The sequence below is a fragment of the Chiloscyllium plagiosum genome, unplaced genomic scaffold, assembly GCF_037043375.1.
Source record: "Chiloscyllium plagiosum isolate Xiang-an unplaced genomic scaffold, Cpla_swu_hap1 HiC_scaffold_9, whole genome shotgun sequence".
Lineage (NCBI taxonomy): Eukaryota > Metazoa > Chordata > Chondrichthyes > Orectolobiformes > Hemiscylliidae > Chiloscyllium > Chiloscyllium plagiosum.
In genome coordinates, this window is record NW_028270147.1 from 5373463 (window position 1) to 5793862 (window position 420400).

The 420400-nt window shown below is 45.5% G+C and overlaps 4 protein-coding genes and 1 long non-coding RNA gene across 24 annotated transcripts; 3 read left to right on the plus strand and 2 right to left on the minus strand.

Moving 5' to 3' along the window:
- Positions 1–23725: 23725 nt before the first annotated feature.
- Positions 23726–155267, minus strand: dnai3 (dynein axonemal intermediate chain 3). Its single transcript, XM_043700114.2, has 21 exons — positions 155081–155267; positions 150970–151154; positions 145800–145904; positions 137750–137896; positions 128681–128880; positions 123584–123700; positions 119528–119718; positions 112587–112711; positions 108311–108400; positions 107793–107882; positions 91125–91247; positions 83845–83918; positions 72914–73061; positions 69301–69385; positions 65509–65636; positions 63495–63558; positions 54745–54875; positions 51243–51447; positions 29513–29604; positions 26367–26477; positions 23726–23842 (listed from the first exon to the last, which is right to left on the minus strand). Exons 1-21 carry the CDS (start codon positions 155190–155192, stop codon positions 23726–23728), a joined length of 2640 nt encoding a protein of 879 aa, XP_043556049.2. The 5' UTR covers positions 155193–155267.
- A 16155-nt stretch (positions 155268–171422) lies between these two features.
- mcoln3b (mucolipin TRP cation channel 3b) lies at positions 171423–210434 on the plus strand. Its single transcript, XM_043700116.2, has 12 exons — positions 171423–171647; positions 175134–175307; positions 180517–180670; positions 183904–183988; positions 184089–184185; positions 185808–185907; positions 194767–194879; positions 194974–195123; positions 203563–203664; positions 203764–203886; positions 205813–206019; positions 210300–210434. Exons 1-12 carry the CDS (start codon positions 171423–171425, stop codon positions 210432–210434), a joined length of 1665 nt encoding a protein of 554 aa, XP_043556051.2.
- A 6302-nt stretch (positions 210435–216736) lies between these two features.
- LOC122554105 (mucolipin-2-like) lies at positions 216737–314534 on the plus strand. Of its 13 annotated transcripts, none has more exons than XM_087990358.1 (15): positions 216752–216875; positions 245244–245460; positions 258507–258680; positions 266148–266301; positions 271530–271623; positions 271811–271907; positions 273104–273203; positions 282573–282685; positions 287220–287369; positions 293346–293447; positions 294674–294796; positions 298124–298330; positions 302287–302366; positions 309398–309484; positions 310468–311172. In XM_087990358.1, the coding sequence occupies exons 2-15, from the start codon at positions 245257–245259 to the stop codon at positions 310505–310507; spliced, it is 1725 nt and encodes a 574-aa protein (XP_087846484.1). In that variant the 5' UTR covers positions 216752–216875; positions 245244–245256; the 3' UTR covers positions 310508–311172. The 13 variants fall into 13 exon arrangements, with proteins under 13 accessions (XP_087846495.1, XP_087846494.1, XP_087846484.1 ...); XM_087990359.1 differs by lacking the exon at positions 216752–216875 and adding an exon at positions 241764–241891; XM_087990360.1 differs by lacking the exon at positions 216752–216875 and adding an exon at positions 241768–241901 and having other exon boundaries at positions 266157–266301.
- Positions 231082–241731, minus strand: LOC148149078 (uncharacterized). The gene is made up of 3 exons (XR_015758099.1): positions 241602–241731; positions 240931–241091; positions 231082–231739 (listed from the first exon to the last, which is right to left on the minus strand). It is a non-coding gene; the product is annotated as an uncharacterized LOC148149078 (long non-coding RNA).
- Positions 314535–329159: 14625 nt separating the features above from the next.
- On the plus strand, positions 329160–409948 carry LOC122554108 (lysophosphatidic acid receptor 3-like). Of its 8 annotated transcripts, none has more exons than XM_043698594.2 (5): positions 329161–329574; positions 345021–345077; positions 348405–348560; positions 350627–351379; positions 404762–409948. In XM_043698594.2, the coding sequence occupies exons 4-5, from the start codon at positions 350647–350649 to the stop codon at positions 405076–405078; spliced, it is 1050 nt and encodes a 349-aa protein (XP_043554529.1). In that variant the 5' UTR covers positions 329161–329574; positions 345021–345077; positions 348405–348560; positions 350627–350646; the 3' UTR covers positions 405079–409948. The 8 variants fall into 8 exon arrangements, with proteins under 8 accessions (XP_087846499.1, XP_087846498.1, XP_043554529.1 ...); XM_043698593.2 differs by having other exon boundaries at positions 348410–348560; XM_043698596.2 differs by having other exon boundaries at positions 329161–329493.
- Positions 409949–420400: the final 10452 nt, after the last annotated feature.

Below are 420400 nucleotides of genomic sequence, written 5' to 3' on the forward strand. Positions count from 1 at the left end.
TATTGCCACACTGAACCTGCATCGTCCATCACCACACTGAACCTACATCATCCAACGCCACACTGACCCTGCATCATCCATTGCCACACTGACCCTGCATCGTCCATCATCACACTGACCCTGCATCATCCATCGCCACACTGACCCTGCATTGTCCATCGCCGCACTGACCCTGCATCATCCATTGCCACACTGACCCTGCATCACCCATCATCACACTGACCCTGCAATACCCATCATCACACTGACCCTGCATCATCCATCACCACACTGACCCTGCATCATCCATCGCCACACTGACCCTGCATCATCCATCACCACACTGACCCTACATCATCCATCACCACACTGACCCTGCATCATCCATCACCACACTGACCCTGCATCATCGATCGCCACACTGACCCTGCATCATCCATCGCCACACTAACCCTGCATCATCCATCGCCTCACTGACCCTGCATCATCCATCACCACACTGACCCTGCATCATCCATCGCCACACTGACCCTGCATCATCCATCGCCACACTGACCCTGCATCATCCATCGCCACACTGACCCTGCATCATCCATAGCCTCACTGACCCTGCATCATCCATCACCACACTGACCCTGCATCATCCATCACCACACTGACCCTGCATCGTCCATCACCACACAGACCCTGCATCATCCATTGCCACACTGACCCTGCATCATCCATCGCCACACTGACCCTGCATCATCCATCGCCACACTGACCCTGCATCATCCATCGCCACACTGACCCTGCATCATCCATCGCCTCACTGACCCTGCATCATCCATCGCCACACTGACCCTACATCATCTATTGCCACACTGAACCTGCATCGTCCATCACCACACTGACCCTACATCATCCAACGCCACACTGACCCTGCATCATCCATCGCCACACTGACCCTGCATCATCCATCGCCACACTGACCCTGCATCATCCATCGCCACACTGACCCTGCATCATCCATCGCCACACTGACCCTGCATCATCCATCACCACACTGACCCTGCATCATCCATCGCCACACTGACCCTGCATCATCCATCGCCACACTGACCCTGCATCATCCATCGCCACACTGACCCTGCATCATCCATCGCCTCACTGACCCTGCATCATCCATCACCACACTGACCCTGCATCATCCATCACCACACTGACCCTGCATCATCCATCGCCACACTGACCCTGCATCATCCATCGCCACACTGACCCTGCATCATCCATTGCCTCACTGATCCTGCATCATCCATCGCCATACTCACCTAACATCATCCATCACCACACTGACCCTCCATCGTCCATCATCACACTGACCCTGCATCATCTATTGCCACACTGAACCTGCATCGTCCATCACCACACTGAACCTACATCATCCAACGCCACACTGACCCTGCATCATCCATTGCCACACTGACCCTGCATCGTCCATCATCACACTGACCCTGCATCATCCATCGCCACACTGACCCTGCATTGTCCATCGCCGCACTGACCCTGCATCATCCATTGCCACACTGACCCTGCATCACCCATCATCACACTGACCCTGCAATACCCATCATCACACTGACCCTGCATCATCCATCACCACACTGACCCTGCATCATCCATCGCCACACTGACCCTGCATCATCCATCACCACACTGACCCTACATCATCCATCATCACACTGACCCTGCATCATCTATTGCCACACTGAACCTGCATCGTCCATCACCACACTGACCCTACATCATCCAACGCCACACTGACCCTGCATCATCCATCGCCACACTGACCCTGCATCATCCATCACCACACTGACCCTGCATCATCCATCGCCACACTGACCCTGCATCATCCATCGCCACACTGACCCTGCATCATCCATCACCACACTGACCCTGCATCATCCATCGCCACACTGACCCTGCATCATCCATCGCCACACTGACCCTGCATCATCCATCGCCTCACTGACCCTGCATCATCCATCACCACACTGACCCTGCATCATCCATCACCACACTGACCCTGCATCATCCATCGCCAGACTGACCCTGCATCATCCATCGCCACACTGACCCTGCATCATCCATTGCCTCACTGATCCTGCATCATCCATCGCCACACTCACCTAACATCATCCATCACCACACTGACCCTCCATCGTCCATCATCACACTGACCCTGCATCATCTATTGCCACACTGAACCTGCATCGTCCATCACCACACTGACCCTACATCATCCAACGCCACACTGACCCTACATCATCCATCACCACACTGACCCTGCATCATCCATCACCACACTGACCCTGCATCATCGATCGCCACACTGACCCTGCATCATCCATCGCCACACTAACCCTGCATCATCCATCGCCTCACTGACCCTGCATCATCCATCACCACACTGACCCTGCATCATCCATCGCCACACTGACCCTGCATCATCCATCGCCACACTGACCCTGCATCATCCATCGCCACACTGACCCTGCATCATCCATAGCCTCACTGACCCTGCATCATCCATCACCACACTGACCCTGCATCATCCATCACCACACTGACCCTGCATCGTCCATCACCACACAGACCCTGCATCATCCATTGCCACACTGACCCTGCATCATCCATCGCCACACTGACCCTGCATCATCCATCGCCACACTGACCCTGCATCATCCATCGCCACACTGACCCTGCATCATCCATCGCCTCACTGACCCTGCATCATCCATCGCCACACTGACCCTGCATCATCTATTGCCACACTGAACCTGCATCGTCCATCTCCACACTGACCCTACATCATCCAACGCCACACTGACCCTGCATCATCCATCGCCACACTGACCCTGCATCATCCATCGCCACACTGACCCTGCATCATCCATCGCCACACTGACCCTGCATCATCCATCGCCACACTGACCCTGCATCATCCATCACCACACTGACCCTGCATCATCCATCGCCACACTGACCCTGCATCATCCATCGCCACACTGACCCTGCATCATCCATCGCCACACTGACCCTGCATCATCCATCGCCTCACTGACCCTGCATCATCCATCACCACACTGACCCTGCATCATCCATCACCACACTGACCCTGCATCATCCATCGCCACACTGACCCTGCATCATCCATCGCCACACTGACCCTGCATCATCCATTGCCTCACTGATCCTGCATCATCCATCGCCACACTCACCTAACATCATCCATCACCACACTGACCCTCCATCGTCCATCATCACACTGACCCTGCATCATCTATTGCCACACTGAACCTGCATCGTCCATCACCACACTGAACCTACATCATCCAACGCCACACTGACCCTGCATCATCCATCGCCACACTGACCCTGCATCATCCATCACCACACTGACTCTGCATCATCCATCGCCACACTGACCCTGCATCACCCATCGCCACACTGACCCTGCATCATCCATCACCACACTGACCCTGCATCATCCATCGCCACACTGACCCTGCATCATCCATCGCCACACTGACCCTGCATCATCGATCGCCACACTGACCCTGCATCATCCATCGCCACACTAACCCTGCATCATCCATCGCCTCACTGACCCTGCATCATCCATCACCACACTGACCCTGCATCATCCATCACCACACTGACCCTGCATCATCCATCGCCACACTGACCCTGCATCATCCATAACCTCACTGACCCTGCATCATCCATCACCACACTGACCCTGCATCATCCATCACCACACTGACCCTGCATCGTCCATCACCACACAGACCCTGCATCATCCATTGCCACACTGACCCTGCATCATCCATCGCCACACTGACCCTGCATCATCCATCGCCACACTGACCCTGCATCATCCATCGCCACACTGACCCTGCATCATCCATCGCCTCACTGACCCTGCATCATCCATCGCCACACTGACCCTGCATCATCTATTGCCACACTGAACCTGCATCGTCCATCACCACACTGACCCTACATCATCCAACGCCACACTGACCCTGCATCATCCATCGCCACACTGACCCTGCATCATCCATCGCCACACTGACCCTGCATCATCCATTGCCACACTGACCCTGCATCGTCCATCATCACACTGACCCTGCATCATCCATCGCCACACTGACCCTGCATCGTCCAACGCCACACTGACCCTGCATCGTCCATCGCCACACTGACCCTGCATCATCCATTGCCACACTGACCCTGCATCGTCCATCATCACACTGACCCTGCATCATCCATCGCCACACTGACCCTGCATTGTCCATCGCCGCACTGACCCTGCATCATCCATTGCCACACTGACCCTGCATCACCCATCATCACACTGACCCTGCAATACCCATCATCACACTGACCCTGCATCATCCATCGCCACACTGACCCTGCATCATCCATCGCCACACTGACCCTGCATCATCCATCACCACACTGACCCTGCATCGTCCATCGCCACACTGACCCTGCATCATCCATTGCCTCACTGACCCTACATCATCCATTGCCTCACTGACCCTACATCACCCATCATCACACTGACCCTGCAATACCCATCATCACACTGCCCCTGCATCATCCATCGCCACACTGACCCTGCATCGTCCATCGCCACACTGACCCTGCATCAGCCATCATCACACTGACCCTGCATCATCCATCGCCACACTGACCCTGCATCGTCCATCACCACACTGACCCTGCATCATCCATTGCCTCACTGACCCTACATCATCCATCGCCACACTGACCCTGCAATACCCATCATCACACTGACCCTGCATCATCCATTGCCACTCTGACTCCACATCATCCATCGCCACACTGACCCTGCATCGGCCATCGCCACACTGACCCTGCATCATCCATCGCCACACTGATCCTGCATCATCCATTGCCACACTGACCCTGCATCATCCATCGCCACACTGACCCTGCATCGTCCATCGCCACACTGACCCTGCATCACCCATCATCACACTAACCCTGCAATACCCATATCACACTGACCCTGCATCATCCATTGCCACTCTGACGCCACATCATCCATCGCCACACTGACCCTGCATCGTCCATCACCACACTGACCCTGCATCATCCATCGCCACACTGACCCTACATCGTCCATCGCCACACTGACCCTACATCATCCATCGCCACACTGACCCGACATCAACCATCGCCACACTGACCCTACATCATCCATCGCCACACTGACCCTGCATCATCCATCGCCACACTGACCCTATATCGTCCATAGCCACACTGACCCTACATCATCCATCGCCACACTGACCCTGCATCATCCATCGCCACACTGACCCTGCATCGTCCATAGCCACACTGACCCTACATCATCCATCGCCACACTGACCCTGCATCATCCATCGCCACACTGACCCTGCATCATCCATCGCCACACTGACCCTACATCGTCCATCGCCACACTGACCCTACATCATCCATCGCCACACTGACCCTGCATCATCCATCGCCACACTGACCCTATATCGTCCATAGCCACACTGACCCTACATCATCCATAGCCACACTGACCCTACATTGTCCATCGCCACACTGACCCTACATCATACATTGCCACACTGACCCTACATCGTCCATTGCAACACTGACCCTACATCGTCCATCGCCACACTGACCCTGCATCATCCATTGCCACAATGACCCTACATCATCCATCGCCACACTGACCCTGCATCATCCATTGCCACAATGACCCTACATCGTCCATCGCCACACTGACCCTGCATCATCCATTGCCACAATGACACTACATCATCCATCGCCACACTGACCCTACATCGTCCATCGCCACACTGACCCTACATCATCCATTGACACACCGACCCTACATCGTCCATTGCCACACTGACCCTACATCGTCCATCGCCACACTGACCCTGCATCATCCATCGCCACACTGACCCTACATCGTCCATCGCCACACTGACCGTGCATTGTCCATCGCCACACTGACCCTGCATCATCTATTGCCACACTGACCCAACATCATCCATCACCACACTGACCCTGCATCATCTATTGCCACACTGAACCTGCATCGTCCATCACCACACTGACCCTGCATCATCCATCGCCACACTGACCCTGCATCATCCATCGCCACACTGACCCTGCATCATCTATTGCCACACTGACCCTGCATCGTCCATCGCCACACTGACCCTACATCGTCCATCGCCACACTGACCCTACATCATCCATCATCACACTGACCCTGCATCATCCATCGCCAGTCTGACGCTACATCATCCATCGCCACACTGACCCTGCATCATCCATCGCCACACTGACCCTGCATCATCCATCGCCACACTGACCCTGCATCATCCATCGCCACACTGACCCTGCATCGTCCATCGCCACACTGACCCTGCATTCTCCATTGCCTCACTGACCCTGCATCGTCCATCGCCACACTGACCCTGCATCATCCATTGCCACACTGACCCTGCATCGTCCATCACCACACTGACCCTGCATCATCCATCGCCACACTGACCCTGCATCATCCATTGCCACACTGACCCTGCATCACCCATCGCCACACTGACCTTGCATCATCCATTGCCACACTGACCCTGCATCGTCCATCACCACACTGACCCTGCATCATCCATTGCCACACTGACCCTGCATCGTCCATCGCCACACTGACCCTGCATCATCCATCGCCACACTGACCCTGCATCATCCATTGCCACACTGACCCTGCATTGTCCATCACCACACTGACCCTGCATCATCCATTGCCACACTGACCCTGCATCGTCCATCACCACACTGACCCTGCATCATCCATCGCCACACTGACCCTGCATCATCCACCGCCACATTGACCCTGCATCATCCATTGCCACACTGACCCTGCATCGTCCATCACCACACTGAACCTGCATCATCCATTGCCTCACTGACCCTGCATCGTCCATCGCCACACTGACCCTGCATCATCCATCGCCACACTAACCCTGCATCATCCACCGCCACACTGACCCTGCATCATCCATTGCCACACTGACCCTGCATCGTCCATCACCACACTGACCCTGCATCACCCATCATCACACTGACCCTGCAATACCCATCATCACACTGACCCTGCATCATCCATTGCCACACTGACCCTGCATCGTCCATCACCACACTGACCCTGCATCATCCATCGCCACACTGACCCTGCATCATCCATCATCACACTGACCCTGCATCATCCATCGCCACACTGACTCTGCATCATCCATCGCCACACTGACCCTGCATCATCCATCATCGCACTGACCCTGCATCATCCATCGCCACACTGACCCTACATCATCCATCGCCACACTGACCCTGCATCGTCCATCGCCACACTGACCCTGCATCATCCATCATCACTCTGACCCTGCATCATCCATCGCCACACTGACCCTGCATCATCCATCGCCACACTGACCCTGCATCATCCATCGCCACACTGACCCTGCATCATCCATCGCCTCACTGACCCTGCATCATCCATCGCCACACTGACCCTGCATCATCTATTGCCACACTGAACCTGCATCGTCCATCTCCACACTGACCCTACATCATCCAACGCCACACTGACCCTGCATCATCCATCGCCACACTGACCCTGCATCATCCATCACCACACTGACCCTGCATCATCCATCGCCACACTGACCCTGCATCATCCATCGCCACACTGACCCTGCATCATCCATCACCACACTGACCCTGCATCATCCATCGCCACACTGACCCTGCATCATCCATCGCCACACTGACCCTGCATCATCCATCGCCTCACTGACCCTGCATCATCCATCACCACACTGACCCTGCATCATCCATCACCACACTGACCCTGCATCATCCATCGCCAGACTGACCCTGCATCATCCATCGCCACACTGACCCTGCATCATCCATTGCCTCACTGATCCTGCATCATCCATCGCCACACTCACCTAACATCATCCATCACCACACTGACCCTCCATCGTCCATCATCACACTGACCCTGCATCATCTATTGCCACACTGAACCTGCATCGTCCATCACCACACTGACCCTACATCATCCAACGCCACACTGACCCTACATCATCCATCACCACACTGACCCTGCATCATCCATCACCACACTGACCCTGCATCATCGATCGCCACACTGACCCTGCATCATCCATCGCCACACTAACCCTGCATCATCCATCGCCTCACTGACCCTGCATCATCCATCACCACACTGACCCTGCATCATCCATCGCCACACTGACCCTGCATCATCCATCGCCACACTGACCCTGCATCATCCATCGCCACACTGACCCTGCATCATCCATAGCCTCACTGACCCTGCATCATCCATCACCACACTGACCCTGCATCATCCATCACCACACTGACCCTGCATCGTCCATCACCACACAGACCCTGCATCATCCATTGCCACACTGACCCTGCATCATCCATCGCCACACTGACCCTGCATCATCCATCGCCACACTGACCCTGCATCATCCATCGCCACACTGACCCTGCATCATCCATCGCCTCACTGACCCTGCATCATCCATCGCCACACTGACCCTGCATCATCTATTGCCACACTGAACCTGCATCGTCCATCTCCACACTGACCCTACATCATCCAACGCCACACTGACCCTGCATCATCCATCGCCACACTGACCCTGCATCATCCATCGCCACACTGACCCTGCATCATCCATCGCCACACTGACCCTGCATCATCCATCGCCACACTGACCCTGCATCATCCATCACCACACTGACCCTGCATCATCCATCGCCACACTGACCCTGCATCATCCATCGCCACACTGACCCTGCATCATCCATCGCCACACTGACCCTGCATCATCCATCGCCTCACTGACCCTGCATCATCCATCACCACACTGACCCTGCATCATCCATCACCACACTGACCCTGCATCATCCATCGCCACACTGACCCTGCATCATCCATCGCCACACTGACCCTGCATCATCCATTGCCTCACTGATCCTGCATCATCCATCGCCACACTCACCTAACATCATCCATCACCACACTGACCCTCCATCGTCCATCATCACACTGACCCTGCATCATCTATTGCCACACTGAACCTGCATCGTCCATCACCACACTGAACCTACATCATCCAACGCCACACTGACCCTGCATCATCCATCGCCACACTGACCCTGCATCATCCATCACCACACTGACTCTGCATCATCCATCGCCACACTGACCCTGCATCACCCATCGCCACACTGACCCTGCATCATCCATCACCACACTGACCCTGCATCATCCATCGCCACACTGACCCTGCATCATCCATCGCCACACTGACCCTGCATCATCGATCGCCACACTGACCCTGCATCATCCATCGCCACACTAACCCTGCATCATCCATCGCCTCACTGACCCTGCATCATCCATCACCACACTGACCCTGCATCATCCATCACCACACTGACCCTGCATCATCCATCGCCACACTGACCCTGCATCATCCATAACCTCACTGACCCTGCATCATCCATCACCACACTGACCCTGCATCATCCATCACCACACTGACCCTGCATCGTCCATCACCACACAGACCCTGCATCATCCATTGCCACACTGACCCTGCATCATCCATCGCCACACTGACCCTGCATCATCCATCGCCACACTGACCCTGCATCATCCATCGCCACACTGACCCTGCATCATCCATCGCCTCACTGACCCTGCATCATCCATCGCCACACTGACCCTGCATCATCTATTGCCACACTGAACCTGCATCGTCCATCACCACACTGACCCTACATCATCCAACGCCACACTGACCCTGCATCATCCATCGCCACACTGACCCTGCATCATCCATCGCCACACTGACCCTGCATCATCCATTGCCACACTGACCCTGCATCGTCCATCATCACACTGACCCTGCATCATCCATCGCCACACTGACCCTGCATCGTCCAACGCCACACTGACCCTGCATCGTCCATCGCCACACTGACCCTGCATCATCCATTGCCACACTGACCCTGCATCGTCCATCATCACACTGACCCTGCATCATCCATCGCCACACTGACCCTGCATCATCCATCGCCACACTGACCCTGCATCATCCATTGCCACACTGACCCTGCATCACCCATCATCACACTGACCCTGCAATACCCATCATCACACTGACCCTGCATCATCCATCGCCACACTGACCCTGCATCATCCATCGCCACACTGACCCTGCATCATCCATCACCACACTGACCCTGCATCGTCCATCGCCACACTGACCCTGCATCATCCATTGCCTCACTGACCCTACATCATCCATTGCCTCACTGACCCTACATCACCCATCATCACACTGACCCTGCAATACCCATCATCACACTGCCCCTGCATCATCCATCGCCACACTGACCCTGCATCGTCCATCGCCACACTGACCCTGCATCAGCCATCATCACACTGACCCTGCATCATCCATCGCCACACTGACCCTGCATCGTCCATCACCACACTGACCCTGCATCATCCATTGCCTCACTGACCCTACATCATCCATCGCCACACTGACCCTGCAATACCCATCATCACACTGACCCTGCATCATCCATTGCCACTCTGACTCCACATCATCCATCGCCACACTGACCCTGCATCGGCCATCGCCACACTGACCCTGCATCATCCATCGCCACACTGATCCTGCATCATCCATTGCCACACTGACCCTGCATCATCCATCGCCACACTGACCCTGCATCGTCCATCGCCACACTGACCCTGCATCACCCATCATCACACTAACCCTGCAATACCCATATCACACTGACCCTGCATCATCCATTGCCACTCTGACGCCACATCATCCATCGCCACACTGACCCTGCATCGTCCATCACCACACTGACCCTGCATCATCCATCGCCACACTGACCCTACATCGTCCATCGCCACACTGACCCTGCATCATCCATTGCCTCACTGACCCTGCATCATCCATCGCCACACTGACCCTGCATCATCCATCGCCACACTGACCCTGCATCATCCATTGCCTCACTGATCCTGCATCATCCATCGCCACACTCACCTAACATCATCCATCACCACACTGACCCTCCATCGTCCATCATCACACTGACCCTGCATCATCTATTGCCACACTGAACCTGCATCGTCCATCACCACACTGAACCTACATCATCCAACGCCACACTGACCCTGCATCATCCATCGCCACACTGACCCTGCATCATCCATCACCACACTGACTCTGCATCATCCATCGCCACACTGACCCTGCATCACCCATCGCCACACTGACCCTGCATCATCCATCACCACACTGACCCTGCATCATCCATCGCCACACTGACCCTGCATCATCCATCGCCACACTGACCCTGCATCATCGATCGCCACACTGACCCTGCATCATCCATCGCCACACTAACCCTGCATCATCCATCGCCTCACTGACCCTGCATCATCCATCACCACACTGACCCTGCATCATCCATCACCACACTGACCCTGCATCATCCATCGCCACACTGACCCTGCATCATCCATAACCTCACTGACCCTGCATCATCCATCACCACACTGACCCTGCATCATCCATCACCACACTGACCCTGCATCGTCCATCACCACACAGACCCTGCATCATCCATTGCCACACTGACCCTGCATCATCCATCGCCACACTGACCCTGCATCATCCATCGCCACACTGACCCTGCATCATCCATCGCCACACTGACCCTGCATCATCCATCGCCTCACTGACCCTGCATCATCCATCGCCACACTGACCCTGCATCATCTATTGCCACACTGAACCTGCATCGTCCATCACCACACTGACCCTACATCATCCAACGCCACACTGACCCTGCATCATCCATCGCCACACTGACCCTGCATCATCCATCGCCACACTGACCCTGCATCATCCATTGCCACACTGACCCTGCATCGTCCATCATCACACTGACCCTGCATCATCCATCGCCACACTGACCCTGCATCGTCCAACGCCACACTGACCCTGCATCGTCCATCGCCACACTGACCCTGCATCATCCATTGCCACACTGACCCTGCATCGTCCATCATCACACTGACCCTGCATCATCCATCGCCACACTGACCCTGCATTGTCCATCGCCGCACTGACCCTGCATCATCCATTGCCACACTGACCCTGCATCACCCATCATCACACTGACCCTGCAATACCCATCATCACACTGACCCTGCATCATCCATCGCCACACTGACCCTGCATCATCCATCGCCACACTGACCCTGCATCATCCATCACCACACTGACCCTGCATCGTCCATCGCCACACTGACCCTGCATCATCCATTGCCTCACTGACCCTACATCATCCATTGCCTCACTGACCCTACATCACCCATCATCACACTGACCCTGCAATACCCATCATCACACTGCCCCTGCATCATCCATCGCCACACTGACCCTGCATCGTCCATCGCCACACTGACCCTGCATCAGCCATCATCACACTGACCCTGCATCATCCATCGCCACACTGACCCTGCATCGTCCATCACCACACTGACCCTGCATCATCCATTGCCTCACTGACCCTACATCATCCATCGCCACACTGACCCTGCAATACCCATCATCACACTGACCCTGCATCATCCATTGCCACTCTGACTCCACATCATCCATCGCCACACTGACCCTGCATCGGCCATCGCCACACTGACCCTGCATCATCCATCGCCACACTGATCCTGCATCATCCATTGCCACACTGACCCTGCATCATCCATCGCCACACTGACCCTGCATCGTCCATCGCCACACTGACCCTGCATCACCCATCATCACACTAACCCTGCAATACCCATATCACACTGACCCTGCATCATCCATTGCCACTCTGACGCCACATCATCCATCGCCACACTGACCCTGCATCGTCCATCACCACACTGACCCTGCATCATCCATCGCCACACTGACCCTACATCGTCCATCGCCACACTGACCCTACATCATCCATCGCCACACTGACCCGACATCAACCATCGCCACACTGACCCTACATCATCCATCGCCACACTGACCCTGCATCATCCATCGCCACACTGACCCTATATCGTCCATAGCCACACTGACCCTACATCATCCATCGCCACACTGACCCTGCATCATCCATCGCCACACTGACCCTGCATCGTCCATAGCCACACTGACCCTACATCATCCATCGCCACACTGACCCTGCATCATCCATCGCCACACTGACCCTGCATCATCCATCGCCACACTGACCCTACATCGTCCATCGCCACACTGTCCCTACATCATCCATCGCCACACTGACCCTGCATCATCCATCGCCACACTGACCCTATATCGTCCATAGCCACACTGACCCTACATCATCCATAGCCACACTGACCCTACATTGTCCATCGCCACACTGACCCTACATCATCCATTGCCACACTGACCCTACATCGTCCATTGCAACACTGACCCTACATCGTCCATCGCCACACTGACCCTGCATCATCCATTGCCACAATGACCCTACATCATCCATCGCCACACTGACCCTGCATCATCCATTGCCACAATGACCCTACATCGTCCATCGCCACACTGACCCTGCATCATCCATTGCCACAATGACACTACATCATCCATCGCCACACTGACCCTACATCGTCCATCGCCACACTGACCCTACATCATCCATTGACACACCGACCCTACATCGTCCATTGCCACACTGACCCTACATCGTCCATCGCCACACTGACCCTGCATCATCCATCGCCACACTGACCCTACATCGTCCATCGCCACACTGACCGTGCATTGTCCATCGCCACACTGACCCTGCATCATCTATTGCCACACTGACCCAACATCATCCATCACCACACTGACCCTGCATCATCTATTGCCACACTGAACCTGCATCGTCCATCACCACACTGACCCTGCATCATCCATCGCCACACTGACCCTGCATCATCCATCGCCACACTGACCCTGCATCATCTATTGCCACACTGACCCTGCATCGTCCATCGCCACACTGACCCTACATCGTCCATCGCCACACTGACCCTACATCATCCATCATCACACTGACCCTGCATCATCCATCGCCAGTCTGACGCTACATCATCCATCGCCACACTGACCCTGCATCATCCATCGCCACACTGACCCTGCATCATCCATCGCCACACTGACCCTGCATCATCCATCGCCACACTGACCCTGCATCGTCCATCGCCACACTGACCCTGCATTCTCCATTGCCTCACTGACCCTGCATCGTCCATCGCCACACTGACCCTGCATCATCCATTGCCACACTGACCCTGCATCGTCCATCACCACACTGACCCTGCATCATCCATCGCCACACTGACCCTGCATCATCCATTGCCACACTGACCCTGCATCACCCATCGCCACACTGACCTTGCATCATCCATTGCCACACTGACCCTGCATCGTCCATCACCACACTGACCCTGCATCATCCATTGCCACACTGACCCTGCATCGTCCATCGCCACACTGACCCTGCATCATCCATCGCCACACTGACCCTGCATCATCCATTGCCACACTGACCCTGCATTGTCCATCACCACACTGACCCTGCATCATCCATTGCCACACTGACCCTGCATCGTCCATCACCACACTGACCCTGCATCATCCATCGCCACACTGACCCTGCATCATCCACCGCCACACTGACCCTGCATCATCCATTGCCACACTGACCCTGCATCGTCCATCACCACACTGAACCTGCATCATCCATTGCCTCACTGACCCTGCATCGTCCATCGCCACACTGACCCTGCATCATCCATCGCCACACTAACCCTGCATCATCCACCGCCACACTGACCCTGCATCATCCATTGCCACACTGACCCTGCATCGTCCATCACCACACTGACCCTGCATCACCCATCATCACACTGACCCTGCAATACCCATCATCACACTGACCCTGCATCATCCATTGCCACACTGACCCTGCATCGTCCATCACCACACTGACCCTGCATCATCCATCGCCACACTGACCCTGCATCATCCATCATCACACTGACCCTGCATCATCCATCGCCACACTGACTCTGCATCATCCATCGCCACACTGACCCTGCATCATCCATCATCGCACTGACCCTGCATCATCCATCGCCACACTGACCCTACATCATCCATCGCCACACTGACCCTGCATCGTCCATCGCCACACTGACCCTGCATCATCCATCATCACTCTGACCCTGCATCATCCATCGCCACACTGACCCTGCATCATCCATCGCCACACTGACCCTGCATCATCCATCGCCACACTGACCCTGCATCATCCAACGACACACTGACCCTGCATCATCCATCGCCACACTGACCGTGCATCGTCCATCGCCACACTGACCCTGCATCATCCATCGCCACACTGACCCTGCATCATCCATCGCCACACTGACCGTGCATCGTCCATCACCACACTGACCCTGCATCGTCCATCGCCACACTGACCCTGCATCATCCATCGCCACACCGACCCTGCATCATCCATCGCCACACTGACCCTGCATCGTCCATCACCACACTGACCCTGCATCGTGCATCGCCACACTGACCCTGCATCATCCATCGCCACACTGACCCTGCATCGTCCATCGCCACACTGACTCTACATCATCCATCGCCACACTGACCCTGCATCGTCCTTCACCACACTGACCCTACATCGTCCATCGCCACACTGACCCTGCATCATCCATCGCCACACTGACCCTACATCGTCCATCGCCACACTGACCCTACATCATCCATCGCCACACTGACCCTATATCGTCCATCGCCACACTGACCCTACATCATCCATCGCCACACTGACCCTGCATCATCCATCGCCACACTGTCCCTGCATCATCCATTGCCACACTGACCCTGCATCATCCAACGCCACACTGACCCTGCATCATCCATCGCCACACTGACCGTGCATCGTCCATCACCACACTGACCCTGCATCATCCATCGCCACACTGACCCTGCATCGTCCATCGCCACACTGACCCTGCATCATCCATCGCCACACTGACCCTGCATCATCCATTGCCACACTGACCCTGCATCGTCCATCACCACAGTGACCCTGCATCGTCCATCGCCACACTGACCCTGCATCGTCCATCCCCACACTGACCCTGCATCATCCATGGCCACACTGACCCTGCATCGTCCATCACCACACTGACCCTGCATCATCCATCGCCACACTGACCCTACATCGTCCATCGCCACACTGACCCTGCATCATCCATCGCCACACTGACCCTGCATCATCCATTGCCACACTGATCCTGCATTGTCCATCGCCACACTGACCATGGGAGTGAGCTGCTGCTTCAAACCGCTGCACTCCCTGTGCTGTCAGTAGACCCACAATGCCTTTGGGTGGGAATTCCAGGAAACTGACCCAGTGACACTGAAAGAACATAGATATATTCCCAAGTCAGGATGGTGAGGGGCTTGGAGGGGAACTTGCAGGGGGGGTGCTGTTCGCATGTATCTGCGACACAGACAAAGCTTCAACCTCAGATGATAAAAAGCCCTCGTATTGAAGGAGGATGTCGTTGAAACATTGGTGGTTATCTGATCTGAAGAAGGGTCACTGGACCCGAAATGTTCGCTCTGCTTTCTCCTTCCACTGATGCTGAGTTTTTCCAGCAATTTCTGTTTTAGTTTCTGATTTTCAGCATCTGCACTTAATTGGCTTTTCTCATTTGACCATTTGTTTCAGCTGAAATGTGTACCTGAGATGTGAGAAGGATAACATTAATTGTGTAACATATTCCCAACAGCTTGTTAGCATTTCAGTTCGGAGCAGGTTCAGGCCACTCAGCCCCTCCGAATTGTTCAGTTAGATTGTGGCTGAGCTGAATGTCACCTTAATCCCATAGTCACAGTTCCCTCACTAACTGGTTCCCCAGTACTTATCAAGAAATCTCCGCCTTAAATACATTTCACAGTCTCTGCTTTCACTGCCTTTTCGGAGGGGAGTTCCAACAAGGAGAAAATTCTGTTTCATCTCAGTCTTCAATCGAGAACCCCCTTCGTGCTAAGATGAGGGAGGTTGGTTTAGCTCAGTTGGCTGGATGGCTGGTTTGCAATGATACCAACAGCATGCGTTTAATTCCCACACTGGCTGAGGTTACAATGAAGGACTCTCCTCAACCTCTCCCCTTGCCCGAGGTGTCATGACCCTTGGGTTAAACCACCACCAGCTCTCTCTCTCTCTCTCTCTCTCCAGTGAGAGAGCTATAGTTTGGTAAGACAGTGGCATCTTTACTTATAAACAGTGACCCCACCCCCAGATCTGATTCCCTCACAAAAGGAACCATCCTTCTCCCAGCTGCCCTGTCAAATACCTTCATGTCTTCCATTGCTGTGACACCTTACAAAGTGGTGAGATCTTGTCTGACTGTCCACATTGAGAGCTATCAGCTGATCAGGGGTGTGGCAACAGTTGGAAAGCTACAATTACACTCATCATAAATTAAACTATCAGAACAGCAATAAGATTGTTGCTTGTTTGAGCGTTCAGGGAAGGACATGGATCTGGACAGGATCAGGTGATGTCCCATCGAGGTTACCTCCCATTGTCACAGATTGCCACCACATCCTACAAGATTAATGGTCATTTGTGTGGTAACATGGAGACAGGATGAGATCATTTAGGCTCTCAAGTCTGTTCTACCAATAAATCATGACTGCTCTATGTCCTGACTCATTTTATCTGCCTTGGCTCAGTAATCACTACGAGAAAAATCAACCCAGCTATCTCCAATTCATCCCCAGCTATCTCCTGCTTGTATTGATGCATTGAGTATAGAAGTTGGGAGGTCATGTTCCAAATGTATGGGACATTGGTTAGGCTACTTTTGGAATTCTGTGTGCAATTCTGGTCTCCTTCCTATCAGAAGGATGGTGTGAAACTTGAAAGCATTCAGAAAAGATTTACAAGGATGTTGCCAGGGTTGGAAGATTTGAGCTACAGGGAGAGGCTGAATAGGCTGGGGCTGTTTTCCTTGGAGCCACGGAGACTGAGGGGTGACCTTATAGAGGTTTATAAAATCATGAGGGACATGGCTAGAGTAAATAGACAAGGTCTTTTTTCCAGTGAAAGGGAGTCCAAAATTAGAGGGCATAGGTGAGAGGGGAAAGGTTTAAAAGGGCAACGTTTTCACGCAGAGGGTGGTACGTATATGGAATGAGCTGCCAGAGGAAGTGGTGGAGGGTGCTACAATTACATTTGAAAGACATCTGGATGGATACATAAATTAGACAGACAAATGTCTGCTGGCAAATGGCAATAGATTTATTTAGGATATCTGGTTGACATGGACGAATTGGACTGAAGGGTCTGTTTCCGTGCTGTACAGCTCTATAACTGTATGACTATAATCTCCAATTGATCCTTAGTCATCTGTAATTGATGCCCAGCTATTTCTAATTAATCCCAAATTCAGCAGGAAGAGCTCCAGATTTCCACTACTTTCCTTGTGAGGAAGTGCTTCCTGACATTCATTCTATGAACAGTCCGGCTCGGATTTTAACTTTCTGTTCTCTGTTTTGTACTCAGAGTCAGTACGGCAGTCAATGGGTCATTCATCCCATTGACAGTTCATGACCCATCACTAGAGGAAGGACTTGCTCTATCTGTTTAATCATGTGCACCCCAAAGCTGTGGACTTCCCAACATAGCAGAGGGTTAATCCTGGAGGGAGAGGCACCCTGACGGAAATAGAGGGGAAAGGGAAACAAAATGAGATCACTTCAACACATCAATATCAAACTTCAAATTCTGTTTAGACATGCTGTTCATATTTGACCAGCATCGTACAAAACACACCACAGTTTTGTGAAACTGGAGGTCTGTTAAAGACCGAGTTTCGACTCTGTACTGACAGGAAACCCCAGCTGTTTTTTTGCTGCAATCTGGTTTTCATTACTTGGAGTCTGAGGTTCAGCTCATGTCTCCCGATATTAGCAGTTCAGCAAAATTCCCGAGGGGTTTACACAACTCCCAGCTCTCAAGCTATGTGGTTGAGATCTGCAGAGTTCAATTTTTTTTATTATTATGAAATATTAATACACATAATTTGCTACTATTGATAATGATGATGGAATGTAATGCAGCAATCTACAAGACATTATAAAACTCAGAATGCTGGTAAACTCTTCGACGTTAATGTAAAACAGACCTTTCCATTTGCTGACTCAATGCCAAAGAGTCCTTCTTGAACTCGTAATACAGTATCAGAGAGGAGTGGAAACTCGGCACACGGACATACTGGAATCATTAACGTGTTTATCCTCACTGTTAGAACCTCACATACCTTCCATTTTTTCCCTTTAACTCCTTTAATGCTGTTGGAAATGTCAATTGGCAAGGGCTGACGTTAACGAGGGATATGGGAACTACTGCTTAAGTGGAATACAAACTCAACTCTGGCCAAAATCCTAGATTTCTTGGAATTTGAGATCCACAGAACAATACAGCACAGGAACAGGCCCTTTGGCCCTCTGAGACTATGCCGACACATTTTGCCCTTGCATTCTAAAACTGTCTTCACTTACAGGATCCATCTATTCCCTCTATTCCCTTCCTATTCATGTATTTATCCAGGTGCTTCTTGAATGCGTCTGCTTCCACCATCTCCTATGGCAGTGCGTTCCAGTCCCTCACCACCCTTTGAGTGAAAAGCTTGACTTGCACATCTCTTTTAAACCCCACCCATCGCAGCTTGAACCTGTGTCCACTAGTAATTGACCCCTCCACTCTGGGAAAAAGTCTCATAATTTCCACGCTATCCACAATCTTATAAACTGCTATCGGGTCAGCCCTCCACCTCCTGCATTCCAGTGAAAACAAACCCAGTCTATCCAACCTTCCATTCAGTAATTAAGAATCCTTTCGGCATGGCTGCAAGTAGAAATCCTGGAGAAAACATAGCAGGATGTTTACAGAAAATCCTTAAAATGTCCACTAACTGTTTTTCTTCCATTTGGTCACTCACTTTGAAAATATTGCAAGAAAATTCTCTCCTTCCTTCTCCACGGCAATGGATGTATCTGTAATACCTGGATTGGGTGGCCCTGACCTGCAGGACTGATTGTGGCTAGGTCCTTGGTCTGGAATCAGCTGAACCTGTTGAATGATTATTGCAGTACCTCCTCACTGACTCTAGTTCCCCTTCACCCCACTAAGGATTCTTCCCCATTGAATCTCAGACCCAGCCGTTTGCCAGCTACATGTGCAGGCTGTTTGCGTGGCACACTGCTGCGAAATGGAGAAGGGGTGACATTCACATAGTGCAATACTCTCAGCAATGGGTCCATCCCTTTGATTGTTCAGTCCTCAGATCTGTGATTGTCAGCACCTCCTGTCTGTGTCTTGTGTTGCTCTTGTACATTTCCCACAGAAATAAATAAAAAAACCTTTCCCGCCTGCTCCGCCATTCAATATGATCACGGCTGATCATCCAACTCAGGCCCCTTTTCCTGCTCTCTCCCCATACCCTTTGACTACGTTAGCCCGAAGAAATAGCTCATTGAGAGTGGAGTCGCAGGGAGACAGGATAGTGAAGAAGGCGTTTAGTATGCTTGCCTTTATGATTAGATTCCCTACAGTGTGGAAACAGGCCCTTCGGCCCAACAAGTCCACACCAACCCTCTGAAGAGCAACCCACCCAGACCCATTCCCCCACATTTACCTGACTAATGCACCTAACCTTACGGGCAATTTAGCATGGCCAATTCACCTAACCTGCACATCTTTGGGCTGTGGGAGGAAACCGGAGCACCCGGAGGAAACCCACACAGACACGGGGAGAATGTGCAAACTCCACACAGTCAGTTGTCCGAGGTGGGAATTGAACCCAGGTCTCTGGTGCTGTGAGGCAGCAGTGCCAACCACTGAGCCACTGTGCAGCCCCAAAGTTTCAAGCCAGCCAGGAGTTGAACCTGGAATCTTCTGATCCGTAGTCAGACATGTTATCCATTGCGCCACTGGTCAAAATATTGAGTATAGGCATTTGGGAGGTCATGTTGTGGCTGTACAAGACATTGGTTAGGCCACTTTTGGAATATTGTGTGCAATTCTGGTCTCCCTCCTATAGGAAGGATATTATGAAATTTGAAAGGGTTCAAAATAGATTTACAAGCATGGTGCCAGTGTTTGAGCTATAGAGTGAGGCTGAATAGGCTGGGGCTGTTTACCCTGGAGTGTTGGAGGCTGAGGGGTGACCTTATAGAGGTTTATAAAATCATGAGGGGCATGGATAGGGTAAATAGAGAAGGTCTTTTCCCTAGGGTGAGGGAGTCCAGAACTAGAGGGCACAGTATTAAGGTGAGAGGGGAAAGGTTTAAAAGGGGTAACTTTTTCACAGAGGGTGGTGCATGTATGGAATGAGTTGCCGGAGGAAGTGATAGAGGCTGGTACAATTACAACATTTAAAAGGCATCTAGATGGGTATATGAATAAGAAGGGTTAGAGGGATATGGGCCAAGTGCTGGCAAATGGAACTAGATTAATTTCAGATATCTGGTCAGCATGGACGAAGGGTCTGTTTCTGTGCTGTACATCTCTATGACTCTAAATATATCTAACTCCTTTCCTTTATGGATAACATCGTTAGTTCACCTTTTAATAGTCTGTTCATTTGTTAATTTAGTTTATTGAACATGATTTGGAGATGCTGGTGTTGGACTGGCGTGGACAATGTTAAAAATCACATAACACTAGGTTATAGTCCAACAAATTTATTTGGAAGCACTAACTTTCAGATCACCACTCCTTCATCAGGTGATTTTATTGAAGATTTTCATCTTGAACTTATTGGGATGTTTAAAAGTAATTCCAATGTAAAGGATAACAAAACATTGCACTGTACAGGAAGAGAGTGCTGAGTTTGTTGAGAATTTTCCTGATAACCAATTTTAGATTGTCGGTTGGGCACGCTTAATCTGTGGGGCCCTGGTGATTGTTCTCACTCACCATTTCTTTTAAACAGCTCTTTCTGCAAACTCCCTTGTTGAAAAGAAAATGGGAGAAACTACCTTTCGAGAAACTGCCATGGCAAATCCTCAACCAGTCAATGAAAGACTAAGAATTGGCGTCTCCACAACTTTAAAGAGATGAAAGGAATCAAAAGGAACTGAAAGAAAGAAACTTGTTGATATCTGTGATCCGGAATAGACTCATAGTCATACAGCGCAGAAAAGGCCCTTCAGCCCATCGGGGCTGCATTAGACATAACTACCACTAAAGGCACCTTAATCCCAATTTCCTGCACTTGTCCCACATTCTTGAATGTTATGATGTTTGATGTGCTCATCCAAATATTGTTTAAAGACTGTAATGTTTCCAGCATCCACTACCTTCCCAGGCAACGCATTCCAGATTCCCACCACCCACTGAGTGATTTTGTCTCAAATCCCTTTGAATATTCTTACCCTCGCACTATGCCCTTTTGTGATTGATTCTGAAACGGTGCCAGAACTGTGCACATCTGACTATTATTTTCCTTTTCCATCTACAGTACTACACATGGTCATGTCTTGTATCTTTGTATCTATGTTTGCATGTGAATGTGAATTCAATAAAGGGAAGAGATTAAGTTTAGGTTTATAAGTTAGCAATTCATGTTTATATCATCTAATTTCTTAAAAGCAATGATTTTCTTGTTAATGATGGAATTAATTAGAAATTTAGGGCAATTTAACAGTTTAATCAAATTTCATATTGTGATGACTCTGGAATATCAAGTTTGATTTCCACTACACTGTCCCAGTGGGTCACGACAACAGAAACCGGTTCATTCAGAGAACAAGGTTTTTGAGAATAGATGTTGGTTATTAACAGTCTAAGCAGTCAGCGCTGGGGGAGAAATCCAGTGTTCCCTAGAAGAAAGTGAGCAACAGAAGTCTATGGTGATTTCAGAGGGAAAGACAGCCTATAAAGCTGTTAAAAATATGGTTAAGAAAACCCACATTAAGCAATAAGTGAGCTCAGTTAGCAGCTAATTTAAGCATCTCAGGAAAAGATATTAACTCAAGAAAATCACATCAAGTCACTATAGCGATCCTCTGAAAAGGAACTGACTACAGTCTTGCCAGATGAACAAAAATCTTTGGAGTGGAGATAGGAATGACTCTTCATGGAGGCTGAGTCTCCGTAAGGTTGTCAGGGTAGAAAGAGTCAAAACTTTTTTTTGATAATTGTAATGCGAATGTTTCAAATAGTTCTTGGATAGTGTAAGATAGTTCGCATTTTTGTTTGAGCAATAAATGTTTATGTTCTTTTGGCAGCCTCTTGTGAATACGTTCAGTGATGAACCCTCATGGGAAAACAAAAGAAATTAAACATGAGTCAACGCAAGATTATTTTGCACTGATGACACCGTTGTGATACTGCTGTCGTTAATCAGATTATTTTTTAATAAAAAAATATACCAAAGATTCTTCAGCCTCCCTCATACTTTCCCAAGTTGAGCAAAGATGATTTTCTTCTCTTCCTGTAAGTAAACTCCATATTCCTTTTTTAACTCCTCCTCCACTTCTTCCACTGTCTTTACCACAGCGATGGATGGCTGCAACAGGAGAACATAAACGTTGTGAAATAAAAACATATTTCTTTTATCATGCTTCAGATCCACCAACTGTTCTGAAATTCATTCTGTAATCTACATTCCTTTTTGTATTCTCTCCCTGAACAAGATTGATACCCGGTCACTTTACAGGCCAAAAACCTTGCGATGAAAATGCTGACTAATTTCCTGAAGGGTCCTTTTCATAGGTGAACGCGTTTTAAATGAGTTCAAACCTTGACCTGGTCTCTTTTGCCTCTGATTTTTAATTTGGGTCCTCTGTTGTTAACAAATTTTATTCAATGCTCATTTCAGGCATGAATGGCCTGTTGGAAAGTGTGGTGCTGTTAAAGCACAGCCAGTGAGGCAGCATCTGAGGAGATGCCCATTCCTGACGAGCTTATGCTCAAAACGTCGACCCACCTGCTCCTCAAATGCTGCCTCACTTGCTGTGCCTTTCCAGCACCACAGTCTTTGACTCTGATCTCCAGCACCTTCAGTCCTCACTTTCTCCCTGGCCTGTTGGAAATTCCATCGACAACAGTATGAAATATAGAAACATTGAAAACTGGAAGAGTAGGCCATTTGGCCCCTCAAGTTGGCCCTCCCATTAATACAATCATGGCTGATCATCCAACTCAGTCCCCTGTTCCCACTTTCTCCCCACACCCATTTATCTAAGAACTAGATCTAACTCCTTCTTGAAGACATTCAATGTTTTGGCCTCAACCACTTTCTCAGGCAGAGAATCCCACAGGCTCCCCACTCTCTGGGTGAGGAAATTTCTCCTCATCTCAGTCCTCAATGGCCGACCTTAGACTGTGACCCCTGTCCTAGACTCTCACCATCAGTAATGGTGTTCAGGGGAAATACAATGGCTCAGTAGTTAGCACTTAAAGATTTAAAAGGGACCTAAGGGATAACTTTTTCACGCAGAGAGTGGTGCATGTATGGAATGAGCTGCCAGAGGAAGTGGTGGAGGCTGGTACAATTACAGCATTTAAAAGGCATCTGGATGGGTATATGAATAGGAAGGGTTTAGAGGGATATGTGCCAAGTGCTGGCAAATGGGACTAGATTGATTTAGGATATCTGGTCAGCACAGATGAGTTGCACGGTGGCTCAGTGGTGAGCACTGCTGCCTCACAGCACCAGGGTACTGGTTTCGATTCCCGCCTGTCTGTGTGGAGTTTGCACATTCTCCCCGTGTCTGTGTGGGTTTCCTCCGGGTGCTCCCACAGTCCAAAGATGTGCAGGTCAGGTGAATTGGCCATGCTAAAATTGCCCACAGTGTTAGGTGCGTTAGTCAGAGGTAAATATAGGGTAAGGGAGTGGGTTTCTCTTCGGAGGGGTGGTGTGGACTTGTTCGGCCGAAGGGCCTGTTTCCACACTGTAGAAAATCTAATCTAATCTGTTTCTATGCTGTACATCTCTCTGACTCTATGCTGCCTCACAGTGCCCAGAGACCCAGGTTCAATTCCAGCCTCGAGTGACTGTCTGTGTGGAGTTTGCACATTCTCCCCGTGTCTGCATGGGTTTTCTCTGGGTGCTCCGGTTTCCTCCCACAGTCCAAAGATGTGCAGGTTAGGTGGGTTAACCATGGGAAAATGCAGTATTACAGGGATAGGGTATGGGGTTGGTCTGAGTGGAATGCTTGTTGAAGGGTCAGTGTGGACTGAATGGCCTGCTTCCATACTCTATGGATTCGATGATTCCTGCATTTACCCTTTTTAATCATGTTAGAATTTTATAGATGTCTATGAGATTTACCCCCTGTCCCCATTCTTACTAACCCCAGTGAACATAGTCCTAACAGATCCAATCCCATGTCGTACATCAGTCCTCCCATCCCAGGAATCGGTCACACTCCCCCCACGGCCAGAAATGTCCTTTCTTGGAGGAGGAGGACACCAGAACCAGGCACAGTATTCCAGAAGAGGCCATTTGGCCCATCAAGTCTGCACCAACCCTCTGAAGAGCACACCACCAGATTCACTCCCTACCCTATATTCCCCATGATTAATCCACCTCGCCTACACATTTTTTGGATTGTAGGTGGAAACTCATGCACACACGGGGAAAATATGGAAACTCCACACAGAGCAGTCTGCCCAAGGCTGGAATCGAACCCAGGTCCCTGGCGCTGTGAGGCAGCAGTGTTAACCACCGAGCCACTGTGCCACCCTCTAAGCTCCCTCTGCAATAACTTGCTGTACCGCTACAACCAGCAAAGTGCAGCATCCCTATGGGGTTTAAAGAGTTCCACATACCTCATAAAGTTTTATACTGAGAAAATACTGTATTTGTAGAGTAAATTAAAGCCATAGTTACCCCATTGATTTGGCTGCAGTTGTGTTTGCACTCACTGAGATCCTGAGTTCCAGCAATATAAATAAATAATGGCAGGCAGTAAACGTTAAAGGAAAACAGATGTGTATTTGTGTGCGGTGGTAAGTAATAAGCCTTGGACATTTTTTTTCAAAGGTGCGCTGTAAATGCTTTCAAAGGACCAACGTATTTTGCTCACCGCTTTCTCTTCCTCTGGTTGCTCCTTCTTTTCACTTCTCAATATTTTTCTGGCTTCAAAATATTCCAGCCGTTTAACTTCTCTTTCAAAGTAAGCTTCAATGTTAGATTTCTGGAGAAGAAGAAAGATGTTTCTTTTAAGTGATGATTTGTTTGAGTCATTACGAGCTTTCCAAACGAGTCGATTTCTTACTATTTTTGTCTAGGAGACAGTGAGGAATGCAGATGTTGGAGAGCCAGAGTTGATAAAGTGTGGAGCTAGAAAAGCACAGCAGGTCAGGCAGCATCTGAGGAGCAAGAGAGTCAACATTTTTGGATATAACCCTTCATCAGGACTCTTATTATCTCCCAATGTTTTGTAAGCTGTTCTCATGTAAGATGTCCCGTAGCACCCCCAGGTTCCTCCTTATCTGAACTGAGAGGCTGTCCTCTCCACATAATGGTCAATACAGAAAGAGAACACAACCCTGAGCTCAGTGCTTCACCCAACGTCAGATTGTCAGACCAGGCAAACCGTCTCAAAATTATTCTTTCATCTTTTTCTTTCACAGAAGGACTTCTGATCCTTAACAGTTTTAAGATAAATTCATCAGACCATAGAGCTGTGTTCTCATTAGAGAGAGAGAGAGATGTTTGGTGGTGGTTTAACCTGCCTCAGGTGAGGGGAGAGTGAGAAGGAGAGTCCTTTGTGGTAACCTCAGTCTGTGTAGGAACTGAACCCATGCTGTTAAAATTCACAAACCAGCCATCTAGTCAACTGAGCTAAACGATCCCACCAGCTTTAACAACTTTGATAAGAACATTAAAACCAGGGGCAGAGGTAGGCCATTCAGCCCCTCAATTTACTTTATCGTGGCTGATCATATCTCAAACTCAACTTCACTTTTCTGCCCACTCCACATAACCCTTTAACCTATTACTAATTAAAAATCTGTCTATATCCTTTTTTATAACAACTAATTATTCTTTCACCCAAATACAGTTCAGATTGGTCCAATCCGGTTCCTGACATTGTAGTCTAGTAGTACAATATGCGGTGGCCAGCAGGTTGAATAGACATTTAACTTGTTAGCTAAAAGTGATGATGTTTGGGTTACTGGAAAATACATACAGTAGGCACTATTCCTCCACCTACCCACACCCACTTCTGGCTTCCACCTTCCTGCTCCCCCGGGCACAGATCAATATTAATTGATATTCCTCCCTCTTCCACTGAAGGGATTATATTTCACATGGTAGTCAGGCCAGTGAGAGTCAGGAAGTAATCTGATAGATACAGTGGTCCCATTGTTGGTCACAAGTCTGTCCCCAATTGATGTCGTCATACTTAATACATACTTTCCTGCCTGGGTCTAGAGCTGTGACTCTATAGCAGTGGCTGTTTGTGATGAGTGAGAGTTCATGCCCCACTTCAGTCTAGAATCTCGGCTAATAGTCCCAGGGTGCTGGATGTGCCATTGTTCGATCCAGGGGAGATTATGCCACAATGTTAATGCCACCACCCCACACTGGTGACACAGCAGCCCTGGAGAATACTCTGGAGAGCTGGGTTCAAATCTCAGCACTGCACATTGTGGAATTCACTTGGAAAAATCTAAAATTGAAATTTAGCCTCAGTGATGGTAACCATGACAACTATCATCGTCTGGTTCAGTATATTTGAGAGGGAAGGAAATCTGTCATCCTTAATAAAAACTGTATGGGATTTCTGAAGTAGGGCCATTGGACCCAAAACATTGATTCTGATTTCTCTCCACAGATGCTGCTAGAGCTGCTGAGCTTTTCCAGTGATTTCTGATTTTGTTTCTGATTTTGGATGTAGACTTGCTCGCTGAGCTGGAAGGTTCATTTCCAGACGTTTCATTACCATACTAGGTAACACCTTCAGTGGGCCTCAGGCGAAGCAATGCTGAAAATTCCTGCTTTCTATTTATATGTTTGGGTTTCTTTGCTTCACATGAGGCCATGGAAGATGGGTAAGTAGGATAACGAAAAGTCAGGAAATGAACCTTCCAGCTCAGCGAGCAAACCTACATCCAAAACGTCAACCTGAGCTACAAATCCTCTCAAAACTTGCTTTGTTTCTGATTTCCAGCATCCGCAATTCTTTCAGTTTTTATGATGTGCAGATGCCGGTGTTGGACTGGGGTGGACAAGGTCAGAAGTCACCCATTCGTCCAGTGGTGTGACGAAGGGACGGCTCTCTGAAAGCGTGTGATTTCAAATAAATCTGTTGGACTATAACCTGGTGTCACGTGACTTTCAGTTTTTAATCTGCCATCCTTACCCAGTCTTGGTACACGTGACTCCAGACCCACAGCAATGTGGTTGATTCTTAACTGCCCTCAGTTCAAGGGCAATTAGGGATAGGCAGCACTATCACGGTTTCATCATCATGTTGCTACTGTGAGACCTTGCTGTGCATATAATGGCTGACACATTTCCTGTTTTGAAAGAATGAGTACCCCTCAGGAAGCATTACTTTCAGAATGCATTAAGGTAAAGTCATTAGAGTCCCATGGCGTAGCTCTCTCATTAGAGAGACAGATGAGTGGTGGGGCTTTAACCTGAGGCTCACCATACCTCAGGTGAGGGAAGAGGTTGAGATAGTTGGACCTTTATGGTACTCAATGAAAATAATTCTGTAAAGTGGTTTGGAATAGAATGGGATCATGAAAAGGTTCCATATAAATATAATAATAGCAAGGTACTGTGAATGCTGGAATTCTAAGACAGATAGAGAGAACAGTGGAGAAACTCAGTGAGTCAGGCAGTATCTGTGGACAGAGACACAGAATTAACATTTCCAGTCCAGATGGTGCTCCATAAATATAAATCCTCCTTTGTAGGACTAGAACTTGGCTACTGGTGACAGTAACTACATTTCACAGATCAGTTTTCAGTGGAGCAGGGTGAACTCCTTGTGTGTTTTTTATTGTGCAGGTATTGGGTTGCGACCAGTGCGGGTAACTGCATCAGACTGCATAATGCCAGACCTTAACACAGCCTCACTCCACTGAGACAATGCAGGTTCACATGAGCAATGGGGAGTGCTTCGGGGGACAGGTCAATTACTTGCAAAAACTTGTATTTGTTTTCAATCAAAATATAGCAATGTGATAATAGTAATAAGATCCGTTCACTGACCTCTTGCGTTAGTGGATGTCGTAAAGCCCAGGGCACCTCCAGAATGTGCAATGTACCAAAGTCATCAGATACGGCCAGTAAGTGTTGCCTCACTAATGAAAAACACAGATTAGGTCGGACAGGGGGGAATGTGCAAATATTCCAACTGTTGACTATACACAATGATAACCTCAATGTAATTTAAGTATTGAGATTGCATTTCACTGGTTTGTAGGTTAAAGCACTGCGCTCTGTGTCATTTTAAGTTTTGGCACATGCTGGAAGCAGGTCTAGCTAACCTTGAGCAGCAGTGATCAAATTACAGGGCCAACGTGTTCCAAGATCACAATGCCTTAGGGATACAGGCTCCAAGCCAATCATCCAGTCGACCGGCTGAATATTACATTTTTTTTGGTTTCTCAGTTGTGTTGAGCTTTTTGGAGGGTTTCTTGTGAGTTCTCAGTGAGTTTTCTCACTGTAACTTACTGAGCCTCCTCATTAACTACCTACCCTGTTCCCTGCAGCATCCCTCAACTCCGATTTCAGTACCATGCCCTGTTCCTGGAAAAACTCACCACTCTCTCTCCTGTCTGTGCCATCTTTAAAACACCATTATGCCAATAGATGGGCACTGGCATTCCAAAATGCCCCTCCTCAGTCAAGAACATCTCCAGGTGAAGGGGCAGATGACACCGTGATTCTCCGGGTTGAGGGGGTAGTGCAGAGGAGGGGCATCATGCCAACAGCCCTGGCCACTGAGTCGAGGTAAGTGCCATCTCCACAGTGAGGAGGAATGGCTAGGCACACTATGAGAGGGTCAATGACCATCTCCACTCCACTGGGCTAAGTGCTCTTCCATCATTTCACACCCACTCTACTTGAGTGCTCTCTCTCACCAGCTGACACACACTCTATCTGAGTGTGCTCTCTCTCTATCTCTCTCTCACACCAGCTCAAACCTACTCTATCTGAGTGCTCTCTCTCACCATCTCATACTCACTCTGATGCGCTGTCTCTCTCCTCTCACTCACCAGCTCGCACCCACTCTACCTGAGTGTGCTCTCTCTTACCATCTCACACCCACTCTATCTGAGTGCTCTCTCTCTCTCTCACCATCTCACACCCACTCTATCTGAGTGCGCCCTCACCAGCTCACACTCATTCTATCTGAATGCTCTCTCTCACCAGCTCACACCCACTCTGACTGCTTTCTCTCACCATCTCACACCCACTCTATCTGAGTGCCCTCACTCATCAGCTCACACCCACTCTATCTGAGTGCGATCTCTCTCATCAGCTCACACCCACTCTATCTGAGTGCGATCTCTCTCACCATCTCACACCCACTCTGAATGCTCTCTCTCACCAGCTCACACCCACTCTACCTGAGTGCTCTCTCCCTCTCTCACCAGCTCACACCCACTCTGAGAGCTTTCTCTCACCATCTCACACCCACTCTATCTGAGTGCTCTCTCTCTCACCATCTCACACCCACTCTATCTGAGTGCTCGCTCTCATCAGCTCACACCCACTCTATCTGAGTGCGATCACTCTCATCAGCTCACACCCACTCTATCTGAGAGCTCTCTCTCACCATCTCACACCCACTCTGAATGCTCTCTCTCACCAGCTCACACCCACTCTATGTGAGTGCTGTCTCCCTCTCTCTCACCAGCTCACACCCACTCTGAGAGCTCTCTCTCACCATCTCACACCCACTCTATCTGAGTGCTCTCTCTCATCAGCTCACACCCACTCTATCTGAGTGCTCTCTCTCACCAGCTCATACCCACTCTGAGTGCTCTCTCTCTCACCATCTCACACCCACTCTATCTGAGTACTCTCTCTCACCATCTCACACCCACTCTATCTGAGTGCGCTCTCTCTCACCATCTCACACCCACTCTATCTGAGAGCTCTCTCTCACCATCTCACACACACTCTGAATGCTCTCTCACCAGCTCACACCCACTCTAGCTGAGTGCTCTCTCCCTCTCTCTCACCAGCTCACACCCACTCTGAGAGCTCTCTCTCACCATCTCACCCCCACTCTATCTGAGTGCTCTCTCTCATCAGCTCACACCCACTCTATCTGAGTGCGATCTCTCTCACCATCTCACACCCACTCTGAGAGCTCTCTCTCACCATCTCACACCCACTCTATCTGAGTGCCCTCTCTCTCACCATCTCACACCCACTCTATCTGAGTGCTCTCTCTCTCACCATCTCACACCCACTCTATCTGAGTGCTCTCTCTCACCAGCTCACACCCACTCTATCTGAGTGCGCTCTCTCTCACCAGCTCACACTCATTCTATCTGAATGCTCTATCTCACCAGCTCACACCCACTCTGAGAGCTCTCTCTCACCATTTAACACCCACTCTATCTGAGTGCGCTCTCTCTCACCATCTCACACCCACTCTATCTGAGTACTCTTTCTCTCTCACCATCTCACACCCACTCTATCTGAGTGCTCTCACTCTCTCACCAGCTCACACCCACTCTGAGTGCTGTCTCTCACCATATCTTACCCACTCTGAGTGCTCTCTCTCTCGCACCAGCTCACACCCACTCTACCTGGGTTTTCTCTCTCTCACCAGCTCACACCCACTCTATGTGAGTGCTGTCTCCCTCTTTCTCACCAGCTCACACTCACTCTGAGAGCTCTCTCTCACCATCTCACACCCACTCTATCTGAGTGCCCTCTCTCTCACCATCTCATACCCACTCTATCTGAGTGCTCTCTCTCTCACCATCTCACACCCACTCTATCTGAGTGCTCTCTCTCACCAGCTCACACCCACTCTATCTGAGTGCGCTCTCTCTCTCACCAGCTCACACTCATTCTATCTGAATGCTCTATCTCACCAGCTCACACCCACTCTGAGAGCTCTCTCTCACCATCTAACACCCACTCTATCTGAGTGCGCTCTCTCTCACCATCTCACACCCACTCTATCTGAGTACTCTCTCTCTCACCATCTCACACCCACTCTATCTGAGTGCTCTCTCTCTCACCTGCTCACACCCACTCTGAGTGCTGTCTCTCACCATATCTTACCCACTCTGAGTGCTCTCTCTCTCTCTCTCGCACCAGCTCACACCCACTCTACCTGAGATTTCTCTCTCTCACCAGCTCACACCCACTCTATCCGTGTGCTCTATCTCTCACCATCTCACACCCACTCTATCTGGGTGCTTTCTCTCACCATCTCACACCCACTCACTCTGAGAGCTCCCTCTCACCATCTCACACCCACTCTATCTGAGTACTCTCTCTCTCTCACCATCTCACACCCACTCTATCTGAGTGCTCTCTCTCTCTCACCAGCTCACACCCACTCTATCTGAGTACTCTCTCTCTCACCATCTCACACCACTCTATCTGAGTGCTCTCTCTCACCATCTCATACCCGCTCTGAGTGCTCTCTCGCACCAGCTCACACCCACTCTACCTGAGTGCTCTCTCTCACCATCTCATACCTGCTCTGAGTGCTCTCTCGCACCAGCTCACACCCACTCTATCTGAGTGCTCTCTCTCTCTCACCAGCTCATACCCACTGTACCTGAGCTTTCTCTCTTTCACCAGCTCACACCCACTCTACCTGAGTGCTCTCTCTCACCATCTCATACCCGCTCTGAGTGCTCTCCCTCACCAGCTCACACCCACTCTAACCGTGTGCTCTATCTCTCACCAGCTCACACCCACTCTATCCGAGTGCTGTATCTCTCATCAGCTCACACCCGCTCTATTTGAGTGCTTTCTCTCTCACCAGCTCACACCCACTAGATCTGAGTGTTCTCTCTCTCTCTCACCAGCTCACACCCACTCTATCTGATTGCTCTCTCTCACCAGTTCACACCCACTCTATCCGAGTGCTCTCTCTCACCAGCTCACACCCATTCTATCTGAGGGCTCTCTCTCTCACCAGCTCACACCCACTCTATCTGAGTGCTCCCTCTCTCTCACCAGCTCGCACCCACTCTATCCGAGTGCTGTATCTCTCATCAGCTCACACCCGCTCTATTTGAGTGCTTTCTCTCTCACCAGCTCACACCCACTAGATCTGAGTGTTCTCTCTCTCTCTCACCAGCTCACACCCACTCTATCTGATTGCTCTCTCTCACCAGTTCACACCCACTCTATCTGAGTGCTCTCTCTCACCAGCTCACACCCACTCTATCTGAGTGCTCCCTCTCTCTCACCAGCTCGCACCCACTCTATCTGAGTGCTCCCTCTCTCTCACCAGCTCGCACCCACTCTATCTGAGTGCTCTCTCTCACCAGCTCACACCCACTCTATCTGAGTGCGCCCTCTCTCACCAGCTCACACTCATTCTATCCGTGTGCTCTATCTCTCATCAGCTCGCACCCACTCTATCGGAGTGCTCTCTCTCACCATCTCATACCCGCTCTGTGTGCTCTCTCGCACCAACTCACACCCACTCTATCTGAGTGCTCTCTCTCTCTCTCACCAGCTCATACCCACTGTACCTGAGCTTTCTCTCTTTCACCAGCTCATACCCGCTCTGAGTGCTCTCCCTCACCAGCTCACACCCACTCTAACCGTGTGCTCTATCTCTCACCAGCTCATACCTACTCTATCTGAGTGCTCTCTCTCACCATCTCATACCCGCTCTGAGTGCTCTCTCGCACCAGCTCACACCCACTCTATCCGAGTGCTGTATCTCTCATCAGCTCACACCCACTCTATCTGAGAGCTCTCTCTCACCATCTCACACACACTCTGAATGCTCTCTCTCACCAGCTCACACCCACTCTATCTGAGTGCTCTCTCCCTCTCTCTCACCAGCTCACACCCACTCTATCTGAGTGCTCTCTCCCTCTCTCTCACCAGCTCACACCCACTCTATCTGAAAGCTCTCTCTCACCATCTCACACACACTCTGAATGCTCTCTCACCAGCTCACACCCACTCTAGCTGAGTGCTCTCTCCCTCTCTCTCACCAGCTCACACCCACTCTGAGAGCTCTCTCTCACCATCTCACCCCCACTCTATCTGAGTGCTCTCTCTCATCAGCTCACACCCACTCTATCTGAGTGCGATCTCTCTCACCATCTCACACCCACTCTGAGAGCTCTCTCTCACCATCTCACACCCACTCTATCTGAGTGCCCTCTCTCTCACCATCTCACACCCACTCTATCTGAGTGCTCTCTCTCTCACCATCTCACACCCACTCTATCTGAGTGCTCTCTCTCACCAGCTCACACCCACTCTATCTGAGTGCGCTCTCTCTCACCAGCTCACACTCATTCTATCTGAATGCTCTATCTCACCAGCTCACACCCACTCTGAGAGCTCTCTCTCACCATTTAACGAGGAGAAAGTGAGGTCTGCAGATGCTGGAGATCAAAGTTGAAACTTTATTGCTGGAACAGCACAGCAGGTCAGGCAGCATCCAGGGAACAGGAGATTCGACGTTTTGGGCACAGGCCCTTCTTCAGGAATGAGCCACCTGACTCAGGCTCAGGCTCATTCCTGAAGAAGGGCCTGTGCCCAAAACGTCGAATCTCCTGTTCCCTGGATGCTGCCTGACCTGCTGTGCTGTTCCAGCAATAAAGTTTCAACTCACCATTTAACACCCACTCTATCTGAGTGCGCTCTCTCTCACCATCTCACACCCACTCTATCTGAGTACTCTTTCTCTCTCACCATCTCACACCCACTCTATCTGAGTGCTCTCACTCTCTCACCAGCTCACACCCACTCTGAGTGCTGTCTCTCACCATATCTTACCCACTCTGAGTGCTCTCTCTCTCGCACCAGCTCACACCCACTCTACCTGGGTTTTCTCTCTCTCACCAGCTCACACCCACTCTATGTGAGTGCTGTCTCCCTCTTTCTCACCAGCTCACACTCACTCTGAGAGCTCTCTCTCACCATCTCACACCCACTCTATCTGAGTGCCCTCTCTCTCACCATCTCATACCCACTCTATCTGAGTGCTCTCTCTCTCACCATCTCACACCCACTCTATCTGAGTGCTCTCTCTCACCAGCTCACACCCACTCTATCTGAGTGCGCTCTCTCTCTCACCAGCTCACACTCATTCTATCTGAATGCTCTATCTCACCAGCTCACACCCACTCTGAGAGCTCTCTCTCACCATCTAACACCCACTCTATCTGAGTGCGCTCTCTCTCACCATCTCACACCCACTCTATCTGAGTACTCTCTCTCTCACCATCTCACACCCACTCTATCTGAGTGCTCTCTCTCTCACCTGCTCACACCCACTCTGAGTGCTGTCTCTCACCATATCTTACCCACTCTGAGTGCTCTCTCTCTCTCTCTCGCACCAGCTCACACCCACTCTACCTGAGATTTCTCTCTCTCACCAGCTCACACCCACTCTATCCGTGTGCTCTATCTCTCACCATCTCACACCCACTCTATCTGGGTGCTTTCTCTCACCATCTCACACCCACTCACTCTGAGAGCTCCCTCTCACCATCTCACACCCACTCTATCTGAGTACTCTCTCTCTCTCACCATCTCACACCCACTCTATCTGAGTGCTCTCTCTCTCTCACCAGCTCACACCCACTCTATCTGAGTACTCTCTCTCTCACCATCTCACACCACTCTATCTGAGTGCTCTCTCTCACCATCTCATACCCGCTCTGAGTGCTCTCTCGCACCAGCTCACACCCACTCTACCTGAGTGCTCTCTCTCACCATCTCATACCTGCTCTGAGTGCTCTCTCGCACCAGCTCACACCCACTCTATCTGAGTGCTCTCTCTCTCTCACCAGCTCATACCCACTGTACCTGAGCTTTCTCTCTTTCACCAGCTCACACCACTCTATCTGAGTGCTCTCTCTCACCATCTCATACCTGCTCTGAGTGCTCTCTCGCACCAGCTCACACCCACTCTACCTGAGTGCTCTCTCTCACCATCTCATACCCACTCTGAGTGCTCTCCCTCACCAGCTCACACCCACTCTAACCGTGTGCTCTATCTCTCACCAGTTCACACCCACTCTATCCGAGTGCTGTATCTCTCATCAGCTCACACCCGCTCTATTTGAGTGCTTTCTCTCTCACCAGCTCACACCCACTAGATCTGAGTGTTCTCTCTCTCTCTCACCAGCTCACACCCACTCTATCTGATTGCTCTCTCTCACCAGTTCACACCCACTCTATCTGAGTGCTCTCTCTCACCAGCTCACACCCATTCTATCTGAGGGCTCTCTCTCTCACCAGCTCACACCCACTCTATCTGAGTGCTCCCTCTCTCTCACCAGCTCGCACCCACTCTATCTGAGTGCTCTCTCTCACCAGCTCACACCCATTCTATCTGAGTGCTCTCTCTCTCACCAGCTCACACCCACTCTATCTGAGTGCGCCCTCTCTCACCAGCTCACACCCACTCTATCTGAGTGCACTCTCTCACCAGCTCACACCCATTCGATCTGAGGGCTCTCTCTCTCACCAGCTCACACCCACTCTATCTGAGTGCTCCCTCTCTCTCACCAGCTCGCACCCACTCTATCTGAGTGCTCTCTCTCACCAGCTCACACCCATTCTATCTGAGTGCTCTCTCTCACCAGCTCACACCCACTCTATCTGAGTGGGATCTCTCTCATCAGCTCACACCCACTCTATCTGAGTGCTCTCTCACCATCTCATACCCGCTCTGAGTGCTCTCCCTCACCAGCTCACACCCACTCTATCTGAGTGCTCTCTCTCACCAGCTCACACCCACTCTGAGTGCTCTCTCTCTCACCATCTCACACCCACTCTATCTGAGTGCTCTCTCTCATCAACTCACACCCACTCTATCTGAGTGCGCCCTCACTCACCAGCTCACACTCATTCTATTTGAATGCTCTCTCTCACCAGCTCACACCCACTCTGAGTGCTTTCTCTCACCATCTCACACCCACTCTATCTGAGTGCTCTCTCTCATCAGCTCACGCCCACTCTATCTGAGTGCGATCTCTCTCATTAGCTCACACCCACTCTATCTGAGAGCTCTCTCTCACCATCTCACACACACTCTGAATGCTCTCTTTCAGCAGCTCACACCCACTCTATCTGAGTGCTCTCTCCCTCTCTCTCACCAGCTCACACCCACTCTGAGAGCTCTCTCTCACCATCTCACACCTACTCTATCTGAGTGCTCTCTCTCATCAGCTCACACCCACTCTATCTGAGTGCGATCTCTCTCACCATCTCACACCCACTCTGAATGCTCTCTCTCACCAGGTCACACCCACTCTGAGAGCTCTCTCTCACCATCTCAGACCCAATCTATCTGTGTGTGCTCTCTCTCACCATCTCACACCCACTCTATCTGAGTGGGATCTCTCTCACCATCTCACACACACTCTGAATGCTCTCTCTCACCAACTCACACCCACTCTACCTGAGTTTTCTCTCTCTCACCAGCTCACACCCACTCTATCCGTGTGCTCTATCTCTCACCAGCTCATACGTACTCTATCTGAGTGCTCTCTCACCAGCTCACACCCACTCTATCTGAGTGCTCTCTCTCTCTCACCAGCTCACACCCACTCTATCTGAGTACTCTCTCTCTCACCATCTCACACCACTCTATCTGAGTGCTCTCTCTCACCATCTCATACCCGCTCTGAGTGCTCTCTCGCACCAGCTCACACCCACTCTGAGTGCTCTCTCTATCTCGCACCAGCTCACACCCACTCTACCTGAGTGCTCTCTCTCACCATCTCATACCTGCTCTGAGTGCTCTCTCACACCAGCTCACACCCACTCTATCTGAGTGCTCTCTCTCTCACCAGCTCATACCCACTGTACCTGAGCTTTCTCTCTTTCACCAGCTCACACCCACTCTACCTGAGTGCTCTCTCTCACCATCTCATACCCGCTCTGAGTGCTCTCCCTCACCAGCTCACACCCACTCTAACCGTGTGCTCTATCTCTCACCAGCTCACACCCACTCTATCCGAGTGCTGTATCTCTCATCAGCTCACACCCGCTCTATTTGAGTGCTTTCTCTCTCACCAGCTCACACCCACTAGATCTGAGTGTTCTCTCTCTCTCTCACCAGCTCACACCCACTCTATCTGATTGCTCTCTCTCACCAGTTCACACCCACTCTATCTGAGTGCTCTCTCTCACCAGCTCACACCCATTCTATCTGAGGGCTCTCTCTCTCACCAGCTCACACCCACTCTATCTGAGTGCTCCCTCTCTCTCACCAGCTCGCACCCACTCTATCTGAGTGCTCCCTCTCTCTCACCAGCTCGCACCCACTCTATCTGAGTGCTCTCTCTCACCAGCTCACACCCATTCTATCTGAGTGCTCTCTCTCACCAGCTCACACCCACTCTATCTGAGTGCGCCCTCTCTCACCAGCTCACACTCATTCTATCTGAGTGCTCTCTCTCATCAGCTCACACCCACTCTATCTGAGTGGGATCTCTCTCATCAGCTCACACCCACTCTATCTGAGAGCTCTCTCTCACCATCTCACACACACTCTGAATGCTCTCTCTCACCAGCTCACACCCACTCTATCTGAGTGCTCTCTCACTCTCTCTCACCAGCTCACACTCACTCTGAGAGCTCCCTCTCATCAGCTCACACCCACTCTATCTGAGTGCGATCTCTCTCACTATCTCACACCTACTCTGAATGCTCTCTCTCACCAGCTCACACCCACTCTTTCTGAGTGCTCTCTCCCTCTCTCTCACCAGCTCACACCCACTCTGAGAGCTCTCTCTCACCATCTCACATCCACTCTATCTGAGTGCGTTCTCTCTCACCATCTCACACCCACTCTATCTGTGCTCTCTCTCTCACATCTCACACCCACTCAATCTGAGTGCTCTCTCTCACCAGCTCACACACACTCTATCTGAGTGTGCTCTCTCTCACCACCTCACATTCATTCTATCTGAATGCTCTCTCTCACCAGCTCACACCCACTCTGAGAGCTCTCTCTCACCATCTCACACCCACTCTATCTGAGTACTCTCTCTCTCACCATCTCACACCCACTCTAACTGAGTGCTCTCTCTCTCTCACCAGCTCATACCCACTCTGAGTGCTCTCTCTCTCTCGCACCAGCTCACACTCACTCTATCCGTGTGCTCTATCTCTCACCAGCTCATACGTACTCTATCTGAGTGCTCTCTCACCATCTCATACCCGCTCTGAGTGCTCTCCCTCACCAGCTCACACCCACTCTAACCGTGTGCTCTGTCTCTCACCAGCTCATACCTACTCTATCTGAGTGCTCTCTCTCACCATCTCATACCCGCTCTGAGTGCTCTCTCGCACCAGCTCACACCCACTCTATCTGAGTGCTCTCTCTCACCAGCTCACACCCACTCTGAGTGCTCTCTCTCTCACCATCTCACACCCACTCTATCTGAGTGCTCTCTCTCATCAACTCACACCCACTCTATCTGAGTGCGCCCTCACTCACCAGCTCACACTCATTCTATTTGAATGCTCTCTCTCACCAGCTCACACCCACTCTGAGTGCTTTCTCTCACCATCTCACACCCACTCTATCTGAGTGCTCTCTCTCATCAGCTCACGCCCACTCTATCTGAGTGCGATCTCTCTCATTAGCTCACACCCACTCTATCTGAGAGCTCTCTCTCACCATCTCACACACACTCTGAATGCTCTCTCTCACCAGCTCACACCCACTCTATCTGAGTGCTCTCTCACTCTCTCTCACCAGCTCACACTCACTCTGAGAGCTCCCTCTCATCAGCTCACACCCACTCTATCTGTGCTCTCTCTCTCACATCTCACACCCACTCAATCTGAGTGCTCTCTCTCACCAGCTCACACACACTCTATCTGAGTGTGCTCTCTCTCACCACCTCACATTCATTCTATCTGAATGCTCTCTCTCACCAGCTCACACCCACTCTGAGAGCTCTCTCTCACCATCTCAGACCCAATCTATCTGTGTGTGCTCTCTCTCACCATCTCACACCCACTCTATCTGAGTGGGATCTCTCTCACCATCTCACACCCACTCTATCTGAGTGCTCTCTCCCTCTCTCTCACCAGCTCACACCCACTCTGAGAGCTCTCTCTCACCATCTCACACCTACTCTATCTGAGTGCTCTCTCTCATCAGCTCACACCCACTCTATCTGAGTGCGATCTCTCTCACCATCTCACACCCACTCTGAATGCTCTCTCTCACCAGGTCACACCCACTCTGAGAGCTCTCTCTCACCATCTCAGACCCAATCTATCTGTGTGTGCTCTCTCTCACCATCTGACACCCACTCTATCTGAGTGGGATCTCTCTCACCATCTCACACACACTCTGAATGCTCTCTCTCACCAGCTCACACCCACTCTACCTGAGTTTTCTCTCTCTCACCAGCTCGCACCCACTCTATCCGTGTGCTCTATCTCTCACCAGCTCATACGTACTCTATCTGAGTGCTCTCTCACCAGCTCACACCCACTCTATCTGAGTGCGCCCTCTCTCACCAGCTCACACTCATTCTATCTGAGTGCTCTCTCTCATCAGCTCACACCCACTCTATCTGAGTGGGATCTCTCTCATCAGCTCACACCCACTCTATCTGAGAGCTCTCTCTCACCATCTCACACACACTCTGAATGCTCTCTCTCACCAGCTCACACCCACTCTATCTGAGTGCTCTCTCACTCTCTCTCACCAGCTCACACTCACTCTGAGAGCTCCCTCTCATCAGCTCACACCCACTCTATCTGAGTGCGATCTCTCTCACTATCTCACACCTACTCTGAATGCTCTCTCTCACCAGCTCACACCCACTCTTTCTGAGTGCTCTCTCCCTCTCTCTCACCAGCTCACACCCACTCTGAGAGCTCTCTCTCACCATCTCACATCCACTCTATCTGAGTGCGTTCTCTCTCACCATCTCACACCCACTCTATCTGTGCTCTCTCTCTCACATCTCACACCCACTCAATCTGAGTGCTCTCTCTCACCAGCTCACACACACTCTATCTGAGTGTGCTCTCTCTCACCACCTCACATTCATTCTATCTGAATGCTCTCTCTCACCAGCTCACACCCACTCTGAGAGCTCTCTCTCACCATCTCACACCCACTCTATCTGAGTGCGCCCTCTCTCACCAGCTCACACTCATTCTATCTGAATGCTCTCTCTCACCAGCTCACACCCACTCTGAGTGCTTTCTCTCACCATCTCACACCCACTCTATCCGAGTGCGATCTCTCTCATTAGCTCACACCCACTCTATCTGAGAGCTCTCTCTCACCATCTCACACACACTCTATCTGAGTGCTCTCTCCCTCTCTCTCACCAGCTCACACCCACTCTGAGAGCTCTCTCTCACCATCTCACACCCACTCTATCTGAGTGTGCTCTCTCTCACCAGCTCACACCCACTCTATCCGAGTGCGATCTCTCTCATTAGCTCACACCCACTCTATCTGAGAGCTCTCTCTCACCATCTCACACACACTCTATCTGAGTGCTCTCTCCCTCTCTCTCACCAGCTCACACCCACTCTGAGAGCTCTCTCTCACCATCTCACACCCACTCTATCTGAGTGTGCTCTCTCTCACCATCTCACACCCACTCTATCAGAGTGCTCTCTCTCACCATCTCATACCCGCTCTGTGTGCTCTCTCGCACCAGCTCACACCCACTCTATCAGAGTGCTCTCTCTCTCTCTCACCAGCTCATACCCACTGTACCTGAGCTTTCTCTCTTTCACCAGCTCACACCCACTCTACCTGAGTGCTCTCTCTCACCATCTCATACCCGCTCTGAGTGCTCTCCCTCACCAGCTCACACCCACTCTAACCGTGTGCTCTATCTCTCAGCAGCTCATACCTACTCTATCTGAGTGCTCTCTCTCACCATCTCATACCCGCTCTGAGTGCTCTCTCGCACCAGCTCACACCCACTCTATCCGAGTGCTGTATCTCTCATCAGCTCACACCCACTCTATCTGAGAGCTCTCTCTCACCATCTCACACACACTCTGAATGCTCTCTCTCACCAGCTCACACCCACTCTATCTGAGTCCTCTCTCCCTCTCTCTCACCAGCTCACATCCACTCTGAGAGCTCTCTCTCACCATTTCACACCCCCTCTATCTGAGTTCTCTCTCTCATCAGCTCACACCCACTCTATCTGAGTGCTCTCTCTCTCTCTCACCAGCTCATACCCACTGTACCTGAGCTTTCTCTCTTTCACCAGCTCACACCCACTCTACCTGAGTGCTCTCTCTCACCATCTCATACCCGCTCTGAGTGCTCTCTCGCACCAGCTCACACCCACTCTATCCGAGTGCTGTATCTCTCATTAGCTCACACCCACTCTATCTGAGAGCTCTCTCTCACCATCTCACACACAATCTGAATGCTCTCTCACCAGCTCACACCCACTCTATCTGAGTGCTCTCTCCCTCTCTCTCACCAGCTCACATCCACTCTGAGAGCTCTCTCTCACCATCTCACACCCACTCTATCTGAGTGCGCTCTCTCTCACCATCTCACACCCACTCTATCTGAGTGCTCTCTCTCACCAGCTCACACCCACTCTATCTGAGTGCGAGCTCTCTCACCATCTCACACCCACTCTGAATGCTCTCTCTCACCAGCTCACACCCACTCTGAGAGCTCTCTCTCACCATCTCACACCCACTCTATCTGAGTGCGCTCTCTCTCACCATCTCACACCCACTCTATCTGAGTGTGCTCTCTCTCACCATCTCACACCCACTCTATCTGAGTGCTCTCTCTTACCAGCTCACACGCTCTCTATCTGAGTGTGCTCTCTCTCACCAGCTCACACTCATTCTATCTGAATGCTCTCTCTCACCAGCTCACACCCACTCTATCTGAGTGCGATCTCTCTCACCATCTCACACCCACTCTGAATGCTCTCTCTCACCAGCTCACACCCACTCTGAGAGCTCTCTCTCACCATCTCACACCCACTCTATCTGAGTATTCTCTCTCTCTCACCAGCTCACCCCCACTCTATCTGAGTGCTCTCTCACCATCTCATACCCGCTCTGAGTGCTCTCTCGCACCAGCTCCAACCCACTCTGAGTGCTCTCTCTTTCTCTCTCGCACCAGCTCACACCCACTCTGAGTGTGCTCTCTCTCACCAGCTCACACCCACTCTATCCGTGTGCTCTATCTCTCATCAGCTCACACCCACTCTACCTGAGTGCTCTCTCTCACCATCTCATACCCGCTCTGAGTGCTCACTCGCACCAGCTCACACCCACTCTATCTGAGTGCTCTCTCTCTCTCTCACCAGCTCATACCCACTGTACCTGAGCTTTCTCTCTTTCACCAGCTCACACCCACTCTACCTAAGTGCTCTCACCATCTCATACCCGCTCTGAGTGCTCTCCCTCACCAGCTCACACCCACTCTAACCGTGTGCTCTATCTCTCACCAGCTCATACCTACTCTATCTGAGTGCTCTCTCTCACCAGCTCACACCCACTCTATCCGAGTGCTGTATCTCTCATCAGCTCACACCCGCTCTATTTGAGTGCTTTCTCTCTCACCAGCTCACACCCACTATATCTGAGTGTTCTCTCTCTCTCACCAGCTCACACCCACTCTATCTGATTGCTCTCTCACCAGTTCACACCCACTCTATCTGAGTGCTCTCTCTCACCAGCTCGCACACACTCTATCTGAGTGCGCTCTCCCTCACCAGCTCATACCCATTCTATCTGAGTGCTCTCTCTCTCACCAGCTCACACCCACTCTATCTGAGTGCTCTCTCTCACCAGCTCACACCCACTCTATCTGAGTGCGCCCTCTCTCACCAGCTCACACTCATTCTATCTGAGTGCTCTCTCTCATCAGCTCACACCCACTCTATCTGAGTGGGATCTCTCTCATCAGCTCACACCCACTCTATCTGAGAGCTCTCTCTCACCATCTCACACACACTCTGAATGCTCTCTCTCACCAGCTCACACCCACTCTATCTGAGTGCTCTCTCACTCTCTCTCACCAGCTCACACTCACTCTGAGAGCTCCCTCTCATCAGCTCACACCCACTCTATCTGAGTGCGATCTCTCTCACTATCTCACACCTACTCTGAATGCTCTCTCTCACCAGCTCACACCCACTCTTTCTGAGTGCTCTCTCCCTCTCTCTCACCAGCTCACACCCACTCTGAGAGCTCTCTCTCACCATCTCACATCCACTCTATCTGAGTGCGTTCTCTCTCACCATCTCACACCCACTCTATCTGTGCTCTCTCTCTCACATCTCACACCCACTCAATCTGAGTGCTCTCTCTCACCAGCTCACACACACTCTATCTGAGTGTGCTCTCTCTCACCACCTCACATTCATTCTATCTGAATGCTCTCTCTCACCAGCTCACACCCACTCTGAGAGCTCTCTCTCACCATCTCACACCCACTCTATCTGAGTACTCTCTCTCTCACCATCTCACACCCACTCTAACTGAGTGCTCTCTCTCTCTCACCAGCTCATACCCACTCTGAGTGCTCTCTCTCTCTCGCACCAGCTCACACTCACTCTATCCGTGTGCTCTATCTCTCACCAGCTCATACGTACTCTATCTGAGTGCTCTCTCACCATCTCATACCCGCTCTGAGTGCTCTCCCTCACCAGCTCACACCCACTCTAACCGTGTGCTCTGTCTCTCACCAGCTCATACCTACTCTATCTGAGTGCTCTCTCTCACCATCTCATACCCGCTCTGAGTGCTCTCTCGCACCAGCTCACACCCACTCTATCTGAGTGCTCTCTCTCACCAGCTCACACCCACTCTGAGTGCTCTCTCTCTCACCATCTCACACCCACTCTATCTGAGTGCTCTCTCTCATCAACTCACACCCACTCTATCTGAGTGCGCCCTCACTCACCAGCTCACACTCATTCTATTTGAATGCTCTCTCTCACCAGCTCACACCCACTCTGAGTGCTTTCTCTCACCATCTCACACCCACTCTATCTGAGTGCTCTCTCTCATCAGCTCACGCCCACTCTATCTGAGTGCGATCTCTCTCATTAGCTCACACCCACTCTATCTGAGAGCTCTCTCTCACCATCTCACACACACTCTGAATGCTCTCTCTCACCAGCTCACACCCACTCTATCTGAGTGCTCTCTCACTCTCTCTCACCAGCTCACACTCACTCTGAGAGCTCCCTCTCATCAGCTCACACCCACTCTATCTGTGCTCTCTCTCTCACATCTCACACCCACTCAATCTGAGTGCTCTCTCTCACCAGCTCACACACACTCTATCTGAGTGTGCTCTCTCTCACCACCTCACATTCATTCTATCTGAATGCTCTCTCTCACCAGCTCACACCCACTCTGAGAGCTCTCTCTCACCATCTCAGACCCAATCTATCTGTGTGTGCTCTCTCTCACCATCTCACACCCACTCTATCTGAGTGGGATCTCTCTCACCATCTCACACCCACTCTATCTGAGTGCTCTCTCCCTCTCTCTCACCAGCTCACACCCACTCTGAGAGCTCTCTCTCACCATCTCACACCTACTCTATCTGAGTGCTCTCTCTCATCAGCTCACACCCACTCTATCTGAGTGCGATCTCTCTCACCATCTCACACCCACTCTGAATGCTCTCTCTCACCAGGTCACACCCACTCTGAGAGCTCTCTCTCACCATCTCAGACCCAATCTATCTGTGTGTGCTCTCTCTCACCATCTGACACCCACTCTATCTGAGTGGGATCTCTCTCACCATCTCACACACACTCTGAATGCTCTCTCTCACCAGCTCACACCCACTCTACCTGAGTTTTCTCTCTCTCACCAGCTCGCACCCACTCTATCCGTGTGCTCTATCTCTCACCAGCTCATACGTACTCTATCTGAGTGCTCTCTCACCAGCTCACACCCACTCTATCTGAGTGCGCCCACTCTCACCAGCTCACACTCATTCTATCTGAGTGCTCTCTCTCATCAGCTCACACCCACTCTATCTGAGTGGGATCTCTCTCATCAGCTCACACCCACTCTATCTGAGAGCTCTCTCTCACCATCTCACACACACTCTGAATGCTCTCTCTCACCAGCTCACACCCACTCTATCTGAGTGCTCTCTCACTCTCTCTCACCAGCTCACACTCACTCTGAGAGCTCCCTCTCATCAGCTCACACCCACTCTATCTGAGTGCGATCTCTCTCACTATCTCACACCTACTCTGAATGCTCTCTCTCACCAGCTCACACCCACTCTTTCTGAGTGCTCTCTCCCTCTCTCTCACCAGCTCACACCCACTCTGAGAGCTCTCTCTCACCATCTCACATCCACTCTATCTGAGTGCGTTCTCTCTCACCATCTCACACCCACTCTATCTGTGCTCTCTCTCTCACATCTCACACCCACTCAATCTGAGTGCTCTCTCTCACCAGCTCACACACACTCTATCTGAGTGTGCTCTCTCTCACCACCTCACATTCATTCTATCTGAATGCTCTCTCTCACCAGCTCACACCCACTCTGAGAGCTCTCTCTCACCATCTCACACCCACTCTATCTGAGTGCGCCCTCTCTCACCAGCTCACACTCATTCTATCTGAATGCTCTCTCTCACCAGCTCACACCCACTCTGAGTGCTTTCTCTCACCATCTCACACCCACTCTATCCGAGTGCGATCTCTCTCATTAGCTCACACCCACTCTATCTGAGAGCTCTCTCTCACCATCTCACACACACTCTATCTGAGTGCTCTCTCCCTCTCTCTCACCAGCTCACACCCACTCTGAGAGCTCTCTCTCACCATCTCACACCCACTCTATCTGAGTGTGCTCTCTCTCACCAGCTCACACCCACTCTATCCGAGTGCGATCTCTCTCATTAGCTCACACCCACTCTATCTGAGAGCTCTCTCTCACCATCTCACACACACTCTATCTGAGTGCTCTCTCCCTCTCTCTCACCAGCTCACACCCACTCTGAGAGCTCTCTCTCACCATCTCACACCCACTCTATCTGAGTGTGCTCTCTCTCACCATCTCACACCCACTCTATCAGAGTGCTCTCTCTCACCATCTCATACCCGCTCTGTGTGCTCTCTCGCACCAGCTCACACCCACTCTATCAGAGTGCTCTCTCTCTCTCTCACCAGCTCATACCCACTGTACCTGAGCTTTCTCTCTTTCACCAGCTCACACCCACTCTACCTGAGTGCTCTCTCTCACCATCTCATACCCGCTCTGAGTGCTCTCCCTCACCAGCTCACACCCACTCTAACCGTGTGCTCTATCTCTCAGCAGCTCATACCTACTCTATCTGAGTGCTCTCTCTCACCATCTCATACCCGCTCTGAGTGCTCTCTCGCACCAGCTCACACCCACTCTATCCGAGTGCTGTATCTCTCATCAGCTCACACCCACTCTATCTGAGAGCTCTCTCTCACCATCTCACACACACTCTGAATGCTCTCTCTCACCAGCTCACACCCACTCTATCTGAGTCCTCTCTCCCTCTCTCTCACCAGCTCACATCCACTCTGAGAGCTCTCTCTCACCATTTCACACCCCCTCTATCTGAGTTCTCTCTCTCATCAGCTCACACCCACTCTATCTGAGTGCTCTCTCTCTCTCTCACCAGCTCATACCCACTGTACCTGAGCTTTCTCTCTTTCACCAGCTCACACCCACTCTACCTGAGTGCTCTCTCTCACCATCTCATACCCGCTCTGAGTGCTCTCTCGCACCAGCTCACACCCACTCTATCCGAGTGCTGTATCTCTCATTAGCTCACACCCACTCTATCTGAGAGCTCTCTCTCACCATCTCACACACAATCTGAATGCTCTCTCACCAGCTCACACCCACTCTATCTGAGTGCTCTCTCCCTCTCTCTCACCAGCTCACATCCACTCTGAGAGCTCTCTCTCACCATCTCACACCCACTCTATCTGAGTGCGCTCTCTCTCACCATCTCACACCCACTCTATCTGAGTGCTCTCTCTCACCAGCTCACACCCACTCTATCTGAGTGCGAGCTCTCTCACCATCTCACACCCACTCTGAATGCTCTCTCTCACCAGCTCACACCCACTCTGAGAGCTCTCTCTCACCATCTCACACCCACTCTATCTGAGTGCGCTCTCTCTCACCATCTCACACCCACTCTATCTGAGTGTGCTCTCTCTCACCATCTCACACCCACTCTATCTGAGTGCTCTCTCTTACCAGCTCACACGCTCTCTATCTGAGTGTGCTCTCTCTCACCAGCTCACACTCATTCTATCTGAATGCTCTCTCTCACCAGCTCACACCCACTCTATCTGAGTGCGATCTCTCTCACCATCTCACACCCACTCTGAATGCTCTCTCTCACCAGCTCACACCCACTCTGAGAGCTCTCTCTCACCATCTCACACCCACTCTATCTGAGTATTCTCTCTCTCTCACCAGCTCACCCCCACTCTATCTGAGTGCTCTCTCACCATCTCATACCCGCTCTGAGTGCTCTCTCGCACCAGCTCCAACCCACTCTGAGTGCTCTCTCTTTCTCTCTCGCACCAGCTCACACCCACTCTGAGTGTGCTCTCTCTCACCAGCTCACACCCACTCTATCCGTGTGCTCTATCTCTCATCAGCTCACACCCACTCTACCTGAGTGCTCTCTCTCACCATCTCATACCCGCTCTGAGTGCTCACTCGCACCAGCTCACACCCACTCTATCTGAGTGCTCTCTCTCTCTCTCTCACCAGCTCATACCCACTGTACCTGAGCTTTCTCTCTTTCACCAGCTCACACCCACTCTACCTAAGTGCTCTCACCATCTCATACCCGCTCTGAGTGCTCTCCCTCACCAGCTCACACCCACTCTAACCGTGTGCTCTATCTCTCACCAGCTCATACCTACTCTATCTGAGTGCTCTCTCTCACCAGCTCACACCCACTCTATCCGAGTGCTGTATCTCTCATCAGCTCACACCCGCTCTATTTGAGTGCTTTCTCTCTCACCAGCTCACACCCACTATATCTGAGTGTTCTCTCTCTCTCACCAGCTCACACCCACTCTATCTGATTGCTCTCTCACCAGTTCACACCCACTCTATCTGAGTGCTCTCTCTCACCAGCTCGCACACACTCTATCTGAGTGCGCTCTCCCTCACCAGCTCATACCCATTCTATCTGAGTGCTCTCTCTCTCACCAGCTCACACCCACTCTATCTGAGTGCTGTCTCTCTCTCACCAGCTCGCACCCACTCTATCTGAGTGCTCTCTCTCTCTCTCTCACCAGCTCGCACCCACTTTATCTGAGTGCTCTCTCTCTCTCTCTCACCAGCTCGCACCCACTCTATCTGAGTGCGCTCTCTGTCACCAGCTCGCACCCACTCTATCTGAGTGCGCTCTCCGTCACCAGCTCGCACCCACTCTATCTGAGTGCGCTCTCCGTCACCAGCTCGCACCCACTCTATCTGAGTGCGCTCTCCCTCACCAGCTCACACCCACTCTATCTGAGTGCTCTCTCTGTCTCTCTCTCTCTCACCAGCTCGCACCCACTCTATCTGAGTGCGCTCTCCGTCACCAGCTCGCACCCACTCTATCTGAGTGCGCTTTCCCTCACCAGCTCGCACCCACTCTATCTGAGTGCGCTCTCCCTCACCAGCTCGCACCCACTCTATCTGAGTGCGCTCTCCCTCACCAGCTCACACCCAATCTATCTGAGTGCTCATAATCACTTTGTCTCTGATACTGCATGCAGTTCCCACCAGGGCTCTGCCACTTTCACTATTACCTGCAACATTTTCCCTCACTCACTGTCACCCGGCCCACCACCCCCACCTTCCCACATCACATATTCTCCATGCTGCCCACTGCCCCAACCCCGGGAAATGTCGCATTGAGAGCTGTGGAACCCACTCTATTCCCTCAATGAGACAGAAAGGGCCTGTTTGGTTGGCAGGAGGCAGGGGGTTGTGGAATGTGATGCCTGGTCCAGGCCAGTTACCCGCTCTCCAAGAGCTCTGAGGTCTGAGAGGAAGCATTGGCAAGGCCAGCTCCTGCAACCCCCTACCGGCCGAGATACTGTCCCCTTGGTGCCAATGTCATACTTAGTGAGGCTGGAAACACCTCACCATGACAGCTCCACACTTGGTAGAAGGAGAAACAGTGCAGGAGGCTGAGGGGGAGCAGGCACCTGCTCAGCTTCAGGGAGTGGAGGACCCTGTGATGTCTGCAGAGTTTCTGTCCTCGCACACCGGGAGAACCAGGAGCAGCAGACAGGGATGTGGGGCATCATCGCCTTCATTGACTAGAAGCTGTAGCAGTCTGACCCCACCCGCTGCTTCCACAGATAGCCAGGACCCATCCACAGAGACTGACCTCCAACAACCACAACCACCTTCCTATGTGTGAGGTATGACTCTAACCAGCAGAGAGTTTGCCCCCAATACCCATTGATTCCAGTTTTGCCCGGGCCCCTTGATGCCACACTCAGTCGGATGCGGCCTTGATGTCAAGGGCTGTCACTCTCACCTCACCTCTAGAGTTCAGCTCTTTTGTCTATGTTGAATGAAGGCTGTAATGAGGTCAGGAGCTGAGTGACCCTGATGGAACCCAAATTGAGCGTCACTGAGCAGGTTATTGCTGAGTAAGTGCTGTTTGATAAGCTCTGTTGATGACACCTTCCATCACCTTCTACTATAAACTGTTTTTGTTCATACAACATCCAGACACAAGCTTTGAACACATTGCATTGGTTAGCTGCTTTCTGACGAAACAATACGTACATGAGATAATCCAGGGCTTGATGCAACTTATTGCAACTGAAGAAATATTCTGTGTCTGTGAGGGCTCGTGGGTTTTTTCAAGTAAATCCCAAATATCAATGTTGCCATCCTCCTTCCCGATGATGACCACGCCTGGTCGGGTGAGTGACCAGTGACCGGTTGTGCAGCGTTTTGTCGCACACGCTGAATGTAGGAGGGGTCCCAGCTGAGTAGGAACAGGGAAGCAAACCAGATCACTTTTACAAGCACCACGAGCACAAACATACAGCGCAGACTCTGCACCCCATACACAGTAACCCACCCATTTCAAATCTCCTATTCATAAAGCGCAGGTTCACCTGCTTCTTAACCCTCAGATTTCAATAGTGCCCTGGTTGGAATCCCATCCCCCAGCCTCCATTCACTTGAACGCATCTAACATACTGTCACCCGGACCCTCACCCAGTGCTATCCACAGAGAATCACAGAATTGTTACCATGCATATGGAGGCCATTCAGCCTATTATGCATTCACTAGCTCCCTGTACATTTTAACTCAATGCCAATGCCCCCCAGGCCTTTTCCCTTTGACCCCGCACGTTTCTATTGAAATAACCAGCCAATGCTCTCCAGAATGTCACAACTGAACCTGGCTGTTTTCAGGCAGTGCATTCCAGATCTGAACTACTCGCTGTGTGAAAAAGACCTTTCTTACTTTGCATTTGCTTCTTTTGCAAGAACACTTAAAATCTGCCCTCTCTGGTTCTTGATCCTTTCACAAGCAGAAACAGCTTCTCCCTATCTACACTGTACTGCTGACTCATGGTTTTTGAAAAGCCCCATCAGATCTCCTCTCAGGCTCCTCCTCTCCCAGGAGAACAGTCCCAACCTCCCCAATTCAGCACCATAACAGAGGCCTCTTAGCTGTAGAGCTCTTCTTGTAAACTTCTGCATGCTCCCCAGTACATCCACATCTTTCCTCTAATGCGGGGTTACTCTCTGACCTTGCTCTGGGGGGGAGGGCCACCCTCTGACCTTGCTCTGGGGGGGAGGGGTCACTCTCTGACCTTGCTCGGGGGCGGGGGGGGGGTCACTTTCTGATCTTGCTCTGGGGGTTCACACCCTGACCTTGCTCTGGGGGGGTCACTCTCTGATCTTGCTCTGGGGGGAGGGGTCACTCTCTGACCTTGCTCTGGGGGGGAGGGGTCACTCTCTGACCTTGCTCTGGGGGGAGGGGTCACTCTCCACCAGTGGACCATGGTAATGATATCGACTCACACATGAAGTTGAAAAGTGTGCTTCCTTGTTCTGGCCATAAAGCCCCCACCTCCTACCCCATTCCCACACCCCACAAGCCCACCAGATGTTGCGTGATGCCACTGGAGAATATCACATCTTCCCAATGTTTGCTTGGAGTTATTTTGCTAACACTCTTTGCCACATTGTCGACTTTGCAACTGTGTCTAAACATCATCACATGCGACATGATTTGAGATTAATTAGTGACTAAACCCCACACTGATCAAGTTCCACGTTGGCAGAGAATGGAAACTTCTATCTGAAGGCTTTGTTTTGGTTCAGATTCAAACCCCGGTGACAAAGGGATGGTTTTGTAAATCCGTGGGGCACCTCAAGCACTGAAATTCAATACAGTTCCAATTGTGTCTCTGTGAAGTGGTGACTCACGCTGGTAACTCTGGCAAGCTTTGCTCTGGCTAGGAACCTTCTCAATGGAAAATGGTGACAGGGAGTCATAAGGCAAATATTGAAACCTCACCTAAACCAAAAGGATGTCGAATTCCTCCCAGTACGCCACACCTTGGAAAGAACCATCTTTAATATCATTTAAATACAATCTCAGTTTAAAAATATTGGAACAGGCCACATTTAGAGTGTTGTGAACAATTTTGGGGCCCATATCTCAGGAAGGATACACTGGGTCCAGAGGAGGTTCACAAGAATAGTCCCAGCTATGAAAGGTTTAACATATTAGAAGCATTTGAGGATCCTGGGTTTATATCAGTGGAGTTTAGAAGGATGAGGGGAGAGCTGATTGAAATTTACTGAACAGCTTGGACAGAGTGGATGTTGGGAAGATGTTCCCATTGGCAGGAGAGACTAGGACCCGAGGGTACAGCCTTAGAATAAAGGGAAGACCCTATAGAACAGAGATAAGAAGAAACTTCTTCAGACAGAGAGTGGAGAATCTATGGAATTTATTGCCACAGAAGGCTGTGGAGGCCAGGTCATTGAGCATATTTAAGACTGAGATAGATAGGTTCTTGATTGTCAAGGGGAATCAAGGGTTGCATGGAGAAAGTGGGTGAATGGGGTTGAAAAATTTGTGATTCAGTGGCAGAGCAGACTGAGGCTGAATGGCCTTATTTCTGCTCCTATGTCTTATGTTTTTATGGAATAGTAACTATCAAGGCTGCACTGTTTCATAATACATTGGTAGATCAAAACATAACTGACAGCACAGGAGCAGGCCAGTTACTCCATCATCCATGTCCAATTTTCATATGAGCAATTTAACCTCCCCACCTTCCGTCACCTTTTCCCTGCCACTCTCTAAGACCATAAGACCATAAGGAGCGGATGTACAGCAGTCAGCAAATTTACAGGATTACATTGAAACAGCAGCAAAATGGCACCTAGTCATGATGCTCACAGGCAGTGCAGATATGATGGGCTGAATGGCCTTAATTTTAACCATAACAATTCTGTGATTCTGTCCAGATCTCATGATTTTGAACACTTTGATCAAACCTCCTCTTTGCCTTCTAGTCTCTAAGCATCATAACCTCAAATTTTCTAATCTATCCACAGAACCAGGTGTTGTTTAGATGTTACAAATGTGTGTGTGTGTGTGTGTATACGTATGCGCTTGTGTGCGTGTGCATTGGGGTATTTCTATGGGTCTGCGGGAAGTGGTTTATATAAAGGAGGGTGGTGTGTACATGGTGTTCTTTAATATTTGTTTATGTGCATCACCGGCTGGAATACCATTTATTGCCCATCCCTCATTGTTTTTGAGAAGAAGGTGGTGATGAGCTGTCTTCCTGGAATGCTTCCAATTACGAGGAAACCCATAATGTCCTGAGGGAGGGAATTTCAGGATTTTGACCCAGCGACACTGAAGGAGCGGTGATATACTTCCAAGTCAGAATGATGAGTGCTTGAAGATGGGTGGTGTTCCCATGTACTTGCTGCTCTTATCCTTCTAGAGATGTCTCGCTACTGGAGAAGTTATGGGTTTGAGAGATGCTGTCAGAGTAACGTGTGAGTGTGGAGGTGTGAGCGGACATGGAGGATGGATACTGGGCTGTCAGTGAACAAAGATACACTTTGACCCTGCTCATGCATTAAGATCATTGATAAAAGAGGTGGCTGTGGGACTGTGTCTTGCAGAGTTACATGGGTGGAGGTTATCACAGGAAGTGATAAAAGTTGGGTGCATTCTTAACACTGGAAGCCAATTTTTCAACTCATGGGCAAAGAAACTGAAATGGGAATTACTTACTGTAACATCTTCTCTCCAAATCGCAAAGGTCCAACCTCCTACAGTCAAAATAATATCTCGGAAGAATGGTGACGTTTGCACTGTGTTTACAGGACCATCATGCACTGGATAGCAATGAGTTGGTCTTGGGGCTGTAATATTGACACATATCCCATGTTAAATACAAGTATGTTATAACAAATTCAGATTTTCACCAAAGAAAAAACACATTGAGTGCATTTAGCTCCAAAATTTGGCAAGTCCAGTATTTCTCAATACAGTGTGGATGCTGGAAATCTGAAACAATGCTGGAGAAACTCAGCAGCTCTGGCAGCATCTGTGTGTATGTGAGAGAGAAACAGAGTTAACATTCTGAGCTGAAAGTGTGTTGCTGGAAAAGCGCAGCAGGTCAGGCAGCATCCAGGGAACAGGAGAATCGACGTTTCGGGCATGAGCCCTTCTTCAGGAATGAGGAAAATGTGCCAAGCAGGCTAAGATAAAGGGTAGGGAGGAGGGACTTGGGGGAGGAGCGTTGGAAATGCAATAGGTAGAAGGAGGTCAAGGTGAGGGTGATAGGCCGGAGTGGGGGTGGGGCGGAGAGGTCAGGAAGAAGATTGCAGGTTAGGAAGGTGGTGCTGAGTTAAAGGGTTGGGACTGAGACAAGGTGGGGGGAGGGGAAATGAGGAAACTGGAGAAATCTGAGTTCAACCCTTGTGGTTGGAGGGTTCCTAGGCGGAAGATGAGGCGCTCTTCCTCCAGCCGTCATGTTGCTATGGCCTGGTGATGGAGGAGTCCAAGGACCCGCATGTCCTTGGTGGAGTGGGAGGGGGAGTTGAAGTGTTGAGCCACGGGGTGGTTGGGTTGGTTGGGCCGGGTGTCCCAGAGGTGTTCTCTGAAACGTTCCGCAAGTAGGCGGCCTGTCTCTCCAATATAGAGGAGGCCACATCGGGTACAGCTGATGCAGTAAATGATGTGTGTGGAGGTGCAGGTGAATTTGTGGCGGATATGGAAGGATCCCTTGGGGCCTTGGAGGGAAGTAAGGGGGGAGGTTTGGGCGCAAGTTTTGCATTTCTTGCGGTTGCAGGGGAAGGTGCCGGGAGTGGAGGTTGGGTTGGTGGGGAGTGTGGACCTGACGAGTGAGTCACGGAAGGAGTGGGCTTTTCGGAAAGCTGATAGGGGAGGGGAGGGAAATATATCCGTGGTGGTGGGGTCCGTTTGGAGGTGGCAGAAATGACGGCGAATGATGCGATGTATATGGAGGTTGGTGGGGTGGTAGGTGAGGACCAGTGGGGTAACATTCCGAGTCTTGAATGAACCTTTTTCAGTGTTACTGGTAAATCTTCACAATCAAATTCATTCCATCTTAAAATAAAAAGTTCACTTCTAATGATTGGGTACATGTGGCTGAAAAGAGTTGGATGTAATTGTGATTAAACAACATGTGCATTTTCATATTTTTGTCTTTACCTTTCCATGGCAGGGGCAACATTTGCTGCTGAATTCTATTGCTCCTGGAATGAAGTGGCTTGCAAAACATTTTCAGAGGGCAGTTAAGAGTCAACCATTTATCTGCAGGGAAGGAGTCACATGGAGGCCATACCAGGAAAGGATGGCAGTTTCCTTCCCCAAAAGGAATTAGTGAACCAGATGGGTTTTTACATTAACTGAAGACTGGTCACCATCAAAGAGATTAGGTCTATAGTCCAGATTTTGTTAAAGGCATTTAAATACCAACAGCTACTGTGGTGAGATTTGAACCTTTGCCCCAGAGCGTTAACTAGGGTTTCTTGATGATGAGCCAAAGGACAGAGACTAATGTTATGTTAAGACCATAAATACAGAATTAGGCCATTCGACCCATCGAGTCTGCTCCACTATTCAATCATGGCTGATATATTTCTCAACCCCATTCTCCTGCCTTCTTCCTGTAACCTTGATCCCTTTACCAATCTGTCTTAAATACACTCAATGACTTGGCCCGCACAGTCTTCTGTGGTGATACATTCCACAGCTTCCCCACCCTCTGGGTTGAAGAAATTCCTCCTCATCTCAGTTCTAAAGGGTATCCCCTTCACTCTGAGGCTGTGCCCTCAGGTCCTGGTCTCTCTGCTCATGGAAACACCTTCTCCAAGTCCACTCTCTACCCAGGCCTCTCAGTATTCTGGAAGTGTCAATAAAGTTTGAATAGCATTGAAACAGCACACATGCTGATGAAGTAATTTAGTATGAGTTCCATGAAAATAAATGAAGTGAGATTACCTAACCAGCTGTAAGCTAGGAACTAAATAAATAAGTGGTTGCCTTTGTTGCAAAGCATAGGTTAACCTATTAAATCCACCAAATGCTAGGGTTTCCCATCAATTGTTGGAAATGTTTATCTGTACAATCAAACTATTGTGCATAGACCTTCAAATAATTATATAGCTCAGCATGTCTGCAAGCATGTGAAAGTGGATGAAATAATGATGCACCCACCAGCATGAACTCCGTCCATGCCAGCACTGTAGGTGTTCCTGCAGTTCAAGAAGGCAGTTCACCACAACCTTCTCCAAGTAATACATGCTGGCTTGGCCAGAGATACCACACATCACATTAGAACATAGAACATAGAACAGTACAGCATAGGAACCGGCCCTTCGGTCCATGATGTTGTATTAAACATGATGCCAAATGAAACTAATCACTTGGTCCATATCCTTCCATTCTTTGCATATTCATGTGCTTATCTGAAAGTCCCTTAAAACCCCATATTGTATCTGTCTCCACCACCACCCCTGGTAGTGTGTTCCACATCCTCCCACTCTCTGTGTAAAAAACCTGCTCCTCACATCACCTTTGAACTTTCTCCCTCTCATCTTAAATGCATGTCCCCTAAGTTTTAGACATTTCAACTCTGGGAAAAACATTCTGACCATCAGACCTATCTACGCATCTCATAATTTTATAAACTTCCATCAAGTCTCTCCTCAGCCCCTGCTCTCGAGAAAACAACCCGAGTTTCTCGAGCCTCTCCTTATAGCTCATACGCTCTAATCCAGGAGGCATTCTGGTAAACCTCCTCTGCACTCTCTCCAAAGCCTCCAAATTCTTCCTGTAATGTGGTGACCAGAATTGAACACAATACTCTCAGTGTGGCCTAACCAAAGGCTTATAAAGCTGCAGCATGACATCCTGACTCTTGTACTCAATTCCCTGACCAATAAAGGCAAGCATGCCATATATCATATTGACCAACCTGTCTACTTACATCGCCAGACCACAACAACACGACGGTTGGAGGAAGAGCGCCTCATCTTCCGCCTAGGAACCCTCCAACCACAAGGGATGAACTCGGATTTCACCAGTTTCCTCATTTCCCCTCCCCCCACCTTGTCTCAGTCAAATCCATCGAACTCAGCACTGCCTTCCTAACCTGCAATCTTCTTCCTGACCTCTCCGCCCCTACCCGGATTCCTGAGGAAGGGCTTATGCCCGAAACGTCGATTCTCCTGTTCCCTGGATGCTGCCTGACCTGCTGCGCTTTTCCAGCAACACATTTTCAGCTCTCCGCCCCCACCCCAGTCTGACCTATCACCCTCACCTTGACCTCTTTCCACCTATCGCATTTCCTTCCTATCAGAAAGATGTTGTGAAACTTGAAAGGGTTCAGAAAAGATTTACAAGGATGTTCCAGGGTTGGGGGATCTGAGCTACAGGGAGAGGCTGAACAGGCTGAGGCTGTTTTCCCTGGAGCGTCGGAGGCATAGGGCTGACCTTATAGGGGTTTACAAAATTATGAGGGGCATGGATAGGATAAATAGGCAACGTCTTTTCCCTGGGGTTGGGAAGTCCAGAACTAGAGGGCATAGGTTTAGGGTGAGAGGGGAAAGATATAAAAGGGACCTAGGGCAATGTTTTCACGCAGAGGGTGGTACGTGTATGGAATGAGCTGCCAGAGGATGTGGTGGAGGCTGGTACAATTGCAACATTTAAGAGGCATTTGGATGGGTATATGAATAGGAAGGGTTTAGAGGGATATGGGCTGGGTGCTGGCAGGTGGGACTAGATCAGGTTGGGATATCTGGTCAGCATGGACAGGTTGGTCTGTTTCTGTGCTGTACATCTCAATGACTCTATGACTCTATTTGCGTTTTTGTATCCTTAAAACAAAAGGATAACTTGAGAGAAGGTTGGATAAAGAATAAGAATTCTGGTCACCACATTACAGGAAGAATTTGGAGGCTTTGGAGAGAGTGCAGAGGAGGTTTACCAGAATGCTGCCTGGATTAGAGCGTATGAGCTATAAGGAGAGGCTCGAGAAACTCGGGTTGTTTTCTCGAGAGCTTTCCCAAAATGCAGCACCTTGCATTTATCTGAATTAAACTCCATCTGCCACTTCTCAGCCCATTGGCCCATCTGTAGGCAAGATCGCCAGGAAGACCATCGCCGACAGATTCGTGGCCTCCGCGGCTATCGGGAATAACATCGTTTCTGTCGTCGCCGCAGCCACTTCCGCCCCAGTGACATCACTAACCTGCACATCCACCACGCCACATGCGTCTCCGCCCCCATGCCGATCTCTGTCACCACACCTAACCCCGCCCCCACACCGATCTCCGTCCCCGCCCCCACACCCAACCCCGCCCCCACTCCCAGCTCCAGCCCCACACCAGGTCCTAGCTCCCAGCCCTGCCATCTTTTCACCATCCCTCCAGAACTATCCCTCTCTGAGGATGACAGATCAGTCCTCAGCAGAGGCCTCACCTTCATTCCCCTACGCTCTCGGATTAACGAGTTCAACACGCGGCGAGACATCGAACAATTCTTCCGCCGCCTTCACCTCCGCGCCTACTTCTCCAACCAGGATTCCCGCCCACCCTCTGATGACACCTTCTCCCGCCTCCAACACACCCCATCCACCTAGACACCCCGTGCTGGCCTCTTACCCATCCTCGATCTCTTCATAGCCAACTGCCGCCGCGACGTTAACCGCCTCAACCTCTCCACCCCTCTCACCCACTCCAACCTCTCACCCTCGGAACGTGCAGCCCTCCACTCCCTCCGTTCCAACCCCAACCTCACTATCAAACCAGCAGACAAGGGAGGCGCGGTAGTAGTTTGGCACACCGACCTTTACACCGCTGAGGCTAAACGCCAGCTTGCGAACGCCTCCTCCTACTGCCCCCTTGACCATGGCCCCACCTCCCACCACCAAACCATCATCTCCCAGACCATCCATAACCTCATCACCTCAGGGGATCTCCCATCCACCTCCTCCAACCTCACAGTCCCACAACCCCGCACCGCCCGCTTCTACCTCCTGCCCAAAATCCACAAACCTGACTGTCCCGGCCGACACATTGTCTCAGCCTGCTCCTGCCCCACCGAACTCATCTCTGCATACCTCGACACGGTCCTGTCCCCCTTAGTCCAAGAACTCCCCACCTACGTTCTGGACACCACCCATGCCCTCCACCTCCTCCATGATTTTCGCTTCCCCGGTCCCGAACGCCTTATTTTCACCATGGACATCCAGTCCCTGTACACCTCCATCCCCCATCACGAAGGACTCAAAGCCCTCCGCTTCTTCCTTTCCCGCCGTACCAACCAGTACCCTTCCACTGACACCCTCCTTCGACTGACTGAACTGGTCCTCACCCTGAACAACTTCTCTTTCCAATCCTCCCACTTCCTCCAAACCAAAGGAGCAGCCATGGGCACCCGCATGGGCCCCAGCTATGCCTGCCTCTTCGTAGGATATGTGGAACAATCCATCTTCTGCAGCTACACTGGCCCCACCCCCCACCTTTTCCTCCACTACATCGATGACTGTATCGGCACTGCCTTGTGCTGCCACGAGGAGGTTGAACAGTTCATCCACTTTACCAACACCTTCCACCCCGACCTCAAATTCACCTGGACCGTCTCAGACTCCTCCCTCCCCTTCCTAGACCTTTCCATTTCTATCTCGGGCGACCGAATCAACGTGGACATTTACTATAAACTGACCGACTCCCACAGCTACCTAGACTACACCTCCCCCCACCCTGCCCCCTGTAAAAACGCCATCCCATTCTCCCAATTCCTTCATCTCCGCTGCATCTGCTCCCAGGAGGACCAGTTCCAATACTGTACAACCCAGATGGCCTCCTTCTTCAAAGACTGCAATTTCCCCCCCAGACGTGATCAACAAAGCCCTCCACCACATCTCCTCTACTTCCCGCACCTCCGCCCTTGAGCCCCGCCCCTCTAATCGCCACCAGGACAGAACCCCACTGGTCCTCACCTACCACCCCACCAACCTCCATATACATCGTATCATCCATCGTCATTTCCGCCACCTCCAAACAGACCCCACCACCAGGGATATATTTCCCTCCCCTCCCCTATCAGCGTTCCGAAAAGACCACTCCCTCTGTGACTCCCTCGTCAGGTCCACACCCCCCACCAACCCAACCTCCACTTCCGGCACCTTCCCCTGCAACCGCAAGAAATGCAAAACTTGCGCCCACACCTCCCCCCTTACTTCCCTCCAAGGCCCCAAGGGATCCTTCCATATCCGCCACAAATTCACCTGCACCTCCACACACATCATTTACTGCATCAGCTGTACCCGATGTGGCCTCCTTTATTTGGGGAGACAGGCCGCCTACTTGCAGAACGTTTCAGAGAACACCTCTGGGACACCCGCACCAACCAACCCAACCACCCCGTGGCTCAACACTTCAACTCCCCCTCCCACTCCACCAAGGACATGCAGGTCCTTGGACTCCTCCATCGCCAGACCATAGCAATACAACGGTTGGAGGAAGAGCGCCTCATCTTCCACCTAGGAACTCTCCAACCACAAGGGATGAACTCAGATTTCTCCAGTTTCCTCATTTCCCCTCCCCCAACCTTGTCTCAGTCAAATCCCTCAAACTCAGCACCGCCTTCCTAACCTGCAATCTTCTTCCTGACCTCTTCGCCCCCACCCCCACTCCGGCCTATCACCCTCACCTTGACCTCCTTCCACCTATCGCATTTCCAACGCCCCTCCCCCAAGTCCCTCCTCCCTATCTTTTATCTTAGCCTGCTTGACACACTTTCCTCATTCCTGAAGAAGGGCTCATGCCCGAAACGTTGATTCTCCTGCTCCTTGGATGCTGCCTGACCTGCTGCGCTTTTCCAGCAACACATTTTCAGCATTGGCCCATCTGGTCCAGATCATGTTGTAATCTGAGATAACCCTCTTCGCTGTCCACTACACCTCCAATTTCGGTGTCATCTGCAAACTTACTAACTGTACCTCTTATGCTTGCACCCAAATCATTTATGTAAATGACAAAAAGTAGAGGGCCCAGCACCGATCCTTGTGACACTCAAATGGTCACAGGCCTCCAGTCTGAAAAACAACCCTCCACCACCACCCTCTGTCTTCTACCTTTGAACCAGTTCTGTATCCAAATGGCTAGTTCTCCCTGTATTTCATGCGATCTAACCTTGCTAATCAGTCTCCCATGGGGAACCTTGTCGAACGCCTTACTGAAGTCCATATGGATCATATCTACTGCTCTGCCCTCATCAATCTTCTTTGTTACTTCATTAAAAAACTCAATCAAATTTGTGAGACATGATTTCCCACGCACAAAGCCATGTTGACTATTCCGAATCAGTCCTTGCCTTTCCAAATACATGTACATCCTGTCCCTCAGGATTCCCTCCAACAACTTGCCCACCACCGAGGTCAGGCTCACCGGTCTATAATTCCCTGGCTTGTCCTTACCACCCTTCTTAAACAGTGGCACCACGTTTGTCAACCTCCAGTCTTCCGGCACTTCACCTGTGACTATCGATGATACAAATATCTCAGCAAGAGGCCCAGCAATCACTTCTCTAGCTTCCCACAGAGTTCTCGGGTACACCTGATCAGGTCCAGTGGATTTATCCACCTTTAACGGTAAACCAGCTGAATTTACTTGTTCGACTAAGGCTTTCCTTCAATGTGTGTGAGAAATTGGCTGATGTATGATTTCTCTCTGGGACATAAATCTCTCTAATACTAAAGTGTACATGTGACATTAAATAATGCCCCCAGGCTGCAGGTGGTAAAAGCATAAATTCAGAGAAAATGTTCAGTCACTGCATTGAGCTTAAACCACCCCTCTAACTCAATTGAGATTTCTCTCCACAGATGCTGCCAGACCTTCTGAGCTTTTCCAGCAATTTCTGATTTTGTTTCTGATTTATACAGCATCCACAGTTCTTTCAGGTTTCTCTAACCCACTTCCTTCCTTTCAGACAGTCCTTAATACCCAGCTTCTTTGCTGCTGCTGGTTCCTTGACTTAATATCTCTTATTATCCAGTATTATAATTTGTTTTATAATGTTCCTGCATTTCACTATGCTAATGGCACTATATAAATGTAAGTTCTCGCTGTCTAGGACTTTTCTTGCCATGCTTGATGTCACTATGAGACTGACTGGTGTGGACTCCACTCTTAGAATCAGCCTGGAGTTCACACTAAGAAATATATTGATGACTATCTGAACCTTTTTAAACCTTGTCCCTCTTTCCTGTATCAATCCAGAATAAAAGTCCAGCCAAACTGTACCATTAACTTTTTCCTTCTTCTTTGCAGACACTGATGGACTCACAGAATCCCACTTCACATCCCAGGAGTGTTCAGTTTTAGTTCAGATTTATACTTCCATATTTGCCTCATGTCTTTCACCTTTTTGTAAATCTTTCAATCTGAACCATCTCATTTGACACCAATATTTTACATTATATTGGAGCGTTACACACTTACTGGTCATTTTTCCAGTATCATAGTCTCTTTCCACTTGCCAGTCGACAGAAGTAACCTCTCCATCCTAGACAGGAAGATCCAACACAAATCATTAATATTTCTACACAACCAGTGGTCGACCTTACATATTCTGTGTGACCATCACCCTTGCCCTGACTGGCTTCTGTTCTCCCAATACTTTGATTTTATAGGCTTTGGCTGATAAATAACGAGTAATATTCATGCCACACAAGTGCCAGATAATGCCCATCTCTGACAGGAGAGAGAATCTCACTATCGCCCCTTGACATTCAATGGTATTACCATCAGTGAATCAACATCCTAGAATTACCATTGACCAAAACTCAACTGGACCAGCCACTTAAATAATGTGGCTACAAGAACATGTTAAAGATTAGATCATAATATGTAATGACTGACATAGGCCATTCAGTTCATTGACTCAACTCCTCATTCAATGTGATCATGACTGACTGTGAATTCTGAAGTGATTAACTTACCAACTGACTCCCAAAGCCTGTCCACCATCTACAGTGGCACAAGTCAGGAGTGGGATGGAATCCTCCCCACTTGCCTGGATGGATGCAGCTCCAACAACACTCACGATGCTTGGCACCATCCAGGACACAGTAGGCCACTTGATTAGTGCCACCTTTGATATTCACTCCCTTCATTTCCGATACACATGTAGTGGTATGTACCATCTACAAAGCTCACAGCAGCAACACACCAAGGTTCCTTCTCGAGCATCTCCCAAAGCTGAGCCCTGGACCATCTCGAAGGACAAGGGCAGCAGAAGGATGGAAACACTACCTTCTGCAAGTTCACTCCATGCCATAGGTCATCCCGACTTGATGTTACATTGCTGTTCCTTCATGCCCTTTTTGACAGCATTATGGTGTAACCTACACCACAAGGACTGCAATGGGCTAAACAAAAAGCTATTTCACACTTTCTCCAGGGCCATTAGAAATGAGCAATAAATATTGGCCTTGCCAGTGTGGTCAACATCCAATCAATGAATGAGAAAAAAGTATATTCTTTAAAATGAACAGAAATGGGAGATTTCCCATTTTTTCAGTCTAAGTGTGGGGCAGAGCTTTGGTGAATTTCTTGGCCTCGGCCACTGGCAATTCAGGTTGCCAGGGGCTCCTAGCCAATAAAAGGTGGGCAGCTTCTGGATCTGAAAGATTATTGGTTGAGGTTTACACCTTGGGGATCCAGTGTCAAGGAAGTAAGTTATTTTTTGTGGGACATGCAGAGAGGGGTTCAGAGGGACCAGAGGCAAGGGTAAGACAGTGGCTTTCACAGGCCTGCCCAGCATGAGTTACTCCAGTTGGGCCCCAGAGTGACCTCCCCAACCTGACAATCTAGTCATCATACTTTCCCGGTCGGGAAACTAGCAACCTTTCATGTGTGCTGTGGACAGGTCATCAGTAAAGTGATGAATTGAAAATGGCTATTAATTGACCAGTTGACACCTTAGTGCAGGTTAGGTGGATTGGCCATGGGAAATGCAGGGTTATCGGGATAGTGCAGGGGGCTGGGTCTGGGTGGGACACTTTTCAGAGGGTTGGTGTGGACACGATGGGCTGACTGGCCTCCTTCCACACTGTAAGGATTCTATAATTTTATGATTAACTGGTGGTGGATTGAGAAAGTCCCCATTTGAAGGTACCTATGGCACAGTGATAGTGTCCCTATCTCTGAGTGAGGAGACCCAGGCCCAAATCCTACCTGTTCCACAAGTTGTGGAATAACATATCTGAATATCTTATTTAGAAAATATAAAAGGAAGGCCCCCTGTGGAAGTCTTACTCAGCACCGTCTCACCTCAATTAGTGAATTAATGAGATTTACCAGAGCCCGCCCACTCACTCATTTCCCTTCATCACTGCGTTTCCTGTCACCTCCAGGGAGGATAAAATTCTTCCCAGTGTTTTATGAAAGGATAAACAGGCCTGTTGCTTCTCCCTAACACATAAACGTCAGGACTCTCGTTAGCCTGACTTACCTCAGTACCAATGAACACGAAGGTGTTGATATCATCCACAAATGTCAGATCTCTGCTCGAGGGAACATCCATGGCAGTATATTTGGAAGTCTCTCCTTTGGTCTTTGTCAGATTGGCTTGGGCCTTGTCTGTAGAAAGAGGAAAGTATATCATTGTAAAGTTCACTGAACTTAATTTTAATATTAAACTGAGGTTCGGAAAAATATTCAATTATCAGGAATGGTTAGAAGGTCTTGAAATGGCCCTTGATGAAAATGTTCCATGTGATCAGACAAAGAAAACATTTCCATTCGTTTGGGGAGTACAAATAGAAGAAGACCATGAATTAGTCTGATAGGAAGGTCAGGAGAAACATCTTCACCCAGACGGTGGGGAGAAAGGAGAACTCACTCCCACAGGGACTGGTTGAGGTGAATAACGTCAATATATTGAGGGGAGACTGGATAATCCCAATGGGGAGAAAGGATTAGAAAGATATGGTGATGGATTGAGGTGAAGAGAGAATGGGAAGAGGCATTTGTGGAGACCAGACATCAGATCAGATAGGCCTGTTTCCGTGGTGTAGATCACATATACGCCATAACTCATTGTTATTAGTATGGTAATGAAACAAAATAAGAAGCCTTGAATTGTTAAGACCATACACCATAAGATTTAGGAACAGAAGTAGGCCATTTGGTACACTGAGTCTGCTCTACCATTCGATGTGTCTCTCAACCCCATTCATTTGTCTTCTCCCTGTAACCCTTGAACCTGATACTAATCAACAACCTATCTGTAACTGTCTTAAGTATACTCAATGACTCGTTCTCCACAGCCCTTTTTGGTAATGAGTTCCTCAGAGTGTTCACCCTCTGGCTGAAGAAATTCCTCCTCCTCCTCTCAGTTATTCACTCTGAGGCTGTACCTTCAGGCCCTAGTCTCTCCCACTATTGTCCACTCTATCCAAACCTCTCAGTCTTCTAAACTCCATCAAATACAGACCCAGAGTCCTCAACTGCTCCTCATATGAAAAACCCTTCATCCCTGGGATCATTCTTGTAAACCTTCTCTGGACCCGCTCTAACACCAACACATCTTTCCTTAGATACAGGGCCCAAAAGCTACTCACAATATTCCAAATGCAGTCTGACCAGAGGTTTATACGCCTCAGCAGTACATCCCTGCTCTTGTATTCTTGCCCTCTTGAAATGAATGCTAACATTGCTTTTGCCTTTCTAACTGCCAATTGAACCTACATGTTAACCTGAGGAGAATCCTGAACTAAGACTCCCAAGTCCCTTTGCCATCAGATACCTGAAGCCTTTCCCCATTTAGAAAACCAACTATACTTATGTTCTTCCTACCAAAGTACATGACCTCACACTTTCCTACATTGTATTCCATCTGCAACTTCTTTGCTCACTCTCCCAGCCTGTCCAGGTCCTTCTGCAGACTCCCACTTCCTGAACGCTACCTGCCCCTCCACTAATCAATGTTTCACCTGCAAACGTAGCAACAGTATCCTCAGTTCCTTCACCCAGATCATTAATGTATGATGTGAATAGACGTTATCCCAACACTGACTCCTGCGGATCTCCACTAGTCACCAGCTGCCATCCTGAAAAAGATCCCTTTGTCCCCACTCTTTGCCTCCTGCCAGACAGCCAAGCCTCTATTCATGCCAGTACCATGCCTCTAACACCATGGACAGTTATTTTATTCAGCAGCCTCCTGTGCAGCACCTTGTCAAAGGAAATCCAAATAGATCACGTCCACTGACTCTCCTTTGTCTAACTTGCTCATTATCTCCTCAAAGAATTCTAACAGATTTATCAGGCATGCCCTCCCTAGATGAAGCCTTGGTGACTCAGCTTTATTTTATCATGCACTTCCAAGCGCTCTGCAATCTCATCCTTAATAATGGACTCTACAATCTTACTAACAACTGAGGTCAGGCTAACTGGCCTATAATTTCCTGCCTTCTGCCCCTCCCTTCTTAAACAGGGGTGATGGCCACTACACTCACCTCTACACCTAACTCTCTCGAAGTTCTGGTATGCTGCTGGTGTCTTCCTAAGGCAGTATCAAAGTACAAACTCTCACAAAACTCTCAGCCAACACTTTCTCCAATATATAACCATTTCTGTTGATTTACACTTTGCATTTTCTCTATGCCAAATTATCTGTCTGTTTGTGCTGCAGATTCTCTCTCTCTCTTTCTCTCAGGATATCTCTCTCAGATTTCTTTCTCAGGAACTCTCTCTGTCTCGGGATTGCTCAGGATTTCCTTTACTAGCTTTCTGAATTCTCACCTTTTCCGGTTCGTCTGTGGGTCACCTGATTACGCTGTGGGCTCTTTCCCATTCCTTTACTGACACATTTAACTTCGACTTAGGAATGAGCCCCTTGAACTTGTTGGATCATTGAGCGGGAATGTGGCCTACCCAGAAGCTCCATGTATAAATACAAACACTTGTGTATAATCTTCAATATGCATCTTTAAGTCATTGAACTTCGTTCCTTCTCTATTTTTTACATTGTTTAATGTAGGCAAAATGAATTTGTACATATAGGGTCTTGGAACCATACAGCTTTTTCAACACCCTGACCAATCACCAACTACCTGCCTGGCCTGGGAATTATGACTGAGAGTTACCTGGCCAACTCTGCGCCAACGATGTCCCAACTAATCAACACCCTCTTCTCACGCTGTATAAATGATGTCACTCTTTGTTCATAGCTGTTTCTTGCCTCTTCGTTCTGATGAATGCAACACTAAAAGCTTTAGCTTCTTGCCTCCTTTTGTCAATGTTGAAGCTCTGTGACACCAAGCAATTTGTTAACTTTCAAAAAACCTAAACCCACATGCAATAGGTGTTTGCAGGATTGAATAGGTTATAAAGCCTACACAGTTATTGGTATTTACTTCAAAGAATGACACTGAAATCCCTATAAAGAATAAAGAGGGTGGCACAGTGGCTCAGTGGTTAGCACTACTGCCTCCCAGCACCAGGGTGACAGGTTCGATTCCAGCCTAAGTCAGACTGCCTGTGTGGAGTTTGCACATTCACCCCGTGTCTGCGTGGGCTTCCTCCGGGTGCTCCGGTTTCCTCCCACAGTCCAAAGATGCCAGGTGAATTGGCCATGCTAAATTGCCCATAATGTTAGGTGCATTAGTCAGAGAGAAATGGGTCTGGGTGGGTTACTCTTCAGAGGGTCGGTGTGGACTTGTTGGGCTGAAGGGCCTGTTTCCACACTGTAGGGAATCTAATCTAATCAAATGCATTGCAGCTGAAACAAACTAACCCCTGCCGAACGACCAGGATGATGGCAGCATTCGTGAGATATCCATTCTAAATGTCAGCCTTGGGGCAACTGTTTGTGTGCAGTTTGCACATTCTCCTCACGTCTGCGTGGGTTTCCTCCAGGTGCTCATGTTTCTTTCTGCAGTCCACAGTGCAAGTAAGGTGGATCTGCTGTGTTAAATTGCCCATGGTGTCCAGGTATGTGTAGTTTGGTGGGTTATCAATGGGAAACACAGGGTTAGGGGGTTAGGTCTGGGTGGGATGCCCTTCAGGGGGTTGATGTGGACTCAGGTGAACTGAGTGGTCTGCTTCCACACTGTAGGGATTCTATTAATCTACACATTTGCACTGAGCATGAACGCTGCTATCTTCTGGTAATAACATGGGCTGGGATCGGAATGCTGATCTCCAATGAAAGATTAGTCATTTCAAAAATTCTCAGGTGGGCCACCCTTCAGAGGAAACAACCAATGTCACTTGGAGATTACAAAGTGTCAGTATTTACCATAGACTCTCTCAGAGTACTTCTCCTTCATGCTAATTTTCATAGGGCTGTAATCTCCAGCAGTTGAAATCTTAGGTAACAACACCTGTTCAGGAACAAAAACAGAAATTGCTGGAAAAGCTCAGCAGTTCTGGTAGCATCTATGAAGAGAAATCAGAATTAACATCTCGGGTCGAGTGACCCTTCCTGTTTCCACACAGTAGGATTCTATCATTCTATCATTCCCATTCTCAGAACATGGTAAAACCTACTTAGGGTTTGGAAGATAAAGATTTATTCATTAAACCATAGAATGAAAAGCCCAATCAACTCATCATACCTGCACCAAGTCAAAAGGTACAGCTGTCCAAAATTAACACCATTTCCCTATAAATGATTCTGATTCTGTTTTGGATTTAATTTGATTTGATTTATTACTGTCACGTGTACTGAGGTACAGTGATAAGTGTTGTCTTACTGGCTTTACAAGCAAATTGCACTATACAAGTTCATCAGGGTAACAGAACAGAGTGCAGGATGCAGTGTCACTGCTGCAGAGACAGATCAACATTAAAGAGGTCCATTCAAAAGTCTGATAACAGCAAGGAGGGAGCTGTTCTCGAATCTATTCATACATGAAGTTATTTTTCCATCTCCCTTTCAGGCAATACATTCTAGATCACAACAAGACACTGTCTTTAAAGAAAAGAAAATCTCATTTGCTACCTTCAGTTCTTTAACCAATTGTCTTAAATCTGTCTCCTCTGTTTTGTCACATGACTCAGTAGGTTGTAACTGCTCCAGGTAAATTTATCCTTGTTGATTGGATTTTCACCTAGAGCCCCAGCTTCAAGGTTGACTCAACGTAATGCCTGCAGCAAATTAAGGGAGGTGACGGCCGAGTGGTATTATTGCTGGACTGTTAATCCAGGACCGTTCTGGGTACCTGGGTTCAAATCCTGCCATGGCAGATGGTGGAATTTGACATAAAATGAATAGGAATCCATTGCTAATTGTCAGGAGGAAAACCCATCCCCTGCCAAGTGTCTGTAAAAACTGATCTGGTTCACTAATGCCCTTCAGGGAAGGAAACTGCCATCCTTACCTAGTCTGGCCTACATGTGACTCCAGACCCACATGTGGTCAACTGCCTTCTGGGTAATTAGGGTTAGGCAGTAAATGTTGGCCTGGCTAGTGATGCTCTCATTCCATAAAGGAATTTTAATAAACTCTTAATCTGAGAGAGATGAAGCTGACACTAATTTGGAATTAAATTGGTATTCTCACTCCGAGAAAGGAAGGCGTGAGTGGGAACACGCTACATCGGAGTTGCTATTTTCCAAGTAGGGTGTAAGACAGCCCCTTGGATAAAGTGACAGAAGCATTATTATGTATCAAAGTGTGGAACACTTGTGAGAATAATCGACCATAAAGTATGGAGAAAGTGTGGCTGGACTGCAGGTTTACTGCTGAAATGACCTAGGTACATTTACACACTGAACCACACTTAATGGCTGATAAAACATTAAACTCCGATCTACCCTCCATGGGTTGGAGTTTACAACAGCCCCTCCCAACTCTGTTTCTGAAATGTTTGAAGATAGGACTGGAGCAAGGAGAGCTGCTTGTAAAAGGTAGCCCATTGCCTCTCCAGCCATCCCCAGTCTATCTCCCATATAACACAGGGTAGTGGATGATTAATGAGACACCCATGGAGGGGATGAGCATGGCAAGGCCAGCATCCTGCACGGGCAGCTTTTGGTCACAAAAGGGATATTTCCTTTGGGGAGAGAGGGGGTTAGTCCCCTGTTCACATTTCCAAGACCGTACACACCTCCTTTAACTCCTGTTCCCTCCTAACCCCTCAGCTTCTCTGCTGCCCTCGCTGAGGACTCCTGGTCAGGACTCTCCTTTATCCCTGGATTTAACTTTAAGTCTGGTTTCCATTGGCCTTTCACCTCAGGAGCTGCTGGCTGTTCTGGCAGTAACTGTGTTTCAGTCCTGCTGATGCCAGATTACAGAGCAACTGGACAGTCCCGCTCTGAAATAATCAGGGCCACTCTGAGTGTGCTTGGGCTGCCTGAAAACAGGCTTTTAGACAGTGGCTGACAAGTGGTGGGCTTCTCAGTTGGAAGGGTAAGGAATATGATGCCTCCATCAAAACTCCAGCTCCAAAAAAGGAGAGAAAAAACTTTTCATTCTGCAACCTCAGTGTAGTCTCTGAAATGTAGACATGATTGTAAAGTCAGAAATGAAACAGCCAATTGGCACACAGCGAGATCACATCAAAGAGTAGTGTGATCATGTTTTTAAACATGCACTTGTTGGACGTGGGCATCGCAGGCTGGGCTGGCAATTATTGCCCATCCCTAATTGCCCCTTGAGAAGGTGATGGTGAGCTGCCTATGCCTCTGCCGTAGGTTGACTCGCAATGCCCTGAGGGAGGGAATTCCAGAATTTTGACCCAGCGACAGTGAAGGAACGGTGATACATTTCCAAGTCAGGATGGTGAGGAAAACTTGAGATGGCAATGTTCCCATGTATCTGCCCTTTGTCCTCCTAGAAGAATGCGACTGTGGGTTTAGCTGAGGATTTCGGTGAATTTCTGCAGTGCATCTTGTGACTAGTTTGTTTCCTCTAGTGATATTGATTGGGGGATAAATAATGCCCAAGTAATCAGGGCGAGCTTCTTCCTTATACGAACATGTGATGTTTCATGCCAACTTGATTGGGCACAGAGTGCCACTGTCTGATATTTCAACTGGGATTGGACTCCTCTCTGAGGGAGTTTGATGCCCATGCTCTGGCACTGACGCTAAGCCTAGATTTTGTTGCCTTGAACCTGCTTTCTCCTGACTTACGGATGCAAGTGCTGCCCCCTCAGCTACGATGGTAAGGAACATGGAAATTATAGCACAGCATTGAAGTCACTCAATAATTACTCCAGATACTGGGGACTTGGGTTTGAAACACATCACAGCAGCTGCCAGCACTGAAATTCAATAAGTAAATTTATCTTTATTATTCATTCCCAGGCTGAGGTATCACTGATTTGGCCAGAGTATATTGTCCATCCCTAAGATTAGAGTCAACCACATTGCCGTGGGGCTGGAGTCACATCAGACAAGGATGGCAGTTTCCTTCCCTAAAGGGCATTAGTGAATCAGATGGGATTTTCCAACAATCGATTCATAGTCATTATCACCCTTCATTCCAGGTAATTATTGAAGTCAAATTCCACCATTTACTGTGGCAGGATTCAAACCCAGAACATCACCTGGGTCTCTGGATCAACAGTCCAGTGTTAATATCACTAGCCCATTGCCTGGATTTGAAAGTTAGTCTTAGTTATGGTCACTAAGGCAGCCATTTTCAATTGTCAGTAAGAAACCACCTGGTTCACTAATACCCATCAGGGAGGGAATTCTGGCAGGTATGTGACTCCAGAGCAACTCTATAATCACTCCTAAAATGGCCAAGTCAGCCACTCAGTTCAAGGGCAATTAGGGATGGACAACAAATACTGGTCATTCCCAGCAAGGTCCAGGTCCAATGAAATTTGTTTAAAAATCAACCAATCTCTAACTCAGTCCCAGTGACGTCGTAATTTTCAAATTACAAAGATTGACATTACCTTGTGCATTGGTTTCCAATAGAGATCGATATGTTTAAAAGTGTTGGGCACTCCTTCAGGGTTTTGGAGTTCCTTCTCCATTTTCTGTTTCTCCTGTCTGGTCAGGACGGTGGCTTTGGGTTTTCGAATATCCCAGAACAGAATTGAACTGCAGAAATAGGATGGCATCAACATTGCTCCTCGTGGTTACATTGACCTGCAGAGGGAGGGACGGAGGGAGGGATGATGCTGGGGAGGACAGTGGTGCAGTGGTAATGTCACTGCCCTGGTATGCCAGAGATCCAAGCTACTGCTGTGGGGGAATTTGGGTTCAAATCCCAACATGAGGAGTTGCTGGAAATTTGAATTAACTAAATAAACTTCAGTGATAGTGACCGAAAATCATCAATTGTTTGTAAACACTCACGTGGTTCACCAATCCCTTTGAGGGAAGGAAACGAGCCTTCATGCCCTACATGTGACTCCAGACTCTCAGCAATGTGACTGACCCACAATGACCATTAAGCAAGCTACTCAGACCAAGGGGAGGGAAAGAAATGCCAGACTTGCCAAAGAAAAGGTCTTCCTGGGTCAGGCCAGTGGGACATTGACCTAAGCTGCAGGGTTTGTGAGGACAAATTGAGAAGCCTGATTGCTAACGTTTAGAGGACTAAGGGGTGATCTCATTCCAACGAGGCTTGTTGGGCTGTTTCCACTGACTGGATAGTCTACAGCATTGAGGTGTGCTTTCAGGACTCAGATGAGAAAATATTTTTGGTTAGTTTTCCATCAACCTGTTCATAGATGTTATTACACACCTTTGGAGCATGTGGGACTTAACTTGGACCTCCTAGTCCATGTGCAAGGACACTACCACTTGTGCCATAAGAGGGTCCAAAGGCCTGCCCAACACCTCGTACTCCCAGGCAGCCTCCCATCCAAATACTAAACAGGCCTGAGTCTGCTGAGATGTGAGAACGCCTGAAATATTTATTCACTTGAAGAAATGTGAATTTTCAGAATTTGATCAACAATTGTTTTCAAGAGTGAGACTGATACAACTTTGGGTTCCAATGGGAAAGGGAGGGGGAAATTAGAATCATATAATTTTACAGGACAGAAGGAGGCCATTCATCCCATTGTTTCTGTAACTAGATCCCGAAAGAGCTATCCAGTTGATTCTACTCTCCAGCCCTGTCTCCCGAGCCCTCAATAGAATCATTGAGTCATATAACATGGAAATAGACCTTTCAGTCCAACCAGTCCGTGCTAACCATATTCACAAAGTAAACTAGTCCCACCAGTCTACACTTGGCCCATACCCCTCCAAACCTTTCCTATTCATGTATTTATACAAATGTATTTTAAATGTTGTAACTGTACCTGCATCCACCACTTCCTCTCGCAGTTCATTTCACAATCTCTGTAAAAACGATACCCCTTGTGTTCCTTTTAAATCTTTCTCCTCTCACCCTAAAATATGCTCCCCAGTTTTGAACTCGCCCACCTTAGAGAAAAGACCCTGAACATTCACCTTATCTATGCCCTTCGTGATTGTATAAACCTCAATAAGGTCACTCCTGCAACCTCCTATGCTCCAGTGAAAAAAGTCCCAGCCTATTCAGTCTACTTTTGTATCACAAACCCTCCATTTCTGGCAACATCCCAGTGAATCTTTTCTGAACCCTCTCCAGTTTAATAATATTCTTCCTATAAGAGGGTGACCAGAACTGAACACAGAAAACATGTCCTATACAACCTCAACATGATGTCCCAACTCCTGTATTCAAAGGTCTGAGCAATAAAGGCAAGCATGCAAAACACTTTCTTAACCACCCTGTCTACTTATGACACAAATTTCTAAGAATTATATACCTGAAATCCTAGTCCTGTCTGTTCCACAACACTACCCAGGGCCCGAGTATTAAGTGCATAAGTCCTGCCCTTGTTGTGTTACCAAGGTGCAATACCAAAATCCAAATGAATTGCTTTCAAATATATAGCCACCATTTTTTTGAAATGTCCTGTAGAATCTTCCTCCCCCACTCTCCCAGGCAGCACATTCCAAATCCCAACAACTCTCTGAATAAAAAGGTTTTTCCTGATCTCACTGCCAACTCTCTTGCTGACAATCCTGAAATAGTGATCCCTAGTTACTGACATATCAACTTGTGGAAACAGAATATCCTTCTTTACCATTAATATTCTTCAAACGATGATACAAGTTATACAGCTCAGATTTCAGCTATCTCATTAGAATTCTCAAGACAGCAGAATTTGCAAATCCATTATTTCATTATTAAAATTAAGCCCATTGGCTTTGAAAGTCAGTTGGCACACTCAGTTTAGATTTAAACATCCTGCGGACCCTGCAGTATGGTGAGCAGGAAGCATGTGTGCTTATTCCTGTCTGGGAGTCTGCTCCCTATTGTGCTGAAGATTGTGGACTTCAATGGTGTTAGCACCTTGCATCAGAACCAATCGAAAGATGGAAGTGTCTTTTAATTCACTCATGGGATTTGGCCATTGCTGATAAGGCCTACCTTAACTGTGTTTTGAATTGAGAGAGCTTAGATTAGAATCCCTACAGTGTGGAAATAGGCCCTTCAGCCCAACCAGTCCACACCGACCCTCTGAAGAGTAACCCACCCAGACACATTTCCCTCTGACTAATGCACCTAACACTATGGGCAATTTACCATGGCCAGTTCACCTAACCTGCACATCTTTAGATTGTGGGAGGAAACTGGAGCACCCGGAGGAAACCCACGCAGACACGGGGAGAATGTGCAAACTCCACACAGACAGTCACCCGAGGCTGGAATCGAACCTGGGACCCTGGTGCTGTGAGGCAGCAGTTCGAACCACTGAGCCACCATGCCGCACATAGCTGCTGGGCTATTTTGGAGGGCAGTTAAGATCAACCATATTTCAGTCGATCCATACTCACATGTAGATCAGACTGGGTAAGGATAGCAGATTTTCTTCCTGAACCAGATGGGTTATTAATAAACAGCAACGGTTGGGTGGACATTGGGAATCAGTTTAGCTCAGTTGGCTGGATGGTTGGGTTGCAGTGCAGCGTGGGTTCAAGTCCTGAGGTTACCGTGAAGGACTCTCCTTCTCAACCTCTCCCCTCACCTGAGACATGTTTGCAGTTTGGCTAAAGCACCACCAGCTGTCTCTCAATCTAACAAGAGAGCTGCCATATGATCTGCTAAGATTATAATAACATCTACATTGTCATCATGAGACCAGCTTTTAATTCCAGATATTTACTGTAATCAAATTTCACCATGGTGGGATTATGAACTCAGGTCCCCAAAACATTACCTGGGTCAACAGTCCAGTGATAATACCACAAAGCCATCGCCTCCCTCCCAGTGAATTGGAGCATTGATAAGCAATGAGCCATTCTCACTGTGCAAACGTTCCAGCCCCTATTCTGCAATTTTTTTTTCTAATTGTGGTTAACTGCAGGACTTATACTTTACCACCACCTTCTTCAGGGGCAATTAGGGATGGGCGGCAAATGCTGACCCCGCCAGCAATATCCATATCCCATGAATGAAGGAAGAAAACAAAATGCTGCTGATTCACAGCACAAAAAGTGGTGCAAAACAACCAGGAAACCCGTGAACTGATCTCTAAATTGAGGCAGAAGGAGGAGGATTCACTTTCCAATATCACAGAACGAGAATGCATTCCTCTTCACTCCAAGGGTTGGCTGGGTTTACAGAGTGCCACAGTCCCATGTGGGGGAGGCAGTGAGGGAACTCATCTGCAATGCCCTGAGGCAATTGTCCCTGGAAGCGTGTTAATTGTGTTGTGTCGAGATTCACATCACATACGTCCATTACATATTGAAATAGAATTAGGCCATTCAGCCCACTGAATCTGGTCTGCCATTCGATTATGGTTGACATGTTTCTCTCCTGCCTTTTCCCCGAATCCTCAATCCCCTTACTAGTCAAGAAACTATCTATCTCCGTCGTAAACACAGTCAATGACTTGGTCTCCACAGCTCTCCACGTTCCACAGCTTCGAGACTCTCTGCCTGAAGAAATTCTTCCTCATCTCAGTTTTGAAGGTCATCCCTTCATGCTGAGGCTGTGCCCCCAGGTCCTGGTCTCTCTTACTATTGGAAACATCTTCTCCACGTCCACTCTATTCAGGTCCCTCAGTATTCTGTAAGTGTCAAACAGATTCCCCTCATCCTTCTAAACTTCATCACGTATTGACCCAGAGTCCTCAACAGCTCCTCATATGACAAGTCCTTCATCCCTGGGATCATTTCTGTAAACCTCCTCTGGACCCCCTCCAACACCAGCACATCCTTCCTTAGATACAGGGCCCAAACTGCTCACAGTATTCCAAGTGCAGTCTGATCAGAGCCTTATACAGCCTCAACGGTACATCCCTGCTCTTGTATTCTAGCCTTCTTGAAATGATCGTCAATACTGTATTTGCCTTCCCACTGCCAACTGAACCTGCAAGTTAACTTTAAGAGACTCCTGAACTCAGACTCCCAAGACCATGTGTGTTTCACAATTTTGAAGCCTTTCCCTGTTTTGAAAATAGTTTATGTCTCTACTCTTCTTACCGACATGCATAACCTCACACTTTCCCACATTTTACTCCAACTGCCACTTCTTTGCCCACCTTAATGCTGAATTATAATGGACTCTAAAATCTTACCAATGACCGAGGTCAGGCTGTAACATCTGTTGTTAGCCTCTATCCATTTTGAAACAACAATGTTACATTAGCCACTTTTCAGTCTTCTGGGACCCTCCCTGACTCCATTGATTCCTAAAAGATCACGACCAATGGTGCTACAATCTCATTAGCTTTCTCCTTCATACCCTGCGGTTTAGTCCATCTGGCCCAGGTGATTTATCTATCTTCAGACCTTTCCGCCTCTCCAGCGCCTTCTCCTTAGTGATGGTCATTGCAGTCACTTCTGCCCCCTGACTCTCCTGAAGGTCTAGTTTTCTGCTGGTGTCTTTCACTGTGAAAACTGATGCAAATTGCCTATTCAGTACCTACCATTTCTTTGTTGCCTATTAGTATTTCTCCAGCCTCATTTTCGGTGTTGCAATGTTCACTCTTGCCTCTCTCTTACTTGTTAGATATCTCTAAAAACACTTGCAATCTTCTTTTCTATCATTAGCTAGATTACCCTCACATTTCATCCTCTGCTGGTTTTTAAAGGCTTCCCAATCCTCTGGCTTCCCGTTAATCGTCACCAAATTGTATGCTTTTTATTTTAGGTTAGATTACTTACAGTGTGGAAACAGGCCCTTCGGCCCAACAAGTCCACACCGACCCACTGAAGCGCAACCCCACCCAGACCCATTCTCCTACATTTACCCCTGCCCCTAACACTCCGGGCAATTTAGCATGGCCAATTCACCTAACCTGCACATTTTTGGACTATTTTGCTTTTAAAGAGTCATAGAGATGTACAGCACAGAATCAGACCCTTCAGTTCAACTCGTCCATGCAGACAAGATAGCTGAAAAAAATCTAATCCCATTTCCCTGTCTTTGGCCCATATCCCTCTAAAACCTACCTATTCATATACGCATCTGGATGCCTTTTAAATGTTGCAATTATACCAGCCTCCATCACTTCCTCTGGCAGCTCATTCCATACACACATCACCCCCTGCATGAAAACGTTGCTCCTTAGGTCCCTTTATAATCTTTCCCTTCTCATCTTAAACTTATGTCCTCTAGTTTTGGACTTCCCTACTCTGGGAAATGACCTTGTCTATTTACCCTATCTGTGTCCCTCATGATTTTATAAACCTCTATAAGGTCAGCCCTCAGCCTCCGATGCTCCAGGGAAAACAGCCCAGCCTATTCAGCCTCTCTCTATAGCTCAAACCCTCCAACCCTGGCAACATCATTGTAGATCTTTTCTGCACCCTTTCAAGTTTCACAACATCCTTCCTGTAGGAGGGAGACTAGAATTGTATGCAGTACAAGGGATCCTTAGGAACAGGATTTACATGTACTGTATTTGGAACGAGAAAGACTGATTAAGGATAGGCAATATGACTTTGTTCCTGGGAAATCATGTCTCACAAAATTGATTGAATTATTGAAGAGACAACGAAGAGGTTTGATGAGGGCAGAACAGTAGATATGATCTATATGGACTTCAGGGACAAGAAAGTGAGGACTGCAGATACTGGAGATCAGAGTCAAGAGTGTGGTGCTGGAAAAGCACAGCCGGTCAGGCAGCCTCTGGAATGATGAAGGGCTTATGCCTGAAACGTCGATTCTCCTGCTCCTCAGATGCTGCCTGACTTGCTGTGCTTTTCCAGCAACACACTTTCAACTCTATATGGATATGAGGTTATGCTGCAGCTGTACAAAACTCTGGTGCAGCTGCACTTGGAGTATTGTGTACAGTTCTGGTCACCGCATTATAAGAAGGATGTGGAAGCTTTGGAAAGGGTGCAGAGGAGATTTACTGGGATGTTGCCTGGTATGGAGGGAAGGTCTTACAAGGAAAGGCTGAGGGACTTGAGGCTGTTTTCGTTAGAGAGAAGAAGGTTGAGAGGTGACTTAATAGAGACACATAAGATAATCAGAGGGTTAGATAGGGTGGACAGGAAGAGCCTTTTTCCAAATATGGTGATGGTGAGCGCGAGGGGGCATAGCTTTAAATTGAGGGGTGATAGATATAGGACTGATGTCAGTGGTAGTTTCTTTACTCAGAGTGTAGTAAGAGTATGGAATGCTTTGCCTGCAATGGTAGTAGATTCACCAACTTTAAGTACATTTAAGTCGTCATTGGACAAGCATATGGACGTACATAGAATAGTGTAAGTTAGATAGACTTCAGATTGGGAAGACAGATCGGGACAAAATCGAGGGCCGAAGGGCCTGTACTGCGCTGTAATGTTCTATGTTCTATGTTCAGTAAGGCATTCAACAAGCTTCCTCATGGGAGACTGGTTAGCAAGGTTAGATCACATGAAATATAGAGAGAACCAGCCATTTGGATACAGAACTGGCTGGAAGGTAGAAGACAGAGGATCGTGGTGGAGAGTTGCTTTTCAACTGAAGGCTTGTGACTAGCAGTGTGCTACAGGGATCTGTGCTTGTCCACTATGTTTTGTCATTTATATCATAGAATAATAGAATCCCTAGAAATTATTTGGGTGTGAACGGAGGAGATATAATTAATGAGTTTACAGATGACACCAACATTGGAGGCGTAGTGGACAGCAAAGAAGATTACCTCAGAATATAACAGGACCTTGATCAGATGGGCCAATAGGCCGAGGAATGGCGGATGGAGTTTAGTTTAGATAAATGTGAGGTGCTGCATTTTGGAAAGGCACATCAGGGCAGGACTTATATACTTAATGATACGGTCTTGGGGAGTGTTTTTGAACAAAGAGACCTTGGACTGCAGGTTCATAGTTCCTTGGAAGTGGAATTGCAGGTAGAGAGGATAGTGAGGAAGATGTTTGGTATGCTTTCCTTTATTGGTCAGTGCATTGAGTATCGGAGTTGGGAGGTCATGTTGCAGCTGTATTCCAATAGAGGCTCAACCAATGTCCTATACAGCTGTGGGTCCACATATAGACAGTCTTACTGATCTTTTAGGGGCCCCATTTTCTCCCTTGTTACTGTTTTGTTCCTAATGTTCTTTTATGCTGTCCCTGACTTCCCTTGTCAGCTATGGCTACCTCGTCATCCCCTCAGTATGTTTCTTCTTCCTCAGGATGAATTTCCACTCTATCCATATCATTCACAATCTTATAAACTTCTATCAGGTTGCCCTTCAACCTTCTGCATTCCAGTGAAAACAAACCCAATCTATCCAAGCTTCCTTCATAGTAAAAATCCCCCATATTAGGCAACATCCTGGTAGACCTTTTCTGTACCCTCTCCAAAGCATCCACATCCTTCTGGTAGTGTTGTAACCAGAAATGTGTGTAATATTCCAAGTGTGGCCTAACTGAAGTTCTATAAAGCTACAGCATAACTTATCTATCCTTATACTCAATGCCCCTTCCAATGAAGGTAAGCATGCCATCAGCCTTTTTTACTCTCTTATCTACCTGTGCTGCCACCTTCAGTGATCTATGGACCTGCACACTCATATGGGAGGATGTGGGTACTGCAGATGCTGGGGATTAGAGTCAAGGTCAGAGTGTTGCTGAAAAAGCACAGCAGGTCAGGCAGCATCCGAGGAGCAGGAAAATCGACATTTTGGGCAAAAGCCCTTCATCAGGAATGAGGCTGGAAGTCTCCGGGGTGGAGAGATAAATGGGAGCAAAGAGTATAATAGGTGGATGGAGGTGGGGGTAAAGGTGATAGGTCGGAGAGGAGGGTGGAGCAGATAGGTGAGAAGGAAGATTGACAGGTGGGACAGGTCATGAGGGCGGTGCTGAGCTGGAAGGTTGGAACTGGGGTAAGGTGGGGGGAGAGGGGAAGTGAGGGAACTGGTGAAGTCCACATTGATGCCCTGGGGTTGAAGGGTCCTGAGGCGGAAAATGAGGTGTTCTTTCTCCAGGCGTCGGGTGGTGAGGGAGTGGCGATGGAGGAGCCCAGGATCTGTATGTCAGCAGAGTGGGAGGGGGAGTTGAAATGTTCGGCCACGGGGCAGTGGGGTTGATTGGTGCAGGTGTCCTGGAGACGTTCTCTGAAACGCAGTGCGAGAAGGCGTCCAGTCTACCAATATAGAGGGGACTGTATTGGGAGCAATAGATACAATAAAAGACATGTGTGGAAGTGCAGGTGATGGATGTGGAAGGCTCCTTTGGGGCCTTGGATGGAGATGAGTGAGGAGGTGTGGGCACAGGATTTGCAATTCCTGCGGTGGCAGGGGAAGGTGCCAGGACGGGAGGGTGGGTTGTTGGGGGCGTGGACCTGACAAGGGAGTGATGGAGGGAATGGTCTTTGCGGAAAGCGGATGGGGTGGGAAGGGAAATATATTCCTGGTGGTGGGGTCTGTTTGTAGGTGGCAGAAATGTCGGCGGACAATGTGATTTCTGTGGAGGTTGGTGGGGCACCTCTGCATCTCAATACTCATAACAATTCTGCCAATCACAGTATAATTTCCACCTGTACTTGACCTTCCAAACTTCATCACCTCACATTTGTCTGGATTAAACTCCATCTGTCATTTTTCTGCCCATGCCTCCAACTGATCTATATCCTGCTGTATCCTCTGACAATGCTTCTCACTATCCACAACTCCACCAATCTTTGTATCGGCCACAAACTTATTAAGTAAACCAGCCAAGTTTTCCTCCAAACCATTAACATAGATCATGAACAGCAGAGGTCCCAGTACTGATCCCTGTGGAACACAACTAGTCACAGCCTTCCATTCTGAAAAACATCCTTTCACTGCTACCCTCTGTCTCCTGTGACTAAGCCAGTTCTGTAACCATCTTGCCAGCTCACCCCAATACCATGTGTCTTCACCTTTTGTACTGGTCTGCCATGAGGGACCTTGTCAAAGCCTTTACTGAAGTCCATGTGGACAACATCAACCACTTTTCTCTCATCAATCATCTTCGTCACATTCGCAAAAAACTCAACCAAGTTAGTGAGGCACGACCTCCCTGGAACAAATCCATGCTGTCCATTGTTAAAAAGTCCATTTACTTCCACACGCATATAGACCTTGTCCCTGAGAATCTTTTCCAATAATTTCCCTACCACCGACATGAGGTTCACAGACCTGTAACTTCCAGGATTATCCCTGCTACCCTTCTTAAACAATAGGACAACATTAGCTATTCTCTGGAACCTCACTTGTGGCCATAGAGGATATAAAGATGTCTGTCAATGCTCCTGCAATTTATTCTCTTGCTCCCTCAATATTCTGGGATAGATCCCCTCAGGACTTGGGAACTTTTCTACCTTAATACTTTTTAAGACACACAAAATGCCTCATACTTTCCACTCTATCCATATCATTCACAATCTTATAAACTTCTATCAGGTGTCCCTCAACCTCTTGCGTTCCAGTGAAAACAAACCCATTCTATCCAACCTTCCATCATAACTAAAATCCCCCAGACCAGGCAACATCCTGGTAAACGTTATCTGTACCCTCTCCAAAACCTCTTTCTTTTAATAGCAACTTGGCTTAGAAACGTGATACTCCCTCCCGTGAGATCATCCTCCACCAACTCCTTCTCTTTAGTGAATACCAACACAAGATATTCCTTTAGGATCTCCCCTCCCTCTCTGGCTCCAGACATAGATTCCCTCCTTTGTCCTTCAGTGGGTCAACACTTTTCCTGGCTACCCTATTACTTTCTATAGATTTATAAAAAGCCTTGGGATTCTCTTTAATCCTGTTTGCTAATGACTTTTCATGATCCCTTTTACCCTTTTAATTTCTTGTTTAAGTTATTTCCTACTTTTCTTATATACTTCAAGGGCATCATCAGTTCCCATCCTCCTCGACCTTAAGTATGCTTCCCTTTTCTTTCTGACCAAGGTCATAACATTCCTGGTCATCCAAGGTTCATGTAACTTGCGAGATCTATCCTTCATTCTGGCAGGAATGTGCTGCTACTGAACACTTATCAACTGCCATTTGAAATACTCCCACATGGTCAAAGTGGATTAACCCTCAAACAGATGCGTCCAATCAAAATTCTCCAGTTGTTGTAGTTCGCCTTCCCCCAATTTAACACCTTCCCCCGAGGACTTGCTGTTATCCTTATCCATGAGTACCTTAAAGCTCACAGTATTATGGTCATTACTCCCGAAATGCTCCCCCACTGAAACTTCACCTGGCCGGGCTCATTTCCCCCAACCAGGTCCAGTATAAACCCTTCCCTGGAACTTGCAGGGGGTGGTGTTCCCACATACCTGCTGCCCTGATCCTTCTAGAAAAGTAGCAATGATAACTTGCAAATGAACAATAGACTATGTACAACGATTAAGTATGAAAGTATTTACCAATCAGGAGAGCATGTGATAAGTTGGACACACATCCCTTCTGAATTTGTACATGGGACGCCCAATCTTGTGATCTTGAAAAGGAACAACATTTTTTTATCAGCAACGTGATGTAGTTTATACAGTGTTACAACAATTACTTACATTTATGTAGCACCTTCAATATAGTAGAAAATTTAAAGGCATTTTGTGGCCCATTTTGAGCTCCTTAACTCGCTCTTAAAGTGCCCACTCACTCTGAGCTGACCTGGACTCTCACAGCACCCCTGCCTTCCATTGCCTTTCCTTGCTATTTAAGGCAGGCATAAGGCCAGAAGGCTTGTCTTAGCTATCAGCAGTTCTCAGTCAAGTCAAGGAAGATGGTCTTCATTCAGGATGTCCCAGCACAGTAAGGGAGGCAAGGGCACCTTCTGATATCTCTCCCAGATTTCCGATGTGGTCAGTCGGCCACTCAGCAGTCAGGACTCAGATCCTCCCCTCATAGAGAGTGAGGTGCTGAACATTTGGCAGCCCACCACCTGTCCTGAGTCTGTCTGCCCTTTTGTGGGCTGTTTTCCTGCTGGAATGAGAGAAGCTGGGTATTACAGGGAGTGAAAGTGAGTGGCACAGCAGCTACTGTCGTCCACAGGCCTCAGTCACGTTGAGGAAGTTCGCTTTCACTAGCAGTAAGGCAGGGGCATCCTCCAAGACCTGTCCAGAGGCTCTGTCACCGTCAGGCAGTCCCGCAGGGTGGTCAGAGTCAGGATCCTCTCCACATAATGGGTGAGGAACTGAATGTCTGGAAGGCATCTGCCCATCTTGCCTCATTCTGCCCCATTGGGGGGATTATTTCCTCCTGGAATGAGAGAGAGGTGGGTATTACAGGGATGAAGGTGGATGGCACAGCTGCTACTATTGGTGCAGGGGGGAGTGCCCCAAGAGAGACTGTGGGCAGCACAGAGGGCACACAGGGTTAGTGGTATCAGGGATTTGGGGTGGGTGATGGTGAGTGAGGGAGGATGTTGTAGGCGATAGTGAGGATGAACCTTGGTAGAAAGTGTAGACAGTATAAGAGACAGTAAGCGAGTGTGAGGTATTGGAGAGAAGACATTGGTACATTATTATGAAGTTGAAGGCATGTACTTGTAACTTTAAGAGAGAGACAATGCTGTTCTGAATTGAGAGGTTACCAAGCATCTGTGTATATAACTAAATGGCAGCCCCAGAGTGTCCTAGAAAATTGAAAATATGTAACATTTGGCTGTGAAATGGATACCTGAGTTTTGGTTGCTGCTTTGACAACAATTCAAATTAAATCGATCAGTTTAAATTATGTCCCAGGATACTAAAACCCAATTGAGTTTGAATTTATTGTTTTTCCAACATCAAACCAAGGAGACGACTGATGTTGGGGGTTTAAGTTTGTGGACATTTTGAAAATTGGTCAGACAGCAACTGCCGTAGAGAGAGAAATTTCTGGAGAGCTAATTGCCCATCTAATGTTTTGCTCTCAAAGGAATTAGAAAACTCTGTCTATAGAAGATACCTTTTCATGTGAAGCATACTCACAGTAACAAGAAAGAAGACAGCCCAGGGAGATCATCAGCCAGAAGAGTGAAGACACAGAAGAAGACCACGACTGTGTTGTTTTGAAATTAAATTGATGTAATTTTAATCAGTGTCTTTTTGGAACAGCATATTGTTATAGAGTTGGAGGCAGATAGTGAGCAATTAGAAGTGGGGGGCTTAGATTTGTGAATAGTTTTTGTTTAATGTTCACTTTAAGAGTTAAAATAATAACTTGATGCTATTTTCGTTAAATAGTGAAATTTGGGGAGTTCTCTGTCACTTATATTTTAACAGATTGCGAGGCGAGGTGAGCGTTTATGGGTGTTTGGTTTAATTAACGGAAGGGTTCACTGCCGTGTCGTAACAACATATGGAGAGGAGAAGGTGGGCAAGTTGAACTGAAGGGTCTGTTTCTTTGCTGTATGACTCTATGACAATGACCTTCTTCCTACAATGCTGGTCATTCCTCCAGACCCTGATACTGTGCTGATCCGGGTGGTAACCTCAGAGTAGGCCAGGCATGGCCTGCTGTCATGTTCTCCTCAACTGGTTCTGGAGGGGGATGAGGGTATCCCATGTCTGCACCACTCTGTCTGTAGGAGCCAATTACCCCTGTCTGCCATGTTGGGGCAATTATCTGGAACCCCGTAGGGTCACTCCAGACTAACAGGGCTCATTCAGATGCCAAGTGAGATTTTAAAGCTGGTCGGGCCACAAGAGATGGTGGAGATCCAGATATCCATTGAATCAGACCTTAAGAGCCATCACAATGATGGGGAAGGTTGTTGATTGGTAATATATGGTGAGAAAACTTGCTAAGGGCCCACAGTGAGAAATCATTCAAGAAACTCACCACAATGCACACTTAGCCAAGAAATGGCTCAACCCAATGTCTCCCCTTCTTAACCAACATGCTATAGACACAAATCAATCTTAACACAATACACCATTCCGTCCACTTTATAACTCAAGTTTCCAAATAAAAGCAATTATAATATATCATGAGCCTTCATCACATAATTAATTAAAAATAAATATAAATCACACAGGTGTATAAAAGCTGGCTTTCCCAGTGTAACACTGAAGGAGCAATCCAGTCAGAGGAGTTGTTAATGGCCCAATAATTCTTTCAGAGAGACGGGGAAGATCACAATGGAACGCTTCAAATAAAAACGAAGTTAAGATTCCAGGGTTCTTACCATTATTTAGCTGGTCATTTATCACTCCGCTGTTTGAGTGATCTTGCTCAGCATTTCAATTCCCCATTCCTTAGACGAAGGCTATTAATGATAGGGCCCTGGGGAGTTTTGTTGAACAGAGAGACCTAAGGGTGTATGTACATAGTTCCTTGAAAGTGGCATCATAGATAGACAGGGTGGTGAAGAAGGTGTTTGGTACACTTGCCTTCATTGGTCAGAGCATTGAGTAGAGGAGCTAAGATGTCATGTTACAGCTATGCAAGACACAGATAAGGCCACATTTGGAATACTACATATAGTTCAGGTCACCCTGTTATTAAACTTGAAAGGGTGCAAAAAAGGTTCACAAACATGTCACTGAAACTGGAGCATTGGAGTTATAAGGAGAGTTGAATAGACTTTTTCTCTGGAGTGTAGAAGGTTGAGAGGTGTCCATATAGAAGTTTACCAAATCATGAGGGGCATGGATAGGGTAATTAGACAAGGTCTTTTCCCCAGGGTGGCAAAACACCATCTACTCAAACATTACTATCTATGAGAGGGGCGGCACGGTGACTCAGTAGTTAGCACTGCTGTCTCACAGCACCTGGGATCTGGGTTCAATTCCCACCTCAGGCAACTGTCTGTGTGGAGTTTGCACATTCTCCCCGTGTCTGCGTGGGTTTCCTCCGGGTGCTCCGGTTTCCTCCCACAATCCAAAGATGTGCAGGTGAATTGGCCATGCAAAATTGCCTGTAGTGTTAGGTGCATTAGTCAGGGGTGAATGTAGGGGAATGGGTCTGGGTGGATTGCTCTTTGGAGGGTCGGTGTGGACTTGTTGGGCCAAAGGGACTGTTTCTATACTGTAGGGAATCTAATCTAATCAATGCTGTTTATATCTGTCAGCCAGGGCTCCCTCATTGGTCCAGATTAACAGCCCCAAATCAGGCAACTCATATTCTATGCGGTCCACCTGGCTGACCTCGTAACAACCACTACATGACTAAGCCCAAAGATAGTGAATCCGAATATAGTGAGGAGTGAATGTACAGGGTAATCATAGTTAGACCAGGGTCTGATGTGATAGCTACATTCATTGATTATCAAAGTTTTAACAGCAGAGCACTTGGACTGAACGGAGGCAATGTGGATTTATGAAAGGGAAATCATCCTTGACAAATCCATTAGAAATTTGAGAGGACATAATGAACAAGGTTGATAAGGGGAAGCCGGTGGATGTGGCTTACTTGGAGTTTTAGACAGCCAATGATAAAGACCCACATAAGAGATTAGCATGTAAAATTAAAGCACAGGGGAATTGAGAATTAGTGTATTCAGATGGACAGAGAATTAGCTGCTGGACAGGAAATAAAGAGTAGGAATAAATTGGTCATTTTATGAGTGGCCAGCAGTGACCAGTGGGGAACCGGAGGGATAAATGCGAGGACCCCAGCTATTCACAATATATGTCAATGATTAAAATGTAATGTCTACAACTTTTGCAGACAACACAAAGTTAAGTGGGATAGTGAGCTGTGAGCAGAACACAGAAGTGTTTCAGTGTGATTTGGGCAAGATGAGTGAGTGGGTAAATGCATAGCTAATGAAGTATAATGTGGATCAATGTGAGGTTATCCATTTTGGTAGCAAAATCAGGAAGGCAGATTATATCCTGAATGGCAATAGATTGAGAAAGGGGGAGGTGCAACAAACTATGGGCACCCTCGTTCACCAGTCACTGAAAGTAACCATTGCAGGTGCAGCAGGCATTGAATAAGGCAAGTGGGATGTTGGCATTCATAGCAAGAGGATTTGAATACAGGAGCAAGGATGTATGTTATAATTGTAAAGGGCATTGTTGAGGCCACACCTGGAGTATAGTGTCGGAGTTTAGTTTTCTTATCTGAGGAAGGATATTCTGGCGATGGAGGGAGAACAAAGGTTTACCAGACTGATCCCTGGAATGGCAGATCTGGCAGATGAAGACATACTGGATCAGTTAGGACTACATTTAAAGGACTTCAGAAGAATGAGGAAGGAGCTCATAGAAACCTATAAAATTCTCACAGAACTAAACAGGCTAAACACAGGAAGGATGTTCCTGATCACTGGGGAATCCAGAACCAGAGGTCACAGACTAAGGATATGGGGTAGGTCATTTTGGACTGAGATGAGGGTGATTTTTTCATATGTCTTCATAACTGAAGAAGAGTCATACTGGGCTGGAAACACTAACTCTGTTTCTCTCTCCACAGATGCTGCCAAACCTGTTGAGTTTCTCCTGCATTCTTTGTGTTTGTTTCAGATTTTCAGCATCTGCATTTCTGCAATACTTTATTTGTATTATCAGACTTAGGTCCAGCTGATCAACCATTGGATCAGAGGTTAACTGACACAAGAGCATCTCATCTTTGCTAAAATCAAAAAGGCTGTGAAAAAATCTTTTCTGGCCTGGATTTTTGATCACCCTGTTTATGTTCATTTTTCACTCATAGTAACTACATTAAGTGATCTCCTATCCATCTTAATTTTACTTTGGTGTGTGTATTTGGATTTTTGAAGGGGTAAAGTTTAAACCACACAGTGCAAGATGTTGATGTAGAAATGCTGGTGTTGGACTGGGATGGACAAATCACCCAGTTATAGTCCAACGACTTTATTTGAAATCACAAATTTATGGAGCAGAGTCCCTTACTCAGGTGAAGAGAGAGGGAAGGACACAGAACACAGAACTTATGGGCAGAGGGATCACAAGATCATACAGCTGGTGTGAGTGGAGTGGTAAATAATAAACTGAGGCAGGTGACCAAGAGTGTTAAACGGTGTGAGGAAATTGTCAACAGCTGAATAAGGTAGATAGGAGAGCGAAGAAGGTGTTTGGTATGCTTTCCTTTATTGGTCAGAGTATTGAGTACAGGAGTTTGGAGGTCATGTTGCGGCTGTACAGGACATTGGTCAGGCCACTGATGGAATATTGCGTGCAATTCTGGTCTCCTTCCTATCGGAAAGATGTTGTGAAACTTGAAAGGGTTCAGAAAAGATTTACAAGGATGTTGCCAGGGTTGGAGGATTTGAGCTACAGGGAGAGGCTGAACAGGCTGGGGCTGTTTTACCTGGAGCGTCGGAGCCTGAGGGGTGACCTTATAGAGGTTTACAAAATTATGAGAGGCATGGATAGGATAAATAGGCAAAGTCTTATCCGTGGGGTCAGTGAGTCCAGAACTAGAGGGCATAGGTTTTGGGTGATAAGGGAAAGATATAAAAGAGATCTAAGGGGCAACTTTTTCCACACAGAGGGTGGTACGTGTACGGAATGAGCTGCCAGAGGAAGCGCTGGAGGCTGGTACAATTGCAACATTTAAAAGGCATCTGGATGGGTATATGAATAGGAAGGGTTTGGAGGGATATGGGCCGGGTGCTGGCAGGTGGGACTAGATTGGGTTGGGATATCTGGTCAGCATGGACGGGTTGGACCAAAGAGTCTGTTTCCAAGCTGTATACCTCTATGAATAACAAGTGATGGGATGACCTATAATCCAATTAAGTGCTGCTCCTGATGAAACTTGGTGTGAATTTTCTTTTCCCTGGGTAGCAGTCAGACAGGCAAATTGATCTTTTTCGGTGGTCTCATTGAGAGTTTAGATATTTATTCAGTTTGTGATGGTTTGAGGAAACGTGGGACATGATAATTGTACACTCTTCCTAATTAAATGTAACACAATCACTGAGTTCACCTGCTGGCCCTATGGGTCATCATTCCTGATGACAGCTTTGCCTTTTCATTTCAGATTTATTTCTTCACTGAGTTCAAACTCCCAGTTATTGTGGTGGGATTTGAACTCACATCTTCCTAATCATTTGCCATCGAGATCATGAGTACAGCACCACCCAGTGGTAAATTCACATAAATCATTAAATTATCTAGAGCCGCAGGTTAATATTCTGGAGAAAACAACAAATGCTGAAGATTACAGCAGGACGGGCAGCATTCACGGAGAGACAGCAAACTCACACTTCGAGTCTAGATGACTCTTCATCACTTTCAATTCCTCCATCGCAGGTGATGAAATTTGAATTTAATTTTAAAAATCTGGAACTGAAAGAATTTCAATCATTGTGAAGCATGGTTAAAAACTCCATTGGATTCATTAATGTACTTTAGGGAAAACATATCTGCCATCCTCACCTGGTCTGACCTACACGTGACACACAGTGATGTGGCTGACTCTACTGCTTTAGAGTCACAGAAGTCTGTAGCACAAAAAATGATCCTTTGACCCATCAGATCTATGCTGGTCCAAATCAATCACCTAATGATTCGAATCTCATTTGCCAGCACTTTGCCCATAGCCGTTGTGTGCCTTGGCATTGCCAAGTGCATCTCTAAATACTTTTTAAACATTACCAGGGTTCTGCATCTACCCCCTCACCCTTTTAATGGGCCAGCAATGCAACTCATTTGAAGGCCAAGTGGTAATGGGCAACAAATTGTCAGTGACGCACCCTCATCCCATGAAAGAATAACAAAACGTCTTGTATGAAATACTCACTTACCTCAAAGTGGTCAGGCACCCAACATAAATCGGTAACAAAGGACTGGTGTCCATGTTCGATTGACGACACTGCGCAGTAGTGAGCAATGGGGACCTCACAGTGAGGTGCAGGGTCTAACTCAGGCTGCGGGGAAATCAAACACAAAAAGCTTTATCCAACACCTTGCATCTATACTTCCAAAAGAAGCATGAAATGTGGAACACTTTGACAAATGTCTTGATCAATCTGATGCTTCCAGCTGCCTGCCACTTTAACACCCCTCCCTGGTTCCCTGGCCAACATCTCTGTCTCAGACTTGCTGCAGTGCTCCAGGGAATCTCAGTACAAGCTGGAAGAACCATATCTCCTTTTCCGTTTAGGAACTCTACAGCCTTCTGGACTCAATTCTAGGGCTTGAGGCACCTTCTCCCATGTTCATACCCCCACCCCCACACACCAGGCGTTGTTACCACATGGTCTGCTATTGCACACAACCCATTGCTAGCCAATAATTGTCTCCATCAGTAGCCATTCATTCTCCTTTATCTGTCCAATTTGTTCCCACCCTCCATCTATTGCTAAATCCTTATTCCTCTCCCACCCTATCTTCTGCATTAAAAAAACCAACTTTTTCTGAGCTGCCATCAGACCTGAAGGGTCACATGACCTGCAACAGTAACTCTGCTTTATAGAATATAGAACAGTACAGGCCCTTCGGCCCTCAATGTTGTGCCGACCTTCTATCCGACTCTAAGATCAGACTAACCGATAAATCTTTCATTGTACTATCCTCCATGTGCCTATCCAATAGTCGCTTAAATGCCCCTAATGTATCTGATTCTACTCCCACCGCTGGCAGTGCATTCCATACACCCACCACTCTCTGTGTAAAGAACCTCCCTCTGACATCTCCCCTAAACCTTCCTTCAATCACCTTAAAATTATGCCCCCTCCTGATAGCTATTTCCACCCTGGGAAATAGTCTCTGGCTATCTGCTCTATCTAAGCCTTTCATCATCTTGTACATCTCTATCAAGTTGCCTCTCATCCTTCTTCTCTCCAATGAGAAAAGTCCTACCTCCCTCAACCTTTCTTCATAAGTCATGCCCTCCAGTCCAGGCAGCATCCTGGTAAATCCTCTCTGCACCCTCTCTAAAGCTTCCACATCCTTCCTATAATGAGGCGATCAGAACTGATCACAATTTCTAAGTGTAGTCTAACCAGGACTCTATAGAGCTGCAGCATAACCTCATGCTCTTAAACTCAATTCCCCACTAATGTAAGCCAATACACGGTGGCTCAGTGTTTAGCACTGCTGCCTTACAGTGCCAGGGATCCAGATTTGATTCCAGCCTTGGGCAACTCTACGTATGGAGTTTGCACATTTTCCCCGTGTCAGTGTGGGTTTCCTCCAAATGCTCCAGTTTCCTCCCACAATCCAAAGATGTGCAAGTTAGGTGAATTGGCTGTGCTAAATTGCCCATTGTGTTCAGGGATGTGTAGGCTAAGTGCATTAATCAGGGATAAATGTAGGTAATAGGGTAGAGGAATAGGCTTGGGTGGGATACTCTTCAGAGGGTCAGTGTGGACTTGTTGGGCTGAAGGGCCTGTTTCCATACTGTAGGAATTCTATGGATTCCATGGAAAACATATGCATTCTTAACAATCCTGTCAACTTGAATAACAACTTTGAGGGATCTATGGACGTGGACTGTAGGATCCCTCAAAGATCCCAAGTTCTTCTGCCAAGAATCCTGTCTTTAACCCTGTATTCAGCATTTAAATTCAACTTGCCAAATTGAATCACTTCACACTTGTTCAGGTTGAACTCCATCTGCCACTTATCAGCCCAGTTCTGCATCCTGTCACTGTCTTATTGCAATCTACAACAGCACTCCACAATATTCACCACTCCACCAACCTTCGTGTCATCAGCAAACGTACTAACCTACCCTTCCACTTCCTCATCCAAGTCATTTATAAAAATCACAAAGGGCAGAGGTGCCAGAACAGATCCTTGCAGAACACCACTGGTCACAGAGCTCCAGTTTGAATATTTTACATAAATTACCACCCTCTGTCTTCTATGGCGCAGACAGCCAAATTTCCCGGTATCCCATGCCTCCTTACTTTCTGAATGACCCTACCATGGGGAACCTTATCAAATGCCTTGCTAAAATCCACATACACCACATCCACTGCTCTACCTTCATCAATGTGTTTTGTCACATTCTTAAAGAATTCATTAAGGCTTATCTGCCCCTCACAAAGCCATGTTGACTATTTCTAATCAAACTATACTTTTCCAGCTAATCATAAATCCTGTCTCTCAGAATCCTCTCCAATAATTTGCACAACACTGATATAAGACTGACTGGGCGGTAATTCCCAGGATTATCCCTATTCCTTTTCTTAAACAAAGGAATAACATTTGCCACCCTCCAATCATCTGGCACTACTCCAGTGCACAGTGAGAACACAGAGGTCAGGGCCAAAGGCACACTAAACTCTTCCCTCACTTCCTGTAACATCCTAGGGTATATCCTGTCTGGCCCAGGCAATCTATCTATGCTCATGTTTTTCAAAATTATCAGCATATTCTTCTTCTTAACATCAACCTGTTTGAGCATTCCAGCCTGTTTCATGCTGTCCTCACAAATGACAAAGTTCCTCTCAGTAGTGAATACTGAAGCAAAGTATTTATTTAGGACCTCCTCTACCTCCACCAACTATCTTTTCTAATTTAACAATATCTTTCCTATAGAACAGTGACCAGAATTCATAGAATCCCTACAGTGTGTAATCAGGCTATTCAGCCCATTGGGTCCACTCTGATCCTCAGAATAGCATCTCACCCAGATCCACCCCCCTACCCTATTCCTGTAATCTCGCATTTCCCTTGGCTAATCCACATAACCTGCACATCCCTGGATACTATGGGCAATTTGGCATGGCCAATCCATCTAATCTGCATGTTTTTGGATTGTGGGAAGAAACCGGAGCACCCAGAGGAAACCCACACAGACACGGGGAGAATGTGCAAACTCCACACAGACAGTCACATGAGGCTGGATTGAAGCCATGGTGCTGGCACTGTGAGGCAGTGGTGCTAACCACTGAGGTACCATGCCACCCTATTTGTTTACAGTATTCTAGAAGTGGCCTCACTGATGTCTCCTACAACTGCAACACGTTGTTCCCAACTCCCATCCTCACTGCTCTGACCAGTGAGGACTGGTGAATTGGCTCCTTTCTTTCCAAACGCCTCAGTTGATTGTACGACAGGATCAATGATCAAGAGACCACACCACATTCCAATTAATCATTAAGTGATGAGACTTGATAGCATACACACTGAGAGGTTGTTTTACTCTGGCCAAAGAATCAAGGACACAGGGGCACAGTTACATTTTATCTCTGGACCAGCCAGAATAGACTCAGAGAGTCTCCTCACTCCTAGGACTGGCTCTGAGCTGGCTGGTCAGAGTCCATGTACTGTGCACATGTAAATAAAGGGTGACTTGGTGACAGGCTATTGGCCTCTGGAATTATTTCACATACTAACAGTTACAAGAATAATGTATATGAATTGGAAGGAAGATCAAATAAAGTTCTATTTGTATGAAGGTGTATAATGGAGTCTTTCAACTGGTTGGCGTGAACTCTCTCTATACTATCACTGTACGAGCTGTTACTGTAATCATCAATTAAATGGTGTGATTGAACTAACCATGACCTGAAGGCACAAGAAACACCTGGAAAGGTAACACCTGTGCTTAGGATGCCTTCACTGAGTCAGTCATATCTGAGGGGTTAAAACCACATGGCATGTCAAATGTTTTGAATGAATGTGGAAATTTCTCATGAGAACCTGGACAAAGAATAATCACTTCAAAGGATAATATTTGTAAATAGCCTTTGTAAACCATATAAAGGTGCACAATCATGTTTTTATTTGATACAAGATAAATTTCTCCATGACAATCAGTCACAATCACAGTTCAATTCAAATTCAATATGCTCTGTTTCTCAAACAGAGCTTTTATGTGGCATTAATTAATTTAAAAGACTGACAAGATGAGGCATGTGATTGTCAATCTGATTGTTGGTACTAAATAAAGTCACTATAGTCCTAACATACCATAATCCTGCTCTCTGATTAGAGAGAGGAACAACTGGTGGTGGTTTAACCTGAGGGTCACCATGCCTCAGGCAAGGAGAGAGATTGAAAAAGAGAATCCTCAACTAGTGTGAGGATTGACACAGAGGTCTCGTCAACTGAGCAAACTGACCCCTTACATTTAGCAGATCTGGAACAGAAGAGAGTGAATTTATAGAAAAAGGTAAGTGTTGCAGAGGACATTAGTTCATACTCTACCTGGAGGACTAAGTTCAGTGCAGTTCAGCGGTAATAGTTCAGGAAGGCAACTCACCACCAGGGGCAATTAGGGATGGGCTATAAATATTGGCTGGCCATTGAGGTCCACATTCAAATGAACAGTCAGAGGGCATCTGCCATCCAATGAAAATGTGGGGCTCTCAAAACTGCTGGCCAATCAAAGGGAACTTATACAAGACCAGCATTAAAGGAGACTTGATATATCAGAGGCATGAGGAGTTGAAGGAGATTATGGAGTTAGGGAGGGAGGGAGGGAGGGTCAGAGCAATGCCATGGGGCGGGAGAGTAGGGGAGGTTTGAAAATAAGGATGAAATTGTAAAATTAAGTGACTGGTTGATGTGGAGCCAGCGAGCAGAGGGGGTGATAGGAAAATGGACTTGGTATGAATTTGAACGTAAGGAGCAAGGTTTTAGATGACCTCGATTTTACAGAGGATTGAAAATGTGAAATCAGCCAGAAATATATTAAAATAGTCAACTTGAGAGGTAACAAAGGAATGAATGAGGTTCCAGTAGCAAGTGAGCTGAAGCTGACAATGTTACAGACATGGAGATAGATCACTGCAGTGATGCTGCTAATAATGGGAACAGGGGACAGACAATGATGAAGATAAAATGTCTCTTGCAATTGACCTGAGGAACCAGAAATACAAAATACTGGGAAAATGTACAAGTGGCAAGAAAAGTACAAGGGAAGATTGCCGGTTTGGTCTTAGCAAAAAAACAGAAGTTTATTACACTGAAAAAAATGAAGATAAATAGAACAAGCAAAACCATTTCCATAAATCACATGTTTAAAACTTCAAAATACACAGTAAAAATATAACTTCATTAATCCCAAAAGCACCTCTTAAAAGTACTCCCACTGGAGATAATTCACTTCTCTATAACCCCATAGGACTGAATTCAATTTGCATTTTTGAGAATATAGAACATAGAACATAGAAAGGTGCAGCACAGAACAGGCCCGTCGGCCCACGATGTTGTGCCGAGGATTATTCCTAATAAAAAAAAAACCTAACCTACGCACCCTTCAATTCACTGCTGTCCATGTGCATGTCCAGCAGTCGCTTAAGTGTCCCTAATGACTCTGCTTCCACCACCACCGCTGGCAACGCATTCCATGCATTCACAACTTTCTGTGTAAAGAACCTTCCTCTGACATCCCCTCTATACCTTCCTCCTAACACCTTAAAACTATGACCCCTCATGCCAGTCAATTCTGACCTGGGGAAAAGTCTCTGGCTATCCACTCTAAGGGCCTTTCATTACCTTATACACCTCGATCAAGTCACCTCTCTTCCTCCTTCTCTCCAGAGAGAGAAGTCTGACCTTAGCCAATCTCTCTTTGTAAGACAAGCCCTCCAGTCCAGGCAGCTTCCTGGTAAACCTTCTTTGCACCCTCTCCAAAGCCTTCACATTTTTCCTATAATAGGTTGACCAGAACTGGACACGATATTCCAAGTGTGGTCTCACCAGGGTTTATGACAGCCCATCACTAGGACTTGATACAACTGAGCTTAAATAGTCTCAGCTTGAAATAACCTCTTAGAGTTTTAATCAAATATTTCCAGTTTGGAACTTTTAATCAACTCTTTCTACTGTGGACATCTATTCATTACAAAGAGGTAAAAACAATGATTGCAGATGCTGGAAACCAGATTCTGGATTAGTGGTGCTTTATTCCTGATGAAGGGCTTTTGCCTGAAACGTCGATTTCGAAGCTCCTTGGATGTTGCCTGAACTGCTGTGCTCTTCCAGCACCACTAATCCAGAATCTATTCATTACAATTCCAACTAACTTCCTTTCTCAGAAGCAACTGATTTACACACCCAGCTTCAGCCAAGAAATGCGTAAACTGAAAACATAAGAAAAATTCCCCAAACCACAAGTGTTGGTGGGCGGCACGGTGGCCCAGTGGTTAGCACTGCTGCCTCACAGCGCCTGAGACCCGGGTTCAATTCCCGCCTCAGGCGACTGACTGTGTGGAGTTTGCACGTTCTCCCCGTGTCTGCGTGGATTTCCTTCGGGTACTCCGGTTTCCTCCCACAGTCCAAAGATGTGCAGGGTCAGGTGAATTGGCCATGCTAAATTGCCCGTAGTGTTAGGTAAGGGGTAAGTGTAGGGGTATGGGTGGGTTTCGCTTCGTCGGGTCGGTGTGGACTTGTTGGGCCGAAGGGCCTGTTTCCACACTGTAATATAATCTAATGTAATCTAATCTAATATAATCTAATCTAATGTAAAAACCGAAACAAAAGTCAATCGTTGAACTTCTAAATAGGAATCTAATACACAACTGTTTACTTTGATCACTCATAAAATTATCCCAATGCAAATAAACAAACCCATTACTCTCCAGGAAGTTTCTCTCACACTGTATTTAAAAAGAAAATCATCATGGCTACAGAAATACTTGTAAGTTAATCATTAAACCCATTCAGACACACAGAAAACCCATATACCACTAGTTCAAATTCAAAAATCCAAACTGAAAAAGACACATTAAAAGTATATCTAAACTACCTGCCTTCCAGTACATAGGTCTGATAGGTTGTGCATGCTTCCATCATTGTAGAGTTTCTTTAGGGGCTTATGTGGTTGAGTGTTTGTGAGAGTAGCCACATTCCTGTCTAATGGGACATCTTGTGGAGTAAACAAGATGTAGTTAATTGTATTTCTGCTTGTATGCACAGATTATAAGAATAGACTCTACTTTACTACAAAGAATGGTGGGAGCACTGAGCCTTAAATCTGTTTTCCACGAGATCTTACTTTACTCTCTCAACAAGCCCACATGACATTATCATGGTAGGAAGAACTTATTGCACTCAAAAAAATACTAAGCCCTTCAGAGCCTTGTAAACTCAAACAACTTTAACCACATTAAAGGTTGCTGTCTCGAAAAATAAACTATTCTGCCAGTGATTGTGTTGGTTCACGGAAGGTTCTGGAGATCTAATTTCTGGCCTCACCATCTGAAGAGTCAATTGGTCACAGATCCAGTGATGTCAGGATCTCACAGTCAATTATCATTCAGAGGAGCTTTAATATGTTAGAGATAAGACTCGGTTTTACCCTCTCATATTGGATCACAGATAGGCTGAGGATGTGCAGGAAAGCCATTTGCTGAGGGGAGCTGCCAATATCTGCCTTGAGTTCAAATCTCATCATGGCAGCTGAGAAAAAGTAAATTCCTCATGTAAAACCAGCTGCTTTGATCCATCTGCACTCACATACTTGCACTTTGATGTCTCTCAGGCATCACAGTAATTCCCAAACTAATTGTAAAATGTGGACAGAACACAGCAGCAATGATAATCCATCTGTAAATCTCCGTGATAATAGAGTCCCCAGTTCCAATGAATAGGTGGCTAACTAATTGTCAGAAAATGTTACAATGCTGCTCGGAAGAGACCACATCATTTCACAGTCACCAGAAGAACTAATTGCAGACTGATTGCATTTATTGCTGTGTGTACCTGCATCCTAGTGTCAAGTTCCTAGGAGTGACACAGACTGATAGCCTGTCCTGATAGCCCATGTAGAAGTGACGGTCAAGAAGGCACAACAACACCTCGCCTTCCCCAGGTGGCTCAGGAAATTTGGCATGTCCATAAGGACCCTCAACAATGTTTACAGATGCACCATCAAAGGCGTACTGTCTGGGTGCATAACGGCCTGGTATGGCAACTGCTCTGCCCAGTACCGTAAGATACTATAGAAGGTGGTGTGCACAGCCCACACCATCATAGAAGCCAACTTTCTATCCCTTTACACAGTTTGGTGCTGCAGAAAGGCTGCCAACATCATCAAAGACCCTCCCATCCCAGTAATGATCTCTGACAACCTCCTCTATCAGGCAAGAGATACAGAAGCCTGAACACACACATCAGCAGGTTCAGGAACAGTTTCTTCCTGGCCTTTATTAGACTGATGAATGGTCTCTGTAACTTCAAATAATGCTGATCTTGCTAGTGTTGATCTCACCTAGCATACGCCCTGTGCAATGTAGCCTGTATGCCTCTAAGTTTTTTATTCACCCTATGCTCTCTATGTCCTTGCTTACTATGATCTGCCTGTACTGCTCGTAAACAAAGCTTTTCACTGTATTTAGGTACATGTGACAATAAATCAAATCAAATTAAATAATTCAAAATTTAATGTCAATACTTGTTTGCTATTAGGAATGCACTTCAGGGGAACAGACACGGTTATTGTCGACAGATTCAGTCAGGCGAGACTAACTTAACTTACACACTTACAGACAGCAATGGCCCACAGACTTAGTCGCTAAGTTTCATAAATTATGTAAAACCACTTCCAAACACTGCAACCATGAAAAGTTGGTGTAATTAATAATGATTGTGAGAACTATCCTCGATTGTTGTAAAAACCCATGTGATTCACTCATGCTCTTCAGAGAGGGAAATCTGCTGCCTTGACCTGGTACAGCCTACATGTCACTCCAGACCCACAGGAATGTCATAAATCCTTATAATAAAACAAAGAAATGTGGATGCTGGAAATCTGAACCAAAAATAAAAATTGCTGGAGAAACTCAGTCGGTTTGGCAACATCTATGGGAAGACATCAGAGTTAATGTTTGGAGTCCAGTGACTGATCTTTAGAACTGATAAAACAATGATACAGAATTTGAACTGTTAACCCTGTTTCCCTCTGCACAGATGCTTCACAAACCCTTAATTCCCATTGCATTGGCTAAAAAAAAAGCTCACGGCCAGCTTCCTCCAGGAATTAGGAGCAGGCAATAAATATTGGTTAGCCAGCAATGTTCATAAGCTTTAAATAAGAATAAGAAAACCATGATTTTAAGGGAAAGAGAGAAGTTGAAGGGAGAGTGAAAAGAGTTGGAGGGATGTGGAACAGAGTCCCAGAGTGTATGTATGGTGCTCACAAGCAAGAGAGACAGGGTGAGAGAATGTAAGACACTACAGAGAGTCGTGACCACAGTCCAGTCCACCACGCAAGATAACCTTCCATCCATTGACTCCATCTACACTTCCCACTGCCTGAGGAAGGCAGCCAACATCATCAAAGACCCCTCCCACCCCGGTTATAATCTCTTCCAATCTCTTCTATCAGGCAGAAGATACAAAAGCTGAACCATACGTACTAACAGATTCAAGAACAGCTTCTTCCCCACTATCATTAGACTTCTGAATGGACCTCTTTAAATTTCAAGTTTAACGTTGACCTCGCTCTCTGTGCAGCCGTAACATCATATTCCTCGCTCTGTTCTATTACCCTTATATATTTTGTATGGTATGATCTGTCAGTACTGCACGCAAAACAAAACCTTTCACTGTACCGAGGTACATGTGACAAGAATAAATCAAATCAAATCAAAAAATGAAAGACAGATGATGGCTGGTAGCTCACTTAGTAAGAGACAGAAATGCTTGAGGGTCTGGGACCTTTGTACTGTATATAATTTTTTTTGCCATGCTAGACTCAGCTGTTACCCTGTAAAGGAGAATCTTCCCAGCTTCAGTAAAGCACAGTGCTGCACAGATGGGGAACTGTGGACTGAAGTCAAGTACAATCTGTAACCATTTCCACACTGCGCCCTGCTGTCATTTCCTGTAAAAATCAATAAACACTGAGGCCTCCCACACTAAAATCCTGTGGCTCCTTTTTAAGTGGGTTTGCACAATTGCCAAGAATAACTATGGAACACATATAATTCCCTTGTGCTTTTGCAAGAAGGTTGGATCTGTCCCTTAAATTTAATGCACATTCTTTTCAGAGTACTTCTTACTCAGAAAACCTATTGTGTTCAGAGGCAGCTGGCACAAACATGGTTTTTACTTCATGTTTGCTAACTCTCTCAGCGTTGATGTGTCACAGTGCCTCTGTTTTGCCTTCTCCTTCGTTCTGTGCTTTGCCGCCTCATTGAGGAACCAGTGGGGTCTCAGTGCCCCCCTGTGTTGTCTTGCTGTTTCATTCAGACACAAAGCCAGGCAGCTTGTCCTTTTTGGCGGCAGAGATTAGGTGACGGGGGTGGATGTGCTGCTGTGTAGCACCGAGCCCTGTCAATCTCACCCCTGCAGCATGTGACAGTTACTGATGCTCTAAACGTGCTTCAGTCAAGGAGGAGTCCTCAGTCAGCTTAAGAGGGACTTCTGACAGTTGGGGTGTTTCCACAGTCAGTCAATGGCAGTGAAATAACTGCACAGAGGCTGATATCCTGACACCAAGTCACCCAGCCAGCTCAAAGCCAGACTGAAGAGACTCTCTATATCTGTCAGCAGCACGGTCAATCATCTATCAGAATAGAGATGTAGACTATTTTCTGAACAGCAGAAAGCTTTGGAAATCTGAAGCACACAGGGTTTAGGAACCTAGTTTAGGATGCAGGTCCAGTTGGCAATTAAGAAGTGAAATGCAATGTTAGTATTCATTGAGAGGGCTAGAATACAAGATCAAGGATGCACTGCTGAGGTTGTATAAGGCTCTGGTCAGACCGTTTGGAATATTGTGAGCAGTTTTGGGTCCCATATCTAAGGAAGGATGTGCTGGAGTTGGGGGGTGGGGGGGTGGGTGTTGTTATGAGAATGATCCCAGTGGTGTAGAACTTGCCCCGGTGGTTGAGGACTTTGGGTCAAAACATGATGGAGTTTAAAAGGATGAGGGGAAATCTGATTAAACCCTTCAGAATACTGAGAGGCCTGGATAGAGTGAATGTGGAGAGACTATGGCCTGAGGGTACAGCCTCAGAGTGAAGGGATGACCCCTTAGAACCGAGATGAGGAGGAGAGTGGCGATGTGTGGAACTCATTGCTGCAGAGAGCTGTAGAGGCCAAGTCATTAAGTGTATTTAACTCAGAGATAGATAGGTTCTTGAATAGTAAGGCGTTCAAGTGTTACAGGGAGGAGGCAGGAGAATGGGGTTGAAAAACCTAACAGCCATGATTGAATGGCAGAGCAGACTCGATAGGCTGAATGGCCTAATTCTGTTTGTTTATCTTATGATCATTAACAGGGCTGTTCATGCAAATAAGAAGGACACGGTCAGTCCTGGAGGACAGTCAATGTACGTCATGAGTGGGGGAATGGAGGGTGGGTGGGTTATCAGGGATCTTTGCTGCGGTAAAGAAGGTGGGGAAGTGAGTTGTAGGGATTGGCAGCACACTGGGATGCAGAGAGGACATCAGGGAGGTGGGGCAGGGGACATATATGGGAGACATGATGGGAGACTATTGGATTGGATGACATGGGTTACTATATGATTGGCTGCGTTATCGACAGTCACAACACCCAGACTTCAGCTGGGGACAGTGCAGCTGGATTGTTGGAATGGTTAAACTTAGGGCCGAAGGTCAGGAGATGGTTTTCAGAAAGGAAGACTTATATTAAAGAGTAGGGTGGAAATGTGCAGTGGAAACACAACATTGAATTCACAGGGTGTGCAAGGAAGGAACATGGACAGTTGGGTCAGGGAGGGATGTGAGGGTCTGGATTGTCAGGCTGAAACAGTGATTCATTCTGCCGAGCATGAACTGTTTTGTTTTTATTGTTCATTCACAGAGAGAGAGCATCACTGGCTAGGCCAGCATTTATTGCCCATCCCTAATTGCCCAGAGGCCAGTTAAGGGTTAACCATATTGCTGTGGGTCTAGAGTCACATATAAGCCATACCAGGTAAGACAGCAGTTTCCTTCCCTATAGAACATTAGTGAACCAGATGGGTTTTTCCCGATAATTGACAATGGATTCACGTCATCATTAGACTCCTAATTGCAGATTTTCACTGAATTGAAATTCCACCATCTGCCGTGGGGGATTGTGAACCTGTATCCCCAGGGATTCTGGATTAACAGTTCAGTGATAATACCACTCGGGTGTCACCCCCCCCCACTGTGTTGTTTTCAAGACTAATCTTAATCACAAGTGTATGACAGACATGGAAATGGCTATGACCACACCTGGAGTTGGCTGTATAAGTATTGTTTTTCTGTCAGAGCAGGTGAGTTCAACTTGTGTGACACTGTCCAAGAGGAGAAAGTGAGGGCTGCAGATGCTGGAGATCAGTGCTGAAAATGTGTTGCTGGAAAAGCGCAGCAGGTCAGGCAGCATCCAGGGAACAGGAGAATCGACGTTTCGGGCATAAGCCCTTCTTCAGGAATGAGGAAAGTGTGTCCAGCAGGCTAAGATAAAAGGTAGGGAGGAGGGACTTGGGGCATTTCCGACGCCCCTCCCCCAAGTCCCTCCTCCCTACCTTTTATCTTAGCCTGCTGGACACACTGTCCAAGAGGCAACTGCATTCATCAGACACTGACCTGGTATAGGTTGAAGACATCTTTAATCACAGTTATCTGCATGTGAAATGCATGTAGTGTCCGGGTATGTGGGACAAAGATTCTGGTCATTGCAGTAGTACACTGGAAATCATGCCCCAGAGTTATCACAGAGTTAAAATTTTATCAAATACACAAAGTCCCTTGTTTACCTGACTGTTAGACACAGATCCACAGAAAACACACAGACCAGGTTTCTGTACTTAACAAAAACTACTATTTATTACAAATTAATAGATCTTATTTTTAAGGTGAGAGGAGAAAGATTCAAAAGGGACCTAAGGAGCAATGTTTTCTCACAGAGGGTGGTGTCTGTGGAACAAAAGAACAAAAGAGATGTACAGCACAGGAGCAGGCCCTTCGGCCCTTCATGCTTGTGCCGATCATCATGCACTGAACTAAAACACAAACCTGTTGCCCTTATTCGGTCTATATCCCTCTTTTCTCTCCCTATTTACGTAACTATCTAGCAGCCTCTTCAATGGTACCAATGTACCTGCTTCCACCACCTCTTCTGGCAGTGGGTTCCAGGCTCCTACCACTCTCTCTGTGAAAGGTTTCCCTCGCACATCTCCCTTAAACGTTTCCCCTGAAGTGGTAGATACAGGTACAGTTGCAACATTTAGGATACATTTGGATAAGTACACAAATAGAAAAGGATTAGAGGGATAAATGCAGGCAGATGGGACTAGTTTATCTTGGGAAATTTGGTCAGCATAGATGAGTTGGAATGAAGGGTTTGTTTCCGTGCTATGTGGCTCTATGACTTGAGGTTCTTTCACATTTCCACAAGAGGCACAGAGCGACTGGTTTACAAGCGATAATGTTTCTGACTTCTTGGTTAAAAGCAGTAATTGGTGGGAGACAACTGGGTTTCCTAAACTTCAGGTGTTTTGCTGGAGAGAGAGAAAGAGAGAGAGAGAGAGAGAGAAAGAGAGAAAAAGCATCACCTCCTCTTGCAGAGGTCTGAAGCCCATTCACTGTATTGTTCACACCACAGCTGCTCAGCTACCCGGGAACCAATCACAGCATTGTTGTCAGGCTGATAACCTTTGGCATCCACAATTGGTCACAATTCCACAAACCAATCAGCAACCTGTTACAAAGCCGAATCTTATTTTATAAGCACCAAGCTGTTGGTTTATTCCTTTTCTCATCGCTTGCAAAGCAACAGTGTAAACATGACTTACAATGAGACTCAGCAATCTGCTTTATAAAGATCCAGCTCTTCCTTCCTGCATTCACTGTTGTAAAACAGTCTTTTTCTCAGTTTGAACCACAATGAAAAAAAAGTAAAAGAAAATCATGTGGTCTTTACCAACCACAACCCACAAACGTATCAAGGCTGTTACTGATACAAGTTCTGGTTGTTCCCTTTTCTCTTGTAAAAGGGCTGAGGCCTGGCTTGGTCAACATAGCTCAGCTTCCCCTAGATGCAGAGTGCTATAGATCATACACACCTTACATTGAGAGTGCCATATCTTAACGTGACTGACTCATCAACAAGAAAGTGTTCCATTCCATTAATGTACGAGCAATCTGTTTTCATCAAGGCCACTTCTTACAAGTCTGCCCCAGGAACGCTGGGAGCTGTGATGATGTCTGTGCCCTGAGGACTCTCATGTTCTTGCTTCCCTTCAAGGACTGGATGGTTACTGAGGGACAAGGGTTACCCTCCATGGCTGATGACTCCACTACAGAAACCCCAGATGAAGGCTTAGTGTGGATGCATTGCAGGCCATTCTTCAGCCAGGACCATGGGGTGAGCAGATAACTGGTCTCTTGAAAAACACGGAGCTTGAGGGAGGTGATAGCTTTGTGGTATTATCATTGAACTATTAATCCAGAGACCCAGGTACAAATGCCAACATTCTCCAAAGCTGGATCCAGCGTTCCACAACATACTGCTGTAGAGTCATTCTCCTGAACACACTTCATAAACTCTACCATTTACACTATTACTAATAGAACATAGAACATAGAACATAGAAGAATACAGCGCAGTACAGGCCCTTTGGCCCTCGATGTTGCGCCGATCCAAGCCCACCTAACCTACACTAACCCACTATCCTCCATATACCTATCCAATGCCCGCTTAAATGCCCATAAAGTGGGAGAGTCCACCACTGCTACTGGCAGGGCATTCCATGAACTTACGACTCGCTGAGTGAAGAACCTACCCCTAACTTCAGTCCTATATCTACCCCCCCTTAATTTAAAGCTATGCCCCCTTGTAATACCCGACTCCATACGCGGGAAAAGGTTCACACTGTCAACCCTATCTAACCCCCTAATCATCTTGTACACCTCAATCAAGTCACCCCTAAACCTTCTTTTCTCCAATGAAAACAGCCCCAAGTGTCTCAGTCTTTCCTCATACGATCTTCCTTCCATACCAGGCAACATCCTGGTAAACCTCCTCTGCACCCGTTCCAGTACCTCCACATCCTTCCTATAGTATGGCGACCAAAACTGCACACAATATTCCAGATGCGGCCGCACCAGCGTCTTATACAACTGCATCATGACCTCAGGACTCCGGAACTCAATTCCTCTACCAATAAAAGCCAGTACGCCATATGCCTTCCTCACCGCACTATTTACCTGGGTGGCAACTTTCAGAGATCTGTGTACATGGACACCAAGATCCCTCTGCTCATCCACACTACCAAGTATCCGACCATTAGCCCAGTACCCCATCTTTTTGTTATTCTTCCCAAAGTGAATCACCTCACACTTAGCTACATTGAATTCCATTTGCCACCTTTCTGCCCAGCTCTGCAGCTTCTCTATATCCCGCTGTAACCTGCCACATCCTTCCTCACTGTCAACAACTCCTCCGACTTTCGTATCATCCGCAAACTTGCTCACCCAACCTTCTAACCCCTCTTCCAGGTCATTTATAAAAATGACAAACAACAATGGTCCCAAAACAGATCCTTGCGGAACACCGCTAGTGACGGCACTCCATGAAGAAACTTTGCCATCAACTACTACCCTCTGTCTTCTTCCATCCAGCCAATTCCTAATCCAAACCTCCAACTCACCCTCAATGCCATATCTCCGTATTTTCTGCAGTAGCCTACCATGGGGAACCTTATCAAACGCCTTACTAAAATCCATATATACCACATCTACCGCTTTCCCCTCATCAACCTCCTTCGTCACCTTTTCAAAGAATTCAATAAGGTTTGTGAGGCACGACCTGCCCTTCACAAAACCATGCTGACTATCCTTGATCACATTATTCCTATCCAGATGTGCATAAATCCTATCCCTTACAATTCTCTCTAAGACTTTGCCCACAACAGAAGTGAGACTCACCGGCCTATAGTTACTAGGGTTATCCCTACTCCCCTTTTTGAACAAGGGAACCACATTTGCTATCCTCCAGTCTTCATTTGCTATCCTAATCTAGCCTATATTAGGATTAAGATTATATCCATTAGGAACACTCTTTAGTTTTTGTTCCTCAGTGTAATTTCCTTGTAAATTTGTTCTTTGGGAGATTTCTTCTGTTTGGTGATTTTATTTCTTTTATTCATTGACAAGATGAGGGTGTTGCTGGCTAGGCCAGCATTTGTTGCTCATCAAAAATTACCCAGAGGGCAGTGAAGGGTCAGTCACATTGCTGTGGGTCTGGAGTCACATGTACGGCCAACCAGGTGGGGATGGCAATTTCCTTCCCGAAAGGACATAGGTGAGTAATCTAAAGAGATCCAGTGGACGTGCAGTGGGCTGGAGGGGGATACCAGAGTGGGGTACTGGGGAGGGGAGGTGGACTTGTCTGTTAATCAATGCTAGGAGTATGGGATAGGTCAAACAGAGGCAGGGGATTAGCCAATGAGACCTTGGTCATTATGTGCCAGTTGAGGTTGGGGGTCACAGGTGCTGAGGTACATGTGAAATGAATGACTATGGTCCAGCTGCAACATGCTGTGACCAGACCATCACCGTCCCATCTCACTCACCAACAGATTGGACTTGACGGCCTCAGGTTTTATTGCTGGAAGGTTGCCCTGTAATCTGCTCGCAAAGTTAGAGATGTCCCAAAGCACCACCTGAGCCAGGAAAAACAGAGAACAACTATCAGCAACAACTACAACAACCACTTGTATTTACATAGCACCTTTAATGTAGTGAGATGTTCCCAAACTCCATGACACATGCTATTCTCAAATGAAACTACAAAGGGTTTGAAACCTCAGCTAAAGGGAGTCAGTATTAAACAGCATCTTAAGGTTGGGGTGGGGGGGGGGGAGGCAAGACTAGAGTTTCAAGAAGGAATTGCAAAACAGAGAGAGCTAGATAGCTGAAGACAGGGCAACTGAGTGTGGATCAGAGGAAGTCAGGTACCTGCACCAATCACGGCTTCTTCAGTTACACCGAGAAACTTTGCTTTAATTTAGTGATTGATTTTACATTTTAACTATTCTCAGATGTTAAAGTATGATCTTGTTCCTTTGACGCTTTAGAATTTACACATTACCTGGCCATTCTTACAGCCTCCAGCCAAAATATTTGGGTCAGTCGGACAAAACTGAAAGCAGTAAATATCATCTGGTGCCTTCAGCATGATCTAAACAAAAATCAAACACAGGAAAGACAAACATTTATACCGATTCCAAAATCTGTCCACTCACATTATGTGTTTAGATTTGGAGATGCCGGTGTTGGACTGGGGTGTACAAAGTTAAAAATCACACAACACCAGGTTATAGTCCAACAGGTTTAATTGGAAGCACACTAGCTTTCGGAGCAACGCTCCTTCATCAGGTGATAGTGGAGGGCTCAATCCTAACACAGAATTTATAGCAAAAATTTACAGTGTGACGTAACTGAAACTATACACCCAGTCGGAACGGTTGTTCAAGTGAATCCACAAACTAACACGATCCCACAATAAGTGTTCGCACTGTGTGATAGTTTCAGTCAGGTTGCTCTGTCATGCAAATTCACAGTAATGATTGACAAATTGGGGAAACTGTTGCTACAGCGCGAAATTTTATAACGTACATTGGCTGTAATGCAGTTACATCGGCAACACTTTAGGCATTGTTTCTATAATGCGGGGTTGCACAAGACTGTAACCATTGCATTACAGAAGAACACAGTATAAAGGAATGCTGTGAATGGAGAGATTGCTAACACAGCAGGGCGCTTCATAACAACATCAGGGAGAAAGGACAAAAAAACTGATATTGAGTGCAACAGAAGAACAGATGATGGCCTAGCAGTATTACCAGCTAGGCTATTAATCCAGAGAGTCAGAAAATGTTCTAGGGTCATAGGTGCAAATCCCACCATGACAGATGGTGGAATTTGGATCCAATTAAAAATCTGGAATGAAGAATCTAATGGTGACCATGAGGCTGTTGCTGATTGTGAGTGACAGCATAGCTGGTACACTGATGTCCTTCACGAAAGGAAATCTGCCATCCTTACTTGGTCTTGCCTACGTAACCCACAGCAATATGATTGACTCCTTACTGCCCTCTGGGTTGAGGAACATATCAGTCATGATCAGGTGGTGGTACAGACTTGATAGGCCGAATGGCTTAATCTGATCCTATATCTCCTGGTCTAACCATAACGTCCACAACCATATTGCTAAAAAAAGAGGCCATTCAGCCCCTCAAGCCTATTTCAGCAGTCAATGAGATCATGGCTGATCGTAGACTGAGCTCCATTTCTGCCCTTGTTCATTATTCCTTGATACCTATGATAGAGTCATACAGCACAGAAACAGGCCCTTCAGTCCAACTTGTCTGTGCTAACCTGGATTCCCAAATTGAACCAGTCCCATTTGTCTGTGTTTGCCCATACACTCTAAACCTTTCCGATCCAAGAGATCTGATAAAGCGTTCAAAATCATGAGTGGACTGGGTAGATAGGGAGAAGCTGTTCTCACTCGTAAATGGAGCTACAACAAGAGGACATTGACTGAAAGTGATGTGCAAATGAGATGAAGGGTTGATGAAGGGCTCCTGCCCGAAACATCGATTTTCCTGCTCCTTGGATGCTGCCTGACCTGCTGTGCTTTTCCAGCCCACCACTCTAATCTTGACTCCTGTATTTAGTATCTGCAGCTCTCACTTTCACCCTGATATGCAAATTATGCAAGGGTAATGTGAGGAAAAATGTCTCTAAGCAGTGAGCTGTTAGGGATAGAATGTGTTGCCTCGAAATGTGGTGGAGGCAGGTTCGATGGAGGTACTCAAGAGGGAATTGGATGGTTATTTAGGTAAGAATAATGTGCAAGAGATGGGGAAATGGCTGGAGATTGGCACTGGGTAATAATGCTCATTTGGATGAACCGGTGCAGGCATGAAGGGCTGAGTAGCCACCTTCTGTGCTGTAACCATCCTGTGATTCCGTGGATTCAGAACCAAAAGGATATGGGCACAACTAAAACAAAATCTGTAACACATAAGACATTTGTAGGTATATGGAAAGTCCAAGTCATTTAGGTTGCATGATGTCTCAGTGGTTAGTACTGCTGCCTCACAGCAGCAGGGAGCCGGGTTCAATTCCACCCTCGGGTGACTGTCTGTGTGGAGTTTGCACATTCTCCATGTGTCTGCGTGGGTTTCCTCCGGGTGCTCCGGTTTCCTCCCACAGTCCAAAGATGTGCAGGTTAGGTGGACTGGCCATAGGAAATTGCCCATAATGTCCAGGGATGTGTTGGCTAGGTAAATTTGCCATGGGATATACAAGGCTGGGGGTGGTGTGTGGGATGCTCTTCAGAGGGTTGCTGTCTTCTTAACCATCCTGTCTACCTCTGATGCAACTTTCAATGAACTATGTATATGAACCCCTAGGTCTCTCTGTTCTACTACACTCCCCAGGGCTCTACCATTAACTGAGTATGTCCTGCCCTTTGTCGTCTTAGCAAAATGCAATGCCTTTATACTTGATAGGCTAAATGGTCTATTTATGCTTCTAGGTTTATAGTTTTAACTGAGCAATCAAAGACTGAACAGACTGGGTCATTTCCCTCTGCTAAGGTTTCTAAAATCATCGGGAAGGTACCCAGTAGATATTGAGGGAATGTTCTGAATATTTTACTCCAGGAGTGGGGAGAATTTTGAAACATTGATACGACTGGGGGAATTGAAAGGAATATTGATGCATGGGATGCTGGATAAACACACGAGAGAGAAAGGAAAAGAAGGTTATGGGGATAGGGTGAGACGAAGAGGGGGGCGAGGGAGCTCAAACAACTGTACCTACCAGTTGGAACAAACTGTCGACCTGATGGGCCAAAGGGCCTACTTCCACACTGAAGGGATTTGATGATTCGATGGTTTGTTCCAACTGGTAGGTACAGTTGTTTGAGCTCCCTCGCCCCCCTCTTCGTCTCACCCTATCCCCATAACCTTCTTTTCCTTTCTCTCTCGTGTGTTTATCCAGCATCCCATGCATCAATATTCCTTTCAATTCCCCCAGTCGTATCAATGTTTCAAAATTCTCCCCACTTCTGGAGTAAAATATTCAGAACATTCCCTCAATATCTACTGGGTACCTTCCCGATGATTTTAGAAACCTTAGCAGAGGGAAATGACCCAGTCTGTTCAGTCTTTGATTGCTCAGTTAAAACTATAAGACCTAGAAGCATAAATAAACCATTTAGCCTATCAAGTATAAAGGCATTGCATTTTGCTAAGACGACAAAGGGCAGGGCATACTCAATTAATGGTAGAGCCCTGGGGAGTGTAGTAGAACAGAGAGACCTAGGGGTTCATGTACATAGTTCATTGAAAGTTGCATCAGAGGTAGACAGGATGGTTAAGAAGACATTTAGCATGCTTGTCTTTATTGCTCAGAGAATCGAGTCTAGGAGTTGGGATCTCACGTTGTGGTTGTACAGGATGTTGGTTAGGCCACTTTTGGAGTATTGTGTACAGTTCTGGTCATCCTGCTGTAGGAAGGATATCCTTAAAAGGAGAGACTGCAGAAAAGATTTACCAGGATGTCACTGGGACAGGAGCGTTTGTGTTGTAAGCAGAGGCTGGATAGGCTGAGCCTTTATTCATTGGGACGTAGGAGGTTGAGGGGTGACCTAATAGAGGTTTATAAAATCATGAGGGGCATGGATAGGGCGAATTAGCAAAGATCTTTTCTCTATGGTTGGGGTGTTCAAAACTGGAGGGCATATTTTTGTGATGAGGGGAGAAAGATTTAAAAGGGACCTGATGGGCAACATTTTCATACAGAAGGTGATGTGTCTGTGGAATAATCTGCCAGAGGAAGTGGTAGATGCAGGTACAGTTACAACTTTTAAAATACATTTGGACAGGTACATGAATAGGAAAGGGCTACAAACATATGGGTCAAACACAGACAAGTGGGAAATTTGGTTGGCATGGATGAGTTGGACTGAAGGGTCTGTTTGCGAGTTGTATAATTCTGCTCTGCCGATCAATGAGATCATGGCTGCTCTAATAATTCTCCTCTCTATTTTCCTGCCTTTATCCATAACTCTTGATTCCCTTACTGATTAAAAACCTGTGAATCTCAGCCTTGATTATACTTATAAGTGGTATGGGTTGTGTTATGTACAAAGCTAATGTACATTTTTTTATGTACAGTAATTCCTCCTCCAGCATCAAATCATATCCCTCTTGAACTGCAGCATTTTATCTGTATACCAAGGCCTAGTATCTCACTGAGATTGTAAACTGTGTTATAATGACACAAAGAGCTTTATGAATATTTTTGTCTTTGACCACTTCTCTCGTATTGTGCAAAAGTCCTTTGGATACCTGTGGGTGGATGGGATCGGTGAAATTCCAGAACAGGATATATGAATGACTGCGGATTAATGTGTTGGTTAGGTTAATCCTGTCCTCCATAGTAATGCGGTCGACAACTGACACAGCCACGAGCCCTGATTACAAACACAAGAATTGTCACAGTTAATTTGTGTAATGGATAATATTATGACTAATTTGGATAAATTATGGATTTATAAATGTATACATGGATAAAACTAATACCAGCGTTCATAAAAACAGTTACTCTTTTCAGAATGAAGGCCGTAAGAGATCAAAGGTAGGACAGGCCATTTGGCCTTTCAAGCCTGCTACCCCACACAATAGGATCATGGCTGATTTATTACCTTAACCCCACTCTTCCACCTGTTCCCCTATATCCCTCAATATTCAGAAATCTATTCACATCTGATTTGAAATTATTCAACAACTGAGCATCTGCATCTGACCGGGCTAGAGAAATTCGAAGATTCACAATACTCTGTCTGTTTGGAAGCACTAACTTTTGGATCGCTGCTCCTTCATCAGGTGGTTGTGACAACCATCTGATGAAGGAGCAGTGCTCCAAAAGCTAGTGCCTCCAAATAAACCTGCTGGACTATAACCTGGTGTTGTGTAATTTTTTAACTGTGTACACCCCAGTCCAACACCAGCATCTCCAAATCACAATACTCTGGATGAAGAAATTTCTCCTCACCTTAGTCCTATATGGCCCACCCCTCATTTGGAGAGTGACATCTTGCTCTATGGTGCTCCACTGGGAGAAACAGCTTCTCAGAAACTAGCCTGCTGGAATATCTCAGGAAACCCAAATGGAAAGGAACATAATTTATTGTTGAACATCAAAACAGAGCCACCACTCATGGTGTACAAAGGCTAGTCCCAGACTGGACAGACAGTTCTACAAACCCACTTCTGGATCTGCTTTATAAAGAACTCAGGTGATGAGTTCCAGTAGGTATCTCAAACTCAATAAGCTCCACAGGGAGATTAATTAATGATTCCCCCTGAGTCTTGTAGGGATTATCATACCTGCCTCAAGCACCTTCAGAATTTTATATGTTTTAATTGGATACCATATAAAATTCTTTAATACTTCACAGAATATACCTTAGCCCACTCAGTCTACAAAGAATCTGTGTATTATTTTATTCCAATTGTTTTATTATTATCTTGGATAAGTCTGTATACACAAGGAGTTCAGGACAGCCTGCAATTAGTTATCCATTCATTAAGACTGGATGGATTTGGCAGAATATGTGTGTCTCTGGTGCTCAATGATATGCACCTTGTCTCACTGAGAGAACTGATTTAGCTCCAATATTATTTATTTTATCTGATAGGTATTGGTGCTGTGCTAAGAGAAAGACTGGAGTTGATTTGAGAGATTGTGTAAAATCTATTCTAGTAAGTTTCATATCTCCTGTTCTGTACCTCAGTTGTGATGTGCCCTTCATAATTTCAGGATGTTCCAATGCATGTTACACACAGTGACGTACTTTGGAAAAGTTATAATTATTGCAAATGAAGGAGTACTGCAGCTAATATGTGCACACAAACCTCCAATAAACTGTAGTGAGGTAATAAACAGGTGATAAAAGCAAATTTCTGTGACTTCAGGAGATCTGAAATAAACACAACAGTTTCCGTTCCAATGTCACTCTTCTTCAGATGTTTTCCAAAGAAGAATCAAATTGGACTTGCTATTTTAATTCTGTAACTCTCTCCACAGATGCTGCCAGACCTGCTGAGTTTCTCCAATGACGGACCACATTTTGGATTATAAACTAGACTGGAAACCTAGTTATTTTGATATTTTGCTCAAATATCAGGAGAGCTTTACAATGTATAAAAATCAAATCGTACGCATTTTGAACTGTGCAAGACAATGATGCTTTTCAAAGTAGCAATATCATTACTTTGAGATGGAGTAGCAACAAAAAGTCTTTGAGTTAAGAAAAGTTTGTTTGATGACAGCCCTTGGATTCATTGAGCTGCTGTTTGCTACAAATATACTATACAGGTTTAGGTCAGCCAGAGACACCCAGAGGCTGTGAACCTAAAAAAAATCTCCTTTGTGCCCCCCTCTCCATGTGGGAGACAAAAAAACATGAGAAACAAGAAAGCTCAAAGAAAAAATTCCCCAGACCTAGGGCTAGCAGATCAACGTGAAGGATGACCATCACTTTCCAGATGTTATCATTGCAAAATTCAAAAGGAACTATGAGAGTAATTTTAATCTACCCTTGTATTCTCAACTTTTAATCGTCAGTTTTGTAATCAATCTCTGTACACATTTCTTTTTTTGACCTATGACATCTGTGTCAAATCATCTGTCTTTTCCTCATCTTAAGCATTATCTTGGTTTTATTTATAAAGGGACATAGTTAAATTGCAAGTAGTAGATTAGAATTCCTTTCCTTCAGTATGTCAATAGTCCGACGAGGGAAGGGGCCATATTGGACCTGGTACTGGGGAACGAGCCAGGACAGGGGTAGAAGTTGCAGTGGGGGATTTCTTTGGGAACAGTGACCACAATTCTGCAAGTTTTAGAATACTCGTAGATAAAGATGAGAGTGGTCCTACGGGAAGAGTACGAAACAGGGCCAAGGCCAATTATATCAAAATTAGGCAGGAGGTGGGAAATGTAGATAGGACACAGCTATTTGAAGGGAAGTCCTCATTTGATATGTGGGAGGCTTTCAAAGATAGATTAAAGATAGTGAAGGATAGGCATGTCCCATTGAAGGTAAAGGATAGGAAGGGCAAGATTCATGAACCGTGGATGACAGGAGACATTGTACGACCAGCCAAGAGGAAAAGGGAAGCGTACATAAGGTCCAGGCAGCTAAGAACAGAACGGTCCCTGGAGGAATATTGGAAGAGTAGGACAAGTCTTAAACGAGGAACCAAGCGGGCTAAAAGGGGCCATGAAATAGTTTTAGCGAGCAGAATTAAGGAGAATCCCAAAGCATTTTATTCTAATATAAGAAGCAAGTGGGTAACTAGAGAAAGGATTGGTCCACTAAAGGATAATGAAGGAAGGCTGTGGGTCGAATCTGAGAGAATGGGTGAGATTCTGAATGATTACTTTGCATCAGTGTTCACTGAGGAGAGGAACATGATGAATCTTGAGATTAGAGATAGAAGTTTGATTAGTCTGGATCACGTCGGCATAAGTAGGGAAGATGTGTTGGGTAGGCTAGAGGTTATTAAGGTGGACACATCCCCAGGACCAGATGGGATCTATCCCAGGTTGTTGAGGAAGGTGAGAGAGGAAATAGCTGGGGCCCTGACAGATATCTATGTGGATTAGTGGTGCTGGAAGAGCACAGCAGTTCAGGCAGCATCCGAGGAGCAGTAAAATCGATGTTTCGGGCAAAAGTCCTTTATCAGGAATAAAGGCAGAGAGCCCCTCTATTTATATTTATATATAGAAAAGAATGGGCTTATCAGTGATAGGCAACATAGTTTTGTGTGGGGGAGATCGTGCCTTACCAACTTAATAGAGTTCTTCGAGGAAGTGACCAAGTTGATAGATGAAGGAAGGGCTGTAAATGTCATATACATGGACTTTAGTAAGGCATTTGATAAGGTTCCCCATGGTAGACTAATGAAGAAAGTGAAGTCACATGGTGTGCAGGGTGTTCTAGCTAGGTGGATAAAGAACTCAATGAGCAACAGGAGACAGAGAGTAGTAGTTGAAGGGCATGTCTCGAAATGAAGAAAGGTGCCCAGTGGTGTTCCACAGGGGTCAGTGTTGGGATCACTGTTATTTGTAATATACATAAATGATCTGGAAGTGGGCACTGTTGGTATGATCAGCAAGTTTGCAGATGACATGAAGATTGGTGGAGTAGCAGAAAGCATAAGGGACTGTCAAAGAATACAGGACGATATACATAGAGTGGAGAGTTGGGCAGAAAAGTGGAGATGGCTTTCAATCCAGACAAATGTGAGGTGATGCATTTAGGCAAGACTAATTCTCGAGCGAATTATACAATGAATGGAAGAGCATTGGGAAAAGTTGATGGGCAGAGAGATCTGGGAGTGCAGGTCCATTGTGCAAGGTTGCTGCACAGGTGGATAGAGTGGTCAAGAAGGCATATAGTATGCTTGCCTTCATTGGACGGGGTATTGAGTATAAGAGCTGGCAAGTCATGTTAAAATTGTACAAGACATTGGTTCGGCCGTATTTAGAATACTGTGTACAGTTCTGGTCGCCACATTACCAAAAAGAAGTGGACGCTTAGGAGAGGGTGCAGAGAAGGTTTACGAGGATGTTGCCTGGTATGGAAGGTGCTAGCTATGAAGAGAGGTTGAGTAGGTCAGGTTTATTTTCATTAGAAAAAAAGGAGATTGAGGGGGGACCTGATTGAACTTTAAAAAATCATGAAGGGTATAGGCAGGGTGGATAGAGACAAGCTTTTTCCCAAGGTGAAGAATTCAATAACAAGAGGTTATGCTCTCAAGGTGAGAGGTGGAAAGTTTAAGGGGAATACACGCGGCAAGTACTTCGCACAGAGGGTGGTGGGCGTTTGGAACGCGTTGCCAGCAGAGGTGGTAGAGGCAGGCACGGTAGATTCATTTAAGATGTGTCTGGACAGATGCATGAGTAGGTGGGGAGCAGAGGGATACAAATACTTAGGAATTGACCAACAGGTTTAGACAGTAGATTTGGATCGGCTCAGGCTTGGAGGGCCGAAGGGCCTGTTTCTGAGCTGTAAACTTTCTTTGTTCTTTGTTCTCTTTGTTCACTGTCAGTAGAGTTATTATCTGCTCATTGTGAAACTTGGTGTGAATTGCTTTGTCTTGAGTAGTAGTCAGTCAGACAATCTTGTCATCTTGGTGGTTTAATTGAGATTTCATGCATTTTGCAGGGACTTGTAGAACAATGAGCTATGATTATCAGTGCACTCATTCCAAAAATGCTTATTTAATGACCATTTAATTTGTTTTATTGACAGTGGTTGAGGGATAAGCATTCACTGGGGAGAAATTTTCCGTGATTCTTTGAATAATGCCAATAGGATCCCTTTTAGGCAGGAAACAGACAGGAACTCAACTCATGGCGGTAAAAACAATGACTGTAGACGCTGGAAACCAGATTCTGGATTAATGGTGCTGGAAAAGCACAGCAGTTCAGGCAGCATCCGACGAGCAGCAAAATCGACGTTTCGGGCAAAAGCCCTTCATCAGGAATAAAGGCAGAGAGCCTTGAAGCGTGGAGAGATAAGCTAGAGGAGGTTGGGGGTGGGGAGAAAGTAGCATAGAGTACAATGGGTGAGTGGGGGAGGTGATGAAGGTGATAGGTCAGGGAGGAGAGGGTGGAGTGGATAGGTGGAAAAGGAGCTAGGCAGGTCGGACAAGTCCGGACAGATCAAGGGGACAGTGTGGAACTGGAAGTTTGAAACTAGGGTGAGGTGGGGGTAGGGGAAATGAGGAAACTGGTGAAGTCCACACTGATGCCCTGGGGTTGAAGTTTTCCGAGGCGGAAGATGAGGCATTCTTCCTCCAGGTGTCTGGTGGTGAGGGAGCTGCGGTGAAGGAGGCCCAGGACCTCCATGTCTTCGGCAGAGTGGGAGGGGGAGTTGAAATGTTGGGCCACGGGGCGGTTTGGTTGATTGGTGCGAGTGCTCACCTTCCACCCCACAAACATCCACATAAACCAAATCATCCGCCGACATTTCCGCCACCTCCAAAAAGACCCCACCACCAGGGATATATTTCCCTCCCCACCCCTTTCCGCCTTCCGCAAAGACCGTTCGCTCCGTGACTACCTGGTCAGGTCCACACCCCCCTCACGACCCACCCTCCCATCCTGGCACTTTCCCATACCACCGCAGGAATTGTAAAACCTGCGCCCACACCTCCTCCGTCACCTCTATCCAAGGCCCTAAAGGAGCTTTCCACATCCATCAAAGTTTTACCTGCACATCCACTAATATCATTTATTGTATCCGTTGCTCCCGATGCGGTCTCCTCTACATTGGGGAGACTGGGCGCCTCCTAGCAGAGCGCTTTAGGGAACATCTCCGAGACACCTGCACCAATCAACCACACTGCCCCGCAGCCAAACATTTCAACTCCCCCTCCCACTCTGCCGAAGACATGGAGGTGCTGGGCCTCCTTCACCGCAGCTCCCTCACCACCAGATGCCTGGAGGAAGAATGCCTCATCTTCCGCCTCGGAACACTTCAACCCCAGGGCATCAATGTGGACTTCAACAGCTTCCTCATTTCCCCTTCCCCCACCTCATCCTAGTTTCAAACTTCCAGCTCCATACTGTCCCCTTGACCTGTCCAGACTTGTCCGACCTGCCCAGCTCCTTTTCCACCTATCCACTCCCCCCTCTCCTCCCGGACCTATCACCTTCATCTCCTCCCCCACTCACCCATTGTACTCTATGCTACTTTCTCCCCACCCCCACCCTCCTCTAGCTTATCTCTCCACGCTTCAGGCTCTCTGCCTTTATTCCTGATGAAGGGCTTTTGCCCGAAACGTCGATTTTGCTGCTTGTCGGATGCTGCCTGAATTGCTGTGCTTTTCCAGCACCACTCTAATCTTGCCTCTAATCTCCAATATCTGCAGTACCCACTTCTGCCTCAGCCATGATTTTATTGAATGGCAGAATAAGCCCAAGAGACTGAGTGGCCTACTCTTGGTTTGTATGAACCTTGGCTGATGTTTACAAGAGGGGAAAGTGAGGTCTGCAGATGCTGGAGATCAGAGCCGAAAATGTGTTGCTGGAAAAGCGCAGCAGGTCAGGCAGCATCCAAGGAAGGAGGGCTTCCTGAAGAAGGGCTCATGCGCGAAACGTCGATTTTCCTGTTCCTTGGATGCTGCCTGACCTGCTGCGCTTTTCCAGCAACACATTTTCAGCTCTGATGTTTACAAGAGCCGACCTTCAGTCTTGCTAAAATCCACCTTACCCAGAATGATCGGGTGCCATTCAATGTGGCTTATCCTCTTCCCTTGGCTCTTTTGAAGGTCTGTGAAAGACTGGTACTCCTTTAGATGGCAATCTGCTTTCCCTCCAAATGTACTATCTTCATCCGAAAGTCCTCTCCAGTCATCGTAAAAGACATCCATGATCTCATTTTGTTGTAGGGCTGACTCAAACCTGGAATACAAGTGTAACTTTGCGAAGACTGCATCAGTTCCTGAGCTATATACCTCAGGCAAGTTAAATGGGGCTTGGAAAGACTATAGCACAGGTTGATTAGACCTTATTGTTGATTATTCACCTTACAGAGGTTCACTAAATCAAGAGGAGCATTGATAAGGTGGAGGACAAGGGTCTTTACCCTACAGTGGGGGAGTTCAAAACTGGGGGATATATTTTTAGGGTGAGAGGAGAAAGACTTAAAAAGGATATGAGGGGCAACCTTTTTACATAGAGTGGTTCATATATGGATAACTACATGAAAGGTTTGGAGACATATGGGCCAAACGCAGGCAGGTGGGGCTAGTTTCGTTTTGGAACATGGTCAGCATGGACTGGTTGGACCGAAGGGTCTGATTCTGTGCTGTATGTCTCCATAGCTCTAGCATGCTATCAGGGATAACATGGCTTTAAGTCCTAGGTACAGGCCATATAGACATGGCTCGTATTCCCTTGGAGAGGTATAGAAGATCAAGGAGGTATCCAATAGAGGGGATATGAGGAAAGATACTTTCACCCAGAGGGTGATGGGGAATCTGGAGCTCACTGCGTGTAAGGGTGGGAGAACCTCATCACATTGAAGTAGTGTGTGCATGTACAAAATATTCCAGGAAATGGGCCAAGTGCTGGAAAGTGGAATTAGAATAGTTTGATGGTTGTTTTTGACTCAATGGCCGAAGGGCATTTTTCCGTGGTGCAGATCTCTAAGACTCCAAGGAGTGAACCAATTGAGTGTTGACAATGACAAAAGAATTTTCAAATCATCAAGGGGAACAGTTTGGGTAGACTGCGGGAAACATTTTCTGATTGTGGCAGGGGATAGGGATCGGGAGTTCCTGGAATTTGTGGAGTTGCCTAGAATAAGAGTGAGTTCTTCATTTGTAACTTCTTCACACAATGAGCAGCAGAATGCTGGATAGTCTCTGTTAAAAACATCACTGAAGCAGTTACCAATTTTAAAACTAAGTGCGATAGCTTTTTGTCTGACAAAGATATTGAGAGACCCCTGGTAAAGTGGGAGCTTGGATTTTGGTTGCAGACCATCCATGATACTGTTGAATAGCAGGACATTACTGAGGGACGTAAAGGCCTTCTCCTATTCTGATGACCCTGTGTCTATCTGGTGGAGCAGAGTATGTTGTTAATGCAAAGGTATGAAAAGGCCAGACTAGCAAAAAAAACAATTGGCCCCTGCCCCACACAGTCACTTTGCAATTTAACAAAGCAGTTTCTAAATCTCCCTCCTGTCTGCCAGGGAGATGTCAAATACATTGAAAATAATCGAGGCCAGTTTAACTCAAATAGGAATTCTTGTAAATTCCTCTCCAAGCAGTCTTTACTTTGACCTGTTCTGCCTATTAATCAGAATCACCGCCTACAGAACCCACAATCTATTATTTGGAGATAAATCTTACTCTCTGCACTTTAGCCTTTCCTTTCACCTCTCTTCCCTCACCTCTCTCCTCCAATACACTTACCTTCGGAGGAGGTCTGCAGCCATTAGATGCTCTCGCTAAAATAAAAATAAAAGAACTGCTGATGCTGGAGATCTGAAACAAAAACAGAAACTGCTGGAGGAACTCAGCAGGTCTGGGCAGCATTTGTGGGGAGAAAGCAGAGTCAATATTTTGAGTCTTTTCATCAGACCTTTCATCATCTCAGTTCTGAAGAAGAGTCACTCGACCCAAAACATTAACTCCACTTTCTCTGTGATTTTTGAGAAGATTTGTAGCTCAGGTTGAGGTTCAGGTTGTAAGTTTGCTCGTTGAGCTGGCAGGTTTGTTCTCAGCTGTTTCATCACCATGCTCGGTAACATCATCAGTGAGCCTCCGACAGAGCGCTGGTATTCTGTCTCACTTGCTAGTTATGTGTCTTGGTCTGTTTTGGTGGGTGATATCACTTCTGGTTGTGTTTCGGAGAGGTTGGTAAATTGGGGTCCAATTCAATGTGTTTGTTATTGGAGTTCCAGTTTTAATGCCAGGCCTCTAGGAATTCCCATGTGTGTCTTTGTTTAGCTTGTCCCAGAATGGATTTATTGTTCCAGTCGAACTGGTGCCCCTCTTTGTCTACATGTAAGGATACTTGTGATAGTTGGTCATGTCTTTTCGTGGCTGATTGGTGTTCCTGTATCGTGGTGGGTAGTTTCCTGCCCGGGTGTCTGATGTAATGTTTATTGCAGTCCTTGCAGGGTATTTTAGTAAATGATGTTTGTTCTGCTGGTTGTTGGTAAGGGGTCATTGGATTCAGCAGCAGCTGTTTCAGCTTAGTGGAAGGTTTGTGGGTTACCATGATGCCTAGGGGCCAGAGTAGTCTGGATGGATAGCACCCACCACAACAGACCAAGGCACATAAGTAGGAAGTGGGACAGAACGCCAGCGTTTCACCAGAGGCTCATTGATGATGCTACCTAGCATGGTGTTGAAACTTTTGAGAACAAACCTACAAGCTCAGTAAGCAAACTTACAACCTGATCCACTTTCTCTCCACAAATGCTGCCAGACCTGCTGAGTTTCTCCAGCAATTTCTGCTTTTGTTTCCAATCTCCAGCATCCACAGTTCTTTGTTTTCTATTATTGAAGACATTGGCTCTGCTCTTCCCAATAATTAGACAGAGGAATTTACTGCCAGCTTAATACTGGATGTTGGATAAACAATCAACAGTTTAGAGACAGTGAGGGCATCCATATTAGACACTTTGATGTTGACCTGAGTATCATCAGTTCATACGCCCAACTGATGTGTTTTTAAACATTGTCAGCAAGGGGCCAGCACAGCAATAAGAAATAGGAGAAGCCAATGGGAATGCAAGACCAATTTATTTAATCTCAGTCATGAACCCTTCAAATTAGACTTCATTGTCTATTCTTACTCTTACATTGTTTCCAAGGCCAGTATCTAATGTATGTTATAAATGTGCATTCTCAACCTCGGAGAATAAGTTTCTGGAATAAGTATTAAATTTCCAGGGAAGCAGAAGCCTGGGATAAACATCTTTAGGGAATTTTGCATACTCTCCATTTACTATAGACATTCATTTAAAAAAAAAATCATTTGTGGGACATGTGCATCACAGACTAGGCAAGTATTTATTGCCCGTTCCTAGTTGCCCCTTGAGAAGGTGGGGGTGAGCTGCCTTCTTGAACCGCTGCAGTCCATTTGCTGTGGGTTGACCCACAATGTCCTTAGGGAGGAAATGATGTTGGAATGGGGTGGCCAAGGTCAGAAATCATATGACACCAGGTTATAGTCCAACGGGTTTATTTGATATCACAAGCTATCGGAGTATTGTCCCTTTGTCAGGTGATGGGGCAATGCTCCGAAAGCTTGTGATTTCAAACAAACCTGTTGAACTATAACCTGGTGCCATCTGACTTCTGACATTAAGGAGGGAATTTCAGGAATTTGACCTGGCAACAGTGAAGGAATAGTCATATATTTCCAGAACAAGATGGTGAGTGGCTCAGAGGGGAATTTGCGGGGGTTGGTGTTCCCAAGTATCTGCTGCCCTTGTCCTTCTCGATAGAAGTGGTCGTGGATTGACTACAAGTGATTATTTCATTAATATTCCATGAAGGACACTCCTTCTCAAACTTTCCACTCAACTGAGGTATGGTGACCCTCAGGTAAACCCACCTCCAGTAGTCTCTCTCTCTCTCTCTCTGTGTCTCTCTAATAAGATCAGCCCCATGATCTGGTAAGACTATGGCGACCTTACCTGAACGTTTATGTTTGTAACGTGTGTGGCCATGAAGTTAGGTTGGTCATGTGCTTTAAGTCTGGTAACATATCCAATCAGATTTGGCAATTCAATATACAACTGTACCTCAAAGCGACCGAGTTGATAAACGTGGTAAGAGCTTCAGATTTTAACATTTCATCTTTTTCCTCTTGTGTGAACTCACTGGGTGTATACTGGGTGCAAGCGTTTTGAGGATAGGTCCTGAAACAGCAATAGTTAAAACACAGTGTAAACAAGATAGAACTCCAAGCAGGATGGTTTGTTGAATTTTAAGTGTTTTTAGAATGAGATGGTGCAGAATGTGGCCATTTTAAAGTCGACCTCATAAGTTTGGCCCTAACTATTTATTCACCCTATGATTATAATACTGAAGTATGATATGAGAAAGCCACCCTGGTCAGATTACTTCTTGCTGTATATTGTGAAAAATCATTCTTTGTCATGAAAATTGCCCAGCTTATTTCAGGTTACTGTGAAAGGGTAAGAAGTCTCACCATTTTAACAGGTAAAGCTAGCTGTTTCAAGCTGAAAGTGTACAGTAGCCGCATGAGAGGTGCTCACCACTAACAGAATGCTGCCATTAAACCAAAAAGACATTCTGCCTGTCGGATGAATGGGTATGTGGTATGTGAATTTTAGTGCCAGTCTGGTGTCAGGTATGTACGCTGTATGTCCCAAAGACTGGTCGATCATATCAAACGGTGATAGATTTAAGACAGTTATCAGAGGCAGGTTCTTTACTCAGAGAGTGGTAAGGGCGTGGAATGCCCTGCCTGCCAATGTAGTTAACTCAGCCACATTATAGGTCATTGAAACATAGGCATATAGATGATGATAGGATAGTGTAGGGAAATGGGCTTAGATTAGTTCACAGGTCAGCGCAACATCGAGAGCCAAAGGGCCTGTTCTGAGCTCTATTGTTCTATGTTCTATGTTCTATAACAGAGCTGTTCATGAAAAGCAAGATACTGACTATACCCAGCCAACCTGTATTTATAAAACTCAGCACAGTGTCCAACATTAGTTGTGATTCTGCAATTGGACAACACTTGCTGGGTAATCCTGAGTGTGTGAAGAATAAGGCTGATGACAAATTATGATTGTTGGTTGGGGTCGTTGGGTGGCACACTTACAAGTACTGGAAACTATATAATATTAATACACAGGGCCCGATTCCTTGATTTGATTTGGTTTATTATTGTCACATGTACCGAGGTACAATGAAAAGTTTCATTCAGCGTGCAGTATGTGTAGATCATACCATACCAGAGCAAGATCAACATTAAGTTTAAAATTTGAGAGGTCCTTGCAGACAGAAAGAACATGTGCTCACACCTGCACTCAGTTGAACTCAACAAAATAGATGCCAGCCATTCGCTGGTACATTTCTCAGGGTGACCCACATAATTACAGTCACCGTGCTTGATTTAAAATTTAAACAATGTCTGGCAGTTAACTGTCAATCAGCACTAATAGGGCATTTTTCATGGCAACATCTCTGTCATCATTGTAATGAGGTCAGCCAGGTGGATCTCACAGAATACAAGTTCCCTGATTGGGGCTGTTAACCTAGTCCAATCAGGGAGACTTGGCTGACAGATATAAACAGGAGCAGATCACACAGCACTGCCCTTTGATGTGAAGGGCAGTGCTTGTCACTGGCCACCCGGGTGTTTTCCTATCTTCCTGGTGGTGGAATTTGAATAAAGATTTGTGCACTTTGTGTCTTTCACTGTGTCTCACACCTGCACACACACACCATGGGTGCTGGGGATAAAAAAAGCACTACCGCACTTAGGTGGTAGTGTGGGGGTTAAAGGGAAAAAAAAATAAATAATAAACAGGAGAGAAAAAAAGAAAAAAAATTAGCATGAGTGTGGCAGAAATCCTCAAAATGTTTATAAAATATTTAGATGTGCACTTGCCATGCTATTTATAATGCAAGAAAGAAAAAAATAAATAAATAGGGATTCACACAGCATTGCCCTTTGATGAAAAAAATATAAACAGGAGCAGATCACACAGCACTGCCCTTTGATGTGAAGGGCAGTGCTTGTCACTGGCCACCCGGGTGTTTTCCTATCTTCCTGGTGGTGGAATTTGAATAAAGATTTGTGCACTTTGTGTCTTTCACTGTGTCTCACACCTGCACACACACACCATAAAAAAAAAGAAAGAAAAAATAAAAAAAAATAAAAAAAAATAAAAAAGAAAAAAAAAATAAACAGGAGCAGATCACACGGCCTTGCCCTTTGATGTGAAGGGCAGTGCTTGTCACTGGCCACCCGGGTGTTTTCCTATCTTCCTGGTGGTGGAAATTGAATAAAGATTCGTGCACTTTGTGTCTTTCACTGTGTCTCACACCTGCGCACACACACACCATGGGTGCTGGGGAAAAAAGAAGCACTACCGCACTTAGGTGGTAGTGTGGGGGTTAAAAAAAAGAGAGGAAAGAAAAAAAAATATAATCAAGGAATTTTGCTGGGGATAAAATAAGCACTACCGCACTTAGGTGGTAGTGTGGGGTTAAAAAAAAAAAAAATAAACAGGAGCAGATCACACAGCACTGCCCTTTGATGTGAAGGGCAGTGTTTGTCACTGGCCACCCGGGTGTTTTCCTATCTTCCTGGTGGTGGAATTTGAATAAAGATTCGTGCACTTTGTGTCTTTCACTGTGTCTCACACCTACACACACACACACCATGGGTGCTGGGGATAAAATAAGCACTACCGCACTTAGGTGGTAGTGTAAGAGAAAAAAAAAATACACAGGAGGGAGCACTTTGTGTCTTTCACTGAAAAAAGAAAAAAAAAATAAACAGGAGCAGATCACACAGCACTGCCCTTTGATGTGAAGGGCAGTGTTTGTCACTGGCCACCCGGGTGTTTTCCTATCTTCCTGGTGGTGGAATTTGAATAAAGATTCGTGCACTTTGTGTCTTCCACTGTGTCTCACACCTGCACACACACACCATGGGTGCTGGGGATAAAATAAGCACTACCGCACTTAGGTGGTAGTGCAGGGTTAAAAAAGAAAGAAAAAAAAAATGAAATGTGAAGTCCCAACTCTATTTTGATTTAGTCCCAAAAAAAAAAATAAAATAAACAGGAGCAGATCACACAGCACTGCCCTTTGATGTGAAGGGCAGTGTTTGTCACTGGCCACCCGGGTGTTTTTCTATCTTCCTGGTGGTGGAAATTGAATAAAGATTCATGCACTTTGCGTCTTTCACTGTGTCTCACACCTGCACACACACACCTTGGGAAAAAAAATTAAACAGGAGATTAAAGAAAAAAAAACAGGAGTGTTCACTGGCCACCCGGGTGTTTGCCTATTGTGAGTGTATGTGCAAGGACTCTCCTTGAAGGGGACTATCCCTGGACTAGCTGCCCTACAGAGAGAGGAAGGAAGAAAGAAGAAGGAGAAGAAGAGACCAGCACTCCCACTGCTGGTCTCTGGGACCCCGCCCAGACAAGAAAAAAAAAATAAACAGGAGCATCCAACATCCTGACACCCTGAGAGAGCTGGATCAGTGTCAAGGACCTTCCATGTGAATAAAGGGCAACTTAGTGATGGGAGACTAGATCTCTGTGGAGTTATTTAAATCTCTACCAATCAGAGCTCACTAACCAATTTATCAGCATTCTCCTCCCATGCAGTATAAATGTTGGCTCTCCCCTTGATGTGATATTCTTGCAAATTGTCCAGATGAGTGCAAGTCAAAAAGTTATAACAAAATATATCTTGTGTTAGCAATACTTGAGGCGATGTGTAGCACTGTGTCTATCTATTTGAAAGGGTTGTCCAGTTACCGTCCCTCTGCCATGCTGTTCTCACAATCCTGAAAATGTTCCCTTTCTAAACTTTTCTTAAATTTCCTTTTTAAAGCTATCATTGTATATGCTTCAATCTATCACTGTTTCATGCAGCATATTCCAGATCACACGTCACTACGTAAACAACAATTCGCATGTCTCCTTCCCCCCCAGTTCCTCTACCAATGACCTTAGAAACTGTTTCTCTTCATTCACTGCTTCCAAACCTCTTCTGATTTGTATTAAATAGTGATTCCCCTTAAATCTCCCTTAACATTTTCTAACCAAAACAATTCTCTCCTTCCAGTCACTTCATGTCGTTTGAAGTGTTTCCCAGAAACACATTTTCCTCTCCGCCGTCTCTAACATCTCCTATCTGCTTCCATTGCCCGGTGTGTTCCAAAGTGTAAGAATTCATTAAATTCTCCTCATCTCACTCTCTGCTTTTTGAGCCAACTGCCTTTAATCTCTGGGATTTTAGTTTATTTATTCCATGATAAACCAGCAATAATTGCCCATCCCAACTGTCCTCGTTCTCTCTCTGTCTGCGTGGGTTTTCCCCAGGTGCTCCTGTTTCCTCCCACAATCCAAAGATGTGAGGGTAAGGTAGATTGGCTGTGCTAAATTTACCCAAAGTGACCAGGCGTGCATAGGTGAGGTAGATTAGCCATGGGAAATGCAGAGTTACAGGGATATAGGGGTGGGTCTGGGCGGGATGGTCTTCAGAGAATCAATGTGGATTTGATGGGCCGAATGGCCTGCTTCCACACAGTCGGGATTCCATCACTATGAATCAGCTTCTTAACAGTTTTCTAGACCATTTTGAGTTTACAACAAGCAAGATAATCACAAAGTGGTTAAGAATTGACCACACCAAGATAAACATATTGTGGATCTGGAGTCACGTAGCATTCCACAGCCATGTTAAAGGGATTAAAGAACCAGATGGGTTTTTACAATAATCCAGTTGCCACATGCTCAACAGATACTGGCATTTCTTTCATTCCAAATGTATTTAATTAGCAGAATTGCCCAGCTGCTGAGACAAGCATTTGAACTCTCTGCCTGTGGATTATTATTTCAGATTTCTAGTCCACGAACATTACAACAGTGCTACCATAAAGAATGTTGTCTGTCATGGTGTCTTCAAGGTCAGCATTACAGAGAAAGGCCCTTCAGCCCATCAAGCATGTGCCAGTCATAAACAAGCACCTACTCTTTTCTGGGTCACCGTCTGTTACTGAAGCTCTGGGGATTGGAAGTGCAAGTAAACGGTTTGCACGAGCTAACTCCATTCCAACTTCATGTCATTGATTGGTTAATTCTGGTTAGAAGCTCACTGGTTAGTCAGGGTAGTTAACTCACCATTCCGTTTGTGTGCTGTTCTCCTGGAGAATGCAGACAGCCTGTATCCCGATATCCCTCTCCAGCTTCTTAATGCTGAAATTCTTGTCCTGGTAGGATGTGCACTCCACATAGCTATCCTTTATTTCAGCATCATTCCGATCACTAAAAGACACAGGAGCCCCAAATTCTCTGCGGACACGTGAAATCATAATTTTTACCTGCAGTGAAGAGAATAGTGATTATAAACATCTGGGAGAAAGTGAACACTGCAGATACTGGAGCTCAGAGTCGAAGAGTGTGGGGTGTTGGAAAAGCACAGCCGGTCAGGCAGCATCTGAAGAGCAGAAGAATTGATGTTTCAGGCAAAAACACTTCATCAGGATGAAGAGCTTATGCTCAAAACGTTGACTCTCCTACTCCTCAGATGCTGCCTGACTGGCTGTGCTTTTCCAGCACCACTCCCTTCAACTCGATTATAAACATGTGCTACATCATTTTCTATCTGACAAGGAGTAGATCTAATATTGAAGAAGTCAGAAGGTTATTTTTATATTCATTCCAGGGACAAGAGCATCACATCCCTAATTGTAACCGAATCCCTTAGTTTGGAAGCAAACCACTCAGCCCATTGAGTCTGCACCGACTCCCTGAAAGGCATTTCACCCAGACCCAGCTCCCCTATCTGCATGTTCCCGTGTCCAATTCACCGAGCCTGCATTCCACGGGCAATTTTGCATGGCCAAATCACCTAACCTGCACATCTTTGGATTGTGAGCACTCGGAGGAAACCCACACAGACACGGGGAGAATGTGCAAACTCCACACAGACAGTCACCCGAGGCTGGGGGAATCAAACCTGGGTCCCTGACACTATGAGGCAGTAATGCTAACCACTGTGGCATCCATCATTGAAAAGGTGGTGATGAGCTGCTTTCCTGAATGAATACAGTCTTAAGGCTGAAATGGATAGATTCTTGATCGGTCGGGGAAATAAGGATTATGAGATAAAGGCAGGAAAGTGGATGTGAGAAACATTGGATCAACCATGATCCTATTGAATAGCTGAGTAGGCTTGATGGAGTTTCTTATGGTCTTATAGTCCATGTAGGAATAGAGTTCCAACTCCAATGTCACTAACATCGATGGTGACTTTAAAAGGTTTTGAAAAGTTTGGTCTAGCTTGAACTGGTTTGGTGGTTAATATGGCTTTCAAATGGCTGAATTCCTCCTGGCATTGTTCTGTCCACTGAAACTTTGTATTCTTCTTCAGCAAATTGGTTAATGGTGTCACTGCTGAAGTTTGGAACAAACTTCCGATAGAATCTGCTGAGTCCTAAGAATTGACGCACATCTTTCTGAGGTTGGTCATGGATATTCCTCAATGGCCTTTGTCTTTGTATCCCGCAGGGTCAACTTTCCATGACCGATGTTATGTCCCAAGAACGTCACCTCTGCTTTCACGAATTCCGTTTTATTTAAGTGTATCCCCCGTTTTGCTTCTCGAAGTCATTCAAAGAGCCCTGCCAACTGTACCATGTGATCTTTCCAGGACTTACTAAAGATCACGACATCGTCCAAATAGACAGCACAGTTTGTAAACCCAGCCACAACTCTGTTCATGAGTCTTTGGAATGTTGGGGGGTGCATTCTTCACTCCAAAGGCATCACTTTAAACTGATATAGCCCATTTGGGGTTACAAATGCAGAACTTACTTTCACCGTCTCTGATAAAGGTACCTGCCAGTAACCAAGCATTAAGTGCAACTTGGTGATGTAATTGGCTTGTCCGACTTTCTCAATACAGTCCTCCAATCTCGGAATTGGATATGAGTCCAATTTTGTAACAATGTTGACCTTCCAATAATCCATGCAGAAACATTGAGTCCTGTTCAGTTTGAGATGTAAGACGATCAGCGAACTCCACTCGCTCTGACTTGGATCGATGGTGTCCACATCAAGCATGGCCTCCACCTCCATCTGGACCTGTCTGGCTTTGAAAGGATTGAGCCGAGAGGGGTGTTGTTGTATCAGAGCAGTATTCCCTATGTCTACTTCGCATTCGTCCTTCCCATCTGATTCTTACATATGTCCTTATTCTGCATTAACAAATCTTTCAACTGCATTCTATGCTCCTGAGACAGATACCTTACTAACCTATCCCATTCCTCAAGGGCTTCTTCATTTTTTAGTCTATTTTGAGGCACATCAAAATCCGTATCATCTGGATTTGATTCCTCACTCTGCGGGGCAGTAACTAACACCTGTCTCTCCAGTTCTTTCTCTCTAGTATAATACGGTTTCAACATGTTCACATAACATACACGATACCTTTTTTCCTATCTGGCATCTTTACTAGATAGTTCACCTGACTCAACTTGTTCTCAATTTGATAGGGACTATTAAACCTGGCTTTGAAGGGATCTCCTATCACTGGTAACAGTACTAACATGTCATCCCCTTGGGAAAACGCCCAAGTCTCAGAGCTTTTATCTGCCACCTGCTTTAATCTACATTGTGCCCTCTTTAGATGTTGTTTAGCTAACTCACCTATTCAATTTAATCGCTCCCTCATCTCCGATACATAAACTAAGTGTGAAATCTCTGACTTTGGTCCCGTCAGTTTTTCTTTAATTAATTTCAAAGCGCCTCTCACTTGATGATCGAATATTAACTCAAAGGGAGTGAACTGAGTAGATTCATTTGGGGCATCTCTAATGGCAAACAATACGAATGGGATATGTATATCCCAATCATTCGGGTAATCCTGACAGTATGCTCCCAAAATGGTCTTCAAGGTCTGATGCCCCCTTTCTAAATCTCCCTAGGATTCACGATGATACATACTGGATTTAAAGTGCTGTATACCTAAGCTATCCATAACCTCCTTGAACAGCCTAGCAGTAAAACGTGACCCTTGGTCCGACTGAATCTCTCTGGGTAGCCCATACCATGTGAAGAAAGCTACTAACTCCTCTACCACCCTTTTTGCCTTGATGCTCAGTAATAGAGTTGCCTCCGGAAATCTGGAAGACACCTCTATTATGGTTAACAAGTGCTGGCTCCCACTTTTAGTTCACGGGAGGGGACCCACATGAAAGGTTATAACCCACATGAAAGGTTCTTCAAATGTGGGAATTGGCAACAAAGGGGCTGGTTTTATTCCCGCCTGTGGCTTACCTACCATTTGGCATGTATGACACGTACGGCAAAAGTTAACCACATCGTTGTGCATTCCAGGCCAATAAAAATGTTTTCGTAACTTAGCCTGAGTCTCTCCTACCCCTAGGTGACCTCCTACAAGTAGTTCATGTGCTACCCGTAACACTTCCTGTCTGTATGCGACTGGCAACACAATCTGGTGCACTACGGCCCATGTCTCCTCTGCACTAACCTGCCGTGGTCTCCATTTCCACCTTAGGATTCTATCTTTCAGATAATAAGCCTCCAGAATATTCTCTGCCTCCATTTTAGAGTATGCATCCATATATATATATATCTTTTAGCCTTTCGGGACTGAACACTTCTGTCTGACCCTCTGCCTGTTCAGGTTTTTCCTGCACCATTACATCAAACAGGGTGTCCGCTAACTGAGCCTCAACTCCTTCATCTTTCTCTTTATCTTTCGCGTCGTGCTATGACTTATGATAGTGCGATCAGGTTACCATGCAGTATCCAGGGAAGATGCCAGGATATTTCTGTTTTACCTCCTCAGTTTCTTGGTCTTCCTTGGGCTTCTCCACAACAAGGGGTGTCACTCTGACTTTGGATCCTACCAAATCATTCCCCAAAACAAACTGAATCCCTGGAACTGACACTCTGTCAATCACTCCCACTATAACTTTCCCAGTCTTGAGTTGGCACAACAACTTGATCTTACATAGGGGAACGCTAAATTTCTGTCCATCTATCCCACAAATTACCACACTCTTGGGTAACAGATGAGAAAGAGTGCATATTCGCTCATCTCTTAATATCAGTGACTGGTTAGATCCCGTATCTCTCAAAATTATAACTTCTTGTCTTTATCCCCCTGTTCTGTCCGAGTAAATTTTACCCACAGAGGTGAATTCTTTGTAGAGATCAGGTACTAACTCCATACCCGGCCCCGGCCTAGGCTGGGCACTCTCCTGCAGCTCCTCAGCTCTTCTTGGGGTCTCCTTTACTACCTTCACTAAGGCCACTGGCTTAGCTTCTTTTACCACATCTTTTCCCACAGTGCCTTTTTCTTTAACAACCAGCACTGTGTCTTTACGTGTCCCACTTTACCTCAGTGTAAACACCTGAGGCCTTTCACCTCCTGTCCACCCTCTTGGGCTTCCTTTTTATCCTGTGGTAAATTCTTACCAATGTTCTCTACTCTTGGTTTCGTAGTGTAGGATCTCCCCTTCTCCCAACTTTTATCCCTCACAGGACGAAATTCTGGCTGGAGACTTGTCTTATGCGCCAACATGTACTCATCTGCTAATTCTGCCGCCCTTCTCACTTCCTGAACTTTCTGTTCCTCCACGTGAATTCTTACCATCTCTGGAAGTGAGTTTTTAAACTCTTTCAGCAGAATAATCTCTCATAGAGCCTCATAGGTCCTATCTATTTTCAAAGCATGCACCCATTGATCAAAATGACTATGTTTAATTCTTTCAAACTCAACGTAAGTCTGACCTGGTTCCTTCTTTTCTGAACTGCTGTCTATATGCTTCTGGTACCAATTGATAAGCACTTAAAATAGCCTGTTTAGCCTCTTCATAATCTCTTCACCCCTCATCTGACAGTATAGCAAATACCTCACTAGCTCTTCCTACCAGTTTAGTCTGAACTAGCATTATCCATAAATTCTTGGATCATTCCATTTGCCTAGCCAATTTTTCAAATTAAATAAAGAAACCTTCAACATCTTTCTCATCAAAATGTGGCAGAATTTTGACATATTTATACATATCACTACCTTTTCTTTTAATCTCCATCCTGTTAACTTGACTTTGCTGACTAAGTCGCAACTTCTCAAGTTCCAAAGTCTTTCTCTTTCTTTCTCCCTTTCTTCTCTCTCTGTCTTTGCTCAGCCAAGAACCTTCTCTCTTTCTCTTTCTCTCTCCCTCTCCCTTTGTTTATCTTTTAACTCCATTTTCCTCAATTGTAATTTATGTTTTTCTACCTCTACGGCACTTACCTGTTTCTTGCATACACCCAAGTGTTTGAGTAATTCCCTGACAATTTCAGCTTTACTTTTGTCCTTGGTTAAACCCAAATCTAATTTTTTTGTTAATTCTAAAAGTATGGCCCTTTTCTTTTCTTCTAAACTTTCTTGGCAAACTTGAGAATCATCTTCAAATCCCAGAGCCTCTTAGCAATTTTAAGAGCCACTTCCCTCACTTTTAAATTAATTAACCACAAGTCACCGAAATTAAACAAATTGCCTCACCACTGCAAGGTTCGTGAAGGTTTGCCTCACCAATGTTTTATTTAAAGATCTTGGACACTAACCTGCAAGTGTTTAAATCTGCTGGGATTTTTTGTACCCCTAAATCTATTCAAATCTGTCTAAACCAGTTCAAATCATGGGCCCGAGCCCCCAAACTGTTACAACACGGGGTAAATTCTCCCGCTTAATTTAAAATCAGCAACACAAAAAAGATTTATCGCATACAGTAATCTGTAAAAATCCAAGTGGCCAAGAACTATTTAAAGTAAAAATGAACAACTTTATTTCTTAAAGTATAACAAAGAATAAATAACTAACAACTATTTACAATTCATTTCTCTAACCTATCTTTACCTTCCGTTCTATAATAATAGTCCGATAAAATTCCCAATTAGGATTTACAGAAAAATTCAAATTTTAAAACCAGCCAGCGGTCAAATCTTCTCTTTATCTTTGTCGGTAGATTTTCTCCCTAGGTCGGTGTTGAGGTTTTCCTCTGTGCAAACTCCTTCTCTAGACAATTACTTCTCAGAGAGTTCTGACTAGCCATCTACATCTGTTGGTCTGGTGGCAGTTCTCCTCCCAAATGTTCAACCTTCCCTGGTCTTATACCCCAAAGCATCAGATTATGTCATTGGCTTTTAAGATTGTTAATATACTCAATCCAAACTTGATTGGAATTTGGTATTTTTCGGAGTATGATTTAAACTGGCCAAGTTCGAATCTGTTTTGTCGTTTCCAGGCAACCAGCTGCCCCAGTAGCTGGAGCACATGTTACCTTGCGTCTTATTGAGAACACTTGGTGACTTGGTGCTGTCACTGCTAGCTTTTACTCTCTTAAAGGTACAGTACACCCACACCTTCATAACAACTGGCACAGAGAAAAAGAGCCCAGAACTTCCTGCCCAGTAGACTCATAGCCCCAGCAGCAGGGTTACAGGTAAACGCCACAGCACTGGTATGCACAAGATTTGGAAATATATTGCCATTCCTTCAGGGTTGCTGGGTGAAATCCTGAAATTCCCTCCCTAAGGGTTTTGTTGCTCTACCTGCAGCATATGGTCTGCAGTGGTTCAAGAGGTAGCTCACCCCCCCCCCCCCCCCCCCCCCCGCCCCTTCTCAAGGGGCAATACCTGCAATGCCCACATCCCATGAATAAATAAAAAGAGAAATGGGTAGAAGCCATGTGTTGCCAGGTGCTGTTGATGGAGCATTGTTGTGTTGCTGCTGCACACCTTGGAGGTGGGACATATTGTTGTCAATATTTCAGTAGTGCTGGGAGGGAATAAGGTGCTGTCTGGGGTGTGGACAATATGGCTGTTTTATTCAGCGTGGTGTCAAACATCTCTATTCTTTAGAGCTGCACTTATCCAAGCAAAGGTCTTGAAGATGATGACCAGGCTTTGTAGAATCAGGAGGTGAGTTACTCGCTGCAAAGTGCCCAGTCTCTGACCTGCTCTTGTAGCCACAGTATTTATAAGGGTGGTCCAGATATATATTTGTTGATGGTAACCTGAAGATGCTGACATTGAGGGATTCAGTGATGATGATGTTGCAAGTGTCAAGGAGAGATATTTATAGAATCAGGTGACATGCTGGCTCAGTGGTTAGCACAGCTGGCTCATAGCACCAGGGACCCAAGTTTGATTCCAGCTTTGGGTGACTCTCTGTGTGGAGTTTGCATGTTCTTCCCGTGTCGGCATGGGTTTCCTCCGGGTGCTCCAGTTTCCTCCCAGAATCCAAAGATGTGCAGGTTAGGTGGGTTGGCTGTGGGAAATGTGGGGATATGGTAGCGAGGGGGTGGGTTTGGGTGGAATGCTATTTGGAGGGTCAATGTGGACCCGATGGGCCAAATGGCCTGTTTCCACACTGTAGGGATGCTATGCAGTGTGGAAAGAGGCCATCAAGTCTGCACTGATCCTCTGAAAAGCATCCCACCCAAACCTAGCCTCCCACTCCCAACCCTAGCCTCAAAACCCTGCATTTATCATGGCTAATCCACGCAGCCTACACATCCTTGGACACTATGGCCAATCCACTGAAACTGCACATCTTTGCTCTGTGGGAGGAAACCAGGGAAACCAGAGCACCCAGAGGAAACCCTAGCAGACACCCAGAGAACATGCAAACTTCACACAGCCAATTGTCTGAGAGTGGAACATGGGTCCCTGGTGCTGTGAGGCAGCAGTGCTAACCACCGAGCCACCATGCCTCACACTAGAATCTTTCTTGTCGGAGATGGTAATTAACTGGTTTTGTGTGGCACAAGTGTTTTATCCCTTATCAGTCCATGCCTATACATTGTCCAGATCTTCCATCACATGGACATGGACTGCTTATGGCTTGATACCTTGCTATGTGTTTGTGTTGAAGATAGACTGATTGATGAGAAGGTGTTGACAAAAACTTCCTTCAAGCTTAGAATAACACTATTCATTATACATTAAGACTAAAGCGTACTCTTGAGTGTAGAATAATCTTGTGTCGTTTAATATGCTGTCGTGTGATGAAACCCAAGGTAATCTGTTCTGACTCTGCCCATGCTGTGCTATTTATGCTCAGGGATGTAGAGTTGTGTGTGACATCATCACAAGTTTGCTCCAGGGTCTTAAAATACTTACACAACACAATCTGCAACCAATCCCACTTCTGACCTCTTGATGGAGGGTTGGGTCTAGGACACTAAGTTGAGGAAATCTTGCAGGAATACCCCAGGAGTGAGAGATTTTTCCTCCAAAAACAACAATCATCTTCCTTTAATCTTGGTATTACTCTAACCAGGGACCCTTACCCCACCATGATTCCAAGTGATTTCACTCCTTGAAGCCACACCCAATCACTTTGACCTTTACCCATGTTTGGAGCAGGGCTATGATTGAATGTAGAGTCAAGTTCGGCTGATGGTAATTGGTGATACTAGATTCGGAACGATTTTGATGGAAGGTGTCATCAACAGAGCTATCTAGCAGCACCTTCTCAGCAATAACCTGCTCACTGATATCAATAAATGCTGCCCCACACAGCAGTGCAAACTCTAATGGCTGAATAACACAGAATTTTGTGGTTTGGATGTACTGGGCATTTTTGCATGTTTTCAGGTAGATGTCTGTGCTGCAGTTGTACTGGAACAGCTTGGTTATGGGCAGGGACATTTTTTCATTTACTTGTGGGACTTGGGCATTGCTGGCAGAACAGCTTTATTGCTCGTCTCTATTTGCCCTTGCGAAGGTGGTGGTGAGCTTCCTCCTTGAACTGCTGCAGTTCACATGCTGTGAGCAGATCAACAAGACCCTCAGGGAGGGAATTCCGCCTTTCTCTAACTTTGTTAACCTGTCCAGCCAACTGAAACTTCTTTTCACAGACCTCCTTCTTCCCAAAATCCCCTTTCTGATATGAGTCTCTATATCTTTGACATTCCTGATGAAGGGCTTATGCCCAAAACGTTGACTCTCCTGCTCCTTGGATACTGCCAGACCTGCTATGCTTTTCCGGCGCCACAAGTTTTGACTCGATATCTTTGCACCTCGTTAAAACTGTAATGTTTGACTTGTACTGTTTCTCTTCATTCTTCCCATCAAAGTGTGTCACTCACACATCTTGTGTTAAACACCATTTGTTTCGAGTCTGCTCACCCCAGTTAAGATGCCCAATAAAAGAAAGATATATTTAACCTTAGTTGGTGATTCTTCAACCTTTTCTTGCTCAATTTCAACACCACTGCCCAAATCAATCCAGGCTTTAAACTGCAACTCTTTGATAAATAGTTCCTCTTCCTCTTCCTCTTCCTTTGGCTTTATCTCCATTTTTTGTTCTAATGACTGCAAGGAAGAAAAAGTAATTTAAAAAAAATAGGCGATTTCAGTGACCTTTTCGTAACCTTTCATCTTTTAGGAGACCACCGCAAGGGAGTTAAGCAACAGCAGCAGGCATGACAAAACCCCAGGATTACTGGGAAGTCCGGAACTTTCTCTCACAAGAGCTTGCTGAGGATAGATGGTCAAAGTTAAAATGACAAAACTGAGACATGGGTATTCAAATGAAGAGAAAGCAACGCCAGAATATTAAAACAGGCCTCGGAGAAATAGAATTAGAAACGAAGATACAAATTTGTGATCAAATAAGACCATAAAACATAGAAGAAGTAGGCTTTTCAGGCCACCGTATCTGCTCCGCTGTTCCACAAGATCATAGTTTCCGTTTTTTCATACGTAAATCGCAGAACTTTTTAAAAGTTACATTCTCAAGTGAACTTTAACGATTGGTGTCATATCGGCCCAGATAATGCATTTAAGGATTGAGCTGCCCTGGGTGAGACTGTCTGTGGCACAATGGTCAGACTGATTCTAATCTAAAAAATGGATTTACAGAATCTTACATGGATTCATGCACTTGAGAATGTAACTTTTAAATGTTCTGCGATTTACATATGAAAGAACTGAAACCAACATAGTCATTCTAAAAGATGAGAGACTTAACAAACAATCCAGGTCTTTTTCAATATATAATTTCAGTTACATCACACTGTAACTTTTGCTATGAGTTCTGGGTCTTATAATCTTATTCTCCACAACCACCTGATGAAGGGGCAGCGCTCCGAAAGCTAGTGTTTCCAAATAAACCTGATGGACTATAACGTGGTATTGCGTGATTTTTAACTTTGTACACCCCAATCCAACACTGGCACCTCCAAACCATGACCGCAAGATCATGGCTGATAGAGTCATTGCGATGTACAGCATGGAAACAGACCCTTAAGTCTGGTTCGTCCATGCCAACAAGATACCCTAAATTAATCTCGGCCCATTTGCCAGCACTTGACCCATATCCCTCTAAACTCTTCCTATTCAAATATCCATCCAGATACTGTTAAAACATTGTAATTGTACCAGTTTCTACCACTTCATCTGGCAGCTCACTCCATACATGCACCACCCTCTGGGTGAATAATATGCTCCTTGCATTCCTTTTAAATCTTGCCTCTCTCACCTTGAACCTATGTCCTCTAGTTTTGGACTCCCCCACCCTGGGGAAAAAAAACCTTAATTATTCACACTATCCATTGTCCCTCATGATTTTATAAATCTCTATAAAGTCACCCCTCAGCCTTCAACACTCCCGCCTAGCCTTTTAAGTTTAATGTCCGATAATCCTCAACTCCACTTTCCCACCTTTTCCCCATAACTCTCAATTCCCTTCCTGGTTAAAAATATCTCTCTCAGCATTGAATATACTGAATGACCTAGCCTTGACAGCTCTCTGCTGTAAAAGATTCCACACATTTACTCCCCTCTGAGAGAAGAAATTCAACCTCACCCTGTCTTAATTGTGTGTGCCCTGAGTCTAGTTCTGATGCCCTCTGATCCGAGACTCTCTCACCGGGGGAAACGATCTTCTGGGAGGGTTTAAACTAGTTTGGCCGGGGGATGGGAACCAGAGCTACACATCTGAGAGGGGGGTAGTTATAGATAGGGCAGCAACAGGATGTAGTGAATCTATCAGGGAAGTCTTTTATGGCATGAAACAAAGGGATCGGTTGAAGTGCGTCTGCTTTAACACAAGGAGTGTCAGAAATAAAAGTGATGAACTTAGAGCATGGATCAATAAATGGGGCTATGATATTGTGGCCATAACGGAGACATGGGTTTCACAGAGGCAGGAATGGTTGCTAAATGTTCCAGGGTTTAGAATGTTTAAAAAGAACGGGGTGGGGGGGGGGGGGGGGAGGTGTAGCATTGCTAATCAGAGAGTGTGTCACAGCTGCAGATATGAAGGTTGTCGAGGAAGGTTTGACTACCGAATCAGTATGGGTGGAAGTTAGGAACAGCAAGGGAACAGCCACCTCACTGGGGGTTTTCTACAGACCTCCCAATGGCAGTAGGGAGATTGAAGAACTCATAGGCCGGCAAATTTTGGAAAAATGCAGATTTCCCATTATCAACTGGAACCTCCTCAGTGCAGATGGTTTGGATGGAGCCGTTTTTGTCAGGTTTGTTCAGGAGGGTTTCCTTACTCAGTATTACAGGCCAATGAGGGGAGAGGCCATTTTGCATTTGGTGCTTGGCAATGAGCCAGGACAGGTGTCAGATCTCACGGTGGGAGAACACTTTGATGACAGTGACCATATCTGCTTCACATTTACCATAGCCATGGAGAGGGGAAGGAGCAGTTACCATGGGAAGATATTTAATTGGGACAAAGAAAATTATGACGCTATCAGACAGGAGTTGGGAAGTACAGATTGGGAGCAATTGTTCCACATAAAGGGCACAACAGACATGTGGAGACTATTTAAGGAGCAGTTGTGAGTGATGTAAAGATTTGTTCCTCTGAGACAGGTAAGAAGGGGTAAGAATAAGGAGCCTTGGATGACGAGAACAGAGGAGCTTCGTGTCAAAAGGAAGAAGGCAGCTTACTTAAGGTGGAGGAAGCAAGGATCTAGCAGAGCTTTAGAGGATTACAGGCTTGCTAGAAAGGAGCTCAGAAATGGACTGAGGAAAGCCAGAAGGGGGCATGAAAAAGGCTTGGCAAGACAGATTAGAGAGAAACCAAAGGCATTTTACTCATACATGAGGCATAAGAGAATGATCAGAGAGAAGGTAGGGCCGGTCAGGGATAGCGGAGGGAACTTGTCCGTGGAGTCTGAGCAGATACGGGAAGCCCTAAATGAGTTTCTTGCTTTGGTTTTCACTGAGGAAAGGGACTTTGTTGTGAATGAGAACTTTGAGGAGCTGGGATACAGGCTTGACCAGATCAAGATTGATGAAGTTGATATGCTAGAAATTTTGGCAAATATTAAGATTGATAAGGCCCCAGGGCCAGACCAGATTTATCCCAGGCTGCTCTGAGAAGGGAAAAGGAAGTTGTTAAGCCAGTGGCGAACATATTTGTTTCCTCATTCTCCATGGAAGTTGTACCGGAGGATTGGAGGGAGGTGAATGTTGTTCCTCTTTTCAAGAAGGGTAATAAGGAATTCCTGGCAATTACAGACCAGTCAGTCTTACGTCTGTGGTCAGCAAAGTTTTGGAAAGAATTCTAAGGGATAGGATTTATGAATATTTGGAAAAGTATAGCATGATTAAAGGCAGTCAGCATGGCTTTGTGAGGGGCAGGCTATGCTTCACAAATCTTATTGAGTTCTTTGAGGAGGTGATGAGACAGGCTGATGAAGATCAGGCAGTAGATGTGGTGTATATGGACTTCAGCAAGGCATTTGATAAGGTTCCCCATGGTAAGCTCATTCATAAAGTCAGGAGGTATGGGATACAGGGAGATTTGGCTGTTTGGATTCAGAATTGGTTGGCTGACAGAAGGCAGAGAGTGGTTGTAGATGGAAAGTATTCTACCTGGAGGTCAGTGATGAGTGCGATCCTGCAGGGCTATATTCTTGGGCCTCTGCTCTTAATAAATGACTTGGATGAGGAGGTTGAGGGTTGGGTTAGTAAATTTGCAGATGACACTGAGGTTGGAGGTGTCGTTGATAGTATCGAGGACTGCAGTGCGACATCGACAGGATGCAGAGCTGGGCTGAGAAATAGCAGATGGTTCAACCTGGATAAATGCGAAGTGATGCACTTTGGAAGGTCAAACGTGAGTGCTGAATATAGGATTAAAGACAGGATTCTTGGCAGTGTGGAGGAACAGAGGAATCTTGGTGTTCAAGTGCATAGATCCCTCAAAGTTGCCACTCTAGTAGATAGGGTTGTTCAGAAAGCATATGGTGGTTTGGCTTTCATTAACAGGGGGATCAAATTTAAGAGCCGCGAGGTTTTGCTGCAGCTCTACAAAATCCTAGTGAGACCACACTTGGAATATTGTGTCCAGTTCTGGTGGCCCTATTATAGGAAAGATACAGAGGCTTTGGAGAGGGTACAAAGAAGGTTTACCAGGATGCTGCCTGGACTGGAGGGCCCTTCTTATGAAGAAAGGTTGAATAAGCTCGAACTTTTCTCTCTGGAGAGAAGGAGGAAGAGAGGTGACCTGATCGAGGTGTACAAGGCAATGAGAGGCATGGATATGGATAGAGTGGATAGCCAGAGACTTTTCCCCAGGACAGGATTGACTGCCACGAGGGGTCACAGTTGTAAAGTGTTAGGAGGAAGGTATAGAGGAGATGTCAGAAGTAGGTTCTTTACGCAGAGAGTTGTGAATGCATGGACTGCGTTGCCAGTGGTGGTGGAAGCAGAGTCATTTAAGCAGCTGTTGGACATGCACATGGACAGCAGTGAATCGAGGGGTGCATAGGTTAGGTCATTTTATTTTAGACTAGGAATAATCCTCCGCACAACTTCGTGGTCCGAAGGTCCTGTTCTGTGCTGTACTTTTCTATCTCTATATGTCTATGCATCACCCCGTCAAGTCCCCTCAGAATTTTGTTTGTTTTAATACGATCAGCTTTCATTTATCTCTCAAAGGGCTATGGATCTATGAAGTTCACTACCTCAGAGGGTGACGGATGCTGGGACATTGAGTAAATTTGAGGAAATATGTTTTTAATTAGTAATGGGTTGAAGGGTTACGGAGAGTGAGAGAAAGTGAGGAATGCTGGAGATCAGGGTCAAAGAGTGTGGTGCTGGAAAAGCACAGCAGGTCAGGCAGCATCCGAGGAGTAGGAAAGTCGATGTTTCAGGCATTAGCCCTTCATCAGGAATGTATGGGGTATAATGGAACTGAGAGATAAATAGAGGTGTTGCGGTGGGGCTCGGGGCAAGGTAGCTGGGAAAGCGACAAGTAGATGATAGGTCGGAGGGGAGGGTAGAGCGGATAGGTGGGAAGGATGATGGACAGGGTGCGATAGTTCAAGAGGGCGGTGCCGAGTTGGAGGGTTGGATCTGGAATGAGGTGCGGAGAGGGGAGATGAGGAAACTGGTGAAGTTGACGATGATGCCATGTGGTTGGAGGGTCCCAAGGCAGAAGATGAGGCATTCTTCCTCCAGACATCAGGTGGCTTGGATTTGGCGGTGGAGGAGGCCCAAGACTTGCATGTCCCTGGTGGAGTGGGAGGAGGAGTTGAAGTGTTCAGCCACAGGGCGTTGGGGTTGTTGGGCTTGTGTGTCCCAGAGATGTTCCCTGAAACATTCTGCAAGTTTGCGTCCTGTGTCCCCAATGTAGAGGAGACCACTTCGGGAGCAACGGACACGGTAGATTTGTTGCTTGGATGTGCAGGAAAATCTCTGCTGGATTTGGAAGGATGCTTTGGGGTCTTGGACGGAGTTGTAGGGAGAGGTGTGGGTGCAGGTTTTACACCACTTGCAGTGGCAGGGGAAGGTGCCAGGGAATGGGCAGGAAAGTGGAGTTGAGGCTGACATGAGATCAGGCACGATGGTATTAAATGGCAGGGCAAACTTGAGGGGCTGAATGGCCTCTTCCTGTTCCTAGGTCTTATGTTTTTATGTTTTAATTATTACAGGTGCAAAAGATCAATCTCTCCTCATTAGATAGTGTCTACATACCTGGGATCAATGAGTGAACCTTCTCTGGACTGCCTCCAATGTCAGTACATCTTTCCTTAGATGCGGGACCAAAAGTGTTCACAGTATTCCAGCTGTGGTCTGATTAGTACCTTGTGCAGTTTGAGTAAAAAGCCCCACGGTCCTACAGTCCATTCTCTTTGAAATAAAGGCCAACAGTCCCATTTGCCTTCCCCATTATTCACGGAATGTGGATGCTAGTTTATATATTAACGGATACATTCCAAAGTCTTGAGACATTCACTTACTCATCACTACTTCATTAATACTTTTAAAAACCTTGAATCAATGGGATGCAATCATTTTAGAACTATCAGTGCAATGAGTTAGCTCATTAATTTGTTCTTGGAAATCATACTAAAGGGATGTAAGCAGGTATTTAGAATCCCTACGGTGCAGATAGCAGCCCGACTGCCCATCAAATCTTCACCAACCCTCCAAAGAGCACTCCAACCAAACCAACACCACCACCTGACATTTTAATGACGAATCCATCCCCCTGAATACTATGGGCAATTTAGCCTGGCCAATCCACTCTAACCTGCACATCTTTGGACTGTGGGAGGAAACCGGAGCACCTGGAGAAAACCCACGCAGACACGGGGAGAATGTGCAAACTCCACACAGTCAGTCACCCAAGGGTGGAATCAAACCTGGGACCCTGGTGCTGTGAGGCAGCAGTGCTAACCACTGAGCCACCATACTGCCCATGTGAGGCAGATATATGTGAAACACACAGTCTGAATTTACACCTAGAACAGGAACAAGCCAAGGAATATTTAACCGAAGAACAATCTTGAATAAAATTCAATTTAAATGGGGAGAGATTGCAGAACTCTGTAGAGCAGAGGGATGTGGAAGCCCTGATCAATGAATCACAAAGGTATTGTATAGGGAGAGCAAATGATTAGAAGGTTTAATATTATCTCATTTACTGCAAAGAAAATGAAATAAAGGAGTAAGGAAGACTTAGTACAGAGCCTGAATGCCAGACAGGATCACAGATATTTTACAGTGGGGATGGAGACCATCATGTCTGCACTGGCTGTTCAGCTAAATATCATTCCCAAATGTTAATCTTCCATTTCTCCCCCTCCCCGAATCCTTGCACATTATTTCTATTCAAACAATTGTCCAACTACATCTGGAGAGTTATAGACAGTTTTGTATGTTTGTGTGTTTCACAATCCCTCAAGCCCACCTCCCCTTCCCCACCCAACCCCACCCCAACTCACCCCACCCCTCCACACCCCACCCTACCCCTCCCCATCCCTCCCCACCCCACCTCTGGATATTGAATACATCGAAAAACTCTATTTTTTTTTCAACCCAAAAGAATTTGCTGTGGGTCAGTTTTAAATTGAGGTTCACAATCAGGGTTTGGTAACTATGTAAAAGTTTGGCCGATCTTAAAGTGAAAATGAATAAAGAAAAAATCGAATAGTAATGATAACAAATCAAACATCACCTCCATTATGAGCAGAAATTAAGGACCATAAATAGTTCAATTTGCTCTTCCTTTGCTCTGTGACAAATACCAACCACATTTTGAGCCAATGCACCATTCCCACCCCCCGTTCACCCTTATACCAGTTATGGCACCAATAGCCAAATTTCACTCCAGAGTTAACCCGTTCCCTGTGGCAGTTCAAAAAGGCAGCTCACCACCACTTTCTCAAAGGAGAAAGTGAGGACTGCAGATGCTGCAGATCAGAGTCAAAAGTGTGGCACTGGAAAAGCATAGCAGGTCAGGCAGCATCCGAGGAGCAGGAGAGTCGACGTTTTGAGCATAAGCCCTTCATCAGAACATTCCCTGAATTTCGACTCCCCTGCTCCTTGGATGCTGCCTGACCAGCTGTGTTTTTACAGTGCCACACTTTTGACTCTGAATGCCTTCTCAGAAGCAACTAGGGATGGCCCAGCCCCACCGCCCATGAGTGAATAAAAAAAAATACTGAGAGAAACTGGGGGGAGTCCAGGGCAGTGGGACATAACCTTAACACACAGACCATTCAGTTGAGAAATTAGGTTAAACTTCTTTGCAAAAAGCATTGCAGAAATATGGAACTATCCCACAGAAATCAGCTCGATTAATGTTTTGTGATCCGAGATTGATAGATTTCAGAGACATGTCTAACAGAAAGGACACCAGGTGGTGGACCCAGATGAGCAATGATCACATGGAGAGATGGAACAGACCGGAAATGGAATGGAATCCCCTGCCCCAGGCTCTGTGTTAAAGAGAATCGCTTACCTGTAAAACCGCTTCCTTCATCATTTCATTCATAACCATATAGAAACTTTGGCCATACTTGAAATCTTTGTCCAAGGCAATTAAAAACTCTTCTGTTGCATGCTCCTGCGTTGAAACAGAGTCAAAGCAGCTTTAGTTGGGGTGGGTGGGGCGGTCAGGAAGAGTTCCAGAAAACCATGTGAAGCCAGGAGAGTTGTTGCATCGATATCAGACAGACTTAAACCCTTTGAGGACAAGTTCCATTTCCTGGTTGATTGAGTAACTTGCTTTTCAGATCACTCACACTGACCCCAAACCCCCACATACTCAGCATCTGTACTTACTCCCTTACACCTAACCACACTGCCAATACCAGCCTCAGTCTCCTCACTCCCCCTCACCAGTAAACACTGGGACACTCTCTCTCAAAGCCAATTCTCCGACCATCTCCCGGTAATCCTTGATTCCCTTATTAAGAGCCTTGGCTCTACAGCCTGCTGTGGCAATGAGTTCCATAGATTCCCCACCCTCTGGTTGAAGACATTTTTCCCCATTTCCGTTCTAAAGGTCGTCCCTTCACTCTGAGGCCATACCCTCGGATCTGAGTCTCTTTTACTAATGGAAACATCTCCTCCATATCCACTCTATCCAGGTCTCTCAGTATTCTGTAAGTTTCATCCTTCTAAACTCCATCAAGTACAGACCCAGAGACAGCAACACCATGTCACATGACATGTCCTTCATCATGAGGTTCAAGGACGAAGCTCATCACGATCTTCTCAAGGGGCAATTAGGGATGGGTAATAAATGCTGGGCCCAGCCAGTGAGGCCCACATCATGGAATAAATAACAATTCCAGAATCTCAAGTTTGAGAGTAAGATCGTGGTGAAGAGTGATCCCTGTGCCTGAAGCATGGTGACCCTCAGGTAAAATCACCACCCATCATCTCTGTCTCTCTAATGGGAGTGCAATCTTGTGGTCCTCAAGGATGATGGCAACTTCACTTTATGGACTTTGGAATATGACGCAATGTCCAACAGACACCTCCAAGTCCTGGAAAGGTACCATCAATGGTACCTTCCCAACTTCCTTCAATTCAGGAAAGGTGGTCCAACAGCAGTTTCCTGTCCCAGGAAAGGTGGTCCAGTGGCAGCTTCCTGTCCCAGTATCCAGGTGTGGGTGTTGCTGGTTAGGTCAGCATTTATTCTCCCTCCCTAATTGCCCAGAGGGCAGTTAAGAGTCATCCATTTTGCCATATGTCTGGAGTCACATGTAGACCTGACCAGGTAAGGATGACAAATGTCTTCCCCTAATGTCCAGATTACAGAGGAGGAAATGTTGGATGTCTTGAAATGGTTAAAGGTGGATAAATCCCCAGGACCTGATCAGGTGTACCCGGGAACTCTGCGGGAAGCTAGAGAAGTGATTGCTGGGCCTCTTGCTGAGATATTTGTATCATCGATAGTCACAGGTGAGGTGCCGGAAGACTGGAGGTTGGCAAAGGTGGTGCCACTGTTTAAGAAAGGTGATAAAGACAAACCAGGGAATGATAGACCGGTGAGCCTGACCTCAGTGGTGGGCAAGTTGTTGGAGGGAATCCTGAGGGACAGGATGTACATGTATTTGGAAAGGCAAGGACTGATTAGGGATAGTCTACATGGCTTTGTTCATGGGAAATCATGTCTCACAAACTTGATTGAGTTTTTTGAAGAAGTAACAAAGAGGATTGATGACGGCAGAGCAGTAGATGCGATCTATATGGACTTCAGTAAGGCGTTTGACAAGGGTTCCCCATGGGAGACTGGTTAGCAAGGTTAGATCTCATCGTATACAGGGAGAACTAGCCATTTGGATACAGAACTGGCTCAAAGGTAGAAGATAGAGGGTGGTGGTGGAGGGTTGTTTTTCAGACTGGAGGTCTGTGACCAGTGGAGTGCCACAAGGATCAGTGTTCGGTCCTCTACTTTTTGTCATTTACATAAATGATTTGGATGCGAGCATAAGAGGATAGTTAGTAAGTTTTCAGATGACACCAAAATTGGAGGTGTAGTGGACAGTGAAGAGGATTACCTCAGATTACAACAGGATCTGGACCAGATGGGCCAATGGGCTGAGAAGTGGTAGATGGAGTTTAATTCAGATAAATGCAAGGTGCTGCATTTTGGGAAAGCAAATCTTAGCAGGACTTATTCACTTAATGTTAAGGTCCGAAGGAGTGTTGCTGAACAAAGAGACCTTGGAGTGCAGGTTCATAGCTCCTTGAATGTGATGTCACAGGTAGATAGGATAGTGAAGAAGGCGTTTGGTATGCTTTCCTTTATTGGTCAGAGTATTGAGTACAGGAATTGGGAGGTCATGTTGTGGCTGTACAGGACATTGGTTAGGCCACTGTTGGAATATTGCATGCAATTGTGGTCTACTTATCAGAAGGATGTTGTGAAACTTGAAAGGGTTCAGAAAAGAGTTACAAGGATGTTGCCAGGGTTTGAACTATTGGGAGAGACTGAACAGGCTGGGGCTGTTTTCCCTGAAGCGTCGGAGGCTGAGGGGTGACCATATTGCGGTTTACAAAATTATGAGGGGCATGGATAGGGTAAATCGGCAAAGTCTTTTCCCTGGGATTGGGGAGTCCAGAACTAGAGGGCATAGGTTTAGGGTGAGAGGGGAAAGATATAAAAGAGACCTAAGGGGCAACCTTTTCATGCAGAGGGTGGTACGTGTATGGAATGAGCTGCCAGAGGAAGTGGTGGAGGCTGGTACAATTGCAACATTTAAGAAGCATTTGGATGGGTATATGAATAGGAAGGATTTGGAGGGATATGAGTCGGGTGCTGGCAGGTGGGACCAGATTGGGTTGGGATATCTGGTCGGCATGGCCAGGTTGGACCAATTTCTATGACTATGACTCTATAAAGGAACAAGGGACTTTCCCAACAATTGACAATAGTTTCACTGTCATCAGCAGACCTTTAATTCTAGATTCTTTATTGAATTCAAATTCCACCATCTGCCATGGTTGGATTTGAACTCTGATCCCCAGAACATCAGCTATATTTCAGTCCCGCGATAATACCATGAAACCATTGCCTCCCCCATGACTGCTGTTACCCAACACCAGATTCCCTGAAGCAACTGCGCAACTCAGTCATATTGGATGGCAGACTCCCAGGAGAACAGTGGAGATGACTTAGGGACATCTTCAAAGCCTCTGTGAAAGAGGTCAAACATTCCCGCTGACTTGTTAGAGACCCTGGCTTGTGACTGTTCAAAATGGAAAAGGTTCATTCATGAAAGTACTGAGCAGACCGAGGGACTTTGTCAGGAATGGACAGAGCTGGTGTTGAGAGGCCCCAGGAACGCTCAGGCCTCCAATGATATCCCATCTCCCTGCTCCTTCAAGCTTACCCTCCTCACCTGTGGAAGAGTCTGGAGATCACACGTTCAAACACACAAACAAGAAACAAGAATAGGTCACACAGCCCTTCAAACCTGCTCCACCGTCCAATAAGACCAGAGCTGATCTGATCTTAAACTCAACTCTACACTCCTGCATTTCCCCGATAACCTTTCATGCCTTTGGTTTTCAAGATTCTATCTCTCTCTGTCTTAGTAAGATTTAAAGATTCTGTATCCACTGCCTTTGAAGGAAAGGAATTCCAAAGACTCTTAACTGTATCATCTGGCAAAATGGCGGCAGAGTAGCACCCTCCACCCGGAGATTATTCCTTGTCTTTCCTCTCTTTTTTTGCTCTCACTTTAGCAATCCTGGAGCAGAGAGGGGGAATCCCGAGTCCCGGAGCAGGGAGAGGGGGAATCCTGAGTCCCGGAGCAGAGTGAGGGGGAATCCTGAGTCCCGGAGCAGGGAGATGGGGAATCCCGAGTCCCGGAGCAGAGTGAGGGGGAATCCCGAGTCCTGGAGCAGAGTGAGGGGGAAACCGGAGTCCCGGAGCAGAGTGAAGAGGAATCCCGAGTCCCGGAGCAGGGAGAGAGGGAATCCCAAGTCCCGGAGCTGGGAGAGAGAGAATCCCAAGTCCCGGAGCTGGGAGAGGGGGAATCCCAAGTCCCGGAGCAGAATGAGGAGGAATCCCGAATCCCGGAGCAGGGAGAGAGGGAATCCCAAGTCCCGGAGCAGGGAGAGGAGGAATCCCGAGTCCCGGAGCAGAGCGAGGGGGAGCCCGAATCCCAGAGCAGGGAAAGAGGGAATCTGGAGTCCCAGAGCAGAGCGAGGAGGAATCCCGAGTCCCGGAGCAGAGTGAGGAGGAATCCCGAGTCCCGGAGCAGGGAGAGAGGAAATCCTGAGTCCTGGATCAGGGAGAGGGGGAATCCTGAGTCCCAGAGCAGGGGAGAGGGGGAATCCTGAGTCCCGGAGTAGAGTTTGAGGGAATCCCGAGTTCCAGAGCAGGGAGAGGGGGAATTCCGAGTCCTGGAGCAGAGTTTGAGGGAATCCTGAGTCCCAGAGCAGGGAGAGGGGATGGGAGTCCCGGAGCAGGGAGAGGGGAAGGGAGTCCGGGAGCAGGGAGAGGGGGAATTCCGAGTCCCAGGACAGAGCGAGGAGAAGGGACTCCCAGAGCAGGGAGAGGGGAAGGGAGTCCTGGAGCAGTCCAACTTACCATGGTGCAGCTGAGTGCTGGTGCAGAGAGGACTGTGGGTGTAGGGTGGAGTGGGACTGTTGTTGGACTGGGGACTGGGGCCTGGTGCAGGCTGGTAATCCTGGTTGCTCACTGAGTTGCAGGTACGCAATATTGATCTGAAATTCTTCACCGGACTGTAATGTTAATCCTTCAACTCAGTTATTACTATCTTATTTCTAAACTTTTTTTTTAGATGCTATGAGTAATGCTACTACTTTTCTTTTTGTTACTCTTTTGAATCAAAGCTTTGTACCAAGGTACTTGTACCTAGGCTGGTGTCATTAAAGGTAGCCATTGTACTGTACCCCCCTACTGGAGTACAAATGACAATAAGGAATATTCTATTCTACTAACAGAAAATTTCCTCATCTTTGTCCTATTTTTAAACTATGATCTATCCCATTATCCATCTCATAACAAATTGGAATGGAAGGAAGTCATCTTCGGTCCTGAATGTCATGCTGAGAGAGAGAGAGAGAGAGAGAGAGAGAGACATTGAAGAACTATAGATGTACCTTCCCTGTGGCCTAATCATTCTTTAATTAAATATAATACCAACCAGGATCAGATGTTTGAATGGGTAGAAATCGGAGATGCCTCCCCTTGATTTCATGTCATTAATAATATCTTCCTTTTTAATGAGCTTGTAAGGATGATCCTCAGTCACATCCTGGTCGATCACACACTGAAAAATTTCTTGAGTCCTCGAGGTCAGAACAAGAGGAATAACATCCTCATTGAAGGCTGCAAACAGGATTTAATCTCATTTACTTTAGAGTCAAGTCATAGGTTTCTACTTGAAATACATTTTGATTTCAAAGCAATCGTATTAGCACAGGGTCACACTATGAAAAGCAGGTCAACTTGTTACTCTGTTTTATAACAGGTTACAAAGCAAAACCCTGTTGCTTTGGATCAATTCACACAAGATGATCCATTTTAAATGGTTATGGACTAGACCAAACCCCCTAAAGCTATAAGAAGAAGATAGCCTAGACCATAATGTTTTCTTATTTTCAAGACAAGTACCAGGTGTTGCTTTTTGGATGCATTTCAATTGGTCAAACTACCTGGCTTGAAGTAAAATACATTTTATTCATAGGCTATAGTTAAAATTCAACAAAAGAAAGGAGAAATTGGAATAACAATACTATTGGAAAGCTAAAAAAAATAATAGATTATTTAATTACTAAACAATAATTGTTTCAATGCAGTAACATCTCATAAACACAATCCTTGGCAAAGGTAAATTCAGTAAAACAGATCGTCACACAGGCGATTCTCCAGTCCAGGATGAAAAACATTAAGAAAAAACTCTGAGAGAGAGAGAGGGTAGTCTGGAGAGATGTATTGCAGCTTCACGATCCCAGCAACTGCGACTGAAACACTAGAACCAGAATTCCTGGTTCTGTGGGAGTTTGATCCCACCCATTCAGGCTGCTTCTATTGTTCCAATTTAAAAAAAAACCCAAGGCTTGATAAGCTGCTTACTTTATTGGCTCAGTGTAGACCAGTGTAAAAAAGGACAAAACGCACCTCTTATAGCCATAGCATTGTCATGAAATAGCATCAAATGTGATTGGAAAGAGGATTCAATTCTGTAGCTTTCAAATTCAGCAGGAAGGAGGGGACTATGCAGAGAGATGTAGTCCTATTGTGCACTTTGCCATGATCACGGTCAATGTGGGAAGTACCTGTTGAACAGGAAGTACCACCTCCTTTCTTTCCTTGAGCCTGAATATGTTTGCATCATCATTAGCCACGAATGAGTTCCGGAAGACTGGAGGGTAGCGAATGTTGTGCCCTTATTCAGGAAGGGCTGCAAAGAAAAACCTGGGATCTACAGACTAGTAAGTTTACATCTGTGGTTGGTAAGTTACTTGAGAAAATTCTGAGAGATAAGATATGCATGCATTTGGAAAGACAGGGTTTGATTGGGAGCAGTCAGCATGGCTTTGTGTGTGTATCATAAATTTGTTAAGAATTCTCAGATAAAGTGACCAGAAAGGTTGACAATGGCAGGGGGTAGATGTAGCCTTTATGGATTTCAGTAAGGCCTTTAATAAGGTTCCACATGGTAGGCTGCTCTGGAATGTTAGATCACATGGAATCCAGGGAGAGCTGGCAAAATGGTTCCACAATTAGCCTGATGGTCGGAAGCAGAGGATAATAGTGGAAGGATGCTTGTCGGACTAGAGACCTGTGACTAGTGGAGTGCCTTAGGGGATGGTGCTGGGCCCATTACTGTTTGTTATCGATATCAATGATTTGGATGAAAATGGACAAGGCATGATAAGTAAGTTTGCTGATGACACTAAAATAGGAGGGATCGTGGACAGTGAGGAAATTACAGCAGGACCTTGATCAGCTGGGGAATTGGGCTGAGAAATGGTAAATGGAATTTAATATAGATAAGTGTGAGGTCTTGCATTTTGAAAAGTCAAATCGAGGTAGGAGTTTCATGGTGAATGGTAGGGCCTTAAGGAATGTAGTGGAACAGAGGGACCTTGGAGTTCAGGTGCACGGTTCTCTGGAAGTGGAGTCCCAGGTAGACAGGGCAGTGAAGAAGGCTTTTGGCCCATTGGCCTTCATCAGTCAGGGCACTGAGTATAGAAGTTGGGAAGTTATGTTGCAGTTGTACAGGACGTTGGTGAAGCCGCACTTGGAATATTGTTTTCAGTTTTGGTCACCTTGCTGTAAGAAGGATGTTATTGAACTGGAAAGAGTGCAGAAGAAATTTACAAGGATGTTGGCAGGAGTAAAGGGTCTGAGTCATAGGGAGAGATTGGACAAGCTAGGACATTTTCTTTAGAGTGTCGGAGACTGAGGGGTATCTTATAGAAGTGTATAAGATCATGAGAGGCATGGATAGGGTGGATGCACTCAATCTTTTTCCCAGGGTTGGGGAATCGAGGACTCGAGGGGCATCAGTTTAAGGTTAGAGGGGAAAGAATAAAAGTGAACCCAAGGGGCAACTTTTTTACACAGAGGGTGGTACGCATATGGAATGAGCTGCCAGCAGAAGTGAATGAAGCGGGTACATTAACAACATTTCAAAGGCATTTGGACAAATACGTGGATAGGAAAGGTTTAGAAGGATATGGACCAAGTGCAGGGAAATGGGGTTAGCGTGGATAGACATTTTGGTCGGCATGGACCAGTTTGGGCCAACGGGCCTTCCTCTGTGCTGTAGGACTCCATGACTCTCTGATGATCCACAAATTGACGCCACAATAATCAATTTTTCTTTTGGTGTACTGACAGCTGATTTAAAGGAGTGTGCTGCGTGCACATCGTTTGCTATGTTTTCCATAATTCTTGTCTTTCCTCGCTCTGTTGAACAGTTTAGGTTATGTTAAGTGCCTTTGGTGTCTTGTTTTGTCTTTTCCACAGGATGTGGACCTCACCCCCTTCTGAAGGGTATTTGGAGCTGGACAACGAATGCAAACTGATGCCCATGTCCACATAATCTCCAGGAAGAGGTTTGCTTATACCAGACAAGGCACATATTTGCATAAAACCTGAATTAATAAGAGACTTGGCTTGCTGGTGGACACTGCCATCTGGCTGTAAATGTGAGAATAAGAGCATTTTGGAAAAACCAAAACCAAAGTAGATTGCAAGGGGAACTTGAAACAGTGAAAGGAAACAATCAATAGACAGAAAGTGGATGAAGAAAAGGTTGAGGAAAGAAATAATCAGATTTCTAGAGGCTAAACATGTCATGGTGTGAGAACAAAAGCATGGCACTGAGATAAAAGATCTGTTGTGATCAGACAAAAGCTCCGAGCAGGCTTGATGGGCTGAATGGCCTCCTCCTGCTCCTATTTTCTATGTTTCAACATTTTCTCTAAGTTCATTGGTATAGGTAGGAAGCAATATAAAATGCTGTTTTATCTGAAATTCACATTTCAAATCTGGGTGTGATTATTTGGCTCAATCCCCTTTGTGTGAAATTGCAAAAATAAGGTCAATTTGAGAACTGGAGATTTACAGCATCCACAGCTCTTCTGGTTTTTATTACGGAATGGAGATTTTGTTTCTCCCACATATATACATACTGACCTCCCGGCCTCGGCTGGGAATAACTGACACTCTACTAAGAGCAAGCAACTAGGAATTCGACTTGGCCGTCAGTCAGTCATCAGCAGGTTTATCTGCTATCTGTAGTCTGACTTTGTTTTGCTGTTTCACGACAGACTTAGGAGGCTGCGCTGATACTCTAGCCCCATTCTGCTCAGAGTCGCAAAACTTAAAGGTTTTGTCGCAAAACTCAAAGTTCTCCAAGTTTCCTGTCGTGTACCCTGTTCACTGTATTCCAGACGGGTCTAACCAGGATTTTATGTAATTGCAGCCTCACTTCTACGTCCTTATTCTATAGTCCTCCACGTATAGCATCAGTGAATATCAAGTGAAAATCGGTGATTGTGACCGTAATATTGCCGGGATGTTGCTAATACCCATTTGGTTCAGAAATAGCTGACAGTGAAAGAAATCTGCTGTCCTTACCTGGCCTGACCTACATGTGACTCCACACCTACAGAAAAGTGGTGCATTCCACACAGTCCCCTGAAATGGTTGTTCAGTTAAGGGGATATTAAGAATGGACAAAAAATATTGGCCTTGCCAGTGATGTTTACATCTCATTCAAGAGTTAAAAAAAAACTCACTTCCAGATTTGACTCTCTTTGCTGACTTCAAGCGTGTTTTGGACCGAACTCTGTCTTTCAACTTAGTTGTTGGTTTCAAGTCAGTAGGTGTGACGGGTCTAGATACTGCCATGTCACTCTCCTTGTTAGGAAGCTGTAGAAATTAACATGCTACAAGTCAGAAACAAAACTGTAGACTTAAAAAATGCTCATAATCTCAGTAAAATGCTTTGGATAAACTACTCAACAGATGACCTGCATTACCAATGAACTGTATACACTTTTCTATTTGATTAGTATGTACTTTGAACCAATGAAGCTTTAACCCTATTCTGTCAGATCCAACTGTGACTTTAAAATCAAACTGCTCTGAAGAAATACATGTAATGTTGACTCTGGTTATTCTCCACAGATGCTGTTGAGTTTCTCCAGCAATTTGCTTCTTCTCTTCAGTTTGAATTCTACTTCTCTATTGTAACAATGAAAGGCATTTCTATTTATAACAGACCGAAATTGAAGTTTATAAGCATTGGGCCAGCTCCTGTTTTGCCTTTAGGACTGAGGCTTTAGGACTAAATTCACTCAAACTGGGGATCACTGAGCAGGTAATATCTGAGCAGGTGGTGGTGAGCTACATTTAGATGACTGTGCTTGTGGATTTGGAAGGTGCTGCCCAAGGAACTTTGGTGAATTTATGCAGCTCAGTAGTAGCAGCATATTAGCGAGTTTTGAGAAGATTTGTAGCTCAGGTTGAGGTTCTGGTTGTAGGTTTGCTTGCTGAGCTGGAAGGGTCACATGCTGGAAGCGTTTACTATCTGCAAGATGGACTGCAGAAATGTACCAAAGATCCTTAGACAGCGCCTTCCAAACCCACAAACACAGTCATCAAGAATAATAATGTACATGAGAATACCACTATCTCCAGATTTCCCTCTTAACCAATCCTCATCCTGACTTGGAAAATATCACCGTTCCTTCACTGTTGCTGGGTCTGAATTCCCTCTCAGGGCATTGTGGGTCACCCCACAGTGCATGGACTGCAGAGATTCAAGAAAGCACCTCACTTCCACCCGGGGTGGCTCAGCAGTTAGCACTGCTGCTTCACAGCACCAGGAACCTGGGTTCGATTCCAGCTTCAGGTAACTGTCTGTGTGGGGTTTGCACATTCTCCCTGTGTCTGTGCGGATTTCCTCAAATCCTCTATGGTCCCTGTTTGATACCTGATTTTTTTTCTCCTAAATTTTGTTCAAAATGCCTCATGATGCGGCAATATATTAAAAGTCCTACAGCAAATATATTAGACTGTAACACATTGGAGAAGAAGGCCACTTGCCCCATCGACTCTGCTTTGCTATTCAGTGAGATCATGGCTGATCCAATAATCCCCAATGTGGGGCAGATATTCCTGATGAAGAGCTTATGCCCAAAATGTTGACTCTCTTGCTCCTCAGATGCTGCCTGACCTGCTGTGCTTTTCCAGTGCCTCATTTTTTGACTCTGATCTCCAGTATCTGCAGTCCTCACTTTCTCCCAACAATCCTCAACTTCACTTGCCTGCTTTTCCCACGTACCCCTTGTTAACCTTGCTCCATTGTAACGGTGAACATCCTAAGGGCACCTCATTGATATTTTGTAAAGCAAAGCTTATGTCATGTGCCATATAAGAGGTGCTAGGAATGGGTTCCAGTGTCTAGGGCCTGGATACTGAAAGTATGGCTGCCACTAAGAAAGTGATTGAAATCAGGAAGGTCAAAAATGCTGCATTTGAGGAGCACAGAAAACTCAAACAGTTGTGGGGCTGGAGAAGATCACAGAGATAGGGAGAGGGAGACGCCATGGAGGGATTTCAATTTTGCCTCAAATTGGTCAAAGAACCAAGGAATTAAAAAAAAATTAAACTGGATCCTGCTGTGGGTTAGATCATCAGTTTAGATGCACTCAGCAGAAATTTCTGGAAAAGAGCAACAGGTCATAGAGTCACAGAGATGTACAGCATGGAAACAGGCCCCTTGGTCCATCTCTTCAATGCCAACCAGGTATCTTAAACTAATCTAGTCCCATTTGCCAGCATTTGGCCCATACCTCTCTAAACCCTTCCTATTCATATACCCATCCAGATGCCTTTTAAATATTGTAATTGTACCAGCCTCCACCACTTCCTCTGGCAGCTCATTCCATACACGTACCACCCTCTGCGTGAAAAAGTTGCCCCTTAGGTCCCTTTTAAACTTTTCCCCTCTCACCCTAAACCTATGCCCTCTAGTTCTGGACTCCCCCATCTCAGGGTGGCAGCATCTGTGGAGAGAAATTAAGAAATAAAAGCTTCAGGTAAAATAACCCTCCGTTCAGAGGAAAGGTCACTGGACCCGAAATGTTAACTCTGATTTCTCTCCGCAGATGTTGTCAGACCTGCTGAGCTTTTCCAGCAATTTTTATTTTTGTTTCTGACCTACTGCCGCCACAGTTCTTTAGGTCTTAGGTGCACTCAAAGTTGCTGAGACTGCAGCCCATTCACACACTCCAATGAATGTCACACCATTATAGGTGCCATCTTCCGTATTGCAGCACAGAAGGAGGCCACTCGGCCCGTCGTCTACACCAGTTCATCAAATGAGCATCTCCTCCTGGTTCCCTTCTCCCTCAAACTGTGCGCTTTCTCCCTTTATGAAAACAACAGTCTTTTACTGAGTCTGCCTCCACACCATCAAACACATCGAGTTGGTCTGTGCGATGCTGTAAAACCGGTATCAAGTTGAGGAATCAGTTGCACCTTAGACCAGGAGGGAGACAGAAGCCTCTGGCCCCTGAGCAGAATAGGTTTTTTATTTTTTTTTAATCTTAAAATAAGACATCCCCTTAAACCTGGAGAAAGTGAGGAGTGCGGATGCTGGAGAGTCAGAGTCGAGAGTGTGGTGCTGGAAAAGCACAGCGGGTCAGGCAGCATCCGAGGAGCAGGAGAGTCGACATTTCAGACATAAGCCCTTCATCAGGAATACTCGAAACGTCGATTCTCCCGCGTCTCGGATGCTGCCCGACCTGCTGTGCTTTTCCAGCCCCACTCTGATCCCCTCAAACCTGTTCCCCCCCCCCCACACACGATGTGTTTATTTTCTCCAATCTACATTTCCCTGGGGCGGGGGGTCACTTACATTCATCCCTGGCTCCGGGCGGCTCCTCCTTTGTTGTCTCTCAGACTCTTCCGGCGTCTTTCGTCTCCATGGCGGTTGCTAGGAACCACCGGAACAAACCGCTGATTGACAGACCCTCCAACCAATAGCGGAGCCGGCGGGCGGCAGCACGCGCTCCGCTGGAAGCCGCTGCATTGTGGTGGCGCCCTGCAGCCTCTCTCCGCGGTGCTGCAGACGCCGGGGCTTTCGGCGGCGGTATTGAGCTGGAAGCTGGACTCTCGGAGGGTTGCAATGCCCAGTGCGGGTGCACCCATTCCTGGCCATTCCTGGGTTGGATCATGGAGGGAGCAGCCCTCACATTGGTCAGAGGGCAGGACTGAGGGGCTGCTGCACTGTCTGAGGTGCCATCTTTCAAATGAAACCTGAGGTTCTGCCCTCGAGCTCTCAGGTGGATATAAAAGATCATTTGGCATTAGTCAAAGACCAATTTTAGTTCTCTAACAAACACTGAAACACCCTCCAAAATGAACTAGAATTCCCACAGTGTGGAAACAGGCCCTTCGGCCCAGCTTGTCCGCACCCGAACCGCTGAAGAGTAACCACCCAGACCTGTTCCCCTATTACTCTACATTTCCTCCTCACTAATGCACCTAACCTACACACCACTGAAAGCTATGGGTAATTTAGCATGATTCTAGATTATAGTGGTGCTGGAAAAGTTCAGGCAGCATCTGAGGACAAGAAAATCGAGGTTTCAGGCAAAAGTCCTTCATCAGGAATACAGCATGACCAATTCACCTAATCTGCACATCTTTGGATTGTGGGAGGAAACCCACACGGAGAACATGCAAACTCCACACAAACGGTTACCCAAGGCAGGAATCGAACCCAGGTCCCTTGCACTGGGCCAGCAGTGCTAACCACTAAACCACAATGCCACCCCTCTAGTTATTATTCCATTGCTGTTTGTGGGAGCATACCATGTGCAAATTGACCCCCTTGTTTTCAATGTTACAGCACTCATTGGTTCTAAAGCAGTTTTGACATCTTCTGGTCATAAAATGTGAGTTCTCCAACGACATAGGTAGGAAGAGAGATGGGGATATAAAGCAGAAATTCAGGGAGCCAAAGTGGAAATTTGGAGCTGGAACAAACAGTTGCCCCCCACTTACCTCTGTCCAAGGCCGCAAAGGAGCCTTCCATATCCATCAAAGTTTCACCTGCACTTCCATACATGTCATTTACTGTATCCCTTTGCCCGATGCGGTCTCCTTTACATTGGGGAGACAGGACGCCTACTCGCAGAGTGCCTCAAAGAACATCTCCAGGATACCCCCACCGACCAACTCCACCGCCCCATGGCTGAACACTTCAACTCCCCCTCCCATTCCACCAAGGACATGCAGGTCCTGGGCCTCCTCCAGCGCCACTCCCTGACTGCCCAATGCCTAGAGGAAGAAGGCCTCATCTTCTGTCTCAGGGTCCTCCACCCCCATGGCATCAATGTGGATTTCACCAATTTCCTCATTTCTCTGCCCCCACCTTATCCCAGATCCAACCTTCCAATTCGGCACCGCCCTCATGACCTGTCGTATCTGTTTATCTTCCTTCCCACCTATCCACTCCACCTCCCCTCTGATCTATCAGTGTTATCCCCATCTCCATCCACCTATTGCACTATCACCTACCTTCCCGACACCGCCCACACTCCTCCCATTTATCTTACTATCCCCTTGGCTCACAGCCTCATTCCTGATAAAGAGCTTTTGCCCAAAACGTTGACTCTACTGCTCCTCAGATGCTGCGTGACCTGCTGTGCTTTTCCAGCGCCACAGTGTCGACTGTATGTAGACAGACCAACAAGAGGCGAGGCCACATTGGATTTGGTACTGAATAATGAACCAAGCCAGGTGTTAGATTTGGAGGTAGGTGATTACTTTGGTGATAGTGACCACAATTCAGTTATGTTTACTTTAGCGATGGAAAGGGATAGGTATATACTGATGGGCAAGAGTTATAGCTGGGGGAAAGGCAAATTACAATGCAATTAGGCAAGACTTAGGATGCAGAGGATGGGGAAGGAAACTGCAGGGGATGGGCACAACTGAAATGTGGAGCTTATTCAAGGACCAGGTACTGCGTGTCCTTGATAAGCATGTACCTGTCAGGCAGGAAGCAAGTGGTCGAGCGAGGGAGCCGTGGTTAACGAAAGAAGTTGAATCTCTTGTCAAGAAGAAGAAGAAGGTTTGACAAAGGGTCAGTTAGACTCGAAACATCAGCTCTTTTCTCTCCTTACAGATGCTGCCAGACCTGCTGAGATTTTCCAGCATTTTCTCTTTTGGTTTCAGATTCCAGCATCCGCAGTAATTTGCTTTTATGTAAGAAGAAGGTTTGTGTAAGGATGAGATGTGATGGCTCGGTTAGGGTGATTGGGAGTTACAACCTAGCTAGGAAAGACCTAAAGAGCTATTGCTGGGGGAAAGGGAATTATGATGCGATTAGGCAAGATTTAGGATGCATAAGATGGGGAAGGAAACTGAAAGGGATGGGCACAGTTGAAATGTGGAGCTTATTCAAGGAACAGCTACTGTGTCCTTGATAAGTATGTCAGACATGAGGAAATGGTCGAGCATGGGAGACATGGTTTACTAAGGAAATTGAATCTCTTGTCAAGAGGAAGAAGAAGGCTTATGTTAGGATGAGACGTGAAGGCTCAGAGCAATTGAGAGTTACTAGTTGGCCAGGGAAGACCGAAAGAGAGAACTAAGAGCCAGGAGGGGACATGAGAAGTTATTGGTGGATAGGATAAGGCTTTCTATAAATATTTAAGCAATAAAAGAGTGACTAGAGTAAGATAAGGCCAATCAAGGATAGTAGTGGAAAGTTGTGCATGGAGTCAGAGGAGATGGGGAAGCACTAAATGAGTATATTTTGGAAGTATTCACACTGGATAAAGACAATGTTGTTGAGGAGAATACTGAGATACAGGCTATTAGACTAGATGGGATTGAGGTTCACCAGGAGGAGGTGTTAGCAAGTCTGAAAAGTGTGAAAATAGATAAGTCCTCTGGGTCGAATGGGATTTATCCTAGGATTCTCTGGGAAACCAGAGAAGAGATTGCTGATAGCTTTAGCCTTGATCTTTATGTTGTCATTGTCTACAGGAATAGTGCCAGAGGACTGAAGGATAGCAAATGTTGCCCCCTTGTCCGGGGAGTAGAGGCAACCCTGGTGATTATAGACCAGTGAAACTTTCTTCAGTTGTGGGTAAAGTGTTGAAAAAGATTATAAGAGATAGGATTTCTAATCATCTAGAGAGGAATAAGTTGATTAGGGATAGTCAGCACAGTTTTGTGAAGGGTAGGTCGTGCCTCACAAACCTTATTGAGTTCTTTGAGAAGGTGACCAAACATGTGGATGAGGGTAAAGCGGTTGATGTGGTGTATATGGATCTCAGTAAGGCATTTGGTAAGATTCCCCATGGTAGGCTATTGCAGAAAATACAGAGGTGTGGGATTGAGGGTAATTTAACAGTTTGGATCAGAAATTGGCTAGCTGAAAGGACAGAGGGTGATGGTTGATGGGAAACATTCATCCTGGAGTTCGGTTACTAGTGGAGTACAGCAAGGATCTGTCTTGGGTCCACTGTGAGATCAAACAGTGAAGGGGAGGGCAGGGATTAAATCAAAATAGAGTTGGAGGGGGAAATCAAACACTCCACTCCCTGTGGCACCCACCTCTCCCTGAACAGCTCAAGTGTGTTAGTGGACACCACGTGCTCCTTCTCCAGGGACACCCAGGCTCTGACATAACTGCGGAAAAGGGGCAGGCAGTCGGCCCTAACGACCCCCTCCACGGCCCACTACCTGGACCTGTTTATGGCCAGTTTGGCCAGGCCCAGGAGCAGACCCACGAAGAATTCCTCAGTACAACACACTCTTTTAATCAGTTACAACAAGGTTACAATTTTCTGCTCAATTGCACATTTGGTCCTAATTTTTTGCTGCATTCAGATTTTACTTTTGTCACTTTTAATATCCTCAGCAAATGTCACCAGTCTGCATAGAACTTGTCGCAAAAGCAGAATGCTGGAGAAACTCAGCAAATCTGTAAAGAGAAAAACAGAATTAACTCTGTCCGTGATTTTCTGTCTACACATGCTGCCAGACCTCTCCTGCACTTTGTTTTCATTGCAGATTTCCAGCATCTGGAGTTCAGTTTTATTTTCATGCTGAATACAGTATGTTCAGGCTGTTGGAAACAAAATAAACTTTAGGCAAAATCAGCCAAATTAAACATAACTCAAAAAAACTCATTAACAAAACCAGAGGATCAAATTTAAAACTCTTTTGTCTGGGAAATAATACAGTCTAGCCCATGCCTGGTGCTCAATGGTCTCAAAGCTCTGCGAGTACTCACTAAAAACGGGAACATAATAAAAATGTATTGATCAAACCATTGTAAGTTAACTGCCCATTTTCTGTCCTCCTGTGAATCAGCCATTATCTAGCTCCAATAGATCTCACTTACTTCATGGTGGAATGAAGCCAGGAGAGTGAACCCAAAACAACACTATCAATTGAAAAGAAAAAGAGTAGGCAAAATGGAGTAGGCCATTCAATATGACTATGGCTGATTATCCAAGTCTGCATCCTGTTCCTACTTTCTCTTCACATCTTTTGGTTTCTCTAACACCAAGAATTCTATCTACCTCCTTTGTGAAAACAGTTTTTGCTTTGGCCTCAACTACTCTTTATAGCAGAGAATTCCACTGTCTCTCCATTCTCTAGGTGAAGAAATGTCTCCTCATATCAATCTTAAATGGTCTATTCCATATTTGTAGACATCTTCCTGGGCTCCTCAGTCATAGTCATAGAAGGGGAAAACAGACCCTTTGGTCCAACTCGTCCATGCCGACCAGCTATCCTAGTCACATTTGCCAGTACTTAGCCCATGTCCCTCTAAATCCTTCCAATTCACATACTCATCTAGATACCTGTTAAATGTTGTAATTGTACCAGCCTCCCATCAGGAACATCATTCCTGCATTTACCCTGTCTAGTCGTGTTAGGAATTTATACATTTCAGTGAGACTCCCACCTCTTATTTTCCCTAAACTCCAATAAAGAAATCCTAATTGTTTCAGTACCTCTTCATTTATCAGCCCTACAGTACCTTCCATAACCACTGGACATTCTGACACAGTCAATGAAGTATTATTGAATTATAGTCACTGTTGGAATGTTGTAATGAAACTCAACAAACTCCCAGAAACAGTGTAATAGTATCCAGATCATCTGTTCTTGTGATGTTGTTGGAGGGATAATTATTGGCCAGGACACCACAGAGAACTCCAATACTCTCCTTAACAGTTTGCCATCAGATCTAAAGACCCCCGAAAGTAGACAAAAAAAATTTGTCTCTTTCACAGACACAGACACATCTTTTACCCAAGAATATCAGGGCCAAAAGATGCTCGAAGAAATGCCTGCAGAAGGCACTCAGTTCTGCTCAGATTTTCTCTGGGTATACATTCAAATACAAGCTTATTATTACAAGGTGGTTAAGGATTAACCACTAATTAGTCTTCAGCAGAAAAGGCACATACTTTAATTATTTTTAATCAACCTGTTCAGAGATGTTATTACACATCTCAGGAGTAGGTGGGACTTGAACCTGGTCCTCCCATTCCAGGGGTTGGGACATTACAACTGCACCACAAATGGGCCTCACATAGGTTAATTTAAAAAATACTAAACTGTTTTATATTGAACCTGTTCAGAGATGTTTTTACATACCTCTGGAGCAGGTAGGTCTTGGAGGAGTAGGGACTCTGCCATTACCCCACAAGCGACCTTCCCATATACTTTATTAATAGGAATCAGTTAATACCAAGTTCCACTAGTTTCACGCTGGTTAAGCACCTATGTTGCCTGGCTATAGAACCAACACCACGCTGACTAACTAGTCCCAGAGGCAGCAGCTGTGCATAGCTTCCCAGTTAACCCTTTCTGTCCATCTGTCTGAAACCACAGAAGGTAGACCCTCTGATAGTGCGGTCCTGCAGCTTGTGGGGTTAGACTTGTGTACAATCCCATCCTAACTGATAGCTAAGGGAATGTTACGCCCAGATCAGGGGGCGACGGAATGCTATAGCACAATAATAAGTCATCTTCCCCAGCTGCTCTCAGACCTGGTGTGTGTATGTATGAGAAAGAGACATTTTTCTTGTCTGCTTTCGGGGTTCTTTAGATTTTGACATTTCCTTGCCGTATTCACTTTGACTTTATATAGAGGGAGCCCCACCCAAACCCCAACCTCCTCGGGATTGACAGGGAGGTTCCAGCTCCTGCAATTTAGCAGCCGGCCTGGGGAACACATCCTGAGCTCAAGGAGATAGACAGATGTAGCGGCCAATTAACCAGGTGCAATTAACCCAAGAGGTGAGTCCACTCGGTGCCGAACGTTAGATTTCTTGCCTTTAATTAGGTAAATGAAGTTCTCCTCGTTAATATCAGGGCGATGGTGTCATTACAAAATTTCAAAAGTAGGGGTTGGTCACGGGGAAGTCAATGGGATGGTTTTATTTCTGTGTAATATCAATGACATGGAAAACGCAGTAAGGGGACTCTCGGAGTGTGAAATGCAGTTTCTACCTGTGCACGTCTCACTCCCTGATAAAATACAAGGTTAGTTGTTTTTCTTAAATCACAATAATGTGGGGGTTTTATTTGACCTTGTAATATTCTGGTATTGAGTCAAACAGACACCTCCTCCGTCCTTCCGGGAAGCTAGGAGTCATTAACAGATACAGTTACATCAGTCCTACAGATTGGAGTTGTAGGATTCCGCCAAAGTTGCACCCAACATCAACAATATTTGCCTAAAATAAGCCATGGAAACGATGTTTGACCGTAATTTCTGCAGCTGTTGACTTTTTTTAAAAACCTGTCTCCGAAAGCAGTTTCCTGGAGTTAGACTGAAACCAACAGCCTGACACAATGAGGGCTGTTAGATGGGATTAGACAGAGCTCCCGGGAAAGCTGAAGTGCGGTGTGGTGTGATGTGATTTAGGTTCTGGACATGGATCACTCCCAAGTGAGGGGAGGCAATGCCTAGTGGTATTATCGCTGGACTTGAACCAGAAGCCCATATAATGTTCTGGAAACCCTGGTTCAAATCCTGCTATGGCACATGGTGGAACTTGATTCAATAAATAGCTGGAATTAAGAGTCTAGTGATGACCATGAATTCATGTCAATTGTTGGAAAAACCCATCTGGTTCACTAATGCCCTTCAGGGAAGGAAACTGCCATCTTTACCTGGTCTGACCTACACATGACTCCAGACGTCTCTTTAGTTATACAATTGACTCTTTGGGCCATTAAGATGGACAATAAATGCAGCCTGGTCAGCGATGCCCCCCCTCCTGTGAATGAATAAAGAAAGTTTAATTCCTGTTTACAGAAAGGGGTCTCTTTAAACACTCCAGCTGTGTTTAGTATTCCTGGGCGATATTCTCATGTTTTATCTCTTTCATGATCAAAATAATCTTCTGGTTGACTGGACGTTAGTCGGATAAATGATCCTGAATCAAGTCATGCATTGACAAGCAGCTTTGTAAAGTTCAGGTTATTTTAATTAATTTTGTAGTTTGTTAGAACTTGCCTTCCTGTTCCATCACTCTACAAAGTCTAATGAGAGCTACCTTGCCAGTGTTTGTGTGATTGTTACCGTGGGAATGTCTCTTTGTTGTGGCGATTGCCTCACACCAATGAGCAATCATACGGCAAATGTATCTGTTTGCCTTGGCAGCAAGGAGTTTGTTGCTGGGCTTAATATTTTTAACTTCATTCATGGGACGTGGGCATCAGCAATTTATTGTCATCCCTGATTGATGGCATGCTCAGCCATTTCAGAGGGCAGTTAAGACTCGCCTGTGGGTCTGGAGTCACTTGTAGTCCAGACATAAGGACATTCAGAAATATCAAAAATGGGAGCAGGAGTGGGCTATTTGGCCCCTGCCTGCTTTGCCATTCAGTAGCATCATGGCTGATCATCCAACTCAGTTCCCCCTTTCTCCCCCATACCCTTTGACCCCTTTTAGCTCTAAGACCTAATGTCCTCCTTGAAAACATTCAATGCTTTGGTCTCTCCTCTACACACAGGATAGTCTTCATCGGAACTGGGGGGGGGTGTACCAATATCCCGAGGGCAAAATTTGCTAACACTCTTCTGGCGGGTTTAAACTAATACAGCAGGGGAATGGGAACCGATATTGTAGTTTGAGTTTGCAGGGGGTTGAGAGTAGTGAGGTCAGAACTAAGAGTTCAAGGTTGCAAGAGGGCCCTGGCAAACAAGAGGTTGGTTTGGAGAGTGCCAGGAGCATCTGGAATAAGGTGGGTGAATTTGCAGCGTGGGTTGGTACCTGGGACTTGGATATTGTGGCCATTTTGGAGACATGGGTAGAGCAGGGACAGGAATGGATGTTTCAGTAAGAACAGAGAAGATGGTAAAAGAGGGGGAGGTGTGGCATTGTTAGTCAAGGACAGTATTATGGTGGCAAGAAGGACGTTTGAGGACTCATCTAATAAGGTAGTATGGGCTAGGGTTAGAAATAGGAAAGGAGAGGCTACCCTGTTGGGAGTTTTCTATAGGCCTCCGAATAGTTCTAGAGGTGTAGAGGAAAGCATAGCAAAGATGATTCTCGATAGGGGTGGGTGTGACAGAGTAGTTTTTTTTTAAGATTACTTAGTGTGGAAACAGGCGCTTCGGCACAACAAGTTCACACCGACCCGCCAAAGTGCAACCCCCCCAGACCCATTCCCCTACATTTTACCCATTCACCTAACACTACGGGCAATATTAGCATGGCCAATTCACCTAACCTGCACATTTTTGGACTGTGGGAGGAAACCGGAGCACCCGGAGGAAACCCATGCAGACACTGGAAGAATGTGCAAACTCCACACAGACTGTTGCCTGAGGCAGGAATTAAACCCAGGTCTCTGGTGCTGTGAGGCAGCAGTGCTAACCACTGTGCCACCGTGCTGCCCACAAGTTATGAGGTCTTTAACTTTCCAAATATTGACTCAATTACTTCAGATGCGTCAGTTTTTGTCCAATGTGTGCAGGAGGGTTTCCTGACACAGTATGTAGACAGGCCAACAAGGGATGAGGCCAACAAGGGATGAGGCCACATTGGATTGGGTACTGGATAATGAACCCAGCCAGGTGTTAGATTTGGAGGTAGGTGAACACTTTGGTGATAGTGACCACAATTCAGTTATGTTTACTTTTGCAATGGAAAGGGATAGGTATATACTGATGGGCAAGAGTTATAGCTGGGGGAAAGGCAATTGTGATGCGTTTAGGCAAGATTTAGGATTCATTGGATCAGGAAGGAAACTGTAGGGGATGGGCACAATTGAAATGTGGAGCTTATTCAAGGACCAGCTACTGCGTGTCCTCAATAAGTATGTACCAGTCAGTCAGGAAGAAAGTGGTTGAGGGAGGGAGCCATGGTTAATGAAAGAAGTTGAATCTCTTGTCAAGAAGAAGGACAAGGTTTGTGTTAGGATGAGATGTGAAGACTCAATTGAGAATTACAATCTAGCCAGGAAAGACCTAGGACTAAGAAGAGCCAGGAGAGGACATGAGAAGTTATTGGTGGATAGGGTCAAGGAAAACCCTACAGCTTTCTCTGGGTATATTAGAAATAAAAGAACGACTAGAGTAAGATTAGGATTAATCAAAGATAGTAGTGGGAAGTTGTGTGTGGAGTCAGAGGAGATTGGGGAAAAGGGCTAAATGAATACTTTTCATCAGTATTCACACTAGAAAAAGACAACGTTGTCGAGGAGAATACTGAGATACAGTCTACGAGATTAGATGGGATTGAGGTTCACAGTAGGGGAGGTGTTACCAATCCTGGAAAGCTTGAAAATAGATAAATCCCCTGGGCTGGATGGGATTTATCCTAGAATTCTCTGGGAAGCCAGGGAGGAGATTGATCTTTGTCGTCATTGTTGACAGGAATAGTGCCAGAGACTGGAGGATAACCAATGTTGTTCCCTTGTTCAAGAGGGGGAGTAGAGACACCCCTGGAAATAACAGACTAGTGAGCCTTACTTCAGTTGAGGGTAAAATATTATAAGGGGTTATAAGAGAGGATTTATAATAATCTAGAGAGGAATAAGTTGATTAGGGATAATCAACATGATTTTGAGAAGGGTAGGTCATGCCTCACAAGCCTTGGGTTCTTTGAGAAGGTGACCAAACAGGTGGATGAGGGTAAAGCGGTTGATGTGGTGTATATGGATTTCAGTAAGGTGCTTGATAAGGTTCCCCACAGTAGACTATTGTACACAATACGGAGACAAGGGATTGAGGGTGATTTAGTGGTTTGGATCAGAAACTGGCTAGCTGAAAGAAGACAGAGGGTGGTGGTTGATGAGAAATGTTCATCCTGGAGTTCACTTACTAGTGGTGCACCCCAAGGATTGTTTTGGGTCCACAGCTGTTTTTCACATTTATAAATGACCTGGATGAAGACATAGAAGGATGGGTTAGTAAATTTGCAGATGATATTAAGGTTGGTGGAGTTGTGGATAGTGACGAAGGATGTTACAGGTTACATAGAGACATAGATAAGCTGCAGGGCTGGGCTGAGAGGTGGAAAATGGAGTTTAGTGTGGAAATGTGTGAGGTGATTCACTTTGGAAGAAGTAACAGGAATGAAGGGTAATGGTAAGGTTCTTGGTAGTGTAGATGAGCAGAGAGATCTCAGTGTCCGTGTACATAGATCCTTGAAAGTTGCCATCCAGGTTGATAGGGTTGTTAAGAAGGCATAGGGTGTGTTAGCTTTTATTGGTAGAGGGATTGAGTATCAGAACCATGAGGTCATGCTGCAGCTGTACAAAACTCTGGTGCGGTCGCACTTGGAGTATTGTGTACAGTTCTGGTCACCACATTATAGGAAGGATGTGGAAGCTTTGGAAAGGATTCAGAGGAGATTTACCAGGATGTTGCCTGGTATGGAGCGAAGGTCTTCTGATGAAAGGCTTAGGGACTTGTGGCTGTTGTTATTAGAGAGAAGAAGGTTGTGACATGTAAGATAATCAGAGGGTTAGATAGGATGGACAGTGAGAGCCTTTTTCCTCGGATGGTGATGGCTCGCACAAGGGGAGGTAGCTTTAAATTTATGGGGTGATGAATGTTGCACGGATGTCAGAGGGAGTTTCTTTACTCAGAGTAGTAGGGACATGGAATGCCCCGCCTGCAACAGTAGTAGACTCGCCAACTTTAAGGGCATTTAAATGGCCATTGGATAGACATATGGATGAAAATAGAATAGTGTAGGTTAGATGGGCTTCAGATTGGTTTCACAGATCGGCGCAATATCGAGGGCTGACGCATCTGTGCTGCGCTGGAATGTTCCATTTTCTAACCACTTTCTTTGGCAGAGAATTCCACAGGCTTCCCACTCTGGCTGAAAAAAATTTTTGTCATCTCAATCCCAAGCGGCCTATCCCAGATCCTTAAAATGTGACCTCTTGCTCTTGACTCCCTGGTCATTAAGAAAGTGTCAAATATAGTTCTTACACCTAAAGGATTGAAGGGTTTTGGGAGAAAGGAGACTTGATTAGAGAGTTTAAGATGGAAGAATTCCTAGGGGGAAGTGACTGCAATACGATAGAATTCACCCCGCAGTATGAGAAGAAGAAACTGAATCAGATATAACTATTACAATGGCCAGGGCCGAGCATCACCAAACCTCCCCCTCGCCGGGGTAATCTGGGAGGCGAAACAGAAACACACGAAGGGGATGAAGAGGCAACCACAGCTAACAAGGGAAGTCCGAGAACATAAAAACAAAAGCAAAAGCATTTGCTGTGGTGAAGATTAGTGGGAAGCCAGAGGATTGAGAGGCCTTTAAAAAAACCCAGCATAGGATAACTAAAGAACCAAAAATGGGGGAGAATAAAAATTGAGAGTAAGCCAGCTAGCAAGAGGTTAGAGAGTGATCAGATTGGACATTAGACACTAGAAAATGAGGCTGGGGAAGTAAAAATGGGGGACAAAGAAATGGCAGAGAAACTGAAATAGGTACGTTGTATCAGTTTTCAGAATGAAAGACTACAGCGGCAGTCCAGAACTTCGAGAGTTAGGGGTTAGAGGCAAGGTCCTGGCATTGATAGAGGATTGACTGACTGGCAGAAGGCAGAGCTGGGATAAAGGGGTCTTTTTCAGGATGGCAACCGGTGACTAGTGGCGTTTCGCAGGGTTCAATGTACAGAGAGAGTTCTGAATTAACGTTTGAGAGGTCCATTCAAAAGTCTGTAACAGTGAGGGAGAAGCTGTTCTTTAGTCTGTTCACACATGTATTCAAACTTTTATACTCTCTTCCATTGGGCAGAAGATATAACGGGTGGGAGGGAGGTTGCTTTCCCAATGCAGCAGGAAGTCCGCGGATGGGAAGCTGGTTTGTGTGATGGACTGGGCTGTGTTCTACAGTGTGGGGTGGACAATCAGCCATGATCATGTCGAATGGTGGAGTAGGCTCGAAGGGCCGAATAGCCTACTCTTATTTTCTATTTTTCTCTTGTCCTACTTCCTCCTTCCCTTGATAATTTGTGCAACTTCAGCACGTGTTCTGTCAGTGGTTTGTTGTTCATGATGTTCTGACTTCCCAAAGGAAATATTACTTTAACAAAAGGGTGGCACAGTGGTTAGCACTGCTGCCTCACAGCGCCAGAGACCCGGGTTCAATTCCCGCCTCAGGCAACTGACTGTGTGGAGTTTGCGCATTCTCCCCGTGTCTGCGTGGATTTCCTCCGGGTGCTCCGGTTTCCTCCCACAGTCCAAAGATGTGCAGGTCAGGTGAATTGGCCATGCTAAATTACCCATAGTGTTAGGTAAAGGGGTAAATGTAGGGGTATGGGTGGGTTACGCTTCGGCGGGTCGGTGTGGACTTGTTGGGCCGAAGGGTCTGTTTCCACACTAAGTAATCTCATCTAAAAGCAAAATTCTCCAGATTTTGGACACCTGAAAGGGTAGCTGAAAATACTGGATTTACTTGGCAACAGGTTGGCAGCACCAGTGAGAGTGAGAGTGGCAATACTTCAATTTGGGGGGATAGAAGGGGATGATGGAAAAATGCTAATGAGATGGGAAGCAAAAGGTGAGTTTGGTTGAGTCATCACTTTTTTTTCTTCTTTTGCCAAGCCCCTGGTATGGAGAGTCCAGAACTGATTGTCAATGATGGTTGTGGAGCATCTGCCGATATTCAATATCGGGTGAGGAATAGTGAGCAAATGTGTGACCCTGCTGATCCTGATCAACTCCGAAGAAAGCTGAAGTTCTTCTTCATGAATCCATGTGAAAAATTTCAAGCTCGTGGTCGTAAGCCATGGAAACTGGGAGTGCAGCTCCTAAAAATAGCAATGGTTACTCTCCAGGTAAGGTCTGTTTTTGTTTTCTTTTGTAAAATGTTGATTTGTGCTTGCAAATGAATAAGTCGCCAAACAGAATGAACAACTTTCAGGAATCCAGATCACTGAAAGATGTGAAAATCTCAGTGTGGGGACAAAAGCTTTGAACTTCAAGTTTTAAAAAAATTGACACAAACAGATTTGAGCTAGCAAGTAACCTTCATGCCCCGAAACCTGTCCACCATCTAACAGGGACACAGGCCAGGACTGTGATGGAATACTCCTCACTTGCCTGGATTGGGGGCAGCCCCAACAACACTTAAAGAAGCTCCACATTTGACTGGCACCACATCCACAAGCATCCACTCCCTCCACCAGAGATGCTCAGCAGCAGTGTACACCATCTACAAGATATGCTGCCAATTCTTCTTTGACAGCACCCTCCCAACTCATGACTTGTACCATAGAAGCACCAGGGCAGCAGATACATGGGTAACTTCAGGACTTGCAAATCCTCCTTTGAATCACGTACCATCCTGACTTGGAAGTGTATTTCCATTCCTTCAGTTGTTGGGTTAAAATTCTGAACTTCTTTCCCTAACAGCTAAACTCTCAACCATGAATGTCTTGGGTGCTACCATTGACCAGAAACTGAACTGGATCAGCCATATAAATACAGTAGCTTCAAGAACAGGCCAAAGGCTTGGAATTCTGTGCTGACTAACTCCCATTTCATCCCCAAGGCCTGAACACCAACTACATATCTCTATTCAGGCGTGCTTTGGATTATTGTTCACGAGGAGAGAATGAGGACTGCAGATGCTGGAGATCATTCAAAGGGCGTGGTGCTGGAAAAGCACAGCTGAGTAAGCAACATTCAAGGAGCAGGTGAATCAACGTTTTGAGCATGAGCTGTTCATTAGCAATCCTGATGAAGGGCTTATGCTGGAAATGTCGACTCTCCTGCTCCGTGGATGCCGCCTGACTGGCTGTGCTTTTCTAACACTGCACTCTTCGACTGAGTGCAGTCCACTTGCTGTACGTTGACCCACAATGTCCTCGGAGGGATCTTCAGGGTTTTGATCTAGTAACAGTGAAGGATACATTTCCAAGTCAGGATGGTGAGTTGCTTGGAGGGAGGCTTGCAGGGGATAGTGTTCCCATGTATCTGTTGCCCTTTGGCTTCAAGCCTGACTTGTTGGACCTTGTCATGACGTTGAAGGTGTGTACTGTGCCTTTGAGAGAGTGAATGCTGTTTTGCACTGAGAGCTTACAAGTACCTGTCATATGACTGACCAGCAGTCCCAGGGAGTACTGGAAAGTAGAAAATATGTTAACATTTTGGTTGTGAAATAGATACCTGAGTTGGTTGCTGTTTTGACAAGAATTTGAATTTAGCCAATCAGTCAGTTTAAATTGTGCCCCAGCATACTAAAACCCAATCGAGTTTGAATTTATTGTTTTGCCAACATTGAATCAATGAGATGATCTGATGTTGGGGGGATAAAGGAGGCAGGCAGTTTGAAAGTCAGAGACCACCTGCCATCGAGAGTGAGAGTGAATGACATTCAAAATACTCTCTGTCAAAAGTACCTTTTTTTATTTGAAACATCTTTACAGCAAAAGACTGAAACTGCCCCTGGGAGATCTACAGTCAGAGGGAGACATACATCGATGACAACAGCCACTGTGTGGTTTTGAAATTAAGTTGATGTAATTTTAGTAGGGGTTTTATGGGAGCAGTATACTGTTATAGAGTGGGAGGCAGATAACAAGCAGTTAAGAGAAAGGGGGCTTAGAGTTGTAAATAATTGTTGTTAAATTTCACTTTTAGAGTTAAAGAATAAATTGATATTATTTTCTTTTAAATAGTGGAATTTGGGTAGTTCTCTGTCACTCATTCTTTAATAGGCTTCAAGGCGAGGTGAGCTTTTCTGGGTGTTTGGTTTAATTAGCAGAAGGGTTTCGTAACAGGGCAGACACCACCACTTTCTCGAGGGGCAACTTGAGATTGGGCAATAAATACATAGCTAGTCAGCAAAGTTCACAACCCTAGACTCGATTTCTAAAAGAACAATTCTATCCAGGTAATGAAAGATATAGCTGGAGTCTAATCTTCACAAATATTCAGGCAGGAGCACTACAAATAATCACTTCCAAACCCAACAGACACGTTATTACTAATGCTTGTGGATCCTAATTAATTCCTGCTAGCAGTAAAATGATTTGCTCAGTTAAGGTAATAACAGATGACCAGAGTTGACTTTCCTCTCTGAGCTTCCTCAATGTGCCTGCCCAACTTTGTCTGAAGTTGTTCCAGTTTTCAGCATTGCTCCAAACTTTGTTCTGTGCATTATTGCCCATCTTTGTAAGAATTTTCTCAACTTGTCAACACTAGACATTTTAAAAAGTCAGGTTTTCTTGATTTACAGAAAGTTAAGTGACTCTCAGGGTTGACTTAAATGGAGGGGGATATGGTCTTGGAGAAGAATTGAAAATCTGCAAGGCAGGGTGAGCATACAACAGCATGAGCAAAGCAACACTTCATCCTCAGCGGGAGTCTTTTATGGATTAGATTCCCCACAGTATGGAAACAGGCCATTTTGGCCCAACAAGTCCACACCGACACCCAGACCCATTTCCCTCTGATTAATGCACCTAGCACTATGGGCAATTTAGCATGGCCAATTCACCCTGACCTGCACATCTTTGCAACTGTGGGAGGAAACTGGAGCACCCGGAGGAAACCCAAACAGACATGGGGAGAATGTACAAACTCCACACAGTCACCCAAGGGGGGGGTCGAACCCAGATCCCTGGAACTGTGAGGCATTAGTGCTAACCACTGAGCCACCGTGCTGCTCCCTTCCTGTCCTTGATTCTACAGCTATCAAACTCCTGTGGTGGTGGCCTTTTTTCCCATTTCACCGCATGTGGGTGTCACTGTCGAAGCCAGCATTCATTCTGTCCCTAACTGCCCAGAGGCCAGTTGAAAGTCACTGATATTGATGGGTCTGAAGTCAAACTGCAGAGTTCCTGCTCCTCCTTCTTCTAAAGGACATTGGTGGAATCAGATGGATTTTCACAACCATTAGCCATCAAACTCCAGATTTTTATTTCATTTAACATTCACCATCTGCTGTGGTGGGATTTGAGTCCATGTCCCCAGAACATAAGCCTGGGATCCTGGATTACTAGCCCAGTGATCTTACCTGTATACCACTGGATCACCCCATCCTCTCTCCGCGTGAAGGACTCCAATGATTGTGATGGCAACAACAGGTCACCTCCAGGGCAGTCAATGTGAGCAGTGAATTGTCGAAGGATCTGCCTGTTGTTGTTTCACCAGAAATCCTGGCCTTGCTATTGGACAGTCGTGTAATAATGTAGATTAAAAATGGTCCAGAGCTATGGACATTGACATGGGATCAGGAATTTCTTTTTAGGGGGGAAAAACAATCATCTTTGAGCTTATTGATAGTAATGCGATTGCTACTTTTTTTTTGTTTATAGTTGGTTCTGTTTGGACTGAGCAATCAAATGGTTGTGCTCTTCAAGGAGGAGAACACCATCGCTTTTAAATATCTCTTTATTAAAAACTACGCAGATGCAACTGATAATGACAATGACTTTGCAATCTACACACAGAGTGAAGTCTATGAGTATCTCTCGTTTATATTCAGTCAGGTAAGCGAATCATTGCATTAGATCAAAGGGTCCTTCACTCCATTTCATAGTGTACATGGCAAGAGGTTTGAATGTGAATGAATGCAATTCTATGCGACACGACTCGGTTTGCATTTCAAGACAATGGGTTACTTCATCAGATGTTATTTCTAAAAGACCTTTCTGGAAAAGGCAGGTTATCACATATGCCTTTTCAAACCCATCGAGACTGACCCAATGGGTTGATTAACAGAAGCAAGGGTTCAAGAGGGAGGTAAATACTGTCAGAAACAGCACTGTAGCTTTCTATGGAGCGTGCGTTTTAGTAGGTTAAGTGATATTCCCCCAACTCGCGCTCTCAAGGCGTTCAATTCCAGTCTCCCTGCTATCGGAAGGATACTCTGAAACCTTTTCAGGTTTCACAAAAGATTTACAAGGATGTTGCCAGGGTTGGAGGATTTGAGCTAAAGGGAGAGGTTGAATAGACAGCAGATGTTTTCCCTGGAGCGACAGAGGCTGAGGGGTGACCTTAGAGGTTTATCAAATCATGAGGAGCAAAGGTAGGATGAATAGTCAAGGTCTTTCTTTCCCAGGGTAGTAGAGTTCAGAACTAAAGGGTATAGTTTTAGGGTGAGGGGGGAAATATATTAAAGGAACCTAAGGGGCAACGTTTTCACATAGAGGGTGATGTGTGTATGGAATGAGCTTCTAGAGGAGGTGGTGGAGGCTGGTACAATTACAGCATTTAAAAGGCATCTGAATGGGTACATGAATGGAAAGAGTTTAGAGGGATATGGGCCAAATGCTGGCAAATGGGACTAGATTAGGTTAGGATATCTGGACAGCATGGATGGGAGAGGTCTGTCTCTGTGCTGCTACATTTGTTGGGAGAAGGGATCTCATGACACTTGAAGATGTGCAAAGAAGTTCTCTTGGGCCTTGGCCAAGAAGTACCCCTCTGCAAACATCGCCAGCAACAGTGATTTGAGCATTGAGCTCCTTGCTGTTTATGAGAACTTGCTGTGTGGAATTTACAAGCCATTTTTCCCTTTGATGATAACCACGACAAAGCTCTATTGTGTTTGCAGACCTTGGCACTCCCTGAGCTCATGCAAGGAATGACAAAAAAGCAATTCTTTATCTGTCTTGCTGCTGTCTGATTTGTGTGGGCAGTCACCTTTCATAGTGACAAATCTGTCTTCATAGGTCTGTTTCTCTTTATAAAAAAAAATATTTTTTTTATTTTAAAAGTTTCTGTTTAGAAGTTTTAAAATTCCCTTTCCTTAAAGATCTCCCTAATTCAATACATGCTAGCTTGAGGATGCATTTTCCAGGTGTATAACAGAGTGGAACATTGGACTTTGCTAACATGACCTTGTAATAATAGCTGCTACTGGAGAAACTCACTGTTTCTGAGTGACCTACAACACACGTTTTTGTCCTTCTCAATTGTTGCAAATTAGTATTGAGCCCCCCCCCCCTGCTGAGTAATTTTTGATTTAGATTAGATTCCTACAGTATGGAAACAAGCCCTTTGGCCAACAAGTCCACGACGGCCCTCCAAAGAGTAACCCACCCAGACCCATTTCCCTCTGACTAATGCACCTAACGCTATGAGCAATTTAGCATGGTCAATTCACCTAACCTGCACATCTTCGGACTGTGGGAGGAAACCTGAGCACCCGGAGGAAACCCACGCAGACACTGGGAGAATGTGCAAACTCCACACACAGTTGCACGAGGCTGGAATTGAATCTGGGACCCTGGTGTTGTGAGGCAGCAGTACTAACCACTGAGCCACTGTGCTTAAGTTCTAATATTGCCTAATAGCAGTGTGGTTGTCTTCTGAATTGTGATTTTCAGAGAATGACCTGTATTTCTGGGTAATATTTCCCCTCCTACCGGAGACCAATCAAAAGAATTTTTGAAGTTGTTGATCACCTTGGATTTTTGAGATGGTTCCAAAAAGGGAGTGAGTTTGACTGAAAGGCCAATCTCTAATATCCTGGCATTGAGCTGCCTGATCAATCCCTGGTGTGTAGGAACACCCACAGTGCTGCTAGGGAGGGAGGTCCAGGATTTTATCCAGAATATGTAATTCCAGTCTAATACAGAAAATTAAATAAAGAGGAAATGTAACATTTAGATTCAGAAATAAAAAAAACAGAAGAAAAAGTCATTTTAGATAAAAATCCACCAGTTAAACTCTATGGAATTACATTCCACAGTAGTAATAATTTTCAGTGAGGCAGAGTTTATTCATGAGTTATAACCATTTTAGGCTGAGATAGATAATCCCTAACATTCTGAAGCGAGTTTGATATTAGAAAGAGGCCATTTGGCCCATTGTGTCTGCACTGACCCTCCTAAGAGCATACCACCCAATCCCTGTAACCCTTCATTTCCCATGGCGAATCCACTTAGCCTGCACATCCCTGGACATTATAGGGAAACTCTAGATTCTTTGGACTGTTGGAGGAAACCCATGCAGACACTGGGAGAATGTGCAAACTCCATATACAGTCACCCGAGGCTGGAATTGAACCGGGGTCCTTGGTGCTGTGAGGCTGCAGTGCTAGCCACTGTGCTGCTCTTCAGCATTTTTGAAAGCTCCTAATGGAGCAGTGCAACGTTTCATGCCTGACCTCCTGTCTACTTACTCAGAAGGTGTTGTCCAATTTTGTATACTGAGAGCGGAGAGTGGTGTTGACCCTAGTGCAAGTTTGACAACCTTGATTTTCTTTTCTCTTTCTATAATGAAGAGGCTGAGTACAGGGATAGTGACATCTTGCTTCATTTGTATCGGGGCTTGGTTAGACTACACCGAGAGGACTGTTGCAGGTTTGTTCTCCTTATCTCAGGGAAGGTATTATTGCTGCAATGATGGTTCATCAGACTGGCTTCCAGATGACAGGACTGTCCTATGGAGAGACATGAGGCAAACTGGACCTGTATTCTCCAGAATCTCAGACAGTGAGAGATTATCTCACTGAAGCTTCCAAAATACCTAAAAGGATAGAGAGGTGGGTGCTAGGAAAATGTTTTCCCTGGTTGAGGAGTGTAGAGCCACTGGATGCCATTTAAGGGGATATCTCTAGGTCAGGGATGAGGAGGAATTGTTTAACTCCAAGGGTTGTGAGTCTTTGGAATTCTACCCCAGAGGATAGTGGAGTATCTCTGAGCATGCTGAAGGTAGAGATTGATGGGTTTCTGATTACCAATAGTGTACAGAGGATGGAATAGGTAAACCACATTGTAGTGTTTGATCAGCCATGATTGCATTGTTGGGCTGAATGGCCTGCAGCTGTTCCTATGTTCTTCAATGATGCCACGTTGTCTGCACATCCCCAACAATCAGTCTTTAGTTTGGTTGATTCTTTGGACCTGGGGTCTGTCTTTGTCCTTTGGACTTTAGAGCGATTTATTTCATAGAACAGTACACCACAGGAAGAGGCCCTTTGACCCATGATGTTGTGCTGAACATGACACCAAGTTAAATTAATCCCTTCTGCCTGTCAATATCCCTTCATTCCTTGCATGTACTTATGTAAAAGCTCCTTAAATTTTATTGTCTTTGTGTGTAGTTTTCCTGCTTCTCTGACAGAGAATTGGCAAGAGCAACTTTTAAAGAGAAGTTGTGGGTGGGGGGGGGGTAGAGAGCAATATTGATGCAGCCAACTTCAGGGACTGTCCTTCACAGGATCAGAGTTAAACTGCAGTCAGACCAATCAGACGGCAGTTACTATGCTGAGCCCTTCTGAACCTAGGATAAATGGTGTCAATTTGCTGAGAGTCAAGTTCCTCAAAAAGTAACATTTTAGTAAATGCGTCGTTTAGTTTCACTTGTTTCTCTAAGTTGGAAACAACTGTTTGCACATTCTCCCTTTTTGACAGGAGTGTTTTTGTCATTTTTCAAACCACAGTTCAAAAATACAATGATTTGGTGTCTGCCACGTCTGACTGGTTTGGTAGTACCATCAGCTGAGATTGACTTTGTTACGATCTTCCTTTCCATTTTGCTTGCCATGTGGGTATCACTGGAAAAGGCAGCACTTGATGCTCATCCTTCATTTTCAATGGGTCACTGGGGCAGTTTCAGGGGGCAATTCAGAGATAACCACATGGCTGTTAGTCTGGAGTCACGTGTAGGCCAGAACCAGCTGGGATGGCTGACTTCTTTCCTGGAAGGACATTAGGTTTACAAGGTGAGGTTTTCATGACCATCAACTTCTGTTGGATTGGACCAGCTTTTAATTCTAGATTTTTAAAAATTGAATTCAAATTTCATATCTGCTGTGGTGGGATTCAAACCTATGCTTCCAGAATATTAGCCTGGGATTCTGAATTACTATCTAGCAATCAAACCATTACTCCATTCTCTATTAGTCACTCCGTCAGCCTACATTTGAGGGGGAAGAGAGTCCTGGCTGCTTCAGCCTTTCCATTAGAGTAACTACCCACCACAGGCAGTTTGTTGTCATTTTATATATATATATACTCTAATGGAAAGGCTGAAGCAGCCAGGACTCCCTTCCCCCTCAAATGTAGGCTGACAGAGTGACTAATAAAGGATGGAGTGATGTATATAAATATACATTAAAAAAATGCAATGTTTTTTGCTCAATCTCTAATCTCTGCAGATCCGAATTCTGACACTATGCCAAGTGTAGCATCAGCACAATTATCCAAAAGGCTTTCTGAACATTAAAGAGAAACTTAAACCTTGGTCAAAGGAAATGGAGGTTTGTTATAGTTTGGGAAAAACTCAGTGACATCCCATTCCTCGAGACAATTTGAACTTGATTTCTCATCACAGCTCATCCAGGTTGGCACGGAGGCTCAGTGGTTAGCACTGCTGCCTCACAGCACCAGAGACCCAGGTTCAATTCTCCCAGTGTCTGTGTGGGTTTCCTCCAGGTGCTCAGGCTTCCTATTTCAGTCAAAAGATGTGCAGGTTAGAGTGGATTGGCCATTCTAGTTTCCCATAGTATCTAGTGATGTGCAAATTAGGTGGATTAGCATTAGGAAATGCAGGGATAGGGTATGGTGGGGGTCTGGGTTGGGATGCTCTTTTTGGAGGGTCAGTGTGGACTGGATGGGCTTGCTTCCACATTATTGGGATTCTATTGTCACGTAGTGAGAATCTGCATCTCTAGCATTTAGCATCACTATTTCCTCTGCTGTAAACATTAGTTTCTGTCTCAAACAAATGGTATCTTTTCTTTTCTAGTATGTGCAACTACATAAGATCTCAGTTGGCAATCATGCCTATGAGAGGAGAGGGACAGATTTAACACCACTGACCGTCTGTCAGTATTTTTATAAGTGGGGCAGTGTCAGTTCTGGCAATGAGTCCTTCAACATTGACCCAAAGATTGAGACAGGTAGGTGTGTCAGAGTTTCAATCAGATGCTGCCAATGTGTTTGATATGTCTGATGGTTGGGAATACTTTCAAGCCCTTGTGTCTCGAATGAGAGTTCTTGGTTATAAGTCCAGTGACATTACTCCTGTCTCCCCTGTCTTTACAATGTGGGGTGTCAAGAAGAGATTTTTTTAAAAAACACAATTATAATAATACATGCATTCCCGCGGAGACTGGTCCAAAAGGGTAATTTTAAACAAAAATGTGGAAATTCCTTTAGGATATAACAAAGAACAGTGGATGCTGGTGATTCTGAAACAAACAAACAGCAATTATTTGAGAAACTCAGCAGGTCTGACAGTGGAGAAAAAACAGAGTTAACACTTTGAGTCTCATGACCTTCTGTCGAGGAACTTGAGACATTAACTCTTTTCTCTCCCCACAGACAGAGTTTGTCCAGCAATATCTACTTTGTTTTTATCACTGAAATTAGGCTTCGGGCCTCATTGATTCAGTGTAAGGAAGACTGCCTCCACAGGCAACTTGCCCATATTGAAGCCATAAATGTCATGTTAGAAGTGACTCAAAGGTTCATTTCAAGATGAGGAATGGGGACTTGAGAGTTGCAAAATCATACCCAGTCCACGGGACCTGCTTCTGAACTTGTTCTTTTGGTCAATGTCATGCCATAATTACGTATTATCTATCTAAAGCATCCATGATGTGGAGCAGCCGGTGTTGGGCTGCGGTGGACAAGTTAAAATCACCACACCAGGCTATAGTCCAACAGGTTAAAATCACACCACACAAGGCTATAGTCCAACAGGTTAAACTCTCACCACACCAGGCTATAGTCCAACAGGTTTATTTAGAAATACTTTGGTAACTGTGGAGCAGGATCATAAGACACCAGAATTTATAGCAAGAGATTAGTGTTGTGCAACTGAAATGATATGATATATTGAACAATCCTAGACTGTTATTAAGTCTTCCATCTTTCAAAATGGTCTTTTACTATAAATTCTGTCTAATAGTCCTACTCCACAGCTACCTGATGAAGGAGCAGCGCTCTAAAAGCTAGTGCTTACAAATAAACCTGTTGGACTATAACCTGGTATTGTGTGATTTTTAACTTTAAGGTAAGGTGGAGATTTTGGGGATAGACTCCACCCAGCGATATGACCCTTGCAATCCTGCTCTTAGCAACACCAATATCGGAATTGATATTCTTCACCTGTACTTTGACCCCAAACTAGAGCCTCGTCGATAGCCTGTCTTTATTCTGTGGTCTACTCCTTTTCTGAAATGGAACTCCACGAGAGTTAGTTAAATTGGAAGATTGTTCTTGTTAAGAGCAGGGTAAGAATATCTCCATCTTCCTGCCTGCTCCACATTCAGTAAGATTGTGCTTCGGAACCTATCCATCTCCGTCACTAATTTATAGAATGATTGTGTGTTCCCCGTTCTCAACAGTCCAGAATTCTGAAAAGTTTATTTTTTTTTTTAGATGAAGGAATTCCTCCTTATCTCAGTCCTCTGTGACATACCCTTATTCTGGGGCCATAAAAATCACAGAATCCCAACAGTGCGGAAAGAGGCCATTCAGCACATTTGGTCTGCAACAAGCCTCTGAAGAGCATCCCACCCAGACCCAGCCCCTTACCCTATCCCCATGATTACCAAACCTAATCCCCTTAGCCTGCACATCCCTGGATGCAATGGGCAATCCACCTAACCTGCATATCGTGGGACTGTGGGAGGAAACCCTCACAGACACAAGGAGAATGTGCAGACTCCACACAGACAGTCACCCGAGGTTGGAATCTGACCCAGGTCCCTAGAGCAGTGAGGCAGCAGTGCTAACCACTGAGTCACTGTGTCACCCTCCGTAATAGGGCTAGAGGCTGCAGATGGGGGAAATTGCTTCTTGGCATGTTTAAGTGGAAGAATTGTTAATTAGAGCTGTTAAACTTTTATTTCTTCACTTGGTAAAATCTAGGTTCAGTTCCCAGTCTATAGTTTATCCCCCTCAGCAATAAGGAACAAATGTAGGCCATTTGGCCCCCTCAAGCCTGCTTCATCGTTTGATAAGATCATGGCTGATCTGTTTATGTCTGGAGTTCCATATATCCATCTTTCCCTGATGACATTTGATTCCTTTGTCTAACAAGAATCTATTGGTGTCCACCTTCAAAAAGTCCTGAGGCAGAGAGTTCCAAAGTCATGCAACCCGCAGAGAGAAAACATTTCTCCTAATCTGTGCTTAAAAGATGGCCCATAAAGTTTAAACAGTGCCCCCTAGTCTTGGACTGACCCACAAGAGGAACTGGCTTTCCCACATCCCCCTGGTCAAGGTTGTTAAGGATCTGGTACACTTCAATCAGGTTCCCCCTCACTCTCCTAAAGCCCAGTGGAAACATACTCTGTCTGTCCAACCTTTCCTCATCAGACAACTCACTCACTCCTGGTGACTCTACAGTAAAGTAAATTTTAAAAAAAAAAGATTCTGGAAATCTGAAACAAAAGCAGAGGGTGCTGGAGAAACCCAGCAGGTCAGCAGCATCTGTGGAAAGAGTTGCATTTCAAGTCCAGAAAAATCATATTGACTCAACATTAATTCTCTTTCTCTGTCCATAGACGCTGCCAGACCTGCTGAGTTTCTCCAGCAATTTGTCTTTATATCAATTTATTAACCTTCTGAATCACTCCATTGCATTTACACCTTTAAGTTATGGAGAATAAAACTGTTCACTACATTTGAGATGTGTATGACGTGACATTCTCATGGCTGTTACAATTGAAGTTCAATCTGCCTACAGGCTTTTTATCCACTTGTCAAAAAGCAGAGAATGTTTTCCTTCCATCGGTTACCATCTCCTGTCCTGGTCCATTACTTAAAAATTGAAACAACTGCAGATGCTGTAAATCAGAAACAAAAAAGCTCAACAGGTCTGCCAGCATCTGTGGAGAGAAATCAGAGTTAATGTTTCATGTCCAGTGACTCTGCTTTCTCTCCACAGATGCTCCTAGACCTGCTGAGCTTTTCCAGCAATTTGTTTTTATTTCTGACCAACTATTTCTTTGTCAACCAGCATAAAGTAAGAAAGACGTAACTAGTAGGGGAGTAAAATATCATTCCTTTGGGTTGTGAGATGTAATGAAGTCAATCCTTCATCAGTCGGTTTTCAAATGTTCATTTAATGTCAAAGCCTGACTGACTATGAAGGCTGCAGTAACCCCCCTCTATCCCATAGAATGCTTTGACATGGAGCCAGTGTTACCTATGTCCAGTGGACACACAACAGACAATAAGCTGAACATGACGTTGCATTTTCACAGGTGAACTACTTTACTTCTGACTTTTTGAATGAACATGTGTCTCTGTAATTTTTTAAACTCTGGAGGAACTTTTCTTTTTAAATTTTCCTTTGTGTGATAGGCTGGTGATGGTTCAGGTTCATTTCACACTGAAGGCGATTAATCTACAAACAATCCGTCATCACGAGTTGCCAGACTGTTATGATTTTTCAGTTACAGTAAGTGGCTTGTCCTTTTACTCTGTGTTATAAACTAAAACAAAGAACTACAACTGCTGGAAATCTGAAACAAAAGCAGAAACTGCTGGAGAAACTCAGCAGGTCTGGTGGCATCTGTGGAGAGACAAACCATTAATGTTTTGAGTCCAGTGACTCCTGTTCATCTCCTCATTTATCTGTATTCTTGAGTGAAGTGGAAATTGTCCTTTAAAAGCCAGGAGTCATGTTGAGTTTAAACAATACAAAACTGAACTGAGTTTCCCCCTTTAACATTACTGATGGGTCTAGGGCAATTCTTGGGTTTGAGTCAAGAATTTGACCATTTGCTGAGGTCAAAGTCCTATTACAGGTCTCTCTCAACCTGTAAATCTAGATTTGAACTCCCATCGAGAGAATGCATGTCAGTTTAATGTGAAGGCTTGTTTCCACAGAAATGATTACACTAGTGAATGTCTTTGGCAGGGTGATTTCCCCAGCCCAGCTCTGAATAAGATGATACTTTTAATGTTAACAATACATCACATGATCTAGAAGCCGAATTCGGATATTCGGCCCATCAGATCTCCTCCACCAGTCAATCATAGCTGACATGTTTCTCATCCCTCATTCTCCTGCCTTTCTCTGTAACCCTCGATCCCCTTACTAATCAGAAGCCTATCAATCTTTGCCTCAATGACTTGGCCCCCACAGCCCTCTGCGGCAATGACTTCCACCGATTAACCACCCTCCAGCTGAAGAAATTCCTCCTCATCTCCATTCTAAAGGGTCCTCCCTTCACTGAGGTTGTGCCCTTTGGTCCTGGTCTGGTCTCTCCTAGTAGTGGAAATCTTCTCCACATCCACTGTATCTAGGCCGTTCAGTATTCTGTAAGTTTCAATGAGATTCTAAACTCCATTGAGGACAGTCCCAGAGTCCTCAACTGCTCTTCATGTGACAAGCCCATCATCTCTGGGATCATTCTTGTTAATCTTTACTGCACACCCCTTTTCCCCCCCCTCCAAGGTCAGCACATCCTTCCTTCGATACGGGGCCCAAAATGCTCTCAGTATTCCAAATGCGATCTGACTAGCGATTTATACAGCCTCAGCAATACATCTCTGCTCTTGTATTCTGATATACACATCACTGGCTGGGCAAATATTTTATTGCCGCCTTGAACTGTTCCAGGTTGACCATGTCCTTGGGAGAGGGATACAGGATTTTGTCCCAGTAACACTGAAGAAATGGTGATGAATTTCCAAGTCATGATCCTTGGGTTAAACCTCCACCAGTCATGTGTCTCTGATGAAAGAGTAACCCTGTGCTCATGTGGGTCTGTACGGTGACTTTACCATTCCTAATATTACAGACTCCATCTCTAACAATACCAGGCAGACCACGCATAAAGCCTTCGGGTGTCAAAAAGTCTTCATTGTCTGAAAAGCTTCAATTTCATTGTAAGACACATGGCTTTTATTAGATTTGGCGATGTATCTGGGAGTGCCTGGCATGAGGGACATTGTATGGAGGGAGCCTATAATTTAATGATCTACACAATAGCAAAGCAATACAGGGAGCATTAATTAATCTATCTAGAGGAACACTGGCCTAATCATTCAAACTTTGTTCTTTTTATCTTGTAGATTACTTTTGACAATAAAGCACACAGTGGAAGAATCCAAATTAACTTGGACAACGATGTTTCCATTCGGGAGTGTAAACGCTGGCATGTAACTGGGGGCAGTATGTGTGTTTTAGTTTACTCTCTGTTGACAAAGAATTTGTTTAATTTAGTTTAATGAGTTTATGTTGAAACCAGTTGCTCCAGATCCTTCTATAAAGAGTTGTAAGGGGTGGGCAGGAAAGTGTGACTGAGGCGGAGATGAAACCAGCCATGATAGTTTTAAATGGTGGAATAGACTCGAGGGGTTGAATGGTCTACTCCTCATTCTTTGTGTAAGGTCACTGCTGATCATTTAGTTCCTCCCTGTGACCAATGGGTATTTATTTTAATGTTTAATCATGTCTGGGTATAAATATTGCTGGTATTTATTGTCCATCCCTAATTGTCATTGTGGTGAAGCTCTTGAAGTCCTTGTGGGTCAAAGCACACCCGGAGTGCTGTTTGAGATCTTCTGCAGTGACTTTTGTGCAATGGAATGTCATAGAGTCATAGAGATGTACCGTACCGAAACAGACCCTTCGGTCCAACTTGTCCATGCTGACCAGATATTCCAACCCAATCGAGTCCCACCTGCCAGCACCTGGCCCATATCCCTCCAAACCCTTCCTATTCATATACCCATCCAGATGCCTTTTAAATGTTGTAATTGTACCAGCCTCCACCACTTCCTCTGGCAGCTCATTCCACACACACACCACCCTCTGCATGAAAAAGTTGCTCCTTCGATCTCTTTTATATCTTTCCCCTCTCACCCTAAACCTATGTCCTCTAGTTCTGTACTTCCCCACCCCAGGGAAAATACCTTGTCTATTTCCCCTTATCCACACCCCTCATGATTTTATAAAGCTCTATAAGGTCACCCCACAGCCTCCAGCACTCCAGGGAAAACAGCCCCAGGCTCTCCTTATAGCTCAAACCTTCTAACCCTGGCAACATGCTTGTAAATCTACAGAATTCATAACAACAATGCTGTATTTGTATTGCACCTTTAAAATGATCAGTGCTAAAATGCTTCACAGCCATATTATAAAATATGGTCCTGAGCCACCAAACTAGATATTAAGGTTGATTCATCAAAAACTTGGTCAGAAATGTAAGTTTTGTCAAGGCTTCACTTTAAAGGGAGGTGAGACTTAAGAGGTGATGGCACACATTCCAGAGCATTTGTGGGCGGCACGGTGGCACAGTGGTTAGCACTGCTGCCTCACAGCGCCAGAGACCCGGGTTCAATTCCCGCCTCAGGCGACTGACTGTGTGGAGTTTGCACGTTCTCCCCGTGTCTGCGTGGGTTTCCTTCGGGTGCTCCGGTTTCCTCCCACAGTCCAAAGATGTGCAGGGTCAGGCGAATTGGCCATACTAAATTGCCCGTAGTGTTAGGTAAGGGGTAAATGTAGGGGTATGGGTGGGTTTCGCTTCGGCGGGTCGGTGTGGACTTGTAGGGCCGAAGGGCCTGTTTCCACACTGTAATCTAATCTAATCTAATCTAAGCATGGGGCCCAGGCAACTGAAAGAACATAAATTATGGCAGAGTAATTCAAATCAAGGATACAATGTAATATAACTGTTGTTTTATGCATATTTGAAATGTTTGGGTGAGTTTAAAAACACAAAAACATGGGTTACTAAGTTAATTAGCTTGTAAATGTTTCTGTGGCCATGGTGATTTCATTCTTAACCGTTTGAGAGCTACTTAGATAGTCTAATGGGTTAGACTGTTGAAGCAGCTGTAGGCCGTTCAGTCTGTCAAATCTGGTCGACATTCGATGAGATTATGGCTGATCTGATAATCCTCAACTCCACTTTCTTGCCCATGAGTACTTTTATTCATTAAAAATCCGACTCCGCTTTGAATATATTTAACAGTTTTGCTGCTACAGCCTCTGAAGTAAAAAAACCTCCCAGATTCACTACCCTCTAAGAGAATTCCTCTTCATCTCCGAAAACACAAATATGCTGGAGATCACAGTGGGTCAGGCAGCATCCGTGGAGAGTGAGCAAGCTCAGCTTTCGAGTCTAGATGACTCTACATCAGAGCTTAACCTGCTGTGATTTGAAGCATTTTTTTTGCTGTTTTTATTACAGATTCCAGTTTCTGCAATAATTTGCTTTTCTTCTTCTCTGTTTGAAATGTGATCCCTTATTCTGAGATGATGCCCTCCTAGACTCTTCCACAAGGGGAAGCTATCTCTCCACATCCAGCCTGTCAAGCCCCCTCAGAATTTTGTATGTTTCAATAAGGTAACCTTTCCTTCAAAGCTCCATTTGGGCCCAACCCATAAGCGAATCCATCCATACTCAGGATCGGGTATGTGAACCCTCTCTGGACTGCCTCCAGTGTCAGAGTGTCATACCTTAGACAAGAGATCCCAGACTAGTCACTGTATCCAGCTGTGGTCTGGTTTGTTATAGCTATATTTGTTATAGTCTTGATGAGACTTCCCTGTTTTTATGCTGCATTCATTCTGAAATAAAGGCATTTCATTTGCCTTCCCTATTCCCAACTGAATGTACATAGAACAATACAGCACAGAACAGGCCCTTCGGCCCACGATGTTGTGCCGAACATTTGTCCTAGCTTAAGCACCTATCCATGTACCTATCCAATTGCCGCTTAAAGGTCATCAATGATTCTAACTCTGCCACTCCCACAGGCAGTGCATTCCTTGCCCCCACCACTCTGGGTAAAGAACCTACCCCTGACATCCCCCCTATACCTTCCACCCTTCACCTTAAATTTATGTCCCCTTGTAACACACTGTTGTACTCGGGGGGAGGGGGGGGAAAGTCTCTGACTGTCTACTCTATCTATTCCCCTGATCATCTTATAAACCTCTATCAAGTCACCCCTCATCCTTCACCGTTCCAACGAGAAAAGGCCTAGCACTCTCAACCTATCCTCGTACGACCTATTCTCCATTCCAGGCAACATCCTGGTAAATCTTTTCTGCACCCTCTCCAAAGCTTCCACATCTTGCCTAAAGTGAGGCGACCAGAACTGCACACAGTACTCCAAATGTGGCCTAACCAAGGTCCTGTACAGCTGCAACATCACTTCACGACTCTTGAATTCAATCCCTCTGCTAATGAACACTAATACACCATAGGCCTTCTTACAAGCTCTATCCACCTGAGTGACAACTTTCAAAGATCTATGAACATAGACCCCAAGATCCCTCTGCTCCTCCACCTTACTAAGAACCCTACCGTTAACCCTGTATTCTGCATTCTTATTTGTCCTTCCAAAATGGACAACCTCACACTTGGCAGGGTTGAACTCCATCTGCCACTCCTCAGCCCAGCTCTGCATCATATCTAAGTCCCTTTGCAGCCGACAACAGCCCCCCTCACTATCCACAACTCCACCAATCTTCGTATCGTCTGCAAATTTACTGACCCACCCTTCGACTGCCTTTTCCAAGTCATTAATAAAAATTACAAACAGCAGACGACCCAGAACTGATCCCTGCGGAACTCCACTTGTAACTGGGCTCCAGGATGAATATTTACCATCTAACACCACCCTCTGACTTCAACCGGTTAGCCAGTTCTCTATCCAACTGGCCAAATTTCCCTCTATCCCATGCCTCCTGACTTTCTGCATAAGCCTACCATGGGGAACCTTCTCAAATGCTTTACTAAAATCCATGTACACTACATCAACTGCTCTACCCTCATCCACATGCTTGGTCACCTCCTCAAAGAATTCAATAAGACTTGTAAGGCAAGACCTACCCCTCACAAATCCGTGCTGGCTGTCCCTAATCAAGCAGTGTCTTTCCAGATACTCATAAATCCTATCCCTTAGTACTCTTTCCATTACTTTGCCTACCACTGAAGTAAGACTAACCACCCCCATTGACAGTGAAGACGAAAAGATCATTGCCAACGGTTCTGCAATTTCCTCTCTTCCCACATAATCCTATGATATATCCCGTCAGGCCTGGGGGACTTGTCTATCCTCAAGTTTTTCAAAATGCCCAACACATCTTCCTTCCTAACAAGTATCTTCTCTAGCTTACCAGTCCGTTTCATACTCTCCTCTTCAACAATACGGTCCCTCTCATTTGTAAATACTGAAGAAAAGTACTCATTCAAGACCTCTCCTATCTCTTCCGACTCAATACACAGTCTCCCACTACTGTCCTTGATCGGACCTACCCTCGTTCCCATCATTCTCATGTTTCTCACATACGCATAAAATGCCTTGGGGTTATCCTTGTTCCTACCCGCCAAAGATTTTTCATGCCCTCTCTTAGCTCTAATCCCTTTCTTCAGCTCCCTCCTGGCTATCCTGTATCCCTCCAACGCTCTGTCTGAACCTTGTTGCCTCAACCTTATGTAAGCCCCCTTCTTCCTCTTCACAAGACATTCAACCTCCTTCTGAGCGGAAAATGTGTTGCTGGAAAAGCGCAGCAGGTCAGGCAGCATCCAGGGAACAGGAGAATCGACGTTTCGGGCATAAGCCCTTCCTGGATGCTGCCTGACCTGCTGCGCTTTTCCAGCAACACATTTTCAGCTCTGATCTCCAGCATCTGCAGACCTCACTTTCTCCTCCATTCAACTTCCCTCATCAACCAAGGTTCCCTCACATGACCATCTCTTTCCTGCCTGACAGGTACATACAGATCAAGGGCACGTCGTATCTGTTCCTTGAAAAAGTTCCACATTTCAACGACATCCTTCCCTGACGACAGCCTATGCTCCCAACTTATGCTCCTCAGATCCTGTCTTGCAGCATCATATTTACCCTTCCCCCAATTGTAAAACCTACCCTGTTGCACGCACCTATCTCTCTCCATAACCAAGGTGAAAGTCACAATTGTGGTCACCGTCACCAAAATGCTCACCCACTAACAAGCCCATCAGTTGTCCTGGTTCGTTACCAAGTACCAAATCCAATATGGCCTCCCCTCTGGTCGGACAATCTACATACTGAGTTAGAAAAGCTTCCTGGACACACTGCACAAACACCACCCCATCCAATCTACTTGATCTAAAGAGCTTCCAATCAATATTTGGGAAGTTGAAGTCGCCCATGACTACTACCCTGTGGCTTCTGCACCTTTCCAAAATCTGTTTCCCAATCTGTTTCTCCACATCTCTGCTGCTATTGGGGGGCCTATAGTAAACACCCAACAAGGTGACTGCTCCTTTCCTATTTCTGACTTCAGCCCATACTACCTCCAAAGGCAGATCCCCCTCGAACTGCCTTTCTGCAGTCGTTATACCATTTCTAATTAGCAATGCCACCTCCCCACCTTTTTTTACCACCTCCCCCCCCCCCCCCCCCGCCCCAAATCTTACCGAAACTTCTGTAACCAGGAACCTCCAACAGCCATTCCTGTCCCACATCTATCCATGTTTCCGTGATGGCCACAACATTGTAGTCCCAGGTACCGATCCACGCCTTAAGTTCACCCACCTTATTTCTGATCCTCCTTGCGTTGAAGTATACACACTTGAACCCATCTCTGTCTGTAAGTATTCCCTGTCAGTGCTACCTTCTCCACAGCCTCCCTACATTCTTGGACATCTTGACAAACAGCTAGCCTACTTGCTGGACTACAAGTCCGGATCCCATCCCCCTGCCAAATTAGTTTAAACCCCCCCCGAAGAGTGCTAGCAAACCTACCTCCCAGGATATTGGTGCCCTTCTGGTTCAGGTGCAACCCGTCCTGCTTGTACAGGTCCCACCTTCCCCAGAATGCAGTCCAATTGTCCAAATACCTGAAGCCCTCCCTCCTACACCATCCTTGCAGCCATGTGTTCAACTGCACTCTCTCCCTATTCCTTGCCTCACTGTCACGTGGCACCGGCAACAACCCAGAGATGACGACTCTGTCCGTCCTAGCTTTTAGCTTCCAGCCTAACTCCCTGAGCTCCTGAATGACCTCCCCACCCCTCTTCCCACCTATGTCGTTGGTGCCAATGTGCACCACGACTTCTGGCTGCACACCCTCCCCCTTAAGGATTCTGAAGACACGGTAGATGCTAGCTTTTTGATTTATACATAAAAAATCCCAAATCCTGTGCTGTAGCTTCCTGTAGTCTTTCTCTATTTAAATAACATTCAGCTCCTCTACCTATCCTTCTAAAATGCACAACATATTTTCCTGCATTATATTCCTCCTGCCAAGATTTTGCCTATTCATTTCATGTGCCTACATCCCTCTACAGACTTTGTCATCGCCACCACTTGCCTTCCCATTTATTTTCATATCATCCTCAAACTTGGCTACAGTGCATTTACTTTTGTCATATGAATCATTAATTTAGTTTGTAATTGAAATGGTTAGATTCCCTACAGTGTGGAAACAGACCCTTCGGCCCAACAAGTTCACGCCGACCCTCCGAAGAGTAATCCACCCAGACCCATTTCCCCCTGACTAATCCACCTAACTCTATGGGCAATTTAGCATGGCCAATTCACCTGACCTGCACTTCTTTGGATTGTGGGAGGAAACCGGAGCACCTGGAGGAAACCGACGCAGACACAGGGAGAATGTGCAAACTCCACACAGGCAGTTGCCCGAAGCTGGAATCGAACCCAGGTCCCTGGTGCTGTGAGGCAGCAGTGCTAACCACTGAGCCACCGCGCTGCCCCTTAAATATTGTGGCCCCAGCACTGATTCCTGTGGCACTCTGCTAGCTACAGGTTACCAACCTCGCCATTATCTCAACAAAATTGAGGGGCATGGATAGGATAAATAGACAAAGTCTTTTCCCTGGAGTGGGAGTCCAGAACTAAAGGGTATAGGTTTAGGGTGAGGGAAAGATATAAAAGAGACCTAAGGGAAAACGTTTTCAAGCAGAGGGTGGTATGTGTATGGAATGAGCTGCCAGAGGAAGTGGTGGAGGCTGGTACAATTGCAACATTTAAAAGGCATCTAGATGGGTATATGAATAGGAAGTGTTTGGAGGGATATGGGCCAGGTGCTGGCAGGTGAGACTAGATTGGTTTGGGATATCTGATCGGCATGGACAGGATGGACCGAAGGGTCTGTTTCCGTGCTGTACATCTCTATGACTCTATGGCATCCTTTATAATAGGCTCATTTTCTCAACAACAGACATTAAGCTACCTGGCTTATAGTTACCTGTCCTTTGGCTCCTTCACTTTTTGAATAAGAGTGTTTCATCGGCAGTTTTGTAATCCTCTAGAACTTCTAGAATTTTATGGTCGAGTAATATGGACAATTGCACCACAAGGTTTATTGTTGGAAATTTCTGGATTGGAAGTTTTTTTTAGTTCAAGGGAAGCAGAGTGGTGAGAGAGACTTGTTTCAGTTTTTTAAACATTGTTTTGGGCAGTTCTGTGAACCTATGCAGCAATGTATTTATAATGCAGATTCCCTGAGAAGGGGAGAATATCATAAACTAGAATATTGTAGAATAAAGCATTAGAGATATCCCAACACTCCCAGTCCTGAAAGGACTTAAACATTTTTAATAACTGCAGGAATAAACTATATCAGAGGCTAGGAGTTGGTCACAGTTACCACAAACCTATCAAGACATTTAGGGAAAGGGATTCTGGTGTGAGTACTCTACTGGGAATATAGTCTTATTAAACTTGTGAAGGAATATTTTGGGATTGGTGGGATGATACTATTGCTTTATATTTAAAACACACTGAATTTGCATTCATAAAATGAATAAGCTAATCAATTTTTCTATCATTTTCTTTGATAAATTTAGTTTTATTGTGAAAACAAAATCTGCAACAACGCTTGCTTCTGTCCCAATGGAAGACCACTGTTAAACTGAAGCAAAATGCAATCTATTGTGCCAGATTTCCATCTGGGATCTGATGTGTCCAGTAAGAACAATAGCTTGGACCGTGATGACAGGAAGCCAAAAGTAAACAGTGCAGTGGGTTGTGTGGCTGAAGGAGATTCCAGAGAAGGCTGGGTTTGAGAGTCTTATGAAATTTGACATAGGGATGATAGGGGAATGGGCATTGGAGTGACTTGCGATGCTGAGAGTTGAGTTTTGGATAATCTGAAACTTTGTGGATGGTTCAAGTGGGAGAGCAGCCAGGAATATGTTAGAACAGTCATGTCTCAAGGTAAGGAGCGAGTCGCTTGGGATGGAATGTTCCAGACTGGGTAAGGAAGGCAGGTTTCTTTCCCTGAAGCATGTTATTTGGGTTTTCACCAAAATACTTGTAAATGAAGTATTTGTAAATCTGGTGGATAAATCATTGGTACTTGGACAGTCCTGCCAATCTAATCTGTACTTTTAAGGTCACTTTTACGGAAAAACTGTTGAAATCAAACTGCCGTGGTGGGTTTTGAACTTGTTGCCTGGTTTATTAGTCTAGTAATTCAGTAAGGTGACCACAATACTAGTCTAGGCGGAAGTGGGCACTAGTCTACCCCATTCATGTACAGAATGGGAAGATTGTATTTGGCCAATAGATTGTGACAGCGCTGTGATGCATCTCAAACCTCGATCTCCCAAATCCCTCTGCTCTTCAAAAACAACTACTTTCACTGGCCACAAAAATACTGGCTGTGTTTTGTTTCAGCCAGAATATAACGCCTGGCACTTGTTGAGATTCCGATTCTGACTGGGGCATTGTAGAATCACGGAACTATAAAGGATGGGAAAGAGTAACCCTATTACTCTGTAGGGGGGGGGGGGGAAGGGAAGAGGGTGAGGAGAGAAACAAAACTAAATAAACAAAAGATGGGGGGGATGGGGCAAACTCAATGTTCCAATCTCTCCTAAATTAACCATTTTGCCACCAAACGTGCTCATTGTAAGATGCACACCTGTCCACTAGATGGAGTGTCAGACCTGCTATCTATCAACAGTTGTTGGTATAAAATGTCTTTGAATCGATGGCTGGCATTTAGCTGTGATTTGCTTTGGTAATTTTAAAATTTAAATTTGCATTTCTCTCTTTTTCCAAGTACAAAGGAACACTCACTACATGATGGTCTTTGATGCCCTTATTGTTGTGATTTGTTTGAGCTCGTTAATTCTCTGCACTCGATCTGTTATCAATGGGATAAAGCTGCAGAATGTACGTATGGGACTGAATAAGGAGAGTTTTGTTTTCTTGTAATTCCTTTGGAAAACGTGCTCCTCAGTAACTATGGCTGCTCTTTACCCTTCAGGAGTTTGTTGACTTCTTCTTGCTCCACTACAATAAAAACGTGGCGTGGTCTGATCGCATGGAGTTTGTTAATGGCTGGTACATCCTGATCATCATTAGTGATTTGCTGACCATCATTGGATCTGTCCTAAAAATGGAAATTGAGGCGAAGGTAAGGGACAAGGATCCAGCCTGATGTTTGAACCTGAGAAACGACTTTGGGTCGTATTGTCCCTTGAGCCTGCTTTACCAATCAATATAGTCCTTGATGCTGATCAGACCTACTTTCCACTTTCCTGCCTATTGTGCATGGGCTGCAGACGCTGGAGCAGCTTTGTGATAATGTCATAGAGCTGCGCATCATTGAGTATAAATAACACAATGTGGGTGGAGTTGGCTTTGTTTTAAGAGCACATGGCTGTGAACATCTGGAAATAGATCAGTCCTTGCCAAATGTAATTAAAAATCTCAGCCTGGTACGCAAATGATGAATATCGTAGTATTTAGCTTTAATGCTCATTAAATAACAATTCCTGATTTTTTTTGTCTCTTCCTCCACAATTCTGTCTTTGGACTCGATCAGTGTGACATCAAACTCCACAATCAGACCACCCACTTCCTATAATTCCTTTGGAGATTGAAGACTATCCTGTTTCCTGACAGAGAGAACAATGGGATGCAGACAATCGCAGACATTCACTGCCCCTTTGGATGCAGAAATTTTAACCTTCCTCTGGTCCTAAATGATCAGCCACGTATCCAGCCAGGCTTCTCTATTAAGACTAGAACATGTCGGAGCAGAAGTAGACCATTCGGCCCATTGAGTCTGCCCTGCCCTTTCAATGAGATCGTTGTTGACCTGATAATCCTCAACTCCACTTTCCTGCCTTTTTCCCCCATAACCCTTCATTCTCTTCCTGATGAAACATCTGTCCTTCAGCCTTGAACATATTTAATCTCCCAGCCTCAACAGCCCTCTGTGCTAAAGAATTCCACAAATTCAGCAGTCTCAGGACAAATTCCTCCTCATCTCTTTGATTGACAACTGCTTATTCACTCTGACCCTTTAAGGAATCTAATCTGCTGTCCTGACCTGGTCTGGCCCATAGCAATGGAGTTGACTTTCTTGAGGGGTACATCGGGTTCCAAGAGATCGATTGTGTTAGGGGACTCTCTAGTCTGAGGCACAGACAGACGTTTCTGTGGCCGGTAGCGAAAAATCAGAATGGTGTGTTGTCTCCCTGGTGCCAGGATCTAGGATGTCTCAGAGACTGTGCAGAATGCTCAAGGGGGAGAGGGATCAGCAAGAAGTCATTGTCCACTTTGGAACCAATGACACAGGAAGGGGAAAGGTTGAGATTCTGAAGGGAGAATATAGAGAGTTAGGCAGGAATTTAAAAAGATCCTTGAGAGTAGTAGTATCTGGATTACTCCCGGTGCTGCGAGCGAGTGAGGGTAGGAATAGGAGGATAGAGCAGATGAATGCATGGCTGAGGAGCTGGTGTATGGGAGAAGGAATCACATTTTTGGATCATTGGAAGCTGTTTTGGGGTAGAAGTGACCTGTACAAGAAGGACGGATTGTACCTGAATTGGAAGGGGACTAATATACTGACAGGGAGATTTGCTAGAACTGCTTGGGAGGATTTAAACTAGTAAGGTGGGGGGGGGGGGGGGGGGAGACACAGGAAGATAGTGAGGAAAGAAATCGATCTGAGACTGGTACAGTTGAGAAAAGAAACAAGTCAAACAGTCAGGGCAGGCAGGGACAAAGCAGAGAACTAGGTAGGACTGATAAATTAAACTGCATTTATTTCAATGCAATAGCCTAACAAGGAAGGCAGATGAACTCGGGGCATGGTTAGGAACATGGGACTGGGATATCAAAGCAATTACAGAAACATGGCTCAGGGATGGACAGGATTGGCAGCTTAATGTTCCAGGATACAAATGCTACAGGAAGGATAGAAAGGGAGGCAAGAGAGGAGGGGGAGTGGCATTTTTGATAAGGGACAGCATTACAGCTGTACTGAGGGAGGATATTCCTGGAAATACATCCAGGAAAGTTATTTGGGTGGAACTGAGAAATAAGAAAGGGATGATCACCTTATTGGGATTGTATTATAGACCTCCCAATAGTCAGAGAGAAATTGAGAAACAAACTTGGAAGGAGATCTCCGTTATCTGTAAGAATAATAGGGTGGTTATGGTAGGGGATTTTAACTTTTCAAACATAGACTGGGACTGCCGTAGTGTTAAGGGTTTAGATGGAGAGGAATTTGTGTGTACAAGACAATTTTCAGTCTGTGGATGTACCTACCAGAGAAGGTACAAAACTTGATCTACTCTTGGGGAAATTAGGCAGGGCAGGTGACTGAGGTGTCAGTGGGGGAGCACTTTGTGGCCAATGACCATAAATCTATTGGATTTAAAATTAGTGATGGAAAAGGATAGACCAGATCTAGAAGTTGAAGTTCTAAATTGGAGAAGGGCCAATTTTGCCGGTATTAGGCAAGAGCTTTCAAAAGCTGATTGGGAGCAGATGTTTGCAGGTAAAGGGACGGCTGGAAAATGGGAAGCCTTCAGAAATGAGAAAACAAGAATCCAGAGAAAGTATATTCCTGTTTGGGTGAAAGGGAAGGCTGGTAGGTGTAGGAAATGCTGGATGACTAAAGAAATTGAGGGTTTGATGAAGAAAAAGAAGGAAGCATATGTCAGCTATAGAGAAGATAGATTGAATGAGTCCTTACAGTATAAAGGCAATAGGAGTATACTTGAGAGAAATCAGGAAAGCAAAAAGGGGACATGAGATAGCTTTGACAAATAGAGTTAAAGAAAATCCAAAGGGTTTTTACAAATACTTTAAGGACAGATGGGTAACTAGGGAGAGAATAGGGCCCCTCAAAGATCAGTAAGGTGGCCTTTGTGTGGAGCCGCAGGAGATGGGGAGATACTAATTGAGAATTTTGCATCAGTGTTTACTGTGGAAAAGGATATGGAAGATATAGACTGTAGGGAAATAGATGGTGACACCTTGAAAAATGTCCATATTACAGAGGAGGAAGTGCTGGATATCTTGAAATGGTTAAAGGTGACTAAATCCCCAGGACCTGATCAGGTGTACCCAGAACTCTGGGAAGCTAGGGAAGTGATTGCTGGGCCTCTGACTGAGATATTTGTATCATAGATAGTCATAGGTGAGGTGCTGGAAGACTGGAGGTTGGCTAACATGGTGCCACTGTTTAAGAAGGGCGGTAAGGACAAGCCAGGGAACTATAGACCAGTGAGCTTGACCTCAGTGGTGGGCAAGTTGTTGGAGGGAAGCCTAAGGGACAGGATGTACATGTATTTGGAAAGGCAAGGACTGATTAGAGATAGTCAACATAGCTTTGTGCATGGGAAATCGTGTCTCACAAACTTGACTGAGTTTTTTGAAGAAGTAACAAAGAGGATTGATGAGGGCAGAGCAGTAGATGGGATCTATATGGACTTCAGCAAGGTGTTTGACAGGGTTCCCCATGGGAGACTGGTTAGCAAGGTTAGATCTCATGGAATACAGGGATTTGGATACAGAACTGGCTCAAAGGTAGAAGATAGAGCGTGGTGGTGGAGGGTTGTTTTTCAGACTGGAGGCCTGTGACCAGTGGAGTGCCACAAGGATCGGTGCTGGGTCCATTACTTTTCGCCATTTACATAAATGCTTTGGATGTGAGCATAAGAGGTATAAGTAAGTTTGCAGATTACACCAAAATTGGAGGTGTAGTGGACAGCAATGAAGGTTATGTCAGAGTATAACAGGATCTTGATCAGATGGGGCAATGGGCTGAGAAGTGTCAGATGGAGTTTAATTTAGATAAATGCGAGGTGCTGCATTTTGGGAAAGCAAATCTTAGCAGGATTTCACACTTAATGGTAAGGTCCGAGGGAGTGTTACTGATTCATGACACATTGGAGTGCAGGTTTGTAGCTCCTTGAAAGTGGAGTCGCAGATAGATAGGATAGTGAAGAAGGCGTTTGGTATGCTTTCCTTTATTGATCAGAGTATTGAGTACAGGAGTTGGGAGGTCATGTTGCGGCTGTACAGGACATTGGTTAGGCCACTGTTGGAATATTGCAGTTGAACAGAGGGAACTATGGAGCTATGAGGGAGGAACTGGCCAAAGTTCAGTACCCTAGCAGGGATGGCAGTGGAACCACAATGGATATAATACAGAAGGTGCAGGGTCAGTTTGTTCCAAAGAGGAAGAAAGATCCTAAGGGGAGGCAAGGGCGGCCGTGGCTGATGAAGGAAGTTAAGGACTGTATAAAGATAAAAGGGAGAAGTAGTATAACATGGCAAAGATGAGCGGGAAGCCGGAGGACTGGGAAACTTTTAAAGAGCAACACAGGATAACTAAAAAGGCAATATTAATGGAGAAAAAAATGAGGTATGAAGGTGAACTGGTCAAAAATATAAAGGAGGATAGTAAAACCTTTTTCAGGTATGTGAAAAGAAACAAAATAGTTAAGACTAAAATTGGGCCCTTGAAGACAGAAACGGGTGAAGTTATTATGGGGAACAAGGAAATGGCAGAAGAGTTGAATCATTGGATCTGTCTTCACTGTCTTCACTGGGGAAGACACAAGCAATCCCGCAGATGTAATTGTGGCTGAAGGACCTGAACTGAAGGGAATTTATATTTGCCAGGAATTGGTGTTGGAGAGACTGTTAGGTCTGAAGGCTGATAAGTCCCTGGGGCCGGATGGCCTACATCCCAGGGTACTGAAGGAGGTGGATCCAGAAATCGTGGATGCGTTGGTGATCATTTCCCAATGTTCTATAGATTCAGGATCAGTTCCTGTGGATTGGAGGGTGGCTAATGTTGTACCACTTTTCAAGAAAGGAGGGAGAGAGAAAATTGGGAATAAAATACCGGTTTGCCTGACGTCATTGGTGAGAAAGATGCTGGAGTCAATTATAAAGGATGAAATTATGACTCATTTGGATACCAGTAATAGGATAGGTCAGAGTCAGCATGGATTTATGAAGGGGAAATCATGCTTGACTAATCTTATGGAATTCTTTGAGGATGTAACTCTGAAGATGGACAAGGGAGAGCCAGTGTATGAAGTGTACCTGGACTTTCAGAAAGCCTTTAATAAGGTCCCACATAGGTTAGTGAGCAAAATTAGGGCATGTGGTATTGGGGACAAGGTACTGACTTGGATTGAAAATTGGCTGGCTGACAGGAAGCAACGAGTAAAATAAATAAAATAGATAAACGGATCCCTTTCGGAATGGCAGGTGGTGACCAGTGGTGTGCCGCAGGGATCAGTGCTGGGACCGCAGCTTTTTACAATGTACATTAATGATATAGATGAAGATATGAAAAGTCATATCAGCAAATTTGCTGATGATACAAAGCTGGGTGGCAGGGTGAAATGTGAGGAGGACCTTAGGAGATTACAGGTTGATCTGGACAGGCTAGGTGAGTGAACAGATGCATGGCAGATGCAGTCTAATGTGGTAAATGTGTGGTTATCCACTTTGGCAAGAACAGGAAGGCAGATACTAACTAAATGGAGTCAAGTTAGGTAAAGGGGGATTACAACGAGGTCTAAATGTTCTTGTACATCAGTCAATGAAGGTAAGCATGCAGGTACAGTAGGCAGTGAAGAAAACTAATAGCATGCTGGCCTTCATGACAAGAGAAATTGAGTATAGGAGCAAAGAGGTCTTTCTGCAGCTGTACAGGGCCCTGGTGAGACCACACCTGGAGTATTGAGTGCAGTTTTGGTCTCCGTATTTGAGGCTATTCTGGCTATTGAGGGAGTGCAGCGTAGGTTCACGAGGTCAATTCCCGGAATGGCAGGACTATCAAATGTTGAAAGATTGGAGCGAGTGGGCTTGTATACACCTGAGTTTAGAAGGATGAGAGAGGATCTGATCGAGACATATAAAATTATTAATGGATAGGACACTCTGGAGGCAGGAAGCAAGTATCCGCTGATGGGTGAGTCCTGAACCAGAGGACACAGTTTAAAAATAAGGGGTAGGATATTTAGAACAGAGTTGAGGAGAAACTTCTTCACCCAGAGAGTGGTGGGTGTGTGGAAGGCTGTGGAGGCCAAGTCTCTGGATACTTTCAAGAAAGGGTTGGATAGAGCTCTCAAGGATAGTGGGATCAAGGGTTATGGAGATAAGGCAGGGACAGGATACTGATCGAGGATGATCAGCCATGATCATGATGAATGGTGGCGCTGGCTCGAAGGGCCAAATGGCCTACTCCTGTACCTATTGTCTATTGTGTGCAATTCTGGTCTCCATCCTATTGGAAAGATGTTATGAAACTTGAAAGGTTCTGAAAAGATTTACAAAGATGTTGCCATGGTTGGAGGATTTGAGCTATAGGGAGAGGTTGAATAGGCTAGGGCTGTTTTCCCTGGAGCGTCAGAGGCTGAGGAGATCATGAGAGGCATGGATAGGATAAATAGACAAAGTCTCTTCCCTGGGGTGGGGGAGTCCAGAACTAGAGGGCATAGGGTTAGGGTAAGGGGGGAAAGATATAAAAGAGACCTAAGGGGCAACCTTTTCACACACAGGGTGGTACGTGTATGCAATGAGCTGCCAGAGAATGTGGTGGAGGCTGTTACAATTGTAACATTTAAGAGACATTTGGATGGGTATATGAATAGGAAGAGTTTGGAGGGATATGGGCCAGGTGCTGGCAAGTGGGACTAGATTGGGTTGGGATATCTGGTCAGCATGGACGGGTTGGACCGAAGGGTCTGTTTCGGTGTTGTACATCTGACTCTGATTTTCAATAGCGCCTCAGGCCATTCAGTTCAAGGCCAATCTGGGATGGACAGTAACTGCTAGCCTTTCACACCGCACCTACCTCCTGTAAAGGTCCTTTTTAAAAAAGTCTACAGTGTGAAAGATGTGTGTTACTGAGGATCCTGTAACTATGTTGAATAAATGGTGTTTTGAGGAGCCTTACTTGTAAATGCAGTGGTAAAGACTTTGAATACTTTGCTGTTATTCTTTGAAAGTAGAGACTGTGGTGCTAGAAAAGCACAGCAGGTCATGCAGCATCCAAGGAGCAGGAGAATCAATGTTTTGGGCATATTCCCCTCATGAGGAATGAGGCTAGGCTTATGCCTGAAACCTGATTCTCCTGCTCCTTAGATGCTGCCTGACCTGCTGTGTTTTTCCATCACCACACTCTCTACTTTGGTTTGGTTCCTAAAGTGGAGAAAAATGAATTTTGGCCTTTTTGGTCTGACTTGTTTCTTTATAAATTGTTGTAAAGTCATTTTGAGGAGTGACCTCAAAATAGCATTTTAAACCTCCACCCCCCACCCCACGCACACACACGTGTGAAAGGTAAAGTTGTCATAGTCTTACCAGGGCTGTGCTCTTTCGAGGGAGAGAGAGAGGGGGACAACTGCTGGTTGTTTAACCTGAGGGTTACTATGCCCCAGATGAGCTCGAGAAAGAGAGTGCTTCATTATAACCTCAGCCGGAGAGGGAATATCAAATCAAACCCACTCTAGTATCCCGCTGCCTTGTAAACTAGCTGTCCAACCAACTGAGCTAACTGCCCCCACACCAGGAGTTATTGTTAAGGCTTTGCTAAGTTGGATTTTCAACCCAGAGAGGTGAGGTCATTGCAGTAGATGTGTTGTTAACAGCAGTCCCAGGTGAGAAGGTTAATCTCATGTTGAGGAACTATCACTTGTACGAGATCCTGTGTCTTGCTGTCATTGGGAATGTAACTCGACAGAGGGCTGCTACCTACCCAGATGAAGTTTGCACTACGATGTGACCCATTGTCGCTCTGCTGGTTCTTTGAAAGTCCTTTGCAATTAACTCCTCTTTGCCCTTGCTCCCTGGGCATGTGTTCTGTCTCTGTCTCTTTCAACTTAGAAATTTCTTTTATTTTCAACCAATTCCTTTTGGAAAGTCAGAATTTAATCACCTCCTGCTGTCTTTCTAGGTGTTAATTTCTAGGTCTTCAGTTGCTGCATTTACAAACATATAAAACAGGAGCAGTTTTAGGCCATTTGGCCCCTTCAGCCATTTTCACAGCTGAGCTAGTTGAATTAATTGCATTTTCCTTCTCTTTCCCCCAGAACCGTAGATCTTTTGCAAATTTATTTAAAATTTGTGTCCTTTGATTAAAGATCTCCCACCTACATTGTTGCTAACTATTTATTTTTCTTCTACAAATCCTTTCTATAATTTTTGTACACTTCTATCAAATCTTGTTCAGCCTCCACCCCTCCACCCCCCCCACCGCCCCCCCACCTCAGATTCTCACACCTAGGGTTTTCTATGAGATGTTGTTGCATTTCCCACATCAGCTATTCTGTGGAATCTTTAACATTTTGGAAATCTCCCATGAATGGCAATTGATGGGGGAGCAATTGTTAATTTTAAACAGAGAGGGATGTATTTTTGATAATCAAAGATAATGAGGAATACGGGACCGCGATTGCAGTACAGACATGAACCTGTTGAAATGTGGAATTCGTTCAAGGGGCTGAAGGGTCATCTTCAATGTTGAACTGGATCATGGGTTACTGTATGCAACACTCCTCCAACTTTAGTGTTTTATTTCCTTTTACAGAGCTTTGCATCCTATGACGTTTGCAGCATCTTGTTGGGAACAGCCACATTGCTGGTTTGGGTTGGAGTCATCCGATATTTGGGCTTTTTTGAAAAGTACAATGTAAGAGCTGGTAAAGTTCCTCACTCTTGCTTTCGCCTGACTCTCTCTCGTTCTCTCCCACCCTCCCATTTTGATGGCCCTTTTTTGTTCTTCTTGCAGGTCCTTATTATAACGCTGCGAGCAGCCTTCCCCAATGTTATTCGGTTTTGTTGCTGTGCCTCTATGATTTATCTGGGTTACTGCTTCTGTGGCTGGATTGTACTTGGACCCTACCATCAAAAGGTGAGTAAAAATAGAACATAAAACATGACAGCGCTCTTGATGGTTTCACAGGTTGGAGCAACAGTCTGAAGCCCATCTAACCTACACTATCTCATTTTCATCCATTTAAATGCCCTTAAAGTTGGTGAGTCTACTACTGTTGCAGGCAGGGAATTCCATGCCCCAACTACTGAGTAAAGAATCTACCTCTGACATCTGTCCTAAATCTATCACCCCTCAATTTAAAACTGTCTCCTCATGTTGGCTTTCATCATTCCAGGCAAAGGCTGCCACTAATTCTCTATCTAATTCTTTGATCATCTTGCGTGTCTGTATAAAGTCACCTCTCAACCATCTCTCTAACAAAAACAGCCTAAAGTCTCTCAGTCTTTCCTCATAAGACCTTCCCTCCACACCAGGCAACATCCTGGTAAATCTCCTCTGAACCCTTTCCAAAGCTTCCACATCCTTCCTATAATGTAGTGACCAGAACTGTACGCAGTAATCCAAGTGCGGCTGCACCAGAGTTTTGTGCAGCTGCAGCATGACCTCGTGGCTCTGAAACTCAATCTCTCCATCAATAAAAATTAACACACTGTATGCTTTCCTAATAACCCTAACAATCTGGGTGGCTAATTTCAGGGATATATGTACATGGACACAGAGATCTCTCTAGATTAGCGTGGTGCTGGAAAAGCACAGCAGGTCAGGCAGCATCTGAGGAACAGGAAAAGCGACGTTTCGGGCAAAAGCCCTTCATCAAGAATGTTCATTTTCTTGCTCCTCCTGCTGTTCTTTTCCAGCACCACTCTAAACTCTGATCTCCAGCATCTGCAGTCCTTACTTTTGCCACTGAGATCTCTCTGCTCATCCACACTACTATAAATCTTATTTGCCCTGTACTTCGTATTCCTGTTACTTCTTCCAAAGTGAATCACCTCGCAATTTTCTGTATTAAACTCCATTTGCCACTTCTCAGCCCAGACCTGCAGCTTATCCAGGTCCCCCTGCAACCTGCAACATCCTTCAACGCTACCCACAACTCCACTGACCTCTGTCATCTGCAAGTTTACTAACCCATCCTTCTACGCCCTCATCCAGGTCATTTATAAAAAATGACAAACAGCAGTGGCCCCAAAACAGATCCTTGTGGTACCCCATTGGTAACTGAACTCCAGGATGAACAGTTACCATCAACCACCACCCTCTGTCTTCTTTCAATGAGCCAATTTCTGATCCAAACCACTAAATCACCCTCAATCCCATGCCTCCATATTTTGTGCAATAGCCTACTGTGGGGAACTTTGTCAAACATGTTACTGCAATCCATATACACCACGTCAACCGCTTTACCCTCATTCACCTGTTTGGTCACCTTCTCAAAGAACTCAAAGTTTGTGAGGCACAACCTACCCTTCACAAAACTGTATTGACTATCCCTAATCAACTTATTCCTTTCTAGATGATTATCAATCCTTTCTCATTTAATCCTTTCCAACACTTTACCCACAACCAAAGTAAGGCTCACTGGTTTATAATTGCCAGGGTTGTCTCTGTTCTCCTCCTTGAACAAGGGGACAACATTTGCTATCCTCCAGTCTTCTGGCACTATTCCTGTAGACAATGATAACATAAAGATCACAACTAAAGTCTCAGCAATCTCCTCCCTGGCTTCCCAGAGAACACTAGGATAAATCCCATCCGGCCGTGGGGACTTTTCTATTTTCATACTTGCCGGAATTTCTAAAACCACCTCCTTATGAACCTCAATCTTGTCCAGCCCAATAGATTGTTTAAGGATTTATGCATGTAAAAAGCCAAGGCATGTCTCACCATTACCACACTTGCTGACCTAGAGCTGGCATGTTCTGACAGTGTTGTGTGGATAACTATGACCCTGCCCTGACAAACTGAGTTATTGTGTGTCTCTGGTTTCTCCCTCGGCAGTTTCGATCCCTGAATGTGGTTTCCGAGTGCCTCTTCTCGTTGATCAATGGGGATGACATGTTTGCCACTTTCGCAGCAATGCAGGACAAGAGCTACGTTGTCTGGGTGTTCAGTCGCATCTATCTGTCCACCTTCATCACCCTCTTCATCTACATGGTTCTAAGTCTCTTCATAGCCCTGATTACTGACACTTACGAAACTATCAAGGTAAGCAATCTTGCTGCCATTAAGTAGTGTCAGTGTCTAAATCAGCCATTCACTACCATGGGTGTCATTCGAATATGAAAGAGGCCACTCGGCCCCTTGAACTCTCCTGTTCAACAAGATCACGGCTGATCTGACTGCTCCCCGTTTCCGTGTCCCCAGTAGTGCATTGCTTTTATCAGAAAGCTAGCCACCTCTGCCTTTAAAAATATTCAAGGAGCTGTAGGGAGAGGCTGAATATGCTGGGACTGTTTCCCCTGAAGTGTCGGAGGCTGAGGGGTGACCTTATAGAGATTTACAAAATCATGAGGGGCATGGATAGGATAAACAGACAAAGTTTTTTCCCTGGGGTGGGGGCTCCAAAACTAGGGGGCATAGGTTTAAGATGAGAGGGGAAAGATATGAAAGAGACCTAAAGGGGCAACCTTTTCATGCAGTGGTAGGGGCATGTGTGGAATGAGCTGACAGAGGAAGTGGGTGGAGGCTGGTACAATTACAGCATTTAAAAGGCATCTGGATGGTTATATGAATAGGAAGGGATTAGAGGGATATGGGCCAAGTGGTAATAAATGGAGCTGGACTAATTTTGGATATCTGGTCAGCATGGCTGAGTTTGACTGAAGGGTCTGTTTCCATGCAGGACGTCTCTATGACTCCTCTTCTACCCTCTCTGTTTTAATGGGCAACCTTTCTTTAATTTTAAAGTGACCCCCCTCTTCTACCCCCCCCCCCCCCCCCCCCCCCCGAGTGTGATTGATTGTAAATGATTCAGTAGAATTTATAAACTGTATTTGGAGACTATATGATGCTGAGTTGTTAAATTCTGAAATCCGCTACTACAGTGACTGAATTAATAATGTCATCAGGTTCCATTACTGCAGTTTTAGATGTTGATGTTAAGGGCCAGGCCAGACCCCCTCAAAACATTTCAATAAAGTAGCCCGGGCCCTAACTTTGCTGGCTGTTTTAAGCAGCTGTGTGGTGGATATTCCAGGAGGGATGCAGCTGGTCAAACCACTTAGTTTTAAATGAAAATAACTTATTTACAAGATTACTGAATGAAGCATTAACAAAGGAGAACGGAATACAGATTAACATAACCTATCCGCACACCCAACAGATCCTCCAAATTCCTGCAAGAATCCCCAGAAAGACCCCTTGGGTAAAAAAGGTAAAATCAAACACTGGCTCTTCCAGGAGAGAGAGCTGGCGGGGAGATTCGGTGTGGAACACCTTCTGTGAAGGTGTTTCCTGGACCAACAGCCTCAAAACTGACCACTTTCAGTGAACAGCCATTCTGTTACAACCAAACCAGAGAAAACCAGGGAGACTGCCTGCTCCCCTTTCCATAGTGCAAATTTTTGTTTAAACTTGAAAGCCTTTTTCCTGAGGCAGTATCTGTTAGCTATAATCAAACTGACCCTAAAACCCTTTTGCAACCTCTCTGGAAAGAAAAAAGCCAAGCATAACTTTGCTAAAGGAGCAGTACCGTCACGTTGAATTCACTTAAAATCTAGAAATTTAAAATATTGCTGGTATCTGCAAGAAATGTTCCAATCAGTCAGATGTTATGTCACACGTTTGGACCAGGTGGGGCTTGAATCTGAACTTCCTGGCTCAGATGTAGGGATACTACCATGCACCACCAATATCCCCTCTGATATCTGTAAAGCTGTCTGTTCAGTACTTTTCCTAATTATCCAAATCATTTCCTTGTTCTGAAGGATGTGTAACTTAAAACCCACTCCGTTGCTAACAGATACACACCTGGGGTAACAGGGCTGACCTATGAAATAAAACTGGATCAGTTAGGATTGTGTTCACTGGAGTTTAGAAGAATGAGTGGGGGGATCTCCTAGAAACCTGTAACATTCTCATAGGGCTAGACAGGATAGACCCCACAGGAATGATGTTCCCGATGACTGTGAAGCCCACGACTAGGGGTCACAGTTGAAGGATAGAAGACAGGCCATTTAGGACTGGGATGAGGAGAAATGTTTTCCTCCAGAGAGTGGGGAGCCTGTGGAATCTGCTGCTGCAGAAAATGATTCTGGATTAGTGGTGCTGGAAGAGCACAGCAGTTCAGGCAGCATCCAAGGAGCAGTGAAATTGATGTTTCGGGCAAAAGCCCTTGATCAGGAGTTCAGGCCAAAACATATTAAATACTTTCAAGAAGATGTTCAATACAGTTCTTAGACCTGAAGTGATCAAAGGGTATGCGGGGTGGGGGTGAGGAGGAAAGCAGGAACAGGGGACTGAGATGATCAGCCATGATTGTATTGAATGGTGCAGCAGGCCCAAAGGGCCGAATGGCCACCTGCTCCTGTTTTCTGTCTGTGTCCAAACAAATCAGAATGAGCAATAAATACTGGCTTTTCCCATGGTGCCCTCATCCCGAGAATGAAGAATGCTTTGTACTGACTGCTCCCCTTTTGCAGGGTATGGATGTCCTTTGTCAATTGATATTGTACCGTTTCCATTTGTTTTTGTGGTCTGAGTATGAGCGAAGTATGTTGTGGCATGACCTGAGCCCTTGATATCTAGGGGTTGAGTAATCGGTTCAGCCAATTCTGGAGCTGAATGGTTTGAAAGAAATTCCCCATTTACACAGAAGTTGCTCTCCCCTGGACTGGCTGTGGAATGAAGAAGGCAGAAGCTGGGATAACCCTTAGGAATGTTTAGGACCAAGATGAGAAAATTCCCCTCTCAAAGGGTTGTGAATCTTTGGTATCTTTTCCTCCAAGTTTTGTGAATTCTCCCTCTTTAAATATTTTTAAGGCTGGGAGAGATAGAATTTTTTGAGAAATGGCAGAAATGGGAAGTAGGTGAGAAAATGGAGGTGGAGGTGAAGATCAGCTGTGATTTTACTGGATGGCGGAGCAGGCTTGATGGCCTGGATGGTCATGTGCTGTTATTTCTTGTATCTATTATTCCCCCTTTAACTCCATTTACTCTTGACCCATTGTTGTGTTCCCTGCTGCAGTAATGAAATACTGCTTCCTTTACCTAAATTGTTCAGACTGGAACCCAATTATTGATTAAAAATGTGAAATGATATTGACTGGACCTCATTGGCTGTTAAGTGTCTGAGTGATTTATAGATGAAATATATTTAACAAAATTTTATCTATTTGTATTTTTTAAACTAACGGTGACTTGTTGTGGTCTATGCACTGCTTATGTGGCAGGGGAGGTGAGTGTTTGCAAAAGCTGTTCTCAACTTTTCTTGTCCCTCCAACCTTACATCTTGGATATTTTGTACAATGAGCTGAAGGAGCTGTTTGAAGCTGTAACATTTTTTGGTTCTGAATATTATTGGGGAGCCATTCAGATTGGCTTTTGATTTGACATTTGATCAGAATGTCTGGCTGTAATTGCAGCAAACCAGGCTGTCTCTAGTTGTCTGATTCAATTTCCGGGCAAGATGTACTGAGAGAAAATACATCTCCTGGGTTGTAGAGTCAGTGTTATGTAGCACAGAAACAGTCCCTTTGGTCCAACACGTCCATGCTGACCAGATATCCTAACCCATTTGCCAGCACTTGGCCCATATCCCCCTCAACCCTTCCTATTCATATACACATCCAGATGCCTTTTAAATGTTGTAATTGTACCAGCCTCCACCACTTCCTCTGGCAGCTCATTCCGTACACATACCAGTCTGTGTGAAAAGGTTGCACCTTAGGTCCCTTTTAAATTTTTCCCTTAAACTTATGCCCTCTAGTTCTGGACTTCCCCACCCCAGGGAAAAGACCTTGCCAATCACTCTATCCATGCCCCTCATGATTTTATAAACCTCTATAAAGTCACCCTTCAGCCTCCAATGCTTCAGGGAAAACAACCCCAGCCTATTCAGCCACTCCCTATAGCTCAATCCCTCCAACTCTGACCACATTCTTGTAAATCTTTTCTGCACCTTTTTCACATTTCACAACATCCTTCCTATAGCAGGGCGAGCAGCATTGCACACAGTATTCCAAAAGTGGCTTAACCAATGCCCTGTACAGCTGTGACATGACCTCCCAACTCCTGTACTCCATACTCTGACCAATACAGGAAAGCATACCAAACACCACCTTCACTACCTGCGACTCTACTTTCAAGGAGCTATGAGCCTGCACTCCAAGGTCTCTTTGCTCAGCAACACTCCCTAGGACCTTACCATTAGGTGTTCCCTTTTCCTAAATGCAAATGGATTGATGGGATTGTTGAACAAAATTCATTAACATGTCAAATAAGTTTGCGATTTCAATCAGCATTTGCTACTTTCCTATTTCCTTCAGCTTTACCAGCGGAACGGCTTTCCTCAGACTGACCTGCGTGTATTTATAGCAGAGTGTAAAGACCTGCCAGATTCTGGCAGGTATCGAGTGGAAACAGAGATGCCCCTCTCTCTCACTTGCTGCTGTCGCAGGTGAGTTTGTGTCAAAAATCTGTTTGTCAGTTGGTGTCGTGATCTCCTGCCCTGAAAGGAAGATTCATCTGTTTGTACCTTGGCAATAACTTTCCAGACACTTGAACCTTCACACTAAAGCTTATTGCTCATCTAGTGTGGCTGTAATTAATTAGGCTTCTGCCAGCTAGCCACTACTTTTCATTTATAAAACTTTTTTGGATGCGAGCATAAGAGGTACAGTTAGTAAGTTTTCAGATGACACCAAAATTGGAGGTGTAGTGGACAGCGAGGAGGGTTACCTCAGATTACAACGGGATCTGGATCAGATGGGCCAATGGGCTGAGAAGTGGCAGATAGAGTTTAATTTAGATAAATGTGTGAGGCTGCATTTTGGAAAAGCAAATCAGAGCATGGCTTTGACACTTAATGGTAAGGTCCTGGGGAGTGTTGCTGAACAAAGAGACCTTGGAGTGCAGGTTCCTAGCTCCTTGAAAGTGGAGTCACAGATAGATAGGATAGTGAAGAAGGCGTTTGGTATGCTTTCCTTTATTGGTCAGAGTATTGAGTACAGGAGTTGGGAGGTCATATTGTGGCTGTACAGGACATTGGTTAGGCCACTGTTGGAATATTGGGTGCAATTGTGGTCTACTTATCGGAAGGATGTTGTGAAACTTGAAAGGGTTCAGAAAAGATTTACAAGGATGTTGCCAGGGTTGGAGGATTTGAGCTATTGGGAGAGGCTGAACAGGCTGGGGCTATTTTCCCTGGACCATCAGTGGCTGAGGGGTGACCTTATAGAGGTTTAAAATCATGAGGGGTATGGATATGATAAATAGACAAAGTCTCTTCCCTGGGGTCGGGGAGTCCAGAACTAAAGGCGTAGGTTTAAGGTGAGCGGGGAAAGATCTAAGGGACAACTTTTTCAGAGGTTGGTGTGTGTATGGAATGAGCTGCCAGAGGAAGTGGCGGAGGCTAGTACTATTACAGCATTTAAAAGGCATCTGGATGGGTATAAGATTAGTAAGGATTTAAAGGGGTATGGGCCAAGCGCTGGTTGGAGGGACTAGACTAGGTTAGGATATCTGGTCGGCATGGACGCGTTGGACCGAATGGTCTGTTTTCATGCTGTACATCTCTATGACTATAACAATACCTGTCCTGTCATCTTTTAGGTAAAAACAAGGACTCTATGCTACTTTCTCCTCACCCCCACATTCCTCTCATTTATCTCTCCATTCTACAGGCACCCTGCCTCTATTCCTGATGAAGGGCTTTTGCCTGAAGTGTTGATTTCCCTGCTCCTCGGATGCTGCCTGACCTGCTGTGCTTTTCCAGCACCACTCTAATCTAGACTCTGTCGTCTTTTAAATTGGGTTTAAATGACTATAAACTTTTTCAATTACTTATTTTCCTTTTTATGATTTATTAACCTTTTCAGAAGTTCCTGCACCATTTTGAACATGAGGAACAGATGAATGTTAACTATTACGTTTCACTGAGATCTCGCACTGTCTCTGTCTCCTGCTCTGTTAGAATTACCCTTTGAATACCTTTTCTGACACTGCTCAACATGAGAGAGGTTACACTACCTTTTGATGCTTTTGTGTTGTGAGTTGGTGTCATTGGGGCTTTCTGTGGTGTGGGTTGTTCTGTAAATGCAATTGGCAAGTTTTGATAAAACTAAGATGGTATGGGAGGTTCCTGGGAGAGAAAGAGTTAGCGTTAGACATGGGTCTTGATGCACTGAGAGCTCAGTCATCTTGCAAAATTGTTGGAAGGGTATGGCTTTGTTATGCTGACTGTGTGTAGGTGACTGTTTGAATGCTTCTGTTAAAAGATTTACTTTATGCTAAGTAATTTATGACTGCATGTTGTAAATCAATGGAGAATGTTTCACAATATGGAGTCTCATTAGCTCCAGTTCCAAGACAGTGGGACACAGATTTAAGATTTTGGAAACTTATTTTCCACAGTGAGTGGTACTAACCTGATGCTTGTTTCTTTATGAAGCTGGAGGCAATGATTAATTTTAAAAGGCAACTGGATGAGAAATTCAGGTAAATAAACTCAGGGCAATGGGGTAGAATAGGAGGAATGGGACTGACTGTGCAGAAAGAGCAATCATGGGCTGAATGGCCACCTTCTGGGACGTTAAGACTATGGCAATGCAATGTTGGAACGTAAGAATTGTTTTGTGTGTGGTAATCTTCGAGTTTTCTTTTCTTGAACATTTATAGGTCTGACACTGCAACATAGATGCGCAAAGGAGGCCTTTTAGCCTTTTCAAATCTGGCCTGACAAGTGGAGACTGTTAACGAGTTTGGGATGCTGGTGAGAAAGGGAAAACCTGGTGCTCATTTGTTTCAGTTCATGTTGAGCTGACCTGCTCTCAAACAGCAAGGGGACACAACTGGAGTTGCGACTGGATTTTCAGCTTTGAATAAATGATCATCTTCCCAAGACAAATATCAACTGCTGCACTTTGAAATGATGTTTAACACGAGGGTTCTGTGACTGCAGATGGGGTTGTCTAACAGTACAGGTTTAGCCCTACACAAGTTGTGATTGTCTTATTGTCTTAATACTCTTCTCCTGCCTGTTTGATCTGTGAGTCTACTATAATGTTAAGACCTTGTCATTGTTAATGTCTCTAATTTTAGGGTGAACTGTTAGCTAGCGTCCTTTATTTTAAAAAAAAAAAAAGAATTTTGTTCAGTGCAATTATCCTGGAGCTCTGAGGATGGTAACTCTGTCCGATTCTCTAAGTATTGCTGCAAGGGACTCAGTGATTGTTAGCTATTGGCTTGGGGATGGGGGAACTGTCTTTTAGTTCAACAGCTTGCCACCTAAACCCAAATCTCAAATGGATTCAATCATCTGTGTTGGCAGTGAAGAGGAAAAATCCAGCAAATATTAGAATGAAAATCAAAGTACTGGAGAAAATCTGGATTCATCCAAGTGCGAGTGAAGTAGAATCGCTTTGATGCTAGTTGCAGACTCGTTGTTATACACATTGTGTCTTTATTTCTGTTTTCTGCTGTCTTCATTGTTTTTTTTATTCATGCACAGAATTCCTGGGTTTTCTAGTGGGTTGTTGTGTGGTCCCCAAATGATGGGGGTGATGGAGAGATTTTGGAAAGTTTGAATAAGTATTGACACCAGGTCATGTTACAAACCAAAATGTGACTGTTAACAATGAGCTAATTTGGAGCCAACATTCAATCATTTTATATATTAATCAGTTGGATTCTGTGAATTGTAATATGTTTGGGAAATCTTAATCAGAATGAGGAATATTGCAAATAAATAGGATTTTGTCTATGGATGTGAAATAAATTGTTTAAGCTTCTCATCAACGTGCTGTTCTTTGCTTCCTTGGGAACATCTGAAAAGTTATTTCAAAGAGGTTCATTCAAATAATTTGTGGGCGTGATGACCATCTTTTTCATTCTCAGGATGTGGGTGTTGCTGACTGGGTCAGTGTTTGTGGCCATTCTTAATTGCCCTTGAAGGTGGTGGTCAGGTGCCTTCTTGATCTGCTGGAGTCCATGTGCTGTATGGGGACACAGTGCCATTAGGAAGCGTGTTCCAAGATTATGATGTTTTGGCCAATATTTATCCTTCAAGTAATCTCTGTTATTTATCACTGGGATTTTGCAGTGTACATTAGAACAGTGACTATGTTCTCACAGCGCCCTTTTAACCATTTGCTTGTTATATAGCAAACCCTTTGATCATTCAGCTGCTATGCTGATTCTTCTACTTAACTAACTTTTGTATTCAAATAGCTACTTTGAACACAAATAGCACTCTTTTTGGTTTCCTGTGTTGCAAAATGTGCTGAGTTAAATTCCTGGAGCTCCCTGTCTAATAGCATTGTGGGTGTCCTTATACCAAATGAACTAGCGAACTCAAGGAAGCAACGGCCTAGTGGTGTTATCTTTAGCCTGTTAGTTCAGAGGCCTAGACAATGGTTTGGGGGACCCGGGTCCGAATCCTCTTACAGCAGATGGTGGAATTTGAATTTAATTTCAACATTTTAAAAAAAAAAATCTGGAATGAAGAGTCTAATGCTGACCATGAATCCATTGTTGATTGTTGGACAAAGCCCATCTGATTCACTAATGTCCTTTAGGGAAGGAAACTGCCATCCTTACCTGCCCTGGCCTACATGTGACTCCAGACCCACAGCAATGTGGTTTACTGCCCCCTGAGCAATTAGGGAGGGGCAGTAAACGCTGGCCTAGCCAGTGACACCCACATTCTAATTTATTCCAAAAATTCACTTGCCTTGCATGTGGGCACTACAATTCATATCGGGAATTGTATTTACTTTCTATCATCAACAGAATTGTTAGTCAGAGTTTAAACTTTTGCAGCAAGTCCCTTTGTCCATTTCGCTATTCAGAGTGAATTATTTTGGCTTCACTGAGTGAATGAGCCCTAATTTTCAATGTGCCAATTCTTGATGTAATGTTTCCAATTTTACTTGGACATGTCTCTGGAAGTATCATTACATTACTTCATATCTACAAATGTCCCATCCCAAAAATCTTCCACTGGTTCCTGTTATGCTTCATGCATTTGCAGTCCATTGAAAATTGCATTGTGCAATTTTTTTTGCACTTGAATCTACCATAGACAAATACCAGCAGAGGGAGTCTACTGTGAAGAGACAGTGAAGGAGCCATGTTTAAAAGCTCATACAGTTCTAATTCTCAAAGCTCTAATTCTCTGACCAACGAACTTCACATAATCCAATACATCCTCCAAAGCTATGTTCATTATTCAGTTGGATTTTATTTGCCGCTTGTTTGGATGGCATGTTGGCTCAGTGGTTAGCATTGCTGCCTCACAGCACCAGAGACCCGAGTTCAGTCCCAGCCTTGGATGATGGTCTGTGTGGAGTTTGCAAACTCTCCCCATTCCTTTATGGTTTCATCACTGTGCTCTAGTTTCCTCCCACCATCCAAAGATGTGCAGCTGGGTGGATTGGCCATGCTAAGTTGCCCACAGTGTCCAAGGATATACAGGCTGACTGGATAAGTGATGGGAAATGCAGGGTTACAGAGATTGGGAGGTGGGTGGGTCAGGGTTAGAGAGGTGGATCTAGGTCAGGTGTTTTTTTTGAAGGTCTGTGAGGACTTAATGGACCAACTGGCTGCTTCCATACTATAGAGATTCTGTGATTATTCCCATTCTCAATTTACTTTATGAATTTGTTTCCTAACCAATGTCCTGTACAGCTGCAACATGACCTCCCAACTCCTATACTCTGACCAATAAAGGAAAGCATACCAAACGCCCCCCTCACTATCCTATCTACCTATGACTCCACTTTCAAGGAGCTATGAACCTGCACTCCAAGGTCTCTGTTCAGCAACACTCCCTAGGCCCTTACCATTAAGTGTATAAGTCCTGCTAAGATTTGCTTTCCCAAAATGCAGCACCTTGCATTTATCTGAATTAAACTCCATCTGCCACTTCTCAGCCCATTGGCCCATCTGGTCCAGATTCTGTTGTAATCTGAGGTAACCCTCTTCCCAGTCCATTACACCTCCAATTTTGGTGTTATCTGCAAACTTACTAACTGTACCTCTTATGCTCACATCCAAATCATTTATGTAATTGACAAAAAATAGAGGACCCAGCACCGATCCTTGTGGCTCTCCACTGGTCACAGGCCTCCAGTCTGAAAAACAACCCTCCACCACCACCCTCTGTCTTCTACCTTTGAGCCAGTTCTGTATCCAAATGGCTAGTTCTCCCTGTATACCCTGAGATCTAGGTTGAAACTTTATTGCTGGAACAGCACAGCAGGTCAGGCAGCATCCAGGGAACAGGAGATTCGACGTTTCGTCGAATCTCCTGTTCCCTGGATGCTGCCTGACCTGCTGTGCTGTTCCAGCAATAAAGTTTCAACTTTGATCTCCAGCATCTGCAGACCTCACTTTCTCCTACCCTGAGATCTAACCTTGCTAATCAGTCTTTAACTCAATGACAATAAAAAGGTTTTTAATTTGGTTGTCCTTGGCAATGTTTTAGAGAATGGTTAATTGCCAGAGTCCAGGAAATACAAGGGTTAATAAACCATAGATAAACCTCTAAAGCGTTTGCACGTTGCAGTCCTTTCTCTGCATGAGCTTTTGTTTTAGTGATAACCGTCGGTTACAACACGATGATTCAAACTCTGTGTTTCTGTCAGTTACACATTGTCACTGAGCTGATCAAATCTCATCAGTTGTTGCCGAAGTCACTTCCTGTGTTGTACGGTTCAATTTTATTGATTGTTTTGCAAAATTTGCATTGAACTGAAAGTTCTTCTGTTAATCTTTGACCTTGTCCAATGAAGTTTGGGTGGTTCAGAACACCATACTGATTTGCATTTTTTAAAATAAACTTTCTCGACCAAAAACCGCAGCACTTATGAAATCCGCAGTGACGAATTGTACCAAGATTTCAGGTTTTGAAATGGCTACTTTTCATTCTTGCGCAGTGTATTTTTGTCATGAATATTTTATTTGTTTCACTCTTTGTTTCTAAGACTCGTTAAAATTCAACTAATAAGTTTTTGACTTTTAAAATTGTAATTGTTGCCATGTTTCACTATTCTAATCTAAAGTGCGTAGGGAATGCAAGTTTTCTCACAGCATGATGTCTTTTTACTGGTGTTTCAGAGCTGTGTAAACTTTCTGAAGTTTTGTGTTAATTTGGAGTGAGATGTCTGGTGAAGCAACTTTGTGTCATCAACCGCAGACTTACTAGATAGCCTGTAACATATTAGTCAGACAGAAGATGAATATGAGCGTTTCATTTGTAGAAAAAGTACAAAGGACAAGGAGAGAATCATTAACCTCACAGCCATTAAACCCAAACTTGTAGCTCTGTTTTATCATGCTTACAAGGAAAAGCCCAGCATCCAGAGTGGTAATGAGAGAGAGTGAAAGTTGCTTTGACAAGCAGAGTTGAAACATGAAAGGACATTGAGAGAGCAATTTTAAAATCTGATTTAAGATTTGAACTATCAGTCACACAAATTGAAGCTTTTACTAATGAATGTCAGTTGAACTGTTTCCATAAATGAGAGAAATTGTTCAGGCTCATAACTAGTGGTCACAGTGCAAATGCTCTGAAGTTCCAAAGCAATTGTACAGGCACAGCCTACCCAACTGTTTGTCATTAGACAATTCTCCCATTCCAGGTACAAGGTGGACTGCTTCTAACACAATTACATCCCTTCCTAAGGAGACCAGTACTGTATATAGTTGCACTAGTGCCCTGTATAGCCCAGCGTGGCCTTGGTATGGTCTCCCGGTCTTGATTCTAGAGTGGTCTCCTGGCCTCCCACCTCAAGGTGAAGCCTGGCACTGTCTGGAGTCTAGGCCAGAAGCAGACTAGAGGCTTGTGGACTGGGCTGGAAGGACTGTTATTCTGAACATTTTATTTCTTTTATTTTTCTAATTCTATGAGCTGTAATGCTCAACTATTTATGTCATTTATTTTTCTAATTTCTTTATCCCCTAAGAATTTCTACTTAATCTGTACCTAGGTAACTTTGTACCGAGGATGACACTGTCATGTAAACTTTTCACTACTTTATTTGAGTCCATGTGACAATAAAGCTAATTCTAATTCTATAACTGAATCATAACCCCCTTTCCTTTTTGTTTGTGGAAGATACACCATGTTTTATTTTCCATAGCAGAAGTTTCTTAATTGTCTCTGAGTACCAGGATAGTGGTTTGATGATGCATAACCTTATATCAGACCAGCTGCAGGCCTATCGTTACTCAATGGTTAACTAGTGATATCTGAAATATTTTTGATCTCCTGCATTATGTTCAGCGCTCCTCAGTATATTGTACATTATTTATCAAAATATATTTTCCAGTGGGTTGCCACAAATTTAAATTCTTGAGTCCTAGCATGTTGTTAAACTTATTTTTTTCTTATGTTTTCACTACCGGGGAGGGTTGTGGTGAAAAGTTGAATAGGTGAGTGCGATAGGGAAGAAGGATGATGACAGCAGGAGATTTATGGAGAGTGTATGTCCCTGAATAGCTAGCTCCTGTGCTGTAGACTTAAGAATATAAGAGGAAGGAGCAGGAAAAGGCCATCTGGCCCCTCAAGCCTGCTCTCCCAATCAGTAAGATCATGGCTGATCTTTTTGTTGCCTTAGCTGCATAGAACATTGGAGCACAGTACAGGCCCTTCAGGCCTTCTGTTGCACCAACCTGTGGAACCAATCGGAAGCCCGTTGTAGGCAGCATGGTGGCACAGTGGTTAGCACTGCTGCCTCACAGCGCCAGAGACCCGGGTTCAATCCCCGCCTCAGGCGACTGTCTGTGTGGAGTTTGTACATTCTCCCCGTGTCTGCGTGGGTTTCCTCCGGGTGCTCCAGTTTCCTCCCACAGTCCAAAGATGTGCTGGGCTAGGTGAATTGGCCATGGTAAATTACCCGTAGTGTTAGGTGAAGGGGTAAATGTAGGGGAATGGGTCTGGGTGGGTTGCGCTTTGGCGGGTCAGTGTGGACTTGTTGGGCTGAAGGACCCGTTTCCACACTGTAAGTAATCTAATCTAACCTGCACTATTCCATTCTCATTTGTATGTCTATCCGATGACCATTTAAATGCCATTAAAGTTGGTGAGTCTACTACTACTGTTGCAGGCAGTGCGTTCCATGCCCCTCCTACTCTGAGTAAAGAAACTACCTCTGACATCTGTCCTATATCTATCACCCCTCAGTTTAAAGCTATGTCCTTTCGTGCTAGCCATTACTATCTGAGGAAAAAGCTCTCACTGTCCACTCTATCAACCCTCTGATTATCTTGTCTCAATTAAGTCACCTCTCAACCCTCTCTCTAACAAAAACAGCCTCAAGTCCCTCAGCCATTCCTCATAAGACCTTCCCTCTGTACCAAGCAATACCCTAGTAAATGTTCTCAACCCTTTCCAATGCTTCCACATCATTCCTATAATGCGGTGACCAGGACTATACACAATACTCCAAGTGCGGCCGCACCAGAGTTCTGTACAGCTGCAGCATGACCTCGTGGCTCTAAAACTCAATCCCTCTACCAATAAAAGCTAACACATCATATGCCTTCTTAACAACTCTATCAAACTGGGTGACACTTTCAGGGATCTATTTACATGGACACAAATATCTCTCTGCTCATCTACACTACCAAGCATCTTACCATTAGTCCAGTACTCTGCATTCCTGTTGCTCCTTCCAAAGTTAACCACCTCACACTTTCCCACATTAAACACTATTTGCTACCTCTCAGCCTAGCTCTGCAGCTTATCTATGTCCCTCTGTAACCTACAACATTCTTCCACACTATCCACAACTCCATCAACCTTAGTATCATTCGCAAATTTACTAAGCCATCCTTCTACGCTCTCATCCAAATCATTTATAAAAATGACAAACAGCAGTGGACTCAAAACAGATCTTTGGGGTGCACCACTAGTAACTGAATTCCAGGATGAATATTTCCCATCAACCACCACCCTCTGTCTTCTTTCAGCTAGCCAATTTCTGATCCAAACCACTAAATCACCCTCAATCCCATGCTTCTGTATTTTGTGCAATAGCCCACCAGGGGGAACCTTCTCAAATGCCTTACTGAAATCCACATACACCACATCAACTGCTTTAGCCTCCTCTACCTGTTTGGTCACCTTCTCAAAGAACTCAATAAGGTTTGTGAGGCATGACCTACCCTTCTCACAACCGTGCTGACTATCCCTAATCAACTTTATTCCTTTGCGGATGATTATAAATCCTATGTCTTATAACCTTTTCCAACACTTTACCCACAACTGAAGAAAGTTTCACTGATCTATAAATACCAGGATTGTCTCTACTCCCCCTTTTGAATAATGGGACAACATTTGCTATCCTCCAGCCTTGTACTATTCCTGTAGATAATGACGACATAAAGATCAAAGCCAAAAGCTCTGCAATCTCTGGCTAGGATCCCCCCAGGAATCCCTGAAATATGATCAGAGACATCACGAACCCTGGCACGTGGGAGGCAACACACCAACTGAGTGTGTCTCTAGTTCTCACAGAACCTCCTACCTGTCCCAGTAATTATGGAGTCCCCAATAACTGATGCTCTGCTCGTCTTCGCAACCCTCTCCTCCCCACACCCCCTCCCCAATTCCCTTCTGAGCAACAGGGATAGACTCTGTGCTGGAGAGCTGTTCCCCATTGCTGGCCCCTAGAAAGTCATCATCCCTCCCCCATCCCTCCCCCCCACCCCGGCCCTCAAACAGTATCCAAAATGGTATACTTGTTTTCAGGGAATGGCCGAAGGGGATCCTGCACTGCCTGCTGGTTCCCTTTGTCTCCTGTCTGTAACCCATCTGCCTCTTTCTTGCACCTGAGCTGTGACTACCTCCCTGTAACTCCTCTCAATAACCACCCTCTGACTCCCAAATGATCTGAAATTCATCCAGCTCCAGCCCTCAATGTGGTTTTCAAGGAGCTGCAATATTGGGTGCACTTCCTGCAGATGCAGTCAGCGGGGACACTAGTGGTGACCCTTATCTCCACATTCTCCAAGAGGAACATTCAAATGCCCTAACTTCCATTTCCACTGTTCTAAATTCCCAACAAGACTACTGAAAACAAAAAAAAAAACTAGTCACCAATCCAGTGCACAAAACCTTTTTGTTTGGTTAGAGGAAGACGACGGCTGGGAGACACTACCCGGGTAGTGTTTCAGGTAAAGCAGCCACCATAATATAAAACTGCACTTCCCCACAGTCCTGTGTCTGCTCCTGCTCAGTGTGCGCTCCACCTGTACACGAGGTAAGGTTTTATATTTTAAGTTTACCTTCCAGTCTGGCCTCCGGTACTCACTGTCACTCCTCCCAATGCAACTCCACTTACCCACCTCTCACTATACTCCTTAATTCTTTTATTGTTCAAAAATCTTTCTTAGCTTTAAAAACTGAGAAAGCCTCAACTATTTCACTGGGCAGGGGATTCCACAGATTCACAACCCTCTGGGTGAAGAAGTTCCTTCTCAATTTAGTCCTAAATCTGCTCCCCCTAATTTTGAGGCTATCTCCTCTTGACCTAGTTTCACCCACCAGTGGAAACATCCTCTCTGAGTTTTGAGAAGACTTGTAGCTCATGTTGAGGTTCTGGGTGTAGGTTTGCTCGCTGAGCTGCAAGGTTCATTTCCAGATGTTTCGTCACTAGGTAACATGTTCCGTGTTCGGCAGGAATTCCTGCTTTACATTTATATGTTTGGGTTTCCTTTGTTTGGTGATGTAATTTCCTGTTTTTTTTTTGAGAGGGGGTGGTAGATGAGGTCTAACTCGATGTGTTTGTTGATAGAGTTCCAGTTGGAATGCTATGCTTCTAGGAATTCTCATGTGTCTCTCTGTTTGGCTTGTCCTAAGATGGATGTGTTGTCCCAGTCGAAGTGGTGTCCGTCTTTATCTGTGTGTAAAGATACTAGTGAGAGAGAGTCATGTCGTTTTGTGACTAGTTGATGTTCATGTATCCTGGTGGCTAGTTTCCTGCCTGTTTGTCCAATGTAGTGTTTGTTACAGTTCTTGCACGGTATTTTGTAAATGACATTAGTTTTGCTCATTGTCTGTATAGGGTCTTTCGAGTTCATTAGCTGCTGTTTTAGTGTGTTGGTGGGTTTGTGGGCTACCATGACGCCAAGGGCTCTGAGTAGTCTGGCAGTCATTTCTGAGATCCTCTCTACTTCTATCTTGTCTATTCCCTCCATAATTTTATACGTTTCTATAAGATCCTCCTCATTCTCCTAAATTCCAATGAATATAATCCCAGTCTCCTCAGACTCTTCTCATAAGCCAACCTCCCTCTCAACTCCAGAATTAACTTAATGAAGCTCCTCTGTGCCTCTCCAGTGTCAGTACATCCTTTCTTTAGTGATCATAGCACAGGACTAGGAATCCAGAAAACCTGGGTAATGCTTTGGGGACATGGGTTTGAGTTTAGAGTGGTGTTGTAAAAGCACAACAGGTCAGGTAGCATCCAAGGAGCTGACATGGGTTTGAATCCCACCATGGTAGATGGTGATTTTTAATTCAAATAAAAAGCTAACTTCAGAACTAACCATATTGTCAAATGTTGTAAAAATCCATCTGAGTCACTAATGCCCTTTAGGGAAGGAAATCTGCTCTCCTTACCCAGTCTGGCCTACGTGTAACTCCAGACCCACAGCCGTGTTAACTTTTAATTGCCCTCGAGGCAAATGGAGATAGACAATAAGGGGTGACAAGAGCCGAATGTTGTTATCGCTGGACTGTTAATCCAGCGACACAGGTAATGATCTGGGGACTTGAGTTCAAATCCTGCCATAGCAGATGGTGGAATTTGAATTCAGTAAACATTTGGAATAAAGAATCTAAAAGTTGACCATGAGACCATTGTTGATTGTCAGGAAAAGCCCATCTGGGTCACTAATGTCCTTTAGGGAAGGAAATCTGCTCTCCTCACCCAGTCTGGCCTACATGTGACTCCTGACCCAGAGCAATGTGGGCAACTCTTAATTGCCCTCTGGGCAATTAGAGACTGGCTTCCCCAGCCAGCGACACCCTCATCAAATGAATGAATTAAAAAATATATACCGGTCCAGAATTTGAAGTTCTGTCCTTAAGCTTTTCATTTTGAGTTCACGACTGATAACTGGGTGTCATTGATTCTTCTCAAACCGTTTTGTCATTATCCTCTTCTGGGTGACAAAGCAGTTGAGGATGTTGGACCTGTACTTTTGTTGGAGTTTAATAGAATGAGAGGTGACCTTTATTGAAAAATACAAGAACATTAGGGGGCTTGACAGGGTTGATGCAAAAAGATGGTTTTCCCGTGAGGGAGAGTCTAGGACCAGAGAGCATCATCTCAAAATAATGGGTCACCCATCTAAGACTGAGATGGGAAGGAATTTCTTCTCAGAGGGGAATGAATCTTTGGAAATCTTTACCACAGAGAGCTGTCGAGGCATGTCAGTGTATTTTCAAGGTTTAGCGAGAGATTTTTAATCAGTAAGGGGGATTGAAGGTTATGGGGAAAAGGCTGAAAAGTGAAGTTGAAGATTATCAGATTAGCCATGATCTCATTGACAGAGAAGACTCAGTGCGCTGAATGCCCTAGTGTTCCTGTATCTTACACAGTCTCTCCAATTCTCATAAACTTATTATTGAATTATTTTCTTTAAGCTGATAAGTTCTGATGAATATAAATGGTGTATTTTTTTTAAAATTCAGTCAGGGAATGTGGGTTTTACTGGCTGAGCCTCATCTTCCTTTCTTGTCATATTATCCTTGGTGTGATCATTTTAACCGTTTTTCAAAATAAACGATTCTGGTAAAATTTCAGCATCGTCCCAAACTAAGCTGACCCCTTTCAAAGAACCTGAAGCTGGGCTGAAATTGTTGACAGTGAGGTAGAAGTGTTTGTTGTTACAGAAGGATATAAGTAGATAGGGTTAAACTCCATCTGCCATTGATTTGCCCAGAGAAATATGAGTGGATGTACTTTGGAAGAAGGAATAAGACAAGGGAGTACTCAATGGATGGCAGGATACTAGGAAGCTCAGAGGGACAGAGGGTTATGATCTTTGTAAGGCTATCAGAGACACCGAGAGGCAATACCAAACTAAGCTTGAGACCCAGACCAACCACGTGGACTCCCATTGTTTGTGGCAAGGTTTACTACAAAGCAAGGTTGAACAGGATCACGGGCAACAGTGCATTCCTACCTGACCGGCTCAATGCACTCTACCCTCCCTTTGAATAGGAGGTCAGCGAAACAATGTCACCTATTCCAACAGCCCCCGAGGTGACTGTGGGTACAGGTACAACCAGCACAGACGTGAGATCAGTCTTCTCGAGAACCCACAGAAAACGACTGGCCTGGATGGAGACTCCGTCCGTGCACTCGGACAGTGTGTGGATAAGTTGGCGGGTGTATTCGCAGACATCTTTAACCTCTCCTTACTACAATCTGAAGTTTTCAGCTGCTTCAAGAAGACCACCATCATCCCAGTTCCAAAAATAAATCCTGCAGCGTGTCTCAATAACTACTGCCTGGTGGCTCTGACCTCCATCATTATGAAGTGCTTCAAGAGGTTAGTCATGGCTCACATCAACTCCAGCCTCGATCCATTTTAACTCACCTACCCATCAGGTCCACAACAGACAGCATCTCCCTGGCCCTACACCCATCCTGGAACATCTGGATAACCAGGATCCCTGCGTCAGGCTCCTACTTATTGTCTACAGCTCTGCCTTCAACATCATAACTCCAAACAAACTCATCTCTCAACTCTTAGTTCTGGGTCATGACTAGCCCCTCTGTAACTGGATCCACAACTTCCTGACCCGTAGATAGTCATCAGTAAGAATGGCTGATGACACATCCTCAACACCGATGCAGCCTTGTGAGCATACTCCAGCCCTAACTAAGCTTCTTATCCACTCACCACTGTGTGGCCTAATTCCACCCCAACTCCATTCACCAGTTTGCTGATGACACCACCATTGTTGCCATAGTCTTACCAGACCATATGGGCTGCTTTCTTCTTAGAGAGAAGCAACTGGTGGTGATTTAACCTAAGGGCCACTAGACCTCGGGCAAGGGAAGATGTTGAGGAGGAGTCCTTTACGGTAACCTCAAACTGTTGCTGGGAATTGAGTCAACACTGATGGCATGACACTGCTCTGTAAACCAATAATCCAGACAAATGAGCTAAACTGACTCCCCCACTACTGCTGTAACTTGGATCTCAAACAACAATGAGACAGAATACAGGCAAGAGGCTGAGTGCTTAGCAGCAGGGTGTTAAGACCGCAATCTCTCGAACATAGGCAAAACCAAAGAGCTGGTCATTGTCTACAGGAAGCAGAGTGGAGGGGACACCCCTGTCTGCATCAATGGTCCTGAGGTGGTGAAGGTTGAGAGGATCATGTTCCTGGGAGTGATGATCACCAACTATCTGTCCTGGTGCATCCACGTCAATGTGAGGGTCAGAAAACACAACAACACCTCTTCTTCTCAGGAGGCCAAGGAAATGCAGCATAGCCTTCCCACTCCATACTCTCTCCCACTGGGCAAAAGATATAAATGTTTGAATACACGTACGAACAGATTCAAGAACAGTTTCTTTTGAACAGACTGTGATTGTGGTATCTCCCTCTGCCCTTTCTCTGTGGCTGTAACACTGTATTCTGCACTCTGTTCTGCTGCCGTGGTGCACTCTATATGGTACAATCTGCCTGTATAGGACACAAAGCAACACTTTTCAATGTATCTCAGTAAATGTGACGACAATCAATCAATCTTGGGGTGCATGTCTACAGATCCCTGAAGGTGGAAGGGCAGGTTAATAGGATGAAAGTAAGCATTCCATATACCTCCTCAACTTATCAGTCATTGCATACATTTATACGAGCAGGGAGATCATGTTGGAGGTGTACAGAACTTTGGTTGGGCCACAGCTGGAGTACTGTGTACAGTTCTGGGCACCATACTGTAGGAAGGATGTGATTGCACTGGAGAGGGTGCAGAGGGGATTCACCAGGATGTTCCCTGGGATGAAACATTTCAACTATGAAGTGAATCATAGAAATCTCTCAGTGTGGAAAGAGGCCATTCATCCTAACAAGTATGTAACGTGCCCCTGAAGAGCATCCTGCTCGGACCCAGTGCCACACTCTATCCCCATCAAATCCCCTACATTTAGCATGTCCAGTTCACCTAACCTGCACATTTTGGACCGTGGTAGAAAGCCGGAGCACTGGGAAGAAACCCAGGCAGACACAGGAAGAATATGCAAACTCCTGAAGAGGTTGGATAAGCTCGGGTTGTTTTCTGAAGCCGAGAAGGTTGGGTGGGGGGTGGGGGGCTGGGGAAGAGGTGGACAACCTAATAGAGGTGTGTAAGGTTATGATGGGCATGGAGGGGTTGAGTAGAAAGCAGTAGTTCCCCATAGTTGAAGGATCAATAACAAGGTGAAGATGGGGAGAAGGCCTGGGAATTTTAAATGAGAAGCATGATGTTTTGAAGGGATTTGAGGAAAAAATCTTTTTTTTACACAGAGGCTGATGGGGGACTGGAATGTGCTGCCTGGGAAATTGTAACCTTTAAAAAGAACTTGGATGCGTACCTGAAATGTCATCGTTCATGGCTATGGACTTGATGCAGGAAAGTGGGGTTAGTCATGGTAGTAGTGTCTGTTGGGTGGTACAGATTTGATTGGCTGAAAGGCCTCTTCTGTCCTGTATGATTCTATAATTTGGAGTCCCGTATAGCTGTCACCATCATTGAGCATTATCATCTGATCTACTTCAACTAGTTAATCAGCAAAGTAAATAACTGACATCTGACCAATTTGTTTGAATGTGGTTAAGTCACTTAATGATTAAACAACGCAATGTTGCAGAAGTGAAACACCAACATCGCCTCAAAATTAGGGGGAACAGATTTAGGACTGAATTATGGAGCAATGTCTTCACCCAGAGGGTTGTGAATCTTTGGAATTCCCTGCCCAGGGAAGTGGTTGATGTTACTTCAGTAACTGTTTTTAAAACAAAGTTTTTTTTAAACAATAAAGGAATTAAGGGTCACAGTGAGAGATGGATTGGTGGAGGCTAGAAAAGATCTTATTGAATGGCAAAACAGGCTTGAAGGGCCAGATTGTCTATTCCTGCTCGTAGTTTTTATGTTCTGTACTTATTGCTTTTGAGAGCCTTGACAAAACTTTTTCACATGAGCTAACACACAAAAAGCATTAATGTTTGGGAACCAGCAGAAAAGTGGAGAGGTGAAAGCCATCCATTGGATGAGATGTTGAAATGAGGCCATATTTGCCCCCTCGTGTAGATGAGAGAGAATGCGTGGCGTTATTTCCAGAAGAATAAGACTGTTCTCCCTGATGTCTGCCAATATGTATCCCTCAATCGACATCATATTGTGACCAGATTTGCCTTTGAGGGATTTGTTCTGTCCTCTTTCTCTTGATATCTTGTAAACCTTGCGTCGATGGGTCTGCTCCATTGGAAAGCCAAGTAAATAGCTTTGTGGTGTTTAACAATTAGACAAAAGAACCATGAATGGATAGAATCAGGCTTGAAGGGCCAGATTGTCTACTCCTGCTCAGTTCTTATGTTCTTTTTGCTTTTGAGAGTTGTTGAGGTTGGGGCTTTTGGAGTTGAAGTTACTAGATACAGCTATCTCTCTCTGTTGCAAAAAGTCTTGAGTGCTCTCTACTGTTAGATTCGTGCTGTGGTGAACCCCCTCCTGGACTGGAGAAGATAGTGAGGGAAATCTGTTTTGTTGAATTTGCCTTTGCCAAGAGTGTTTATGGAATGCTATGTTGGAACAGTTGTTGAGACGTCATTAAATGAGTTTTGTTTGGCACAACATTGTGGGCCAAAGGGCCTGTTCCTGTGCCATATAGTTCCATGTTCCATTATATGTTGTTTTGTTATGTATCTCAAAAGAGTTAAATTTATGCCAACTTTTTTTTGTTTGTAATTTAATTGTGGTGTAAGAATAAAGTGTGCATTGCTTAACACCTAGTAATTTGACCAATTGAATTGCATGTGGAATGCAGCGCCTTACACTTACCTTTCAATAAAAGTTGGGGTGTAGGTTATTCCTTTGGTTTGGTCCATAACAACATAAATAAAGTCCCCTCTCAACTTATCAAAGAGCCTGGTCATTATCGCATTGCTTTTTGTGGGAGCTTGTTCAAGATTATTTTGGTTGTCTCTCCTTAACAGTGCTGTGTGTGTCCCCACACCACAAGTGGTTCAAGAAAGCAACTTGTCTCCTCCAGGACAATAAAGGATGGCCAGGGATGAACACATTCTGTGAAAGAATCGAGAAAAGCTTGCTATGTTACAGCAGCAACTACTTTGAAACTTTCATTTGCTGTAAAAGCTTTGAAATGTCATGTAAAAGATGCTAATGAACAGTAAAATATTTCAAATTGGACAATCCTCATTGCAAACAGTTTGAAACAATGGATAGGGAATGAAATTGGGTATTAGGCTATCCCTCGGTCTCTCAATATTGAATCATTTTTAGGACCTACAAGATATAGATGTAATGTACTATTTACAAGATACACTGCAGAAATCTTCCAAGACTCTTTAGACAGCACCTTCCAAACCCTTAACCACTTCCATCTAGAAGGACAAGGGCAACAGATAGACGGGAACACCATCCCCTGCAAGTTCCCCTCCCAGCCTGACTTGGAAATATAATTCTGTTCCTTCAGTGTCGCTGGGTCAAACAATCCTGGAATTCCCTCCTGAAGGACATTGTTGGCCAGCCTATGTTGTAAGGGGAGTTCATCTTATTTAAAGGCAAGTGTAAGTTGCTGAGTCCAGATGTGGTTCAATTGGTCAACTACTAGGCTTTAAGCAAAACATTCTTTATTCTTACACCATAGTTAAAAAAGAAACAAAAAAAACAAATCATTGGCATCATTTTAACTGTATTGCAATACTTAAAATATTTTATTTAATTGCTGTGGTTCTGTTCGCCGAGCTGGAAGTTTTTGTTGCAAACGTTTCGTCCCCTGTCACGACAAGCAACATGAATTTGACTGGGACAACACTACCATTATAGGGCAAGCCAAACAAAGAACAGCCAGGGAATTCCTAGAAGCATGGCACTCATCCACAAACTCCATCAACAAACACATCGACCTGGATCCAATATACCGGCCACTACAGCGGACAGCTGAAACTGACAACCGGAAGCGGCAGGAACAGGCCACTACAAATGCCGGAGGAAAGATCACAGATGCGCTTCACAGGAGGCTCCCAAGCACTGAGGACGTCACCTAGACAGGGGACGAAACGTCTGCAACACAAATTCCCATCTCGGCGAACAGAACCACAGCAACGAGCACCCGAGCTACAAATCTTCGCACAAACTTTGAATTTTATTTAACTAATAATCAACTGTTCCAATGTAGCAGCATCCCATAAACTCACTCTTGGCACACGCACGACAGCAGGTCAAGAAGGTAGCTCATCAACTTCTAAAAGGTAATAAATACAGGCCCTGTACTGATGCTAGATCTCCATAGTGAATTAATGTGTATCAATGAGACGGAGCATTATGGCTGGAGCAATATTTTGCAAGGGCAAGTTTCCATATTCCTGAACTATGCTTAGAAATGTCAGGTAGTGTTTGAGTCAAATTCCTGTTGTTCAGTCCAGATCAGTTACCAGATTTTGTATTTCTAACACCGATTAAGATTCCTTTGTAGAATTTAGGCAGCGCAAGGCCACCGGGAGAAAGTGCGGACTGGAGATCAGAGTCGAAAAGTGTGACGCTGGAAAAGCCACAGCAAGTCAGGCAGCATCTGAGGAGCAGAAGAATTGACGTTTGGAATATAACCCCTTCCCGATGAAGGGCTTATGCCCGAAACGTTGCTTTGTGTGCTGCTTGGATGCTGTCTGACCTGCTGTGCTTTTCCAGCACCACATTTTTCATCACTAGGCCACCACTCATTGTCCATCCCTAATTGCCCTGGGAAAGTGGTTTGGGAGCCATCTTAATATGATTTAGTGGCTTGGTTGGCTATTTCAGCATTCAATCACATTGCTCTGGCTGTCAGATTAATAGTTTAGATCAGAGTGGTGCTGGAAAAGCACAGCCGGTCAGGCAGCATCCGAGGAGCAGGAAAATCGACGTTTCAGGCAACAGCCCTTCATCAGGAATAGAGGCAAGAAGTCTCCAGCGTGGAGAGATAAAATGTGGGGGAGAGTCAGGCTGGGGAGAAGGTAGCAAAGAGTACAATAGGTGAATGGGGGTGGGGATGGAGGTGATTGGTCAGAGGGGAGGGTGGAGTGGATAGATAGGAAGGGAGATTGGCAGGTAGGACAGGTCATGGGGACAGTGCTGAGCTGGAAGGTTGGAACTGGGGTAAGGTGGTGTGGGGAGGGGAAATGAGGAAACTGGTGAAGTCCACATTGATGCCCTGGGGTTGAAGTGTTCCGAGGCGGAAGATGAGGCGTTCTTCCTCCAGGCGTCTGGTGGTGAGGGAGCGGTGGTGAAGGAGGCCCAGGACCTGCATGTCCTCGGCAGAGCAGGAGGGGGAGTTGAAATGTTGGGCCACGGGGCGGTGTGGTTGATTGGTGCGGGTGTCCCGGAGATGTTCCCTAAAGCGCTCTGCTAGGAGGCGTCCAGTCTCCCCAATGTAGAGGAGACCGCATCGGATACAATAAATGACATTGGTGGATGTGCAGGTGAAACTTTGATGGATGTGGAAGGCGCCTTTGGGGCCTTGGATGGAGGTGCGGGGGGAGGTCTGGGCACAGGATTTGCAATTCCTGCAGTGGCAGGGGAGGGTGCCAGGATGGGAGGGTGGGTTGTTGGGGGGCGTGGACCTGACCAGATAGTCACAGAGGGAATGGTCTTTGCGGAAGGCGGAAAAGGGTGGGGAGGGAAATATATCTTTGGTGGTGGAGTCCATTTGGAGGTGGCAGAAATGTTGGCTGATGATATGGTTAAGGTGTCAGAATATACACAGGTCAGGCCAGGCCAGGACCAGGGACAGCAGATTTCCTTAAGAACATAACTAAAGCAGATGGACTCTTCTAGAAGGAAATCCTGTGGTTGTCATGGTTACTGTTACTGAGAGAATGAAATCAAAATACTGTGGATGCTAGAGATCTGAAATAAAATCAGAAAGTGCTGGAGAAACTCAGCAACAGTGGTCAGAGAAACAGTCAATGATTCCTGTCTGATTATGGCACTTCTTCGGAACGTGAAAATGATGGTTCTCAAGCTGTTGACAAATTGGGTGGAGGAGTGGGTGGAACAGATGGTGAGGCTTTTTATTGCCAATTTATTTAACAAGATTTATATTCCCCATCTGCCGTGGTGGCACTTTATTGTACTAACATTGACAGAAACCAATTCATGTAGATTTAGCTACCATTCCACATAGAGATAGTGAGAGAGAGCAAGAGAGTCTTCCAGTCCTGTTGTTACCAATCCATTTTCCTCTTCCTCTGCCAAATGCTTTCCCCTGGAATATAGTCCTCTTGTGTATTCCTGTGTCTGACTTCATTTGTTTCTCAACGTGAGTTATCTGCAGGCAACTTGTGAAGCTTCCAGAAAAGAGTAAATCAAACAGATGCAGATCTGAGTTTCAAAATCTCTTTATCCTGATGTTAATTTGTGGTCAGATGGATTCTTGTTCATTCATCGCTTTCATGAGCTAGCTCGATCTGCTCAGGTGACCACTGTTGCTGGCTGATGTCAATGTTTTTCCTTTTGTAAAACCATCTTCATCCAGAAAGGTCCTGGGTAAAAACCAGATGACAGAAGTCAAAAATTGATAGTTTTTTTTACCACGATCATAATGAAAGCACAGATCTATTAAAGAAGAAGCTGGATAAATAGGAGAAAAGATTAACAGGACAAGCTAATAGGATGAGATGAAGAAGTAGGAGGAGTCTTGTGTGAAGCATTACTTATGGGAGGTGGTGCTGTAGTGGTAATGCCTCTGGTCTTGTAATCCAGAACCCTAGGTTAATATTCTGCGGCATGTGTTCAAATCCCACCATGACAGGGGTGAAATTTGACTTCAATAAAATCCGGAATAAAAAACTAGAGTATTAGTGGTGACTATAAGCCCATCAGATTCAGTGATGTCCTTTAGGCAGTCCTTACCCAGTCTGACCTAAATGTGACTCCAGACCAATAGCAATACGGTTAACCCTCTCACCAAATAGGGATGAGCAATAAATGTTGGCCCAGCCAGTAATGCTTACATACTGTGAATGAATAAAAAGTAAACACAGGCAGATATCAGTATGATCTGTATTTGTGTCGTATACTGTAGGTATTGTAATGTCATAGGAACATAAGAAGTAGGAGCAGGAGTCAACCATTCAACTGGCTCCATCATTCCATAAGATCATCACTGACTGGGGATACTAGAGATTACCAGCAGATGCTCAGGGAAGTGGCTGAGTTGGGATAAGTTCGAATCCTATTAAGGCAGATGGTTGCTTTTAAATCAAATTAATAAATGTATTAATTTATAGGTTGGTTAATAAATCAAGGTGCAACACTTACCCATTCACCTCGTCCTTCCTCACTGACTAATGACCCAAACACACCTACCAGGTGAAGCAGCATTTAACTTGTTTTTCTACTGCTCACAAGAAGGTTTCCCATATCAAATCAGAAATTGCTGGGATTTCTTGGTCTCACCAGTGTATAGGAAACCATAAATAAAAAAAAAACTATGGATGCTGGAAATCAGAAACAAAAGCAGAAATTGCTGGAGAAGCTCAGCAGAATTGGCAGCATCTGTGAAGAGAAATCAGAGTTAATGTTTCGGGTCCAGAGATCCTTCTTCAGAACTTGTTAATAGTGGTGAAAGAACTGGATCCGAAATTTTAACTTTGATTTCTCTTCACGGATGCTGCCAGGTCCACTGAGTTTTTCCAGCAATTTCTGCTTTTGTTTCTGATTTCCAGCATTCACAATTCTTTCAGTTTTTTAATTATGGTTTATGGTTTCCTGTACACTGGTGAGACCAAACACAGGCTGAGTAACTGCTTTGCAGAAAACATCGGTCCTGGCTGTAGGAATGACCTTCCAGTTGGTGGCCATTTCAGTAAACCCACCTTAATATTGTGTTAACATTTCTGTCCTGGGTCTGCTACAACCTTCCAAGGAAGAACAACGCAAGCTGAGAAACAACACTTCATTTTCTGTTTAGGTACTTTACATCCTCCAGGAATCAACACTGAATTCCACAATTTCAGAAACAGATTGAATTTTGGTTATTGTCCATTTTTCTCACATTCTCTCCCTGCCCCTGCCCCACCCCACAACCTTGTCTTTGTTGTGTCTTGTTTACTTTGCCCTTAGTAGAGGGCCATTGCCCTCATTCACACTGTAATTTACACACTGTTATAGCTCTACTTTTCTTTCACCACCATTAACATCCTCTCTGTCTTTTGCTCTTGGCCTCAATACCGTCTGTTCCTCTTTCTCCTCCTCCAAAAATTTTCATTTCTGAACAAGAGTCATGTCCCACTTGAAACACTGTTTCCCTCTCCGAAGAAGTCGCCAGATCTGCTGAGTTTCTCCAAGATTGTTTCAGATTTCCAGCACACGGTCCCATAGAGTCGTACAGCACAGAAACAGACCCTTCAGTCCAACCAGTCTACGCTGACCATGTTCCCAAACTAAATTAGCCCCATCTGCCTGCTCCTAGTCCATATCCCTCCAAACCTTTCCTGTTCATGTATTTATCTAAATGTCTTTTAAATGTTGTAACTGTGTCCGCATCTACCACTCCCTCAGGAAGTTGATTCCACATGCAAACCACTCTGGGGCAAGTGTTTTACTCAATGTCTTTTTTAAATTTCTCCTCTCACATGAGCCCCTGGTTTAAGCTTCCATGGGCGGTACGGTGGCACAGTGGTTAGCACTGCTGCCTCACAGCGCCCCAGGTTCAATTCTCGCCTCGGGCGACTATCTGTGTGGTGTTTGCACATTCTCCCTGTGTCTGCGTGGGATTTCTCTGGTTTCCTCCCACAGTCCAAAGATGTGTAGGTCAGGTGAATCGGCCATGCTAAATTGCCTGTAGCGTTAGGTGAAGGGGTAAATGTAGGGGATTGGGTCTGGGTGGGTTGCTCTTCAGAGGGTCAGTGTGGATTTGTTGGGCCGAAGGGCCTGTTTCCACACTCTAAGTAATCTAATCTAAGGTCACCTCTCAAGCTCCTACACTCCAGTGAAAAAAGTCCCAGCCTATCCAGCCTTTCTTAAAAACTCAAACCTTCCATACCCAGCAACGTCCTGATAAATCTCTCCAGCTTAATAATATCCTTCCTATAACAGGTGGCCAGAACTGGACACTACTCCAGAAGAGGCTGCACCAATGTCCTGTAGAATCTCAACATGACGTCGCAACTCCTTTACTTAAAGGTCTGAGAAATAGTATTTTTTCTATTACGGAGGAGAAAGTGTGGACTGCAGATGCTGGAGATCAGAGCTGAAAATGTGTTGCTGGAAAAGCGCAGCAGGTCAGGCAGCAACCAAGGAACAGGAGAATCGACGTTTCAGGCATAAGCCCTTCTTCAGGAATGAGGAATCCTCATTCCTGAAGAAGGGCTTATGCCCAAAACGTCAATTCTCCTGTTCCTTGGATGCTGCCTGACCTATTACTGAGGATAGGCTGGCCACCAATATCCACTATAAACCCACCGACTTCCACAGTGACCTGGACTATACATCCTCACACCCTGCTTCCTGTAAAAGTGCCATTCCATTCTGACAGTTTTTCCATCTCCTTTGCATTTGTTGTGATGACGCCAACTTTGATAAGGGAGCCTTGGAAATGTCCACCTTCTTCCTCAACCGAGGGTTCCCCAGGACCGTGGGTTGACAGGGTCTCTGCCAGTTTTGGTGAAGGGTCCTGCCTGAAACATCGACTCTCCGGCTCCTCTGATGCTGCCTGCCCTACTGTGCTTTTTCCAGCTCTGCACTTTATCGACTCTGACTTGCCAGCATCTGCAGTCCTCACTATCTCCTCAGCCATGTACAACCCAGCTCCCAAACTTCAGCCTTCATCCCATCCCGCACACTTCAGCCCTCACCCCCTCCCTTCCCTCCCACAGGAGTGATAGGGTCTCCCTTGTCCTCACCTACCATCCCATCAGCATCCATGTGTAAAGGATCATAAGCTGCCATTTCTGTCACCTCCAGTGAGATGCCACCACCAGACACACATTCCCCTCCCCTCCCTTGTCACCCTTCTGCAGAGACCATTCCCTCCAGGTCCACTCCTCCTCCTCCACTCCAAATATCTCCCCACATCACCCCTGGCACCTTACCATGCGGTTGCTTAATGACCCTCTATCCTTCTGGACTCCATATCGAATTCAATAATTTTAGGGCCTGAACACCTTTTCCCATGTCCTTACCCCAACCCGCACATATCAGGCCCTGTCATCAAATGGACTGCTACCATAAATAACCCATTGTTAAACATTAATGGTTCCCAGCAGCAGCTACTCATTCTCCCAGGCTGACCTTTACCCATTCCTCGGTCTGCCCAACTGTTTCCCTCTCTCTGGGCTCCATCTCCACCTTTTGTTCACCCCTTTCCCCTCTCCCACCCCTTCTTTAGCATACATTCTAACCTTTTCCTCACTACAACCAGTTCTGAAGAGGGGTCACAAGTCTCAGAACGTTAGTCTCTGTGGAGAGAAACGGTTGTCAGACTCGCTGGGTTTCTCCAGCAATTTTTGTTCTTGTTTGATTTTTCTCCTGGGTTTGTGTGAAGCAGTGAGAAGGAATTAATTTTCAATTCCTGGAGACTGCAGTTTGATCCTGAAGGATTGGCAAGCCTGAGTGTCCAATCCAGTCGGAGAAAGTGAGGTCTGCAGTTGCTGGAGATCAGAATTGAGAGTTTGTTGCTGGAAAAGCACAGCAGGTCAGACAGCATCCGAGGAGCAGGAAAATCGGTGTTTCAGGTCGGAGTCCTTCATCCGGCCTGAAACATTGATCTCCTGCTCCTCGGATACTGCCTGACCTGCTGTGCTTGTCCAATCTAGTCTTCCTGTGTGTCAATGGTTGTGTAAAAACAGAGGAATTCCCACTTTTCTAACTCCCCTCCTACTGGAATCGACCTTTCCTTGCCGTGTTTATTCGGAAACTTTGCAAATACAAAGGTGTCTGAAGGATCCGACTCACCTGTCTGTACGTTGGCAGACATCAGTGTCAGAAAATGTTGGATTGTTCTGTGAAATTGTGAATCCTGAGTTGAAAGAGCGAGATACTTTCAAAACAATTAAAATCTCCAGGGAAATAGTATTGTGAAAATTATTCAAATTGGCGAGGGAATGGACCAGGTTTTGGAATGTGGGACGAGAATGGCCTTCCAGATTACTCAGCTGCCGCAGGCATGCTGCGCTAAATGGTGTCCTTCTGTGCCATAGCTTTTCCTTTGGTTCAAACCAGAAGCTGACAAGAACTAAGCTCATGATGGATCTCATCATGGGGCCCTAATGTTGCTGATCGAGTAGACACTTTGTTCCTTTATTTTTAACCAAAGAGAGGGCAGACTTTCGTTTGTCCAACAGAATGAGTCTGGGGAACTCTCCCCTCTGGAGGACTTTTGGAATATTGTGTGCAATTCTGGTCTCCTTCCTATCAGAAGGATATTGTGAAACTTGAAAGGGTTCAGAAAGATTTACAAGGACGCTTTCCAGGGTTAGAGAGTTTGAGCTATAGGGAGAGGTTGAACAGGCTGGGGCTGTTTTCCCTGGAGTGTCGGAGACAGAGAGGTGACCTTATCAAGGTTAATAAAATAATGAGGGGCATGGATAGAATAAATAGACAAGGTCTTTTCCCTGGGGTGGGGGAGTAGAAACGAGAGGGCATGGGTTTAGGGTGAGAGGGGAAAGATATTAAAGGGGCAACTTTTTCATGCAGAGGGTGTACGTGCATGGGAATAAGCTGCCAGAGGAAGTGGAGGAGGCTGGTACAATTATAATATTCAAAAGGCATCTGGATGAATAGGAAGTATTAGAGAGATACGGGCCAAGTGCTGGCAAATGCAACTAGATTAATTTAGGATATCTGGTTGGCATGGATGATTTGGACCGAAGGGTCTGTTTCCATGCTGTACATCTCGATGACTCTAATTTATGTGACTGCACATTCAGCTTTTTTCTAGACCCAACTGGTCAACACATGTTGTGGTTATCTCTGATGTTAAGTGGTTACCATCCTTTGCCCAATGTGGATGTATAGTTAGTGGGGCTCCTGTAAATAGTGAGCACTATACCAAAGTACAAATCCTGCCCCATAGTAAACAAGACATGACAACTTCCAATTTGACACCCATTAAAATAACGGAATGTTGAAGACTCCAAAAGTCTGTGTTGACTTGATTTTATAAATCTCTCCAGTCATTTTGTTTAAGAGAAAATCCATGGGAGGCATGGCTAGGGTATATAGACAATGTCTCTTCCCTGGGGTGGGGGAGTCCAGAACTAGAAGGCATCGGTTCAGGGTCTGAGGGAAAGATATAAAAGGGAGCTAAGGGGCAATCTTTTCACGCAGAGGGTGATACGTGTATGGAATGAGCTGCCAGAGGAAGTGGTGGAGACTTGTACAATTACAGCATTTTAAAAGGCATCACAATGGTGCTGGATAGAAAGGCTTTAGAGGGATATGGGCCAAGTGCTGGCAAATGGGACGAGGTTAGGTTACGATATCTGGTCAGCCTGGATGAGTTGGACTGAAGGGTCTGTTTCTGTGCTGTACATCTCTATGACTTCTAAGTGGAAGCAGGAGTTGCTGAATATTTTGAAGGCACAGGTGGACAGACTCATGGCCAATGAGAGAGTCAAAATGATGGGGTGGCCAGGAATGGGGAGTTAAAGTCACAACCAGATCAATCTCAGTCTTAATGAATCAAGGGGCAATCTCGAGGGCTTAGAAATCTCTCCACTTGGCCCTTCAGATCTGTATTGACACTCTGTAGTGCATACCACCCAAACCCAGCCCCCTGCTTTATCCTCATAACCCTGCATTTCCCCATGGCTAATCCACCCAGCCTGCACATCCCTGGACGATATGGGTCAATTTATCATAGCTAATCCACCCAACTTGCACATCCATGGACACTATGGGGCAAAATACCATGGCTAATCCATCCAGCCTGCACATGAAGGCTAGTACAACTACAACATTTCAAAGACATGAGTATATGAATTTAGGTGGATTTGGGCCAAATGCTGACAAATGGGACTAGGTTAATTTGGGATATCTGGTCAGTATGGACGAGTTGGACCAAAGGGACTGTTTTTGTGTGGTACATCTCTTTTGTGCGGATTGTGTGGGGGGGGGGGGGGGGGGGGGGAGGAAACTGCAGCACACAGAGGAAATTCATACAGACACAGGAGAATGTACAAATTTCATACAGACAGTTGCCTGAGGCTGGAATCAAACCCAGGTCCTTGGCGCTGTGAGGCAACAGTGCTAACCACTGAGCCAAAGTGCTATCCAGAATGGCGTATCTCTGCTCTTCAGTCACATGCTTGTAATGATTTAGTTGGGAATGCATTCTTTGCTTTCAGTGTTGGTATCTCTCTGGTTTGTTTGGACCATCATATTCTGGTGACCTCTTAAAAGAAGCACTTCCAATTTTATTTATGTAACCAAGGGTCATTGTTATTGCTCCATATAAACATGGAACAAGAGTAGACCACTCGGCCCTTCTAGCCTGTTCTGCCATTCAATACAATCATGGCTGATCAGAATTTAATCTCAAATTTACATTATCAAGAATATGCAGCAATCTTTAATCTCCTTGGTCATCAAGAATCTTCTATTTATTGACTACAGCGCCATCTTTGAAACTATAATCCCAGCCAAGCTAATCTCCAAACCCTGTGACCTGTCTCTCTGCACTGCCCTCTGCAACTTCCTGACCCACAGACCGTAATCGTGAAGATAGACAACAGCACCTCCTACATGATAATCCTCAACACCAGCACCCCACTAGGCTGCGCACTCCGACCCTTAGTGTCCTCCCTGCACACTCACAACCGTGTAGCCTAATTTCATCTGAATGTCATCTACAAGTTTGCTGACCAAACACCCCATTGTAGGTCAGACATCAAACAACGATGCGACAGTATATAGGAAACAGAGTGCTTGGTGGCATGGTGTAAAAGGTAACAATCTCTCCCTGAACATTGACAAAATGAAAGAGCTAGTCATTCACCTCAGGAAGCAAGGTGGAGGACATGCCTTAATCTACATCAGTGAGGTGGAGACGGTCGACAGCGTCAAGTTCCTAGGAGTGACGATCACCAATGATCTGTCCTGGCCACCCATGCTGATGCAACGGTCAAGAAGGCACAACACTTCTTCTTCCTCAGGCAGCTCAGGAAATTTGGCATGTCTGTAAGGACCTTCACCAACTTTTACAGATGCACCATAGAAAGCATAATGTCTGGGTGCATCACAGGTTGGTATGGCAACTGTTCTGCCCGGGACCATATGAAATTCTAAGAGTTGTGAATGCAGCCCAGTCCACCATGCAAGTCAACCTCCTACCCATAGACACCATCTGCACTTCTCACTGCCTCCATCAGACAGATGACAGCCAACAAAGACCCCTCCCACCCCGGTTATAATCTCTTCCAACCCCTTCCTTCAGGCAGAAGATACAAAAGCTTAAACACACGTACCAACAGATTCAAGAACGGCTTCCCCACCTCTTATTAGATTTCTGAATGGACTGCTCAAGTTTCAAATCTAATGTCGATGTTACTTTTTGTGCATCTTCTTTGTAGCTGTAACATTGTATCCCTCGCTCTGTTTAGTCACCCTATGATTTTTGTACAGTATGACCTGCCTGAACTGCACACAAATCTTTTCACTGCACCTAGGTACATGTGACAAGACTATATCAAATCAAGATTCTATCTCCCTCTGCCTTAAAAATATTTAAAGATTCTGCGTTCACTGCCTTTTCAGAAAAGGAATTCTCCAAAGACTCACAATCCTGAGAGAAAAAAAAAGTTTCCTCATCTGTCTTAAACAGACAGCCCCTTATTTTCAAACCCTGACTCCTCGTACTAGATTGTCCCACAACAGGTAACATCCTTTCCACATCCACCCGGTCAAGTACCCTCAGGAGCTTATCTGTTCAATTGTATACCTCAGAACAGAATTGAAAAACGTGGTGCTGGAGAAGCACAGACTATCAGACAGCATCCGAGAAGCAGGAGAGATGACATTGTGAGCATAAGCTCTTCATCAGGAATCTCGAAATGTTGACTCTCATGTTCCTCGGATGCTGCCTGACGACCGGTGCTTTTCCTCACTTTTTGACACTGATATCGAGCAACTGCAGTCCTCACTTTCTCCATAGCTCAAAACAGGACTCAATATGACCGGTACCTTCATTTCAAAAGCGATACTGTGTTAGTTTCCCCCACACGGAGTCCAGTATGATCATGTCTGATTACAGGCTGCAAATCCACTTTGCCCACAAATACCTCCTGTACCTCATGGCCTGAAGGGCCAGAAATCTATCAGCCCCAGGTTTAAATTCAAACATCCACAACCCTCAGGGGGAGAAGATTCAAGAATTTAAAAGAAGTTTCCCTGGTTTCGACTTCCTCCTCAAGCGTTTACCTTCAAAACAGCTATTGGTCACTCTGTTTCACACGTTCACAACAGGACTTTATGAGACAAATGCAGACACACACACACACAAAGCAGACGCAGACTCACACACATGCACAGACACACACGCAGACACACACAGACTCTCACACACAGACAGACAGACACACACACAGACAGACACACACACACAGACACACACACACAGACAGACTCACAGACACACAGACACACACACAGACACACACAGACACTCTCACACCTTGACCTCATTCCACCTATTGCATTTCCAACGCCCCTCCCCCAAGTCCCTCCTCCCTACCTTTTATCTTAGCCTGCTGGACACACTTTCCTCATTCCTGAAGAAGGGCTCATGCCCGAAATGTCGATTCTCCTGCTCCTTGGATGCTGCCTGACCTGCTGTGTTTTTCCAGCAACACGTTTTCAGCTCTGATCTCCAGCATCTGCAGTCCCCACTTTCTCCTGGAAGATTATGATACACAAAACTGACATTTAGGGGAAGAGAATGACTTGGGAGTGTTATCACTGGAATGTTAATCCAGAAACTCAGCTAATGTTCTGGGGGCCTGGGTTCAAACCCACAGATGGTGGAATTCAAATTCAATTTTTAAAAAGATCCGGAACTATGGGCTTAATGGTGATGACCATGAATCCATTGTCAATTGTAGGAAAATCCCATCTGGGTCACTAAGGTCCTTTAGGGAAGGAAACTGCCATCCTGACCTGGTCTGGTCTACATGTGACTCCAGACCCACAGTAATGGGGTTGACTCTTAACTGCCCTCTGGGCAATTAGACATGGGTAGTAAATGCTGACCTAGCCAGTTAGACCCACATCCCACGAATGAATAAAAATAAACACACAAGGATACTGACACACAAGGATACTGACCTACAGGCAGACAGTGACATTAAAAGGTGTCCTCAGGACCTGAGCAGGTATAGCACCAGGTATTGGAGGCAGGTTACTTACACGGATGGATTCCACATTATTTTTGGAAGGTGTCCTGCAGCCAGCCCGAGGGAAGGGAGGGACTGATTGCTATCAGCAAACACACAGGAGTGTCCCAGCTTAGCCCCCGCCCAGTCTCGGGACCGGCTTCCTCTGCTGTCCCGGGAGAGAGAGAGAGCTTATTCTCCGTCTTCTACCTTCCCTGAGACACCGGGAGAGATTGCCCTTGAGAAACTGCATCCACCCCCACCAAGGGGAGAAAATGGAGCACCTTCACTCAGAACCGCTTTGATGTGACTCTGTGCAGGAGGGTAAGAGAAGGTAATAACAACCCAGACCGCTCCCCGCACCGGGGTCAATAGTCGCGTCCTGAACCGTGAGCCTCCCCCCTCTCTCTCTGACTGTCTCTCCACAGATGCTGCTAAGCTCCTTTCGCAATATTTTCTGTTAGTTAGAGTCTGGGTGACGCTTGCTCCCGGTACCCAGGCTGAAGAGTCCAGGTAAATGAGCTCAGATCCTCCTGATTGTTGTTAAAGGATTAAAGCTACTGTCATTGGTACAGCTGCTACCTGGTCTCTACCCAACAGCTCCCCTTAAGATTTAATTTTTGTTTAGTTTGTGGATTTTGGGATTTCTTCGATAACATTTAGAGGGGAGTCGGGTGGATTGTTTGCAACGTCACAGAACTGGTAATCCAGAGGTTAAATCTCTGGGTATGTGTTCTCAAATCCCAGCTGGGGAATTTAAATTCAGTGAATAAATAAGTGAATTAGTTTATCAACAAACAAAATGAAATACAAATCAAATCTCAGTCATCAGGTCCCCTTTAGGGAAGGAAATCTGTCATCTTTACTTGGTCTGGCTGCCATGTGACTCAGACCCGCAGGAAATGTAGCTGCCCTCTGAAATGCTTGGAATCAGACACTCCCTTCAAGGTGAGTTAGAGATGGACAATAACCATTGTCCTTATCAGCGATACTTGCATGACAATAAAGCCTGCAGTTGGCTCAGTTTCTCAGATACCTTGAGCATGGTATAGAACGATAACAGTCTTTAGGTCCAATCCCTGTATCAGCTTTGCTAGTTCTTGTATAGGCTTTGCCACATGGAGAGAGAAGTTTTTTAATGAGTTGAGGTGGGTTGGTAATTGGGAAGATCATGACCGATGTTGGATCTCAGTCTTTTCCTGCACCATCCCCACATTAGTTGATGGCAACAGTATCTAGAAACCTCTGTCTTAAACAACATTAAAAGACCAAGCCTGGGAAAAGCAATGTCTGAAATATAGGTTTTCCTTCACAAAGCAAAATTGTGGAGCTGAAGCAAGTGGGCGGCACGGTGGCACATTAGTTAGCACTGCTGCCTCACAGCGCCAGAGACCCGGGTACAATTCCCGCCTCAGGCGACTGACTGTGTGGAGTTTGCACTTTCTCCCCGTGTCTGCGTGGGTTTCCTCCGGGTGCTCCGGTTTCCTCCCACAGTCACAAAGATGTGCAGGTCAGGTGAATTGGCCATGCTAAATTGCCCCTAGTGTTAGGTAAGGGGTACATGTAGGGGTATGGGTGGGTTACGCTTCGGCGGGTCAGTGTGGACTTGTTGGGCCGAAGGGCCTGTTTCCACATGTAAGTAATCTAATCTAATCTAATCAAGTCACCATTTCAGATGGGCATGTGTATGTTGTGTTTGGAATATATAGAAATTACAAACATTGTAATTATAAGAGAGTCATAGAAAGTCATACAGCATAGAAACAGGCCCTTCGGCCCACCATGTCTCTGCTGACCACCCAGGAAGGCAGATGGGATTACTTTTGATGCGATTATGTTCGGCATGAACTGGTTGGACCAAAACATCCGTTTCTGTTCTGTGTGGCTGTAAATTAATCTTATTTTCCTGCACCTGGTCTATTGTCTGCTATGGCCTGATATTTTAAGTATTCGTCCAAATGCTTGTTAATTTTTGTTTAGTTCTGAATTATGTAGGAAAACAACCACTGAGTCTGTTCTGCCCTTGAATGAAGTAATGGCCAGAGTTTGTGTTTTAACAGGTATCTTGCTTACAAAAATGATACCTGGACTTCAGGGGTTAGGTTATGGGGAGAGTTTACACAAATTAGGCTGTTTTCTATCAAATTTAGATGGTTAAAGGGTGATTTGATCAAAGTCTTTAAGACATTAATCGGGAGAAAAAAAGGGTTGATAAAGATAAACTATTCCCACTGGTTAGGGATTCTAGAATTAGGGGCATAGTCTGAGAATTAGGGCCAGAGTGTTCAGGAGAGATATAAGGAAGCACTTCTACACACAGTGTGGGGGTTGTTTCAAATGCTATTCCACAAACAGCAGTGGATGCTGGATCAGTTGTCAGTTTTAAATCTGAGAGAGACCATTTTTGTTAAGGAATGCGATAAAGGGATATGGGCCAAGTCAGGTATATGGAGTTAGTCCACAGATCAGCCATGGTCTCATTGAATGGTGAACAGGCTTGAGGGGCTGAATGGCCTACTCTTCCTCCTATGTTCCTTTGCTTTGGAGGGGTGAATATATTCCATTTCTCATCCCATTAGGGGACGACATAAAACTCCAAGAGAAACCATTAGGCAGTGGGCTTTGGAGATTTTTGATGGAAAGCAGAAGTGAAAATCTACACTTGAGAGGGATCCCTATAAGATCAGTCATAATTCTGATGCAGGCTGTGCTTTTTGCACTGATGTTTAGGAGATGTAAGTTGATGAGTCATGATATCCTGCAGATTATTGCAGTCACCATTTTGCAATGTTCCAGAGAATAAAATCACGTGACCATTGAGAATGCTAGTCCTGGGCAGCACGGGAGGAGTCATAAGTATTTCTTCCTTATTTTCAAACACTTTGAAACTGAGATGGGAGGAGTATAGAGTAAGTGAACAGAGTGGACTGTTTCTGATTTTAACATTCAGGAGAGACGTCTGGAAAAAAAAATGTCTGTGCACAAAGGATGGTGGAAGAGTGGAAATCTCAACTACAAATAGCTGGTGATAAAACCTGTGATCGATAGATTCCTTCTGCGCTGTACTACACAAGGCTAAGGAACCCAGGTGGGTTGGAGGGGTTTGGACTCAGGCAATCATTGAATATCAGGCAAATGTCTAATCAGCGAGGGAAGTTTCTTTCACTTGTGGGCTGTAGGTGTTGCTGGCTAGGCCAATTTTTATTGCCCAGTGGGCAATAGTCAACCACATCACTGTGGGTTTGGAGTCACGTGTAGGCCAGTCCACATAAGGATGGCAGATTCCTCCCCTAAAGGGCATTAGTGAATCAGATAGGGTTTTACTGGTCATCATCAGTCTTCTAATTCTGGATTTTAATTGAATTCCAAATCCACCATGGCAGGGTTCGAACCTAGGTTCCCGGAACATTACCTGGGACTCCGGATTAACAGTCCAGTGATGATACCACAAGGTCGTTGCCTTCCCACTCATTGGGTTTGGGGTAAAGGCAGGAAAGTGGAGTTGAGAATTGTCAGACCAGTCATGATCTCATTGAATGGCAGTGCAGACTTGATGGGCTGATTGGCCTACTGCTGCTCCGATGTCTTATGGTCTGTTTGGGTCAAGCTCAAAGGGTCGATTGGCCACCTTTTGTTCCTGTGTTGCTGTGAGCTAAAGAGTTAACGTTCTTCGCAGGAGACCATCAGGTATGTCAGCGAATAACTTCCACCTGAACCAAGCATCGGATTTATTCACCCGATTCCCCGGGGTGGATGTGGCAGATGAAGAGAGCCAGCTGAGGGAGGATCTCAAATATTTCTTCATGAGTCCGTGTGAAAAATACAGAGCCAGGCGGCAACTTCCTTGGAAGCTGTGCTTGCAGATTTTGAAAATTGTCATGGTGACGACACAGGTAACAAAAACTGCAGGTGACATAAATAACAAACGCCTACCTGGGTACAAAGTAAAAAGGAAGACCACTGCATTTCTGTAGCACCTCCCTTAATCTTGGGCTGTGCCGGAGAGTGCTATACAATCAATGACGCGGTATAGGAAACATAGCAGCTGCTTTATGCACAGCAAGATCCCACAAACTGGCGTGTGCTAATAAGCAGTTTTCATGATCCTGGTTAGAACTTGCATTGTCTAGGGCACCCAAGATAATTCTCCTGATTTTCTTCAAAAGTGTTGTCAGGCAGTATTTTATGCACACTTAATACAACACTGTGGCACTCTTTCAGCTTAGACCATTTAACTGAGGTCCCTAGTATGACACTTAAATACAACAGTATGCTCTTTAAAGGTGAGCATGCTGTCATATAAGCACCCATGATGTTGAGAAAACCAGATTTTTTGAGCTGAAGGGTTGTATTTTCAGTTGTTGAGATAGTGTTGACCGTTTATCTATGGGAATCGCCTGCCTATTCGACTACTTCCCCTCCCCCTCCCCACCTTCAAGAATCCCCTTTCCTCATTAATTTGGAACTCCTCCAAGTTGTATTTCAGATGCCTGGCTTTAGGAGGCAGTGTTGAGGGAGAGTGATTCTGTATTGCAGCCATTGTATATCTGTTCTCATACGAAGCCCCCTCCAGAGTGGAATGAGCACAGGGAAGCAGTCCATGTTCAAATGCAACAAGACTCGGACAATACCCAAGCTTGGGCTGACAAATGGTGAATAACGTTTGCGCCACATTTAAACCATTTCCAATAAGAGACAATCAAACCACTGCCCCTTGACATCCAATGATGTCACCATCTCTGAATTCTGTCATAATGATTAGCCTTGGGATTACCGTTAGCAGAAGCAGAGAAATAAAGTGGCTACAAGAGCAGGTCAGAGGCTGGGAACTCCTCTCCTGACCTCCCCAAAGCCTGTCCACTATCTGTGAGGCACAAGTCAGGAGTGTATTGGAATACTCATCATCTTGACTTGGGAACATATGGCTGTTCCTTCAGTGTCACTGGGTCAATATCCTAGAATTCCAACCCCTCTCCCCCAAGGGCGATTTGGGTCTACCTAAAACACATGGACTGCAGTGGTTCAAGAAAGTAGTTCACCCCCACCTTCTCAAGGGGCAACTGCGGACGGGCAATAAATGCCAGTGATGCCAGTGGCTTGGAGGGGAACTTGCAGGGGGTGGTGTCCCCATATCTGTTGCCCTTGTCCTTATAGAGGGAAGTGGTCGTGGCTTTGGAATGTGCTTTTGGTGGGCGGCACAATGGCACAGTGGTTAGCACTGCTGCCTCACAGCGCCAGAGGCCCGGGTTCAATTCCCGCCTCTGGCGACTCTCTGTGTGGAGTTTGCACATTCTCCCTGTGTCTGCGTGGGTTTCCTCCAGGTGCTCCGGTTTCCTCCCACAATCCAAAAATGTGCAGGTTAGGTGAATTGGCCATGGTAAATTGCCTGTAGTGTTAGGTGAAGGGGTAAATGTAGGGGAATGGGTCTGGGTGGGTTGCGCTTCGGTGGGTTGGTGTGGACTTGTTGGGCCGAAGGGCCTGTTTCCACACTGTAAGTAATCTAATCTAATCCAATCTGATCGTTGGTGAATTTCCACTGTGCATCTTGTAGATAGTACACATAGCTGCTGAGTATTGGTGGTGGAGGGAGTAGATGCTTGTGGATGTGGTGACAATCAAGTGGGGGCTGCTTTATCCTGGATGGTGTCAAGCTTCTTGAGTGTTGTTGGAGCTGCCCCCATCCAGGTAAGTGGGGAATTAATAAAGCCGGATGTGCTGGAGAAACTCAGCAGATCTGGTAGCATCTGTAGACAGAGAAGCAGAGTTAATGTTTCGAGTCTGATATGACTTCTTCAGAATTGAAAGGAGTTTTATTATTTTGATAAAGGCGAAAGAGGAGTGTGGGAATTAGATGACTTGGAGACCCAATGCCAAAGACAAAGGACGCCAATTTCTATTTTAATAAAAGTGGCATTGTTAGCAAGACTGGCATTTCTTGCCCCTCTCTAGTTACCCCTGGAGGCGGTGGTGGTCACTTGCCATCTTGAGCAACTGAATTGAAGTGGTTTGATGGGACTGAGTCTTATTTTGCCCCTTCAGAGGGAAGTTATGGTGTTTTAATTTTTGATGCAAAGGAATTGGAGTGCAAGAGTGAGAAATGTTAACTCCAATTGTACAGGACAGTGGTGGGAGTGGGTTTTGCCCGAAACGTCGATTTTACTGCTCCTCGGAAGCTGCCTGAACTGCTGTGCTCTTCCAGCACCATTAATCCAGAATCTGGTTTCCAGCATCTGCCGTCATTGTTTTTGCCACCACTGCCCATTGGTGGTACCAGGCAAGGGGCTCTGCCATCAATCCTCCTTCATCACTTATCTCAGTTAACAAGGTGGCTTGTTGTATTAAAGCAACAGTCACAGTTCACATTTCTGCTCAGACATATTCACTGTGGATGACTGAGGTTGGACAGAAGATATCTGCTCCTTTTGTGTACTCGCGATTGAACTGTCGCCATCCAAAGATGTGGAGGTGCCAGTGTTGGACTGGGACAGACAAAGTCAGAGGCCACATAACACCAGGCTATAGTCCAACAGGTTTATTTGAAATCACAAGCTGAAGGGACACTTTGCCTGACAAAGGAACAGTGCTCCAAATGCATGTGATTTCAAATAAACCTGTTGGATTTTGGCCTGGAGTCTTGTGGCCTCTGGCTTTGTCCATCCAAAGACTGTGCAATATTGTCAGATTGGTTGAGATTAGTTCAATATTAACTCTTTCACAGCCATTCCCTTATCCAGTAGTGAGGGCTATGTAGCTGAGTGTATACGGTTCTGGTCTCCTTACCTTAACGAGGAGAATTTTCTTAAAGGCGTGGACTGCAGGTTCAGCAATAAGGGAAATGCCCTGAGGAGGGATTGTGTGGTCTGCATTTCCTGGAAGTTAGAAGAATGCGGGATAATGCAATTGAATCCCATAATTCTTAGAAGCGGTTGACAGGATGATCAGAGTGCAATAGAGAGAGTTAAAAATCACACAACACCAGGTTATAGTCCAACAGGTTTAATTGGAAGCACCTGATGAAGGAGCGTCGCTCCGAAAGCTAGTGCTTCCAATTAAACCTGTTGGACTATAACCTGGTGTTGTGTGATTTTTAACTTTGTACACCCCAGTCCAACACCAGCATCTCCGAATCATGACTACAATAGAGAGAGGACATTTTCACCAACTGGGGAATCAGGACTATAGGGTCACTGTTTGAGAATAATCAGACACCTAGGGAGGAAGTGAAGAGAAATTCGAGAAGGAGATGGCTTAATGATGTTATCACAGGACTGTTAATCCAGAGACCTAGGTAATGTTCTGGGGACCTGGATTCAAATCCCGAGTGCAACTTAAATTTGATTAAACAAAATCTGAAACAAAGAATCTAATGATGACCATGAAACCATCACCAATTGTTGGGCAAATCTATCCGGTTCACTAATTTCCTTTAGGAAACTGCCATCTTTACCTGGTCTGGCCTTCATGTGACTCCAAACCCACAACAATGTGGTTGACTCTTCACTCAATAAATGTTGCCTTTATTTGAAAATGTCTCAGTTACATTTTCTTCATTAACCAGTTGTCTCAGCCTTGTCCCTTCCCCAGTCTCTCCCTGACCCTGTGTCTCTCTGTTTCTCTCTTTGTCTTTCACTTTATGTTTCTCTCTCTCTCTGTCCGTCTGTCCATCTGTCTGTCTCTCTCTCTCTCTCTGCACCCTCGTCCCTGTCCCTACCCTACTCACTCCCTCCACCATTCTCTTTTTCACTGCCACCTGATTCCTTCACCAACTCCGTAATCTGGAGATGACCTTTGACACAGCACAGGAAGCAACAGAATGAAAAGATCGCTGAAACTGAGACTGAGCCCACTGAGAAAAACAGGCAGAATGAACAATGCATAGATTATGCCGTTATCTTTCAGAGAGAATTTATAGGCCAAAAACCAACTATTGTCACCTCAGCCTGCTGTCAGAGCTTTCTATTTCTCTCTGCCTTGTGTGTAACTTAAATACGTTTCTGTTATTTACCTCAACTGCCTGCTGTGGTTGTGAGTTCCACATTCTCCCCACTCTCCGAGTAAAGATAGTATTTTTCTGAATTGCTGTGGTTTTAACTTTATGGTAGTTTGTTCCTCTTTCATCCAGAAGTGGCAATACTTTGTCCAAAGTTACCCTTTAATAATATTAAAATCCATCTTGTGGTCAGCACCTGCCTTTAGCAAAAAAAAAATAAGTCTATACTATCTACTATACTCTCTGTTCTTCAGTTCTGATAATGATAGGCATCAGCTACTGTTTCTGTCATTATGTTGACACATACAGACATTTCTTCTATAATGTGGTGGTTGTATTCTTGTGCAACCCTGCATTATAGAAAAATTGTGCTTTAGAAACCGTGCTTAAAGTGTTGGCAATGTAATCGCGTTATAGCCACCACACGTTTTAAAAGTTTGCACTTTAGATAGTGTCCCCAATTTGTCAATCCGGAACAGGAATTGGCATTAATAAAACGTGCGTTATAATAGAACGAACTATATTATCTATAATAATAAAAATAAGTTGTCTTGGTTTAAATTGAATTAACATACAAAGAACAGCCATGTGATAGGATCACGGCTGGTTTGATTTATGTTTTATTCATTCCAATGGGATGTGGGTGTTACTGGCTGGGCTAACATTTATTGCCCGTTCCTCATTGACAGTAACCTTCATGTCCCTGCCTTGTAACCCTTGCTGAAGAAGAATCTGTCTCAGTCTGCCTTGAACATAAAAAAACCATGTGGCCCATGTTTCTCACCCAATCCCATCTCTTCCCTGCCTTTAATTAACTTCCCATTTCCAGCATCCATATTATTTGCCTCATTGGGGTTGGTTTAGCTCAGTTGGTTGGATGGTTGGTCTGTGATGCAGAGTGATGCCTACAGCATGGGTTCATTCCCCACACTAGCAGAGATTACCATACAAGACTGTCCTTTCTCAATCTCTCTGCTCGCCTGAGGCATGGTGACCCTCAGGTTAAACCCCTGCCAGTTGTCCCTGTCAAATGAGAGAACAGGTCTTTGGGCCATGCTACTGTCACTTGCCTCGTCAAGTCCTTGCTGGTTCTAGACTCCTGCCAATCTCGGGATTTGATAATTCAGCCCCTGGAAAAACAGGGGCAGTGCCAGCCAGGAGGAGGTTATAGTCCAACGGGTTTATTTGCAAGTACAAGCTTTTGGAGTGCTGCTCCTTTGTCAGGTAGCTAGTGGAGCAGGATCATAGGACAGCCCCATGAGCTACCTGATGAAGGAGCAGCACTCTGAAGGCTTGCACTTTCAAATAAACCTGTTGGACTATAACCTGTTGTTAGGAGAAAGTGAGGACTGCAGGTGCTGGAGATCAAAGTTGAGAGTGTGGTGCTGGAAAAGCGCAGCCACTGGTAACATCTGAGGAGCAGGAGAATCGACATTTCGGGCATAAGCCCTTCATCAGGAATGGCTTATGCCCGAAATGTCGATTCTCCTGCTCCTCGGATGCTGCCTGACCTGCTGTGCTTTTCCTGCACCACGCTCTCGACTATAATCTGGTGTTGTGTGATTTTTAACTCTGTCCACCCCAGTCATAACCAAGAGAGGGGCATTGACAGATTGTGCCAAACTTGAAATAACGTGAAACAAAAACAGAAATTGCTGGAGAAACTCAGCAGGTCTGGCAGCATCTGTGGAGAGAAAGCAGAGTTAACGTTTCGGTTCTATTGTTTGAAACAATATGAAATAGGTCGTGATGCTGTGGAAAATCCTAACCCAGTGCTTTATCAGCAACAGATTAACTGATTTTTTAACATCTTTGTTTGTCATTTCCTGCTCTGTGCTGGAGGTAGAAACTGTTCTCCAAAACAGAATTAGTGTTCGCAGCTGCAACGGAATCTATTGATGGAGGTTTTGTCACATGACTTACCCGAGCTGCAAACATTGGTCAGCCAATGTCTTATGGCATGCTGACTTCCTACACCAATTAGAAAGCAAAAACACTCATTACCCTCAACAGAAACAGAAATTGCTGGAAAATCTCAGCTGGTCTGGCGGCACCTGTGGAGAGAAGTCTGAGTTAACGTTTCAGATTCAATCACCCTTCCTCAGAAGTGGACTCCGGTCACTGGACCCCAAACTCTGATTTTTCTGCACAGATGTTGCCAGACCTGCTGAGATTTTCCAGCAATTTCCCAGCAATAAACAAATCATTTTTGTTTATGATTTCTGGTATCAGTAGTTCTTTCGGTTCTTGAACTGATTACCCAGTTGGGTAATACCTAACTAAGTAAAAACAATGACTGCAGATGCTGGAAACCAGATTTTTGGATTAGAGGTGCTGGAAAAGCACAGCAGTTCGAGGAGCAGTAAAATCAACGTTTGGGGCAAAAGCCCTTCATCAGGAATGCAGACAGAGTGCCTGAAGGGTGGAGAGATATGTTAGAGGAGGGTGGGGGTGGGGAGAAAGTAGCATAGAGTACAATAGGTGAGTGGGGGAGGGGATGAAGGTGATAGGTCAGGGAGGAGGGTGGAGTGGATAGGTGGAAAAGAAGATAGGCAGGGAGGACAAGTCATGGGGACAGTGCTGAGCTGGAAGTTTGGAACTAGGGTGAGGTGGGGGAAGGGGAAATGAGGAAACTGTTGAAGTCCACATAGATGCCCTGGGGTTGAAGTGTTCCAAGGCGGAAGATGAGGCGTTCTTCCTCCAGGCATCGGGTGGTGAGGGAGCGGTGGTGAAGGAGGCCCAGGACCTCCATGTCCTCGGCAGAGTGGGAGGGGGAGTTGAAATGTTGGGCCACGGGACGGTAGGGTTGATTGGTGCGGGTGTCCCGGAGATGTTCCCTAAAGCGCTCTGCTAGGAGGTGTCCAGTCTCCCCAATGTAGAGGAGACTGCATCGGGAGCAACGGATACAATAAATGATATTAGTGGATGTGCAGGTGAAACTTTGATGGATGTGGAAGGCTCCTTTAGGGCCTTGGATGGAGGTGAAGGAGGAGGTGTGGGCACAGGTTTTACAGTTCCTGCGGTGGCAGGGGAAGGTCCCAAGACGGGAGGGTGGGTTGTTGGGGGGCGTGGACCTGACCAGGTAGTCACAGAGGGAATGGTCTTTGCGGAAGGCGGAAAGGGGTGGGGAGGGAAATATATCCCTGGTGGTGGGGTCTGTTTGGAGATGGCGGAAATGTCAGTGGATGATTTGGTTTATGCGAAGGTTGGTAGGGTGGAAGGTGAGCACCAGGGGGATTCTCTCCTTGTTATGGTTGGAGGGGTAGGGTCTGAGGGCGGAGGTGCAGGATGTGGACGAGATGCGTTGGAGGGCATCTTTAACCATGTCGGAAGGGAAATTGCGGTCTCTAAAAAAGGAGGCCATCTGGTGTGTTCTGTGGTGGAACTGGTCCTCCTGGGAGCAGATACGGCAGAGGCGGAGGAATTGGGAATACGGGATGGCATTTTTGCAGGAGGTAGGGTGGGAAGAGGTGTAATCCAGGTAGCTGTGGGTGTCGGTGGGTTTGTAAAAAAATACCTGACTGTCAGTTAAACAGCTATTTCTCTCTCCACAGAAACTGTCTGACCTGCTGTTTCTCCAGAAAACTCTATGTTTGCACCTGCAGTATTTTGCTTTTATGAGCCTTAATTTCCTCCCTTATTTATTACTCTGTTAAAGAGAAACATTTGGAGAAAATAGCAAATTCAAAGTGTCTTTTAGCTATCCCATGATTTTTCTCCCTTGGTCCAGTCCCTTTTGATTGATTGATTGATTGATTTATTGTCACATTTATGGGAGTACAATGAAAAGCTTTGTTTGTGAGCAGTGCAGGCAGATCACAGGAAGCAAGGACATACAGATTAAAAAAATTTAGAGACATTTAGGTCACATTGCTAGTGGAGGCTAGAGAGTCCATTCATCAGTCTAATACTTGCCAGGAAGAAGCTGTTCCTGAATTTGCTGGTGCCTGTGTTCAAGCTTTTGTATCTTCTACAACCTCTTCCGTCAGGCAGGAGAGCATTACCGCGGCAACGAGCCAGAACTTTGGCCATTTTGATCAAAGCTGCCATTATTCCTTCCTTATCACTTCTTGTGGCTTTCCCACCAAGTCCTAGTAGGTGTTTAATGAAATCTGGTAACTGAGGCGGAGTTAGAGGTAAGCAGCTCTTAGTCATCACTTTGCTCACACGATCCCTTCCCTAATGGTTCTTACCTATTTGTACAATCCCAGTGCTAACGTGGGCTGGCTGCAGTCTCCATGCACCGCTATTCCAGTCACTGATGTCTCTCTGTGGGAGGTATATCCTGAGAAATTTAAATCCAAATAATCAAACAATTCTCAAATGCTAAGAGAAGCTGCAAAGAGACATGGTCACGATAAAATTATTGAAAATTCATTTTATAAAAAAGAGCCACCTGCTTCACTATTCTCTACCTGACAACATCAGCCCCCATTACTCTAGTCTGGTCTATAATCTACCCCAGTGTAGAGTATAATCTGCCCCCTTTACCCCAGTCTGGTCTATAATCTGCCCCCCTTTACCCCAGTATGGTCTATAATCTGCCCCTTTACCCTCATCTGGTCTATAATCTGTCCCATTTACTCCAGTCTGATCTATAATCTGCCCCCCTTTACCCCAGTCTGGTCTATAATTTCCCCCCTTTACCCCAGACTGATCTATAATCTGCCCCCTTTACCCCAGACTGATCTATAATCTGCCCCCTTAACCCCAGACTGATCTACAATCTGCCCTCTCCCATTGTCCACTCCACATGTGACTCCAGACCCATTGATATGTGAAATGACCCAGCAGGTTTTCCTGTTGTTGTCAAGCTGTTGTTTCATCACCACTTTCTTAATTAGGGATGGACAATAAATGCTGGATCGTTTTCTAAAAAATTCTCTACTTTGAGGTCTGTAGCCAAGTCCTTACATCCAGGGATCTGCTGCTCCCTCAATCCTCAGTCGGAGTTCAGTTTTGGTTAGTAAGCTTCAGGAAGGATATATCTACAAGGACATTCACCAGAATGATAGTGGACCAAAAGAGGTTTATGTACAAGGGCTAACTGCATGGTCTTTGGCAGAGGAATTCAGAAAGTGAAGGTGTTATTTTTAAAATATTGCTGTGCCTTTTTGAGGGATAAAATCGGAAAGAACACCTTGTCAAAAGGCTGTGTGTTGATGTTGCGATCATTAGAAGTTCCAAATTTGATATTGTAAAGGTGTCAGGGACAATGAGATGTATGCTCCTCGCCTTTCTCTTCCCACAGTTTGTGGTGTTTGATGAAGCCTGGGCCTTCAGTATTTGCTGTCCATGTCAAGTGGTTGACTGGAGTTGAAGCAGAGAACTGCAATGTTTGAATCGAATGCTGTAACTTGCTGGAAGGCTGAGTGGCCTCCTGATGCTCAGAGTGAGAGAGGAGAATTTACCAAAGCTGCTGTGGCTTGGAGAGAAAGCTGTAGGGTTGGTCAGGGTGAAGGAGGAAGCAGTTTGTCCCAGGAAATAGTTGCATCTGAGTTTTGACGTCAGTGGTTCCTGCTGGGATTGTGTGTATGTGTGTCTCCACATGTGTCTGTGTGTGTGTGCATTAGTCTGTGTCTCCGCATGCATCCGCGCGTGTGTGTTCGCATATGTGTCTGTGTATGCATGTGTGTGTAGGAATGCCTGTGTCGCTTCACATGCCTTCAAATGTGTCTGCGCGCGTGTGTGTAGGGGTGGGGCACATGTGGAGGGAATCATAGATACAGGGAACGTTGCTCCAATCTGATGCTGCCAACCCAGCCTCACTGATTTACATTGGCTCCCTGATGGGTGATATCTTGATTATAGAACATAGAAAATAGAACATTGCAACACAGTACAGGCCCTACAGCCCTTGATGTTGTGTCGACCTGTGAAACCAATCTGAAGCCCATCTAACCTATACTAAACCATTATCCATATGTTTATCCAATGACCATTTAAAAGCCTCTAAAGTTGGCAAGTCTACTAATATTGCAGGAAAGGCATTCCATGCCCTTACTACTCTGAGTAAAAAACTACCTCTGACATCTGTTCTATATCTACCACCCCTCAATTTAAAACTATGTCCCCTCTTGTGTGCCATCACCATCTGAGGAATAAAGTGGGTGAACTTGCAGTGTGGGTTGGTACCTAGGACTTTGATGTTGTGGCCATTTTGTGCACTTGGATAGAGCAGGGACAGGAATAGTTGTTGCAGGTACCGGGATTTAGATATTTCAGTAAGAACAGAGAAGATGGTAAAAGAGGGGGAGGTGTGGCATTGTTAGTCAAGGACAGTGTTACGGGGGCAGAAAGGACGTTTGAGGACTTGTCCACTGAGGTAGTTTGGGCTGAGGTTAGAAACAGGAAAGGAGAGGTCACCCTGTTGGGAGTTTTCTATCGGCTTCTGAATATTCTGGAGATGTAGAGGAAAACATACCAAAGATAATTTTGGATAGGAGTGAGACTAACAGGGTAGTTGTTATGGAGTCTTGAATTTTCCAAATATTGACTGAAAATACTATCGTTTGAGTACTTTAGATGGGTCAGTTTTTGTTCAATGTGTGCAAGATAGTTTCCTGACACAGTATTTAGACAGGCCAACAAGGGGTGAGGCCACATCAGATTTTGTACGGGATAATGAACTCAGCCAAGTGTTAGATTTGGAAGTAGGTGAGCAATTTGGTGATAGTGACCACAATTCAGTTATGTTTACTTTAGCGATGGAAAGGGATATATACCACAGGGCAAGAGTTATTGCTGGGGGAAAGGCAATTATGATGCGAATAGGTGAGATTTAGGATGCATAAGATGGGGAAGGAAACTGCAGGGGATAGGCATAATTGAAATGTGGAGCTTATTCAAGAAACAGCTCCTGTGTGTGTGCTTGATAAGCATGTACCTATCAGGCAGGGAGGAAGTGGTCAAGTGAGGGAGCTGTGGTTTACTAAAGAAGTTGAATCTCTTGTCAAGAGGAAGAAGGCGGCTTGTGTTAGGATGAGACGTGAAGGCTCAGTTAGGGCACTTGAGAGTTACAAGTTAGCCAGGAAGGACCAAAAGAGAGAACTAAGAAGAGGCAGGAGGGGACATGTGAAGTCATTGGCAGATAGGATGAAGGAAAACCCTAAAGCTTTCTATCGGTATATCAGAAATAAAAGAATGGCTAGAGTAAGATTAGGGCTGATCAAGGACAGCAGTAGGAAGTTGTGGGTAGAGTCCGGGGAGATGGGTGAAGCGCTAAATGAATATTTTTTTGTCAGTATTCACACTGGAAAAAGACAATGTTGTTGAGGAGAATACTGAGATACAGGCTACTAGACAAGACAGGACTGAGGTTCACAAGGGGGAGTGTTAGCAATTCTGGATAATGTGAAAATTGAATAGTCCCCAGGGCTGGATGGGATTTATCCTCGGATTCTCAGAAGCTGGGGAGGAGATTACAGAGCCTTTGGCTTTGATCTTTATGTTGTCATTGTCTACAGGAATAGTGTCAGAAGACTGCAGGATAGCAAATGTTGTCCCCTTGTTCAAGAAGGGGAGTAGAGACAACCCTGGTAATTATAGACCAGTGAGCTTTACTTCGGTTGTGGGTAAAGTGTTGGAAAGGGTTATAAGAGATGGGATTTATAATCAGAGAGAGGGGAATAAGTTGATTAGGGATAGTCAACACGGTTTTGTGAAGGGTAGGTTGTGCCTCACAAAGCTTAGTGAGTTCTTTGAGAAGGTGACCAAACAGGTGGATGAAGGTAAAGCAGTTGATGTGGTGTATATGGATTTCAGTAAAGCATTTGATAAGGTTCCCCATGGTTGGCCAAAGTGCAAAATACAGAGGCATAAGATTGAGGATGATTTAATGGTTTGGATCAGAATTGGCAGTTGTAAGAAGACAGGATGGTGGTTGATGGGAAGCATTCATCCTTGAGTTCAATTACTATTGATATACTGCAAGGATTGGTTTTGGGACAACTGCTATTGGTCTTTTTTACAAATGACCTGGATGAGGGCGTGGAAGGATGGGTCAGTACATTTGCAGATGTACTAACCAAGGTTGGTGGATAATGCTGAAGGATGTTGCAGGTTATAGAGGGACATAGATAAGATGCAGAGCTGGACTGAGAGGTGGCAAATGGAGTTTAGTGTGGAAAAGTGAGAGGTGATTCACTTTGGAAGGAGTAACAGGAATGCAGAGTACTGGGCAAATGGTAAGATTCTTGGTAGTGTAGATGAGTAGAGATATCCCAGTGACCATGTACATAGATCCCTGACAGTTGCCACCCAGGTTGATAGGGTAGTTGAGAAGGCTTACGGTGTGTTAGCTTTTATTGGTAGAGGGATTGAATTTCAGAACCACGAGGTCATGCTGCAGCTGTACAAAACTCTGGTGCAGCCGTACTTGGAGTATTGCGTACAGTTCTGGTCGCCTCATTGTAGGAAGGATATGGAAGCATTGGAAAGGGTTCAGAGGCAGTTGTAAGAAGACAGGATGGTGGTTGGTTATGAAGGGAAGGTCTATGAGGAAAGACTGAGGGACTTGAGGCTATTTTCATTCAAGAGAAGAAGGTTGAGAGGTGACTTAATAGAGATATATAAGATAATCAGAGGGTTAGATAGGGTGGACAGTGAGAGCCTTTTTCCTCAGATGTTGATGGCTAGCATGAGGGGCTTAGCTTTAAATTGAAGGGTGACAGATGTCAGAGGTAGTTTCTTTACTCCGAGATTGGTTGGCGTATGGAATGCACTGCCTGCATCAGTTGTAGACTCGCCAACTTTAAGGGCATTTAAATGGTCATTGGATAAATGTATGGACAAAAATGGAATAGTGTAGGTTAGATGGCTTCAGATTGGTTCCACAGGACGGCACAAAGTTGAGGGCTGAAGGGCCTGTACTGCGCTGGGATGTTCTATGATATATATCCATGTGATTCTTGTCACTTTTTTAGTGACAAATTTTGTTCTGTCTTTCAGCTGATTCTGTTTGGGCTGAGTAACCAACTCGTTGCGTCCTTTAAAGAGGAAAATACCATCACCTTTAAGCACCTCTTCCTGAAAGGATACCAAGGGCCAGATGAGACTGATGGCAGTTTTATCATCTACACCCAGCAAGACGTTTATGGTAGCATGTTTTACATTATTAACCAGGTATTTAGCTACACTAGCTCCTTGACTTGTGTTAAACGTGAATTTGAAATTATTTGGAGGGGACAATGAAACAGTGTTTAGAACCTGATGCATTTCAATTATTTTTGATTGGTGTTTTTTTTTGACGAATATGTAATGCAGAAACTATAAAACTATCAGGACATGTCTGATTCCAGTTTGAACTGTCAGGATGTTGTTTAAAGTACATAATAAGGTGCCCAAATGATACCAATGGGATAAGAGATTAAAAGATTGATTGATAATTTACACTCAGGCACACACCCCACACACACCCACACAGAGACACCCCCACACCCCTCACACACACCCCCACAGACACACACCACATCCCTACACACCCCTACACAGACACCCCCCCACACGCACACAGACACACCCCACACACACCCACACAGACACACACCCACATCCCTACACACCCCTACACAGACACAGACACACACCCACATAGACACACCCCCACACCCCCCACATACCCACACAGACACACCCACAAAGACACACCCCCACACCCCCCTCTCACACCCACACAGACAAACCCCACACACACTCACAGACACATACCCACACCCGCCACACACCCCCACACCCCTCACACACACCCACACAGACCCCTCCACACACAGACCATCCCCATTCACAGACACACACATGCGCACACATACAAGCACACCCACACAGACACCTCCCCCACACACACACACATGCAGACACGCATACATACATGTACAGACAAGCCCCAAAGGCACACACACCCTCACACGTATAGACAGCCACACTCTCTCAGACACAGACATACACACCCACGCAGACACACTCCCCACATGCACAGACATACATACATGCACCCACACAGACACCACCGCCCCCCCCCCCCCAGCACATACAGACATACTTATACACACAGATACAAACAAACCCCATGGACAGACACACCCACACACACTCCCTTACACATACAGACAGCCACACTCACACAGTCAAAGCCCCCCACACGCACCGACACACATCCACACACACATTACCATACACACCCCCACGCAGACACACAAAATCCCTCTTCTCCCCCCTCCCCCCCCACACACACACACACACACAAAAAGGCCTTTACACCCTCAGCCTCTCAAAGCTACAGAAAAATGTTTGTGTGTGTGTGTATAGGGGGGTGGGTGGAGAGGTGGTGTGTGTGTGTGGTGGGGGAGTGCAGGTAAGAGTGTGTGTATGTATACACGTGGGGTGTGTGGTCAGTGTTGTGATGGAGGAGATGAAGTTCACACCCAGTGACTGCATCCCCCCACCCCACCCTAGTGCAGAGGATAGTGTGGCTATGGGCTGGTCATCTGTTATGGGCTGTGTGCAGGACTGGTCTCAATTAGCTCCCACAGTTATAGCACGGTCAGATGGTGTTCAAACCAATGTGATAGGAGCAAGGGAGCTAGGAGAGAGCGTTAAAGAGGAGAAGTGTGGAGAGATAGCACGAGAGTAATAATTAGTAAAGTGTCAGGTGGTGTGGAAATAGCAAGGAAGGAGGTTTACTGCGTGTGACTGAGAGCGCGGGGAGGCCTATAAATACCAGCAATGAGGAGCAGGTGCAGCTGGCCATGTGGGAATATGATGTTTAAGCAATAACAAAAACTTGACTTTAAAAAGGCAGAACTGGGTGCTAAGAAAAGGAAAGCAAGGTGGAGGGTAGCAGTATCATCCTTGGTTGCCCTTGAGAAGGAGGGGGCGAGCTGCCTTCTAGAAGTGCTGCAGTCCATGTGCTGGAGCTGGTCCCACAATGCATTTGGGAAGGAATTCCAGGATTTTGACCCAGCAACACTAAAGGAATGGTTATATATTTTCAAGTCAGGATGGTGAGTGTTTTGGAGGGGAACTTGCAGGGGGTGGTGTACCCATGTATCTGCTGCCCTTGTCATTCCAGATGGAAGTGGCTGTGGGTTGGAAGGAGCTGTCTTTGGTGCATTGTAGGGGCCAAAGTATGTTTAGTACCTTGAGTGAGTTTTCTGATGAGGTAACTGAGAGAGTTGATGAGGGTCACATTGTTAATGTGATGTACACGAACTTCCAAAAGGTCTTCACTAGATTCTCATGTAATGGACTTGTCAGCTCAGCTGATACCTCTGGAATAAAAGAGGAAGTGCCAGCAGGGAAAGGAAACTTTGAATGACAGAGAGAGTTGGAACATCAGTCCCCACCTTGGACAAAAGGCTAGGTTCCCAGGGGTTGGAATTGGGGTCACTGCTTTTCTAGATCCATATTAATGATCATGACTATGACATAAAAAGCACAATTTCAGATGCAAACTGTGGGCAGTGTTGTGACCTGTGAGGAGGTTACAGCTACAGAGGTCAACAGCACAGTAAAAGGCCCTTTGGCTCATCAAGTCTGTGCTGGTCAAAAACAGCCCCCTAACGATTCTAATCTCAGAGTCCAGCACTTGGCCCATAGCTGTGTTTGCCTTGGCATGGCAATACTTGTTCAATACAATGAGGGTTTCTGCCTCTCCCACCCTTACAGGCAGGGAGTTCTAGACTCTCAACACCATCTGGATGGAAAACGTATTGCCTCACTAAAGGGACCTGAGGCGCGACCTTTTCATGCAGAGGCTGGTGCGTATATGGAATGAGATGCCAGAGGACGTGATGGAGGCTGATACAGTTACAATATTTAAAAGGCCACGCTGTGGAGGTGCTGGTGTTGGACTGAGTCAGAACTCTCTCAACACCAGATTAGAGTCCAACAGGTTTATATGAAATCGCAACCTTTTTGGAGTGCTGCTCATTGGTCAGGTGAAGTCATTTCGCCTGATGAAGGAGCACCAATCTAAAAGCGCGTGATTTCAAATAAACCTGTAACCTGGTGAAAGTGAGTACTGCAGATGCTAAAGATTAGAGTCAAGAATCTGGTGCTGGTAAACGACAGCAGGTCAGGCAGCATCCCAGGAGCAGGAATTTTTCGGTCAAAAGGATCTTTTCCAGCACCACACTCTTGACTCTAATCTCCAGCATCTGCAGCCCTCACTTTCACCTAGTTGATTTTAACCCCACTGCAAATTCTCTTCCAAGGATGCCTACCTTGAAGAAGTTCTCCTCCTCTCATTCCTGATGACAGCTTTTGCCTGAAATGTCGATTTTCCTACTCCTCGGATGCTGCCAGATGGACTATAACCTGGTGTTGTGTGACTTAACATTCAAAAGGCATCTGGATGGGTATATGAATAGGAAAGGGTTAGAGGAATATGGGGGTCGAGAGTGCAGTGCTGGGAAAGCACAGCAGATCAGACAGCATCCAAGCAGCAGGAGAATAGACATTTTGGGCATAAGCCCTTCATCAGGAATGCCCGAAAAATCAATTCTCCTGCTTCTTGGATGCTGCTTGACCTGCTGTGCTTTTCCAGCACCACACTCTTGACTCTGATCTCCAGCATTTGCAGTCCTCACTTTCTACTGAGAGGGATATGGGCCAAGTGCTGGCAAATGGGACTAGATTAGTTTAGGATATCTGGTTGGCATGGACGAATTGTATAGAAGGGTTTACCGCAAGGATCTGTTTTGGGGCCACTGCTGTTTATCATTTTTATAAATGACCTAGCTGAGGGCTTAGAAGGATAGGTTCATAAATTTGCAGATGACACTAAAGTCGGTTGAGTGTGGACAGTGCTGAAGGATGTTGCAGGGTACAGAGGGACATAGATTAGCTGCAGTGTTGTGCTGAGAGGTGGCAACTAGAGTTTAATGTGGAAAAGTGTGAGGTAATTCACTTTGGAAGGAGTAATAGGAATTCAGAGTACTAGCTATGATATGATTCTTGATAGTGTAGATGAGCAGAGAGATCTCTGTCCATGTACATAGATCCCTGAAAGTTGCCACCCAGGTTGATAGGGTTGTTAAGAAGGTATACTATGTGCTAGCTTTTATTGGTGGAGGTTTTGAGTTTTGGAACCATGAGGTCATGCTGCAGCTGTACAAAACTCTGGTGTGGCCACATTTGGAGTATTGCGTACAGTTCTGCTCACTGCACTATAGGAAGATGTGGAAGCTTTGGAAAGGATTTACCAGGATGTTGCCTGTTATGGAGGACAGGTCTTATGAGGAAAGGCTGAGGGACTGGAGGCTGTTTTTGTCGGAGAGAAGAAGGTTGAGAGATGACTTGATTGAGACATACAAGATAATCAGAGGTTTAGATAGGGTGGACAGAGAGAGCCTTTTTCCTTGGTTGGTGATGGCTAGCACAGGCGACATAGTTTTAAACTGAGGGGCGATAGATAAAGGACAGATGTCAGAGGGAATTTCTTTCCTCAGAGAGTAGTAGGGGTGTGGAACACCCTGCCTGCAACAGTAGTAGCCTCGTCAACATTAAGGAAATTTAAATGGTCATTGGATAAACATATGGATGATAATGAAATAGTGTAAGTTAGACAGGCTTCAGATTGGTTCCACAGGTCGGTACAACATCGAGGGCCGAAGGGTCTGTACTGCGCTGTAATGTTCTATTTTCTATGTTATATGTCTGTTTCCTAGCTGTATAATTCCAAGGCTCTATCTTCTCTAAATCTCATGCCCCTTACCTTAAATCTACACATCCTGCTCATTGATTCTCCATCAAGGGGAAAAGAATGGCGATGGATTGCATGAGTGCAGGAGTCCATGATCCTATTGGAGCAGGCTGAATGGGCTGAATGGCCTACTGCGCTTCCTTGATCTTGAGTTAGGACACACGGTCAACATGGGAAAGCATGGGGTCAGGGCCGGATGGGGTCATGGCGGGGTGGGGGTCAGGGCCGGATGGGGTCAGGGCGCAGCAGGATGTGATTTAATGTGGAGAAATGTGAAGTGATATATATTGGCAGAAAGAAAGGTCCAATTCTAAGGGGGATGTAGGAGCAACCTGACCTGGTAGTAAAACTGCACAGGTCATTTTAAGGCACGAGGGCATTAAGAAAGGGATTTGTCAGTAAATAGAGAACGGCTGTGGTTTTTTGCCATGGGCAGACCCTCTGGTGGGTGGCACGGTGGCACAGCAGTTAGCACTGTTGCCTCACAGCGCCAGAGACCTGGGTTCAATTCCCGCCTCAGGCGACTGACTGTGTGGAGTTTGCACGTTCTCCCAGTGTCTGCGTGGATTTTCTCCGGGTGCTCCGGTTTCCTCCCACAGTCCAAAGATGTGCAGGTAAGGTGAATTGGCCATGCTAAATTGCCTGTAGTGTTAGGCAAGGGGTAAATGTAGGGGTATGGGTGGGTTACGTTTCGGCGGGTCGGTGTGGACTTGTTGGGCCGAAGGGCCTGTTTCCACACTGTAATCTAATCTAATCTAATCTCTCTGTTTTGGCAGAAATTATAGAAGATTCTTGAAATCCTAAACCCCATCCTCCATTCCCCCATGGAGAAACTCAGCAGGTCTGGCAGCATTTGTGGAAAGAGAAACAGAGTTAACATTTAGAGTCCAGTGACTCTTCTTCAGAATGGATAGTAGCGAGGAATACATCCGTATTTACATCCTGGTGTTGGCAGAGAAGAGTGATTGGATAGGAGCCTGGTCCACCATTCAATGGCTGGTCTGTGGCCTAACTCTATACATTTGCCTTTGGCCCCTACCCCTCAATGTCTTAGTTTAACAAAAACATATCTCTCTCAGATTTAAAATTAACAACTGATCCAGCATCCATTGCTGTTTGTGGAAGAGAGTTCCAAACCTCTACCAGCCTTTGTGTGTAGAAGTGATTCCTAACATCTCTCCTGAACACTCTGGCCTGGTTTATCTTTATCTAACCTGGAGGGAAAGCCCAGAGAGACGGGGGATGTGGGTGGGGTGGGTGGGGGGGATGGAATAGAGATAGAGAGACAGAGAGAGAGAGAGACGATAGTAAGCCAAGGATGGAGAAAAACTAATAAAGGGGAGACTGAGTGCGTGGAAATGGCTTGGCTGTGCTGAAAGCAGCCTGAGTGATGATAGGACCTGGGCTGTGGGGGTGGGGAAAAGTGGTGGTCATGCTCAAAAATAACTGAACTGGATAGTGAGTCTGGAGGGCTGCAAGGTTCCCAGGTGGAAAATGGCGTGGTACTCTCCCAGCTTGTACTCTAAGACCATAAGACATAGGAGCAGAAGTAAGGCCATTCAGCCCATCGAGTCCACTCCACCATTCAATCATGGCTGATGGGCATTTCAACTCCACTTACCCGCATTCTCCCCGTAGCCCTTAATTCCTTGTGACATCAAGAATTTATCAATCTCTGCCTTGAAGACATTTAGCGTCTTGGCCTCCACTGCACTCTGCGGCAATGAATTCCACAGGCCCACCACTCTCTGGCTGAAGAAATGTCTCCGCATTTCTGTTCTGAATTTACCCCCTCTAATTCTAAGGCTGTGTCCACGGGTCCTAGTCTCCCTGCCTAACGGAAACAATTTCCTAGCATCCACCCTTTCCAAGCCATGTATTATCTTGTAAGTTTCTATTAGATCTCCCCTTAATCTTCTAAATTCCAATGAATACAATCCCAGGATCCTCAGCCGTTCCTCGTATGTTAGACCTACCATTCCAGGGATCATCCATGTGAATCTCCGCTGGACACGCTCCAGTGCCAGTATGTCCTTCCTGAGGTGTGGGGACCAAAACTGGACACAGTACTCCAAATGGGGCCTAACCAGAGCTTTATAAAGTCTCAGTAGCACAACGGTGCTTTTATATTCCAACCCTCTTGAGATAATTGACAACATTGCATTCGCTTTCTTAATCACGGACTCAACCTGCATGTTTACCTTTAGAGAATCCTCAACGAGCACTCCCAAACGAGCACTCCCAGATCCCTCTGTACTTTGGCTTTATGAATTTCTCACCGTTTAGAAAGTAGTCCATGCTTCTATTCTTTTGTCCAAAGTGCAAGACCTCGCATTTGCTCACATTGAATTCCATCAGCCATTTCCTGGACCACTCTCCCAAACTGTCTAGATCCTTCTGCAGCCTCCCCACTTCCTCAGTACTACCTGCCTGTCCACCTAACTTTGTATCATCGGCAAACTTCACTAGAATGCCCCCAGTCCCTTCATCCTGATCATTAATATATAATGTGAACAGCTGCGGCCCCAACACTGAACCCTGCGGGACACCGCTTGTCACCGGCTGCCATTCTGAAAAAGAACCTTTTATCCCAACTCTCTGTCTTCTGTCAGACAGCCAATCCTCAATCCATACCAGTAGCTCACCTCATACTGAGCTTCACGGGAGCACTGTAGCAAAACGTGAGGCAGGATAGAAATACTGTCTAAGGAAACCTTCACTGACAATGCCAGTTTTATAGTTGGGAACATGTTGGAGTGGTCATTCTGTCAGATGGTAAGGTACCTTTAGGAAAGGTTGGAGAATGTTAAATTTTATTTTTTTTTCTTAATGTTTCATACCACAATGTACATTACAAATGTTCAAGTTAAGTGCATTTTCCGACCAAGTATTTGCAGCTGCAGAATATGACTGTGGGGAATTACGCCTACGATGCAGATAAAGAGAATGCGTCCACCTTGCGGATTTGTAAGCAGCTGTTTATGAAAGATGTGCCGATACCCTCCAGGGACAAACTGCAAATCAACCCAAGCATTGTAACAGGTAAGGGAGATGTGTTGGAATGTTCCGAGCAGAATTAAAAAGAAAGACAGGCAATTTTTCCAGAAACACTCATGATCTGAAGGCATCCCAAAACAGTTGGGTGGCATGGTGGCTCAGTGGTTAGCACTGCTTCCTTACAACACCAGGGTCCCAGGTTCGATTCCAGCCTCTGGCGAATGTCTGTGTGGAGTTTGCACATTCTCCTCGTGTCTGCGTGGGTTTCCTCCGGGTGCTCCGGTTTCCTCCCACAGTCCAAAGATGTGCAGGTCAGGTGAATTGCCCATAGTGTTCAGGGATGTGTAGGTTAGGTGCGTTAAGTCAGGGGTAAATGAAGAGTAATAGGATAGGGGAATGTGTCTGGGTGGGTTACTGTTCGGAGGGTCATTATGGACTTTTGTAGAATTGAAGTTAAAATCAGATCAACCATGATCTTACTGAGTGGCACAGCAGATTTGAAGGACCGAATGGTGTATACTTGGCCTGTGTTCACCTGGGAGGGCTGATGGGATTTTGGTTTGGTGTTTGGTCTGACAGGCAGCACTCCCAACAGTGCAGCACCTGCCAATGTCTATGGAAACACTAATGAGTGCTGTTAACCCCGTCCTCACCAGCTACATCTCGCCCAAACCCATCTCCCTCCCTTTCCCTTTGACGCATTTTATAGTGTGAATGAAATTAGTTCGACCATTAAATAACTAGTGAGGATCACACTCTCTCTTCTACGCTCTCTTTTCCTCACTCTTCCTCTCCCTCTCTCACTCGCTTTCCCACACACCCTCCCTGCGTCCCACCCTCCCTACATCTCTCTCTGTGTGTCTCTCTCTCTGTCTCTCTCCATTGAAAACCTAGTTTTTTAATGAGGAGCCCTGTGTGTACATGGGGTTAGATATTGTTTGGGAATTGCTGTGTTACTCAGTAACGTATGTATAAGTAGCAGCTGCTGTTTGCTAGCTGCTTGACAAACCTGTACTCTGTCATCACTGTGGATCACTGATTTGTGATCATTCTGACTTGGTGAACGATATTACTTCAGTGTGTGAGAGAACGTTTGACTTGGTTTCTACCCTACTCTGTGTTGGCTTAACTGATTCCTGGCTCAATGGTAGCTGGGGGACTGGGGGTGGATGGAGGGGGAAGTGAGAATGGGGGTGGTATAGTCTTAATATTTTGCCAGAGGAATATAAAAACATAGAAGATAGGAGTAGGCCATTCGGCCCCTCAAGTGTGCTCCATCAGTTGATATAATAGTGGCTGATCATCAAGCTCAAAATCCTAATTCCCCAACCCACTCCCCCATATCCCTTGATCCCTTTAGCCATTAGAGCTATATCTACCTCCTTCTTAAAAAAAAGTGTTTTGGTGTCAACCACTGTCTGTGATAGTGAATTCCCCAGGCTCCCCCACTCTCTGGGTGAAGACATTTCTCCTCATCTCAGTCCTGAAAGATTTACCCTTATCTTTAAACTGTTAATCCTGGTTCTGCACTCCCCCACCATCGGGAACATCCTTCCTGTCTTTATCCTGTCTATTCCTGTTAGAATGTTACAGGTTTCTATGAGATTCCTCTCATTCTTCTAAACTCCAGTGACTACAATCCTAACTGACTCAATGTCTCCTCATATGTTAGTCCTGTCATCCCAGGAATCAATTTGGGAAACCTTCACTGTACTCCCGCAATAGTAAGAACATCCTTCCTCAGATACGGAGATCAAAACAGCACACAATCCTCCAGGAGTGCCCTCACCAAGACCCGGTACAATTGCAGCAAGACACCCCTGTCCTGTACTCGAACCCTCTCACTAAGGAGACCAACGTACAGTTCATCTTCTTCACCACCTGCTGCACCGACACACTTACCTTCAGTGACTGGTGCACATGGACACCCAGGTCTTGTTGAACATTCCCCCCTCTCAGCCAATCAAATAATAAACTGCCTTCCTGTTTTTGCTTCCAAAATGAATAACTTCACATGTATCCACATTATACTGCATCTGCCATGCATTTACTCACTCCCTCAACCTGTTCAAATCACAGTGCAACATCTCTGCATCCTTCTCCCAGCTCACTCCACTCAACTTTGTGTCATCTGCAAAGTTTGATATATCACATTTTGTTCCCTCATATAAATCATTCACAGATACTGTGAATAGCCAGGGTTCTGGTACAGATCCCTGCAGTAGCCAACCAGTCAATGCCTGCCATTCAGAAAAATGGCCATTTATACCCAGTCTTTGTTTCCTGTCTGTCAACCAATGTCCAAACACTGGCCCCAATCCCATGTGTTTGAATTTTACACAATTGAATTTTGTGGGGACTTTGTTGAAAGCCGTCTGAAAGTCCAAGTAAACCACATCCACTGGTTCCCCCCCATCTTCAACTCTACTAGTTCCATCCTTGAAGAATTCGGGTAGATTTGTCAAACGTGGTTTCCCTTTTATAAACTCCTGCTGGCTGTGTCTGATTCTACTGCTATTTTCTAAGTTCTCTGCAATAACATCCTTGATAATGGACTCTAGCCTCTCGCCTCATTCCTGATGAAGGACTTATGCCTGAAAAGTCGATTCTCCTGCTTCCCGGATGCTGCCTGACCTGCTGTGCTTTTCCACACTCTAGCTTCTTCTCCACTATCGCAATGAGATCTACAATTCCCTGTTTTCTCTCCATCTCCGGCGGAGCGAGCACCGGGCCCGGTCCCACGGCGGAGCGAGCACCGGGCCCGGTCCCACGGCGGAGCGAGCACCGGGCCCGGTCCCACGGCGGAGCGAGCACCGGGCCCGGTCCCACGGCGGAGCGAGCACCGGGCCCGGTCCCACGGCGGAGCGAGCACCGGGCCCGGTCCCACGGCGGAGCGAGCACCGGGCCCGGTCCCACGGCGGAGCGAGCACCGGGCCCGGTCCCACGGCGGAGCGAGCACCGGGCCCGGTCCCACGGCGGAGCGAGCACCGGGCCCGGTCCCACGGCGGAGCGAGCACCGGGCCCGGTCCCACGGCGGAGCGAGCACCGGGCCCGGTCCCACGGCGGAGCGAGCACCGGGCCCGGTCCCACGGCGGAGCGAGCACCGGGCCCGGTCCCACGGCGGAGCGAGCACCGGGCCCGGTCCCACGGCGGAGCGAGCACCGGGCCCGGTCCCACGGCGGAGCGAGCACCGGGCCCGGTCCCACGGCGGAGCGAGCACCGGGTCCGGTCCCACGGCGGAGCGAGCACCGGGCCCGGTCCCACGGCGGAGCGAGCACCGGGCCCGGTCCCACGGCGGAGCGAGCACCGGGCCCGGTCCCACGGCGGAGCGAGCACCGGGCCCGGTCCCACGGCGGAGCGGAGCGAGTTTGGGCCGAGCCCCACCGTGGAGCTGAGTGAGCGGCTGATTCTCAGAGTGGGGCGGTGGAGCGAGTGCTGAATGGAGGCTGGCATGGGGAGTCAGTGTGGCCTCTGCTCTGGTGCTGGAGGGCACAGACTGGAACGTTTACTCTGTAAGATTTGTACCTAAGATGGTGCCATTAGAGGCAGCCATATAAAGTCTTTTCACTGCTGCCATACATGTGGAGTACATGTGACAATAAAAGGATATTCCATCCTATTCAATTTGTATGCCTCTATTTTGCATCTATTACTGTCTCTAACTTTCCGTGTAAACCAGTGTTCTCCTTGCAGTCCTGGGTCAAACAGGAATAAACAATTTTTGTTGTTCAACCATTCGCTCTTTGAATGTTGCTATTGCCAACACTGTCAGTCCTTCCAATCTACCTTAGCCAACTCCTGCCTCGTACCATTTCAGTTTCTCTTATTAAGATTCAGGACTCTGGTCTCAGGATCAACAACCTCACTCTATCTTGAAGAAGAATTCCATCCCCAAGGGATCCCTCTCAAATACATCACCGATTGTTCCTTTATCATTGTACGATTTGTGGGCGGCACGGTGGCCCAGTGGTTAGCACTGCTGCCTCACAGCGCCTGTAGACCCGGGTTCAATTCCCGACTCAGGTGACTGACTGTGTGGAGTTTGCACATTCTCCCCATGTCTGCGTGGGTTTCCTCCGGGTGCTCCGGTTTCCTCCCACAGTCCAAAGATGTGCGGGTCAGGTGAATTGGCCATGCTAAATTGCCCGTAGTGTTAGGTTAAAGGGGTAAATGTAGGGGAATGGGTGGGTTGCGCTTCGGCGGGTCGGTGTGGACTTGTTTCCACACTGTAAGTAATCTAAAAAAAAAAGATACCCAGCCTAAGATGACCTGTTGTCTGCTTGGTTCCTTAATGTATTGATCCAGAAAACCAGCCCATATACACGTGAGGAATTCCTCACCTACTGTATCCTGACTAATTTGATTTGCCCAATCTAAATGTAGATTAAAGTCACCCATAATTCCAGATGGTCTTTACCACATGCATCTCTGATTCCCTGTTTAATGCCATTCCCAGCAGCGCCACAACAGTTTGGTGATGAGAACCAGCGAGTGGGAAATCGGTCTCTGTAGCTGCACTGAATCTTTATTGAGTGAGCCTGGGTCAGACTAGGGGTGTGTGAATGTATGAAGCTAATCTTTACAGCTTGCTTACAATCTATTCCACAATGGGGAGTGACTGATGCACACACACACATACACTCTCTCATACACTTGCACACACAAACACACACAGTATCTCTGAAACTGTAGCTCCTAATCATTTGGAGAGTTAGGAAATAATTTAACATGAAGTTGGATATGTTTCTGCCTATGTGTAGACCAAAATATTCAGTTATTCACTCAAAAGCTGTGGTTAATAAATGGATTGAATTTTACTGGTTAATTTGACCACTTGCATTGAAGAAATGAGTCAAGTCAACTTTTCCAGGATTTTGGAATGGTTCGTTGTTCAGTCAGTGGATCTTGTCTGTCCATTAGGAATATTGTGATCTTGTTTCCATCCAATTGTGAAGTGAAATGTTCGAGAGCGAGAGGTCATCGTTTTAGGTTTGTATGAGGTATGGTGCAGATTTAAAATGGAGATGAGGAGAAATCACTCCTCTCAAATGGTCATGAATCTGTGGAATTCGCTCCCCCAGAGCGCAGTGGATGCTGGGACATTGTGAATTTGAGGAGAAGGTAGACAGATCTTTAATTAGGAACGATTTGATGGGGGCTATGGAGAGCAGGCTGGAAAATTGAGCTGATCGTAATAAAGAGAGGAACAGACTCAAAGGGCTGAATCTCCTACTCTTCAGTACTTATGAAATTAATTGTTTGTTTCTTTCCAGAATGCATAAATATAGAATCAGCTTCTGCAATAGGGGACTCCTTTAAAGAATGGAAAATGACCAATGCATCATTTTTTGACATTGAATTTTACAGGTAACTTTCTCAGCAATGTACTCAGTCATGTTTGTAGATCGTGCAGTTAGGTTTATGGCAGGCTACAGTACAGTGTATGTAATGTTGAACTCTATCTTTGGGGTGTACGTATGATGCCTGCGTTTGTAACTATAAACCTTTCAGTTATGTTTGTGTCCTGAGTTATTATTTCTTTGGTTTTATTAAGGTTGATACTTATAGAAATCATCTTTAAACTGAAGGGGATAGACCTACAAACTATTCGCAACAATGAATTACCGGACTGCTATCAGTTTACAATCACTGTGAGTAATTCACCTCTTGTCATTATTTCACCTGTTGTGTTTGTACTTATTCACTCGTGGCACACGGGCATCACTGGCTGGGTCCAGTATTTATTGCCCGTCCCTAGTTGCCTCCTCAGAAGATGGGGGTGAGCTGCCTTCGTAAATCGCTGCAGTCCATGTGCTGTAGGTAGACCCACAATGCCCTTAGGGAGGGAATTCCAAGATTTTGACCCAGTGACACTGAAGGAACAGAGATATTTTCCCAAATCAGAATGGTGAGTGAGTGACGACTGGGGTGTAACTTTGAGCTGGTGAATATTCAAAAATAAAGTGTTGATGGGTGAAGGGTGTATCTTGTTGGTTCAATGGATGAACACAGGCCTGATTGGAGTGAAGCCCCTCACAACTCTCCCCACGTTTTGAGGTTAAAACCGCTTCCTGACGAAACTCTGCAGCTGGTCCCAGCACAGTGCGGTGGGGGGAGGGGGACATTGGGGTTGGGGGAGAGAAGCAGAGAGTAGACATGGATACAGTACTGAGTGATGGGACACCCTCTGGCAACTTCCTGAAACCAGGAGAATAATGATTTCAGAAGAAGCAGAGGATGAAATGAGATGCAAATTTGAAAGGGCAGATTAAACATAAAAAAAACACACACACACAGGAGGAGAAACCAAACTGGGCAGTGATTGGACCAAGTGTATCCCCTTTCTTCCTCTGCCTGCCCTTCCCATCCCTCTTCCCATCATCTCCTACCCCTCTTCCCCCACCCCGTCCCTCTTCCCCCATGTCACTCTCCACTCCCGAGTCCCATTAACTCCCCCATCTGTCTCTCCCCCCCCTTCTATTTCTCCCCCCGTCCTTCTACATCTCTTCTCCCTCTATCCCCTCCTCATCCCTCTTCCCCCGATCCCTCTCTCCCCCCCCCGCCCCCTTATCCTTCACACCCCTGATCCCTCTCTCCACCCCCTCACTCCCTGCCCATCCCACTACCTCTCCATCCCTCCCATGATTTCTTCCTCCTCCCCACCCTAATCCTGCCCCCGTTTCCCAGGCAGTGAAGGTTAGGGGAGGGTGCTGCTGATTGGATAATTATTTGCTGAATTGCTTTGGACTGAGTGGAAGTGGGTGAGGTTTGGCTCCAGGTTGGTGTTGAGGAAGCTTCCGGAATGTTCGTTGTCAATAACGAGGAACTTTGGCTCTCCTGATTACAGATTACCTTTGACAACACAGCCCACAGTGGGATCATTAAAGTAAAGTTGGAGAGTGAGACCACCGTTACAGAGTGTAAAGAGTGGAAGATTTCCGGATCCCGTATGTAATTTACATTTTTACGGATGCTAAAGATGATATTTAACGTGAATGGTCAGATTCTCCAGAGTTTGCTAACGGCAAAGTCACTATCTGCTATCACTCAGACCAAGTCCAAGAACAATCGAAGTGTTCAGAAATATAACATATGATAAAACGTTCTGGTATTCCTGCATCCCCCCTCTGCCCCATGGGATGGTCTAGTTTGTGTCATGTTTACTGTACCCTCAGTAGACAGCCCCCATTTTTACCTTCCATGCCTTCAGTCCCACCCATGTGAGATCTCTGTTTCTGTTACACCCACAATTAGCAAACCCTTTGTCTTTTGCACTGGGCTCCAGCACCATCTGCACCCCTCACTCTTCCCCACTCCATTAAAAATAGTTTTAAAACCCCATCATTTTCCAATACCTTTCAATCTGAGTAAGTGTCACATTGGACTCAAAACCTTAAATCTGTTTTTCTCTGCACAGCTGCTGCCAGACCTGCTGAGTTTCTCTGGAACATTCTGTTTTTAATTAGATTTCCAGCATCCACTTTTTTTTTTTTAGCTTTTATTACATGGAGATTCCTGATTTTTCTTTGAATCCTTTTTTTTTGACAAACTGGTTACATCTCTGGGTTTGGAAGGTGCTGTCTGAGGATCTTTGGTGAATTTCTGCAGTGCATCTTGTAGACAGTACACACGGCTGCTACTGGGCGTCGGTGGTGGTGGGAGTGGATGCTTGTGGATACAGTCAAAAGATGTGGTGCTGGAAAAGCACAGCAGGTCAGGCAGCATCCGAGGAGCAGTAGGCTCTAATGAAAGACTTATGCCTGAAACGTTGACTCTCCTGCTCCTCGGATGCTGCCTGACCTGCTGTGCTTTTCAGGCAATACACTCCTGACTCTGAACTCCAGCATCTGCAGTCCTTACTTTCTCCTAGTTTATGGATAGAGTACCAATCAAGTGGGCTGCTTTGTCCTGAATAGTTGTAGTCCATGCCGAACGTGATCCCACACTAAACTAGTCCCACCTGCCTGCTCCTGGCCCATATCCCTCCTATTCATGTGTCTATCCAAATGTCTTTTAAACATTGTAATTGTACCCACATCCACCACTTTCTCTGGATGTTCATTCTGTATGCAAACCACCCTCTGTGTAAAAGAAATTACCTCCTGCCTTCTTTAAATCTTTCTCCTTTCACCTTAAAAATGATCCCCCATCTTGGGGAAAAGACACTGTACCATTAAGTCCATCTACACCCTTCATTATTTTATAAACTTCTATCAGGTCACCTCTCAATCTCCTCACTCCAGCCTTTCTTTATAACTCAAACCTTCCATACCTGGCAACATCCTGGTAAATCTCTTCTGAACCTATCTCCAGCTCAATAATATCCTTCGTATAACAGGGCAGCCAGAACCAGACACAGTATTCCAAAAGAAGCCTCCTGTACAACCTCAACATAACACCCCAACTCCTATACTCAAAGGACTAAGCAATGAAAGCAAGCGTGCCAAACAACTTTTCAACCATCCTGTCTACATGTGATGCAGACTTCACAGAATTATGTACCTCCACCCCAAGGTCTCTCAGTTCTACAGTATTATCCAAGGCCCTACCATTAATTGTATAAGGTCTACCCTTGTTTATGCAATACTTTGCTGAAAATGTGTTGCTGGAAAAGCGCAGCAGGTCAGGCAGCATCCAAGGAACAGGAGAATCAATGTTTCGGGCATAAGCCCTTCTTCAGGAACCTGTTCCTTGGATGCTGACTGACTTGCTGCGCTTTTCCAGCAACACATTTTCAGCTCTGATCTCCAGCATCTGCAGCCCTCACTTTCTCCTTATGCAATACTTTGCCTTTATCCAGATTGAACCCCATCTGCCATTTTTCAGCCCATTGACTCATTTGATCAAGAACCCTTTGTAATCTTTGGAAAGCTTGAGCATCTTGAGTGTTGTTGGAGCTGCCCCGATCCAGGCAAGAGGGGAGTATTCCATCCCACTCCTGACTTGTGCTGTGTAGATGGTGGAAAGGCTTTGGGGAGTCAAGACAGGAGTTACTTACCACAGTATTCCTAGTTTTTGACATGCTCTTGTAGCCGCTCTGTTTATGTGCTAAATCGAATTGAGTTTCTGGTGAATGGTAACCCCCAGGATGTTGACAGTGGGGGATTCAGTGATGGTAACCCCCAGGATGTTGACAGTGGGGGATTCAGTGATGGTAATACCATTGGATGTGAAGGGGTGATGGTCATTGGAGATGATCATTGTCCAGCATTTGTGTGCTGTGAATGTTACTTGCCACTTGTCAGCCCAAGCAAACAGTGAAGGAGCGAGAGAATCAATTACAGGGCACGTTCTGAAATTCCTGACCCAGGGCTCTGTGTTCCTGTTGTTTCTGCTGAGTGTCCCTGGGGGGGTGGGACTGGACTGGTCTGGATCTGCTTAAGGTAACACAATAAACAAACAGGAGGCTGGAAGAACACAGCAAGCCAGGCAGCATCAGGAGGTGGAGAAATCAACGTTTCAGGTGTAACCCATCTTCAGTGTTGCGCAGTGGCTGCAGATACCTGGTCAGGGAAGGTGTATAAACCCCAGCTCCTGACCGCATTCAAGGCAGCCCCCCCATCTTCCACCTGCAGGGGGACATCCTGCAGCATTGGGAGGGCAGTTACTGGAGATCTAACTCACTGAGAAACAGACCCAGCTTCATACAGGAGCAGGTCCCTGGACACTGAGCAATTCCAACAGGAGACACGTGGCTCAGACACCTCAACCTTCCACTGTCCGGTCTCTAGATTCTGTCAGGGTCAGGAATCCATATCAGATTTACTGGGATCCAGTGATCCCTTAGTCCCTCCTGCCATTCTCATCCAACCCCGCTGCATCAGGGTCCATGTTGATCTCTCTGGGTCTTTAATTCTGATGGATTCTCGAAGGATCTGGCAGTGGGAACCCTCTCCCTCAATATTGACCTTTTCAGGATTTGGGACTGTCCTCAGTGAGCCATCATATTAAACCTTGACTCAAACAGACCCTTGGGGTTAGAGGCTGTTTGTCATTATCTTTAAATCCACATGATCAGCCTGTTGTGTGAGAGAGATTGTCCTCTGTCTGTAGCTGCAGACAGATGATTCCCTTTTCTAATGAACATTCCTGATGAAGGGCTTATGCCCAAAACATCTATTCTCCTGCTCCTCGGACACTACCTGAATGGCTGTGCTTTTCCAGCACCACACTTTCGACCCAGAATGTTCCAAATCTAAAGATGACGCAGTTGGACAGGACAAACCCATCAAGGGAATATACGATGAACAGTCAGACCCCAGGAAGTACCAGGGATCAGAGGGACCTTGGTGTGTATGTACACTGTTCCCAGCACAGGTGGATGAAATGGTTAAGGTGGCAAATAAGGGGTAACGTGCTGTTATTTGCTGAGGCCTGAGGATTATGAGCAAGGAGGTGATGATGGAACTGTATAAAAACATTGGTTAGGCCACAGCGAGAGTATCATGTACAGTTCTGGAATCCACATTGTCAGAGGGATGTGATAGCACTGGGGAGGAGGCAGAGGAGATTTCCCTGGACGTTGCCTGGGCTGGAGAGTTTCAGTGATGGAGAGAGATTGGACAGACTGGGCTTATTTTCCTTAGAGCAGAGGAGACTGAGAGGGGACGTGATCGAGATGGAGAACATGATGAGGGGTGTAGACAGGAAGAAACTTTTCCCCTTGACAGAGGAATCAATGAACAGTGGGAATAGATTTAAGGAAAAGGATGAAGGTTAGAGAGGGATGTGAGGAACAGCTTTTTCACCCAGAGGGTGGTGGGGATCTGGAATTCCCTGCCTCTAAGGGTGGGGGAGGCAGAAAGCTTCAGTACATTGAAGAAGGATTTAGGTGGGCACTTGTGATGCCAAGAGATTTCTCCACAGATGCTGAGCTTTTCCAGCAATTTCTGTTTTTGTTTCTGTTTTGTTCTAAGTTCTATTTCCAACATCCGCAATTCTTTTGGTGTTAAACTGACTGCCACATCTCTTCCAGGCATGACCACCTTGAAGATATCCTGCTCCTCTCTCCAATAGCATTTCCATTCCAATCTTTTTATCTTGTTCACTGTCATTAGTTTTGCTGAATTCCTGGTGTTTCGCGAATAGTCCCCATTAGCAGCTATTCATTCCCCCAGACTGACCTTAACACAATCGTTTGACCAAATGATCTTCTTTCTCTGAGTTCTTTCTCAGAGTGTTAACTCTGATTTCTCTCCACAGATGTTGCTGGACCTGCTGAATTGTTCCAGCAATTTCTGGGTTTTGTTTCTGATTTCCAGCATCCACAGTCCTTTTGGTCTTATTTGCTTAACATTGAATGAACTCTTCGTGTCCCAGACTGATGTTTATAACTGCAATTCTAGAGAGATCCACCTGGTGGCAGCATTGTTCCACATTGAATCTCTGACATTCTGCCTCTGTTTTAGTTTAATGTGAGTCAGGAGTCACGTGGGGGCAAACCAGGACAGTAGAGTGGGCTCCCTTGACATGGGTTTTGATGTCAATCAGTGATAGTTTACCATCACTGAGACTTGCTTTGTATTCCAGAATTAGTTAATTGAATTTAAATTCCATGGCCTGCCGTGCTGGGGTTCGAACCCATGTCCCCAGAACATTTACCTGGGGCTCTAGGCTCCTGGTCCAGTAATGTTTCTCCTGTGCCACTATTTCCTCGATGATGAGAAAATAATTCCTCCAAGCTGGGTATTCTAGAATGTGGGGTCTCAATTTTAGAATTTTGGACTGAGGTGGGGAGCAATTTCCTCTCTCTCACAAACTCAGTCATTGAGTGTGTTCAACAGTCATAGACTCAAAGAGACGTACAACACAGTAACAGCCCCTTCAGTCCAACCCCTCAATGCTGACCAGATATCTTAAATCAATCTAGTCCCACCTGCTAACACCTGGCCCATATCCCTCTAAACCCTTCCTATTCATATACCCATCCTTTTAAATGTTGCAATTGTACCAGCCTCCACCACTTCCTCTGGCGGCTCATTCCATACACGTACCATCCTCTGTGTGAAAAAGTTGCCCCTTCGGTCTCTTTTATATCTTCCCCCTCTCAGCCTAAACCTATGCCCTCTAGTTCTGGACTCCCCGACCCCAGGGAAAAGACTTTGTCTATTTATCCTATCCATGCCCCTCATGGTTTTATAAACCTCTATAAGGTCACCCCTCAGCCTCCCACGCTCCAGGGAAAACAGAGGTTGATGGATCTTTGCTCACAAAAGGGAATTGGGGGATATGGGAAGGTGAAGCTGACAGGGGAAATTTTGCAAACGTATAAATTGGAGCAACGGCAGACCATTCAGCCCTTTGAGTCCCGTTCAGTCTGATTGTAGTTGATCTGTTTGTGTTTTGAATCCCACATTCCCATCTGTCCTCCTCGATCCTTCTGTCATTAAAATATTCAGTGAGTCCAACGTCTATCAGCTTCTGAGGCATAGAGTTCTAAAGTCTCCCAATCCACTGAGAGAAAAGATGTTTCTTCTCACCCCTGATCTGAAAGGGTGATCCCTGGTAATAAAACAGCATCAGGGAGACAGTGAGGACTGCAGATGCTGGAGATCAGAGTTGAGAGTATGTTGCTGGAAAAGCACGGCTGGTCAGGCAGCATCCGAGGAGCAGGATTCCTGATGAAGCGCTCCGGCCCGAAACGTCGATTTTCCTGCTCCTCGGATGCTGCCTGACCTGCTGTGTTTTTCCAGTAACACACACTCGACTCATTAAAACAGCATCTCCTGGTTCTGGACTGACTCAGAGAGGAAACAGCCTTACCACATCCACTTGGTGGAGATCCTTCAGGATCTGATACACTTCAATCTCATTCTCCAGTGAAAGCAAGCCCCAGTCTGTCCAACCATTCCTCCTTAGACAACCCACTCATTCGTGGAATCAATCTGGTAAATCTCATCTGAGCAACCTTCAACACATTTACATCTGGCCTTAAATAAAGAGACCAAAACTGCACACAGTCTTCAAGATATGAGCTCACCGATGACCTGTGTAAATGAAGGAAACATCCTTACTTTGACATTTTATTCCTGTTGAAGTAAAGCACAGTATTCCATGACCAATCTTAGTTGTTCCTGCACTAACTTCTCCAGATGCATGCACTAACATACCCAGTTCCCTCTGCATTTCACAATGTTGTTTCCCGCCATGGTCTTACTGAATGATATGTATGTCCCAGCCCTCCACAAGATGCCCAATAATTGCCATTCTGTTTACCCTGAGATAGCAACATGAAAAGAGACTGGATTGGTTAGGACTCTGTTGGGTTCTGAGTTATACTGCAGCTGTGCAATGCTCTGGTTGGAACCCACTTACAAACTCCTCGGCCAGAGGGTGCTGTTGCCTTGGCACCTTCACCAGACTGATCCAGGCAATAAAATGATGAAATCGTCAGTGTGGGTTACAGGAGGGAGGTTTGTATTTCTTTCAGCACAGAGAATTGGAGATGATTTCATTAAGGTGTTTAAGGTGATCCTGTGAGTCGAAAAGGTGATAGAGAAAGATCTATTTCCATTCCATTGATCAAAGATCAATCTAAATTTATATCTAGAACAAGATATCGTGAATGCAAAATGTAGAGTTCCTCAGATCAACCACGATGCTTCTATTAGTAGGATGTGGGCATCAGTGGCTGGGCCCAGCATTTATTGCCTGTCCCTCGTTGCCCCTTGAGAAGGTGGGGGTGAACTGCCTTCCAGAACCACTGCAGTCCATGTGCTGTAGGTAGACCCACAATGCCCTTGGAATTTTGACCCAGCAAGGAAGGAACGGCAATACTGGGATGGTGAGTGGCTTGGAGGGGAACTTGCAGGGGATGATGTTCCCATGTATCTGCTGCCCTTGTCCTTCTGAATGGAAGTGGTAGTGGGTTTGGAAGGTGCTGTTTCAGGATCTTTGGTGAATGTCTGCTGTGCATCTTGTAGATAGAAATAGCAGTGTGTACTGAGTGTCGGTGATGGAGGGAGTGGATGTGGTGCCATATATAGTCTCCATATTATTTTTAAGGGAGTGGTAATTCTCAAACTCTATTTTGATCAAAATGCTGTTGAGGTTGAGGCTTGAAAATGTCAAAACTGGGAATGACGCTGTGTTTCTAAACCAAAACAGAGAAATGGTCATGAAGATGCAGATTATTTGTTAACTCCTTGAATAATAGGACAGGCTCAATGGGCTGAATGGCCTACTCCTGTTCCTGCTCTCCCATAACCAAGTAAAAAGGTCCTCAATGAGATCATAGGTTAGTGGTTAGAGTAAAGTCTCTCGCTCTCGCTCTCAAATGGCACTGAAATTATGAAAGAGAAGATAGGAGCAGGAGTAGGCCATTCAGCCCCTCAAGCCTGTCCCGCCATTCAGTATGATCGTGACTGATGTTTGAGCTCAATACACCAATCCCATCTTTCACCATGTCCCATAATCTGTTTAGCCACTAGCGCTATATCAACCTCCATCTTAAAAAAAACTGTTTCGGCCTCAACCTCATGCTGTGGTAGTGAATTCCCAGGCTCCCAACTCTCTGGGTGAAGACATTTCTCTTCATCGCAGCCCGAAATGGCCTACCCCTTATCCTGAAACCATGACCCCTGATTCTGGACTGCTCCATCATTGGAAACATCCTTCCTACCTTTACTCTGTCTAGAGTTGAAGAGTGTGGTGCTGGAAAAGCACAGCCGGTCAGGCAGCATCAGAGGAGCAGGAGAATCGATGTTTCAGGCCATAGCTCTTCATCAGGAGTAAGGGGGTGGCCCAAGGGGTCTGAGAGAGAATTGGGAGGGGAGTGGGGCTGGGGGGGCAACGGTATGCATTAGGTAGATGAAGGTGGGAGGGCGACGGTGATAGGTCGGAGGGGAGGGTGGAGTGGATAGGTGGGAAGGAAGATGGACAGGTAGGACAGGTCATGAGGGTGGTGCTGTGTTGGAAGGTTGGATCTGGAATAAGGTAGGGGGAGGGGAAATGGGGAATCTGGTGAAATCCACACTGATCCTGTGTGGTTGGAGGGTCCCAAGGTGGATGATGAGGCGTTCTTCCTCCAGGTGTCGGATGGTAAGGGTTTAGTGATGGAGGAGTTCCAGGACTTGCATGGCCTTGGTGGAGTGGGAGGGGGAGTTAAAGTGTTTGTCCACAGGGCGGTGGGGTTGGTTAGTACGGGTGTCTCAGACATGTTCTCTGAAACGTTGCACAATTTGGCGTCCAGTCTCCCCAATGTAGAAGAGACCACATGGAGAGCAACAGACACAGTAGATGAGGTGTGTGGAAGTGCAGGTAAATCTCTACCGGATGTGGAAGGATCCTTTTGGGGCCTTGGATGGAGGTGAAGGGGGAGGTGTAGGTGCAGGTTTTTCATTCCTTGCAATCTTATGGTTAAAGAAGCAAGAGAGCGTGGCAGTGGTCCATGGACTGGTATCCTTTCAGAGGGCAGAAAGGAGGAATTAGAAACAGCACAGAAACAAACTCTTCAATCCAACTCGTCAATGCTGACCAGATAGACTAACCATATCGAGCCAACACTTGGCCCATATCCCTCCAAACCCTTCCTATTCACACACCCACCCAGATGCCTTTTTAAATGCTGTCATTGTACCAGCCTCCACCACTTCCTCTGGCAGCTCATTCCATACACGCACCGCCCTCTGTGTGAAAATGTTGCCCCTTTATCCTCCCATCTATACCCTTTAGTTTTGCACTGTCCTACTCTGGGGAAAAGACTTTGTCTATTTATCCTATGCATGCCCCTCATGATTTTATAAACCTCTATAAGGTCACCCCTCAGCCTTTGATGCTCCAGGGAAAACAGCCCCAGCCTGTTCAGCCTCTCCGTGTAGCTCAGACCCTCCAATTCTGGCAACATCCTTGTAAATCTTTTCTGAACCCTTTCAGGTTTCACACCATCCTTCCTATAGCAGGGAGACCAGAATTGCACATAGTATTCCAGAAATGGCCTAACCAATGTCCTGTACAGCCACAAAATGACTTCCCAACTCCTGTACTCAATACTCTGACTAATAAGGGAAACTTTACCAAAAGCTGCCTTCACTATCCTATCTACCTGTGATTCTGGTCAAGCAGGAGGAAGTACAGGGGCAGGAGGAAGCAGAGGGGTGGGTTTCCATGCCCAAGGGGAAGGAGTGAGAATGTTGGCTATTAGTCCTAAGTAGGGACTCTCTGATGGGCTTTGAACTCTGTTTCTGCCCAGCAAATCTTGCCCCACGTCCACAGCATTGCTTCGACCAGTGAACTATGCCCAGGGGAGAGTGAAATGAACGCAATAATCCCCGTGTGAAAAAATCTCAGCACATACTTATGTTGCTTTATTCTTTCAGTCTCAAAGAACACACACTATATCCTGATCTTTGATGCCTGTGTCATGTTGAGTTGCCTGATGTCACTTGTCCTGTGTACCCGATCTATTATCCTCGGTCTCCAGTTACACAAGGTATTTATACAACTGCATCTTTGAATGTGTACAGGTTACCCCGTCTGCATTGGGAATGTCAGTCTGGAGTGTTAAGCTCCAAACCTGGTTGAAAGGTTCAGTGGTCTGATCAATCTGATCGGTAGCACAGAATTATAGAATCATACAGTATAGAAGAGGTCCTTTGACCCCGTACTGCCAAAGCTACATTAAATCTATTAACAAACACATCTACCACCCCTGAGAAAAAAGAACAGGAAATGACATCACCACAGGAAATGACATCACCAACCCAAAGAAGCCCAAACATATAAATAGAAAGCAGGTATTATTAGCAGTGCTTTGCCCGGAGGCCCACTGAAGATCTTACCTAGTATGGTGAGGAAACATCTGGAAATGAACCTTCCAGCTCAATGGGCAAACCTACATCCAGAACCTCAATCTGAGCTACAAATCTTCTCAAAACTCGCTACGTTGAATCTACATTTGTCCACTTGTCTGTACATAGCCTTGAATGTTCTGACATTTCAAATGTTCATACAAGTACTTTTTAGAAGTTGTGAAGGTTCCTGCCTCAACTATGCACCAGGCAGTGCATTCCAGATCCCCAACACCCTTCTCCTCAAGTCCCCTCTGAACTTCCTGCCTTTCACTTGAAAATTATTCCCCTTTTGTTATCCACCCTTTGACTAAAGGGGACAACAGCTTTCGATTCACCCTGTCCATGCCCCTCAGCCATCTCTGCTCCAATGTAAACACCCCGAGCTTATTCAGCCTCTCTCCATGGATAGACTGCTGCATCCCACGCCACATCCTGGTGAATGTCATCCTCTGCACCTCCTCTACTGTAACCCCATCCTTCCTGTTGTGTGGGGACCCGAGCTGCACACAGTAATCCAGCTGTGGCCTCAAAATCCTGTACAGCTCCAGCACAACCTCCTGCTTCTATAATCTATCCACAACTGGACAAGGTAAGTCCCAAATGCCACTCTGTAATCCTGACCTGTCACCTTAAAGGACATGTGGATAAGCATTCATGTATTCCTTTCTGAAACAATATTCATTATTCAATACCTTCTTATTGTTTTTCAATGTGTACCATGGTTCCAATCTCAAACATCCCTAACTGTGGAATCAAGTGGTTGATGCAGTTTGTGACAGCCATGGACCAAGTGTTGACACAAAGACCCGGCTGACTGGGAATGAGCTTCAACTCAGTGCTTTAACCTGTCAGTCAGAAAAACTAAGAGTCAACAGTTGGCAGCAGCAATCCCTGGGCAATACGTCTGATTGAGACGTATAAGATTATGAAACGATTGGACACTCTGGCAGTAGGAAACATATTTCCACTGATGGGTGAGTGCCGAACCAGAGGACACAGCTTAAAAATACGGGGTAGACCATTTAGGACAGAGTTCAGGAGAAACTTCTTCAGCCAGAGAGTGGTGGCTGTGTGGAATGCTCTGCCCCAGAGGGCAGTGGAGGCCCACTCTCTGGATTCATTTAAGAAAGAGTTGGATAGAGCTCTCAAAGATAGTGGAATCAAGGGTTATGGAGATAAGGCAGGAACAGGATACTGATTAGGAATGATCAGCCATGATTATATTGAATGGCGGTGCAGGCTCGAAGGGCTGAATGGCCTACTCCTGCACCTATTGTCTATTGTCTATTGTCTGTGCCCAGTCAATGAGAGAACACTGAGTGTAACAGCAGATCAGGCCATTCAGCCCTCAGAGACTTTGCAACACCTTCACCGTGGCATCTAATGGCTCCCAGACAACCCACAACATTTCACAGCAATAGGGCGGCATGGTGACACAGTGGTTAGCACTGCTGCCTCACAGCACCAGGGTCCCAGGTTTGATTCCTGCCTCGGGCGACTGTCTGTGTGGAGTTTGCACATTCTCCCCGTGTCTGCGTGGGTTTCCTTTGGGTGCTCCGGTTTCCCCCCACAGTCCAAAGATGTGCAGGTCAGGTGAATTGGCCACGCTAAATTGCCCATAGTGCTAGGTGCATTAGTCAGAGAGAAATGAGTCTAGGTGGGTTACTCTTCAGAGGGTCGGTGTTGGTTGGGCCAAAGGGCCTGTTTCCACACTGTAGAAAATCTAAAAAAAAATGCGTTTTTGAAATTTACTTGTACTGTATGAAATGTAGCAGCCAATTTATCTTTTTATTCATTCACGGAATGAGGGTGTTACTGGCAAGGCCAGCATTTAGTCCCCATCCCTTCTTGCCCAGAGGGCAGTTAAGAGTCAACCACATTGCTGTGGGTCTGGAGTCACATGTAGGCCAGACCAGGTAAGGATGGCAGTTTCCTTTCTGAAAGGGCATCAGAGAATTTGATGGATTTTTCCAACAATTGGCAATGGCTTCATGGTCATCAAGAGAGTCTTAATTCCAGATTTTTTGCAATTTTTGAGAAGATTTGTAGCTCAGGTTGTAAGTTTGCTCACTGAGCCGGTAGGTTTGTTCTCAGATGTTTCGTCACCATACTAGGTGACATCATCAGTGAGCCTCCGGTGAAGCGCTGCTGTTCTGTCCCACTTTCAATTTATGGGTCAGGGTCTGTTTCAGTGGGTGATGTCATTTCTGGTTCCTTTTCTCAGAGGTTGGTAAATGGGGTCCAAATCAATGTGTTTATTGATGGAGTTCCAGTTTGACTGTCAGGCCGCTAGGAATTCCCGTGCATGTCTGTTTAGCCTGTCCCAGGATGGATCTGTTGTCCCAGTCAAAGTGATGGCCTTCATCCTGTGTATGTAAGGATACTAGTGATAGCTGGGTCATGTCTTTTGGTGGCTAGTTGGTGTTTGTGTATCCTGAAACAAGCTAGTTTTCTGCCTGTCTGTCCAGTGTAGTGCTTGTTACAGTCCTTGCAGGGTATTTTGTAAATGATATTAGTTTTCCTGGTTGCTGGTATAGGGTCCTTTAGATTTATCACTAACTATTTTAGTGTGCTGGTTGGTTTGTGGGCTACCATGATGCCAAGGGGTCAGAGTAGTCTGGGAGTCATCTCCGAGATGTCTTTGATGTATCGTAGTGTGGCTGGAGTCTCTGGGCGTGTTGTGACTTCTTGTTTGGGTTTGTTGTTTAAGAATCGGCGGACTGTGTTTATCGGGTACCCGATGTTCTTGAATACGCTGTATAAGTATTTTTCTTCTGCTGCTCATCGTTCCTGGGTGCTGCAGTGTGTTGTGGCCCATTTAAATAAAGTTTTGGTTTTATTGAATTTTATTGAATTCAAATTCCACGATCTGCCATGGCGGGATTTGAACCCGGATTCCCTGGGTCTCTGGATTAACATCCCAGTGATAATGCCACTGGACCATTGCCTCCCCCCATTTTACTGACCGAATGTGCTGACAAGCAGCTGTTGGGTTGGCCCTGGAGAATGGTGTTGAACAGAGACGCCTGGGGGTGCAGCTGGATGGTTCTTTGGGAAGTAGTGTCACAGGGAGATAGGGCGGTGAAGAAGGCATTTGGCATAGTGGCCTTCGTCAGTCAGAGCATTGAGTACAGGAGTTGGGAAGTTGTGTTACAGCTGTACCGGACACTGGTAAGGACACATTTGTGTATACTTCAGGTTGCCCTATTATCAGAAGGATGTTGTGAAACTGGATGGGGTTCAAAAAACTTTCCAAGGATGTTACTGGGAGGGGGAGGATCTGAGTTATAAGGAGAGGCTGGATGGGCTGGGACTTTTTTCACTGGAATGTAGGAGGCTGAGGGGTGACCTTTATAAAATCATTAGGGGCATAGATAGGGTGAATAGTCAAGATCTTAAACCAAGGATAGGGGATTCCAAAACTAGAGAGCATAGGTTTAAGGTGAGAGGGGAGAGATGTAAAAGGGACCTGAGGGGTAACGTTTTCATGCAGAGGGTGGTGCATATATGGAATGACCTGCCAGAAGGTGACACGGTGGCTCAGTGGTTAGCACTGCTGCCTCACAGCACCAGGGTCCCAGGTTCCATTCCAGCCTCGGGCGACTGTGTGGAGTTTGCACATTCTCCCCGTGTCTGCGTGGGCTTCCTCCGGGTGCTCCAGTTTTTTCCCACAGTCCAAAGATGTGCAGGCCAGGTGAATTGGTCATGCTAAATTGCCCATAGTGTTAGGTGCATTAGTCAGAGGGAAATGGGTCTGGGTGGGTTACTCTTCGGAGGGTCGGTGTGGACTGGTTGAGCCGAAGGGCTTGTTTCCACACTGTAGGGAATCTAATCATCTAATCTAATCAATAAATAATCGACGTGGATACAATAATAACTTTTTAAAAAAAAAAACACCTGGACAGGTACATGAATAGGAAGGGTTTAGATGGAAACGGGCCAAACACAGAAAAATGGGTCTAGTTTTAGTTTGGGAAACTTGGTCAGCATGGATGGGTTAGGCTGAAGGGTCTGTTTCTGTGTTGTATGATTCTATGGTCCATTTGGTTGATGGATTAATACTGACTGGGACACAGGACTGTACAGGCATCACTTTGTAAATTCCAGATGGTTGATTTTTTTTAACATCACATGTCAGATTGACAGTGACTGTTATCATTGTTGTTATTGCAGAGATTTGTCACATTCTTTCAGAGGAGATACAACCAGAGGGTGTGTTTATCAGATCAGTTGGAGTTCCTGAATGGTTGGTATATCCTGATCATTATCAGTGACCTTTTCACTGTCACAGGCTCTATCATGAAGATGGAGATCACGGCCAAGGTATGACTTGAGGAATGTCAGACATTACATGGGAGGGAGTCACTTTTACAAATGTGCTGTCAATCCTGAGACTGAACCTGCACCTCTCCATATCCTTTATTGTGTTGTAAAATTTAGTAAACCAGACCAGTGAACAATTGCACTCTCCCTCACTCACCCCCACTCACCTCACTCCTCCCTCACTCTCTCTCCCTCCCCCTCACTGACTCCCATTCACCTCAGTCCTCACTCACACTTGACATATCTGTTTTAATATCATGACCTAAAGGTTCTTTTAAATCCCCAGTCCTTTAAACATGAAAAATTATTGTCAGTTTGAGTTGGAAACAGCTCTCTGTCCTGGATTGCTTTGACTGAGAGGCCATCAGACACGGCCTTGAAAATCCCAGTCGTTGCTGCAGTTCCATGGAGATGTTTGTTGACATTTCCCAACGTTTGTGATGATAAAGGAGGTTATTGTAAATTATTGGCTGAATGTTCAATGCTGTAAAAGGCCTTATCTCAATGGAGGAGAATAGTGAGTTTAAATATTAATCAACAGTTTAAAGAGGTTATTATCAATAGCTATTTTCTAATGTGGTAACTGAATACTGTGAGACCAGAACACAGAGGAGCCCATTCAGCCCATCGAGCCTGCTCTGCCACTTAATGAGATCATGGTTGATCTGATAATCCAAAACTCCACTTGCCTGACTTTTTACCATAATCACTGATTCCCCTTTTACATTGAAATCTATCTATCTGTCGGCTTTGAATATACTGAATGACCCAGTCTCGACAGCCCTCTGTGGTAAAGAATTCCCCAGATTCACTCCCCTCTGAGAGAAGAAATTCTTCCGAGGTCATGCTTCAGCTGTACAAGACACCGGTGCGGCCACACCTGAAATACTGCATACCGTTCTGGTCACCGCATTACAGGAAGGATGTGGGAGCTTTGGAAAGGGTTCAGAAGAGATTTACTAAGATGTTGCCTGGTATGGAGGGAAGGCCTTATGTGGAAAGGCTGAGGAAACCGAGGCTGTTTTCATTAGAGAGAAGAAGGTTGGGAGGTGATTTAATTGAGACATATAAGACAATCAGAGGGTTAGATACGGTGGACAGGGAGAGCCTTTTTCCTCTGATGGCGAAGGCCAATACAAGGGGTCATAGCTTTAAATTGAGAGGTGATAGATTTAGGACAGATATCAGGGGGGAGTTTCTTTACTCAGAGAATAGTAGGGGCATGGAACGGCCTGCCTGGAACAGGAGGAGACTCACTGATGTTAAGGGCACTTAAATGGGCATTGGTCATGCACATGGATAAAAATAGAATGGTGTAAGTTAGATGGGCATCAGATTAATTTCACTGGTTAGTGCAACATCGAGGGCTGAAGGGGCTGTACTGCGCTGTAACGTTCTATCTTCTATGTTCCTCACCCCTGTCTTAAATGGGTGCCCTCTTACTCTGAGATCATTCCTTCTGATCCGAAACACTCCCACAAGGGGAAACAATCTTTCCGCATCTCCATTGTCAGGTCCCTGGTAGAATCTCGCATATTTCAATGAGGTCACCTCTTATTCTTCTCTACTGCAGTGAGCATGGGTCAAATCTACTCGCCCTCTCCTCGTAAGGCAGCTCCTCCATACCTGGGATCAGCTGAGTGAACCCCTTCTCTGGACTGCCTCCGATGCCAGTGTACCTTTCCTTAGATAAGGGGCTCAAAACTGTTCACAATATTCCAGCTGTTGTCTGACTAGAGTTTTCTATTGAGGAGAAAGTGAGGTCTGCAGATGCTGGAGATCAGAGCTGAAAAATGTGTTGCTGGAAAAGCGCAGCAGGTCAGGCAGCATCCAGGGAGCAGGAGAATCGACATGAGCCCTTCTTCAGGAATGAGGAAGGTGTGCCAAGCAGGCTAAGATAAAAGATAGGGAGGAAGGACTTGGGGGAAGGGCGTTGGAAATGTGATCGGTGGAAGGAGGTAAAGGTGAGGGTGATAGGCCGGAGTGGGGGGTGGGGGCGGAGAGGTCAGAAAGAAGATTGCAGGTTAGGAAGATGGTGCTGAGTTCGAGGGTTGGGATTGAGACAAGGTGGGGGGAGGGGAAATGAGGAAACTGGAGAAATCTGAGTTCATCCCTTGTGGTTGGAGGGTTCCTAGGCGGAAGTGTGAGATTATTCACTTTGGCAGCAAAAACAGGAAGGTAGCTTAATACCTGAATGGCTATAAATTGAGAGAGGGGACTGTGCTACAACACCTGGGTGTCCCTGTACACCAGTCAATGAAAGTAAGTGTGCAGGTGGAATGGGCAGTGGAAAAGGCAAATGGTATGTTGGCCTTCATATTGATAGGATTTGAGTATGGGACAGGGATGTCTTGCTACGATTGTACAGGAACTTTGGTCAGACAACACCTAAAACATTGTATGGTTTCAGTCTCCTTAGCTGACAAAGCAATGGAGGGAGAGTAACAACATTTTACCAGCCTGATTCCTGCCCTGCTAGCAGTGGTGTTTGGATTGTTATCCTTTTCAATTCATTCATTCATTGGATGCGGGCATTGCTGGCTTGGCTAGTATTTATTGCCCATCCCTAATTGCCTCAGAGGGGGGTTAAGATCAACCACGTTGCTGTGGGTCTGGTGTCACATTTAGACCAGACCAGGTAAGGATGGCAGCTTCCTTCCCTAAAAGACATTAGTGAACCAGATGGGCTTTTCCAACAATCAACTTGTGGTCATTATTAGATTTTTAATTCCAGACTTGTATGGAATTCAAATTCTACCATCCAGCACGGCATAATTGAAACCCAGGACCCCAACATTACCTGGTCCCTGGACTAACAATCCAGCGATAATACCACTAGGACATTGCCTCCCATGGTTAGGACTATATTCACAGGGTTCAGAACTTGAGTTCTGAAGATACCTCATTGGACTTGAGATGCTAACCCTGTTTTATCACCAGAGATGCTGCAAGACCTGCTGGGATTCCCAGCAGATCCTGTTTTTGTTATTTTCAGTTGGTTGTTGGTATAGCCAAGAGCGCATTTGGGGTTGTTCAGTGAGTGGTGTCCAATTGCTAAATTCACATCTAACAATGGTCATTTGATTTGGGTTTGACAGCCACAGGCTGATTGGGATGAGCAGCACTCACAGTGAATACAGCAGCTGATTTCACATGGCAAACTCCCTCAAACCCCGATCAGATAGCAGCTCCTCCTACTCTACCATAGAATGTGTGTTGGAACCCTGGGCTAGGGCTTGAAGCCAGGACTCTGTGCTTCAGAAATCGGAGCACTAACTGACTGAGCAATGGCTTTGCAGTAGAGTCATAGAGTCATCGAGTCATAGAGATATACAGCACGGAAACACACCCTTCGGTCCAATTCATCCATGCCGATCAGATATCCAAACCTAATCTGGTCAAACTTGCCAGTACCCGGCCCATAACCCTCCAAACCCTTCCTATTCATATACCCATCCAGATGCCTTTTAAATGTTGTAATTGTACCAGCCTCCACCACTTCCTCTGGCAGCTCATTCCATACACGTACCACCCTCTGCGTGAAAACATTGTCCCTTAGGTCTCTTTTATATCTTTCCCCCCTCACCCTAAACCTATGCCCTCTAGTTCTGGACTCCCCCAACCCAGGGAAAATACTTTGTCTATTTATCTTATCCATGTCCCTCATAATTTTGTAAACCTCTCAGGTCACCCCTCAGCCTCTGACACTCCATGGAAAATAGCCCCAGCCGGTTCAGCCTCTCCCTGTAGCTCAGATCCTCCAACTCTGGCAACATCCTTGTAAATCTTTTCTGAACTCTTTCAAGTTTGACAACATTCTTCCAATAGGAAGGAGACCAGAATTGCACGCAATATTCCAAAAGTGGCCGAACCAATGTCCTGTACAGCCGCAACACGACCTCCCAACTCCTGTACTCAATACTCTGACCAATAAAGGAAAGCATATCAAATGCCTTCTTTACTATCCTATCTAGCTGCGACTCCACTTTCAAGTAGCTATGAACCTGCACTCCAAGGTCTCTTTGTTCAGCAACACTCCTTAGGACCTTGCCATTAAGTCCTGCTAAGATTTGCTTTCCCAAAATGCAGCACCGCACATTTATCTAAATTAAACTCATCTGCCACTGCTCAGCCTATTGGCCCATCTGATCAAGATCCCTTTGTAATCTGAGGTAACCTTCTTTCCTGTCCACTACACCTCCAATTTTGGTATCATCTGCAAACATATGAACTGTACCTCTTATGTTCGCATCCAAATCATTTATATAAATGACAAAAAGTAGAGGACCCAGCACCGATCCTTGTGGCACTCCACTGGTCACAGGCCTCCAGTCTGAAAAAGAACTCTCCAAAACCACCCTGTCTTCTATCTTTGAGCCAGTTCTATATTCCATGAGATCTGACCTTGCTAACCAATCTCCCATGGGGGACCTTGTTCAATGCCTTATGATATCTGTGTAGGTTTGCTCCCACAATACAAATCTGTGTAGGTCAGATCAGTTGGCCATGTTAAATTGCCCATAGCATTATAGATCATGTCTACTGACCTTATAGATCATGTCTACTGCACTGCCCTCATCGATCCTCTTTGTTACTTCTTCAAAAACTCAATTAAGTTTGTGAGATATGATTTCCCATGCTCAAAGCCATGTTGACCATCCCGAATCAGTCCTTGCCTTTCCAAATACATGTACATCCTGTCCCTCAGGATTCCCTCCAACAACTTGCCCACCACCGATGTCAGGCTCACTGGTCTATAGTTCCCTGGCTTGTCCTTACCACCCTTCTTAAACAGTGGCACCAGGATAGCCAACCTCCAGTCTTCTGGCACCTCACCTGTGACTATCGATGATACAAATATCTGCACAAGAGGCCCCCCACAGAGTTCTAGGGTACACCTGATCAGGTCCTGGGGATTTATCTACTTTTATGTATTTCAAGGCATCCAGCACTTCCTACTCTGTAGTATGGACATTTTCCAAGATGTCACCATCTATTTTCCCACATTCTATATCTTCCATGTGCTTCTCCAGTAATCACTGATGCAAAATAGTCATTTAGTATCTCCCCCATCTCCTGTGGCTCCACACAAAGACTGCCTTGCTGATCTTTGAAGGGCCCTATTCTCTCCCTAGTTACCTTTGGACTCTCCTTAACCCTACTTGCCAAAGCTATCGCATGTCCCCTTTTTGCCCTCCTGATTTCCCTCTTAAGTATACTCCTACTTCTAGGTTTCTCATTGTGAGGACAACACATAAATGAGTATTCCAAATTCTCCCTAACTAAGTCCAACACAAATTTAACAAACATCCAGTTCTATACTTCTAGAAATACACCTTAGTGATTTACAGCACTTTTAATTACTTTGCTTTTTTTAAGATTCCTTTAATGATTTATTCTCCTGTATCCCTGGATATCTTTCTTAACTAGGGAGAAAGTGAGGACTGCAGATACGTTTAGATTAGATTTAGTTACAGTGTGGAAACAGGCCGATCGGCCCAACAAGTCCACACCGACCCTTTGAAGCACAACCCACCCAGACCCATTCCCCTACATTTACCCCTTCACCTAACATTAATGGCAATTTAGTATGGCCAATTCACCTAACCCCCACATTTTTGGACTGAGAGGAAACCGGAGGAAACCCACGCAGACATAGGGAGAATGTGCAAACTCCACATAGAGAGTCGCCTGAGGCGGGCATTGAACCCGGGTCTCTGGTGCTGTGAGGCAGCAGTGCTAACCACTGCGCCACCGTGCCACGGAGAGCAGAGTCGAGAGTGTGGTGCTGGAAAAGCACAGCAGGGCAGGCAGCATCCGAGAAGCAGGAGAATCGATGTTTCGGGAATCCTGGTGAGAGGCTTATGCCTGAAACATCGATTCTCCTACTCCTCGGATGCTAACTATCTTTCTCAACTGCCCAGATGAGGTTGCATATTCTTGAGGTATATTATCACGCACTGTTTTTGATTTCAGAACCTTACAACGTACGACATCTGTAGCATTTTCTTGGGCACCTCTACCTTGTTCACTTGGGTCGGAGTCATCAGATACCTGGGCTACTTCCAGAAATATAACGTAAGTGTCACCATGGAATCATGGACTGGACTTCCTGATTGGGAAGATGCTGGAAATTATGATGGTTTGGCAACATTTCACGTTTGCACTGAAATTAATCCGTGTTATCACAAAACTGAAAATCTTCACAAACCATGCGCCATAACCGAATGGGATGGCTTCTCTTTCTCCATCAGTTGATATTTCTCGGTTTATTTAGTGGTCGGGATTTGGTGCACTTTCAGGAAATCAGTGGAAATATCATCAAAGATAATGTGCACTCCTCAACCATGCTATTGAGCTGATTTAAAATCCCTGAAAATCACTAAAAGTAAATCAACTCCAACCAGTAACAAATAAACAGCAAAAGATCTGCAGATGCTGTAAACCAGAGAAAAACAGAAATTGCTGGAAAAGCTCAGCAGATCTGGCAGCGTCTGTGGAGAGAAATCAGAGTTAACCTTTGGGTATGGTGACCCTTTGTCAGAACTGTTTGTTTACAACTCCTAACAGTTTTATTGGTGCATATAAATATGATTCTGAATACAAAAATGTACTGGTGTAGTGGTTATGTCACTGGCTGAGTAATCCAGAGGCCCAGGTTAATGCTGAGGACCAGGGGTTCAAATCTCACCATAGCCCTTGATGAATTTTATTAATCAATTAATAAATTTGAAATATTGACTCAGTGATGGCAGCCAAGAACCCATTGTCAAATAAAACCCCCATATGGTTCACTAATGTCCTTCAGGGAAGGAAAGTGCTATCCTTACCTGGTCTGGCCTACATGTGACTCCAGACTCTCAGCAACGTGGTTGACTCTAATTGCCCTCTGGACAATTAGGGATGAGTAACAAATGTTGTCCTAGCCAGCAACATGCACATCCCCATCCCATGAATAAAAATAAATAATTCCTTAATTACTTCAATAGTTTTAACTTGAAAAATCACTTAAGAAGTGCACACCTCAGATGCTGAGCCTGATTTGAAGAGGCTTCCCAAGTGAGCTCATTCACAGAATCATGACGTTTCGATGTTGGGAAGATTTGTGACCATCTGAGGAGTTGAGCATTGAACCAAAAATTGTGGCTAACACTTCTGGCCAAAACTCACTCACTCTTAAAATGATCCAAATTGTTATGCTGTTTCAGCCAGAAATGCAAAAACTTGACCCCAATGACTTTCTGAAAAGTTCCAGCCAGGTATGGGGTATATGCCTGGTTTAATGCTGCTTTACCTGTTCACAGGTGCTCATTTTAACAATGCAAGGAGCTTTGCCCAAAGTACTGCGGTTCTGTTGCTGTGCTGGCATGATCTACCTGGGCTATATGTTCTGTGGGTGGATCGTATTGGGACCATATCATTCGAAGGTAATCGCTGCTGAAGTAACAACACAATGAATAGACTGAGAGGACTGCTGCTTATTTCCAGGATGTTCTGGTTTCAGCTTTTCTCATAGAGGAGGGGAGGGAAGACAATGGCCTTGTGCTATTATCACTAGACTATTAATCCAACCCCAGTCTATTCAGCCTCTCCCTATAGCTCAAATCCTCCAACCCTGGCAACATCCTTGTAAATCTTTTCTGAATCCTTTCAAGTTTCACAACATCCTTCCAATAGCAGGGAGACCAGAATTGAATGCGGTATTCCAAAAGTGGTCAAGCCAATGTCCTGCGCAGCCACAACGTGACCTCCCAACTCCTTTACTCAGTGCATTGACCAATAAAAGCAAGCATGCCTTCTCCACCACCCTGTCTACCTGTGACATCACTTTCAGGGAACTATGCACCGGCACCATTACATCTCTTTGTTTAGCAACACTACCCAGGGCCCTACCATTAAGTCCTGTCTTGATTTGTCTTTCCAAAATGCAGCATTTCACATTTATCTAAATTAATCTTATCTCTCACTCCTCAGCCCATTGGCCCATCTGATCAAATCCCATTTTACTCTGAGGTAACCTTCTTTGCTGTCCACTACTTCACCAATTTTGGTGTCATCTGCAAACGTACTAACCACCCTTCCTATATACACATCTAAATCGTTTATATTAATGATGAAAAGCAATGGACCCACCATCGATCCTTGAGGCACTCCACTGGTCACAGGTCTCCAGTCTGAAAAGAGAGCCTCCACCACCACCCTCTGTCTCCTACCTTCAAGCAAATTTGTTTCCAATTGGTTAACACCCTGGATCCCATGTGATCTAATCTTGCTAACCAATCTACCATGCAGAAACTTGTCAAATGCCTTGCTGAAATCCACATAGACAAGGTTTGCCACTTTGCCTTCATCAATCTTCTTTGTCACTTCTTCAAAAAACTTAATTGAGTTCATGAGATATGATTTCCCACGCACAAAGCCATGTTGACTCTCCCTAATAAGTCCTTGCCTTTCCAAATGCACGTGAATTGTGTCCCTCAGGATTCCCTCCAACAACTTGCCCACCACTGACTGAACGCTCACCTGTCTCCGCTCCCTGGCTTTTCTTTACTCCCCTTCTGTTTCTCTTCCCACCCAGCCTATGCAATTAAACTCTTATTTGGAAGGAGTTTATAGCCTCCTTTTTCTTCCCATTGGAATGGATTGATGGGAATATATAAAGTTACAGTGGGGGTGGAATCTGGCTGACAGAAAGCTGACTCCCCCAAATGGGTTTCACCCAGAGTCATTTCCCAGCATGGCTTTTGCTCAGATTTCAGTTTGCCATTTACAGATGTGTTGGCCGACACTGACGGGTTAGATAAATAAATGGAGGTAATTTAAATTGAGCTATCAGTCAGGGTGGGTGTATTGGGACTGACTGTGATACAAACATTGGAATTAGTAGCTCTCTTGGCCCTTTGACCCTGCTCCACAATTTAATGCAATCCTAGTTGATCTGACCAATTCTCATTCCCAGCTACCCCAGTAGCATTTCACCAAAAATCCTCCACCCCCACCTTCAAAATATTCCAAGCCCTGCCTTTTAAAGAAGAGATACATGACCCCCTGAGAAAAGAAATCCTTCAGAGGTCTTATCAGGTGATACCTTACCATGAAACAGTCACCCATAGTTCTGGATTCTCTCATAATATGAAACATCTTTGCAATATTCCATGTGTCAGAGAGATCTATAGCACTGAAATAGCCCTTCGACCCATCGTGTTTACACTGGCCAAAAACAGCCACCTGACTTCTCATTCTCATTCTCATTCTCCAGTACTTGGTCCATAGCCTTGGCATCACAAGTGCCCATCTAAATCCTTCTTCAATGTGCTGAGGGTTTCAGCCTCTCCCACCCTTACAGGCAGGGAGTTCCAGATTACCCACCCACCTCTGGGTGCAAAAGCTTTTCCTCACATGCCCCCTCGAAACCTTCTGCCCCTGCCTTAACTGTATGCCTCACCTCCAGCCATTGATCCCTCCAACAAGGGAGAGGTTTCTTCCTGTTTACCCTATCAATGCCCTCATCACTTTCTCCAGCTCAATTATGTCCCCTCTTAGTCTCCTCTGCTCTGAAGTAAGCAACCCCAGTCTGTCCAATCTCTCTCCATCATTGAAACTCTCCAGCCCAGGCAATGTCCTGGTAAAACACCTCTGCTTCCTCTCCAGTATAATCACATCTCTCTGACAATGTGGGTTCTAGAACTGCACACTCTAGCAGTAGCCTAACCAATATTTTATAGTATCACCCTCCTGCTCTTAAACTCAATGTCTCAGCTAATAAAGGCATGTACCCAATGGCATGGAAAGGCAAATACATTTGAGGACCCCTCAAGATCTTCTATGCTTAATTTGAATTGCTTCCCACTGAGAGCCATAGAGTCATGCAGCACAGAAACAGACCCTCGGTTCAAACAGTCCATGCCCAACATAATCCCAAACTAAACTAGTCCCACCTGCCTACTCCTGGCCCATATCCCTCCAAACCTTTCCTATTCATGTATCCATCCAAATGTCTTTTAAACATTTTAATTGTACCCACATCCATCACCTCACCAGGAAGTACATTCCACACACTAACCACTCTCTATGTAAAAAATTTACCTCTTACGTCTTTTATAAATCCCTCTCCTCTCACCTTAAGAATGTGCTCCCTAGTCTTGAAATTCCCCATCTTAGGGGGAAAAGACAATTCCCATAAACTCTATCTATACCCCTCATTATTATAAACTTGGCAGGTCACCTCTCAACCTTCTACACTCCATTGAAGAACAGTCTCAGCCTATCCAGCCTTTCTTTATAATGCAAACTTCCTGTACCCAACAACATCCTTGTAAACTCACTCATACAAACCCTGCCTGTCCATCTTTGTGAATACTCTAATCTAATTGGTTTCAGAGTCACAGAGTGTGGTGCTGGAAAAGCACAGCAGGTCAGGCAACATCCGAGAAGCAGGAGAGACTACGTTTCGAGCATAAGCTTCCTGATGAAGAGCTTATGCCTGAAACGTCGATTCTCCTGCTCCTCGGATGCTGCCTGACCTGTTGTGCTTTTCCAGCAACACACTCTTTGACTCTGATCTCTAGTACCTGGAGTCCTCACTTTCTCCTAGTCTGATTGGTTTCAGTTCACCATGTGACCAATTGTATATCAGGATGCAGGGCAGCAAATGTATGCAAGCTCCATGACCAGCCATCCATCAAATCAAATATTTGTGATCTGCACATGTCATGTTCAAATGGCCCTTTTTGTTCTTTCCTCTCTCCTTCCAGTTTGAAAAGCTAAGCACTGTTGCTGAGTGTCTTTTTTCTCTCATCAATGGTGATGACATGTTTGCAACATTCGCTGAAATTCAGGAGAAAAGTAACTTGCTCTGGCTGTTCAGCAGAGTCTACTTATATTCCTTCATCAGCCTGTTCATCTACATGGTCCTCAGTCTCTTCATTGCCCTCATCACTGATACTTATGAAACTATTAAGGTAAGGATTAAAAATTAAACAAATAGACAGTAGCATAGTTTTTTTGTGTAAAAGTTTTTTTTCATGTAATGACTGCATAGTTGCAAATTCCAGAATTTATTTTTTGTCCCAAATCACTGTTGAGACATTGATGATGAAGAATTCCTTTATACTGCTACATGAGGTAACCTGCACCTACTTTACTACTGGGGAGGGAGTTCTACACTTTTGACCTGGGAATAGTGATATTGTTTCAATTAAGTCGGGATGGTTTCTGGCTTCAAAGGGAACTTGCAGAGGGTGGTATTCCCATGTATCTGCTGCCCTTGTCCTTCTAGGTGGAAGTGGTTGTGGGTTTGGAAGGTGCTGTCTGAGGATCTTTGGTGAATTTCTGCAGGGCATCTTGTAGATGGTACACACTGCTGCTACTGAGCGTCAGTGGTGGATGTGGTACCAATCAAGTGGGGGCTGCTTTGTCCTCGATGGTGTCAAGCTTCTTGAGTGTTGTTGGAGCTGCACCCATCCAGGTGAGTGGGGATATTCCATCACACTCCTGACTTGTACCTTGTAGCTGGTGGACAGGCTTTGAGGAGTCAGGAGGCACTGTGGGTCTACCTACAGCTGGTGGACTGCAGCGGTTCAAGAAGGCAGCTCACCACCACTTTTTCGAGGGGTAACTAGGGATGGGCAATAAATGCTAGGCCCAGCCAATGACACTCTCATCCCTTGCGTGAATTAAAAAAAAATTCCCAGCAGTGCATTCAGTACCCGAATGACCCACTGAATGAAAAGGTTTTTTCTCCGATCACCCTTGCTCTGTTTGTACATCACTTTAAATCCATGTCATCTTATTCTTGTTCCTTTTATGAGTGGGAACAGTTTCTCCTGATTTACTCGATTAGGTTTCTCCCTACTTACTCTATTCATCCCACTCATGATTTTAAAAGCCTCCATCAGATCTCCTTCTTCTCTCCAAAGAGAACAGTCCCAACTTCTTCAGTCTATCCTCATCCCTGATGTTTCTCATCCCTGGAACCATTTTTGGAAATTGCTTGTGCACTCTCTATCCAATACATTCGGATATTTTCTAATAATCTGGCACCAATCCCTGTACGGAATACTTCAGCTGAGGTCTAACAAAATGTTTTAAACAAGTTCAACATCACCTTCCTGCTCTTTGAACAAAGTACAGTACAGGCCCTTTGGCCCTCGATGTTGTGCCGACCTTCTATCCCACTCTAAGATCAGACTAACCTACATACACATTGTACTAACTTCCATGTGCCTATCTAAGAGTCACTTAAATGTCCCTAATGTTTCTGACTCTCCTACCACCACTGACAGTGAATTCCACACACCCACCACTCTCTGTGTAAAGAACCTTCCTCCAATTACCTTAAAATTATACTCACTCATGATAGCCATTTCTGCCCTGGGAAAAAGTCTCTGGCTATCCACTCTATCTATGCTCCTCATCATCTTGTACATCTCTATCAAGTCACCTCTCATCCTTCTTCGCTCCAATGAGAAAAACCCTAGCTCCTTCGACCTTTCTTCAGCATCCTGGTAAATCTCCTCTCCACCCTCTCTACAACTTCCACATCCTTCCTATAATGAGGTGACTAGAATTGGACACAATATTCCAAGTGTGATCTAACCAGGGCTCTATAGAGCTGCAGCATAATCTAACAGCTCTTAAGCTCAATCCCCCTGCTAACGAAAGCCAACACATCATATACCTTCTTAACAACCCTATCAAATTGGGTGACAACTTTGAGGGATCTATGGGTATTGTTTCTCCACACGGCCAAGAATTCTGCCTTTCACCCTGTATTTTTGTAGGCTATGCTCCATTAATAAAACTGAGGACATTGTCTCAGAACACCTCTCATACAGCTTTTCCTTCATGTCATCCCTGCATCTTTTGCACATTATCTAAAATCAGTGTCTGTCTGTCACTGCACCTCCTGTGACCAAAAGCATTTTCTCCTTGTACACTCAGTCACAAGTTTTTGTGATCTTAAACACTTCCATTTAGTCTCCTCTTAACCTTTTCTGCTGTAGGGACAATAATCTTAGCCTCTCCTGATCATTGAAACCAGTAATAGAGAGCAGTCAAATTTGGAAGCGTCTACACTGGTCTGAACTGGAATTCCATTTTGCGGGAATTTGTCAAATTCATTATTTCCACATTTTATTGGTTTGTCCCTTTATTTTTATTTGTGAGGCATGGACATTGCTCAATACGACCCACCCTCCCATCCTGGCACTTTCCCCTGCCACCGCAGGAACTGTAAAACCTGTGCCCACACCTCCTCCCTCACCTCCATCCAAGGCCCTAAAGGAGCCTTCCACATCCATCAAAGTTTTACTTGCACATCCACTAATATCATCTATTGTATCCGTTGCTCCCGATGCGATCTCCTCTACATTGGGGAGACTGGGCGCCTCTAGCAGAGCGCTTTAGGGAACATCTCCGAGACACCCACACCAATCAACCAAATCGCCCCGTGGCTCAACATTTCAACTCCCCCTCCCACTCTGCCGAGGATATGGAGGTGCTGGGCCTCCTCCACCGCCACTCCCTCACCACCAGACGCCTGGAGGAGGAACGCCTCATCTTCCGCCTCGGAACACTTCAACCCCAGGGCATCAATGTGGATTTCAACAGTTTCCTCATTTCCCCTTCCCCCACCTCATCCTAGTTTCTAACCTCCAGCTACTCGATCCCCTGACTTGTCCGGACTTGTCCGACCTGCTCAGCTCCTTTTCCACCTATGCACTCCACCCTCTCCTCCCTGACCTATCACCTTCATCTCCTTCCCCACTGACCTATTGTACTCTATGCTACTCTCTCCCCACCCCCACCCTCCTCTAGCTTATCTCTCCACGCTTCAGGCTCTCTGCCTTTATTCCTGATGAAGGGCTTTTGCCCGAAACGTCAATTTTGCCTGTCCTCGGATGAAGCCTGAATTGCTGTGCTCTTCCAGCACCACTGATCCAGAATTGCTCAATGAAAGCAGCATTTATTACCCATTCTTTATTGCCCCTTGAGAAGGTGGGGGTGAGCTGCCTTCTGGAACCGCTGTAGTTGGTGTGCTGTAGGTTGACCCACAATGCCCTTAGGGAAGGAATTCCAGGATTTTGACCCAGAGACAGTAAAGTAACAACAATATATTTCCAAATCAAGGTGGTGAGTGGCTTGGAGGGGAACTTGGTGGTTTTCCCATGTATCTGCTGCCCTTGTCCTTCTAGATGACAGGACTGTATTTGTCATTGCTGTTTGTGCTGTTGGTGGTCTTTCCAGTTCAGTTGTTTTGTTTAGACTTGTGGGCTTGTACCCATCGGTGTTTGGAAGAGTGAGGGGTGACCTGATTGAACTGAATAAGATCCTGAATGACCTCGACAGGTGGATGTGGGAAAGATGTTCTTCAAAGTGAGTCCATCACTAGAAAAGGTTAGAGGTCACTCAGACTGAAATAAGGTGACATTTCTCTCAGCAAGTTATGAGACTTTGGAACTCTCTGCTTCAGAAGGAGGGAGATGTGGACTCGCTGGATATATTTAAGACAGAGATTCTTGTGAGGCAGGGAATCAAGGATCTATGGGGTTAGATGGGAATTGAGGGTTGAGGGGGTTAGTTGGGAATTGTGGGGTGATGGGGTTAGATGGGAATGTAGAATTCATCACATAAACACACCAACCATGATCTTATTGAATAGCAAAACAGTCTCGTGGCTGAAGGTTCTTTTTCAGCTCATATTTATGATGTTCATATGAGTTCCCATTAATAAGGGAATGTATGTATCAACTGCCCTGTTGTGGATCTTGAGTCACACAGAGCCGAAAGGGTAATGAATCCTTCTCGAGAGGATATTAACAATCCACTGCTATCCTGTACAATTGTTTATTCTACATAAATACAAGAGACAGGGGTCATGTTTATTAACTCTTCCCTATTGGATTTCATGTTACAGAAATTTCAACTGAATGGATTTCCACAGACAGACCTCCACATTTTCATGAGAGTCTGCACAATGACACCTGAACTGAGCAGGTAACAGTTAGACAAGACAGTGATTTACAGATTTGTTTGAATCAGATCCACTCAATGAATGGTGGAACCAGGAAGATCCACCACCTATGAATTAATCAGAAAAGTCATGGTTGTAATGTAGGCAATAGAGCAGCCGGTTTATGTATTACCAGCTCCCACAAGCAATATTGTGGCAGTCAGTTTGTATTCTGTTCCAGTGCATTGTTTTGGCAGCCTGTGATTACCAGGAGGAGAAAACCATCAGAACTATATCTAACGTTCATGGCTTTTCAAGTTTCCTTTTCTGCCTGTCTTAGGCTCAAAAACAAAGGCTATCTCCATGGAGATGGAGCTGTGAATTGTTTTCTCTCAGAGAGTTATGAATCTGAGGAACTCTCTTCATTTTGGGGAGAACGTGAGGGGGCAGGGTGATAGGGTGTTTTTAAGGTGGCAGTAAATAGATTCTTAACTAATGAGGGAGTCAATGGGGATGTGGGCACTGATGCCACAATCAGATCAAACATGATCTTGTTGAGTGGGGAGGTAGGCTTTGAGGAGTAGAATGGCCTACTCCTGGACCTAATTTGTATATGCTACCAGATATTGCTGGAAAAAATCAGCAGGTCTGATAGGATTTGTGGAGAGACAACAGAATTCACGTTTTGGGTCCAGTGACCCTTCTTCAGAAATGACTCTTAAGTGCCCTGTGAAACAGCCCTGGCAAGGCACTCAATTCAAGGGTAACTCAGGATAGTCAACAGATGCTGTCCTAACCGTGATGCCCACATCCCATAAAAGATCGAGAGAAACAAACTAGAGGTTAAATTCCAAGAAAGGAAAATCTGGGGAAAAGGTTGGTGTATAAGGTTGATGATGGGTGTGGTGGAAGGGGAAAAGGAGTAAACAATCTCTTGTGGTCTTCTCTACATTGAGGTGACAAAGCTCAGACTGGGTGAACACTTTGCAGAATACCTATGTTATGACGGCAAAGGTGAGCCCGAGTTTCTGGTTACCTGCTATTTCAGCTCACCATCATGTTCCCAAGAATGACAATACATTCATGGCCAGCTTTAACTCAATTCCAGATTTTTAGTGGATTGAAATTCTCCCATCTTCCGTGGTGGTATTCAAGCCCATTACCCATGGGTTAACAATCTAACGATAATACCACTAGGGTATCAGCTTGAGGCAGCAGATTTGAAAGTGAAAGGAAGTGTGTGAATGTGATTGGCCTGTTATACACAAATGTCAATTCCAGATGGATTGGAAAAGGAGAAGTAACAGAAAGGAGGTGGAAATAATCAGAGTTGGTCCAGTTTGGATTCCAGAACCAGCTTTGAAAATCCAGTCTCTGCGAATTCAGCCCTGTCCACTGGCTTTCCACAAACCGAGTCTAATTCTGAGTTGAAGAGATACTGGTCTCCTTGATTATCCTTATTGATGTTTTGATTGAATTAATCACTTTAATGCTGGTCTTGCCGTTGATCAGCTGCATACCTGGTGATTATATTGGCAGATCTTGTTGCTTGTCTCATTACTTGAGTGTTATGTGAGCTATTTTCAGGCGCTTTGTAGAATATAACATTTTAACAACAGTCAGGAGGGATGATCAGTGGGAGTGCTTTGTCCAGTCGTTAGATTGAGTGTAGTTGTATAGGATTTTGGTTCGGCCACATTTGGAATACTGTGTACAGTACTGGGTGCCACATTACCAAAAGGATGTGGATGCTTTGGAGAGGGTGCAGAGGAGGTTCACCAGGATGTTGCCTGGTATGGACGGCACTAGCTATGAAGCGAGGTTGAGTAGATTAAGATTATTTTCATCAGAAAGACAGAGGTTGAGGGAGGACCTGATTGAAGTCTACAAAATATAACATAGAACATAGAACAATACAGTGCAGAACAGGCCCTCGATGTTGCGCTGACCTGTGAACTAATGTAAGCTCATCCCCCTATACTATTCCATCATCATCCATGTGCTTATCCATATGTTTAAATCTCCCTAATGTGGTTCAGTTAACTACATTAGCAGGCAGGGCATTCCACACCCTTACCACTCTCTGAGTAAAGAACCTGCCTCTGACATCTGTCTTAAATCTATCACCCCTCAATTTGTAGTTATGCCCCCTCATACACACTGACATCATCATCGTCCTAGGAAAAAGGCTTTCACTGTCTACCCTATCTAATCCTCTGATCATCTTGTATGTCTCTATCAAATCCCCTCTTAGCCTTTTTTCCAATGAGAACAGACCTAAATCTCTCAGCCTTTCCTCATAAGACCTTCCCTCCAGACTAGGCAACATCCTGGTAAATCTCCTCTGCACCTTTTCCAATGCTTCCACATCCTTCCCAAAATATGGGGACCAGAACTGTACACAATATTTCAAGTGTGGCCGCACTAGCGTTTTGTATAGTTGCAGCATGATATTGTGGCTCCGGAACTCAATCCCTCTACCAATGAAACCTAACACACCATGTGCCTTGTTAACAGCACTATCCACCTGGGTGGCAACTTTCAGGGATCTACATACGTGGACTCCAAAATCCCTCTGCGCATCCACTCTACCAAGAATCTTTCCATTGATCCAGTACTTTGCCTTCCTGTTATTCTTCCCAAAGTGAATCACCTCACATTTAGCTGCATTGAACTCCATTTGCCACCTCTCAGCCCAATTCTGCAGTTTATCCAAGTCCCCCTGCAACCTGTAACATTCTTCCACACTGTCCAATTCTCCACCAACTTTACTATCATTTGCAAACTTAGTAACCCATCCACCTGTGCCTGCATCTGAGTCATTTATAAAAATCATGAGAGGTATAGAAAGGGTGGATAGCAAGAAGCTTTTTCCCAGAGTGGGGGAGTCTATTACTAGGGATCATGAGTTCAAGCTGAGAGGAGAAAAGATTAGGGGAGATATGCGTGGAAAGTTCTTTATGTAGAGGGTGGTGGGTGCCTGGAATGCATTGCCAGGGGAGGTGGTAAAGGTGGGCACCATAGCATCATTTAAGATGTATCTAGACAGATACATAAATGGGCAGGGAGCAGAGGGATACAGATCCTTAAAAAATAGGCGACAGGTTTAGATAAAGGATCTGGATCGGCGCAGGCTTGGAGGGCCGAAGGGCCTGTTCCTGTGCTGTAATTTTCTTTGTTCTTTGAGATGTCTTACACACTGTAAATTGACTAAGGCTGATTAAAACTCAAATTACAGATTTTTCTTTCTCAGAATTTAAAACTCAAGTTTGTTTCTCAGTTAGAGCATCACTGTTGGAGCCAGCATTTGTTGCCCGTTCCTAATTAGCCTTGAACTGAATGCCTATACCAGGGCTGTTTTGGAGAGCAGTTAAGAGCTAACCACATTGCTGTGAGTCTGGAGTCATATGTAGATCAGACCAGGTAAGGATGGCAGAGTTCCTTCCCTAAAGGACATTGGGCAATCAGATGGGTTTTAGTTTTGACTTGCATACACTGGCTGGAATTTACTTCTACACTAATGAAGAAGCCCCTAATGAGAGGAATTTGCAAGATTTTCCTCTCTCTTTATTTAGTCTGGTTAGTTGTTGCCTCCCCAGATGGTATTATGGTTGTTGTTGAGTTGGCCTGGCCTTCATGATGCTTTATCTCACAACAGTCGGGCAGGCAGTGAACAACCTGGCCTGTTCCTGTTCCACACTCAGGCTGTTGGTGGTAGTGTAGAGTTAATGTCACTCACTGGGCTCGGAATCCAGCAGACCATGTCATTGCTGCTGGGACTGGGGTTCAAATTCCACCCCAAGTGCTGGTGGAATTCAAACTCACTGGAGAGATCTGATATTGAAAGCTCATGACCATGGAAACCGATTCAACCATAAATTTCAAAATAGCATTCTTTGTATACTGAACCGAAGGACATTTGAACTGATGGGAAAGGGTCAAGGAAGTCTCTTTGATAGCCTAAGCAAAGAGTTAGGACAGGGTGGAATGGCCTGTTTGGAGCTGTACATTTCTATAACTGTTTGATAAAATAGCAAAAAAGAAATCCAACAGTGAATTCAGGAAACAAAACATCTTATCCAGATAGCGGTGAGATCATGTAGTTCACGACCATAAGGTAAGGCTGAGATACATTAAAAAGGAAGGGAGATAACACAATCAGGAGATAGGAGTAAGGAGGATTTGCTGATTGGTTAGAGGAAGATGGGTGAGAGGAGGCCTGGGTGGACTCACCAGCCCAGGCCCATTGGGCGGAATGGCCTGTTCTCGTGCATTAGTCTGTATGGAAGACCCAATACTATCATAAAGTGGGTGCAATAGCAGGGAAGATGTGAGATCAATTGACAAACACAACCCATTAAACCTTGCTGAAACATTATTCACGTACAGAGTTACTTTTAAACTTGCAACATTCCAGGGATGCACTGACATACAAGGAATCAAAGGGAGTGAAAAGATAAAGTGTGGAACTGGACTGAGGCCTCAATCCGATCAGCTATGATCTCGATGAATGACGGAATCAGGAACATCCACCTCCTATGAATTAATCAAAAAAGTCACGGTTGTAATGTCGGAAATAGAGCAGTCGGTTTATGTATCACCAGCTCCCACAAGCAATATTGTGGGAATGGGCTTGTATTCTGTTCCAATGATGTTGGTTGAGAAATAAATATTGACCAGAGCACCAGAGTGTCTTCTTGGGACAGTGGTTCTCACATCTTTCATGTTCACCTGAGATGGAGAGTGTCTTCATTTGAAGTCTCATCCACAAGAGCAAACCTCTGACAATGCAGCATGGCCTCAGGACAGCATTGGAAGGTCGCCTGTTATGTTCCCAACTGATTTATCACTGGACAAATCAGATTCCAAAGTTAAATCTGGCTGGATGGATCTGATTTTGTTTTCCAATCTAACACTGTGGACTTTCAGTAAAACATAAGCACGCCAAGCTGCAGATTTGGTTTCAACAATAGAAAGAAGTTTGTCATTCCAAAGAATGGTAAGTAAAATAAAACAACCCAAGCTCTTTACATACCATGCACTTTAAAAGATTTCAAGCACCTGGTAAAACAATATCCCTTCAGTCACCAGCACCATCACTTGCCAGTTTATTTAAATCCAGAGAAATGTATCTTCCCTATCAAATCTGTAGGGTTGATTTAACCATTTCTTCTCAGTTCTAATCTTGGTCAGGTCATTTTCAACCTGGATGAAAGCTTTCTCACCTCTGATTTTAGCTTAGAAATAAACAATCCTCAACGGCTGAGAAGTTGCAGATGGAGTTTAATTTAGATAACTGTGAGGTGCTGCATTTTGGGAAAGCAAATCTTAGCAGGACTTATACACTTAATGGTAAAGTCCTAGGGAGTGCTGCTGAACAGAGACCTTGGGGTGGAGTCGCAGGTAGATAGGATAGTGAAGAAGGCATTTGGTATGCTTTCCTTTACTGGTCAGAGTATTGAGTACAGGAGTTTGGAGGTCATGCTGCGGACATTGGTTCGGCCACTGTTGGAATATTGCGTGCAATTCTGATCTTCCTATCGGAAAGATGTTGTGAAACTTGAAAGGGTTCAAAAAGATTTACAAGGATGTTGCCAGGGTTGGAGAATTTGAGTTATAGGGAGAAGTTGAATAGGCTAGGGCCTATTTTACCTGGAACATCGGAGGCTGAGGGGTGACCTTAGAGGTTTATAAAATCATGAGGGGCATGGATAGGATAAATAGACAAAGTCTTTTCCCTGGGGTGGGGGAGTCCAGAACTAGAGGGCATTGGTTTAGGGTGAAAGGGGAAAGATGTAAAAAAGACCGAAGGGGCAAATTTTTCACGCAGAGGGTGGTACATGTATGGAATGAGCTGCCAGAGGAAGTGGTGGAGGCTGATACAATTGCAACATTAAAAAGGCATCTGGATGGGTATATGATTAGGAAGGGTTTAGAGGGATATGGGCTGGGTGCTGGCAGGTGGGACTATATTGAGTAGGATATCTGGTCGACATGGACAGGTTGGACCGAAGTTGTTTCCGTGCTGTACATCTCTATGACTCTAAAAGTGAGGTATTGATTTCAATGGTTTTTCTCTCTCCTGTCATAATATCCCTCAGCATAAACATTCCATTAATACTTTGGGAGGTCTTTACTCATCTGCTGTCTGGCAGAACCAGTTTAAAATAATTGGTCCAAAAAGACAGACCTAGTTAATTATGAATTAGTTAACAGAACTAGTTAATTCACTCAAGTGGTCAGTGTTTGGAATGTACTGTCTGACAATGTGGGAAAGGCAAATTTTATTGTATAAATTGTTCAGTGTTCTAGATTCAAACTTATCTGTTGTCCAGTATAATTGAACCATAACTTCCCTTAAAAAATGTTTCGGTATTCAATTCTACTTGCAATGAAAAATAACATTCTATTATCTTTCCGAATTACTTGCTGTACCTGCATAATATTTCTGATTCATGCACAAGGAACCTTGTGAACTGTAGCCAGTGGAGTTCTGTAGGGATTAGTGCTGGGACTGGAATTGTTTGTAATATGTTAATGAGTTGGAGGATGGAAGCGAATGTACTGTAGTCACATTTACAGATAATACTAAAATAGGTGGCAAGGCAGGTTGTGAGAGGGATACAAACAGTTTACAGACAGATACTGATAGGTTCAGTAAGTGGGCCAATATTTGGAAAATGGAGTACAATGTGGGAAAAAGTGAAGTTGTTCAATTTGAAAAGGAGAACAAAAGAACATGGTGGCTCAGTGGTTAGCACGGCTGCCTCACAGCAACAGAGACCCAGGTTCGATTCCAGCCTCGGGCAACTGACTGTGTGGAGTTTGCACATTCTCCCCGTGTCTGTGTGGGTTTCCTCCGGGCGCTCCGGTTTCCTCCCACGGTCCAAAGAAGTGCAGGTCAGGTGAATTGACCATGCTAAATTGCCCATAGTGTTAGGTAAAGGAGTAAATTTAGGGGAATGGGTCTGGGTGAGTTGCTCTTCGGAGGGTCGGTGTGGACTTGTTGGGCCGAAGCGCCTGTTTCCCCATTGTAAGTAATCTAATCTAATCAAACAGAATTTTATTTAAACAGAGAAAAACTGGAGAAAGCTGCAACACAAAGGGACTTGAGGGGAAATTGTGCACAGAAACACAGAAAGCCAGCACACAGGGACAGCAGGTAATTGGGAAGGCTAATGGAATGTTGGCCCTTATTTCAAGAGGGTTGGAGTATAAGAGTAGAGAAGTCTAACTGCGATTGTACAAGGTGCTGGTGAGATCACACCTGGAGCATTGTGAGCAGTTTTGGTCTCTTACTTAAGGAAAAATATCATTTCACTGGTGGTAGTTCAGGGAAGGTTCATTGGGATGATCCCTGGGATGGAAGGATTGTTTTATGGGCAAAGGTTAAATAGATTAGGACTGTACTCACTGGAGTTTAGAAGAATGAGAGGTGACCTCACTGTAACATATCAGATTCTTAAGGGGCTTGACAGGGTCAATGCTGAGAGGATGTTCCTTTGGGAGGGCACAGTCTCATAATTAAGGAATGCTAATTTAAGACTTGAGATGAGAAGGAATTTCTTCTGTCAGAATGTTACAAGTCTTTGGGACTCCTTGCTGTAGTGCAAACTCCTTGTGTATATTTAAGGCTAAAATAGATCAGTCTGGGAATCGAGAGTTACAGGGAAAGAGCAGGAACATGGATGTGAGGAATGTCAGAGCAGCCTTGCTCCTTTTGATTGGTGGAGCAGGATTGAGGGGCTAAATGGCCTCGTCCTGTTCCTATTTCCTATGATCTTGCACCGAGATCCCTTCGTACAGTCGGTTCTGTTATAATATGGTAGTTCCATTCTTGTGTGATCCCTTGTTATAAGAAAATCGCGTCATAGCAGCAGCATTTAAACTAAAAGAGTCGGAGTTGCGTTATAACCAATACGTGCTTTAAACGTTTGTACTTTAGAAGCAGTGTCCCTAGTTCATCCATTGCGTTCTAGTGAATTTGCATTGACGAAACCCTTGTTATAGCAGAATGACCTGTAACTCAAAACTGCTGTGTTGGTGAAACTGACCAGCAGGGGAAGGGACATTGTTTTTAACTGCCTTGCTATGGACATGACTTGCAAAAATGTATCACCTTTAACAGGAAACCTCTTTCCACAGACGCTGCAGCTCTGAGGAAGATGATCAGCTGCTAATATAAACCTGGCTTTCAGTGACTCTTGTGTTTCTGAATGTTGTAGTTATTGGAGTAATGAGCCCAGCGTGCACTGCCAAAATGGCCACCCATTTAATAAAACGAATGACTGATGCAAAGACTCCCTCTGACTGACCATAATTAGTGTCATTCAAGTGGAAAGGAAGAAATTCACTGTGTGTACTTTTTCTAACTGGTTGGACACTGGAAAATTTTATAATGTACTCTTGGCAAGCTGTATGTGTGCTGCACAGGTACATCAGATACCTCTCCAACTGGGCAATGCAGTTGCCCAGTACTTATCAATTGCAACCTGATCTTGTATTTCACTTTGTATGTACTGTACTTTTGCATTTTAAAAACTCTATATCTGAAAGCTTGGGATTTTTCTGCCATTTTTACATTCTTGTCTGTGTTTGTCACGTCAATGTAAGATAAAAATTCTCTTCCAAACCTTTACTGGTCATTACAGAAAACATCTCATTCACTTTGTTCATGTGATTTTTCTGAATCACATCCTTTCTAAAAAAAAACAAACTGTAAAACTATGGAGCTATAAAAATGGAAATACAGATCAGAACTGACTTGATTGTAATTTGTTGAAGTTCAGTTTGTCGGTGGGAGGATGATTGTTTCCCATTAAATAAAGTGGATGCTATATTTTAATTTCTTATGAGATTAAACCGTGTTAATCTGTTCACTTCTGGTGGAGTGTGGGGGAGGTGGGTTGGAGGGGGGAAGTGGGTTGGAGGGGAGAGGGGGGAGGTGGGTTGGGGGAGGGGGGGGAAGTGGGTTGGGGAGGGGGTGGAGGGGGGGGAAATGGGTTGGGGGGAGGCTGTGGAGTGGGGGGATGAAGTGGGTTGGGGGGAAGTGGGGTTGGGGGGGGAACGTGGAGTGGGGGGGGGAGGGGTAGGAGTGATGAGTTCCCATAAGTCTGCTGACTTTCCCCTTCTGATCGCCAAAATGGTGGCAGTGGGGTAGGCAGTATCCAGACTCCTGAGCCCAGGCTTGTCCTCTCCATCTGCTTTTTCTTTCCTTTTCCTTTTCCCCTTCATCTTTTCTCAGTTTCTGTTTTTCTCTTCTTGCTTAAACTTGCCTACGAAAGACACCTGTTTGGGGGAAAGGCAGCTTCAATGGGGTCTGGAGTGTGGGTGTCTTCAGAGGCAGCATGGCTACAGAGAGTGGCATTCTGGCCCAGTGGCATGGTGTGGGATGGTGAAGCCTGGAGCAGGACTGTTGCAATGGAGTAGGAAAAATTGGACTCTTTTTAAGTTACCTTTCTTTATTTTTGTTTTATGTTAATAATGCCAATGCATGGTGATGGTAGAAACTTTTCACTGTATTATATTGAATGCATGTGTCATTAAGTGATTCAATCAATTCTGATTGGTAGGTGTAAATACACAATGATCGAAATATTGTGCATGAGGCATTCTGTCAGATTGGAACTATTGGTAAAAAAAATTCCAAAGGCCTACATAGGTTGGATTTTGCCAAGCACCTAGTTCTTTGTGTCATTATTACCCATTCTCCAAATGCTGTACCACGTTTTGCATTAAATCTGAACGATGTTTTCCATCCCACACCTTGCTCTACTTTGACCACTAGGCCTCCCTGTAAAGAAGGTATCCTTTTCAACAGCAACATTTTGAAATGAGAGTATTCACCTTCTAGCTTCAGCCCTCATAACCCAAAAGTAGGAATTCAAAAGGGGGTACCTGCTCTGAGAGAGCTTATTCAAGCTTATTGCAAGTGGTGCAGTGATGGTGCCCCTACCTGTGAGCCAGGAGGCTCAGGTTCAAGCCCCACCAGCTCCTGAGGGTGTCACAAAGTCAGCAGGTTGATTGCCAAATACCTATTCAAACTCATTGAACTTGGCACCATCTGATTATAAAAGCTGTCTTAATTTTTCTAATCGTTTATATTTAAAACATCTTTTGAGCGAAAACAATCCTTTATGGTTATACTAAAGCAAAATGCTTTCAGTACATTTTCAAAATGTACATTCAAGATCTTAAACTCTGGATGAAAACATTTCTCCTCATCCTGCACCCCCCAGCATCTTTCCCCAATGGTTTTGACTCAGTGGTGACTATGTATCACCCACCCAACAAAGGGATTAATTTCTTATTGTGTGCTGCATTAAAACTTCATCCGTAACCTTCCCTGTTTCCTGGAGAACAGTCCCAACCTTTCCCACTCCTCTCCTAACTGATACTAGGACATAGTGAGGACTGCAGATGCTGGAGATCAGAGTCGAGAGTGTGGTGCTGGAAAAGCACAGCAGCTCAGGCTGTATCCGAGGAGCAGGAGAGTCGACGAATCAGGAAAGTGCTGATGAAGAGCTCCGGCCCAAAGCGTCAACTCTCTTGCTCCTCGGATGCTGCCTGAGCTGCTGTGCTTTTCCAGCACCACACTCTCGACTCCTAATTGACATTCCCTATCCTCGGAAGCATTCCAGGAGAGTTCTTCTGTAGCTCAGAAATGATGAATCCCAACGCTGTGACCTCACCAGTGATTTTAAAAAGTTCAAGCTTTAATCTTCGTGGACATGTTTCCAAGTCAGAATGGTGAATGGCTTAGAGGGGAGCTTTAGGTTTATTTTTCTATTCCTCTCTTTATAGACCCTGGTGCTTTTTAAGCAGCTTATCAACTTGCTCTTAAATCTTTTTAAGATTTTAAGACATCTGGATGGGTACATAAATAGGAAGGGTTTGGAGGGATATGGGACAAATGCTTGATTAATTTAGGATAGCTATTTGCTGTGGACTGGTTGGACCAAAGGGTCTGTTTCCCTTCATCTGTACATCTCTAAGACTCTATTTGTATGCCTGAACACCAAGGCCTCCCTGCTCTGTTATACTTTTCCAACTTGATCCATTTCAGGACCTCGCAAAATGTATTGTTTTACACTTCTCGGTACTAAACTCCAACAGCCATGTGACCCAGGCTCTTTCAACAGTTCTTTATAATTCTTCCACTTCAACCATGTAGATATATGGGAACACCACACCCTGCACGTTCTCTCCAAGACACTCACCATCTTGACATGAAAATTTATTGCCATTCCTTCAGTGTTGCTGGATCAAAATCCTGGAATTCCCTCCTGAAGGGCATTGTGGGTCTACCTACAGCCCATGGACTGCAGCAGCTCAAGAAGGCAGTTCCCCCCACCTTCTCAAGACAACTGGCGATGGTTAGTAAGTTAGCCAGTGATACTGACATACTCAGAATGGAAGCAAAATTAACTCCTCTACCAATTTCACTATTCTGTCTATCATTGTGTAGAGTGTAACTGTTCTGAAGACTAGCTTTTTTTTACCTGCAAACATCCGATAGTAAATTGACATAATTCAATCATACCCCGGTCTAGCGTGTGATAAACTGCTATCCTTTAACCTTTGCCTATCGTTCGTTGGTGGAGTTCTATGGATAATGCACACAGAAAATTCCATTCCAGCCAGGGTAGTGGTTGTTTTGGATAGTTGGATAATTATTTGAATATATTTTCAACATGGATACAATGGGCCGAATGGTCTTCTGTGTTATTTCATTCTGTTTCTATGAACAGAAGCACGAGGTGATCTACTAAAGTAGAAGAAGAGTTGCCAACAGAAATGATCCTCAAATCTCTCATACCTGCACACCGCTGCCAGAGACGTCAGAGTTGTGGTGCTGGAAAAAGCACAGCAGGCCAGACAGCATCTGAAGAGCAACAGAGCTGATGTTTTGGACATGACTCTTCATCAGTTGTGATTTGCTGTGGGTTTTTTTCCTGTGCCACACATTATTGAAGGAAGAATTCAGTCAATCTACCTGGCTTTGAACTTGAACAAAGTCTGGCAGTTAATTATGAGTTATCATTAATTGATGCATTCCCTGTGGCAGTGCCTCTAACAACTAGAGTCCACTTGCCAACCAAACAAAACTCCTCTCATGCAGTACAAATGTAATTTCTCTTTCAATTTTGTATCCTTGTGAAGTGTCCTGATGAGTGCAGAATGAAAAGCTTTGACAAAATCTGCCTCTTTTCCATAAAACTCAAGTTTTGTATGACTAACCGACTATTTGTACCCTGAGAGATGTTATTCAAGATTTTACATGGAGTGAGGGCTATTTTTTAATCATTCTGGTTCTCGTCACAGCACATTACATTTCACTGAAATAAACAGGTTGGTATTAGTCAGAGTGCTGAAGGTACCAATAACATAAATTGTGAGCAATTAAACCCTTTATCAACCACAATAAATTCTCAGCCAACATAGAGTCAGAGTCCTACAGCACGGAGACAGCCCCTTTGGCCCAAACTGGTCCATGCCGACCAAAGTGTCCATCCACACTAACCCCATTACCCTGCACTTGGCTCATAGCCTTTTAAACCTTTCCTATCCATGTATTTGTCCAAATGCCTTTTAAATGTTGTTAATGTACCCGCCTCAACCACTTCCACTGGCAGCTCATTCCATTTGCGTACCACCCCTCAGGTTCCCTTTTATTCTTTCCCCTTTAACCTTAAACTGATGCCCTCTAGTCTTTTATTCCCCAACTCTGGGGAAACAGACTGAGAGCATTTACCCTATTCATGCCCCTCATGATCTTATACACCTCGATAAGGTCCCCCCCTCAGTGTCCTATACTCTATAGAAAAAAAGCCTAGCTTATCCAACCTCCCCCGGTAGCACAGTGGTTAGCACTGCTGCCTCACAGCACCAGAGACCCAGCTTCAATTCCCGCCTCAGGCAACTGTCTGTGTAGAGTTTGCACATTTTCCCTGTGTCTGCGTGGGTTTCCATCAGGTGCTCTGGTTTCCTCCCACAAACACAAAAATGTGCAGGTTAGATGAATTGCCTGTAGTGTTAGGTGAAGGGGTAAATGTCGGTGAATGGGTCTGGGTGGGTTGCTCTTCGGAGGGTCGGTGTGGACTCATTGGGTCTAAGGTCCTGTTTCCATACTGTAAGTAATCTAAATCTAACTCAGACCATTGATTCCTGGCCACATCCTTGTAAATTTCTTCTGCACGCTTTCTAGTTTAATAACACCCTTCCTAAAGCACGGTGATCAAAACTGAACACAATACTCCAAGTGCGACCTCACCATCATCCTGTACGAACCTTCCAGCTCAGCGAGCAAACCTACATCCAGATTCTGTACAACTGCGACATAACTTCCCAACTTCTATACTTGTGCCCTGACTGATGAAGGCCAGTGTGCCAGAAGCTTTCCACACTGCCCTGCCTACCTGGGACTCCACTTTCAGAGAACCTAAACTCCAAGGTCTCTCTGTTCCACTACACTCCTTAAGGCCCTACCATTCCCCATGAAACTCCTACCTTGATTTGACTTTTTAGGATTAGATTAGATTACATTACATTACAGTGTGGAAACAGGCCCTTCGGCCCAACAAGTCCACAACGACCCACCGAAGCGCAACCCACCCATACCCCTACATTTACCCCTTCATCTAACACTACGGGCAATTTAGCATGGCCAATTCACCTGACCTGCACATCTTTGGACTGTGGGAGGAAACCGGAGCACCCGGAGGAAACCCACGCAGACACGGGAAGAACGTGCAAACTCCACACAGTCAGTCGCCTGAGGCGGGAATTGAACCCGGGTCTCTGGCGCTGTGAGGCAACAGGAAGACCCCACACTTATCTATATTAAACTCCATTTGCCATTTCTCAGCCCACTTCCCCAGCTGATCAAGGTCCTGCTGTAATTTCTGATAATCTTCCTCACTGTCCACGAAACCACCTATTTTAGTGTCATCTACAAACTTATAAATCATACCTTGGAAATTCTCATCAATCATTGATATAGATAACAAACAGTAATGGGCCCAGCACCAACCACTGAGGCACTCCACAAGTCACGGGCCTCCAGTCTGACAAACATCCTTCCACTATTACCCTCTGCTTCCTACCTTCAAGCCAATTGTGTGACCAATTTGCCAGCTGCCCCTGAGTTCCATGCATTCTAACCTTCCAGAGCAGCCTACCATGTGGAACCTTATCAAAGGCCTTACTGAAATCCATAAACGCTACATCTACTGCCCTACCATTGTCAACCCTTCCTGGTCACTTCAACAAAAAACCCAAACAAATCTGTGATGCATGATCTCCTACGCACAAAGCCATGCTGACTAATCAAACATAGAACATTACAGCGCAGTACAGGCTCTTCAGCCCTCTATGGTTTCACAAGTCGATGCAACAATCTGAAGCCCAGCTATCATACTGTAATCCATTTTCATCCCTATGCCTATTCAATGACCATTTAAATGCCCTTAAAGTTGGTGAGTCTACTACTGTTGCAGGCAGGGTGTTCCATGCCCCTACTACTCTCTGAGTAAAGAAACTACCTCTGACATCTGTCCTATATCTATCACCCCTCAATTTAAAGCTATGTCCTCTCATGCTAGCCATCACCATCTGAGCCATCCAGCTCTCACTGTCCACCTTATCTAACCCTCTGATTATCTTATATGTCTCATTTAAGTCACCTCTCAACCTCTTCCTCTCCACCGAAAACAGCCTCAAGTCCCTCAGCCTTTCCTCATAAGACCTTCCCTCCATATCAGGCAACATCCTGGTAAATTTTACCAGAGCGGCGAGGAGAGAAGGAGGGGTGAAGCGAGGGCTGCCGGGAAGGGTGAGTTTTCCCGCATTAAAAGGGACTTACCTCGGGAGTTGGGCCTTCATTTGCCGAGAGGTGCAAGGGAGGAGCGAAGGACTTCTGGGAAGACCTATATTTGTGTGGTTGCGTTACCTGAAACACTACTCGGATAGTGTCTCCCACCCATCCTCCTCCTCTAACCAAAAAACAAGGACCTGTGCGCCAGATTGGTAAGGTAACCAGTTTATTTTTTTCCTTATTTTTTCAACAGTCTCTTTGGGAACTTAGAATAGTGGGAATGGAGGTTAGGGCAGTTGAATGTTCCTCCTGCAGAATGTGGGAGGTAAGGTCACCACTAGTGTCCCTGCTGACTACATCTGCGGGAAGTGAACCCAACTCCAGCTCCTCGAAAACCGCGTTAGGGAACTAGAGCTGGAGCTGAATTTCGGATCATTCGGGAGGCAGAGGGAGTTATTGAGAGGAGTTACAGGGAGGTAGTCACACCTAAAGTACAAGAAAAAAGCAGATGGGTTACAGTCAGGGGACGGAAAGGGAACCGGCAGACGGTGCAGGGATCCCCTGTGGCCATTCCCCTCAACAATAAGTATGCCGTTTTAGATACTGTTGGGGGGGGGGGGGGGGGGACTTACCAGGAGCACAGTGCTCTGGCACAGAGTCTGTCCCTGCTGCTCAGAAGGGAAGGGGGTAGAGGAGCAGAGCAGTAGTCATTGGGGACTCCATAGTTAGGGGGACAGATAGAGAGACTCACGATTGGTGTGATGCCTCCCAGGTGCCAGAGTTTGTGATGTCTCTGATCGTGTTTTTGGGATTCTTAAGGGGGAGGGGGAGCAGCCCCAAGTCGTGGTCCACATAGGCACCAACGACATAGGTAGGAAGACAGATGGGGATTTAAGGCAGAAATTCAGGGAGCTAGGATGGAAGCTTAGAGCTAGGACGAACAGAATTGTTGTCTCTGGTTTGTTGCCCGTGCCACGTGCTAGTGAGGCAAGGAATAGGGAGAGAGAGGAGTTGAACACGTGGTTACAGGGATGGTGCAGGAGGGAGGGTTTTGGATTCTTGGATAATTGGGGCTCTTTCTGGGGTAGGTGGGACCTCTACAAGCAGGATGGTCTTCATCTGAACCAGAGGGGTACCAATATCCTGGGGGGGATATTCGCTAAGGCTATTGGGGTGGGTTTAAACTAATCCAGCAGGGGGATGGGAACAAAAATTGTAGTTCGAGTATAGAAAAGGTTGAGAGTAGGGAGGTCCGAAATCAAGTTTCAGGGACGCAAGATGGCACCGGCAAGCAAGAAGTTGGTTTGAAGTGTGTCTACTTCAACGCCAGGAGCATCCAGAATAAGGTGGGTGAACTTGCAGCATGGGTTGGTACCTGGGATTCGATGTTGTGGCCATTTCGGAGACATGGATAGAGCAGGGACAGGAATGGTTGTTGCAGGTTCCAGGATTTAGATGTTTCAGTAAGAACAGAAAAGATGGTAAAAGAGGGGGAGGTGTGGCATTGTTGGTCAAGGACAGTATTACAATTGTAGAAAGGATGTTTGGGGACTTGTCAGCTGAGGTTAGAAACAGGAAAGGAGAAGTCACCATGTTGGGAGTTTTCTATAGGCCTCTGAATAGTTCCAGAGATGTAGCGGAAAGGATAGCAAAGATGATTCTCGATAGGAATGAGAGAGACAGGGTAGTTGTCATGGGGGACTTCAACTATTGACTGGGAACACTACAGTACGAGTACTATAGATGGGTCAGTTTTTGTCCAGTGTGTGCAGGAGGGCTTCCTGACACAGTATGTAGACAGGCCAATTTGGGGCGAAGCCACTTTAGATTCGGTACTGGGTAATGAGCCCGGTCAGGTGTTAGACTTGGAAGTAGGTGAGCACTTTGGTGATAGCGATCACAATTCTGTTATGTTTACTTTAGTGATAGAAGGGGATAGGTGTATACCACTGGGCAAGAGTTACAGCTGGGGGAAAGGCAATTACGATGCGATTAGGCAAGATTTAGGAAGCATAGGATGGAGAAGGAAACTGCAGGGGATGGGCACATTAGAAATGTGGAGCTTATTCAAGGAAAAGCTCCTGTGTGTCTGAGATAAGTATGTACCTGTCAGGCAGGGAGGAAGCTGTAGAGCACGGGAGCCGTGGTTTACGAAGGAAGTGGAATCTCTGGTCAAGAGAAAGAAGAAGGCTTATGTTAGGATGAGATGTGAAGGCTCAGGGCGCTTGAGGGTTACAAGGTAGCCAGGAAAGACCTAAAGAGAGAGCTCAGAAGAAACAGGAGGAGACATGAGAAGCTGTCGGCGGATAGGATCAGGGTAAACCCTAAGGCTTTCTATAGGTATTTAAGGAATAAAAGAATGACGAGAGTAAGATTAGGGCCAATCAAGGATAGTGGTGGGAAGTTGTGTGTGGAGTCAGAGGAGATGGGGAAGCACTAAATGAATATTTTTCGACAGTATTCACTCTAGAAAACGACAATGTTGTCGCGGAGAATACTGAGATACAGGCTACTAGACTGGGGGTGGGATTGAGGTTCACAAGGAAGAGGTATTAGAAATCCTGCAGAGAGTGAAAATCGATAAGTCCCCTGGGCCGGATGGGATTTATCCTAGGATCCTCTGGGAAGCCAGGGAGGAGATTGCCAAGCCTTTGGCATTGATCTTTAAATCGTCATTGTCTAAAGGAATAGTGCCAGAAGACTGGAGGATAGCAAATGTGGTTCCCCTGTTCAAGAAGGGAAGTAGAGACAACCCTGGTAATTATAGACTAGTGAGCCTTACTTCAGTTGTTAGTAAAGTGTTGGAAAAGGTTATAAGAGATAGGATTTATAATCATCTAGAAAAGAATAATTTGATTAGCGATAGTCAGCACGGTTTTGTGAAGGGTAGGTCGTGCCTCACAAACCTTATTGAGTTCTTTGAGAAGGTGACCAAACAAGTCGATGAGAGTAAACTGGTTGATGTGGTGTATATAGATTTCAGCAAGGCGTCCGATAAGGTTCCCCACAGTAGGCTATTGTACAAAATATGGAGGAGTGGGATTATGGGAGATATAGCAGTTTGGATCAGTAATTGGCTTGCTGAAAGAAGACAGAGGGTGGTGGTTGATGGGAAATGTTCACCCTGGATTCCAGTTACTAGTGGTGTACCGCAAGGGTCGGTGTTGGGTCCACTGCTGTTTGTCATTCTTATAAATAACCTGGATGAGGGCGTAGAAGGATGGGTTAGTAAATTTGCAGATGATACTAAGGTCGGTAGAGTTGTGGATAGTGACGAAGGATGTTATAGCTTACAGAGAGACATAGATAAGCTGCAGAGCTGGGCTGAGAGGTGGCAAATGGAGTTTAATGTGGACAAGTGTGAGGTGATTCACTTTGGTCGGAGTAACTGGAATGCAAAGTACTGGGCTAATGGTAAGATTCTTGGTAGTGTAGATGAGCAGAGAGATCTCGGTGTCCAGGTACACAGATCCGTGAAAGTTGCCACCCAGGCTGACAGGGTTGTTAAGAAGGCATACAATGTTTTAGCTTTTACTAATAGAGGGATTGAGTTCCAGAACCATGAGGTTATGCTACAGCTGTACAAAACTCTAGTGCGGCCGCACTTGGAGTATTGTGTACAGTTCTGGTCACCGCATTATAAGAAGGATGTGGAAGCTTTGGAAAGGGTGCAGAGGAGATTTACTAGGATGTTGCCAGGTATGGAGGGAAGGTCTTACGAGGAAAGGCTGAGGGACTTGAGGCTGTTTTTGTTAGAGAGAAGAAGGTTGAGAGGTGACTTAATAGAGACATACAAGATAATCAGAGGGTTAGATTGGGTGGACAGGGAGAGCCTTTTTCCAAGTATGGGGACGGCGAGCACGAGGGGGCATAGCTTTAAATTGAGGGGTGATAGATATAGGACAGATGTCAGAGGTAGTTTCTTTACTCGGGGAGTAGTAAGGGTATGGAATACTTTGCCTGCAACAGTAGTAGATTCGCCAACTTTAAGTACATTTAAGTCGTCATTGGACAAGCATATGGACGTACATGGAATAGCGTAGGTTAGATGGGCTTCAGATTGGTATAACAGGTCGGCATGACATCGAGGACAGAAGGGCCTATACTGCGCTGTAATGTTCTATGTTCTATAAATCTCCTCTTAACCCTTTCCAAAGCTTCCAATTCCTTCCTATAATGCGGTGACCAGAATCTAGCTCTCAATGCCGGCAAAACCAAGGAACTCATTATTGACTTTCGGCAGGATGTTACTCATGCACCCCCCCTCCACACACACCTTAACAGCACAGAGGTGGAACAAGTGGAGAGTGTCAAGCTCTTGGGAGTGGTCGTCCACAACAAGGTTTCTTGGATTCTTCATGTGGAAGCACTGGCTACAAAGGCCCAACAACATCTCTTCTTCCTCAGGCAGCTGAGAAAATTTGGCATGATGGTGAATACCCTTGCCAACATTTATAGGTGCACCATCAAGAGCATTCATTGTGGATTTATCACTAGCTGGTATGGCAATTGTACCATTCAAGATCGGAGACGGTTACAGAGAGTGGTGAACTTGGCCCAGACAATCAGAAAGGCCAACCTCCCATCTATAGAATCCATCTACCAGGCCCCGCTGTCAAGGAAAGGCCGCCAGCATTCTCAAAGATCCATCCCACCCTGGCAATGTTTTTCTACAACCTCCACCATCGGGGAGAAGGTACAGAAGCCTGAACACACGCACCAGCCAGTTTTGCAACAGTTTCTATCCTGCTGTTGTTAGAATACTGAATGGACTCTCAAACTGTTAGCATTCGGCTGTACCTGTGTTTTGGCTTTTGCTGCTGTTTACCTATTATTTGCTTATCTATGTTATTTAACTCTGTGATCTGCCTGTATTGCTCACAAGGCAAAGCTTTTCACTGTGCCTCGGTACACATGACAGTAAATTCAATTCAATTCAAATTCAATTCAAAACTGTACACAATACCCCAAGTGCAGCCGCACCAGAGTTCTGTACAGCTGCAGCATGACCTCGTGGCTCTGAAACTCAATCCCTCTACCAATAAAAACTATCACACCGTATGCCTTCTGAACAACCCTATCAATCTGGGTGGCAACTTTTAGGGATCTATGTACATGGACACCGAGATCTCTCTGCTCATCTACACACCAAGAATCTTACCATTAGCCTAATACTCTGTATTCCTGTTACTCCTTCCAAAGTGAATCACCCACACTTTTCCGCATTAAACTCCATTTGCCACCTCTCAGTCTAGCTCTGCAGCTCTGTCCATCCATAACCTGCAACATCCTTCAGTGCTATCCACAACTCCACCGACCTTAGTGTCATCCGCAAATTTACGAACCTATTCTTCTACACCTTCATTTGGGTCATTTACCAAAATGACAAACAGCAATGACCCCCAAAACAATCCTTGGGGTGCACCACTAGTAACTGAACTCCAGGATGAACATTTCCCATCAACCACCATCCTCTGTCTTCTTTCAGTTTGCCAATTTCTGATCCAAACCACTAAATCACCCTCAATCCCATGCCTCCGTATTTTGTGCAATAGCCTACCTTGGGGAACCTTATCAAAGGCCTTACTGAAATCCACATACACCACATCAACTGCTCTAACCCTCATCCACCTGTTTGGTCACCTTCTCAAAGAACTCAGTAAGGTTTGTCAGGCACAGCCTACTCTTCACAAATCCACATTGACTGTCCCTAATCAGCTTATTCCTTTCTAGATGATTATAAATCCTATCTCTTATAACCTTTTCCAACACATCACCCACAATCAAAGTAAGGCTCACTGGTCTATAATTACAGGGTTGCCTAATCGCATTATAATTCCCTTTACCCCAGCAATAACTCTTGGCCTATGTTATAAACCTATCCCTTTCCATCGCTAAAGTAAACATAACCAAATTGTGGTCACTATCGCCAAAGTACTCACCTACCTCCAAATCTAACATTTGGGTTTGGTACTGGTTAATGAACCCAGACAATGTGGCCTTGCCCCTTGTTGGCCTGTCTACATACTGTGTCAGGAAACCATCCTGGACAAAAACTGACCCATCAATAGTACTCAAACTATAGTGTTTCCAGTCAATATTTGGAAAGTTAGAGTACCCCATAATGACTACCCTGTTACTCTCGCTCCTATCCAGAATCATCTTTGCTATCCTTTCCTCTACATCTCTGGAACTATTCAGAGTTCTAAAGAAAACTCCCAACTGGGTGACCTCTCCTTTCCTGTTTCTAATCTCAGCCCATATTACCTCAGTAGGCGAGTCCTTTGACATCCTTCTTGCCACCATAATACTGCCCTTGACTAACAATGCCACACCTCCCCCTTTTTTACCATCTTCCCTGATCTTACTGAAACATCTCAATCCTGGAACCTGCAACAATCATTCCTGCCCCTGTTCTATCCATGTCTCCGAAATGGCCACAACATCAAAGTCCCAGGTACCAACCCATGCTGCAAATTCACCCACCTTATTCCTGATGCTCCTGGTGTTGAAGTAGACGCACTTCAAACCAACTTCTTGCTTGCCCGTGAACTCTTGCAACCTTGAAACCTCAATTTGGACCGCACTGCTCTCAACCTTCTGCACACTGGAACTACAATTTAGGTTCCCAACCCCCTGCTGAATTAGTTTAAACCCTCCCGAAGAGCATTAGCGAACATCCCCCGGTTCAGGTGTCAACCATCCTGTTTGCAGAAAGAGCCCCAATTATCAGGAACCCGAAACCATCCCTCCTGCACCATATCTGTAGCCTCGTGTTCAACTTCTCTGTCTCTAACATGTGGCACGATAACAAGACAGAGATAACAACTCTGTTCTAGCTCTAGCTTCCACCCTAGCTCCCTAAATTTCTGCCTTAAATCCCCTTCCCTTTTCCTACCTATGTCATTGGTGCCTATGTGGACCATGAGTAGCAGCTGCTCCCTCTCCCCCTCAAAGATCCCGAAAACACGATCAGAGACATCACGAACTCTGGCACCTGGGAGGCATCACACTAACCGTGAGTCTCTCTTGTTCCCACAGAATCTCCTATCTGTCCCCCTGACTATGGAGTCCCCAATGACTAATGCTCTACTCCTCTCCCCTCTTCCCTTCTGAGCAACAGGGACAGACTGTGCCAGAGAAATGTAACCCATGGCTTACCCTGGTATCCAAAATGGTATCCCTGTTATTGAGGGGAACGGCCACAGGGGATCCGTGTACTGAAAACCGGTTCCCTTTCCGTCCCCTGACTGTAATCCAACTGCCTTTTTCTTTCACCGAAGGTGTGACTACCTCCCTGTAACTCCTCTCAATTATCCCCTCTGCCTCCCGAATGATCCGAAGTTCATCCAGCTCCAGTTCCAGTTCCCTAACGTAGTTTCCGAGGAGCTGGAGTTGGGTGCACTTGCCACAGATGCAGTCAGCAGGGACACTACTGGTGACCCTTACCTCCCACATTCTGCAGGAGAACATTCAACTGCCCTATCTGCCATTCCCACTATTTTACATTCCCAAAGAGTCTGTGGAAAAATAAAGAATAAAAAAATACTAATTACCTTACTAATCTGGCGCACAGAAACTTTTTTTTGGTTAGAGGAGGAGGATGGGTGGGAGACACTACCTAAGTAGTGTTTCAGATAACACAGCATCCCAGATATATTACTTCACTTGCTCAGCAGTCCTGTGTCCGCTTCTGCTCAGTGTGCACTCCACCTATTCACGAGGTAAGTTTTTAAATCAATGATTCACCTTCCTGTCAGCCCCCAGTCAAGGATTCCTGATGAAGGACTTATGCCTGAAACATCGATTCCCCTGCTCCTCGGATGCTGCCTGACCTGCTGTGCTTTTCCAGCACTACACTCTCGACTCTGATCGCCAGCATCTGTGGTCCTCACTTTCCCCTCGGCTTTTCTGAGCAGCTCTTCTTGAACATATTTGCTACCCTCCAATCTTCCAGGACGTCACCTGTGGCTAACAATAATGCAAGAATATCAGCCTGGGACCCTGCAATCTCCTTTCTCACCTCTTGCAAGGTTCTTGTATATATCTGGTCACTACCAGGAGATTTATGCACGTTCATACATTCTAACATATCTAACACCTCCTCTACTGTGATATGGACAGTATATCCCCAATATATCACCACTAACTTCCCAATTTTCCCAAGTCTTCATGTCTTTCTCCACAGTGAACAGAGGAGAAATAGTCATTGAGGATCTCGGCCATCTCCTGCGGTTCTACACATACATGTCCATTTTGATCCTTGAGGGACCCAATTCTCTCTCTTGTTATTCTTTTCGCTTTAATATGCATAAAGTACGTCTTTGGATTCACCATAATCCTCTCAGCCAAGGCTAGCTCTTGCCCCCTTGCACTCTCCTGATTTCCTTCTTCAATAAACTCCTGTATTCATTGTATACCTCCAGGGATTCCCTTGATCCCAGCTGCCTGTACCTGAGCCTCAACATCTCTTGTTCCCTATTCCTGCCAACCTTGCCCTTCATCCTCACACTTGACGATGGTTGGTCCACAAAGGCTGAGATACACGCAATACATTTGTGAATCGGAGTAGGGGGCAGAGTGAGGAGATGATGTCCTTGGTTGTTGGCTACCACCTCCATGTTTAGTGGATTTCCAATGCTGATTGATTGATTGGATGAACCTGGTCTTTTTATGACTCAACATTCACTTCAGCCAATGAAAGCATGTCTTAATGACATCTGTTTCCATGAGAAGACTGCAGGACCGCTTCAATCAAGGTCCCTTTGACATTCTGATGGACAGGCTCTTGACCAGGAAGAGGGATCAAGGGTTAGGGGGCGAAGGCAGGAGAGTGGGATTGAGAAACATACAGGCTGTGATCGAATGGAGTCTACTACTGTTGCAGGCAGGGCAACCCTAATACTCTTTACTCCAGAGAGTAGTGCGGGGGTGGAACGGCCTGCCTGCAACAGTAGTAGACTGGCCACCTTTAAGGTCATTTACATGGTCATTGGATAAATATATTGATGAAAATGGAATAGTGTAGGATACGTGGGTTCCAGATTGGTTCCACAGGTCGGCGCAACGTCGAGGGCTGAAGGGCCTGTACTGCGCTGGAATGTTCTATATATTCTATGATGAGCTGAATGGCCTAACCCTTCTCCTTTTTCCTGTAGTCTCTGATTCAGTTACACAATGACTTGCTTGTTAGTCCTGTTCACAATAAAGGTTGGGAGCAAGCAACCTGCTGGTACTGCATCAGAACTAACCCAGGCATTGGAACATCAGAACAGGAGTAGGCCATTCAGCCCCTCAGGCTTGGTCTACCATTCAGTAAGGTCATGGCTCTGTAATGGTCTTTCGAATGCACTGAGCACACTCTCCCCCCGCACTGGGCACACTCTTCTGCACTGGGCTCACTCTCCCCCTGCACTGGGTTCACTCTCCCCCTGCAGTGGGCTCACTGTCCCCCCACACTGGGCTTAACTCTCCCTCAGCACTGTGCAAACTCTCACCCCTACACTGGGCTCACTCTCCCTCAGCACTGTGCAAACTCTCACCCTGCACTGGGCTCACTCTCTCTCCACACTGGGCTCACTCTCCCTCAGCACTGTGCACACGCTCACCCCGCACAGGGCTCACTCACCCCTACACTGGGTACACTCACCCCCTGCACTGCGCAAACTCTCCCGCTGCACTGGGCTCACTCACCCCTACACTGGGCACACTCACCCCCTGCACTGCGCAAACTCTTCCGCTGCACTGGGCTCACTCACCCCTACACTGGGCACACTCACCCCCTGCACTGCGCAAACTCTCCCCCTGCACTGGGCTCACTCACCCCTACACTAGGCACACTCACCCCCTGCACCGCGCAAACTCTCCCCCCACACTGGGCTCACTCTCCCTCTGCACTGTGCACACTCTCATCCCGCACTGAGCTCACTCACCCCCTGCACTGGCCACACTCATCCCCTGCACTGCGCTTACTCTCCCCCTACACTGGGCTCACTCTCCTCCTGCACTGGGCTCATTCCCCCCTGCACTGGGCCCAATCTCCCCCCGCACTGTGCACACTCTCTCTCTGCACTGGGCTCACTCTCCCCCTGCACTGGGCACAATCTCCCCCTGCACTGGGCTCATTCTCCCTTGCACTGGGCCCACTCTTCCCCTGCACTGGGCTCACTCACCCCCTGCACTGGGTTCACTCTCCCCCTACACTGGGCTCACCCTCCCCCTGCACTGGGTCCACTCTCCCCCTGCACTGGGCTCACTGTCCCCCTCCGCTGTGCAAACTCTCCCCCTGCACTGGGCTCACTCTCCCCCTGCACTGGGCACACTCTCCCCCTGCACTGGGCTCACTCTCCCCCTCCGCTGTGCAAACTCTCCCCCTGCACTGGGCCGACTCTCCCTCTACACTGGGCTCACTCTCCCCTACACTGGGCTCACTCACCCCCACACTGGGCCCCCTCTTCCCCTGCACTGGGCCCAAACTCCCCCCACACTGTGCACACTCTCCCCCTGCACTGGGCTCACTCTCTCCCTGCACTGGGGCCTCTCTCCCCCTGCACTGGGCACACTCTCCCCCTGCACTGGCCTCACTCTCTCCCTGCACTGGGCCCACTCTTCCCCTACACTAGGCACACTCTCCCCTTCCGCTGTGCAAACTCTCCCCCTGCACTGGGCCCACTCTCCCCCTGCACTGGGCACACTCTCCCCCTGTGCTGTGCAAACTCTCCCCCTATACTGGGCTCACTCTCCCCCTGCACTGGGGTCACTCTCCCCCTGTACTGGGCTCACTCTCCCCCTGCACTGGGCACACTCTCCTCCTGCACTGAGCACACTCTCCCCCTGCACTGGGCCCACACTCCCCCTGCACTGGGCACACACTTTCCCTGCACTAGGCTCACTCTGCCCCCGCACTGGGTACACTCTCCCCCTGCAAAGAACGTGGAGTTAATCAGCGATATAATTGGAGAGGGAATAGGCCTTTCAGCCCTTCCTTATGGTCATGGCTGATCATTAAATTTCTGCTTCCTCCCCATCCCTTTAGCCCTAAGAACTACATACAACTGTTTCTTGAAAACATTTAATGTTTTGCCCTCAACCACTTTCTGTGGCAGAGAATTCCACAGGCTCCCCACTCTCAGGGGGAAGGCATTTTTTCCCATCTCAGTCTGAGCTCAACCTGGAGGCTGAGGGGTGGCCTTATCGAGGTTCATAAAATCAGGAGGGGCATGGTTAAGGTAAACAGACAAAGTCTTTTCCTTGGGGTGGGGGTGTACAGAACTAGGGGGTATAGGTTTAAGGTGGGGAGGGGGGGGAAGATTTAAAAGGGACCTAAAGGGGCAACGTTTTCACACAGAGGGTGGTACGTGTATGGAATGAGCTGCCAGAGGATGTGGTGGAGGCTGGTACAATTGCAACATTTAAGAGGCATCTGGATGGGTATATGAATGGGAAGGGTTTGGAGGAATATGGGCCGGGTGCTGGCAGGTGGGACTGTTTCCATGTTGCACATCTCTATGACTCTGCGGCTCAGTCCTGGCCCACCCCTACCCTTAGACTGTGATCCTCGGTTCTGGACTCCTCAAGTCACTGGGAACAGCCTTCCTGTGTTTATCCTGTCTAGTCCTGTGAAAGGATGCCCTCCTCATTCATCACATGATCTTATCCAATGGTGAAGCAGGCTTGAAGGGCTGAATGGCCCACTCTTGTTCCTAAACGCTTTGTTCCCACGGTATAGTTGCCCCTCAGTATTTTGGGACTCCATCCCTCTCACTGTGCCAGTACTCTGGCAGTTCCCAGAAGGATCCAGGCTTGAACTGAAATTACGGGAGTGTTAACATTCCTGGTGTCGTTGGCTGTTTTGCCCTTGCCAAGGCTGTGTCGCCGGAATTGGCTGCATGTTGAAATCCAGTGCCTCACCCAAGAAACCTCAGTAGCTATTCCCAGACTTGTTTGACATGTTCCCTTGCTCTGATAGTGTTGAAACTTGCCCTGACACGCAGGGAGAAGCGACATTAATTCCCTGGCAGTGAGGGAAGGGATGGACTCAATGTCCCCACCCAAACACACTCGCATCTTCCCTTCCCTCCGTGAGCAACCCCATCCCACTCAAAGTGGGACAAAGGGGCGAGGCCAGCTTCGTCCCTCTCACTCCCCTGGCTGAAAACACAACTTATAAAACTCCTGAGCTGAGGGGCACGGAGCCAGAACTTCAACTCGGGCTGTTTCACAGGAACCACCGCCAGCAGCAACAACAAAACGAAAACAAGATAACGAGTGGGGTGGCGAGCCGAGCTGCATATGCACAGGGATCACTGAGGGTGAGACGCCAACTCCCCAGAGCCCAGTCGCAGAGGCAGGAGGAGGTGAGTCAATGCGGGGGGTCCCCAGCACCTCACTCTGTCCCCGCTCTGCCACCGATAATTCAGGTGTCCCAGATTTCCCAGGTAAGTCTGCAACCCGACATCAGATAATCCCCTCCCTCACCTCCTTGCCTTTCGCTGGAACACGCTGTAGGAAAATCCCCCCAACACCTCAACTGAAAACAAAACTTCATTGGCCATGCTTTGGGAAGACTTGCTGTGTCAGTGGTTTTGGGTTAAATCGTGATGCTTTTTGAACGATTTCCCAGAGTGTAATGAGTTTAGGACAAAGACACTTTGCTAAAAGGAATTTCGCAAAGTAAACGTTCCTTTGGATAAATCTGCGCCAGGCTGACAGTCTGTTAAGGTGGTAAAAACAATGACTGCAGATGCTGGAAACCAGATTCTGGATCAGTGGTGTTAGAGTGACAGTGGCTAAATACTTTATTCCCAGCTTGATGTTTCATTTCGTAAACATTGTTTTAACTGGAGTATCCCCCCCAATGTCGAGCAAGGCTGGGTGCAGCCAATGATTTGTGAAAGGAGAGATGTGTTTGCATTGATATAGCACCTCTCACAGTCTTTCCACGCCATGGAAGCATGGCCAATGAAGTTTCTCTTTTTACTGAGGTGTTGAAATGTTGGGAAAAGTTTCAGCTGGTTTTCTTACACCTAGTCCCAGCAAACAGCAAGGACGTAAAGGAACAGATATTCTGATGTTGGGTGGTGACAACTTTTATCTAAACTCATTGAGATGTGGGCACACTTGGAAGATGTGTTTAATTGAAACAAAAATAGAAATCACTGGAGAATCTCTGGCCACAACTGTGGAGAGAGAAACAGAGTTAATGTCCAGTGCCCTTCTTCAGAACTTAATCACCCTCTTCAGGGATGTTATAATGTGGAGGTTCCAGTGTTGTTTTGGGATGGACAAAGTCACACACCAGGTTATAGTCCAACAGGTTTATTTGAAATCACAAGCTTTCAGAGCACTGCCCCTTCATCAAGTGAAGTCAGGAATGATAGGACGCAGTTCTGGAGCAGGTGGGACTTGGACCCTGGGACTCTGAGCTCCTGCTCAGAGATAAGGGCACAAGAACCTTCTACATTTTCTCAATAAGATAACATATTTTTTTTTTTAAAATCCTGAAAGAACTGTGGATGCTGTAAATCAGAAACAAAACCAGAAATTGCTGGAAAAGCTCAGCAGGTCTAGCAACATCTGTGGAGAGATTTCAGAGTTAACGTTTCGGGAGCAGTGACCCTTGCTTAGAACTGGAGATAAAATACTTCTGAAGGTAAAGTGCTGATTCAATCTGCAGCGTCTCCACTGAGTCCATCAACACCCCTCTTGAAGCCCCTCACTCTGTGGTATCTTGAATTAAATGCCATTAATTTGTTTCCCATTTCCCTTCAGTAACAGACCTCGGAATGTTATCCCGTGTTACACAGCTTCTATTTGAAGGTGTTTGATCTGTACCAGAATAGTCATCCACACGTTTTCTTTTTAAAGTTGCTAACTCATTTCAAAATGTTTGTGTTTTTACTTGTTCAGCATCTGCAGTTTTTTCTCTTTTGATCAAAACTCCATTAAAATCCACATTAATCCTGGCCACATTCCCTGTTCAAGCAGGGACTATCCAAATGAAATCGGTTTTCCTCACTGTGCTCTAGATCTGGTATGAAGTTGACTCTTTCAATAGATGTCTCTCAGTTGATGGACTGGGAGGCCACTTTTGGGAATTTGATTGTTTTTGTGATTGTATTAGCTGGGAAGTTCTTAAAGTGCCAGCCCACACAGAGAGATCCCCCATTGGTTTCCATTGCTTTCTCGTCAGCTCTCTGTCACAGTCAGAGTATACCTCATTCCAACCCAATGGCCCAGGTCGTCTCTGCCTCATGGACCTTTTCAAAGATTAGACCATAAGACCATAAGACATTGGAGCAGAAATTGAGCCGTTCAACAAATCGAGTCTGCTCCAGCATTCAATCATGGTTGATATGTTTCTCAACCCCATTCTCCCGCTTTCACCCCGTAACTCTTGATCCCCTTGACAATAAAGAATCTATCTCTGTCTTAAATACACTCAATGACCTTTCCTCCACAGCCTTCTGTGGCAGTGAATTGTGTAGTTAAACAAATAGGCTCATTTGCTGTGATGTCATTGTGCCTAGTGACCTGAGCAATGCTCACCTTCCCATTCACAAAGTTTTGCAAAACCCACTACGAAATGGTTTGGAATTGCCTCGGCCATTTCTGGGAAAGAATGTTTGTGCGTTGGCATTGACCAGTATCTAGACTGACAGAACCGTGGGATGGCCTCCTCCTGATCCTGTGTTTTAAGTTTCTACATTTGCAACACTAAGAAACAACATCTTATTACTGACCCAACAACAAAGCACTCTAACCTTGATCTCAAACTTCGATGGGAATATGCAAAGTACGAAAAAGGACATTCGGCCCAACCAGCCTGTACTTTTTTATGGTCCACTCAAACCTGCTCCCATCCTCTCATGTCTAAACCAACTCCCATTACTCTCTGTTCCCTCCTCCCTCACATCTGTGTCTCACTTCCCCTTAAGTATATCGATATCATCCACATAAACTGTACTCCGTGATAGCAGTGTTGCTTATTTGACCACTCTTTTGGTAAATGTTTTATGTCTGAATTCTGGTTTGGTTCCAAAGAAGGTTGAGGGGGTGACGTTATAGAGGTTTATAAAATCATAAGGTGAATGGCAGGTGTCTTTTTCCTAGGATGGGAGATTTCAAGACTGGGGGTATATTTTTAAGGTGAGAGGATAGAGACTTAAAAAAGACACAAGTGGCAACATTTTTATGTGGAGGGTGGTTTGGAACGAACTGTCAGAGGAAGTAGTGAATGCGGATACAGTTACAACATTTAAAAGATACTTAGATAAGTACATGAATAATATGGGCCAAGCTCAGGCAGGTGGGGCTAGTTTAGTTTGGGTTTGTGGTTGGCATGGACTGGTTGGACCGAAGGGTCTGTTTCCGTGCTGTATGACTTTATGATTGTCTTACGGAGGGCCTCTCCTTTTGTTCTTTTTCACAAGAGGAAGTATTTTATGTATAAGTACTCTATAAAAGCTTCTCACAATTATAAAGACTGATATAGGATCACCCTTCATCTTTTCTCCTTCAAAGGTAAAGAGCTCCAGCCTGTCAATCCTTTCCTGGTACTGACACCCCACATGTTTCTGGAAATCTGTTCTGGACCCTATTCAGTGACTTTATATCTTTAATACAATATGTTCTTGAGATCTGTGTGGCTCATATAAGTTCCAATACAGATTTAGCACAACTTTCCTGCTTTTCAATTCGATTTCACCAGAAATGAAAACAAAATTCTCTTTTTTTGTGGCTTTCCTATTGTACATCTGTTAGGCTTTGGTATATTTGGAGTCTGACTTCCTTTTGTTCCTTCTCCAACCAGATTTGCAAATAGCTAGTGATCCTTGTTCCGACCAAAATGTACTCCTCCAACACCATAAGACCTAGGAGTGGTCCATCAAACCTGCTCTGCTATTCAATGAGTTAATTGCTGATCTCATAATCCCCATTTCCACTTTCTGTCTTACCTGCATCATCTTTCATTCCCTCACTGATCAAAAGCCTTTCTCTCTCAGTCTTGAATATACTCAAATATCCAGCCGCTACAGCTGTCTGTGGTAAAGAATTCCATTCACTGCCCTCTGAATGAGGAAATTCTTCCTCATCTCTGTTCTTAATGGGTGACCCCCCTATTTTGAGATAATGCCTTCTGGTCCTAGACTCTCTCCATATCTACAATGTCAAGTCCACTAAGAATTCTTATGTTTCAATAAGATCACCTCGTATTCTTCTCTCTTCCAATGTGTAAAGGTCTAACCTACTCAACCTCTCCTCATGGAATACTCCCTCCTTATATCTGACCAATCGAGTGAAACTTCTCTGTCTGCCTCCAATGTCAATATATCTTTGCTTAGATAAGGGGCCTGAAACTGTTCACAGTGTTCTCGCTGTGGTCAGGTCAGTGCCTTGCATAGTTTTAGCAAACCCCCTGTACTTTTATACTCTATTCCCTTTGAAGTAAAGACCAACATTCTAGTTGCCTTCCCTGCTGAACCTGAATGTTATCTTTTTGTGATTCACTCAAGGGGATTCCCAAATCCGTCTTGGCTGCAGCTTCCTGCATTCAACTAATATTCAGATCTATTCTTCCCACTGAACCTCATATTTTCCCCACGCAATACTCTATCTGCCAAGTTTTTGCCCACTCGCTTAACCTGTCTATTTCTCTCCATAGACTGTTTGCATCATCCTCACTAATTGCCTTCTCACCTATTTTTGTGTCATCTGCAAATCTGACAATAATATATTCACTTCCTGCAACCAAGTCATTAATATATATATTGTAAATAATTGTTGCCCCAGTGCTGATCTTTGCGGCATTCCATTAGTTACAGTTTTCCATCCTGAAAATACCCCAGTTTCCCAATTCTGTGTCTTAGAACATAGAACAATACAGCACAGAACAGGCCCTTCGTCTTCTTTAATCTTTTCATTTTTTCTGTACACCACAAACTTTACATTTTTAAATGTACTGACCTCGTTTTTCACCTCAACATTCGGTGCCCTCCCAGTTATATAAGAAAGTGAAATAGTGACGTAATGTTTCTGCAACCTCCCCCAAAGACAATAGTCAGTGTGTAACTGAATGTGCATGTGACATGGATGATACATTCACCTGCACCATGGGTTGAAGATGAGAATTGACCTGACATCTAATGCATCCCAGGCCTTGGAATCCAACATATTCAACTGTCCTGTTGTGGAGGTCACTTTATTTCCCAACTCTCTGTCTTTGGGGTCTCAATTGTCCTCTGTTGGACTGTTGTTTGATTTATTAGATTGGAATACATGTAGAGTTCCCTTGGTTTAAGAAAAATGTGTTTAGCAGAGCTGCATGTTTACAATAAGTTAAATCTTCATTGAGGATAACATGGTGCCTAGTGACATTTCACATCCATTGTAACATGATGCTTAGAAAAGAAATTGGGAAAATAATTCATTTTTACCCGAAATTCCCATGGTATAGGAAGTCTGTTTCGAGCTGGATGTAGACTTGGGAGCGGAATAGTCTCCCTCAACTTGTAAACGAAAAGGTGAAAGCTGAAGTTTAAATTGTACTTGAAGTTCACACCGAGGACTCAATCTGAGCACCTCATTAATTATGTACTGTCGCATAACAGAAACATAGCAGATAGAAGCAGAAATAGGCCATTCGGCCCTTTGAATCGAGAATGTTGTGCTGGAAAAGCACAGCAGGTCAGGCAGCATCCGAGGAGCAGGAGAGTCAACATTTTGGGCATAACCCTGATGAAGGGCTTTTGCCCAAAATGTTGACTCTCCCACTCCGCAGATGCTGCCTGACCTGCTGAGCTTTTCCAGCACCACACTCTCAACTCTGATCTTCAGCATCTGCAGTCCTCACTTTCTCCTATTCAGCCCTTCGACCCTGCTCAACATTTCAATATGATCATGACTCAATGTGGCAGAATGTTTTCTCAAATGTCAAATATTCAGTTATAACTCAGAAGAATCTTAATGGAGTAGTGCTTTAGTTCATGCATTAAAGTTGCCTTGAGGTTTTTAAAAAAACCAGTATTGGCAAAGAAATAGAAATGTATGTGTACAGTAATTTATGAGAAAAGATTTTAACATTTAATATTTGTCCAATGACTTTAAATAGCTAATGAGCTCTCGTCAGTTTTGCAGTATGTTGTTTAACTTGAATTACCATGGCATTGGTAATCTCAAGTTAAGTTTCTTGTTAGTAAGTAGCTGCGACTAGCAATCGTGGAAATAAACTGGGAACTTTGTCACCTTTGTGAGTCCTACTCTAACAGTGGTGCAGCTGGTAAGGACCTTAAAATCTAGGCATGCCTTAGGTTTAATCGTTTAATCATTGCTTGTTCTCTAACCTAATTTTGATCTGGAGTATTACATTTCATCTTCATGCCTCAGCATTTAAGAAATTAGAGACTTTTTTTGGCAGCTCCCAATTGTTATTCAATATCAGCAGTTTGACGTTGGTGAGTAGGTGAATTTTGGGACGTGACTTGATCAAGCATAACTATAACTGGCTGCCGTTCAAAAAACTTATTCATTATTCACTGCCCCCGATCACAGATGGATTTTAATTGTCTCAATCAAAGTGTATACATAAAGGACTGACATATGAGGAAAGACTGGATGGACTGGACTTGTACTTGCTGGAATTTAGAAGAATGAGGGGAATATGATCTCATAGAAACATATAAAATCCTGATGGGACTGGGCAGGCTAGGTGCGGGAAGAATGTCCCCGATGTTGGGGAAGTCCAGAACAAGGGATCACACTCTAAGAATAAGGGGTAAGCCATTCAGGACTGAGATGGTGAAGCATTTATTCACTCAGAGAGTTGTGAGCCTGTGGAATTCTCTCCCACAGGAAACTGTTGGGGCCAAATCATTAGATATATTCAAGTGGGAGCTAGACATGACCCTTGCAGCTAAAGGGATCATGGGGTATGGGGACAATGGGATACTGGGATTGCTTGATCAGCCATGATCAGATTGAATGGTGGAGCAGGCTCGAAGGGCCGAATGGCCTACTCCTGCTCCTATTTTTTATGTTTCTATGTAACTCATTTGATAAATACTTGTTCATTTATAAATAAATACCTCCACTGGTCCATTTCAATCCTACGATGTGCATCATGTAACTATATTTCATGGGCATCACAGGGGCTGGGTGGATCAATATACTCATTGAATTGTAACTTCGTTTGATCAGTTTGCTCTGAATGTTACAGTGGCCACTTTAAGTGCTGTTTCTTTAGTTTATTTAGTCAACTGACAGTCAGTGGGGGTTGGGTTGGGCAAGGAAAGGATCCACGAAAAAAGAACTAGCATCATAGATTCCAGATCTAATTCAAACCCCATGTGCAGTAATATCATGTTTGCCCAGAACTGTGTACCTTCAGGGTCACAATCTCATTTTGCCGTAACAGTTTATAATGTAAAGCTATCCCTCACAGGCTTATTGTCTTATAATTACCCCCAGGTAACCCTGGTTCTCCAAGTGATAAATTCTTCAAGATGTTTTATACTGACATAATTCTATCATAGGAACCTGGAGGATGTCTTCTGGAACATGTTATTTTGTAGATTGCACGACATGACTCTACACTGATTTTGATTTCGATGAACGTGATGGGCTGTTGCCTGAAACGCCTATTCTCCTGCTCCTCGGATACTGTCTGACCTGCTGTGCTTTTCCAGCCCCACTCAAATCTAGACACTGATTTTGATTTGCCAACTTCATTCTGACACTAGATTTTTAAAATACAAATGGATCCTTGAAAGTGACAAATATTTATCATCCTTGGTTCTAGTATGCAGTATTTAGACACTAGGCAGTGATTTGCAGGTAATAGAATAGAACCATAGAATCCCTACAGTGTGGAAATAGGCCTTTTGGCCCAAAAAAGTCCACACCAACCTTCCAAAGAGTATCCCACCCAGACCCACTCCTCCACATTCCCCCTGACTAATGCACCTAACCTACACATCCCTGAACACTATGGGCAACTTAGCTTGGCCAGTTCACCTAACCTGCACATCTTTGGACTGTGGGAGGAAACCCACACAGACACAGGAAGAATGTGCAAACTCCACACAATTGCCTAAAAGTAGAATTGAACCCCAGTCCCTGGTGCTGTGAGGTAGCATTGATAACTACTGACCCACTGTGCCATCCCGACATTTCTCATTGCAATGGTCCATACTTATGGATAGAGAATGAGCAGTGATATAGCTCTCCACTGTATACTGTTTACCAGATCTTCATGTGACCCCAAGGATAGTTTGTCTTGTTATCTATTTGTTTGCAAGATTTTGGAAATCTTTTAGCTTTGATAATTCGGGACAAAACTAACAGTTACTGTGATATTGCTAAAATTGGGGCTATTAACTTTTGATTTCTGTTATCTGATTTTAAAACTTGGAACCTTCATGGATTAAAGTGGTTTTATAAGGAAGGAACCACAGACTTAAAATGGCCACAATGATCACAGATTGAGCAAATTCAGGACATCAGTATGAAAATTATCTAAGCTAATCTGGGGCGGCAGTGGCTCAATGGTTAGCACTGCTGCCTCACAGCACTAGGGTCCCACGTTCAATTCTAGCCTTGGGTGAATGTCTGTGTGGAGTTTGTACATTCTCCCAATGTCTGTGTGAGGTTTCCTCCCACTGTCACAAAGATGTGCAGGTCAGGTGAATTGGCCATGCTAAATTGCCCATAGTGTTAGGTCAATTAATCAGAGGGAAATGGGTCTGGGTGGGTTACTCTTCAGAGAGTTGGTGTGGGCTGAAGGGCCTGTTTCCACACTGTAGGCATCTACAAAACAGGGATTCTCTCAGACTTGACTAAAACAACGCAAAGTCTCTTAAAAAAAATTAAACTGCATATTCATTATTTTTATATTTCATTAGGCACTCTCCCCTTTTTAAACTTTCTACCTGAGTTTATGCATGTTTGATAATGTGTTACATTATTTTTCTCAAGGTTAGTAAGTAACAAAATACCTGTTTCTTTTACTCAAGAATACCTTGTAATTGACTCCTTTATTTTGAGGAGCAGCACTTTAATTAATTTAATTTAAGATCTCTATGGAGGCCAACTATTTAAGAAACATGATAAGGAAAAGCCAAGGAAGTACAGACTGATGAACTGTATCTTAGGGGTGGGTAAGTTGTTGAAGGGGATTGTGACTCTCTTGACTGGACCGAGAGCTGATACCAACCACGGCAAGTTTCCTAGCTTTGATTCTGCAGTAAATGGCACCATGAGCCCTGTAGCTCAGACTGAGGGGGCACAGCACAGGAAGGGCACAGTAGGTAGGAGCAGGGAACAGCAGGGATCAGCAGAGAATGGAACACCAGGGGTGCTGTGAGCATCGTAGTGCGCTCAAGTGAGTGTGCACCTAGGAAAGTGAGCGAGGAACCCTTAGTCCATAAGGTATATTTGGCCGTTCGGCCCATCGAGTCTGCTCCACCGTTCGATCATGGCTGATATGTTTCTCAACTCTGTTCCTCTGCCTTCTCCTTGTAACTCTCGATTTCCTTCCTGTTGGAGATGAACCTTGGTCCAGTCAATCAGCTGGCTGTCTGTCCCCAGCGTACAGAAGCAGCGTTAGAATGGTAGCTTCCCGGAGGGTCCCCAGAGGGGCATCACAGAGTCACAGAAGTGAGCTGTAAGAGGATCAGAAGGAACCAGGATGGAATGGGAATGCTGGCATGTTCCGGGCTCCGGCATCCATGGATCTGGGGTCCATTAAGCTACTGCTGATACCCTGTAACATTGATCCCAGGTAGATAGAAATGGTGTGCGGGAGTATGGAGACAAGACAGGAGATTGGCACGAGATAACAGAACCAATGCAGCTATTAGGGGAGGCAATGGCCTAGTGGTATTATCACAGGACTGTTAACCTAGATAATGTCTGGGGGCCTGGGTTCAAATCCTGTATTGGCAGGTAGCGGAATTTGAATTCAATAAATATCTGGAGTTAAGAATCTAATGATGTGGACAAAACTGTTGTCAGTTGTTGGAATCTGGGTCATCAATGTCCTTTAGGAAAGGAAATCTGCCATCCTTATCTGGTTTGGCCTACATGTGACTCCAGACCCACAGCAATGTGGTTGACTCTTTACTGGCCTCTGGGCAATACAGATGGGCAATAAATGCTGCTACATCCCGTGAATGAATAAAAGGAAAAAAAAAAAGATGGGCTGAATGACCTCCATCAGCACTGTAATGTTTGGGTGATTCTGTGGGGTAACTAAGATGGAGGGTGAGAGGGAGCAAGCAGTGAGGCGGAGTAGTCAGGTACCTTCTAAAATACTGGGTACACTTCCAGTCCACCTTGCTATAGGAAGGATATTATTAAGCTGGAGAGGGCTCAGAAAGCAATTCCGAAGATGTTGCTGGGAATGGAGGGTTTTCAGTTATAAGGATAGGCTGGGACTTTATTCATCGGAGCATAGGAGTTTGAGGGGTGACTTTTTAGAAGTTTGGAGGAAGTGATGGATGCAGATGCAGATGCAGTTACACCATTTAAAAGACATTTGGATAAGTTCATGGATAGGAAGGGTTTGGAGGGATATGGGCCAGGAGCAGGCAGGTGGGACTAGTTTAGTTTGGGACCATGGTCGGCATGGACTGGTTGGACCGAAGAATCTATTTCCGTGCTGTATGACTGAATGACCTTTGTTTCGGGAATTGTTGACATCTTATTTCCTTACGGAAAGATGGTAGGCTAGGAAGCAGTCAATAAACGAGATCTGTTAATGAGGGTGATACCAAGCACCTGTCCCCATTAACAGGCATCTCGATGCTCCATAATGATAGTCTTGTCTCAATATCTGGCATTCTGTTGGGGAATGCGATCGGTTTCTCCATGTCAAGAAAGGCCTTGCCTGACTTCTTATCTGAATCTCCCACATGTCTTACCATAGCCCATGTCACTCAGATCTCTTTACCATTTTACCCATTGTCTTTCTCCAAGTTAGGTATTTTCTATCTTATTACACAGCTCGGGAGCAGATAGGATTTGAACCTGTACCTCCTGGCTCCATAAAATACAGTGGCAGAATTAGGCCATTCAGCCCATCGAGTCTGCTCCAACATTTGATTGTGGCATTCTCCTGCCTTCTTCCCATAACCTTTGATCTCCTTACTAATCTCCTTACTATCTATCTCTGTTTTAAAGACACTCAATGACTTTGTCTCCATAACCCTCTATGGCAATGAGTTCCACCGATTAATCACTCTCTGGCTGAAGAAATTCCTCCTCATTTCAGTTCTAAAGAGTCGTCCCTTCATTCTGAGGCTGTGCCTTCAGGTCCTAGTCTGTCCTACTAGTGGAAGCACCACGTCCACTCTATCCAGGCCTCTCAGTGTTCTGTAAATTTCAATCATTTTCCCTCTCAACCTTCTAAACTCCATCGAGTACAGACCCAGAATCCTCATATGGCAAACCCTTCATCCCCGAGATCATTCTTGTAAACCTCTTCTGGACCCCCTGTAACACCAACATATCATCCCTTAGATACAGGACCCAAACAATTCATAATATTCCAAATGTGGTCTGACCACGGCTTTATACAGCCTCAGCAGTGCATTCCTGCTCTTGTATTCCAGCCCTCTTGAAATGAATGCCTTTCTAACTTCCAATTGAATCAGCATGTTAACCTTAAGGCAATCCTGAACTTTGACTCCCAACACCCTTTGTGTTTCAGATTTCCAAAGCCTTTGCACATCTAGAAAATAGCTTATACTCTACTGTTCCTGACTTCTCACTTGTCCACATCATATTCCATCAGCCACTTCTTTGCCCACTCTCCCAACCTGTCCAAGTCCTTCTGCAGCCTCCCCTCTTCCTCAACACTAACTATCCCTCTATCTATCTTTGTGTCATCTACAAACCTAGCAACAGTGCCCTCAGTTCCTTCGTCCAGATCGTTAATGTATAAGAGGTAAAGGCTCAGGCGTAGGGACACCACAAGAGCCCTCTTTCTCCATGCTATGGCTTGGACGATAATGAGCCTCATGTGGGATGTTGATGTTCGGCCTCATTAAGTCATCTGTATCATTTGTTAAAACCTCCCCTCTGGAGACAAACAGCAGGAAATATGTAATTATCCAGGGATTTATTTACATCATGTAAACTAAAGCAGACTGAAACTTTAACGTTGTGTTAGAAGGTGCATGCTTAAAATGTTTATCTCTATAAATAAAATGTTTATAAGAGGTTGTAAAGATTGGCTCCAGTTCCAGCCTTCACCACCTGGCTATCTGCAGTTATATATTTGACTGTGATTTTATAGGTTTTATATCTGTCAGCTTTCGCAACTGCAAGGGGCACCCTCACTGTTCATGTACTTGCAGAGCCTGTCATGTGACTAACAGTGAAAGCCCAATAGCAGGGTTTGCTTTCAAATGTTTGAAATCAATTCTGTTGAAATCCTGAGATCAAGACTTTCATGCTCTTCATAAGATTATGAGATTGTCAGACACAGGGGGAGAAGTAGGCCATTCAGCCCATCGAGTCTGCTCCGCCATTCAATGAGATCATGGATGAACTGATAACCCTCAACTCCACTCTCCTGCCTTTTCCCCCATAACCCCTGATTTATTTACTGTCTCTCTCATACCCTTCAGACTCTTCAGTCCAACCAGTCCATGCTGACCATCATCCCAAACTAAGCTAGTCCTACCTGTCTGCTCCAGGCCCATATCCCTTCAAACCTTTCCTATTCATGTACCCATCCAAATGTCTTTTAAACTTCCTCAGGAAGTTCATTCTACACACAAACCACCCTCAGTGTAAAAAAAATTCACTCTTCTGTCTTTTTAAAATCTCTCTCAGAAAAGATTTACAAGGATGTTGCCTGGGTTGGAGAATTTGAGCTATAGGGAGAGGCTGAATAGGCTGGGGCTGCTTACCCTGGAGCGTTGGAGGCTGAGGGGTGACCTTATAGAGGTTTATAAAATTCTAAGGGGCATGGATAGGGTAAATAGACAAGGTCTTTTCCCTGGGGTGGGGGAGTCCAGAACTAGGGGACAAAGGTTAAGAGTAAGAGGGGTAAAATTTAAAACGGACTGAAGGAGCAACCTTTTCACACAGAGGGTGGTACGTGTATGGAATGAACTGCCAGAGGAAGTGGTGGAGGCTGGTACAATTACAACATTTAAAAGGCATCTGGATGGGCATATGACTAGGAAGGGTTTGGAGGGATATGGGCCAGGTGCTGGGAAATGGGACTAGATTAGTTTAGAATATCTGGTTGGCATGGATGAGTTGGACAGAAGACTCTGTTCCAGTGCTGTACATCTCTATGACTCTCACCTCTCAGCCTTGAACCTATTTAATGAAACACTCTCGACACCCCTCTGTGGTAAAGCATTCCGCAGAGTCACTCCTCTCTGAGGGAAGAATTCCTCTGATCCCTGTCTTCAACGTGCAACATCTTACACTGAGATAATGCATTTTGAAGCGAGACTAACCCTCAAGGAAAAACATCTGCATCTGCATCTACACTGTCAAGTCCTCAGAGAATCCTGTATGTTTCAATAATGTCTCCTCAGGTTCTTCTAAACTCCAATGAGTACTCGTCAACCTCTCCTCTAACGGCAATCCCTCCACATGGGAGCAGCTTGGTGAGCCTTGCCTGGGCTGTCTCCAATGTCAGTGTGGGTCTCCGTAGATAAAGGGACCAGTCTATGGTACAGTGGCCGAGTGAGAGGGAGGTGCCTCTGTCAGTGTGAGGTAGCAGAGATAAAGATGGTAGAATTTACCCTTGCAATGTACAGAAAATCCTGGAATCCATGCTGCACTATCAGGAGTCCTCCTTCACACTGACTACCCTGACTACCACACTGACCACACTGTAAACACTGAATACACTGTCCTCACTGACCACACTGTCCACACTGTCCACACTGACCACTTTGTCCACACTGACCACTTTGTCCACACTGACCACACTGTCCACACTGTCCACACTGACCACATTGTCCACACTGTCCACACTATCCACACTGAACACACTATCCACACTGACCACACTGACCACACTGACCACACTATCCACACTGACCACACTGACCACACTATCCACACTGACTACACTGTTCCACACTGTCCACACTGTCCACACTGACCACATTGTCCACATTGTCCACACTGTCCACACTGAACACACTATCCACACTGACCACACTGACCACACTATCCATACTGACTACGCTGTCTGCCCTGACCACACTATCCACACTAACTACTCTATCCACACTGACTACACTTACTACACTCACCCCACTGTCCATACTGACTACACTGTCCACACTGACCACACTATCCTCACTGACTACGCTGTCCTCACTGTCCACACTGTTCACACTGACCACACTGTTCACACTGACCACACTATCCCCACTGACCACACTGTTCACACTGTCCACACTGACCACATTGTCCACACTGTCCACACTGAACACACTATCCACACTGACCGCACTGTTCACACTGTCCACACTGTCCACACTGTCCACACTGACCACATTGTCCACACTGACCACATTGTCCACACTGTCCACACTGAACACACTATCCACACTGACCGCACTGTTCACACTGTCCACACTGTCCACACTGTCCACACTGAACACACTGACCACACTGACCACACTGCCCACACTGACCACACTGACCACACTATCCACTCTATCCACACTGACCACACTGTTCACACTGTCCACACTGACCACACTGACCACACTGACCACACTATCCACACTATCCACACTGACCACACTGTTCACTCTGTCCACACTGACCACACTGACCACACTGAGCACACTGTCCACACTGTCCACACTGTCCACACTAACCCAGGTTGGAATCAGTGTCCAGGTTAACTCTGGCTGGGTGGTGTCCTGTGGCTGTCTATAGGGAAAAGGATGGCCCTATTCTCCAGCGAGTCCTCCAGGCACCTATCCCTCTTAGCTTTGCTCAGCGACATATCCTCGGTGATAATGGTTAAGCAGCGCAGACCCAGGGTGAGAAAACCCAACCAACTGCAGATGCTGGAGATCAGAAACAAAAACAGAAATCGCTTGGAAAGCTCAACAGGTCTGGCAGCATCTGTGGGGAGAGATGTCAGAGTTACCGTTTTGGGCACAATGACCTCTCTTCAAAAAAGCATCTTCCTGAATCACAGTGAGTTCTCAGGAGAATCTTGCAAATTCTTCATTTTGTATACATTCCTGAAAAACAAAGTAGACGAATTGACCAGATCTCGACCTTAGGAGAAAATGAGGAGTGCTGATGCTGAAGATCAGAGTCGAGAGAGTGGTGCTGGAAAAGCACAGCAGGTCAGGCCGCATCCGAGGAGCAGGTGAATCGACGTTTCGCCAAAAGCCCTTCATCAGGAATGACACTCCTGATGAGCTCGATCTTAACTTGTTCAACACTAACAGAGATCGTTTGCATTGATGTATGATGACAGATTACTGAGAATAAGGTGTGTCATTGGCTGAATTGTGTTGGTGATTGTGAGTGATTAATCTGTTGGACCCATCCTGTCATCTACATTCTTTCCTCCAGTTACTGTCTTGCTGTGAAAAATTGAAGTCGGTTGACACCAAGGTATAGTCTAAAACGTTTATTTGAAATCACAAGCTTTCAAAGCACAGCTCCGTCATCAGGTGAACCTGGGAAAAGTGCAGCACTTTAACCTGGTATTGTGTGACTTCTGACTTTGTCCACCCCAGTCCAACACCGGTACCTCCACATTTTGAAAAGCTGATCATTCCATTTCTTCAGATTTATCTGGAAACAATGTGAAATGCTGGGCTTTGTTTTATTATCTAAAAATCTTACAGGGATTATAACTCCTTCTTAAATGTTTTTGCAGAGATGAAGAGCTCTCTATGATACGTGGAATCTTTGGGAGAAATACTTATTATTGCTTGTACGTGATTCCAATTTTCATGTATATTTTTATGACTTTTCAGATTGTCTTTGTGAGTATTTTCTTTCACAATCTTAGAGAGAATATAGTGCAAACTTTGCATATAATGTTCAACATCAGACAGAGATAAAGACATATTGCAGGAACATGCACGTAGCTCCCAATCACATCTCTCACAAATATTCCAAAGAATTGCATTCCATGGATTACTTTGAAATGCAAAAGATTTTATGATATTTGGCTGTTCTCTCTGATCTCACCCTCTCATCAGCTACATTATGTAAAGCTCTTTTGAAACAGTTCCTATTGAAAGGCAAACATTTTGCCATCATTCCAAACTTATTGATGTGCTGACCAGTCGTGGCATCAGAAAATGATGTGACTCAGAATGAGGTCATTCAGCCCATCTCTGAAGGAGCCATCCCATCACTGTGGTCCTCAAAACATTTTCTTTTTAAAAGTGTATCCAATCCCTTAAATGTTACCACAGAATGTGTCTGAAATTCCTTTCAGGGAATGCACTCTGGAGCATAGTAATTCAATATGCGTAGTTTACTATCCCGGGTTATCACTTTCAGCTTTCACATGAGATAATTATGATGTTAAAATTCTTGTGGTTGGGTGCAAATAACTGGATCTCAGAGTAGAACATGATATGAATGACCATTCCTGAGTTTGTCTTGAGAAGTGGTCCCCTCTCTTTCTAAAATTATACTGTGTGACCATTAGCATCCAAATGAGTAGGTCTTGGGTTCAAAAGGGCAGCCAGAAGCCAATTACCTTCAATCCTGCAGGATTTCCTGAGATAACCCATTCCAAGCCCATGACCACATCCATCCAAAAGGACAAGGGCAGCAGATGCAGGGGAACACCACCCCCTGTAAGTTCCCCTCCGAGTCACTCACCATCCTGACTTGGAAATATATTGCTGTTCCTTCAGTGTTTCTGAGTCAAAATCCTGGAATTCCCTCCCTGAGGGCATTGTTGGGCTACCCACAGCACATGGACTGCAGCGGTTCAAGAAGGCAGCTCACCCCCACCTTCTCAAGGGCAAGTAGGAATGGGTAATAAATGCTGACCAAGCCAGTGATGCCTGTGTCCCACAAGTGAATGAAACAGCTCCAGAGCTGCAGGCAAATGGCTGATGCTGTACAGCCTGGCCAACTGGCTCAGTGTCACCTCAGGACCAGGGAGTCAGGGAATTAAAGGCACTCAGCCCCCTGAACCTGAAACCCTTCCCCGTGTCACTAACCTGGGCACTCTACGGTGCTGGGAGACTGGGTTTGGGGGGGGGGGGGGGGCATGGTGAGGAAGGTGCAATCCATTGGTACAACATTCCCAGGGGCATTGCTAAGTGCCTTGTGGCTGGTAACACTCACCACTGGACCATCTGCCCCCACCCACTTCCCCGGGTCTTCCTCACTGCCCGATCGGCTTGTGGCCTGTGGGCTTTCCCAGATAGACCCTCAATGTCATGATGGTGGGGGAGTTGGCATCATCACAATAATGATGCTGGGCAAGTAATCAGGACACGAATTTGAAACCCACTGATGAGATTTGAAACCCCGCTGATGAGATTTGAAACCCCGCTGATGAGATTTGAAACCCCGCTGATGAGATTTGAAACCCCGCTGATGAGATTTGAAACCCCACTGATGAGATTTGAAACCCCGCTGATGAGATTTGAAACCCCACTGATGAGATTTGAAACCCCACTGATGAGATTTGAAACCCCGCTGATGAGATTTGAAACCCCGCTGATGAGATTTGAATTCAATGCAACCTGGAATAAAGAAACCTAGCCAAATGGCAATCACTGACTTTCAAATCAAGATATTGTTTGACTCAGGGAGCTCCTATGCGATGGTGTTTCCCACATCTTCTGCTCTTGTCCTTCTAGGTGGTGGAGGTCATGAGTTTAGAAAGTGCTGTCTAAGGAACCTTGGTGAATTACTGCAAAGCTGGTACATACTGCTACTATGGAGTGTCAGGGAGTGAGGGAATGGAGCGTTAGGTGGTGAGGGAATGGATGCTTGTGGATGGGAAGTGCTGTTCTGAATTGTGTCAAGCTCTATCTCTCACACACACACACACACTTACACACATATATATATACACACACTTATACTCACACTTACACACACATATACACACACACTCACACACACACATACACACACATATACACACACACACACACACATACACACACACATACACACACACATATACACACACACACAGACACACACACACTCTTACACACACATATACACACACTCACACACTCTCACAGACACTCTCTCACACACAGACACTCACACACAGACACTTACACACACATATACACACACACACTCACACATACACTTATACACACACACATATACACACACACACATATACACACACACACAGACACACACACACACACATTCACACACACACATTGTCACACACACATTCACACACACACTCACACACACACAGACACACACATATACACACACTCACACACACACACAGACACTCTCATACACACTCTCTCACACACACACATACACACACTCTCACGCACACACATTCACACACACACACACAGACACACACATATACACACACACACAGACACATACACACTCTCTCACACACACATACTCTCACGCACACACACACACAACACTCACACACACAGACATACACACACTCACATGCCCAGCCCCACACTCTCTCTCGTTCTGTTACACACACGCTGTCTGCCTCCCAAACACACACATTCTCTCTCTCTCCATTTGTCTCACACATAAACTGTATCTATCAAATACACACACTCTGTCTTTCAAAAACCATGCATGCACTCTTACACCCGCAATCTCTCTGTCACACACTGTCTCCTAAACACACACACACTCACATTCACACACACACTCAGAATCCCTCCGTCCTTCTCTCTGTCACACAAACTCTATCTCTCAATACACACCCACACTTATGCATTGTTTCCCAAACACACACATATCCTTCTTGTTGGAGGTGCACCCATCCAGGCAAGTGGGAGTATTCCATCACACTCCATTATGTGTCTTGTTGATGGTGGACAGGCTTTGGGGAGTCAGGAGTGAATTTCCTGTTGCAGAACACCCAGCCCAAGACTGGCTCCTTCTTGCTGTTCCAGTTGGGTTTCTGGTCAAGGGTGACTCCACACATTGCTGGTGGTGGTGGATCCAATGATACTGTTGAACATCAAGGAGAGATGGCCAGACTTGCTCTTGTTGAAGATAGTTATTGCCTGGAATGTGTGTACTGCATTAATTTACTTATCATCAGTTCAGGTGGACTGGCATGGATAAAGGAAAAGAACAGAAACACTACAACCCCCCTAGCACTCTAGTTTCCTTTTTGAAGCCTGGATATTCTCAAACATATCAAGGGCTGATTTTACGTCTTGCCCTAGACTAACATTCACTGCAGCAACAGGGAGACGTAAGTATGCAAATGTGTGAATGTATGAAGAGGATAAAACTCTAATGTAAGTTTCATGTTCTCCCTCTTTGTCAGATGAACAAGAACCACAGGAGGGATATCCTCCAATTTCAATCACAGACATTGCCCCTGACACACCATATGCTCCCCCAACCCACACACTCAGATACACGAGCCCCCACCACACACAGACACACTCACCCGCCCCACATCCAGACACATACAACCCCCCACACACAGAAACATTCCCCCACCACACACAGACACATTCCCCTCCCCACACACAGACACACTCCCCTCCCCACACACACACATTCCCCTCCCCCTACACACAGACACACTCCCCTCTCTCTCCCCACACACAGACACACTCCCCTCCCCCCACACACAGACACACTCCCCTCCCCACACACACATTCCCCTCCCCACACACAGACACATTCCCCTCCCCCCACACACAGACACACTCCCCTCCCTCCCCCCCCACAGACACATTCCCCTCCCCCACACACAGACACATTCCCCTCCCCCCACACATAGACACACTCCCCTCCCTCCCCACACACACAGACACACTCCCCTCCCTCCTACCACACACAGGCACATTCGCCTCCCCCCACACACAGACACATTCCCCTCTCCCCACACAGACACACTCCCCGCCCGACACACAGACACACTCCCCTCCCCCCACACAAAGACACACTCCCCGCCCAACACACAGACACATTCCCCTCCCCCCACACAGACACACTCCCCTCCCCCCACACACACATTCTCCTCTCCCACACACAAACACATTCCCCTCCCCCACACACAGACACATTCCCCTCCCCCCACACACAGACACACTCCCCTCCCCCACGCAGACACACTTCCCTCCCCCCCACACACACAGACTCCTCTCCCCCCCACACAGACACACTCCCCGCCCCCAAAACACAGACACATTCCTCTCCCCCACACACAGACACACTCCCCTCCCCCCACACACAGTCTCCCCTCCCCCCACACACAGACAGACTCCCCTCCCCCCACACACAGACACACTCCTCTCCCCCCACATACAGACAGACTCCCCTCCCCCCCCACACAGACACACTCCCCGCCCCACACACAGACACACCCCCCTCCCCCCACGCAGACACACTTCCCGCTCCCCACACACAGACAGACTCCTCTCCCCCCACACACAGACACACTCCCCACCCCACATACAGACACATTCCTCTCCCCCACACACAGACACATTCCTCTCCCCCACACACAGACACACTCCCCTCCCCCACGCAGACACACTTCCCTCCCCCCCACACACACAGACTCCTCTCCCCCCCACACAGACAGACTCCCCTCCCCCCACCACACAGACACACTCCCGCCCCACACACAGACACACTCCTCTCTCCCCACGCAGACACACTTCCCGCCCCCCACACACAGACAGACTCCTCTCCCCCCCACACAGACACAATCCCCACCCCACACACAGACACACTCCCCTCCCCCCACACACAGACACACTCCCCGCCCCACACACAGACACACTCCCGGCCCCACACACAGACACACTCCCCTCCCCCCACGCAGACACACTTCCCTCCCCCCACACACAGACAGACTCCCCTCCCCCACATACAGATACACTCCCCTCCCCCCACACACAGACACATTCCTCTCCCCCACACACAGACACACTCCCCTCCCCCCACACACAGACACCCCCCCCACATACATAGACACCCTCCCCCTTACACACACTAACACACTCCCCTCCCCACACACTGACACACTCGCTCCCCCCCCCCCACCCAATACCACACACACACATTCTCACTCCCTAGAAAGCCTGAATGTTTCTCTGTCCGGCCTGTGGCATGGCCTGTGTAACAGTTTTGTGCTAAAGCTCAGCTGCACGTTCTCCTTGTTGTTGATATTTAAATGGCACGAGGTTTCCTGTTTTACTGAAGGGACTTTGTCTACTGCTAAGTGTGTCCGACAAATTGCTGTTGGAGTTTTTCCAGCGGCCTGGATATTTATTTTATTTACATTCTCTCCTTTTACAGACATTGAGTTGGAAGGGAAGATGGTGACTTGCCACTATAACAAAACAATGAACTTTTTCTACAATCTCACAACTAGCTCAGAGGTACAGGAATGGAGCATCCGCCATTACCTGGGTTTGGGTTTTGGTATAGTTTGCTGCCTGTTTATCTTCCTGTGTAACACCATGATCGTAATCGCTGTGATACGCAACCGTCGGTTCCATTTCCCTTTCTTCTACTTGCTCGCCAATCTTGCGTCTGCTGACATTTTTGCCAGCCTGGCCTACGTCTTCCTGATGTTTAACACGGGCCCAGTTTCGAGGACACTGACAGTGCATCGTTACCTGCTGCGTGAGGCGCTACTGAACGTGAGCTTCTGTGCATCACTGTACAGCCTGCTGGTAATTGCCATCGAACGCTACCTCTCTGTCATCAAGATGAGACTCCACAGCAGCCTATCAAAACGTCGGGTCACTCTCCTGGTCCTGGTTATCTGGGGAACTGCGGTCTTCATGGCTACCATCCCCAACATGGGGTGGAATTGTATCTGTGACATCAGCACCTGTTCGTCACTGGCCCCCATTTACAGCAGGAGTTTCCTGATATTCTGGGCTCTATTCAACCTCTTCATGCTTGGCTTTGTTGTAATAATATATCTGCGGATTTATATCTACGTCAGAAAGAAAACCTTGAATTTGATGTCTCACACGACTGGCTCCATCAAACGCAACAAAATGCCTATGAAGCTGATAAAGACCATTGTGACAGTTCTGGGTAAGTGATTGCTTCCTTCAGTTGTTGGTATTATAGCACCCTGTAATACAGTCAAAAATCAATTTGGCCCATTGTGTGAACACTTGGTCTTTGGGAAGATGAAAACTGACCATAGTCTTGTTGATGGAGAAACCAGACTTTGAATGGGCCCATTGCAGTTCCTATTTCTAATCATCTGCCTCCACTACATCTTCTCACTTCATCCCTGGATCCTACAATTTCTTTAATACCCAACCATTGACCAAGGGTGGCATGGTGGCTCAGTGGTTAGCACTGCTGCCTCACAGTGCCAAGGTCCTGCGTTTGATTCCAATCTCAGGTGACTGTGTGGAGTTTGCATGTTCTCCCCGTGTCTGCTTGAGTTTCTTCCGGGTGTTCCAGTGTGAGTTAGGGTGAATTGGCCATAGTGCCCAGAGACATGCAGACTAGGTGCATTAGCCATGGGAAATGCAGAGTTAGTCGGGTGAGTCTAGGTGAGATGCTTTTAGGAGAGTTGGTGTGGATTTGATGGGCTGAATGCCCTGTTTCCACACAGTAGGAGTTCTATGATCCTAACCTCTGTCTTGAATGTACTTCTATGAGCTCTTTGGCATAGACAATTGGCAGCACTGTGTGCGGCACAGTGGCACAGTGGTTAGCACTGCTGCCTCACAGCGCCAGAGACCCGGGTTCAATTCCCGCCTCAAGCGACTGACTGTGTGGCGTTTGCACATTCTTCCCGTGTCTGCGTGGGTTTCCTCCGGGTGCTCCGGTTTCCTCCCACAGTCCAAAAATATGCAGGTCAGGTGAATTAGCCATGCTAAATTGCCCATAGTGTTAGATTTAGGGGAATGGGTCTGGGTGGGGACGGGTCGGTGTGAACTTGTTGGGCCGAAGGGTCTGTTTTCACACTGTAAGTAATCTAATCTAAAAAAATATAAAGCCAATTCATGAAATTAAAAAAAAAACAATATTTCCAAGATTCACAATCGTTTCTAGAAAGTGTTTTTTCTCATTTTCTATTCAATGTGATGACGTTTCTTCTTAACTTTAATTTCCATGGTCTACCTTCCCTAAGCAGGGGAAAACATTTTCACATAATCCACAATGCGAATCCTTAAAGGATTTGGTCTGTTTCAACAAGAATATCTCACAGATTTCTAACCTCTAGGAAATCTAGACCTGCCTTTCCAGGCAGGAGATGGTGGTCATGTCACTGGGTGAGCAAGCCAGTAACTCTAGACTAATGTTCTTGGGGATATGGGTTCACATCCCAGTCTGGTAGATGGTGAAATACAAACAAAATGGCAGCATGGAAGGATTAGATTAGATTAGATTCCCTACAGTGTGGAAATAGGCCCTTCGGCCCAACAAGTCCACACCAACCCTCCGAAAAGTAACCCATCCAGACCCATTCCCCTTCATTTACTGGTGCAAAACCCATCTGGTTTACTAATGTCTTTCAGGGAAGGAAAGCTACCATACTTCTCTGGTCTGGCCTATGTGTGACTCCAGACCCACAGCAATGTGGTTGACTCTTAACAAATTGGGTTGGGCAATAAATTCTGGCACATCCTGTCAATGAATCAAAAAATAAACCCACTCTGCTTTCATTCCAGGAACAGCATAAGGAACCTTTGTTGAACTACACATACCTGTTTGAAACATATAAGACCCTCAAGGGTCTTGACAGGTTAGATGTAGAGAGCATGTTTCCTTTGAATGGGTGGGGCGTGGGGGTTCGATGGTCGTGAGCTCATGTTTTGGGGTCACAAGATCTGAGACAGTAACAACTGTGTGAAGTTTGGACAAAATTACAGGACAAAGTCAGGACTGCAGATGCTGGAGATCAGAGCTTAAAAATGTGTTGCTGGAAAAGCGCAGCAGGTCAGGCAGCATCAAAGGAGAAGGAGAATCGACATTTTGGGCATAAGCCCTTCTTTTGATAACCCCCCACTCCCCCATAAAACCCAACTGGATCATGAACAAGGAACCAAACCTGCTACCTGGCCGGAACCAGCAGGTACCTGTCAGACCTGGATCAGGGTGAATAATCATTGCTGGCCCTACCAGCAACATCCACAAAGAGCCAAAGGAGAAGCTGTGTGTGCCTTTTGTTTTATATAAACAAGTGATGTTTCGTGAGCACTATAGTTGCGTGAACATTGGGTTTGTCAGGTAAAGAGATTATTGTGTGGATAGATTGTGGTTAACAATTCTGTGGCTCTGTTTTGAACCTGTTGGAACTTGTATCTCCTCTGGGTGCGACTGTACACATCAAGATCAACAACAGTTCAATTACATCCCATTTCACTGGGAACAGGGAGAGGCTGGAATACAATTCAGACAAACCTGGGTGGGTTGACGCACTGGAATCAGCAGAAACAGTGAGCCTGGGCTGTACAAGGAGAAGAGTAACAAGCATTTCAGAAAGGGCTTAAAGTGAAGGTGGAGGACAAGGTGAAAACCAACTGAATTATCCAAACGTTGCTGACTACTCACTCATAATTCTCGGCAGGTTTTTAAAATTTAAAAAAAATTCATTCACAGCATGTTGCTATCTCTGGCTAGTCCAGCATTTATTACTCATTTCTAATTGCACAGAGGGCAGTTAAGAGTCAACCACGTTGCCGTGGGTCTGGAGTCACATGGACTTCAGACCTGGTAAGGACAATATTTTCCTTCCCTAAAGGACATTAGTGAATCAGATGGGTTTTACCAACAGTTGAAAGTGGCCATCATTGGACTCTTAATCCCAGCATCTGCTGTGGTGGGATTCAAACCCAGCTCCCCAGAATGTTACCTGGGTCTCTGTATTGACAGTCCACAATAATATCACTTGGCCACAGCCTCCAATCTTACTGGAAAACCATAGTGAGATTTGTCCCTGCAGAGACAAACTACAAGATTCCATGATACCTTTCGTAGGGATGATTTGGAGATGCTGGTGTTGGACTGGGATGTATAAAGATAAAAATCACACAACACCAGGTTATAGTCCAACAGGTTTAATTGGAAGCACTAGCTTTCGGAGCGCATTGATAGCAAAATGTATTTTCTATAAATTCTGTGTCTTACAATTGTGTCCTCCACAACCACCTGATGAAGGAGCGTCGCTCCGAAAGCTAGTGCTTCCAATTAAACCTGTTGGACTATAAACTGGTGTTGTGTGATGAAGGAATAAGTTGGACAAAAGTAGAAATTACTGGAAAAGCTCAGCAGGTTTGACAGCAGCTACAGAGGGAAATTAAGTTAATGTTTTGGGTCGAGAGACCAGTCCTTAGTTCTGAGGAAGGGTTTCTCGACCTGAAATGTTAACTCTGATTTCTCTGTAAAGATGCTGCCCAACCATGCTGAGCTTTTCCAGCAATTTATGTTTTTGTCTGTGATTTACAGCATCCACGGGTCTTTTATTTTTATCTGAATAGGTTTGACAGCTTCTTCCAAAAGGTATGTGGCCTTATTGAGACCACATCTGGAGTACAGTGAGTAATTCTGGACTCCTTACTGAAGACACATTTGTCCTCGAGGGATCATAGAATTATAGAACTGTACAATCATACAGTACAGGAAAGGTCCTTCAACCCATCAAGTCCACATGACTAAAAATGCATTACCGCCTACATTAGTCCTACTTACCAGCATTAGGCCCATAGACTTGAATGTTATATCACTTCAAGTGACCTGGGTTTGAATCCCACCGCAGGAGACAGGAATTTAGCTTCAATAAAAATCTGGAATTAAGAGTCTAATGATGACCACTTTTTAAAGTTGTGAGGTTTCCTGAATCAACTCCCCTTCTAGGCAGTGCACTTTCTGGGTGGTAAAACCTTTCCTCAAATCCTCTCTAAACCTTCTGCCTTTCAGTTCAAAATTACATCCCTTGTTATAATGAGGAGTACAATGAATATTCACTGAACTTGTTACAAATATTATATAAATGGATAAAAATTAGATTCCTTACAGTATGGAAACAGGCCCTTCGACCCAACAAGTCCAAACTGACTCTCTGAAGAATAACCCACCCAGACCCGATATTTACCCAAGACTAGTGCACCTAACACTATGGACAATTTAGCATGGCCAATTCACCTGATCTGCACATCTTTGGATGAAACCCACGCAGACACGGGGAGAATGTGCAAACTCCGCACAGACAGGTCCCCGAGGCTGGAATCAAACCCAGATCCCTGGTGCTGTGAGGCAGTAGTGCTGCTTACCACTGAGCTACCGTGCCAACCAAGACTGCAGAAAGCAGCAGCACAGAGAGATTTAGGAGTGTTCATCCGTAAATCACAAAATCCTAGCATTCACATTCAGCAGGTAATAAGGAAGGCAGATGGAATGTTGGCTTTATTTCAAAGGGAATGGAGTGTAAACGTCAGACGGCTTTCCTGTAACTTTACAGGACCACAGCTAATACAGTCAATAATTTTGTGCCTGTCCCTTACCTAAGGAAAGACAGGCTGGCATTGGAAGCAGACCACTGAATGTTCACTCAGTTGATCCTGGCTTTAGGAGGGACTGTCTTATGAGGAGAGGTTGAGTAGACTGGGCCAGTACTCATTGGAATATAGAAGAGATTAGATTCTGAGTGAACTTGAAGAGGTAGATGTGGAGAGGTTGTTTCCCCTTGTGGGAGAATCTAGGACCAGAGGGAATAATCTCAGAATAAGGGAACACATATTTAAGACAGAGATGAGGACGAATTCGTTCTCTCACAGGGTGGTGAATCTGTGGAATTCTTTACCACAGAGAGCTGTGGAGGCTGAGTCATTGAGTATACACCAGGCTGAGGTAAACAGATTTTAAATCAGCAAAAGAACCAAGGAATTACGGGGAAAAGGCAGCAAAGTGGAGCTAAGGACTATCAGATCAGCCATGATCACATTGAATGGCGGAGCAGACTCGATGGGCTGAATGGCCTACTTCTACTCCTATGGCTTATGGTCTTTAATTTATTGGAATGAAGGGATTGGCCTAGCAGGACAGATGAAGCAAACTTGTCCTATATTCCTGAGAAATTAGAAAAATAAAAAGTGTGATTATGAGATAGTAACAGCAATAGGCTTCAGCAATATTGTTCATCTTATAATCCAGACTTATTCACATCTGTACTTTCTCAAACCTCGTTTATACCACCATCCCACTATACCTGATCAGTCTGAAATAGGAAGCAGCCTATTTCCTTTAACACTAATCACATGGACATGACGATATTTGTCCTTTTGCTGAACATTTGATATTTGGACGGCACGGTGGCTCAGTGGTTAGCACTGCTGTCTCACAGCAGGTTGGATTCCTGCCTCAGGATATTGTCTGTGTGGAGTTTGCACATTTTCCCTGTGTCTGTGTAGGTTTCCTCCGGGTGCTCCGGTTTCCTCCACAGTCCAAAGATGTGCAGGTCGGGTGAATTGGTCATGCTAAATTCCCTTGGTGTTAGGTGCATTAGTAGGGGGGAATGGGTTTGGGTGGGTTACTCTTTGGAGGGTCGGTGTGGACCTGTTGGGCCAAATGGCCTCTTTTCACACTGTAGGGAATCTAACCTAATCATTTAGGTGTGCTTTCCTTATGAGAATTGAGAATGTTTCTAATCAGAAACATGTTCCGAGTTGTCAGCAGACTTGTCAGTAGATTTGTTTGAGGGCAATCCTGTCTGACTAATTTAATTGAGTTATTTGAAAAGGTGATTAAATATATTGATGAGGGTAGTCCACTGACGTGGTTTCCATGGACTGCAGTTAGGCCTGTGACAGGGTCTCACAAGGAAAGGGGTCCAAAAGATGGGATCCAAGGCATGTTGGCAGACAAGATCCAAACAGGAAGCAAAGGATGATAGTGGATGGCATTTTTGCAATTGGAAACCTATGACCAGACAAGATAAATCTCATTTCAGACAGAGTTGGATTTAATTTGTATCTTAATTGATACAGTCAAAATGTATAATGCTGGAAACACACAGCAGGTCAGGCAGAGTCCAAGGAACAGCAAAGTCGACATTTTGGGCATAAGCCCTTCATCTTGATTGGCCTGGGAAATAGAACATAGAACAATATAACGCAGAACAGGCCCTTCCGCCCTCGATGTTGCGCCGACCTGTGAACAATTCTCAGCTCGTCCCCCTACACTATCCCAAAATCATCCATGTGCTTATCAAATGATTCTTTAAATCTCCTTAATGCGGCTGAGTCGACTACATTAGCAGGCAGGGCATTCCACACGCTTACCACTCTCTGTGTAAAGAACTTGCCTCTGACATCTGTCTTAAATCTATTACCCCTCAATTTGTAGTTATACCCCCCTCGTACAAGCTGATGTCATCATCCTCGGAAAAAGACTCTCACTGTCTACCCTCTCTAATCCTCTGATCATCTTGTATGTCTCTATCAAATCCCCTTTTAGCCTTCTTCTTTACAATGAGAACAGACCCAAGTCTCTCAGCCTTTCTTCATAAGACCTTCCCTCCAGACCAGGCAACATCCTGGTAAATCTGCTCTGTACCTTTTCCAATGCTTCCACATCACTAAATATGGGGGCGAGAACGGTACACAATATTTCAAGTCTGGCCACACTAGCGTTTTGTATAGTTGCAGCATGATATTGTGGTTCCGGAACTCAATCCCCCTACAAATGAAACCTAACATACCATATGCCTTCTTAACAGGCACTATCCACGTGGGTGGCAATTTTCAGGGGTCTATGTACATGGACTCCAAGATCCCTCTGCACATCCACATTACCAAGATTCTTTCCATTGACCCAGTACTCTGCCTTCCTGTTATTCTTCCCAAAGTGCATCACCTCACATTCAGCTGCATTGAACTCCATTTGCCACCTCTCAGCCCAATTCTGCAGTTTATCCATGTCCCCCTGCAACGTGTAACATTCTTCCAAACTGTCCACAACTCCACCGACTTTAGTGTCATCTGCAACTTTACTAATCCTTCCACCTATGCCTGCATCTATGTCATTTATAAAAATGACAAACAGCAGTGGTCCCAAAACAGACCCTTGTGGCACACCACTGGTAACCGGACTCCAGGCTGAATATTTTCCATCAACCACCACTCGCTGCCTTCTTTCAGAAAGCCAGTTTCTAATCCAAACTGCTGAATCACTCTCAATCCCATGCCTCTGCATTTTCTCCAACAGCCTACCGTGTGGAACCTTATCAAATGCTTTACTGAAGTCCATGTATACCATGTCGACTGCCCTACCCTCATCTACATGCTTGGTCACCTTCTCAAAAAACTCAATGAGGTTTGTGAGACATGACCTGCCCTTGACCAAACCATATTGACTATCTGAAATCAAATTGTTGCTTGCTGGATGATTATAAATCTTTTCTCATATAATCCTTTCCAAAACCTTTCCTACAACAGAAGTAAGGCTCACTGGTCTATAATTACCTGGGTCATCTCTACTGCCCTTCTTGAACAAGGGCACATCATTTGCATTCCTCCAGTTCTCTGGTACTAAACCTGTAGACAATGATGACTCAAATATCAAAGCCAAAGGTTCTGCTATCTCCTCCCTAGCTTTCCAGAGAATCCTCAGAAAAATCCCATCCAGCCCAGGGGACGTGTCTACTTTCACTCCTTCTAGAATTAATAAGACCTGTTCGTAACTAACCTCGATCCTTTCTAGTCTAATATCCCGTACGATATTCTTCTCCTCGACAATATTCTCCTTTTCCTGAGTGAAAACCGATGAGAAGTGCTGACAGACTGAATTATTGTTGATGTTGATTGTTGGGGGGGATGAGGGGATAGTGGGAGGGAGTAATGGTGGTTGTGGGAAATCAGCAGAACTGCATTTAAGCCTAACCATATAATGTCACAGGCTTATTGACTGCCATTTCACAAGACCACATTGTAATGGCCCTCATAAGGTAAACCAGCAGAATATTGCAAAGAGCATTTTCACATCATTAAAACCTTCTTAACCGCATCACAGTTAATACAGAGCCCAGCTACGTAAAATGATATGATAATAAAATATTTCCTTCTCAGTGGAGGTGGGAATTAACTGGTTTCTTGCTTGAGCTCATCAAGATTGCAACAAAAGTGGAGTTTGCTGGAAAAGCTCAGCAGATCTGGCAGCATCTATGGAGAGAAGGCAGAGTTAACATTTTGGGTCCAGTGACCCTTCCTCAAAACAGACTGGCCTCTGTGTGACTCCAGACCCTCAACAATGTGGTTGACTTAGGAACAGCATAAGTAAGCCACGCAGTTCAAAGGCAGTTAGGGATGGACAGAAAATAACAGCTTCACCAGTGATGTCCACATCTCATGAAAATACTTAAAACCAAGTTGGTCCTTAGAGTAATAGTACTGACATGACTGTCACTCAGGGCATAATGTTTGAGGGAAAAGCTCTCATTCTCAGAATGTCTATTCTTGATTTGAAACCCCAGGCCAAATTTGACTTGTTTAGTTAAATGTTCCAGCCTGGGCATTGACGTGCTCCTATCATCATCCAGTAAAGGGTGTTGTGAAACTTGAAAGAGTTCAGAAAACATTTACAAAGATGTTTCCAGGGTTGAAGGATTTAAGCTTCAGGGAGAGGCTGATAAGACTGTTTTCCCTGGAGCATTGAAGACTGAAGGGTGACGTTATAGAGGTTTACAAAATTATGAGGGGCATGGATAAAGCCAATAACACAAGGTCTTTTCACTGGGGTGGGAGAGTCCAGACTAGAGAGCTTAGGTTTAGGGTGAGAGGGGAAGGATATAAAGAGGACCTAAGGGGCAACGTTTTCACACAGAGGGTGGTACGTGTATGGAATGAGCTGCCAGAGGAAGTGATGGAGGTTGATACAATTGTAACATTTAAAAGGTATTTGCATGAGTATATAAGTAGGAAGGGCTTAGAGGGATTTGGACCAAGTGCTGGCAAATGGGAGTAGATTAGGAGGGCATAACCAATCAGCATGGACGAGTTGGACCGAAGGGTCTGTTTCTGTGCTGTACAGCTCTATGACTCTACTTCCACAGTCCTGATTCCATTTAATTCTCTGTTATCTGTCTTTCCCATTTCAATGACTATGGATCAACCGTGGTAACCATGGAAAATACCTTGTCTATTTACCCTTACAGCATGGAAACAGACCCTTCGGTCCAACCAGTACACAGTGACCATCATCCCAAACTAGTCCCATCTGCCTGCACTTGATCCATATCCCTCCAAACATTTTTATTCATGTACTTATTTCAAAGTCTTTTAAATATTGTAACTGTACCTGCATCCACCACTTTCAGTTAAAGGTCGTTCTATGCATGAACCACTCTCTGTGTTAAAAAATTTGCCCTCATGTGTTTTTTAAATCTTTCTCCTCCCACCTAAAAATATGCCGCCTAGTGCTGAAATTCTCCACCTTAGGGAAAAGCTGTTCACTTTATCTATGGCCCTCATGATTTTGTAAACCTCCTACGCTCATCCTCGTAAATTTTTTGAATCCTCTCCAGCTTAATAATATCCTTCCGAAAGAGAGCAGAACTCCACCCAGTACTTTACAAGAGGCCTTCCCAATATCCTGTACAACTTCAACATAACATCTCAATTCCTATACTCAAAGGTCTGAGTAATGAAGGCAAGCATGCTCAATGACTTTGTAACCAGCCTGTCTACGTGTGATGCAACTTTCAAGGAACTATGTACCGTGAGGCCCTAGGCCTCTCTGTCCTACAATATTACCCAAAGTCCTACTTCTAATTGTATAAGTCCTGCACCTGTTTGTTTTACCAAAATGCAATACCTCACATTTATCCAAATTAAACCTCATCTGCCACCTTTCAGCCCATTGATCCAAACAGGATTGTTACAGCACCGAAGGAGGCCATTCAACCCACTGTGCCTAAATTGGCTTGTTAAATGAACATCATCACCTCATGCCAACCTCTTGTTTTTCCCCCATATCCTTGCCCACTGTTTCTATTCAAACAGACATCTAAAGTCCCTCTTGAATGCCTCAATTGAACCTGCCTTGAACACATATGCAGGCAAACATCTTAACTACTCGCTGGGTGAAATAAATTTTCCTCACATCACCCTTGCTTCATTGACACATCACTATAAACCTATTTCCTCTTGCTCTTGTTTAATGATGTCTCCTTTTCTGAGCAGGAACAGTCTCTCCCTATCACTGTATCTGCTTGTGATTTTGAAAAAAACTCAATCAAATCTCCTGTTAGCCTTCTCTCTGAGGAGAACAAGCCCATCATTTACAATCTACCCTGATCACTGTAATCTATTATTTAATTTCTTTTTCTTTTGTACGATGTTAATAAACATCATGTTCCTTGAACCATTCACTGCCTTTTGTCATTATGTAAATGATTTGGATGTGAACATAGGAGGGATGGTTAATAAGTTTTCTGATGACACCAAAATTGGAGGTGTAATGACAACCTCAGAGTATAAAAGGATCTTGATCTTGATCAGATGGGCCAATGGCTGAGCAGTGGCAGATAGGGTTTAATTTAGATAAATGTGAGGTGCTACATTTTGGAAAAGCAAATCAGAGCAGGACTTATACATTTAATGGTAAGATCTTGGGAAGTGTTGCTGAACAAAGAGACCTTAGAGTGCAGGTTCATTATAATTTGAAAGTGGATTCATAGGTAGATAGGATAGTGAAGAAGGCATTTGGTATGGTTGCCTTTATTGGTCAGTGCATTGAGTATAGGAGTTGGGAGGTCATGTTGCGGCTATACGGCACGTTAGACCACTTTTGATGTTTTGCATGCAGTTCTGGTCTCTAGGAAGGATGTTGTGAAACTTGAACAGGTTCAGAAAAGATTTACAAGGATGTTGCCAGGGTTGGAGGGCTTAAACTATAGTGAGAGGCTGAATAGGCTGGGGATGTTTTCCCTGGAGCATCAGAACCCTTATAAAACCATGAGGGGCATGGACAGAATAAATAGACAAGGCCTTTTCCCTGGGGTAGGGGAGTCCAGAACTAGAGGGCATAGGTTTAGGGTGAGAGGGGAAAGGGACCTAAGGGGCAACTTTTTCACAAAGAGGGTGGTGCATGTATGGAATGAGCTGCCAGAGGAAGTGGTGGAGGTTGGTACAATTACAATATTTAAAAGGCATCTGGATAGGTATATGAATAGGAAGGGATCAGAGGGATATGGGCCAAATGCTGGCAAAGGGACTAGATTTATTTAAGATATCTAGATGGCCAAAGGATCTGTTACTGTGCTGCACAGCTCTATGACTCTATGACTCTGAAGTCGCTTTCACCAAAACATTCACATTTTCTTTATAACACAGGGCCCACACAGGAACAGGCTCAAAGAGCTGAAAGACCTACCTCTGTTCCCATGTTCCATGTGTAACTGTACACAATACTTCAGCTGAGGTCTAACTTTTTTTTATTGATGAAGCTCTCCAATTAGTCCCACTTTCACTTTTTTCCAAAACACTGCAAATTTAGTTCTAGTGTTTCTCTAATTCCTTTTGAAAGTGGCTATTGAATTTGCTCCAGCACATTTCAGGCAGTGTGGTTGATATTAGCTTATTTTGATCTCATGTTGCCCCTGACACGTTTTTTTCTGATTCTCTGTCCTAAGATAAGACCAAATGAAGAGGAGTAGAGTTAGAGTTAGACCATTTGACCCACTGAATTGGCTGCAACATTCAATGGTGGCTGATATCTTTCTCAACCCCAATCTCTTGCCTTCTCCCTGTAACTTTTGATCCCCTCACAAATCAAGAACCTATCTATAAAAAAACCAAAAGAATTATGGCTGCTGTAAACCAGGAACAAAAACAGAAACTTCTGGAAAAGCTCAGCACGTCTGGCAACACGCTTCTGAGGAAGGGTCACCAGACCTGAAACATTAACTCTGATTTCTCTTCACAGATGCTGCTCAACCTGCTGAGCTTTTTCAGCAATTTTTGTTTTTGTACTTATCTATGTCTGTCTTAAATACACTCAGTGACTTTGTGTCCATAGCCCTCTGTGGCAGTGAGTTCCACAGAGTCACTGCCCTCTGGCTGAAGAAATATCTCCTTGTCTCCATTCTAAAGGATCATCTGTTCACACTGAGGCTGTGCCCTCAGGTTCTAGCCTGTCCTACTGGTGGAAACATTTTCTCCACTCTAACTCGAATCCAGGTCACTCAGTATTTTGTAAGTTTCAATTAGATTCCCCTCATCCTTTTATCAAGTACAATCCTCAACTGCTCCTCATACGACAAGCCCTTCATCTCCGGGATCATTCTTGCGAACTGCATCTGGACCCCCTCCAACACCAGTACATCCTTCCTTCGATACGGCGTCAAAACTGTTCACAATATTCCAAATGATGTCTGACCTGAGTCTTATACAGGCACAGCAGTACATCTCTGCTGTTGTATTCTGGCCATCTTGAAATGAATGCGAACATTGAATATACCTACCTAACCCAGGATGGAAGCTAGAGATGTGTAGCAGCATGAGATTATCCATGGGCTGTCATTTAGTTTGTCTCCAGCACTACATTATTTTAAATATTTTGTAATCATCTCTCTCCCTCATTTAATCAGATTGTAGGACACCCCTTTGCTTGTTATTCAGCTGTTGACACTTTACTCACATCGTCTGACACTCTTAATCACCTGCAGAGACTTATTATTCAACACTCCACTCGCACAATTTGTATGATGTTTTGATCGCCCGGCCTTTGACCTCTCTGCCTATAAACTCTGTGTCTGTGCGCTTCTCTCTCACTACACCTGACAAAGGGGCTATACTCTGAAAGTTTGTGATACCAAATAAACCTGTTGAACCATAGCGTGTTGTCGTGTGATTTCTGACTTTGTCCACCCCAGTCCAACACCGGCTCTTCCACATCATGGTTCACTAGAACCCACCCCTCCAACATACTTTCAATAGCCCCCTTGCCCTTACCCCTCCCCCACATTACCTGCATGCCCACTAATAACTCTCATGTCCTCCTAAGTCCAATCATTTCTCCTCCAGTGCTAGACCCTGTATTAAGAAGCAGTTTGTACCAATTTGTCGCAGTAAATTAAAGTTCACACATCCTGCTCTAATGCTTTTGCGATTAATTTTAAACTGGTGTCTTTAGAGTAATGTTCCCCTTGACACTGTCAAGCTGTTTCTCTTTTGTTGTCAAAGGTCTTCAAGATTTTGAATATTTGCATTTAATTCCACAGCCAGCATTGAGTTCCTGCTAGAATGAAAAGATACATTCATTAAAATAATTTGAGAGTTTGTGTTTTGTAATAGAGGCATGTTGTTCTGAAGATGGCTCACTTGATCCAAAATATTAACTGTTTTTTTCTCCACAGATGCTGCCAGACTTGCTGAGCTTCTCCAGCAATTTCTGTTTTTATGTTGGAGAGGCATATAGCTGTTGGTTACTTTTGTGCAGGAGTTATAAAAATTGGTCAGACAGTCCTTCAGGAACATGATTGTACCCAGTACATTTCAGAGCAGGAAGCCCCCTGGAGTGATTAATAGAAACTGTTTGTATTGGGGTGCTTTGCAACACATGGAGTAAACAATGAAGTTTGTTTTCATTTTGGAATAAATCATTGATTGAAAACCCCGAGATTGAAGTTCAGAGAAGACCTGACTGTGGTCAGAAGCAAGTGTAATCTCTCTCTTAAAAAGGACTCATAAAACCATAGAGGTATACAGCACCTGTGGCTCTTCAGCCCAACTCATCCATACTGACCAGGCTTCCTCAACTGAACTAATCCCATTTGCCTGCGTTTGGCCCCAGTCACTCTAAACTTTTCCTTCCATGTACCTGTCCAAATGTCTTTTAAATGCAGTACTTGTACTCACCTCTGCCACTTCCTCTAGCAGCTCATTCCATACACCCACCACTCCCTGTGTGAACAGGTTGCTCCTCAGGTACTTTTTAAATCTTTCCCCTCTCACCTTAACCCTATGCCGTCTAGTTCTGGACTTCCCTATACTGGAGAACAAACCTTGTCTATTTACCCTATCGGTGCCTCTCATGTGTTTATAACCTCTATAAGGTCATCCCTCACCCTCCTATGCTCCAGGGAATAAAGGTCTCAGCCTTTTCAGCCTGTTCTTATAACCCCAACTTCCACTTTCAGTCACACCCTTATAAGTATATTTTTGTTAGAATTTACAGAGCAGTTAAAGGAAAAGTTATCTCAGTAGATAAGTTTAGCTTATGCAACTTTCAGACCAAGATTATTTGGTTAGAAATCTGTAGGATATGAGAAGCTGAGAAAGTCTGATCTCTCAGTTCTTGCAAGCATTCATTTCAGAAAACTCTACAGTTCACAGAGCAGAAACTGTTAAAAATAAGTTAAGTTGAATTTAAGATTTAAGATAGAAGTTGAATTCCTCTCGACTTGAATCACTGTGAAAGGGTGGTGTTGGGGGATAGGTCAAAACTTGGTTTTGCTGTGTGCTTTATGATTTTTCTAACTATGTTGTCTATCTAGATGGTTTTGTTTTTTTGGATTTTGTGTGATAAACTTCTATTCTGTTGTTAAAGATCGCCTCATGTGGCTAGTATATTAACTAGAACTTTTAAAAAGGAACAATCAGGTCAGGTTTCCTTCTGGGAGCTGACTAGAACTATCAGCTGAGATAATTGCAAAGTCAGAAAGTCAATAGCACGTATGTGACTGCTGATTTTCTGTCCTGTTACATGAAGGGGAATGAATCCTCCCAAGAATTGGAAGGTGGAAGGTACAGCGGTGCCGGGGGGGAGAGAGAGAGAGAGAGAGGAGGAAACCTTTCATAAGACGATTCAAGGCTACATGTTTTCCAAGTGAAACAAACGTTTTCATTCAGGACGTTAAGCAAGCCAAGGGTTATATTTATTTGTGATGTTCTTATTGTACAGGGTGTCCATTTGAATCAAATTTTTCATGATAGCAATGTTACATGCACTGAGCACATTGAGTTTACCTCATGCGACTGGAGATCAATCAAGTGGAGCTCATTAATGAATGAATTCTTTTTAAAAACTGTAACCTCGTGACCACTGTTGTAGTAGATCGCAGATGAATTCAGTTGTTCTCCCTGGGAGGATTTAATATTATGACTACTGAGGTTGCTTACTCACTCAGATAATTGCTAGGTTATAATCATCTGAAGACACCACCTCTATTGATGTGACACTCCCTTAATTACTGCTCTGACCCAGATTACATACTTAGTGGAGTGATGCAGACTTTGAACAGTGCAGAACTTTGGCAGTTGACAATTCGCCAATTTTTGCAACAGCCCACAGAAATGACTCCCATCAAGACTCCATCCCTTTAACAACAACCTGCCTTTATGTAACAATATTGTAAAACGTCCCAAAATCTTTCATAGGTACATTAGTCAAAATGTGATTGAGCCATACTAACATGGTCAGCCAAAGGTTCAGTCAGAAAGGTAGGTTCGAAGGAGTGTCTTGAAGGAGCAGTGAGAAAGGGAACGTTTAGAGAGGGGTTTCCAGAGCTTAAAGGTGTGGACAAAACATTTAAATTTGAGGTATTGTCTGATAAGGATATGATGCAGATCAGAACTGTCAGTGTGGATTGGGGGAATGGATGAGCAAGAATGAGATATGGGCAGGATCAGAGGGTGGTAAGGGCAGGACGTGCTGTGAATGGGGGCTATTCAATGTGCAAGAGTGACTCAGCAGCACCAATACTGATGAAGTTGTCTGAGTCATAAAGGACTTTGTGTCGGCTGGATCTGTGGCAGATGGTGAGGAAACCAACAAAAAAGAACAATCTATTTGGCTTCATTCGTAACAATTTATCTGCAACAAATGCATCTTTCTATGACTGCACTGGTGGGTCACACAAGGGGTAGTACTACATTTTGGAAAGGCCAATCAGAGCAGAACTCATACACTAAATAGTTCAGTCCTGGGGAGTGTTGCCGAACAAAGAGACCTTGGAGTGCAGGTTCATAGTTCCTTGTAAGTGGAGTCACAGGTAGACAGTTGAAAGGGGGAAGATTTAAAAGGGAACTAAGGGGCTACTTTTTCAAGCAGAGGGTGGTGTGTGTATGGAATGAGCTGCCAGAGGAAGTGGTGGAGGCTGGTACAATTACAGCATTTAAAAGGCATCTGGGTGGCTATATGAGTAGGAAGGGTTTAAAGGGATATGGGCCAAATACTGGCAAATGGGACTACCTTTATTTAGGATATCTGGTCGGCATGGATGAGTTGGACTGAAGGGTGTGTTTCCGTGATGTACATCTCTATGATTTTATGAGTTAGCACCGCACAGTCCACGTGGAGGCAAAACTTGCTCCTCACATTGAGATATCTTATATTGTGTTATGAGACTCTACCAGTATGTTAAATGGAATAGATTTTGAACAGATCTATCAAGATTGGAGGCCATCAGGAGCAGCAGAATTGTATTCAAACACAATCTTCAATCTCAGGGCCTAATACGTCCCCCACATCCCATGAAAAAAAACAAGTTTACAATCCACTAACGTTCCAGATTTATGAGGACAATGGAAGAAAACTGGGAATTTGGATGAATTTATAGCAGAGGAGGGTGGGTTGTATTTTCTTGAAAGGGTAAACATTGCTTTGGGATCCTCATTGAGAGATGGGGAAGTGGAGGCTGGGTTATGGGTGGAAGTGGGGTCTTGGAAGCAGTGCTGTGGGCAGAGGCGGAGCTATGGGCAGAGGCGGAGCTAGGGGCAGAGGCGGCGCTATGGGCTGAGTGGCAGCACAGAGGCGACTTTTATGTGAAATGGGGGGGAGGGCTAAGCATAACGTGAGGGTTGCCTCAATAACTCTTGAGTTCACGCTCAGGTACAACAGATTTCGCTTTGGTTGTTTTTTTCTTTTCTGTTCATTCTGTTTTCCATTTTGTGTCAGTAACAACAATATCCTGCCATTGTTGGTGCAGCCAAGCGGATGATCAACTTTGCGAGGGACCAGATTTACAAAGAACATATTTTAGGGCATTATCAGGAGAGGAAGACCCACTCAGTACAAGACATTCCCAACATCGCCTTCAATGAGCTAAATTTCTGTTCAAGGTCACTGCTTGCAGCACCTGACATTAGCAATGTCAGTTTATCTGCAGCTAAAGAGTAACAGTATTTCGGGAGAGTGTTTCCCAACAGTATCAGAGCAGTTTGTCTGCTATTGATGGAACCGGTATAAAGACTAAGAACTTTAACAAATCAGCAGGTTAGAAACAGGGTAAGCCCATTCAGCCCCATCAAGCCTACCCTCTGCATTTCAGGTAATCATGGCTGATTGAATCTTCACCCTGCTCCATATGTCTCTATCTTAAATGCAATCAAAGTCTAAGCTTCCACAGCCCCCTGTGATAGAGAATTTCAAAGATTCACAACACTTTGAGTAAAAAACATTTCTCTTCATCTCCAACCTAAGTGACATCTCTTTATTTTTAAATTGCACCCCCGTGTTTTGAACTCCCAAAACAGGGGAAAATCTAACCAGCAACTATCCTGTGAATCCCTTTAAGTATTTTGTAGGTTTCAATGAGATCACCTCTCATTCTTCGAAACTCCACAGAATTCTTGTCTAGTTTGCCCAATCTCTCTCTAGAGGATAGTCCTCATCCTGGGAACAAGCCTGGTGAACCTTCATTATACTCCCTGAATGGCAATGATATCTTTCCTGAGATAAGGAGTCCAGAACTGAACATTGTACACCAGGTGGAGAAAGTGAGGATTGCAGATGCTGGAGATCAGAGCTGAAAATGTGTTGCTGGAAAAGCGCAGCAGGTCAGGCAGCATCCAAGGAACAGGAGAATCGACGTTTCGGGCATAAGCCCTTCTTCAGGAATGAGGAAAGTGTGTCCAGCAGGCTAAGATAAAAGGTAGGGAGGAGGGACTTGGGGGAGGGGCGTTCGAATTGCGATAGGTGGAGGGAGGTCAAGGTGAGAGTGATAGGCCGGAGTGGGGTGGGGCGGAGAGGTCAGGAAGAAGATTGCAGGTTAGGAAGGCGGTGCTGAGTTCGAGGGATTTGACTGAGACAAGGTGGGGGGAGGGGAAATGAGGAAACTGGAGAAATCTGAACTCAGATTCCATTAGCCTTCCTAATAGCTCACTGTACCTGCATGTTATCCTTCAGTGACTTATCAAACGAACATGAGGTCTCTTTGTAGATTTACAGTCTCTAACCTCTTACCACTTAAGAAATATTCTGTGCATCTGTTTCTCCTACCAAAGTTGAAAATCACATGACACCAGGTTATAGTCCAGCAGGTTTATTTGAAAATACAAGCTTACTGAGTGCTGCTCCTTCGGCAGATACCTAGTGCCAAAGTGAATAACCTCACATTTTCCACATAATGTTCCATCTGCCATGTTCTTGCCCACTCACTAAACCTGTCCTAAACCTCCTGAAGCTGCTTTACAAAGTCCTCACCTCACACATTCCTACTTACCTTTGTATCATCCATAAACTTGGAAATAACTCAAGTCATCCCCAAAAGCAAATCATTGATATAAATTGTGTGCAGCTGGGGACCAAAGTACAGATCTTTGTGGTCCCCCACTAGTCACAGTCTGTCTATGTAAGAATGGCCCTTTTATTCCTACTCTCTGTTTCTGTCTGTTAGCCAATCAGTAATCCACTGCCAGTACATTACCTCCTATCCCATGTGCTTTAACCTTTCTAACCAAATCCACATAAGCTGATCATTTTCCACCATGTTTTCCTGGTGAGTTCAAGAGTCAATTGTCTACAAAACTGACCATGTTCACAAGTCAACATGGAGAGAGATCATCAATTAAACTGGCTTAGAAAGACTCTCCCAATTGTATTCATTTCCTGAAACATACAGTTACTAACTGCAATTTCATACTAAAATGTACTTTATTATTTAGAAACTGACTGGTCAGCTAATCTATTACCTTGTTCTGTTTCTAATATTATTTTCTGTTTAGATTAGATTAGATTAATTACAGTGTGGAAACAGGCCCTTCGGCCCAACAAGTACACACCGACCCGCCGAAGCATAACCCATCCAGACCCATTCTCCTACATTTACCCCTTCACCTAACACTACGGGCAATTTAGCATGGGCAATTCACCTGACCTGCACATTTTGGACTGTGGGAGGAAACCGGAGCACCCGGAGGAAACCCACGCAGACACGGGGAGAATGTGCAAACTCCACACAGTCAGTCGCCTGAGGCGGGAATTGAACCTGGGTCTCTGGCGCTGTGAGGCAGCAGTGCTAACCACAGAATATTACACATGGAAAAATACCACTCAGCCTATTGTGTCTGTACTAGCCCTTTGCAATAATGACTCAGCTGTTGCCAATTCCCTGCTTGCTTCTTCTCTGGGCCCTGCAGTTTATTTCACTTCTAATAATGATCCCATTGCCTTTTGAAGGTCATGACTGAACCTGCCTCTACCACAATCTCATTCCAGACCCTAACCACTATGTGAATAAGATTTGTCGTTGACCTTCTGCCAATTTTCATTCAGTTTATTCGCAAATTGATTTTCAGCTATATTGATACAACTATGCAATCCATAAAAAAATGTCAAGGAGTAGTTTTTAATGGACAAATGGAAAAAAAATACTTGTTTTTATATAGTGCTTTCCTTAACCATGGGTATCCCAAAAATCAGTGATGTACTTTCGTTGTGGAGCCACTATTTTAATGAGGAAACACTGACGAATTTATGCACAGCAAGCTACCACAAAGGGCAATGTGATATTAATGAGATAATCTGTGATGCTGCCTGATTTGTCTGCCTCACAGAAGATATTATATTTGCAATTAATTTTAGTGAAAACTTGATTTGTAAAGGCAAAATATGATTGACACACCAACTTGTCAAAATGATTGATCAGAAAATACTACAGTGAATTTAAAGGGGTGGCACAGTGGCTCAATGGTTAGCACTGCTGCCTCACAGCGCCAGGGACTCGGGTTCAATGCCAGCCTTGAGCGACTGTCTGTGTGGATTTTGCACACTTTCCACGTGTCTGCGTGGGTTTCCTCCGGGTGCTCTGGTTTCCTCTCATAAACCAAAGATGTGCAGGTTTGGTAGATTTGCCATGCTAAATTGCCCACAGTGTGCAGGCTAAGGAGGATTGGCCAAGGGAAATGCAGGGATAGGATAGGGAGGTGGGTCTGGGTGGGATGCCCTTTGGAGCGTCAGTATGGATCAAATTGCCTGGATCCACACTGTAGGGATTCTCTGGTTGCATTGTTGACCAGATTAGTTCCACCTTTTAGTCTGTGAAAGGCTAAAGCCTTTTCCTTATTGATGTCAACTTCTGTGAGTTTATTCTTTCACTGAGCCTCGGGTTGTAAGTAACTTGCCTCATGATGGATATTTCCTCAAACTTGGCAGTCGCTCGTTATTGATCTTCATTAAGCCAGAGGCCAGCAAGTATGATCAAGACCGTGTTAATCTACCTCTTATTGGCATAACATGTTCCATCTGCTTGCAATGTTTGTCTTCAACTTGCAGATTCTGTCACCATGCCATCATTGCAGCTTTGAACAGTCGAGCTGAAAGTTTTTGTGTGATTACATTAGGCATGTGTTTTCAGAAGTACCTTTTGCACTGTTTCAATGAAGCTCAGCATTGAGCGTTTGTGTATAAAACAGGTTTGAAATGTTCCCTTGAGTGTTTATGACAGATCATGGAATTACTGATGTTTTATTCAGGGATCTCAAGTGTGTTTCCACAGTCTCTCTCTGACACACCACCCCTCTGCTCACTCCCCTGAGTGGGAACCCTGAGTAAGGACCACACCACTCCCCAAATTTCTGAAAATATTGCTACATTCCCCACTGTGAACATTACCACCGACCCCCGTCCCCCTATATTTTACAGTTTCTGCTCCCTTTCCTGTACATATTACAGTGAGTAGTAATTGTGTCCCCATTGATAATTATGCCTTTATTTTTAAAAATGTTTTATTATTTGTCATTTATTGAAATTCCTTTGTAAGATGAGATCAACATTAGCTCGATCCATTTCCTATTCCCAAAGGTCAGTTAGGAGTCAACTGCATTACTGTGGGTCTGGAGTCACATGTAGACTGGTAGATTTCTCTCCTAAAGGACATTAATGAACTAAATGAGGTTTTACCATTTTCCAGCAAACCATTCTGACTACACGGTTACCGTTAAAGTAGCTTTTCATTGCAGATTTTTATTGAATTCATATTTCACTATCTTCCACAGTGGGTATCAAACTCATGTCTTTTTAAAGATCTGAATTACTAGCCCAGTGATATTATTGTACTGCTATACTACCCTCCCATTTATTAGCACAGCACATGTGTATTGTTGAAAATATACACATCTGTTGAAGCTTTCTGTCTTGCACTCATCAGGATACTTCACAAGAAACAGTTGTACAAAGGAAAATCAATAGTTGCACTCTTTGAGGGGAAAGTGCTGTTTAGTTTGCCAGTGTCATAGAGTCGTAGAGTCCAACAGCATGGAGAGAGGCCCTTTGGCCCAAACTGGTCCATGCCGACCAAAATGTCCATCCATGCTAAACCCAAACATATAAATAGAAAGCAAGAATTATCAGCAGTGCTTTGCCTGAGGCCCACTGAATATGTTACCTAGTAGGGTGATGAAATGTCTGGAAATGAACCTTCTAGCTCAGCGAGCAAACCTACATCCAAAACGCTAAACTGATTTCCCTGCATTTGGCCTATATCCTTCTAATCCTTTCCTATCCATGTGTTTGTCTAAATGCCTTTTAAATGTTGTTAATTTACCCACCTCAGCCATTTTCACTGGCAGCTCATTCCATCTGCGTACCACCCTCAGAGTAAAAAGGTTGCCCGTCAGGTTCCCTTTTATTCTTTCCCCTTTAACCTTAAACTGATGCCCCTCTAGTTCTCGATTCCCCAACCCTGGGAAAAAGACTGAGAGCATCCACACTATCCATGCCTCTCATGATCTTATGCACTTCTATAAGATCCCCCCTCAATCTCCGACACTCTAAAGAAAAAAGTCCTAGTTTGTCCAACCTCTCCCTATAACTCAGACCATTGAGTCCTGGCAACATCCTTGTAAATTTCTTCTGCACTCTTTCCAGTTTAATAACATCCTTCTTACAGCAAGGTGATCAAAATTGAACACAATACTCCAAGTGCGGCCTCACCAATGTCCTGTACAACTGCAACATAACTTCCCAACTTCTATACCCAATGTCCTGACTGATGAAGGCCAATGGGCCAAAAACCTTCTTCACTGCCCTGTCTACCTGCGACTCCACTTTCAGAGAACCGTACACCTGAACTCCAAGGTCCCTCTGTTCCACTACACTCCTTAAGGCCCTACCATTCACCATGAAACTCCTGTCTTGATTTGACTTTCCAAAATACAAGACCTCACACCTACCTATATTAAACTCTATTTGCCATTTCTTGGCCTCTTTTCACAGCTGATCAAGGTCCTGCTGCAATTGCTGAGAACCTTCCTCTCTGTCCATGATACCTCCTATTTTAGTGTCATCAGCAAACTTACTAATCACGCCTTGTACATTCTCATCCAAGTCATTGATATAGACAACGAACAGCAGTGGACTGATTGTAAAAGCATTGCCATAGGGAATGCAGTTTTAACAAATAATTGACCCAGAAGCAGGGTATGAAGGAAATATTTGCAGTTGACGCAAAGGTAGATAGGAAAGTATATTGTGATGAAAACATAAGGAGCTTGCAGATGGATATAGCTAAGTTGAGTAATTGAGCCAATGTATAGCAGATAGAAATAACTGATGGACAATATGATGTTCCCTTTGGTGGGAAGAACAAAAAAGCTAAAAGGTCTTCTGATACATGAGTTACAAAATGTTAGTACACATGCACAACATATTAAAAAGGTCACTTGGAGGTTATCACTTATTACAAGAGGAACCGCACATAAAACTAAGGATGTTATAGTTCAATTATACTTTAATGTCTTATCTGAGAAGCTGCACCCCCGACAGTGCAGCACTCCCTCAGTACTGACCCTTTGACAGTGCGGCACTCCCTCAGCACTGACCCTCCAGCAGTGCGGCACTCCCTCAGTACTGACCCACTGATAATGTAGCACTCTTTCACTACTGACCCTCCGACAGTGCGGCTCTCTCTCAGTACTGACCCTCCGACAGTGCGGCACTCTCTCAGCACTGACCCTCCGACAGTGCGGCACTCTCTCAGCACTGACCCTCCGACAGTGCGGCACTCCCTCATTTTACTTCTTTGACAGTGAAAAGGTTTCCCCTGGATCCTAATGTAATGAATGAGGCTAATACAGGGTGTGCACACCTTGCTACCAATGGGACCAGTGGTGTTTGAACAGGAGGATTGGTAACATGCTCAGGGTTTCACTATTCCCATGTTTTGCCCTCGGCTTCCCCCTCTGCCTGTTTTTGATGATGGAATTCGTGGGCGCCTTTGAGAATGCCTGTTCTCCACCGTGGCTCCCGCAAGTAAGAAATTTCCCCAGCTCTCTGGGCTGGTGCGTTTTCTCATGGAGGTTTTGAGAATGTTCTTGAATGGGTCCTGCTGGTAACCCTGTGTCCATGATGGAACATGGAGTAGATTGCTTGTTTTGGAGTCTTCCATCAGGATTGGATGGAGCTGGTTGGCCCTGGCCAGTGCCTCAATACAGGGGACATGGGCCTGAGAGAGGACACTGTGCTGGTGCTGCCAATGGGTTGGCAGGATTTTGCAGTGGGATCACTAGTGTGCTCTCTGTGGAGGTTTTAGGTGTCTGCTGTACAATGTCCACGTCTCCAGCACACATAGGAAGCTGGTAAGACCGCTGCCCTGTGGCCCATATGCTTGATGTCAAGGTTGAGGTCTTTGTCAGCAAACACTGTTCCTGTATTGGCCAAGGCATGTGCAGGGATGTGGTGTGAAACTACATCATTGATGTCTCCTAGGGGGAAGCTCCCAAGGCTTGGGAATTAATAGGTGATCACAGTGGATCACAGTAATCAAAGGAATGTGTTGTGTGGGCAGAGCAGACTGGCAAGAACTTGTCTTCTGGATGTTTAGCCTCATGATGGTTTGGAGCTGAACCCCTCAGTGTGTGCACTAATCCCTTTCTGTGTTCACTTTCGAAGATCGTGGAAGTGGGGTTGCGGTGGCCTTGGAGATAATCTTCATGGAGATGGGGTGGAGAGCTGGTGAGGAAGATGGAGATAATCTTCATGGAGGTGGGGTGGAGAGCTGGTGAGGAAGATGAAGTGCGATGATACAGCCAATAATTCTGAAGAAGGGTCCCTGGACCTGAAATGTTAACTCACTTTCTCTGTCCTCAGACGCTGCCTGAGCTGTTGAGCTTCCCCATCATTCTCCATGTTTGTTTCTTCCTTGAATTGATCCCAGTTTGTCCATGGACTGGAATCTTTGGTGGTTGTGTTGGTGAGGATCAGGACTTGCATGTTGATGACTTGGTGCAGGCAGCTATACCTGAGGAGGATGTTCCAACGTCCCTCGTCTGACAGGCCTTTGTGTGGTCACAGAAGGCTGGGTGTACCGGTTGCTGCTGCTGAACTTTCCTTGTTCTTGCCTTCTGGTGAAGATCCCATCCACCTGGCCTCTTGATGGACAGAATTTACATTGTGATTCCAGAAGGAGCTCTCAGTCCCTGAGCGCAGTATTTTTCCAGTGACCTTGCCTGTGGTAAACGGCAATGAGACTGCTGGGAAGTCACTGCTCACATTATAGTCTCCTTTCCTGAAGAAAGTGACCATAATGGCATCACGGTCTCTGACTCCTCTCGTCCCCAGTGGATACAAGTCCAGCCTGTCCTAACTTTTATTTGGGGCAACTAGCTTATGCCAGGTTTCAATCAATCCAGTAAACCTCCTCTGTATACCCTGCAGCACATTGACCTCCTTCCTTGCATATGAAATCCGGAACAGTACATAATATCCACCATGGTCTCTGGACAGTGCCCCGTATAACTGAAGCCTATGCTCCTTATTTTTGTATTCAATTGTTCTCATAATAAATGAGAAAATGCTGTCAGCTTTCCTTTCTACAGTATTGCAAGAATGAAAAGAATGTTTTGGGGGATTTTTGTATAGGTGGGAATGTTGCTCAGGATAATGAAAAAATGCAACCAACTTTAGTAATATGCTGTGGGATTCTCCTGAATGGGACTTCTATATTTTATCTATTGATTCTATATTGATATCTATCGATTCTATATTAATATTTAACGAACATAACCCTTGCTTTGCACAGCACCATGTTGTGCCTGAAATCATGTATTGATGGCTTGAATCCAATACCTTCTGGCTCCTGCTGCCAAATGAAGTGAAAATATCGAAACAAGCACCAGGTAACCCCAGAGACTGAGAACTTCCTCCTTGAACTAAAACCAAAGCAGTTACAATCCTCCACCCACCCTCAGCTGCCTGGATCAACTTGTTCTCTCACTCAATTATCCATCCTGGAAAACCAACTCTTCCACACACAAGCTATTGTGAGGCAGGTCTCTGCAAGGGGTGCATGGATCATTTATTTTTCCTGCTCAACAACCTGACACGTGTATATTTCTCATTTCTTTTCCTGATACCTTGATGGCTGTTCCTTGCTCTGAAAACCAAGAACATTTCACTGTCTTTGATTCTGATTTTTATCCCTTTCCCAACTTTGCATATTCCATTGTCAGATCTTCTCTTCCCTTTCCCAACTTCTGTCCTCATTTCTGAGGGTTGCTTATAGCAAGCATTCTCTCTGAGACCATGGGCTCACCCAATTACAGGGCTTTAAACAAAATAGATGGGGGGGGGGGGGGGGAAGGGGGGGAAGGGGGGGGGGCGGAGGTGTGTGGAGGAGGGTTTAGTTATAGGGGAAGTTGGAAAATCTGAATTAAAGGATGAGGTACGAGGTCAGAACTCAGGACAGGTTATTAAAGTCTCCAGCACAGATACAAATAGGACAGAGTGGTTGGAATGGTTCACAATCTAACTTCAATCTCACTGGACAAACAAATGACAGTCAGGAGATTAATACAGGACTGAAGGTGTTATATCTGTAGGCTTGCAGTGTAAGGAATGAGGAAAATGAGCTTGTAGTGCAGATCAAAATCGGTAGGTATGACGTGGTGGGCATCACAGAGACGTGGCTGCAAGGGAATCAGGATTTGGAGCTCAATATTCAAGGATATACATCCCATTGAAAAGATAGGCAGGCAGGCAAAGGGGGTGGGATGGCCTTATTAGTAAGAAATGAAGCAGGGTCAGATGGTATCAAATCTGTATGAGTAAAATTGTGTGAGGAACTGCAAAGGTAAAAAAAAACTGTAGTTGCAGTTATGTACAGGTCTCCAAATAGTGCTCAGGAGCTGGGGTGCAAGTTACACCAGGAGATAGAAAAGATGTGTAAGAAAGGCAGTTACGGTGATCATGGGGATTTCAATAAGTGGACGAGGAAAATCAGGTTGGTAGTGGATTGCAAGAAAATAAATTTACAGAATGTCTACAAGATGGCTTTTCAGAGCAGCTTGTGGTGGAGCCCACTAGGGAACAGGCAATACTGGATTTAGTGTTATGCAATGAAGCAGACTTGATAAGGGAGCTTAAGGTGAAGGAACATTTAGGAGGCAGTGATCATAATAAGATTGAATTTACTCTGCAATTTGAGAGGGAGAAGATAGAATCAGAGGTAACAGTATTACAGCTGAATAAAAGGCAACTACAGAGGCATGAGGGAGGAGTGGGGTAGAATCGACTGGGAGAGGAGCCCAGCAGGAAAGACAGTGGAACAGCAATGGCAGGAGTTTCTGGGAATAATTCAGGAGACACAGCAGGGATTCATCCCGAGGAAAAAGAAGCATGGTACAGGGAGGATGAGGCAACCCTGGCTGACTGGGGAAGTCAGGGAATAACATACAAGCAAAAGAGAAAGCATGTAATGTAGCTAAGGGCAGTGGGAAACCAGAGGATTGGGAAGCTTACAAAGACTAACAGAGGGCAACAACAAAAGAAATAATGAGGATAAGCTAGCCAGTAATATAAAGAAAGACTGTAAGAGTTTCTTCAGACATATAAAGGGCAAAAGAGAGGCAAAAATAGAGATTGGGCTGCTGGAAAATGATGCTTGAGAGATAGTAGTGGGGAACAAGGAAATGGCTGAGACACTAAATAATTAAGTCATGTCAGTCTTCACCTCCCAACTCCCCAAAACATGCCGACGATCTACAAGACACAAGTCAGGAGTGTGATGGAATACTCCCCACTTGCTGGATGGGTGTATCTCCAATAACACTCAAGAAGCTCGACACCATCCAGGACATAATTGGCACCACCGAGTTCCTTGCAATAGGATTCCTAGCCTTTGACCTGCTCTTATAGCCACAGTACTTATATGACTAGTTAGGTTAGTTTCTGGTCAGTGGTAACTCCCAGAATGTTGATAGTGAGGGATTTAATGATGGTGATATGATGGAATGTCGAGAGGTGATGTTGTTGGAGATGATCATTGCCTGGCATAAATACTAAATGCCACTTATCAGCCCAAGCCTGGATATTGTCCAGATCTTGCTGCCTTTGAACATGGACTGCTTCAGTATCTGAGGAGTCATGAATGGTGCTGAACATTGTGTAATCATCAGTGAATATCCCCACTTCTGACTTATGATGGAGGGAAGGTCATTGATGAAGCAACTGAAGATGGTTAGGACTAGGACACTACCCTGAGGAACTCCTGCAGAGCTGTCCTGGAGCAGAGATGACTGACCTCCAACAACTACAACCATCTCCCTATGTACCTGGAATGACATCCATAACTCAAAGGCATTTGCAGCACAGAAGGAGTCCATTTGACCCATTGCATCAGTGTCAGTCAACAGTCTGACTGCACTAATCCCACTTTTCATCTTTTGGCCCATAGCCCTGGAGGCTATAGCAATGCAAATGGATATCTAAACACTACTCCAATGTTTCAAGAGTTTCTGACTCAACTATCCTTTCAGGCAGTGAGTTCCAGACTCTGACTACCTGAGTGAAAATATTTCTTCTCAATTCCCCTCTTAGCCTTGTACCTCTTACCTTAAATCTATGGTCCCTGGTTATTGATCCCTCTACTAATGGAAAAAGATGCTTCTCTCTCCATCCTATCTATGCTCCTCATCATCTGATGCAGCTCTAACAAGTCCCCTGCTCTAGGGTAAACAAACCCAGTCTCTCCAATCTTCCCTCATAACTCTGGCAGCATCCGGGTAAATCTCCTCTGAACCATCTACAGTGCAATCACATCTTGCTGTAATATTGATGACCAGAACTGCTTGCAGTATTCCAGTTATGGTCTAACCAGTGTTTTATACAGTTCCAGCAGAAACTCCCTGCTCTTGTATCCTATGACTCTGCAAGTATCTGATATTCCTTTTAACCCCTTATCTACCTGCCCTGCTACCTGCAGGAATCTGTCGATATGTCTCCCTGATCTTCCATACATCCCAGGGTCCTTCCATGCACAGTGCGATCCCTTGTTAGCCCTCCCCAAGTGCACTATCTCACACTTTTCTGTCTTAAGTTTGATTTGTCTCTACTCTGCCTATCTGACCAATCTGTTGATATCCTCCTGTAATTACAGCTATTCTCCTCACTATTTACCATCCAACTAAATTTCATCTCATCCACAAACCTTTTGATCGTATCCTGTATGTTTACGCCCAAATCATTAATGTGCACCATACAGTAAGGGTCTCAGCCCTGAGCCTTGCTGGATCCCATTGGAAACAGGTTTCCGGTCATAGAAACATTCCTGTACTATCACCCTCTGCTTCCTGTCTCTCAACCAGTTTAGGATTCATTGTGTCACTTTGTCTTGGATTTCACAGCTCCTTACTTTCTTGACCAGTCCTGCCATGACATCTAATCTGGGAAGTATTGTGATGAGGATGAATCGGCAAGCTCTTTTATTCCTTCTGTCGCTACAAAATATTTTCAGGTCAATCCATACCTTCTGGGATCAGGGATGAATTCCTTCCACTGTGGTTTACTGGGTTCTGGGATAGCTGATAAGCCCAATGCATGATTGCTATTTCTTTGCAGAACAGAATGTGTGCAGTCATGGTCAACACCAAACCCAAACCAGTTCATTATGTTATAGGTGTTTATAAAAAGTCATTCACAGGATGAAGGCATCACTAGCTAGGCCAACATTTATTGCCTATCCTTGATTACCCAGAGGACCATTGAGAGTCAACCATATTGCTGTGGGTCTGGAGTCACATGTAGGCCAGACCAGGTAAGGTCTGGCCTACATGTGGGCGGCACGGTGGCACAGTGGTTAGCACTGCTGCCTCACAGCGCCAGAGACCCGGGTTCAATTCCCGACTCAGGCGACTGACTGTGTGGAGTTTGCACATTCTCCCCGTGTCTGCGTGGGTTTCCTCCGGGTGCTCCGGTTTCCTCCCACAGTCACAAAGATGTGCGGGTTAGGTGAATTGGCCATGCTAAATTGCCCGTAGTGTTACGTTAAAAGGGGTAAATATAGGGGTATGGGTGGGTTGCGCTTCGGCGGGTCGGTGTGGACTTGTTGGGCCGAAGGGCCTGTTTCCACACTGTAAGTAATCTAATCTAATCTAACTTCTTCTGACATTAGTGAACCAGCTGGGTTTTTCCAGACAATTGGAAATGGTCATCATTGGATTGTTCATTCCAGATTGGTTCCACTATATGGCATGATGGGAATCAAACTCCCAAGCCAGAACATTACATGGGTCTTTAGATTAATAGCCTTGTGATAATACCACTGGGCCATCACCTCCTCATAAATACCAACGGCCACAGGAGGGTGCTAACATGCTCCTCTCTCCTTCATGAATATGTTACATAACGTTCAAAATTTCATGCAGTTTGTATACATCTCTTGTTTTCCAATTATTTACAAATCAAACTTAACCACTGCTTCCCATTCCTAAGATGATAATGTAGTCTTGAGCTGAACTTTTAGAATTTAGGAAAGGACCTTGACCCATCAGGGCCTGAGAGTGAGGAGATATTTTCTCTCCTGAGAGTTTACACTTGACCTTCTATTAATTGTTCCCCATCATCTGACACGTCTGGTCTTTATATCTACAGGACTGGAGGAATAAGGATGCAAAAGTTGTGCTTCAGTGATACAAAACCCTGGTTAGATTCCACGTGGAGCACTGTGAGCAGATCTGGGCACCACACCTTAGGAAGGACAGATTGGTCTTGGAAGGTGTACAACGTAGGCTTACAAGAATGATTCCTGCACTTCAGGGGTTAAGTTATGAGGAGGGATTATCCAAATTAGGCCTGTTTTCTATAAAATTTAGAAATTTAAGGGATATTTTGACCGAAGTCTTCAAAATATTAACTGAAAAGACAGGGTAGATAAAGGTAAACTATTCCTATTGGTTGGGGATTCCAGAACTAGGGGCATGGTCTGAGAATTGGGGCCAGACTATTCAGGAGAGACATTTGGAAGCACGCCTACTCACAAAGGGTGGGAGATTCTCGAACTCCCTTCTACAAACAGATGTTGGATCATTTGTTAATTTTAAAACTGAGAAAGATACTTTTGTTAAACAAAAGCAGTAAAGGATATGGGCCAAAGCCAGGCATGCGAAGTTAGGCCACAGATCAGCCATGATCTCATTGAATGGAGGGACAGGCTTGAGGGGATGAATGGCCTCCTACTGTTCCTGTATTCCAATGATCTGACTCTGACTGAGACCTGAACAGATTTCCGACACAAGGGTAGCACGATGGCTCAGTGGCTCAGTGGTTAGCACTGCTGCCTCACAGTGCCAGGGACCTAGGTTTGATTCCAGCCTCGGGCGGCTGAGTGTGGAGTTTGTACATTCTCCCCGTGTCTGCATGGGCTTCCTCCCACAATCCAAACATGTGCAGGTCAGGCGAATTGGCCATGCTAAATTGCCCATAGTGTAGGTTATTAGTCAGAGGTAAATGTAGCAGAATGGGTCTGGGTGGGTTACTCTTCGGAGAGTCTGTGTGGACTTGTTGGGCCGAAAGACTTGTTTCCATGCAGGAGGGATTCTAATTCTAACAACTTGCATTCTGGCCGCTATTGGTATTTTACTCACATCTCAGCTATCCAGTTCTGTTGGCCTCTATCATGACCTTGTCTGCCTGGATTGTGTTTCTTCAGTTGAAGGTACATCTAGCACAATGAAAACTTCATTGTAGAGGCTTGTCTTCCAAGAAACAATTCAGCTATTGTTCCACTGGTAGGAATTGTGTCACGATAAATAAATGGAATATTTGCCAGTCTGTGGTTCAGTGACATTTGGCATTTCTTCCAGTGTATCTAGCAATTGTTGAATGAGATGACACTTAACAATTTGTACAGAACGCTCCACTGCTCTGCTCAAACCAGGATGCTACAGGGCAGCTCAAGTGTGTTTAACCCCATTCATCCTCAGGAAATTTGACAACTTTCTGAAACAAAGCTCAGGTGCATTATCAAACACAATTCCCTCTGGAAACCATAAGCAGCTTTCAAACTACTCAAAATATCTAAAGCTTTGCTAGATGTTTAATTTTACAGTGGCCCTTCAACCCATTTTGATTGGCTATTTGTCACAGTTACGAGGTTCTCCTTCAGTCTGTGTGAGATCACTGTACAGCCCGTGTTCCTCTATGGCTGGCCATTTCCTCAGTTACAAAGGACTCTGCTTTTCTGCCACATGACATTCTCTGTTTCACTGTGTCTGCCATATCATCCAGGTCACCAAACATAGCTTCCTGCTAGACTCTTCATCAAACCCAACCTCAAATGTGGATCATGAAACATCGAAACATAAGAAGGGAGGAGCAGATGGAAGCCATTTGCAACGGCCCCCCAACCCCAGCCTGCTCCACTATGCAATATGATCATGGCCGATCGTCAAGGTGAATATCCTAAACCTGCACCCCCAGCCCCCCCTCCCCATTATCGCTCGATCCCTTTAGCCACAAAGTAACATCTTAAAAACACATAGTGTTTCTGCCTCAGCCACTGTCTCTGGTAGTGACTTCTACTGGCTCTCTGGGTGAAGACGTTTCTCCTCATCTCAGTCCTAAATGGCCTACCCCTCATCCTCAAACTGTGACCCTTGGTCCTGGGCTCCCCCACCATCGGGAACATCCTTCCTACCTTTACTCTGTCAATTCCTGTTAGAATGTTACAGGTTTCTCTGAAATCCCCTCGCTCTCCTAAACTCCAATGAATACAATCTTGACCGACTCAATCTCTTCTCATACATCAGTCCTGCCATCCCAGGAATCAGTCTGGGAAACCTCCGCTGCAGTCTCTCGACAGTAAGAACATTACATAGCTGTGATTTGTACTTTTCTGGAATTGCAATTCTAGCTCCCAACATAACACAATCGTTATCGACTGGTAGTTCATTCTTAAGGATAAAAATTGGCCTGATTATTAAATCCAGTTGACCAGCCATTAACCACACAAGTTCCTTCAGAGATAGTCTACCAATGTCTGTGATCGGCAACACATCCAAATGCATCCAATACCATCAGGCTCTCCTCATGATGATCCAACCATGCAAGAGGACAATTCGGGTGTCCAAGTTTGGCTTCAGCATCGTTTACAGGACTTTATAGCTTTCTGTCTTGAGACCTTTTGCTTTCTCAAATTAAGCTCATTTATTTTAAATGATTGGTGGCTGTTTCTCTGATATCTCCCAGGTCACATTCCAAAGGTCATATCTAAGGACAGTTTGGTAAGTGATGTCAGAGTTTAATGCTGTTAATGTCAGCAACCAAGTGAGAGTGCCCTCACTAATGGAAGCACTCACAATTCGATAATCCTCTCTCCCTTGAAATTTTCCAATATTACAATGGACGGGCAGCTTTCTTTAAGAGTTATAATCATCTAGAAAGGATTAAGCTAGCTAGGGATAGTCAGCACGGGTTTGTGAAGTGTAGGTCGTGCCTCACAAACTTTATTGAGTTCTTTGAGAAGGTGACCAAACAGGTGGATGAGGGTAAAGTGATTGATGTGGTGTATATGGATTTCAGTAAGGCGTTTGATAAGGTTCCCCACGGTAGGCTATTGCAGTTAATACGGACGCATGGGATTGAGGGTGATGTAGTGGCTTGGATCAGAAATTGGCTGAAAGAAGACACGGTGGTGGTTGATGGGAAGTGTTTATCATGGAGTTCAGTTGCTAGTGGTGTACTTCAGGCATCTGTTTTGGGCCCACTGCTGTTTGTCATTTAAATTCAATTCAATTCAATTCATTGTCACGTGTACTGAGGCACAGTGAAAAGCTTTGTCTTGTGAGCAACACAGGCAGATCACAGAGTTAAGTAGCATAGATAGTAAATAATATGTAAACAGCGGCAAAAACAAAAATGCAGGTACAGCCGAATGTTAAGGGTTTTTGTGTCCATTCAGTATTCTAACAACAGCAGAGTAGAAACTGTTTCGAAACTGGCTGGTGCGTGTGTTCAGGTTTCTGTACCTTCTCCCCAATGGTAGATGTTGTAGAAAAACATTGCCAGGGTGGGATGGATCTTTGAGAATGCTGGAGGCCTTTCCTTGACAGTGGGCCTGGTAGATGGATTCTATAGATGGGAGGTTGGCCATTGTGATTGTCTGGGCCGAGTTCACCACTCTCTGTAACCATCTCCGACCTTGAATGGTACAGTTGCCATACCAGGCAGTTATACATCCAGACAGAATGCTCTCGATGGCACACCTATAAAAGTTGGCAAGGGTACTCGCCGTTATGCCAAATTTCCTCAGCTGCCTGAGGAAGAGGAGATATTGTTGGGCCTTTGTAACCAGTGCATCCACATGAAGAGTCCAAGAAACCTTGTTGTGGACGACCACTCCCAGGACTTTGACACTCTCCACTTGTTCCACCTCTGTGCTGTTAATGTGTAGGGGGGGTGCATGACTAACATCCCACCAAGTCAATAATGAGTTCCTTGATTATGCTGGCATTGAGAGCTAGGTTGTTCTCAGTGCACCATTTCTCCAGGTCTTCCACCTCCCGTCTGTAGTCTGTTTCATCGCCATCTGAGATTTGACCGACTATGGTGATGTCATCAGCAAACTTGTAAATGGCATTAGTCTGGTATTTGGTGACGTAGTCAGGGTATACAGTGAGTACAGTAGGGGGCTGAGTACTCACCCCTGGGGGGCTCCAGTGTTGAGTGTTAGTGAGGATGAAATATTGATCCCAATCTTCACTGATTGTGGCCTGTGCGTCAGGAAACTGAGGATCCAGATGCAGAGAGTGGGGCTTAGTCTGAGATCACTAAGTTTAGTAATCAGTCTCGAGGGGATAATAGTGTTGAAGGCTGAACTGTAGTCAATGAGTAGGATTCTTACGCTGCTGTTTATGGTGTCAAGATGTTCTACGGAGGAACGAAGGGCAAGTGATATGGCATTTGACATGGATCTGTTGGTATGATGGGCAAATTGGAGTGAGTCAAGAGTAGTGGGGAGGCTGGAGTTGATTAATGCCATGACCAACCTTTCGAAGACTGACACGCTCTGGGAGAGATGTGTCATCATCTGCTATCTTGCACTGTCTCTTTTTAGAACCTGTAATGTCATTCAGTCTTGCCATAGTCACTGGGTGTCTGTCTGGGTCTCTAGTTTGGATCGGTATTGGTCCTTGGCTGTTTTAATGGCTCTGCGAATGTCACACTTGGATTCCTTATATTTGAGTGGGTCTCCTGATCTAAAGGCCTCACGCCTAGTTTTTAGCAGTTTCTGTATGTCCTGATTCATCCAGGGTTTCCTGTTGGGGAATACCTGGGTTGACTGCCTCAGTATGCAGTCCTCCACACACTTGCTGATAAAGCTGGATGAGGGCATAGAAGGATGGGTTGGTAAATTTGCAGATGACATTAAGGTCGGTAGAGTTGTTGACAGTGGCAAGGCATGTTGTAGGTTACAGAGAGACATAGATAAGCTCCAGAGCTGGGCTGAAAGGTGGCAAATGGAGTTTAATGCAGAAAAATGTGAGGTGATTCATTTTGGAAGGAGTAACAGGAATACAGAATACTGGGCGGATGCTAATATTCTTGGTAGTGTAGATGAGCAGAGAGATCTCGGTATATATGTACATAGATCCCTGAAAGTTGCCACCCAGGTTGACTGTCTTTGAGGAGAAAGTGAGGTCTGCAGATGCTGGAGATCAGAGCTGGAAATGTGTTGCTGGAAAAGCGCAGCAGGTCAGGCAGCATCCAGGGAACAGGAGAATCGACGTTTCGGGCATAAGCCCATTCCTGAAGAAGGGCTTATGCCCGAAACGTCGATTCTCCTGTTCCCTGGATGCTGCCTGACCTGCTGCGCTTTTCCAGCAACACATTTTCAGCTCTGCTCTCCAGCATCTGCAGACCTCACTTTCTCCCCTAGGGGAGCAGCAAGTTCTGAAGCACAAATCTTCAGTGCTATTGCCGGAATATTGTCAGGGCCCATAGCCTTTGCAGTATCCAGTGTCTCCAACCATTTCTTAATATCACACGAAGTGAATCAAATTGGCTGGAGATTGGTATCTGTGAAGCTGGGGACCACTGGAGGAGGCCAAATGGATCATCCACTTGGCACTCCTGACTGAAGATTGCTGCAAAAGTTTCAGCCTTATCCTTTACACGCATGTGCTGGGCTTCTACATCATTGAGGATGGGGATATTTGTGGAGCCTCCTCCTCCAGTGAGTTGTTTAATTGTCCATTACCGTTCATGACTGGATGTGGCAGGACTGCAGAGCTTAGATCGGATCTGTTGGTTGTGGGATTGCTTAGCTGTGTATATCACTTGTTCATTATATTGTATGGTACACAAGTAGTCCTGGTAAAAACAAGGACTGCAGATGCTGGAAACCAGAGTCTCAATTAGAGTGGTGTTGGAAAAGCACAGCAGGTCAGGCAGCATCCGAGGAGCAGGAAAATCGACGTTTCGGCAAAAGCCCTTCATCCAAACGTCAATTTTCCTGTTCCTTGGATGCTGCCTGACCTGCTGTGCTTTTCCAGCAACACATTTCCAACCCAGGTTGACTGGGTTATTAAGAAGCTGTGATGGCTTTTATTAGTTGAGGGATTGAGGTTCGGAGCCATGAGGTCATGCTGCAGCTGTACAAAACTCTGATGCAGCCGCACTTGGAGTATTGTGTTCAGTTCTGGTCGCCGCATTATGGGAAGGATGTGGAAGCTTTGGAAAAGGTTCAGAGGAGCATTACCAGGATGTTGTCTGGTGTTGAGGGAAGGTCTTATGAGGGAAGGCTGAGGGACTTGGGGCTGTTTTCGTGAGAAAGAAGAAGGCTGAGAGGTGACTTAATTGAGACACATAAGATAACCAGAGAATTGGATAAGGTGGACAGTGAGAGCCTTTTTCCTCAGATGGTGATGGCTATCATGAGGGGACATAGCTTTAAATTGAGGGATGATAGATATAGGACAGATGTCAGAGGTAGTTTCTTTAGATTAGATTACTTACAGTGTGGAAACAGGCCCTTCGGCCCAACAAGTACACACCGCCCCGCCGAAGCGCAACCTATTCCCCTACATTTTACCCCTTCACCAAACACTATGGCCAATTTAGCATTGCCAATCCACTTAACCTGCACATTTTTGGACTGTGGGAGGAAACCGGAGCATCCAGAGGAAACCCACGCAGACACAGGGAGAATGTGCAAACTCCACACAGTCAGTTGCCTGAGGCAGGAATTGAACCCAGGTCTCTGGCGCTGTGAGGCAGCAGTGCTAACCATTGTGCCACTGTGCCGCCCATCAGACTACTGTCCTAGGGCCAACCATTTTTGCTGTTTCATCAATGACTGTCCCTCCATTATAACGTCAGACTGGGAATATTTGCTGGTGTTTGTACAATGTTCAGTACCATTCAATTTCTTACTCCGAGAGTAGTAGAGGCGTGGAATGTCCTGCCTCCAACAGTAGTAGACTCGGCAACTTTAAGGGCATTTAAATGGTCATTGGATAAACATATGGATGAAAATGGAATCATGGAGGATCGAGGCGCTTCAGATAGGTTTCACAGGTCAGCGCAACATCGAGGGCTGAAGGGCTGTACTGCACTGTAATGTTCTATGTTCTATGATACCTTCATCAAATGAAACCAAAATAGTGCAGATGTTGGAAATCTGAAATTTAAAATGGAAAGTGCTGGACAAACATTTTACGTGGCTCAGCATCAAACATTGTCTGATATCACTCCTGCGAAGTACTTTGGAATTATAAAGGTGTTAGACGCCTTTCCAATTTTATATAAATGTGCTGTTATTGTCATGGCCTACAAAGGAAGCTGCTTCTGAATGGGAAAATGGAAAAACTAAATCACTTTGAACTGACTGTTTAGTGTGTCTTTTTTTAATAAACAGCCAATCTTTCAGAACTAGTCTCAAAATTTGATCTCTGCTGGGCTGCTGCTTCAAAACAGAATTTATCTGCAGTTTAAAGTTGCAATGTTATTTACCAGATAATCCTTGATGCCAACAGAAACATATACACCTCTGACTGCAGTTTTTTATAAGCTTGTATTCCTTTGTGTTTAGATGATAATCTGATTGAGGCGTGTCAGATGGATTTGAAAGGGTAGATAAGACAGAACCTGTTTTGTCTGGTTGTAGGAGCCAAGAACAATGGGGTTGTGGGGGTGTAAGGGGAGAGTGACTGGGCACAGAAATCTTATTGAGAGAGAGAACGAGAGAAAGAGCGACAAAGTGAGAAAAAAGAAACAGCAAGAGAGATAGAGAGATGGAGCGAGAGACAGCCTCATAATTTTGGGATGGGGGGGTGTGTGGTTGCTACAGGAAACGTCATTTCAACATACCACCCTGGCCATCATGTCTATCTCAGCCTTGCTGTAGTGCTCTAGTGAAGCTCAACTTAAGCTGAAAGAACAACACATCATTGGGAACCCTGCAGCCTCCGGACACAATATCGAGTTCACCAATCTTAAAACCTGAGGCACCTTCTCCCCCCTCACCCCCCCCCCAAACACACACACACACCCACACACACAGACCCATCCCCAAACCCCCCCCCACACACACACACCCACCCCCCCAAACACACCCACACACACACACACACACCCACCCCCCCACACACATACACACACACCCACCCCCCCAATCGCACCCACACACACACACACCCACTACCACCCACCCCACACACACACACACACACTCCCCACCCCTCACACACACACACACACACCCACTCCCCCACACACACACGCACCCCCACACACACACACACCCACCCCCACACACACACCCACACACACACACACATCCACCCCCCCACACACACCCATCCCCCCCCCCCCACACACACACCCATCCCCACCCCGTCCACACACACACACCCATCCCCAACCCCCCACACACATACCCATCCCCCCCACACACACACACCCACCCCCACCCCCACACCCCCACCACACACACCCATCCCCACCCCCACACCCCCCACACACACACCCATTCCCCCACACACATCCACCCCCCCACACACACACACCCATCCCCACCCCCCCACACACACACACCCACCCCCACTCCCCCCCACACACACACCCATCCCCATCCCTCCACATACACACACACCAATACACACGCACACCTCTCCACACAAACAAACACACACACACCCACCCCCAGCCCCCCCACACAAACACACCCATCCCCACGCCCCCCCCACACACACACCCATCCCCACCCCCCACACACACACACACCCATCCCCACCCCCCACACAAACACACCCATCCCCACCCCCCCACACACACACACACATCCCCACCCCTCCCACACACACAAACATCCCCACCCCTCCCACTCACACACACACACACCCCACACACACACCCACCTCACCCCCCCACACACACACACCCACCCCAGCCCCTCCCACACACACACACACCCATCCCCACCCCTCCCACACACACACATCCCCACCCTCCCCACACACACACACCCACCCCAACCCTCCACATACACACACACACCAATACACACGCACACCTTTCCACACACACAAACACACACACCCACACACACACACACACACCCACCCCCAGCCCCCCACACGCACACCCCCCACCCACCCCCCACACACACACACACACACACACCCAACCCTCCACATACACATACACACACACAAACCCAAACCCCCCACACATACACACCCCTCCACACACACACACCCACTCCCATCCCTCCACATACACACACACACACCCATACACACGCACACCTCTCCACACACACAAACACACACACACCCACCCCTCCACACACACACCCACACACACACACACACACCCATACACACGCACACCTCTCCACACACACAAACACACACACCCACCCCTCCACACACACCCACCCCTCCACACACACACCCACATGCACACACCCAACCCTCCACACCACACACCCAGCTCCACCCCTCCACACACACACACACCCAGCCCCACCCCTCCACACACACACACCCCCACCCGCACCCCCACCCCTCACACACGAGGCCTTGTTATCACATGGTCTGCTATTACACACAACCCATTATTCGTTACTATCAGTCCCAATTAATAGTTATTCACTCTTCCAGCCATGTCATTATCCACTGCTTTGTCTGTCCAGCTGTTCTTCTGTCTGTTCAGGCTCTATCCCCTCTTGGTGGCACAGTGGCTCAGTGGTTAGCACTGCTACCTCATAGCACTAGGGTCCCAGATTCAATTCCAGCCTCAGGTGACTGTCTGTGTGGAGTTTGCACATTCTCCCTGTGTCTGTGCGAGTTTCCTCCCACAGTCCAAAGATGTGCAGGTTAGGTGAATTGGCCATATTAAATTGCCCATAGTGTTAGGTGCCATAGTCAGAGGGAAGTGGGTTACTCTTCAGAGGGTTGGTTGGGCTGAAGGGCCTGTTTCCACACTGTAGGTAATCTAACTTACTGTTTACTCCTTATCCACTCCCCCCACCTTATCTTCTGCATATAAGGCAACGTTTTCCTAGGTACCATCAGTTCTAAATTACAGTCACTGGATCTGAAATGTTAACTCTACTTTCACTCCACAGATGCTTCCAGACCTGCTGAGTTTCTCCAGAACTTTCTGATTTACAGCATCCAGTACTCTTTTGTTTTTGTTTTAACAATAGGAAGCTCTTGTTCCTCCAAAGGGCAGTGGAAATTTGGAACTCTCTCTCCCCAAATAGCTGTTGAGGCTGAGTATTGATTGAAAATTCTGCAACATCAATTGGTATAGAGGTTTATAAAATCATGAAGGGCATGGATAGGGTAAATTGACAAAACCTTTTCCCTGGGGTGGGAGACTCCAGAGGTAGAGGATATAGGGTGAGGGGACAACTTTAGATTAGATTAGATTAGATTACTTAGATTAGATTACTTACAGTGTGGAAACAGGCCCTTCGGCCCAACAAGTCCACACCGCCCCGCCGAAGCGCAACCCACCCATACCCCTACATTTACCCCTTACCTAACACTACGGGCAATTTAGCCTGGCCAATTCACCTGACCTGCACATCTTTGGACTGTGGGAGGAAACCGGAGCACCCGGAGGAAACCCACGCAGACACGGGGAGAATGTGCAAACTCCACACAGTCAGTCGCCTGAGGCGGGAATTGAACCTGGGTCTCTGGCGCTGTGAGGCAGCAGTGCTAACCACTGTGCTGCCACTTAAAAGGGACCTAAGGGGCAGCTTTTTCATGCAGAGGGTGGTCTGTGTATGGAATGAGCTGCCAGAGGAAGTGGTGGAGGCTGGTACAATTACGCATTTCAAAGGCACCTGGATGGGTATATGAATAGGAAGGGTTAGAGGGGTATGGACCAAAGGCTGGCAAATGGGACTAGATTTATTTAGGATATCTGGACAGCATGGACATGTTAGACTGTTTTCGTGCTGTACATCTCTATGGCTCTATGATTTTATGATAGAGTTATGGTGTTAGGTAAGGGAGGGGGGTTAAGAAGGGCTGTTATGGTACAGTGGTAGTGTCCCTAGAGCGTTTATAATTTTGGAAGATAACCACAAAATACGTCCTTCCTTTAGAACACTAGATTGCAGATGATTAGGCGCTGGGGATCTGTTAGCTTTTAACCACTTCTTTTCTTCACACTGTTTTTACAAATAAAGATTTTCTTCAACTCCTGCCTCACACCAGACCCTTAGTTTCCTGAGAAATTAATTGTGACCCTTTGTGAAGGCCAAATTAATTGTTAATTAACCCTTTCCATTGCACAATACCCAGTTGATCATATCTTGCTCTCTTGTTGTAGCACTCTAATTCTGAAGAAGGGTTGCTAGACCCAAAGGGTTATCTTTGATTTCTGTCCACAGATGCTGCCAGGCCTGCTGAGTTTTTCCAGCAATTTCTGTTTCTGTTTCTGGTTTCCAGCATCTGCAGTTCTTTCGGCTTTTTGACCTTTAATTGGTTCCTTAATGTATTGGTTAAAGAACCCACCATGTGTACATTTCGGAAAATCCTCCTCTGCGGTGGAATTGCTTGTTTGGTTTGTCCAATCTCTGTGTAGGTTAAAGTCACCTACGAGTACAGTCATAAACTTATTGCAGGGTCTCAAATCTCCTGTTTAATGCCTTCCTGTTACTGTTACTGTTTGGGTCCGTATAGACAACACTCACTGTTTTCTGTCCCTTTTGGTTGTTTTGATTTTCTCCTGTATATATTCCACATCAATCTTATTCATGAGTAATGTCAGTTTTCTGAGTACTATCAATCATCATCACTTTAGATCAATAGAACAAGTTATGTGAAAATTCCTGTCTCCAGTTTCCTCTTGTTTTTAAGCAGGCTGCCACCTTTCTGAAAATGTATTAGTGACCACGGTTCAGAATTGTATGCCTTGAGGCTGCGCTGGTGCTATGGAAATGTAATTTGCTCACTATCTAAAAATAGTCTGCTGCTATTGTGGAATTTGCCCTGACACTGTGTTCAAGAGTGTACCCTTTTTGTATCATTCGGACCCATCGATTGATGAGGATTTTGGTAAATGCTGAAATACCTGTCTATAGAACAGCTTCTCAGCTGACAGATCAAACCTGTGCCCTCTATATACAGAATATTCTTCACAAAATGGCCTTTGTTCTTCAATTGTTTCCTGACCAGAAAATAAATCCCAATTTAGTTCAGCAATTTTTCTAGCAATTTCTGTTTCTGTTCTCGATTATCTTTTCTATTTGATCTTGGGATGTGGATGTTGCTGGCTGTGGCAACACTTATTGCCCTTCCCTAATTGCCCTTGAACTGGGTGGTTTGCTGTTGCTGCTTCTGGAGATGAGGGTGGAGGGGATAAGAATTAATTGCATTGCTGTGGGTCTGGAGTCACATGTACATCAGACTAGGTAAATATGACAGATTTCCTTCTCTGAAAGACATTAGTGAACCAGGCAGCTTTTTACGATAATTGACGATGGTTACATTATCAATTCTAAGCTAGCTTTTAATTACACCATTTGTTGAATTCTAATTTCACCATTTGGCATATCCCCAGCACATTGATCTAGCATTCTGGATGATTAGTCTACGGATAGTGCCACTAGAGCATGACCTTGTCATTATTGTGGCTTGCCCCAGTGCCCTGAAATACAAAGCTTCTGTGGTATTTGATTTTTTTGGGCATGTAATATCAAGAAGTTGGGTTTAGTTTCACTCTAAGTTAACAATCCAGTCTAAACACTGATCCACTTACTAAAACGCATGGTTAAAAACATTCCTGATGAAGGGCTTTTGCCCGAAACGTTGATTTTCCTGCTCCTCGGATACTGCCTGACCTGCTGTGCTTTTCCAGCACCACTCTTATCTAGACCTTAATAAAAACATGAACGTGCTCAGCTCATCTGGCAGGATGGGCAAAATTACAGCACTTTCCCCGTTTAGTTTCTGGGCTCCAGCCATCGCTGTGTTTTGTTTGTGCTATCTTCTTCCTCTGTTTGGGGAGCTCTGCAGCCCAGTATCTGAGCTGAAAATGTGTTGCTGGAAAAGCGCAGCAGGTCAGGCAGCATCCAAGGAACAGGAGAATCAGGATGCTGCATGACCTGCGCTTTTCCAGCAACACATTTTCAGCTCTGATCTCCAGTATCTGAGCTGGACATTCCTCTTTCTGGGTTGGTGCTTCTCACTGGGTTTGAGCATCTTTCCTACTGAGGTAATGGTGCCACCTAGTGACCTGTCATTGAAAACTCTTCCAGGTTTATCCTTATCCTCCCTTACAGGATATGGGTGTTGCTGGACAGGCTGGCATTAGTTGCCCATTGAGAAGACAGGAATAAGAGTGATGAACTTAGAGCATGGATCAGTACTTGGGACTACCATGTTGCGTAGTTTGGAGACATGGATTTCACAGGGGCAGGAATGGTTGCTGGACATTGCAGGGTTTAGATCTTTTAAAAAGAACAGGAAAGTGGGTAAAAGAGGAGGGGGAGTAGCATTGTTAATTAGGAAGTGCATCACACCTGCAGAAAAGGAGGTTGTTACGGAGGGTTTGTCTACTGAGACAGCGTGGGTGGAAGTCAGGAACAGAAAAGGAACAGTCACTTTATTGGGTGTTTTCTATAGACCCCCCAATAGCAGCAGAGAAATGGAAGAACAGATTAGACAGCAGATCTTGGAAAGTTGCAGATGTAACAGAGTTGTTTTTATGGGTGATTTCAACTTCCCCAATATTGATTGGAACTTCCTTAGTGAAGATGGTCTGGATGGCGCCGATTTTGTCAGGTGTGTCCAGGAAGGATTCCTGATTCGATATGTAGATAGGCCGACTAGGGTGGAGGCCATATTGGATTTGGTGCTAGGCAACGAGCCAGGCCAGGTGTCAGATCTCTCAGTGGGAGAGCATTTCAGTGACAGTGATCACAATTTTCTCACCTTTACCATAGTCATGGAGAGGGATGGGAACTGACAGTATGGGAAGGCATTTAATTGGTGGACGGGAAATTATACTGCTATTAGACAAGAGCTGGGGCGTACAAGTTAGGGACAATTGTTCTATGGGAAATGCACAACAGAAATGCGGAGACTGTTTAAGGGGCACTTGTTGCGAGTGTTGGATAACTGTCCCACTGAGACAGGTAAGGTGAAGGAACCTTGGATGTCAAGAGAAGAGGAGCTTCTCATCAAGAGGAAGAAGGGAAGCTTACTTAATGTTGAGGAAGCAAGGATCTGGAACAGCCTTAGAGGATTAAAGGGTAGCTAGGAAAGAACTCAAAAATGGACTGGGGAGAGCTAGGAGGGGGCACAAGAAAGCCTTGGCAGGAAGGATTATTGAAAACCCAAAGGCATTCTACATTTACGTGAGGAACAAGAAAATGATCAGAGAGAGGGTAGGGCTGATCAGGGATAGCGGAGGGAACTTGTGCCTGGAGTCTGAAGAGGGAGGGGAGGCTTCAGTTTTATTTTGCTTCAGTATTCACTAGAGAGAGGGGCCTTGTTGCTAGTAAGAACACCGTGGACCAGTTTAAAAGGCTTGAACACATTGATATTAAGAATGTAGATGTGCTGGATATTTTGGGTAGCATCAAGACAGATAAGTTCCCAGGGCCAGACCAGATATGTCCAAGGCTACAATGGGAAGCGAGGAATGAGATTGCTGCATCTCTGGCGATGATCTTTGCATCCTCTCTTTCCATGGGCGTAGTACCGGATGATGGGAGGGAGGTGTTCCTCTGTTCAGGAAAGGGAAAAGAGAAATTCTAGGAATTACAGACCAGTCAGTCTTACATCTGTGGTAAGCAAGGTACTGGAAAGGATTCTGAGAGAAAGGATTTATGACTATTTGGAAAAATATAGTTTGCTTAAAGATAGTCAGCATGGCTTTGTGAGGGGCAGGTTTGCCTCACAAACCTTATTGAGTTCTTTGAGGATGTGAAGAGACAAGTTGACGAAGGTGGAGCAGTGGATGTGATGTAAATGGATTTCAGTAAAGCATTTGATAAGGTTCCCCACAACAGGCTCATTCAGAAAGTTAAGAAGTTTGGAATACAAGGAGATTTGGCTGCCTGGATACAGAATTGGCTGCCTGAAAGAAGACAGCCAGTGACAGTAAATGGAAAGTATTCTGCCTGGAGGTCAGTGACCAATAGTGTCCTGCAGGGATCTGTTCGTGGGTCTCTGCTCTTTATAATTTTTATAAATGACTTGGATAAAGAAGTGGAAGGGTGGGTTAGTACGTTGCTGATAACACAAAGGTCAGTGGTGTTGTAGATAGTGTCGAGGACTGTTGCAGGCTACAACAAGACACTGACAGGATGCAGAGCTGGGCTGAGAAGTGGCAGGTGGAGTTCAACCTGGATAAACGCAAAGTGATTCATTTCGGAAGGTCAAATTTGAATGCTGAATACAGGGTTAAAGGCAGGATTCTTGGCAGTGTGGAGGAACAGCGGGATCTTGGGGTCCATGCCCATAAATCTCTCAAGTTTGCCACCCAAGTTGACAGTGTTGTTAAGAAGGCGTATGGTGTGTTGGCTTTCATTAACAAGGGGAATTGAGTTTAAGAGCCGTGAGGTTTTGCTGCAGCTCTATAAAACTCTGGTAAAACCACATTGGGAATATTGTGTCTAGTTCAGGTCACCTCATTATAGGAAGGATGTAGATGCTTTAGAGAGGGTGCAGAGGAGATTTACCAGGATGTTGCCTGGATTGGAGGTCTTGTCCTATGAAGAGAGGTTAAGTGAGCTTGGACTTTTTACACTGGAGAGAAGAAGGAAGAGAGGTGATTTAACAGAGGTGTATAGGTAATGAGAGGCATAGATAGAGTAGATAGCCAGAGACTTTTCCCCAGGGCAGAAATGGCTGTCACGAGGGGTCATAATCTTAAGGTGATTGGAGGAAGGTTTCGGGGAGATGGCAGAGGTTGGTTCTTTACTCAGAGAGTGGTGGGTGCATGGAATGCACTGTCAGGGTGTTGGTAGAGTCAGAGACATTAGGGACATTTAAGTGACTGCTGGACCAAGCACATAGACGGCAGGAAATTGAGAGATGTGTAGGTTAGGTTGATATTAGATTTAGATAAATGCTCGGCACAACATCGAGGGCCGAAGGGCCTGTACTGTGCTTACTGTTCTATGTTCTGTATTCTATGATCCTCCATCATGTTGTGTGACACTATCACTGTATTAAATGGGACAGGCTTCGAAAATATTTAGCAGCTCCAGACTGGGCCTCCATGAGGCACTGTGAGCCATCAACAGCAGCAGAGCTGTACTCCAGCACAATCTGTAACCTCATGGCCCGGCTTATCCCCCACTCAACCATTACCATCAAGCAGGGGATCAGCCCTGGTCCAATGGAGAGTGCAGGAGGGCATGGCAGGGGCAGAATCAGGCATATCTGAAAGTGAGGTTTCAACGTGGTAAAGCTACCAAGCAGGACTATTTGTGTCTAGATTAGAGTGGTGCTGGAAAAGCACAGCAGGTCAGGCAGCATCCAAGGAACAGGAAAATTGACGTTTGGATGAAGGGCTTTTGCCCGAAACGTCGATTTTCCTGCTCCTCAGATGCTGCCTGACCTGCTGTGCTTTTCCAGCACCACTCTAATCGAGACTCTGGTTTCCAGCATCTGCAGTCCTTGTTTTTACCAGGACTACTTGTGTACCATACAATATAATGAACAAGTGATATACACAGCTAAGCAATCCCACAACCAACAGATCCGATCTAAGTTCTGCAGTCCTGCCACATCCAGTCATGAACGGTAATGGACAATTAAACAACTCACTGGAGGAGGAGGCTCCACAAATATCCCCATCCTCAATGATGTAGAAGCCCAGCACATGCGTGTAAAGGATAAGGCTGAAGCTTTTGCAGCAATCTTCAGTCAGGAGTGCCAAGTGGATGATCCATTTGGCCTCCTCCAGTGGTCCCCAGCTTCACAGATACCAATCTCCAGCCAATTTGATTCACTTCGTGTGATATTAAGAAATGGTTGGAGACACTGGATACTGCAAAGGCAATGGGCCCTGACAATATTCCGGCAATAGCACTGAAGATTTGTGCTTCAGAACTTGCTGCTCCCCTAGGGGAGAAAGTGAGGTCTGCAGATGCTGGAGATCAGAGCTGAAAATGTGTTGCTGGAAAAGCGCAGCAGGTCAGGCAGCATCCAGGGAACAGGAGAATCGACGTTTCGGGCATAAGCCCTTCTTCAGGAATCAGTTGCTGCTCCCCTAGCCAAGCTGTTCCAGTACAGTTACAACACTGGCATCTACCCGACAATGTGGGAAATAGCCCTGCACATAAAAAGCAGTTCAAATCCAACTCGGCCAATTACCGTCCCATCAGTCTACTCTCAATCATCAGTAAAGTGATGGAAGGGATCAGTAACAGTGCTATCAAACAGCACCTGCTCAGCAATAACCTGCCCAGTTTGGGTTCCACCAGGGCCACTCAGCTCCTGGCCTCATTACAGCCTTGGGTCAAACATGAACAAAAGAGCTGAATTCCACAGGGGAGGGGGGAGTGACAGCCCTTAACATCAAGAAACCATTTGACTGAGTGTGGCATCAAGGAGTCCTGGCAAAACTGGAATCAATGGGTATCAGGGGCAAAGTTTCTACTGGTTGGAGTTATACCTGGCACATAGGAAGATGGTTGTGGTTGTTGGGCAGTCATCTCAGCTACAGGACATCTCTGGAAGTGTTCCTCAGGATGGATATTTTCTAATGAAGCTGTTCAGAGATGTTATTATACACTTCAGGAGCAAGTGGAACTTGATCCTAGACTTCCTAGCTCAGAGGTAGGGAATCTGCCACTGCACCACAAGAGGCCCAGGTGCTTCACAAAAGAACTAAAGGCAGCCACCAGATTTGGCAGTGAATGGTCTGATCTGAGAGTGTGGTGGAAAAATATCCAATTTTGGCTTATAAAAGGGATTGGACCCAAAAGGACAAAAAAATTAATCCGAGGTTTGGGAGGAGTTATAGACTCATGCAGCTTGGTAACAGACCCTTCGGTTCAACCAGTCCATGCTGACCAAGTTTCACAAACTAAATCAGTCCCACTTGCCTGTGTTTGGCCCACGTCTTTCCTATTCATTTATCTGTCCAAATGTCTTTTAAATGTTGTAACTTTACTCCATCTACCACTTCCTCTGGCAGTTCATTCCACACACGAACCACCTCTGTGTGAAAACGTTGTGTCTCAGGTCCCTTTTAAATCTTTCTCCCCTCACTTAAACCTATATCCTCTAGTCTTGAACTCCCCCACCTTGGTGAAAAGCCCTTTGCTATTTACCCTATCCATGCCCCTCATGATTTATAAACCTCTTTTGGATGTAGGTTTGCTCGCTGAGTTGCAAGGCTCATTTCAGGTTAATTCATTGAGCAAACCTACATCCGAAACCTCAACCTGAGCTACAAATCTTCTCAAAACTCGCTTTATAAACCTCTGTAAGGTCACCCCACAACCTTGTATGCTGCAGTGAAATAATTCCCAGCCTCTTCTTATAACTCAAGTTGCCCAATCCAGGCAACATCCCAGTAAATCATTTTTGCACCTCTCCAATTTAATAATATCCTTCCTATTGCAGGGGGACCAGAAGAGGCGGTGGAGTGAGCTTTTAACAAAATTATTTTTACAAAGAGCTCTCGCAGACTCAAGTGGCTGGATGGTCACTTCATAGATTTAAGGTTAATTTAGGTCATTACGCACTCTGTTTTAACTTGGAGTCAATAAAGATGTTGTTTCTGTTGTTTAGCAAGTGATGCAGCATGATGTATCTTTAGAATTGTAAGCAACAAACTTTTATGGTTGGTAGAATGAAGGATAACTTGTATAGGTCATTAGTTTTATACTAATTCTATTAATTTTGGTTTAGCAATCTAAAGATAATTAATCCAAGCTTTGGGAGAGGTGATGCAAGTATTTCTCATTTCCACAGGACAGCTGGCATTAATGAGAGACCTGGACTCCCCAGACTCACAGCCTCTACCCTCTTCTCAATTTAACTTTATGACTTGCCAATCACCATTCAAACAAGGTTTTGATGTTACTGAAATGCATTGTTCCAGAGAAACCTGAGAGCATCTCTTATCAGTATGTTTATAATTGGTGTCTACCCTGTCTTCCTACTATTCCCTTATCTTTAATTGATTTGTTGCCCTTAAGTTCATAAATTAATCAATTCGAAAACATAGATGATTTAATGGATATGGATAATAGTAAAAAAAATTGAGTTGTGAGTAAGTGGAGAGGGTATATTAGTAAAAGAAGCGACGCAGGGCCTTGTCTCAGGCTGGAACTAGTCTACATACACCATAGTTCGTGGCTTTATTTTAGTGTTCAATAATAAATGAGGTTCCTTTCCAAAAAGAAATCAGTACCTGTCCCACCTATCTACTTTTCCCTCATCTTTGATGGTTTTTGTTGCTCTTAATTGCTTTGCACATAAATTACTCAATTAAAACACATGGCTGATTTACTGGGGGTAACTTAAACATGTAACATAACTAAGGGTGATATAGTGATACTTGATTTGATTTATTGTTGTCACTTGTACCTACATACAGCGATAAGTTTTGTTGTGTGTGCAGTACAGGCAGATCATAGCAAACTAGGACATGTAGATCATAGGGTGCTTAGACAGAGCGAAGCATACAGGGTTAGGGCCACACAGGATATTAGCAAAAATATTCAGTTATGTGTAACAGTTTCTGGATATAAAAATAAGCAACGACTGTCAGAGTCTGAATTAAACACTTCACCAGCACGAAGATAAATTCAGAGTATATTAATTGAAAATACAGTTTGAAGTTGAATTAGATGACTAAATAAAATATTTATTCTGTTTTGAAGAAGTGTCACTGGACCTGTAAAGTTAACTGCTTTCTCTCCACAGATACTGCAGAGTTTTTCCAGCAATTTCTCATTTTTTTAAAACACACTTGTCATGTCCTAAGAGATAGGTGGTTGAAATTGTTTCTGGTGAAAATCCCATGTTGTGCTTTTAATTTTTTTCTTTAGAAATTTTACAATAACAACGAAATTAATTTGATCTATGTCAATTCATGGCTTTTTAACATCTTTGGTCTTAGATACAGTATTCTCATCCTGGCTTCCAAATCACTTTGTGATCTTGCTTCCCTTCTCATCTCTATATAATCTCTTCTGATCCTACAACCCATTGAGATTTCTGAACACCGACCACCCTCATTCTCTACCCTGTGGAAGGCATGTTTGCAGCTGCCCTTGGCCGAAGGTTTGGAACTCAATCCCTACACCTCTCCAGCTCTTTGCCTTTGTACCCTTCTGTCTCTTCCTTTAAGATTTACCTAAGTTGTATTTCTGTGACCAACCTTTGTGTCACCTGCCCCACTATCTCCTTACGTACCTTGATGTGAAACTTTATCAGATCACAGTCATGTGCGAAGCACTTGAGGACATTGTGCCACATGAATGAATCATGGAATAGAATCCCAACAGTGTGGAAGCAGGCCATTTGGCCCATTGAGCCCACACTGACCATCCAAACAGCATTCCACCCAGACTCACTCCCTTACCCTATCCCTGTAAACCTGCACTTCCCATGGCTAACCCAGCTCACCTCCATATCCCTGGACACTACGGACAATTTAGCATGGCCAATCTGCCTACTCTGCACATCCTTGGATTGTGGGAGGAAACCGAAGCACCCAGAGGAAACCCACACAGACATGGGGAGAATGTGGAAACTCCACACAGAAAGTGACCCAAGGCTGGAATCGAACCCAGGTCCCTGGCGTGGTGAGGCAGCAGTGCTAACCACTGAGCTACCATACCACCACATGTGCTGTTGAGAGAGTGAATTGCTAGAGTCTCTCAGGCTTGGGCCATTCACCTTGAATGAAGCTGGCAATGTCTCTGCCCAGCACTGCTTGACACACCACACCCCTGTGTAATACTGGTCCTGTTCCCCTGTTTAATGTTTTAGCCCTGGGTTGATGTGTGACCTGTATCCAGGGCCTCCTGCTCTTTTTTTGCAGAAATTAGCAGAAGCTCCTAATAGTGAATGAGTCCCGTAACCTGCGTGACTTGAGGCTGCTCCAAAGCCACACTGGAGTTTTCTGCATCACAGAATTATCACAGTGCAGAAGGAGGCGTGCTGGGTTAGCCATGGGAAATGCAGATTTACAGGGATAAGGTAAGGCTGTGGGCATGGGTGGGATGCTCTTTGGAGGGTCAATGTGGACTCAATGAGCCGTTTGGTCCACCGTGACTGCACTAGCTTATCGAATAATTTATGCAAGTTGGCCTTTATTTCAAAGGGAATAAGGTATAAAAACAGGGAGGTTTCATGAAAACTGTATGAGGCATTAGTCCGTCCACAGCTGGAATACTGTGAACAGTTCTGGACACCATTAAGACTGAGATAGACAGATTCTTGATCAGTTGGGGATTCAAGGGTTGCAGGGAAAATGCAGCAAAGTGAATGTGAGGGATGTTGGATGAGCAATGATCCTATTGAATGGCAGAGCAGGCTTGAGGGGCATTTGGCTTGGTCTGGTTCCTATTTCTTATGGTGTTACCCAAGGAAAAAGTATACTGGCACTGGAGGCCATCCAGAGTAAGTTCACTCAACTGATCCCAGGTATGAAGGGCTGTCTTATGAGGAGAGGTTGATCATAGAATCCCTACAGTGTGGAAACAGGCCCAACAAGTCCACATCAACCTCTGAAGAATAACCCACCCAGACCCATTCCCCGACCCTATATTTACACCTGACTAATGCACCCAGCTACACATCCCTCAACACTATGGCAATCTAGCATGGCCAATTCACCTGGCCTGCACATCTCTGGGAAACCCACTTAGACACCAGGAGAATGTGCAAACTCCACACAGACAGTCACCTGAGGCTGGAATCGAACCCAGGTCCCTGGTGCTGTGAGGCAGCAGTGCTGACCAATGAGCCACTGTGCCACCCTAATAGATCGGGTCTGTACTCACTGGAATCTAGAAGAATGAGAGGTGACCTTATTGGGGGGTAGATGTGACAAGGTTGTTTCCTCTTGTGGGAGAGTCTAGGACCAGGCAGCATCATCTAAGAATAAGAGGCTCCACATTTCAGATAAAGATGAGGAATTTCTTCTCTAAGAGAATGATGAATTTGTGGACTTTTATACACAGAGGGTATTGGGACCGGGCCATTAAGTATATTCAAGGCTGAGGGAGACAGATTTTTAATCAGGAAGGGAATCAAGGGTTATGGGGGAAAAAGGCATGAAAGCAGAGTTGACGATGATCTCATCAGGCATGATCTCATTCAGTAATTGAGAAGACTCGATGGGCTGAATGGCCGACTTTTGCTCCTACATCTTATGGTCTTACAGATTTATTTCAGATTCCCGCCATCCACGGTATTTTGTTATTGTGTTGATTGATCTTTAAGAGGCAAAGTATTAGTGATCATATAACCAAGACAGGTGTTAATTCACACTTTAGGAAGGATATGAAGAATATTGAGAGAGCATTCAGGAGAATCAATAAAATGGTACTGAAGATGAGGGTCTTCATTCCATGGAGTGGAGAAGCAGGGATTCTACTCCATAGAGGAGAGATTCCACAGAGCTGTTCAAAAGTCTTGAAGACTTTTGACAGAGTAAATAAGGAGATCTTTGTTGGACAGGGAGGGGGATTTACAATGGGCTGCTGAAAGGGCAGTGGAAACAGGTTAATTTGTTACGCTCAGAATGGAGCTGGATAAATCATTAAAGGGGAAATGTTTGTAAAGAAAGAGCACGGAGAGTGGGAATAATGAGGTAGCTCTGTTTGAAAAATCAACAATTGGTAGAAGGAGATAGATGATGGAAATGTGTTGCTGGAAAAGCGCAGCAGGTCAGGCAGCATCTAGGGAACAGGAGAATCGACGTTTCGGGCATTAGCCCTTCTTCAGGAATGCCCGAAACGTCGATTCTCCTGTTCCCTAGATGCTGCCTGACCTGCTGCGCTTTTCCAGCAACACATTTCCATCTCTGATCTCCAGCATCTGCAGACCTCACTTTCTCCTAGATAGCCTCCTTCTGGTCTGAAACATGTGGTGACCTTTTTTTTCTTTCCAATGTTCCGACAAGGTGGTGAGGTGGTAGCGAGTGGGAGGGCTCGAGGGAGGGTTGTCTCAGGACCCTGCTGTTCACAAACCATCCTCTCCCTCCCAAAGTTAACTCTGGGAGAAGTTACATGGAAAATGTTGGATAAAGGATGGGATCTGAGGAAAACGTTTTTCACACAGAGGGCAGTAGGAATGTGGAATGTGCTGCCTGAGAGGGTGGTGGAGGCAGGGACTCTCACAACATTTCTGAAGCATCTGGAAATGCCAGGGTATGGACCAAGCGCAGGTAAATGGGAATAGTGTAGTCTGATGTTCGTTGGTCGGCATAGACATGGTGGGCCGTAGGGCATGTTCCTATGCTCTACAACTCTAAAGCACTCAAGGTTATTCAAGTTCTTATGTTGTATTTCTCTTGCAGGTGCTTTTGTTTTTTGCTGGACTCCTGGGCTGGTGGTGGTCCTTTTGGACGGTCTTTGCTGCTCTAGCTGCCATCTGCTGAGTGTAAAGATTTGGGTCCTGCTGCTGGCCTTGACCAACTCTCTGATGAACCCAATCATTTACTCCTACAAGGACCCAGACATGTGGCATGTGATAAAGCAAATGCTCTGTATTGTCTGTAGGAACAAGATCGAAGTGGAGCAGGATACATTGAGGTCCACCTCACACCGGCAAAGTGTCGTCTCTGAAAACGCTGACTTGAGCATTAGTCACGCTCAGCTGCAGGTGAAACCCTGAAATGGTCCAGGCTGTGTGCAAGATTGTCTCGGTGGTTCTGAGTGTTGTAGAGACCTGTCAACAGATCTCTTAGTTCACACAAAGGACAAGGGAAACTTTGCAAGATTTTTACTGAACTTGTTTTGCAGTCACAGTTGGAATTTAGTATTGGGCTGTGGAATCTAATTCATTTTGTTGAATTAGTATCAGGAATCTGGTGGGTTCTGAGAAGTGAAAACATTTTTTTTTATTTCTAAAAGGGACTTCTTAGATAAATGCTGCACGTTTATCAGTCCTGGAATACGTAGTCAGCATTTTGTAACTTGAAGCGTGTTGTGACTTTATTGTCACCAGGTTTGTTCAAATGGACTGAAGCAGTATTTTACTCAATTGTTTTAGGTCTAACCTACAAAGTAGAATGCTTCTCAGACTGTTACTCTGAGGAATATTTTTGAAAATGATTCCTGGCTTCCAGCAGAAAAGCAAGGGCTCGGTGGAACACAGGACAAGTGAGGTGTTACAAGGCCATCATGATCGTGTTTACGTCCAATAACCGCACACAACCCCTTTCTGATTCAAAATCACGACTAAATACCATTGTCACCACATGGACTGTGATGGCTCAACAAAATGGTTTTATGCTAAGGGAGATTTAATACAGAGCTGAGGAGAAATTACTTCCCTCAAAGGGTCATGAATCTGTGGATTTCACTCCCCCATAGTGTGGTGGATGCTAGTATATTGAGTAAATGTAAGGAGAAGATAGATTTTTAATTAGTAACGGGTTGAAGGGTTATGGGGAGTGGGCAGGAAAGTGGAGTTGAGGCCAAGATGAGATCAGCCGTGATCATATTAAATGATGGAGCAAGCTCGAGGGGCTGAATGGCCTCCTCCCTGCTCCTAGCTCCTTATGCTCTTAACTTCAAACTAACCCATTTAAGGCTGAGATAAGGCCTACCTTCTCTCAGAGGGTCATGAGGCTTTGGAACTCTCTTTCTAAACAGGTGGTGGAAGCTGTTTTTGAATATTTTTTAGGCACAGTTAGATTGATTCTTGGGAGGCTGGCGACCCACCATCATGTCCTTGAGGGCCAGCTCAGGGTGACTGATAGATGCAACTTTACCAGAGAAAGAACCCTGAGAAAAAAAAAATACTTTAAATGTTGATTGCTGCCTGGGTGACTCCATGCAAAATTGTAATCTCCAAGCAACGAAAGAGACCTCAAGTACTGAGCGATTATGGGATGTTTGATTGTGCTGAGTCACTCAGCCTAATGAGCTACAAAGCCTGTAACCTATTTTATATATAAAGCTAAAGATTGCAGGCTTCGGTTCATTCTCTTTGTAGTGGTTATGGCAGTTTCTATGTAATTAATGATTTTAATTTTATTTCCGTGTACAAAATTAATAGCCGTAGCTTAGACTTTTTTTCAGTCAGTTTGGGATAATGTACAAATCCAAAGTATTTTTAAGATTTTTTTCCATTCGATTAGCAACAACTTTACCTTTTTAAACAAATAAAATCATTATTCTGTTGCCAAAAGAAGCAGATATTCAGAATGGATTAAAGACGTTTATACAGAAGGCAGGAGGGAATGTTAAAATACTCATAGGACTCATAATACAGGACTCCTTTGGTCCTTATTTTGAGGGGGTTGGAGTATAAGAGTAGGGAATTCATGTTCCAACTGTACAAGGTGCTGGGGAGACCACATCTGGAGCACGATGAACGGTTTTAGTCCTTTATTTAAAGACATACATGTTTCCATTGGAGGTAGTTCATAAAAGGTTCACTGGGGTGACCAGTGGTATGGAGGGAGTGTTTAAGGAACAAGTTTGGGACTCTACTCATTGGTGTGTAAAAGAATGAGAGGTGATGTAATTGAAACATCAGATTCTTAAGGGGCTTGATAGGGTCAATGATGAGAGGATTAATCCCCTCATGGGAGAGTCTAAGTCCAGAGGGTACAGTCTCAGAATAAAGGGGCACCAATTTATGTCTGAGGTGAGAAGGAGTTTCTTCTCTCAGAGGGTTGAGGGTCTCTGGAACTCCTTACCACTGAGAGCTGTGAGGGCAGAGTCCTTGTGTATATTTGAGACTGAGAGAGAGAGAGATTCTTGATCAGTTGGGGAATCAAGGAGCATAGGGAAATGGCAGGAAAGTGGGTGTGAGGAATGGCCTACTCTTGTGCCTCTTTCTTATGAAGATGTGAAGTTGTGCGGGAAGCTTCAGTATCCAAGAGTGCTTCCGCAGCATCATTACTCCCAAACTGGGCAGGCCCTGCACAATATAGCAGCCAGACTGGGCCTGCAGCTGATGCTGAGGGAACCGACAAGAATGAAAAAGCCATGTTACAATGTCCTCACCAATCTACCATTTGCAGATGCGTATGTCCATGACGGTATTGGTAGGAGTGAGTCGACAGTCTGTGTGAAGTTGGAGGCCCACCTTCGCACTGGGGATGTCGTCCATCATGATAGGGCAGACAGATTGAATGTTGGCTTTTATTCCAAAGGGAATGTTGTATAAAATGGCAACACAGTGGCACAGTGGTTAGCATTGCTGCCTCACAGCGCCACGGACCTGGGTTCCATTCCACCCTGGGGTAACTGTCTGTGTGGAGTTCACACATTCTCCCCGTGTCTGCGTGGGTTTCCTCTCACAGTCCAAAGATGTGCAGGTTAGGTGGATTGGCCATGGGAAATTGCCCAGAGTGTTCAGGGATGTGTAGGTTAGCTGCATTAGTCAGGGGTAAATGCAGAGTAATGCGGATTGGGTCTGAATGTGTTACTCTGCAGAGGGTTGGTGTGGACTTGTTGGGTGAAATGGCTCGTTTCCACGCTGTAGGGATTCTTCTAAGGATAAAAGTAGGGAGTCTCGCTAAAGCTATACAAGTCAGATCACAGCTGGAATAGTGTGAGCAGTTTTGGATTCCTGATCTAAAGCAAGATATATTTACATTGGAGAGTCCAGAAAAGGTTCATTTGGCTATTGCTGGGTGTGAAGGGATATTTTTATGAAGGGAGTTAGGGTCTGTACTCTTTGGAATTTTGTAGAGTGCGGAATTGATTCTTACGGGGACAGGGTAGATGAGTGGTGCAAGCCTTGGGAGTGAGGGCCACACTCCCATCAAGAATACAACGATGGGATTGATTCAGTCAGATTTCCATTCAATGTAGACCACGCGCAACAGAGTTGTATTCAAGCACAATCTGCACTCAGGGCCCAGCAAATCACTAACTCTATTGACACCATCATAGCATAAGCTTAATGAACAGCATAGATCAATGTGCCAGGGGCAGCGCCAGACATAACTAAAACTGAGGTTACAATTACATAGAGCTGCAACATTTGGTTGTCAAACAGAAGAAGTATGTGATAAACAGAGGTAAGTGATCCCACACTGAATATAGGCGATCAGAATTCTACAGTCCTGCCAAATCCAGTCAGAATGATGCAAGAACATTAAACTACTCACTGGAGAAGGAAGGTCCAAAAATATTCCCATCCTTAATGATGAGGGAGTTCTACACATCAGTATAAATGAAAAGGCTGAAGCATCGGCAACAATCTTCGGTCAGGATTGACAAGTGGATGATTTGACGAGGAGAAAGTGGGGACTGCAGATGCTGGAGATCAGAGCTGAAAAATGTGTTGCTGGAAAAGCGCAGCAGGTCAGGCAGCATCCAAGGAGCAGGAGAATTGATGTTTTGGGCATAAGCCCTTCTATCAAGTGGATGATTTGACTCCAACCTCCTCCAATAGTGCCCAGCATCACAGATGCCAGTCATCAGCCAATCTGATTCATTTCATGTGAGATTAAGAAAGGGATGTATGCTGAAGGACTGTGAGACCTGCCAACATTCCAGCCATGCAGAAGACATGCCCTCCACAGTCAACCACACCCAGAGCCATGTTATTTGAGTGCAGGTACAGTATAGCACCTATCCAGCAATGTGGGAGATTACACTGGCATGGTCTATCTTCAAACATCTGGGTATATCCTACCTGGCCAATTACCATGTGATCAAAGTTGTCTAACATATAATCATTGTTCGGGATTTGTATTTTAATATAGAGGCAAATGGTTGGGGGTCAGTTATAGTCATAGTCATAGTCATAGAGATGTACAGCCTGGAAACAGACCCTTCGGTCCAACCCGTCCGTGCTGACCGGATATCCCAACCTAATCTAGTCCCACCTGCCAGCACCCGGCCCATATCCCTCCAAACCCTTCCTATTCATATACCCATCCAAATGCCTCTTAAAGTTACATGTTTTTAGACAGACAAAAAGTCATTGGAACTGTGACCAAAGGTGCATCAATTTCCAGAAAGCATGTGCCTGCAGTTAAGGGATTGGCAGAACCCTAGCATTAACAGGATAGAATATTTGTATTGCTAAGTGTACGAAAGAAGAAAAACCATTAGCTTCAGCATTCCCAGTTCCATTCAGAAGAATCAGGAGTTTGGTTCAGAAGGGAGAATACTTTCCCAAGCAGGAGAATTAAGTTTTTCATAAGAAAGACCAGTCACTGAAGTAAGCTGAAGTATTTTATTCAGTGGAGCTTCTAGCAGGGTGGGCTGGATAGAAATCTTGATGTTGTTAGAACTGAAGAACTTTCGACCATCAGAAATGTGAAAGATTCCTGCCTGCGAACTCAGAAAAGAATCTTAAAACTGTCTGCAGAATCCAAGGAAAAGAAATTGAGAGAATGAAGTAAACACTTAAAGAGTTGAGATCGGAGTGACCTTTCTCTGGAGTTAACTTTCTGTAAAAGGATAGTTTTGGAAAACATTGAAACTTTGTTTTGCTCTTTGTGTTGCGCTCTTTCTAGCTGTCTTATATTGTATAACTTTTTTTGTTTAATAAACTTTTGTTCTGTTGTTAAAGAACATCTGCAGCCTCATGTGATTATCTTTCAATGATTAACCACCACAATAACTGACTGTTAAAATTAACCATAAGATCTATCAAACCAGGTTTCATCCTGGGATCCGCGTTACCATCACCTGGGATCATAACAGCAGTCAATCTAATCATAACACTAAATCTAAACCTAACTCATCAGTCTATAATCAGTTATCAGCAAATTGATGGAGAAATCATTGACAGTGTGATCAAGAACACTTACTCAGCAGCAACTGATGCTCAGTTGGGATTCTACTTGGCTCATTCAGCTCCTGCCCTTATCACGGGACTAAACATGGACAAAAGAGCTGAACTCCAGAAGTGAGGTGAGAATTATTGCCTTTGACAACAAAGCAACATTTGGCCAAATGTGGGATGGAGTAGCCCCAGCAAAACAAAACAGAGCCAATAGGATTAAGGGCGGAGGAACTCTGCCATTGGGTGGACTCATACTTAGCACAAATGAAGTCCGTTATGATTGTTGGAGGCTAATTATCTCAGTCCCAGGATATCACCGCAGGAATCCCTGCGAGTAATGTGCCAGGCCCAACCATATTTAGTGTCATTAGCAAATTTGGAGATGTTACATTCGATCCTCACATCAAATCATTGACAGAGATTATAACAGCTGGGGACCAAGAACTGATCTTTGCATTAACAAATGACAAGCTGAGAACGACCAGCTTACTGGTACCCTCTGCTCTCTATTTAATAACGGATTCTCAGTCAAGACCAGTAGATTACCGCAATGCCATGTGATTGGATTTTCTTTGCTAATCTCTTCTGTGGGACCTTATCAACTGCCTTCTGAAAATCCAAATATACAACAGCCACTTCCTCTAACTCGGTATGTTCTGTTAGCCACATTCTGACAGGTTTGTCAAAACTTCTTCCTCTTTCATTGATCCAAATTGACCCTGCGTCATCTGATCGTAAATTCCTAAAGTATCCAGCTGTCACATCCTTTGTAATAAATGTCAGCATTTTCCTGATCTGACTACCAATGACAGGCAAACTGATCAGAGGCTCCCAATCCTCTCTCTCCCTCCTTTCTTCAATAGTGGGATGACATTTGCTACATTCCAATCTACTGGGATTGTTCCAAACAATACTTCCTCCAATTTCCTTTTCCCTGTTGCACAACAGCAAGTCCAAATCTGGAAGTCAATGCATTGGCACAGCAATTATGTCAATTGGTGAAGGAGGAACCTTAGAACAGCTAAGCAGCTTATAGAATCACAGAATCCCAACATAGAGTCATAGAGATGTACAGCATGGAAATAGGCCCTTCAGTCCAACCTGTCCATGCCGACCAGATATCCCAACCCAATCTAGTCCCATCGGCCAGCATCCGGCCCATATCCCTCCAAACCCTTGTATTCATATGCCCATCTAAATGCCTCTTAAATGTTGCAATTGTACCAGCTTCCACCAGTTTCTCTGGCAGCTCATTCCATACACGTACCACCCTCTGGGTGTAAAAGCTACCCCTTAGGTCTCTTTTATATCTTTCCCTTCTCACCCTAAACCTATGCCCTCTAGTTCTGGACTCCCCGACCCCAGGGAAAAGACTTTGCCTATTTACCCTATCCATGCCCCTCATAATTTTGTAAACCTCTATAAGAGGTCACCCTCAGCCTTCAACGCTCCAGGGAAAACAGCCCCAGCGTGTTCAGCCTTTCCCCATAGCTCAGATCCTCCAACCCTGGCAATATCCTTGTAAATCTTTTCTGAACTCTTTCAAGTTTCACAACATCTTTCCAATAGGAAGGAGACCAGAATTGCACACAATATTCCAAAAGTGGCCTAACCAATGTCCTGTACAGTCGCAACACGACCTCCCAACCCCTATACTCAATACTCTGACCGATAAAGGAAACCATAGCAAACGTCTTCTTCATTATCCTATCTACCTGTGACTCCACTTCCAAGGAGCTATGAACCTGCACTCAAAGAACAAAGAAAATTTACAGCTCACAAACAGGCCCTTCGGCCCTTCAAGCCTGAGTCGATCCAAATGTACTGTCTAAACCTGTCAGTCAATTCCTAAGCATCTGTATCCCTCTGCTCCCCACTTCTCATGCATCTGTCCAGATGTATCTTAAATGAATCTACCGTGCCTGCCTCTACCACCTCTGCTGGCAACGAGTTCCAAACGCCCACCACCCTCTGTGTGAAGTACTTACCGCATGTATCCCCCTTAAACTTTCCAACTCTCACCTTGAAAGAGTGACCTCTGGTTATTGAATCCTTCACCCTGGAAAAAAGCTTGTCTCTATCCACCCTGTCTATATCCTTCATGATTTTGTAAACATCAATCAGGTCCCCCCTCAATCTCCTTTTTTCTAATGAAAATAAACCTAACCTACTCAACCTCTCTTCATAGCTAGCACCTTTCATACCAGGCAACATCCTTGTAAACCTTCTCTGCACCCTCTCCAAAGCGTCCACATCCTTTTGGTAATGTGGCGACCAGAACTGTACACAATATTCTAAATGCAGTCGAACCAGTGTCTTGTACGATGTTAACATGACTTGCCAGCTCTTATACTCAATACCCATCTACTGAAGGCAAGCATACTATATGCCTTCTTGACCACTCTATCCACCTGTGCAGCAACCTTCAGGGTACAATGAACCTTCTCTCCCACATCTCTCTGCCCATCAACTTTTCCAAAAACTCCATTCATTGTATAATCCACTCTAGAATTAGACTTGCCTAAATGCATCACCTCACATTTGTCTGGGTTGAAAACCATCTGCCACCTTTCCGCCCAACTCTCCAGTCTATCTATATCCTCCTGTATTCTCTGACAGTCCCTTATGCTTTCTGCTACTCCACCAATCTTGTGTCATCTGCAAACTTGCTGATCATACTAACAGTGCCCTCTTCTAGATCATTTATGTATATTACAAACAACAGTGGCCCCAGCACTGACCCCTGTGGAACACCACTGGTCACCTTTCTCCATTTCAAGAAACTCCCTTCAACTACTACTCTCTGTCTCCTGTTGCTCAACCAGTTCTTTATCCACCTAGCTAGAACACTCTGCACACCATGTGACTTCACTTTCTCCATTAGTCTACCATGGGGAACCTTATCAAACGCATTACTGAAGTCCATGTATATGACATCAATAGCCCTTCCTTCATCTAACAATTTGGTCACTTCCTTGAAGAACTCTATTAAGTTCTCCAAGGTCTCCAAAACTTCCAATCTTCTCTCTCCCTTTTTTGTTCAATAGTGGGATGACATTCCAATCAACTGGGATTGTTCCTTGGAGACTCCAAGGTCTCTTTGTTTAGCAACATCCCCTAGAACCTTACCATTAAGTCTATAAGTCCTGCTAAGATTTGCTTTCCCAAAATGCAGCACCTTGCATTTATCTGGATTAAACTCCATCTGCCACTTATCAGCCCAATGGCCCATCTGATCAAGATCCTGTTGTAATCTGAGGTAACCTTCTTTGCTGTCCACTACACCTCCAATTTTAGTGTCATCTGCAAACTTACTAGCTATACCTTTTATGCTCGCATCCAAATCATTTATATAAATGAAAAGTAGTGGACCCAGCACCGATCCTTGTGGCACACCACTGGCCCGTCAAGTCCACAACAATCCTCCGAAGAGCATCCCACCCAGACCCCCCCCCACACTTTTCCTGAATTCCTCTTGACTAATCCACCTAACCCACACATCTTTGGACTGTGGGAGGAAACTGGAGCACCCGGAGGAAACCCACACAGACACGGGGAGAATGTGCAAACTCCATACAGGCAGCTGCCTGATGCTGGGATTGAACCCAGGTCCCTGAGGTATCAGTGTTAACTAAGTCACTGTGCCTACCTTTGAAACTGGAAAGATGACTATCCAATATCTCTATAACCACCTCTTTAACACTCAAGAAATGCAGATTCAAGGAGTTCATTATTTCAGTGCCATTATTTTCTCCAGTTGTTAATCATTTTGTTCAGTTCCTCATTCTCACTAATCCCTTGGCTGTCTGGTTTTTGTACCTGTGAAGACAGAAACAAAGAGACAGATTTTCTGATTGCTGTTATTCCAGCATAGATCGGACTTTTTCCTTGAGATTCCTGGAATTCTATGATTCTATGATTTGGTGAGATCATACAGAATCCCCATTGTAGCAAACTCTGAACAAATTCCCCAGGAAATTGAATTTTCCACTGGGAAACCTCTCCATGCATGGAACTTTCTGAAAGTCTCCATAAAAATCGATGTTGAATGATTCTGATGAAATTTAATAAAATAGTTACTTGGGAAACTTAGGCTAATGAGATTGTTTAATTGAAACTATCCCTTTTCCGAAAAATGGTTGCTCCCGAGACAAAGGATATTAAAATTATAAGAAAATTAAAATTAAAATGATGGTTATTAACATTATTGTCCTGAAGAGGCACCACTGGACCCAAAATGTTAATTCTGCTTTCTTTCCAGATTTGCTACCAGATCTGATGAGTTTTTCCAGTAATTTCTGTTTTTTGTTAAAATTATTATTATTTATGAAGGTTTCACCAGCTGACAGGGTGGGATTAGAACACGTCCCTACAACATTAGCCTAACCTCTCGATTAACATACATAGAGGTCTACAGAACAGTGAAGGGCCCTTCGACTTATTGTGTCTACACTGGTCAAAAACAACCACCTAAATACAGAACAACCTTGATTATCCAAACATCAATTATCAAAAAATCGGATTATCTGAACAAGATCTCAAGGTCCTGTGAAAACGCTATCCATTATCTGAACAACATGTTATCCGAACTCTCAGTTACCTGGACAAAATACTCCCATCTGTCTCGTTCAGATAATTGAGGTTGTTCTGTATTTTAATCCCAATTTCCAACATTTGGTCTGTGGCCTTCTATTGCAAGTAGGCATCTAAACCCTTCTTCAATGTGATGAGAGTTTCTGCCTCTCCCACCCTCACAGCCAGGGAGTTCCAGATTCCCAACACCTTCTGGGTGGAAAAGTTGTTCCTCACATCTCCTTTAACCTTCTGTCCCTTACCCTTATAGTCTGGTGATGTTGCCATTACAGCATCATCTACAACTCACACCACTGGCGCCTCCTCCTCCTTTCATTGCTGAACACAAAATGCATTTTCCCAGCTCCCTTCCATCTTCCCCCCATTAGATAGCGGGAGGAATCTGTGCTTGATGTTTTTATATCAACTGCTGAACAATAAACCGACTAATGAGGCTGGATAATTAATGTCAATCAGAGGGCAGCAGGTGCATGAGCTTTTATTCAGGCAGTAATTACTGTGCTGCAGGGTAGGTCATACAGGAAATGCGCATCATTTAATATTTGTTGAGGACTAAAGAACACAAAGGACATTATTACCACTGTATTAGCATGGGACATCAGGGGAACAGCATAAGCTGCCCCAGGAGATGGTAACTACGAAGAAATTAATATCATTGAAACGGCCCCAGAGAAAGCAGTTTAACAAAAATGTCACAGTTTGTTGTAACTCATATAAAAGAAACAAGGAAAGATATAGGTCTCTATTGAGTCTTTTATGGTCTAGAATGATGCAAAGTCACATTAAAGCCAATAAAAGGCTTGGGTGATATAGTCGCTGTTGTAATGTTAGCAGCATAGCAGTCAGACTGAATGAAGCAATCTCCCTATACATAATGATGGTCAGATTACCTGTGCTTTTTAGCAGGTGTTGATATATAAATAGTGAGGCAATCGCTGTGCTTTTCTCTGACTAGTTCCATTGGATTTTGTATATTCACCTGAGGGGGCAAACATGAATGTGGTTCTATATCTGGACTGAAAGGTGGTATCTCTGACATTGCAACTCTCGCTCAGTCTTGCGTTGGAGCATCAGAGATCCAGGCCCAATGAGTCACACTGGGCCATTTAAAACAAAACCTGGTAACTGTCAGAACTTGTTCATCTTTTCAGGACTGTTACCCCACTTGGATCATTGGAAAGGAGTTAAATACAAAACACAAATCCCTGAACCACAGGAGAACACATCGGTCTTGCCCAGCCAATGGTAGTTGAGTATTTCTGACCTGTTCAAGCCTCATTCTGCCCAATATGGTCCATAGACCTAAACCCAGAAAGTTTCTATTTTTCCTTGAAAGTGGAATCACAAGTAGACAGGATAGTGAAGAAGGCATTTGGTATGCTTGCCTTTATTGGTCAATGCAATGGAGTTGGGAGGTCATGTTAAGGCTGTATAGGACATTGGTTAGGCCACTTTTGGAATACTGCGTGCAATCCTAGCCTCTTTGCTATATGTTGTGAAACTTGAAAAGGGTGCAGAAAAGATTTACAAGGATGTTGCAAGGGTTGGAGGGTTTGAGCTAAAGGGAGAGGCTGAATAGGCTGCGTTTATTTTCCCTGGAGCGTCAGAGACTGAGGTGTGACCTTCCAGATGTTTATAAAATCATGAGGGGCATGGATAGGGTAAATAGACAAGGTTTTTTTCCCCAAGGTAGAGAAGTGCAAAACTAGAGGTCACAGTTTAAAAATGAGAGGGGAAAGATTGAAAAGGGACCTAAGGAGCAACTTTTTCACTCAGAGGGTAGTGCGTGTATGGAATGAGCTGCCAGAGGAAGTGGTGGAGGACGGTACAATTACGGCATTTAAAAGGCATCTGGATGGGTAAATGATTAGGAAGGGTTTAGAGGGATATGGGCCAAATGCTGGCAGGTGGGACTAGATTAATTTAGGATATCTAGTCATCATGGGCAAGTTGGCCTGAAGGGTCTGTTTCCATGCTGTACATTTCTATGATCCTATGACCCTAGTATACACAAACTCTCTATTTTTGCTAAAATTTAACTGCACTGTGAAAACACGGCTATTTTCCTGCTGCCTGGGTGTGCGAGTTATTCACTCAACAGTTATTTGTATTTATATGGCACCTTTAACCGAGTAGATTATCCCAAAACACTCAACAGGAACAAATATGAAAGAAAACTTGACTGCAAACAGCAGAACACATCTGGCTGAAGGGTTGGCTTTACAGAAGATATACAGAAGAATGTCACACCGCCAGAGAGGTTTAATAATGCAGGGAATGGCCGAAGGGCAGAGTGGCAGTGTTCGTGGATGTTGGTGAATTTGTTGGCATATTAACCACGGAGGGAGGCGATGGTTAGTGGAACTATCGTTTAACTATTCATCCAGAAACCCGAGTAATGTGGTAGATGGTGGAATTTGAATCAGATAAAAATATGTTTTAATGATGATTTGGAGATGCCGGTGTTGGACAGGGATGGACAAAGTTAAAAATCACACAACACCAAGTCTTAGCCCAACAAGTTTATTTGGAAGGACTAGCTTTCGGAGTGCTGCTACATCATCAGATAGTCATGACAACCACCTGATGAAGGAGCAGCACTCCGAAAGCTAGTGCTTCCAAATAAACCTGTTAGACTATAACCTGGTGTGTGATTTTTAACTTCATTTAATGATGACCATGAAACAATTGTTGGGGGGAGAAAACCCATCTGGTTCACTAATGGCCTTTAGGGAAGAAAATCTGCCATCCTTAGCCAGTCTGGACTCCATGTGACTCCAGACCCACAGCAATGGGGTTGAATCTTCACTACCCTCTATGCAGTTAGGGATGGCTAATAACTGTTGACTTACCAAGTGATGTCCATGTCCTGTGAATGAATAAAGAAAAACTTTAATTCCACATTTTAAAAAAAATTAAATTGAAACTCTACCATCTGCTAAGGCAGGATGTAAACCCAGTCCCCAACAACATTAGCCAGTTCACTCAAAGAACAGTCTAATGATAATACCATGAGGCCACCACCTTCACTTCATATAGAATATAGAACAGTACAGCACAGAACAGGCCCTTCAGCCCACGATGTTGTGCCGACCACTGATCCTCATATATGCACCCTCAAATTTCTGTGACCGTATGCATGTCCAGGAGTCTCTTAAATGTCCCCAATAACCTTGCTTCCACAACTGCTGCTGGCAATGCATTCCATGCTCTCACAACTCTCTCTGTAAAGAACCCGCCTCTGACATCCCCTCTATACTTTCCTCCAACCAGCTTAAAACTATGACCCCTCGTGTTAGTCATTTCTGCCCTGGGAAATAGTCTCTGGCTATTGACTCGATCTATGCCTCTCATTATCTTGTATACCTCAATTAGGTCCCCTCTGCTCCTCCTTTTCTCCAATGATAAAAGTCCGAGCTCAGTCAACCTCTCCTCATAAGATAAGCCCTCCAGTCCAGGCAGCATCCTGGTAAACCTCCTCTGAACCCTCTCCAAAGCATCCACATCTTTCCTATAATAGGGCGACCAGAACTGGACGCAGTATTCCAAGTGCGGTCTAACCAAAGTTTTATAGAGCTGCAACAAGATCTCATGACTCTTAAACTCAATACCCCTGTTCATGAAAGCCAAACACCATAAGCTTTCTTAACAACCCTGTCCACTTGGGTGGCCATTTTAAGGGATCTATGTAACTGCACCCCAAGATCCCTCTGTTCCTCCACACTGCCAAGAATCCTATCCTTAATCCTATACTCAGCTTTCAAATTCGACCTTCCAAAATGCGTCACCTCGCATTTATCCAGGTTGAACTCCATCTGCCACCTCTCAGTCCATCTCTGCATCCTGTCAATGTCCCGCTGCAGCCTACAACAGCCCTCTATACTGTCAACGACACCTCCAACCTTTGTGACATCTGAAAACTTGCTGATCCATCCTTCAATCCCCTCATCCAAGTCATTAATAAAAATTACAAACAATAGAGGCCCAAGGACAGAGCCCTGTGGAACACCACGCACCACTGACTTCCAGGCAGAATATTTTCCTTCTACTACACTCACTGTCTTCTGTTGGCCAGCCAATTCTGTATCCAGACAGCTAAGTTCCCCTGTATCCCATTCCTCCTGACCTTCTGAATGAGCCGACCATGGGGAACCTTATCAAATGCCTTGCTGAACTCCATATACACCACATCCACAGCTCGACCCTCACCAACTTTTCTAGTCGCATCCTAGTCACAGACAAGGAGAAACTTCTTTACTCAGAGAGTTATTAGGATTTGGAATGTGCTGCCTGGGAGAGCAGGTGTGGGCAGATTCCATCGGAGGTTTCAGAAAAGAGCTGGGTTTATATGTGAAAGCTCTTTCACATTTAGATGGTGAGGGAAATGAGGCTGGAGAGTGGGACTAGCTGGGTAGCTCTTTTAGGAGCTTGTACAGACATGATTGAATGGCCTTTGTCTGTACTGAAAAAATCCATGATTCCATAATAATTCTTCATGCTAATTCGTTATATAACAGCACCATATATTGGGTCAGGTACATTCTCTGGTTAGTCACATACAAACCTGGGTGGATATCTGCATCAAATGTGTTGAATGCAGAATATTTACTCGGCCTGGATGTCAGACATGTTATATTTACCAAGACACACTGTGGCCAGTCTATTTGTGAAAGTCAGAAATTATGGGTGATGCTGTCTGCCCAGGTCATGCCAACTTCTCAGCATGGCACAGCCCCCTTGCTGGACAGCATTTGGTCCTCAATTTCTTTGTGTGCAAGTATCTCTGATCCTTCACTGTTTCTTTTGTATTCTCTGGACTGAATAGTAGAGAGGTGAAATCAGCTGGATTCTTGTCACTAATTGATCCTTGGGGATGTTGGATTATTTCAATTAACAACTTGAGAAGGGATGGTCAATAAAGCATTACCAGTAGCACGTAGAGGGAGCACCTCAGCACCTTGATATAAAGTGTCTTTATTACAATAATGCTTCCCACAAAATGTTTACTTTCTTTACCTCAATATGATCAACTTTCTCCCATTTCCTTCTCTGCCTCCTAAAAGTATGTAGTTGCTATTCAGCCTCAGCAAGCCCACCAACAGTTCAGTCTTTATTTAGGACTCAGGGAAAAGAACATCATGCCAACAAATGCCAGGCAATGACCATCTCCCACAAGAGAGAGTCAATCTACATCCTCTTAATACTCGATGATATTACCATCACTGAATTTCCCATATCAACATCCTGGGGTAACCACTAACCAGAAACTGAACTGGACTAGCCATATAAACACAGTGGCTTCAAGAGAAGATTAGAAGCTAGGAAGCAAGTAACTCACTTCCTGACTCCTCAATGTCTGTCCACCAGCTACAAGGACCAAATCAGGAGTGAAAGGGAATACTCCCCATTTGCCTGGACGGGTGCAGCTCCAACAACACTTGAGAAGCCTCAACATCATCCAGGAAAAGGAAACCTTTTAATTGACCCTCTGCCTATCACCTTCCCTCCCTCAATCACTGATACATAGTGTCACTGTGACACATCTACAAGATGCACTGCAGGTGACTCTCCTTGGACACCATCTTCCAAACTTGTGACTTCAGCTTCCTCGCAGGACAACAGCAACAGATACACGAGAACA

Bases quoted from the DNA above. Each gene is read 5' to 3' on its own strand.
- dnai3 (XM_043700114.2), bottom strand. From the start codon at position 155,192: ATGGCAGTATCTAGACCCGTCACACCTACTGACTTGAAACCAACAACT. The intron at 108,401-112,586 runs GTATCCAAAGGA...ATTTTTGTTTAG, and splicing joins CCGATCCCATCCACCCACAG to ATCATGCTGAAGGCACCAGA. The intron at 63,559-65,508 runs GTAAGTCAGGCT...CTTCCTGTCTAG, and splicing joins TCGTGTTCATTGGTACTGAG to GATGGAGAGGTTACTTCTGT.
- mcoln3b (XM_043700116.2), top strand. From the start codon at position 171,423: ATGGAGAGTCCAGAACTGATTGTCAATGATGGTTGTGGAGCATCTGCC. The intron at 195,124-203,562 runs GTAAGGGACAAG...TTCCTTTTACAG, and splicing joins AAATGGAAATTGAGGCGAAG to AGCTTTGCATCCTATGACGT. The intron at 203,887-205,812 runs GTGAGTAAAAAT...CTCCCTCGGCAG, and splicing joins TTGGACCCTACCATCAAAAG to TTTCGATCCCTGAATGTGGT.
- LOC122554105 (XM_087990358.1), top strand. From the start codon at position 245,257: ATGTCAGCGAATAACTTCCACCTGAACCAAGCATCGGATTTATTCACC. The intron at 266,302-271,529 runs GTAAGGGAGATG...GTTTCTTTCCAG, and splicing joins CAACCCAAGCATTGTAACAG to AATGCATAAATATAGAATCA. The intron at 294,797-298,123 runs GTAATCGCTGCT...CTCTCCTTCCAG, and splicing joins TGGGACCATATCATTCGAAG to TTTGAAAAGCTAAGCACTGT.
- LOC122554108 (XM_087990373.1), top strand. From the start codon at position 350,647: ATGGTGACTTGCCACTATAACAAAACAATGAACTTTTTCTACAATCTC. The intron at 351,380-404,761 runs GTAAGTGATTGC...TTTCTCTTGCAG, and splicing joins GACCATTGTGACAGTTCTGG to GTGCTTTTGTTTTTTGCTGG.